This window comes from Aplidium turbinatum, chromosome 3, assembly GCF_918807975.1.
Source record: "Aplidium turbinatum chromosome 3, kaAplTurb1.1, whole genome shotgun sequence".
NCBI classification, from domain to species: domain Eukaryota; kingdom Metazoa; phylum Chordata; class Ascidiacea; order Aplousobranchia; family Polyclinidae; genus Aplidium; species Aplidium turbinatum.
In genome coordinates, this window is record NC_137474.1 from 19,369,075 (window position 1) to 19,870,241 (window position 501,167).

The window sequence follows — 501,167 nt, forward strand, 5'->3', positions numbered from 1 at the left end:
TACCGAATAGGGTGATTCATAAATTGAAATTTTTTAAAATTCAATGGGGCACCCTCTTGTATCGTGTCAATACCTGAAAAAATAATCCTGTCAAATTTTTAGAGCAATCGAAAGCATTTTTAAGGTTGCTACCGACTTTGAAAGCTGCACATAATACACAAATGGGTCATTCCATATCAACTCAACGTCAACGGGGTGTGCAAGCTCGACCGTCTTAGATTTTCTTGAAATTCACACTAAAGTTTCATATTGATGTATAATGATCACAAAAAAATTTCAGCTCATCATCTCAAGACGTTTAGAAATTACAGCCCTTCATAGTCACCAAGGTCCCTCAAAGTGGGTTCGCATGTACATTTTCCTCCATGTTTGGGTCTTCATAACTTTTAATCTAAAGTATTTACAAAGCTGAAATTTGGTATTCTGAGTAAGAAGCAGTCCTAGTTTTCATATCTACCACCAAAATTGCTAATTTTAAATTAGTTTTAGATATAGAACCTTTCAAAAATTGAAATTTTTTGCATTTGAAAAAAATTTATCAATTTTTGATGTCCGCTATTTCACAAACCAATAGTCACAAAACTCCATTTTGCATATCATTAATCTATACTAGTTGGTATTTAACCCCCATGAGACTGACACTAAACAAATGTGAAATTATTGAAGTTTGGAGAGTGTAAAGATGGTTCAGGAGATAGCGGACATCAAAAAATGATAAAAAAATTTCAAATGTAAAAAATTTCAAATTTTGAAAGGTTCTATATCTAAAACTAATTTGAAATTAGCAATTTTGGTGGTAGATATGAAAACTAGGCCTGCTTCTTAATCAGAATACCAAATTTCAGCTTTGTAAATGCTTTAGATTAAAAGTTATGAAGACCCAAACATGGAGGAAAATGTACATGCGAACCCATTTTGAGGGACCTTGGTGACTTTGAAGGGCTTTAAGGTCTAAACGTCTTGAGATAATGAGCTGAAATTTTTTTTGTGTTCAACTGTTCATTATACATCAATATGAAACTTTAGTGTGAATTTCAAGAAAATCTAAAAGGGTCGAGCTTGCACACCCCGTTGACGTTGAGTTGATATGGAATGACCCATTTGTGCATTATATGCAGCTTTCTAAGTCGGTAGCAACCTTAAAAATGCTTTCGATTGCCCTAAAAATTTGACAGGATTATTTTTTCAGGTATTTTCAGATTATTTTTCAGATTATTTTTTCAGGTTTTGATAATTCTTCGCCGTTTGAGAACTATATATAGCTACGGATTATAAGGCTTTTGACAATTTCAGCGAAGTCACTGACTCTGAAAAGCTTTCATCAGACCAACGACGTGCGCTTGAAGAGTCAAAGTGCCGTGTAGCTGTTCAATACGCCGCATAACTAATTATCTTCCGCCGAACGAGGTCGTGTGGCTTCTTGCGTCATAATGCTCTGGGCACGAATCAGAAAACTTCTACACTGAAACGCTACTGAAACATGCTATTATTTTCTGTTGTGCAAAGTTTCACTAGGCTTTTTTCTTTAGGTTTATTTTTGCGCGTCATGTGAGCGAAAGTGAATTTTTCCCTGGGCCTTTTCTTTCTTACTGTGATACCAAAACTAAACAAATTTTGCTGCATCTTGCTGTGATAGCCTACTGGTATAATCTAATTTTGTAACCTTGCCTTATCAATATTACTCGGAGATCAAAGCCAGATATTGTGACGTAACACTTGAACTAAGTTGCGCGTAATTAGTGTAAAAGTACCCGTACTCCCATCGGCGAAGAATTCACCTTTGTTACGCTGATTCAATGTTACCAATCGCAAATATCGAAAGTTTTCCTGCTTCAATGGAAGCTAAGGAATACAATATTAACATTTTCTAGATGCGCGCTAGAATGCACGAGAAATTATATACTCGCAACAATTGTTCGTGCTATGCAATGACGATTTCTATCGATATTTCTCGGCGGACAAATATGACCGATCTAGATGGTACTTCCCGCGGACATCACATGCTGTGCGGAATGGCCCGTTTCGGCGAGTCTGATTCGGCTAATCCGATTCGGCTAGTCCGATTCGGCGAGTTCCCTATTCGGCGAGAGCCTTTTTCGGCGAGTGCCCTATTCGGCGAGTTTTTGAAATTTTATTTTTGAAAGGGAATTATCGGGTACCGTAGCCTAACTGTTTTCACATCGTTTTAATGTCGCTGAACGTGCATAAAGGAATTAAAATAAAATGTTTGAACTATTAAATTAAAATTCGTCATGTCAGTTCAGTTGTTTTTATTTCTGACCATCATATCAAAAACAATACACGTCAACATAGCAAAGGTAAAAGCGACAAAACGCGAACGCTAAAACGTGCTTGAATTCGTCATGTCCGTTCAGTTGTTTTTAAGGTAGAAGCGACAAAACGCGAACGTTAAAACGAGCTTGTGACCGAAGTAAGTTATTGAGTTGAAAGATATTTGGCACGGTCGCAACACCTTCAGAAAAATTTAAGATGTGAAGGGAAAATAAAAAAAATAAAATGTTACAAAAAAAAATCATGTTTATATCTATAAGTTAGTACTTTTGAATAGTTAAAATGATTAGGTTGGATCAACAAATGTGTGGCCTACAGCTTGGATTGAAAGGAAATTATCGGGTACCGTAGCCTAGTTATCCCTACCAGCAAAAATTTGTTCCAGGAACCCAGTTAGCCTAACAGTTCATTTTTACATTGTAGTAACAGAATGAAAAGGCTAACCAAATGTGTGGCCTATCGTTTTAACGTCGCTAAACGTAGAAATCGTGTAGAAAAGAGAACTTTGATGACCAGGATACGTTGCAAGCCTTAAAGCAGCCGGTGGCCATGGCCGCTAAGTAGTGCTTGAATGACCGCCTGTGCTACCTCCAACGTTGGCCAAGTTTGGCCGCTTCTTCTTCTAGCTTCTTCTTCGCAAGTTTCTTCTAGCCAATTATTTAATTTCGCAATAGAATGATCGTGGATTGAATGTCGAAAATATGTAGTACTATCAAAGAGTGACGCAGAATTAGGTCAGCGCATCATAGTCACTACTGTTGTATTGAATATATCCAGCTGCGATCACCTGCGCTGTAAGTCTTGTTTGCAATTCCCGATGTTAATTTTGATGAAGTGTTAATCCGAAGTGCTAATTTACATCGGCTGGCAATATTGTCGTTTTTATATCGATTCAATGTTGTCGGATATTGAATCGTTGTTAAAAAGGAGAACTAGGTTAGTTGACATCCGTGGGTAAAACACGTGTCTTCATAGTTGAGAACGCTGTGGGTTGGTGACATCATAATGGAATGAATGGTCAGGTTTTATGAAAGGCGGTGTGCAGTTGAAACAATTTACTGAGCTGCGAGCAGTTAGAACAATTTAGGGTCGTTAGATGGTCCCGCAATACCGGATTACAATCTCGATAAAGCATTTATTGCGTGGTACAACGATTCTATTGCAGGACGTCGCCCAGACTTCAACAACGCTAAGTGATCATTTTAACATTGTTGCAAATTTAATGCTATTTACTTGTGCTATCGTTATTGTATTTTGGCCTCCAAGCACGCAGATTTGCCCGCCGAGAAGGAGCTCTCGGTAGGCCACGATGGCTGCCGGAAAAAAACACACGAGTTTTAGGGCCTGCGTTGAAACTGAGAAACATTCACAGAAGCCCTTCGATACGTTGCATCTTTAAGATAATGTATTCAGACGTTGAATCAATGTACAAATGAACTGTTAGGCTAAATGGGTTCTCGGAACAAATCGAAGAGCTTCTGTGAATGTTTCCCAGTTTCAACGTATCCTAGTCAGCAAAGTTCTCTTTTCTACACGATTTCAACCTTTAGCGACGTTAAATCGATGTAAAAACGGCAATTTCTGCTGGTTGGGATAACTAGGCTACGGTACCCGATAATTTCCTTTCAATCCAAGCTGTAGGCTACACATTTGTTGATCCAAACAACTAATCATTTTAACTATTCAAAAGTACTAACTTATAGACATTAAACATGATTTTTTTTTGTAATATTTTATTTTTTTTATTTTCCGTTCATTTCTTAAATTTTTCTGAAGGTGTTGCGACCGTGCCAAACATCTTTCAACTCAATAACTTACTTCGGTCACAAGCACGTTTTAACGTTCGCGTTTTGTCGCTTCTACCTTAGCTATGTTGACATGTATTGTTTTTCATATGATGGTCAGAAAGAAAAACAACTGAACTGACATGACGAATTTTAATTTAATAGTTCAAACATTTTATTTTTATTCCTTTCTGCACGATTTCAACGTTTAACGATGTAAAAACGGCAATTATAATTAGGCTACGGTACCCGATAATTCCCTTTCAAAAATAAAATTTCAAAAACTCGCCGAATAGGACACTCGCCGAAAAAGGCTCTCGCCGAATAGGGAACTCGCCGAATCGGATTAGCCGAATCGGACTCGCCGAATCGGACTCGCCGAATAGTAGCAGACCCCATGCTGTGACGGCGGACATGACCGCCGTGTCCGCCGTGATTTTCGAGGCCTGATATTATTGATTGAACAAAATTTTAAATAATAGCTGAAGCTGCTACCTACATGTAATAATCACTTGTTAAAATTTGAGATTCACAAAGCCTGAAAAACATTACTAAAAGAGCTGTTCTATACAAATCTGTAAGTATTTGCAACCTTGCTAGTCTAGCCTGCAGCTTATTCTACCTAGCACAGATCAACATCAATCGTGTGATTGAAAAGTCGCAAACAAATTTCAACAATTGTTTTATTGTGACGGAACAATGAACCAAATTAACAATGCTTGGTTGTGACAAAAGAATAAATCCCAGAGAACAAAACTTAAATAAGAGAGACTGATAGAGTATTAGAACAATACAATAGATTCTGCAAGCAAAAAATCACAATGAATAAGTTTATTTGAATTATTCCATGTCAGAACAAGTAAAAAAGATGCACAATTTTCATCCACACTCATCCGCACCACATTTGTCATCCGCACTGCAATTTTTTTCATCCGCACAAGTGCGTACCATCCCACAGGTTGAAAAGCACTGGTCTAGTGCATGGTGGACTAAAGCCTCGTAGAAGAGTCGAAGGCAACGCACACCGCGGTTGAAGTGTTTTCCACGCAGAGCTTGATCTACGGATCCATCTGCAACGACACCTGCAGCCACCAATACATCTGAAATGTCTGAGCCCTTGAACCTCTTGTAGACCGCATTGATGAAAGACATCTGGATATGAAAGGGTCCCATGAATGGCAATATGTCAGCAGTCATGTCTGGATTCTCACTTTTCAATTCTAGCAATAATGCGTAGACAGGATGATCACCGACAATAACGGCAAATGGCATCTTCTTGTCATCACTTGCCTTTGCAAGCTTGCGCAGAACTTCATACAGAATGGTCTTACTTGGTAGATCAGGATAAGTCATGTGATAAATTGCTTGACTTTTCTGGGTTTCTGGTGATAGCTTGGCCTGGAAGCCTGAAAAGGCTGGTACGGTCTGATCTTCTGGCTTTGGTCTTGTTCCGTCTGCCTTAGCTCGGGCCAATGCATGGATAACACCTCTCATACTTTGAAGAGCTGTGTCCAGATGTTGTTCATCCGCTACCATTGGTCTGATGGGTGGTTCACCATGCTTGACTGTTTTGTATGGTTCAACTCTTTGCATCTGGCTCCCAAGTTCTTTGAGGCTAGCAGAGAGGTAGGAAGGCAAGGTGGTATTTACGTTGCATTTTTAAGATAATGTATTCAGACGTTGAATTAATGTACAAATGAACTGTTAGGCTAAATGGGTTCTTGGAACAAATCGAAGGGCTTCTGTGAATGTTTTCCAGATTCAACGTATCCTAGTCAGCAAAGTTCTCTTTTCTACTCGATTTCAACGTTTAACGATGTTAAAACGATGTAAAAACGGCAATTTCTGCTGGTCGGGATAACTAGGCTACGGTACCCGATAATTTCCTTCCAATCCAAGCTGTAGGCCACACATTTGTTGATCCAAACTAATCATTTTAACTATTCAAAAATGTACTAACTTATAGACATTAAACATGATTTTTTTTTTGTAACATTTTCTTTTTTTTACTTTCCCTTCATTTTTTAAATTTTTCTGAAGGTGTTGCGACCGTGCCAAATTTCTTTCAACTCAATAGCTTACTTTGGTCACAAGCACGTTTTAACGTTCGCGTTTTGTCGCTTCTACCTTTTTCTACACCTTTGCTATGTTGACGTGAATTGTTTTTGATATCATGATCAAAAATAAAAACAACTGAACTGACATAACGAATTCAAGCACGTTTTAACGTTCGTGTTTTGTCGCTTCTACCTTTGCTATGTTGACGTGTATTGTTTTTCATATGATGGTCAGAAATAAAAACAACTCAACTGAACTGACATAACGAATTTTAATTTAATAGTTCAAACATTTTATTCCTTTCTGCACGATTTCAACGTTTAACGATGTAAAAACGGCAATTATAATTAGGCTACAGTACCCGATATTTCCCTTTTAAAAATAAAATTTCAAAAACTCGCCGAAAAAGGCTCTCGCCAAATCCGATTAGCAGAATCGGACTCGTCGAATCGGACTTGCCGAATAGTAGCAGACCCAAAGTTAACAACATTATGCAATATGCTAGGATAATTTCCCGACTGACAGATCCATTTTTTCCACGACTTGAAGGAAAGATTTGAAAACACAGTGGCATTTCTAGAAAGTTGAAGTTTTTGAGTGTGTTATTTTCATGTTTGCGTTTATCACAAACAATGAGACATTGGATCAACGTACAAAGGGATACTTCGTTGTTTATCGAGGTCTGGTCAATAACATTTCGAAAGGGTTGACCACCACCTCAAACATTGATAATATATGCAACATGCTGAGAAAATGTCCCGATTGACAGAACAGACCGATCAATCTCTACCAAGCGGTTTGACCTTTCCAAGGCAACGCAACATTGCATCACACTTGAAAGCACCACGTCAGTCACATTTGGGAAATGTTATTTCTGTATTTACGTTATCACATACAAAAAGACATTGGATCAACGTTCAAACACTAAGTCTACGTCCTGTATTTCCGCCTGACAAAAAATCGTAGAGTGGCGCAAGAAGCTTCTTTGCAATCACTGCAATCGATTTGCATGCGTACATATTTTTTCTGACATTTTGACCCAGGCGTCGAAATTCGCGGCGGACATGTCTGCCGTCACAGCATGCGATGTTCGCGGGAAATACCATGTAGATCGGTCATATTTGTTCACCGAGATATAACACAGGAACTAGTGATACAAATCGTCATTGCATAGCACGAGCAATTGTTGCGAGAATATAATTTCCCGCGCATCTAGAAAATGTGAATACTGTATCTCTTAGCTTTCATTGAAGCAGGAAAACTTTCGATTTTTACGTTGCTTCAACAAATGGTGACATTGAATCAGTGTAACAAAGATGAATTCTTCGCTAAGAATCGATAGGAGTACCAGTACTTCTACACTAATCACGTGCAACATAGTTCAAGTCTTACGTCACAATGTCTGGCTTTGATCTCCGAGTAATATTTTTTCAACAAAATCAGCAAGTGATCCTTCTCATTTCTGACACTGATGGCTCTGACTCTAATGATTCAGTGGCTGCGTGAAGTATTTCAGTTAAAGCCGATGACTGAATTGATGCTTATCAGCCACCAAGCATACATGAAAACTAAGTGCATCTTTTCTTATCTTTGAAGTTGATTTTAAGAAGTTGAAGGTTGCTCAACATTTAACTTATCCTTTTCATTACTATCATCAGCTTCACTATCAGTATTTGCAATTGTAGTTTCTTGAAATTGTTTTGGTATTTTTTTCAACGCTTTCAGCCTCAGGCCTCTTGAAGAGTCTTGATGCTTTTTAATCGTTTTGCATGTCGGCTGCATAGCTGAGTGGTGAAAACACTGGAACGGCAGTCGAAAGGACGCCGGTTCGACACCGCTCAAGAGCATGCGGCTGTGTCTGTGGCAGGACACTTAAAGGCATGCCTGAAGGTGGACACGAAGATTGGCTTCCTTGCCTTTCCGTCCACTTAATCTAAATCTTTCACCACCAGGTGTAAGCCTGGATATGACAATTAGAAAACCGTTTTGCATTGGTTTTGTGTTTTGACATCTGGAATAGATTTGAACAATTAAAATTTTAAAAACTGCACATCCCCACAAGCCAACAATACACATTGCAAATGTCAACTGTGATAGTTTAGCTTAGTTTGAACCAGAAGAATGTATCTTGTTATTTAACTGTAAATACCTTGTGAACTCTGAATAGCTGCATTCAAATTTCAGAATTTTAGACTGCATTGGGAGAATCATATTTATATCTTCAAAACTTTGAGTTGGAATATTTTAAATTAAAATAATAAATTCACATGAAGTTTTTCTGTCATGCCTGAAACACGAAAGTTTGCTCAAGGCCTGAAGAGGAAAGGAACTGCATCTAAACGACGGGAGAGTGCATCACTAGCAATAAGGGGGAGCCTATATTCAGGCTTTGATTTGGTAAGTCAATATGTTGACTAATGACTTGTTTTGTTTGTTTCTTGTAACTGTTACATGAAACTAAAAAAAACTGTGTTGCTGCAGAGTGTGCTTTGAATTGTATCAGGATTGCTAGATCGACCATTTCTAAATTGACTAGGAAAGAAGCATGTCATCTGGTTGTGTATCGTATTTAATTTTTAACTAAAATCTTCATTTTGTACCAATACTGTGAAAACCGGAATGGCCCATTTTGGAGAATCCGATTTGGAGAAATCCCGATTCGGAGACAGCCTTTTTTGGAGAAAGCCCTTTTCGGAGGTTTTTTGAAAATCCAACGACGCCTTTGAACTGTAAATCCAAAAAGAAATTGAATTGAAATTTAGCGAACAATAAAAAGCGAATTAAATTTATTTTTGAACTATTAAATTAAAATGTTTGCTCACATAAAATTGACATGTATCCGGAGATGATTCAATCGATGTCAAATAACAAAACAAACAAAAAATACCAGTTCATGCGTCCATTTGGAAATTATGGCTGATACCACATAGGAAGTCCGACATGGACTGAGGTGGAACATTGCTAAAATGCTATGCCCATCGAAGCGAACGACAAGTTTCTTGATGCAGTCGTCAGCATCTCTATATTTTTTCAACTTTTGTGGCTGACTATGGCCGGCTATCAGTCACCGTATCGTAGGCTATAAAAACACCTTAATGTTAAGCTACAGAAAGCAAGATTGTTAAAACTAACTTTTAATTTGGGTGATCATTCATTTCTCTTTTGTAAGCTAATTCCTTTCAATACACATCGTCTCTAATAAGCTGAACTATCGTAACTCCAAAAATGCAGTTTTGAGAAAATTGAATTTTAAAGTTCACGCTGTGCTTGCTGTACATTCATTTACGATAGTTCATCGTTCTGTATCATCAGAACTAAAGTAGATAGAGTTACGATGCTTTAACAAAATAAACTGTATGTAGTCTATAAAGATACCAAATCAATCAAAAACGCAATTTTTAAAAAATTTGGACTTACGATAGTTCAGCTTATTAGAGACGAGTCATATGCTGCTGTGATTTTACAATTGTCTGAAAAAAGGCCTTCTCTGATTAGGGATTTCTTCAAGTTGGATTCTCTGAATCAAATTCTCCCAATAGTAGCAGACCCGTGAAAACTGGCAGATATTTCATTTTTTAAAGTTTTCCTGCTGATATATATATAATAATCAAAAACAAATTTTAGGGAATGTTTATTCTTAGCTTGAGCAACCTTTTATTTTGGAAGCTTAATCCTTGCAGTTTTGAATTCTGTTTAAACTGTGGATGCATTCCCGATGGCCAAGATTGATTTCACTCTGAGTCAAGTTTCTGCTTGGTAATAAAGTGTTGTTGTCTGTGGAGTGTGGATTCCATCCACTATGTGCCACTACACGTAGAGCCATCCATGAATCGCTTGCTCAAGCGCATTGCAAAATTGCAGTTGCAAAATTACACCACAGTGATTTCATTTATTTGCAAAGTCGGTGTTCACACAGATTTCATGATATTGCAATACCATACATTTTTGACTTTTGAAAGAAATCTTTTAGATTTCAATCTTTAAAATACAACAAATATATTGCATAGGCCTAAGTTACATGTTAATGTGAACATTACTCAACAAGTATTGGCAACTTTGGCTGTACACTGGACAATAAAGGGCCAGATTTTATGAATAAACTGTGAGAAACATACTGCAAACATAGTGGCCAAAAATATCAGTTATTTTCTGCTTAGGCATGATTTCCAGCATGTTCTTGTTAGACTTTATTGGAATGGGTTGCTTCAATGATATTGGGTTACTTCACTTTCTCTTTGAAGTGTTTTTTTAAATAATAATAATTGTTTTTACTGTAGGGTATTTTAATCTATGATAGAGCTCAACTGCAAAAAGTTGTAAACACTGTTCTGTTGTCAGATCAAAGCCGAGTCCTCAGAGCCTGTGGATTATGAGGCCCACATATTAAAACGTCAATCAGAAATTCACCATGATTCATTGCGCAATCTCCTTTTGTTTCCCAGCGATGAAATTAAAGTATGTTTGTTCGTAGCAAACTGTTGTTTATGAATGTATATATATATTATTGAATCTAGTATGATGAATGGATAAATACATGCAAAGTAACTTTATAGAAGTTCAGTGAATGGTGAAAAACAAGTCAAGCAAAAGTTATGATTTTTTCCCCAGCTAATCCCAAATTTTAAGCTTTTGAAATTGTCTTGTTTAGAGTAGACCATCACCGAATGTATAAGGTTACTTGTTAGGCAATCATTACATTTATTCTTATTTGAGATGTGTAGATGAGGTTGCTGTCAGCGAAAATGCTAATTAAATTGCTTAAGTTGTAGAGATATCAAGACATTTACCGTAGTGTACTTTTTTGTAACTACAAAAGCTTGAAAGCCACTGGATTTTGTTCTCACATTTCTATATTTTGTATTTACTGTTAGTGTATTATCACATTTCTTTTCTCAATTGTTCCTTGTACAGTCACAAACAAAGCTACAAGATTTGCGAACAGTTGTCGACACTGTTCCAGCTGGCTCACTTCGTGAAGCGTCTTCACTGATGGTGCAAGAGGTAGGTTGGTGGGAATATATTGCCAGCTGGTGAAGGCTTCATGCCACTAAAGTAATTTATAAACACAAAGGTACCGTAATACAATGCTTGTGATCAGCTTTTCTCATTTAATGAACATTGTCTTCCCCTCTCCGCACAATGTGTGAGTTATTTTTTGTTAAATATGTTCCAGTATTGAAACTTCGATTTTAACCACATTATTGTGATAATTGAAAGAGAACTGAAACAACAATAAAAATACAGGACTGATTAGTATGCCCGAATTATTGATAAAACGAAAGATAGAGAACAAAATGGAGGGATTTCATAAGGGAGAGCACAGTATGATCAATCTGTTGAAGATTGTAATGAAAATAAGTAAAAATTCAACATGTTCTATCTCAACCCTGTGGTGCCACATGGCCATGCCACATCATAGGTAAGCAGTAGAATTGTGGAAATATGGTTGACACATACTCACTTCCATGCCTGTCTCAAAAAGAACATGTTGATGTGACTTTGGGGATAAAGAAATATAGAGGGGTTGTGGTTGTATAGCGTGGTTGTATTCAATCTCAAGTTATCATCTGCCTAAGCATCTGCCAAAGGGTTTTGTCGTGAGCTTCTTCAAGAAGAAGTTTATGGAGGACCTCAGGAATGTCTTCAATGGGTATCTTTCTTTTAGTTGGCAACATAGAGATTGGTGTCTCATTTCGAATACTATTAAGCTTCACCTTGAAAGTGGAGATGGTTTGGTTTGTGCTGTGGGTTGGATGTCTGCAAGAATAGAGAGAGTTGTTTAGTGTGGTAGGGTGGTGGGACGTTTGAACTCCAATTTTCCTTGCCTCTGTGTTAATGACGGAAGCTTTCTATGGGTCTGCTACTATTCGGAGAATCCGATTCGGAGAGTCCGATTCCGAGAATTCCCTATTCGGAGATAGCCATTTTTGGAGAAAACCTTTTTTGGAAAATTGTAAAATCACAGCGGCATATGTATATTGAAGAGAATTAGCTTACAATAGAGAAATAAATGATAACACACTTAACACAGCCAAAAAAAAATTTGTTTTCTTAAAAGGCACGACATGTTAGAGTTAGAGCTCGACCGATATCACTTTTTCAGGCCGATACCGATATTTATGAAATTTTTAGGCCGATACCGATATATATCGGCCGATATACGTATATCAACTACGAAAAATTTGTTACCAACAAAGTTATTAAGCAACAAACCAGTTCAAGAAAGTTTATGCATTGGTTGCTGTAATGGAAAAAGCAAAAGCAAAGACTTGGCCTTAGCAAAGGATTAGAATAAAATTTCATTTATACAAGTATCCATTTCAGTACTAGGCCTACCTTTTAAATATAAAGCTGCATTCATAAACACATGACTTTCGGGCTATTTTTGTTGTTAAGTAGGCCTACTGATTCACAACTGTTTTCATTGGATATTCATGTCCTCCTTACATTAGTCACAGTTCATTTCAACCCTTGCTTGCGTTTTGAAGTTTCGTACAATATCAACCAATTGAACTAGAGAAGTGCGATTATGACATCACAATGGTAAGCAGGGCTGAAAATGAGTAATGTGCCAATTGAAAGCTTTTGAGTAACAATTTCAAAAATATTTTCATTGTCGAATATCTTGAAAAATAGAGCCAATTCGAAAAAACTAAATGCATTTTTGGAATCAGTGGCCCTGAAATACTCTAAAATGACTCTCATCTCACCTTTTGTGCCAAATTTTTTTTGTTGGCCTGTGTAATGAATGAAATGAATGATTGGATTGTCGATGTTTGTAATGCATTAATGGATTGGATTGTTGTAAAGACCATCTGTATGCATAATAAGCTATGGCAGTAGTTTCCAAACATTTTTAGCCGTGCAGCCGTTTCGCAGTTCGATATTGTTTCATCCACCTTCTTTGCGTCATGTTTATGTCATTCGTCATGTCATTCATTTATTAAATCAACTATTGGTTGATTTTATATTATATTTTAAATATATCTCATCCAGTGTTACTTTTGAGTGCCTTCAGCCTGTAAGTTAGTATTTTGAACAGACTGTTTAAAATATTTGTTTACATCAAAACAACCTTTTTCACAAAAAGATGCTGTAACTCAATACAGTCAAAGAATTTTTGATGTCAACAAAACTTTTGACTGTAATGTAAAGGCATTGAACCAAACGTGGTAGGTAGCCTATAGGTTTCATCAAAAGGAAATATGTTTGCAACCACCTGATTGATCAAGTTCAACTTCGGTACGATAGCCTAGTTTCCGGCCAGCAAAAATTGTCATTTTTACAACGTTTCAACGTTGCCAGACGTTGAAATCGTGTAAAGAAGGGAACTTTTGCTGACTAGGCCTAGGTATAGGTTGTAACTGAGAAAAACATTTACGAAAGCCATTCGATTTGTTCAAAGAATCCCAATTAGCCTAACAGTTCGTATTTACGTTAATTCAATGTCTGAATACGTTGAATCATTCTGTTGGCCTATTGTTTTTTTTACATTGATTTCACTTGTGAACAGGAGGGTATGGTTTTGGGGAGAGAAACATGGAAGGAAGAATGCTACTTGAATTTTGTGATGAAAGGAAACTTTGTATTGCCAACACATGGTTTAAAAAGAAAGAGAAAAGGAAGGTGACTTACAGCTCAGGAGGACATGAGTCGGAAATTGATTTTATTGTGGCTGGGCAGGAACAGAGAAAGTACTTGAAGAATGTGAAAGTAATTCCGTGGGAGTTGCAGCATAGACTAGTAGTAGGAGACTTAAATATGAAAAAAGTGAAGAAAATTGTAAAGAAAGAACGAGTTTTTGTGAGAAATGTGTGGAAGCTGGAGGAAAAAGAAACGAGAATTAAGTTTGTGAAAAGAGCAAAAGAGCTGGTAAACATGAGTGCGCAGGACTTGTGGGCTTCATTTCAGAAAGGTGTCCTAGCAGCATGTGATGAAGTATGTGGGAAAAAGAAAGTGAGGAGGGATCGTGGAGACACATGGTGGTGGGATGAAGAGGTGAAGCATGCGATTTCACAGAAAAGAGATGCATACAAGCAGTGGCGCAAAAATGGGTCAGAAGAGAATAAAAAGAAGTATAAGAGTATGAAAAAGAAGGCAAAGAGGGTTGTTGCAAGAGCTATGAAGAATGGTGCTGAGGAGGAACTTAATAAAATGGGGGAAAGCCAAAACAAAGTATTCAGACTCATAAAGCAAATGAAAAAGGATGGGAATGATATTGTAGGGGGAAGATGTATAAGGAGTGGAGATGGGAAGTTGCATTTCAGCCCGGAAAGCAGAGGAGAAGTGTGGAAGGAACATATGGAAAATGTTATGAATAAGGAGAATGTATGGGATCATATGACAGAGGTTGATCTGGTGGAGGGTCCAGTGGGAAAGGTTACTCGTGATGAAGTGGTGGAGGCAATGGGGCAAATGAAACTGCATAAAGCAGCCGGTCCATCAGAAGTGAGCGTAGAGATGATAAAAGCAAGTGGAGAGTTGCGAATTGAAGTAATGCTACAACTTAGCCAAAGGGTATTAGATGGAGAGGGAATGCCGGAGGAGTGGAAGCATAGTACTCTTGTTCCATTGTTCAAGAGAAAAGGGGATGTGAGAAGTTGCAGTGCATATAGAGGTGTAAAACTACTAGAGCATGGAATGAAAATTGTGGAGCGAATACTAGAAAAGAGGTTGAGAACATTGGTGAAATTAAATGATATGCAGTTTGGATTTATGCCAGGAAAAGGTACAGTGGATGCTCTGTTTATATTGAGAAGAATGCAGGAGGAATACCGAGAGAAGCAGAGGAAACTATATATGTGTTTCGTCGACTTAGAAAAGGCATTTGACAGAGTACCAAGGAAAGTGATGGAGTGGGCAATGAGGAAAAGAGGTATACCGGAGGTATTAGTGAGAGCTGTGATGTCTATGTATGAGGATGCAAGAACAAAAGTGAGAGTTGGATCAAATTATTCAAACGAGTTTTTTGTGAAGGTTGGTGTACACCAAGGATCAGTTTTGTCACCTCTGATATTTGCTATTGTGGTTGACGTTGTAACTGAAGGAGTGAGGGAGGGCTTATTGAGTGAAATTTTGTATGCAGACGACCTGGTCTTGACAAGTAATAGTATGGAGGGACTGGAGAGAAAGTTTGAGAAATGGAAAGAAGCATTTGAAACCAAGGGTATGAAGGTGAATCTTGAAAAAACAAAAGTGATGGTGAGTGGAGCAGGAGGAACAGTTGCTGAGAGCAAAGTAGATCCCTGTGGAAAATGTGGCAAGAGAGTGATGAGAAATTCAATGCAATGCAAGGAATATGGAAAGTGGGTACATGCAAGATGTGCTAATGTCAAGAGAACCGCAACAAGATTGGCGAAGTGTTTTGTTTGTGGGAAATGCAGTAAAGGAAGGAATGAAGTGGAAGGCCATGATGATGAGTTCTGCCATGGCATAGAAACAGTGACAGACTTCTGTTATCTGGGTGATCGGATAAATGGAAGTGGTGGATGTGAAGCAGCGGTGACAACAAGGGCAAGATTGGGCTGGGCAAAGTTCAGGGAATGTGGGGAAATGTTGTATGGCAGAAAATTCTCACTAAGGATGAAAGGGAAAGTATATCGGAGCTGTGTGCGGCCTGCAATGCTATATGATAGCGAGACATGGATATTGAGAGAGAGTGAACTGGCAATCCTGAAAAGAACGGAAAGGTCAATGGTGAGAGCAATGTGTGGGGTGAAAACGAGAAGGGAAAAAAGGACTGAAGAATTGTTGGATATGCTAGAGATGAGAGAGACCATAGACCAACTGGCAAGGGCAAATGGAGTAAGATGGTATGGACATGTGATAAGGAGGGAGGAAGGAAGTTTTCTTAGAAAGGCACTAGATCTAAAGGTGGATGGAAAGAGGAAACGCGGTCGTCCAAGAAGAACGTGGAAACAACAAGTGAAGGATGAATTTAAAAAAGTCGGACTGAAGGAGGAAGATGCAAGGGACAGAGTGAAATGGAGAAAAGGGATTAAAACAATTGCTGCGCGGAAACAATCGGCCACCCCCACTAGTGGGGAACAAACCGACGATGGATTATGATGAACAGGTTGATTCAATGTAAAAAAAACTGTTTTGCTGACTGGCGCTGCACGCTTGTAAATGCAATGGTCATTTCGCCGATCAATTGCAACACCGATTTGCTCCAGCGTTTCATGATTAACAATAGAGGTTAATGAGATGCAGTCTCAGCGAAAAAGTGTCAACGAAAAAAAGACAGCTTTCTCAGAAAAAGGTTGTCTCCGAATCGGACTCTCCGAAACGGGCCATTCCGCTTTCTATTTGCAAGTTTGTTTTACATCTTTGAGTGTACGTTTGAGGTGGGGTACCAGAAGCCACATATCTTCCACTCCAATAAGGCATGGTAGTTACATTTTTCATATTTATAATCTCAGTTTGAGACATTACATTTTTGAAAAATGAAAGAAAAAGTTTTTTTCAGGAGTGCTCGTGATAATTACTCATAGCATGTCTATTGCAGTGCATAAAGAATTATTCTAGCAGCTGGCACATTATTTACAACAAGTATGAAGCATATGCTGACGACTACCTTGCGTTGCCAAGATGTAACGACAATTACCTTCAAAACTTGTCTCAGCAGGTTCGATTCAGCATTCTCCAAAAATATTGTATTAGCAAAATCAACTATTCAGTGTTTAGATCAGTTATTCATTTTCATTGTAGATATAATAAGCAGTTATTTTTTGTTACTTGATAAGGGCTAATGTGTGTATGGCCGAAAACGTTTGTAGCTTATAGTTTATGTTCAATTTTAATGGATTATACTTCTTAGTCTTACAAACCAAATTTACGCAAGTGGAGCTATTGTGATTTACTACCATAGTTGTGTTTTAGGAACAAACAAGTTTCCATGTTAACAGTTCAAATTAAAACATGTGGAAATGCAAGTTTAAATTCAAACAGGTTTTGCATTGATTGTTCATTTTATTGGCCCTTCAATTTTTAGGTTTTTGAGCTCGATGATGAAACGAGCAACGATGATGACTTTTCTCCCAGTCAAAAGGAAGGAGTTAATAAACTGGGATGGTTATATAAAGCTCCAGCCTATGGGGTTGCGAGCATCTCCATTCGGGTAAAGTCACATTATATTGAGATCTACCAATAGCGCTTTATCAGAAAACAATAACATCAATGAATTTCAAAATATTGGTTTCTTTTGGTTTGGCTCAATTCATTCAATATCACTGATGCTAAAGGAATTTATTAAAATAAAATTTTACTAAACGTGTAGGGAACATTACGATGCACTTTACATAATGATAAGTTTAAATCAAATATAGTGATTATTTACTTTCTTAAACCTCTACAGCCTGTTTTAAACCTAAACTAAAATTAAACCTAGACTATAATTTTGTTGCACTCACAACTGTCTTGATACCTTTTTCTTTGGATTTATAAGAAAGTTTTTGAATGCATGTCATTAGGTATTATAGTATAGCATTGATAGTAAAGACTCTTAACAATTTGGAAGCGATGTCGATTCACAAAAATTATTCGTTTGTTTCATGATTAGGAACTAAAATTCGTTCCTTAATTCGGTGAGTAAATAAAACAACTTTTGAACCGAAACATGACTTCTGGAGTGTGCCACTGCGTTCAATATGCAGTTAACAATCTACAATGTCTTGTGGATTGTTATTTATGAGTTTTTTTATGCGACCTTCTGGGCGGAGGGTCTAATCTTTTACCATCCCAAGTTCACTATGTTCCCAGACTACACTGGAAGGCTGCTGGAGAGCAGCCAGTTTTTGGTTTCATCATCCAAGGCGCGCAGACCCAAGACAAGACGGGCAGACCCAGACCCATCCAAGACGCGCAGTTCACATGATTGAAGCATCGGAATGGGAATATTTGGACTTTGCCACCACTCTTACTACTTCACTCCAGTGTTGTTTAATTAAAATCGGTTTCATGCTTTCAGTCGTTCAAGCGTCGCTACTTTCACCTGAAACAGCTGCCAGACAGTTCATACATTCTTAACTATTACAAAGACGAGAAAACTTCTAAAGACCCGAAAGGAGCCGTCTACCTTGACTCGTGCATTGACGCACACACGGTAAGCCTTGCCATCAGTGGTAGTTACGGTGTTTCATTTGCTCCCTTTATTTGAATTTTGATCTGTTCCTAAGTTAATTATGTTCCATTTTGAGAAAAAATAACCCTACAATAAATTTTTAATGTCATGGCCTCCCGTTTATCCCCCCACCGCGACCCCGAAATTTCTGCCTACTCCAATCGCCATAACTCAAAAACCACTTTAGATAGACATGGGTTGTTGGGTATCAATTTTTTTTTTCCATTTTTGCACATCAGAAGAAAAGCAGTTAGCATGAATAGCCAAACATACGATGTGAACAACCAAACAAAAGTGGCAATTGACACAACACCAAAATTAACCACATGATTCACATGAACAATATTATCAAAGACCATCTATGAAGTAATAGGACATTACAACAAGTAATAACTAATAGCACAGCAAGTTCTCACACAACTTCCATTAAGCAGGCAGCAACGTAGTGTGTTGTGCTTAGCACATCGGTCTTCGCACCAGCTCAAGCTGGAACACAAGTTGAACTTGGGCTATGGTATATATACCAAATACAGTACATGGACCAAGTCCAACTATTTTGCTCCTAAGGATATAAAGTCGTCCCTAACATTATCAGAAAACCCAAAGTTTTATAGATCTGTTTCAAATGTCGGGTAACGAATGTCAATGTGATAATAATAATAATTTTTTTCACACCAATAGAGCGCAAAATATCATGTTTGTTCCATCAGACGACAAAAGGTCGGAAGCATGCATTCGAGATTCGGATGCAAGATCAGAATTGTCATCTGTTTGCGGCTGATTCCGATGCGGACGCTCTGGATTGGATCAACACCATCAACTTGGCACTGAAGAGCACAATGGAAGCACAGATCTCTCAGAAGGAAAAGTTTGGTGAGTATTCCATTGCATTAACAAGCATGACGCAGGCCGCGAAATTCGTTTTTGTTGACGGCGGACAAACGTGTCCGGTCTGAACAGCTATCTCGGCGGACAAATTAAGTCTCAAGGCGGACACACCAGTTTTAGCGTCGATCGTCATGCTTAATCACTTTATCTTGATAATTCTTCGCCATTTGAGAACTATAGCTACGGTTTAGAAGGCTTTTTAAAATTTCAGTAAAGTCACTGACTCTGAAAAGCTTTCATTAGACCAACGACGTGCGCTTGAAGAGCCAAAGCGCCGTGTAGCTGCTTTGTACGCCGCATAACTGATTAACTTCCACCGAACGAGGTCGTGTGGCTCCTTGCGTCACAATGCTCTGGGCACGAGTCGGAAAACTTCTGCACTAAAGCTACTATTAAACTTAACTCAACAAATTTTGTTGGATCTTGCTGTAATAGCCTACTCGTATTTTAATCTAATTTTGTAACCAACCTTGCCTTATCAATATTACTCGGAGATCAAATCCAGACAATGTGACATAATTATAAATTCAAGACAAATGTACGACCAGTCCAATTGATGTCAAGATAACTTGACATCAATTGGACTGGTCGTACATTTGTCTTGAATTTATAATTATTTGGCAGTGCATCCTATGGATCCGTAATTGGGCCTCTCTCTTGCATCAGCTTGCTGGGCGTGCAGTTGTTCTCTTGCGTTATATTGCCTTTTTCATTATTTTTGCATTTAATGTGACATAAGACTTGAATTAAGTTGCGCGTGATTAGTGTAAAAGTACCGGTAACTCCCATCGGTTCTTAGCGAAGAATTCATCTTTGTTACGTTGATTCAATGTCACCAATCATTGAAGCAACGTAAAAATCGAAACTTTTCCTGCTTGAATGGAAGCTAAGGGATACAGTATTCACATTTTCTAGATACGCGCTAGCATCCGCGGGAAATAATATATTCGTAAGTCGCAACAATTGTTTGTGCTATGCAATGACGATTTGTATCTCTATTTCTCGGCGGACAAATATGACCGATCTAGAAGGTACTTCCCGCGGACATCACATGCTGTGACGGCGGACATGACCGCCGTGTCCGCCGTGAATTTCGAGGCCTGATGACGTCACTGACTCCATTGCAGTAACAAGCATGACGCCATTGTTCTTAATTAAGTCAATTTATTTTGTTTTAACAGCGCCATATATTAACAAACAAGCAAGTGAATGTAATTGTGGAAACAATGCATTGTACAACTGTTGGTTATATTATGGTGCAATCAGGATGGTAGCGAAAGACCATAAGCAGATCTAGTCAGCCACCACCCCATCACAGTAACTCTAACTACACATTCATACACACTAGTGTGCAGACTGCAGAGGCAGGCACACTACTTCAATGAATAAAAAGGGTTCGCCACTGAAATTAAGAAACAATTGCTGTTGGTTTGAATCTCCATTCTCAGACTCAGTAAGCCGAGGATGAAGACTCAAACCAGCGACCAAGAATTTTTGTTAGTGAGCACTTGAATGGTGCTTTTTGGTTTTGAATGTTTTGTCATGATGAAACTTTTTTAGCCATGCACTATAACAGTGTATAACACTATGCTAAATGACAATCCAATGATGTCTTTTTATTTTTTGTGTGTTTCAACCAGACGTGTGGTAATCGCAATCAGTAATTGATTTAATCGCCATGGTAGTTATTTTTTCTTTGTGTACCATGCCTGTTTCAGTCTTAGGCGTTCATGCATAGTTCTTTCCATTTATCTCGGTATTTGATTGTATTAAAAGGTTGTACTGTAATTTGAAGATGATCCTTGAGGTTATTGAGAAAAGTGAGACGCTGTTCTCCCCGAGCTCGTTTATGTTTGATCTTTTCACAAAAAGCAGTGTGTTCTAATTGTTTCTTCCTCATGACATGGTCAAAAATCTTGTTTGTTGTTTGATGATGCTTTTTAAGAGAGTTCTGGTTTGATTGGTTTGAGGTAGTACGTCTTCGTTTGTTTTGTGGCTGATGTATGATATTCGTTGCATTTTCCAAAAGAACCGCATTTCAACGGCGTTTAAATTCTTATGTGTTTCTTTGCTTGACGTCGATGTTTCACATTTTTCTATACAGCAAAATAGGAAAGATGATATACCACCTTAACACAAGCTACCTTGTTGTGAATTGTAAATTTTTGTTTCGAAGAATGTATGACAGTTTTGGAAAACCTGTTTCGCCTGAGCAATTCTTGTTGCAATCTCTTTATTGCATTTATAATAGTATTAATAAATAATTTTAGATCATTCCTATTCGTAATGAACGATCCAAGGTATATATTGGTTTGTTTGAAGTCAATATATTTGTTTGAAGTCAATATATCAATATATTAGAACAGAGTTTATTTTCTTGGTAACGATCATGCATTCAACCTTTTTGGTATTATTAGTCATGCCAAAGTTTCGTTTTCTTCTTGAAGTGATTAAGCACTCACAAGAAAGCAGAAATCTTCTCTAGGAATCCACACTTTAATGATAGAGCCTGTAATGTAATAACTGTTTAGAATTGGAGTCGAAACAGAACATTGAGGGTGGCGGCGACCTCGGGAACCTGAAGAGCAGCATGCATCCCGAGCTGATCAAATATGCCAAGGAGACAGATCAGAAGAACACCATGGAAAGGAAAAAAGGGAGGATGAAGATTTTCAAAATATATCCAGACTTTCTCAATCGTTTTCCCAAGGTCAGGATAACTCAGTGCATCGATAGGTTTTTCATGTCATGTTGATAGTAAGTTTCACATGATACTTCATTGTTATTTCATAATCCTCTTGCGGATCACGGTTTGAAAACTTCTGTACTTAGAGAGAGGGTCAATCAGCTTTTTTTCAAATCCAACTTTAGCCCTGGTTTTAGAATACAACAGTACATTTTAAAACCTCTGGAAAGTTTTTTTGAAATTTCCCTCTAAAAACCCTTCCCTACCTGAAAATTACTTTTTGCATTTTACTGCCTAATAATATTGTGTGGACGTCACTTTTTGTTTAAGGCATACAAAGTTCAAATATTAGTTGCTACTGTACTAAAACACATTAAATATGTTGCAAGACATCCGTAAGCATTTTTCTGGTCCTGGTTTTATTGTAATACACGCGCATGTGCAAAAGCGTGTCAAGGTATGAAGCTAGTTGTGGTCGAGCCGCAGTAAATTGCCCAAAACCTATCACCAAAACTACTTTTCAAACAATAAAGTTGCTTTTAGCTTGTTTTGTTGTGATAACTGATAAAACGTCTTTGGTTTCTGTATGCAAAAATTTACTTTGTATTTTCGATTTAAACCTTTATTCTGAGATTCTCCGGTCAATCTTTTTCCATCTACCTGTCTATTTTATCTGCTGGTTTTAGTATACAGGTAATCACATAGATTTACTTGCTATTGATATGCTTCTGCTGCAACAACCAATTGAAAACTTCAGGCTGACAACTGCTGCTCAAGATGCTTGTCCTCAGCAAGTTGTTGTAATGGGTGTTTGTTGACGCGAGGTTGTTGTTGAGAAAGCTCTATCAAAAGGACACTAGGCAATGCGCTAATCCTGTGAAGTGACCTTTCAGAAGGTATTTTCTTAAATTCCTTTACAATGCATGGCATTGCACTTCAGGCAAGAAATAACAACATTGATGAATGAACTGTTTCGTCTTAAAATCTACCGTAACCGTGTTCCCTCGCATGTTTTCTGACTCACAAGCCAAATATGGAGAGCTTTGGCACCACGGTTTCTGGTTAACCTGTAGTGTACACTGTACAGTGTACACCGGTGGAAGCCCAGCCAGGTCGACCCTATATCTATAGCTCAGCCAGTCATGGATATTGACTACCTTGACTCTATATCCAATATCCATAGATACACATTTGACTTGTTTCATACTGACAAGTAGGCGATTGTCACCACTCTCTGTTCTAGCAATAGTAGCAACCATCACTAATTTACTTTCTGTACATTAGGTCTACTCCTGGACAATGGACATGACCTAGGCTACAACGGATCTTGTCATTAAACTTTTAATAGCGTGTAAAAAGTAACTTTATGGTACAAACATATAACATGATTAAACGGCTGCAGTTTTTATAAAAAATTTCAGGTAAATATTTTCATTGAAAATCTGACGTTGTACGAAAAATTATTTACAGCCTCAAGATAGGCTAGTTTTATCGCAGGAGAAAAGGTTGCATAGGCTAGGCCTATTATGAACATGTTACTGTCAGGGACTTTAACCTGAGTACATTTTTACATGTAGCCTATTTGCACAAAAATAATACAAAGCCTACAGAAATATTCATGGTAAAAGTAAAAATATGTAAAAATAACATATTTGTACTTTTACCACTCTTGACAGATGCTTTTTGGATTTCCACCGCAAGTGTCAAAATCTAGTTCATTAATTATTTGTGTGGAAACAAAATCACAAAAGTGGCTCAAAATAGCACAAAACATGCACAAAGAATATATTCATTTCTTACTAATTATATTGGAGGGGGGAACTTAGACCAAAAATTTTGCTCTAACCCCCTCAAACTATGGAGACACATGCAAAAACACCAAAATGTTCAACTGTTTTATTAGCATCAACAGCGTGCGGGTACAAAGGATTGACACGGAAGAAAACACAAACAAACATAGCCAGGTCGAAGACTTTAAGAAACCGGCCTGCCACACCCCACGGCGGCGGGGAGCGGCATGATTTAGGGGTGACGATGCACCCGGAGGGTTAAGTCCACCAGCTTAGGTCGCGGGGGCCAGGCTGCGGAGTCGAGGTACGTGTGGAGGAAGAGTGTGGATCGAAAACGTTACATGACCCGTCCACAAATTTACAATGGCGGATCGGGCCAGGGAGACAGGCTCTTTCTGCATAGCTCAGAAAGATGACCTGCGACGGGCCGGGCGACCCGTCGCGTGTGGACGCTCGGTTTTAGTGCTAAAAACTAACACTTACCCCCTTGAACATGGGGTTGAAAATTTTGGATATTTAAAAAAATGTTACTGTTTGTGGTACCTAAACAGACCACTTTTCTGATGTAATAAAAAATTCCTGTTGCTTTGCTGAAGTCTAGGGTCACCTCAGTTTTTGATGCAATTTTTTCAGGGTAGACCTGGAAAGGTATTGTGTAGGTGTGAAATTGGAGGTTGTTGTGTCTTTTCAACCTAAAAGTATCGCTGGATTTTATAATGGGAGGAGGATGTATCTCTGGCATAACGTAGGCCACTTTCCGCAGGCTACAATTTGGCTTTATAATACTGGTATTGATAATTTCTGCGTGGTTAGAATTTAAATGGCTGTCAAATTCTTTTGAGAATTAAATGGTCCATCCAGGATTATAGAACTTAAAGATCTTTGTTGCGTCTTTCATTAGTCTTGGTTTCTTATAGCGTACATTGTAGAGTACTGGTAGCCTAACAGTTTTCTGCAAACTTTTTTGGATTTTTTAATGCCAATTCTTACACAAAAGTGCTTCTTTCCGTAGCCTATAGGCTTTTTCATGGACTATTCAGACAACAAACTATTAGTATTGATTTATGATATACTTATGACAAAAAAGCTTCTGGTAGTTCTCTGGCCCCTCCACGAATTACTTCATCGTTAATAAGCCAATAGCCTACTAACTTCTAAAGTCAATGCTGTAGATAGGCACTGTTTTCAGATTTTTCATGTCCATATAGTCTAAGCATATGTTTTCGTTTCGGTTTCCAACTCCAAGATGTTTCCATTTTGTCACTGGAATGCTTTAACGATAGTTGGAAGAAAACTTGCAACATTCCTTTAAGCAATCATGTGTAGCCTAATTGTTGTCGCTTGTGCAAGGCTTTGCCTTAGGCCTACACATATTTCTGGGCAGTGTTTTGCAACTAAAAACGTTTTTAAGACATAAACTTGAATGCGGGGCTATCAAGATCAAGCGAGTTTGCAGGATTCTTCAGCACACCATGCCATAGGCTACCGGTACATGGAATGCAAGTGTCAGTTTAGAGTCAGACTATGTGGTATCATAATCATCCATTTGTCTCTTCCTCAATAGATGAAGCCTGGCGTTTGTCCATGCTAGCAAGGGTCCGCCAGTTTTTGCAGTTCTTTGCCCATGCTTTCCGGTTGTTGGAGTTAATCCTACCCAGATTCCTTGCAATGATGTTTTCTGTCACCAACTCTAGCCCTCTCTTGTTTGGTCTCTCAATTTTTTTTTTAGATAAAAATCTTTTTTGCTATTACTAAAGCGTTCATGAGACATAGTCTACGTTTCACACGCCCACACAATCGCAGACGATGGCTTCTAAGAAACTCACGAATATTTTTACTTGTGTCATCTCACGAATAGGCCTACTTTCTTTCTAATTTTATCTTTCAAGATTTTTTTTACACATCATTCTCATTTCTGTTGCTTCCATCTTGTTCATCTCTTCGATCATCATAGACCATCTTTCAGCTCCATAGCACATTGTACTTCTTATATATCTTAGACTACAAACAATGACTCTCATTTTATGGGAAAGTAGTCTACTCTTCCACACAGAATTCCGGACAATTCCTTTAGTTCTTTCCAACCTGCTCTTATTTTAAATATCATTGAATCTTGCACCCTCCCACCCATACCCAAAACATCTCCTCGGTAGCATAACTTTTCAACCACTTACAGTTTGTCCCCATCCAGAGTGATTGTCCCTTCATGTCCTTCGTTTTACTCCCCTGGACAACGTTTGCCTTTACAGTCTTTTATTTACAGTCCCTTCTTACCCGATGGATATTCGGACACGATTGGGATTAGCACAAGAGCAATACCAAATTAAAAACATTAGCCAGACAACATGAGCTACTGGACCCCTTTTTGCAACTATAATACGGTAAAAGTTACTTTTTACCAAAGGCTGTAGCCTATTAGAAAAGCTTAGACTAGCAGCTGTCACGCATGCAACAAAATAACCTAGTTGGTGTGTATCATCACACGCACCAAACTGTATGAACAATAAAAACTTGCAACTTTGCCATTTTCCAAGCAGAACAGTTATTTCCATTCGAAAAAACTTATTAATTATTTTAAGCTAAATTCAATAACCCATGTCATTCAACAACTCAAACATAATTTTATGTCCTGGTTACTCAAAGAAGACTCTTCATATTTATAAATTAATTAAATTTTGTAAGACACAAAAAGTTGGAAAGTGATAATGTTATTTTATAGGGTAACACTGTATGAAAATATCTGTAATCACTAAGTGGTCATCTTGTAGGGGTATGTTCAGGGGGGTAAATTTGGGCTTGTTGGAATTGTCATGTCACGGTCCATATTTTCAGCCTATCAGGTAATTAGAATATGAATTTTTGCCAAAATCTCTTCTAAGCCCTTCCTAATATTATGAACTTACACTAGCGATTGTCTCAAGGGCAGTAGGTCGACTGGTCGACCTCCAGCAGAACGAAGCTTGCCCGTTGGCAATTGGCATGGCCTGTGTATATAGATAGCCATGGTTTATTCCAACTTGCGGCAAGTTACGATGAGTGTAGCTGTTTGTTGTTTTAACACTTGTCATGTTGTTGCATTAAAAACTTGCAAGATTAGTAAACCACTAAACATGATATGTAAAATTGCATTTGTTGCCAGAAAGTATGCAATAAATTGTTTTGAATTACAATTGGACCTCTCTTGTTTCTTCCTCAGAGAGCTTGAAACCCAAATTATCTCGTGCTTTACCTAGTCTGAAAGTGAACCACACCGAACGACACTTTTTTACTCTTTCTGTAGAAAAAAAAAGATTACAGAAGTCCAATTACTATGTAAAATAATAGGTTGTGATGCACCGGAGACAACGTTTTGACCGGAGCAGGATGTTCCGGATCCGGCCTTTGGTAATACCTATATAATTGATATAATGAATGGTTCAACCGACAGGTTGTATAACACTCTCACCAATCGCTCTAAAAGGTCCCTCTCGGCAATGTTTAGGGTTATTTTAAAGGGTGTGCTACTATTCGGTGAGTCCGATTCGGTGAGAGCCTTTTCGGTGAGAGCTATTTTCGGTGAGAGCCCTATTCGGTGATTTTTTTAATTTTTTTTTTGAAAATTATCGGATATCGTAGCCTAATTATCATTGCCGCTTTTACATCGTTTTAACGTTGAAATAAGACCCTAATCCGTAACCCCTAACTCTAACCCCCTAACCCTAAACCCCTAATCCTAAACTCCTAACCCTAAACCCCTAATCCTAAACCCCTAACCCTTAACCCTTTGCTTTTCAACGTTTTTTTGGAAGTTAACTGCTCAAGGGGGGGCCGTTTTTGGATCAAATTCAATCAGCTGTTACGTGTTATCCGCTGATGCTATTTCAACAGAAGTTGCACTGGTGTAAAAGCAAATCATTTGTCTATAAGTTTGAAAAGTCATTATTTTAAAATTTTATATGTTAAACTTGATATTTCAATTTTTGCAAAGGTACCCAAAAACGACAATTTTGATTTAACTTGCCGCTATTTAATTACCGTGCTAATCCGATTTCATGCAAACTTCTGAATAACAAAGAGCTCGATCGAACGCACGAAGTGTGTGTGCGGTGTGCCGAATCATTGCATTGATTAGAATTTACGACTTGCGAGCAAATCTTATTGTAAGCTACTCACTGATTCTAAAATAGTTACAATCAGAGTAACATTGTTACACGAATTTGAAAAAAAACAAAACTGCGTTTGTTGTCTTACATTTTTATCCTAAACTAATGCATTCCGAAACTCATAGCTAGCTTCTAGTTTTATGGAACCAAATTTCTCATAAGTAACACCTTAGCCTGCTTGAATAGTTGTTTACATCTTCGTTTGTGTATTTTAGGTCTACAATTGATTTTGTAGTATGAATATTTTTAGTAGAGAGAAGACAATTGAACAAGTTGTTGAAATTATCTGAAATTTATAAGTTCAAATTAGGTGCATTTGAAATTGTGGATTTGTGTCAAGTCGCAACACCAATATCATGCAGGCCACATCATTCATAAGTCATTTCGCTTACGGGTGTTTATAAACATGACTCATAAATTACATCCACAAAAAATACAGCATTTACATCAACAAAGCTAAGTTCGAAGCTCACTTTTTATTGAAGATTGTGTCAATCAATTTGAAATAACATATTTAGTCCGCCAGCGTCGAAACAATGCAACAGCGAATTGAGGAACATGCGTAAACAAAGGAAATGTGAAATAACTCACAGTCAGCAAATCTACATAAATTTAACGTTTACAAATGTTGAATCAATGTAAAAGGACTGGATTGCTGACTGGGTCCTTATTGTTTGAAGCACAAAAAATACGCGTAAAGGCGACAACATCAGCAAAGCAGCGATTATGTTTCTGGCCAAAAAAAAATTAATTTTGACTTCAAAGATAAAAATGATTATAACGAAGCTTCAAAGTTTGTCGTAAAAAATATTGCAGAGATACAATAAACATAATCATTTTGTGCCAGATTGTGAGAAGACTTCCTAGATTCTTTCCAAACATTTGCATGATTGCAAATTATTTTCTATAACTTTATATTGCCAAAAAATGGCTTCTTTGTTGAAACAACGTGGTTACAATTCTATAAAAAATTCTTAGGCCTACTACGTTGAAGTAATGAAATTTTTTTTTGTGATTTTGCTGATGACGTTTTACAATATCCGAGAAGAAAAAATAATAATGATGAATTATTTTACAAAACCGTGGTTTGTAAGCGCTTCACAAAAAATTGTTGGGGGAAAATTTACCATTAGACGTAAAATGTTTGTAAAAGAAAATTGTCGGTTTACGTATTTATAATGTTTATTGCGCTGTTATCGAATTATAAACTGCCTGTATTGTCTACCTTTGTGGTTGCCGGCCAGCTTAGACCAGCATGCAAACTACGCGTTTTTGGTATTTGCATCGTGTTATGATTCTCGAAAATTTCCCACAAGGTCTTTATTTTCATCGTGATATTTTTGTGCCTTTTCTGTCCTAAACTTGAAGTCATTGTGAAGCACAATCCACATCGGTTTTTAGACTCAGTCTTCATTGAAAATCTTTTGTGTGGTGCATCATTTCAAGTAGTGTCTTACCCTAAGCTGTTACACAAACCGCCTAGAACCAGGTTGATTATTATGTATCTTACAGCCGATGAGAGCCCGTTATTGTATGTGTGGAATTATTACTGTAGATGTCTGACTAAATTCATGCCAAAGTCGAGCAAATTCTGCTTTCGGGATCCTGGCCGTTATTTACTGTATTTTTTGTTGATAAGTTTAGGCAGCATTTTTCCAAGATAAATGAAGACATCGGTATTGTTCGTCACTTAGATTTAGTTTTCTCAGCATTGTTTATTCATTCTTTGATCCACTAGTTTGTCTCACTTTTGGTATAATCGGATCGTTTATAAATGGCGGGTCTTCACAATAGCCGGCCTCTTATACTGTACAATACATTGGCGCAACGTATTCAGATGTTGAATCAATGATCAAGAAAGCTGATTTGTTTTTTGTCTGATGTGACGCCTAACTTTATGCCTTGTCTACATTACAAAATATTTTGTAATGTAGATGAGGCATTATCATCTTTATTTTGCGCTCTTTGGAACAACACACAGTGCACGGTGAAACAAAAAATGCAGGCCATAAGAACAAGTAGGCGACATAAAGCAGGGAAGAGACGCCATCGAGTTAGCTGCTACGTGTAAATGGAGCCTATCTCATAATTTTGAGGGTATCTCACAATTAATGTTTGCAAAAACGCTATTTCTTCGGCTTCTCCCAAAAGCATTTGCAGTCATACATTTCCGCAATTGCAATGCTTGTCAATGAGAGTATTTCCATAGAACGTTTATTTCGAAACCAGGTTTTCGTGCCTTTACCCAAGATTTCTTATTGTAACGTTTTTTATTCGTCAATGAATATTATCTGCTTGAAACAACTGTTTTGAATAGTTTGTGGCCTACATAGCCTACTATTTTGATCGTGGATTGCTATTCTTCTTTGTAGAGCTGATAACGCAAAAAACGTTTGCTATTATTTTTTCTAATTAACAGCTTTGTGATCACTGGCTTTTTTTTTGTAGCATAAGAAATAACGCGCTTTGTATTATTGAGGTCAAACCAAACAAAGGAAAACAAGAGGATGTTTCTCTCTGCTCGCGCATATCGATGCACGAAGCAATTATGAGCTTATGGCTTGCTATCGCAATGTAATCCATTTCACGCTTTGCTGGAAGTTAGCTAGAAATAGCAAAAATTCACCAAAATCTTGAATTTACAAGAAAACTACACAACTGTTAGCATCAAATTTAATATCATCAGATCCGCCTGGCAATTTTAGGAAAAGTCAAGAAAAACCAAGTGCATGGCGTTTTTGTGCTTCAAATAATCAAAGGAAATATGAGGGGGGGGGCCAAATCTGGCCTCCCTTTGAGGAGCAAAGTGTTAACCCTAAACCCCTAACCCTAAACCCCTAACCCCTAAACCCCTAACCCCCTAACCCTAAACCCCTAACCCTAAACCCCTAACCCTAAACCCTAAACCCCTAACCCTAAACCCCTAACCCTAAATCCCTAACCCTAAACCCCTAACCCTAAACCCCTAACCCTAAACCCCTAACCCTAAACCCCTAACCCTAAACCCCTAACCCTAAACCCCTAACCCTAAACCCCTAACCCTAAACCCCTAATCCTAAACCCCTAAACCCATAAACCCCTAACCCTATAATGGCAATGATAATTAGGCTACGGTACCCAATAATTAAAAAAGGCTCTCACCGAATAGGGAACTCACCGAATCGGACTTACCGAAACGGACCATTCCGTATTTTAAAGGATCCATTCAGGAGTAAACTTTTGGGTACATTTCAAATTTGGCAATGTTTTCTATCTACCCAATGTTAGAATATCTTTTAAGTTATTGAAGATTTTTGATTGACTTGCTTGATCCCGTTTTCAATCTTATATTATCCGTAGCTCCCTTTGTTGCATATACGCAACATACTTTTTTGGGAGAGTAAAAAAAGGGGTTCCCATACTTGATTCAAGTGTCGGGTATGAGAAGATAAGGTTCTCATTGTACTAAGCCTTCGGCACTAAGGAGAGTAGGGTGGCCAGTTCCTTTCTCTCGGCCGCCTTTACTTCAGCAACTACGCCCACCCAATTTATTACACCCTGGGTAGAGGTGAGCGGTGTTTTCAACCAGCTGAAGCCGGGAGTCGAACCAGGTTTGCATAATTGGAAAGCCAACGTCTTATCCGTTGCGCCATCCCACCGCTTTGGGAGAGTAGAATGACTATTTGTGAAAAAAAATTAATTTTTTTTTTTAATTGACCCTTTATAGCTCAATGTTGCAAATTGACAACACGTTGTACTAGTCTAGTGGGGTATGTTAAAATTAAAAAAATCTCAGTACCATCCCAAATTGTGCCACTGGGTATAAAACAATATGTATGAAAACATTTTTGGGTTGCCCCTCCGGGAACTCCCCGCTACCGGGGGGTCTAACGAGCGATTTCCAAAATGCATGGGATTTGACACCTAACTTTTGAACCGGTGGTCATAGAAAGCTCAGACTAGTCTCAAAAGTTTCGTTTTGAAAAGTTAAGATAGGAACGTAACAGTTTCAGAAGTGTCAGGTATATAGTTTGGCCCGTACAAGCCCATTTTAGCCCAAAATGACCCATTTAGCCTATCACGATGGTGCAAAATTGAAAATTTGGCATTGATTGGCCGTAATGAGTTGAAAATGGGCCTAAAATTTTTGATTAATAAGCTATGGTAGGGTTGCAATATTTTACATGAGTCATATATGCCCGACTTGACTTTGCTTCAGGCACATCATTTCCTCCAAACATCAGAATGTGTTATTGCTTTTTCGTCAATTGATATGTTCAAATCGACATTACCTAAACCAACAATTCTCAGCTCGATCGATGTTTGCTTGCAAGAACACTGTAACGAAGTTAAGGGCTTGCTTGCTCTTTCCTTATTTCTTTTGCAAAAGGTTTGGCAACTCAAAAAGGGTCTCTGTTTGGTTTTGGTCCTGCTGCAAATGAGGACACATGATCGCTGTTGAAAATTGGATCGGCAAGTGATGATGTCCTACAGAAACTGGATAATCTGCCAGTTCACAACCTGGGTGAAGAATGTAGTGTCGGATTAGTGAACTACAAGATAAATATTTATGGTAAAAGAAATCTTGATACAGTTTCCAGAAGTGTAGTTCTCAATAAAAGCACGGATGTATTGAAAATATTCAGAAGATTGACAAAAAGAAATGGGAAAAACCAGTACAAGACAGCAAAGAAATTAGACTGCAATGGAATGAAAAGATGAAAGCTTATGAAGTAAAAGTGTTACTCTGAAAAAGAAGCTCTTAATATCAGAGCAGAGCAAAGTAAATTTGCTGATTTAGATTTCCTGAAAGCACAAAATCCACCACCACGGCCTTTTACCACTTCTGAGGAAGTGAGTGCTTACCTTCAAAGTGATGCTGTAACAGATCACATAAAGAACAAAAGACTTTCCGCTGAAGTTCGCTATGCAAAGAAGACATGCCTCTCCCTAAAATCAAGCACTTCAATATTCCGACTAAAACGAGACTATAAAAATTCCAGATTTGAAGACCATCCCAACAACCTTATCAGCTAGTTAGATAATTCACGTTCATTAGAGTGGAGTGAAAAATTTTTTTTTTCAAATCAAAAAATCAGATTAACCAAAAGTGGCGTATGGACCTAAAACCAACTTCTGAGAAGGTTTTGGGTTTGTGCCACGGACACCCAGGTGGCCTATAATTTTTAAAGGTCATCCGAGGGTCAAATTTCATGAAAATCCCATAACTTGGAAACCGGTTAAGCTAGAATGTTGGTTTTTGGCTTAAAATTTCCAGAAGGTCCATGTTTATATATGTTCTAATGCAACTTTTGTCTCTATTTTAACTACATAAGCTGATAATAATAAAAAGCGACGTTTTAGTTTGAAAGCTATATAACGTTAAGAAGTGAAAATGCTATATTTGAACTATTTGTACCAATAGTAGGGTGCCACAGGCGCCCTCATGTGGCCGAAATCACCTGAAATTTTTTTCTGGTGTGACGTTTCACATATTAAGGCACTTTGCAAAGTTTGATTGAGATTGGACAAAAATTGGATGTGCAGATTGAAAACGAAAGTCTAAACTGAAATACATTAAAATTAGGGGATTTCCCTAGTTTGAACATAAGTTTTTTTGCTATTTCTCATCTTTTTCTTAACATTGAAACAAGGTAAATTCAAGAATTAGGTTAGGAGACCAGTGCCAGTATGTCAAGATCTCAATTGAGGTCAAGCATGACAGCTCCGCGCCTGTTACATTGATTCACCATCTTGCAACATTGAATCAGCATAGCTGGCTTGACCTCACTCAGGGTCTTGGAATAATGACTTTAGTATTTCTTCTCCTGTTGAATCAGTGTTGCAGCACCCAGGAAAGCTTGGTATTAAACCCATGCAAGTTGTGACTTAATCTGGGAGAATATAGCAGACAGCAAAGATAAGGCAGGTAGCCTACTGTAAGAAAGGGTTCAGTTACCTTCGCTTCTTGCAGGAAAGGCTAATAATGCTGCAACCCCTATGGTTGTATTGTTTTTTAGGTTATTCTACTAATGATAATTGATACGGTAGTGCTTTTACAAATCGGTCTGGTTAGTATTACAATAATGAACAGCCAGTCTCAGAATGCTGAGAAACAGTATCTTCTTCTTTCTACTATTCCAACTAGAGATGTACCGATACCAATATTTTGGCCGATACCGATCCCGATACCGATATCACTTTTTTAGGCCGATACCGATACTGATACCGATATTTTGGCCGATATTTTGGTGTTACAAAAAGAAGCAATTTTGGTATTTGCAAGGAATTATATCAAATGCTAAGGTTTACCTTATTTGCATAAAACTATTAAAAAAAGCTTTCAATTGGCATAATTTATTAAAGATTCAAGAATCCAATCTCAACCGCATTGTTGTGTCATAATAGTAGGTTTTAGTAATGAAAAGCCACCGTAATTGATGATTGGGGTATAAGGGAAGAAACATTACATCATAATTGGGGTTTCTGAAAAATTAATAAAGTGTTTGCGCAAACTCTCCAAATAGGCTATCATAATTGATAATAAGATGTAAAATGTAAACCAAGTGATTTGTGTAGTCGTACAAAAAACTATTCGACAAGTAATGTGCAACCTAAGGGCGCTTGTTGTTTGGTTGAAAAGCTTTTGGCAGGCCAAGACTACCCAGGCAGCAAAAATGCACAATTCTGCATCGCTCCCACCCCGCCAAATGCTCAAAAAAACCGTGCAACTCGGCTGCCCCCAGCAAGCCAGCTCCACCAGTCGGCGATTCAACTTCCACCCTTAGCCGCAACAAACTCACCAAGCCCAAACAATGTCACGGCAGAATAAGTAGGCCCAAAAAGAAAGCAATGGGACCACGAATCCTCACCAAACCAATCAAAATGGTCTTGTTGCGCCCAAGATGACAACCTCATTGCGAAGAAAGGAGCGTCCCCCCCCCGGCACAAGGCTGAGCACTCACCAGCACAGCGAGCTGCCGCGACCCCCCAACCACAACGGTGGAGCTTCCACACTAGCCATTTCAATTCTTGTCGATGTCAATTCTTGCTACAAAACGGCTGCCGAGAAACATATAGTTGATTGGATAGTCTAAATGGCTAGCGTGGAAGCTACACCGTTATGGCCAGCGAATCGCAACAGCCGCCGCACCAGTGAGCGCCCAGCCCCGTGCCGACAGCAGGGAAGGAAAATCCCCCCCCCCCCCACAATGAGGCCGCCATCCCAGGCGCAACAAGACTACTTATTGATTAGTTCAGTGAGGATTTGCAGTCCCACCGCCCCACCCCGAGCCCACCCAATCCGCCACAACATTGTTCAAGCCTGGTGAGTCCACCACAACGAAAGGCGGAAACCAAATTACAAACTGACAGAACCAGCCCACCAAAAAACAACCAAGCCACACGGGTCCCTCAAACGTCCAGCAACGCAAAAACGATGCAAAACTACACATTCCCGCCACCTGGGTAGTCTTGGCCGGGTTTTATCCTCTGCTGAGAGTAAAAAAAAAAAACACAAATGATAAATATTGGAGAAATTGAGTCTCCTTCACAACTTAAGAATCGAACAACGCAAAACTGCCGAAACAAAATGTTTAGTTTGAGTGAAAGAATCACTGTAAGCAAACAATGCCAAAAGGTGCGCGCATGATGATGATGGCGTATGAGCGATCTTTCCAGGCTAGATTGGAGGGCAGGAAATCTTCAGCCACTCAGCAGTCTCGTCGTCCAGGATTCTCAGACCATGCGCACCGTGTGGAGGCCGGTGGATTAGGCAGTGGTGGAAGAACAAGCACCTTCTCGTGGTCCCTCCCGTCAGTACCATATCTTTAAGAAAAGATATGCGAAACGAAGCTTGTCACACTCGAGGACTGTGAGGTATCAAAAATTTGAACAGGTTGTAATTTTCTACTTCAATGTGACGTTAGTTACTACTTTAAAAAATCTATATTTTTGTTTCCGCAGAAAATCCGCAGCAAACGCCTTTTTTTACATGTTTAGTATCGGCCACAGTATCGGCCAAATTTTGCCGATACCGATGCCGATACCGATACTCAAAAAATGGCCGATATCACCGATACCGATATATCGGTACATCTCTAATTCCAACGAAAGATGATCAGAAAATCAAGGGAAGTAAACTGCCAACTTATCATCAAGTGACTTTAAGCTTTCTTGCCTTTAAGCAGGAGCTTGAATCTTAAAATCCCACGAAAAGGAAAATCCAAATATCAGTAGATGAAGCAAACGAGACAGTGAAGGACATCTTAACGTTTTACTGCAAAGCTAATATTCCAACAATTCATCCAAAAAAATGGCTCAAAAAATTCAATCTTTTCGAGATGAAATGAGTCTTATCTTCAAAATTCAGATCGAATACTTCCATAGGAGTGATGGAAAGCAATCGGAAAGGATTAAGGAATTTAAAAAGAAACTTCAATTGACCTTTCCTTTCTGGCCTCGCGATGTAATGAAGAAGATGTCAATTGAGGAAGATAAAGAATTTCTGTGGAGCATGCAAACTACCAGAGAGGCGTCAATGGCAGGGAGAGACAATGCTTTGCGTAAGACGTTGAAACGAAAACATTCTAGAAAAGAAGCAGAAGTGCTAGGGTTGTAAAGGGGTGAAAAGTTTCCGGAAATTTTGGAAACTTTCCTGGAAACTTTCCGGGAATTTTGAAGGACCCGGGAATATTGGGATTATTGGGAATTTTTATTTGGCATTTATTATGTTTAAAACATTTGTTAAATATTTCATCAATTAGAAAAAATATCAAAAACCTATCTTAAGCATTTCTTATTTTGTTTAATTATTATAAACACTAATTTGGCGTTAATTAAGAATGAGGCTTATGCACACACTTTTTCAATATTTAAAAAAAATACTAATCATATTTGGGAACACTCACACCAAGGTCCGCAATAGGCTCGCAAATGAAAGGGTGGAAAAACTAGTATCAGTCAGGTCAAACTTGGCATTATTTGAACCGTGTGAAGACAAGTCAACTCAAATTGAAGTTGACTCTGAAGTCGATGACGCTGCCAGAACAGTCATTAATACATCATCTGAAGAAGCCGAGCAGGAGGAGATGCTAACCGGCAGCAACTAGAACAACGATTTTGTAACTGACTCAGTATTGTTTTTTTTTTTGTAAAAAACAGATTGGTGATGATTTATTTTTGGAGTTATTAAACTAAACCATGTGTTTGTATGTTCTTAAGTATTTTAGTTACACATAGTACCGTACTTTTATTCTAAACAGTATAAGGCCATTATTTTCCTGTTTCAACATCAAATTAAGATTGTTTTGAAAGTTTCCGAAAATTCCCGAATATTCCCCAAAATTCTCATTAATTCCCAAAATTTCCATGGAAAGTTTCGGCTCTGAAAATTCCCGGGAATTTTGCAACCCTAAGAAGTGCAAAGGAAAGAAAAAGAAATAAAACGTCAAGAGGCTGAATCTAGCAGCAAAATTAACATTTCACTTTCTTCTAGCGATGATACCAGTGATGAAGTGACTGCAGTTAACACTGTCGAGCCTTCTACATCCACAGGAAGTAAAAGGAGCCACCGTCGAGTTGTAAAAACCAGTACCACAATATTTGTACCACACGATATTTTACGATCACCTGGTTTAGTGGCCACAAGTTTACGAAACAGAATAACACCAACTGCATTATCTGCAACACTACACTCGTTAATCAAAAGTTGTTCTGGTGAAACTATTCGCGTAAACTTAAACCACATGACGGCTCAAAGGTATAGAGTTGAAACGATTTTCAATATTTCTGAAGCGGTTAAAAAAGGTTGGGTACCTCCTGTAGTTGGAACCATTCATTGGGATGGTAAAATGATGGAGTCACTAACAAACCGTAATAAGCAAGTTGATAGGCTTCCGATATTACTATCAGGTTCTGGAGCAGTGGTTCCCAACCTTTTTGACCTTGCGGCACCCTATCAAAGAGATAAATAGTTTGCGGCACCCTGGCAAAGCTGAATCAATTTTATGAGGTTTCTGTATTTCAAATAACTGTATGAAATAACACAGAATGAGTTGTAGCCTACAGTAGGCTATATAGCGCGCGTAAATAAATGTATTTATTTAAAAGTCAGTGTGAAATTTGGGCTTGACTTCTTGCACAAAGTCCTTTAATATCTGGGGGCACATTCGATAAAGTCACCCTCATTTCTTCCTCGACTATGAGCAGTCGTTTTCGTTTTTTAGTTTTTATGTTGGATAATACGGAAAATCCACTCTCATATCGGTAGGCTATGACGAGATAAACTGCAGCAAAAGCACAATAGCTTTCTTTTCAACGCAAGGATATTCATTTTGAATTTTTATCCAGGACTTGTCGAGAGGCATCTGCTTGTGCAATTGTGCATAAGCTTAAAATTTCCATTGCTACAAACTTCTTCTTCTTTAAGATTCAAAACAATGTGAGAGTCCAGTAAAAATGGATTTCTTACTTATGCGTAATTTTTCGTGGACAAGCTGGGAAAATACTTCTCAATTTTTTCTTCCAATGATTTTAGGTGCTGAGTTATTAATGAGACAACTTCTTTGTTCTTCATTTCAGAGAAATGTGAAAGCATGTCAAACTTTCCGTTCTCCACTTTTAAGCACCACATTTGCATTTTTATCTCAGTGCTTCCATTTTATCGATTGAAGTTAAGAGAGTTTCATTTTTGCCCTGCATTTTGGCATTCACGTTATTTAAATGGTCGAAGATATTTACTAAAAACGCTAATTTGGAGACCCAATTGTGCGCCGTGAAAGGTAAATTAAAATCATGAAACCTGGCAATAATGATGCGTTTCAAACGTTTTTATGGAAAGAACAGCAACGAGTCAAAATCTCTTTCACGCTGTTTTTCCTGGGCGAGAAAACAAAGGCTTACCGCGAATTAGGCTATCTACTCACCGCCAGCGACTTCCCTACTAAGCGACTCTCCAGAAAGGAGCCATGAATAACTGCGAGACGCGAAATTAATACGCACTGAAACTCGGTTAGAAATAAATAAATTCCGCACTTAACGAGTTAAAGTTAAAATAAAGAATGGGCTGCAGTATTGCAATATCTCAACATCTCGCGGCACCCTTGAGCATTGCAATTGGCACCCCAGGGTGCCGCGGCACCCCGGTTGGGAACCACTGTTCTGGAGGCTCAAAACTGCTTGGTGTTCCTTGTTTGCCTGCACAAACATCCGATCCAAAAGGAAAGCAAATAGCCAATGCTAGCATGGAATTGTTAAACAATTGGAACTGTACTGCATGTGTTGCTGCAATGGTGTTTGACACTACAAGTAGCAATACAGGCCACAAAACTGAGGCCTGTATCCAAATACAAGACCATCTTGGAAAAGGCCTACTTTGGGCAGCATGCAGGCATCATATTGGGGAGATAACACTGACACATGTTTGGGAAGAACTCAAAATAGAAAGCAGCAGTGGATCCAACATTTCCATATTTCAACGCTTTAAAAGCAATTTTCAAACTCTTTCTGATAGCGCATCAGGTTGTTTTCATACATCAATATCGCACGAGGAAATTGTTCTGCTTGCCAGCAAGCGGGAAGAATTGTCTGAGCTGATAAATCAGATGAAGCTCCATCCAGAATCACTGAAATTTTTAAGAAGCGATTACTTAGAACTTTTGAATTTGTGTCAATTGTACTTGAAATTCCTTAGAAACCTTAGAAAGCGTTAAAATAAATGTAGGCTTCCATAAATTTTATGCTATTGTGATTTTGTTGTTAAGTAGTGGATGTCTGGACTCTAAGCATTGTGCTTTGTGTTTATCTTTCTGTGTTACATTTTTACTGACTATGTTTAGTGCGTAAAGATCCAAATTTTTGTTTTTGAGTCCAAGTTCCGTACAAACATAGCTGAGATTTTGATCTTCAAAGACCAAAAAGTTTTCAATAAACAAAAACGATTAGTTAATGATTTTACATTTGATTCTTCAAATGCTGTAGTAATTTCATCTCAATAGGCATTTTCTTTACATGGATCCTTTTTATAATGCATGAAACCTCATATTTTTAGGCATTTTTCATAAATTGTTGAACATATACAACTGACACATGGTCTGTACGATTGTAAATTAGTAAGTAAGTTCACCAGAAAGTGTTCGAAGTTCAAATACTCCGTAACTGAGAAGAAATGTCTGAGTTTTGATGATCTAGAGAGGATTTTACTATTGAAGTTGTGAAAATTTACCTTTAAAAACTTTAAACTTAATCTGCATCCAAATTTTATCAAAACCTATTGAAATTTCTCACATATGCTTTTTTTACCAAGTGTCACATATAAAAAAAAGTTCAGGTGTATCGGACGCAATTTTAATTTTTGAGGGGCGCCTGTGGCACCCTAACCAATAGTTATGTGTTAAGGCATAATAGGTATAAACTGACTAAGTACTGCTTAAAATACTTTCTAAGCAGTTAGTACAAAGGATATTATGCAAGCAACAATCATGGATGTGACAAAAAAACTCAATCCCAAAAATAAGTAGCAAAGACTCATTATGCAATAATGTTACTATGCTATTTGATATTCAGTTTCAAAATTTACATCTTTACTTTACATGAAATTGATAAGAAACTACTTACAATCAGGGTCGCATTATAAAAATTATCATGTGGTGAAAAAATATTTAAAACCTTCAACCTGAAAACCTCAGGACTATCAAAGTCAGAAAAAATATATTTCGACTCTGATTCATTGCAAATTTGGGCATGGCTGACTGGGCTTTGGTAAGGACCCTTGCCAACCTTAATCTACCACTGTTTGCAATGAGTGTTACAGAAACCATGACATCAACTCATTTATAATTACACATATCCAATAGCAATACACAGCCAGGGGCTACGAGAGGGGGGGAAGTCGGATAACTTTCCCCCCTAGCATAACATTGTAAGGGAAAAACGAGTAGTTTTTTGTTTTTTCCACATTTGAGGTGGGCCCATTCTTGCCAATAAAATGATAGTGTACCAACTTAAAAAAACAAATTTTTAAATGAAATAGGCAGTTCCAAGTATTTTTCGATCATAGTATTGAAATGTAATGTAGAATTGTAATCCACAAAATGCAGAAAAGCATGGATTTGAAACTGCTCAAGTAGGCTTTTTGAATGAGGCAGCTTTACTTTGAATTTCCTATGTGGCCTCGTTACACTTGAAAATGACACAAGCTACAGTAGATCAATTACTCCAAAAATGATATGACCCCGAGAGTCAAAGCAGTGCTGCGTGATCTTGAGCCGGGCGCGTAACCACTGAGCTAACAGGGCGGACTTTACGCCTGGCCAACGCAGTTTTTGAAGTCAAGGTTATGTTGGTCAAGCAAAAATAGTAGACCACACGCTTAGCCAAACGCAGCAGCACCAGTTTTCAAGTTAAAACATTAGAAAATTGATGATGCAGAAATCAGTAGGCTTAACAGCATCAAATTTTACGTCTTGAAGCAGTTTAACATCGCTTACCTTAATACGAGAATGATTCGTTCTTGATGAGATACATTTGAAGTTACATATACTGTGATCGAAAAATACTTGGAACTGCCTATTCATTCAAAAATTTATTTTTTTTAAGTTGGTACACTATCATTTTAGTGGCAAAAATGGGCCCACCTCAAACGTGGAAAAAACAAAAAACTACTAATTTTTCCTTTACAATGTTATGCTAGGGGGAACAGTTGCCCGACTTCCCCCCTTTCGGAGCCCCTGGTTGTGTGTTGCTATTGGATATGTGTAATTATAAATGAGTTGATGTCATGGTTTCTGTAACACTCATTGCAAACAGTGGTGGATTAAGGTTGGCAAGGGTCTTTAGTCTTTACCAAAGCCCAGTCAGCCATGCCCAAATTTGCAATGGATCAGAGTCGAAATATATTTTTTCTGACTTTGATAGTCCTGATGTTTTCAGGTTGAAGGCTTTCAATATTTTTTCACCACATGATAATTTTTATAATGCGACCCTGATTGTAAGTAGTTTCTTATCAATTTCATGTAAAGTAAAGATGTAAATTTTGAAATTTAAAGTCAAATAACATTGTAACATTATTGCATATGAGTCTTTGCTACTTATTTTTGGGATTGGGTTTTTTGTCACATATCCATGATTGTTGCTTGCATATCCTTTGTACTAACTAGTTAGAAAGTATTTTAAGCAGTACTTAGTCAGTTTGTACCTATTATGTCTTAACACATAACTATGGGTGCAAATAGTTCAAATATAGCATTTTCACTTTTTTACGTTATATAGCTTTTAAACTAAAACGTCGTTTTTTATTTCTATCAGCTTATGTAGTTAAAATAGAGTCAAAAGTTGCATTAGAACATATATAAACATGGACCTTCTGGAAATTTTAAGCCAAAAACCAACATTCTAGCTTATCCAGTTTCCAAGTTATGGGATTTTCATGAAATTGACCCTCGGATGACCTTTAAAAATTATGGGCCACCTGGGTGTAAGTGGCACAAACCCAAAACCTTCTCAGAAGTTGGTTTTAGGTCCATACGCCACTTTTGGTTAATCTGATTTTTTGATTTGAAAAAAAAAATTTTTTTCACTCCACCCTAACGTTCATGTGCAACTATAACATTAACAATGTCAGACCTCCAAAGTGTGCTTTCTGCTATGCATTTGCTTACAGAGGCAAATTCAAGCTCCACATCAAATGACCAGAAATCTGATTTTGCAGCACCAGCTTATCAAGTTGGTGAGTTCGTACCTGCCATCTGGATTGAAGGAAGCTAATAACACTGGTACTTTGCTAACATTGTTGAAGTTGTGAATGATGATGCTTTACTACTTACATACTTCAAGAAGGTTGGCAACAGTAGAGATGGAGAAATTTGGATTTCCCCTGAAAATCCTGAACTTTTTGTTACTGATATCAGATCGTTCATAATAGCTTGGATGTGTCGAATTGTGTGGTATGTCAGATCTGCCCAAATCAAATCCTGTGTTTCAAATGAAACAGTTGCACAAAGAAACAGCTGCAAATGCACAAACAAACAAACTATCATTTAATATTACATAGCATCCTGTTCTCATTATTTTATCAGTATATATACAGTATACTGAATATATATAATACGTCGCATTGGTAACTGACACGTACATTGGTAACTGACACGTACAAGTACTAATTCGAATCATAACGTTTTAAACAAAAAATTATCCCGGTTTCAAACTTATTAAGGTAAAATTGTGAATTTCATACAATCACGATAGGCCAAATAGGCTGTTTTGGGCTAAAGTGGGCCTGTCCATACACCTGACACTTCTGAAACTGTTACATTCCTATCTTAACTTTTCAAAGCGAAACTTTTGAGACTGGTTCCAGCCTTCTATGACAACCAGTTCACATTTTAGGTATCAAATCCCATGTATTTTGACAATCGCTCATAAAACCCCCGGTAGCGGGGAGTTCCCAGAGGGGCAATCCGATTTTTTTTCATAGTATGTTTGTTTACTCCCAGTGGCATAATTTTGGGGGGTACTCAGAGTTTGTACTCAAAATTCGTATTTTAACATACCCCCCTATACTAAACATTCTGTGTTGGTTGTACTACACGTTTTTTGAAAACAAATTCTGAAAATTTGTCTTGGGCACTATGGAATTGAACGATGTTACACGCTACATGTGTGTAGCCTATTCTTGTATTGCTACTGTATATCACAATGTTACAAAAAAGATTTATTCAAGGTTATGAACTAGCCACACACAAAGCTTGCACAATGCACATATACCTCCTCCGGCCCGGAGCCTGAGTTGAATACAATGGCAGGGGTTCGGCGCCAGCAGGAGGTCATTACATCACAACAAATGTTTGATTGATTGATTGACATTTAATTTTGTTGCGAGTATAAATACATAGTATTGGTTCAAAATCGTATCAAAATAACAGATACTTTTTAGCAAACCAAGGCTCAACAGAGAGGTTTTTTATCGTCTTAGTTTTATTTTTGTTGCGTGTTTAAGAATTCTTTGCTTCAGTTTTTCCTGCAATTTCCGCAGTCCCCCGCATGTATGACGAAGCCACGCAAGAGGTTGGTGCCTCCACCCATGCTACATCCCTCCAAGCATCGAGTTATGGTCAATTGCAAGAGCATAAGCTTCTCCCTCAGAGGCGTCGTCATCGATGGGGCGGATGAGCCAGTCACCAACGTAAGTGCCGTCCATCGTACGACGTTGGTTTATGATACTCTATATTGAGTTGCTGTTTATTTTATTTTCGCATACGAGAAACGTGATACCAGCAGCACTGGCATCGTCATTGCCGACGATCAGTCATCTTTACAGCTGATTCAACTTGAAGTTAAACATCGTTTGTTGGGCGAGACTTTTTTATCTGGGTAATTTACATTTGATGCCTGTTGAAGGTGGAGCCGTTCTTTGTGACACTTTCCCTCTATGATGAGTCGATAGGAAAGAAGATATCGTCAGACCTCCCCGTTGACTTAAACCACCCATTGGTGAGCATGCATGAGTTGCTCAGTGAGATCATAACGTTTGAATCAGATGACATGTTTGGAGGTTGCGTCATAAGTTGTGCAAGCCTGAAGCAATTACAAGTAGTCATCGACGTTTATTTAAGACTTGTAGGCTAATTATTATCATAGACTACTTGAGTACTTCATGATTAGTTGGCATCTCTGCTTGCAGCAGATTAAGCATCAACATGGGTTATTTTTTTTCCAACAGTGGCGATTTTGAGCTAACACGTCCAGTGTCGCCAAATTGAGTCCGGTTCATGCCTGAATAGTGAATATTGTCTTGCCATCGCTTGGTTGTCTGCCACGTTTTCTCTTTTCCTTTGACTTTACCTTCTGTGCCAAGTTTGCTGATTCCGAATTTTGGTCTTTTAGTGGGGTCGAACAGTTTAAGAACTTTTGATTTTAGTGGACGTTTTTAACCGCTTGATGTTCGAGCCAAGCAATCAATTTTGCTCCACCATGTTCCAGCGGTCATGTATTGTGGCCTGAAGGAGCTGGTTCTAAGCGGGAGTGCATGTCGTTGTGTTGAGTGATATAATAATGTCACGCGCTTTGTAAGCTTCGGGAGGAAATTTGAAATGTTTATGATTTATTGCTCCCGTCACACTCACTGATTGTTTGTGTCATCAATGCCCAGGTTCGTCGGATGATACCAGATCGTAACTCGGCTCACAGCAAGCGTGGATCGACCACCCCTGATGAGAAAAAATACGGAGAGCCACCCCAACCCCTGTTCGACGTCGAGTGGGTTGCTCACCCCAAGCGGGTTAGTGACTAACTAGACTACTAGAGGGTTTTCGAAGATGTGTTGTACTCAAGGGTTTGTGTATTTAGTACAGTATAGGCTATTTAGTTTAAATGTGATGTTTAGTTGTGTAAATGAATATGTTGAAAACCCTTACTGAATCAAAGTTTACCGGACAAAATTTTGCAGAATAGTTACGTAGGCTACACACATACATCTCACATAGGCTACACATACATTTTCCTTAGGCTGCATGCATACATCTTCCATAGGCGACACACACATCTTCCATTATTGACACACGTACACCTTTTGTTCACTACACACATCTTCCATAGGCTACACACACATCTTCCTTAGGATACACACACTTTCCATAGCTTACACACACACATCTTCCATAGGCTACACACACATCTTCCATAAGCCACACACATACATCTTCCTTACATTATACTCACACATCTCCCATAAGCTACACGCACACATCTTCCATAGGCTACACATAATCTTCCATAGCATTCACAGTACACAGACACACACATAATCTTCCACAAGCGACACACGTAAATCTTCCGTCCACTACACATTACACACATACATCTTTATAGGCTGCGCAATCAGCTACTGAACGTTTCTGTCAGGGCTGTGGAGTTGGAGCTGTGGAGTCTAAAATTAGACGACTCTTACTCGTTTTATAATTGGCCGATTCCGGCTCCAGTGTTGTCACATTTTTGAGTGTTGCTAGACTTTTTAAAAATTGTCTTTGTATTTTTTATATTTAATTTTACTTAAGTTACGATCGAAATTGAAACGGCGCCTGTTCCAAGAACTGACGAAAACAAACAACTTCTATTTTTTTGGTAAAGTGTAAGAGCGCAATACAAAAAGAAAAAAAAAATTGAAAATAGATTGCAAACAAATTTTTTATTGTTCATCGTTTTGTATCAAGCTGAAATCGGCCTTTTTTTAACGACTCCGACTCCAGACATGCCAAAACCCTTCCCACTCCACGACTCCGGCTCCGCAGCTCTTGTTTCTGTACTCCATCCATCCGCTTATTATTGTTTCAACTCTTATCAGCACATGCGTTGACAGTTTATCAACATCGGTTTTTTATGTGTGATTTCTTTCGCCCCATACACACTAGCTCAGCAACATTCAGTGACAAAAGAGGGCTTCTGAGTCGCTTACTGCTGTAGAGATTTCAAAACGTTAATTTGTTTCCTTAATAAGTTATTTGCGTTTTACTTTAATCGCCACATCTCTTGACAAAATATCAACAATCAGAATCGAAACAAAATAGTCTTGAAAATAGGGAGTTTGGAATTTGAAATCACTACGCAATAACTAGCCTAGCTATTATCGCATATGAATAGCCGGCTGCTTTGAAGAAAGTTGCACGTACATTTAATGAATAGGCGTGTTCTTATACTTTACTTAAGAAGAATAATAGTGTTGGTGTTACGGATTCCTCTTCAATTCCAATCATTTATTTGCCTTTCATGGTCTGGTTTGCAATCGTTTGCTTCAAAACTTTACATGGTAGGAACAGTAATGGCTAATCAACGTGAAGTACCATCGCAACACAAATCAGCAGGGAGAAGAGAGGTGAAAAGTAATGAAGCATTGTATTGTAGGGTTTTGCCTATCTGAAGATCCCAGTGTAGGGTTTTGGCTTTCTGACGCTGTCTTTTTGTTATTTAAAGAATAATTTAGTCTGTCTAAGTGTCTAGTCTAGGGGTAGGATTAGGCTACCTACTAAAGTTAAGCAAGTTAAATGTATTTATTCAATGTACAGTAGTTATTAGTAAATCAAAGTTACGAGTTCGGGAAATTGAGAAATATGGCTAACCAATTTAGTTTATTGCGACGGGTGTCAGATGAGCGACATTCTCCCGTCGTGAATTTAACCCTCTCCTTTCACAGTCCGTTTCTGAGTGTTGTTCGGTCTGTTCTCTTTGCCTGAGTCTATCTCTGATTGTGTGCATTTTTCAATTCCCCGCTTATTCATAATATACTTGAAGTGCCTGTTTATGAGTAATAGCTATCGTGAGAGTTATGAAAGCGAAACCGGTTACATAGTTATGTCGCTTTAGAAATACATATGTGGTGAGCTGAATTCCGTGAGAGTGCATTTGTTAAACAGGAAGCGTGATCTAAGTTCCGTGAGAACAGAATTTAGGTTTTGAATTTGCAGCGTTGAAATGCATTTTGCAGTTCTGATAAGTTTCGGTTAAATGTTAAAATATAAATTTGTTGGTTAAAAACATGGTACATGTTAAAGTTTTGCTATTGTCATCTGTACCAAAACGAAACAGGAATGTTCTCACGATGTCTTTCACACTTTTCTGTTTCAATAGCTGTCAAGACTGTCACTCACAAGAAACCTTCAGTTATCATGGATTATAACAAGCATAAAGGCAGAGTTGACATTTTGGATGAAAGCTGTGATGAAAAGAAATCGTTGACCAATAGTTACCAATTACAATTTTTTAAATGCTGCCAGTCACAACGCATTTATCATAATGAGACAGAATGGGAAAACTAACAATAAAACAGGTTTTCTCAAAAACCACCTTTCAGCTTGCTCAACCGTATGTCAACTAAAATAAATTGGCAGCAAAACTAAAGTACTTTCCGAAAAGTTGCGGTTCATCGATGCTTTACTTCAAACACTTGGAATCACACAGTTCAAGGTATCAAGCGGGAAAGATGCTACAGACGTGGAAAGCATACTCCATCTGCATGTGTTACTTGCCGCTGACGGGTTTGCAGAAAACTTTAGAACCAATATCGCTTGGAATGCCAAACAATTATTTCTTGTTGTGCTGCATGACTCTGCGTGTTTGTTAAGCTTTCTTTGTGCTTCGTCTGAGAGCTAGTAAGTTAAAACTAAGCCCTGAGTAGGAAGCAGACCTCCCGAGTGGGATTTATGATTGTTTTGATAAGGTTTTTATCAACATCGAATCATCAAAAACAGGGGTCACCAAACTTTCTTCTCTGAGGGCCGGATTGCTGCACGATTAACAGCTGCGGGCCGGATGCAAATTGCGAAAAGATATACTACTGTTTATCTACTGTATATACTACTGTTATTACAGTATAATCTTCATTGACTTGGAATTGAGCACAATAAATAACAAAGTCAGCGGTGAAATAGCAAAGTTGTGATGAAAATCGAAATGTTGCTGGAAAAGTGATACACTACAGGGCTGTGTGATACACTACAGGGTATCGTGCTCTTGAAAAAACGCTACATCTTTCCAAATTTGGCAAAGGCTGTCCCCATTTGTGGTGGCCTAATGATAAACAGCAACGTCAGTCCTTTACAAAAAGTTTGGTAATTTTTTTCCTTAACAGTTGTAGTGCAGCTGTTATTTCCGCAGCACGTGGCGGGCCGGATGAAATCAGTTCCCGGGCCGGTTCAGGCCCGCGGGCCGTAGTTTGGTGACCCCTGATCTAAAAGAACAACTTCACTGAGAACAGTGCATTTGTATCAAAGAATACAAGGAAATGCTATGTTGACAATTTGTCAGCATCTGTGCCGATTGGGTTACCTAAAATTCTTGTGCTAATAAGGGTTAAGAATAATCAGAAATCATAAGCCAATTACAGTATTGTATTTTGTCAACATTGGCGGACAGTTAAACTATGTTTCAATTTTCAGGGTATTTTCTCGGTAACTAAACCACATGGAGAGATCTTCCTTGTAGCACGAATAGAGAAGGTTTTGCAAGGAAGCATCAAGTCGTGTGCCCCTCCGTATATGAAGTCGGACACTGACAACCACAAGACAGCAGCCAAGGTGGGAAACTCGCATGTTTTTGGTTTTTCTTCTGTTTGTTTTTGTTCCTTGTGCCTGTTGAATGTGGCGGCTGACTTGATGACGCTTTGTGGTATTTTCCCTGTCTCCCTTCCATTCACCAGCAATTGTTAGTTATTGATTTTGTCATGGTTGATGTTTTCGTTGTGTCTGCTGGATGGAGAATAAGCTTGATTGATTGACACCAGTGACTGGCGTGTGCTTTCCAACCCAATCTCTGCATGCTTAAAAGAACATGGTTGATGCCTCTCCACCGCAGTACCATTATGCTCGTTAAAGTCCCCGGATCCGCACTTTCCCCATCGGGCATGGTCTGGGCGCCACTTCCAATGGAGACTACCCGGCCGTCCAACCAACATTGTCTTGACAGCACCGCCAGCATTCAAGCTAACTTTTACTTTAAACTGTAATTACACTTACTCGCTCTAATGATGTTGTTCAGGTACTCAAGCATGCAAAGGTTTCCTGCCAGAGGCTCGGCCAGTACAGGATGCCTTTCGCCTGGACCGCCAAGTAGGTTTATCATAACAGCTTTAGTTTGTGCGCGTTTGCTACTTTTGGATTATTTCACTGACAGTGCAATAATTTTTTTTCTGATTAATTGTGGGGATATTGAGTAGTCCTTTTTTTCCAGGGCGCTGTTTAGTAACGACAAGGGTCACATCAACATGAATCCATTCGACCTTGTGTACAAGCAGGAATCCTCTAAGCTCGCCGAAGCAGATCTGCTCAAGTTGTTATCAGACTTCAAAAGGTGAGGCAATTTCTCAGAGTTCCCAATGCAAAACTGTTAGCGGTTTCTTGTATTGGCGGCAACTAGAAAGCATCAGCCATCAATAGCGAGCCGATGGAATGATTTGACAGCTTCCTTGAAACAAAAATGGCGATAGATTTTTATCGTTTTTGCATCCTTTTGATACGTGTCTTTCATTTGAAGCCAGTCATACGGATCGCGTGACGTATCTTAGCAATGTGCTACATTCGTTCGCTTGGCTGCACACGAATGATCACCGGTGCAGGTAACAGTTTAGATTAGTTTTGTCTTGACACATTAGAACCATTAGTGCATAGGTGGTAAGTTACTTCATCTTATTATCGCACAGGATTAACATAAAAACAACTCCGATGTATTTTTTGTTCTTGTTGCACTTGCGCCATCTTCGCCATATCACAATTGAACCAGCTTTGCCTTCACATCATTTTCCATGCAACGATGTTTGCTTTGTAGACCCGACAAGCTTGCCAAGTTAGAGTTCATAGACTGTCAGCTTGCGATCGGCATCGATTCTGTTCCCACTGATCTTCCGAGTGAGTAGATCTCCACTGTTGTGTTTGTTTGTAAGACTACTCGCCGTTTGTTTTTCTTAAGTTTTGTCAGTTGTCACATGATGAGTTGTCTCTGAGACTTTTTTGTGTAACTTGCTGTTGACATCTTTTTTGAAACGAACCAAGATATCCGGCATAGGGTTGGTTGCAATGTTAGATTCAATGCTTTGATTCGTGCTAGCTCAATCGAAAGGGAAAGGGAAATTGTTTTACCTGAAAAAAGTGTTTTGTTAGGAACTCTCATGCGGAGCCAGTGTTGTTTCAATGGGGAATTACAGCCGCAGATAGACTTGCTTAAACATACCCTGTTTGAAAGAGCTTCAATTGCTTTCAACAGTCCACACTAATAGCGATAAAGCAGCGGTCAATAAAATTGTGGTCAAATTATTGCTTAACTCGTAGCAACCTACAGATTCGCAGCCAGAGAACATTTGATTTTCTTTAATTTAGACATCCTGACGTCATCGTTAGTTCCTGTCAAGCCGTTCAGTCCAGCCACGTCCGAGCCTGTGTTTGAGGTGGATGAGTTCATGTCGAGCGACCCTGCGGAGCAGCATCCCCACATGGAATACACGAACCACCTTTATATATACCCTACTTCCCTCAACTACGATAATCAAAAAACATTTGCAAAGGTACGCTCTCAATCAAAGTTAACACGACATTTGCGCATATTAACCTGTCGCAACTTACTGATTCAGGCTAAGTTCTTAAAATTTAAAGTGTTGCTGTTAGGCTGAATCTTCAAAATTCAGACCTTGGAGTAGTGGCCCTCATGATTCATGAACCTATGTGCCGTGGCACACCAGTGGTAAATTTGTCAAGTGAAATCGGAACCCTTAGCAGATTTCATGTGCTGCCAGCTCACTATATATGTTCGTTCCTGTGTTGAGACTGTTGGTGATTTTGACTTCATACAGACTTTATGCGTTACTGATGCTTTTGTATCAACAGATATGTTTTAATCAAGTGTTCAGTAGGGTGCATCATTTCCCCCTCATTTTGAAAATTTAACAAAAAAATAGGGAGGTCATCTTACCCCCCTACCACCACCTCCTTGCACCCCTAAATTTGGTATAGTATTCATTAACAAGTTTATTGTAACTATAAGTTTCTGGGCAGCCAATTGTAGCATCGAATAGACAGCGATAGACACGTGTTTCGCCCATGAGGCTGGGCTCATCAGTATCGCACCGTATTCTTGCCACTTGGGTAATCGACCGCCGCTTTACCAGTCAGTTTAACTCTTATCCTTGTGGAAGGAAAAGAGCCAACAAAACCAGCAGGTGCCAGGTTTTTCTTCACATTTATTGTAACTACTAGATTTAGTTTAAATGTGCAAAGAGAATAATGTTTCAAAAATTTTCTACATACTTTATAAACAAAAGTTGTAAGAAATGCTTATAGAAAGCAAGGACAATTGACGAAATTGAAACTTTGCCATGCCAAAATATTAAGCGAAAACAACTGCAAACTGCATTAATAACTCAGTGCGTGAAATTTTATGTACCTTGGGCAATTAAGCATGTCACATTCGCTTCTTTTCATTACCTGAAAGAGTGTTCTTCACGTTTTTATGTGTATAGTTTGATGATGAAGATGGTCTTTTGCCAAGTTTATTTCTCGCTGAAAACAATCCTTAACAACAATGATGATTTTAGTTTTCTTGGTGTAGTAAAATTCTGTGTATGTTTTTCTGTCGATTTAGAGAGGGTTTTTACAGAGTCTTAAGGAAAGTGATTAAGTGATGACGAAAAAAGGTAGGCCATACCAGAGGTGCTGAAATTTCTCATGGGCACAAGAAACAGTTGCTAAATGCCAATACCATTGAGAAACGTCTCTCCAGAGCCAGAATTCTGCTCTCACGCATTGAAGGAGGAGGCACGCTGCCAAACTTTGTGTTCAGTGATGTGAAGAAATTTGATGTCTAGCATCATTTTAACAGTCAGAATGATCGTGTTTAGTCAAGACATGGTAACGTGGAACCCCGGGTAGTCACACGGAGACAAGGGGCGGCATCAGTGATGGTGTGGGTCGCAGTCAACTAATCAGGAAGGAGTCCATTGATTTTTGTTTACCAAGGAGTGAAATTGAACCAAGAAAAATACCGAAATGATATTCTTGAAAGTTCATTGTTGCCTTGGGTAAAGAAACACTTTAAAAAACGTAATTGGCTATTCCAACAAGATTCTGCCCCTTCACATGGAGCTAAGAGAACGGAAAACTGGCTTTCTTCATTTCCAAGAAAGAATGGCCTCCTTCACCCCCAGACCTGAACCCCCTAGAGTTAGACTTTGGCATTTGGTGTGAAAACATCTTGCGTGCTGGACTTTGGGCACCCCTGGTTGGGCACCCCTGGTAGGGCGTAAGGGATTCTTGTTATCATGTTTTGCACGAGTCTTTACAATGAACTTTAAAAATAAAGCGTTTGCTCGAGTTATCCGCGTATCTTGGAAGGAAGTGTCTTAAAAATAATGATTCCTAAGGTAAACAACCGAAACCTCGCTTTTAGCAAATTTTATGACACGGGTCTGTAAGAACTTCATAAGGATTTAACAGTTTTACTGCAAATGCTTCTTTTCGGGATTTTACACAAAAAGAAAGCTGGATGTCTCACCTCTACCTTCAAAATGTCCAACGTGAGTTCTCTACAACTTTAGTTGCTACAGCCTGATAGACGAGGATATCAGCTTTTAAGGGTTGTGGTGTACAAGCATGTGCACTTTTTCCGTTTTTCTACTTGCTCTTCTGTCTCCGTAAATAGTAAGGTAATTCCTAGAAACAAACAAACCGCTGTGAGATGAAATGCGCTTTATCAGCTATGAAGTCACGAATTAATTTTCTATTTTTAAAATTCATCCTTCTTATTGACGAAAGTTGACAAAAGTTAATTTTGTCTATTTCATAATTATTGAACCATAGGCATACGAAGCCGAGCAACGTGATCAAGTTTAGCATCTTCAAGTTTATTACACTTACATAAACTTTACATGCTAAATTCGACGAAACAATTTATGGAAAAACTGAAGGATTTTAAATGTCCTCCGAATAGTGTTATGGTGAGTTTCGATGTGACATCGCTATTTACTAACGTGCCGCTTCGAGAAACCATCAATATTATTGCTGATCACATTTTTAATGACAACCAACCGCATCGACCACTCATTGAGAAAAAGGATTTCATAAAATTGTTAAATCTGGCCACTGAAGGTATGTTTATGTTTAATAATCGCTTGTTTAAGCAGATTGATGGCGTCACCATGGGTTCTCCACTTGGTCCGACTTTGGCCAACTTCTTTTTAGCGCACTTAGAAACGAAAATATTTGAAGTGTTCCGTGATTTTTACCCTAAAATGTATGTACGTTATGTTGACGATATTTTTGCAATTTTTGACAACGATCAGTCTTGTTCGCAGTTTTTAAACCTTTTAAATGCTCAACATCAAAACATCAAATTTACTGTTGAAAAATCTGATGACACTATTGCCTTTTTAGACGTTGAAGTAAAAATAAATCATGACTCGTTTGACACACAAATCTGGAGAAAACCCACCAACACTGGCCTACTTTTAAATTACAATGCTTTTTGCCCAAATAAGTGGAAATCTGGATTAATCTTGTGTCTTTTATCTCGTGCCCGATTGGTTTGCTCGACGGACTTGTTGTTCCACAATGAAACTAAAAAGTTGAAAAATATGCTACATTTAAATGGATACCCGTCATACTTTTTTGATAAAATATTAAAAACTTTTTTGATACGAAACCGAAAGATAAACCCGAAGAAGACGATTTTAGCAACTTTTTTGATATACCATTCTTGGGAAAAGATTCGATAAGATTTTCAAAAAATCTAGCTAAAATTGTCAAAAAGAAATTTGATTGTGACATTTACCCTGTTTATAGAACGTTCAAAGTAGGCAGATATTTTCAGCTGAAGTCGCCTACGCCCTTTGCTTTATGTTCTAATGTCGTTTATAAATTCAGTTGTTTGCGTGATGCAAGCCTGACATACATCGGTATGTCAACAAGACATTTATCGACTAGAGCTGGGGAACACCTGAATTTGAATTTTATACAGAAAAGCGCAATTAAAGATCACATTTTTTCATGTACAGAATGCCAAAATAACGTTTCTATCAAGCAGTTTGAGATCATGTCTAGAGGCAGGTCTGAGTATCAAACTAAGATCTTGGAAGCCCTGTACATAAAACGTCACAATCCACTTTTAAACAGACAATTGTATGCTTGCGGCTCGTCTTTCTTGCTCTCTGTATTTTAAAATTAGTTTTTTCGCACCTTGCCTTTTTACCATATCATGTGACCTGTTTAACACCTTTTGATGCAGTTACCTTTGATTCTCGTGGAGCCTATATCGTTGAGTTTGAGCTAGTCAGAAGTACTGTGCAGTTTTTTGTCCTTTTCTGTTTATAGATTTAGTTAACCATTGTATATTTTTTTCAGATGTAGTTAATTTGTATGTATGTTATTCCTGAAGAGGACATCTTGTGATGTCGAAAACGTTCGATACTTAATTTGTTGCGTAGTTTTATGTTTATGTAAATGTAATAAACTTGAAGATGCTAAACTTGATCACGTTGCTCGGCTTCGTATGCCTATGGTTCAACAAGACAAACTCTCTACCGAAGCTCTATCATAATTATTAAATTTGTAATAATGTAGGGCGCAGGCTTGTAAGCACCATCAAGAGGAGGAGGAGGAGGGGGCGTCTCTCGAAAACTCCTGCTCTAGTCAGTAACTTTCGATTAAAATAAATTAGTTAAAATAAAAAGCCATTACTTCGTGACAACTATACAATCATTGCCAAGAGAAGTGTCGCTCACGAACCCAAGGTTTTGAGTGGTTGTTGTTAACGCAGCGATCACAGTTGTTACCGCAGCGATCACAGAGGCTGAGAATATATCTTGAAACTGATAGACATGCTCACATTGCATGGTGAGCATCAAGTGGAACAAATAACGTAGTGCTGTCAGGCGCAGAACGGGATGATGTGTCCATAAACAATACTTTTGAAAACATCATTAATTCTTTTCTCAACTAACAGGCCCGCAATATCGCTGTTGTCGCCGAGTTTAAAGATTCCGATGCCGAAGGTTCAACTCCATTGTGCTCCTTTTATAGACGTCCCAGCTCACCCGGCACCGGTCCCCACTGTACCCGGGTGTCTGCCGCGGTGCTGCATCATCACGAACGACCGGTATTTTATGAAGAGGTGAGCGCCATATCGTGTGCAACATCTTTTATATTTTTGACTGTGGCAATGATTTAGTATTAATTGATTCTATAATATATTATACAAGTAATTTTAATTAAGTCATAAAAATCTTGACGTATTGGATAAAACGACTTCATATTCGTAAGCAGCATAGAAAACTTGTCTCCGAAGTCACACTTTTTAACTATACAGGATGCTTGCGGCCAGCTCACTTGTGGGGCTGACGCCTTTAATTCGCCAGTTTGCTTGGTGTTCAACACAAGACTTAGTGAATCAACGCAAATGTTTTCCTGGGCCTTTATTGTTTTACATGTTACCTTTGTAAACATACAACGGTTTTATTCTGAGACTTCATTTAAAAATGTAACAAAATCGCTAAATGTCTGTGCGATTTCAAGAAAATTGTGGCGACTGTTTCAAGCATTAGTTCAACTACTACATGACATCGAGCTAAGTTACACAAGAAATCATCGTTATCGGTCCACTTAAGGAAGGCTTATTTGGAAGACTAGCGGTTTATGCATCATTCGTAATTGAATTTGCAAATGATTGCAAAGAATCGTATCACTCAGGTGCGACGTAGGGTTTGGGTTGCATGGTATACTCATAAGTTCTAACAAACGTCTTTGTTACATGACAGTGGAAGCTCGCCCTCCCCACCCAACTCCATCATGGCCATCATATCTTGTTTTCCTTCTACCATGTTGTTGTCGACACTAGTGCGAAAAAGAAGGAATCTTCCCATATGGAAGGTAAGAGTGGAAAATAAGACAAAGTTCTAAAAGTTATAAGTAAAACGTCGAGGAAAGTTAATGTGGATCTTCACAGTTCTCTTGTTCGGCATGTCGCAATAGTGATTAATTCAATTATTGTCATTACTCCCAGCGTATGCCATCTTGATAAAGTCAGTTGTGCTAAATGACGGAACGTCGGAAACAAAGCTGATTATCATCTTCAGCTGGGCAATGAGCGTCTGAGTTCGCTATGTACTTTCTGAGATTCTCTGATGTTTCGTTTCGAATGTATGACGAAACGAAATCCAAGCGGTTAACTCTCTCCGGGCACACAACCTGGGATGGTGTGCTCATGCGCTCGGTACACTTTGCTGTTATCGAAAGGTGCTGATAATTTTTTTTTTATAAAGATGGGTTCTCTACAGCAGCCAATTTTTGAATTTCTTTTTTCCAGCGGATTAGCTATAAATAAAACTGTTTTAATAAATAATTTACTACAATTATGACAGCAATCTTATCAATATGTGTAGACGACATAATAGTTGACCACAGCGACAGTTACATTGCTGGGCTGCATTGTCAGTAAATAACAGACTGGCAGTTCTTGTTAAACTGAGCAGTGCGACTTTTTGTGCCTAGCCAGGTTACATTTGTGCAGGTTCTTGTCTCTCAATCTCCAGTACGCGTAGTTATTGTACGCTTGGTGGCGCTGTTAATCAACTTTCCTTGCATTTTACTTCTTGCTACAAAAGTGAAATAGAGTAAGTTTCATTTTTTTAAATGCTAATAAAGCTGAATAGATGGTTTTACTGTATGATTGATAGTGTGCATCATCCACAGTCGGACACGCCTGGGTGCCGCTGTTGACAAAAGACGGGCGAGTTTCGTGCGGTGAGCACCAAATTCCTGTGGCAGGTAACCTTCTGCCTGGCTACCTGTCGTTGCATGACCAGCTCAACATGGGAAGGGTGAGTACGTGGTGCTGTGTAAATAATCGCTTCTCAATTGAAGTATCACAATCAACATTTAGAAGCAAAATGGACATTCGCACGACAACCGACAGGTTGTGTGAAAGCACGTACCAATAAAAGTTGTAGATAATACGTTACATTATAGAATAGATAACACCATGCAATAGGAAGCACGAACGCATCATTCGGCAGTACGACTCAACAATGTTGATTGTTAATCTACAGTAATATATACATGTAATGTAAGCAATCTCTGGTGCTATTTAGTTTTAAATTGTTAGCTAAGCGGCACTGGAGGTTGCTTACATTTATAGTACTGAAGATGATGACAGTATAATTTTCAAAATGTTTGCTGAACATGAGTTTAGTTTCTACATTTTGGGTTATTTTTTTTTATTAGATTAACAATCAACATTGTTCCGTCGTACTGCCGAATGATGCGTATCGCGCTTTCTATTGCATGGTGTTATCTATTCTCTTATGCAGTGGTTCTCAACCTTTTTGTCTTGATGGACCCCTTTTGGTGCCTTCGAAGCGGTCGCGGACCCCTAAAAAATTCTGTTTGAAATTTTGCTATATCGCGTCTTCTTATAGAATCATATTATGTTACATAATGTTAGGCTTACATAAGTTTCGAAGCAACACACTTAGAAGAATTTGCTCTAATCGCAACGTAATTGATGAGATTGACGAAATTATGTTATGACTTATGAGCTATAGGTTGACACACAGGATCAAACATCAGTCAATTATATGCTCATTTGATGTTTTTCTACAAATTTTATCTAAAGTTAATAGAAGACTTGCGACCGTTACAAAGAAGTTTTCTTTTGTAATCAATATTAGTTCGTTATAATTGACTGACGTTTGCATTTCTAAGTTAATCATTGGTCAACAACCTGCTGTATCAAAAGAATCAAGTTTAACATAGCCTTATATTTTTAGTTAAAAAACCAAACCTTTGTGCCATGTCCTTTGAAATTTCAAACGATGCACCAGTGCATTGCGACTTACACTTTGTGAATCACTGTAGGTTAATACATAAACATTAAACAAAGCACAAACAATTTTTAAATTTCGTAATTTATCAATAATGCTGAAAACTCGGAAACTTTCGCGGACCCCCTGAAATCGCTTCACGAACCCCTTGGGGTCTGCGAACCCCCGGTTGAGAACCACTGCTCTAATGTAACGTTGTATCTACAACTTTTATTGGTACGTGTTTTCACACAACCTGGAGGTTGGCGTGTGAAACGAGCCCGCATAGCATTGTGATCGTTGAATCTTTTGTTCAGTTGTGCATGAGAAAGTTCGGAAATGGAAGCAATATTCTGATTTTATGACAACGGAATTGTTTCAATCAGTCGATTGTGAAGTTCTGTTTATTATCCTTCATGTTCGTTTAAATACAAAACAGCTTTCGCATCTTACCACCGCGATAGGTTGATTGACGTACGTAGCTGCTTAATGCAGTTGAGTAACAAGTAATTATTCCTTGAATTGCACTCGCATCTGCTTTTTGAGAAGCACATAGCCAAGCTGCTTTCTCTTTTCTACTACCCTAAAATCTGTGACTGCCTTGTCATACACATTTGTCGTTTACCTTCGGTCAGTAAAACGTTATTTAGCAAAGCTATTGGTAGGTTCTTGTCAGAATCAGACAATTGCGCTTTTGTATGGCAAGTTGAAGTTGTGCTTTTGATGAACCTACTGCTAATTGTTTGACGCTTTGCGATTAACATACGCAGGCCTTGCCAACGCTCGAACCGATATTAATGACTGGATATAAGCTTGATTTTGCTCTGAGTTAAATGTAACTTAATATCTTTTTGAAATGATAGTTTCAAGAGTCTAAATTTGCGACACTGAATCTTAAGTCCCTGCGAAATTCCTGGTTTCACTTAAAAAATGAATGAATAGTTTTTCCCTGTTATCAGTGTTGCCAGATGCTCTTTGGATTTTAAGTGCTAAAATCTTGTTCACTATTTGTAAGTTAAAGTAGCCCAGACTCATCAAGCTATCAATTTGTACCAACGATTTTGACTGAACTATTGAGCAAATCGGCCTCCAGTCAAATTTAAAGTTTGCACGTTGGCATGGCATGTGTATATAGGCCGCCATAGTTTGAAGCATAGTGATTGTTATGAACCAGCATAGGTGACGTCAGATGCTGTTTCTGAACCTGGTTTGGTGTCAGCGAAAGCAGGCGTTTGTTGTCAGCCTGACCAAGCTTATGCGCCACTGCGTTTCGTTTTTGTTTCTTTCAATCATATAAGAGCAACTGAATGATTGAAATCTTATCGTTGAGTCTGCATAAATCTAAGCATGCTAGTATAGTGGTTGAAGAGGATCTCACGTGGTTGAAGAGCTTTTCACGTGAATATCGTTTGTCTGGCAAAAAAGCAGCAATCCAGAACTCTGTGGCATGGGTATTTAGTGGTGCGATACTCACCAACCCAGTCTCATAGGCGAAACACGGTGTTTTTCGCTGTACTCGACTGCGAAGATAAAAGTGGTTTAGTAAGAATTTAATTTATAAATTTTCTGTGAGAGCAGGCGTGTCCAAGGCCGTCCCGAGGACCAAATCCGGCCCGCAAGATGTGTTCGTATAGCACGCGCCTCTTGTTGCACAATGTGTTATTTTTGGCCCGTAGAGACACAGACATCATACAAGTTCAACTTGCATTTTTTTACAAAGTTAATGAAGACAGTATTTTCTCACAGACTATAGCCAGGCGAAAAACTTAGAATCATTGTTGCGTCATTTGCGAAATCAACTAACATTGCCTAAAGAGTGATACAGTCGAGTATTCTTTCATTTTCTTGCTAGCAAATTCAACAACCGCTTTCGAGTTTTTGCCGCAAATGTAAAAAACTTATTGCTATTCACTTCTTTCTGCTGGAACCCTAATGAGGCTCCAGTTTTCCTGCATCTAACTGAGCTTCTCTGCGAAGCTGACAGCAACATCTTTTGTGTCTTTTTACCAGCAGTTGGATAAAAATAATTTTCAGAAATACGAAAGATTGCAAAGAACATGATGAGCTTGTTCGGTTTAACATATTTGTGTGAGCCCGGGGCGGCTGTATAGCCGGGTAGTGAGAGCTCTGGTTCGACGTTCGATAGGACTCCTGATTGGAAGTTCGAGGGAACTGTGTGCGCAACTGCGTATACGTTCTCCGGCATGAACTTGAGCAACAACCGCTTGAGATCAAAGCTGAGCGACTCCTGCCTTTGTGATGTGTTACACTTGTCTATCACTAACTTCAAACTAGACTTGATCTGAGTAGACTGTAGAGAAACCAAGACGTCAGTTTCATCCTTCACATCAACACTGCTGTGTTTTACAAAGTTTCTGAATGTGTTAATTTTTGATGGAAACGCAGATAACTTATACACAATATACAGCCTAACTTATCATATCCCGTGATAGGGATACAACAAAACTTAAACCAGCATATTGCTTTATAATATGAAAACGACATTAAATAACAAAATATTGCTGTATTATGCATCTTTCTTTACGCCGGGTGTTCCCAACCTTTTTTACACCGTGGCCCCCTTTGAAAATTTTGAAAAATCAATGGGCCCCTATTTTTTTCAACCTTTTGAAAATATTAAGAAACGTCATTTTAATTAAAAAACTTGTTTATACAGTAATTGGTAGTTAGAATGATAAAATGATATAAATACAACACACAATAAACATGATATGGTACATTAATTAGTTATTATCATATTCACTTATTCAGTTAATATGATGATGGTTGAACTTTTTTTTGCTCTGACAATGTCTTAATTGCTGGTTTGGTGGTGGAAAGAACAAGCCGCATGTCGTATTGAGTATCCAAGACACTGCGTTGCTTTGTCTTTAGAAGTAACATTGTTGAAAATTAACATTCACAACGGTATGTTGATGGGAAAGGCAACAGCAATGACATGACAATTTCATTAAGCTTAGAGTACGATTTGCTTAGTTTTGCCCAAAATGTGGTCAAACTATCTTTCTCAACGCTCAATCGGGTTGCCGTCTCTTCTTGCAGCTTCAAGAGTTCGCTTTGCGCACCATCGTTTGTGTCTGGAATATTAGTAACAGGACAATGCAAACGATCTTTTACAAGTGTAGCAGCTTGATCTGGTATGTCAAAGAAATTAAAAAAATTATCATTTTTCAAATTTTTCTATGGCCCCCTTGAAAAAGGCTCATGGCCCCCAGGTTGGGAACTCCTGCTTTACGCAAACCAAGATTGTCAGAAGCGGTTGGCCGCCGACGAATTTTTTTTCCACGAAAGCTTTGTCTCATTTGCATATTTCTGTAAGTGTAGCCATTACTGGTTACCACGCGTAACTGTTTTTACCGATTCATTTTCGCGCGGTTTTTAAAGTCAGTAGCCGATTTTCGTCCTCCGGGTCCAAATCTAAACATTGAACTTGAAAAAATACGTAGCCTGGAGAGTGGAGACACACCTAGTCTAGTCAAGTTTTAAAAAGTTGAGAAAAGAAATTGATTCTGGTCACTGTAAAAGTAAGATTTTCCGAATTAATGAAGAATTAACCCTAACCCATTAATTAACCCTAACCCTATTTTTTTGTGAAGCTTCTGTGCACCGCAAGAGTTAATTTAAAGAAAAAAATTGACATGGATGTGCGTCGAACCGATCTCCCCATGAATATAAGGCAGAAGACGAAACCACTGAACCAAATACGCCAACGAAAACTGTTAAACTGTTTGCATTCACACGGTATTAATACAAACTCTATGCGAAGTAACAAAAGTTCGTGGGAAAAAAATTTCGCGGCCCGCCGGCACTTCCGCGTTACCAAATCTGGCTCACCTGGGAAAAGTTTGGACACCCTTGAGTTTCGTAATTGGTCCCTAAGCTGTTTCATGTGTTTCTCACATTGGTAGAAATGTTTCAAGTTTGATAACAATAAAGTTCATGGCGTATCAAACTTTGCGCGTAAAAATACGAAAAGAAAAATAGAAGCAATATTACATGTGTTAGTTACTGACTGCTAGATGGCGATGAACTTCCAAAAGCAGTAAAGGCGACAGCAGAGAATTCAAAATACAGCAACAAGCTTACATTTGTTAAAACTAGTGTAAGTGGAATACGCTTTGGACAATTTATCATTAGCGAGAGGTATTCTTGGTTCGATTTGGACTATGTTGGCGCAGTGCTGAACATCGTCAGAAAATGAAAACTTACAATTATTAGTAATCGTGCATTATCAACCGTTTTGGAAATGAATTGCTATCGTCTCCATTAATGATCGTGCGGTGTTAACAAAAACTGAAGCGCAACTAAATAACATGAGGCTGGATATGGTGGCATTACAAACATAACAATCGAAGCTAACTACATGAACTAAACACAAGTTGATCTTTCGGGGAATTTTAAGAACATGTTAAGTATCAAACTTGAAAGTGGCCCAGTTTTAAGTTAGCTTTCACGACAATGTCGTTTGATGTCAACTTGACGAAAAATTTGGAAATTGTTAAAATTTACCGCACTACGAGTGCACTTTTTCAAAGTAGTAAAATAACATTTGAAGCAGATTTTTTTACTAAATCATGCGTATCTTTTGCGTTCTACACTGTAGGTCGTGGGAGCAATGCAAGTTTCATCTCACTGAGGTAAAGTCGTCACCGGGCTTTTAGTTTCCAGCAATGTGTAGGCTGGTTCATACTCATGTCTTTGATACAAGTAATCATGGTCTTGGATAACGCAACTAAATCTCTTGCTTTTAAAAGCTTCAGTCTTCTTCCCTGGCATGCTGGAGTGGTTGGTATGTGGAAGGGATGGGATTCTTGAAGCCATGAAAGATTGATTTTAAAATTCAACACAAAGTTCATCACCCAAATCTATCACTTCACGTAGAGATGTTGAAGACACGGCGAGGCAGTGAGCGAAGTATTTGCTGACTTACAGTTTTAACTCCCAAGTTACTTTGTAAGTGCCAAAAACTTGCGAGTTATAACACGACCTTCTGGGCGGTTTCATTTATTACATTTGTTGTGAAGTTAATCTGCGCCGGGAAGGGAGCGCGCGCGGGATGCTGCTTCTTCTGGAAGAGTGTTTGATGATGGTTTTCGATACAAGGAATAACTCACCCCCGATGAGTGGCGGCGAGCCTGGGCAAACCCTGCTTCCGTATTCACAGGCTCGTCTAGATGCACCGCGAAACCCGAGAATGAGGTGTAGTGCGCCGGGCTGTGACCGTATGCGGTGCCGCATCGTAATCGCACCCACATGACGTCACCACGACGCAATATCAAAGCCGCGCTGGTCGACGTCGTTTCGAATCGATTGTCTTGGTTCGTACCGGAGCTGATGATTTGATTGTTCTTCATTAGGTGGATGTAGAGAGATCCGCTGCTACGACAACGCAACACGTGAACATGAAAGGAATAGAGTCCTGCTGCAGGTGCGATAAAGCACCCGCTGGAGGATCTGTATGCTCCTGCCTCGTTGGTGATGACATAATCGAATACTAAGCCTTGGTTGATACCTTGGACGTTGTGAGATAATCCAGCCATGAATGCTACTTTTTCCTGCCGACAATATCTTGCTATATCTATTTTACTTCCTCCACTTTGCCCGAGTAATCTCCCTCTTCCTGGACGTCCAGGAGGCCCAGGCTCACCCTTCTCTCCTTGCAAAGAGCCCTTTTCACCCTTTTCTCCTTTTAGTATTGGCCCGGGTGGTCCAGGTCGGCCTAAAGGCCCCATCAAGCCACGTTCTCCTCTTGGACCAGGAGGCCCCATTGAACCAGTTGGCCCTCGTTGTCCTGGTGGACCGTAACCGTGTTGTGTTAGCAACGGTTTTCCTAAAATGCCCTCACCATTCGGTTGCCTTGAAGGGATGACTGCTGGTCCAGGTGGTCCCGGAGGACCTCTTTCTCCTTTCATTCCCGGCATTCCTCTTTTTCCTTGATCCCCCTTTAACCTCATCATCGACTGATCAGGAACACCCGGTTGTCCATTACTATCTCCCTTTTCTCCCTTCAATCCCGGGATTCCGGGTGCTCCGATGATGTTTCTTCCAGGAACTCCATCACGTCCGTTTTTTCCCGGGGGACCAGGTGGACCAACAATTGACTTGCCTGGCTCACCTTTTGCTCCTATTGGTCCAGTTGTTTGTCGCACAACTTTTATTGTTTCAACATCACTAGATGAAAGTTTTGGTGGTCCAGGAGGTCCCATTTCTCCATACGAACCTTTTTCACCTCGCCCTCCCTTTTCTCCATTCATTCCCGGTTGACCCATCATCCCCTTATCTCCTTTAATTCCAGACAGTCCAGGGAATTTACTCAGCTCTTCAAAGTTGAATGTGCCTGGGGGTCCAGGTGGACCCATAGGCCCAGGATTTCCAATTCCTGGAACACCTGGCTCTCCCTTGATGCCTCGAGGACCGCATTCTCCTTTGATACCAATTCCGGGAACACCGATTATTCCTTGAATACCCGGAGGTCCTTGGATCCCTGGATGACCTGCTCTTCCGGGAGTCCCGGGAATACCTGAAAAGCCAGCTGGCCCCTGTAATCCAGGTGGGCCTTGCAACCCAGGTGGACCTTGCTGCATACGGTTGATGGTTTTCAACATCAAAGACAGCTCAGTTTGTGTTCCAGCACTATCACAACAGGCTCGACAACAACCAAAATTGCAATGAGATGAACGTGTTGATGCAGATAACTCATCACACACCTCTGTGGATGTACAGTTTCCTTCACACTCCATTGCTATATCCTCTTCAATTGTTGTTCTTCCTCCCAAGTGTCCGTCTGCTACAACGTTCACAGTTCTATCTTCCTCTTCAATGGATTGCTGTGCTTCAACAATGCTAAGTTGGTTCTCTGCATCTCTTCTTGCAGGAGTATGTTGGATGTGACGATGATGTGATGCTCTTTGCTGCCTTGTATTTGTCCCTTGGATCACTGGTATTAGCACAAACAGCGTTAACAAAGCAACCATTTTGTATAGCAACACTACTAAAACCTGAAGCACAAGTTTTTTTTATATCATAAGTGGTAAAGTCTGTCACATATCATAAGTCTTACTACAGTATAATGCTATATCTAAGGCCATTATTGCCTGCCGATAAAGCTTATCACTCACTTTACGGATTTGTTCAACTGTTGTTGGTTTATGGTAGAATTGTTTCGAGTTTGATACAGATGTTGGCGAGCTGTATCTGGTTAACATCATCCAGATATCAGTTTGCGTCCTAGTTGATGGCTTGTGTTCGTCTCTGAATGGATAGATATAGGTTCGATACCCATTCGGGTTATGCCAGTGATTTTATAAAGTTGTACTAAATCTTAATCCTGCCTGGCGCTCAGCAAAGAAATGATTACAAAATTTTATGGTTAAATTAAAAAAAATTTAATCCTAGAATATACAGTAGTATCAAGTGTGTTTGCAAAAAAGCATTGATCTTGAGACCACCCTAATGACGAATTATGACAAAAGCTAAGCTGTGACGTTTCTAACAACAATCACTAAACACCATAGGTTTTCTCAACCTGTCGCCGCCTTCACCACTTATCAAAATCCCTTTGAACAAACTTGGTAAAATCAAACATTCCTGCTTCACGCGTCTTCAGCGATTGCAGGATTGCTTGCATGTCTGGCTGTCTGCACGCTCTTGATTTAAAAAGTAATATAAAGTAGTTTATCTACTCAAGTTTTTACAGGCACGCTTTAATGTTAGTTTAATGTTAAGTGGCTTTAATTTCTACTCATAAGATACACGGCATTATTTATAGTGCAATATGTCACCAGAATTTGATCTTACCTAACGTATACCACTATCCATGCTTTCGCCATTGCCACCAATACTGTGTTACATGCCCTACACTTTTGCTTTTTTGCGATTGGCGGCATCTATGAGCGCCGTTCATAATTTCTATCTGGCACTGCGCTAACCTTTCACCAATATCTTACTACGCGCACCTGTTACCGCGCGATACAATGAAAGCAACTAAAATTTCATGTAATCTGACTCGAAAGGTTTTTTATTGCTAGTGAGTGCATGGTGCATCTTAAAATATGGTCATGGCAACGTGTACGATGGTATTCCAAATACTTTTATTGTCTCATGGTAGCGAAAAGGAAAAGTATTTTGCAAGCACAAACAAAGCTAATTACGTAAAAAAGTTTCGGAAAAGCATTTATTTCATCAATTTTCATCACTTTTCAAGTAAAACGACAATTAGTTGAAAGACGTCACATGGCCCACAGGAAAGCATTTACGTTCTCCCCAAGTTTAGGGCAGTGCTGCAGTCAGGCGTAGCCTCAGTTACTTCAAATAATAAATGTGTTGACTGGACGAAGTTCATGCAAATACTTAATTTTTGACGTAAAGCGCAAGCAAATGTAGACGCCGTTAGGAATAATTTTCGTCTTGTGGTTGCTTTTTTTGTTTAATTCTAATAAACATTTTCTAATGAAGTGAGCTGATTTAGTGAACCAGTCAGTTATACAGTACAAATAAAAGCGACTGTGTTTAATTGATTGGCTTTAAATGTATCTTCAATTTGTAAACTTGTTGTTGAGATGCCTTTTGTATAGTTGTGCTATGTACGTACCTGTAAAGATTAAAGTTTCGAATACTTGAATACTTTCTGAGTTTGCTTAACCCCCTGTCTCATGTCTCCTTGCAAAGGTGCAAACTTTGAACACATGACATACCTCTTCACTGTTGGCATGTAAAATTTGTTTCAAAAACTATACTAATTTTGACTTGCTATATAATTAAATTTCTTCCTCTGCCTCTTAAATTTGTTGCCGAATGTGAAATATATAAATAAAAACATTAACAGAATATAACAAGTAAACCAGCCAGGTTCGAAAACTTGCATCATGTATTGATAAAGCATTTGCCACCGTAAAGGCGCCTTCTGCATATCAAAGAAAAGAAGGAACAAAATGCGCTACCAATTACCATACATTAAACATAGCAAACCATGCTCCAGCTCTCCTTTGCCATCGGTTAGGTTCTTTAATACGATTGGCCCGTAAAGACCCGGTTGTGTTTGTCACTCGCGTCTCTTTTTTTGGGAGGGAGGCATATGACCACCCCCCCACACTTGATATTGCTGGATACCCACTTTTGTACTACGGGCAAGTTTTCAAGCGCGTTAGCTTGTTCTTCGGTCTGCGCTGAGCTCGTTTACCGCGATGCTTCGTTGGCATCTCGGCGTGCTACAATTATGCTGTCGCCATTGTTGGAAGGAATGTTCGAGTACTTTGTGTCGCATGGGCAGTTAATCAAAGATTTTGAAATGTAAATTTTGTTCAATCTTACTCCTACACTTTTATCCATCAATTGCCAATATGAGGTCTGATATGGCTAGTATATTATTTCTTGTTTTCTAACTTTTTATGCAATCTTCTTTGTAGTGTAGTATTATTGAACATATCCTATCAACTGCACAATAATTACACCATTGCTGCGCACAACAACACAGTAAAATCAAATTTTTCACTTCAGTGTTTCAGTTCCTTTACTACCACGACTGTGATTCCATAATTCACATTAGTCAAAACATCAAAATATTTCAAAACGAAACTGTTCTATGTCCTGAACTACTGACGTGTTCTATTGGTGTGAATCGTCCAAACCATCTTTCCGACATAGCACGCAGTTAACATATGTTTTGCTTTAACTTTCAATCTTGGCTGTCACTGTCAAGTTCTAGTTAGCTGTTAATATTAGCATCTACTTCTTACTGGCTGTAACGACAATTAGACATAATGTAACATCTACCTGTGAGATTTTTGAATGCCCATTACTGTGTTGCTACGTTTCATTCACTCAATGTGGTGCCTTTTGCTCGTTTAAGCAATGGTTCCATGAAAAGCTTAAGTAAACGACCAGTTTCCCTTATGGTCGTGAAGCTGGTTATTGGCGTGAAGTTTCTAAACAAATCTTGCCAGCGCCTTCGGGTGTCTGATACTCGTAACAGTTCGCCATAAAATATTTAATTTATTTCGCCAACGTGGTTCACTGTAGCACAGTCTGCCTGGTCAGGATGTAAAGTGGAATTGTTTGCCGACGTGAATTTGATTTCTTTCGATCGGGATCTTTAACTCGCCCTTCAAACAAAAAGTCAAATATGGTTTGTTGACAAAGCGGCACCCTTCGTCATAATGTTTCTTGCATGTTTAACAACCTCTCGCTTGTCAGTCGCTTTACCTTGTTTGCGTGCTCCGTTTGAGCGCGCATTGTCCTAGCAGCCATTAAGACTTCAGACGTCAAGCATTTCCGTGCATTGTTGAACTTTAATGACTTTTGCTGGCCTAAACATTAAACCTGCAATACTTATATTTCGTTTATTGCTTTATACATGTGTCTAATTACCCAAGCAACTTGTCATGGGTATGTAGGGTTACAGGTACATGGCGTGGTACATGTTACAGGTATTTTATTTTTTCTCCAATTGCGATAAGTAAATAGGCCATATATGATATAATATTTTTGTTAAAACGCACATTTCACTATTTTGATTGTTGTAAGTTGCTCAGCAAACCATCAATCCTACAGTGCCACTTATCTTACAATTCCGATCGCTTATCATAGGTATTTCATAAATCGAAATTTCTCACAAAACTAGACGAACCTTCTGCAGTAAATATCGCTTCAAATACATATTGATTGTCAACAAGCCCAACTTTAATGTCAATATGATATATTTTGATGTTGAAACTCCCATCAAGCGATAGGAGGACTGCCACTTATCTCTGACCTTTTAGCTTGCTCTTCCATTACAATTTCTTCGTCACCACTTCATACCGCGCGCTACCCTCGCTTTTATTACGTGACAGATCAAGGCGTTTGTGTCGCTTTAAAGTTGATTCAATTGATTTGAAAATAAGCCACGAGAGATTTCAGCATGCCAAAGTGACGGATCTATTATTCGCATTGTTTGCCTCGCTCAGTCCTTGTGACGTCGTAAAAGTGATAGACGAGTTGCACTTGACTGTGACGGAGGCGCGGAACATTTCTTGAAGCGTCGTCCATTGTTCTGTGCGCGCTGCCTGGTATTCTTTTTGCACTACTGTTTAGTTCAGGCATTACTTCCTCTGCATAGCCTTCAATCTTCATACCAAAAACCAGTGGCCATTACAAATTCTATATTTTGCAGTTACGTCCAAATACTGAAACAACCAACTCTTTTTAGCTGGGTCTATGCGTTACTCCAACGAAAACCACTTACAAAGTACAGTGAAATCATCTGGAGGCAAGCGCGAGACTAATTTGGTTTGTCTCGCGAGCTGCGGTGACTGAAGCCAAACGTCACAGTTTAGTTCAACCTCTTTGCACATTTTGTTGCTCACCTACCACGCAGAAGATAATAACTGCATTAGGTGAAACTGATGAATGGCTGGTTAGAATTTGCGCAACTATTCAATCGTTCAGTAGCTAGAGTTGGCTACTAACCTCCATTTGTTCAGTTGCCACTTGCCATCATCATTATGTTCCTTCATCGAATTGAGGGTTGGATGCAATGCGCCATTGTTCACGATCGTGAGCTTTTCTTACCGCACTTTCATAATTTAATTTTGCTCTTATAGAGATGTTTGTCGTCCAAATCATTTCTGATCTGCCTTTGTTTCTTTTACCTATTTTTCCTTTTATTCATGATCTTTGTAAGGAGTTTTCCCGGTAGTGTGTCCGAAATCAATTACTTGCAATCGGATCACTTGCCACTGCGCCAACTTAACCAGCACATATAACTTTGTAGTTGAAATTTTAAAGTAAGAATTTCCAATTAAACGAAATCTTATAATGGGCGTTTCAATGTCCCACTTGTGCAGCTCGCATTGTCACTGAACATAAAAGCGACAGAAATTGTAACAAAGATAGCGGTGCCAGTTGTTTCCGAGCTCATGGATGACTGCCGCGCATAGATTGCGACGAAGGTCATCCGTGGATCGGTGAGCAGCCGCCTCCATTGTTCACGCATGTTTGTAACGTCCTCGGGTTTTTTCAGTGTTAATGATATGTTTTGATTTTAAACACCACGACTGTCAATCAACGTAATAGTAAGATTTTGTTGCTTTAAAATGCAATCCTTTATTTTTGATAATTTACATTTACGAGTTCTTTGTCTTACCAGCTAAGAAAGTCGCCGCATGGCTGAAAGAATCGGAATATTGAATGGGGGGGTCAAACACCTCATGTGTGTAGTTTTCAGGTACTTTTGTGTGGTTTTCCACTTTATTTTTATTTTATTCTGTTTCGTCTAAATTATGTCTCTCCTGCCATCTCAACTATATCTGACCGCTGGAGCAAATTGTTATTTTCACTTTTTATTTTGATAACACTTCATGCACCAGTTGGTGTGGGTAGAGCATCATGCCTGCTAATTCTCACTAGACTGGCTCAATCCATCACCATCTTGTAATGAGGAAAGTACCACTGCTAAACTGTAAGATTTTATTCTGAGTCTTGTCTTCACCCTCAGATGTTTTCCCTTATATTGACGCATTAATCTTGCTAAGCTGTGTGTAGAGTGTAGACTACAGAGCTACAGATTGTTATGCAATACTAATCTATGAAGTTTTATTTAGCGATGCACCAGAGGCAAGATTTTGACCAGAATCATAATGTTCCAGCGAGCCAGAGAATGTCAACTCCGGCCGGAGGTCAGAGCTTCCGGCCTTTGTTGATATCTACATCAGTGGTTTTCAACCAGGGTTCCGCGGAACCCTCAGGCTCCGCCAGTAAGTCTAGGGGTTCCGCAAGTTTACATTCAAATCCGAAAGTCTATTTTATTATTATATTATATGGCTCAAGTTTCTCATTGAATTTTTTATGAGAATAACTGTATTTTTTTACAGTTTGTATTTTTATTCACACATAAATAAATCTGAAAATGAGTATTTTAATTTAGTTTTATTAATCAAACGATGTTTTTTGCATTAGGCAATTAAATTATTATTGAACAGGGGTCCCTCGAGCTTTTGGAATGTTTCACTGGCTTCCGTTCCACCAAAAAGGTTGAAAACCACTGATCTACATAATATAATCAATGTTTTAACTAAGCGATTGTTGGCAGTAGCGTTGACAGGGTGGTCCAGAATGTATTTTTGGATCCGGGATGATTTTAAGAGCTGTACCCATTCCAAGGGGCCGGGAACTTGAAAAAAACCACCTCGTATTTATTGGATATGGTGCGTTTTTCTTAGTAGTGTCTAAACTTGGGGCCTGAGAGTCTCATTGATACTGGGCCCAAATTATACTCTCAATGGCTCTGGTTGTTGGTTCGCCATTCTTATCAAGCAGTGAAGCCATTATCAGGCAGCAGGCACTCTTAAAAAAATTGCATTTTGGCAATGCTTACGATCCTTTGAAGGGGTTCATTTAAGAGTAGCCTAAACGATTGGGTAGATTTCAAATTTGGCTGTGTTTTCTATCCACCTGATGTAGTATTGTTTGTAAGGTATTGAAGATTTCTATTGACTTCCTTCAACCCATTTCCAATTTTACATGACTGTACATCTAAGGCCAATGTTGCAGCCAACATATGCAATTGTGAATTCTTGCATCACTACGTAATACTACAATACCACAATAAAACATATTCCAAGGTCATGAACTTGACCACAGCCATACACACTTACCTCCGGTTCCAGGTTTTAAAAAAACGTGTTTTTAAAAAAAAAAATTGGGCCAAAAACACACGCGTTTTTTTGTTCGTTTTGTTTTTTTCATATTTTTCTTGAAAAGTTGCAAACAATTTGCAACTTAGTTTCATTATAGTGCTCTTGAAAAACATTAAACTAGTAAAAATGGTTCTATGGTTGTGCTGAAATTCCTAAGTGTTTGTGCTTGGCAGTAGCATATGTTTTTTGCATAGTCCTACGTTGTTTCACTTTCTTCATTCTCAGGTATGTTTGTGGCAGTAGACCTGACAAACATTGAATTAATGCAATTTGATACATGACATAATGTGGATGAGTTAATTTCTGTTTCCTTTTATGGAAGTGCCTGACTGTTTGTTGAAAGAGACGCTATTGCAATAAGTTTACCCTAATTGCTGCATATTGTGACATTTAATGTCAAAATAGGTAAAAAAAAAAAACGAATAAAAAACAAAAAAACGAATAAAAAACAAAAAAAAGATGAAAAACAAAAAAACGAGCTCTTTTTTTTTAAAAACAAAAAAACAACGTTTTTTTACATCTCTACCCTTGACTAATCTTTACAACTCACGGCGGGCGTAGTGTTTGTTCATCATATTTCCTATAACGCAGTAACGTTTTCAGTCACAAGGAAGGCCGTCTCACCATACAATGCTTTTGCTGACCATGCACAATACACGTGACGTCATCGATTGTTTGTTGGCTGAGGAACCTGAGACGTCATGTAACGAAATAAACTACTTCAAAGATTATCGCTTTATTGATGCTGCGCTTGACAAAACAGTAGGAATTTCAGCTTGATGCTGATCACACATAAACTTGTGTTAGAAAAAAAATTATGTGGTTTGGCTTATAATGTAGAAATAAACTAAAACTGGGGATAGCTTCAACAGTTGTGGTTTATTTAGTCTTCTGCTTGTTTAAAAACTGATAGATTCTGGCCTCTTAGAATCGACTCCGGTTTTGTGTCAACAGTTGCAGATGTAAGTGTTCACGTCATGCAGTAACACGCTTTAAATGTTGCATTGGTGTTGTATTGTCCTTTCGTATAGTGCCATTGCCAGTTCATAGCATAGAGCAGGGGTGTCCAAACTACGGCCCACAATCTAGTTTTTGTTGGCCCGCGGAAAATTTTGAAAACATAATTGAATATTGCCCGCACAAGAAGCTTGAGCTCAGCTCTGTTGCACTTCTCAGTTTTAACACTAGATGGAGCCAGCCATGGAGACAGTGCTTCGCTACTGCGACCGCTACTGAACAAAATTAATTGAAGAAAAAGTTTTACCGCGAGTCACCAGAAATGGCAGCACCCAAGAAACGAAAATTAGCAAGTAAGTACAGAAAATTTCAAACACTGCGGGAAAACGATTATTTTTTCAAAGAAATGTAATCTCGCCAAACACATGTGGTAATAACAAAAAAAAACCTGGGCACCCCTGGCATACAGAATGATCGAAGTCGTTGATTGTTTGAAGAAGCGCGTCAACACAACTTTGGATTTTTCTGAATCAATTGCTGACGTTAGATGAATTGCATCGTCAAACTGTTTAGAAACACAACAGGGAGTTTCCAGTTTTCATGTCAATTTCCGCTTGTATTTCACTTTATATATTTAAAAAAAAATTGGCCTGTAACGAACAAAAATCGTTCTTTGTTTCGAGATGGCTTTCACCGGTCATCATCATCAACCAGGCATCATCACCGCTCAAAGGTAACATTAATTTGAGTAAATGGAAGTTGCGTGATGTGTGACTCCATCTTGCTTACAGGAAACTTTTAAGGAACAATAGTACGTTATTTTATGGAAACAGAACTTTTTACTTTTCCTGCAATATTCCATCATCTAACAAGTGTTCATTAAAGTGTGGCATGTGGTACTTTTTTTCGTAAAATATACTTTCTGTATCATAAATTGATGAAGCTTTGATAGAGAGTTTGCTTTGTTGAGCCATAGAGAAATAAAACAAAGTAACTTCAGCGGGTTTAGCATGTGTATTTGTGTATGTAATTCATCATGTTAAACCCGCTAAAGTTACTTTGTTTTATTTCTCTATAAATTGATGAATATGCGAACAATAAAGGTGGATTCACTGTAGATGAAGCTACCGGTTGCCGCACGGCCAGAGCTGCCAAATTCTGAAGAGCAGTATAATTTATATCAAATAATAATAAAAAATATCCCAAACCTAAATACAACTGGTTTTATATTTAAAAAGTTCAAATTTTCGTGATCTACGAATCAAACACAAATTGCTCAACATTTGCCAGTCGTACTACATACAATTGTTGTTCCCTATTATTGTAGTAGGCCTACAGTTGTGTTGAGATTCTTAGTTATGGTTGACATATTGTTACGCTGTATTTCTATTAAATAAAATGGAGAGTAAGTGGCAGATTTAGCCAAGTGGGCCTAAGACTCATCTCTAGGCTAACGCTGTTCACCCTTGATGCGGCAAACGGCAACCGTATGTCAGATCACAGTAGGCTTTACTCGTGCGTCAAGTTGGGCTACCGGCAGATTGTCTCGTCTCAACCGGCAAACAGTACAGTTGAAATATTTCAACTCTATGGTTTTTCCAGATCTGTATCCTTGGCAACCAGCAAGTTCGTCTGTTGCAAGTCAGCCAGTCGCAGGTCTTAGCACATGGCTTGTCTGGTTGCAATCATGAAAATGGAAGGTTTGTGTTGTAGTTTTTGCCGGGTTTTCGGGATAACCAGGGGCGTAGTCGGGGGTGGGAAAAAAGGTGAATTGCCTCTCTCCCCCCTGAAATATTAATTGAATTGACTTCAAATAAAAATTTCACATTCTGTTACAGCATCATTTGACAAAGTTTTACGATTGATTCAGGCTGAAAGTACTCTCAGAATGTACAATTTTAAGTTGTTGTTTTTTTGTTTTTTTTTCTGGGGTAAGCCTCCGAGACCCTCCTCTGGGTGCTTCGTTTTCGCCGCCTCGTTGCCGGACTTAACTAACATGTGCAAAGATACTTATTTTCCCCTCCCCAAAATCTGACGTAAATTTGTCAGATAGTTCAACGTGAAAACAAATCAGAAATTTCAGGTAAGCTACTGGTTGGCTATATTGGCTATACAGTATGTTGCTCTTCAGAATCTAGGAACTCTGGCCTGACGGCAGCTGCATGAACTGTGAACCGCGCTTAAAAAGATGATTTAATTCTGATCAATCTTTGAAAAAGGTTAAATGCAGGTGAAGCACACGGCTAGGCTTAGGTGGTCAGTAAGGTATCGTGTGCTTGATTTCATTTGTTTTCAAACCGAATCCGATTCCAAGGATAAAATAAATACAAAGTGAAGCGATGTACATTTGAACTTTAACGATTGCACAGTAGAGGGCAGCGATTGTGTTGGATTCGAGCGTACGACCTCCCTCTGCGTAGAATAATTTGCTTTGTCTCCAGACATCAGGCAACCTTCTGTTTGCGCACAATGACTTTATTGACAATGGTGATGTACGATTCGTCTTCATGGTTCGGAATTGTCTATAAAAGGAATGTGGTCCATTTTGGTGCAGCTTTATCAGGATTATGTTTTTCTTGAAAACCTTTGTATGCTCACCTTATGGCGTTGGAATCTAGTAAAACTTTAATGTTATATGGCCGTCCACTGTCATTCCGTCATTCACTTGTTTTCAGTGCTGACTTAGGTTTAGTGCAAATAATATCGGCATTAATGTACCGGCTTCAATTTCATTTACAAAAAGCGCATTTCGCTTTCAAAACATCTTAAGTTTCAGACGTGAATAGTCAAGATTGTTTAAGGTGAAAGTCACCTGAAAATGATAAGGCTCAGTAAACTTCACGACTGGCACGCTTTAATGTTAAAGGTGTGTTTGCAATGCTCGAAAGTTGTAAATTTGAACAACTATGATTATTACTAGCGAGATCATTCTTACTTAATAAATAACACTAAGAGGTTAGGTTGTTGTGCAAATGCCAGCATTTGATGAATGCAAAATAGCAGTACCATATTTACAACAATACAGAATGTACAATGGCATTTTTCTTTGCTCATCGAAAGGTGCACACAGATTGTGTTTGGTTTTCAAATGACCACATTCTGGAGGTCTTTGTTACAATGAACGTGACGTAATTAGTTCAGCATGGTCTGTGCGCATTGGGAGTAGTGACTGTGTGACCAGCTGACTCCTGCAGTGTTGTTGTCGCCAGGATGGCCGCATGTCACTGACATGGACTTGGTGGCAATTGCTTTGCATATTTTAATGGAATTAATATATTTACAGCAGTTGATCGCTTTGTTATGGTTGAAAGTCGTTGACTTGTGTGATGAGTGAGAGTTTACGAAAGTTGTGACAACTTTTACTTAACAACGTCAACAAGGAGTTTTCGAATTTGCAAACGGAGATTTAAGTTTGCAAAATAAACAATTGGTTTGTTGCGTACACAATTGGACACAGTAACTGCTGTGCGACCACGCATTGACTCAGCTGAACATCTTCCGCCGCCCTTCTGGCACCTGTCCTGCTTAGGCAGATGTGTGGTTTACGTTGTAACAATGTCACTCATCATCTTCCTGTTTTACGTCTCATTTCCTAGAATCAGGGTAGGACGGGGTCTGGCAAGGCACATCCTCAGTCTCCATTCATCACGATCTAGGGGGCTAGTGTTGGTCATCTGCCACTGCTTCCTGTCATCGTTTACGGTGTCACTCCATGTCTTCCTGGGACGTCCAGGCTTCTTTGTACTAGCTACTGGCACATCTCGGCATTGATTTATCCATCCGCTGCTCCTTTCAACATGTCCAAACCAGCGGAGACGGTTGAATCGGAGGTCATCTTCAATCTTTCGCAAGCCCAGCCTGGCGAGTAGAGTGTCTGAGCTGATGTACTGGTTCTCTTGCGGTCTGATGTTGCAGATCCACCGTATCATTGCGTTGTCATTTCGTTTAATTCTTCCCAGTACCTCTTTTGTCACTGCCCAGCATTCACTTGAAAACAACATCTCATGGTCAATACCTCTGACGCGTCCTCTACTGAAATGTCATTCAAAGCCATGTTCTGAAAGCCACGTATGACATTATTATGAGGTCTGATGACGTTAAATCAACGAAAATGTTGACTTGTATTTCGCGAAGAATTTATCAATTGCGCGCTTTGGAAACTAGCAAGTTTTATTTGAAATTCTTTTAACATTCGGTAGGTAACCGGATGTAGCAACCGAATCTCCTAGACTAGAGTGTTGTTGCAACTTGTTATATATCATTTGGCACCGTTGGTTCTACGGTGACACAACGCATATGTATTGGTCAACTGGCTTCTTCGACCTGCTGCTTGGTACAAAAGTTCCTTGATGGATTTCTTGTCCTAGTTTGAAAATGGCAGTGACTTTTGCGGTTTCGTTGGTGTGCGACTCCAGCCCGAAGAACATCATGCACTGACCTAACATGTCAGTGGTTTCTCTGTTTTCGATTGCGCGGTTACTTTCTGTATCACAACATGCCTGCCTTGCATGAACCTTGGTCAAACAGCTTTTGATATGGAGCTCTCTTTTGTTTCAAATTGAAATACTTTTCAACGTATAAAATACCAAGACGTCAGGACGTTGGACTTCAGTCGGAAGTAGGAATCGAACTTGATTGCACAATCAAGCAGCCCAAGCTGTACGCCTGCTTCTTTATAACGTATCTACAGCTTAATGGAGAAGGTTACAAATCAGGACATCCTGTTGCGCCCGACCTGTCGCTGGACAACTGACCACGGCCGACCTGCCGCTAGTGATGCACTGGAGGCATGATTTCGGCCGGAGGCAGGAACTTCCGACCAGAGAATGTCAACTCTGGCATTTGTTAATATCTACATCATATAATAATCAATGTTTTAACTAAGCGATTGTTGGCAGTAGCGTTGACAGGGTGGTCCAGAATGTATTTTTGGATCCGGGATGATTTTAAGAGCTGTACTCATTCCAAGGGGCCGGGAACTTGAAAAAACCACCTCGTATTTATTGGATATGGTGCGTTTTTCTCAGAAGTGTCTGAGATTGCGGCCTGAGAGTCTCATTGATACTGGGCCCAAATTATACTCTCAACGGCCCAGGTTGGTACACCACTCTCATCAAGCAGTGAAGCCATTACTAGGCACTCTTAAAGAAATATCTTTTTGGCAATGCTTACTTTCCTTTAAAGGGGTTCATTTAAGAGTAAACATTTGGGTAGATTTCAAATTTGGCTGTGTTTTCTATCACCTGATGTAGTATTGTTTTTAAGATATTGAAGATTTTTATTGACTTCCTTCAAGCCATTTTCAATCTTACATGACTGTAGTGTACAATGTACATCTAAGGCCAATGTTGCAGCCAACATATGCAATTGTGTATTCTTGCATTACTACAATACCACAATGAAACATAAAATAACATTTATTCAAGGTCATGAACTTGACCACAGCCATACACAGTTGGCACACATACCTCCATGCCGGAGCCGGAAGTTGTTCCATCACTACCTGTCGCAAGGACATCTCACCACAGGGTACATCTTACCGCTAGATGACTTGGCTGGAGTTCGTTGCTAATCTGATTAACGCTTTCTTATCATAGCATGCCCGTGGATTTTTTGGCCCTCGAACCTTGGACACTTGTTTTAGAAAACAACGACAGAGTAAACTTGAAACTTCTAACTCCAATGCCGGTTGATTGCTGATGTTTTTAATATTGTATTATTGATGAAAAATGCACAAATCATGAGAAATAAAAACGTAAGGCACGGTTTACCATTGAGTAAATACGATATGTCATCAAACGTACAGTAACACTAACAATAACATTGGTGTTAGTTGCTCAGGCTAGTTTTATTGGTCAAAAAATTTTCCTTTCTCTTCTGTACACTAAAATTGCATGATTTAAGTTTCCGTCAACGGTTATATTCGACATTTGACTCGCACGATGTAAACCGAAATTTTTGTTATACCTCTACGTAGCTTTCATAAGCTATTCTGGGGGGACAAAAATACAGGAAAACGAACGTAAGTTGCAACCGCAACTTTATAGGCTATCAGGTGTGCAAAAGCTTTGTTACTGGCCGATGACGTTCGCATTTTTTACATCGATTTGTTACCGTACCCAACATTATCATGCATTTTCTAGTTTGGAAGTAAAAGGAACGAACACTATGAAATTATTTAATACAATAATTTTTATTGCCAAAGGCGAGTTAGATTTTTGATAAATATTAAATATTTTTCATCGCTATTACAATATTAAAAACATCAGCAATCAACCGGCATTGGAGTTGTAGAGTCACTGCTAAAAAATAGATCAATAGATGCCCAAGGCTCGTCAAACAAGCCATGGGCATGCTATGACAAGAAGCGTTAATCGAATTAGTAGGAGATTAGCGTCTAGTGGTGAAATGACTTTGCGGCAGGTCGGCGGTGGTCAGTTGTCCAGTGACAGATCTGCAGCAACAGGATGTCCTGTACGTAGAAGGTTGTTAAGTGAACAAGCGCACCTGGTATAAGCCGATTGTCTGCTTCACGTCTGGAGAACCATGTTGTTGTCTAGCCAACTGTATTGTCGTGTATTGGAGCTTTTATCATCTATACGATATGCAGTTTTATTTCAATAACTTTCCTGTTTGCTTGGAGCGCTTTAAAACTTCTGTTATTCTAAACTTGCCTCCTTAATGACATTTTACATGCTTTTCCATCCGCAGCATAACTTGGAAGTCAAGTGGGTGGACGGGGGAAAGCCCCTGTTTCGAGCGACGTTACGTCTGACGTCAAGCGTGTACACCGACGATCAACATCTTCACAAATTTTTCGAGGCCTGTCATCGGTTTTCCACCACAGCATCGTCCGATGCTGACATCAACCACCTAAAAGTAAGCGACTAAACCAATGATTGTCCACCGCGACCCTCATCGATCTAGCAAAAGTATTATTTGCGCTAAAAGAACTGCCAACTGCCCAAAATGGTTGAAATACATGGTTACCACATACTGTAACGTACGTGCTAGTAAAGAAAATGTCTTACAATAACGTTTTTTCACACTACAGATACAGATCAATTACCTATGTTTATCAGGGGTGTACGCCTGAATTCAACATTTACGAGCAATTTCCCATTTTGAGTTCCATTTGCATCACAACAAAAGAGATATATGATAAGCTTTGTGAAGTTCGTTCAACTCAAGGCTGTGTTCAGTTTCAGCAGATGAGTGTCCTTTCATGTTCGGGAGAGTCAAGGTTTTTGTGGAAGATGATGGCGTGAAGAGAATATTCTTGTGATATGGCATCACTGCATTTTACACCAAAAAAAAATATCGGTGTTAAGTCACTGAAGATGTCTAATGTGATAAAAATCGTAACATCAACAGTGAATTGGATTCGTGCAAATGTGCTTAATCATCACAAGCAATTTCTTGTAGTTCTTGATGCTGACTATGGAGACGTGCTTATGCTCAGTGCTAACTGCCGTTTGGTGGTTAAGCCAGAACTCCAAGTCAACGGATCATTCGAAAGTACGCTAGGCTTATTAGCGACATGATTGATGAATTTTAAAGTCGTATTAACGAAAGCAATTCTTTCCTGCCCCTGATGAAAATATTTACAACACCTATCAGATTGATATGGAGGCAGGGTGTGAAGTGAAGGCGATTGCGGCTTTTGGAGGTGAATCCGGCCACCCTCGGTAACCGGGACATCACCGGATTAAAACTGGACTACTACTACTACCTATCTTATATGGCAACAGACGCAGCCCCCACCGCCCCAATTATTGTCAGTTGGAGCTGATAGATTTACTGTCAGATGTGAAGCTGATGCTAGCATTCAAATGTGCCGTCTACTACACTTTTAGAGTTGAGTCCCAGAGGAAAAGTATCCTAACTTGATAGCCAATACACTGAGAAATGCCTGCGTATTTGGTTCAACATAACTTACATGTGTGAAGCACTTGATTGATTGAAGATCAAATCAATCTTTTATCCTCGGATTGGGAAAGCTGTTAACTTCCTCTGGAACAACTTAATTTTGGCAGTTTTGCATACTTTTCAGCAAAATGGTTGAAATTAAATCCAAATATCACAACCGATTGACAAACCATCATTTTAACCAACTTTTGAGAACCATGCCTTTCAATGTTACTCCTCTTTTTGGAAAACTTATTAAAAGTAACGACCAGCATCAGGTTTGAAACTAGATTGCATTTTTCTGTTGCGGTTCTTTACAAAATTTAGGTTTTGAATTTGGCCCCCGTGCTGAAAAAGTTTGAGAACCATTGCACTAAACGAACTCGTTTGCTAGTGATTTTATTTTCTACTGATTACTTTCCTGGAAGTGCCGTGTTTGCTTCCGTTCTGTGTTCTGCTTTTTAAATCCAAACAAGAAAAGAGTGGAGAAAACCCTAAGCGAAAGATGTAACAGTGCTATTGATTTGTAACTTTGTTTCCAAAGTGAAACAAAGAGTGGACGAGCTTGAATTTTTACTGATATTGTTACAAAGACCTTTTGTCCTTTTTGTATTGATTACAGCAGCTATTTCTATCTCATATAAATGAATAGTGCATGAGATTATGACGCAACGCTCCAGCAAAGTGACCAAAGTATTTGCTGTTATTCACATGGCCATTGGGTGGAGCTGTTCACCCTGCAGGCTCGTGTGTGATGGAATCTTTGGATGAAATTTGATAGAATCTTTGATGTTGAACTTGGTCTACTGCCTGGCCGCTTCGATGATGGTTCAGTAACGTTGCATTTACGTAGCCTGATGACAAACAGATATAGAACAAATTCCATGACTGGAGTTAAGTATGCTTGAATACCCGAGCGAGTTGCTTGGAAACCGTGGTACGTTAATCATTGATACGTTTTAAGCGATTGACTCCGACCTCCATGCTATAGAGTATAGACTATAGATGGAGACGTAATTTTGCAAAATTGCCTTCACCCACCCTTGCCTCCTCTTCTGCTCATATATGAACGAATGAAAATGATTTAAATTATTTTATGTTGCTCTGCAGAGCCTCCCAGCGGCGGATCCCAGCGCGATTGTGAAGTTTCTTCCAACTATTCTGAAGCAGTTGCTCTATTTGTTCACTGTGGATGGCTTCAGCGCCGATGCACAGTCAGCCTGCATGAAGGCGCTCGTTCAGATCGTTACAATCTGCTTCAAGAACGGCCACGAGGAACTTTTGCAACAATATGTCAAGGTTAGAATGATTTGTCTGAGGCAATGATGAACTGTTACTGATCTTTGAAGAATGTAATGCAAGGATCATGGTTTGCGCAGAGCAACAATTACTTTCATGGTATTGTCTCAGTTAGCTCACTCATATGCACTTCCCACGTATTGGATCTACTGAGTTTTGTGTACAGCCCGGCAATTGTCGTCCAACCATAATGGTCTGCACTTCACGGAAGAGAAAGATTTCCAAACCTTCCTTTCGTAAGTAGTTTGTTTATCTGACTTCATCTTTATTTATAGTTCATCTTTGTCACTGCCCCATGGTCGGACTACAAGAGCAAAACGATTCATGAAGAGCTTGCATCTGCCATGACGTGCATGTTGCGTCCATCCGCCGCTGACTTCCTCACCACCAACAACCTTCTCCTGCACTCTACCTTCTTCCTACAGATCATAGTAAAGAGCATGGCGCAGCATCTCATCGCTACACAGAAGTAGATGGCGGCTTTACGGCCTTTTGGTCACTTTTTATATTCCATTCGTCTAAGATTAACTTCATCCACTTTGATCTCAAGTTGAACGTTTATTGTTGCCATGGGAATAACTACCACCAGTTTCTGTTAATTTTCCTGCGTATCATCTCAGTTACATTTAGCTTGCAATGTGCCACCATTTTTCAAATAGACATTTATGTTACTATCTGTTTGAAAAAACTGAAGCCATCGTCTGATGGTCTCATAATGGCGTTACTCACCAGTCGCGGCTCTAACGTTGCACGAGAAACAGGTGATGGTTTTCCTAGCTGTGAAACCAGAGTCTGTTTCGAGCCCACACGGATTCTGAAAAGTAAAACAGAAAACTTGAAACATTTTTGCAAGTATTTAAACTGTTTATGTTTATTTTTCTGGAATTTTAAAGCTAGAAATCAAACGACTTCTTAGTGTTGTGATATCTTATGGTTTGCTACATCACCAGAATCCACCAAAGGAAGTACAAAAACTGCATCAATGTGTTCAGATTTATAGTTGATACATTGTTTTCACAATTATTTGATTAATATTTGCAACCATGCTTTGACAGGATACTACAGAGCAGGAGTGAAAGATTTCCCATCTCGTTCCAACACTCCGTGCAGAGCCTGGTCACCACCACTGTTCCTTGCATCATCAAGAAGTGGAAGGTGAGCGCTTCTTCACCTCACTTAGACTCGGCAAACGGATCATGATTAACGAGGATTTTAACTTTACATTATTGAATCCTACTTTAGTAAGAATGTGTTTTCTAACTGTGTTCAATTCCTTCAGACTAACTACAGTGAAGTGCACAGCGCCAACCTGAGTCTGGCCGTCTTCATTAAGGAGTGCTTCACCTACATCGACCGCGGCTTCGTCTTTAAGCTCATCAATCATTACGTGAGCAACTTCAACTCCGGAGATCCGAAGGTAGGCTTTTTGAGAAACCGCGATGAGAGATCATGGTTGCAACTACTTCCGCTGGTCTGTTGGAACCGTAACTTCACTGCGCTTGCGATCGTGGTTCGACTCCTGACCAGGCTGATTATTTTCTTAAACTCTATTCACATTTATTTAAGATACAAACATTCCAGAGATGTAGGACTTTAGGTTCATAAAGTCATACCCATTCTTCTACAGGTGCTTTTTGAGTTCAAGTTTGAATTTCTTCGAACGGTGTGTTACCATGAGCACTACATCCCTCTCAACCTCCCCTTCGCCTGCAGCACCAGGAGCAGCAAGAACAGTGAGTACTTTCGACCTGCACACTGCACAGGTTGTGGTCATGTCAATTTGTTGATTGTTTGTCGTCTCCAAGTTAGGTGGGTAAAGTCTAGATTTAGTGCACAGGAAGGCAAAGAAGACCACCTTCGTGTCTACAGTACAGGTATATCATCCAATTCATCCCATTTTTAAACGTCACAAACATTTATGGCGTTCCTAAATTTATTCATTTCAAATTAAACTTTTCCTGCTCATCATATAAAGGCTTTCTTTAATTCTCCAGACTACAGCTATTGCCTGGATGATGATTACTGCCGCACCCACTTCCTGTCCGGTCTCCTCCTCAAGAATCTCTGCTCAGCCATGTACGAGTCTCCCGATGTCCGTGTCATCGCGATCGAAACCTTCCGGAACCTTCTTGCTAAGCACGTCTATGACGACAGGTGATGCGCGACACTTTGTGATGACACTCTGATGTCATGTAATGTGTTCGATATGGTGATTTGTGTTGTGTAGTCTTGTCTTGGATTTTCACTAGGTTTCAATAAAAAGTTTAGAATATTTTTGCGCATGGTTTGTTTTTGATCAGATATCAGACGAGTGCCCAACAATCCCGCATCACCTCTCTCTATCTTCCCTTTTTCCGCATTCTCCTCGACAACGTGGGAAGACTGTCTGTGGATGCCGATCTTCCATCCACTAAAGATGGATCGCAGGTTTGGTACAGCAGACATATTGCATTGAATGGAATATTATCATTTCGGTTTCATATTTCAGTGAAGTTTACCAATTGCAACGTTATTGAAGGAACTTAATTTACTTTGGTTGCTTTTTATCAAAGCTTTGTCGTAGTTTTGCCGGGAAATTATCAGATTTCCTACTGTGCCTCTTTCAACAAGCTCTACTTTATGTGGATATTTGTTTTCAGTCATCCAGAGATGACTTGAACGAATCTGGAGCGTCATCTCGCGGCGCTGAAGCATCTCCAAGTCCAATTGGCAGCTTCGCAGTACCTCAGATCGGTGATCGATCAGGCAGCTTGCGCTCTCGCGTTCCTGACTCGTCGCTTATGAGCGCCATAGGTGAGTCGCCCTGTTCCATGCGTCTGTGGTTTTTCACATTCGACTGAATGTAACTATCTATGAATGCATCGAAGTATCAGCGTCGAGTGAAGTTTATCTGCATCACCGAATTCTGGAGATGAAACTAAGTTGTGTTAAACCAGGCAGGTTTGTCGGATGAACTTTTAGGAACAGACCACGACAGATCTGTGTGGACGTTTTCATGTAATCTCGTCTATTTTTTACCCTGAGAAGAAACACACATTTGTTGTTGGAATACTTCTATGTTGTACCTTGAACAACGTAAAATTGTTAGTGTTTATGCTTAGTGACAGTTTCATTGCACGGCAGCTAACCCTGGCAGCAGTCTGTTGTCGAGAGGGTCAAGAGCCTCCATCGCAACTGCCGAGATAGCATCAAACGGGAGTTCCCCTGCCACGTCATCACCGAAACCATCTCAAGACAAATCCCAAGAAAAGCTGGATTCGAAAGAGGTGTGTCTCGGTCGAAATAGTTTTACGAATGTGTGTTGTTTGATTTTAACTGTCGATTGTTTGATTTTAACTCTCACGCTCCGGCGTCGGTTGCTTTCTTCGTCTTTTTATGTGATAGCATTGAATTAAATATAAACATGCGATTTTTCAACTCGTTTTCTCTTGTGACGTCACAGGTTGCGAGTGTCATGAGCACAACTCGTTACCAAGGATCGGACCTTTTCAATGCTCTCGAAATCCGCGATCTCCTCCTATGCTTCCTCCACATCGCTACTAACCTCCAGAGCGATGCCATGGTGGGGTTCTGGAAGGACTCGACCACGGAGGAGCAGGTCGACTTCTTTGAGGTTCTTACGTAAGTCGCAAGAAAGGTTACGTCGCTTGTTGACGTCGACCTAATGTAAACTAATCAATGAGATCAGTGGCTCTTGGCCTGTACTACACATAGGGAATTAGTTATTTGACTTATAATAAAGCCTTTTTTAATACTTATCATTAGTGTGAAATCTGCAATGCTGTACGGAAAAAATTACTATTTAAGCAAATCAGTGAAAGCAAAACTCCAAAACAATTCTTCAAATTTTCTAAACCATTGATGGGCAAAGATAACAGAAGTGTTCATCTAACTGGAAAGTCTGCTCAAGAAATTTTTGAATCCAATACTTTTCAAAAAAAATTAGTTTAGTTTTAGTTACGAATACTCTTCCATGTCTTGACCATATAACTGGAGGAACTCAGTCAGCAGATCCTTGTAACCATATTCACATTGATTTTTCATTTTCTAGTTTTCTTGAAACAGACAAGACTGAAATTCTTAACATTTTTACTGCATTATCATATGCATCTTGTGAACTAGATCCAGTACCCTCATGGCTCCTCAAAAAGCATTCATCATCTTTTCTGTCTATTCTGACTTCCATTGTAAACAAATCCTTGACAAGTAGTCTTGTCCCCCCAAAACTCAAACATGCCATTGTTCGTCCACACTTAACCCTAGTCTAGATAAAGAAGAGTTCAAAAACTATCGCCCTGTGTCCAATCTATCCTTTGTGTCAAAAATATTGGAAAGAGTAGTTGGTAGACAGTTAAATGATTTCTTAAACGTGCAAACTTTATTTGATATCAATCAAACTGCTTATCGCCAACATCACACCACAGAAACAGCTTTACTAAAAATCCGTAATGATATTGCTACTGTACTTAACCATATTCACAGCGTTGTTCTACTTTCTCTTGATCTTTCAGCTGCTTTTGATACCATTGATCACAAAATCCTTCTAAATCGTCTCAAATCAGATTTTGGCATTACAGGAATGGCACTTGACTGGTTCTCTTCTTATTTTTATGACCGAACTTAGTCTGTAGCAATTGAAAACTCAATGTCTTCTGCAACATTTCTTTCTTCTGAAGTTGCTCAGGGTTCTGTTCTCGGCCATGTCTTATTTTGCCTATACATAAAACCTCTGACATCATAAAGCGACATGGGCTTCATACCATTCATATGCTGATGATATACAATTGTATTTGCATGTTACTGATGAAGATTTATTGTGTTGTATTAAATCAAAATTCCAAAAATGTATGGTTGATATCTCAAATGGGATGTTTTACAATATGTTGAAACTGAACCAAGAAAAATGTGAGTTTATTGTATTTTCTCCGAAACAGTGTATTTCAAAGTTTAACGACATGATCCTTACCCTGAGTAATATCAATCTTTCTTCCTCTAACTCAATTAAATTGCTTGGTGTAACATTAAATCAACATTTGTGTTTAGAAAACTTTGTCAGTTCCACTGTTAAATCTTGATCTTTTCATCTTAGAAATATTGGTACCATCAGACAGTGCATAAATGTTGATGCACTTGTAACATCCAGGTTTGATTATTCAAATTCATTGTTAAATAACATTCCACATTGTACTATTTTGCGTCTTCAAAGAGTTCAGAATGCTGCCGCTTAGCTACTTACTTTAACACGTAAACATGAGCATATCACTCCTATACTAAAATCCCTGCATTGGCTTCCAGTATTGTATCGTATTCGTTTCAAAACGGTTTCCCTGAATCTGCACGTTCCGATCTTATTGGACCGCAGTGGACATGGAGCTGGCCAAGAGTGTGTGCGTGCGTAGCCCTCGCGTAGTCACGACCACCTCAAACAACCACACAAGCGAATGGCCTTTGTCTCAATTTGGACTAGGACCGAACAAAACCCAATGGCGATGATATTACGGGTAACGGGGGCAGGCTTGGTAGAGCTGGAAGCCTCCAGCCCGGTCTCACACATTGGCGGCGGATCTATGATTATCGTCTCCCGACGACGTTTCAAAATATGTCTATTAATTTATAAAGTTTTCCATGGTTTTGCTCCAAACTATCTGGACACTTTGCTTGTTCAATGTTCATTATAAACCTGCCAGAACTTTGCGTTCTCAACATCAATTGCTCTTGTGCAACCCTTCATGTAAGACACAATATGGAAATTGCACCTTCCCAATTGTTGCTGCCAGCTGCCGGAATGGTTTGCCTATTTGTGTAAAAGAAGCTGAAAATTTAAATGGATTCAAAACTCGCTTGAAAACGTTCCATTTCACTGAATATTATGACTGAAAGTACCATATTAATTATCACCATTGTCATGTAGCCTACAGCGCCCAGGAGCATAGTTTGACTGTGGATGTGGCGCTTTATAAATATTGTTATTATTATCATATATAAGTAAGACATGGTGCTTACGGGAAAAGAATTGACGATTTTAAGAAGAACTGAGAGAGCGATGATGAGGGCAATGTGTGGTGTGAAGCTGATGGTCAAAATAAATACCAAAAACCTTATAAACTTGCTTGGGTTGAATAAGAATGTTGATAAGTTGGCGAAAGCGAATGGAGTGAGGTGGTATGAGATGAAGATGATGTTTTAAGAGCACTGAAGTTGCGAATGAGAGTCGTAGAAAACAAGGAAGACTCAAGAAAACGTGGAAAAGGCAAGTTGAGGAGGAAAGCAGCAAGGTGGGTTTGACAAGAGGGGGCGAGTTAGACAGATCGATGTGGAGGCAGGGTGTGAAGGCGATCGCGGCACTTGAAAGTGAATCCGGCCATCCTCGGTAACGGGAACATCACCGGATTAAAACTGCACTACTACTACAATAAAATAAATGTTGAGTCTCGATCTTTCGGCCGACCAACTTTCAAGTATGATGCACTTAGTGAAAACAAAAAGATCAGCAACCTCTCAAGCACACGGAGCCCCACTTAAAAATTAGATCCTGCTGTTGCTTCATGGGCCAAACCGACACATGTTAGTTGGTGCAACCCCCTCTTTTTCTTGCAATATTGTTCATTAAATTGGTTCATACCACAGGTGGCAGCAATGGGTGTCGTATATGGTGTTGCAACTTTTATATCGGTTATTAAGCAGTAACGATTTGAATATGTAGGGCAAATGCTTCTTGCAGCTGAACACTCCCTCAACTAAAACAACCCCCAATGTTTCCTCCTAGAAATTCATTAGGAGCGTTAAGAGGAAGTGCCCCATCTGGTGGTCGACCTGACCAAGCAATTTCATAAACCTCACTTTGTGTTTAGGATGTGCCTGCATCACTTCCGGTATACGGGAAAGAAGCAGCAGTTTCAGGGCATAAGGTCAGTTGTCAGGTAACAACGTTTCCACGCTGATCGATGGCCACGTGACCGAGATTATTGTCGAAACGAAGTTGGTTTCATTAATTTGCTTCAGTTTTAACCCGAATAATTCAGCTCATGATATTAGTTTGTTTTATTTAATAATGAATGGTAGTCATGATAGTGGCGAATGTTAATTTCATTCACCTTTATCCGTGTTTTCTGGATACAACAGGATATTCTAAGACCTCCGCTATGATGTTTTTGAAAGTTTCATCCTACCCTTCCTACCCAGAAAATCACATTTTAGAAAGGGCTATATTTACGATGCTCTAAAGCCGCCTTATATTGTATTTACCACACTTTTACTTTCAAAATTTGAAGGTCGATCACTATTCGCTAATTAACTCTTCAACGTGCCTCTAACAGTTTTCCTGCGCTGCTCTTTGCCGTAAAACATAGTAAAATTGCTGTTACGATTTTGCGCATGCGTAAAAGCGTGACGTAAACGCAGACATTTTGTATGGAAACAAATCAACCGTTTTTTCCTAAAGTCTAAACCTTTAAATCATCTGGCTATTCTAACCCTCACAACTGCATGTCAATAATTTTTTTATAATTTATGTTGCAGAACCAGTTTTTCGTCCATTGGGACTCATCAGCAGAACTGAATCGAAACAACAAATTGCACTATAAACTGATAGCAGTACAACTGGCTCACAACAAACAAAAAATTACATTTTATATAAATAAAAAGTCAATAATGTTCAACACCTCCATTTTCTTTTTTTCATAGTTTTGGTAATGATTATAGATTTTGGTTATAGATATGGTTTTCTAGTTTTACCACTCTTTGTCACCCATTTCTGCCGCATTAATTTCTTAACTTTTTGCATAGGCCAGTGCAGGTTTAGCATGATGATGTAATTAGAAGCGTTTCTAGACTTACTTGCGGACTATTGCATGTACCGACTTGGTCATTTTTAGTCATTAATAATTGTACTTTTCTGTATTTTGCCTATCCACTGATTTTACCACTGATTATTGAATCCACTGATTACCAAAACTATGAAGAAAAGAAAATAGAGGTTTTGAACATTAATTTATTGACTTTTTATTTATTTAAAATGCAGTTATTCGTTTGTTTTGAGCCAGTTGTACTGCTATCAATTTATATGACAATTTGTTGTTTCGATTCGGTTGTGCTGATGAGTCCTAATGGACACCGGTTCCGCAACATAAATTATAAAATTTTTATTGAAATACTGTTGTGAGTGTTAGCCTAGCGGCTAGCCAAATGATTTAAAAGTTAGACTTAAGGAAAAAAAACTATTGATTTGTTTTCTTGGTGATTGCGTCTGTCTTAGGTAAATTGCTCGTTTGAGGAAGCGTCTCAGTACCAAATCGCCTTTTCCAGTTAGCTTTTCTCACTTCTCATCATTTTGTATAGATCTGTTTAAATTTACGTCTTTGTAAATGAAGTGTTTCTTTGTTTCCACAGATTTGGTTCATTGTCAAAGATCAGCAGCACCGGGAAGTCTCGTACTCTGCCTGTCCGCATCCGTTCATCGGCAGCTCATCTCTACAAGCACGTCAGTGTGCTGGCTGAACCGATGGTTACTCGTAAGTCTTTGCTGAGACTTGCAGAATTGAATGCTGAGGAGTTTGAGGCTCGTCCCTAGCAATGACAGTTTGTCTTTCGTCCATACCCCCACTACTCCACTAGCTACGCCATTGTGGTCGTGATCGCTTCTGACGACTTTGCATCACGGCTCTGCAAGTTGATGCAGACGGAACCTGCCCTAGCCCTTCTGACGTTGCTTTCATTCAGAAAAGCATCTAAAAAGTGTAGAAGTTTTTACAATTCTTCTTCAAACCAGCATCCCGAGGCGAATGACATTTGTGAATCTGAGCTTGTCACGGCTCACTAAGCACGAGGAGTTTTGATAAACATTTTAGTTTTTATCACTTTATTGTGCTTTATGCATAAATCATGTTATTTCTTTCAGAAGCTTCTCACATGGTAGATGATCAAGAGCTGGAGCAGCTCACGCTCCTAGAGGCTAATTTGTCCACGGAGGTTGGGAAGATTGTCCTGGATCTTGTTGCTGAATTCACGAGGCATTATAAGGTGAGGTGTTCCATTTTAGATGTTAGGTAGGCATGGAAACACAGTTGCGTCAAAACACTGTGTCTTATTTCACTTCTAGCAAAATTACAAGAGAATCCACCAGTTTAGATCGCACCAGCCTTGGGAAATTTCCAAGTTCACTGGTTTTCAAGCAGAAAGTTGGTTACTGTTTGTAACCAGAACAAAAGAGTTGGCTGCTGCGTGTAATGAAACCAGAAATAATTAATTTATTGTGGGTCGAGATTGTAATTTGATGCTGCTCGGTTTTTCCAGCTCGACTTATCTGTCCTGTAATAGTTAGGGCAATATATGGTTTGACCCCAAAAAAATTGCAACAAAAGGTTTTTCAACTGATTTGATTAGTATTGGGTGTCAGTATTGACATATTCAAAATCTTAAGGAATCCAACTTCCGGAAAGTGGTTATTTTCAAGATGGCTTCCAAGATGGGCCCCGCCAAACCATTAAAATAACAGTAAATTGACCATAACTCGGTCATCATATGACCAAAACATGTATTTTTGGTGTCTACATCTAGGTTTTTATACCTTGTGAAGTCAATGAGACCATTCTCAGAATTATTGCATTATCTAATAGCCTTTACATTCAATATGGCAATCCAAGATGGCCGCCAAACCAATAAAATAACAGTAAATTGACCATAACTCGGTCATCATATGACCAAAACATGTAGTTTTGGTGTCTATATCTAGGTTTTTATACCTTGTGAAGTCAATGAGATCATTCTCAAAATTGTTGAATTATCTGATAGCCTATAAAGTCAATATGGCAATCCAAGATGGCCGCCAAAACAATTAATAATGAACAATAACAATGTAGCCTATTGGTTATTAAAAAAACGATGAATTTCTATATGTATTTGGGTAAACTAAGCAGGCATAAAGAGTTCATACGATGTGGTCATGTACAGTAGACTCTTGACATAATCAGCGTAAAGAAAGCACATGGATCAAGTATTAGTCTACTAAAGCTCATCGCTGTCACTCTCGATGTCATCGTCTGTAATTATATGATTGCTGTATGGTTTGACACATGAACCAGTTTGGCATGGTCCACATCCAGCATGGCATGGTAGCCCATATCTCCGGCAACTACAGTGAGGTGGACACGATTCACAATTGCAGTGTATCATTTTCAGTAGGTTGTCCGGTGCGCGAAATTTTTTTCCCACGAGATTTCTGTCTCATTTGCATATTTTGGTAAAAGTTCATATTAAAACCGTGTGAATACAACATTTTCTCGTTGGCACGGTTGGTTCAATGGTTTCATCCTCTGCCTGGTGTTCGTGAGAACGAATGTTCGGCGCCTGTCGAAGTCAATTTTTTTTTTCTTTAAATTAGTTTTTGCTGTGCACAAGAGCTTTTCAAAAAAAGTAGGGTTAGGGAAAGCTTATATTTTATTATCATTGCAGAATTTCATTGGCAAATAGTTATTTCGCAATCTGAATCAACCAATCTCTCAAAACACTTTCGGAAAATCTTACTTTTGGAGTGACTAGAATAAATGAGACAGAAAGCTCGTGGGAAAAAAAATCGCGTCCGGTGCAGCCTTCATGTCTGTCATGATTTAAACCATCTGATTATTGTCTACTTTTCATCTCCAGTCTAGAGAATCTATACCATCGTCAGTAGTCTACCCATCCAGACTATAATCTTGTTGTAAACTCTGAGGCAGTGGAATTTAGTAGAGGATGATATAGGTGGCAAACGTTCAGGGTGAACAAAGGACTTGGATGTTGTAATTTTCTTGACCAATGTATTGCAGCACTGTGTTTCCAGGTTACCACTACCACCGTTGTCTCCATGCAAGAAGTGATGAAGCACGAGCTCAGTACATGCCCACCCGCCTTGTTGGAAGCTAGACATTTTCTCCGAGAAGCCGATGCCTCAAATGGCTACCGCCATCACAGAACATGCCAGCAGTGTGACGTCAGGCGATTATGAAATAGTTAAAAAATCTGCCCCGAGAACCGATCACTACGTTCTTGATGGGGGGTTCTTGTTGCATCGAGTGCCATGGAAAGCTGGAGACAGTTGTGGGTTTATTGTACAGTCGTATGCAGATTTTACCATTTGTCATTATCACTTAGCAACGGTGGTCTTTGATGTACGTCTATCAAAGACAATGCCCACCAAAGACGCGGCATGAACGTCCACCAAGTTGTTCACTTTACTGCGGACACCAAGTTCATTGGAAAGAAGGAGCAGTTCTTGTCTCGAGCTTCCAACAAATTAATTTCTTTAATTTCTGTTGAACTGAGAAATAGAAGCTGCAATGTGATCAACGCACCAGGTGATGCAGATGTTGACATCGTCGACGGCAGATGGACAGCACTCATCGACATAGCCTAGTAGGCTACGACTTTAATTGGTGAAAACACGGACCTTTTAATATTGTTACTACACTATGCTAACACTGATCCACACATTAAAGACCTTTACTTCCGCTCCGATAAAGCTTACTCTACCAAGATACACGACATCAACAAACTGAAGGCTATCACCGGACCAGACATAATGCTCATTGCTCACAGCAGCTCATCTTCATTTATACATTCACCGGTTGTGATTCAACGTCAAGGATACTTGGTAATCGGAAGTAGACGGCTTTCAAGAAACTAGTGAAAGGTCAACCAATAATCAAAGAATGTGCAAGTTGTTGCATTCTCCCAAATCAGACAGACCACATCATTAAGGATCTTGGAAACAAAGCTATGACGTTATGTTTGGCAACGATGGTAGTGGTAACCTGGAAACACAGCGCTGCAATACATTGGTCAATAAAATTATAACATCCAAATCTTTTGTTTACCCTGAACGTTTGCCACCTACATCATCCTCTACCAAATTTCACTGCCTCTGAGTTTACAACAAGATTATGGTCTGGATGGGTAGACTACTGGCGATGGTACGGATGCTCTAGACTGGGGATGGAAAGTAGACAATAATCAGATGGTTCCAATCATGACGGACATGAAAGCTTTCCCGGACAACCTACTAAAAATGATACACTGCAATTGTGAATCGTGTCCACCTCACTGTAGTTGCCGGAGATATGGGCTACTATGCCATGCTGGATGTGAACCATGCTAAACTGGTTCATGTGTCAACCCATACAGCAATCACATAATTACAGACGATGACATCGAGAGTGACAGCGATGAGCTTTAGTAATACTTGATCCATGTGCTTTCTTTACGCTGATTATGTCAAGAGTCTACTGTACATGACCATATCGTATGAACTCTTTATGCTTGCTTAGTTTACTCAAATATATATAGAAATTTACCGGGTTTTTTAATAACCAATACATTGTTATTGTTCATTATTAATTGTTTAGGCAGCCATCTTGGATTGCCAAATTGAATTTATAGGCTATCAGATAATTCAACAATTCTCAGAATGGTCTCATTGACTTTACAGGGTATAAAAACTTAGATATAGACACCAAAACTAACACCAAAACATGTTTTGGTCATATAATGACCGAGTTATGGTCAATTTACTGTTGTTGAATTATCTGATAGCCTATAAATTCAATATGGCAATCCAAGATGGCCGCCAAACCAATAAAATAACAGTTCTGAGAATGGTCTCATTGACTTCACAGGGTATAAAAACCTAGATGTAGACACCAAAAATACATGTTTTGGTCATATGATGACCTAGTTATGGTCAATTTACTGTTGTTTTATTGGTTTGACGGCCATCTTGGATTGCCATATTGAATTTAAAGGCTATCAGATAATTCAACAATTCTGAGAATGGTCTGATTGACTTCACAAGGTATAAAAACCTAGATATAGACACCAAAACTACATGTTTTAGTCATATGATGACCGAGTTATGGTCCATTTACTGTTATTTTATTGGTTTGGCGGCCATCTTGGATTGCCATATTGCATTTAAAGGCCATCAGATAATTCAACAATTCTGAGAATGGTCTGATTGACTTCACAAGGTATGAAAACCTGGATATAGACACCAAAACTACATGTTTTGGTCATATTATGATGACCGAGTTATGGTCAATTTACTGTTATTTTAATGGTTTGGCGGCCATCTTGGAAGCCATCTTGAAAATAACCACTTTCCGGAAGTTGGATTCCTTAAGATTTTGAATATGTCAATACTGACACCCAATACTAATCAAATCAGTTGAAAAACCTTTTGTTGCAATTTTTTTGGGGTTAGGGTACCATATGTCATATATTGCCCTAACTATAATAATGCGCCTTAAAGACGTGGACGTCCTCGTGCCATTTGCAACAGCATGTTTGTGTGAGATTGGTCACTCCGTCTTGTGTCCAGGGTATGTGATGGAATGGAATACGTTTTTTTCTATCTTCCACCCTGAGATTTTCTTCCATCCTTCATAGAAATTTTCTATTCCATCTCAAAAATTTCTTCTATCTTCCATCAGCAATTTTGTGGGTTTTGCATTGTGCTGTATAAGTGTATATAATATTATCTAAGCCCATAGACTGTAGTGTATATAATACTAAATTTGAGCTAAAAATTTAACAGTCGTGTTTTTCTAAGAATTACCCAAACAGCAAAACCCGTCATTTTTACATTGCTTCAACGCCTGCAGACATTGAATCAATGTAAAAATGACGGATTTTATCGATTGGTGTCAGAAGTTAGAACCAAAGAAGACCAAAGTGATTGCTTATTCATTGTTTTGGTACAACTTCAACATTTGTGCAGCGAGATCGAATGCGTTGAAGTGGCTTTTTTCGCTTTCTGTCGATTCATGAAAGGGTAGCTATGTGACCTACATAAACATATGTTTGTTTTTTTATGTCTTCAGCCAGGTGTATCGTCAGCGGTGTCTGACGTTTTCTTCGTAAACAGTTTTTCGTAAAACAATTCTGCGTAAACAATTCTTCGTAAATAATTCTTCGTAAAATTAATTCTTTGTAAAACATTTCTTCCCAAAGCATTTCTTCGAACATGAGATTTGATATATACGAAGAAATGCTTTACGGATTTCATTTCACCAACAACTGTTTACGAAGAATTGTTTTACGAACATCTGTTTACGAAGAATTGTTTTACGAACATCTGTTTACGAAGAATTGTTTTACGAACAACTGTTTACGAAGAATTTGCCTATAATAATCATCGTCAGCATATTTTTGCGGGTTAGTGGAGCATTAGACCGGCTGCTTTTTTGTATTCTGTTTTTGCGATAATTTCCGTCTCGTGTGTGTTTGGAGTTTGCCATGGGGCAAGCTTAGCCTCACTCTCTCTTCTATCGCTTGAGATTGAAATTTGTGTGGTTACCTTGATTTTGGTAACAGCATGTTTTTTTTTCGGTAGGCTACCTCCACGGTGTTAGTTTCAATATGAATAAAAGTTATATGTTACGTTACTTTTTACAATGTAACGGACCGTTGTGTGAAGCTATGCTGAAATAAACTTCATTAATTGAATTATTATTATTCATAGTTAGTACCGTGCCTTGATATTTAAAACCCCGAGTGCATGTTGCCACTAATTGTTCTTGTTTATCTGACTGTTTGATCGATTGTTCAAGTGTTCACTGTTTACACAAATGGAATCATTCAGAGCTATGTAGTGCCTAAATGACCGAACTGAAGTGAAACTATGCTACTCACGAGGTGTGAATGTTATGGCTTACCCACTCCAATGGTCGTTGCTGGCAGCAATCGTGTTGGTTTATTACGAACCGAAAATCGAATTAGCCTACATCAGTTTAAGAAACATAATCAAACGATAACTTTTACTCAGCTTATTCTACAAACTCTGTAGCCTTGTTTTAATAATGTGTTGGGAAGTTAATGATGGAAGATTGTCTTCCATTCCATCATCCAAATTTTCCATCCTTGACATTTTCCATCTTTCATCCAAAAATTTACCTTTCATTTCACCCCGTTCCCTTGTGGCCTCCAACGCTAAAGCCAGAAATCCAAAGTTCTTTATCTGTCTGCACAATATCTGTTAGGACAGGGTGGGCCAAGACCAAGACTGCGAACATGAAGGGCCACATTAGGGTCTGAGAAAAACTTCACGGGCCGCATAGTGAGAAATGATAACGCGTTGCTGAAAGTAGAAACGTAGTTAAATAAAAACTTAACTAGGTTGCGATTTTGAACTTCTTTTCTATACATTTTGATCTGTTTTAGCTGCATTCTTACTTACTGTTCGCAGGCTATGAACATTAACAAATCTTGTCGCTGACAAAGACTGGTCTGACTGTTCTGATCGATCTAATGTTTTGCTGCACGCCTAATTCACTTTTTAATCTCTGCTTGCGACTCAAAAAGTGATTTTCAGCTAGTAAAAAATTACATAACACGTCAACAAATTAGCAAACCAAAACAATTTATTGTTTTTTGCTTTTGCATATAGTGTCGATCTCTGGTTTAAATTCAGTGGTCGACAGACGTAAGCAGGCATCCAGGGATTCATCAGCCATTCTGTTCTGTGTGTCGCTTTTTAATCGCTTTATAACGGAGAAAGTGCCTTCATAACAGAGAAAGTGCTAGCAACAAAAGCAAAATATCAACGCACGTTTGTAGGGTTGTAGCGAATGTAATGTATTTATAAAACGTAGGTGTATTTTTAAACCTTGGATTTAGCACTGATAATTCCGGCATGCATAAAGTGTTCGCGGGCCGCACAAAAGCTTCACGCGGGCCGCATGCGTCCCGCGAGCCAGGATTTGGACCACTCTGCGTTAGAAGAAGGTGGTCTGTATTGAAGTGTCTGAGAATAGCCCTTGGCCAGCAAGTTTTTCATTAATGTATTCGATTGTAGGCATAGCTTGCTATGCAGGTATGATTGCCTTTTGAAAACAAGTTTGGACAACTACTTTAGTGAAAATTTGACTTTTACTATTGTTTTATTGTTATATTACATTATGGTTGCACACTGCACAGTGTTTTAAAATTTCGTTTTCAATTTGCATTTGCAAATAATTTTAGACAGAGGCTGCTAGCAGAAGAAAATATTATGGACCATTAATGTGTGGTTATATTTTATTCGCCTATCTTATCCGTATAATGTAGTAAAAATAAAAAAGGTTTGATCATTTCACGTTTAGAAGTTGAGTATTGAGTGGTTACCTTCGGTGGCGCTTTTGGTCTTATCCTTTGGACCGATCTTCGATTTCCCTGCAACCCCTTGTCTGGAATGATAAAAGATTAATGCAACAATCTATCTTTACACCAACGTATATTCTGGCGAATCTTTCAGAAACAACTTCAGAGCAGAGATGGCGACAACCCTCTCATGCAGAAGCTCTTCGACGTACTTCTGCGCTTTCTACAAATCGGCCAGTCGGAGGAAGTCTTGCGTCATGTCTTCGCCTCTCTACGGCTCGTGCTATGCAAGGTGAGGATTCTCTATGTGATTCGTCGCTTTATAACGTTTTGTAACGCTCGCTGTCCCCCAGTAGGAACTGAACGAGGCAGGTGCCCCTCAGGACACGAGCATAACGAGATAGCATGCAAGCCGCCGTGATTTTCATTAAAATTAACGCGAGATGCTGAATGTGAAGCCGCAATTACACGGTTAGAAGAGATTCCATTTCATGTTGGGCGTGGTATCTTGTTATTTCTGCGACTTCTGCTTCATTATGTTGTCTTGTTTGTCAGTTTCCTAACGTGTTATTCCGAGGCTCCGCGGACTTATGCGCCTCCTTAATCTTCCACGTGCTCAAGTGCTGCAACTCCTCCCTGGCCTCCACGAGGGCCGAGTCATGCGCTTTGCTCTACCTACTCATGCGGAACAACTACGAATCTGTACCCGGCCGGAATTTTGTGCGTTCCCATCTGCAGGTGAGAAATTGTTATTACTTTCCAAAACTTGTTCTTACGTCATCGGACATTTGCTAGAGTGTTGCTTGGCAGGGAGTAGCTTGGCCGAAAATCTGACGGTCGTTCTTAGGTCACTAAATGTGGATGGTAGCAAGAAGCTACGATGATGGTGTTACTGAATGTATTAGGCTCATCTGCTGTTTTGGACTTTAGGTTGGTAAGAAGGCTAAAGCGATTCCAGTCGGCTTTGCGGATGTTCCACCGCTCGACTAGTTCATTTGTAATTATTGTCTTGAGCGGTATTGCGGTAATGAAGGAAGGCCGATGTTAGGACCGAGAGAACTTCTGTAGTCCGGAAGCTGATTTCCAAGGCCAGTGTTGGCAAAGGTCATGGCTGGGTTTGTTCCAGTGCCCCATCGCCCACATACGTTTTTGAGATCTGGGAATATAGTGAGATTTCGCCATAGTGGAAAGATAGAACACCTGTTGCAAAGTCCTGTTTTTAAACTACAGGTAGAATTCGATTATAGTGACATTTTGCTACAGTAACAGTTTTTCGAAGGTTCCTTTAGATGTCAATATAGGCGAGTTGTACTGTATAACAAAAAAATGGTAAAATGTGAAAGACTAACTAATAAGTAATAATTATCTATGTAAACGTCAAAGAAAAGCGCAATTTAAAATAGAAACGGTAGCTAACTTGAATGAACCGGACTTGTCTACAAAAAGTACCGATTCCAATACCTCAGTTTACACATGTCATACATCGTGGACAAACTGATTGTTTTTAAGTTGAAGATTTAAAAAAGCTAGGCGTGATGTGTAGCTCCCGGCTGTGATTGATGTCATTATTTCAGATGATCAAAGCTGTGTCTCAATTGATCAGCAACGAGGTCGGGATAGGTAGCTCCAGGTTCCAGCACTCTCTGGCAGTCATCAACACGTATGCCACCAGCGACAAAGGGATGCAGGTAAGTTGTTTAATTGCACGCTCCTCATCGCGACGCTGATTTGCTGCTGGTTGAGGTTCGCGCAAGTTAATTGCGATCTGAGCCACAAATCTTATGCCAGCCATAATTTTTCATTGTCCTGATTTGGAATCTCTTGTCAATTATGTATAAATCATTGAGTTGTGCAAAAAAACTTCCATATATGGCCGTTCATGTTGTTGGCACGCTCCGGTTGAGCGGTTGAACGTGCATGGCCAACATCAGACAAGCTTCTCTGAAGTTAGCGAAGAGCCGTTTGTAACGAGTAAATGGATTCGAGTTGTTCAAAGTTATTTGATAACTTCATGTTTGAGGCGTGGTTTTCGCTGCAGCAACCTTTCCTCAAATTTCTGCTGAATCCGTTCATTGCCCAGCTTCAAGACATTGTTGAATAAAACAAATCCCCCCTGGCGGTTTCTCATCTGAACTTTTAATTTCAATTGGAACTCTCATCGAAAATCAGCTATTCTTGGTTTCACTCTTGCAAGAAGCCAACTTTTCACGGTGATGTTCAAATCATGTTAATTGGTAAACTTCAATTTATTATAGACAGATAAAACCAAGCAACCGCACGGCATTTAACATAATGCATTAAAGTGATCATAAACTACGAACGTTTTCGGCCATACACATGTTAGCCCTTTTCAAGTAACGAAATGACTGATTTCACATCTACATTGAAAATAAATAACTGATCTACACATCTACACAATGAATTGAAAAACGAAATGCATCAGAAGAAAACGGCAGAGAAGATTCCTATCTGCTTAACGTCTTTTCTTAATTAGTCATATGATGCGCTTTTGCCTCGCGAAATTAACCGCCATTGGATGTGCCTTTCTCCCCTGCTTTGCCGTTTCATTCTTATGCATTTCGTTTTTCAGTTCATTGTGTAGATCAGTTATTTATTTTCAATGTAGATGTAACATCAGTTATTTTTCCTTACTTGAAAAAGGCTAACATGTGTATGGCCGAAAACGTTCGTAGTTTATAGTTTATGTTCACTTTAATGTATTATGTTAAATGTCGTGTGGTTGCATGGTTTTATCTGTCTATGGTTGAAGAAAGTCACCTCTTTGCCAACATTGTATATAATTTGTTGTTCGTCGTCACCTAATACATCCCCTGGCAGAGGCTTTATTCTTTACCAGCCCAGGGTGTGGGTGGTTCCCAGACCACACGAACACCCAATTACACCGAATGGTTGCCACAGAGCGATCAAGTTTTGGTCTCTTCAAAGGCCAGCTTTAGTGCACAGGAAAATGATAAGGAAGTTACTTGTGTGGAAGTACAATTAGCTTCATTAAATTTGTAAGCTTTTTCTACAATCCTTTGATCCTATTGCCACGATGGCTTTGTGTTTCATGTCAAAAGCATCACAGAGGTGTGTCTTGAAGGGAAGTGTTTTTTCATGTGTTGTGAATATGTCTGTATTTACAATGAAATTGTGTCACTGTTACATCAGTGTACGATGGACTCGTAGGAATTTCTGCAAAAACTGTTGTCGCCTGATTGTAGTATATTATCCGGTTAACCGGCTACCTAAATTAAATGCAAAATATCTTTTATCTGGATATACGAACCGAACCTTTGCCGGGCGGCGAAAATTATTTCCTACAAACTTTCTGTCTCATTCACATATTTCGGTAAGTGTAGCCATTATTGGTTACCGCATGCGGTAAATTTATCTGTCAGTTACTTCGCATAGAGTTTGTATTAATACCGTGTGAATGTAAACATGTTTCCGTTGGCATGTTTAGTTCAGTGGTTTCATCTTGTGCTTAATGTTCGTGAGAACAACGGTTCGACGCCTATCGAGGTCATTTTTTTTTTTCTTTAAATCAATTTTTCCTGTGCACAAAAGCTTTTCAAAAAAAGTAGGGTTAATGGGTTAGGGTTAATTCGTAGGGTTAGGGTTAATTCTTGCACAAATGCCTGCAGTCAGCATGCCTCCTTGATTACTTTTGCTCTCCTTTTGTCACGTGTACTCCGCGAGGCAGTACTCTGTTTTATTCGTATCATTCCATTCTGGCGGGCTAGTGAGCAACAGCTGCTTTTGTTCTAGTTTTAGTGTTGAGTTTAACAATCTTACGTTGTATATTTTGTTGCAGAAATTGCGATTCGATCATTTTTCTTCTGTTAACGTATTTAAGAAAAATAACCGTCTTTGTTCATGATCGAATCGCAATTTCTTGAATTCAAATAGAATCAATTCGGAAAATCTTACGTTTAGAGTGGACAGAATCAATTTCTTTTCTCAACTTTTTTAAACTTGGCTTGACTAAGTGTATCCAGGCTTCGTATTTTTTTTCAAGTTCAATGTTTACATTTGGACCTGGAGGGCGAAAATTGGCTGCTGACTTTGAAAACCGCCCGAAACAAATGAATCGGTAAAAACAGTTACCGCGCGCGTTAACCAGTTATGGCTACACTTAAAGAAATATGCAAATGAGACTGAAAGTTCGTGGAAAAAATGTCGCTACCTGGCGAGCCTCATGGCTTCAATTACTTACCGACCACATTGCTACAACTTGCTTACCTCTGCCCGGAGTGGTATACGTAATAAGTATGTCGGGTTGTCATACAGGGTTTGGATTTAAATTGTGTGGAAATTTCGATTGCACATAATGTATTAGACGATTGGAAATAGGATTTTTGCATCAATGATATTGCTATGACTACATTTGCATGAACATTTTGAAATACTTTCGTTCACGTATGAAACGGTTGCTGAAAACACAAGTGACAACTGGAATCGTGAACATAAAAGCAATCACATGACGTCAAGTGCTGCATCTCCGCTTGGAAATGTTATCGTCATCACAAGGCTCGGCGTTCAGCAGCACGGTCGAGTTGTATAGCGCCTTAAGCGGAGATTTGCCTCGCTTTTTCACTCCAAGATATTTCATTGTTCGCTCCTCAACAGCTCCGTTGTCTCTCGACGAACTGTTCGATCTGGCCACCTTGGCCTCCCCACCATGTGCATAGCGTACTTGCCGTCGTGGGGACAGGTATTGAAAGTCTGACTTTAATTCTCCATCCATGAGAACAGGTGGGACCAGCACGTGGCCGTCACTGGGTGTGGACCCACGTTTCCGGAAGCCTCTTTTCATTGGGGATTTATCGCATATTTTTGTTTTTAACGCTTTTTTATTTTTAATTTGAGGTTTAGAGTTGTTGGAGTTTGTATCGTCTGCACGTCGCTGGTAGAAAACATCTTCGTCTTTGTCGCTTTCCGTTTCTCCTGAGAGACTTGATACTGATGCCTTCTCTCGCTTTCTGATCATGGGAGTTTTCCTCTGAGTATTAGTTGGACCTCGGTTTGATATCTTCCTTTTGAGATGTATCCCGGCGGAGGCAAGAGCTGCTTTGATCCCTCCTCGCTTCTTGTTAGATTTATTGCTGGAGGTGCTGGGAGTTGGACTACCGGGCGGGGCGTGAAGTTTGGTGACATCTTCTGTTGTTGCTTCTGCTGGTTCAACGTTGTGAAGTTGAGATTTCTGCATACAAAAGAAACTGTCATTAACAATTTTGCTAATTCGTCAAAGCACAGCATCCCAATTTAAATTTTTGTATCAGTTTCTGAACTCTGCATAAGATGAGCATTTCAAAAATCCAACTTTTTGTGGTGTTAGCACAGTCATTCGTTTTCTGAATGGTATGTATTTCTACATCGCAACATTTGTTGTTTATGGTTTGTTTTTGAAATTTTCCTCCACCCGCCTTGGTTACAAAAGCACGAAAGAGCAGGATAAAACACAACTGTACGTTTTGGGGTCGTTCTATTTTTATCTTTTGAACCTATTTCAACGCAGATGGGTTCATTGTTTTTCAAGCATCATCAGTTTTTGAGTGACGAAACGCAGTTCATTCTTAAAAGTGGTGAGTTTGCTTATTTGGAACAATGCCACTCTTCTAGAAAGTTTCTACCTTCACAGAACCTGCAGATACAAACGTGACAGCCTCAAGCGTGACTAAGATGTGTGTTCGATCGGTGTATTGCGTCATAACCGCTTCATTGTGAGGGCAACCCCATAATATCTAGCCAGATGAAGGAAATCATAGCGTGTCGTTGTTGAGTGAACTGCAAGAAGACCAATCACCCATTCATTGATTTTGAACTGCTCGTGAGGTGCGAGTTGTAGGTATAATATGTGCTGGCTATGGAAACTTCGTTAGTTTTAGATTTAGCATTAAAAGTTTAAACAAAGGGCTTTGAGTACACAAAGGGTGTTCATTGAAAATTCGAGCAGGCCTACACAACTCCACGTACCTGACTCTCGAAGGTCGTTATCATTTCGTCGTACTCCTGACCCAAATCAATCAGGCTCGCCCCCAACTCGTCGGAGAACTCCACCAGTAGCTTCCCTTCCCACGCCGGTGCTGCAATGGGACCTTCCTGCATCGTGACGTCACGCTCAGCCATCCAACGTTATAATGAAGCCATTTTAAGTGTTCCCCTATCTCACTCTGTAAATAAGAAGTATGGTGTGTTGAGGTTGTATTTTGGTCACTCACGATTGAAGCACATAAATGAAATCGCAGATTGCATTGAAATGCAACACAAAGAAGACTACAAAAAATAAGTCATTGGTAGCAGTTCAATGACTTGTGTTCCAATGTAGCCTACCTAACATCCAAAGCACATCAGTACAATCTTTGACGGACATGGCACAACTACAAACTTGGGATGTATTTGCGTTTTTGATCTTCATGTGTTTTAGGCACATGTCTAAACGAATTACCGCCTGCCTGCATTTTCAAAATACACCAGCATAAAAAGTACGAAAATTTGTGAGGGATTGCTTTTTGTTTCGAACATGTTCCTAGGTGATAAGTTTCTTGCATAACTTCCACAGCATATTTTTCGGGCATGCGATTGATTTACTTCACATGCCAGTTGTGCATGCATTGCATGAGATGCGATACCAGGAACGTTCTTCCTTAGGTTTGTTCTGATGTAACCATGAAATGCTTGTGTTTCAATAAACGCAAGTTACAATCAGGGTTGATAAGGAAAACAATAAAATTCCAAACAATGTGCGATATTTTCTTAGTTTGCAGGCCACCGGAAACATTTCAGGCCCCTAAAATCATCCCGGCTCCCAAACTACCCCCTGTCAATGCTTCTGTTTACAATCAGTGAACCTCATACCAATTCTTGAAATTAACACCATCAATGGCGGCCGTTTTAATATTTGCTTATCGCTTATTTGAACGTATTCATTGATTTGTAACTCGAGTAACCCCATTTGAAGAGCACTTTTTCACAAAGTTTCTAACTGCCTATGTCTGTACGTATACTGTCTTGCCTACGAACAGAAGTTTAGGTATTTTAAAATGGAATTTCACAACTCTTGCTGCTTGAAGCGAATGCTTTGTACAGCACTATACCCTACTTGCATTACTAGGGTTGATCGAGTTCTTTTCACTTCACAATGACTTGCTTCGCTGACTAATCTATACTATTCTTCATATCACTTGTCACACCTCTCGCTGACTGAACTGTACAAGCGTGCCATCATCAATTGTGGCTGGCTTGTTGGTTAGGATCATTGCTTATGGTTACCCCCTCACATTCCCCCCGCACTGCGCCGTCCTTCCGCACCACAATGCCATAAGCAAGGACTTCACCACATTAATGATGTCACGACTTTTTGTCATGCTGGAAAGTATGTTTGTTTCTCTTTGAAGCTGGCCGAGCGTCTACGCGCTGTGCTTTTCCTGAACGTCATGCTTTGAGTTGGAATTTATTGAGCTGTTTGTGTGTAAAACTAATAAGTAAGGCCATCTCGATGAAGTTTCCAGTCACGTGCTCTTTTACTTTAAGCATTGTTTAGGATTTCTTTAATCGATGCAACTGAATGAAGAAGTCTGATCGTGCCGTGTTTATGCTCAGTCTTACTGATTACGTTGAGTTCATTTTCAGTATTGATGTTTGCCATTTGCTTTGATTCCTCACATAGTGCTTCAAGCACTTTTCATTTTACGCTTGCCGTTTTTACTGTTGTCATTGAAGTTAAGTTTCATTTAACTTATAAGTGAAACGTAACTGTTTAGCTTTTTCATGTATAGTTGTATCGTTTTGATTTAGATGATTCTAAATCTCATTTCAGTTAGATCTGTTTTACACCGTTTCTTCAAAGTTTTTGCTCGTTTGGTTTTATTCTCATTTGTAGCAAGAATTGATGATGATGGCGTATGAGAAAAAAAAAAGAAAAAAAAAAAGCAAGAATTGACAGCGATAGACACGTGTTTCACCCTTATCAGTATCGCACCGTATGAGTGTTGAACTGTTTTATTCGCAAGAGTACAAACAAACATAGCCAGGTCGAAGACTTTAAGAAACCAGCCTGCCACACCCCGCGGCGGCGGGGAGCGGCGTTCTTGCTACTTGGGTAATCGACCGCCGCTTTACCAGTCAGTTTAACTCTTATCTTTGTGGAAAGAAAAGAGCCAACAAAACCGGCAGGTGCCAGGGGTAGGACATGTGAAGAAGAATACTGATGAGCCCAGCCTCATGGGCGAAACACGTGTCTATCGCTGTCAATTCTTGCTACAAATCGGTTGCCCAGAAACTTATCGTTTATTGGAGGTCTGAATGGCTAGCGTGGAAGCTACACCGTTATGGTTAGCGAATCGCAACTGCTGCTTTTTTGTGCTCTCTCGCCGTGTCAATCCTTTATACCCGTGCGCTGTTGATGCGAATAAAACAGTTGAACATACGGTGCGATACTGATGAGCCCAGCCTCACGTGTCTATCACTGGCAATTCTTGCTACAAATCGGCTGCCCAGAAACGGGTTGTCAGATTGGAATAATTGATTCCAGATCTGGAATCAAAACGAACTGTCTAGTAGAGAAAAAAAAATGTCTGGAATCTGGAATAATTTTTAGAAGCAAATTGGGATTGTTCAGACAAGTCTAGATTGTTTCGGTAATTGTCTTTTTTTCATTGCATTTAGTAGCTGCAACGCGTGCGCGTAACTTTCTGTCCTAGTTCCGTCTCTTTCTTTGAAACTTTGTTGCTGAATTGCACGCTCTCTGGCGCGAAAGCCTGTCTGTGAGAAGTGTGACGCAACCTAGTTAGCTGACAGGACTTTCCGCACACTTAACACTGGGTTATATTTCCATGTATGTTAAGTTTACTTTTAATCTGTTATGTTTTTAGGTTGTTACAGAATACAGTACCGGTACCGTAGTTATTGTTAAGTACCGGTACGGTATTTATTGATTTTCATATTTTGTTGCATCGAAGAAGTTAGATAAGAAGTTCAAAAATCCAAGCGTATGTGAAGTTTATTGTAGGAAGAATATGGCTCTACGCAGTGGCGTATCCTGGTGGGTTGAGCAAGGGATTGAAGGGAAGCAATAAAACTCATGGGGGGTAAGAACATTTCGAAGACACGCGTATTCTAGGGGGTCCGAGGGCATGCCCCCTGGGAAATTTTTGCAAAATTACACTCAAATAATGGATTATAGTGCTTTCTGGAAACACTTTTAGGGTAGGCTAATATTTGTATGTACGGTATGATATTTTTTAGCAGTTGTACAGCGATTAACTTATTAAAGGTAGCTCTTACACAAACAGGCAAAAACTGGGCAAGGCTTCTCAGCAGGAGGCAACCCTACGTACATTTTTCAAGAATTCTAATGATATAAAGAAAAAAACAGTTGCTCTTTCACTTGCTGTGTTCATTTGTTAGCATACATCGTTTACACTGCCAACCATTTGACAAACTTTTTCAACAAGCACGCAGGCACAGATATAAAATTGGGGTGAACAAAGGCTACAAAACTTGATAAAAAATGTGCTGGCATCATCTTATCGTAGGGATATTTTCATTTCAACATGAAGATTCTCACCACTACTTATTGTAAGTTATATCATATTTACAACATTCACTGCATATTTAATGGTATTTTGTTTTAGACTTAAAATGAAATGTCTAGAATAAATTTAGAATCAAACTGACATGCAATCTGGAAGGGAAGGCTACAACTAATCTGACAACCCTGATAATAACCCATAACACTTGAATTGAAAACCCGACGCTTGGTACATTGACAATCTTCATTGTTGCTACTGGAATGAATAGGATTGTTACGTAATTGAATTGAGATGCTTATCGCATTTTTGACTACGAAATGTGACTGACTTTACAAAGCTCGTGTAAATAGCCTTTTTGACAACAATTTAAGCACAAAATTTGTGCATAAAAACTAAAAAATTAATGAAAATGTAAATATCTCTACTTCCATTATAGACAGGGCAGAAGATATTTAAACTTCTCTTAAAAAATAAATCCTTCAAGGTTGCATCGTCACCAGATAACAACGGTTTTTCAAACTGTGAACTTCAAACATGGTTTTCCACTGGCGGTTGCGCTTTGTTCTATTGTCAGAGGTATGGAGCAATGTAACATATGAAGGTAATGAAGTAGACGCTAATGTACACCTCTGCACCGGTTTTTTCGATGTTATTGAAAGTGAAAAGTTACACAGAGGTCCTTTGTTTAGGATACAACCGAACAATTAAACATGACAAATAAAGAAAATCAGCCAGGTTCAGAAACGTATAATTTATTGATGAAGCTTTTTCCACCGTGTAGGTACAGGCGGCTTCTTCAGTGTCTTGTTGAAATCGAAACATTCGCATAGGTCAGACTCTTTAAACCTGGAACTATTGCAATTGGACTAGCCCAAATATAAATATGGTCATCTCCAGTATACTTACTGCACTGATGAGGCCATTTAGGCCGATATGGTGTGCCACTGTCTGCAGTTATGGACGCACTTGACTTATGTTAATTGAGCACTATTCTGGAGACACCTTGCTCCTGCATTGCGCATAGCTCACTGATTGCAGTTTTAGCGCTTTGTCAAAGTTGGCGACTGGCGTAAGCATCATTTTTTAGTCCTCTACTAACCATAAATGCAAAATTGCCACACGGGGTTACATACCAATTGCATCTCTTTAAACAAGTACCTAAAAGGAACCCATACACACAAACAACACCGACCCACCGACACCCATATATTTTGCACATCACTGTAGGCTATATAACAAATATAACAGTGAACAGCTATTTACTGAGCTTTAGAACATACTGTATGTATTAAAAACTACAAACAAGGCTATTGTTTCCTGGTCAATGGAAACTGCACTTTGCGTTTACTCTATGCTGCAGTACCACGATCTTTGTAGAAAGCATAGTTTTAGATGCCATATAACAATTTTAGTCGCTCAGAGAAAAAGCGCAATATTTTCTTAGCTATGTTTCAAAAAATGTCAATAATAGAACTGATATTAATTTTATTTACAAACGATCGTTTATTATTGAGGATGGATATAAAAAATAGGTGCCCCTGTTTTGTAAAGGTTGCTAACACGAAACGCTGGTTTAAGTATGCAATGTGTTTGCATTACTAACGCAGACCAGGTCATCTAGGTTAATAATTTGAAATTCAATCTTCCTGTTCAAGTGCTTCATCCACTGGTAAGGGTAACAGCTTTATATGAACATTTCCCTATACTAGGCTTTCTTCAACATTATTGGTTAATAGCAACGCTGCCTGTTCATATCCTTGCTGAAACATATTTTGTTGCTGCTATCCATTGCATATCAGTAAGTTGTGTAGTGATACCGCGCTAGAGTTTCATACATCCTTCCTGTAGCACCAGCTGCTGGTCTACAGGCCTTGCTTAGCAATATCACTATGACATTATTGTTTCACCCTAACTGACCCCAGTCTACAAGTGCTGGCTGCCTCATGTATTTCTTTTTTTTCAAAATTTTTCACTCAGGTTTTGATATTTCAAAGTCTGCAACCCGCTTCCTGGTCAACAGATTTCCCAAATGTTTCAGATTTAAAGATTTTATTCCATATTACATCACTGTCTCAATCAACCTACTACTGCTAACTATGCTGAGTTACGTGTGGTCTTGCCACGGTGAAATGCATTTATGGCTGCATAACTGTGCTTATTCTGTCACGCAGAATACGTCATTTCCGACCGAAGTCAAAGATTTGACCATGAAGATTCGCACGGTTTTAATGGCGACGGCTGCAATGAAGGAGCACAAAGATGACCCTGAGAAGCTGGTTGACTTGCAGTGCAGCCTGGCCAAGTCGTACGCGGCTACACCTGAACTTAGAAAGACTTGGCTCGAATCTATGGCGCGAGCTCATGCGAAGCACCGAAATTATTCTGAAGTATGGTGTTTTCGATATTTTTCCATCAGACCTATGCATCCCAACATCAAATGGATGTATTGGCGCTTCTGGTTGATAATTTCGCGCCACTATCAATTGGCACAAGCCTCATGTTATTATAAAGTGTTATACTATAATTACGTGTGTAGCTTGGTTGAACTAATTTACGCGTTCCACTCTTCTACGTCACTAAGATGCATTGCTCGCCTGGAGACGCTCGTGTTTCGGTGAAACTACGTTTCCTAATGTAACAACCCAATTGCACAAGGATATAAACAGGATGCCCATGCTATTTATAGAGTACTCGTGTCTGTGTATTTGAGCCACGGCAGTGTGTCATCACGTGCTTTGTTTCAGGCAGCGATGTGCTATGTACATATCGCCGCACTGGTGGCTGAATACTTGAAGAGAAAAGGTGAGTCGAGGCTTGCTTATGTTACGTCAGTCACCGCCGCAATTTAAACCTGTTTCGTTGCAATTGTTTTGTAATACTTTGGTGGCGAAATTCCGCAATAGACTTCATGGATGCTGCATGATGGCACCGGTAAGTTGTTGTAATCTCAAATCCTTATCTCGACTACATTACAGACGGCGTCGGCCGAGGATGCGCCGCATTCCGTGAGATCTCATTCAACGTGGAGAAAGAGGAATCCTCCATCAAAGAGGACGTGGGGATGCAGGATGTGCAGTACAGTGAGGTGGCTTTTGAAAGTTCACCTTGTGATGTAACGATGAACCGTACAATGATTGTCATAAAATTAAAATGATAGTTATTGTACTTGCACTCGGTAGCAGCATAGCAACAATAATTTTTTACCTAGATTGAAGTGGAATCAAGTAATTTACATGTTTTCCTCCCACCAGGATATGTTGATCGAACTCCTACACACCTGTGCTGACTCCCTCCAGACCGCAGAGCGCTACGAGCTCCTTTCATCCGCTTTCGATCTCGTCATTCCCTACTACAAGAAGCGACGTGATTATGAAGTAATTATCTTTGTGTTTTAAGAAATATATCACTTTTCTGTTGGTGCGTTGTGATTGGTCAGTTGAAGCCAATTGATTTCTGTTGTTACAACCACCGCTACGATTTAATTGCAGTCTCTGATCAGCATCTACACAACTCTGAAGGAAGGTTATGAGAAAGTGGTGGAGGTGAACAGGAACTGCAAGCGACTCCTGGGAACTTACTTTCGGGTTTCCTTCTATGGGCAAAGTTGCTTCGAGGAGGAAGATGGCAAACAATATATTTACAAGGTGATTAATCGCCACAGCTTAGCGAAGGGAACGTGTTGGATTTCAAATAGAAATCGTCAGTTTTATTAAAAAAACAACAGGAGCTGATGTCTGCTGTTGATCATTCTTCACCAGCACCACAGAAAACCTTGCGACGGGTGTCTGGGAAACCAAACGAAGGAATGCGTGGTCGTCTGTTCAAGAATTTGTCAGCAACACCATCTTCAATTGATTTAATTTTGAACTGGACGCGCCGCCGATGCAAGTTTGAGTCCACGTATTATGGCTACCCAAGTGGGCCGACACCACTTAGTGGCGTACTTTCCATAACCTCGAACATGTCTTGTAGGAGCCGAAGCTGACACAGTTGTCGGAAATATCGCAGCGTCTTCAGCGCATGTACGGCAGTAAATTTGGCCACGAAAATGTCAAGTTGATACAAGAATCCGGGAAGGTTTGTTTGACAACAATAATATTGTTTGATTATAATAATATTGTGCAATTATTAATTGATTTGGATAATTATCTAGGCGCCATTCGTTCTTATGCTTCCCTTGACCGGTCGTACCACGCAGCTGCATAGGCTATCGTGGTCTGCCACGAGGGTTGTTGTTTCTGGGTGGCAATGTTGCCTGAGCTCTAATGTAACTACTAAAGGCTGCTGTTCGACGGATATGGTAATGAAACTGTTCAGTAATTTGAATTCATTTTCAACTTTGAACAACACTAAACCCCTACACTTGGGGTTGAAAGTTAACGCAGTTTTTGGTCATGATTAGTGATATAGTCAAAATTTTGTTGGATTGATGAAATTAACACCGCCTATACTTAAATAATAGTACTTTTAACGCAGGTAAACCGAAAAGACTTAGACCCCAAGTTGGCCTACATCCAGGTTACCTATGTGCAACCCTATTTCGACGAACACGAGAGGGAGCAAAGGATTAACTACTTCGAGCAACAGCACAACGTCCGCCATTTTGTGTTTGAAACTCCTTTCACCCCTGGAGGGCGCGCGCGAGGCAGCATCGAGGAACAATGGAAACGCAAGACTATTCTCACCAGTAGGACACTGGTTTTAATGTTCAAATGAGTTCGCAATTATGACAGCAGCTGTCAGCTACAAGCTCCCTACTGAATATTTTATGTGTTCATTATACAATATACACGTTAGTAAACAGAGATGGTTAAGCGATGTCTGTCTAACCACATTGGTTATGTTTCCATGAATTATTCAATAAATTAGCTGATTACGCAACACATTGATCTGAGGGGACCGCTGGAAACACCTCTCTATTGTAAATTCTTGTGAAATCGCCTGGTCTTGTGGTCTGGGCCGTTGAGAGGTTAATTTGGGTCAGGTACAAGTGAGATACTCGGTCCCAGAAATTAAGAAAAATGCACTATATTCAAAGAATATGCGACGATTTCTTCGTTCTTGGAACCCTTGGAAAGGTTGGACCCCTAATATCATTCCGGGCTTGCGTCCCAAAGTACCCCCTTGACTCCTTGTCGTCAAAGCTGCTGCTTGTGGTGCTTCCACTCCAACAGACACTTCTTTGGCCACAAGACGAGATGCCTTGCAATCTTCATCTTGATGATGCCATTTTGTATGGGAAGCGATGGCATCTGCATAAACTGGCACTGACAAGGGAAGTTTGCTGAGCGCCCAGTGAGGTTGTTGATGATGCTCCATGCTGTGTACTGTGTAGCTTGAGTGTGAGAAGTCGATAGTTTGGAGGCTTCGTTCCATCGCTCAAGCTTCTTTGGACCCGGCCGTTCAAGTAACCTGGTGCAATCCAGTCAGTCGGTATGGTGACAGTTAAAATCACTAGCTTAGGCACTGGGGTAGGGGAACATTGGAAGGGATGATGGCAGCATTCGTGAGGAATGGGGGCTTGTAGATATTGATGATGTAGTCTGAGATACATATGCACACCAACTCAGTCTCGGCGTCAGTTGGAGATTGATCGACAAAGGGGTACTACAGGCTCTCATGCACAAACGTGGCAAGTGTGCTCTCTGCTTAAGGTAAACCTAGCTAACGTGTAGCTGGAAATAGCTAGCCTATTTGCTGCAGTGCAATGAAGTTTCGTTTAGTGATATCGAACTCCTTTTTTATGCTGCTAAGTGTTTGCTTTTTTCAAACAGCCTCCCACTTCTTTCCTTACATAAAGAAGCGGATCCCTGTGACCACCATGAGGAGCTACGAGTTGAAGCCGATAGAGGTCGCTCTTGATGAGATGACGTCCAAATGCAACGAACTAGAAGAACTCACTCGAGCAGAACGGATTGACTTGAAGAAGTTGCAACTTCGTTTGCAAGGTTCGGTCAACGTTCAGGTCAATGCTGGACCTCTCGCCTATGCAAGGGCATTCTTGCACGACGATAAGGTGAAAAGCCACGCGGCAAACACGACGGAACTGCTGAGAAAAGTGTACAGGTAATTTTTCAACTCGAGTGTATTGTCAGATAATTGAGATCGTCTTTGTTTTTATCTGAAGCTTATGCGTCAGATATTAGTTTTTAGTTTTTTTTAATTTTCTTTTTTTTTCAATTTTTCTTTAGATGAAGAAACAAGCACTGGAAAAGTTTTAGAATAAATTGTCGTTTATTGATTTTTCTCCATCAACTTGATACTCTCGGGAGACTCGCATGCAGCAATAATACTGTTGCTTGCTTTGTTGTCGAGTTCATTGCTGCGTTTACAGGGTTCGATCTTAACGCTAGTCCGCTAGCCAATGGCTAGCGAAAATTTGCGCGGACTAGTAGAAATGTTGCAGTACTAGTCCGATTTGGCTAGTGAAAATATTCGCCGGTGTCACCGTTCACCGTGAAAAGTTTTGGTTTACAAAATGGCAATTGGCGAGGTCACTCTGAAATACTGCAAAAACTTGCTTGCTAGAGGCGAGATTGCACGAAGAAGGCTGCAAAGTGCAAAGTCGGTCAACTGAGCACGTGACTACTTTTTTCTCGCAACTTCGCTAGACACGACACGTGGTAGTAGTGAGCACGCCAGCACAAACAATATTTTATTTGACTTTTATTTCGTTTTTTTCTCTCTTCTTTGGATTGCTACCTTGTCGTAGTTGAAGAGCTCGTGAGCCTCCATGACCTAAAGAGTTATGCTGACCCAACAAGCCAGACAGGTCAGGAGGTCACATTTATTTTTTATGTTTTAAAATTGCATTGTTTGCGTCTGTAGTACGAGAAGGTATTTTTGTGCGTATTGTTGCTCTCTTGTGCGTACTGAAATCTGAAAGCCTTTACTTTAGTTAGTTTCAGTGTAAGCCAGAACACTTATCTTAATACATCATCAAACAAGTGAAAAGTCAGTTAACTGGTCGGACTAGTGAAAAATCGTGCGGGCTAGTGAAAACGGGGAGCAACTAGTCCGGTGGGCTAGTGAACAAAATAGTTAAGATCGACCCCTGGTTTACGTGGTATCCTGCCGTGCTCGCGAGGATTGCAACTGGTGGTTTTGGTGTCGGCGAATGGCTGACCTTGTGGCAACTTAAAAACATTGCCGTCGATGTTTTGTCTTTAAACTTTTTTTTTATTATCGCCCTTTTCGAAGAAGTGCCTTCGTACCAGATCTTCTTTGTGTTAGTGTTTCTCTATATTTCTTTTATGTCACCTGGCTAATTCCTTCAATCACCTACTGTAATTACTCCCATCACCTGCATATGATAGTGTCAAGCCCAATCAACCTGCGCCACTGCTGACCAATCATATTTTATGTTGTATGAAATACTGGAAATGGATGTTGTGAACCACAAAATGTAATAAAACACTTGTGCTTTATCGCAACAATGAACAAAATGGATAATTTTGTAACTTACAAAAGTTAAGAATGACTGTGGTCGTTACCTTTCTCGTAATTACATCTCAATGCTGACGATACAATGTGAAGATTAACTTGTGTAGGCTATATAGTAGGGTGGGTCGAAATTTGGACTTTTTCTCCGATTTCTTTGCTGCAAAATTTCTTACGAATAGTCATAAAACGACATTCCTGAAAGTTTGAGCTTGATCGGACATCGTCTTCATTTCCAAAAATCGCGATTTATAAAGGTAGCTACCTGAAGCGATTTTTTCGAGGCTTGAAAATGCATTGTTTTTAATAGGAAGTTGTTTTCACGAGATTTGAAAACGTCATAACTTACTTAATTCTTATTGTAAAAAGATGCTTTATGCGTCAACAGATTCAATATAATTAGGAGAATATAATTCAATGTGTACTGACTCCGAAAAATGATGACGTCAGCAATGACGTCATTAAACAGTAATTTGCAAATAGCGATAAAACTGATAATCCTACATGCTTCATCTCTAAGTTATATGATAATGAATTGATGTACTTTCCAAACATAAACATCATGCTGGTACTTGATGACGTCACCTACATTATTAAGATGAAACTGTTAAGATGGCATCAAGAACAGGTAGCAAGATTTTTGTTCGCGAAGAACACTGCCGTGTTGTTCAGCAACTTGGAAATCAGTATTTAGCTGCCGTCAGTCCAATATCAGGAACAGCTGAAGATATTACAAATGCTCTCATGGACTTTATCAAAACGTATAATATGGTGCATTGTGTCAAAGTAGTTGGGTGTGATTCCGTGAATGTAAACACTGGGTTTAAATCATGTGTGATAACTGGACTGGAACAACGCCTTGGTCATCGCGTGAGTTGGTTTATTCTGTATGCATGTTGCACACCGATGAGCTACCCCTTCGACACGTTTTCGCTACATTAGATGGACCTACCAGTGGTGACAGATCATTTTAAGGGCCAATAGGGAAGCTTCTATGTAGAGTTAAATTTGAAGAAGTCAGCCCTTCTTTTGAGCCTGTGAAGATGGTGCCAGAAAATCGTTTGCTACCGGAGCACATAGTAAAAGATCTATCGACTGATCAAAGGTATCTGTACGGGATTACCAATGCCATTAGGAATGGCTATGTTTCATCTAAACTGATGTACGCAAAGATCGGTCCGTTAAATCTTTCGTGGTGGCTAACTTTCGCTTCACGTTGCTACAAACTATACATCAGTGATCACAAATTGCCAAGTGACATTGCAGAAAACTTGAAAATAATTGTTGCGCATATAGTCATTCAATATGCCCCATGTTGGTTCGATATAAAATGTCAACCATTGTACAAAGACGGACTAAAGCATACTATTGCAGTGCTGTTCACTTTAGCCTGATAAAATTCGAGACATTGCGTTGAAATATGTTAAAAAGAATGCCTATTTTGCACACCCGGAAAGGCAGTGTGGAACAAATCTTTAAAGAGCAATATTGTTATTTAACATCAAGCGAATGATAACTAATCGTTAACTACCCATTATCTATCACAAACACGCAATATTTTCAGAAGCCATCATACTGAAATGTAATTTAATAATGTATGTGACGCCATCAGTGACGATCGGTGAGGGAAAGCAAGGAAAGCAGTGCTTACCTGAGCGAAAACTATGCAAAATATAATGACTGAATTCTAGGTTTAACTTCTTATTATTTTTATCAAGTTTATTTTAACTTGAAAATTACTGTGTTCGTGACTAGAATTACTCGTAACGCTTGTGAGTAGTCTAAGTCCTCACCAAACCGCATTTCTTGCCTATAAATGCCAATTAACGCAAACGCTTTTGTCAGAAACCATCACTGAAGCTCCAGGGAAATCAACTTTCAAAATTGCTTACCCTACATTGAAAAACGCCTTCGTTTTATCCAATCCTCAATCGTTTTGCAAAACGACACCAGCTGCTTAGCCAATCAGATGTGTTATCTGGTGTTATGGTTAAAGTTGCTTTCCCAGTGACGTCATGCGTATCTCATAGCGGCTGCTTTTGGTTTCAGGCGAAAGGAATACAGCCTCTACGCATGAGTGATTTTCGGGCTTGTAACTGTAGGCTACTGAGTACGCTGAAAATAAAGCTGGTTCTCTTACCAAAAAAAAAACATAGATTCTACAATAAGACATGCAATTCCAAAGGGTACATTAACCAACCAGTACTGAAACAGTACAAGTGTTTTTTATATTCTTTGGGTCAATAGACTGACATCACAAGTTCAGAGCAAACATACTTGTGTTCTTCAAGAATGGACTAGCTTAATTTATAGGCTAATTATTTGCTCTTTACTAGTGCACCAGTCCAATGCATGTCGTAAATGCTTACAGATGACATTGACAATAAGTTTTTGTGCTCAGTCTAAAAAAGCAGCCAACATTCTAGACTAGTCCCAGTTTGATTGATTGATTGAATCTTTATCCTCGGACTGGGAAAGTCCGAAAATTTTGTTTTGGAAATGCTCTCAGAGCGCACCAAATTGGAAGTGTTTTTCAAAATTTTCTGGGGGAGGCCCCCCAGACCCCCCGCTGGAAGTGTTGCCTTCGGCAACACGCCTTCGGGCTTCGCCCGACGGTTACGCCCCTCGTGCCTACTACCTTGCTGAAACATATTTCCAAGTTGCTTTCCCAATGGTTTAAGCCACCGAACGTCACTGGACGCCATCAAGTACCAGTATGATGTTTATGTTTGGAAAGTACATCAATTCATTATCAAATATAGTTATTACTATCTAAAGCTTGTTTCACCTTTTTGCTTGGCATTGAGCACTTTTTGTAGTATTAATAGTTTTCATTGTTCAATTTATTATCATATAACTTAGAGATGAAGCATACAGTAGGATTATCAGTTTTGTCGCTGTTTGTAAGTTACTGTTAAATGACGTCATTACTGACGTTTCGGAGTCAGTGCACATTGAATTGGATTCTCCTAATTATATTGAATCTGTTGACGCATAAATCATCTTTTTACAATAAGAATTAAGTAAGTTTTGACCTTTTCAAGCCTCGAAAAAAATTGCTTTAGGTAACTTTATAAATCGCGATGTTTGGAAATGAAGACGATGTCTGATCAAGCTCAAACTTTCAGGAATGTCGTTTTATGACTATTCGCAAGAAAGAAAGTTTGCGCACAATGGGATTTCAACAACAATAATGTGTTCACCAACCAAACCCTGCACTCAAAATGCTGCAACAGACTAACAAGCAAAGAGAAGCGGATTAACTTTGGTTTGAAAGTTATGCATTGCGGTGCTTCAGGATATGTCGCACTTTGGTTGTGCGATATTGATGGGACAGCGATGATTAATTAGTCGTCCCTGACTTGCGGCATCTATAGCAAGTTCTGTGTTTGGCTTAGGTCAGAGACTGTTGTCAGGTCTCTACCTGAAGTACCAGGCTTTCTCTTCCCGGTCACCACCCTTGTGACGTCACAGCTAGCTCTGGTGTCGATGTGACGTCATTGATGTTACAGGCGGTTCGTGGACCTATGCGGGACGGCGTTGCACATCAATGAGCAGTTAGTAACGTCCAATCAGCAGGAGTATCATCAATCGCTAACCACTTGTTATGTAACAATGGCTGGGGAACTATCGCAAATACTTCATGAACAAGTTAGTGTACCGATAGGTGTTTGTTGTGTGTAGTACTAGGCCTACTTTTGTAATTTAGTGAACAATGCATACAATTTAACCTACCACACAAACTGAAATCGTCTAAAACTTCAAGTTAGGCATGGCATCGAAACTCGAATATTAGTAGTTGTCAATAATTTTGTGAGTACTGTTTCCGTAAACGATGTTTTTTAATGTAAAATTTTGATTTTCGGTATTCTATTCTTTGGGGAGTGAACAGAAGATAAAACAGCTCCCTCTGTTTTTTTTATTTTGATTTATCAGGTTTTATGGACGCTGTTTGCAAGAAACTGCATTTTCATCTGGCAACGATATCATTGTAAAAATGTAGCTCATCACCTCGCGACGCTGAAATCGGGATGGATGAAGAGTTTTCTCACTTTATTTTATTCTTTAGCTTTTACACGATGATGACGATACGGTGAGCGTATCCACAACGGGATTCGAACCTGAATCGATCGCACCCACCAGCACCCCGAAGCGGATGGTAGCCGGGTCCGTGTCTGATGCTTCTCTCGCTTAAGCCAATTTTCCAGTTCCACCAATCCTGAGGTTTGGGTCGTTCATTAACCTATCATTCGGAAACCTGCTGGCCAGTAGCCTCCCATCCGGAAACTTGCACACAAAGCTACTAGGAGATGACCGATGGAAGCGGCCCTCGTTATTATTAGAGTTCTATTTTGTTTGTTCTTGTCAAATTGTTTTCAAGCCATGCTGTGCCGTGGTCTGTCCACGCGATCGTCCTCTTTTCTAATGTTGCCCTGCCTGCGCCACCGAGCAGTCGCCGCATGCACTCGTTCCTCGCAGCAAAGAAATGCTTGACTCTAGCAACCCTCAGTCCTCTACGAAGATTGCCTACTGCAAGGCCCGTGCGGGCACTCCTGCAAGTTCTGCGCCACTTTTCATTTGCCAGCCATTTTTATGCTTTAGCTAACATGATTGATTCAAGGTAAACTTACGATGTAATCAGTAATCACTAACTTACTAATTTATCGACAAATACAGTTGTTAAATGTTGTTGGAGCTGCCATTGTAGCGAGTGTTGCACTGTTAGGGCAGTTCGATCACAACTCATTGTTGCGTGGTAAGTCGTGTGGTTATGTCCGACGTATGTTTGCCTTGACAGCACTTGTTTGGCTCGCATTCAAAACCCCTCGTTGTACAACATGAAAAGCATTGAAGTTATTGAGATATAAACTTGTTACGTTGTGGTACCCGTTATGTGCTTGCATCTCGCAATCAATTTAACAATACTTGTATATTTAATTTATTTATGCCCAACCTGCAGTTAACGTAGTCGGAGATTTAACGCTTTTGAAATTGAACAAAAATGCAGAAAAATTTATAACTTGCACTGACAGGGACAACAGGATGGCCACTGACATGGTCGCGCGATTGTGTTAATGTTCAATCTGCTATCTCTTGCCATACCGACCAATTGTGGTGTCGACCAGACTCCCACTTTCACCAACTCTCAGTTGCCCTCTTATTCTTACTCTGGTTTCAATAAAGTTTGTAGCAGGCCACGTGTTATAACTTGGAGATTTTGTGCCGATATTCTTGATTTTTGCGCAAGATTTGTGTTGCGATCATGTTGTTACAATGTAGATGTACCATTTTGCGTCAATAAATATTTTGAGAACTACTGATCTAGAGTAGACGAATCACTGCCTGAAGAGGTGATCAATTTTTTTGCACTCGTCGTCGCCGTGTGAGCCTCTGGGGCCGTGGGACTATCCTTTTACCACCCCAGATTCACGATGTTCCCGGGCTACACTGGAAGACTGGCCTACTGGAGAACAGCCAGTCTTTGGTTTCATCATCCATGACACGCAGACCTTCCACTCGTTAGGTGGCTTAAAGATGGTAGGCTACAGTCATTGATGATGTGGTCTGCGGTCTGTTCCTCGGCACTACATTCACAGGATCAGAAAGACGCCGTTCCCCATTGGTGCAAGGTTAAACGGAAAAGCTCCACGCCCGTATGAAGACCGTTGAGGTGCACCCATGCCCAGTGGCGCGGGAACTATTCTTCTCTAGGGGGGCTGAAGCTGCGGGCTTCGCCCCCCAGACCCCCCCTTATCTGGTAGTAGGTATTATCGGTACCCTACTGTGTGTAATAAGACGCCAAGAACACACACATTGTAAGTTGTAAGAAACGAAGAACGGCAACAACAAAAGCAGCTGTTCAGGAAATTAAAATGAAAACGAACAAATTAGAAAGTGATATAAAAACGACAGTTTATAGAAATGAGTTCTCACACGCTTCCGAAGATTGCTTTTCGCTCAGGTTTTTCTCCATGAGCTGTGTCATGAGTTTTTTGACATCGACAGTGTTCAAAATGTTTTGGTGGACATGCATCAACGCAAGACGAGTAAGTCTTTTTTGTGTCATTTACCTTCTGAACCACATTTTCAGGCGCCATGGAACAGAAAAAGAACTTTTTGATGATGCAGCTAAAACCGGGAGGCAAAGGCAGAGCTCCACAACTTTTCACGTTTCTTTGAAAAGATCTAGTCTTCGAAGGTTTAGTTGCGATAGTATCTCAGCAACCTTTTTAACGGAGTTTGCGGTTTTTCCACTTACAACATCGCTGAGCAAGGTAGGCCTAAGTTCCGTTCTTAGGCGATCTTTTCTGATGGCATCGGGTAAGCTGATCTCAGTTTCCGATCCTCCCTCGCCGTTTGCACAGCTCAGAAGGGCTTTCTCTCTGTTGGCTGCTGTAAGCAGACCCACTTGATCGAATCTTCGATCAAGCTCAGCTTGAACAAAATCAAGGGCTTCTATGTACGGTATATTGCCGCTTCCACGCTCTTTCTCCCGCAGACGGTTACATCCGATTTATCTGTGTTTCGAAATCTTGCTAGAGTTTTGCTCACTTGGGGATTCTTTGGCGTCTTTAGGTTATTGGCAGACGCAAAGACGTTCGCTGCTTCCACAAGCATGGAAACAGGGGCGCCGGAACGGTTTTTGACTGGGGGGGCAGGATTATGAAAAAAGGGCACTTTTGTTGCTGAAAAGGCAATTTTTTTTTAATTTATGAAAAGTTTTGCAATTATGCTCATCCATCAGCTCATCATCATTCATCGAGTAATAGCCTAAGGGAACGTTCAAATATTACGTAACGCTTTTTTTCCGAATTTTTGACCCCCCCCTCCCCCATGTAACGCCAACGTAACGCTTTTTTCAATCCTCCCCTCCCCCATGTAACGCTTTTTCACTACGAATTCAGCACAAAAAACTACCATTCCGTACTCGAAAGCGTTACGTAACGTTTTGCTTGAACCCCTTCCCCCCCGATGTGACGCTAACGTAACGCTTTGCATAAACCCCCTCCCCCTCGAAGGCGTTACGTAATATTTGAACGTTCCCTAATACAAGTGTCCAGTAGGCTATACAAAAAACAATGGCACGGAAGGGCATCGTGTTATGTTATGATGATGTAAGCTATAATTAGGCTACCTACGGTAGGCTAATACAGAGTTTTGTGTCGTGAATATTATTTGAGGCAGAAATGAAAGATTGCAGTTGGGCTAAAAGCGAATAGCTGAAATTGTTATATCGTATTGCAAAATGTGCAGTAGCTTACATAATCTTAAAAGGGCAGCATTGTCCCCCATCCACAGAAAAATTAAGGGCAGGGGGGCATCCGCACCCTTTGATCCCCCGCTTCCGGCGCTCCTGCATGGAAACGGATTAATCTTTTCTGAGACTTTTGATCCGTTCGCAGAAAATGGTGATGATCCAAAGATAAAGAAGCAGAGATCTTGTTTTGGAGCTGTCTTGCGACGGCTTCTGCAAACTGAATAACTTCACCGCTGCAGGTAATCGCAAAATAAAGCCACTAGCCACATCATGCGTGCTTAGGCTATTTTACCAAGCTGAATATCTTTGCACGTGCGTCTCCTTTCATTGCACTATCTTCTGTCATGTGGGTCAGACATTGCAACAGCCAAACAGGGTAGGATAGCACTTAACAACATGAGCGAGGGCAGAAGCACGAACGCACCAACAAGTAGGAAACAAATCCAGCAAATTGCAGGCAACTTCATTGGAACCAAAAAGCGACATGAACAAAGATTTACGTTTAGAGTTAGACGATCGATTCACGAATTACCACTGCAACACCGTGAACGAAGTTTAAGGCATCTGCAATAAGCCTCACCTCCTATATAACGTCTTGTAAAATCAAATCGAGAGCATGATTACTGCAGTGAATGTATAACGATCCAGGGCATAATGCTTTAAGTTTGGCCGCAATCCATTATAACAACCAGATCTCTTGCTGTTTTATGCTGCAAAGTGGATATTGCAGAATGATGTCCAATAAACGATGGACCGCTGTGTTAGTAAGAAGGGTGGCTGGTACCGCTACTGCGACTCTGCGAGGTATTATAGCTCCCTATGATTGACGCAGGGGGGTCTAGGTAGTACTTTTGGACCCGGGCCCAGAATATTTAAGGGGCCCGGATTTAAAAAATGACCCGCGACTTCAAACATTATCAAGATCTTAATATAATCAGATCTAAAAGAATTGCCATCAGAGGTTAAAACAGCCAATTCAGCCGTCAGATGGTAAAGTACCGGGGCCCCTTCTGGGTACCGGGCTCACTTCAGCTTTCTGGTGGTTAAACAATCACTCCAGCCACCTAACAGTAAAATAAGAATTTAGTCTAGTAGGCCTATAGTGATTCCCCTAACCACGAATATTACCCGAAACACGAATTTCAAAATAAACAAACCAATATTTGTTCAAACTCAAAAATTAAAATGGCTCAGGTAACAAGATTGCTATCCCTATTTCTGCACTAAAAATTAGACCCAAACCGCTTTTCAGCTCACAGCAATCAGCAAATGTTTGACCGATGCCCAAAGACCTTTTCCAAATCAAATTGAAAACTTTCTGACTGTCTGCACTACCTTTGCTGTAAATTCTCTTCTGGTGAGTCTAAAATGACCAGTGAAACATCAATGGAATCGGGAAGTAATACTCTAGCGCCATGTGACAAATAAAAGTTCAAAACACAACCGCTAGATAGAGATAGTAAGTTTTGCGGTTCAAGAAATTTTAAGATTGCGCAAGATTTCTTAAATGACCATGCTTAAACGACATCAATAAAAGTTTGCACACAACCTTTAAATTCATAACATTGTCGATGAAGAGGGTCCGAAAATAAATTGGTACCGGGCCCGAGAAATTCTGTCAACGGCCCTGGATTGACGACTCTTATTGCAAATGATGAGCGCGATCACACGTAACAAGAACTCGATTCATCGTAGCAATTATTGCTCGATTAATTTTCTGAAAATATGTTATGTACCTTAAATTTTCAGAATTTTCTAGGGGGGGCTGAAGCAATTTTAGAAAATTCTAGGGGGGGCTGAATAAGCTCTAGGGGGGGCTGAAGCCCCTTGAGCACCCCTACTTCCCGCGCCCTTGCTTATGCCTGTCTTTGTAGTGTAAGGCTGACTGGATATGTGTCGGAGATGAACGAATGGAGTCTAATGGTACTTGACTTCCATTCCGAATTCCATTTATGGTCCACCCAATTAGCCGCAGATTCATCAGCTTTGTTGAGCGGCTGGCACGAATGGGTGTCTTGATTTCAGTTGACAGGTCTTCCATGTGGGAAGCTGTTTTCCAGGCGTCTCAGGCTGCTTCGCTGTGAGTTGCCGCTGGTGAGGGTGAAGCTTCGATTCCTGACAAGTTCCATGATCATATTATGAACCATCTGTCGGTCAGGAAGCAGCTTGCAAGTAAGGCCGCGGTTCCATACGGTGTCATAGGCAGCTGTAAGATCTAGAAAGACAGCTCCGGCTTTCTTTTTAGCAGCCCGAAGTTATGACAGTCTAACATGGCATAACTAAAAAAGAATTTAAGGACAATTTTGAGCCAATGAATAAAAAATTACACGATACACAAATTGTTTGAATCACTCACGTTTAAGTTAATACGCAAATACAAAGGGCATTCAAAGAATGAACAACAATAAGAATAATACGCGACGATAGCCTACATGAAATTGGTACCATAGGTACACGCTAAAATGACGCTATATACAATGGTTGCGATAATAACCGACTGTTCTGGTCTCAGACAAGTGTCGGCCACCGCAGACAGAACTAGGCTCAAACCCTAACACTTAGGTGTTCTTTACGGGGGCGAGGCACGAAATATCCCTCAACACGTAGTCTACTTTCACTTTCCCCGTACACTCATCATAGTTGCAAACGGCAACTTTAGCTCTCCGAACCACAGGGTTCCCTTTCCTAATTTGTGGGACTACCTCATGCACCCTCCCAAGTTGACACTTTCCACGTTTACCAATGTCTTGGAGAGAACCCACCACTACAAGTTGACCAGGCTCCAAATTCTCGGCCATTTTTGCGGCCCTGAAGCCCTGCCCTGGCAAGTAAAAATCGATCCATTTACTTCAAAACTGCTGAGAAAGTGCCAAATTGAACCGATAATCTCTTCTTAGTTGGTCACGATCATGCGATTGCCCAACAGCACAGTATGGGTTTAAGTATGGGGTCAAAAGTGAGGCAGGGGTGATGACAGTAAAATCCCTAGGGTCGTCACTCAAAGGTACCAAAGGGGGTTCGTTCACGATCCGAACGGCACTGCTCGTGTACGTAAGCAGTTCAATAAAATTGGGCTTGCGTATTGAAGTGTCCAAAATGTGAAAAAATGCAATTTTAAATTGTTTTACCATTGCCTCCCAAGCGCCACCTTGCGCCGGAGCATACGGAGGTATAAATTCCCAGTTCATCTCCTTCTGTCTCAGGGCGTTGTGAAATTCAGCTGATTTTATCAACTCGGGTAACTTCTTAGATGCCGCCTGAAAGGTGCTTCCATTATCGGAATAGATAGCATTAATTTGCCCACGTAAATCTGTAAACCTTGCAAAGGCAAGTAAAAAATCACTCAGCGACAATGACGTAACCAGCTCAACATGAATAGCGCGAGATGCCATACATGTGAACAAGAGTCCCCAAGCTTTTTTGTGACTCCTACCTTCAACAAAAGTTAAAGGTGCAAGATAGTCCAAGCCGCAATCAAAAAAGGGTTTCCTATGCGCAGTTGTGCGAGACAAAGGTAAATCAGACATGAGCTGCCTTATAGGCCGCGTTTTCTCGATCGAGCATACACCACAGTCATTAAGATACCTCTTCACGGAGGCATTACCATTAGCGATCCAAAACTTCTGTCGCGTAGACAACAAAGTGTGCTGTACTCCACAGTGCGCATTTCGATTATATGTGACAGTACAACAAGCCTAGTGAAGGGGTGTTTCGAAAGCAACACAATCGGATGCTTTGCTTCTAGAGAGATCTCAGGAGAATTACTTAAGCGCCCTTCAATGCGGATTACACCAACATCATCTACACAAGGTCTGTACTTTTTAAGTGAACGCAATTCTTTCAAGCGTTCCTTCTCACGTTGCGAAGCGCCAACACTACCCGGCTTTATCACTTCCTCAAGGGCATCCGGCGATCGTTTGGTCATTAAATGTACCACATCGCCATACACGCTCTTCTGAACAAACTTCACAGCCAACTCTAAAACACTGGTAAGATAAGATGCATCCAGTTTTGGCTTCACAAAGCTACGCTTTCTCGTTTTACAGCACAAAAATTCAACAAAAGCAACCAAATAAGCGATCCTCTTTTTCATAACATACAAAGAAGGTGCGGCCTCGACCAATCTGTGAAGGCCACCCTGTCCAACGTCAAGCGACTCCTCTTCGTCACGAAGATATAGGTTATGGACAGGTACTGAAGTGGCATTTTCTGCAAATGGAATTTCTTCACACTGGTAGAGGAGAAGACTAGAACCATTCAACCACAACTCTCGAGACTCTTTCTTGTAATAAGATTTGGCCGTGTGCCAACATCAGCAGGGCAAAAACGCCAATATCGGTAGGGCAAAAACGCCAATCCTGGGCTCCAGATAACAATAAAATATGCTCAACTCGACGTGTGATAAACTTATTCAAACGTAAATCAGGGTTTTTAACCCACTGCAACACAGTCCGAGAATCACACCAAAAATGCTTACTGCAGTCGGGCATCTTCAATGCCTCGTAGGCCTGCTTCACGAGTCTTGCGGTAGTCAAAGCGCCAACAAGCTCTTTCCTAGCTATCGGCCAAGAAAACTGATTTTTTTCAACAATCGTAGATTTACCCAAAACGCAAAACACACTAGGAACTCCATTAACCAGTCTGCGTAAGTAAACAAAAGAAGAGAAAGCTTGATTCGAAGCATCACTAAACCCATGCAATTGATATGAAACAACATCATCCGGACTACACACACCAGAGTTTGCAAAATACCATCTCGGTAACGAAAAATCCTTAAGCAGGTCCAAAGAGCGAAGCCACGACTCCCATTCTTTTACAAAGCCATCAGGGACCTCGGTGTCCCAATCAAACTTATCTATTGCCAATTGCTGAAGTATCAGGCGTGCTTTTAGAAAAAATGGAGCTCCAAAGCCGAGCGGATCAAAATTTTGTCCAAGCTGACTGGGCATACTTCTGTGCGTGTGTTTAGCTAAGGGCTTTAAGGAACATGCGATACGCATCTCGTCAGACTCGGTTTGCCACACACAACCCAATGTCTTCGCTGATGGCAAAGTCATATCTTCAGTCTGAAAGTCAACATCACGAATCAAAGGTTAGAGCATCTCATTATCGAAATTTGACCAGGGATACCTAGACACTAACCAAGTCTAATATCCCTAAATTTGACAAGACAATCATGGCCTCCTTGTTAGCACTCCGCTTAACCCACGGCTACCAAACAAAGCAATTGATTCATGAGTGATTTGCTGAGCTTCCTCCAAGCTATCAGCCGAAAATATAAAATCATCCATGTACATATTATTTGCAATATTGCAGAGAGTCAGTTCACCAGCACCGCTGGGGTTTTGCTCGATCATTTTCTTTATAGCCAAGCAAGCGATATATAGGCTACTCTTTATTCCCCAAAGGTGCACGCAAAAACGAAAGGGTACCATTCTACCATTTTCAAGGTCATCATCTTCAAACCACAATATACGAAACAAATCCCTTTGCGACTCAGGTAACTTTATTTGAAAGAAGCATTCAGTCACATCAGCCATGAGACCAAATTTACCAAGCCGAAATCTAGCCAAGACATCTACCAGAGGGTTTAACAAGTCAGGACCCGAAAACATTGCATCATTAACACAAGTTCCTCGGAATTCAGACTTGCCATCGAAAACAATGCGCTTTTTTAACTGTGACGTAACAAAGTATGGTAAATACCACTCAAATCCCTTTACATTTTCTGCTTCACCAGCACGCTCAATATAGCCATTAGATTTAAGATCCTTCATGGTGTCAGTAAGGAAATCACAAAATTCAGGTTGTTTTAAAACCTTCTTTCTTAAAGCAGCAGCTCTATCTGACGCCAACACAAAATTGTTAGGTAAATCAATATCTTCCTTCAACGGTACAGGTATCTCAAATCGACCATCTTTCAACATAATATTCGGTTCAACAAGTTCTCTAGCCAAAATGTCATTGCGAGACAATTCACAGGTTTCATTTTGCAAGGTCAAATCTTGAATGACTTTATTCAGGTCTGCTATTTCCATATCACGAGACTCAATTTTACGCTGAAAGCCAGAGATGACATCCGACTCTGAAGACGTCTGCACTCTGCACACATTAGCAACGCTTTCATCTAAGGGTGACTTACCACCACAAGCCAACCAACCGAGAAGAGTGAGCAAAGCATGTGGTTCACTACGATTTTCACCAACACGCTCTTCTTTAGCCCACACCAAATAAGCGTTGTCGTTGCCAATCAGCACATCTACAGTAGGCTACTACAATCATTCAAATGAAACATATTCACGTCATGAAAATGACGGAAACCACTTAAATCCTGCTTATGCGGTAAAGTTTTAACATCGTCAACCCAAGCTGGGTTAACCACCGAGATTATATCACAAAACAGTTCATCCGTCTCTAACGACTGGATGTTGAGTTTAACGAGGTCAGCACAAGTAGGTTTCTGACCAGCAAGGGTATCCATTTTAAACGATGCTTTATTGAATGGTTTAAGGCCAAGTCCGCACACCAAATCACTCGAAACAAACGTTAACTGCAAACCAGGATCATGCTGACAATACACCAACTTCGATTTACCCGTCATTAGATTCAAAACACGAGCAGCAGTAACGCGGTTAAAGGCTGCTTTAACATTTCCAATCTTAACATTACGCACAGGAACTTTGGCACCAGCATCATCTTTGCCAATCGAATCCAGAGAATCACGTGACGTCATATAAATATCATGCAGAAGAAAAAGGTGTTTCCTATCGTTGTTAGGCCCACATTGACGACAGTTGTTTGCATGATTACAGTCCCTAACCATATGCTGGCGCAAACAATTCAAGCATTTGCCAGCTTTCACAATAACATCTCTCCGATCTTTAGATGTCAAGCGCAAAAAATCTTTACAATTAGACAAACAATGATATTCAACTTGACTACGTGACGAACAATAAATACATGCCGGTAGGTCTCTTCGTCTGGCTTCACCACCGCGCGGTGCGCCAACAGCAGTCGAGTACTGCGAACTTCCTGGTATCACATTATCATGGGGTGTTACCGAAGTCTGCCTAACCGGACATGAAGGCAATTTTCCTTTGCCAAACTTTTCAAAATGCTGCGACTCACTAGAATCGCCCATTAGCATAATGCTAAAATCAGTCGACTTACGCGTTTCCTCCCGTACAACAAAATCGAACAAACTCTGACAAGTAGGCTCATTAGTGCTACCATACTGATCACCTAAAAAGTCAAGATAGCGTTGTTTAATGTCAAACGGGAGTCGCTTAGCCAAATCCAAAACAAAACGTCCTTCCAATTTATCACGCTGACCATAAGCTTGCGCGTAAAGCAAACACTGCGACAATTCATCTTTAAACTCTTTCAAATCACTAGAAGAGATCGAAGTCAATTTGCTACCATAGCGGTACTTTCTAATTTCCGGTTCGGCGAAAAGACCTCCACGAACTCCAAAACGTTGGGACAAGCAATCTAACGACATTTCTATCCTGTCTTCCTCTGACAAGCCACGAGTGTCAGAAACCAAATTAGCAATTGTTTGAGCAGCTGTCCTAACACAAGCTGCTTGTAACAAAGTCAAACGAGTTCCTTTAAAGGGCGAAGTTGCCATCAAGGCCGTAATACGATTTTTAAAGAAGATAAATGGCATATTATTACCATCGTAACCAATCAAGGCCGCCTTATCAAAAAACGTCCTACTATTTTGGTATTCAAAAATGGAATTCTGCTGTTGAGAACTCGATTTAGCGGGAGAAGACAAGCCGTATCGCTTAAGGGGCTGATGGGGCTCAGTCACATGCACAGCCCGATCACGATCCTCACACACGTCAAAATCAGTAGGCTTGACACGCCTCTCACAACCACTCAAATTACGTGTAACTGGGCGATCAAAACCTAGCTGCGCAGAAAACTGTGAAGAAGGCAAAACATTAGTTCTAATAGCGGTCCGTGACCTGTACGCTCTGGGGCAGGAGTTCGGCTATGATTAGCAGGCCTTGGCTCTACAGCCTTCGGAAGATCCTTAGCCGCGCCCCGAGACCTCCTCAAACAGCTTGAAAACGTGTGGATTGTACTGGACCACTTACGGATTGAACAGGTGTCTGGAAAAGGTTATCTAAATTTAACCGCGATTGATGTTCATTTCTAGGATGCCTAGAAGATCCTTTCTTAGAGCTACGCCGAGAGCCCACCTCTGATCGATATTCAGCTAAAGCTACCTCCTTACGTTGTTCATCCCTCAACTGTGCGTCTTTGAGTGCGAACTCAGTAGCTCTCACTTCGGCCTCAGCTTTTGCGGCGGCCTCAGCAGCTTTGCTTTGGCCTCAGTTCGTATGGCCTCAGCTCTCGCGGCGGCCTCAGCAGCTCTCGCTTCGGCCTCGGCTTGAATCTGGAGATCCTCTCGTCTTAGCTGTAGGTTAATTTGTGCCACTATCCGAGACGAACTCCTAGACATCCTAGTGCTTACATTTGAGGCGCTATCCTCAGGATGTATGTCAGCATCCAACTTATCTGAGTACTCACTTTCTTTTTGCTCGAAGTTAGTTTTTAATGAGTTAAATTCGGGATCTACCCTATCCCGAAGTTCTGCCAAAATTGCAGAGTTAAAAATTTTACTCAAAAGTGCATGGAAATGCCGTAATTCCTCTTCTAATGTAGATAAGTTAGATCGAAAAATTAAAAGTTCCTGCTACCACTCAAAGAACCTAGGGCTACAGAAAGTTCCCCAATTTGAATCAAAATATCCCTTCCAATATGCCGGGCCTCTCGAACTGACTTAGCCTCATCGTTACTGGGTCCTTCCCCGGAATGGCCTGCCCGACCGCAAAGAACATCATCAGGCTTAAACTCAGTCGAGTCGACGGCGGTCGAGTCCCTGTCGCCACCGAGTGTAGACATATTAAATGTTGGGGCTAAATTTAACAATTAAAAATTTAAGTTACACAAACACACAAAATATTAAGTTATAAAAAACTTAACTGCAAACACCGTAAAAAATACAAAAATAATTTAAATGCACAATACCGTAGTTGTAGGGGTAGCCTATATATATGAAGTCCTAAAGTTCCACAAAACTTGCTTAGATTCGTCCACTTGAATCTTCAAGCAAAGATCGATTGTCTTCAATCTTTTTTCTTGCCAATGAATGTCAATGTTGTTTTTCTTGATAACCAACAAAGAAACGCCTTCAAATTTTAGCTTAAATTTCTTCAGTACCAACTGAGAAGAAACGTCTTTAATTTTTAACTTGAAGTACTTCAGTACCAACTGAGAAGAAACGTCTTTAGCTTTCCTTTGTGCTTTTGGAACTGACAACAACACGTTTTTATTATTGTGCTTCTGCAGACTACCAACCAGCAACAAACCGTCTTTATTATTTATGGTCACAACGGTAAACCATAATCTCTTCGTGGGAAAATTGTAATATAAGATTCCCGGATCCGTTCGTATGTATGCAATGACCGAAAAGAAACACTCTTCTGAAAACGTCTATTCAAAAATTGTATTTCTGTAAAAATAGCCTAAAGGCTGTCGAAATTGCGACGCAACACCGTACGCCACTAAAACTTCTCACTACAATACAAATTACTGAGATAAAGACGGAAATTTTGTCCAGCTGGCAAGCACTAAGCAAAACAGTTAAATACGCGACCAACTTTTCAAGCAACAATTTTAAAATGACGAGAATAGATTGCAATATTTCAAACGCACGTAGGCAGCTACTGTGACGTAATAATGATAAGCATTATGAAGCTATTCCAACACCTGTTTGCTTTGGCTTACACCATATCTCGTAATTCAAGATTTAACGATGATGTAATGTTTCAACAGGTGTGACCAGAGGTGATGCAATCTTTGCTAATTTCTAGCAATAGTCCATTACGTCAAACGCCAAGATTCAGTAGACCTGAACGGTTTTATGTGACGTTTGATTTAAAAATTGTCCGCAACATTTATCGAAAACAAAAAGTTTAATATAGCCTATCTAATCAAAGTTTTTTGTAAGTTAATGAAACGTAGTCTACGCTTCTAAAACAACGCACTTCTTTATGATTTCATCTATTGTTACTTTGACTACCGGTACTGCACTTGATAAATGAAACCTCACAAAAAGTTGTAAATAAATGATCTTACTTCGAAATCCTGGTAGGCTTGGAAATCCTTGAAAATCCTGGTAGGCCTGGTTGGAAATACTGGTAACTTCTGGTCAGCGAGATTGCAATCAAATTATACCGTAATTAATCGATGATAACTTTGAAAGTTACAGAATATTATTATCAACTACTTTGATGATGAACGATTTCACAGGTTGAAGCTACACATGTTATTCCATGAATTAGTAACTTTTTCGGGCGACTTTTCCCCTAGCATAACATTGTTAGGGAAAAACAAATTGTTTTTCATTTTTGAAAGAGGCCTATTTTTGCTACTAAAATAAAAATGCAGGCTACCAACTTAAAAATGAATAAATTTTTGAGTGAAATAGGTAGTTTCAGGCCTATTTTTCTATCATCGTAGCCTAGCTACTGTAGATGCTATCTCATTTTTTTCTCAAGAACAAATCGTAGTGTTAAGGTTGGCTATGTTCAACTGATTCAAGACGTAAAATTTGATGCTATTAAGCCTACTGATTTTTGTATCACTGAACGGTTTCTGTTGTTTTAAATCGAAAACTGGTGCTGCTTGGGCTGAGCGTGTAGCTTACTATTCTTGCTTGACCAACTGAACTATGACTTCAAACACTGCGTGCGTTAGTGCGTTGGCCAGGCATATTGATCCAACATGTCTGGAAACTGGGAAGGTGAAAGATTTTCAAGCAGGATTAAAGGAAGTAAACTCTTCCTGCCTATTTTCTACTTATGGATGGCATTGCTTTTTCTAGTTAGGTTCATAGTGTAGCGTACGGTGTTGTCCAGATGTCATACCAATTTTGGAATAATTGATCGCATGTGAACTGGCGTCATTTTCAATTGTAACCAGTGGCGTATATTTAGGGTGTTCAAGGTGTTCACTGAACACCCCAAGAAATCCAAAAAAAACAGAAAATTTCCATCGGTTGTCGATGTTCTTTACTTTCATGATATTCTAACATCTTGCTGCATGCTGATTGCTTTCTTTTCAATTGCAACACTTGTCCCCTTCTAATTTTAATACACCAACGTTTGAGGTCATTGCCTTTAATTTTTTTCGGTCATTACCTTTAAGCTGGGTGTGCACTGACGGTAGGCACTTTAACCAACCATAGATATCTTACATATAGACAGGGTTGGGACTATCGATTACGAATCGATATTCGATAGCGTTATTCTTTACTTTGTCACTATCGAATCCGTGTTTTCTTTTCTTTTTCAAATAAGTATCGATTAGCTGCTATTCTTTACTTTTTTGTGTGTTGAATCCGATATTCGGTAGTTTTCTGTAAAGTTTACAAATAAACAACGTAAAATATTAACCGAATTCCACAATTTTATTAAGGCAGAGTTTGAAATTCTATTGAAAGGAGAAGCAAAATTTTTTTTTGCGGGGAAACCCTGCTTGGTCGATTTAAACTGTGTTTGTGACTCTTCTCAGAAGGATTATTATTGCATGACTGCATCTAAAATTACGTTTTGTTACTCCTAGTCCTTTGAGTGGGAAGTATTATTTACTTCTTTGAATTTTTTCAATTTGTTACTGCCTTGAGCATTCAGAAAAAGTGGTGGAATAATTGTTTTTTTTTCACAGTATCGATTACTTAGCTACATTCTTTATTCTTTACTTTATTTTCTAGTATCGAAATCGGTTAATTCTTTACTTTTTTTGGCACTATCGAATATCGGAATATTCTTTACTTTTTCACTATCGACTCCCATCCCTGCATATAGATATGCAACTCAGCAATCGTGGAATTATCGTCACGCTCGACTGACTTTATGGACACAATCAACAATCAAGGTTGCCAGCTTGGCTAGCGTATCTATGGTAGGCTATTATTGTACGGTTTGGGCTTGGCGAGTGGTGGCTTTTGAGCTCCTTTGGAATATTTTGTTTGGCGTATATTTCAAGTTTTCACAGAATAGCCTACTATGAAAAATCAAGACAATAATCTTTCTTCACGAAGGTTATACAACTTCTGTTTCATGATCGTTGGAACTATCATTTAAGCTTATTTCCAGTGACTCAATAAAGCTTGTTGTAGGCAGTTTACAAACCTGAGATAGAGGGGCGCCGGAAGGATTTTAGGGTGAGATATACGGTAGCGATAATGCTGGGCAACTCGTTCGTTTTCCCGCTATTAGCCATGAAAGTCGAAATGTGAGACAGATGAATAATTGCATATTAGCTTGAACAATGCTCGACAATCCCTGAAAATGTTCGACAATGCCTGAAAATGTTCCATAATGACTATCAAACCTGTCAAACACTGATATTGATGGACAATGCCTGGAAATCCTAGACAATGCCTGGAAATTCCCAACAATGCCTGAAAGTAGCTACTCTACAATGCCTGACAACCCCTGAAAATGCTCGACAACCCCTGAATATGTTCGATAATGCCTGAAAATGTTCGACAATGCCTCACAAGCCTGTCAACCACTGTTAATGATCGACAATGCCTGGAAATCCTACACAATGCCTAGAAATTCCCAACAATGCCTGAAAGTAGTTAGCCTATACTCTACAATACCTGAAACCCCTGAAAATGTTCGACAACCCCTGAAAATGCTCCACAACCCCCCAAAAAGCCGACAATGCCCGACAATGCTTGACAATGCCCGACAATGCCTACAATGCCCGACAATGGGTATTTAGAGGTACCCTCTGTGATTGTGATTTGTTTTCAATCGCCAGAATCTCCATAAAGCAGTCCATGCGGAACGAGAATGTGACGTCATCACAAGCAATCCATACGTCAACTTGAAAACGAAGAAAGTTTTATTTAAACAAAAACCAAAAAAATATATTAAAAATAAAGTTGTTTTGCTGTGCCAAGTTTGAAGTCAATGCATACAGCCATAGCTACGCTGTTAGCCTTCAAACATCGTTACGCACCACTGAGTTGCATATCTATATGTAAGATATCTATGCTTTAACATTACCCACTCGTCGAAAAGCGTACTCGCGATTCAGCTGATTTCAGTCACGTGACTCGACGCGTGATATTCTGATCTGAACACGTTGGCGCGTCATTGGGGGAATCCCAGGCAATAGCGAGTTTTAGCTTGTTGGATTAGAGTTTGAGGTGATCAGAGTTGGAAACAAGATAAGATAAAATGTTTTTTATGCACCAAGTGCCAGTAAATTAGGACTAGCTTGTCTGAATCTACAACAAAGCTTATGGCAACACCCAATATCATTGATGCAGCATTCTAAAACAACACATCTAATCGTTTTGTATTTAGAGTGTTTGTATGTTACTGGTATTGTACCTTATTGCTGAGACACCTTAATTATGTATTCAATAGGCGTTCAAACATTCAATAGGCGCTGTCAAACAAATATCTATTTTGTATTCTTCTCCATTCCGACAACATTATTTTTGTCAGTTCTGTTCAGAATTTGTGCTGAAAATGCTCTCAGAACGCACCAAATTCAATGTTAATTTTAAAAATTTTCTGGGGGGACGCCCCCTGACACCCCGCTGTTTCTTTGCCGTCACTGAACACCCTGTCAAAGTGGTCACGGTACGCCACTGATTGTAACTGGCCGGATAGAAAATTCTAGAGAAAACTGTCCCATTATTTAAGCAGCCTAGTTTAAAATCTGTGCCATTGTGTGGATTACAGTCCTAACGAGATTCACTCCACTACCCAGGTAGCAATAGTCGGCGTGCAGCTGGCGTCATCAGGGCGGCGAGCGCTCACATTGGCTACATCGAAAATCGTTAGCTGTAGGACAGCGCCTGACTAGCGAATATCGTCATGACTTTAAAGAAAAAAAATCATGACGATATTCGCCAGTGAGGCGCTGTCCTACAGCTAACGATTTTCGATGTCGCCAATGTGAGCATTTTCTGCTAGCTTCGCACCGTCGACTTTCGAGCGAGAGACGCGCTTTCGATTTTCGCTCGCTTTCCGCTGGCAACGCGCCGTCGAGTTTTGTCAGATGGTGTTGGTTTCGTACGAAAGGCCGAGCTTCGCGCTGCATTAGAAAAATTTCATCACCATACCGTTTAGTTGCGCTTAATTGAAGTCACGTGCCATTTCAAACACGCGGTTGATTTGAGTTGAAGAGCCTGATTGTCTGATTAATTGTCTTTTGCGCTTGCTCAGTTATTGGGTAGACTGCTGTACATTGTACAATAAAGCTTACTTTGGACTTATTTTGCTGTACCCGGTTACCCCTCACAGCATGTAAGAAAGTGTCGAAAGAGGGAACTGTGTCCTAGTCTATTGTGTTTTAACCTTAATTACATGAAGATTTAAGCTACCAAATTTAAGCAAGCTAACAAACGCTCTCTTTTTGATCTGGAAGAAAAGTGAGAAGAAGATGCGGATGTTTTGGCAGCTATTGTAAGTCAGTAAAAGTCACTGTACTCATTTGTTATACACTTTTATGCTACAAGCTACATGTGTGGTAGGCCATGTCGGAATAGGTACATGCAATCCTATTCCGACATGGCTACACCAGCCTTATGTCATGCAACAACCGATCAGTTAAATTCTAACATGACGTGTTGACAAAATATTTGTTATTGCACCTATAAAGTAACTGTTGTCATATTAGTTACATGTTTGTTTTCGCTTTGCAGGTGGTAACTACAGTAAATTATACTCAAAAAAGATTAGAACCTCCCAGACAGCAAAATCCGTCATTTTTACATTGCTGTGACGTCTGCGGACATTGAACCAATGTAAAAATGACAGATTTTGCTGTCTGGGCTTTTAATTATTCAAATGCTCAGTTTCAATTTTTAATACTTGTTTGTTTTGCTCTAAACGCTTCCACATACATTTTGTGTGCCGAAATAATTTAGTTTGTAAAATAGTATCATGTTTATTAAACCAATTTACGATGATTTTTAAAGAATAACCTAACAATTAATCAATATATAGAACATGTAGTTGTTTTAACCTGTTTGGTTTGAGTTCACGATCTAGACTTCGCTTGTTACCTTGTTCAGTTTTAAACTGACTATTGAGTAACGTGTGGATGTTCATTTAACAGCGATGGAAAATAACAACGGTTGGAAGAAATGATTGTACGGAAACTGTGTGGAGAGTTATGCGACTTCTAATGAATGACGATCTGGTCGCTCAGTTTAATTGGAGTGGAAAAAACGAAAAAACTGCCTTTCTTGATCTGAAAATAAAAAAGTGGATATTTGGTAAGTTTGTATTTATATAATTGTATATTTAAGTAGTTTTACGAGCTACCGTCAGTAATAAGTACTGCAATGCTAATTGCTAACACCATGCATACTACAGTACGATGGTGGAAAATGCCAGGCTTCTTGGTTTTTATGAATGGAAGTTAAATATAAATCAAATCAACTGAGGATTGACAAATTGGAAGATTTATCAAGGAATGGAATATTTTTCTGTAATATAAACGTTAAAATGTGACAACGTTCAGTATTAGATCAGCTTCTACTATTTAGCCCTCCCTTTCCAATATCACATGCGTGGCTGTTGTTGCAGGATAAAACACGGGTTTCAGCAGCACCTTATCACAAAAGATGTTTCAATAATGCTGAGTATTATCACTGATGAATTATATTAAACCCCCTCCCCCCGATGTGACGCTAACGTAACGCTTTACATTCCCCCCCGTCGAAGGCGTTACGTAATATTTGAACGTTCCCTAATTACAATTTTTTTTTTATTACTACCCGTCTTGCTATGTCATAGGGGGGTTTATACAGTACATTTAATTGTAATGAACCCCCCTTCATGTCCTCATGCAGGGGATACTTGCCATCGGTTCGATCCATAATAATGAGTTAGTAGTGTAATTAAGTTGTTGTTGTGAGCGAAGTTGTTTTCACAGAGAGCTCATATTGTATTATTGCAGATGTGATTCGAAGGCAAGCCAAGGCGACGGACAAAGTTATCGAATCTGCAGTGAAGCGGTATTTGAAGGCGGCTGGTGACAGAAATGAAAAAAAAAGAACCGGGCAAACAAAACTTCCGGCGCAGATAAAAATTCGGACGATACATGAACGCTATCTGTTTTGTGATTGTTTGTTGACCTTTTAGTGTTCTCTTTTAACATCTTGCTGCGAATTATTATTTTTGCGTGCCTCTTAATTCGGTTTGCTTCCTTCGTACAGTAGCCTAGTTGTATTTGGGGACAATCTTATCCCGACAAGCTATTGCCAAACACTGTTGTGCCGTCTATTCACTAATATTAATTCTTGTAGTGAAGTCGAGTTTAATGTTATTAATCATTTAATTAATATGTTTAATGTTGTTATTCAAACGTGTTTTCGGAGAGGTGTTTTGCCGCCAGTCCTAATCCCTAACATTACCCCGAACCCAAGCTCTTTGGCGTCAAAACGACCTGTTCCCAGTTTGTTTTGTTTTTTATATTTACCTAATGGATGTCGGAACGCAATAATCACTCATGATTGTTGGTATACTGCATGTATCCTACGTGGATTTACATTTTATTTTCATGCAATGGTATGTTATGAGGGCTTGAATTTTGTGCTATCTGGATTTGAAGGTTGCCAGCATGACAGCCACAACAGATGTGCAAACGAAAATGCGTTATGGTCGTCGTTCAGGCGGCCCTTCCCTATAATTGCGGTTGCCGTGCTGGCAACCCTCAAAGCCAGATAGCACAAAAAACTCACTAATTTGAATTTCTCTGCTGGCTACGTATTAATCTTTATTACATCATAGAGTACAGTGGAAGCAATGGTAGTGTTCTTGATGTTGCTGTGTATTTTCTTCCAGTGCTGTGATTTTGACGTATTGCAATACCTACCAGGCTACCATATATGCTTATAGTTATGATACTGTCGTATGTAGTACACAATTGGTTTCTAACTGGGAGTAAATTTTACTTACCCCTACCCTAGGCCTAGGGTAAATCTTGCAAGCAAACATTTTAATGAAACTCATTATAGTTTCGAAAACCAAGAAAGTTTTTTTTAATAGAATTTTTTGCTTAAAAATTATTGTTTTGCGAAAACTGTCAAAATTCATTTAACAGCTGCTGGGCTTTTACAAATAATCTCATGTTTATAGTCTTTAGCTTTGCTCTCACATGGCTTGGACTTGTAAATTGTTTTGTTATTTGTATTACAAATGTTCAGAAAAACCGCTATTCATTAATTACTGAAACATTTCTTAGCATTGTGTTACAAAAATGGAGCTGTGGTAAGACAGTGTATTAAAAATCGTCATTGTTTTCGTTGTTTTACATTCTTGAATTGCGTCTCGCTTTAACCACAAAAAGACAATTAATACACAAAATGCTTCAAAAAGTTTTAGTGTTTTGTTTTGATAATTTCGCAAACAACAGCTGCTGCTGGTGGCTGAAAAAAAAGGACTTCAGCAGGGCGACATTCGTCAGTCCAGCGACAGCGCGCGCAGCCGCAAAAACGTGCCAGTAAGTTTAGCGAAATTCGTTGGCGTACAGACAGCGCGCTGTTAACTAACTTGAGCGACTTTCGCGATCGAGGCGCAAGCCTGGTCTACACTACAAGCCCGAAAAGCGCAAACGCCTGCGTTGTCCAGCCTCGACAGAATAGTATTGTAGACCTAGAGCTATCCTATAACTTGTTGAGTTGAACCCTGCAATCAATGCAAGGCTAGCAGGTAGGCCAACCCAAGTTTGACCAAAAGCCTGGTGAAGTGCTACCTGAACCTGACCAACAGCTAAAGATAGTTTGATCTACCATACTAGCTGGAAGGCCAACTTTAATCATACCAAAAGCCTAGTGAAGTGCCACCTTAACCAAACTAACAGCTAAGTAGCCTAGGCCTATTGATTGACATTTATTTTTTGTTGCGAGTATAAATACACATATTCAGGAAAGTCGGATAAGACAAACGATAATGTAGAATGTATGGATACTGCAACGGGTGGCTGCGAAGTGACCTGGAAGGTCTTCTAGTCGAGCAGCCACCCTCAACAAAAGAAAAGGTAACAAATCAAGACTATGTAAGACTTTTTTTAAATCTAACCTTTTAATTTTTATCTACACACACCAACTAACCTATTAACTGAAACAGAGTACCATGCTTTCAAAAAACTGAAACTGCCTTTCCACAAAATGCCAAGACCAGAGCTCAAACTAAATTTTGAGCCAGAACCTTGGTCAAGCGAATCTCTCCAGAGCGTAAAAACAGCTCGCGATGACCAGACATTTTCAGGCTGACGGCGGCGCTGTTGCCGACAGAAGCTTTGTGTTAAATAAACAAAGAATGAGCCACGCTGTGCCTTGTCCAGCCTCGACTGACTAAAAACTGTCTACACTGGCAAATTTGATCTTGCGACCGCGTGCATTCAAGCGCTAACAACTTCACTTTCTGCTTGGTTACGTCAACTGGCTGGAAATTCACCTTCAATTGATTCAAACTTATCAATCAAACGCATCCATCATTGTACTGACACAGTGTAATAGGACAACTGAAAATAATCTAGAATAGTATTGTAGACCTAGAGCTATCCTATAACTTGTAGAGTTGAACACTGCAATCAATGCAAGGCTAGCAGGTAGGCCAACCCAAGTTTGACCAAAAGCCTGGTGAAGTGCTACTTGAACCTGACCAACAGCTAAAGATAGTTTGAATCCGTCTAAGACAGTGGTTCCCAAACTTTTTTGAGCGCGACCCAAATATGAGTTTGGTGAACATCTCGCGACCCAAGACGCAGAAAATCTGTATAAACAATTTCAGCAGTCTATACTGTTTTTGCAATGTTTGCCTGCTTCTTCTTCTTCTCTCGTTTGACTTGTAGTAGCTTAGATTGGCAATGCCTCATCGTGTAGCCATGATACGGTAATTGGGTCCGGTTGTCAAATACGGTACCGATGTTTCCACTTGGAGGCCGTAAGATGGGACATTCGTGGAATATGTGTAGCATTGTTTGTTCTACCGCTCCGCAGACACATATCGGCGTATTGTGCAACCCCCACCTAAACAGATTAGCTCCAGTGCAGCCAACGTCACATCTGATCCTGTTCAATGTGACCCATGCCTTTCTTGAGAGGTCTGCTCCAGGAGGGATGGAGAGTGCTGGTATAACTGAAAACTGGGGAGGGATATGTGGCAGCTCGTTCTATTCCTGGGCCCATGTCTCCATGCAGCTGAAGTTCTTATCCACAAGCGGTGTAGCATATCGATGAAATGGTTGATGACAGGCGTTGAAGCCTGACTGGTCCATATCTTTGGGAGTGACTGTGGAGAAGGTGTTGAGGATCGAGTCTTGCATGCAAAGCCAGTTTGTGAGAGGCGTCTTCCCTACGGACATGAGCAGGAGCAATGCCAGCCAAAGTTGGTAGATAAGCAGTAGGTGTGGGGCGGAGACAGCCGGTGATGATGCGCAAGGTGTCGTTAATGCATACATCCATCTTTTTTGTGTTTCTGCTACGGTTCCACACAGCTGTGGCATATTTGGCTGAGCTGTAGACCAAGGCTAGTGCACTTGTACGCAAGGTTGATGCTCGGGCTCCCCATCCTGTTCCTGCAAGGCTTCTCAAGAAGTTATTTCTCGAGGTAACCTTGGCACGGAGTGACTCCATGTGGGGTCTGTAGGCCAACTGCCGGTCAAGTTTTACTCCAAGGTAAGTTGGGTTTGCAGTATAATATGGTAAAGGATTTCCGTTTAGCGAGACAGACATTTGACGCTGGGATTCCCGATTATTTAAATGTCTGCTATAAACAAGACACAGACAACCAGTTGTAGAGTGGTGTAGCCTACTGTAGCTCGTCTTGCTCAGAGAGTAAGTAAAAGTGCTGGATTCGTTGTAGAGTCAAACCGGTTTGGCTTCAGTGCCTCTTCTTGGTGCTTAAAAATAGCCGACGCACATTTTTTTGCACATGTCGGATGTCTCTTCTTGTTCTTCTTTGTATTCGTTTGACAACATTTTATAACACAGCCTATGTAGCGGCTTCCCTGCAACCAGGGTCGCAGATAAAAATTAACTTCAAATTAAAAAAATAGTTCAGAAATCTTAAATTGTCAACTCAGAGAGTAATCTACGTTTAACGTGATTTGTTGAAGGAAGTGACTTGAATGCCGGTAAAACTGTTGGCCATAATTGATTGATAGAAGAGAAGCCAAATAAAAGTGTAGGATGCAATGATACTGTCGATGTTGGGATTAAAACAACTCAATAGAAGAAAAAAAATGTTTCTTTATAAATTAATTTACAACAGTCCTATTTTGGCAGATTTAGATCGTCTCTGCACGACCCATTTTCTGACCCTTCGCGACCCATGTTTGGGTCGCGACCCATACTCTGGGAACCACTGGTCTAAGAGGTAAGACCACCATACTAGCTGGAAGGCCAACTTTAATCATACCAAAAGCCAAGTGAAGTGCCACCTTAACCAAACTAACAGCTACCGTAAGTAGGCCTATGTAAGACTTTTTTAAACCTAACCTTTTAATTTTTATCTACACACACCAACTAATTACCTATTAACTGAAACAGAGTACCATCTTTCTAGAAAACTGAAACTGCCTTTCCACCAAAGTCCCACAACATGCCAAGACCTGAGCTCAAACTAAATTCTGCGCCAGAACCTTGGTCAAGCGAATCTCTCCAGAGCGTAAAAAAAGCTCGTGATGACCAGACATTTTCAGGCCGAAGGCGGCGCTGTTGCCGAGAGAAGCTTTGTGTTAAATAAACAAAGAATGCGCCACGCTCAGCTCAAAATATTTTGTAGTGTAGACCAGGCTTTACGCCGGCAATACGATGAGCAGATCGGTGGCGGCTGGATGGCGATTAGGCTATCGCTGGCGCGTCGCCAATAACTTCGCTAGCGTGGAGCTGGCTAGACGCCAATCTTTGCTACTTGGGTAACTTATTCATGCAGCGAAAGGACTGTGTTCAATTGACAAAACAGTTGATGAATTTAATGAAAATTACAGGAAAACGTAAACAAAATTAAAGAAAGCTGGAAAGAGTAGGCTACTCGCAAGCTAAATTTGTTGTGGGAACTAGAAATTAAAAAAGAAAAAGATTTTGTGGGGACGGAACGCTCCTACAAAACCGCTTCACCGGCTCAATCATACAAACGAAATTTAGCCTATTCTGTCGCAGGCTATGTTGGAAAAGACCCGCTAGCTGTTGATAGTCTAGTAATAGTCCAGTCGCTGAACTTGAAAAATTGGTCAAACCCGGAAAAAAATAATATCAAGCTGAAACTTTGCCAGGTGGTTCTATTGGTGATGTGGAGTCACCAAAAAAAAAGCCCCATGATTTCCCCTTGGGAATAGTGAATTTTGGGCATTTTTCCATAATGGCCGCAGCTCCCATAGGCCAAAAATTTGAAATCGTCTAAAATTGAAGTTTTATACCTCATTCGAAAGATAATTTTATGCTGAATCACTTTTACAAAAGAACTGTGGTCCAATAGTGCCTACTTTTGATGTTATGATTCATTGAAGTGTCATAAGTTAAGATTTAAATTTCTAACGAAAACGCATGACATGATAGTGTGCGCCACTTATGGGTTTTGGGTTTGAGCCACAGTTCCATTGTGCCCCATTCAATGCTGATGCTTTCCGCACTAGCTATACAGTCAAGTGAACAGCACATAGATATGGGCGACTCCAGACGCAAGCGCGATTATGATGATTGACATGTTATTGCTTTAAGTTGCATTGTAATTTACGTTGTTGCTGATTGCTGATTGCTGATTGCTTTGTTACGTTGCCTTATAAGTTTCTTTGTCGTTTTTACTGGTGTTTATTTTCAGTCTCATTTCAGTTTGCAGTTTATGTCGTCAGAACAACCTAGCTGCATTTTAGCGTAATAAACTTCTTAATAGAGGAATTGTAGATGGTTTCACTACATTTTATTACGCTAATAAAGTATGGATCTAAAAGACTTGCGCCCTAGACTCTTAGCTGCGGACCCGCAAAGTAAAGACGCTAAACGACAGTAGCGCACCCAGCATGGGGCTAAGGGGGCTCAAGCCACCCCCAAACCCGCCACAAAAAATGAAGTTTTTGTATGTTCCTCATTTAAGTTAGCCTATACCTTTTGCTTACAGGTTAGATATGAATAAGACACAACAATACAACAGGGCTGAGCATTATAACAATATATTTTACATATTTACAAATGGTTTTAACAGTCGAACGTTTACGGCTTAACTTTAACCGTATTAAGACTGGGCTCTCAAGGTATTCCTGGAGTTGGGGGGGGGGGCATAAAGTGCCCGCGGTTTTTAAACGATTGTTACGCCTTTGATACGCATGCTGTCACTTAGATATTTTACCAAGTGAAAGAAAATTTATCTGACTATCCAACAAATTCAAACTTGTCTTCGAATCATATGTATATCTATAGCTGTAATGGATTTATTGTACAGCAGTCAAATCGCCAAAGTTAGATGTAAATTATAATAAAGAAACAAGGCTTGCTCTGCTTGAGATAATCACGTCACTGTAATCTCGCGTCACACTTTGCGTTCTGTCTCTCACACTAACAACCGTAACGGCTCATCAACTGCCGAGAATCTATTTACTCTGTAATTATCCAGCCGGCAAAAGTGCGACATTATTATATCGACTCAACGTTTGATCACAGTGCTTAGACGTGAAAATTGTTTATTTGACTTCAGTTTGTTTGGAAAGATGCGAAGATCGGAAACAACTGTTGCTTGAGATGTATGCAGATTTCTGTCGATATTTGCTTTATTTCCCCAATTTCACATTAGAGGGACATGTAAAGACGAAAAACTGATATAGACAAAGCAACCAAACTTTGAAGTAGGTTATTCCAGGAAGAATATGTCCGCCGACAAAATTGGTTATATTTACGTAAATTCGACAACTGAGGACGTTGAAATCTGGCAATGTTGAGCATTACCAGCCACCTAGAATCAAGTCCCATTGAACTTGAATAATAAATTGTATTTGCTTACAGCTTGACAATGCACAATGCTTAGTTACTGATGATATCCGTCAGCCGATCTTCATGTTTTTACACCTAATAGCTGTCGCTAATCGTTAAATCGACGAAATAACAGCGCAGTTTTGTCGGCTAGAAAGTTACTGAATAAAAATGGCTGCCGAATTTTTTCCACAATTTATACAGCATCGGCAGTGTCGTATAAATTGTGTATTAATGTATAAATTGTGGAAAAAAAACATTAAAAATCGACTTATACGATTTCATCAATGTCGTTTATACGATACACATGTCGTGTATATACGATACACGAAATAGCGAAATTTGATCTCTCGACAAGTCTCTAATATTCTTTCCGCATGCGTGGCACCAAGCTGGAAATAATTCACATTTACATCGATTGGGCGTAAAATAGGCGATGTTCTAGCTGGAAAGCACCGGTGAATGTAAATAACCGTCAACAAACGTGGATTCAATGCAGTTAATTACATTATAAAGTATCATCATGTGACTAAGTGTTTCTCCTTGCAATACGCGTATTGTACAGTAAATAGCGTTTCTGCTTCAATAATATTTTAGTGAGGACTCACATGTAAAAGTTACTTTGTTTGTATTTACTGGACTACCTTGTTGTAAACAAGTATCAGCACGTTTGATTATGCGTGATGATGGCTGAAATAGTAGGCTATGCATGTAGCCTACATCTTATATACAAGGCTAAAGTTATGGCGTACTGTGCTTTATTTACTATTTTATTGATTTGCAACGTTGAATGGGCACTTAAGTTTCGAAAATCGAAGTAATTTCAAAGCAAACATTTTTATCTTCGGTCTTTTACAACTACAAATATCATTCGTAGAACTGAATGATGGGTTAATAAATTATGCCATTATCGTTTACTTCTTGCCTGAGTATAACCAACAAAATGTAAGAACAAATAGGAAGAAGAGCTGTCGAAATATGTCAACCAACCTAGAGAGAAAAATTGACCATTTGTACGTCGACTCAACGTCTTTAGTCGTTGAATCGACGTAAAAATGCACATGGAAACGATTTTATTTCTGTTTGTTTCAATCGCAGCAACGTTTTTACGTCGATTTTTTGTTGTTTGACGTTGGATCTGCGTAACAATAGCGGGTTTTGAAAACTTGAAAACACGATCAAATGCAAATGAAAGCAGAAGACGTTGATTCTATTCAATACCGTATTACAGCGAGAGAGTTATATCGATTGAACATCTGCGTTACATCAAAATCATTGAACAAAAACCGTGGTTTGTTTTGTATGTTTGCTAGTGGCATGATACAAGCTAATAGAGTCGGTTTACAATGATGCGTAGCGGCCACCCGTGCTGTGAAATCTTTTATTTGGCATCACAACACCCGACTAAATTAATTTTGCTGGTTGTTCTCGCGCGCCAGTGTAAACCAGCTTATCCTTATGCGTGGTTTGTGTACCGTAACCGTTGCGGCTGAGGGTGAACTTCTTTGAGGCTTCAGAAAAAAATGCGCCACTGTTACATTATTAAAACGTTGCTTCAAATAAAAAGGCTCCATTAGCTATATACTGTATAATGTATATGCGTTTCAGAGTGAAAAACGAAACAAATCATGCTGTTACTCAATTTACACGCTGATACACAGCTCGTACAATCTGTCATATTTATGTTGGTTCAACGTCTAGCAACGTAGAACAAATGCCAAACTTACCGAGTTTTCAAGCTGGGTATAAATTGCACCGGTTTGCCGATGTTTAGAAAAATCCAATTAACGAAATCAGGAATTGTTTATTTACCACGTTTCTGCAGAAACAGATGCAAAACAAAAACGTAGTGCGAAAATATAAAGTTACAAACTTTTCGCATTCTATACCGACGAGTTACGTCATTTTACATTGGTTCAACCATGATGATGATAAGTCAAAGCTAAAACAGCAATGTAGTGTTCTGACAGTAGGCCTACTCATCTTTTGAAACACAACAATAAGCGATGTTTACTTGTGCAATCATTGGAGGTAGCCAATTTTACGATAAATCAAACTCGTCTAACGTTGATTCGATGTAAGAATCTTACAGGCTATCGTGTCCTACAAGCATTCTCTCAACGCAGACTTGTCGATTATTAAATCGATTCAACCGCTGATGACATTGAATCGATGAAAGCATGGCACTTGCTGCCATCAGGCTTGTACGAGGATAGAGATATACTATATTACTATTGCCCAATTTGTAAAGTGATGCATTTGACCATGATTTGACTTGTATTAGACAACTTATCTAGTTCGAAATTCTTTCATATACATATGCGAATTCACTTTCAAAATACATTCCATCACCATATTGTTGTTTTTTTGTCGATATCTGCTTCATTTTGCCAATTTCACATTAGAGGGACATCTAAAGACGTAAAACTGATAGACAAAGCAACCAAACTTTGAAGTAGGTTATTCCAAGAAGAATATATCCGTTGCGTAATATAAATGGTTTTGTTTCAGTCACAGACAGAAGTAACTGTATGCAATTTATGCCAGACGCAATCTGTAATTGTTATCATGCAGTGTTTTTACAACTAATCCAATTACACGCGCGATAAGGTCATTAGGCGACTCGGCTTGGCGGCTTGGTGCCTTTGAATAAACGATCGATGATCTGTCACTCTTTTTATAAAAGAAACCAATCAAGCGCAATCTGCTCTCACTCCAGGAGCAAATCAATGAAATATTTCAAGGTACATGATAAAAACAGTAGAATATCTCCCAAACCGAATTAGGTACAGCTACGAAACTTTAAATACGTTTAGCCAAGTAATATTTAGGAAAAGTCAAGAAATTTCAGCTTATTAGCACGTATGTCCATTAAAATACAATCGTTTAAAATTGGCGCGGGCACATTATGCCAGCCCCAGTCTTAATACGGTTAAGCCCTCATCAGGAATCTGAAAATAAGTTAATTAAAAAATGCAATAAATTTCAACTTCTTGAAGGTAAATTTACATTAGGAAGAAGCAACAACATACTGTAAATAACTAAAAACAAATTTGCACCACAGGGAACGTGATAAGTTATATCAAGTAAATGTTAAGGAGAATAGACGCGCCTCCAGCAAGTAATTGTTTGTTTGAATTTGGGTTGTAGCGTTAACAGTGCTTCCTGAATTTTGGTGTCAAATTGAGATTTTCCTTTACTTAAAATTTTAAATGAGTCAGCAGAGAATTTTTGATCTGTGCAAAAAGAACACTCCATGGTATGATCTTTGATGGTACCTTTCTTCAACCCTATCTTAATTCGAGCAGTTTTCGTACGCGGAAAGCACGTCACGGGCTATCTTAGCCCCCGGGCTAATTAATCGCTAATAACGGGAGCTATGAAAATCACAGAGCCAAAATATTTTACAAGATAATAGCAATGTGTATTGTGCGTATGGAAATTGAATTTTTACCCAACTAATTTATTGAAATAAAGTGTTTGAGATGAAAAGACGTCAGAAAGTCGGTTTTTATTCTACTTTTCCAAAAATAGCTTCAAAATTGAAAGTTTTGAATTATAGCATATAAAGTAATGCTAAAGTAAACAAAAAATTACTTTTGTTCATAAATATAAGGCATTTTTTGGCGTTTTTACATTTCAAAGTAAGCTTAATTGCGGTAGGCCTAACATTTATATTGCATTTACTTATTACTATAGGTATTTGATTTAATTCGCTTTGCTTGGCATTGAGCACTTTTTGTAGTATTAATAGTTTTCATTGTTTTACATTAAATTATATATATCTAGCATTGCACGAAAATGTCTAGCCACCTGAGACGAAATGCTTATTGTGAAGGGCAGGAAAGTAAAAAAATGACCAGTTTAGGTTTAAAAAATTCGCAAAGAACAAAAACTAAAAGTTAAGAAATTTCACATTTCTAGCATATTTCCTTTTGAGAAATATTTCACTACTAGAGTGGGGCGTCCTCATTAAACCCTGTGTCGCTACAGATAGGGTTAACTCCCTAAAGTTCAGATGCTCCCATACTCTCGTGGTGTATAACTGTATACGACATTTGAGCAGAGAGACGAAGGCGTCTGGGACTTTAATTGAAAAAATTTACACGACAAAAAAGTCGAGATCTATAGAAGATTGCGAGAGTGGACGTAGGGATGAGGGTGCTGATGGTGCTAGTAGCATGGGTTCACTAGGCCAACTTCTAATCTGATTGAGAGAACGAATCTTGATGTATCGGCAACCGGTGGGTTGTGAGCCGTGAGTGCCTTTATATAGTAATCAGCCATGATAGTAATCAAAGGGATGGGCTTGCCCTATTGTCACTGTTACTATTGTCGCAAATCACTCGGCCGACATTTCTGAATTAGCCCCCCCTAATTTTTTTTCTGGGTGCGCTACTGCTAAACGACAATAGGTACATTGGTACTAGTCTTTTACAATTTATGTAGAAAAGCTCGGAGAAGTTTCAGCTGAAGACAAGTTGAATTTGCTTATAAATCATATAGACGCTTCAATATATGAACTGGTGTGTGAGACAACAAATTATGATGAAGCTATCGAACAACTGAAGCGCCTTTTTGAAAAGGTTTCTAACCCCATGTTTTCTCGATTTGTTTTAAAAACTAGGAAGCAGAAGCCAGATGAATCACTAGACGAGTAGGGGAAAGTATGGACCCATGACCATACCTGACCCATGAACCACCCCCTTCCAAATTCGAATAAAACCTTATAGTAAATTTTTTATCAACTAAATAAGTTGCATTTAGTTCAATAGTATTTCTTGGAAAGTTCTGGATGAAATCTTTTAAAATTTTGCAAGTTAGAGGGTGGGGTGTGATTTTGAGGTGTTTTAGTAAAATTTCGCAATAGCGTTTAGAGCTTTACAGAAACTTAAATACAGCTAGCATCGAGATATAAAATTCAGAAAGTGTAATGGGCTATATAGTGCAGGATTTAGTACAGTTCATTTAGATTTTACTTCATTCTAATTAAGTAAAGCTAAGATGGAACTTTGTCACCAACAGTTCTGACCGATGATCCACCAAAAGTGTTGTCCCTTGAACCACATAGTTCATGGGTTAGCACAATGCCTAATTGAGGGACAATAAACATGTTTCATTTATTTTTTATTTTAGAAATTATTGTGTATTGTAAGTGAAGTGTAAAGTATTATAAAGTGACTAGCGAAGCTGGTGATGCCTTATCAATTGTTTTTGTCCTCCCCCCACCACTTGCAGGAAAGACAAAACAAACAGTTGACATTAAAAAGTTTTGAACAGACTTTTCGCAGTATAATATTGCTTAATCTATTTCTGCAAACTGTTAGCAGTGTGCGCATTTGACAGTGTATTTATTATATCATAAAAGTTTGCTCTAAACATATTTAATGTCACACTTATCAGAGTGGTTCAAGGGTCCATACCCGGTGGTTCAAAGGTCCAAACGCGTTTGCACCCTTGAACCACTCTGATCACCGTCAATGTTGTCAAATATTTTTGTTGATCCTATAATTATATGTGGTTGAATTTTTTACACAATATATTGAAGTGATCACACTATGTTGTGTGGAAGTTTCGTCATCATAGAGTGATTAGTTAACCAACTATAGCTTTTAATATGAAAAAGTGGCTCATCAGTCCATACCTTCCCCTACATGCAGACCTTAAAGCGATTGAGCCTCTCATGTGACTTTCGGGCCGTATCGGCAGTTGCGCATAAAGAGGAAGCTATACGTGACTCGTAATTATCGCTGGGATTTCGTCAAATCACATTAAACAACGCTTGCTAGAGGACAAAAATGCTTCGCTACAACAAACTTTTGATAAAGCTCGATCCTTAGATGATGCCCAAACGTTTTGCAATCGTGTCGAAATGACTGCGAGCCAGACTCCGTCTTCACTTGATTGTGGCGCAACAGCTTTTGAAACACGTCCTACCTTTAAAATTGAAGATTCTTCAGATAAGGAAGAAAGCTCAGATGTTAGCGCCGCGTTGGTTGAAAAGTGTAACTATTGCGGAAATAGGCGACATAGTAGAAGATATTGCCCTGCTCGCAGGCCCGTAACTAGGGGGGGCGCAGGGGGGGCAAAGCCCCCCCTGCAAAAATGTTGGCACCCCCTGGAAAAAATTATGTTAATTAGCTCTGTTCGCTGACTTTTCAGCTTTATACTCAATTTTCTTGTGTTATTTAATTGTAAACATTGTGTGTTTAAAGGTGTGGTAGAATGTTGTCTCTAAAACAAAGTTTGCCTAATTTTAAACGAAACTGCATTAAAAGAGCGAGTTTTGCCAATACCAAACATTCAAATATCTCAGCCAGGAATTAGCAACAAGAAAACATAGAGATTTAGCTTTATTACCGAAAAATGCCCTAGAAAACATGATCTTATCCTTTTGCTATGCCACCGGACAGCACCATTTTACAGGAATATTTATACCCACATGTTTGTTGAAAATGCTTTCAGAATGCACCAAATTCAAAGTAATTTTTCAAAATTTTCTGAGGGAGGGCCCCCAGACCTCTCGCTGCTGGGTGTCGGCTTTGGCGAAGACGCCGTCGGTCTTTGCCCGTCGGCCGTCAGCCCCCACCCCCTTTCAAAATTCCTGGCTACGCCACTGACTGGTTCTATGATAAACTAGTCTAATGTAAACGTTGTATTAGGCCTACGATTAATGTTCTTGCGTAAATATACCCACATTGTGTACAAACGTCGTTTTCGTGCATGATACGGAAAGTAAAAGTTGGGCCCCCTCTAAAATACTTTTTGCCCCCCCTGCTGCTCCAAGCTAGTTACGGGCCTGCCTGCTCGTGAAGTTATTTGTTTCAAATGTTCTAAAAAAGGTCATTTCTCAAAAATTTGTCTTCTTTCCAGGGTAAATCGAAAACCTATTTATTCATCTGCTTCTACCTCACGAGATGTCATTATGAATATGACAACCGAATCTTTCGACACCCACGCAAAGGTCAACGTCCCTGTTACAGTTAACGGAGTTCAAGCTAATGCTCTCATCGACACTGGCTCTACCCTTTGTCACATGAGCGACCGTTTAAGAAAGCGTCTAAAACTAAATCTTGAAGAAAGTGAATGCCGCATTGGTTTAGCCGTGAAAGGATGTTCATCGCAAAGTTTAGGAATCTGTAACGTAAAAGTTGCGCTTTTTGGACAAGAGTATGATAATGTAGGAGTCACTGTTTTGAAAAATTTGCTCACCGACCTAATTATCGGACAAACTTTTATGAAACAGCACAAAAGCGTGAATATTCCATTTGGAGGGCCTATGCCAACGTTACAGATCGGAGCATTAGAAGCTATTAAAACGTCTACTTCAATACAGCTTTTCAAACACTTAAGGAAGGAGTGCCATCCGATTGCTACAAAGCCTAGAAAGTATTCTCAAGCCGATAGAAGTTTTATCTCTTCAGAGGTGCAGCGACTTTACAAGGAAGGTTTAATTGAGCCGAGTCGTTTGCCATGGCGAGCACAACCTCTTGTGGTCAATCAAGAAAATCACAAAAAGCGTATGGTCATCGATTTTAGCCAAGCCATAAACAAATTCACTTGTTTGGACGCGTATCCTTTACCTCTTATGTCAGACGTATAGTGAACAATGTCGCTAGGAACAGCAGTAGGCCTACCTGGTTTTCAACGGATAATGGACAACATTATCAAAGACTACCAGTGCAAAGGTATACGTAGCCTACGCTTATCTTGACAATATTACCATTTGCGGGAAAACCCAAGAAGAGCACGATCAAAATTTCTTGCAGTAGCTCGAGAATGCAATCTAACTTTCAATGAAGCAAAAAGTACTTAGCCTATTCGGCAGATACAAATCGACTTGCTTGGATATAGAATCTCTAAAGGTACTTCAAGTCCTAACCCAGAAAGAATGGAATCTTTACTAAAAATTCCGCCTCCAGAAAGTAGTAAACAACAGCAGAGGATTGTCGGTTTATTTGCGTATTATGCGCAATGGATTTCGCGTTATTCTGACAAGATTCAGCCTCTAATTCGAAACACTACCTTTCCTCTGAATGATGCAGCCCTAAACTCTTTCGCGACGTTGAAAGCTGAATTGGCTCAAGTTACGCTTGGGGTGATAGATGAAGAAATTTCATTTACAGTAGAAACTGACGCATCTGACATTGCCATTTCAGCCACTTTAAATCAGAACAGGCGACCCGTTGCTTTTTTTTCCAGGATACTCAACAAAAGTGAAAAAGTTCACTCAAGCATAGAGAAAGAAGCGACGGCAATTATCGAAGCCATTCGAGAATGGAGTCATTTTCTAGCGGGACGCCGATTCAAACTTGTCACAGATCAAAAATCGGTGGCATTCATGTAGCCTACAACAGCAACAACCATGGCAAGGTAAAAAACGCAATAATTTTGAGATGGCGACTGGAACTATCACAGTACGATTATGAAATCGTTTATCGAGCAGGGAAGTATAATACTGCTCCCGACACTTTATCTAGAGTGTATTGTGCAACTATGATGGACAATTCGTTGTATGAAATTCATGCGGCCTTATGCCACCCTGGAGTAACTCGCATGCATCATTATGTTAAAACAAAAAATTTGCCTTATTCTATTGATGACATCCGTAAAACGACATCCGCTTTTAAAATTTGTGCTGAGTTGAAACCTAAGTTCTACAAGCCAATTGAAATTCCATTGATAAAAGCTACGCAACATATGGAGCGCTTAAGCATCGATTTCAAAGGACCTTTACCTTCTGCTACGAATAACAAATACATTCTGACTGTAGTAGATGAGTACTCTCGATTTCCTTTCGCCTTTCCTTGTAGTAAAGTAGACACTAAAACTGTCATCTCGTGCATGTCTAGTCTTTTTGCAATGTTTGGTAAATGTGGTTATGTGCATTCGGATGGAGGTGCATCGTTTATGTCTAAGGATTTTGTGTCTTACATGTACAGTTTGCGTATTCCTACCAGCAGAACCTCTTTATACAATCTACGAGCTAATGCGAAAGATACAACGACGTAATTTGGACTTCTGTAAAACTTGCTTTGAAAACTCGAGATCTTCCTATTTCTAAATGGGAGAGTGTTCTACCTGATGTTTTACATTCTATGCGCTCTTTATTATGTACTGCAACAAACGTGACGCCACACGAGCGATTTTTTAGCGTCGTTCAAGTCTAGGTCTTTCCATACCTACTTGGGTTAAATGTCCTCAAAAGGTTTTATTGAGACGACACGTTCGTGCTAGCAAGTATGAACCGCTTGTCGAAGAAGTGGAAATGACTCATGCAACTCCGAACTACGCGCACGTTCGTTTCGCGAACGGACGCGAAACCACAGTGTCAATTCGTGACATCGCTCCAACTGCTCGTGGTGCCCTTGACGAGTCGACTCTTAGTTTGCCGGATCCCCGGAGTCCAAACGAAGGGATAAACAATCCACCTGTGAAATTTCCCGAACAAATAACAACTAATAATGAGCCTGTCAATGAAGATGCACCTGCCCCGTCATCGAAAATTCATATACCGACTGATTCCAGCGAGCGCCCCATGCCCCGGCGCTCATCACGTTCAAGGCGACCGCCAAACAGATTTGTAAATTAATTAAATGTATTAGCGCCTTTAATTTTATGTTGACCCCTATTGATAATCTATGGAAGGGGTGAATGACATGTTATTGCTTTAAGTTGCAATGTAATTTACGTTGTTGCTGATTGCTTTGTTACGTTGCCTTAAGTTCCTTTGTCGTTTTTACTGGTGTTTATTTTCAGTCTCATTTCAGTTTGCAGTTTATGTCGTCAGAACAACATAGCTGCATTTTAGCGTAATAAACTTCTTAATAGAGAAATTGTAGATGGTTTCACAATGATTATGTAATGTTTAGAGATTGGCTTGAACAACGCAATCCGTTTACTTTTGCTGATGAGCATCTACATTCCTTGACATCCGGCTGGGTTTCTATATCTGGAGAAGATTTGGTTAATTGTGAGAAATCAGAGGAGATAGGAGCAATCATTCAAAAAACATTGGAAAACCAAGCTAAAATTGCAATGTCAGCAGAACCAATCTTTGTAGCAATGTATGGTGGAAAGAAATTTGAAACCTTAACGAAACTCAGGTTAGTTTTAAAAGTATTGGCTAAGTCAATTAAGCCATTGTATAGTGTATACATGTGTATTTCTCACTGAAGATCACTTTATATTACCCTAGTAGCCTACAGAAAATTAACGAACCACATAACAAATCAGCATTTTAGCACGAATCTCAAAGGCATTGCATTTGTGGATAAGAGTGTAACATTTTAACTAAATTAACGCAGAAGAGAGGCTTGCCTAATTTCCTTGATCTTTTAAACATTCCTGTAATAAGTTATTATTTTATATACCATCCATTATTAATTTTACTTTAGACATAGAAAGTATATGGAGATGGCAACCCAGGGTGTGTTGGAACCAGAAAAAATGCCACCAACAAGCAGAGCAGCTTATTACCATGCTCTTCGTGCACATTATCAAGTAACCATATGGAAATTGTTAGGCTAAGCAATAGGGAAATAGAGTCAAAGGAAGAGGACTAGGGTTGGAAACTTGAAGACAACAATTATTCTCCAATAATGACGGACAATAAAGTTGCTCCAGAGTGTATCCTGCAGGTTATAAGATGCAAATGCCAATCAACGAAGAATCAATGTGGTACAAAGAGATGTTAATGTAAGAAGCATGGCCTCAGTTGTGTAACAGCATGCAGTGGTTGTCATGGTGAAGGATGTGAAATAAAGAGGTAAACAGTTCTTCAGTTCAATGTTTTCTAATTTCTTGGACAATCAAGCTTTTAGTTAAATATGATGAAAATAAGTATAAAACGCTATAATTCATTACAACGAAAGCAAGTCATGTGACCATCATTTTAGTTGTATGGAGTGACTTTAACTACTTATATGTCAGGTGACATGCAGTCAGATATTTCATATTTTAAGATCAATGTTATTAATTTTAGATACTCGAAGTTTACGAATCAAGTGATGATGATAACGACGATGACGATGGACGGAATATCTTTGATTTATTCTAATATAAAATATGGAAATGCTAGTACTTCGACATTGGTTACAAGATTTAAAAAAAATTATGAACTGAAATTTGTTATAAGTGAAAAGTGATCCTTTACTATTTAGGTCGGTGTTTTTTTTGTAGTGTCCCAAAATGCAAAATTTTTTATTTCACATTTTTTGACATAATATCTACAATTTTTCTATTTACCAGTCAACATTTGTTCAGTGTGGTGTACTTTAATATCAAAAATATGTCAATATTGGTTTGGGAGTAATCCAAGATGAAATATTCCAGAAATTATATTCAGCAACTTTTGAATTTCTACACTAGCCTATATACAATTGGTTTTAATTTTCCACTTTTATGGAGACTTGTTGTTTATCTATTGAGTTTTCCAAAATCAGTTTGAAGAGTAACTTCGGATGGGAAATTGTACACTTTTTCGTAAGCTCTCAACCATGGAGTAATTCATTGCTTGTCACTCCTCACAAAAATCCACCAGGCTAAAGCCTAATGGTGGATTCTGCCTTATAGTCCGCATTTAATGGCTAATAACTTCAAATGTGTGTATTTTTTTTACCATAGTTCTTTTGTGAAAGTGATTCAGTATGAAATTATCTTTCGAATGAGGCCGAAAACATCAATTTTAGACGATTTCGAATTTTTGGCCTATGGGGGCTGCGGCCATTATGAAAAAATGGCCAAAACTCACTATTCCTCAGGGGGAATCATGGGGCCTTTTTTGGTGACTCCACATCACCAATCAAACCTCCTGACAAAGTTTCAGCTTGGTATTATTTTTTTCCAGGTCAAATCATTCAGCGACTGGACTATAACTGATGTAGGCTATCAAGAAACGCAAACACATCATCGATTAGTTTGAAGCTCCATGTAAATTTCATTGTATGTCTGATGTGCAGTTGCAAGCATGTAGACCAAATTTAAACAAGTTGTAGGAATAACGACAGTTTGGATAAGTTAATAGCCTACTTTTGAAAGGAAGCTACACAGCAAACTTGAGCTACAAACCGGAACTCATCACCCATGATCTTTAAGCTACTCAAGGAAATCATTAACGCCACTTTGGAAACACTTTTCCAAATATTGTGCCTGGCCTCAAAGCTACTGGAATATTTCTTCTTGACAAATATATTTTTCCAGCTGATGCAGGGGCGCGGAAAGTAGGGATGCTCTAGGGGCTGCAGCCCCCCCTGGAATTTTCAATAATTTCTTCAGCCCCCCCCCCTACAAAATTCTTACAATTTAAGGTACATAACATATTTTCAGAAAATTTTTGAACAATAATTGCTACGATGAATCGAGTTCTTGTTACGTGTGGTCACGCTCATCATTCGCAATAATGAGTCGTCAATCACAAGGAGCTATACCTCGCAGTAGCTTCTGGGCGAAGCCCCCCAGAAGCTGACAGCACTACCACAGCTTCAGCTCCCCCTAGAGAAAAATAGTTCCCGCGCCACTGAGCTGATGCATATCTATCCAGTAAATCCAGCTATGTCACTGATAGACTAGATTCAAACGTCAATCAAAAAGAAGAAGATGTAGGCCTATGTCGTGGGGATGATGCGGACTTTTCTACAATGGATTTTATACAGGAAGTTTTTCACTCTGGACATACAGAATCTTTAAAGGCTGATCTGCAACCAACAGAAGTTAAATCGTCTCACGAATATTAACCACAGGAAGTTTGACTGTTCAAGAAAGGACAAGAGTCCTACAAACATTACATCGGAACAAATTTGACCATACCCAAAGGCATAAACCAAAAAAAGGCGTCCAAGTGTAAGAAAAGAAAAATGGGCAATCATCACAGACTTTCCTAATATCACGAAAAAGTCTCAATTTAAAAACAATCCAGGAGCCACAAAGAAGAAATAACAAAAAGTCTTTTACAGTAAACATCAGTAGTGACTAGTGTAGGGATATTGGACTTAGGGGATCCGAAGCTTATCCGTTTTTTCATTTATTCCGTCCAACTGAAGGGCATGCCTAAATCGTGGTGTGCTCGTTTTTAGTTTGGTTTAAGCTGGTAGGTTATGGATATGGAAGACAAAGTTGTGACTAGTGTCAGTCTGTCAGATAGGCTAGACCGAGCAGATTTTTAATTTTCAAAATTCTGTTGATTGGGTGAAGTGTCAAGCTGCTATTGCCTGGAGTGGTCATTTTCTAGGCCTTAGGGTACCAGTACGGTATGTTTGTATGTTGAAGGGTTGATTGATTGAATCTTTATCCTCGGACTGGGAAAGCTTCTTGCAGAGCTTAATCCTGGCAGTTTCGCATACTTGTAGAGGCTTTGAATCACTGATGCAGGCCCGGTCACCGAGATTGACAGAGTGAAGTTTCCGATTGTTGAAGTCTTGTTGCCGGGGAACTATTCCATCCATTAGATGCCGCTGAATGGAGAGCAATCCTTAACGTGCGTTGCTCAAGCGCACACCCCGAGAGTCGAACCAGCGCCGCTTGATCTTGAAATAGTTAATTTCATTATAAACTGACGGTCCAAGTTTATTCATAATAAAAACATACTTAAGTTTAGTACTAATCAGCTGGAAGCAGCGAATGACCAATGAGATTAGTAGGCTAACACTGGGGGAGCAAGTCTTTTAGGCGCAGACAGTTAGGTGCCGGTCAAATAGACGCGCACACTGTGGCGTCTGGATATTTAGGTGCGGAGCACTGTGGCGCCCGTTTATTTAGGTGCTATTCCTAGTAAAGTCTGCAGATTGTATCAGCTTGGCAGGTAGGGCAATGCTTTTCACACAAAATGTTATATTGAACTAAAAAATATGTCATGGCTTTCGTGAGTGAAGCTGCTTATGCCGGCAATGCTTTTCCCACAAAATGTTATATTGAACAGAAAAATATATTGTATTTTAATGCGCGTGTTTGGCATTTATTTGTTGTTAGTCCAGGTTTGCGTCGGCGAAAGTTTTATCAATAAATTATTCAAGTTTCCAAACATTACTGAGTTCACTTTTACTTAAGTCAAATAATAACTACACTAAACATCAGTAAAAAATATACCGGTACCGTAGCCTATATTCAAGCGGGTGGTAGGCTTGAGTGAAGAGTAACTTAGTTTTCTATCAGAACCCTGACTAGGTTGAATAACGAGCAAAGTCGCACCATTATGCTTGCAACTTGTAACCAGGGTTCACATGCCCTATAGATTAGAAGTGTATTCATGTAGTAGAGTAGAGCGTTGTCTCATACGTAGTCGCAACACGACCAATCCATCCGAGTAGAAGTAATTGTGAAAGATAACAGATTAAGTAAAGGTCCGTCTGGCTGCAACCTGTGTTCAGGATGAATAGCAAATGTCCTGTGGAGATGAGCTAAAATCAAGAGTAGTAGAGCGTTGTCTCGCACCTCATATCCACACGCGCATTAACAAAACAAGATATTTTTCTGTTCAATATAACATTTTGTGTGAAAAGCATTGCCCTACCTGCCAAGCTGATACAATCTGCAGACTTTACTAGGAATAGCACCTAAATGAACGGGTGCCACTGTGCTCCGCACCTAAATATACAGACGCCACAGTGTGTGCGTCTACTTGACCGGCGCCTAACTGTCTGCGCCTAAAAGACGTGGACCCAACACTGGTAGGTAGGCTAACAATACACAATTACACATCATTTCTACTCGTGCCAATGTATGATATAATGCTACCAAGTCTTTTTCATATCTCATTGTGCATATACCTGAAACTAAGTACTTGTGCTTGAATGTTATAGGTCATTCAAATTGTTTAGCAATATGGGGTTTACCTGTTGCGTTCCTAATTGTAATACTGGTTATCGTTTATCTCAAAGTAATAGACCAAAAGTGTCACTTTTTCGATTCCCTCGCAATCAAGATGCAATTCAAGCTTGGATTAAAGCTATTCCTAGAGAACAATATGCAGTCACTTCCTCCAGTAGAGTTTGTGCAAAACATTTTTATGATTCAGACTTTATAACAAGTAACTTACTACCGATGTCCGGGAAAGAAGAGTTGCAAAAAGAGAATTGTTGCAACTGAAAAAGCTTCGCCTAAAGCCGTCAGCTGTACCAAGAATATTTACTGGTTATCTGACAAAGCAACAGCCACCTAAAAGATCCACTTCTACATACTACAGCGTCTGCAAGACTGAAAAAGGAAAATGATTTAACAACTAACCGAACAATTTACAATTCAAGACTCGTTTAATGATTTGAAAAAAGTGATGAATGCACTAGATGAAATCTTCTTTGTTGTTGCTGTCTTCATTGACAATCATGTTTGTATTTATGTCTGCATGAATTGGTTGTGATGGGAGCTGGGTAATGATATTTTTGACATGCTTTAATTTGTCACTAGACCCAGGGCAGTTCCCAATGCCGTTAAAGGGTAATAGTTTGCACATGTGCGCGCCTATTTGACCGGCGCCTAACTGTCTGCACCTAAAAGACGTCAACCCGTGTAAGTTGGGTGTACTTTTATGCGGTTTGAATGTATATACGAATTTATTGTACAAAAGGTGTAATTTTATTGGTGGTAATGCCTTGCTTCACATAGTTCAAATTAACTAACAATGTACATGTACATACTCTTTTATTTAGAAAAATGTTCATGGATATGTGCGGGAACAACAAATTGTCAAGTTGCATTGTGCATCCTACAAGGAAAGAAAAGCATTTGTACCTATTATTTGACTTCACACACAATTTTAAAAATATTTTCAATAATTTTCTGAATAGAAAGAGAATGCACTTTCCTCCTGTTAGTGAAGATCATAGACACGTCCTTGGTGAAAAATGCACTGCTCGTTTTGAGCATATAAAACGCTTGTATGCTCTTGAGGAACACAAGCCTCTGAAGGCTGCATTTGCACTGAGGAAAGCATCGCTAAATCCCAGCAGCATAGCACGTACATCACCTGGCAACATGCTTTAAGTAAGTAAAGTTGTAAAATATGGTATTAATGACACAGAGACCCATCTGTGAATTGAGTATAGAATTCACTGCCTTGTAATGCATACACATAAATGGTGCTCAACTGGTGTAGTTTCTGTCTTGTATGCAGAAAGGTTTTGTCCGGATGATATGAGCATTGAGCACAACAACATTTTAAAATAGCATTTGAAATTGGTCGGTTATGACATCACAAAGGCATATATAAAAGGAAGTAATATAAAAGGAAGTAATAATATGCTAGTAACTTAGGTTAGCACTATTACTGGAAACTGTGTACGAAATTAAAGTCATAGAATAAAAAATACTGAATAAGACTATTTTTGCCAGCCGCAAGCCAACGATGGCCTTTGCTATTTTCAGGTGTGTTCTGTGAATCAACTGCGCAGTGCGCATGCCTTGGAGTTGTATGCTGAAAGCAATGCTGGGTTCCTGGAAACATCAAGATTTGTGAAATTCATATAGAACATTTGGAAAATCATGTCCGTTAAATCACCATTTAAGGGTATGTCATGTCACTATACTGATATCGCAAATTTTACATATATATAAAGCAGACTTCGTACAACCAACAACAACAGCTTTTCTGCGAAGTTTACAGAAGTCAGTGGAAAAAGTTAAAAACAGTGAACCAGCATATTTGGATCAATCTTATTGGTGCATACGACCCTAAAGCTCTTCTAAAGTTTATTATGCTTCCTGTCCACAACATTACTTGTGAAAATTTTCTGTTTTTTTTCAATCAAATTAGATCATGAGCAAGTGGTTGAATCACTATCACCAGCAACTATTCCAACACATTAATAGCCAAATTCAGGACTTGCTACTGATAGCGATTCGACATGTTACTTTCCAGGCGTCGCACTCTCTTATAAATGGTTACATATTAAAGCAATGTTATTGATGACATTTTTTCCTTTTTGTTTGTGAAATGCTCACTTAACTCACTGCATTGTGTGTTTTGAAGGTGTAGCAAAAAAGGATGACATGTGCATGCTAAGGAAATTTCCTAAAGAAGGAGAAGATCAACCAAACATTCTTGGCATACATTCAAACGATGACAGCAGTGCCCGAACTTGCTCAGTATTTGCATGACAGTTTGGGATTGATGTACATTCTTTAGTGCCAACAGAGTTGTGCTTTGCTGTAACGACAATGGCTGTGCAGTATTACGATGTCGTACTCAGCAATCCTTCTACTAAAAAGAAAATGCTCACCCTACCAAACTCACGCTCTGCTTTTATTCGAGCCGTTAAAAATGCAGCAGAGACGTCATTTGGTTTGCAGGCTGATGTGGCTTGTTCAAAAGGCCACTGCAATTTCGTGTTGATTGGAAAAACTTCGTTTAATTGTTTTGCCAAAAATGAACTAAAACGTTTGAACGCTTCCAGGCGCGAGGAACCCGCGAAGATGGCTTGAACAGTACGCAAGCGTACGAGTGGTGGTTAACGCAAGACTGCAAATACTTGAATTTGTGTCATTGCCTGATTGTGGTTACAGTGTGAAGTTATGATATCTGATTGTCCAGTGATATTTGTTGGTATTATTTTTGTTTGTGTACATAGCCTAGTAGCCAAGTTTATGAACAATAAGCCATTGGTCGTTTTTTTCTTTTGTGGATTCTACATGTAGCCTAATGAATTGGTTATAACTTACAATATTAATAATTTTGTCATCAACATAAGATTGACAATAATGTACAGATACAACTTTTGTGAAACGACGAATAAAACAGCCAGTGCAAAACAAACATTTTCTCGTGTAGTAACACCGCATTGTGCAATTCATTGTAGGCAACATGGTTAGCCCTTCAGTTGGACGGACGGATTTTGAGTTTCGCATCCCGTTAGTGTCTAGGTATCCCTGGACTAGTGATACGGACAGCGAATCGGAACAGCTGTGTTTAGATGGCAATTCTGACGACAGTGAAGATTCAGAAAACAATGATAAGCAAAATGACTACAAAGTTGGTCTTTGTTGTGAAATTTCAAGAAAAAAAAACATGTGCATTTTGTAGGAAAGATTACAAAGGAAAAAGACGAAGGTGATGTGGAGATTTCCTTTCTTAAAAAGCACCATAAGAGAAAAGAATTTGTGCAACCAATCATCGAGGACATTCATTCTGTGCCAGCGTCGTCCATCGTGATTGTGCTTCCTCCTCCCAACGCTTGTGGTTCCACCAAGAAAACAGTGTGCTGCTCTAGAGGGAAATGCCCACAATCCTTCTTAGGGCTATGGCCTACTGAATTGTACTGTTTGAATATTTCAAAGCATTGCAATTTCACCTTATTTTCCTTTTGTTATTAGTTACATTGTTTCTTTCTTTGGTGCATTGCTATACAAAAAAAATATTAACTTGAAACTTGATATTGAACTCAAAACTGATTTCACATTGATAACAAAATAAGAATACTGTTTGTTTTTTTATGAACATTTTCAATGCGACTCCGTATGGTATGCGTAAAATATTAACAAAACGATACTGTGCTTTTATAGTTTCATATGTACAATGTATAAGATTAGAAAGTCTGGTGAAATTTCTGGTTACCCATTTGAGAACATGGCAACACTGCTTGTTTGCTTATCATCATCAGATTGCTTTGCCACTTTGCTTTGGGTAGAATACGAAATCATGACATCATCATCGCATGGAAATTTATTGTTAATGTTTTTGCGTTTGCATTTTATTACTGCTTATGCATTAAGAAATAAACTGTATCTAGCCTTGAACCAATGATCATGCTTCCAGCAATATCGCCACATCCAAGATAAACACAAATACAGTAAATTGCAAATAATTCATTTGTTGGTTTGAAAAATACTGCAATAGACAACCAACCAACTTTCCATGTAGAGCTGGGTTAAAGTTCTGCTAACATTGTTAGCTAAGCTTGTGGTAACTAAACACTCACAATTAATAATAACAAACCAAACTTTATATTAAGATGAAGTTCCATATCACAATAACTTTTGCAAGAGCATATCAATAGAAGAGAAGCCTCAATACCCCACACTGCTATTCCCTATCTCTGAGCAGTTTCCAACCTTTACCTGTACAGTGCGGAACTGCGGGTCGAAGTCATTCACAGTTGAAATTTTCATTTTGAATTATAGCTTACATGCTTTTGATTCATTGGATTTTCAGGTGATTTTTGCCAGTCTTTTTTTAACACTTGTCGTAACTGTGATAATCGCATATCAGGATTGGCAGCTTTCAAAACAGGCAGCCGTTCTTGCTCATATTTTTTGTACGATGCTTTGAGTCGCCGCTCTGGGTGCCTATCATGTTCTTCACTGACCCCCAAAGCTGAAATGGCTTCATCGACAGTTCTTGCACTTACACCGCTGTCAGAAGTAGTTGAAATCACCTGGTTAATGTTTTCCTCAATTTCTTCATTTTGAACAGAAATGTTCTTTTTCTTCAGCTTTTCTGCTTTAGCCTTAGCAGCCTTTTCATCTTGTGCTTCCTTGTTTTTTGTGTTGATATCTGCACGGGTCACCTTTGATGTTGTTTGCTTTGACATTTGCTTCAGCGATTCCTCTTCTACTTTATACATCTCCTCTAGTTCTTTCTTTTTATTTAAGTTATTCAAACGCTTCTGATCCTGGGCATCTTTTCTTTGCTTTTTCTTATTGGCATGTTTATCATCATCACGCCAGTATTCATCTTCAGCTGCTTTTTGTTTCATCTCCTCTTTGGTGGCAGCTAATTCTGCCTTCCGAGCTTTAGCCTCAGCAGCCTTAGTATTCACACCCTGAAACTTCTTTGGCATTTTGATAACTTCATATGTTATATTTTCTACAAAATATACAATAAATAAAGATGAAATTTATAGCATAGCTCATACAGGCCTTAAAACTCATATTTTTTCCGGCAGCCATCGTGGCCTACCGGGAGCTCCTTCTCGGCGGCCAAATTTGCACACTTGGAGGCCAAAATACAAACAACGATAGCACAAGTAAATAGAATTAAACTTGCTACAATCATAAAACGATCACTTAGCGTTGTTGAAGTCTGGGCGACAACCTGCAATAGAATCGTTGTAGCCTACCACGCAATAACTCTTTTATCGGGATTGTAATCCAGTATCGCGTACCATCTAACAACACTAAATTGTTTCAACCGCTCGCAGCTCAGAAAATTGTTTCAACTGCATAATTGCCTTTCATAAAACCTGACCATTTATACCGTTATGATGTCACCATTGAGGGTGTGAAGTCACTAACCCATAGCGGGAACATGTCTCAACTATGAAGACACATGTTTTCCCCTCGGATGTCAACTAACCTCTAGAGTTCTCCTTTTTATTAATGATTCAATGTCAGAGAACATTGAATCGACATAAAAACGACAATATTGCCACCGATGTAAATTAGCACTTCGGATCATAGGCGTCAAAATAGGGTGGGCGGCGCCCACCCTGCCGTGAAACGAGGGTGGGCAAAAAATGTTTTGCCCACCCTGTTTTCATGACACTTGCGAAGTGTTCGTTACAATTATTTCCGTTTTTGTTAAACGCTGAATTATCCAACCAACTGCAGCGCAACTTCTTGTTTTACGCTATGTCTCTCGCTACGTATCCGACAGAACAAAGCAATTCCGCAACAACACTGCATAGAAAAAAAGGCGGTACTTACTGCATTGTTGTTGCTACGGCAACTGCCACACGCTGGCAATTCCTGGTGAGAGAAAGCCACGTTTAATCTCACTTTCGTTACGTCACAATCAAACTTCAGTTCCGGGTCAGCGTAAGGGAATATGGATATTAGGGTGGAGTGAAAAATAAAAAAAATTGAATTTCAAAAAGTGGTCTTGATATATGGCCCCAAATATCAAATGAAATACTTCTATCATAATTTTGGGTTCTTGCACCCTCTAGTGGCCGTGCAATTTCACCAAACGAGCTGAAAATAGCTAATTTTGCCATATCTTGATAACCGCTTATACTAGAAAGTTAGTTTTTGGCTTAAATGCTGCAGAAGTAACATGTTTCTATCTTATTTCCAAAGAACCTTCTCTTAAAAATGTACAGAAAAAAAGTTACAAGCAAATTACTGATTTTTTAAAGTAAAATCAAGCACTGATGCAGTGGGTGCGATGTCAAAAGTGTATAATGATTGATCTTATGACTGTGAACTACTTTTAAAAACTTACTCAAACAAATGAAGTCCTCTTCTAGTATAAATGCACTTGATCTTAGCAATCAAAGAATCAATAAAACAGTCTAGTTTTAAAATGGACTTCGGGTAACCCACTATTTTTATGGTTGATTCACACTGTCACAGTTCGGCTTCGATGAGGCAGAATATAGTTTTGTTTTAGAAATTCTTAAATAAACTAAATTCATTGTGTGCATATTTAATTTGTATTTCAAATGTCATATTGGAGTCAAAGCGCTTAGTGTGAATCAGTCCTTCACATTCTTACAGCTGTTGTATATGGTTTGTATCACACAACTCCATATTGAAAACACAAAAATTTCAAAGCTGGTTTCAGCATCACACAGTATTAGTCTGCACAAACATTAAAAGCATGTTTGGTATTGAAGAATTTCATCAGCTTTCGGGACTTTAGTTTTTGTCTGATAGTGATGAGGCCATCTCTACGTTTTAATCCAAATACATGAGCAGATGCTTCAGTCACCACTTTCACATGTCTTTCCACTGCCTGGTTGTGGCAATGATGATTGAGCCTTAATGGTGATTTTCTCAGATTTTTTAGCTCGAGGTCTGACAAGTTCTTGACTACTGGCGGCTGTTCGATATCTTTGAGGTTTAAGTTGACAACTTGGTGAAAAGATTTAGCCTTGATGTTAATAACTGGAATTTGGAACAATCTGATTTTGGTATCAATGTTGCTGTTTGGAGGTTTGGGTTCATTTACATACCCACCTTCAAAGTTGTCAATTGGAATGTGGTACTGTGCGTTTGATTTACACATATCTGTGATCTTGTTTATTGCAAGTCTTCGGAGGCCTTCATCATTATCACCAAGCATTCCCAGCAAAACATTTTCTGGATGTGCAAAATATGCATTTCTTTGTAACACAGATAGTGCAATGGTGCGAATTCGTGTATTAGGCAGCTTTGTGACAAGGAAAACAATATTGAAGAAATTCTTAGCACCATCAACAATGGAATTGTGCATGGTGATTTCAAACCACGACGGAAAATACACCTCCATAAAAAATTGTGCAAGATATTTCAGATTGCTTGATGGCTCACTCTGTCCCACATAGAACCTCAATATTCGACATGCAAGAGTCAATCTTGGAGTCAATCTTGATGCAAGAGTTCATCTTGAATGAACAATCGACCAACCTCTAAATATTGAAGATCTAGTTCAACTCAATCATATTTAGCAACATTGACACCAACACAAGATTGTTCCAAATTCCAGTTATTAACATAAAGGCTAAATCTTTTCACCAAATTGTCAACTTAAACTTCAAAGATATCGAACATCTGCCAGCAATCAAGAACTTGTCAGACCTCGAGCTAAAAAATCTGAGAAAATCACCATTAAGGCTCAATCATCATTGCCACAACCAGGCAGTGGAAAGACATGTGAAAGTGGTGACTGAAGCATCTGCTCATGTATCTGGATTAAAACGTAAAGATGGCCTCATCACTATCAGACAAAAACTAAAGTCCCGAAAGCTGATGAAATTCTTCAATACCAAACATGCTTTTAATGTTTGTGCAGACTAATACTGTGTGATGCTGAAACCAGCTTTGAAATTTTTGTGTTTTCAATATGGAGTTGTGTGATACAAACCATATACAACAGCTGTAAGAATGTGAAGGACTGATTCACACTAAGCGCTTTGACTCCAATATGACATTTGAAATACAAATTAAATATGCACACAATGAATTTAGTTTATTTAAGAATTTCTAAAACAAAACTATATTCTGCCTCATCGAAGCCGAACTGTGACAGTGTGAATCAACCATAAAAATAGTGGGTTACCCGAAGTCCATTTTAAAACTAGACTGTTTTATTGATTCTTTGATTGCTAAGATCAAGTGCATTTATACTAGAAGAGGACTTCATTTGTTTGAGTAAGTTTTTAAAAGTAGTTCACAGTCATAAGATCAATCATTATACACTTTTGACATCGCACCCACTGCATCAGTGCTTGATTTTACTTTAAAAAATCAGTAATTTGCTTTTTTCTGTACATTTTTAAGAGAAAGTTCTTTGGAAATAAGATAGAAACATGTTACTTCTGCAGCATTTAAGCCAAAAACTAACTTTCTAGTATAAGCGGTTATCAAGATATGGCAAAATTAGCTATTTTCAGCTCGTTTGGTGAAATTGCACGGCCACTAGAGGGTGCAAGAACCCAAAATTATGATAGAAGTATTTCATTTGATATTTGGGGCCATATATCAAGACCACTTTTTGAAATTCAATTTTTTTTATTTTTCACTCCACCCTAATGGATATGACATCACAATGAACAGGACAATAAAATAACCGATACATACAAACTAAAGACGTACTGAAACAATCGATTTTTACAAATCTTTCCTAACAAACTTAATGCTGGGTATAAATTGGGGCACCGCGAGATGTTGTCATTTCATTATTGAAAAGTTAAACATGAAGCAAAGTCAAACATCTATTCGCGCATTCTTAAAACCAGCTTCCAAAAGGCGTAGAGATGATAAAGCTAAAGAAGTCACGTCCAGAACGAATGAACGTAGAAATGACATTGATGAAGAAAGTAGTGCTTCAAGGATGGACAGTTGTGAAGTCAATATCTCAGGCAATGCACCTGTAGAAGACAGCATGCTGCCGGATCAGTTTCCGGCTCGGGAAGGTTCCGTCAGCACAGTCAGCAGTCACCTGTCCAAACATTTTGCGGCAAATCCGAAGGCGCCACTTTAAAGATAACAGGTCACAAGTCACCCGCTTTTTAGGTCGCAAAGGAAAACATAAAAGAAGTTTGTTTAGTCTAATAGAGCTCATAAGATCGCAAGGGGGAAGAAAGCAAACATTTAACATTTTAAAGCTTAATTGCTGCAGCGACACTAAACGCAGTCTTTGTGAGAAAAACTAACCATTGCGAATTTGCGAACATAGGCTACACAATACACATTCAATGAAATCTGTTTGAAAACTCTCGCCCACCCAGAATTCCTCTCTTCTAAGAAAAAATCGACGCCTATGCTTCGGATTAACACTTTGTTAAAATAAACGTCGGGAATTACAAACAAGACAGCTGGTGATCGCAGCTGGATATATTCCATATTGTCAGACTAATAAAATAATGGCATAACTCACTTTTTGACGAAATGGAGATATTAGTGATTTGTAGGTCCCTAAAATGTAGCGCATCTGCCACATTACTTTCTAAAACTTACGTTAACGAGAAAGGGGTATTTTCGTAAAAAATTTCAAATGGCCAAACTCAAACGCTTGACTAAGGCCATTTTACAAATCTTTTTAATCGTGTGCTGGAAATAAAGCTTCCCTGTAACAGAGCAGATGGTCAGAAGACAACAATCTAAATTGTATGTACAGAAATAGAGCTTCTATCTCATCACAAAGTGGGAAAAGAGGAAAAGGACTTTTTGGCGAAATTTCTCAATGACTTGCCTACTGTAGATTCCCATTACTGTAGAAAGGTCACAACGTACAGAAAGAAGAAATTCTTGTACCCTGGAACTACCATAATCCAACTTCATCGGCAATACAAAGAGCTTGCTGAATCATCAGGAATACGATCATTGAGCGCAGCCTATTTCAGTGAAAGATTTCATAATGAGAACTTCTCCGACTTCATACCACGTAAGGATCAGCGCGACATGTGTGTTTCATTTAAACACGGTAATATTACCAAGGAACAATACGATGACCATACCAAGTTAAAAAATGAAGCTCGAGATGAGAAGACGAAAGACAAAGAGTCCGAGCTAGCACCGTAAAATCCGTATGGACAATAGATTTACAGCATTACAGGTTGTACTTCTGTGTCCCAAAACAAAGGCAAGCAGTATGTACCATGAAACCAAGCAACAACTTTACACTATTCATTCTTGAATCAAAAGAGGCTTATTGCTATATTTAGAATGAAGCAGAAGGTGATTTACGCAATGAAGTATTCGCTTTCTTGCAGATTAATCATTTCGAATGGGCAATTTCTGGAAGCCCCATGTCTCTAGTGCCTACTGTGCCCTTGTATGAAAGCATGGCATCACTATTACTCAGATTCAGAAGTGCCACGTGGCTGGTCACTCTCAAATGGAGTGCGAAAGCATGCACAGTACTATCGAGCAAAAATTAGTAAACAACATTTTTACGACGAGGGATTACGAAGTTATCATCAAGAATGCCAGGATCAGACTGCATCCCTGCAATGTACAGAGGATGCAACACAGTGATTTTATGAAAATGGATGGATCATACTTGTTGTGTATCAGGCCTGGAAAGAAAGCTGGAGATCCCACGCCGGATCATTATCTTAGAGGCTTGAAATATGAAAGCAGTGGAAAGGTATTGTACAAGGTCTCTGTCACGATTTCTTTCTATCTCTTACCAGGAAAAAGACTTGGAAAGATTCAATGACGTGGTTTAATGGGTTATAACCGAAAAGCAGTCAATTAAATGTCGAATAATTCTACTAGTGAAATGATAATCTGACTTCTTGAAGAACTTTAACGAACGGCTTCTCAAATAACTCTAATTTCTGCATCAACTACCCATCCACAACTCATAGCACAACTCTCATAATCAACTCATAATAAACACCATAATAATAATCTCAGAATCTCAGAATAATCATTACACAAACTACACCACTATTTATAGTTGGTTGTTCAGTCCAGTAACTTCGAGAAGGTTACATCATAAAGAACCATCGTTCGGTCACGTAGCATTTAAATGTAAACAACAGAAGTCTCTAGAAGGTCACGTAGGGAAAATGATTCCAGAAAACACGTTACATAATACAGATTTCGTCATCAGAGGTTACTTCAGGTCATAACCGATAATAACACATCGCACCAGAATTCTACTACCAAAACAACACATTCGTTGAAGATACAAAGCAAACCATCGCGAGTCATTGCACCTCGATTGTGACAGTCTCATTATGTGAGGCTGCACAGTGCACAGTGGGAGGATCTGCCACAGGCCCACAGCGGTCACAAACAAACTTAAGCGATACTAAATGAATTCCTATTTTTTCAAGTGCTTTTCCAATCAAATTGAGGAAATACAATGATCTCCAATCTATGAAACATGTTATGCCAACAGAGTGCTACTCCTTTTTTGATAATTTGCCTCATCACTGATTATTCAGCTTGTCTTGTCAACTCTGAACTGTTTTTGGGCATAGTTTGATAAAAAGTGGCTGAAAAAAGTCTCCTAGATTGAAAAGTTAAAGAAAAAAAAAAAGAAATTTTTAAAAAAGTGAAAAACAACATGCATGAACTTCAAAGAAGTTAGCTGGGAATTGTGGGCTATCAATTGCAAAAATAATCGTAGACATTTGACTTAGACATTAGATAAGAACATTACAAACATTAAGTTTATAATGTTAGAACATTAACACGAACATTATATATATACTATACATTAGACAGCCGCATGATTTGAGTATGATTATTATTAGAGTTGTGTTGAGAGTTGAGTATTATCGGCATTAAAAGTTGTACAGTAATGAAAAGTATGAAAACGATTGTAGAGTTCCAGCCGATATTAAATAGATCATAAAAGTGGAAGTAATTGCCAATTATAACGTAGCTGTTGCAAGTACTTAGTAGGGTATATTTATTTTGAAAGCGACAAAGATGTTTGCTGTTTAGTAGGGTGTATTTATTTTGAAAGCGACAAAGATGTTTGCTGTTTAGAATTTGATTTCTTCTTTTGTATAACAGGATTGTATAAATTTCAGAGTAAATTTCAAAGGTAAACACTGGATAAAATGCAAGAATGCAAAAGAAACAACATTGTAGTAGAATAAAACACAAAATTCTCTAAATACACAGAAAAATCGGACTAGCCGAATCGGACCAGCCGAATTAGCAGACCCCTTTGTTGGCAAGAGGGCCAAGTACCGCAGTCCATGCGCAACTCCAAGATCATTACTCTGTACAACAAGGGGGATCGCACTGATTGCAACAGCTACAGAGGCATCTCTCTGCTTAGCATCGTGGGACAAGTCTTTGCCAAGGTGGTCCTTAGGCGCCTTCAGGTATTGGCCGACAGGGTCTACCCTGAATCTCAGTGCGGGTTCTGTGCCCAGAGGTCCACAACAGACATGATTTTCTCTGTACGACAGCTTCAAGAGAAGTGCCGTGAGCAGCAGAGGCCGTTATACATTGCTTTTATTGACCTGACGAAGATTTTTGAACTTGTCAGCAGGAGAGGCCTGTTTTAGCTACTGCAGAAGATTGGCTGTCCCCCACAGCTGCTTAGCATCATCATCTCCTTCCACAAGGACATGCAGGGTGTGGTCAGCTACGACGGTGAGCCCTCTGAACCCTTCGCAATTCGGTCTGGTGAGAAACAAGGATGTGTCCTTGCGCCGACTTTGTTTGGGATTTTCTTCTCTCTGTTGCTGAACTTTGCATTCGGTTACTCCACACAAGTGCTGATCAGAGAACTGTTGTTTGCCGACGACGCAGCACTGTCAGCACACGTCGAGCACGAGCTGCAGCAGTTGCTCAACCAGTTTACACACGCCTGTAGGGAATTCACACTGACCATCAGCATCAAGAAAACAGTAGTCATGGGCCAAGATGTCCCTAAGCCACCTGTCATCACCATAGGACCAGAAGTGCTCGAAGTGACAGACCACTTCACCTACCTTGGTTCATCAGCATCAAGAAAACAGTAGTCATGGGCCAAGATGTCCCTAAGCCACCTGTCATCACCATAGGACCAGAAGTGCTCGAAGTGACAGACCACTTCACCTACCTTGGTTCAACGGTCACCAGCAACCTGTCCTTAGATAAGGAAATCGACAGACGGATAGCCAGGGTTGCAGGAGCGATGACTCAACTCAAGGCGAGAGTGTGGGACAATGATGTTTTGACACTTAAAACAAAACTCAAAGTGTACCATGCGTGTGTTCTTAGTACTCTGCTGTACGGTAGTGAGTCCTGAACCACTTATGCCAGACAAGAAAACCGCCTTGAAAGCTTTCACCTTCGTTGCTTGAGGCGCATTCTTGGTATTTCCTGGAAAGACAGAATACCCAACACCACTGTTCTGGAACGTTCTTGCTCCCTGAGCATGCACCTTCTCCTAGCTGCCAGCGACGTCTACGCTGGTTGAGGCATGTCAGAATAGCCTGTTTTGGCGAGTCCGATTCGGCGAGTCCAATTCGGCTAGTCCGATTCGACGAGTGCCCTATTTGGCGAGAGCCCTTTTCGGCGAGTGCCCTATTCAGAGATTTTTTGATTTTTTTTTTTAAATTATCGAGTACCGTAACCTAATTATCATTGCCGTTTTAGGGTTAGGGATTGGGGTTAGAGGTTAGGGTTGGAGTTAGGGGGTTAAGGTGTTAAGAGTTAGGGGGTTAAGGGTTAGGGGGTTGGCACTCGCCGAAAAGAGCTCTCGCCAAATAGGGCACTCGCCGAATCGGACTAGCTGAATTGGACTTGCCGAATAGTAGCAGACCCGGGGCATGTATCCAGAATAAATAATGGGCGCATTCCAAAGGACATTCTGTACAGTGAACTTGCCACAGGGAAACGCCCAGTAGGACGACCTGCACTGCATTACAGAGACTAGGGATGGGCAATTCAGAATAATTCACTATTCCAGAATTATTCCGGAATACTAAACCGAATCCAGAATCGAATCCAGAATACTGAATCCTATTAACTTCCAGGCTCCAGCAACACAAAAAGTAAAAATTTCAGACACAAAAGCTACACAATCAAAGCAAATGTTTGTTGCAATGCAACACATTAAGGCATTCTAAATGACTTCCAGCCAAATGGGAGCAGTGTTGCCAGATGATGGAAGCCGCTTGGCAACAAAAAGTAACTAAAATTTCACCAGATATTTAAAACACCCTAAACAGGCCCGTAACCAGCCAGGGGGCATCGCCCCCCGCCCCTGAAAAAAATTCATCCCCCCTGGCAAAATCCCAACATTCTCGAGCAACAGCTACAATTATAATGATTTTGCCCAAAAAAATTTTTCGGCCCCCCATAAAAAAAAATTGCCCTCCCTTGCTCTGCGGTCTGGCTACGACCCTGACCCTAAATAAAGCAATTTCGCTTAAATACAAATAGTTTTTAAGACATAAGACACTGCCATCATCCATATGCAAACCTCTTGCAAAACGTTTTCTATACGAGCAGGGATTATAGCCTATTGCTAAAAAGTTTAAAAAAATTGAAAAAACTTTCTTGAAAAAAATTGAGTAGGGAAAATTTCACCAAAAAGTTATCTGGTTCCAATGTCAAAAAGCTTGGCAATAAAGACCTGTAAATTTCGCCAGAATTTTTTAATTTGATATTCTATTTCCCCATCTGGCAACGCTGAACGGGAGCGCAGCTTAGTTTCCGTCAAGCCGCGGCCGAAAAGAATCGCTCGGAAGATGCTGATGTGGCAGGTATGCTGAGGTGTTTCAGAGCCAACTCCTTTAGCAGGGGGCATCTGCTCAATGTTGTTACGACCACCGGTCAAACTATCGCAGAGTCGCATACGCACGTGGATTGAAAAAAAGCATTGCACGATTGTGCATGTGTACAAAGCGTGAAGAAAATTGTACGCTTAGTTTCTTTGATTGCTCATGCGAGCGAGTGACGTAGAGTTGCATGCGCCGTGCGCGCACAACGCGTGCACAATGTTTTCGAACGTTTGCGTGGGTAAACCACGTTTTTTTCAGTTCACTGTCTCCAGCTGACAGCTTGCACAAGACTTATGCAATGCATATCTTTAAAACCGAATCTTATTACCCGGTTTTATTGCCGTTTTGGATTCGGATAGTTTAGGATCCGAATCCTTCTGGATTCGGTATTCTGAATTGCCCATCCCTAAGTCAGAGACGATTGCAAACGAGACCTGAAGCTACCTGACATAAATCCTGCCAGCTGGGAACTGATCAGAGTCATTCCATTATAATTAAACAAATTTTAGTAAGAAATGTAACCACTAGGTTTCAAAAGGTGTTGGTTTTGATATATTTCGTTGTTTGCAAAATTTGAACGTAGGCAAAAAAAAAATTTTGAAAATCGGACAAGCGGTTTTTGAGATATCGCGTTTTAAAATTTTGTGCTTGTCACTAGGTGGCACTGTTGATGTGTCCAATGTTTTTTGATTTTAGGGTTACATTTGGGGTAGAACGTCGGTTGATGTGTCTATTCTACCATTTTTCATGATGTAGAATTCAAAAATGGTCTCAATTTTAGTCTAAAAGCATTAGCTAAGGAGTTATGGGGCATTTTAAAAAATTTGGGGGACCAAATGCCAACCCTCAAATTGTCATGTGGGTAATGAGCTATCCCGGAAAAAATTGTTGTTCTTGAAAGTTTCTTGCATATTATATACTTCATGATAATATAATCTTTTTTATGAGACTTTTGTGTTTTTGCACAATGCAACCTTTTATCAAAGACTTGCATGAAAAGTTATATGATCTATTTATACAATATTTGAATGATGCTTGCTTATGACGTCACAATAAGAAATTACAGGTTTCCCAAAAAAGCTTATTTTTTTATTGTGACATCATTATAATTCCAACCTACTCATGTTTAATAAAAGTTGTGGCAGTTTAAGGTTGTTCAATTGTTTGAGAAGTTAAGATAACTTTTATGATTAATCTCAAGATAAAAAGAATGGAATTACTGAATAGTGATGTTGGGTAATCTTGGTTTTTATAGGCTGTTGTACTGTTGGTAATTAATTGATGTGCAGAACAGAGAAAATTAGCAAGCAGTTCAAATATTGCATTAATTTGAATGTAGGTTGGAATCATGGTGATGTCACAATGAAAAAAAAGTTTTTTTGGGAAATGTGTAATATGTGATTGTGACATCAAAGCAAGCATCATTCAAATATTGCATTAATAGACATAGGCGTCGAAATAGGGTGGGCGACGCCCACCCTGCCGTGAAACGAGGGTGGGCAAAATATGTTTCGCCCACCCTGTTTTCATGACACTTATGAAGTGTTTGTTACAATTATTTCCGTTTTCTTAAACGCTGGACTATCCAACCAACTGCAGCGCAACTTCTTGTTTTACCTATGTCTCTCGCTAGGTATCCGACAGAACAAAGCAATTCCGCAACAACGCTGCGTGGAAAAAAAGGCGGTACTCACTTCATTGATGTTGCTACAGCAACTGCCACAGCTGGCAATTCCTGGTGAGAGAAAGCCACGTTTGATTTTTTCTCCGAATTCGCGTCGGCAATTTGATCTTTTCTCCAAATGGTCTCACTTTCGTTACGCCGCAATCAAACTTCAGTTCCCGGTCAACGTAAGGGAATGTGAATATGATATCATAATCAACATGACAATAAAATAACTGATACAAACTAAAGACGTACTAAAACAATCGCTTTTACAAATCAAAATGCGGCAAATCCAAAGGCGCCACTTTAAAGATAACAGGTCACGAGTCACGCGCTTTTTAGGTCGCAAAGGAAAACATAAAAGAAGTTTGTTTCGTTTAGCAGCGCTCATAAGATCGCAACATGCAAGAAAGAAAACATCCAACCTATTAAAGCTTAATTGCTGCAGCGACGCTAAACACAGTCTTTGTGAGAAAGACTAACCACACTTTTCGATATTAGCGTCGGCAATTGCCGAGGTGATTGTAACAATGTAAGGACCACAAGAGAAAACTAATTTTCTTAGACTACCAGACTAGGAGGTTGATTCAATCTTACTATTACTGGATGTTTTATTTGGGTTACTTCCTACTTCGCCGGCGCTTAGACAAGCGCCCAGCTGGTAGAATCTTTTATAAAAATATCACCCTATTTGCATTGATTTAACTCCAGTAGACGTCAAATTATTGTAAGCATCTACTCCTGGTTGTGCCTCGCTTTCCGTTATCTCGTCCAGCTGGTACAGCATCTGATGATACCGATTCTGACTAGTTCATCAAACAGACTTTGTGTTGCTCTCAGTGTCCCAATTGTGCCGAAATGACGTTGGCTTATAAGCTTAACATAAACCGAGGCAATCTTCTCGCAGGGAGCTATTAATACGTTACCGTACCTGTACCTGGTTGAGCAATTAACGTTATTTTATGATAATTCAACGTCACTACATGTCGAATTAATGTAAAACAAACGTAAATTTCTTATTGGGCATTGTTGTTACGCAATATAACCCGCCAGAAAAATTAAATCGATTTGTGCTGACTCGAACTTTGAATCAACCCAAAATTAACAAGTTTACTTTCCCCTCCCTGTGAGTTTTTTTACCGTGAATTCCCGTAACAGTGTGCATATCACGCTGCTCGCTTTATCACTACTTTTGGTATTATTACATCACAACAAATCAAACAATGCGTTCGTAATAGACTACTCTAGTATATTTTTCGCTTCTCGTTTTACATGTTTTAGTACAATCGTTTCCAACTAAATATTCACAGTAATTGCCGAGACAATTTTAAATTTTGCTGTTTGGCCTCGGCAACGTTTTTGCCGAAGTAAAAATATGCTCATTTCGAAGACTGAACCATTGCGAATTTGCAAACATGCACATTTAATGAAATCTGTTTGAAAACTCCCGCCCACCCAGAATTCCTCTCTACTAAGAAAAAATCGACGCCTATGTTAATAGATCATATAACTTCTCATGCAAGTCTATGATAAAAGGTTGCATTGTGCAAAAACGACAAAAGTCTCATAAAAAAAGATTATATTATCATGAAGTATATGCAAGAAACTTTCAACAACCATTTTTTTCGGAATATCTCGTTACCCACATGACAATTTGAGGGTTGGCATTTGGTCCCCCAAATTTTTTAAAATTCCCCATAACTCTTTAGCTAATGCTTTTAGACTAAAATTGAGACCATTTTTGAATTCTACATCATGAAAAATGGTGGAATAGACACTTCAACCGACTTTCTACCCCAAATGTAACCCTAAAATCAAAAAACATTGGACACGTCAACAGCGCCACCTAGTGACAAGCACAAAATTTCAAAACGTGCTATCTCAAAAACCACTTGTCCGATTTTCAAAACTTTTTTTTGCCGAGATGCATTTTTCACATATATACTATAACTAGAGCTCGACCGATATATCGGTCAGCCGATATATATCGGCCGATATCAGGTGTAGCCGATATATTGTATCGGCTATTTTTCGCCGATAAACATCGGCCAGCAAAAGCAAACTCAAAACCAGCCAATCAGCCATACATGCCTTTTGAAGAAACACAAGTTGCTCAAACGTGCTTGCATAGCACGAACAATTGTTTCGAGAATATGATTTCTCGCCCATTCTAGTGCGCGCATCTAGAAAATGTTAATACTGTATCCCTTAGCTTCCATTCAAGCAGGAAAACTTTCGAGTTTTACGTTGCTTCAACAATTGATGACATTGAATCAGTGCAACAAAGGTGAATTTTTGCTAAGAATCGATGGGAGTACCGGTGTACTTCTACACTAACCACACGCAACTTTCAAGATCACGCGGCGCTGGTTCGACTCTCGGGGTGTGCGTTTGAGCAACGCATTTCAGGACTGCTCTCCATTCAGCGGCACCTAATAAATGGAAAATTTCTCGGCAACAAGACTTCAACAATCGGAAAAACTTCACTCTGCCAATCTCGGTAACCGGCCCTGCGTCAAGAGCCTCTACAAGTATGCGAACAAGTACCAGGAATAACCTATCAAGGCTTTGTCAGTCCGAGGATAAAGATTCAAAACCAAACCAAACCAACCAAGTCTTACGTCACAATGTCTGGCTTTGATCTCCGAGTGATATTGATTAGGCGAAAGTCGTTATTACAAAAAGAAAGAAAAGACCCAGGGAAAATTAACTTTCGCTCACATGACATGCAAAAATAAACCCAAAGAAAAAATCCCAGTGAAACTTTGCACAGAAGAAAATAGTAGCGTCATTGTAGAAGTTTTCCGACCCGTGCCCAGAGCATTGGGACGCAAGAAGCCACTTGGACTGGTTTGTTGCTTAATAGCTTTGTTGGTAAGAAACTTTTCGTAGCTGATATATATCGGTATCGGCCTAAAAATTTCATAAATATCGGTATCGGCCTGAAAAAGTGATATCGGTCGAGCTCTAACTATAACATTATGCTTTAACCATCAAAATTGAAGACTTAGTGGTTATTTAGATTTGTTGAATTATAATGGAATGCCTCCGCAGCAAACCGCAACAGATGGCGCTACGAAGTCATTGCGGGTCTAGCAAAGGGTCAGTCGAGGCGGAGTAGGGTTGCAAAATTCCTGGGAATTTTCAGAGCCGAAACTTTCCATGAAAATTTGGGGAATTAACGGGAATTTTCGTAAACTTTTAAAACAATCTTAATTTGATGTTGAAACAGGAAAATAATGGCCTTATACTGTTTAGAGTAATAGTACTATGTAATATGTATAACTAAAATACTTAAGAACATACAAACACATGGTTTAGTTTAATTACTCCAAAAATAAATCATCACCAATCTGTTTTTTACAAAGAAAAACAATACTGAGTCAGTTACAAAGTCGTTGTTCTAGTTGCTGCCGGTTAGCATCTCCTCCTGCTCGGCTTCTTCAGATGATGTACCGTACTAATGACTGTTCTGGCAGCGTCATCGACTTCAGAGTCAACTTCAATTTGAGTTGACTTGTCTTCACAGGGCTCAAACAATGCCAAGTTTGACCTGACTGATACTAGTTTTTCCACCCTTTCATTTGCGAGCCTATTGCGGACCTTGGTGTGAGTGTTCCCAAATATGATCAGTATTTTTTTAAATATTGAAAAAGTTTGCATAATAAGCCTCATTCTTAATTAACACCAAATTAGTGTTTAGAATAATTAAAGAAAATAAGAAATGATTAAGATAGGTTTTTGATATTTTTTTCTAATTGATGAAATATTTAACAAATTTTTTAAACATAATAAATGCCAAATGAAAATTCCCCAATATTCCCGGGTCCTTCAAAATTCCCGGAAACTTTCCACCTCTTTACAACCCTAAGGCGGAGGAAGCAACTACAGCAAAGAAGACAAAGAAGAAAAGAGAGACAGCAGCCTCAGAACTCCTCTGATTTCATATGTCCAAACTGTGGATGAGACTGCCATGCCGGGATTGGACTTCAGAGCCACATGAGAAGCTGCCGTACCCAGAGTGCTACCATTATCTGAAAAGATGGAAGGATGCCTGCTACTAACTGTGCTATATCCGCTTCTACAAATAATTGTTAGTTTTCTCTCTCGTTGCCGACCCCCTTTGATTTTTTCTAGTTGCGTCGCTGCTAGTAGCATACCGACCCTGCCACGTACAGGACTATTAATTCCTAAAACTAACTTTATGATCATTTGTAGAAATTCTTCTGCTGCGAATCATTTTCATTTAACACAAATGGCCAAAAACTAAACAAAACTGATCACAAAATATATCTTGATGCAACAACGGGCCAGAAACTGAACTGGATATGACCACATCTCCGATCTTTGCACACAATTGAGTCAGGTAGGTTTGTAACATTGTTTATAAAATCAGATACCATGTCCAATTATCCACATTATGGTTAATGTTCTATATTATATTTATATATATAATTTAATTGCATCTTTAATATTGAATACTGTAATTAACTGTGCCAGCAGGGCAAACAAAACCTTACTTCACATTGTGGAGGTTATTCAAAACAAACTTGTACAAGTAGCTGCCTCAATAGCTCAGTTGGTTAGTTAATGCGTGATTTTGTGAAGGAAGCTTCAAGATCAAGCGGCGCTGGTTCGACTTTCGAGGTGCGCATTTGAGCAACACACATTAAGGACTGCTCTCCATGCAGTGATATTTAATGGATAGAATAATTCCCTGGCAAACAACACTTCAACAATTGGAAACTGCAATCTTAGTGACCTGGCCTGCATCAAAAAATTCAAAGCCTCTATAACGGTGGTCGGCAACATTTTTTAACAAAAGAGCGATTCTGTTACATATTTTGGCAGATATGACTAGCTGAGAGCCACAAAACGTATGTGTTTCAAGTAGATCAGACCACAGTTTCTTTGCTACTGAACAATTCTTTTTTATGCCGTCATCAACTCATCTCTATCTGCGTATGGCTTTCCTCGCTTAACAATCTATTGAGCTGCCACAAAATTGAAAGCTTCCTTACTCTGCTCCGATCTTTGCATAAGTGCCAATACTGCCTACTTTAACTAATCTACAAAATGGGATAATGTGCAGCAAAATTAATGCTCTATGGCTGTTCTGACAGTGCCTTTTGAAGTCATTTATTTTGGGACTTTTTCCCACATACCGTAGGCTATTAAGCATGCAGATATGCCAACATCAGTTGCATTGAATGCAAAGTTCATGTTTATGTCCAATTGTCCATGCTGAGTAACATCTCTGTTTTCGCCTAAAACTTTTCTGTTTTTTATTTGTGCATGGCTACTGATAAAAAAGAGTATATTATGCTGTTCAGTGTTCACGCCAAAAGCTCTAACTAAACTGACCTGATAAAGTCAAAACTTGAAGAACAAACTTGTAAAAAAAGTCTATTATTTTCTGACAGAGTATCACTCGATCAGAGTTGGCTCATTGCTGCATCGTCTTGCACAACTAGTATTAGTAAACAACGTTTTGATGCCGTTTTTTTTTTCATTATCACAGTTGAAGGCAAGGCTATACCAAATCATGTCAAATCTGGAGGGAGCCGCTTCAGAGGAGCTAAAGAGCCGTATGCGGCTCCGGAGCCGCAGGTTGCCGACCACTGCTCTATAAGTAGACCTACCATACGTCCCGGTTTAAACGTCTGTCCCGGTGTCCTGTCCCGGTTAGCAAAATGTCCCGGAACTTTACTTTAGTGAAATTTTCAAAATTAACTCCAGCCTGATACAAAATTATGAAATAATTCCGTCCCAAAAGGCTTAACTTTACTTTAACTCGAGGCTTATTTTAATATCTTAATTTTTTCAGCTTATTAGGTTGAGTAAAATATCGCGCATAGCTTGAGAAATCTTTTAGTTAGGGAATACTGTAATGAGTGACGTTTAATGCGTCATTATTCTATTGACTTCAATGAAACGATGAAGCCAATGGTTTTGTTTGTTTGTTTGTTTATCTTTATCCTGCATTGCGGGAAAGCGGACTTGAGCGCTATGCATCGGTGTACGCCTTCCGACATACACCTGACCCACGCTGCAGCCGACGGCAATGTCTGTTTCCGGTTGTCTACTCTACTTATGACTTATGTAAATTTGGTACTACCCATTACTCGAAATCGATCACTAGGTAGAGGCAATTATCGTAAAGTTTCTTGCCCAGAGAAACAACAGCAAGTGCCCAGAGAAACAACAGTCTGAATGCAACCCCCTATAAATGTTTGATTTGTGAGTTAGTTAGTGTTACTTCTTTGTTTTCAGTGTTTGTTCTTTTTTTTTTCTTCTAAATGTCTGATTTGTGACTTCGTGTTGCTTAAATTAAAAATTAACATGTATTTTCCTTTAAATAAAGTAATAATAAAATTTTTTATTCAATCTGAGTAGAATACTTTATTATGCAATATTAAAACTTATAAATACAGTATTAACATGGAATAAAAATTTGCTAAGCTCAGGCCTTCAGCCTTTCGTCCAGTTATTTCATTCATAGTTTTGAGTTTGTCCCGGATTATGCCCAAGAAATTATGGTAGGTCTATCTATAAGTAATGTGAAACTTCACGAATTAAGCTGTCAAAGTTCTAAGCTTTTCTAGTCAGAGGATGAAGATTCAATCTAGCAAGTTCTTGAGGTTTTTTTTGTGACTAGGCTAAACAAATTCACTCTGAAGTCTAAACAAACAGCAGGCCTCGAAATTTGTACTTTTTTCCGGCGGTCAAGCATGTCCTACCGGACTGGCCCTTTCAGCAGACATTTAATATCTCAACTGGACATATTTTTTGCATGTACATTTTGCACAAAATCACACTACAGTATTGTGTAGTCGTGTTTGTAGAAGAAGATTTTCGGAGTTCTTAGACTACACTACCTCAGAGATTGTGAGTAATATTGCGTTTTCGACAATATATTTGCAAAGACCAAATTTGAGGAAAACTTCAAAAAATTTTGTTTGCCCCCCAAAAATGTTTTACTCTCCTACGGCTATGACTTTATAAGGCTCTCACTTTCAAGAAAATTCAGTTTTATTTTGAAATTTTAAGGAATTTTAACACTCACTAACGCCATAGGCTGTCATTTTTGTACGTTGTGCATGTAACTGATCGTGTATTTAATATGGGTGCAAACTAATTCGTACCATGAACAATTCGTACCGTCAGTTCGTACCTTGAAAAGATCGAGAGAAAATAATTAAAAAAAGCCGAACTCGCTGATCGCAGTGTCTGCAACAAACAAACTGAAAAGATCGAGAGAAAAAAATAGAACAAAGCCGAAGTCGCTAATCGGAGTTTCCGTTTTTCTGCAGTTTCCACAACATTTTAAAATTCCGGTAATGATCCTAAGAGTTTGCCGAAGTCGCTCATCGCAGTTTCCGCAAACATTTTAAAAGGGTTAGTTAGATAATAATAACCGTGTTTTTATTTGCGCCCATTGCGATAACATACAGTACACTGCGATCACATATGCGATACAACAGACGACAGGAAGCAGCGAAGTGACGTATAGTCTTCGAGTCAGCTGCTCCCTTTAGTTTGGCTTGCCATTAAGTGTCTTTGCCGACACACCAGAGCCACCATACTAAATATGTATATAGTGGCTCTGGACATACAGCCGCGTGCTCTGGAGCGGTGTCAAACAAAGGTTAGGGTTTAGGGTTAGGGTGTTTCCGCAAACAGATAAACTAAAATGATCAAGAGAAAAATATAGAACAAAGCCGAAGTCGCTGATCGCAGTTTCCGTTTTTCCGCAGTTTTCGCAAACATTTTAAAATTTCAGGTAATGATCCTAAGAGTTTTTGTTTGTTTACGGAAACTCCGATCAGAGACTTCGGCTGTTTTTTAATTTTTCTCAGCTGAGTTCCTCACGTGCTTAGGCAAATGTGGCATTGAGATTTACTAAACACTGCCATCGCCTTCCTCACATGTTGAGAGGTGTTTTTCTTTGCTGAAAAAAATAGTGGGTGATTGGCGTACATTCTTGAGGGCTAACACTATTGAGTCACTAACGCGCATTTGTCTGGACGGTCCTGAGCTGGAGATTTACGACTCCGCGCTGGCAGTAAGTAATCGCTTTGCACAACGATTCTATAACGCGAAAACCACGAAACAAGTGATCGTAGATGCTTTCATAATAAGGAAATTTGGATTGTTTGTTTTCAATTGTGTTTATTGCGTCATTACACGGCTGTCATTAACGCACTGATTTATTTGTAAGCGATCTGCTCCAGTATACTTCAGGGTCGGTTAGTTAAGCCATCAACCATTGCAGAGTTATTCTGTTGTAAAAAGTCTAAAGCTGGTATGGTATACAAGTCCCCGCTCTGGTTAAAATGCAATGACGTCACGAAGAGGTATCGACCAAAAAGATTAGTGAAAAAGTAGGGTGAAAGCAGTCAACCATGACGATAAGAAGCATACAAGTGCCCGCCTTTACTAAATTAGTTGTGATTTGCTTGTTTCTGCTTCGATTTTAACAATTGAACCATTCCTGCAAAACACAAGATCTCACCTATGCAAAGCAATGTAACACAGGCCCGAAAAACACCAGATATCTCCTTAGAAAAGAGTTAAACTTAACCAAGTTTAACGGTTTATCCGAAGAATACTTTTAAATATAAGTTACCAGCATATAATCAAGAACATATCTCTGTCGTTTCTGCTTCGATTTCAACAATTATACCATTGCTGGAAAGCACAAGCTATCGTTTACCCAAATAAACCCAAGCCAGACCCTAAAAGTTAAAAATATTTCCTAAGTAAAGAGTTGAACTTGACCGAGTTTAACCATTTATCCGAAAAAATATTTTTAAAGATACCAGAATTTAATAAACGCTAATTTAAAGAACATATCACTGTCTATTTACAAGCAAAAGTTGAGGTTGATAGATTTTTCACAAAGCGAGCAACCGGACTTCAAACACAAGCAAATATCGCCCGATGACTCGTTGCATTTCTGAATCGAAGCAAGTATACAAGCATAGGATACAAGTCTCCGCCAATCGTCATGCTTGTTATCGTCATGGTTGACTGCTTTTACCCTACTTTTTCACTATTTTTTTGGTCGATGCCTCTCCGTGACGTCATTGCTTTTTTAACCAGGGCGGGGATTTGTATACCAGCTCCGGAGTGGTACCACTGATAGTAACACCTAAACACCACTGGTACTGTATCAGTATCACATATGGAATATAGATCACCGTCATTCTTCCGCACCACAGTAAAATGATCCATTAAAAACTGTGCGGTAAACAATGCGATGAAAGCAGCAACACTCGGCAGGCGGCAGCTGATAAAACCACTTCTCGAGTTCTCGTTACCACATCAAAGCAAATGTTATATTTTTTCCATAGACAAATAAACACTGAACACAGAAATGTAAATAAAAAACTCGACTTGTCAAAGATAACCCAGCAAACATTGTACTTCGGCCCAACGTAGTGTGACAGTTGGTAAAATAATGCTCCTCCGTTGGCACTAGGCTATGTTGTGGTCGAAGTAGACCCAACGTATATTGCACCATTGGTCGCAGTTGGGACAACTTGTTTTAAAATCTTTGGGCCAACGTTATCCCAACTCTACACTCAACGTAGTTAATCATTGGTACCCTACGATGTCCCAACGTATTTTGCACCATTCGTCGCAGATGGGCCGACTTATTTTAAAATCTTTGGGCCAACGTTATCCCAACTCTACACCCAACCTAGTTAATCGTTGGTACCCTACGATAGCCCAACGTATTTTGCACCATTCGTTGTAGTTGGGCCGACTTACTTTAAAATCTTTGAGCCAACGTTATCCCAACTCTACACCCAACGTAGTTCATCGTTGGTACCCTACAATGGCCCAACGTATTTTGCACCATTCGTCACAGTTGGGCCGACTTATTTTGAAATCTGTGGGCCTACGTAATCCCAACTCTACTGCCAACGTAGTTCATCGTTGGTAGGCTACCTACGCTGGCCAAACGCACTTTGCACCTTTCGTCGCAGTTGGCCATAGCCTACATATTTTGCACTAATCGTTGTAGTTGAGCAAGGTTGGTTAAACTTAACCTGCAATTTCAAGTTCACACTGTCCTGTTGATCCATATGCCAATACGATGACCATCTTCTTATAGGCTACTGAGCAAGTTTAAATCAATGATGTAAACCAAGGGTCACCAAACATGGCCCGCGGGCCAGAACCGGCTCGCAAACTGATTTCATCTGGCCCGCCACGTGCTGCGGAAATTACAGCTGCACTACAATTCTGTACATGTGCTTCCCTTGGTATTAGCAACCGTCTTTGGCTTTGCCTTTTTGTATAATTGAGACTTCTTTGTTAAAATTGTTCGTTTTTATAGTTCTTTGTTGTATGTTGAATTTGTATATTTTTCCACCTGGCAGCCTACATGTTGGTGTTCTGTTTTTATCATTAGGCCACCACAAATGGGGACAGCCTAGGCCAAACTTGGAAAGATGTAATGTTTTTTTCAAGAGCACGAAACCCTGTAGTGTATCACAGCAGGGGATAACTTTTCCAGCAACCTTTCGATTTTTACCACAACTTTGCTATTCCACAGCTGACTTTGTTATTTATTGTGCTCAATTCAAGTCAATGGAGATTCTAAATAGTTGTATATCTTTTCGCAATTTGCATCCGGCCCGCAGCTGTTAATCTCGCAGCAATCCGGCCCTCAGAGAAAAAAGTTTGGTGACCCCTGATGTAAACAAACGTAAAATTGTTGAAAAATACATTTATTGGAATGGTAAAATGCACCACTCATGCACAATTCACAGCTACGACAAGACATGCATAAAAGTCTAAAAACACAGTGGACTAAAGGTACTTCATGCCTCATTAGAAAACTGCGCCTGGATGTAACAACGTGATCTGTGGCGGCCTCAAACGCAAGTACCTATAAAACAATATGCAACTTATGTAAAGAAAATATAATGTAGCCTACAGTGAAAATTAGATCGTGCATACTGCACCGTGAAAGAACAGCCTCTAATCGCCACATATCTCATGGATATGTGTATGCAACACCCGGTTATTTTACAACAAGCATTTTTTTAATACATCCTAACATTACTCAATATGTTATAATTCTGTAATTCGTATATGATGGGGTGGGGAATGGGTATACCGTTATGTTGTATTAACCTCTAACATCAATGAACATTCGTTAATCGTGTTAACCGTTTGTCTTCTCTAACCAGTGCAAATTATTATTGTTATCGTTTGATAGATCTTCGAAGTCAAGTCTTAAAACGTGTGCATATTTCTTGAAGTTCTGCTCCAGTAATAAACTAATCGCTGGTTTAGTAAATAAAAATGCTTTTATTGTCCTTATTGAGAGAATAGTAACGATTTGTGTTGTTTGAGCTTAACTGAAGCGAGCAGCGTAAATATGGAATGCTCCTGCATATTTCTAGTGTTTCTGACGGCATAACTCTGAGAAGTATAATTTGCTTTCTCTTGTTACCAGAGCTTTCAGAGTTGCGTTGTTGCAGTTCTGGAGTTGATTGCTACTGTATCTGTATAACGCTTTTGTTCAGTAATAGTGTTGATAGGTGTATAGTGAGAAGCAAAGTTCAATTCCTAAGGGCGTAATCGCAGCCGCTTGCGAAGCTTTACAGCTTAAAGGCATACTAAAGGAAAATTTCAAACCGGAATTAAGCATTAAAATGAGTAAACTGAACATTCAAGAATACATTTCAAAAACAATTACCGAAAAAAATTTGTTTTCAATGGCGCTGGCAAGGCCCAAAGTCCAGTGTTTCATTTATTTTCATTTTTTTCAAAATGACCAAAACGTGCAAACACAGCTCAAGAATACGTCATAAAGTCCAGCAATAACAAAAGCCACGTTACCAATCTGATGTTTTGAGCAAACTGTCTGCTGTTTTGATGTTAAAATGTGCTGTTTTGATGTAAATACATACATAGCCTACAGTCAAATCGCCCGCAGTAACAATTATTGCGTGATCGGTTGATTGCTAGACTTTATGACGTAGACTTTATGACGTTCTTTACAGTCGCACGCTTCATTGCTCAGGCCAATCTCGTTTTGAAAGCTCTGACAAAAGCACGCGCACAATGGTGGTCAGACCGCAATGGGGCAAAATTTTATTGAAAATCGTTTTATGGTAGCATGTTAAACACAAAGAACGTGGAAAATCGTCAAGTCAGGTTTTTCCTTTAATACCCCTTTAAAAATCGCTGTTATTAATTATGATTATAACTGACGCTGGAGTTGAAATAACAACGAGTTTATTAGATACTATAATTTATATTATCAAGGCATTAAAACTAAACATTTTTATATAAACACTTTTTCTTGGTCTAGCGAACCTTTGGGTACTATAGCCTAAAGTACGTTTAACGTTGCTAATATGCAATAATACAAGTAATTGTTTATGAAGTAATAGGCCTATCATCAAAAATGAAGATCAGTGACGGAGAGAACAAATGAACATACCCGCAGTACGGTACTTTTTTTAGCAAGACGTTTAAGCCGGCCCCCATCGCGTCTTCCCTTAAACTAGTCTCCCAGTTTGTGGTCGATTTCCTGTAGAGTGCATGCTTTCGTATTGCTCTGGACAACACCTATAAGTAAAGCAGTTTTGTAAACAATGTTACATCGATCTTTATTTTTACACAATCATCTACAGGAGTGGCCAGCGGCTCTTAACTTGTGGGTAACTACTCAATCTGGGAAAGTTTGAAGTCTTCCAGGGGGCAATGAGCAGGACAGTGCAAATTGTTACCAATTTTTAGCAAAATTAAATCATTGTTGGGTTTGGCTTAGGCTATTCCATTCCATTGATTGCCAAAGACTAATAAAATTGGTACCAATGGAATTAATTTTATGCTGCTGTTTGGACGTCTTCACGAGAAGATGCAGAACAACGTGTTCTTGTCGAAGGTTGCCTATTTGTGCGACTTTTTCTCTGACATAAACGCCTTGAACTGCTTGCAGGGCTAATGGACAAGGTTGTGGGATTTAATAAACAAATAATAGATTTAAGATGCCCAGCATGCTTAAGTGGGGTAACGGGTCAGAAAAGGTTAAGAACGTTGCTCTACAGTCTGTTTCATGTGCGTGGCACGATCATCAGGAGAGCTGAAATGAAAATAAAAGCGAGGACATCACCATAAGCATAGCCGCCGAACCCGGGAAGGTTAGCCTTCCCGGACCTTTTCGCAGGGGAGGCCACCCTTCCCTGCGAAATCGGCCAGATCAACTTTCTTAGCTCACCTTTTTTATTGCACACGAGTAAACAGCAGTTGTTTTTCAACTGGATCTAGACTGAGGCATTAATCGGGAATAGTAAAGCAGCAAATTGACAAAAAAGATTACGAAAAAGGTATACTTCAGATGCTGCAAAACTTGTGTTATATCCAAAGTTGTTATTTCATTGAAAATTAATCATGAACAGTAAGTATTCTCTCTGGAGACGATATCATACCAACAAAAGGTGAATACAAAACTTAAACAAATTACTTACCTACGACCATCTTCTTTAAAGGCATACTAAAAGAAAATTCCAAACCGGAATTAAGCATTAAAATGAGTAAACTGAACATTCAAGAATACATTTCAAAAACAATTACCGAAAAAAATTTGTTTTCAATGGCGCTGGCAAGGCCCAAAGTCCAGTGTTTCATTTATTTTCATTTTTTTCAAAATGACCAAAACGTGCAAACACTGCTCGAGAATACGTAATAAAAGCCAGCAATAACAAAAGCCACGTTACCACATCTGATGTTTTGAGCAAACTGTCTGCTGTTTTGATGTTAAAATGTGCTGTTTTTATGTACATACATACATAGCCTACAGTCAAATCGCCCGCAGTAACAATTATTGCGTGATCGGTTGATTGCTAGCCTTTATGACGTAGACTGTACAGTCGCACGCCTTGCTGCTCAGGCCCAATCTCATTTTGAAAGCTCTGACAAAAGCACGCGCACAATGGTGGTCAGACCGCAATGGGGCAAAATTTTATTGAAAATCGTTTTATGGTAGCAAGTTAAACACAAAGAACGTGGAAAATTGCCAAGTCAGGTTTTTCCTTTAGTACCCCTTTAAGTTTTGCATGGAATCAAAAGAAAACTTTTTCTCTCTACTTAATTTATTTTTCCCCTTCCCGGTCCGCGAGACGTAACTCGCGACTTCGTTTAACAGCACCTGAGGCATCAATCGATTAGCCGTGTCGTATAGGCTTCTTCCTCCTATACGACACAGTGGTTTGAACTGCAATAGAACAGATGGATGTTGAAATGCATAAGCCGAGATCGTTAAAACAGCATAGAAAGCAGCCCCCATCAAACAGTCGCGGTGCGTGCCAGGCTACCGGCGTACAATAGCATGACTTTTTTTGTATATTAGTGTGTAGTGTACCATGTGGTTATGTGCGTTGAATTGTGCAATTAGCCTGTTGAGGCAGACATTAAATGGTTCAGAAATCATTCATTCAAGTTTAAATTCATTTTAGGCTAAATAGAAGAACTAACTCCTCACACATAAAACTCATGTATTAACAAAAATGTGGGTGACTTTAGATAAGTAATGCTCAGTAAGAACTAAGAACATTTCGTGTTCACTAACCACAATCTGATAGGTCTCCTCATTCTCCAGCATGCTGTTTACGGTTTTTAATTTCGCTATGGTTGTAGCAGGAAAAAGAACATCCTCAGGAATCGGAGCCAATTCTTGGAATTTATCTGGGATAATCCCTCCCTTCTCAGCATAATTTTGATTTCACAGAGCCGTTTGTTCATTTGACGTTGCTCTGTCAGAATTGTTTGAAGATAAGTGAACACTTTTACAATACCCCGGTATGTCAATGAAAAGGTGACATGACCACAAAAATCTGTCCGCCCCATTTGCTCAGTGGTTAAGCACCCGACTAAGACCAAGCGGCTCTGATTCGACTCTCGGGATGTGTTCTTAAGCAACACATCGAAAGGACAACTTTCCATTCAGCAGAACCCAGTGGATGCTGCGCAATCTACTTCATAAAACAATCTGCAAAAAACTCGTGGTATATACAATATACATAATGCGGTGATAGTAGCAACACTCGAATCTTGATAAAAGCACTTCTCGTTGACATATTAGTCATTTTTATGCCACTTGAAAGTGAAAATACCACTTTTTGAAAAAATTGAGTACTTTTAAAAACGTTACTTCAAAACCAAAAAGCAGGTCGCGTAATTGCCGTAAAAAGATAACATTTACACAAGTTATGATAACATTATAGCTAAATAAACTTAAAAATTTCGGATGCAACCTAGTTGGTACCCTGAAAAAATCGAAAGTGCTGAATACTAATGAATACTAACGAAAGAAATGAATACTATTAATACCGTACTACAAAAAGTTCTGAATGCCAAGCAGAGCTATATAATTACATCAAATATTGGCTATAGTTACCAGTCTCTAAAACCTTTACAGCCTGTTTTACCCTAAAAGGGGATCATCAGAAGGTCCTTATTCTTATAGAATTATATTTCTATTAGAATAAGGACCTTTTGATGATCTCCCTTTTAGGGTAAAACAGGCTGTAAGGGTTTTAGAGACTGGTAACTATATTTGATGAAAAGCAAATATATATCTGCGAGCATGAAAACAGTATAGGCCTACTGGTAGTCAGTGTGAACCTTAGGCTTGGTGAGAAAGTGCCAGTTTCTTCACATCTGGTGTAAAGCCAGTGAGAAACATTCGAAGATCACCTCTTATGGATATGTTAAGTGGGTTTTGCTGTTTGGTATGTAGCAGAACAACACAGCTGAATCCCTTTTTCACCAAATGCTACCACGTAGATACCAGCTCTTTGACGAAATCGTTACGCTGGGCGGTAGGCGAAATTTTTTTTCCTACCGTACGAGATTTTTGTCTCATTTATTTTAGTCACTTTAAAAGTAAGATTTTCCGAAAGTGTTTGAGAGATTGGTTGATTCAGATTGCGAAATAACTATTTGCCAATAAAATTCTGCAATGATAATAAAATATCAGTGACGTTCGGTGGCTTAAACCGTTGGGAAAGCAACTTGTAAATATGCTGCAGCAAGGTAGTAGGCCTAGGCACGAAGGGCGTAACCGTCGGGCGAAGCCCGAAGGCGTGTTGCCGAAGGCAACACTTCCAGCGGGGGTCTGAGGGGCCTCCCCCAGAAATTTTTGAAAAACACTTCCAATTTGGTACGCTCTGAGAGCATTTTCAAAACAAATCAAACATAAAAATCTGTCAAATTGTGCTTCGCCTTTGTCGTGATCATACATCCATTTAATGTTTAGAAGTCATGAACAATCTTAATTTTAACGTTGCAGGACCAAAATCCAGTGTTAGACATGGAATAATAGTTGTCTAAATATTTAATTCGTCATGAATATTCATTCTGAGATATTCAGTTAGGCCTACACTACAAAAACTAACACTTAGGTCTAAACATTACAACCGCAAGCAATTTGTACAAAAAGCTGGATAAGTTTGCCTCCTGCGTATAGAAGCTTAACAAACTAAATATTGCACCCGCACTTGAACGTTCATTGGCGAAGTAACGTTACATCAACGCTGTAAAAAGGGCAAAGGCATGACTATGAAAGCTAGTAGGCTAAAGTACAGTACATGGCGAGGAGACATCAAAAAACAGCAACAATTATTTCGGCATTATGATGCTTGTGCGGTGTACCGTGACGAGTCCCATTCTGACGAGTTAGTCTAGCCGCTCTAGCGAATGTATGCATTGACGTCACTGGGAAAGCAAGACTCACCTGGTCTCACCATAACACATTTGATTGGCTAAGCAGCTGGTGACGTTTTGCAAAACGAGTGATGATTGGATAAAACGAAGGCGTTTTTTGACATTTTTGAATTTGGGTAAGCAACTTTGATAGTTGCTTACCTTGGAGCCTCAGTGATTGTTTCTGACAGAAGCGTTTGCGTTAATTGGCATTTATAGGCAAGACATGCGGTTTGGTGAGGATTTAGACTACTCACTAGCGTTACGAGTAATTCTAGTCACGAATACAGTAATTTTCAAGTTAAAATAGACATGATAAAAATAATAAGAAGTTAAACCTAGAATTCAGTCATTATACTTTGCATAGTTTTCGCTCAGGTAAGCACTGCTTTCCTTGCTTTCCCTCACCGATCGTCACTGTAAAATATAAGCTTTCCCTAACCCTACTTTTTTGAAAAGCTCTTGTGCACCGCAAAAATTAATTTAAAGAAAAAAAAAAGTTTGACTTCGACGGGCGTCGAACCCTCGTTCTCACGATTGCTAGGCGGAGGATGATACCACTGAACCAACCGTGCCAACGAGAAACTGTTGCATTCCACACGGTTTTAATACAAACTTTTACCAAAATATGTAAATGAGACAAAAATCTCGTAGGAAAAAATATTTCGCGGGCGGTAGATGGGTTAAACCAGAATGCCCATTAATAATCAAAACACCTCCCTTAAGCCGAAGCAATCGTACCGCCCCCTGCAAAATCAAAACGCTCCCCGGGGGGCGGTACCGCCCCCGTTGAGAACCACTGCTCTACAGTCTGTTTCATGTGCGTAGCACGATCATCAGGAGAGCTGTATTGAAAATAAAAGCGAGGACATCACCATAAGCATAGTTGAGGAATCCGGAAAGGTTGGCCTTCCCTGACCTTTCGCAGGAAAGGCCACCCTTCCTTGCGAAATCGACCAGGTAGATTTTCTTTTATTGCCCTCGAGTAAACAAACAGGCGTTTTTCAACTGGATCCAGACTGAAGCATTAATCAGGAATAGTAAACAGCAAATTGACAAAAAGAGATTACAAAAAAAAGTAAACTTCAGATGCTGCAAAACTTATACATTATATCCAAAGTTGTGCTGGAGACGCAAGACAAACTACTTACCTATGACCATCTTCTTCAAGTTCTGCATACAATCAAAGGAAAACTTTTTCTCTTTACTAGTTTTGGTTTCCCCCTTCCGGGTCCGCGAGACGTAGCTCGCGACTTCGTTTAAAAGCACCTGAGGCATCAATCGGTTTGTCAGCTTGAACTGCAATAGAACAGATGGATGTTGAAATGCATAAGGCGAGATCGTTTAAGCAACATAGAAAGCAGCCCCATAAAACAGTCGCAGTGCGTAGCCTACCAGGCTACCAGCATACAATAGCATGATTTTTTTTGTATGATGGTGTGTAGTTTGTGTACCATGTGGTTATGTGCGCTGAATTGTGCACTTAGCCTGTTGAGGCAGACATTAAGTGTTTTAGAATTCATTTATTCAAGTTTTAGGCTACATAGAAGAACTAACGCCCCACACATAAAACTCATGCATTACGGTACCAAAAATGTAGATGACTTTAGATAAGTAATGCGCAATAAGAACATATCGAGTTCACTAACCACAATCTGATAGTTCTCCTCATTCTCCAGCATGTTGTTTACGATTTTTAATTCCACTATGGTTGTAGCAGGAAGAGGAACATTCTCAGGAATCGGAGTCAATTCTTGGAATTTATCTGGGATAATTCCTCCCTTCTCTTTCAGCATACTTTCGATTTCACAGAGCCGTTTGTTCATTTGACGTTGCTCTGTCAGAATTGTTTGAAGATAAGTGAACACCTTTTCTTTTGTAAGCAAACGCAAATCCTGTTACAGTGAGCATCTGTAAACGGATTATCTACTAGTAGTTGGGCTTAGATTTGTGCTTGTAAGCCAATATTGATAACCTTGACCACAATGTCTATTGTCTGGTTGGCTAAAGCTTGTTTTCCACTAATAAACACTGTTCTTTCTTTTGCAACACAACCGCTATGAGGACAATCATGGGTTCGAAACCCATACCAAGTCTGGTCAGTTACTCGGGAGATGACAATAGGAAGGGAGACAAGATCCAGGGGCGAGTCTTTTTCAAGGTGCCACACATGACAGTTAGGATATATATTTAAAATGGACAAAAACACTTTAAACTTTTCAGAAAGGAGAACAGAAAAATTAGCAACAACTAACAAACAACAAAGAAATTTTTACAGAAGCAGATAATTCTTTATATCCGCCTTATCCGGGTCAGCCGTTTTCTTCAGGACTGCAGACTGTGGGGTGAAAAGCAGTTTGTTTTTAGGAAGGCAACAATGTAGCAAACAACACGACAGAACAACAGATAACGTTCAGCCTACATTTACACAGATGCCACCGATGTCGTCAGAAATTAATTTTTATTTTTGAGATATAATCGAATAAAATCAGAGACTTTTAAAAATGGTAGCTTACCAAATTGATTTTTTTTGTTTGTTCAACAACTATATAATCCCACAAGTTGTACCAAACTGAAAGAATAACGTAACAAACACCCCAATAAATATTTAAAATATAATAGCCTACCGTTACTTTTGCAATTCTGCTTTTGTGGCCTACGCTTCAGCAAAAAGCGTATTCCCAGCGAATATCAAGTCTTTTCGGCAGCGTTATTCATAATCATTCACTGGGAACGACATGAGCATTGATGCTCGAGCTGAAATCCAACAGCCCGCCACATATAAAGCTTTTTGTTTGGGGCCATCTTCATCCGTTTCGATTGCACTTTGTCAATGTCGTATGTCGATACCACCGCTCCTTCGCTCTCAACGCTTGTCACTTTACCGGGAAACTGTTGCTCTTCGTGTTCAACAATTATGTACTCTCCAGTTGCAATATCTTGTTTGTTAGATCCTTCTGCTTCATTTTCTTCAATATCACCATCAGAAACCGTATCCTCTGATGAAGCACCATCTTCTATGCTTTCGTCCTCATACGACTCATCGCTTTCCGATTCATCTTCACCGTCCGCACCGGTAACTGCAGTTGCACTTTCAAGTTGCACATGTGCCTGCAAAAATATTTATTGAGAACCAGTGGCGTACCGTGACCACTTTGACAGGGTGTTCAGTGACGGCAAAGCAACAGCGGGGGGTCTGGGGGGCCTCCCCCAGAAAATTTTTAAAATTACCATTGAATTTGGTGCGTTCTGAGAGCATTTTCATCACAAATTCTGAACATGAACAGAACTGACAAAAATAATGTTGTCGGAATGGAGAAGAATACAAAATATATATTTATTTGACAGCGCATTGAATGAAAGACTTAATAATATCAAACATTAAGTTGCATTTCTAAAGTCACATACTTCAGTTCACTTTTTATTTCCGACCATCAAAACGAACAGTAAGCTTATTACTTGCCATAACACAGCAGGAGTCTGAAAAAACGCGAAAGTTAAAGCGTGCTCGAGATGGAAATGATTTACTTCATGCAAGGATTAGGCACGGTCGCAACACCTTGAAAAATGTACAAGCGAATTAAAAACAAACAGGTGAAAGTTAAAACAAAAAACAATAGCAAAGCAACTCGATAATAAACAAGAAAAGAAAGTCGATTACTATCAGTGCCGGATTAAGGATCTGCTGGCCTGTAGGCACATTTTATAAGTGGCCCGAAAATCAGGGTTGCCAACTAAAAAATTAGAATTATTAGTGTTGCCAAATCATTGTCACAAAGATCGTTGTGGCAACTATAACACAGGGTACCGTGCAAAAACTTGGTCATATGCCTAATTAAATAACAACTTTGCGCGTTTTTGCGATTGAAAACTCGTTAACTAGTTTTTGGAGGTCAATCTTACGGAGTAGATCGCTTTCAATACACAAAAGTGCCAGTGTACTAAGACGTTGTTGACACATTGTTGATCGTTTAACGTCTTTACTTCGTTTCAGTTGTGAAAACGAGCGTTCCCCCGAGCAATTCGTAGCCATTAGAAACAAGCACATTCTAAGTGCTATTTCAGTGTTCGGAAATGCATTATAAACACCAGTAGTGTGCAGCATTTTAAACATCTTCTGGGCACTTCCTGTTTGCTGTTGTTTCATCGCGTCTTTGCTTTTTATAGTCTTTATACCAGCACATAAACTGACGAAATTCTGATGGGAAGTCGGAAGACAGGTCCTTTGAATACACACCAACCAGACCTGCAACAGCAACATCGATGTCTTTAACAGACATGGAGTCGTACTCAGTCAAAACTCCAAACCTCTGCAGCACCATGGAATATGCATCGATACGTTTCTGTGGTGCACTCTTCAGTTGGTCGATGATCACATAAAACGTGTTGATTGTAAATTTTTGCTGGCCCGACATTCCTTCCACATCATCTGTAGCAGCTCCATCACTGACATGCTTCTGCCGCTTTGGTGCTCGCCGACTTTCAGATTTATATATGCTGCTGCCACAGCGATCACGTGCCTGCTACTCATAACAGTCAAAATTCTCTCTGCACTTATCCAAAAATTTATCCAAGCTTTAGCAGACCAATGGCTAGTGTCAGTTCGATAGTGGAACTTTGAAGCAACTTGCTACTAATATTGTAGCGCTGCAAAATATTGTTCCAAAGTATGCACATTAGGGCAACTTCAAGGGTGTTCATGTGTTTGGCCAATGCACCTGCTTTATTTCGTGTGCTGTCATTCTGAGTAGCATCCCTAAAGATTTCCTGGAGAGCACTTTGAAACTTGTGGTACCCAATGGTTTCTTGTGCATCAAAAGTGCTTTGCGAGCAGCACAAAATATGTCCGCTGGCCGCATGCGGCCCGCGTTTGGGTTAGACCACCCTGCTCTAAATCACAACATTAGGCAGGAAAGTTCATATCAATAATCAACTAAGAACTTACATTTTTTCTTCTTAGAAGCATAAAACGTCCGATAAAAAACGGTTCACAAGTCACAGCTTCAATTGCACCATAAAACTAGTCTATGGAAAATTTTTGTGATTTTTGCGAAATTACGATTTTGCAACCTTTAATTCATCTGGAAAAACAGAGCTATTAAGATGAATACTTATTAGTTTAGAAAATAATTATTTTGAAAACATGACTAAATTTTTACTGATTTTAAAGTGGCCTGGATTTTGACTGGCCTTGTAGGCACGTGCCTACTTTGCCTAATGGTTAATCCGGCACTGATTACTATGTTGGTCGGCTGTACTTTTATCCGCCGTACTACTTAGTAAAAACGAAAATGTTTAACACCTCGACTACAGAAGGAAAATTCATCTATAGTATAATTCGATTCTTCTTGTTTGTGCAATAAATTTTTGAATTACATCGTCGTAGAAAGCTTGCTTTTGCTTCAGTTCTAGCAAAAGTTGTTTCCAACGCTGATCACCTCAAACTCTAATCCAACAAGCTAAAACTTGCTATTGCCTGGGATTCCCCAATGACGCGCCAAGGTGTGCAGATCAGCGAGTGCACAGCCTGGCTGACCTAAAACCATTGCTGTTTTCGCTGCCTTGTGACGTCATTTTTCTTAATTGTTTATTTTAAATAGCACTCGCAAAGCTGTCAGTGCACACCCAGCTTAAAGGTAATGACCGAAAAAAATTAAAGGCAATGACCTCAAACGTTGGAGTATTAAAATTAGAAGGGGAAGAGTTTCGCAATTGAAAAGAAAGGAATCAGCATGCAGCAAGATGTTAGAATATCATGAAAGTAAAGAACATCGACAACCGATGGAAATTTTCTTTTTTCTGGATTTCTTGGGGTGTTCAGTGCACACCTTGAACACCCTGAATATACGCCACTGTTGAGAACAGCAGTGTAAAGAAATCGTAGCTTTTTGCAAATGGTACTATGATGTGCTTTCATAGCAGAAATATTTTAGACACCAATACCAGTAGGCTACTAGGGATGCAACCTAATTCGTACCATGAACAATTTGTACAGTCAATTCGTAATATCAACTCGTACCCTGAAAAAATTGAAAAAAGAAGTTAAAAAAAGTCAAAATAGCGCACGGATCGAAGTTTCCGCTGAACCCTAACTTTAAGATGTTTGCGGAAACTCCGATTAGCGACTTCAGCTCTCGATCTTTTCATGATACGAATTGGCGAATTGCTCATGGTACGAATTAGGTTGCACCCCAGTACTAGTACATAAAATTAAGTTATTTAACCTTTTGCAACAAAACTAGAAAAGCACAGGGTTACAGAAATAAAAGAATGGTTACCGGTATGTGCTCTGGTACTCACCTGCTTCTGCTATCTCATCACATGTGATGCTTTTCCCTTGACATTGATCTTCTTCTCTTCTTTGGTCTGTCCTCATCTACACCCCTCATCATTCTGAGCACTCCAAGAACTGCATCTGACACTCTGCGAGCTGTGTCGGTACCGGTAGGCTACTGGTATCGTCATTTTCATTCAAATCACAGTCTGAACAGTGTTCAAAGTAACCCCATCTAGCATATGACCCAAGCTTTCGAAAACTACTACAAAAAACTTGATGTGCATATTGATATAACTTTCTTATGACTTACCCTGCAATTGATAAGAAGGTCTTGCCCAAAAGCATTAAAACCACTAAGACACACCGTAAAGTACCGGTAGTCTTACAGTACCGGTACCATCGATATCTTACATATAGATATGAAATTCAGTGGTGCGTAACATTGTTTGAAGGCTAACAGCGTAGCTATATGGTTGTATGCATTGGAAGGCACTTTAACATGCAGATATCCAATCCATGGACTTCTGTCCAATCCAACCACGAACCAATTAGATGTTACGTTGTCTGTCCAATTGTTGACCATTCCAGCATTCAGCCAGAGAATTGATTATTACTTTGAACTTTATCTGGTAATTACAGAAGAAAAAAGAGCTATAGCAGAGGTGGGAATCAAACCCACGTCAATATAATGACCACCACCGCCCTAACCCAATGCGCCAAGTCAACCGATGGCAAAGCATTGATTTAATTTAGCTAGAATTTGCATTTTTTCTTTATTCTTCCTAAACGCAACCTTGATGACGTCAAGAACAACGTAACTTCTGATTGGTTCGTGGTTTATTAGAAATCTGCTTGTTAAAGTGCCTACCGTATGCATTTACTTGAAACTTGGCACAGCAAAACAACTTTATTTTTAATATATTTTTTTGATGTTTGTTTAAATAAAACTTTCTTCGTTTTCAAGTTGACGTATGGATTGCTTGTGATGACGTCACATTCTCGTTCCGCATGGACTGCTTTATGAAGATTCTGGCGATTGGAAGCAAAACACAAACTAACTTTCTGGCGGCTGCATCAAAATCAAGGGACAACATCAAATCGTAGCATGAACTAGTAAAATATCAGAACCACTATATCGTCGTCGTCGTCGACGACTAAACACAGATTAACTTTCTGGCGGCTGATCAAAATCAAGGGACAACATCAAATCGTAGCATGAACTAGTAAAATATCAGAACCACTATATACATAGTCTGGAAAGTCATGTTTTGAGATTGTTGTTTACAGTGCCACCTAGGAAAGATAGTGTCAACTCACAGAATCTGCCTGGAAGGTATGCAAATGCAGGCATATTGTCGACTATCAACGGTGAAACTGTGCCTGATATTGTGGTTGCAGACTTGTTTTTAACTAATGTAGAATGTTAAGGATGTTAGTTGTAGTTATTATCTAAAAAAATTCGTTTGTTCTACTTTTCTGAGGCTTAGGTTAGCATGACCACAAGTAGTTAGAAGATGATGTGAGTTTTCAAATTACTAAGTGTAGCGGCCAGTTTTCTTTGCTCCCTTTTTTGTTTTGTTGGTGCTCTCTACCGCCTTCCGCAAGGCACGCCTGACGCCTTGTAGATTTCGATAAATTTAGTTTTTGGTTTTTGTCCGCCATGGAAGGAGTACTGTAAGTAAATGTGTGTTTTAATCCTTTAATATTGTTTTTATGTTTCAGCACTGGAACATTGTTAAATTTAAATCAGTTTTTGATCACATGCTAAAAGAACCAAGTTAATTTGTCATAAACGCCATTGTTGGCTATTGTTCTCTGATTCCTGTTTGGTGTTACCTGGTGATTTGGTATTTGCCTAGGTTTGAACTTTTTGTTTTTTCATCTTTGTGTACTTTCTTTCTTTTATGCCTCTTGGCCATGTACGATCTGGGTGACCAAGTTTTTTGTCTTTGTTGCAAATATTTGCTAGCTCCCTTTCATAGTAAACTGCATTTTTATACAAGTTTGCTAGTGCTCATTTCAAATAGTCTCTGTAGACAGGGTTTCTACATCATTTAAATTTAACAGCAGGACATATCTTTTGTTTGTTTAAAGTTTAAACTACTTCTTTAGGTCTGAATTCATTTAAACATGTATCAGACAACTCCTAATTGCCCCTTTGGTAGTAGACTTTCCAAGTTAGAAGCAATATACAATACTAAAATGAGGGGATTGCTCGAATCTGAAAGAAATGTTTTAGCTGCCATAGCTGATGGTTTTAGCGCTCCTAAGGTCAGAGAACTAGAAAAAGATTTTTTCGATAGTCATAGTAACACAATGTGTGCTTGCTTGGATCTTATGAGTGCCATTCCTTCGGACAATGTGCACATGCAAAGGAAATCCACTGTCAGAGCTCAGTGTGAGAGGTTGAATTCACTGAAACTGGCAATGGATAACCGGTGTGCGACATATACAAAACAACATTTGCCTATTTGTGTGAAAGAAGCTGCAAATTTAAATGAATTCAAAGCTCGCTTGAAAACGTTCTATTTCAATGAACATTATGACTGAATGTACCGTATTAATTATCACCATTGTCATGTACAGCGCCCAGGAGCATAGTTTGACTGTGGATGTGGCGCTATATAAATATTGTTATTATTATTACTTATTATTATAAACCCTTTTGTCTCTCTAGCGGCACCAGGGAAAGAATGCGTAAGATTGGCTCGTGAAGCCATATCTAGAGTATGAGCTAAGTGCCCCTAACCAAAACCAATCTACCTCTCCATCCGTGTCTGCGAGTCAAACAGATCCAAAACAAGTCTTTAAAAAATCCCCCAAAGCGACCGATAAAAGTGACTTTATTACTCTCGACCAAACAGGGGGGAGGCCTGAAAGTTGGACATCTTGTCGCGACGACCCAAAGTCTCACCAAAACGACAAGCAGTCGCCAGTACCTGCACCTGGTGAACAGTCGTCAGGTGTTTACCACTCATGGACACCAGAATCTGTCAATTCTGCCACATGCGGTACGCCTTGTGGGTCAAGCTTACAAGCACCCAGTCTTGGTGAGTCACATTCCTTAGCCAACACTATTTACAGCATGGCTAGTTCCATGCAATATCAAAGCCAATCCTTGCGTGAGGAAGAATTGTTTGATGGTACGCCTACTAAGTACCATCAATTCATTTCTCATTTTGATTCCTTTGTCATACGAGGTGTGTTGGATCCAGCTATTAAACTGGACCGACTTATATCTTCCTGTACAGGTGATGCAAGAGATTGCATTGCGAGCTGTGTACTGTGTTTCTCTTCTGACCGTGGCTACCAAGAAGCAAGGAAGTTACTGGAGTCCCACTATGGCCAACGGCATACCATTGTTGGTGCTTATGTAAGCAAGTTAACTGAAGGTTCACCAATCAGGGCCAATGATCCTGCTGGTATAAACAGATTGGCCAGGGAGATAAGAAATTGTGAAATGGCTTGCAAGGGTTATGAGATGTCTGATCTGGATACACAACAGACAATTGGAAAGATCTTCAGCAGGCTTCCAGTCCATCTGCAGCAGGCTTTTGCGAGCAAAGCAAGTTCGCTGTTAGGAGCCGGTCACCGGGTTAAATTCTTCGACCTCATGGAGTTTCTTCAAGCTCGCGCCGAAGTTGACCGAAGCTTTCTTGGTCAATTAATTGGACAAAGGAAAGATAAAATGAAGCCGGATGCATCTAACTGGCGGAGTACAGGAGCATCCTCATACTTCACCCATGGCGCACCGATAGAGAGATCTAATTGTATGGTCTGCAGCGAAAATCACATGTTAGCTGACTGCAAAACATTCCAGCATATGCCCCAGAGATCAAAATGGAAGTTGGTGTTGGACCATCGGTTGTGCTTCAACTGTCTAGGAGACCACTTCGTTCGCCGTTGCCAAAGCAATAGCAAGTGTGGGATTTGTCCAGAGAAACATCACTCCCTGCTTCATAACGGAAGATCTCATGAGAGAGAAGGAGAGCAAGGCCCCTTGCATGGTGGGAATGAAGGGCATCCAAGGGTGGCCACGAACGTGATTATTGAAGGTGGTACTGAAGACGTAGCGGTCACTTGTGCAAGTAGCGATGTGTGTTCCCGAGGGGATGGTATGGTGAAGTTAAAGGTTGTTCCTGTCACAGTGTATGGAAGTGATAGCCAGCATTGTATTAACACATATGCGTTTTTGGATGAGGGGTCTAATACCACATTGTGCTCCACTAGTTTAATGGATCGGCTGCAAATGAAAGGACAAAGTGTGAAGTACTCTCTTTCTACTGTAAATGGCACCTGTGTAGAGCAAGGATACAGGCTTTCCTTTTTGGTTAAAGGCATCAATGAGAGCACTGTGGTGCCCTTGAAAAATGTACTTGTTGTTGCGAACCTACCAGAGTTAAGTGACAGCATCCCTACAATGAGGGACACGGAAGGACGGGCATACTTGAACGATGTGAGATTCCCAGAGCTTGTGGGTGAGAAAGTGGAAATCTTGATCGGTGCAGATGTTCAAGTTGCCCACCGTTCACTGGAGTGCAGAGAAAGTCCGCTTGGAGATCCTGTAGCATTGAAGACTGAACTTGGATGGACTCTGGTAGGCCCGATTAATGACCAAGTTCCTAACAGTAGCTTGGCGTATGTTAACTTCATCCATAAAGACAGCTCTCTTCTCCATGCTCAGATGGAACGTATGTATAACCATGACTTCAATGATGGTCCTGACGTTGATGGTTTTTCTCTTTCCATCAATGACAAAAAGGCTGTTTCGCTAATGGAGAAGTCAGTAAAAAGAGTAGAAAGCCACTATGAGATTGCCTTGCCCTGGAAGTCAGAAAACACAGAGTTACCATTCAATCGTGTTATAGCTTACAAGAGATTGATGTATTTAAAGCAGAGATTTCTAAAAGATGATGGGTTATTTCAACAATACAAGGATAAACTTTCTGGGTATATCATAAACGGACATGCACAAAAGGTTCCTGAAGACCGATTGGCACCAACAAATAAAACCTGGTACATTCCCCACTATTCAACCAGTGGAAAATTCAGAGTTGTCTTTGACTGCGCAGCCCAGTACAAAGGAAAATCATTGAATGGGGCATTGTTGTCTGGACCAGACCACACCAGCAACCTTGTTGGAGTTCTTAACCGTTTCCGCACTAATCCATTTGTGGTGGTAGGGGACATAAAATCAATGTTTCACCAGGTGTTGGTGCCCCCTAACGATAGTGACAGCCTTAGGTTTCTTTGGTGGCCTGATGGCGACCTGTCTAGGGACCCAGAAGATTATCAAATGCTGGTTCATCTTTTCGGTGCAGTCTCATCTCCCAGTTGATGTGGGTTTGCTTTAAGGAAGGTTGCAACTGACAACATGCTGAACATGGGACCTGTTGTGTTAGATGCTATTCGTCGAAATTTCTATGTAGATGACTTTCTCAAATCTTTTAAAAGTGTCCCTGAAGCCGTACTGATTGTAACTCAGTTGCGGGCCTTATTAAAGTGTGGTGGTTTTGATCTTGTAAATCTGCGAAGCAATTCGAGTAAGGTACTAGAGGCCTTTCCAAGTGAAGACTGTTCATCAGCCAGCATCAACTTGGACTTGGAGGCAACAGAGGACGAGAAGACCTTGGGCGTGCACTGGAACACCCAGACAGACAGTCTTGTCATTAAGGTCAACATTCAGCCACGCCCAGCCACCCGTCGTGGAATTCTATCGATGGTTAGCCAATTGTATGACCCTTTAGGCATCGTGCAGCCCTTTGTCCTCCCTGTGAAGGTACTCATGCAAAAGTTGTGTGCTGATGGCCTGGGTTGGGATGAGACTATTCCGTCAAATCAGCATAAAATCTGGGAACAATGGCTTAGTCGCCTCCCTCAGTTGGAGGGCATCTCTATCCCACGCTGCCTCTGCAATACCAGTTTAGCAGTTGACAATGCTCAATTACACTGTTTTTGTGATGCGAGTCAGACAGGTTATGGCGCAGTGGCTTACTTGCGAGTGGTTGACAGTTGTGGCAATGTGCAGGTTTCCTTTCTTATGGGAAAGTCGAGAGTAGCCCCTTTAAAGTCTCAGACCATTCCTCGGTTGGAGCTCACTGCTGCTGTGGTTGGAGTAAAACTTGCTACTTTTCTCAGGAAAGAGCTTGATGTAGTGATCAGTACCACAACCTTTTGGACAGATTCAACTTCGGTGCTGCAGTACATTCAAAATACTTCAACTAGGTTTCAGGTTTTTGTTGCTAACAGAATTGCTGCCATCCACTCTGGGTCAGAACCTTCTCAATGGCGGTATGTCAATACCACAGACAATCCAAGTGACCTAGCTTCTAGGGGTATCATGCCGGACTTAGTTGACAAAGCTAGAAGCTGGTTTACGGGTCCAGATTTTTTAAAAATGAGTGAAACTGGCTGGCCTTCTTTTCCCAATCCGGTGCCTTCTGTGGCAAGCAGTGATCCCGAGTTGAAAAAGCAGTATCGCATCAATGCATTAACCATGCAGTCTGACGATCATACCACCGCGCTGGATCGCCTGTTGAATCACTTCTCCTCATACCTTCGCCTTAAAAGAGCTGTGGCTTGGATGCGACGTTTCAAGCAATTCTTAAAATCTAAGGTCAAGGGAAGTACTTTTAAGGAACCAAGTAAAGCAAACTTGACGGCCCAGGAGCTAGACGAAGCAGCAGATGACATAGTGAGGCTTGTGCAGAAGCAGACCTTTGCTAGAGAGATGGCGCAGCTGCCTGATCACGAGACCTTTAATGCTTCAAGTCATACCCCTACTGTGAACCTTAAGTTCTCCCCTCTGCGCAAGCTTTGTCCCATCATTGTGCATGGCATTTTATGGGTTGGGGGTCGTCTGCAGAGATCACCTTTTTGCTTGGAAATGAGGCACCCCATTATCTTGCCTAGTAATCATCATGTCACAGGCCTCATTGTAGATTTTTTCCATCGTAGAGAGGGACACTGTGGCACATTACACACACTTAATGCCACCCGTAAAAAATTTTGGATTGTTAAGGGCCACTCATCAGTAAAAAAGTTTTTAAGGAAATGCCTAAAATGTCGCAGCATTGGCGCCTCTCGTGGCCAACAGCTATTGGCACCCCTTCCAGAGTTCCGCGTAGCTCCCGGAAATGCGGCATTTTCGTGCACTGGGGTAGATTACATGGGGCCTATCCTCGTCAAACGTGGTCGAAGCATGGTTAAGCGTTACATCTGTGTTTTCTCCTGTCTGGCCACTAGAGCCATTCACTTAGAAATCTCTTATTCTCTTGAAACTGCTTCTTTTCTTCAAGCCTTGCAAAGGTTTACCTGTCGCCGTGGTACTCCAAATCAGATTGTCAGTGACAATGGCAGCAACTTTGTTGGCGCCGACCGCTTGCTCAAAGAAGGTCTGAAGAAGATGAATGCAAGCCTAATTGCCAACAAGCTGAGTTGTCGAGGGATCGAATGGAAATTTAACACTCCAGCCGCGAGCCATCAAGGTGGCGTATGGGAGAGAATGATAAGATCGGTTCGTAAAATCCTATGTGCATTATCTGATGAAAAGGCTCTAGATGATGAAGAACTTCTGACATTTGTTACTGAAGTGGAGCGAATTCTCAACGGGCGGCCCTTGACACCAGTGAGTTCCGACTGGGACGACATGGACGCCTTGACGCCGAACGCCCTTTTGCTTGGGAAGATAGACAATTCTTTACCACCGGACGAATTTTTGAAGTCAGATGGCTACAAGAGGTCCTGGCGACTGGTGAACTACCTCGCCAGTCAGTTCTGGAATCGATGGGTAAAGAGTTATCTGCCAACACTACAAGTGCGACAGCGTTGGCTCCAACCTGCCAGGAATCTTCGCGATGGTGATTTAGTCTTGATGGTCGACGAATCGTTGAAGAGAGGACTGTGGCCCAAAGCGCGTGTCATCGAAGCTTACCCCGACGAGCACGGTACGGTGCGGACTGTCAAGATTAAAACTGCAAGTTCGGCTTACCGTCGAGATGTGCGAAAACTTTGCCTGTTGGAGGCCGTGGATCGCTGTTTTCCATTAGGCCTATGTGTGTGCATGCGTTTTTATTGTATTCCAAACTTTTGTGTCGTTGGCCTGTTCTGATCTTGTGTGTAGCGCTAGAGCCTGTCTCGTCATCATACATTAATGTTTTTCTTTGTAACCTTTTTTTTTGGATGATGGCCACACTTCTGTGTGTGTACTTTAACTTTAATATAACCATTTGATGGCATGGTTACATTGGGGCGGGTGTAGCGGCCAGTTTTCTTTGCTCCCTTTTTTGTTTTGTTGGTGCTCTCCACCGCCTTCCGCAAGGCACGCCTGACGCCTTGTAGATTTCGATAAATTTAGTTTTGGTTTTTGTCCGCCATGGAAGGAGTACTGTAAGTAAATGTGTGTTTTAATCCTTTAATATTGTTTTTATGTTTCAGCACTGGAACATTGTTAAATTTAAATCAGTTTTTGATCACATGCTAAAAGAACCAAGTTAATTTGTCATAAACGCCATTGTTGGCTATTGTTCTCTGATTCCTGTTTGGTGTTACCTGGTGATTTGGTATTTGCCTAGGTTTGAACCTTTTGTTTTTTCATCTTTGTGTACTTTCTTTCTTTTATGCCTCTTGGCCATGTACGATCTGGGTGACCAAGTTTTTTGTCTTTGTTGCAAATATTTGCTAGCTCCCTTTCATAGTAAACTGCATTTTTATACAAGTTTGCTAGTGCTCATTTCAAATAGTCTCTGTAGACAGGGTTTCTACACTAAGGAATGGAATAGTTTATAGTTTGAAGTAATGGTCTTTAAAGTTCACGAGTTTCAATGCACCAAGTACACACAGCAGCTTATTAATTGAAGGGTTTAATTACTAAATATTTGTGGAAGCTTTAAGCTGAAGTAGGCTTGAAATTAGTACCGTAATTAGCAGATTGCCACATAGCCAGCATCATTTCCAAAAACATTGATTGATCAACTAATTCAGTTGACAGTTATTTAAAAAAAGTGTATAACGTTGTTTCATTTAGTGATACAACAAAAAGGTGATAGGTTTCAATCTGTGGCACTCAAAATAGCCACTCTCAAAAATAATTTGTAAATAAAGAGCATTAGCAAGACAATTTTGAGTAGGCTACCGTACAGTACCGGTAAGCAGTGGCGTACGCAGGATTTTCTCAAGGGGGGTGGGGGGGGCATTAACGGTAGCGTAGCCAGGAAATTTTGAAGGGTGGGTTTGACGACCGGCGGGCGAAGCCCGACGGCGTTTTCGCCTAAGACGGCACCCAGCGGCGGGGGGTCTGGGGGGCCTCCCTCAGAAAATTTTGAAAAATTACTTTGAATTTGGTGCATTCTGAGAGCATTTTCAACAAAAATGTGGGTATGAATATTCCTGTAAAATGGTGGTGTCAGGTGGCATAGCAAAAGGATAAGATCATGTTTTCTTCGGCATTTTTCGGAAATAAAGCTAAGTCTCTACGTTTTCTTGTTGCTAATTCCTGGCTGAGATGTTTGAATGTTTGGTATTGGCAAAACTCGCTCTTTTAATTCAGTTTTGTTTACAATTAGGCAAGTTTTTTTTAGACTGAAAGCATCATTCCCAAGCATAAAGAGACTAAAAGCATCATTCTCAATATCGTGACGTCACACAACATCTTAAGGGGGGGGGGGCATGGCCCAATGGCCCCCCCCCTGCGTACGCTAGTGCCGGTAAGTATGCAGGTTCAGTAATTTAAAGCAACAATGTCACAAAGGTTAAAAGTCCCGAGATTTAACTTAAAACTAGTTAGGCTGAGGGAAGATACAGCAGAATTAAATACCGTAACTTGTTCCATATTTAAGGAACCTGGTTTGTGACATAATAGGCCTATAGCATCTTTATTGATTATGTACAGACCGGAAATTTGATTGAATGTACCAGTTAAGGCAGTTATGCTGATAAAGGTTATGTTTTGTTTATTTCCTTTCCGGTGTAATTTCTTTTTCTTTATTATCTTAAGCATGCCATTTTTTGAAAGTCAATTAGTCTACTTTGAGACTACTAGCAGACACTAATGCAGTAACCGGTTAACCACTACCTTTGTTAGCAATTATTTTTTGTTGTTATTAGCATTACAGTTCATAATCAAATGCTGTACGCTATTTAGGATTGTGAATTATCTTAGTTATGATTATTTAGTTTGATAATGTCACAAGTTAAGCGTAAATGTGGTGGAATAAACTGCTGTTTACCACAATGTAACAGCACTACAAATATGGGATTTTGTTTGTACAAAGTTCCAAGTGGTGAAAATAAAAGGTTTTCTGTTTCAACAGCACAGTGGGCAAAACAGTTTCATCAGGTAAGATCAACACAATAAAGTAGTGTAATTTTATGTTGTATGTCATGATCATTTTGCATGATGGTTGACATTAGTAAAAATTTAGAGCTTATGCCTAGTGAATCACGTAATATGTCACAAATATAATATGCTTTTTTAAATTTAAGCAATACGCACAGGGCCGTTGACAGGATTTCTCGGGCCCGGTACCAATTTATTTTCGGGCCCCCTTCGGCCTTCATCGACTATGTTATGAAAATAAAGGTTGTGTACAAACTTTTATTGATGTCGTTTAAGCATGGTCATTTAACAAATCTTGCGCAATCTTAAAATTTCTTGAACCGCAAAACTTACTATCTCTATCTAGCGGTTGCTTTTTTGAACTTTTATTTATCACATGGCGCTAGAGTATTCTAGGCTCACCAGAAGAGAATTTACAGCAAAGGTAGTGCAGACAGTCAGAAAGTTTTCAGTTTGATTTGGGAAAGGTGTTTGGGCCTCGATCAAACATTTGCTGATTGCTGCAATCTGAAAAGCGGTTTTGTGCAGTTTTTAGTGCAGTGCAATGCAATTTTTAGTGCAGAAACAGGGATAGCAATCTTCTTACCTGTGCCATTTCAGTTTGACTTTAAACAAATATTAACCTGTTTATGTTGAAATTTGTGTTTCGGGTAATATTCATGGTTAGGGAAATCACTATACTAGACTAAACTAAATTCTTATTTTACTGTTTGGTGGCTGAAGTGGCTATTTGACCACCAGAAAGCTGAAGTGCAGTGCTGTGTTAAGCTCTTTGTGGGCCCCCGGGGCCAAAATAATTTTGAGCCCCTTATTGGCAAGCAGACTTATGATAATATAGTGTGTATATTAACTGCACTGATATGGAAAGGTGGTTCACTTCACTAGACTTTCTCACCAGTTGAGAAAACAATACAAATGTAAATAAGAGCAAACACAGGTCTATCAAGTCATAGCTACACCTTTGCTTGCAATGAAAGCCAAAAGTGTTAACGATTTATAAACATACTGGCAACGGTCATGAAGCGTATGGGTCATTCAACCCAGACCTTATATCACACAGTAGAAGCTGGTATAAAAATATGACATGCTTATCACATTGAGTTCATACAATTTTTTATATCGAACAAAAATTGACCAAATTATGAGAATTTTAAATTGGTTACCTACATTTGGAAGCAATTTTTTCCAAGAATTACAATTGGCATTTGAAATTTCATTAACCTATTATTTTTAAATGTATAGCCATAACATAGCAAAACAGTTTAGAAGTGCAAAAAAAAGTGAATTCACAAATGCTTTAACAAACAACATTTTAACACTTTCACCAAGTGGTAATTATATTTTGCCTTATAGGATCGCCGAGGTGGAGGCTGACTTGGTGACCTCATAAGGTCTTTCGCTTCTTTCCTATCTCACTTTTATGTAATGTACCAGTGCATTTGGTGTGATATTTTGTGAAAAAAAATAAACCAGTGATTGATTGATTAAACCACTCACCTATACATTACAATACTTTCAAAAAGCTAACAAGTACCCAATCAAAATGCTAACATGAAAACTCAAGTGTACTCAAATGTGCATAATCAGGAACTTAAGTACGATGAAAACAATAGTTACTAATCTAGTGATATACTTTCAATTCGCAACAGAACAGTGTTAATCCATAACAGCACAGAATGGCGTACATGGTTTATTAACTAGGCCTACTCACACAAGATACACTATTATTAGAAACCTGTTGTTAATCATGCTATATTTCACTAAAACATTTTTTTTATTAATTGCCTTATTTTTGAAACATCGTGGTTGCTGAATTTAAGAAGCACAATTATTATGAGCAGCAGTTGCTGTAATCTAACTGTTGAATTAACTTTTCTAAATGTAATTATTTTTTCATATGCAAACACCATTGGTCATGCTAAAAACAGTTGTTATTGAAATGGTGCATGAGTGCTGACTTATGTAGATGAAGTTTAATAACTTCATCACATGTTGCAACTACTTCACAGGAATCACAGCATACATAAGAAAATTACTATGATCTTTAACAAAACGGAGCAATATTTACAGTGTAACACTAGTTGATAGGTTTCTAGGTAAGGTCTAACAGCTTCATCACTCACTGACAACTTTGCAGTACTCAGAAAGCCTTCATAGGTTACTGGTGCTTAATGAAATGTTATAATGCTTACTGCACAGTGCACAATACCGGCTAACTACTACCTAGTTAAACTTTTATAACTTCATAAACAATCATCAACCCAGCAGTGTACAGAACACAGCAGAAATATAACTAATAGTAAACACAGGTCTATCAAGTTATAGCTTCATCTTTGCTTGGAATGAAAGAAATGAAACATAAAGCAGCAACGGTTTGAAATCACAAACAAAATACTAGCAACTGTCATAAAATACTTATTATACTGGTATCTAAATGTAATATGCTGGTTACACTTGCTGATAGCTACCTCTGTAAAGTCAGGGATATTTAGAATTGCGGGATTGTAAATGCTAAAAATGAAATGCTAATTAATCTATGAGAAATGCTATTTTGTTTATATACTGTTCACAATTTGTTAGCAATAAACAAAATATGACTGCACAAATGGAACAGGCTACAAATAAGACAAACATTTTTATGGCCTACAGTTAAAGGCAGGTTAATTGATTATATACCTATTACACTACTCAATGTTCGCTTATTACTTGCTGACCTTTGACTTTGAGGTCAGTTTTTGAATTGTTTGTCTTACTTTTGGTGGTCGTTCTTAAGCTTGTGGCCTGCTGATCACTTTATCTGGTTCTTACCACAGCAATTAAAGACATGGGTAAAGATCGCATTAAATGCTTCATGGTTTCTGGTACATTCAAGGTTTAACATTTGACTCAACATAACTTTTGAAAAAAAAAAAACTATGCAAAGAGCTTGGAGAAAAACATTCCCTTGTTTGGAACATCTGCAAATCTTTTGCAGCACGTCTGCACCATTGCTAATCATAGTAAACGAATGTATTCCAATTGCAATTTAATGGCAAAGCAAAGTTTGCTAGGTTCTGACAAACCTCTATGTTCAGCCATTTCAAAGAATTCCTCTTTGAGAGTTTTGTTTATCTGAAATGTTCAAAGCAAGAATGTCGGTAGTTCAAACAAGACATCTTCTTTATGAAATGCTGAATGAAATCTTGGTACATACCTAGCAAGGTTACACCATTCTAGAACTAGATTACCGGTTGTAAACCAGTAACATTCACTTTGAAGTAAAGCTTAAGAAAACAAAACACCCTGTAAAACCAAAACGTTAAGCTAAAAGTGCAACAGCCTAATGCAGCTTCTGACACTTCAAAAAATACTTTTACCTTGCAAGTTATACCGGTAGATGTAGAAAAAATATTTTATTGTTAAATGGGATATCAATAGACCAACCATACTTTAAGCTAGTCCAGTATTACAAAAAGTATTTCATGTGTCTTGTTTACTTATTGGCAGACTTCAAAATCAATCGTACCTGACTCTTAAAATTTATGCTAACGAGAAGCTAACCTACATACAAAGCATGAACGCTTTCACCTTATGCTAAAGAAAGGTTTCAATCTATGCTTTTGCAAAATTTAGACAAGGCATTGCAATTAAGTTATGTACCAATACCAATACGCACCAATACCAACCGTACCAATTTATTACAACTGCTGAGATCTGACATCAGAAAAGCTGGCCTGGGATCCTTGCTCAGCACACCACATCTTCATCGATTGCAAAACATCGCAAAGGACAAAACAGAATGGAGATCCTATCAACCTTGTTGAAAGACTGATCGAAGCCAACGGATGCCAAACGATTTGGCTACACTGGTGGCGGAGACAGTTACAATAATAAATGTCTTATATAATTTGCCCATTTATGACAATCATTTTAAAATGAGCTGTCTACTTCGTGGTTTAACCTATAACAGTAGCACACAAAGTATGGTGACCCTACCACTACCAGTGCATAAAGCGGTTTCAGTTCAACAGTTGCCAATTCCAAAGTTTTACCACAAAATACGAAAAAATAAACAACCAAAATAAATAAAACACATTTATCTTAAACACACCTTTGTAGGAATTGGGCCTGTCTTGATTTCAAGTATTAAATTGCAACCAACCTGTTTTATTTCAAATACAGGTAATTTTACTAATGTTGTCACATTTTAACTTTTCAAGATAATGTGGTTTTTAGAGATGTTTTGGTATAAGGGCCCAGCATCTCATTGGCACCGGGCCTAAATTATCTTGTCAATGAACAAGTAGGCTACACGCAGTAAACTTTAATAACTAAAAAACAGATTGTTACTGAAACGCAAAAGTCAATTACCTGTGGGCCCCCTGAAATTCTATCACAAAATAACGACCAAGATAATGTGGTGATTTTAGAGATATTTTGATATAAGGGCCCAGGCCCAGCATCTTATTGGTACCGGACCTAAATTATCTTCTCAATGGAAGTACACACAGTAAACTTTAGCAGCTAAAAACATGTTGTCACTGACACGCAAAAGTCTATTACTAGTAGGCCCCCTGAGATGGTGGGCCCAGTACCCAGAAGGGGGCCCGGTACTTTACCATCTGACGGCTGAAATAGCAGTTTTAACCTCTGATGGCAATTCCTTCAGATCTAATTATATTAAGATCTTGATTATGTTTGAAGTCGCGGGGAATTTTTAAAATCCGGGCCCCTTAAATATTCCGGGCCCGGGTCCAAAAGTACCACCTAGACCCCCCTGTCAACGCCCCTGAATACGCATATGGTGCTTACTGCTACAGTGCTACTATACTCGGATATTGAGAAGATTCACTATCCCTGTGTAATGTATAGTTAATTAGTCATAAACACGTGTGCTAATTGTAACACACGTTGCTAAATGTTATTTATGATAGGTCATTGATTTTCAGATTTAATTGGGGATGTCAATAGAGAGAAGATGCTACTAAGTAAAGCTTCTGATGCTCTTCTCGTATCGTCCCTGTCCTTACCGGCGATAATTCGAGAAAGGTTTGCTGATGGCGCAGATTATGTACTTGTAAGAATAAAGCAGATCTTCTTGAACACTACTTCGGTCGTCAATGTCAAAGAGTTGCATGTGATACCGCACCTACAGTTCGAGTGTTTAGCAGTAGGCTACCGCCAAAACTTTACATATTGTAAAGCACTCTGCAGTGAAGGGATCTAATGTCGAGAGTGAACATTAGACTAACCACTCCGGCATACTGCACTTTACTCGAGACTGGATAAAACAGTGATTGAAATTGGCACTTTGAGAATCCGTAGCCTACCTACATTGAAGGAACTCCGTATCTGCAATGTATACTGTATGCTAATTTTTCCGACAGTAAACCTCACATATAACCTAGGGTATATAAACGAGAATTTTAATCCGCATGGTTTCTTATACTTTTTAGTTCATTCGAATGAATGGAGGTTATAAGAGTGGTTTACTGTACTTTCACTGCAACTACATCATTGCCGCCTTCTGTGTACTTTTTACAGTATTTAAGTTATGGTGTGCAACTGTGCATAGAAAGCCTATTTTATTCTTTAAAGTAATGTGCTATGAAATCAGCTTGAAAAGCATATACGATGAAAGTATGCTACGATGTTTATTGTACAAATCAAAAACAGATAACAAGATACAACAGGAATCCTCCTTCAATGTTAGCTTTTAGAATTGTTTATACGTTTCAGAGTGTTACATAATGCACTGTTCGGCTTATGCGATTGATTGTTTCTGTAGATGAAAAGTAAAACCATAAAAAAATTTAAAAAAAATGTTGCTAGACAATGCTAAACTTTTGTGGTACACATATGTACCAAAGGTCATGAAAGGTAAATTCTTTTAGTCTAATGGAGTTGGAGGGATATAGTGATGTGGGAAAAACTTATAAATTAAGACTGTTGTTGTGAAATTTTAATATAAATAACACGTAATATTTTAAGAATGTATTTTAGATCTACATGCAAAGGTAAATTTAACCGATAGCATTACTTCTGGTTGAAAAATTTTCAATAATTTGGCGCGAATTATGTCAATACTGTAGGCTACAAGCAATTATGATTTTCGTCGTCGTCGCCGAGTGAGCCTCTGAAAACAGCCCCACCTAACCGAATAACTTTACAGACTTTTTGAAGCTAGTTTTTATTTCGCAGAGTAGCGATGAACCATAAATGTAAAACTATTAGCTGTAGAGTTAGGGTATTCAACAGATTATAGGAAGTGCTAGGGCATCTCAAAATCACTTGAACCTTGTATGCAACGGCTAGGCTAGTCAAGACTAAGCTCAATACTAGTAAAGTTTGTCTCCAAAGCAATACTATTAGGTTTTTTGCAGCCCCACTGCTCACAAACAGCACTAGCCGCCACTGTGTAAAACCATACCAGCAATGATACTAAACACATTACCCTTAAAGACCAATGGTACACATAGGCTATGTACCACAGCGTAACTTCTATTTGAAATAAAAAAAATTAATTTTTTTTCAAATACCTCTTTAAAGTGATAAACTTGTAGTAAAAATCATCAATATTTCAATAAAACATGTCTCAAAAGTTTGTGGTCCTCAAAGGGTTAACTAAATTAACGAAGAAGAGAGGCAATTCAAGATGATTTCCTTGGTCTTTTAAACATCTCTCTAAAAAGTTATTATTTCATATAGGCTACTTTCCATTATTAATTTTACTTTAGACATAGAAAGTATATGGAGAAGGGTATGGCAACCAAAGGTGTGTTGGAACCAGAAAAAATGCCACCAACAAGCAGAGCAGCTTATCATCATGCTCTTCGTGCACATCACCAAGTAAAGTAACCATTCGGAAATGGTTAAGCAGTAACTTATACTTGGACAACAACTATTCGCCGATAATGACGGACAATGAAGTTGCTCCAGAGTGTGTCCTGCAGGTTATCAGATGCAAATGGCAATCAAAGAAGAATCAATGTGGTACAAGGAGTTGTTCATGTAAGAAGCATGACCTCAGTTGTGTAACAACATGCAGTGGTTGTCATGGTGAAGGATGTGAAAATAAAGAGGAAAACAGTTCTTCAGTTCAATGTTTTTCAACGATGTATTTGTTGGACAATCAAGCTTTTAGTCAATAAAGATGAATCTAAGTATAACACGTCATAATTTACTCCAACAGAAGCAAGTCATGTGACCATCATATTAGTTGTATAGAGTGACTTTAACTATTTATATGTCAGGTGACATGCAGTCAGATCAGATATTTCATGTCTTAAGATCAATGTGATTAATTTTAGATAGTCGAAGTTTACGAATCAAGTGATGATAATAATGGCGATGGACGGGAATGTCTTTGATTTATTCTAATATAAAATATGGAAATGCTAGTACTTGGACATTGGTTACAAGATTTAAAAATAATTATGAACTTAAATTTGTTATAAGTGAAAAGTGATCTATTACTATTTAGGTCGGTGTTTTTTTTAGAATGTCCCAAAATGTAAAATCTTGAATTTGACATTTTTTGACATAATATCTACAATTTTGCTATTTACCGGTCAAAATTTTTGAGTGTGGTGTGTTTTAATATCAAAAATATGTCAATATTAGTTTGAGAGTAATTCAGGATAAAATATTCCAAATATACTATAGCCTACTGTAGATTCAGCAACTTTTGAATTTCTACACTCTGCAATTGGTTTTAATTTTCCACTTTTATGGAGACTTGTTGTTTATATATTGAGTTTTCCAAAATCAGTTTGAAGAGTAACTTCGGATGGTAAATTTTATGCTTTTTCGTAAACTCTGGTTTAACCATGGAATAATTCATTGCATGCCACTCCTCACAAAAATCCACCAAGCTAAAGCCTAATGGTGGACTCCGTATTTAGCCGAATGGCTAATAACTTCAAATGTGACTATTAAAACTTTCCTTATTTTGTGAACCAACCAAGCAAACAGTCCACTTGAAGCGGATGACTGTCTCGTATCATTACTATAAGACTTGTTACTGAATGCTACAAACAGTGAACCAGCCTTATTTTTTAATCATAGATCGATTTCGCTTTAATGAGGCTGGTAGGCCTACACTGTTTGTTGCAAGTCAAGTCAATTTATTTTGTTTTAACAATGCCATACTTAACAAACAAGCAGAGTAGCCTAAATGTAATTGTCAAAACAATGCATTGTACATTTGTACAACTGTTGGTTAGATTATGGCGCAATCAGGATGGTAGCGAATTTAAAGACCATAAGCATTGAGTAACAAGTCTTTTAATAACTTCAAATGTGTGTATTTTTTGACCATCGTTCTTATGTGAAAGCGATTCAACATTAAAATTATCTTTCTGATGATGTATAAAAGATCAATTTCAGACGATTTCGAATTTTTGGCCTATGGGAGCTGCTGCCATTGTAGATAAATGACTAAAACTCACAATTCCCAAAGAGGATTCATGGGGCTTTTTTTTTTGGTGACTCCACATCACCAATCGAACCTTCTGACAAAATTTAAGCTTAATAATATTTTTTTTCCGAGTCAAATCACTCAGCGACTGCACTAAAGATGTCGTGGTGCTTATAACTTTCTTACGGACAGTTTAGACTTATTCTCGATTTTTCTCCCTTTTTATTTATTTAAAAACATTTGTCACGCTCTAGTAATTACTATCTCTTCCTCCTTCCTCGTGTGTCTCTCTGTAGGTATCATGGCTGATACAGCCCTCGATGTACAATGATGTTCCAGTTTGATCGATCTCGTGCGTCTTGCCAAATTTTAGTAGGGTTTTTGATATGTGATTGAAAGTTGTGCAAAAATGTGAATCTTTGAGCTCCTCTTGAACGTTTTCCTAGTATTTTTCCGCTTAAAGATAAATCTTCAAGTTCGCCTTTCCTTATGATGTGACCCAAGAACTTCAGCTGCCGCATTTCTATAGATCTCATTATCTGCTGCTCCTGGCCCATCTGTTGGAGAACTGCTCTGTTGGTTCGAAAAGCTGTCCATGGAATTTTAAGAATTCTTCGGTAAAACCACATTTCTGCAGCTTCAAGCTTTTTTCGGGTTTTTGCCATTAGTGTCCAGGTTTCACATCCGTACATCAAAATTGACCAAACAAAGCATTTTAAAAAACGAATTTTTAAGGTTTTGGAGAGCTTTCGATCTTTAAAGATTTTTGCCATGGTGTTGAAACTTGACTTTGATAATGCAATGCGTCGTCTAATTTCTTCTTCACATCGGGTGCTTGGATTCAGTATTGAGCCCAGATAATTAAATTTTTGAACCTGTTCAATTTTGTTGTCATTGCAGTACACGCAAATTGTTGGTTCAGGAAGACGTTTCGAGACTGCCAGAGTTTTAGTTTTATTAATATTTATTTTTAGTCCATATTTTTCACTAGATGTTTGAACTGCATCTAGTAAAATTTGCAAACCACATTGTGACGTTGCAAGCAAGACTGTGTCATCTGCATATCGAATGTTATTTATAAGTTTTCCATTTATATTAATTCCTTCATCAATATCTTCCAGTTCTCTAAGGATGAGTTCACTGTACAAATTGAAGAGATCTGGGCTCATGACACAGCCCTGTCGAACACCTCTTGATATTTCCATCCATTTAGTGATTCCATCGGGAAGCATGACAGCGGCTTGCTGCTTGTAGTATAGATTGTGTATCATACGGAAATCTTTATCATCAATCCCAATTTGTTTTAGTGATGAAAGAAGCTGGAAATGGCGTACTTTGTCGAAAGCTTTCTGATAATCTATAAAACACAGAAATACATCTTGTTGGTGTTGAATTGAACGTTCACACAGCATGCGAACTACAAAAATTGTATTTCTCGTGCCTCTGTCAGGCATGAATCCGTATTGGCAAGCAGATATTTCCGGTAAAATCTTTCTTCTTATTCTTTGGAGGACAATTTTCAAGAGCAGTTTTAATGTATGTGACATTAGACTTATCGTTCTGTAATTTCCGCACTAAAGTGTGTTTGGTTTTTTCGGAAGGGAAATAAAAAGAGATTTCAGCATATCCTTAGGTAATTCACCACTTTCATAAATGGTATTAATGAGATTCCACAACAAGTTTATTCCATCTTCTTTCAAGGCAATCAACATTTCCACCACAATTTCATCTGGGCCTGCTGCCTTACCGGTTTTTGAATTATCTAAGGCCCACTGTACTTCTTCCTTTAATATTGGTGGTCCAGTTTCACAATTAATCATATTATTATCGATATCTTCTCTGTCATCTTGACAGAGAAGTGTACCCTCGTGTGTACCCGTCGTAAATCTGCTCTTTTCGAATTTGGATCACTGGACGGAGGACGTTGGTTTCGAGGAGAAATTCTTTTTAAATTGCTTCGCTGCAGTAAGTGATGCCTTCGGTTTTCATTGTGTATATTGATTAGTGTGTGTAGTGAATTGCTTTTGACTTAATTGTGTATTACAGTGTTTATACCCCTCAGTTGTGGTGAGCTGGTAGAGAAGTCAGGAGTAATTTATTGCAACATAATTGATAGGACTTTGGATATCGAGCATTATTTGTTAGCTACGGCAAGTGATCATAAAACATTTCAATCAACCGAAACTAGGTCCGTAGTTGCCTAGAACAAACTTAACCCATAAAACCAAAGACCTGGCAGACAGGCTACCGGTATTTGTTTTGTATAATCTCGTTTACACTAACTTGGAATATGCTTTTGCTGTGTTTGGAAGTTGTAGGCTAGGCTACTGTTCGTTAATAACTAAATGAGATTTTAGTGTAACTGTCACGTTGGCAGCTTATTGATTCTTACTCCCAAAGCTGCAAACACAAGCGCTCATTTCAGGAGATACATTTCCTCACTTCTCTGCAGTCAATTTTTTTTCAAGTTTTCTTAGAACTGGCTCATACAAATAAGTAGCCTACAATTTAGTTAAGCATTGGAATTAGCTCACCTTCACCGATTACTTATATCGGTACATAGCCTACTTTGTATATATAACAACACAGTTAGGTGTTAATAGAGCCCCCCCCCCCAAATAAAATGCTAGGAATACACCCCTGACCATGAGTCGTTAAAAAAATCGCAAGGGGACCTTTCAACAAATTTTTTGAAAAAGTTTGAGAACCACTGGGCTATACGGAAATGTTGCATAAAAAGTAATTTGGGGAGGATTTGGATAAAAATTAAAAAAATATATACCCGTAGTTTTAGAATAGGCCTATAGGCTACTGTTGACTGTTGTATCTTAAAATCAGGGCTAATGTTGAAATTAAAATTATCCCCCCTTACCATTGTGTGTCAAGTGCGCTGTGCAATATTTGACTAACTTGCGATTTCTCATCACTCCGAAACCTTTGTGAATAACCTACTTTCCAAATACCATAGCACTGATACCAATTTAGTCACTTATTTAAAATAGGCTATTTGCTTTCCAAACTTTTGGATTAACCAACCTCTTGCCATCCTCATGTTCAAATAGGTTAATTATAAAAATCTGCACTCAACAAATCAAAACACAAAATGCAGTAAAAGTTATGTATTCAGCATTCATATCGGCTTGTATTTCTTTGCAAATCCAATCGACTTGAAGATCAAATCGTTGAATGTATTCCAACCGATATTCAACACTTTATCTTCAAAAAAACTCCCTTATTCTGCGATAAATACATTTTGTAGTTAATTGGGCCATGATAGCCTATGCATTAAATTAGGAATTAAGTTGCAGCTTAGGTAGAGGTGGTATGAAATAGAAACGCACCAGTAGGCTATAGTTATAATTCAGCAGGGAAACACCTAGAAAGATACTCTAAAGAGGTTTATAGTTGTTGAAGACACATTGAGGAGCCGAATTGCCGTGTGTAATTGTGCAACGCTTCAGCGGTTTATTTATAAAATGATAATTCATAAAACGTCAAAGCTTTAGTTTGAGCGGCTATTCTTACATCCGAGGCAACAAATAATAATTTACCTTTTGAAAATTGTTGCAGAATTTAATCTTGTGACTAGGTATTTGTAGGCTGATATCTGATGCTAAACACGCTAAAAACATGTCGAAGAGCAAATATCGCTTTTTTACACACTTCTGGAAATGGTAAAATGACAGAAATGTTATGGCCATGATTATAACAATTAGGACTCCTAGAAATTGACCGACATAGCAACATATCCGGCTGTGTTTAAATAAGCTGTAGCTCCACCATAGCAAAAAAGCCAATTTTAAAACAATTAGGCCTATTGTACTTCGTAAAGCAAAGAAATCAAAAATATCACCAGGAATAAATTAAGTCCCTTCGAGTTCTGAGAATTATACAAATATCAAGAGAACTAACCTTAAGATGGAGGATTTGCAATGACCCCTTGTATCCAGTTAGCGATGGATTGATCAATCTTTGCAAACACTGTGTAAGACACGCTTCGTCCACATGGTGTCTTGGATACGCCGAAGGATACTAATCCCAATGTGTAGTACTTCCCCGTTTTAGTATCTTGCTGCATGAAGGATCCCCCTGAGTCTCCCTGACATGTGGCCCCTCGAGATTCAGAGCTATATACAAAGATGTCATTGAAAATATAATAATACTTTAAACTCTATTTATGTTTTAATGCAATTAATAATTTTTGCTCACTTATTTACGTGGTGCATTTAAAATTGAAGACAACAAATATTTAGTTATCTTCCAATATTAAAATAATATGTCCAACTTATGGTATGCAGACGACACTGTTTTGTTGGCGAAATCAGCAGAAGCTCTCCAAACAATAATAGATAAAGTGGACAATACTGGAAAAGAATTTAACATGAAAATCAACACAAACAATACAAAAACGATGATTATTACAGGAAAAGAAAATGTACCAAGTTTAAATATTATTATTGACGGAATGCTGGTCGAGCAAGTCAAAAGCTTTACCTATCTGGTACACACAATAACTGAAAGTGGCAGATGCGATACGAAAATATTGAGACGAATAGAAATAGCAAGAAACAACTTCGTAAAAATGAAAAAAATACAACACGCAAAGTTAACATCAACACTCGAAAATGAACTATGAAATGCTATATAATATGGACTTTGTTACTTTACAATGCAGAAACATGGACACTATCATCACAAATGGTTAAACGACTTGAGACATTTGAAATGTGGATTTTTATGGAGGAATGCTTAAAATTTTATGGAAGGATAAAATCATCACAAACAAAGATGTACCATCTAGAATACAAACCAACATGGAAATTCTACAAACAGTTAAATCAAGAAAAATGAAATATTTTGGCCACATGATTCGCAATAATTCTATTCAAAGACAACTACCAAAAGGAAAAATGAACGGCAAACGAAATAAGGGCAGACCACCAAGAATTTGGACTAATGATATTGAAGACTGATCAGGACTTAATTACAAAACTGCAGTAGAAAAATGTCACAACAGAGAAACTTGGCGCCTCATTGCCTCCAACCCTCGATGAGAAGAAGGAACTTAATGATGATGATGATTGAAATAGCGCCTATTGGCAGTGTTGTACGCGTCAATGAAATAAATTGACGGCGTCAGCGTCACCGCGAATTACCTAAAAACTTTATGGAGTAAAGTACTGCGTCAGCTCTTAAAGAAATTGACGGCTTTAGCGTCAGCGCTATTTTAGCCCAGGGTTTCACAAAACGGAAGTATTTCAACCAAGTTTAGTCTAAAAATAGCTATGAATAAAGAACAGGTTTTATGTTTTGAGACTGTATTGTAATTATCTGCTTTAGCTTAATAGTTATTTCCTTGTAGAAACACAAGCATTCCAAAACATTTGTCTGCCGATCTACTGCGTTTTGGACGCATAATGCCCTTTTGCAGTGAAAATATGCGTTCCACAGCAGTGCTGAATGATACTGGTGTGTTGTATTTAAAAAAAAAAGTATTGAAAACGTTTACTCAGAAATGTACCATAGTTCCAAGCGTGCTGTGGTGGTTTAGCATATATAAATCTTTTAATGAGGTCCACTGCACCAACATCGTTCTTTTCAGGGGCATAGAGCTCTTGAAATAAAGTATCTTCATTCTTCAACCTCCGCGATGACATTGGCCGACATTGATTTTTCGCTTTCTCTCTCTGATCCCTCGTTCTCGATACTGCTCACGATATGAATAATCACCATTTGGCGAACTTCTTCCGCTTGTATTCCAGGTAGCCATTCCAACCAACGTGAAAGCGGGTAATTCGGATGAGTCGCACCAGCCAGAATACATTGTGAAACTCTCATTGTGAAACGAGATTTTTCATGAAAACAAAAATTGACGCATAGCGCTTGACACTTAAAATTGGTAAAATAGTTGACGGCGCTATCACTTTTGTCAACTAAAAAATAAACTGACGGCGCTAGCCTCAGCGTCAACGTACAACACGGTACTACGGCAGTTTATCGAAAGACAGTTTATCGAACGACAGTTTATCGAACGACAGTTTATCGAAACGACAGTTTATCGAACGACAATTCATCGAACGACAGTTTATCGAAACGACAGTTTATCGAAACGACAGTTTGTCGAACGACAGTTTATCGAACGACAATTTATCGAACGACACAGGGCCGTAGCCAGACCGCAGAGCAAGGGGGGCTAACTTTTTTTAAGGGGGGCCGAAAAAATTTAAATGGGCAAAATCATTATAAATGTAGCTGTTGCTCTTGAATGTTTGGAATTTGCCAGGGGAGGCGAATTTGTTTTTAGGGGGGGGAGAGGCCTCCCTGGCTCCCTGCTGGCTAGGGGCCTGGAACGACAGTTAATCGAAAACCTAACCCCTAACCGTAAGTCGCAACTTTGGAAAAGGTGATTTATGAAACTTAACAGAATGATGTAGATCAGTGGTTCACAACCGGAGGTCCGCGGACCCCAAGGGGTCCGTGAAGCGATTTCCGGGGGTCCGCGAAAGTTTACGAGTTTTCAACATGACGGATAAATTAAGAAATTTAAAAATTGTTTGTGCTTTGTTTATGTATTAGCCTACGGTGATTCTTAAACTGTAAGTCGCAACGCACTGGTGCGTCGTTTGAAATTGCAAAGGACATTGCACAAAGGTTTGGTTTCTTAACTAAAATATCATATAAATTACTTAAACCTTTTAATAAGGCTATGTTCAACTAAATTCTTTTAAGACAACAGATTGTTGATCAATGATTAATTTAGAAATACAAACGTTAGTCAGCAGTTTATCACCACTCACGGTTTTGCAATGACTGTGATTATAACGAATTAATATTGATTTCAAATGAAAAAAGGAAGAGATTCTTTGTAACAGTCGCAAGTATTCTATTAACTTTTGATAAAAGTTATAGAAAAACATCAAATGAGCGTATAGCTTACCGATGTTTGATCCTGTGTGCCAACATATAGCTCATAAGTCATAACATAATTTCGTCATTCTCATCAATCGTCAAGTGCGTTGCGAATTCAGCAAATTCTTTTAAGTGTGTTGCTTTGAAACTTATGTAACATATGATTCCATAAGGAAACGCGATATACCAAAATTTCAAATTGAAATTTTTAGGGGTCCGCGACCGCTTCGAAGACACCAAAAGGGGTCCACCAAGACAAAAAGGTTGAGAACCACTGATGTAGATGTAAGCCTTGTATATTATACAGTGGGCTGGGCAATACAGTGCTGTATGACCCTTACCTTGTATTTGTGATTCTTCACGTTAATGTTTCTCAACTTTTGTCGTCAAGGACAATTAAAATTATCAAGCCTGCTTAGCCCTAAGCTTTTAAAGGTGACCTCATGAACAATTTTATAAAATCACTCTTCCATAGCCTGCATGACTTTTATTGCAGCTCTATTTGGACTAACGGGTAGACGGATCGGGTATTTTGTAAAACCCACTTCAGCTCAGCACCATTAAGCAGAATTGACTAATCAGAAAGCGATAAGCGATTCACACTTATCTCAAGAGAAAAAAATTTCTCCTTTGGTGAAAGAACTTATTCGGCAATTAGTGACGTTTGTGTTGTGTGCTTGAAGTAAAGTTGCCAACATGTACAATTTACAAGCGAAAGTCAGCAAGGTTGTTGTTGTGGAGTTGCATGATGTGGAAATAGCATAAGTCAATAATAGTGAAACTATTACTTTGATGTGATACTTGTTTCAGAGTTGTTAGAAAATAATTATTCGAGCCGAAATATAACGAAATAATAATCTGTTATTCGCTGGAGGGGCATCTTTTTTGTTGAGTTTGTATTAGCTTACGTTTATTTTATGTTATGTTGTCCGCTCACTATCTCGTCTCATGACCACACTCCCGCATAATTATGACAGATTGCTACCACCTTTTGTGTTTGTTCGTGAGTTGTTGCTTGTACGCAGGTCAGTGCAGTTTTATTGAATTTCAGTCATTTATTATTAACATTTCACGAATAATTGTTTTGTTTGGATGAATTAAGATATTTTTCTGAAGAGGGCAGAAAGTTTTGCCGAAAACGTTTGAATTTATGTATCTATTTCATTTCTGTATTAATTTTGAATTATGCAATAATTCAATGTTATTAAGTTGTTATCGATTGTCTGTCTATGGTTTTTAAAAAGTACCTCTCTACCAAAGCTATAATAATCTGTAAATAATTTACTTTCAACAAAGATAAAATAACAAACTTTGGGTTGAAAGAAAGGCATGCTTTTTCAAATACCTTACTGTTCTATTCCATTGCTGATGAGACATAATATTGTCTCTTTTAGTCATGTTTGTACTTGCAGGAATCGAGCTACTTTTGACCGCAATATAAGAATTAGAAGAACATCTGGCAAGAGTGGATGAAGTATAAAATACTCAAAATGAAGACAACTATTTGGTTACCAAATAACACATCAAGAATTTAAGTCTTGAAATCGTGTCAGTAGGCTACTGACTTTTGCGATGGCAAAATTGGACAGTTGTCTAGATATTTCCAACCAAATTAAATTTTTAATTTCTTTTTTTTTTCTTCTTTAATTGCGTTGTCTGAACCAGGCATGGACGGCCTCGGATGAATATATTCATCCGAGGCCGTCCATAATTTTTTTTTTTGTTCCCAAGTTCTAATTGATTTTTTCCTATTGCTTGAGACCAGTAAGTGTCGAAAATCAACTTTAATTCATATAAACTTTGCTATTGTGGTTTAGAGAATGAAATTCTAAAATCGCAATATTTTTTGGGAAAAGATATCAAAGATATGGCTAAAGAGCATCCAAGATGGATGTTAATCACTTTTAAATGTTAATATACTCTGCAAGACTTTGTTGAATGTTTTAAAGTACGATCAATATAACTGGGAAGTAATTGGGGACTTTAAAATGGTAGCGTTTTTGATGGGTATGCAAGGGGGGTTCACCAAGTATCCTTGCCACCTTTGCCTGTGGGATAGTAGGGCTACCACAGAACACTACAAAAAGCAAATATGGCCAAAACGAAACGAATTTGTAGTTGGAGAGAAAAACGTAAAGCAAACTCGGTTGATTAACCCAAAAAAAGTGCTTATGCCTCCCCTTCACATAAAACTTGGACTTATAAAGCAATTTGTGAAAGCATTGGATAAAGGTGGTGACGCATTCCAGTTTCTCCAGAACTTATTTCCTGAACTGTCTGAAGCTGAAGTAAAAGCTGGTGTATTTATTGGCCCACAAATTAAAAAGATTCTCAAGTCGAATGATTTCATCCAAATGCTTAATGATGTTGAAAAGAAGGCTTGGGATAACTTTGCAGATGTGGTGAATGGGTTCTTGGGCAATAACAAGGAAGATAACTATGCCGAATTCGTTGCCAATTTGGTAAAGTCGTATGGAAACATTGGGTGCAGAATGTCCATGAAAGTACGTATGCTTGATGCTCACTTGTACGAGTTAAAGACAATATGGGAGCTGATTCAGAAGAACAAGGGGAGCGATTCCATCAGGACATAAAAAATTTTGAAAGGAGATACCAAGGGCAATATAATGAAAGCATGATGGGAGGTTATGTCTGGGCTTTGATGCGGGAAAGTGATGTAGAGTTAGAGTACAAAAGAAAATCCCGCAAAACATCCCACTTTTAACTGATTTTATACTTGAACTGTTTTAGCCTGAAATATTTATTTGGTTTTGCATTTAACATTTAACGATGGTATTGATTCGGATACAGTTAATACATTTATGTGCAAATTTCCATGTACCAAATGCCTGTGCTTTGTGATTTGATTTTAATAACAAAAATTCTATTTCGTTGCGTATATGCAAACTCAGAATTAACCCTTTGCCAGACAGAAAAATAGCGAAAAGTTGGCTGTAATTTGCTTTGCGAAAAAGCCATCAATAGCCTACGACTAACGCGTCAGAATATTTAGTAAATACATCGATAGAATATAACTTCTTAGTCGATGCCAAGCGAATAAATATGGACTTATAGCGATCAAAGACAGTTTGGTAAATATCCATTTCCTATAGGGTAATCAGTATAGGCCTAACCATGCACAATACTGCACATACTAGCAAATTCAAGAAATCACTCTCCTAACCACAAAATCAATGTTTGGAATGAACTATATTGATTTTTGGAAGTTTCTAGGTGAGAGAGATCAGGAAATATCAATTAGAACCCGGGAACAAAAATCGTGTTACACGGTGTAATTAATTCAAGTAGCTATTCTTGTGATATGTTGTATGAAAGATTGTTTCTGCCTTGTTCTTTGCATTTTTTCAGATGACTTTGTTTTTGTTCGCCAGGTGATCGCTTTCAAAATATTTTACCGGTTATATGGAGAAGCTCCAGTTTTTGCTTTCTTATTACATGACCGAGAAATTTACATTGTCTTGTTTTATATTTTTAAACAAAGATTTGGTTTGATTCACTTGTAAAATGTCTGTCTTTTTGGTAAGCCATGAAATACGTTGCATTCTACAGAAGAACCACATCTCAAAAACATTAATTTTTTCAGCCATTTTTTTGAGATATTTCAGGTTTCAGACTTGGATTGAATAACAATTTATATATAGCAATTTAAAACACTAAACCTTGTCTCAAAGTAGATATTTTTAATTTATTGCAAAGAATCGGTTTCATTTCTTGGAAGCTTGTTTTTGCTTGGGCTGTTCTTATGTTGAGTTCTGTTCCGACCTTTGCATCCTAATTCATCATAGTACCGAAGTAGGCTATTTCAATTTTGGACCTGTTTAAGAATTGTCCCAGTAACTGATAAATTAAAAATGGAAATTTCGGATTCTTGTTTATTGTAACAACCATAATTTCTGTTTTTTTTTTTTATTTAGTTCCATGCCAAATATTTTGCTCTTCATACACACAATATCTAATATGTTCTGCAGTTTTACTTCTGAGTCAGCCATTAAAAGTCAAAACGGTGTCATCAGCATATCGTATGTGGTTAATGTTGTTTCCTTCAATACAAATACCTCTTTCATCTTTAATATGTCGTAAAATTATTTCACTGTAATGAGAAAAGATCGAGTGATAGCACACAGCCTTGTCTTACTCATTTTTTAATAGGCGTATACGCCGTATAGTCACTGCAATCACCATTGATCCTGATAGCAACAGATGGTTTGTAATATCAATTTTGTAGTTAATTCCAATTTGGTTGATCATGCATATTGCACAACATTTCACTGTGTTGTGCTTTATCAAAAGCTTTTTTATAGTCGATGAAGCACAAGTACACATCTTTTTGTATTTCAATTGATCTCAAAGCGAGGTTTTTCTGAATAAAGACCACATTCGTTGTTCTTCTGTCAGGCATAATCCCATATTGGCATTCGTTTATTTCTTGGTGAATTTGTTTCTACTCTTAGCAGTTTAATAATATGGGACATTAGGCTAATTGTGGGATGTTCTTCATATTCTCTTGTGCCTGGTTTCTTCGGAATTGTAATGAAAATAGATTTTGTCATATCAGTTAGAATTTCACCAGTGTCATGTATTGTATTGAAGAGTGCGTGAAGTTGGAAAAAAGTTAAAAAAAAATGTAAATAATATTGCACTAAGAACTTGACTCATACAGTGATATCCTAGTTCTCTTAGAAAGATAAATATAGAATTTTGGGCAACAATTGTTCATTTGGTACAGTTGCATTTTTCAAATTTTGAAACAAATGTAATAAGTAGTTTAAATGTCCGAGCAGTGTTGCATTGATGAATTCTTTTTCGTCGCGTGAGACTCTGGGCCGAGGTTCTATCCTTTAGCCACCACAAGTTTACGATGTTTCCGAACTACATTGGAAGGCTACTAGGGAGCAGCCAGTCTCTGGTATCATCATCCATGACACGCAAACCTTCCACTCCGTAAGGTGAATTAAAGATGGTACAATCGTTGATGAAGTGGTCCGCGGTCTGTTCCTCAGCACCACATTCACGAGAAAAAGAAGAGGCCATTCGCAATTGATGCATGATTGAGCGGTAAAGCCCGACGCCAGTATCAATTTGATGAGTTGATAAGAAGTCATTAAAAATCATTTTTTTGCAGTTTTGCAAATCTTGGGATAAATACGAAACAAACATAAGCCTAGGTCTGAGTTGGTTAAGTGGCCAAGAAAAAAACTACTGGCAACTCCTGTATTTGACGCACCCCATTCTGAGCAGGTAGTTTTGCATCTCGTAAGGCTCTTCCTATAAATTCCTCAGATAATATATTTGATTCAATGCCGCTCAGTTCGAGTTGTTGTTGAAACAAACGGCTTCTAACACCGAGCCTAGTCATGTGAACTGAATGGCATGGCGAGGTAAGAAAGTTGTTGAATGAAGCGTTAAAGAGAAATGTTCATTCGACGTTTTGCGAAAGTTCCTGCCGCGAGATAGACAATTGTGTCGTCATAGGTGATTTAGAAGCCATCTGCGACTTGGGTAAATGATGTCACAATACAAAGTGAGATAAACACCCTTTTATCTCGTCGAACAAAGCCTATGATAAACAAAGAAGTGATTGGAAGTTGCTCTTATAAACGAAGACACTTCCACCGCATTTCAAACCTGAAGGGTGGTTATTGGATGTGGTGATTCTTACCTATCTCCTGCACAGAACATCTTGTCCGTTAACCCATCGTATCTTGTGTTGAAGTTTTCGATAGAATGCAATCTTGCTTGCCTTCTAAAGTCAGCCCAGCATACAGAGTGATTGACGGTGGGCAGGAAAACATGCATAAGAACGTCGGTAATACGGAAGTCAATGACGCGGCCCCACCCGGCCACCCAACCATAGCTGTTGCTCGACTTCAACTGAAACAATGAAATGGAATTCAAGTGTATCAACAGCAAAGTCTCGGAATTATACAATAATTGTTGACGTAGCAAAGGGGGGTTAGGGTTTATACAATTGTTGTTGACGTAGTAAAAGGGGGGGGGGGGGGGGAGTACTCACCTTTAACTTTGTTTAAACGACTATAATTTTTTGTGAATAAGACAGTAGACCGTGATATCTCTCAATCTCTGTTTCGGTTTACAAAGAATTAGTTATAAATTATTCGAGGATCTATCAGTTAGGATGTAAACGAAAGGTTGAACAAATCGCGAAAAAAATGTTAAAATATCGATTTAAAATCTTGAAATATCGAAGTGAAACCTTGAAGTTTGGAAACTTGTATAATTTGTTATTGAAGCTTTTTCCACCGTACAGGCGACTTCAGTATCATATCCAAATAGAATTTTATTCCACAATCTAATCATACAGTTGTGTTCCAAAGTGTTCTATTTATTTTCTATGTGATCAAAACGTTCAACAGAATTCAACAGCACAAAAGCAACCAGACTTATTGATAACTAATATTTTGATTTTTTACATTTTCAAACATATTTTCTTTCTTTAACTTCGTTGCCAATCACAATGATCTTTATTTTCAACTCAAACTCTAAGTTGTAGGGCTCGAATGCCTGCACATGAGGATAGCTTGCGTACCAGATTGAAATGCCTGGGTTTTGAAGGGATGCAAATCGGTCGAATTGTTCTTCCCATTATGACCGTCGCGTTCATCCGCAAGAGGGCGTAGTCGTAGTTTAATGTTTCACTGTTGATGTTGAATAATGGGTGGCGGATCACTTCCGCAACGCCGAACAAACTGTATCAAAAAAACTTATTAATCGTTAATAGTTTTCGGTGGATTAGTGGTTAGTGCGCCCGCCTCTGAATCGGTAGGCATGGGTTCGATACCTTGTCGGATCATACCCAAAGACTTTTTAAAAATGGTACTGAATCTAATTCTTGAATGGCACTGAGCAATGGAATGGATTCGGGTAATAATTTAGCCCACTCAGTTGCGCCTCTATACGGCTGCATTAACACTGTCTGCTTTGTAAAGCGTTGAGGAGCAACGCATTTTGCGATTGATACAGCGCTATATAAAAACAAACATTATTATTATTTCATTCCTCATGTTCCACGTTTAGCACCCGGCAGATTATTATATAGGCCATGACGTAGTTTGTTTTTCTCTGCAACGACTATAAGCCACAGATGGCGCCATCCCCTACATAGCCACAAAAAATAGTAGTGTGTCACCTTGCGGTTCTTGTTTCTTTTCGTTCTGATCGATCGTGGGCGCTCAACCAAATGAAAACATGCTCAGGAGATTGTTGTTCGGAGAGGCAGTGAGCAGCGGTCAGAACGTATCTACATAGAAATGCAGTGGGTGCTACCTCCTATGAATGTTTTCATTACATATCGAAACTGAAGGTGAAAAGTTGAATTTACTTCATGTGCAACACTGGTGCACATGAAAGATTGGAAAAACATTTAAAGGTTCTCAAACAGCTGTTGTGTAAGCTCTATGTTTATAGCTGACATGGTAAGAAATCTTGCCACATTGTATGAAATCTTGCTGAATCTTGCCATATTTTTGTTTACAGAGCTGAAGCCAGACGCTTATTTATAGAACTGCCTGACATAAAAAACATTTCAGTTTCGAAAAGTTGTTTTTGAAGCTATCTTGATATTAAACACGCAACAAATTTCTAATTCTAAGTCTTGCTTTTGAAAACTTAAAATTTAGCATTAATTAAATAATATTTGAATAAACTGAAAATGCTGATATTATCACACGAGATGGCTCGACACAGTGATGAATGTGAGCAGGATGGGCATGGAAGAGCTAAAGGAGGTTGCGAAGAATCGAAAGTTGTGGAGGGAGAAGATCTATGGAATAACAGAGAGTCGAAACTGACTGCACTGATGATGACCATGATGCTATTATTGTAGCGAAATTGACTCTTTAATAAATTATGTCGTTATCACTAAATAGATTGTTGTACCAATGCTAACATTCGATGAATGCAAATTAGCAGTGGGCTGGACACTGCCTACTAATTGAACAATTAGTTTTGCTTTAACCCATTGTTTTATAAAAAAAAAAATGTATCCACTTAAACATTTCATCACGTTTGAAACTTGTAAACTCATAATGGTTCCAAATATCTTACTCTTCACTAACTAATGCTCCACCGCAAAACGAACTCCCCGCCGCAAGGTTTGGTGAAGCACTGAACCTGATGAAAGCCATCCACGGCCATTCGTGAGGTGCTGTAGGCATCCCACCAGCAACAAAGCCGCTGAACAAATTTCCACCATTCTTCATTCCGCATTCTAAAGGAATAAGAAATGGATATTATATTAGAAATAAGACATTTAAACATTTTTTTGTTACTTCACAAGAAAGCACAATATTTCAAGTAGCATTTCAATCAACTTTATTTTCTATACTTGGACGGCAAACTGGTATATCGTTGTTCCCGTTCTTTGGTGAAGTGGGCACCCACACACCATCCTCTGAGCATCTCCACCTCACTTTCCCCGATACCAACTCGTACCTGAAATTAATTAGAAAACAAAAGTATTTTGATAAGCTTTACGTGCATTGACCAAGCTGGTGCAAATGTTGTTTTTATGATTGATTAAACTACCATTCAACGTTTTATAGGCAGAGAAAACTTTTTCTCGAACCCTAGAAAATTTCATGATCAGATCACCGCTTCAATGCGTGATGGAAATCTACAGATAAATCTGCATTAGGCATTGCAGAGTGCAAAAAACAGTGTTGCAGAACTATTCCTTTGTTCAACACAGGGATATCTAAAGAAGAGGATACGAAGGCTTTTATTACGCCTGACAATAGAAGGGCTATTGTTTATCGTAAATAATCTGTGTTTATCGTGAAATGACAATTGACACCGCTTGCAGTTTAATAAATCTTGTTATGATAACTTGCATTGCGCTATTAGCATCAGGCCTCGATATTCAGAGCATGCTCATGGTTGCTTGTTCAACTACCCATATGCTTGCTTTCCATCTAGCCTACTGCAAAGGCTTTGTTAAAAAAACAGCTTACTGGTAACTTTTCAACTGTCTTTCCAAACAAGTATTCTTTTAATATGCTCTCCGTAACATTTACTAACTGTCTTCTGTAGCTCATTGTACCAGCTGCACTACAAAACTTTCTACGATTTTAAAAAGAATCACATGCTTAAAGCACTACAAACTACCGCCCTGGTAGTGTCATGAGAATAAGGCAATCGCTGCGAGCCTTCATATCCCCTTCTCTAGATATCCCTGGTTTAACATTATCTCAACTGGTCCAAATTTAAAAAAAATGAATAAATAAAGCTTTGAAAAATAAGTTTCAATGTGGAAATGCTTATACTTTTTACAATAGAAATACTTTTATTTGAAATTGAAAAGGTTGATATATTAACAACTCGGCCTCAGAAAACACTCTCTTTGCAGGCTACACTATACCGCACAGGTGTAGAGGCAGGGGGTGCGATCGCACCTTTAAACGTTTTAATTTGTCTGAGATTTGAGCAAGTTTGATAAAAATTTGAGCAAAGTTTCAGCATGTTTGCATAATCAAGATTATGCTTCACAATCAAATTAAATACATGTAAAGTTATCATATTTAAGTAAAAATGTGCATAGTTTAGTTTGTAAGATTTCAGAAGTAATTGTAAGCCTCTTAAGATTTTTGACAAATATACTAAAACTTTGGGCACAAAAATGTTAAACTTTTGTTCAGTTTTGTTTTTAAATGATCATAAAATTAACAAAAAGCAACGAAAATTAGAAAAAGCAAGAAAGTGTTCATTAAGATTTGTTAGAATAGGCTAAACATGCTAAAAGTGAGAAAGGAGCGTATATTTGCAAACATAGTTACTTGAATTAAATTAATGAGCTGGAAGAAAAGGATAACAAAGAGAGAGAGATCAATGTAATTAGAGAAGATATGCTGTAAAGTTAAACCCGATGTAATGAACAGATCCAAGTTGAGAAGAGCTACTTTGAATGTAAGGAAAGCTGAAACAAGATGTGGATTTGAAAGCTGGCAGAAGATGTTGTTTCTTCCTTTTTCTTGATAGTCTAACTCTAAGACATAAAACATCATATACAAAAAACTATGAAAAAAACTTTCATGAAATCATACTTACGCTTCATTGCAAGCTAGGACTGCTCTGCCTTTGTAATTCACATTCAATGTCTCCATGTTAACAATGTGCGAATTTGGAACGCCAAGAAGGTCGGTTGGTTGTCCACAATGTTTTTCTGCATTATATTTACAAAGTAGAAGAAAACAAAAGACAGGCGATAAAAGTGAAATAGATAAATTGCGTTAAAATGTTTTTGCATCGGAAAGCATTATGCTATTATATGATTTGAGGCTGGGGTTCACAGTTTGCATGATGCGTAGATGGTTTACAATTTCAGAATCTTTCGATTCGTTATAGCTGGGTTAGTGCTCTGATGTTCTTAAACATAAATTGAGTTTTATAATAAATATTTTATCACCGATCAAAATCGTTTGAAGTTTCAAACAATCTACGCACCAACCCGACCACACGAACAAGATGAACTCTCAAGAAGAAATCTTACGGAGAGTGAAGAAATTGAAAATTGTAAAAACATTGTTCATAAAACATAGATTTTCGAAAGTAAACTTGGATTTGGTGTCTGTACCGTTATATTTCTTTGATTGTTAACTTATAGGCTGTAGTATTTATTTTAACTCGTCAAGCCTATCTTTTTAAATCACCTGATTGTAATATTGGTTTTTCGTAAAATAACACAGTTTTGCTAATTGCTGACGACTGTTTTAACTGCTTTTCTTTTTCGCTTTCCTGTTAGTTGTAACTTTTTGTAATTTTTTGTTTTTGCATTGTAGACGAGTCAATATACGGAAAAAAGGCACCTAACCCCAAAAAAATTGATACAAAAGGTTTTTCAACGGATTCTGTTACCAATGGGCATACTAAACAACATACTAAAAGTCTACCAAAATCGGACTTCCAGAAAGGGGTCATTTTCAAGGAAATGTACGGCATATTTCTAAATAATTTTGCCTATTGGGTAGATAGTGGTATTCAAGTTGTTATTGTTCTTGGGTTTTTTGACATCATAATCACATGAATGCGTGCATAGTCGCATCACAATGCAAGCGAAGTTATCGTTGTTCAAGTCAAAAAGATTTATTCAGGCAAAGTCACTCAGGACTGCCAGAGCTTGTTTTTTTAATGCACTTTTGTGGTTTTATTTTTAAGTCTTGGGTTTTTGGACCATAATTTACAGGCTTTCATTTTGCTATTTTTAGGATATTTTAAGTGCTAAAACGCTAATAGTGTTAAGAAAGTTAGTTATGAAAAAAAGCAACATTTTTTCGCGCCATCGACGCGATATTTGCTGCATAGTTTTATTTTGACCATCCTGGGAGCAACATGCTAGTTGCAAGAGTTTTGCCAGGCGTGCTATTTTCCCGCCGACTTTGGCTAGTTTGGCGTTTTTTGTACACAATCAAGCGCTATTTTCGGTGTTTTTAAAAGCTGGGACTTTTTGTTTGGATCTTGTTTCATGTTATCCGTCGCTGCAGCCAGTTCTGGGCAGGCCTCAGCTCAGATCTCGTCATCGAGACGACATTGAAGAGGTCGTTGAAAACCACTGGGGGTATGACGCACGGAAGTGGAATGGATGAAAAGCAGAGAGCCCTTTGGACCATGTCCATCGTCCTGGTCCATAACATCAGAATACAACATCGCTATGCAAGAGTTTACAAACTTGTCATTCACGACATCTGAACAGCACAAGAATTCAACAAAGGCAAGGATGAAAAGGGACTCTGCTGACCTGGAGAAGATCAGTTCAAAACTTGTCGTATGTTCACCTTTCTTGCAAGATGCTTTGTTAAGGAACGTTGTCACTAGTGTTGTAGCCGATGATAGTGTGAACGTGCACGAATATGAGACTGTTGGACAAAAATCTTACAAAAAATGACCGGACAACCTGCATTCGCATACTCGTTTAGTAGAAAGGATAAAGCCAGGACCCTTGGTGAAAAATCTGCTATCAAGGTCGCTCCTGATCGAACCATTGATACTGCACTTCTTTTTCAACGCTTCATGGTGGTCTCCCAAGCTGGACATCTATCACTGGAGGAAGTTATGTGTTACGAGCTTAGTCTTTTCCCTCCTGCTCTCTTTGAATCGAGACATGTATTCCGAAAAGCTGATAAGCCACAGTTAGCACACGCGATCTGTGATCACGCAAGTAATGCAATCCTACATTCTGTGCCAAAAACGGAGTGCCACGTACTTGATGGCGGTTCACTCCTTCACCGTATACCATGGCAGCGTGGACAAAGCTATGGTGAAATAGCACGGTCATATGCTGATTTCACCATCCGACAATATGGATGGTGAAATCAGCATAAACTTCGGAAACAAAATTGCACCGTGGTAAATGCATCTGGGGATGCTGATGTAGAAATTGTGAAGGCGCACTGGAGATATCTCTTCTCCAGACAACAACGCTGATTGGAGAAGATACCGATTTCCTTGTGTTAATTGTTTACTATGCCCAAGAAGATAGTAAGGGCCTTTATTTCAGATCAGACAAGTCCAAAGCTGATGGCAGTACCAAAGTATACAAAACCAACTGTTTGAAAAAAATCTTTGGACATGACATGTGTTCTGAGTTGATATTTATCCATGCCATGACTGGTTGTGACACTACGTCTCGGATATTCGGTGTTGGCAAGAATACTTCTTTTCGGAAACTTGTGCATGGAGATCCTGTTCTTCGGTCTTGTGCTAAAGCATTCACTGCCCCAAACCAGACCACAGAGATAATCGATGACCTTGGGTGCCAAGTATTGGCTGTCTTCTTTGATGGCCAGAGCACAGATTCCCTTGCGACAATGCGATACAACACCTTCAGCAAGAAAGTTGTCTCTGCTCATCATTTGTAACGCCCGAGCGTCTGCCACCAACTGAATCTGATACCCAATTTCACTGTCTTCGAGTTTACTACCAGATAATGGTCTGGATGGGAAAAGCAGAGAGTATGGATGTCATGAATTGGGGGTGGAACCTGCAAAAAAATCGGCTCATCCCACTTATGTCAAAAATGAAGGCTGCTCCAGACAGTCTTTTGAAGGTCATTCATTGCAACTGCTCCACTGCCTGTAAGACACTCCGCTGCTCCTGTAGAGGATACGGACTATACCATGTACCGCTGCATGTGGACCATGCCAACTGCAAGAATGTGACAATCCACATAACAAGTTTCTTCTAGACGAGTCGGAAGATGATGAATAGAGACAGCCGTAGGCAATAAGACAACAAACGGGCTGATCACCATGGTTTACGATTTACTGTACCTTTGTAGCCTACTGTTGTAATTCCGATGATTTTCTGAATGTGTCTGTGTCCAGACTTCAATGGTACACCATTCTTTAGAACAGCTAATCCCCTGTATTCATCTACTGTAGGAGGCCAAGTATGAGCCTCCTGTTGGGTGCAGTTTTTCTTAGATGCCTGTATTGATAGTACCTGTTATGCCGCATGTATAGGCTAATATGCTGTTATGATAATTCCATCTTATTAGGGGAGATTGGGGATACTACGGACGGATTTTCGAGGATTTTGTTTTCGAAAAAATGTTTTATTTTAAATTGTACTGGAAACCGTTTTGCACCAATACATATGGAATTTATTCAGATAAAAAGTGAGGAGTTGTCTCTGAAAATTTTACCACTATTCGGCTTATCAAGCTGCCAAAAGTATAGAAACTGAAATGTTGGAAAACCACTTTTCTCAAGCTCGTGTTACATAATGGAAGTCAAGATGATTTTTTTGCGATTTATCTCAAGCCTCAAGTGAATTTACTGATATCGTGCTCTGCTCTGTCTGATGTTCGCCTATCGCTGCGTCCGAAATGTCTCCGGGCTCCCCCAGGTTGTATATTATATACAATCATACGTATCGCAGTAGATAATCAGCCTATCGTAATTTAACCTATTTAATTCGATTCATTGACCCCGAAAACTTAGGGATAGACACCTAAACCGCCTTTCTAGCTTGAATAGCAATTGAGATATAGGCAATATAACATCCCGGAGGCCATCTTGGACGCCATCTTGAAAATGACTCCTTTCTGGAGGTCCGATTTTGGTAGACTTTTAGTATGTTATTTAGTAGGCCCATAGGTAACAGAATCCGTTGAAAAACTTTTTGTATCAATTTTTTGGGGTTCAACCATATATTGACTCGTCTATTACGATAGATTTATATGCTTATACAAAAACTTTCAAGTGAGAGAATTATAGGCTCTCGCTTTTGTTGCGATACATTGTTTCATAAAAAAGCTTAACTTTATTCCTATTTTGATTGCCGATGCTAAATTTCAAGTTGTAAACTGCAAACCCTGACCTTTCACTAAGTAATTTTCTTTCATTCAGTAATTTTCTAATCAACAATTTTGTTGATTTGTCTTTTTGATGTTGAAAATGAAACGGCAAGGTAGAGGAGAGGCAAAATCATATGACGCTTAATTGCCTAGGCAAAAAACACAAATCAATGAAGCAAAATTACGTGAGATAGGAGCAGATAGGAGGCGCCTGCGGCAAACAGTTTAGTTTTCGAAACGATTGCTGAACACGAGTTTAGTATCCACATTTTGGGTTCTTTGCTTTTATTGGCAAGGCGTTCCAACAACTTTCTATCCTAAATTCAGTCATATTCTCTACATTCCTCCTCAACTTTGATTGCTTTTTTCTCGTGAATAAAAACGAAAGTTATGTTTAAAATATCTGTGGGGTTTTCATTCAAATGTAAGAGAGTCAAGCACCAACACAGTGTTGACTTTTTAAGTTGATGCATCGATTCGGTCACATAACCAAAGTGTGGGAGGAATAGGTAGTGTGTGGGGAAAGTGCTGGAGGTACGTTTCCACAAGCTTGGTGTTTGGTTCACCAATGGCTACATCGACAATAATATACAGTATACGAAAACCATGATCGGGATTAGCCTTTATGACCATTTTACAACCTTTTGAAAGTTGAAATATGGATGTGACAGTGAAAATGAGAACTAAGTTCCATCAATAAACAACTGATTTAAAAAAGCAGTTACTGCTTTCAAGTAAAATCAATAAATGTTTGCACGACAAGTGGCTCCCCGTGCCCTATCCTGTAACTAATATCTGCTTTCAACCAGATGAGAAACAAAACTTGTCGTTCAAAAGCCTCCACCAGGACGGTACAGATGCAAGAGGCAATGGACAAGTTCAAGCACCCACAATCCTGCACTTCAACATTGAAGGCTGCACAGCAAGCAAGATCAAAGTTGTGGAGCAGCTTGCCTATACCAGCTGGGCACTTGTTATCCTTCTCCAAGAGAGTCACTGCACCTCTGCAGATAGGCTAGCTACTCCCAACTACACGCTAGCCGGGTCTACTCTAAGCAGGAAGCACGGCATTGCCACGTTTGTGGATAAAAGTTTTAATGGACCTTTGTTGATCAATCTTCAGGTTGCCGAAATTGAGTGGATGTGCATAACTGCATATGTATCACAAACTACAACATCGTAAATATTTACAAGCCCCAACCCTCGCGAATGTTGCTTCCCTTCCAACGATCACCTCCGCCAGTCACTACGTGGGGGATTTCAACTGCCAGTAGGCTACACCGACTGGAGCTACAACAACACCAGCAGCAATGAAGAATTGCTGGCTGATTGGGCCACTACAAACCATCTTTCCCTCCTATTCAACTCAAAGGAACCAGCCAGTTTCCACTCCAGTCGCGGAGGAACAAGGACAAACCCTGACTTGGCATTTGCGAATGTTGACAGCTCTCTTCCAGACAGACGTGTGTGAGAAGTTTCCGCGTTCCCAACATTGGCCGTTCCTCACCATTGCCCCAAAACGTGTGGCTCCTGTTCTGAGTTCACCGGTGAAGCGATGGAACTTCAAAACAGCCGATTGGAATCAATACAGCTTCTTGATCAATGAGTCTGCTGTAAAGTTGCCACACCTGAAACGTGCAACGTAGACGAGGCGTACCAGGATATCCGCAGCGCCATAATATCTGCGGCTAAGGTCACAATATCTCGTGGCCGTCGAGCCAGATATATACCATGCTGGGACTGTGAGTGTGAGACTCTCTATCGCTCCTACTTAAGCTCAACTCCTGATTCCGCTTCAAACACCACCGCCACCAGATTACTTGAGCGACTGGATGCAAAGAGGCTTGAGCCATGGAACGAAGTCATCTAAACCATCGACGTCTCACACTCAAGCCGTAAAGCATAGAGCATCATCAACAACCTCCCTGGGGACTCAGCAAACTTCCCTCGCCAGTGCCCGCTTCTGAAAATGCCATCGCTTCCCAGCTAGTGCAGAATGAGTCTACAAGACAAAGAACCCCAAGGCGATCCCGTCTTGTCGCAAAGGTAGTGTCCTGCCCTTTGGCGAGTGGAAACACCACCACATGAAAAAATATCTAGAGATTTCACTCCAGAGGAAGTCACCACCCATCTTCGTCTAGTGAAACCACCCGAGTTTCCAGGGCCGGATAAGGTCTGCCCTGAGCTTGTGCTCCATGCTGGCCCTTCCCTCGTCCTGGCTACGTAGATTTCCTTTCTTCCTGCTCGCACCACCGCACAGTCCAAAAATCTGGAGAAGAGGTTTAGTAGTAGCGATCTTTAATCCTCACAAGCCACCAGAGAACCCACGGAGCTATCGTCCGATATCCCTCCTCCGTGTTCCCTTCAAAATCTTCGAAAGACTGATTTATGCCGTGTCAACCCAATTATCGATACACTCCTCCCTAAGAAGCAAGCTGGGTTCTGTCGCGGATAATCCAATGTAGATCAGGTCACACTCTTGACCGAAGACATCGAGGATTGCTTTGAGGCAAAAAAGGCCGGGGCTTTCTTTCTAGATCTCACAGCTGCCTGCGACACCGTATGGCACAGCGGCCTTACTTGCAAGCAGCTACGCCTGCTTCCTGACCGACATATGGTTCATTATGGTCATGGAACGTGTCAGGAATCAAAGCTTAACCCTCACCAGCGGCAACTCACAGCAAAACAGACTGAGACGCCTGAAAAAGGCGTCCCACAGGAATCAGTCCTGGCTCAACTTCTTTCAACATCTACGCCTACGCGGACGACCTGGCAATTCTCCACTCCACAAAGTCGTGGGAAAACCTAAAAGCAGTGATGTACGCATATATACAATAAATATTGACGCCGTCAGCGTAAACGCAAACGTTCGAAAAACCATACGCCGTATGCGTCCAAGTAACTTGGAAAAAAAATTGGCGGCGTCAACGTTAGCGCATACACTAGCGTAAACTCATTTTGTTTGCTAGGTTCCAAACATTCACACGGTAGGCTATAAACCACTCGAAACAAACAAGTTTTATTTGAATTTCCACAAAGAAACACAAGCATCTGAAAGTGTTCATCTGACATTTTGCTGCGTTTTGGTTTCAATATTTCTTGCCCATTGAAAACATTCTTTCAACTGCAAAATGAAAATGCAAACAACTCCTAAGACATTAAAAAATATACGTTGACGCTATACGCTAAAACACTGCGAAAACTATACGGCGTAGCCTCAAGCGACAACTATCCAAAAAAATGTGGCCGTAAGCGTTAGCGTAAACAAAAAGTCTACGCCGCAAGTCTACGGCGTAGAATTTGTACGTAATTTTGTAGTAATTTGTACATACGTACATCTCTGCCTAAAAGACACCCTGAGCCAGGACATAAAAATCCTCTCAGCTTATATTCAGAAATGGCGCCTGAAACTCAGCAAAACCAAAACTGTGGCTGCAGCTTTCTATTTAAATAACCGGGAAGTAGATCGTGAGCTGAATGTTCTGAATAAAGGAAAATCACTGTCCCTTTGCCCGAATCAAAATACCTTGGGCTGACATTAGACAGAGCGCGATCATACCGCCAATTTTTGGTGTCACTGCGCAAAAAACTCTCATAGAGCGCTGAACTGCTCAAGCGCTTAGCAGGTTCCAGCTGGGAAGCGAGGGCTGACACTTTGCATATAGCGGCCCACGCTCTTGTCTACTCTTTAGCAGAGTACTTTGCACCTGTTTGGTGCGGCAGTGCTCACTGCCACAACATCGACACTGCCATCAACAGCGCCCTGCGCACAGTGATCGGATGCCTGCATCCCACACCATTAGACAATCTCACCATTCTCGCTGGGTTCTAACCTGCTGAGCTTCTTCGCGAAGAAGCCACTCTGTGTCTCTGTCGACGGCATTGAAGCCCAACCATCTTCTCCATTCCAAAAACTTTTCTTTCCCAAGAGAACACTCTGTCGACTGCGATCACGACACTCATTCGTGCCAGCCACTCAACTTCTGATCAACGAAGCTGATGGACAAAACATTTCAGCAGCTAATTGGGCGGACCATAAATGGAATTCTCAATGGAAGTCAAACACCACCAGAAGCCATTCGTTTATCTCCAGTGCCGACACCCGTCCCCCAGCCTGACACTACAAAGACAGGTGTGGGTGCGCCTCAACCGTCTCCGTACGAGCATCGGACTTTTCGGCTCAATCATGTTCCAATAGGAAATTGGCCTCTTTCTCCTCTTGTGAATGTGGTGCTGAGGAACAGACCGCAGACCACATCGTCAACGACTGCACCATATTCAAGCCACCTAATGGAGTCGAACCAAAGACTGGCTGGTCTCTAATAGCCTTCCAGCTTAGCCCAGTAACAACGTGAGTCTGGGGTGGTGAAGGGATAGACCCTTGGTCACATAGGTTCACACGACGACGACGAATGAATGGTTTGTTTTACGCAACGCACATCAACACCCAGATGAGAAGAATGAACACATTTTGCAAAGTTATTTTAAAAAGAATTTCAAATAATCAGAATATATTTACAAAATAATGTGCATTTTTCTTCAGTAATCTAATCTAATGTAATTGTTGCATCAAAAAGTAATTTGATGTAGCCTTTCACTTCTTTGAAGATTAATAACGCCTAGCAGAGGCTTTTTCTTCGGTTAACAACCAAAGGTACTATTTTCAGCTTCTTTATAATGAGCGAATAAACTATTTTCAATCCTACATAAGCTTACCTTCAAGTGTTTTAGTCTAATTGAAATATTAATTAATACAAACAGTTTAAACATGTTAATCACTCAAATGTTCTTCTGAAGAATTGCTGTCGTCAGACCACTCGACATGAGACAACTTAGCAAGTGCTTCAACTCAGCAAGTACAGTACATTTCATCTACTGACCAGTCAGCATTGAGATTTACGTGCTCACGTCGGACTGGCTTGTTTTTTTTTGTTTTTTTTTTTTGTATCCAGGCTTACGCCCACTTGTTGAAGATTTAGGTTAAGTGGACGAGAAGGCAAAGAAGCCAATCTTCGTGTCCATCTTATCCTGCCAAAGGCACATCTATATACTCTTGAGCGGTGTCGACTGTCGAACCGGCGCTCTTTCGAGTGTCGTTCTAGGGCTCTCACCACTCGGCAATGCAGCCTACTTGCTTGGTCATCGGTTGTCAAACTCGTTTCGCTAACTTGTGACATTCCAAGTTTTAGCTTGCTCAGTTGTTACTTGCTGAATTTCATTATTTATTAACTTCAGCCACTTTCTCAAATGATGGTAGCTCAGTTGTCACTTACTCAGCTCACAACTGTTTTTTTGTTTTAAACAAAAAAACAACTGTTGACTTGTAGGAGATTCAAGATTTATATTGTTATATATTTCACCTTGGCAAGAAGGAGCTGGCTTGTCCCAAGTCCCATCGCTCAAGCAAGACACCAATGAGTTGTGAGGAGGGGTGAGATCGTAACCTGGCTGGCATTCAAACATTATTTCATCTTGATACTCATAGAAGTTTTTCGGGTTAGAATTTCTTTTTCCATTTGCTGGAGCGTCTCGTGGTTCAAGGCATCGGGTTCCTGAATGAAAATTATAATTCAATGTAAGAAACACTGCAGACCAGTGGATTCCAGCCTGTTTTTCGTGGTGGTTCCAAACCCTGGCTTCGTGAAAAATTTTTAGGGGTCCGTGAAGGTATAATTTTAGAAAAAGTTTTAAAATTTGGAATACAATTCATGTGTTAAAAAGTAATTCTGAACAATTTTCAGTTAGGTTTAGACATATAGGCTACCGGTACTATTAGAAATTTATATGAGTTGGACGAGGCTTGGACTGGTAGAATCCAATTGGACTTGGAATTGGGCAAAAAGTTGTGCAATAATGCCCTATTGTAAAAATGTTCATTTAATGATAGCCTATTTGTATGAACATCAAGAAAGCGCTGAGCTTACTGGTGGTGTTGTAGGTCATTCTGAAACCTGCTTCTTCTAAGGCGTTGTCAGTGTGGAGAGCTAACCTCACACTTTGTAGGTTAGTTTGTACAAAAGAACCATTGTATGGAGGATCTCGACAGTAAAACTGCTCCTCTCCGTTTAAAGTCACCTGATTGGTTAAAAAAATAATATGAAGGCAAGTCGACTGGCAGGAAGATAAATGTTTTTTAAAGAAAGTAACAATCTCTAGTACGTGCTTCTTTACAATTGATATGATGTAGGAAGGAGTTTTAGAGGTAAAGCGTTTATAAGCTCAACCATGGCCACCTAAAGATATGGCCTGATTTGTCACATTTTTCAGAAATTTCCAGGTTTTTCTAAATTTGTGCAAACGTTTAAATAAATTTTTCTAAAAATTTGATTTTTACGCTTTCTTTATTCTTTTCCCCAGATGACACAATAGGTTTTAACATCCTCACATGCTGAAAAACAAAGAAAATTTGATTTCGAAGATTTTAGTCAGACTGTTAATTTTGAATAACAGTCTGATTTTGCGTTTTTCAACTTACTTTTTCTCATTTGCTACTGCTTCCCCAAGGCAACAAAAAAGTTTTTTGTCATTAGGAAACCGCAAAAAGTAAAAACATCTCAAAAAATGTCTGTCAAGCACTAGCAGTAGCTGTAATCAAAATCTGCAAAATGTGACAAATCAGGCCGCATCTCCAGGTGGCCATGGCTCAACCTTCAAGCGACGTGGTTTAGTAATAAGTCTAACTAACGCATTGCATGCTTGTAGGGGAGTTTAGTGACCAGTGGGACACTTCCATTTCCTTGAACCGAGGTAAAGATAAATAACTCAAATTTTGCGTGTGGAACCGAGATACTAGTCAATGTCGTTTGGCACAGTTTAATGACGAATTTTTTGTAGTGTAAGCAGGAGACTAAACAGAGTTTTTTACTTGTTGAAGTAAACAGAAGTGATCAGATTTGTTTTTTGTTTTTGGTTTAACAACAACTTTGCAGGAAGTTGTTTTTAGATTCAATTAATCGTGATACCTTGTACTTGTACTTCCATTAAGCAAAACCTGTAAAAATAATTCCTTTCAAGTTTTGGACTGATAGGCAAAAATATTTCAAAATGAAGTTGGTACCAATGTGTTACGGACAATTTTCATATCAAACGTCATATAAAACCGTTCAGGTCTACTGAATCTTGGCGTCTGACGTAATGGACTATTGCTAAAAATGAGCAGATTGCAGAATCGTTTGCAAGACCTGTAAAACATTTGCAGCTGCAGCATAACATTAAATCATAGTTAAATCTTGAATTACTTGAACAAGTGTATGCCAAACTTGAGCAGGTGTGAGCTGGACTTGAACAGGTGTTAGCCAAACTTGAAACAGGTGCTTGAATAGTTTATCATTGCTTATCGTTATTACGTCACATAAGATGCTTAGTTGCTTATGTGCGATTTGGAATATTGCAAATTATTCTCTCATTCGTAAAATTGTTGCTTGAAAGTTGGTCGCATATTTAACTGTTTTGCTTAGTGCTGCCAGCTGAACGAAATTTCCGTCTTTTATCTAAGTAGTTTGGATTGTAGTGACAAGTTTTTAGTGGTGTATCGCGTTGCACCCCATTTTCGATAGCCGCGGGCTAATTTTACAGAAATACACTTTTTGAATAGACGTTTCAAAGGAGTGTTTCTTTTCGGTCATTGCATACAGATGAACGGATCCGGGAAGCAACTTTACAAAAGGTACCATTAAAAAATCCCCTTTGAGCAACAAAAGAAAAAGGCATATAATAGCGAAATTAACTCATCGGTTTGCAACGTCCGGATTTAGCGCAGAGGGTTAGGGCGGTGATAGGTGGGTCATTTCATCGATGTGGGTTTGATTCCCACCAGTGCTATTGCTCTTTTTTCTTCTGCAATTACCAAACAAACTTCGAAGGGGATTTTTTAATGGTACCTTTTGGAAAGTTGCATCCGGGAATCTTATGTTACAATTTTCCCACGAAGAGATTATGGTTTACCGCTGTGACCACAATGAAACATTTTGTTCAAGGGCTTGTCGGACAGTATAAAACGTGTACATATGGAACATGTATAACGCAATGTGACGGTGTCGACAAAACTTTCTCTTCAAAAAAGTCATACGATATTTAAATAACTCCATTCTGTTTTGTTTTTAGTATTGTTTGTTTTGTAAGTTTAAGAGTTTTTCAGAGTCAATCCTTTAAAACTATTTATTTCAACGTTTCTTTGATGTAAAGTGTCAAAACAATGCCTTGCAATATACAAATATGAAAGCAATGTAAAATCTCTGTTTTTTATTTGCAACTAGTTTCTTGTTTCACTAAATGCATTTCTGAAGTGTCCCACTGCTCACTTAAGTTAGGTATCACTGAGACAGTATAGTGCGATATTTAAAAATTCAAAATAAACATTAAAACATTAAAAAAAAATTGAAGTGTTTTGAAGATGTGAGCAAAAGGTGGAACTTTATACAAAATGTGGTTTGGTATATATTGTTTCTAAATCATATGAGTTATTAAAGAAAAAGCTATTTTTGTCCCATTGATCCCTGATCTCCCCGTTTTACAAAGCATTTTGTCAACACAATTTTTTCCAATATCAAATTCGAACCTTCAACCAGTCGTACACGCAACCACTTTCTTCCGGGTGATTTTCTATTTGAAAATTTGTATCAAATTGAATGTTTAAGGATTTTCCTTCTTCAACCTGAAAACATTTTCGTGTGTTACAATGTATGAGACAACTTATTCAGACATATGTTTTGACATATAAATTTAATTATATTTTAACCTAAACTTAGAACTGAATTAGAAAATTCATCATATGATGAATTAAGAAAAGACTTTAAGCAAATAAGAAGCACCTGCGGCAAACAACTACGTATTTTTGAGGCGAAGATTGCATGATTTTATTAGCAAAGCCTCGTGGATTTCAGCGTCAAATTCGGTGAAACATTTACGCAAAACTCTAAAAGATTTTAAGGATGGTTTGTTGTTTAAACATGATTGGCAATCGAATATGTGGTCTTATGGCACTTCTTCTGTTCAAATTAGTTAAATCTAAGTGCTCCCTCACTCTCGTGGTTGTTTGCCGCAGGTGCTTCTTATTTGCTTAACGTCTTTTTTTAATTCATCAATGATGCGTGTTTGCCTCGCGGAATTAACCGCCATGTGATGTGCCTTTCTCCTTTGCTTTGCCGTTTCATTCTTATGCATTTCGTTTTCAATTCATTGTATAGATCAGTTATTTATTTCAATGTAGATGTAAAATTAGTTATTTTTTTGTTACTTGAAAAGGGCTAACATGTGTATGGCCGAAAACGTTTGTAGTTGATAGTTTATGTTCAGTCTAATATATTATGTTAAATGCCGTGTGGTTGCTTGGTTTTATCTGTCTATTCAAAGATCACCACCAAGCTTTCATGTTTTACCCGGGTTTTACCAATTGGATTTTCTCATAGTAGAGCTATTAAGATTGTCTGAAACAATATTTTTGTCGAATGTATGGACTACAACCAACAAACAAGTTAGCTGATATTTTCCCTGATAGCCCAAGCTACTTCACTAAGGTCATCAAGAGTAAAAGCAAGATTTTGGAATAAAAATAAGAAACTAAGTTAGGAGCCATACGAGAAAGATTTATTTTTTAATGAAGTACATAAATATAACCTTGGTCTCTGAAAGCATTTCATCATCGTTCTTTATTTTTCTCTTACTTCGTATTCGTGAAGGAAAATCATTAGCCTAATCGTAGCCTACTTGGGAATCGTTGACACAAGATATGTGTAAGAGATTCAGAATTTATACTTTATTTTTGAAACACCACATTTAGTGACTTGAAGGAGTATAGGTTATGCTGACCATTATTGTCCAGTCACAATCGGTTAGCCTGGGATACGGTAGTGGATAATCTGGACTGAGAACAACTCCTTCATCGGAACTTATCATGGTGTTCTTGCACGATCCTGAAGTAAAAACAATACTTGAAGTATTTTTCGTTTGTTGCGAGAAAATCCTGTTGTCGGCCAGTCACCTTTGCAAGTATGCCGGTTGTTATGAAGTTCAAATCCATGCCTGCATGTGCAGTAGTAGGACCCGGGCACGTTCACGCAGAAGTGGTTGCAATAAACTAACTCGTCCCAATCTTCCACAGTTGTTTGAACCAACCTTCGCATCTCTGCACATTCGTCCTTGTCTGGAAATAGACATCTTTGCTAGTTAATGCTTTTATGGGATTTACTTAAACATTAATTTGTGACGTAAGCAAAGCGATTACACTTAAAGTATAAAACTAACCCGACCTTCAGACTTTTTCAATTTTATTTTTTATTGCTGGCGCGAAAATGAAAGAACGATAAAGTAAACACAAAAATTTGGCACCAACAAAAGGAAAAGATGGCAAAACCAAAAGGTTTAAAATATGCATCGCTAAACCAGTGTTTGGAAATTTTTCAATTTGTGCAGCCACCAAACTTACTTATTAGTAATAAAAAGTAGAAATACAGAGGACAAGATCAGTCACTCCAATAAAAAAAAAAAAAAAATACAACTTATTATGATGTTAAACTTAGAGTGAGCGGTCGTTATAACTGCAGAGAGAAAAACAAAACAAACAACAACAACAAAAAACATACTGAACAAGAAATAAAGAAACAAACTTTTAGGCAGACTTACACCAGTGATCACTTTAAGCAAGCTAACTAAAATAAAAATAATTTCAAGCAAAATTTGATTCTTCTTGCTTATGAGGCAGCAATTCAGGTAACATCTCCCAATTGTTGCAACCAGAGCAGTGTCTTCATATCAGGGTCTATGAGATTCACATGTTCTTCAGGTCGAAATATTGGACAGTGATTTATGATGTGCTGTGCTGTTTGACAGTCACCACAAATACAGGCTGGTGAGTCACACAATCCCCAGGTAAACATATTGTGCTTGAAGCAACCAACACCAGTACGGAGGCGATTCAGAGTTACCCATTCTTTTCTTGGAAGGTCTGAGCCAGGTGGTACCGTAGTGTCTGGTGTGACTTGGAACTGGTTGGGCCGTGAGATGGTTTCCCAGCGGTCTCTCCATGACTTCATCAGGTCGAAGTGACCTTCATGAAGCGCCACAATGTGTCGAGAAAATGGGTGCCTGGAAGGCAGGCGTTGACGTGTGAGCTGTTGTGCGTCAAGGACTACATTGTGGAGGAGATGGCGATCATTGACCTCTGCCTTTAATGCGAGCCGTATGGTAGAATTCTCTCTGCGTAGTTTTGGTGGGGCGTTGCCTGAAAGCATTGGTAGTAAGTCTGTAGGAGTTGGACGCAGGCATCCAGTGATTATGCGCATGGTGTCGTTAAGGGCGATGTCTACTTTTCCTGCGTGTGTGCTGCGGCACCAGACTGGAGAAGCATATTCAGCAGCACTGTACACAAGCGCTAGGGCACTAGTGCGCAGTGTTGGGGTTTTGGATCCCCAAGTCGACCCAACTAGACATCTGAGAAGGTTGTTTCTTGCTGATGCTTTGGCACGAACTGAGTCACAGTGTTTTTTATACGTGAGTTGCAGATCCAAGGTCACTCCCAGATATGTAGGGCAGGGGTCATGTCGGATAAGGGTTCCATCTAGGGGGACTCGTAACTGGCGGCCAGCTTCCTTGTTGTTGAGATGGAAAGGTGTGATGGTGGTTTTAGCTGTGCTGAGTTTTAGTCTCCAGTCCTTTAGGTATTGTGAGATCAGCTCCATATCCTCGGTGAGGACATCCTCTACCTTAGTCCAATTTTTGTTTGTATATAGTAGGGCCACATCGTCTGCATAGCTGTACTGTGTGGACTTTGTCTGGGGAATGTCGCTAATATAAATATTGAATAACATGGGTGCTAAGCAAGATCCTTGAGGAACTCCATTCCTTAGACGACGGGGGCGGCTGGATTGTCCGTCGCTAGTTTTCAACACAAATGAGCGGTTTGCTATAATGTTAGCGAGAAAGCGAACAAGTTGTTTGTCAGGAATTTTTTGTAGGAGTTTAAGCACTAGGCCTTGGTGCCACACTGTGTCGTAAGCAGCCGTTAAGTCTACTAATATGACACCGGCTTTATTTCCCCTCTCGAAACTATCCTCTATGTCATTGGTCAATTTAGTTGTTTGATCGGTTGTACAACGCCCATGGCGGAACCCAGCTTGTTCTGCGGGAAGTTGCGGATCAATGACTGGTTCAAGGCGTGTCATAATGAGCCGCTCAAGAATCTTGTAGGGGACACAGAGGAGAGAAATAGGACGATAGCTCTTGGGGTCGTCCAACGGTTTTTTCGGTTTTGATAGGGCAATCACGCTGGCCTTCCGCCATATCTTAGGAATTATGTTGCGGTTGAGACAGATTGAATAAAAGTTTTTAAGCCAGGAAAGACATGTAGGGCCGCAGTGTTTTAAAAACTCTGGTGGTATGTGATCGGGTCCTTGAGCTTTGCCACATTTCAGTTGTTGGATCGCCGTTTGCAGCTCTTGGGTAGAAAAAGGAGCTGACAAAACGCCATCAACACTCGGGGCACTCCAAAGTCTGCTACACTCCTGTTTTACTTTAAGTTCGTGTTTCTTGTCAGCACCAGGGAATTTTCCATTAGCTAGAAGTTGGTGGGCAATGCTGTTGGCTGATACAGGGCAAGGTTTAAATGGTTTTGAACTGCGGCCAGTGAGACGGTTGAACGTCTTCCATGCCTTCCTGCTGGAGTGAGTAAAATCGATTGATTGAACTGTATCCTGCCAACGCTTTAATCGCTTTTTGTCAAGACAGTTCATCAGGTCTGAGGCACTGACTGCAGCATCTTCATTTGAGTCAGCGCTCAAAAAGGCATTGTAGTGTAAGTCACATTCCTTGTCCCAAGTGGGAATGAATTTGTGACGAACCCCACGAGGGACTGTCTTCTTAGCTACCCGAGAGAAGATATTGCAAAGGGCTCGGTAGGATGCGTTGATGTCGGCAGAGGTGGGTTGAGGAAGTTTGTTTATCTCTTTATCAACCTGTTGTGTAAACTTTTCCCAATTTGCCTTTTGAAAGTTCCACCTTTTAACTGTTGGATTTGTAGGGACGGGTGCGATGGGGTTTGCTGGGGTAATCAGTGATGGCCGGTGTTGTGATTTTGGAAATGGGTCGAGGATCATTCGCTGTGGTATTGGGCCAGCTAGATTGACAAAGGCCAGATCAGGGTTAGTTATAGAGCACCACCTTCCGGAGCGGAAGCTGTTAGGCTGTTTGGGGTCAAACGGTAGCTGGACACCGCAGGTTGATGCCCAGGATTCTAAAGCTAATCCGTCTTGGTTTGAGTGTTGATAGCCCCAGGTGGTACTGTGACAATTAAAATCTCCAGCATATATGCATGGCGCCAGAAACATGGGAAGAGAGGTTAGCTGAAGTTTAGCGAGAGGTGGTTTGTACAGATTAATTACAGTTGTACCATTGATTTCCGTTGCTGACCATTCCAATGCAGAACTAGGGTGGGAGGAGGACACTGGTTTCCATTTTATAGAATCTTTTACAAAAGTGGCAATACCGTGGATGTTACTACAAATTTGTGCAGCCAATGTGTATCCGTGAATTTTCAGAACAGCACTGTTGGTGGCGTGTGTCTCCTGTAGAAGAATAGCCGTTACTTGGTTGGCCTTCACTATTTGTTCTAAGATGTCGATTTTAGACTTGGTCAGGCCTTCCACATTCAACTGCAGCAAAGTGATGCCTTCCCATACGACAACCGAAGTTGCCCGCCCTGAACAGCTATTAGACATGAAGGGCGCATGCTCTGGGTCGACGTCACTCTGTACAGGATTGAGTTGCATGGAGCTCTGTGAGCTACAATTGCAAAATTTGATTGAATGAAGCTTGTACGATACTTGAATATAACTGGCATAGCCACAATACCAATCAGAAGCTCGTTAAAAACGATCTCTCCACGAAAAGAAGCCTATAGCTACAATGGATGTTACATTGTAAGAATACACGCTAAATACTGAATAATGCAAATACATTAACAAAGAATTCACAGCAATAAGTCATTATATTATGAAGTTCCAAAGCATTTGCAAAGTTAATCAGGTGAGTCAGCAGCAGTAAGAAAGCAAATCAGCTGCAGGAGTGCAGGATGTAGGGACAAAAGTAGGCTACCTTAACTTTCATTCAAATATTGGAATAAAAAGACATGGAATTTTAAGAATAGAGTCATTGATCATACGTGCAAAAGTGTTAAACTCAATAATAAAACAAACGGAGAGTAGACTATTGTAACTGGTTAGCTCAACAAACAGCATTTCACGGATGGCGATTACCAAGGCATCATCATATTTATTAAGGTTAGGCCTACTTTGAGTATCGACAATGCTTTTAGGAAGATCATTCCACACTACTACTACTACAGTATCATAGCCGATGCGCCATTGATGAACTAAATGCTCAGTTCGTAAATTCTTCCAATGTTCCCTTTGTCGTGCATGTTTGATACCTTTTATTTGTGAAAACTGAGGGAAAAGAACTACACGTGTTCTCTCTACCAGTGCGTAAGTCGAGCTGATTAAACTTAACATAAACACGTTGCAGTCAGCGCAAGAATGTAGCTTCTGGAGAATTGGACATTCCTCGCGCTGATTGCAACAAGCAGTGCTTCCAGCATATTATTGCAAATACTGCAACACCTCCCCCTTAAGTTCAATGACAATACAAAATACAACACCAAAGTTAATACATTCCACCAGGCAGGTTAAGGCCAACTCGGATCTTCAATAAGTCGATTCGGTCTCTTAACCTGTCTGCGCGGTCGAGCAGGCAAGTCCACGTTGACACTAGCGAAAGGTCTGACATTGTCCGGCGGCTCAATGGGCCAGGGGATAGACGCAGATATTCTTCGTCGAAAGAATCTGCGGTTTCTAATTAATAATCGGCCGCTAGCAGTTTTAACAGAGTATTTCCGGTAGTCGTCCACAGCGACTATTTTCCCATAAATGTCCCACAGTCCGGTGTTCAAATTTTGTACGGCGACGTGAGTTCCGATCGGGAATTCAGGAAGACGATGAGCACGATTGTCGTAGTAGGGTTTGGTGTCTTCAACGGACATCTCTTTTCGCTTTTCAGCTTGTTGCCTCTCGCTCTTCCATTTATGAGAGAAGGCCCGATGATGTACTGGAATGGTGTCTTGAGTCGGTCGTCCGTACAGTTTCTGAGCAGGTGACAACCCGTCCTTCCTGCATGGCGTATTTCGATACTGCATCAAAGCTTTTGCTAGTTGATCTTCGTCGAGGTAGCGATGCGTCCATGAACGACGAATTAACTTTTTCATGCTCTTTACGGTTGCTTCAACTTTCCCATTAGATTGCGGATAGGTTGGAGTAGAAGTACGATGCCGCACTCCCCATTCATGAAGAAATTTGGTGAATTTCTCAGACTTGAATTGGGGTCCGTTGTCAGACCAAATAACATCTGGTATTGCAGTGCGAGTAAAATAGTCACGTAAAGCTTTGATGATCACAATAGACGTAGTGCTATGCCTCATGAAATAAATCGACGGCCAGTCTGTAAAACAATCTACCATAATTAGATAGTGTTGTCCATTAAATTCAGCTACGTCAATCGCTAGTTCCTGAAAAGGGCAAATAGGTTGATTTCTCAACACCATTGGCTCTTTGCACAACGAGGGGAGGTCATCTTGACATTTTTGACACGATAAAATTACGGTTTCAATGTCATGGTCTATGCCGGGCCAATAAACGGCCAAACGAGCGCGTTCCCTGGTACGGGTAACGCCTTGGTGAGATTCGTGTAAATTAGCAAGTATCTCACTTCTAAGTTTTTTCGGAATGAATAATCGACCACCATACACAATAAAGTCATTGTCAACTGATAATTCATGCCGTATCTTCCAAAAGGGTTTCAATGTATTAGACAATTGAGATTTATAGTTGGGAAATCCATCGACGATGATCTCCTTTAGTTGGCGATAACATTGGTCGTTTGATGCGACTTCTTTGAGATTGACAAGCCTTAAATTTAAATCTACGCAAGCGTTGAGTTCTGCAAACCTGTGCACAGATTGGATACCGTTTTCTGCTATTTCATCATCTGGTGTAGGGTCCGACACGGGGCTTCGAGACAGGGCGTCAGCGGCTTGATTCGACGCACCTTTTTGCCAGTGAGCAGTGAAGTTGTATTCCATGACCTTCATCCTCATGCGCTGTAACCGTGGATTTTCGATTTCATCTAAACGCTTGTGGTTTAAAATCGAAATTAAAGGGTTATGATCAGTTATGACGTCAAAATGAGGCAGGCCTGCAAGAAATTTGTGGCATTTTTTTATCGCCCAGGTGACATCCAGCATTTCTTTTTCGACTGTGGCATACCTAGTTTCTGTATCCGTCAGAAAGCGCGATCCGGCTTGAACCGTACGCCAGGTGCTGTCACTGCATTGTTGAAGTAAAAAGCCTAGACCACTGTTCGAGCTGTCAGTCTGTAATCGCGTAGGTTTGTTAACGTCGTAAAAAGCAAGAAGTGGGATTTCAGACAACGCTTTTCTCGCTTGTTTAAAACTTTCAGTAAATTCCGGAGTCCAGATAAATTCGTTTTTACTGCTAAGCAGGGGTCTTGAAGGGAATAAGTACTTGCTTACAGTTTTGCTGTTGCTAGACAACTGGTTAGCGAGGCCAAAAAACGAACGTAAGTCGGTGACGTTAGCAGGTATTGGGAAGTCACTAAATGCATTACACAAGGAGCTATCGATTTTATAGCCTTCCTGGGATAGTTCGAATCCAGCAAACTTAATGCGTTGTTGACAAAATTTAAACTTTTCCTTATGAAGAGAGATCCCTCGTTCTGCACATCTTTGAAGAAATTTTCTTACTCTATTGATGTGATCGGTTACTTTAGAGTCAAATATAATAACGTCATCTACTATCTTTCGACAGTTGTCTAATCCAGAGAAAGCTTCATCCATTCTTCGATTGTAATGTTCAGAGATTGAGCAAATACCAAATGGGGCACGTAGAAATTTGTACCGGCCAAATGGAGTGATGAAGGTCGTTAGCAGTTGGCTATTGTTTTCTAAAGGACACTGGTAGTAACCCTTTAAAGCATCAAATGTTGTGAAAAAACGTGCTTGTTCTGCATCAATGTCGGCTACAGCTTCAGCCGGCGAGGAAGATGTATAACGTTCACGTCGCACAAATTTATTTAACTTGGAGAAATCAACGCACAATCTAATATTATCCGAATTCTTTTTTGGTGCGACCACGATAGGTGCACACCATTCTGTAGGTTCCGTCACGGCCTTTATAATGCCTTGAGATTCCAGAAGCTCTAACTCTTCTTTTAATTTATCTCTATAAGCATAAGGCACCACCCTAGGGGTACTCACACAGAATGGTTGCGCTTGATCCATTATGTCAATGCGAAATTCTTCCCCTTTCATTACACGGATCTTTCCATCAAAGACGGTTGGAAATTCTTCGACCAAGTCGTCCAGTGTAGTGCTCGTCGTTGCTTTCCGTGTTACACTATTAATCTGCTTAGGATAAAACGATGAGAGGATTCGCAAAGTTTTAGCTGTTCTCCACGAGATTAATATGCCGCCTGGAATAGAAGGAAAAATGTGTAAAATGTCTTTAGTAGTTACCTCACCCAGCGTCAGCTGTACTTTGAGCTGGCCAATCTCCTTCAGTATTGATCCATCGACTGTGTATATAGTTCTTGGTGCTGTGGCACGACCCATGTTCCGTACGTCTTCTCCTAGCAAACGTAAGGTCGTTTCATCGGCGGCCGAGATATCCGCTCCTGAGTCCGGCAGCACGGTGATTTTCGCCGATCCATTAGGTGACCTAACTTCCAAATTTACTCGTGGTGCGCTACCGATTCCACGTAGTGAACGCGTCGTTTCTTGAAACGTCATCAATTTTAGAGCTTTATCTGCCTTATTAGTGCTTAGTAACTGCAATTTATTACCAGATCTTGCCATGTGGTTTTTACATTGAGCCGAGAAATGGTTAAGTTTTCCGCACTTAAAGCAGGTTTTATTGCAAGCTGGACAGTCTTTTAAAGTTTTATGCCACGGGCGGCCACACATGCTACAAGTTGAGCTTTCTTTACTCGCCGTTGTCCCTTGAGCCGTCTGAGTAAAATTTCTTTTGTTCCGCTTGTAGGCCGAAGCGTGGTTTACTCGATCTACTGTAAGGTCTGCTCTTTGCCGACGGGCAGATTCGCGAGCTCGACAAATTATTACGCATCTGTCCAGTGTTAAAGGCTTCTCTCTCAATAACTCTTCGACGGTCTCTTCAGCGTGAGTTCCTTCCACGATTTGATCGCTCAAGGCTTTGTTTGCGCATTCTTCATTGCAGTAATTATAGGTTTTCACTAAGTCACGTAACGATACTAAATAGTCATCGAAAGACTCTTGCGGTCCCTGCAGACGTTTTTTAAATTTCTGCGCTCCACTGTTTCGTTTATAGACCCCTTCACATAGGCTTTCAATGCTTCTATGATACGTCTAGGGTTTTTCTCTTCGTTTTCTCTCAACCCCAAATTGCTAACGACGTTGGCGGTTTCTCTTGAGAACGAAAGTCTTAGTACATTGTAAACTGTGAGATTACCTTTGGCGGCTAACCCAGATACTGCTACATAAGCGTTCCATTCTTCTTTCCAAGCGTTGAAAGAAGCGCCTCTGTCAACTTCCAGGTCTAGCCTAGGGACGTCGCTTTTTCTAAACGTGTAAGCCATTTCACTTTATTTTTTAAAACGATCGTTATCCTGTTCGCAGCGTCATGTTTGATACCTTTTATTTGTGAAAACTGAGGGAAAAGAACTACACGTGTGCTCTCTACCAGTGCGTAAGTCGAACTGATTAAACTTAACATAAACACGTTGCAGTCAGCGCAAGAATGTAGCTTCTGGAGAATCGGACATTCCTCGATTCCTGATTGCAACAAGCAGTGCTTCCAGCATATTATTGCAAATACTACAACAGTGCATTGTCCCAAAGTGTTCTTGGTTGGCTGATTGATGTATTTCGTTGAAAATTAGATATAAATGTTGTTCGTTCCCTGCCACGAGCACGTCTCCCGAGAAGGCAACCGCTTAGACAAAGATTTTCGAATTCTTTTTTTCTGATGATGTGACCGAGAAATTTGAGTTGACTTTGAGTTATGTTGTTCAATAGTTCCTTATCTTGATGTACCTGGTTTGTACCATTCCACACTATAACAAGACTAAATTAAACGGTTTGTTGTGTTAAGGGTCTTTGAGTACAAGCAAGGGAAAAAACGATCATTATTCCTTGTAGAAATAGCCTAGAGTACACTTTATTAATGCAATGGAATAAAGAGTTAAAACATTTTAGCTCAGTAGTTAAGCGCCGGGCTCAAGATCACGCAGCGCTGATTCCACTCTCGAGGTGTGCTCTTGAGCAACGCATTTCAGGACTGCTCTCCATTCAGCGGCACCTAGTGAATGAAATAATTCCCCGGCAAACAACTCTTCAACAATCGAAAACTTCACTCTGCCAATCTCGGTAACCGGCCCTGCGTCAAGAGCCTGTACAAGTATGCGAAAAGTGTCTTTCGCATATACCTATCTCTAAAGTATTTTTATCACTGCACATTTTCTTTGAAAACAGTTAGCTACATTATGCCATATGCAGTGGCGTAAGCAAGGGGGCATTGGGCCATGGCCCCTTTGAAAAATGTTCATTTTTAGCGTTGTTGTGATTGTGTAGTGCAAACATGCTATTGTTCAAGAGTGGTCTTGAGTAGCAGAGTCATATTAACCGCCCCTCGTACCCCCAGGGAAGGTCACGGTTGTTTAGGGGCCCACTCATTTCAGTTTATTTAATGTTTTTTTTCGCTATTTGAAATGAAACAATGTTGTAAATATTGCAACAGAAGCTCAATATTCAATATCTTAAATCAAGCAAGACCCTAGTTACTGCTTTCCAAACCCCGGTTAGTGGACCCACATTTCTGTTTAGGGGCCCAGGCCTACCCATAGCCTATTCATATTTAGTTGATGCAGCGTTTTTGTCGATTTTAAATAACAAATGTGACAATACTGCTACAATATCTCGAATTTCATAGCTTAGGCTGCATCCATCGGGTTTGTAGCCTATTGATCATCATTTGGAATGACAATTTTAAATCAGCAAAATCAGTAAATCTATGTTATTTTGTTGGAGTTTACAGAAGAAATAATACCACGCTGTCGCTTTCTTAGAAAACGTTTTTTAACGGTTGATAACACAAGTCCTGTCCAGAAATAAATGCTGGTGAAACGTCGAATGGAAACGAAAACAAATTGAAAAACTCCCATTTGTTAACCGGTATAATTCATATTGCGTAAGATTACACTGGTCAACACAACTTTTTTTGCATGGAGTTTTTCAATGGATTTAGGGTAATTTGGGACGCTGAATCCGAATCTGGTGTTAGTTTTTGCTCATCACATCACGTTTTTGAGATATGAAAACTTTTTTTAAATTGATATTTTTAGCGATTTTAGTTATAAAATTTATGTTGCGTTGAAGCCATCCGTAGCCGAAATTGAATAATGTTTGCAATGGGAGACACCTGTTTCCTTAAGAATGCTTTTCCAAAACTATTTTTGTGATTGCACCCTTTTCGATCATTATTGACTGCAGCATACAAACACTAAATAATTGAAATATACTTAAAAAAGTACAATTTGAAGCCATAGGCGTAACCAGGGGGGGGGGGGGGCGAAAGGGGCCATGGCCGCCCCCAAATTTTCAAAGTTTGGATTCCAAAGTTGAACCCTTTGTTGAAAATATAATATAATTTGTATAAATTTATATTGTTTTTCAAGACATTTGTCTATTAGCACCCCCAGGACTTGTTTTAGACAAACAGAAAGACACCAATAAATTTTGCAAATCGTAAATCGCGCAAAGTTTACGTGATTTATGCTTCTTTTAACTAATCTGTGGAAGCAATTTCAGAATCGCTTATTCTGTTGGTTTTTTTATAGTTTTTGTGTAGCTAAGTTTTTTTGTGTTCTCTAATTTTAGCCGCAATTTTTGCCCGTTCGTGTGTAACAGCTACCTTTAATAAGTTAATAGCTATTTATCTGTCTATCAATTTCATACAAATATTACCCTGAAAGTGTTTTGACTATGATTACCCTGAAAGCGCTATAATCCATTATTTGAGTGTAATTTTGCAAAAAAATTTCGGGAGAGCATGCCCCCGGACCCCTAGAATACGCGTGCCTTCGGCACGCTCTAACCCCCATCACCTTTATTGCTTCCCTTGCTTAACCCACCAGAAAACGTTTGTTCTTTGTCGTTCTCTTCAATTCATCAAATACTTGGCCCCCCCAAATTTTTTTCTGGCTACGCCACTGTTTGAAGCAATATGCTCATCACAGGTAAGGCACCACCGAAAAGCTGATTTTTTCTTAGTTTTTTGTCTTTCTCACATAATTGAATTTGCAGATTTAAACTAAACATATGCAAGAAAAGATAATGCTGTCACCTAAAAACCATTTGCATAGTGCTGTAAAATCCAAAGCATATCTTGGTGCAAACAAACGCAGTCACGTTAAGACATCAAAATTTTTTCTTTTTGTAGCTGATCTCTTATGAACTGCATCAGGGACATCTCTCATCAAACCCCAGCAGTAATCTGCCATCATGTTGCCGTTCCATCGACCTTGGTAACGTTTTTCCATCACTTTGATGTCCTGATGGAAACGCTCGCCTGTGGTATTCGTGTGTGACGTAACAATGACCCACTGTTGCCGTCTTGTTATCGTATGTGCAATGATCAGTTTAGTACTGTAGTTCTCGCTTAGTGGTTGCTAATTGTAAACTGTTGCTCGATTGTACATAGTATTGCTAAGCTGTAGTTCTTTCACAATTCAGATATACAACATGGCGTCGCCGGCATTTTAAAGCCGAGTCAAGAGAAAGCTAGAAGGACATTAAATTTGCTCATAGCCTAGATTTATTGTCAGCTGAGTTTAGCAAGTTTTGGGTTAGCATAGGCTACCTAGTATTTCTAATCATGCCAAAGTCGCGCAAAGAATTAGAAGCTGAACTTCAAGCAGCTAAGAAGAAAGTATCTGAATTAACTGCAGCGCAACCCACAGACACTGAAGCTGATGAAATGGCCGCAAGCTCAGCCACCCCAGCATGGCTTCAACAATTTTTAAAATCGCAATTAGAAATGCAACATCGCGCTCAAGTGCAGACAGCTGAAAGTCAGCAACAAATGCAAAATCTAATTGCCCAAATGAGTCAGCCGCAAACGCCTGCAGAGATTGCCCACCAACTAGGCACAGTGAGGTCGGGAATCATAGATCCTCGAAAGCAGATGCGCAGAAGCCGCCTGTACTTAATGTAGGAGTCTCGTTAGGCGAATTTTCAAGATGGCGGAAGTCGTACAACGATTACGTCACAGTCTCGCAAGCAGCACAGCTATCTCGGAACAGCCAGTTAGCGTTAATGAGAAGTTTTTTCTCTATAGAAATGCGAGAAGCTCTCGAACATGTCTTACTCATACCTGATGACACCGAGCTGCAACCAGAAGAAGTTCTCGATAAAGTAAAGGATTACATTCGAAGCCAACGCAACATAGCCTTGGATTGTGTAGCTTTCGAAGAGCAGTGAAATATGAGTTTCGCCTGTGGTGGCGCTGCGGAACAGTCGTTTATATAAATTACGCCCTAACCAGTCGAGCTACGAGGTTAAGATTAAAAAGTTCGCTAAGTATAATTCTGCGCTAGGAAATGCTTTAAAAAGTTACTATACTTGGATCCAACCTGTCAGGGGCACTTTAAGCCAAAAAGAGCCATTTTGGAACCCATGAATTTTTTCAGATGTGGAAAGTCATCTTAGTTGAGATGATTTAGGTAAAAATCGCCAAGATTCGTTTCTAAATAGTTTACTTTCAAACCCGTTTTCTCTTAAAGATCAATCAGTTCAAGTTGGATATCAGCTGGTTCTTTGTCAATGTCTATGTTGAATGGCGAAGAGAATATATCAAACAAATGTGAATGAGATTTGAAGTCCTTGAAACGAGCCAAAAAATCATAAAATAATTTTTCAAGTTGGTCTGCAAATTCAGTAGACTTCTCAAGATGCATTTCATTGTCTTTCAAACTTGAATTGTGGAAAAGATTTCCTGTCTGTATGTGGGCTTTCCAAAGTGATAATTTGTTCATAAAGCCTTTTATGTGACCATTCATTTTATTTTCATACTGATTTTTTCGCTGCAATCTTGTATTGAGATCATTCAGGTACGTAGTTATATCAACCAAGAAAGCTAGGTTGCATATCCAAATTGTGTCTTCCATTTCAGTTATTGGGTGCCTTTTAAGTTTCAAAAATTCACGACTTCTTTCCGCAGTTCGTAATATCGTCGCAACATGCAGCCCTTGCTTAATCAACGCACGTAGGAAAAGTACAGTAGATCTTTATGTGCCGTGTTGAGATCATTCAGAAACTTTTGAAACTGACGATGGTTGAGCCCTCGTGCTGGAATGAAATTTACTGCCTTAATGACAGGGATCAAGACGTGTTTGAACTTTAAGGATATTGCGCACATGTTTTGCTGGTGAATGATAAAATGAAAAATTGCTATGTCATCATCGATTTGTCTCTCCCTCAAGGCGGACTTCAAGAGACGTATGAATCCAATGCAAGCTTCGGACATGGATCGAGCACCATCCGTTGCAATTACACATAAGCTGGACAAATCCAGTTCGAACTTGTCAAAAGCTCAATTACTTCAGTAAAGATGTCAGCACCAGTTGTCGTGCCCTTCATTGACAGTATAGTGGCAGAAGCTCTTCCGCTTCGTTCAAGTTTTTGTCCACTCCTTCTACAAATATTGCCAACTGTGTTGTGTCCTTCTGGTCCGTACTTTCATCGAACGCAAAACTCCATGAAACAAAGTTCTTATCCCCAAAGTGTCACTAATATCACAAGCAAGACCATCGATACGCCTCGCTATCATCCACCGTGCCAGACTTATTTTCTCGACCTCACTCTTCATTTTAGGACACATTTCTTTTGCTACATCGATAAAACACTGCTTCACAAAATTACCGTCAGAATACAGTTTCATAGTTTGAGGTATTCTCTGTGCAACTCTGTGCCTCTGATCTACTGACGTTCTACATACGGTAATTAAACACAATGGGATAAGCGGTGGCCGGTGGGAGATTTCTAAAATGGTTAACAGAAGGTGCGAAATGTACAATAATCCACGCTACAATGAATTGTTTGCACGTACCACACTAAACGAAATTATAAACACGTTTCGCGGGCCGCACACAATTCAAACTTGGCACATCTTTGCGGGCCACACAATTTTTCTTTGCGGGCCGCATTTGGCCCGCGGGCCGCACGTTGCACACCCCTGCTTTAAATGCACAATGAAAGCGCACTTTGCAAAACATATGTCATTCTAAGATTCTTGATACCAAAAGTAGGCTATTTTACCTTCTGATATCATGGGAATTTCTTACGGTCTCTAACTTGACAACAAAACTATAACAAACAAATCAATAGTTAAAACAACTCTAAACGTACTATTTTAAACACAAAAGCCACTAACTCAAACATCGGCCACCTTTCACCAAGTATGCATTGTAAAATAAGAGAACTTAAATTAAAGAACACCAATAAGCGTTTGCAATGGACCGCTGCCAGAGGTGGATGCGGGCACCAAATTAACACGTATTGCTTCACAGTGTAGATACTAACGACCTGTTTTAGCCTGGTGCTGCGAGTTCGCTGTGGTAATAGCGAATTGCTCTAGCTTTCGAAACACAGTTTCCTAGTCATGTGCTATGACGAATGGTGTTATAGTCGGTGAGTCGTTGTTTTATGCGGCTCTTTTGTTTGGCTTGAGGCTGCTGTCTTGAATGCTGTCTATTGAATTTCTGTGTGGTTAGGCGTTTTTGCTGTGAAATTATGTTGAATCAATTGATTAACAAACTAGGTGACGTAGCTCTTCCCCAGGGGCGCCGGAAGCGGGGGGGCAGGGGGGCAATTGTGCCCTTTTAAGGTCACGTAAGCTACTGTAAAATGATACTCACGACACAAAATTCTGTATCACAGTAGGTAATTAGCCTACGTCATCATAACATAGCATGATGTCCTCCCGTGCCATTGTTCTTTGTATATCGGACACTTGTATCATTACAGTACTCGATAATGAGCTGATGCATTATTGCTATATCTTATCTTAAAACTTTAAAACAATTGGCCCTTCAGCAACAAAAGTGTCCTTTTTTCATAATCCTTCCCCCCCAGTCAAAAACCGTTCCGGCGCCCCTGCTCTTCCCTTTCGGCACGTTTGTTGATCTTTGGACTCTGTCTACGATAAGACGTCTTGCATAATAACAAAAAAGCGTCAAACTGAAACGACAATAACAAAAGGGAATTCACTACAGTTTGTTATCAAGAAAGCGATTGTTATCAAGAAACCAGCAAACATTGTTTAGACATCGCTGAAGATAAATGGTTACATACAATCAAAGCCACCATAAACATACAGAAATTGATTCGACCAACCACTTAAATCCCATGTCATCAGCAACCTCCGACCCCTGTGGTATAGATTCTTTAACTATGCCCATTCACACTTATTCATTTTTGACGCTTTGTCTATGTAAGCTTATGGCAATGGACTGAAATTAAATTGCGGGTTTCTTTGTATTCGTTTTGTTGAACTGTTGTAATTTACTAGATGGATGCCCATTCACACTTATTCTTTATTGACGTTTTATCAATGTAAACTTACGGCAATGGACTGAAACTAAATTGCGTTTTTCTTTGTATTCGCCTTCTAAAACTGTTGTAATTTACTAGATGGATGATAAGGTTAATGTATTTCTTGAGTTTTGTACCAGTATATTGTTGGAAATCGTGGAAGAACACCAGTTAAGATTTAGGCTTGCAGGTTTTGATTTTAATATTATGTAACCATCTATTTAAAATATAATTTTTATGCGTGTTGATAACATCGGAGTTTGCTTTATTTGTTCATTTTACGTATTTTTCAAATTTTCTTTTTTTACATGTGTAGCTGAAGATGCCATTACTATAGCGAAATCGATTCTTATTTAATAAATAACACTAAGAGGTTAGATTGTTGTGCAAATGCCAGCATTTGATGAATGCAAAATAGCAGTATCATGTCAATGTACATTGTATATTACCTTATGGCGCATAGAAAAGGAAATTAACTTCCTCAAAAATTGTTTTTATTTCGTCTGTAATCGCACGTGAGTCAGTATTATGAAAAAATTCTGCAAACTACTCTTGCTTCCCTGCTTTTGGCCCTTTTTTAACTTTGCAATCTATATCGTCCATCCACCTCAAAATTAACACTAATTTTTATTGCATGAATGACCTGACAATAGCCCAGATGGACATTATTACATCATAGATGAGACAACTTCAAATGAAATTTATTTTATACTGCTTGGTTTTTTTTTTTAAAAAAGAAACTGACCACATAAACATCTGCTTCGTGTTTTGTAAGCGTTGCTTATTATTCGGCCAAAACACTTCTTTTATCACTGCGCATTTTGCAGTTTATCACTTCACAAAATAGCTATCACTGCGCCTTAGAATTAAGTATGAGCCTATGAAATGGTGGCTGGGAAAATTCACTCCATAAGTCTATAATCAACACGACACGTCGCAAAAGGGGATGAGAGCTTCATCAACAACATCAGGACATCATCATCTACCAGCTCATCCATTCCATCACCCACCAGGACAAAAAACAATAACTTAAACTGGATCTCAAACCTCAATCGTCTTAGGCTACTGTGTGATGTGCAGTCTGACCATAGAAAGAGCACAACACCTGCTCTCCTGGGCCACATCGAAACGGGTTTTTGCCAGAATAGGTTCTTTTATGTCCGGTTTTCTTTCTCCATCCTACTATTATTATTATTATGAGTGCTCATCCACATCAATATTAGAATTGGCAAATTCAATCTATAACACTTTTCATTAAGCTGTCATTCACTACAACATGTGTGCTTTTCTATTTTTGTTTTATTTCTTGCTATTTGTTTTTTGGGTTTTGTGGCCGTGCTAACTACTAATAAATAGCCTACTACATGATTTTCCATTTAAGCACGTTTTAGGATAGCGCGAAACATTACATGTAATATTGGAAACGTGCCTTTAAACTTTTAATTTATTTGAGAACTTGCCCTTTAAGTTTGTACCTTGTGTTTCACATTTTGCCTTACGCGTTTTCCATGACCTCTTGATTGGCCGCTGTTAAATTCGCTTACCTGACAGCGTTGCGACATTCTCCAACTCGAGTTTAAAATAGCAAGTTAATCGTTTTAGTGCCGCAGCTATGTGGGCGTTACGTTGCCAGTTTATGTTTGAGATTCAAATAAAGTTATCTGCTGGTCTGAGAGTTCGTCCGCAAGAGCCAGACGTAAAGGATAGCGCGAAACATTACATGGTGTCAGATGGATTCGACGCATGCAACAAAGACAGAAATGAACTTCCAACAAGGAAATGTTGCAGACAATTTTAAAAAATGGAGGCAGATGATCGAGTTGACGTTTAGTGGGCCTCTGTCTGCGAAGTCAAATGTCGAAAAATGCAGCTACTTGCTACTGTACATTGGACAGGAGGGCCGTGACATATGTAACACATGTACACTGACAGAAGACAAAAAGAACAATCCCAAATCAATTCTGGACAAATTCGAGCAGTTCTGCGAGCCTAGAAAGAACATTACCGTTGAACGTCACAAGTTATTCACTCGAAGTCAAGGACTGGATGAACCATTCGATTCGTTTGTTACCGATCTCCGTTTGATGGTAGGTCGTTGTGAGCTTGGCAATCTACGTGACAGCCTAATACGTGATAATGTGGTAAGAGGCGTACGGTCTGACGATGTACGCAAAAGATTGTTACAAGAACTGAATCCAACGCTGGAACGTTGCATCAAAATTGTGCAAGACGAGGATATTTCCGAACAACAAATCACTCACGTGTTCCCTGAATCCTCACACGTCAACTACGCGAAGTTCTCCAGGCACCGTCGTCACTTCAAGTTAGAAGATCGAAGACAACAAAGAAGTGGACCGAACTGTTCCAAATGCGGGTATAAGCATGGGAGGAAATGTCCAGCAGAAGGAAAAAAATGCCACAACTGTGGACGGCCGAACCACTTTTCTTTCGTTTGTAGAAATCGACCAATTCATCAGCTAACGATCGAAGACAACAATGGTGAGTCCTCATATTTTATCGGCTGCATAGACAAAAATGGCTCCAACCCTGATGAAATGTTTGTAAATATCTTAATGACTGACTACAATTTCAATGTGAAGTTTAAATTGGACTCTGGAGCTCAAGTTAACGTAATTCCAAAAAACGTTTATGAAAAGTTTTCTCACTTAAAGTGAACTATCTCCTACTAACGCTACGCTAACTGCTTATGGAGGAACCATCATTCACCCGCTTGGAAAAATATTCTTAAATGGCAAGTATAGAGATATCGTTCAAAATCACACATTTTACGTTGTAGATAGTCATTCACCGCCACTGTTTTGCCTAAAATCAAGTACTTCAATGGGTCTGATAAAAATTGTTTTACTAGTTGAACATCACATGCCGAAAGTCGCTGATAGATATCAGGATTTGCTTAGAGAATATAACGATGTATTATTTTGATGGCATTGGTTATTTTCCTGAACCTTATAAAATTGTAATTGAGGAAAATGCCACTCCCGTTAGAATTCCACCTCGACGAATACCAATAGCCCTACAAGACAAAGTTAAAGCTGAATTAGATTCATTATTTTCTCAAAAAATTGTTGAACCTGTGAACGAACACTCTGATTGGGTAAATAGTATTGCTATTACATGTGAAAAGAATGGCAAGTTGCGTTTATGTTTGGACCCGAGACCGTTAAACAAAGTTGTTAAGCGTCAGCACCACCAGTTAGGCTACCTACGTTTGAAAACGTTGCTTGTAACATTTCTGGAGCTAAATATTTTTCAATTTTGGATGCCAGATCAGGCTACTGGCAAATACCTTTAGACGAAGAAAGTTCTAAACTTACAACAATTTCAACAAGCTTTGGAAATTACCGATTTTTACGATTACCGTTTGGTTTAAAGGTTTCACAAGATGTGTTTCAAAAGCGTATGGAAGAATCCCTGCAAGGAATTCCGAAGCAAGGCGTTATTATTGACGACATTTTGCTGTGGGCTGATACCGAAAAAGAAGCAGTCGAGAACTTGAAAACAACACTTGATCGATGCAGAAAAGTAGGATAAAGCCTAACCTGGATAAATGCCAATTTGGTTTGTCCGAAGTATCTTACTATGGACATATTATTGGCGAAAATGGTATTAAACCAGACCCAAACAAAATCAATGCTATTACAAACATGAAGCCACCGAATTCAAAGAAAGAACTCCAAACTTTTTTGGGATTAATTAATTTTTTGAGAAAATTTGCACCACATTTATCATAGATTACAGCGCCATTGCGAAATCTCCTGAAGCAAGACACGTGGACGTGGAATTCAGAAAACGACGAGCAGTATCAACCCGTGAAAGACTACATCACAAGGCAACCAGGTACAGTTTTACAATACTTTAAACCGAAAAAATTGTGTGTATTCAAGTTGATGCCTCTAAAGATGGACTTGGTGCAGTGCTACTGCAACACAAAGGACCAATAGCTTATGCATCCCGCGCGCTCACACCTACTGAACAAAACTACTCTCAAACCGAAAAAGAAATGTTAGCCATCGTTTATGGTTGTGTTAAATTCCACCAGTATGTTTATGGCCGACATTTTACCATTCATTCTGATCACAAGCCTCTACAGTCCATTTTCAAGAAACCACTTTCAAGTGCACCACCAAGGCTACAACGCATGATGATCAAAATTCAGCCGTATGACCTCAACGTCGAATTTCGATCTGGAAAGTCTATATCGGTTGCAGACACATTGTCTACAAAGCACTCTGAAGACGTTGGTGAGCCCCAATTTGATACAGACAGCCAAGTTTTAATGATAGCAGAATCGTTTCCTGTTCAGACTGGCTGTTTTAAAAACATTAGAAATGCAACAAAAGATGACAGAACGTCACAAATCTTAAAGTATCTATTGAACAATTGGCCCAAACATACAAAGAGCCTTGATATCCATGCTTGTCCTTATTGGAAGCTCAGATCCGAGTTATCTTTGCATAATGGTTTAATTTTGAGAGGTGAACGCATCGTTGTGCCATTTTCTATTCGTAAAGAAATGCTTGAAATGTTGCACGCATGTCGTTTGGAAATTGTGAAATGTAGCCTACCCAAAAAGCCCAAGATCTGTTTTATTGGCCTGGTATGTCTTCTGATATTAATGATTTGATCTCTGTTTGTGACATTTGTAAACAACTGCAGTACAACAATCCCAAAGAGCCTTTAATTCCTCACGAACCACCCAGTAACCCATGGGAAATTGTTGGGCAGATTTGTTTCACTGGAACAATGCTAACTATTTAATTGTCGTCGACTATTACAGTAGATTTTTTGAAACCGCTTTGTTAAATAGGACCACTAGTCAAAACGTAATTCATCACATGAAATCCTTCTTTTGCAGACATGGTATTCCAAAAACCCTCCGATCAGATAATGGCCCTCCATTTCACTCAAAAGAGTTTGCGAATTTTTGTGACAGTTGGAAAATTAATCATAGAACTTCTAGCCCGTTATACCCACAGTCAAATGGGCTTGTAGAAAAGTATGTTCAAACTGCGAAACGTTTATTAGATAAAGCCAGCACCAACCGTGACCCTTATCTCAGTATTTTAAAATACAGAAACACACCCATTGGACTTGAAGGATCACCTGCTCAGTTGTTGATGGGGAGAAGATTGCGAAAACTAATACCAATTACAGAAGACCAATTAAAGCCCGTCTCAGTCGACCCCGCTTTTGTGAAGAAACATGGCAACATCTAACGGAGAAACCGGAGATATTTAATTGATGTGGAGCCGACATTTAAATTTAATCCTTTGGTTCCTGATGCACATGTATTTGATCAATTTAACGACGAGCCCAATGTGCCATGTCAAAATAATATGCCAGAACAGTATATGACCCGTTCTGGCCGGGTAGTAAAGCCGCCTGAGAGATATGGTGTTTGTGCAACCTAACTAGTAGTGCATATAGTGTGATAGTATGGTGGTACGTTCAGAGTTCGTGTTGTACATCGTTCAGATGATGTAGACTTGTGTTATTGTTGAAGTTTGCATGAGAGACAACGTGCTATAAGTTGTTCTTGCTGTTCACCCAAGCTTTTTGAAAAGTAAATTGTGTAGTAGATGTGATTTCGTTATTTCATGTGTATTTGGCAGTGTACCACTCTTCATAAGTTCAATTTAATCTGTTTGTGTATTGTTAAATAGTTTTCTTTCTTCAGACAAAGGGAGATGTAATATTGGAAACGTGCCTTTAAACTTTTAATTTATTTGAGAACTTGTCCTTTAACTTTGTACCTTGTATTTCACATTTTGCCTTACGCGTTTTCCATGACCTCTTGATTGGCCGCTGTTAAATACGCTTACCTGACAGCGTTGCGGCCGCAGTTATGTGGGCGTTACGTTGCCAGTTTATGTTTGAGATTCAAATAAAGTTATCTGCTGGTCTGAGAGTTCGTCCGCAAGAGCCAGACGTAAAAGATAGCGCGAAACATTACACTATTTGTTTTTTCGGTTTTGTGGCCGTGCTAACTACTAATAAATAGCCTACTACATGATTTTCCATTCAGGCACGTTTTAAACCTTTCAAGGTTTTGGCACCTTTTCCCGTTCATTAACGTGCTGGTAGGTCTATATCGATTTTTGTAGTTAGTATCTTTTTCGTCCCGGACGCGTTAATGACGAAAAATAAAATGATTGATTGATTGATTCTGCATGACATTAGTCCTGCCATGACATGGGTTCAGCCCCCCGAAATATGAAAAAGCTTGATGTAGGGGGGGGGCTCCTTCAAGCTTCCATTTTTTAGCTCTTCTGGCTGAACAACAACTTCTCGACTGAACAAGTAACACTTTAACAGCTTCTCACAACAGAACTGCAAAAAAAACAAGAACAACACTGCAGGGCTACTCAAATAATGTTAGCAAAGGTCCATTTTAACAAGTTGAATATTTTTGAGGTCCGGTGAATATTTCATATGCAACCACGAAAATTTAAACAATCAGTATCCTACGAGCACCGAAATACTTTTCAGGTAGTATGTACACGACTTGGATTTTTGTCTGACACAAACAAAGAATGATAGAGCTTCGGTAGAGAGTTTGTCTTGTTGAACCATAGGCATACAAAGCCAAGTAACGTGATCAACTTTAACATCTTCAAGTTTATTACATTATAGGAACACAAAACTACGCAAAAAAAATTAAGTATCAAACGTTTTCGACATCACAAGATGTCCTCTTCAGGAATAATATACATACAATTTAACTACATCTGAATAAAGTTGAAAAATATGAAAAATAGTTGAAAAATGTGCTACATTTAAATGGATACCCGTCATACTTTTTTGATAAAATATTAAAAGTTTTTTTGGATACGAAACCGAAAGATAAACCCGAAGAAGACGATATTAGCAACTTATTTGACCATTCTTTGTACCATTCTTGGGAAAAGATTCCGTAAGATTTTCAAAAAATCTAGCTAAAATTGTCAAAAAGAAATTTGATTGTGACATTTACCCTGTACCGGTATATAGAACGTTCAAAGTAGGCAGATATTTCCAGCTGAAGTCGCCTACGCCCTTTGCTCTATGTTCTAATGTCGTTTATAAATTCAGTTGTTTGCGTGATGCAAGCCTAACATACATCGGTATGTCAACAAGACATTTATCGACTAGAGCTGGGGAACACCTGAATTTGAATTCTATACAGAAAAGCGCAATTAAAGATCACATTTTCTCATGTACAGAATGCCAAAATAACGTTTCTATCAAGTAATTTGAGATCATGTCCAGAGGCAGGTCTGAGTATCAAACTAAGATCTTGGAAGCCTTGTACATAAAACGTCACAATCCACTTTTGAACAGACAATTGTATGCTTGCGGTTCGTCTTTCTTGCTTTCTGTATTTTAACACTTTGCTCCTCAAAGGGAGGCCAGATTTGGCCCCCCCCCTCATATTTCCTTTGATTCCTTAAAGCACAGTAACGCCATGCACTTGGTTTTTCTTGACTTTTCCTAAAATTGCCAAGCGGATCTGATGATATTAAATTTGATGCTGAAAGTTGTGTAGTTTTCTTGTAAATTCAAGATTTTGGTGAATTTTTGCTATTTCTAGCTAACTTCCAGCAAAGCGTGAAATGGATTACATTGCGATAACAAGCCATAAGCTCATAATTGCTTCGTGCATCGATATGCGCGAGCAGAGAGAAACATCCTCTTGTTTTCCATTGTTTGGTTTGACCTCAATAACACAAAGCGCGTTATTTCTTATGCTACAAAAGAAACGCCAGTGATCACAAAGTTGTTAATTAGAAACAATAATAGCAAACGTTTTTTGCGTTATCAGCTCTACGAAGAATAGCAATCCACGATCAAAATAGTATGCTATGTAGGCCACAAACTATTCAAAACAGTTGTTTCAACCAGCAAATATCCATTGACGAATAAAAAACGTTTCAATAAAAAATCTTCCCTTAGGTAATGATACGAAAAACCTAGTTTTGAAATAAACGTTCAATGGAAATGCTCTCATTGACAAAACTTGCAATTGAGGAAATGTATCACTGCAAATGCTTTTAGAAGAAGCTGAAGAAATGGCGTTTTTGCAAACAGTAATTGTGAGATTCTGTATACCGTACTCAAAATTATGAAATCACGTAGCAGCTTACTCGATGACTACATGTCCCTTGGTGGCTTTATGTCGCCTACTTGTTGTTATGTGTTGCATTTTTGTTTCACGGTGCACTGTGTGTTGTTTCAAAGAGCGTAAAATAAAGATGATAATGCCTAGTCTTCACTACAAAATATTTTGTAATGTAGATGAGGCATAATGCTCGGCGTCACAAAAGACAAACAACAAATCAGCTTTCTTGATCATTGATTCAACATCTGAATACGTTGAGCCAATGTATAAGAGGCTGGCTATTGTGAAGACCCGCCATTTATAAACGCAGGGGCGTTGACAGGGGGGTCTAGGTGGTACTTTTGGACCCGGGCCCGGAATATTTAGGGGGCCCGGATATAAAAGACTCCCCGCGACTTCAAACATTATCAAGATCTTAATATAATCAGATCTAAAGGAATTGCCATCAGAGGTTAAAACAGCCACTTCAGCCGTCAGATGGTAAAGTACCGGGCCCCCTTCCAGGTATAGTGATTTCCCTAACCACGATTTTTTTTTAAAACGAAATATTTTTCTTCACCCACTTTTTAATTCTGAATATATATATTTTTTGGTGGTAATCACTTCTAGCTAATTGCATCTACATCATAGCCGTAGGAGATGGAGGCAGGGGGGCAGTCGCTACGGTACCCCGCTGAAAAAAATTGTCGCGAATTTGGGCAAAAATGTCCAGTTATTTGGGCAAATCAAACTTACCACAATGTTTCGACGCCTCACCAGTTTAGAAACTTTATGTACATATGATAATTGTTGTAATTTATGAGATACATTAATATTTTCCAATAAATGTAAATGTATTATCACTGACTTTGAAAACTGTTGCATGTGGTATTGCAATCTGGGTAGAATGATAAGTTTCGATTCGACAACTGCAAAATAGAACTGTAAAAAAGCACAGATGGGAAACAGAGGTAAGCTTATTACTGATTCACTAACATGTAGGCTGCATTTCTTCATGGGTAAGATTTAAAAGCCAACTGTGTACTGGAAACTTTATGTGGTTTGTTGTTTTTTTCTTAATATCCTACTAATGTAGTTGATTATAAAAATCATTTGGGCAAAAATGTCTAGTTATTTGGATAAATCAATTTTTACCATAAGTTTTCATCATTCTACCAGTTTAGTAACTTTATAGTGTTCCATTTTGTATAAAAAACATTTTGCTTTGAATGTAAAACAGAGTATCGACAATTTTGAAAACTCTTATATTTGCTATTAAAATTTGGGCAGAATGTTAAGTTTCGATTCAGTATTTGCAGAAAAAAATGCAAAATATTGCTTCGAAAAGCTGAGATAAGCTTATTACAGCTGTTCATTAGAATATCACACCAGCCTACATTCCTTCATTGGTAGAATTTTGAAACCCTGCTGGGTTCTGGTGAGCTTATGAAGTTTTTGTTTTTCTCTATATCCCACTAATGTAGTTGTGTGTAAAAATATTTGGGCAAAAATATCCAATTATTGGATAAGTCAATTTTACCATGAGTTATGCTATGCTCGCAAAACTTGACTTAAATACTACAAAGATAGCTTATCATTTTTAGATATGGTCTAACAAAATAAGCATTTGTTATAAACTTTAATAATCAACAGTTGTGAGGCCACATATACACCACTTTTGTGAGCGTTGATCCCAGCCACTACCTATAGTTATGTACAAAGTGAAAAAGTATATTAAATGAAAACAACTTGTGAATTTTCCTGTATTTAATTTCATGTTTTTGTGAGCTATGGTTTAACTTCTTTCTATATTGATTTTTTTTGTATAAACTGCTGTTTGTCTTTGCCAGTTCCAGGGTTGATATGCTCAGCTATTTACTATCTATGACACAGTATTAGAGCAACAACAATCAAATATAAAGACACATACTTCACAGTGTAGATTCAAACGATCTGTTATAGCCTGATGCTGCGGGTTCTTTTTGGCAATATCAAATTACACTAGCTTTCGGAACACAGTTCCCTAGTCATGTGCTATGAAGAATGGTGTTGAAGTCAGTGAGTGGTTTTTTTAAAAAGGCTCTTTGTTTTAGCTTGAGGCTGCCGGCTGTTGAGTTTCTGTGCTGTTAGGCGTTATTGCTGTGAGGTTTTGTTGGATCAGTTGATTAGTAGATTAGGTGACGTAGTTCTTCCCTTTCGGCGCGGTTGTTGATTTTAGGATTTAGGATAGCAAACAAAATCCTAAAATCAACAACCGCGCCGAAAGGGAAGAACTATGTCACCTAATCTACTAATCAACTGATCCAACAAAACCTCACAGCAATAACGCCTAACAGCACAGAAACTCAACAGCCGGCAGCCTCAAGCTAAAACAAAGAGCCTTTTTAAAAAAACCACTCACTGACTTCAACACCATTCGTCATAGCACATGACTAGGGAACTGTGTTCCGAAAGCTAGTGTAATTTGATATTGCCAAAAAGAACCCGCAGCATCAGGCTATAACAGATCGTTTGAATCTACACTGTGAAGTAAGCAACGATCATGCTGCTAAAAGCGAAACTCATTCAACTACATAAAGACACATGTTATGTTGTTTTGTCATCCAATTCATGCAGTTAATATATCTGACAATGTAAACAGTGCTATTTTTGTGTCATGTTTTAGTAATGTGGTCTGTATTTTGTGGCAACGATTGAGTTTGAAGTTATTATCTGGGAGTCATTTTTCTTCAGTGCTTGTGATTTGAGTATAGGCTTAGCTGCTTCATTGTGAAGTAAGATTATCTTTGTAATGATCTTCTGAAAAAACATTGACTATGATTTCATTGTAATATAATATCAATATTTTTGGTATCAAAAGTAGTTTTGTTCAAAGGTGGAAGTTTGATGCACATAGCATGGTAAACTGTCGAATTCTTTTCAGCCTGTAGGATTTGAAGCAGCATGGATTAAGTAATGTTACTGGTTTGATAAGTTAACGGATTGTCATTTTAGTTTTTTTCAATGCAAAATGACAAATATTGAGTCTTTGTACTATCTTTGAATTGAAAAGATTGAGCTACTTTTGGTCAGGCCTTTTATTGAAGTTGCGCTGGAGAGTTTCATATAATCTGGTGAAATGAATATTCAGCAATTATTGTTATCCAGATATTGGTGAAGTCTCAGTTCAAATTTTTTTGAATCCAGTTAGGCTTAATATACTGTATACTTTTTTGCGATACACAAGAATGTTTTCATTTGATGGTTTATTTAATTGGGACACAGACAGGTCTATGAACGTAGATTAAAGTAAGTTCAGCCTTGTTTTGCTGTTGTACGTGTTTTTTTTGGCTGTGGCTATATTTACACTATATAGTGTAAGAATAGCCTTAATAGTATTGCCAGATAAGGAATTCTTCCCTAACTTGAGCAAAGTTTAAAGCTGTTGAAAACAAAAATTTGTATTTGGAAATTTTTTTAGTCCTGGGCAGTGGGCAAATATCAATACCCTAAACTTATTCCTAACTCTAGCCCTTACCTTACTTAACCCTTCCTAACTTTAATCCTAACTCTGGCAACACCTCATTGTGTAAAAATAGCCACTTCCTTTTTTTTGCTTGTGTTTCGTACATGGCCAAGCTGATGACTCTCAGAGATTGTGAGTAATTTTGTATTTTTGAAAATATATACGCAAAGACAAAATTTGGACAAATTTTGAAAAATTTGGGCAAATTATGTTCGCCCCCCCAAAATGTTTTACTCTCCTATGGCTACTCTACTTTACAAAGAATTAATTTCAGCCGAAAACTCCAACAATTTTAAACATACCGACAAAGATCGTGATTGAGAGCAAGGATTTTGTGGTTTACGGAGAAATGCGTAATCGCACAGTTGGGGAAATTCGTGGATACAACGAATCTTTGAGAAAATATAAATGATATTCCTCTTAATTTTCTACTTTGAACGGCATGTGTCATCCTCGTTTTAACAGCACATCAATAAAAGTTTGTACACATCCTTTATATTCATAACATTGTCGATGAAGGGGGCCCGAAAATAAATGGGTACCGGGCCCGATAAATCCTGTCAACGGCCCTGTATAAACGATCCGATTATACCAAAAGTGGGATAAACTAATGGATCAAAGAATGAATAAACAATGCTGAGAAAACTAAATCTAAGTGACGAACAATACCGATGTCTTCATTTATCTTGGAAAAGTGCTGCCTAAACTTATCAACAAAAAATACCGTAAATAACCGCAGGGATCCCGAAAACAGAATTTGCTTGACTTTGGCATGAATTTAGTCAGACATCTAATAAATCCACACATACAATAACGGCCACTCAACGGCTATAATATTCATAATCAACCTGGTTCTGGGCGGTTTGTGTAACAGTTCAGGGGAAGATACTACTTGAAATGATGCACCACACAAAAGATTTTCAATAAACACTGAGTCTAAAAAGCGATGTGGATTGTAGAGCACAGTGACTTCAAGTTTAGGACAGAAAAGGCACAAAAATATCACGATAAAACCAAAGACCTTGTGGGAAATTTGCGGGAATCATAACACGATGCAAATGCAATAAACGCGTAGTTTGCATGCTGCTCTAAGCTGGCCGGCAACCACAAAGGTAGACAACAAAGGCAGTTTATAACTCGATAACAGCGCAATAAACATTATAAATACGTAACCCGACAGTTTTCTTTTACAAACGTTTTACGTCTAACAGTAAAGTCTATGCAACAATTTTTGTGAAGCGTTTATAAACCATGGTTATGGGAAATTATTCATCATTATTATTTTTTACTTTTCGAATGTTGTAAAACGTCATCAGAAAAATTCAAAAAAAAAACATTTCATTACTTCAATGTAGTAGGCCTAAGAATTATTTATAGAATTGTAGCCACGTTTTTTCAACCAAGAAGCCATTTTTTGGCAATATAAAGTTATAGAAAATAATTGCAATCCTGCAAAAGTTTGAAAAGAATCTAGGAAGTCTTCTCACAATCTGGCACAAAATGATTATGTTTATTGTATCTCTGCAATATTTTTACGACAAATTTTGAAGCTTCGTTGTAATCATTTTTATCTTTGATGTAAAAAGTTAATTTTTTTTGGCCAGAAACATAATCGCTGCCTTGCTCTTGTATCGTTTTGTCGCCTTTACGCCTTTTTTTGTCTTTCAAACAATAACGACCCAGTCAGCAATTCAGTCCTTTTACATTGATTCAACATTTGTAAACGTTAAATTAATGTAGGTTTGCTGACTGCGGGTTTATTTCACATTTCTTTTGTTTACCCATGTTCCTTACTTTGCTGTTGCATTGTTTCGACGCTGGCGGACTAAAAATGCATTTTCAAATTGATTGACACAATCTTCAGTAAAAAGTGAGCTTCGAACTTAGCTTTGTTGATGTAAATGCTGTATTTTTAGTGGATGTAATTCATGGGTCATGTTTATAAACACCGGTAAGCGAAATGACTTATGATGTGGCCTGCGTGATATTTGTGATGCGACTTGACACAAATCCACAATTCCAAAAGCGCCTAATTTGAACTTAGAAATTTCAGATAATTTCAACAGCTTGTTCAATTGTCTTCTCTCTACTAAAAATGTTCATACTACAAATTCAATATTGTAGAGTGTAGACCTAAAATACACAAACGAAGATGTAAACAGCTATTCAAGTAGGCTAAGGTGTTACTTATGAGAAGTTTGGTTCCATAAAACTAGAAGCTGGCCATGAGTTTCGGAAAGCATTAGTTTAGGACAAAAATATAAAACATCAAACGCAGTTTTGTTTTTTTCAAATTCGTGTAACAATATTACTCTGATTGTAACTATTTTAGAATTAATGAGTAGCCTACAATAAGATTTGCTCGCAAGTCGTAAATCTTCATCAATGCAATGAGTATGCACACCGCACACACACTTCGTGCGGCCGATCAAGCTCTTTGTTCTACAAAACTTTGCATGAAATCGGATTAGCACGGTAATTACACAGTGGCAAGATAAGTCAAAATTGTCGTTTTTGGGTACTTTTGCAAAAGTTGAAATATCAAGTTTAACATATAAAATTTTAGAATAATGACTTTTCAAACTTATAGACAAATGATTTTTTTTCACACCAGTGCAACTTCTGTTGAAATAGCACCAGCGGATCACACGTAACAGCTGATTGAATTTGATCCAAAAACGGCCCCCCCTTGAGTAGTTAACTTCCAAAAAAACGTTGAAAAGCAAAGGGTTAAAATTAGTTTTTTCGCACCTTGCCTTTCTACCATATCATGTGATCTGTTTAACACCTTTTGGTGCAGTTACCTTTGATTCTCGTGGAGCCGATCGTTCAGTCTGAGCTAGTCAGAAGTACTGTGCAGTTTTTTGTCTTTTCCTGTTTATAAATTTAGATTAACCATTGTAATTTATTTTGTATTTTGCAATTTCCGTTTTGTGCTCTCAGACAAAAGCAAAGTAAAGATTGTAAGAAAATGGTTTCAGCAACAATTTACAGATTCAGATGATGAACCAATACAACCATTCACCGGAGAAGCAAGACCCTTGCAAACACCAATAACCACTGAGGAAGTGTCTGCAGCAATTTCTTCTTTGAAAAACCGTCGTGCTGCTGGCCCTGATAACGTCAACAACGAACTCTTCAAATTCTCCAAAGACATAACCTCCGGTTTAATATCACAGACTATTAATGAATCTTTCAAACAACACAAACCAGTAGACACCATCGGCGAAGGCATACTAATCGCTATACCAAATCCTAAGAAACCAAAAGGACCACCAGCTAATCTTCGACCCATTGTGCTCCTCAATAGCATCAGAAAAATCCTCTCCATCATCATTTTGCATCGGATTAGAGACAAAATTGACAGCTTCACTGGACCCTTCCAAAGCGGTTTCAAACGTGGCAGAAGTTGTGCTGACATTGTCTGGGCACAACGTATGCTCGTTCCAGTGGTAATGGCTAGAAAATGGGACTTCCACAAAATGGGAATAGATATGTCCAAAGCCTTTGACACCATCAAACGCAAAAAAATCCTTCAAATTTTAGACCAAGCTGGCTGTGATGAAGATGAACTGCGACTAACCCGCACCCTGTTAGCTGACACGAAACTGTATGTGCGCATTAACAACGAAATGTCCGCAAACTTTGAGACTACCATCGGTTCCCTCAAGGAGACAGCCTCTCCCCAATACTCTTCACTTGCTACCTATCTGCAGCATTGAGCTCAGTGCGAGAGCAGTCCTCCAGACCAAACCCCCCTATATCTGACACATGCATGCCTTTGGAAATGGAGTATGCAGACGATGTTGAGTTTCTGGATGAGGAAAGACAGCCACTTGATATGCTACAATCTATTGCTACAAAAAACCTGAAAAACTACAATCTTTTCATGAATGAGACTAAAACTGAATTCATCCACATATTTCTTACAGACACAAATGAAACTGATACTGATAGCCTACCGATTCGAGGAAACGAAAAATGGCGTACACACAAACTTTTGGGATCATTATTGTGCAGCACTGCCGATGTCAAATCCCGCTGCAACTTAGGCAATGTCGCTTTCAGATCACACTGGAAACTATGGAGCAAGAGATCGAGAATCCCATTACAGTTGCGACTAAGATTGTACAACGCGTACTGCATCCCAATTATGATCTACAACTGTAATAGCTGGTCTGTTACCAAAGCAAGTCTTGAAAGATTGGATGCCTGTCATCGAAGACATTTACGTGTCATAACTGGTCATACTTGGCCAAACAGTCTTATCTCGAACAAAAATCTCTACAAAATATGCAATAGTGAACCATTGTCTTGCAAGATCTTCACCATGAGATGGAACATGTTTGAACACATTCTGAGACTTCACCAGGACACCTCCCCAGAAAGCCCTTGAATTTGCAATAATTGGCAGCAAAAAGTAGCAAGGCCGAACCGACGTCACCGTACCAATTTATTACAACTGCTGAGATCTGACATCAGAAAAGCTGGCCTGGGATCCCTGCTCAGCACACCACATCTCCATCGATTGCAAAACATCGCAAAGGACAAAACAGAATGGAGATCCTATCAACCTTGTTGAAAGACTGATCGAAGCCAGCGGATGCCAAACGATTTGGCTACACTGGCGGTGGAGACAGTTACAATAATAATTGTAATTTATTCAGATGTAGTTAAGTTGTATGTATATTATTCCTGAAGAGGACATCTTGTGATGTCGAAAACGTTCAATACTTAATTTTTTTGCGCAGTTTTGTGTTTCTATATGTAATAAACTTGAAGATGTTAAACTTGATCACGTTACTTGGCTTCGTATGCCTATGGTTCAACAATCAAAGAAATAAAAAAGGAAAAATTGTAGTTTATTGTGTTTCTTTGTAGTGTAGCTGTGTGGATCGCACATCAGAGAAGACGGTATAGCGTTGGAGGTCTGGGGGCTTAGCCCCCAGCTCCTAGGATAATCAGAAAAAATTGCTTTTTCCTAATGGAAATCTGTTTAAAGAGACCCTAAAATGTGACAATGAGGTTATTCTTCCAGAAGCCCGAGGTCCACTTTCAACACCCAGAAGGTCTGGATTCGGACCGCGGTCCGCCAGTTGAGTAGCCCTGGCCTACTGTAAGTTGCTAGCAATTTCCGTTTTGCGTGATTAGGTCCCGTATAGTTAGCGCTTAATTCTATCATGCAATCTGCATGTACAGTATAGTAAATCAAGCTTTTTGCAAATAGGGCAATAAAGAATGACATAACAAATTTTGTGACTCTTGACATTCTAGATGTCCGCGTGTGATGTGACTCTTGCATCGAACAGTGGATGGAAATGGACACTGTAGATGGATTTTATCACGTAAGCCTACAGGCATTTTTTGACAAAATTTACAGTAGCTATTCGAGATCCGCGAAGTTGCATCGGAAACTAAGCAGCATTGTAACAGAGTTCGATGTCGAGTTGAGGAAAGTGGCTAAAAGTTTCAGTGTGCGTTGGGTGCGTCCTCACGTCGTGCTATCAATGCTCTGTGGAATAGTTTCCCAGCATTATATAAACACTTCACAACCCTCGCAGAAAGGAAGAATATTAGACCAACAGATTGGGCAATGTTCAGAGATCTCTGCATCAAAATGACCACCAAGGAATAATTTATTCATAGAAGATCTGGCGCTTTTAAAGATTGTCTTCGGCAATTATCGCTTTTGTCAGAAACTCTTCAGACTGGGAATATCAATTTCGCAGTAGCTAATTGTCACGTCAAATGGACTGTTAATTCTCTATTTCAAATAAAAAAAGCTGTTCAAGAAGGAAAGTATTCGTTTGATGAAGTTGTTAACTTGAGTCCTGGAAGTACAAAAAACTACTCTTTTATAGGCATAAAGTTGGACCAGTTCAAAGCTCGACGTAGAGACTACCCTTCTTTTGATCGTAATCGGTTTATTCAAGCTTTGGTTGACAACATTTTAAGCAGGATGGTGGACACCAACAATGAAAATTCTGTGAAGAGCTTGGAAATTATTGTACCAGAGTTATGGCCTGTTGCAATCGAAGTTCCATGGCAAGAAGGAGGGCAGAGATTACGAGAAATAGCGAAAAGATTTCATGTCATCACTCCTATTTCCGAATGTATAAGGTTGACAATCCTTGCCATATACCAGATACCATAAAGTTGCTCAAGAACGTAGTAGCCTACTAAACATGATTGCTATAAGTTCTGCTGAAGCCGAACGTCGATTTTCGCAAATGAACTTGGTCATCACATCTCTACGATCACAGCTGGCCATATCACTTTTTTCAGCATTGTTGTTCATCAGCATCAATGGACCACTTCCTCATTTATCCAATGGCACTGCGGCAACTCAGAAGTGGTTACGGACTCGTCGATCGGCTGTGGATACTCAGGTTAGGCATTCCTAGCTGCCCGCATTTAATGAACTCAGATCTGTGCAAAAACTCTATGCAGGCTAAAATCAAAGACTGTTGTGGTGCTTGTAACTTTGCCCATAAACCAAAGACCTGCAGACAGGCGATTTGTTTTGTATAATCTTGTTTGCACCAACTTGGAATATGCTTTTGCTGTATTTGAAGTTTAAACTGTTCGTCAATAACTGTCACAATGGCAACTTATTTGTTCTTACTAGCAAAGCTGCAAACACAAGCGCTCATTTCAAGAAATGCATTTCCTCACTTTCCTACAGTCAATTTGTTTGAAACTTTCCGTAGAATTGGCTCATACAAATAGGTTTACACTTAAGTTAAGAGATTGGAATTAGCTAATGCAAAGCGATTTCAAGTGTAGGTCTACGCGGTAAAGAAAAAGCAAAGGAGATTGCAATGTAGCAACCAGGCCAAATTTCAAACTTATAATTTTTTTCGGATTCAACCACGCTTTTACGTTTTGTTGCTTCTACTTTTTTCTGTACTTCAAGCTATGTTTTAGCATGGTTTTAGCATGGGTTGTTTTTCGATATGATGTTCAGAAATAAAGACAAACTGAACAGTGTTTCATTTTAAAAAAGGTAAAGATTGTTGGCTAACCTACACCGATTACTTATACATACTTTGTCAGTTTGTCTGTAGTAACACAATTGATGTTCATAGAACTCTCCCCTAAACAAAATGCTAGGAATCCACCGCTGGTCCTGCCTGATGACTGTTCGTCTTCAATCATAAAATGTTGTTTTCAGGCATTTTGGGTTCCTTTGCCCAGAGAAAGAACCGGAAAATCAGATGGCAAAGAGAATCATTAAAAAATATTGGAGAGGTTATGCGTGAAAGAAAGATCTTAAAAGCGGTTTAGCGGTGAAAGTAAAATGTATAAAACAACCACCAAATCGTTAATCTTATATGGAATGGGAGCAAAAGATCAAGAAGACAAGATAAAAGTAGTGAAAATGTCAATGTTGTGGTCTTTTAGGCTGTCAACACTGGACAAAGTGGAGTAAAAATAAGCCAAACACAAGTCGTCAAACTAATGGATTTGAGGTGGGTAGAACGCGCGACGCTGTGACGGTGGGTAGGACGCGTGATGAAAACATTGCACAAGGTTGTGCTACAACCTTATTTGATTGACTGATTGATTGAATCTTTATCCTCGGACTGGGAAAGCTTCTTGCAGAGCTTAATCCTGGCAGTTTCGCATACTTGTAGAGGCTTTTGAATCACTGACGCAGGCCCGGTCACCGAGATTGACAAAGCGAAGTTTCCGATTGTTGAAGTCTTATTGCCGGGGAATTATTCCATCCATTAGATGCCGCTGAATGGAGAGCAATCCTTAACTTGCGTTGCTAAAGCGCACACCCGGAGAGTCGAACCAGCGCGCTTGATCTTGAAGCTTCTTCGTTCCAGAAGTCACGCGCTAACTAACTGAAATATCGGGGCGGACAAGCCATTTGTGCAACTACAAGCGGACAAGCTATGTGTAGCCTACTATTGGATGGACTTTTGGACAACGAGATGTGATGTACAGGGACGTGGTCCGCATAGGTGAACCCATGTGAAGAAAGCGTGAAGTAAGAAGAAAAAAAGCATTCAGTTTTGAAAGCAAGCTCTTGAAAGTACCTTCCACGACGTAATGGGCTTTGAAACCAAGTGGAGATGGAGAAGATTCCAAATCGTTTGAGTAGTCGGACACAAATCGAATCGTGGTGGTGTTATTCTCAGATCGAAACTTTTCCCATCTCTTTGGAGCATCTTGAGCGTAAATCTGATTGTTACCACAAAGCCTTTTCTTCACTCCCAAATCTTCTACCTGCATCGACATGATAAATTGAGAAAACATTAACCAAGCGTCTTACTGCGACAAACAGTTTCTTTTGCCACTGTTTATGAATCGCCACGTTTATGAATCGAAAAAAAATTACTCTACTTTGTTGCATGAGTTAAAGACATAGAAATATAGTAGTATACTCTTTCATTATTTAAATAGTTGGAAGTAGCTGTGTCAAAGGGGTTTTATTAGAAGTCCTTGGGCCACGGCGTCATGAAATCCGCAAATAAACTTTTGTAGCCAAACAAATTTGCAGCAATGTCGTGTGTATGTAACGACATCTGTTCTCAGCAATTAACAAGACATCTGAAAATCAGTTTGGGAGTTTAAGTCTGCTATGCCATATGCAGTAGTATGTAAAGTTTTAATACAAAATGAAAGATATTTATAGAATGCAAACTGAAGCCCATGTGTTTAAAAACCATACGGCATTAAATGTTCAGTTGAAGAAATTTCCTCGTCGTCGGATATCTGGCTGGTCAGCAGTGCATCAGTGAAAAGCGGCATCTCCGCCTCCCAGCAAGTGTGATGCTGAGTAGCAAACCATATACTACAACAATAACGAGTGCAAAACTATACACCAAGTGGACAAGACGATCCTCGTGTCTTAAAAGACGAAACCATCAAAAACTGGCTGCTGTCCAGTAGCGTATCGTAGTGGTGTAGTTTGTGGAAACACTGCTAAAGTGGAGTGGTTAAATAGTAGACTATCATTTATTGACTTTCATTGTGAATAGGGGATCTCCTGACTGCGAAGCAGCAGGCCAGCGATTCTCCATCAAGTATCAGTTCAGAGTTCATTATTTTTTATTAAAAATGGATGGAGAATCAGCAATTCAGCAGAGCCCTATTTATGGCATATGCATTTCGCTCTACTACTGTAGAGCAGTGCCTTATTCAAATGGAATCTATTTGAATATTCTATTTTAATAATTCTGTTTAAATAATATTTAAATAATTGTATTTTAATATTTTAACTGATTCTATTTGAATAGTGCACTAATGATGCTCTACAGTAGTAGAGCGAAATGCTTATGCCATAAATAGGGCTCTGCTGATTGTCTATCCATTTTTAATAAAAAATAGTAGACTCAGCTACAAAGCCAATGTGACGACGACCAATAAATGTGATCTACTGGTATTCCCTCATCTTGACTAAATGACTAAATTATTAAAATATATATTGTAAATATTATGCGTGAGTTTTTGCACTAGAACTGTGTCAAATAGAGTTGTGCAGAAACAATAAGTTTTGTAGACTAGCAAGTCTTTGGAGCAACAGTCTTTATTTTTACAAAGATGGGCACAGAAGATGAAAGAAATATTCAAGCGAGTTACGCAGTGTCAAAGCTGACAGCAGGAAACATGTTGAAGGTGAATTTGTAAAGGCGTGCTTGGTGGCAGGGCCGGATTTTGATCATGAGAGGCCCTAGGCCAGTGGTCGGCAACCTTTTTTAACAAAAGAGCGATTCTGTTACATGTTTTGGCAGATATGACCAGCTGAGAGCCACAAAACGTAATAAATGTGTTTCAAGTAGATCAGGCCACAGTTTCTTTGCTACCGAACAATTCTTTTTTATACCGTCATCTCTATCTGTGTACGGCTTTCCTCGCTTAACAATCTATTGAGCTGCCACAAAATTGAAAGCTTCCTTACTCTGCTCCGATCTTTGCATAAGTTCCAATACTGCATACTTTAACTAATCTCCAAAATGGGATAATGTGCAGCAAAATTAATGCTCCATGGCTGTTCTGACAGTGCCTTTTGAAGTCATTGATTTTGGGATATTTTCCCACATAGGCTATTAAGCATGCAAATATGCCAACATTATTTGCATGCAAAGTTCATGTTTATGTCCAATTGTCCATGCTGAGTAACATCTCTGTTTTCGCCTAAAACTTTTCTCTTTTTTATTTGTGCATGGCTACTGATAAAAAAGGGTATGCTGTTTAGTGTTCACGCCAAAAGCTGTAAACTGACCTGATAAAGTCAAAACTTGAAGAACAAATTTGTAAAAAAAAGTCTATTATTTTCTGACAAAGTATCACTCGATCAGAGTTGGCTCATTGCTGCATCATCTTGCACAACTAGTAAACAACGTTTTGATGCCGTTTTTTTTTTTTTTTTTCATTATCACAGTCGAACGCAAGGCTATACCAAATCATGTCAAATCTAGAGGGAGCCGCTTCAGAGGAGCTAAAGAGCCGCATGCGGCTCCGGAGTCGCAGGTTGCCGACCACTGCCCTAGGCTATTCCATTTGTGAGGCCCTCCCTATTTTTGAGATCAGAATTTCTCTCTAAACAACATCACATGTCATTCATCATCAGTAGTCATCTCCGCCAGTAGCAAATTGCGCATCAACATGTGTTATTTGCTTCCAATAGTGGCGATTTTCAGCCAACACGCTCAGTGTCGCCAAGTTGAGTCCGGTCCATGATTGGATATTGTCTTGCCAACATTTTGGTTGTCTGCCACGTTTTCTTTTTCCTTCTACCTTGCCTTCTGTGCAAACTTTGATGATTCCGAATTGTGATCTTTTAGTGTCGCCGAACAGTTTTAAAACTTTTGATTTTATTATTGCTGCAATTGGATGTAGTTTTGTCATAGTTAAAAAGATCTTCTGCTTTCGTGTGGTCAAGTAGCTTTTTGTTGGTCATGCTTCTCATGATGTGATTTTGGAAGGTAGTGAGTTTTTTCATTGTTGATGATGTCCAATTTACGCATTCTAGGCTGTACAGCACGATTGGTAAAACTATTAAGAGTTAAACTGACTGGTAAAGTGGCGGTCGAATACATTTGTGGCTAGAATACGGTGCGATACTGATGAGCCCAACCTCATGTCTATCGCTGTCAATTCTTGCTACAAATCGGCTGCCGAGAAACAAAACTATTGGATGTTGAAATCTTTCTGTTCTTTTCAAATACTGCCCAGCCTTTTCTATAATTTGTTCCAGGGCTAGGATTTGCTTTATTGTTCCTCCTCCTGGTTGGTAGGCTGCTTGTGTAGGGTGGAGGGATGCATATAAGTTATTTTTTACGCGTGCCGCAATAATAGTGATAAAGAGTTTGTATATGTGACTGAGTAGACTTATTGGACGGTAATTGCTGCAGTCGAGTCTATTGCCTTTCTTGTAGATTACAATTATTAGAGCTTCTTTAAAATTGCTTAACATGTCTTCTTTAACATGTCATTGCTTAATGTTAAAAATATGAGCGCAGTAAACTCTTCGTTCTTTTTATTTTCCACATTTATGGGTGCAAATATTTAATTAAAAGAATAAAAATTTAGTTAAGGCAGTTTTGCTTTTAATTTTAATTTCTTTGATCAAACAACTGTTACAATAACTGTAAAATTTATTTACAAGGACAAAAGAAATAGTTACAGACATCAAATAGAGTAATACTAAAAAGGTAAAGGTGAGTCCCATACTTGATTCAAGTGTCGGGTATGAGCAGATACAGTAGGTTCTCATTGTACTAAGCCTTCGGCACTAAGCAACTACGCCTACCCAATTTATTCCACCCTAGGTAGAGGTGAGCGGTGTTTTCAACAGCCAGCTGAAGCCGGGAGTCGAACCAGGTTTGCATAATTGGAAAACCAACGCCTTATCCGTTGCGCCATCCCACCGCATAATTTGGTAGACTACAGGCTACCAATTTTTTTTCTAGCTTTTGTCACAGCAAAGTCATGTAAAAGTTCATCAAAATTTATCTGTTTTAAGTTTGTCACTCTCAATGCGCAGAATGCTCAGTGCGGACAACCTTTCTTGAGACATTGTCGATCTCAATTTATTTTTGATGCTTTTGAGCCTTGAGAAAAATCTCTCTCCTGCGCAGTTAGTGACCATTAAGCATAGAAACAGTCTTAATATTGCTTCCACATTAGGAAAGGCAGTGTTAATGTTTTCCTTGCACATAATTTCATAAAGGTCTCCATGTTTTTTTGTTTTTTTTTCGTATCCAGGCTTACATCCGGTGGTTGAAGATTTAGATTAAGTGGACGGGAAGGCAAGGAAGCCAATCTTTGTGTCAACTTTCAGGCATGTCTTTAAGTGTCCTGCCAAAGACACATGAGACAAGGAAATATATTGCTCTTCTGTACCGGTAAGCTCTTGGTTTTGTGTTTGTCTCACATACAAATGAAAATATAGAAGTTCATCAGCAAGTTTCGGGTCAACATCTTTCGGATACGCTTCCTTTATAAGTTCTACGTCTCGAACAATTTCTACCTTAGTTGCTTTCAGATTAGCAAGAAAAAGGAACATTTCTGCAATGTTGCTGTACACATTAGCTCTTCTTCTTAAATTTGTTTCAAGTGCGTCGAGCATAGGGATAAAGGAATTTATTTTAAACCTTTCCTTTGAAGAGAGTTCACTTAAACCGTCAGGTGCATTTCTTTGTCTCCTAGTGACAACTCTGTAGTTAATATTTGGCAAGGTTGCTTTTGCTTGCTGGTCAAACTCGTCAAACTCATCTCTAATTTTGCTTAGAAAGTCTACAAGTGAACTGTACAATTCGGCACAAGTACTTATAAATAACAATTCAGATTTCTGAAATGCTTTGCTAATCCTGTGAAAACGACCTAGCACTATGGACCAAAAATGCAACATAAACACAGATTCCAATTTTTCCATTTTTTGCAAATGACAGTTTGCAAATGCAAACGACGTAATAATGTATGTTTACAACGTGGTTGAAACCAGTTGTGCATAGAATTTTCTATTCTGAAAAGCTTGATATATATAATATACTTTATAGGAAGGATTTAAACTTGTCAAGTTTTTAAAAGAATTACAAACTTCGAAACCGAGTTTCGATGCCCCTGGACGTTGAGGCCCTAGGCTTCAGCCTGCCTAGCCTATTGGTAAATCCGGCCCTGCTTGGTGGCAGTTACAGAGATCGTTTGTCCAGAGAAAAGCCGTTATTTTCAACCATTAGCTTCTGCATGAGCGGTTACTAATAGAACGAAGATATCTCTGTGAATGTGAGGGAACTTAAAGGACAAACTCAGAGGAGCTAAAAAGACAGTACGGCACTATAGAATAGGTTTCATATTGAACAAATACGAGTTAAAATACTTGACGTTAAGTTTTCCTACTTTTACATTATTGAATGAGTATCATTGCGGCCGCCTTTGCATAATCACTACTTCAATTGGCCCGCGCGTACAAAAAGTTTGCCCACCCCTGCTACTCGATAATATGCTGGCATTTTAAATAGCCAAACGTAAAGGCCAGGAGAGAGTAACATTAAGAAAAAATGCGCTGACGTGATAAATAAACTTTATAGATTACACTACGTATCAAATTTCAAAAAAATGTGGTTTGGCTACTTTTTTTAAGTGTATCTGTATGATTTTCAAGCTCTGATTCCAAAAATGCTACCATTTTTTTCTATCATCGATCGTTTTCAAAATACGATGATATCCGTTTTTTTTTTGTGATTTTCCTAAACTGAAGGTTTTTATGCGGTTATGGTTGCTATGATCTGTGTCTGTTTGTCAGCATTATCATTATAATGTTTCGGACAGTATCTATACTATATTTGGAAACGGGGTAGTCAAGATTAGTCATGAGTGCCACATGGACTTTGTGGCAGCTGTCGATCTAATCTTGAAGGAGGATTGAGTGGGTTTTGGAAAAGTTACGTTATTTGCAGTTCCGTGAGTTTGAGAGACCCGCAAATCCTCATGATGATTTTGGATAATAAAAATATTTCGAAGCAGTAGCGCACCTAGAAAAAAATTTAGGGGGCTAATTTAAAAATGTCGGCCAAGTGATTAGCGACAATAGTGGCAGTGACAATAGGCCAATATACCCATCCCTTTGATTATTTAAAGGCACTCACGGCCTACAACTCACCCGTTGCCGCAGTGATGTACGCGCATACAAAAAATATTGACGCAGTCAGCGTAAACGCAAACGTTCAAAAAACCATACGCCGTATGCGTCAACGTAACTTGTAAAAAAAGTTGGCGGCGTTAGCGCATACACTAGCGTAAACTCATTTTGTTTGCTAGATGCCAAACATTCACACGGTATAGACTACTCAAAACAAACAAGTTTTATTTTGAATTTCCACGAAGAAACACAAGCATCTGAAAGTGTTCATCTGACATTTTGCTGTGTTTTGGTTTCAATATGTCTTTGCCCATTGAAAACATTCTTTCAACTGCAGCGCTGGAAGGTATTGGCGTGTTGTAGCGAAAAAAATACATTAAAAAGTATGCGTTGACTCTATGCGCTAAAAAAACGCGAAAACTTTACGGCGTAGCCTCAAGTACAAACTATCCAAAAAAATGTGGCCGCAAGCGTTAGCGCAAACAAAAAGTCTACGCCGCAAGTCTACGGCGTAGAATTTGCGGCGTATAGGCCTACGTACATCTCTGCGTTGCCGATACATCAGGACTTGTTCTCTCAATCAGACTACAATTGGCCTACTGAACCCCATGCTACTTGCACCTTCAGCATCCTCATTCCTACGTCTACTCTCGCAATCTTCCATAGATCTCGACTTTTCCCTCATGTATGAAAAGATAGAATTAGTTTTCTGTTTGCCGACACAAATAAGTGTCAAAACAACAACTAGCACGAAAATAGTTTGAAACAAAACACTAATTTTGTAAACAGTAAATTTGATGTGGACGTTTTTCCTACTTACAAAACATTCAAAATTGGTTCGCATTTTGAACTAAAGTCCCAGACTAGGCTGCGCCAAAAAATGGCAAGGTTCATGGATTTTTTCTTAACTTTTTGAAAGTTTGTAGTGGACAAAAAAAAATTGAAATTAATGACGTCACACGGTCGCGCTGGGCGTTTCTATGGCCCATTTTCATAAAAATTGTCATATTTCGAAAACCACTAGAGATAAAAAGATAAACGTTACATCAAAAGCTGCAGAAGTGGCATGTTTATATATGCTCTAAGAACACTTTTTATTTTAGGACTACTTGAAAAATATTTATAAGCAAAAGACTCAATTTTACTATTTTTTTGTAGTAGGAGAGATGCAGGACCTATTAGACATTTTTCTCTTTTTGCTCTCATTTCTTCAGTTTATATCAAAATAAGACAAAAGTTTTAGAGAATACGGCCAAGGTCAATGTTTATTGACTGTGTAAATATCTTGACAATAAAATTTATTTTTATGAGGTTAAAGCTTATAATGTATATTATATACACTCTTCAAAAAAGTCAGTCGTTCGATCGTAACTCAAACCCTAACCCTAACCTCTCACTCCTAACCCCTAACCCTAACCTTAACCTTAACCTTAACCTTAACCTTAACCTTAACCCTAACCCTAACCCTTAACCATTAACCCCTAGCCCCTAACCCCTGACCCTTAACCACTAACCCCTAACCCCTGACCCATAACCACTAACCCCTGACCCATAACCACTAACCCCTAACCCCTAGCCCCTAGCCCTTAGCCCCTAGCCCTTAGCTCCTAACCCCTAACCATTAACCCCTAGCCCCTAATCCATAACCCCTAACCCCTGAGTATTCCATTGCATATGTGTTTCGTCGTTCGATAAACTGTCGTTTCGATAAACAGTCGTTCGATGAACTGTCGTTTCGATAAACAGTCGTTTCGATGAACTGTCGTTTCGATGAATTGTCGTTCGATGAACTGTCTTTCGATAAACTGTCGTTCGATGAACTGTCGTTCGATAAATTGTCTTTCGATATATTGTCGCGTCACGCAGTTTACATGTCCGTTTGATTCGGCATTGACGTACGGTACATCCGTATGTCTACCAGACATTTGACCACGAGAGCTTCTGAATTTTAAAAGTGCCATCAAAGACAATATCATGGAGTGTTCTTTTTGTAGGCTATGCTACAGATAGAAAATTCTCGGCTGACTCATTTAAAATTTTACGCAAAGGTAAATCTCAATTTGACGCCAAAATTCAGGAAGCAGTGTTAATCAAACGCTACAACCCAAATTTAAACAAACAATTCACTTATTTTCTGGAGGCGAGTCTATTCTCCTCAACATTTACTTGATGTAGGTATCACGTTCCCTGTGGTCAGGGATGGAGGAACCACGTGGGTCTCGTGGGCCTGGACCTACCTACTTTATTTTCTGGGTGGGCCTGGCCCACCCACTTTTGAAAGCCAAATATTTTTGAAAAAGTAGCGAAAGATTTGACCAAAATAACCTGCAGTTTTATTGTGATAGGCCTATAGAGAATGTAATTTTAGCTGCAACTTTGTCTCCAAAAAAAGGCACTTAAACCAAGCTAGATGGGGATATTGATGTTAATTCTCTCGAAAACGAACTCAAGCTGTTAAAATAAATAAAACATTTACATAAATCTATCAAAACTGATACAGTTTTAACTGGAAATCCCTATGTATATTGCTACCGCAAAAAGGTATTTTTCGTACTACAGACTGGTGAAAAATTACTTAAAAAGCAAATTAATCGAAGAGCTCTTGAACCATAGGATGAACAGTTGAACACATTAACAAAAACTTGTTCGATCAGGTTGATCTCACCTCAATTTGCCAAGAATTTATTGCTTTCAATGATCGTATTATTAACGTTTTTAAGAAAAAATTTCAAGTGTAATAGCCTACAGTAGCAGTCACCTATATATTGACAGCTGAAGGAACCTTGTTGTTGTTTAATACCAGTAGGCATATTATATTTGTATATTGGTGGTGCAGCTGTTGTGTATACACATAATACTGCAGGCTGTAAGGCTGTTACTCCCTGATAACTTTGTTAACTGTTAAATATGAGTAGCCTATATACCAGTAGGCTACCGGTACTCCTGGTATTGAAACTTTGTGGTAATTAGCAGTGCATTGTGAAGAAAGGCGTTCTTCCCGGCTATCAGCACAAGGCTGATTACTCACTAGCACAGCGAGCAGCAGTAACGCTTCGCTAACCAGAACGGTGTAGCTTCCACGCTAGCCATTAAGACCTCCAATTAAACGTTTAAGTTATTTTGGCAGCCGATTGTAGCATCGAATAGACAGCGATAGACACGTGTTTCGCCCATGAGGCTGGGCTCATCAGTATCGCACCGTATTCTTGCCACTTGAGTAATCGACCGCCGCTTTACCAGTCAGTTTAACTCTTATCTTTGTGGAAAGAAAGAGCCAACAACACCAGCATGTGCCTGGGGTGGGTCAATGTGAAGAAAGGCGTTCTTCCGGCTATCAGCACAAGGCTGATTACTCACTAGCACAGCGAGCAGCAGTAACGCTTCGCTAACCAGAACGGTGTAGCTTCCACGCTAGCCATTAAGACCTCCAATTAAACGTTTAAGTTATTTTGGCAGCCGATTGTAGCATCGAATAGACAGCGATAGACACGTGTTTCGCCCATGAGGCTGGGCTCATCAGTATCGCACCGTATTCTTGCCACTTGAGTAATCGACCGCCGCTTTACCAGTCAGTTTAACTCTTATCTTTGTGGAAAGAAAGAGCCAACAAAACCAGTGTTGTAAAACTATTAGTTTCCTTTTCTGATTGGTTGTGTTTAATTGATCTTGCGTGCTCTGTGCACAGTCGACGTGTTTGGCTTCTGGCGTGATTCGCGAAGCTCTTGTTCAACAGTTCTCTTTGTCCACTTTTCAGTTGTGTTGTGAGGGTTGTGTAAAGTTTAGGTGCTAACTTTATGTTTATGTTTAGCTATGTTTTATAAAACCTTTGTTATGGTAATCCTATTAAGTAAATTAAATATGTCAATTTATAAAACATAGCTTTCAAAGAGATAAATAGAAGAAATGGATAAAGTGTTGAGACCAGACAAATTGGATATTGATCCAAGCGAGAAGGAAACAGAATGGGCATGGCAGCATTGGATAAGGACTTTTGAGACTTTCTTGGCGGTTTTGCCCCAAGAAAATTTAAACAAGTTGAGTGTTCTATTCAATTATGTATCTCCACGAGTCTATCGCTTTATTAGCAATACCACTTCGTACGAGGAAGCTAAGCTTCAACTTGAACAAATTTTCGTTCAGCCAAAAAACGAAATATATGCTCGCCATGTACTCGCAACTCGAAATCAACACAATTCCGAAACCATTGCCGCATACTTGCGTGCATTACAAGAGTTATGTAAAGACTGCAATTTTCGTCAAGTCTCAGGAAAAGAATACGAAAACGAATATATTAGAGATGCTTTCATAAGAGGAATACATTCTTCGTGGATCCGTCAGAGGCTCCTAGAAAACAAAACGCTTACTTTAAGTGAGATGACGGATCAAGCAAAATCCTTAGAAGCAGCTATAAATGATTCGCAATCTTATGCAACTCAGAACGCTATTAATGCCACCTATCCCGAAGAATCAGTCGTGGAAGATGTTTCTGAAAACACTTTGTCGGCCTCTATCAATAAGGAACAGTGTATGTTTTGTGGGAGAGCAAGACATTGCAGATCTGTTTGTCCAGCTAAAGAAGCACATTGCTTTAATTGCCAGAAATTAGGACATTTTGCTAATGTGTGTCGTGCAAAGAAAAGTGTTAATGTTATGAAAACTAAACCAACTAAAATATCTGCTTCCATTTCTTATTCTACAATCGGAGCAAGTTTCAAACAGTACCCTGCACCAAGATGTACATTGGGATCTGTCAAAGGTTTTGTTCCTAGTTCTCTTTCAAAGGCGGCGGCCCCTGTTGTACTGAGCGACAAAACTGTTTCTGCGTTGTTTGACAGCGGAAGTTCTGAGAGTTTCATTCACCCTCGCATCGTAAAGTTCCTCAATCTCAATTTGGTCCCACAAAGGAACACTATAGCTTTGGCGTCTTTGAAATGTTCCGCTGAACTTTTGGGTTATGTGACAGTAGACGTCTCCTACCAGAACCACGTATACCCAGGTATGAAGCTCGGTGTTCTTGACGCCTTATGCGCGGATGTCATACTCGGATTAGATTTTCAATCTCAACATGAAAGTGTGATATTTCATTATGGAGGGAAGAAGCCCAGTGTTTCTGTGCCTGTGTGCAATTTTACCTTTTTGAAGATTAATCCCCCAGAACCATTTAAACATCTAACCCCAGACTGTCACCCCATCGCTACGAAATCACGAAAATACTCTCTAGATGATCGGACATTCATTCGCAGAGAAACCACTCGTTTGCTGCAAGAATCAATCATCGAAGAAAGTCAGTCACCTTGGAGAGCTCAAGTCGTGGTTGTCAAAGGACAAAACAGCAAAAAAAGGTTAGCAATCGACTACTCACAAACTATAAATAAATTCACACTATTAGACGCTTTTCCGTTGCCTAACATGGGAGAATTAGTGAATGAAATTGCTCAATACCGAGTTTTCAGTACGGTCGATCTAACTAGTGCGTACCATCAAGTCCCTCTTCGAATAGAAGATCGAAAATTTACAGCGTTTGAAGCAGATGGCGGGTTATACCAATTTACAAGGCTGCCGTTTGGAGTCACTAACGGAGTAGCTTGTTTTCAACGAGTAATCACTGAAATCATCAAAGAAGAACACTTAGAAGGGGTCTACCCATATTTAGACAACATAACTATCTGTGGACACAATCAAAACGATCACGACAAGAACCTCAGGAAGTTTATGGAAGTTTCCAAGAGAAAAGGAATTGTTCTCAATGAAGCGAAAAGTATTTGGACCACAAGGAAGTTACCAATACTTGGCTACGAAATTTCTGAAGGTGAGATCAAACCGGATCCGGACAGACTGGAACCCTTACGTCAAATGCCTGTGCCAACTAATGCGAAAGAGTTAAGTCGTTGTTTGGGATTTTTTTCTTATTATTCAAGGTGGATACCCCGTTTTTCTCATCGTATACAAACACTCACCAAATGTAAATCGTTTCCTTTAGATGAAACAGCCGAACGAACATTTGAAGATCTTAAACGAACTATTGCCGAAGCTGTGGTAATAGCTGTAAACGAAAAAGCAACTTTCGAAATTGAGACAGATGCTTCAGAGAACGCCTTGGCTGCCACCTTGAATCAAGAAGGAAGACCTGTTGCTTTCTTTTCACGGACACTTAGAGGCTCAGAACTAAAGCATCCAGCTGTGGAAAAGGAAGCACAGGCAATTGTAGAAGCTGTTCGCCATTGGCGCCATTACCTGGCTTGTCGTCATTTTGTTTTAAAAACTGATCAAAAAAGTGTTACTTTCATGTTTGATCAACGACACAAAGGTAAAATCAAAAATGACAAAATTATGCGATGGAGACTTGAACTGGCTGGATACCATTTCGACATCATGCATAAACCAGGAAAGGACAATGTAGCTCCAGATGCTCTCTCAAGGATGTCGTGTGCTCTTCCTTCAAGTGAAACCTTGCACAAAATACATAATAGCTTGAATCATCCTGGAGTTACAAGACTGGCCTACTTCGTGAAGGTGCGTAATCTGCCTTATTCAACTGACAATGTAAAACAAACTGTAGCTGATTGCAGAATATGTAATGAACTCAAACCTCGTTTTCACCGCCCAGACGAACGACACCTGGTGAAAGCAACGCAACCATTCGAACGTTTGAGTATAGATTTTAAAGGACCTCTCCCATCTCGTAATCGTAGCAAATACTTCTTGTGTGTCATCGACGAATTTTCTAGATTCCCATTTGCCATACCCACTCCCAGTATGACCACTGAAAGTGTAATCGAAGCGTTAACTTCATTGTTTACCGTTTTTGGAATGCCTGGTTACATACATTCTGATCGAGGGTCTTCTTTTATGAGTCATGAACTAAAACAGTTTTTGTTGGAAAGAGGAGTAGCCACAAGCAGAACCACGCCGTACAATCCTGCTGGAAACGGACAAGTCGAGAGATGCAATGGCGTTATTTGGAAAGGTATTCAACTAGCCCTAAAGTCGAAACGCTTACCTACTGAGTGCTGGCAGGATGTACTTCCTGATGTCCTACATTCGATGAGATCACTCTTATGCACAGCTACTAACGTCACTCCACATGAGAGACTTTTTAACTTTGTTCGCAGATCTACAAGTGGATATTCAATGCCTACGTGGTTGTCGACTCCGGGCCCGGTGCTTCTTAAACGCTATGTACGAAAGTCTAAAAACGACCCGTTAGTTGATGAAGTACAACTAATTGAAGCTAATTCACATTACGCTCGTGTAGAATATCCAGATGGACGAACCTCAACAGTAGCTACAAAGCATTTAGCACCGTATGGAGGATCTTCCGAAAAACTGGAGATCATACCCAATTGTGACAAAGTGTGTGGTCCAGATGATGAAGATGCCCATGAAGAAAATACTACCAGTACTAGTAAAGTCGCCGAACAAACTGACTTCACCGAAACTCCTCCAAGAGCATCGGAATTGAATAATACACCGATTTTGTCCAAAGAAGCCGTCTCTCCAATTACTGATAAACGGTCTGACACTGTTACGGACGATCTCACAAAAGAGCGAAGTGATGTCGCACCAGAAACATTACGTCGATCTACTCGTGAACGACGCCCCGTGGATCGTTTAATGTATTATTAGTTATTGTCAAGATTTTGTTAGTATGCATTGCTTTCATTTTAAAGTTTGGGAGAATGTTGTAAAACTATTAGTTCCCTTTTCTGATTGGTTGTGTTTAATTGATCTTGCGTGCTCTGTGCACAGTCGACGTGTTTGGCTTCTGGCGTGATTCGCGAAGCTCTTGTTCAACAGTTCTCTTTGTCCACTTTTCAGTTGTGTTGTGAGGGTTGTGTAAAGTTTAGGTGCTAACTTTATGTTTATGTTTAGCTATGTTTTATAAAACCTTTGTTATGGTAATCCTATTAAGTAAATTAAATATGTCAACCAGCATGTGCCTGGGGTGGGTCAATGTGAAGAAAGGCGTTCTTCCGGCTATCAGCACAAGGCTGATTACTCACTAGCACAGCGAGCAGCAGTAACGCTTCGCTAACCAGAACGGTGTAGCTTCCACGCTAGCCATTAAGACCTCCAATTAAACGTTTAAGTTATTTTGGCAGCCGATTGTAGCATCGAATAGACAGCGATAGACACGTGTTTCGCCCATGAGGCTGGGCTCATCAGTATCGCACCGTATTCTTGCCACTTGAGTAATCGACCGCCGCTTTACCAGTCAGTTTAACTCTTATCTTTGTGGAAAGAAAGAGCCAACAAAACCAGCATGTGCCTGGGGTGGGTCAATGTGAAGAAAGGCGTTCTTCCCGGCTATCAGCACAAGGCTGATTACTCACTAGCACAGCGAGCAGCAGTAACGCTTCGCTAACCAGAACGGTGTAGCTTCCACGCTAGCCATTAAGACCTCCAATTAAACGTTTAAGTTATTTTGGCAGCCGATTGTAGCATCGAATAGACAGCGATAGACACGTGTTTCGCCCATGAGGCTGGGCTCATCAGTATCGCACCGTATTCTTGCCACTTGAGTAATCGACCGCCGCTTTACCAGTCAGTTTAACTCTTACCTTTGTGGAACTTGTATCTTTGTACGTGTGTTCTCTAAAATGTATAAATGATATAAAGTATTTGGAATGCAGTAATGCTGAGGGGGGTCTGGGGGGCGAAGCCCCCCAGAAGTTGGATTGACTTTGACTGCTGCGCCTCTGGGCCCACCTACTTTTAAAATGATTCCTCCATCCCTGCCTGTGGTGCAAATTTTTTTGTAGTTATTCATGTAGTTGCCTTTTCCTAATGTAATTTTACCTTCAAGAAGTTGAAGTTTATTGCATTTTTATAAATATTTTCTGGTTCCTATTGAGGACTTAAGTTAAACCGAAAACGTTCGACTGTTAAAACTATTTGTAAATATAGGCCTATGTAAAATATGTTGTTATAATGTTCAGCCCTGTTGTATTGTTGTGTCTTATTCATATCTAACCAGCAAGCAAAAGTTATTAATGGGGAACATACAAAAACTTCTTTGGTGGAAGGTTTGGGTATGGGGGCTTGATCCCCCTTAGCTCCATGCTGGGTGCGCTACAGTATCGAAGTATCGCAAGATCAGCGGAAAAAGAGCTGTGACATACCCAAGTAAACCCTCATTCATTGCGTACACCGGTTCCTCACAGTTCAGCCTGACAAGTTCCAAACCCACTATCAAATGTTAGTTTTTTCTCTGCATCACTAACAGTGATTTATATGCTTTGAGACTGGATTCAACTTCTTGTATGCTGTGTACTTATTCTTCATTATTTTAGATAGAAAATTAATATACTTCAGTGAAGATTCAACAACAAGCAAAAATACAGACACTGATGCGGAATATGCAACAACAATCTCAGAACCTCATTTTCCAGCTCAAAAGAATTGTATGAATTAATACTTGATCTGGATTTAAAAAAATCTGAAGCACAGTTATTAACATTCAGGCTAAATGAGTGGAATCTGCTTGGTGATGACTTCAGAAAAGGCTACTGCTTACAGAGATAGGCATTTGGAATAGATCATGCTCTTGCTCAGTGGAATTACACTTCTACCAAAAGTCACAAAGCAGTGTTACTTCACAATGGCAACATATATCCGTCAGTTTCATTTGCATATGCAATACAGATGAAAGAAGATTATGAAAATGTCAAGCAACTGCTCATTGACATCAGTTACGCTCAGTTTAAGTGATATGTTTGTGGTGACTTTGGCCGCTCTTGCTTTTTTTTGCTTGTGGGGTAGTAGAGCTAACGGTGAGCACTATGAGAAAATTCATTGGCCGACACGGGAAAAACTAACTCCAGAAATGTACGTTACTAGGGAGTCTCTTGTAAGCAGGGGAAAACATTTACTGCAATCACTTCATATCAACTGAGGTCTGGTAAAGCAGTTTGTGAAAGCTTTGGATTTTTAAAGACAAGTTTTTCAAGAAATTGGCTCAAGGTTTCCCAGACTATCGGTTGGCAAAACAAAAGGAGGAATATTTGTGAGTTCCCAGATAAGCACAATGATAAAGCTTGAAAGAAAGAAAAAATGAAACAGAAATGAAAGAGTGGCTGGTGGAGTTTTGATACTTACATAAAAAGGACCGAAATTACAAAGAGTTGGTGGAAAAACTAATCAAATGTTACCAAAACATAAGTTGTCTCATGTTTAAAAGAAACTATTTATCATGTTTTCATCTGGATGTTTTTTAAGAAAATCTTGGTGACTTCAGTGAGGAGCATGGTGAGAGATTGCACCAAGATATTAAGCCAATGTAAAAACGATATAAAGGCCACTGGGACAATGCAATGCTGGGAGACAACATTTGGTCTTTGGTAAAGCCAGACAGGGGCGGTCATAAAAGAAGAGATCACCCAAAAGTAAATTTTTGAATGACACTTACTGTTTTCAAAACTATATTACGTTTATCTTCAAGCTTTCTTTATGAACTTAAACTGGATTTTGCGTTCAATAAACCAAACGGGATCTTGATGTCGAGTTGAAATCTATTGCAAGAGTATAACACAATTTGTGACTTGCCGCTACATCAGATAAAACAAAAAAATTGAATATCTCAAAAAGTAACAATGGTACGAAAATACTAATTAGATTTTTGAACCCAGCACCCAAAAATACTCAAAGAGGCATCAAAAAATGTAGCCAAACAAAAATTGTGTTACATAGTGTTACTTGTAGAACTTACAAGACCGTTTTTATTGGATTGACACTGGTTTAATCTGTCAAACTTCCAAAGAAAAAGCAATGTTTTCCAGACGTTACAAGTTTTTAACAATAATAAAAATCATAGTGGCACTGACATCGTCTCGAGGACCAGATTTTATTTTAAATCTGGACCTTTCAATGGTTTACACACCTCAGTGCTAAAGACCACTAAGTACACGTGCTTTTCATAGGATAATAAGGGAAATTTAATGTTTATTACTCCTTTTTTATTGTATAACATTATTCTTTAAAATGTTTAAACAAAAAGGCCATTATTCGTTTACATATAGCTTGTCTCTTTTGAGTAGCAGGAGCTTTTGCAGAGGAATGAAAGAACCTCCGGTTGCCCATTGCTGGATTACATAAAAATAAAATCTTTTCTTTAAATAAACTTTAGCTTATGCTTCAGCTTTTCTTCGATTGAGGCGGAAAAACTCATATCTAATAGAAGAAAATTTTCAAATTAAAACTCACTTGCACGTAATCATAAACACAAGCGCCGCCCATTTCCTCGTCAAACGAATCTTCTAGATCAAATACAGTGAAATAAATTACAACCTGATACCCAGGTGGTGCTGTGATCACCCATGATATGTCTTCATTGTCACTATAGACTTCAGGGTATCCCGGGCTCTCAAGTTCCCCATACAATTCGTTCAACTGCATCGTTAGCGCCAGAGCACATGGGACGCTCAGTGCAACTGCAATGACGAAAATCGAAGGACAAACTCTGAAAACATGAATGTAAAACGAACAAAGTCAATTTAAAAGATTTTTGTGAAAAGTCTGTAAATTTGGAACTGACTTATTCTGCGTGGAAGCACATCACAAACAATGTTATCGACAATTTTATCATTTTAACTTATCATTTTAACTGGGATAGATTGTAAGAGTTAAAAAGTTTTGAAATATAAGGCGTCCTACAGAGAATAAAAAATTAGTAAAAGTAAAACACATCTTTCGCTACTTCAAATCATCTTTTTTATATATTAATTACGTAACAGTTATAATGAAATCGCCCACACTAAAAAATATCATCAATAAATTAGCCCTAACAACTTACTTCATGCTTGTAGCCTACTTTCTTGAAAATCCTTAGACGTTTACACAATTTGCTATTAACTATAGCTTCTGTCAATAATCTGCACGACTAAATTGCCTCAGGTGCCACAAGCATAGACGTAAAGCAGTCACTTTAACCGCAACCGAATCGATATTTGCAAAACAATTCCACGCGATTGTATCAAATCCGTGTATCCTACTAAATACCAAGACGTTGTATAGCTGTTTACACAAATAGTTTCAATCTTATACATATCATGCATAAAAAACACGGCGCGGGTGGAAAGTTGGTTATTATTTGTTCGCAAGAATAAAAATCTCTTGACATAAAAGCAGACTATGATGAGTTTATTCGAAGTATGGATTCTTTTGCACGTGACGATGTACAAGAACTATCAACAGGTAGGCTACAGTTTCATGAAACCGTTTTTTCTAAACCATTTCGTTATATGCTTGTCAATTTTGTAATGAATGGTGGTTGAAACTCTTAGACAAATGTTCAGTCTTGTGAAATACACTAGCACGTTAGACGGTCTAGCAACTTTGGGAAGACTGTGCACAACAACTTGAAAAACATACATGATGGCCCAGCAAAGTGTGGACTAAATTTCAAATTAAATTTAAACACATTTTCCGACTACTTGATTATTTGTATTTATTACATATTTATAGTATAATCATTCTAGATTACGGTATCCGGACAACTGCCCCCCCGGACAATTGCACTCCGGATAATTGCCCCCGGCCGGGACAGCTGATTCTAAAGCGGCCCAAGTCAAAACAGTGATTTTGAGATAATTGAGTTTGGAAATTCGTGCTGTGGTGGACGTTGTCGCTGAAGGTTTGCGATCTTTATTAATCTGCATTAGGGCATTCAACCTTTATTAAAATAAAGATTGCAAACCTTCAGTGGCAATGTTTGTCGTGGCATGGGTCTTTGAACTTGATGATCTCAAATCCACTTTTTTAACTTGAGCCACTGTCACACAAGTGGTAAAGTGAAAACAGGCACAATGTTTGTTTGATAATAATTTGATATGAAATTTAATATGATTACCGTTGTAGCCTACATGTCAAGTTTCATTGGCTTGGAGTAGCCTACCTAGGCTACATACTTTTTGAGTCATTTAAGTCTCAAATGATGTCAATTTTTTTTGAAATACCCTGTAGGCTAGGCTATACGTTCCTGTCGTAAACAAGAATCAAACTGTTAGCGCTAATTTAAAAGAAACTTTACCGCACATTTCGACGAAAGAAATTTTCCGGGGGGCAAGACTTCTCAGTCTTTGTATGGATAAGTAAAACTTGTCAAGACGTAGGTTACCTCTTGTTTGATCGGTGTAGCCTATTCATTTTGCAAATCATCAGTTGTTTGTGCACTGCATATAAGAGAGATGTGGAGCGTGTTCTTCACTTTTAACCAACCATATTATACAAGATGGATTTCCGACTACAAGAAAACATGCCAAAAATGGAAGAAACTCACCTTGGAATAAGTGAACTGTTTGAACAAAGCATCTTGTTCTCAAAAAGAAATAAAATAAAAAATTTCTATGGATGTGCTGTTGCTCAAACGTTGGAGCAAAACATCAATGCAAAATCCGTCAATCGACTCATTGGGCATACGTATTTCACCAATTGAATTAGTGCCAGACAGAGATTGGCATTCACCAAGTTTATGCGCCAATCGATCCTTCATCACTACTATGAACATCTGATGATGACATGAGCAGAAAAAGCATCATATTGATCTAACATATATGTGAAGGGATGACCACCTCCTCAACCAGATTGTCCTAAATTCGCACTTACAAAAGCCCCAGCTCTTGAATCTCGACGCCCTTTTTTCCGCCATGCTGCAGCTATCGGCAACACCAATTTTCCACTTTCTGAAGTTTGAAATAGTAAATGAAGAAAAGTCTCGAGACCAATTCAATTCCCAATCCTTCCCGACACCAATACACCATCTGTAGCAGAATTACATCGAAAGGATTGGGTAAAGCTCAATCGCTTGCGAACTGGAGTGGGCCGTTTCAATAGTAGCATGTTTCAATGGGGCGTCGCCGACTCACCATCTTGTAGCCTACATGTGGCTCAAATTTTCAGACTGCATACTACATTATTTACTAATGACCTGCACATAATCCAGGCTGCTGTGCCTGGATTTAACAAGATGATCTGCAGCGGCCTCGAATGCAAAAAGAAAAAAATCTATATTATCATATTGAAGCATCATATAGATAGATCATACTCAATTACTCTTCATATCAAGCATCGACAGAGATCGTAGCCATTTGGATAAACTAATGCAAACAATGAGCAGTAATCCTACAGCTAATTGGGTGAACGAAAAAATGGCACTGATATAATGGCACAGGAACAGAATGGCACATTACAAAAGAAGAAAAAATGGCGCAGTTCCTCGGACTGGGAAAGCTTCTTTGAGAGCTTAATCCTAGCAGTTTTGCACACTAGGCCTACTTGTAAAGGCTTTGAATTACTGACGCAGGCCCGCGGTCGCGAATTTTTTTCCCACGAACTTTCTGTTATTTTGCATAGAGTTTGTATTAATACCGTATGAATGCAAACATTTTTCGTTGGCGTGTTTAGTTCAGTGGTTTCATCTTGTGCCTTATGTTCGTGAGGACAACGCTTCGACGTCCATCGAAGGCAATTTTTTTTAAATTAATTTTCGCCCGTGCACAAAAACTTTTCAAAAAAGTAGGGTTAATCTTAATCAATTTCTTTTCTCAACTTTTTTAAACTTGACTAGACTAGGTGTGTCTCCAGGCTACGTATTTTTTCAAGTTTAATGTTTAGGACTTTAGGGTAATGGCTACACTTACAGAAATATGCAAATGAGACAGAAAGTTCGTGGGAAAATATTTTGCGGCCTGGTCACCGAGATTGGCAGAGTGGAGTTTTCGATTATTGAAGTGTTGTTGCCGCAGAATTATTCCATCCATTAGGTGCCGCCAAATGGAGAGCAGTCCTTGACATGCGTTGCTCAAGCGCACGCCCTGAGAGTCGAACCGGCGCCACTTGATCTTGAAGCTTTTTCGTCCCAAAAGTCACGCGCTAACCAAACTGAGCTATCCGGGCGGACGAAAATTGAGTTGCTTGAATGAACACAATAAGCGTCAGCTAAAGGGTGCCACAAAAAAACGCTGGCAAAATATGCATGCATAGTAGCCTACAACATTGAACAATCAGAGATTTAGCCTACATAGGCCTGATGACATCAACATTAGTAATGCTACCAGTAGAAGATTTTTATAACGATTTTTAAATGAGTTAGGTGGATTTTTTTTCATTTGCAACGGGATTGAGTTCCAAATTTCCACACGTTTACATTTGAACGTTAAAGTTTTGAACATGAGTATTGAGGAACATAAAGTTATCCATATTTCTATTTGAATAAGGACCTTCTGATGATCCCCCCTTTAGGATGAAACAGGCGGCCAAGGGTTTAGAGCAGGGGTTCCCAACCTTTTTATGTTCTCGTACCACTTAGCCACCACGGATTGTCGACACGTACCACTATTTTCAAAACAACTAATTTGATCCAATTTATTAAATTATTTGCAAGATGATGAATCTGGATGTAAAGTCAGCGAAAGTTGCGAAATTACCAACAAAACATCACAGAGTCCATTACACCACACAGCACAGAACGCATCAGAATAACTAAGAAAAAGACACAACTAAACACAAACACAACACAACTAAATTTAATGAGATTTTTGTTTTTGTTTATCTTTCACCAGTTGATCGATGCGTGGCGTAACTTTGCTAATAGCACATCTGAAGTCATGTCCAGGGGTACTTAGTCGGTTTCGATTTTTTGATTTGATGTTCATAAGAATAGAAAATCCCTGCTCGCATTCCCAAGTAGAGGGAAAAATCAGTAGTTGTGGAACAGCGTGGGAAGCTAGCGTTAGGTATGAAGAAGCCATACTAAGCCAGAAGTTTATTGCAGAACATTGCGTTGTTTTTTTGCTGTCTGATCCTCCTGCATGTCTATCAGTTCCTCTTGTTCCCCTGTACCGACAGGTAGGTCGGCTGGGTCCACTGAGAAAGAATCTGTGATGTATGGGCAGCTTGTGGTATCTGAAAAGTAATGCTGCAATTCAGCAGTTAGCAGCGAGAGGTGCTGGGTAATTTCTCTGGAAAAGTCATCACTGATTTTCATTTCAAGGGCTGACAGAAATTTAAACATACCATAGCGCTTGTTTTCCACATTTTTCCTCCATAATTCCACCTTTCGAATAAAAGATCCCAGTTTTGAAACAAAGTCTACGACAGTGCAGTTTTGCCTTTGAAATGACAGATTTAAATGATTGAAAGCTTCAAATATATCTGACAAATAAGCCAATCTTGCAATGAATTCCTCGTCCTCCAGATCGTTTTGAAATTCATGGTCCTTCTGTTGGAAAAATAAAAGTAATTCATTCCTCATTTCAAAAAGACACTTAGTTGTATTTTCTCGAGAGAGCCAGCGCACTTCTGTGTGATAGAGGAGACAAGTGTGGTCTGAGCCGAGATTTTCACAAAGAACCTTAAACAATCGAGTATTTAAAGCTGATGTGTTTACAAAATTTACGATTTTGACTACCCTGTTCAAGCACATTAACAACTTTGCAGGAAGAACCTTTGTGCAAAGAGCAAACCTGGGAATGAAACAGTGAACACTTATGACGCGAGGTGACACAGCTTTGACATGGGCTTGAAATCCAGACTTTCTACCGAGCATAGAGGGAGCCCCATCTGTCGTACATCCGACAAGATTTCCCCAATCCAGTTCATTTTCCTTGAAAAACTTATCCAAAGAGTTGAAAATATATTTTCCTTTTGATGTAGTGGACACCTCATGATTCAACAATAATTCCGTTTTTACAGCATCGTTCTGTGTAAAGCGGACGTAGACAAGCAGTTGGCAGCAGTTTGTGACATCTGTGGATTCATCAAGTTGTAAGGCAAATCCAAACTTTGAATCTCTTACTCCTGCAATCACTTGGTCAGTGATATCAACTGACATTTCCTCGATGCGTCGTTTCACAGTAGGCTATTGTTAGAAAGCGATACACTATCCAACTTTGCCACTGAATCTTCTACAATCAAATTTCTGACAATATCTTTGCTGCTGGCAAAACAAGTGACTCCGCAATGACATGAGCTTTTTTGTTTTGGGCCACCAGAAGAGATACTTCATAGGATGGCTTCACAATTCCGGCATTATTTCGGTAAAACTGGCCTGTGTGATCCATGCGCTGTCGCTTCACGTTCTCCCCAAGTCTCTCAAAATAACTCTTATGTCGATTCATCTTATCTGCATGATTGGACTCAAGATGCCGCTTAAGCAAACTTGGTTTCAAAGCTGCATTTGAAAGGGTTTTCATACAGATCACGCACTGAGGTAAGCTATCTCCACGATGTTGAATAGCAATGAAGCCATACTTAATATAATCTGCGCTATACTTTCGCTTCGACATTTTCAAATATTTAGAGTTAGACAAAAATGTAATGCTGTTCAGGATTCAGCCACTGCACGTCGGAAAACCAACATCAGAATAAACGCAATTCTGCAATTGCACAGACCACATTGCACACGTAATAGTTTCGTCACAGACACCATTCACATTGCACACATAATAGTTTCGTCACAGACAGACACTATTAAGTTTGCACAGCAGCATTGTATTAATAACAATGACAGCAGGGAGCAAGATCGACAACGGTAGCTTACTGAGTGCAGAGAATTTAGTACGGAAAGAGATAAAAGTGTTGTTCGCATATTTTAGAAACTCAAAATTAAATAATTGTTGCAATAGGCCTACTTTATTTGACAATAGCCTACTACTACATATCGCATGCAACGGAGAGCTACTCGCGTACCACCTGAAAAGCTCCCGCGTACCACTAGTGGTACGCGTACCACCGGTTGGGAACCCCTGGTTTAGAGAGTAATAACTATATTTGATTTAAAAATTATTCATCCATGTTAATCGCATTTCTAGTATTGCAAAAATGAACATTTTTGCCTTTTTAACATCTTTCCTTTCATGAACTGCGCCATTGCCTTGTGCCTCGCAAGGTAGTCTTCACAGAGGTTTTTTAAGGGTTGTTATTGTTCAACGTAGACCCTCTTACGCTACTTCTTAGGAGGTTGGCCTACAGCGTCTAGTGGCAGCAAGGCAAAGACTGTAACTTACAGCTTCTTCCTGCTTGAGTGCCTTAACACATTTTTGTCCTACTGTAATTTAACGTTTCTTTTGCACGCCTTAAGAGGTTTCGTCATTTTATAGTGAACACTTTTTTCTCTTCTGTTCAGCATAAACCACATGCTATTTGAGTAGCCTAAGTCCCATTAACCTCAGAAAATTGAGATATTTCGGACACATAGCAAGAAACAACTCGTTGGAAAATTCAATGTTGACTGAGATGGTACAAATCAAACGAACAAAAGGACGACAAAAAATGAAATATTTTGACAATATCAAGCAATTTACGGGAATAAAAAGCATACCGGAAGCACTAATTAAACCAAACGACAAAACAAAATGGCGGCAGGTCATATGGGAGATCATACTTGATCAATCTGTTGAAGAAAAAGTCTTTTCAGTAGTTCAAATAAGACCACAAGATGTGATTTGTTTTTGTTCAATGTTTAGTATGAGAGAAACATAAATGTAAATTAATTACGATACGTAGGCTACAAAAAAGGGGCGTTTTAGCAAACCGAGCTAGCCTGGGAATTTAGAAATAATAACGGCTCACTTGTATAAAACTACGTAGGCTACATTTTGTATATGAAAAATGCTCATTTCACAAACTATAGCCTTCTGCATTTAGCCTGTTTGAGAAAAATCTTTTCCCGGTAATATTCCGTGCAAAAGTGAACATTGTAGCAAGCTTCGAATTGTAAACTAAAATCATTTCAATGTTATTCAAACAAATAAGATATAGCATAATGACTACTGTATTTCAAACAAAACTTTCATTGCATAATACAGTCAGGGAGTCGAACCGAACCCGAACCGGATTTTTGTAAACCGGTTTTGGTTCGATTTTGTCTAAACCTTAACCGGAACTGAACCGAAAATTTGAGTTAGCTTAAACCTTAACCGAACCCGAACCGGTTGAAAAAAGCGGTTCACTCCAGCATTACGTCATTGTGGTAAGTGAAGTTGTACGTAGCATGTTGTTATCTTGGAGGCCACATTGTACGGATGAATTATAGCCTATTCCGTTACACACGATCTATCATCGATGCTTTGGAGAGGAATTTTTTGAGGTAAACAACTTCTGTTCTGTGACATCATAGACAATATAGTTTGATTGTAACTTGTGCAACAAACAACAAAGGCAAGTTAATTGAGCAAAGCAGTGTTGAGATCAGTGTTGCCAACCTTGCGGTTTTCACGCCCAATTGGGCTAGTTAGTAGTTGGGCAATAGTAGGCCTAGGCCTAATTTTATCGGACCCGAACCGGAACTTATAAAACCGGTTTTAAGTTTCTTCGAACCTGAACCGGAACTGAACCAAATTTTGAAACAATCTTTGAACCAGAACCGGACCCGAACCGGAAAAATCAAACGGTTCGACTCCCTGAATACAGTACAGCGCCCCCCTGACAGGCCGAACCGGAAAATTCTCGAATTCCCGGTTGGCTAATCTGCCCCTCCCTAAAATATTCATCATGTAAGGGCGTAGTCAGGAGGGACAAATGAGATAATTGCCTTCATTCCCAAAATATTACACTGGTGTACAACAAAAAATTTTTCTGCGGTTTGGACTATGACAACGGATTTCTGGTGATGAATCTGAACTGATTTTTACTATCACATTAAATTTTTGAGATATGATAACAAAAATATAATATTTTTGCCAAAAGTGAAAGATTTGGCGTTGCGTTTACTACCAACATATGCAGTGCTATAGCGAAAGGTTAGTGTTAAACAGGCCAAAACAGCTTAAATAAGCATTGCCATAGGCTTACTTAAATCTTTGTGGTTTCATGCAAAACATTGAAACATTGACGGGGGAGGGGGCAGGGGCGCCGGAACGATTTTTGACTGGGGGGGGGGGCGGGCAAGATTATGAAAAAATGACACTTTTGCTGCTAAAAGGCCATTTTTTTAAGTTTGAAGATAAGATAGCGAAAATGCTCATTTATCAGCTCACTATATCGAGTAAAGATACAAGTGTCCGGTATACAAAGAAGGACATCATGTTATGTTATAGGCTAATGATGTAACCCTAACCTATTGTGTTGCAGAACTTTGTGCGTTAATATTATTTTGAGGCAAAAATGAAAGACTATATCATAATTAGGCTAAAAGCGAATAGAAGAAATTGTTATATTGCAAAATGTGCAGTAGCTTACATGACCTTAAAAGGGCACCATTGCCCCTCTGCTCCTCCATCCACAGAAAAATTGAGAGCAGGAGGGCCATTCGCCCCCCACTTCCGGCGCCCCTGGGAGAGGGTCAGTTATACTTTTAGCTTGTTATTACTGCATGGTTCATAATGTTGCTTAGAAAACAAATTGGTATCAAAATTGTAGTTTGTAGGTGTATTTCAGATACTTAGGCTATGCACCACATGGCCTGGATTTCTGGATATAGCACAATGTGCAGGGGGAAGGTGGGGTAAGTTGAGCAGGTTTTTATAAAAACGCGTTTCTTGAAAATGTGTCAGGATTCAGAGAATATTTTTGTCATGGATGTTAAAGGTATGCTCATTGGCCCTGCTTCAAAGCAAAAATATTTTTCTTGTTTCTTATATTTCATCTGATCTGAGAAGTTTTGTAAAAGTTGCTCAACTTACCCCACCCTTTTTGTGGGGTAAGTTGAGCAACAGCATGGGGTAAGTTGAGCAACAATGAATTAAGGCGTTGATTGCTTACATTAATAAGAAATCAAGACAACTTCAATTTCTTAAGTTGCAGAGTTAGTATTAATACATGTTTTTATTGCAACTGAGCCATTGATTTACCACTCAGAATATGTTTTTGGTTTTCGCATCTAGGGAGGGGAGTGGTTGCCCCAGTTTTCAATATATCACCATATAACATTATCGGCAGCGACGGCATTCTTCACTCGATTCATGTAACAAGTCAGCGTCATCCGTTTAATACCATGATCAATAGACGCAGCATTTACGGATTTAAATTTGTAACATCATCTGCTGCACTCCTCAGCACGGCATCTTGAATGTTCCCCTGTTTGTTTTTCTTTGATATATACATGGCATTGTATTTAACTGACCAAGCAATATATTGGAAAAGGTAACCTGTACATCAATTGCAGCTTTAACATGAAAAGGAAAGAAAAAATAAGATAATTAGCTGGCTTGACCTGATCAGCTGTCTTAAGTTATTTACTGGGGTAAGTTGAGCAACTGCTCAAGTTACCTCAAGGGCAATTGCTCAACTTACCCCATCTCCACCATTTTTTTTTAAGTTAATTGTTTCAAAAACTGCTAGAAAACTATATTGCATGATTGGCTACAAGCCGAGGCAGGTGTAACGTCTACCTCAATTGCAAAACGAATTTCGTCTATCTCTACTAATAATTCAATAAACAGAAATTTCCGCCCCTGCCAAAAATTGTCTCCTAAGCACCTAAACTCAAAAAAGTGCAACCATTCCTAAACAAAGCTTCCAGTTGTTTAGATCGATACAGTGGCTTAAAAGGCATTATGGGTAAAATAACTTGGTGACGGAAAAATTCGTTTTAGCTTTTCTGTTTTTCCGGAACTAGGGGTTGCTCAACTTACCCCATTGCTCAACTCACCCCACCTTCCCCTGCGCCATGTGTGATAAACGCAACGTCAAATTGATACTTTTGACAAAAGTAACAATTTGTTGTTATCATATCTCACAAACTTGACGTGATAGGCAAAATTTGAGGTCAGATTCGGATTCAGCACCCCAAAATTACTATAAATCAGTTTTCAAAGTTCATACCGCGAAAATCGTGCAGACCAGTGTTATCCATAAAAACTTCACACTCTGTTACAGCATCATTTGACAGAGTTTTACCATGGATTTAGGCTGAAAGTACTCTCAGTATGAGCAATTTTAAAGTATTTTTTTTCAAAATTGAGATGATGTTAATTTTCTGATGTGGTTAAGTTTAAAGCCCACCTTGGGGCTATAAAAAAAGTTGTTTCAAACTCAATGGAACATACCCCAACGGATGATACAAGTTCTATCTTTGAACCTTACGATGTTATTTTTACATATTTGGGAACCCTTTATTTAGGAATGCCTCACTATGTAACCAACAAATATGAACCTAGATCGACTTGTTCCATAGTCTACATATAAAGGCATAAAATTAGGACACGATTTTGTTCTTGCATATTATGTTAATTTTGTGGATTTAGAAGGTTGCACGACCAAAATGATTTTTATGGCTCCAAAAAGCGGATATGTCGCAACGACAATGTCATGATGTTAAAAATTAGCCTACGACGGATTTTTTTCAAGCGTGTTTCTGACCGAGTGACGATGGAAGAGCTGAGATCCAGGCTTGGTATCTATCAGATTGAAGATGTCATGAGATAGAGAAGGCTGCGTTGGATGGGGGAGATAGCCAACAGTGCCCAGTTTTTTCTGAATTGTCAATAATATTGATTTTTCCACGCTGTCTTAGTACACCTACTATCTTTTTGCTATTTATTGATAGTTTAGTGAAAATTCTACGATAAGCAATATTTGCATAATGGCTATACAAAAATACTTAAAAAAAAGTGGGCACTGTAGGACACGAATGCCTTGCACTGTCCGTGTAGGGTTCCCACAGTGCCCACTTCCTGTAAACACATTGAAGAACACTGTAGCAATTTCAATATTGTTGAAACCGATCTTTCTTTTTGTGAGCCGTCTACTAACTAGCATGAAAAGCCGGAACCATTTCTTTCCAGAAGTTTTATTTTCGTTCCAACATTTCGGTATTTTTTTTTATTGTATTTTACAGCAAGTTCGAATGCCATTATTCTAGCTGTCTTGGTCGTGTACCAAAGTGATGCTTTGCTGCATCTTGAAGATATTTACAAAGCTCCCTTTCTTCTTCGTTGGAGAATATTCTGTTATCAGTGTAGGCCTAGTTAGGTTGAAAGTTTTTCGGTGCTAAAGTTTCCAACTCATTGTTGGTGCACTTTTCTAAATAACGCATCAGTGTCTACAAGGAATGCCGAATTCTTTGGAAACAGAATTGATAGACTTTCTATTGGTACGGACTTCTTTGCAAGCTCTTTTCATGATCTCGCAAGAATGTTTGACCATTTTCTTAGCCATTTTCTGATTAAGATCACTCTGCAACAATAGGCAATTAAGTTAAACGTATGCACTTATGTTGTATGTACTATTTAAATATTACTATTGACGGAATGCTGGTCGAGCAAGTCAAAAGCTTTACCTATCTGGGACACACAATAACTGAAAATGGCAGATGCGATACGGAAATATTGAGACGAATAGAAATAGCAAGAAACAACTTTGTAAAAATGAAAAAGACATTAACAACACGCAAAATTAACATCAACACTCGAAAACGAATTGCGAGATGCTATATATGGACTACGTTACTCTACAATGCAGAAACATGGACACTGTCGTCACAGATGGTTAAACGACTTGAGGCATTTGAAATGTGGATTTATAGAAGAATGCTTAAAATTTCATGGAAAGATAAAATCACAAACAAAGATGTACTATCCAGAATACAAACCAAAATGGAAGTTCTACAAACAATTAAATCAAGAAAATTGAAATATTTTAACCACATGATTTGCAATAATTCTATTCAAAGACAACTACTAGAACGAAAAATGAACGGCAAACGAAATAGGGGCAGACCACCAAGAATTTGGACTAATGATATTGAAGACTGGTCAGGACTTAACTACAAAACTGCAGTAGAAAAATCTTACAACAGAGAAACTTGGCGTCTCATTGCCTCCAACCCTCGACGAGAGGAAGGAACTTAATGATGATGATGATGCACTTATGTAGTCAAGGGAGAAAACTGAAAATGGAGAACCGTAAAAACGTTTGATGATGTAGTTTTGAGCAAGCTAATACGGACCATCTATTATACCGAGTTGTCAGTTGACAAATTTATTCTGCAAGGTTCCAACAGTGCCCACCCTGAGCACCGTTGGAACTATCGTTGGTGGGCACTGTTGGCACCAACACCATTTTGAACAAAACAAGCTCTAACTTCCTAATTGCTACAGTTATGTCTAGCCAAAACGTAACATATAAGACTATCGGCTACCTATTCACAATGGCATTGCTTCTTCTTCTTCCTCTAATAAATACGCATACGCAGATGACCTGGCTATTCTTTATTCACACCGCAAATGGGAAACAGTGCAGAACACCTTGACTAAGGATATGGACATTCTATCTTCCTATCTGCACCAATGGCGCCTCAAGTTGTGTGAAGAGAAGACCGTGACTTCTGTCTTCCACCTATGTCATAGAAACTCAAACAGGAAAATTAACATCCAAAATAACGGCCGAACACTTCCTTTCGAAGCCACACCCACATATCTTGGAGTTCGACTTGATCGGTCCCTTACATACCGCAAACACCTAGAACACTTACGCGGAAAAGTGACAGCTCGTACTGCTCTCATGAAACGTCTTGCTGGTACAAGGTGGGGTGCTAGCCCCTCAGTGCTGAGAACAAGTGGTTTAGCCTTAGTCTACGCCCCTGCTGAATACTGTGCTGCTACTTGGTGCAGAAGTGCCCATACTGACCTTGTCGATGTACCAATCAACAACTGCCTGCGAACTGTCACAGGTTGCTTCCGCATAACTCCAACTGACTGTTTGCCTGTCCTTGCAAACATTGAGCCTGCTGCACTACGGCGCCAACGTTCTGTTCTTTCCCTGAGCCGTAAAGCCCTAAACCCTGGCCATCCGCTACACACAACCACGCTGAGATATCCACCAAAGCAGCGGCTAAAATCAAGAAAGCCATTTGTACGCGCTGCACAAGACCTTCTGGCAGCCTCTGGTGGAAGCCCTAGCAAACAGTGGTGCCACGCGGCGTGGTGTGAACAATGGTCTAGCAGCACGTCCCCACTTCGCCAAGTATTCAGATCCCCGTCCGAAAACCAGCTGGGACATGGCCTCTCTAGACTTGCCTCATCAAGGCGTAACCGTTTGCTCACTGGTGTTGGACGCTATGGTGCAGACATGTTGCGTTGGGGCTTGGCTGAGAGTGCTGCTTGTGAGTGTGGCGAAATGCAAACGGCAGCCCACATTATCAAGGATTGCCGGCTATATAGATCACCCCATGGTATGGAAGGCCTAATTTCCATCGATGACGACACCAAGCAGTGGCTAACCAACGGATGCCCTGACTGAAAAAGGGTTCAGGGAAAATGCCGGCAAAGAAATTACGATCTGTGACAAGGAAATTCAAGCTTCTGAAGCCTCCAGTATACTGCGTCAAAATGGTGCTGATAGGATTAATGCTGCCAGTACTAATAGAGGGGACAACATTGTTGCGACAGCTGGTCGAAAAGTACACATAGACTGTCGTAAAAGTTACACCAACCCAATCGATATACAACAGAGAGAAAAGTGGGTCCTGCGTCACGAGGAAACCAAGTGTTCGAATTCTTAATGGTAATTTCGACAGTAAAACTCATTGTTTGTTTTGTGGCTCCAGTTCTCACGGACAGACCTGGCTTTAGTTTTGTTAAAGCAGATGTTTTTGCAAAGACTATATTAGAGTGTTGTGAGAAACTTTCTGACGATTGGTCATTCGCCGTGAAAGGTCGTGTTGAATATTACAGTGGCGATTTGCATGCTGCAGACTGTTTATACCATCATTCTTGTAGTGTTAATTTTATATGTGGATTTAACATACCCTTGCAATGCGGCAGAGTACCTGAAGCAAAACGTCGAAAATCTGGGCGACCGAAGGATGAGGAACAGGACCAGGCACTTCTAAAGATGTGTTCCCAGCTTGAACAGAATGATGAAGATCAGTTAACGATATCAGACCTCAGATATAAAATTAAGAAATTTTTAGCAAATGATGATTGCCTTCATTATGGATCACAATATCTGAAACCCAATTATAGAAACAGTAGGCTACAGTGAATCTATTTATATAGCTGAAGGTCAGGGCCTTTATGACATTGTCGCCATGAGAGAGAAAACATCCGAAATCTTCCGATCTCATTACCTAAAAACAAGGCATGAGGATCATGAAGATTCACAAAAGAGAGAAACAATTAAAACTGCGGCAAGGCTCATCAAAAATGATGTTCCATCTGTTAATGATCATTATCCAAGCACAGACGCACTCAACAATAATAAATTATTAATCGTGTTTTATTTGCGCCCATTGTCATACATAACATACAGTAACACTGCGATCACAGATGCTATACAACAGACGACAGAAAGCAGCGAAGTGACATAATAGTCTTCGAGTCATCTCTCCCGTGATTTTGGTACCGGTAGACCTAATATGCGCCATTTTTCCAAAAATGACATTTTTGCATTTTTCTACGTTTAAAGACTTCATGCATCTCCTGACAACAATTTGTGCCCTAATGTAGTATGGTTTTCGAGATAATTGGTGGGTAAAACCTAACATATTCTAATCTGTGCAAGAATAATTTTCTGAAACCTAACATATTCATCTACTCCAATCACGTAACAGGATATCGTCACATGACAGCCATAATTTCAGAAGCAATTGCAGCAGGCTGTTTCACAACATCTTACATCTCTCGAGTTGCATGAAGCGGATTTAAAAGCGTTTGATAAAGTAGATTGGGCGAAAATGTTGCCAAGCACTAAGTAAGCTTAATTATGTAGGCTAGCCTAAAAATGTCCATCCGAACACACTAGCTTTTCTTTTCATTAAATGCCGTATCATTTAGGCTACGTCTTGCCGATCAGTTTGATTTTTCGTAGCCTATTGGTGTACTGATGGCTTAGTTGACTTTACGGTACGCTAAATAACTTAGCTTGCATATGATTATTAAAATTTTAAAGCAGAGGCCCGGGAGTACGCTACTCAGTGTGTTTGGTCATTTTTAATCAACCGTCCCAGATGCTGTGCAGCCAATGAGCCAATGTAGTACTGTAGCCTTAAATCAGGGGTGACGAACCTTTTTGCGGTGGCGGGCCACTTTGTCAATTACACATGAGTTATCGCCTATCGGGCCACACAACTTAGCGCTTGTCAAAATTCTATGACGTCATAGATTGGAATCGACCAAAAATACAGGTAAAGTTGGTGAATAGTGTTAACAACTTTGCCTTATGGCTTTCCTATTTTCTAACTATAAACCTTGAAAGTTAGTGTTTAGGGCAAGAAAATAGCAAAGGAAAGGTGTACCAGTGAATGCATAAAACAGCTTTGAGATGTCTTTAATGCATGAGCGATTGTCAAATCGTTTTGCGGGCCTCACAAAACTCTTTGACGGGCCGCATGCAGCCCGCAGGTTCGTCACCTCTGCCTTAAATGAAGGCATGGTTATTAAGTAGGCTACCAGCAACTAATTTTGAGTCAGCGATAGCCTTTAACCCAGCAGGCTTTTGTGATATCAGCAAAGTCATCTAGAGATTACAGTGATGAAATGATAGCCTACATAGTTCTGGGAGAAATCCAGAGGCTTACCGGTACTTTAGGTTTGATTTAGGCTTACAAAGCCAACATAGTGTGGTCAAAGTCAACATTTAGCTCATATGAAGCTTTATCATACAAAAACATAGCATTAAATAAGCCAATAAGGCGGTTAAAGTCAACATCGAGAGTAGGCTATATATTAGGTTTTATCATACAAACCTAATACTTTTTTTATAACTAGTTATCTGGCAAAACCAAATATAAGCCATATTTTAATAAACAAACAAAAACCTGGCTTAAATTTCATTCTTAAAAATTTTGTTTGGTTGTCTGCTCCAGCCTTCCAAAAGTCAACTTCGAGTGTTTTACCTTTACAGCTATAAACACAAAAAGTCGTTTATCTCGAAAACTTGAAAATGGCGGATATTAGGTTATGACAAATCACGGGAGAGCTGCTCCCCTTATTTTGGCTTGCCATTAAGTATATTTGCCGAGACACAGCCACGTGCTCTGGAGCGGTGTCGAACCCACGTCCTTTCGAACGTCGCGCAGAGACGTTTTCCCCACTCGGCTACAATCACGAGTCTCAACCAATGTGAACATAGTCGGAATGAACGAGTTCAACTAAGCAGCTTGCTTCGTACAGAAACGAAGGTTACAAGACCTTTCCATTTCTTGATCTCCATGTTAGCTATGTTCACGCTTAGAAACCGTATTCGTGTTAGCAACTTGCGCGACAGGAATCCGGCACCGCTTGTGTATATGCAACACGTGCGCCATCTACCGGCTAGTTGGAAGAAATACCCACAAAAATCATTCGCAACATTTCTACGCCCTTAAATTCTTGTTCATCAATAAAATACACAAATTTTCGATAAAATAAACACTTTCAATTACTGAAAAGTACAAGAAACAGCCACAGATGTTGACGTCATCTCAAACATGTGGGAAGATTTGTAGTAAACTGTCAAATCATAACACCGAGTGGCGCTGTTGCACATGGGGTTGCATGAAACTCATCAATCTCGCATCAATAAGGAAATATCTCATTGAGAAGCAACCAATAAAATATCCACCCTTTGCGATCGCTGATGTCACACAACATGGTTAAAAAACGATTATTGTTATGGAAGGTGGCTAGACACACCAGTATTGCACCATGGGATGAAATGCGAACCCGACGACAATCGCTACTAGGACAGTGACAACAAATAAACAGAATGACAACAATAAAAAAGAGCGCTTAACCAGGTTTAGGCGACACATCATGAAACAGTGAGGGAGAAAAGGAGAATATGTGGCGCAAGAGTCGCAATTGCAAGCACACATTCGTTTGTGCGTGGACAATGGGTGCGCATGATGACGTAAGCGTCGCTGGGGACGTCATCATCCACTTGACCACCACTATGCACGCCATACAAGTCGTGTTGTCATCATGAGGTAATTGCTTCCAACAAAAAACAACAATACAAAACACACAATATGTTATAAACAAACAGAAAAATACAAACAAATAAAACATTTATAAAACTGTGTAAAACATTACCCAGCAAGCAGGGATTGCGGTGGAGAAAAGAGATTCAAACAGAACCTTGATAAAAAAAAAGGTGACAGAGGAAGTAGAAACAATATCAGTGATTTGTGGCAAACCAAGAAGCCATTGCAAAGCTACCCAATGAACAGACGTCTCAGTGGTGGCAGTGTTCTCATGCCAATTATAACCCCCTTCGATGTTTTAAACAACGATACATTCCTTTCAATTCCCGCGATAATCATTGAATGCTTTCATGTTCCGACCGTGGGAAGCCAAGCATGTCACAATGATACGTGAAACTTTTCTCGTGTGTTTGAGGTAAACTGAATACAGGGCAGTTTAAGGGAGCAGTCACGTGACAGTGAGCTGGTAATCACAGAATAGCCAAGTCTAACGAAGCGGTCCAACACAAGTAACAAAAAGTTTGCAACGGTTCACCTTATGGGTCCCAAGGTTGGTATGGTTCCCATCAATGACTCCGATGGAATGATTTGATAGAGCGGGTTTGCCCTCGTACGCAATGGACCTTTAGAAGGCAATGAACAAATATTCGATTGCAAGTCACAAGCAACAATCAGTGCAAGTTACGTGGCACGATATGAAGGTCTCCATCAACACAAGATTAAGCTTCCAAAGAGGCTTTCCCAGACTGAGGATGAAGATTCACACAATCGTCCACGTGGCAGTGTTTCCACACAAAATTTAAACAGAAGGCAAATTGTATGCTGTGAAAGAATTCCCCTTCAATGAGAAGTGGATGAGGCACAGATGTCTGGAGGTCATAAAGGAGATTCCGCAACCCGATTAACACCGCCGGGGGACGACAGGCGAGCAGGGTGGTACGTTACCAAGGCAACTCCAAAAAATAAAATGCTTGCACCCTAAAAACACATTTTAAAACTCGTTAAGGTAGTTTGCATTAGCTTTTCCAGTCGAATTTTTGTTTATAGAAAATCATCATAAACTTTAGAGGCAAGTTACAGATTTCCATAAAAAAGCAAAAAGCTAGCACACAAAATTTCAAACACGAAGTTATTGAAACGAGTTTCACCATTTTTTATTTCTAACTTATTCTGCAATAAACTTATTTCTTGGAAAACCTGTGCACATCCTACGTTCGTAGAGTTGTGAAAACTTGTAACACCTTCACAAGACTCAACATTGAACGCAGAAGTTGTAAAATTTATACCACATTAACGCAAATTTCTTTTATGCGTAAAGTATAAACTTGAACTTAGAATGTCATGGTAAGTAAGCTTGTTACCGCACACTACCTTGAAGATGACGGATAGAATAAGGAGGCTGAACGATAACTCCTGGTTTCTGTACATCAGACACGACCCCACGGCGTTGGGGCAACGCTCCTGGCCGCCCCATATCAGGCAGGTGCTGTCTATCATTGCCCCAAACACGATCGGGCCAGGGATCGTTCCCAACGTCCGGATCAAAATCCATTGCACACCAACCGACAACGATCGCAGCTCCTTCGGGAAGCACCTACAGGGTGAACACAGCCGGCCATAAGGCAACATAAAACGAATCACATTCGCCTTAATTTCATTTTTCGTTGCACTGACATGATTAGCGAAATACAATGCTCCCTGTTTTACAGTGAGCACTTAGACTTGTGCTGACGCCAGATGGATCGCTTATTCTACATTCTGCAATTTTCATAAGAATAATCATAGCTTGCGACACAGAAATGGCTGGCGTAACACAAACAATTCAACAAGGCGGAACTCTTCCTTCCTGCTGTGCTGCCTAGATAGCAGCAACCTGCCATGCTAGAGATATCATGTACCCAGGGAAGCGATGAGAAAGTCCAGTTGCCACAACCACCCATACCGGCCGGCCAGAGCTGGGCAGTAGAGAAAGCGCACTACTTTTAAGGTTGCCGATGACCAGTTGACCACCTTTGGCCAGGGTCACTGATGCCCATACCCAACCCAAGGTATTATTTTGTTGTAATCTATATTCTCTTTCATGTCTTTTCTATAGAAAAAGAATGATCGCCATCTTCTCTACACTGTAGTCCTTGACGTAAAATAGCTCACACGCCAACGCCTACTTTCCAGGCGCCCTTTTTTCGACACATTGTGGCGCTTCATGAAGACCACTTCGACCTTATGCACTATGCAGTCATGGAGAGAGTGCTGGGAAAACATCTCACGGCCTGACCAGCTTCAAGTCATACCAGATACTAAAGTACCACCTGGCTCAGAGCTGCCAAGAAAAGAATGGGTGACTTTGAATCGACTCCGTACTAGTGTTGGTCGCTTCAAACACAACGTTTTCCTGGGGTATGTGTGACTCACCAGCCTGGGTTTGTGGTGAACGACAAACAGCACATCATAAATCATTGTCCAGTATATTGACCTGCAGAGCATGTGGATCTCATAGACCCTAATATAAAGACGTTGCACAAGTTGCAGCAATTGGGAGATGTTGCCAAGAAGAATGAGTGTATTACCCTCGAAGAGGTGCACGGGGGTTACTAAGAAATTTTTCCTTGGTTGAATATTCAATGGTTAAATTTGTCTTTCAGTTTTAGCTCAAGGATTTGCCCTAAATCAAGCCTTAAAGCAGCCGGCGGCCATGGCCGCTAAGTAGTGCTTGAATGACCGCCGGTGTTACCTCCTCAGTCGGTCAATTTGGCCGCCGGTTTCTTCTAGCTAATTATTTAATTTTGCAATAGAATGATCGTGGATTAGCTGTCAAAAATATCTAGTATCAAAGAGTGACGCAGAATTAGATCAGCGCGTCATAATCGCTACTGTTGTATTGTGCGGAAACATTTGCTATTGTATGGAAAATATCTAGCTGCGATCACCAGCTCTAAGTCTTGTTTGTAATTCCCAACGTTTATTTTAACAAAGTGTTAATCCAAAGTGCTAATTTACATCGCCTGGCAATATTGTCGTTTTTATGTAGATTCAATGTTGTCGGACATTGAATCGTTGTTAAAAAGGAGAACTACCCAGACAACAAAATTCGTCATTTTTACCCTGAATCAATGTAAAAATGACGGATTTTGTTGTCTGGGTAGGTTAGTTGACATCCGAGAGGAAAACACGTGTCTTCAGAGTTGAGAAATGTTTCCCATGTGGGTTAATGACTTCACTTTACACCCTAAATGGTGACATTATAATGGTATAAATGGTCAGGTTTTATGAAAGGCGGTATGCAGTTGAAACAATTTAGTGTCGTTGGATGGTCCCGCAATACCGGATTACAATCCCGATAAGGCAGTTATTGCGTGGTACAACGATTCTACAGCAGGACGTCGCCCAGACTTCAACAACGCTACAGTGATCATTTTGGCATTGTTGCAAGTTTAATTCTATTTACGTGTGCTATCGTTATTTGTATTTTGGCCTCCAAGCACGCAGATTTGGCCGCCGAGAAGGAGCTCTCAGTAGGCCACGATGGCTGCCGAAAAAAAAACACGAGTTTTAAGGCCTGCTAAATGCCCTAACATGAATATTTTAATAGTATATTACGTTTTGATTTTTGAGATGATACACGCCAAGATTTGTAATGTTACCATCTCAATTATTACAAATACAAATGCAGATAGAATGGCGTTGTGCGTCCAAGATAAACGCAAGAAGATCTGTGTGACACCTACTGTAAAACTAACTGTAACTTTCAACTGAAGGTGTTTATCAGGAGTTAAGTTTCCTGAAAGAGTTTCATGTTCAAAGTAGCTTGTAAGCAAAGATCCAGCTGTCCAGCTGCCAACAATGTGAACAACAACTTGCCTCAGCGACAGATCAGCTCCAGGCACGGCACAGACGAATGTGGTCGATATGACAAGGAAGAGACCGGCCAGGATAACGCCGTGCCACCGGCATGAAGTAATGCACTTCCCTGGAGACGCAGAATGACTTCCAACGTCTAAAGGAAGACAAGAGTTATGCCAATCCCAAGGATCGTATTCTCCAAACCACAAAAAAACTGTAAACTTATTACCAGTCGAAAATTATAGCGCCATGCGTGTGCGAGTAAAATGGAATTGTTTGGGTTAACTGGGCTTACGGTCTTGTTAGCTAGAGACATTACTTTCCTAGCCGAACAACCACTTACGCATGTTTCAACCGGCCATGCTTTCGCCACCTTTCCGCATATTCGCGTGCTGGTATAGCGTTTAATCGCTTATTGTAGTTGGTGCATGCGTACTCGGCACGGGAAGGCTTTAAATGACGTCAAAGAAATGAAAAACTAGTTGCATCGCTGCAGTCAAGGTGCATTTCGAAAATTTCATGATGATTCAGATAAATGTCATTTATATTATTATTCAAAACGTATTAAATATTCAAAAGAGAATACAAAAATGATTAACACTCACTGTTCAAAGCTGATGCGTTGGATGCAAGAGAACCATTGGCAAATTGAGAATTTCGAAGAGAAAGGCATGCACAGTGTGTGTATATCTGCAAGGAAACAAAAAAAAGGAAAGACGACGATTAAAAATATTGCAACAGTGTTAACCTGAACAAAGTGACACTACAAAATGCTGGCACATACCATCTACGACAGGGGTGCCCAAACTTTTTCCAAAGCGGCTAAATTTAACAATGCGGAATTGCCAGCGAGCCAACAGTAAGGTGCATCATTTCCCCTCTTTTTGGAACTTCAACTTGTGCCATTGAGAAATGGTGACCGTTCCAGGTCAGATTCAACCAAAAAGATATGGGGGAAACCGGACCCCTCCTACCACCACCGCCTAAAATTTCGTTTAGTAAAATCTCTATAACTTAAAAACCAAACAAGATAACCACATCGTGCTTGGTACTAAATACAAGATGTGGCAGAAAAACCTACCACATTTCAAATTGTTACTGTACCAAAGCTGTAGCAGTCTGACAGGAGGTTGAATTGAAATTTTGCAGCAAAGGACTTACTATTTGTGTTTCAGGTTTTAGTTTTTATAAGTAAATAATGTTTTGTGCAAATTTTTGAAATTCTGTATCTGTATGTAAAATCCAGGGTAATTTTCCTGGCTTGGATTTCACAAAAATCTTATCTGATTGGTCTGATTCTACTATCAGTTTTGTTTTTGCACCTTCATACATCGTCATCATCACAGGCTCTTCCCAAATCTTCTAGGATAGGCTCCTTTCTTCATTGCCGACGCAATAATTTTCTTTAACTTTGTAATTCCCCCCTCTCTATATCCACAAAAAAAATACATATGATACAAGATTTTTCTACTGGAAAAACTAAAATCAACAGTGTTAATAACTGTTCCCAGCGAAGAATAAAGTTAGCAACAGACTGCCATCATCATCAAGCTACTGTATGCGTAGAAAGAACTTGAAGAATGCTCTTCAGGTGATGTGAAAAAGCGAATGCGACATATCCAATAGCCCAACTTACAAAAACGTCGACAGAATTAGTTATTAATGCAGTTCGCAGTCTTCGCTGATTATTTTTTTGTATGGTAAGGTTTCAATTTGGTTATTTATGCCTGCTTTTGCTATAGCTTTTCTTAAATCTTTGGTCTAAGAAGTACGTAAAAAAAGTTTGAAACTTTGTTTTCTTTGTATATTTGAATTAAATCTAGTAGTTACAATAAATTTAGTATAAAAAACTATGTGGTTATCTTGTTTAGTGTTTAACTTATAGCGATTGTACTAAACCAAATTTAGGGGAGTGAGGACTGAGGAGGTGATGGTAGAGAATTGTGATATTTGTTTGCTTGATTTGCGGTATGATATCGTTTGCGAGCAAATTGTATCAAACCTTACATCATAGAACATAATACCAGAAATGGGTTTCTATATTATTCATATTATTCAATGACATGTTTATGGTGGTTCTATAAGAAAAGCTGACACAATCCGGTGCAGGATATCAGCAGAAAACTATAAAAAGTTTTGCTTTTGATCCATAGAATCAAAATCTGGCATTACAATTCATGGCTTTCTATGCAACATAGACAGAACTAAAGGTAAGAAACATGGCCAATTGGCCATGAACAACCTTCGCAATGGCAGACTTCCTTTCAAAGGAAGTAATAGAACGCTGCGGGTCTGCCCGGCACCAAGCAATCCATACTTCGATCACTTACAACCACAAATCAACAATGTTGCGTCGAATAGACCTTGCCTGACGCAGGAACACAGAAAAGAACCAGTTTAAGCTAGAACTACATTTTCACAACCTAAAAGAATTAGGCGGTCACATATGACCGTTGTTTCAAAATATTGATATCATGTATCGTGTTCAATATTTTATAATGTTTCATATGCGTTAGCTTATCAACGTAAAACTAACCAAACTTCATAACAATAATAATTGAGACAAACGAAATACCATTTATTTGGAAATGAAAAAGGGTAAAAAAAATGACCGCCAGGTACTTCTAGTGAAGACTACGGCAAAACACAAACTATTGTTTATTTTCCTAAGGTTTGATTTTCTCCTTATGCAAAAGTAGAACATTTTTATTCTTTGCAGAAGTCTTGCTCAAAAACGAAGTCATTGCTAAGCAATTTGCGGTACACGACATCTGGGAGAGACCATGTGGCCGACGGTCGAAGTGGGCGACGGCCAAAGTGGGCGACGGTAGTGAAAGTTTAGCCGTTCGGAACGGTGGTGACCTACATAACTCATCTAGTTGCTTTGCGCGTCACGGTTTATGGGAGCAAGTCTTTTAGGCGCTGACAGTTAGGCGCTGGTCTAATAGGCGCGCACACTGTGGCGTCTGGATATTTAGGTGCGGAGCACTGTGGCGCCCGGTCATTTAGGTGCTATTTCTAGTAAAGTCTGTATCTGCTTGGCAGCTTGCCAGAAAATTATATCATGGCTTCCGTGAGTGAAGCTGCTTAAACCGGCAATGCTTTTCACACAAAATGTTATATTGAACAGAAAAATATACTGTTGTTTTTTGGTGCAAATGAAGTGCTCAGATCCAACATCGGCTTATATGCAGGGCAATTAGAGCAGTAGACCACCTGATCTCCACAGGACACGTACTTCTGGAGTAGAAGTTGCCGGTTTAAAGGCGCAGCTTTGTGCAGTCTGTTACCTTTAATAATTACTTCTACTTGAGACGGATAGATCGTGTGGAGATGAGGTGCGGGAAAACGCTCTACTACTCTTGATATTAGCACATCTCTACAGGACATTTGCAATGCATCCTGAACACAAGTTGCAGCCAGATGGAACTTTACTTCTGTTATCTTTCACAATTACTTCTGTTTGGGATAGATTGGCCATAAGACGAGAACGCGTAAGACGCTCTACTACTGTTCATATGAATACATTTCTACAGGGCATATAGGCTACACCCTGGCTACAAGTTGCAAGCATACTTCTACTTCGCGCGTTATTAAACCTAGTCGGGGTTTTGACGGAAAACTAAGTTACTCTTCACTCAAGCCTACCCCCGCTTGAATACAGGCTACGGTAAATTTTTTACTGATGTTTACTGTAGTTATTATTTGACCTAACTAAAAGTGAACTCATATGTTCGGAAACTTGAATAATTTATCGATAAAGCTTTCACCGACGCAAACCTGGACTAACAACAAATAAACGCTGAACAAGCGCATTAAAAAAACAACATATTTTTCTGTTCAATATACCATTTTATGTGAAAATCATTGCCGGTTTAAGCAGCTTCACTCACGGAAGCCATGACATATTTTTCTCTTCAATATAACATTTTGTGTGAAAAGCATTGCCGGTTCAAGCAGCTTCACCCATATATTTTTCTGTTTAATAATATAACGTTTTGTGTGAAAAAGCATTGCCGGTTTAAGCAGCTTCACTCACTGAAGCCATGACCAACAACGCACATGCATTAACAAAACAATATATTTTCCTGTTGAATATAATATTTTGTGTGAAAAGCATTGCCCTACGCCCCTCCCTGCCAAGCTGATACAATCTACAGACTTTACTAGAAATAGCACCTAAATGACCGGGCGCCACAGTGCTCCGCACCTAAATATCCAGACGCCACAGTGTGCGCGCCTATTAGACCAGCGCCTAACTGTCAGCGCCTAAAAGACGTGGACCCCGGTTTATCGTGAAGCTTAAGGGAAACCCCCCAGAAAAAAGACAAACGAAAAATTCCCAAGAGAAATGGACAAAAAGTGGTTGACATCAATTATGAACGCTCCCTAACCGTTGTCGGAAACTTGTCAGTCGCAATACCGATGCTAATGGTGCATTCTGTTGAAAGTCCAAGGGCAGATATTTGGGTGTTTCTATCACTTAAACAAAGAACATGCTAAAGCACCTAAATGCTGTCCCTGGGTCAGTGTAGAGGTGCCGCTCAGATGCTGAATTTGCGTTGGTGTGCAATAGCGTCATAGCAATTGCATTTCTTTCGCTACCCCTCACTTTGGCCATCGCCCACATGGTCCATCGCCCACTTGGGTCGTCACCCACATGGTCTCGCCCAAGAAGGTTTTGTCCAAGAGGGTTTTGCCCAGATGGGCTCACCCAGGTGTCATGTACCGGCAAATTGCACGGTCTTATAAAAAGAGTATATACAAAATGAAACTGCGATGGAAATGACGGTCTGGTATTGATGTACTGACCTAAATATTGCACAAACTATAAATGTTTCAGAAAAAAATGCCCCTCTAATAACATTTATCAAAGTCGTGAACGGTCACTCGTGAACCGCAGACCACACCATCTGCAACTGCGCCATTTACTATGTGCCAAATGATGTGCGTAGTCTGCATGATCTGGATGACGAATCTATTCAGTGGCTGCTCGACACCTGCTCAAACATCTAGACCGAGTCGCTGCCACAGGGTGGTAAAAGGCAGACTCTCGACCCCTGGAGTAGCAAAGAAGGTTCACAAGAAGAAGACTCGGTCAGTCAAGATTTCAAAACGGACGAAAAACCATTTACTAGACAATAAAAAAACGGTCAAAAATGACCGCTTGGTAGGCTACTTCTAGTGTCAACAATATCTATCGGAAATTCTGAGCCTCTTCAAGAGCACACAGACAGCACAAGACAAGACAAACGGTGGAAAGCGATATTAATGCTGTGTGTTCGGAGTGGTAGCTGGTACATCTGCTTCGTCTGTTGAGTTGCGCAGTGCAGTCAGTTTAACGCCAAGTGTTTTGGACACAGTGTCACAAATTTAACCGCACCTGCCATCCGAGCTGCTGGTGCGGATGAAACGCAACAGATATGCACTTAACACGTAGCAAGGTAATTCATGAGTCACTTTTGTCTAAAAAGATTGTCAGTACCGATCTCGCAATCATTGAAAAACTGACGGACACAAAATACTTCCCCCAGTTACAAGCAGCTAGCACTCTTGTATTGAATAGGGGAGTAGGTTGTAGGTATAATATTCAATATACATGTTTATTGTAATGGTACAATTAGAAATACACTCATATTATGCACAACATTCCTTGAATAATAAAAAAATATATAGAAATAAAACTTGCCAGAAATTTTGTCGCAACAAAAACCACAAAATGATTTAACCGAGAGCAGTGTTCAAATGCTCTTGGCTAAGTGTAATGACTTTGTAGACTGAAATGCGATAATATGGTGCAGAAATCATAAACTTCCTATTCTGGCTTCTTATTTTTGCAGCCATTACACAATCAAGTATCCCATAAAAGAAGCGCGAACTCATGTCTAGTATAACCTAATATAAAGTGTTGATCATACGGTAAATCCCGCATGATAATTGATATACAGTACGATAATTTGTGCGTTTGTCTAACTTGGGTGCTCAACTGCTCAAAATGCTTATAGTTATGACAGAGATTTGAGTCGTTTCAACCGAGATTGACCAACAGAAATGAAATATGCCTAAAACAAGTTCAGATTATTAATCAGCTGCCCAAATTGGCCTTAAAGTGCCCCTGACAGGTTGGATCCAAGTATAGTACCTTTTTAAAGCATTTCCTAGCGCAGAATTATACTTAGCGAACTTTTTAATCTTAACCTCGTAGCTCGACTGGTTAGGGCGTAATTTATATCAAACAACTGTTCCAGGCGAAACTCATATTTCATTGCTCTGGGACGACTTTGGTGGTATTACGTCATCCTAAGTGGGCGTCGTTAACGATGGATGAAACAAACGCTTCTTAGATGTAAATGGTGGATCACAGTTTGGTCGGATTTGGTACAAGCGCTTGCTTTTTTCAAAGATTTATTGTTTTTTGCAGTTTAATAAAACTGTACTGGATACGTTCCTACAAAACCTAAAATATACTTGAAGTGAAAAATGAAGAAATTTACGAATCATCATTCATATTTAATTCATCATCATTCATCACTATTCATAAATAAATAAAAGTTCTCTCTCTCTCTCTCATAATGTGCCTTCAGTTGGCCATTGAAATTCGGTGTAACGGCCATCTGGATCTAGAAAATTGTTTCGGATTCACCAAACAATGCATGACGGCAGCACAATCGGATTGTTGCTTCCGAGAGCATCAAACTGAAAACTGCAAGCAGTGAGCTTTGCGCAATGCAAGTTGTCAGTGCCAGTTTTAACAAAATCTTAGTTATACAGTTACGTACATAGCAGAGTCTATACATGTAAAAGCCTACTTTACCTGTGCAAGGGTACGTTTTTGTAAACGTTGTTGTTTAGAAGTGCTGGAATCATCATCAGCAACTGGTTGCATCTTTACTTTTATAGATGGTATGGCAGATTTTTTCAAAATGTAAAGTTCGCTCAAGCCCATTTTTACTTTAGTGGTATTAACAAAATCATCTTCATTGAAGTGAAGAGAACATAATACGACTAGTTTTGTATGGCCCATCCCACTTTCGAACACTTGAAGAAAACTTTGACCATTTTCTTCTCAGCACCTTGTTTTGTGGAAAAGCGTGAAAAGAAAGCACACGGTCTTTGTCACTGACACTGTCACATAAACAGCATTGCCTCAACCATAAATTAAAGGTACGCTACTGTTTGGGAGATACTATTGTTACACTGCAAATGGCTATAGCCAGGTTAGGACAAATAAAAAAGTATCAAAATTGTAGCCCTATGAAACTGCAATTTTAATTGAATTGAGATGCTGTTTGATAAAAATAAACTCAACCAATTTGATCGAAACCTGATAATAAGTTCGCTGTTTCATTTCGGTAATTCTTAATTTGCACATGCTTTAGACCTACAGAGCCCCACACATTCACGTTTTGCAGTAGCCGTACTATAAATTACCAAGTCACCACAGAGAAAAAATGTATCCTTCCCGCTTACTGTGACGTCACAGCGGTGTTGCCGTTTTTATTTTCGTAATTGACTGATTGCCAGATTCGCCGAAAGTGAACAAAAGTTTGCAAGCGTGTAACTTAGTAGCCTGTTGATATTTTTTACGATTTACTGGTCAGGAAAGTTTGTTAGTGTCATCTCTTTGGTATCTTAGGTAAATTTAACAAATTTATTTTCCTGTCAGAGGCACTTTAAATGATCGGTTTCAGTGCCACTGCTATGTGCAGAAGCATCTTATTTACCTAGTAGTACCCTAGCGATTGCAAGTTCAATGTCAGCAAGCGGGTTGTTACTTACTGTCGGAGAGGTTGAGTTGAGAACAGAGCAGGAAGCAAAGCAGGGTGAGTAGTAGGTGATACCATCCGAGCCGCACACAGGATCAAACGTTTGTCGTGGACAAGAACAATTGTCATTGCATTGGCTCTCCAGAGTAAGGCCGGCATCTCTATCTCTGCATGTTGCATAATCGTGTAACAGATAAACCAACAAATATAAGAATTCAATTGACTAGCAAAAGCAGCGCCGAGAACACTCTGGCAAAATTAGTTGGGCGATACTGACAAGTCCAGCCTTACGGGGGAAACCGGAATGGCCCGCTTCGGAGAATTCGATTCGACAATATCCCAATTAGAGGACGCCTTTTCAGAGATCACCGATTCGGTGATTTCTTGAAAATTCAGCGACGACTTCTGTTTATTTAGGAAATATGTAGGGATCATTTAGGTAGGCGTTTTTTGTGTTTACCTTCCCATACCCATTAGAGTGCATCAGTTGCCCCTTTATTTTTAAAAAATTGGAAATTCAACTCGGCCCTTAGTAGTTTTGTTCCTATTCACCAAAAAACGTCATAGCCAAACTTTTATTGAATTTGAACTTCATTAAAGGGGTCAACAGTGAACTCAAAATTTTGGAAAATTAACGCATCCGTTATCACAGTATGTACAGCAAGGTAAGGAAAGAAAAGTGGAATAAATAAAATAAATACACAGTTACACTGTAACTTCCATATTATGGTTATGTGTAAGAGCAGCTTCTCAGGCTGTTTAAATCGTAAATCAGTGTGTACATAAAACAAAATATAAGAGGTGGAAATGTTGAAATGATGTCATTAAAATTAGAGAATTGGACGACAGTGAAGCACTTGACTACTGACTATGCTCCAGGCCTGTGAACTCGTTACATAGACCATATTAAGTTTTAGTAAAGTCGTTAACTAAGCTCAGACATGCACATATTTCAAAGCAAACTTAAGAGTTCACACCAACGTAGTTATATACCAAATTTATCATTTATACAACGATTCAACATTGTCGAACGTTGAATTTGTGCTACTATGGCCACTTCTCTCAACTGAATCGATGTAAAAGTTTTATAAAAGTTAATTTACGTTGCTGTTATCTATCTTCAAGCTTCTAGCTTCTATCTATCTTCTATCTAGCTAGCTTCGACAAACCATTAAGCAAGCATAACTCTAACTAAACAGCAAACGAATCAAATTATCAAACAACGGTTATTTCAACTGCATATTATACAACGACTAGTTTGTTGATTGTTCAAAGACAATAAACCATTGTGACGTACAATGGCCAGATTGCAGGGAAATTCCACAACGTGACCGACGGATATTCACAAAATAGCTTTAAACATCAAACTTTGACTTGGATGTTGACCCCCTTAACCAACTCCGATTGACAAAATATTTCACATCCTGTGTTTTTTCATTATTTGGAACAAAATTACCAAGGGCCGATCAAAAATTCCAACATCGGGGCAACTGATGCACTCTAATATCCATGTTAGCGAAACGATTATTATTGTTTCAGTGAAATAGACGTAAATTAGCTGATATCATGAGGGTATAAAGCAGTGGTTCTTAATCTTTTTTCTATGTTTTATCCTTTTAACAAAGATGAATATCAGATTTACCCCCAATAGATAAAATGGTGCTCTTTTATTAAAAAACTAAAGTAACAAATTTCATCAATTATATTCAATGCGACGGCTGCCCTTGCTTTTTGGTAACGAGTTGTTTAATGTCTGGTAACGTAGGAGATAATGCACAACGTAGGAGATAAATTGCGATCGCACAGGGTCCGCAAATTAGGGGCGCCCGCAATTTACTCAGAAAATGCAGTAATTGTTGTCATTTCTAATGGAAAAAATTCAATTCGATTCACAAGCAACTACCAGTATCCTTGAAGTCAGTTGCGGTCCTCAGAATGCTCAAAATTTAAAATAATTTTTCAAAATTTTCTGGGGGAAGCCTCCCAGATTCCTCCGCTGCTGGGTGTCGCCTTCGGAGAACACACCGTCAAGCTTCGCCCGCCGGCCGTCAACCCTCCCTCTTTCAAATTACTTAGCTACGCTACTAAATGGGATCATTGTCATTGGGGCCGCAAAGGGCAATTCCAAATGTGACTAACGGGACATTTTGACTGCTTTTGGATGTAATTAAGAAATATGAGATAATGTAAAAACATGAAATTTATGAGATTAGTTATCAGTGACTTGGACCTAAACTTTGCACTATTTGAGAAATTCATGAACTTTTTACTTTTTTCAAAAATCTAAAAGTTTGTTGTAAGTAACGGGACAAGGGACAAATCTTAAAAATTGGTGCTGTAAATGCAAATTCAAAAGTCTGCTCATTGACAGCACGAATTCTATTGAAATGCCAGTATTGTGTAGTGTAAATATCAAGGAAATGTCAGCATGGTTTAGTTTGGAAATATCTTAAAGTGTATGTTAGTAGTTATATCATAAATGAAGTGTGTCATTGTGACTAACGGGACATAGCCTTTGTAGTCACAAAGGCTATGTCCCGTTAGTCACAATGACACACTTCATTTAGACTAACGGGACATCCATGTTATTTTCATTATTTTATTGTTGTTTTCTTGTGTTAATCAGTGAACTGAGTAACAATTTTGTAAAACTAAAATGAGTCTTGCACCCCAGGTGAATCACAGAAACATTTCATTGGGTGCCAGTACTTTGGGGCACCACTGCTAAGCTACTTCAATGAAATAATGTACAATATAAATGATTTCTCTGTTTTTCTCTTAAATACTTTTTCTCCATTAATTACAACATTGATGCAGTTTTTCTCTTCTGGTGATTGTCTTGAGATGTCATCACGCTGATAGAAATTACTTATATCCACTTTGTCTATTTCTGTTAGTTTTCTCTTCTTTGGGTTGGTTATTTTAACTGCAAAGGTTTTTTTGGTCATTTCTTCCCAGGCAAGTTTTCGAACAACTGCACGCCTTTTGCTTGGGCTATATGGTAGATTTCTTTTCGCATGTGCTACAGCTTTACCGTAGCTTGATCTGCTTCTGAAGGCAGAGTCTGAGGGAGACACTGTAACAGTTTGGGAGGAAGAAGGCGCAACTGAGTCAGAAATCTTCTTCTGTGCTTCTCGGTGTAGAGATTTTCTCCGTCGCTCATACATTCTTTTTGCTTCAACAACCTTATTTTTTTCAATGTTTGACATTTTTTGTATAACTTCATGTTGTTTTGCCCTAAACTTTTTCATTTTTTCTGTCTGTTACTTAAAGTAATTTTCATAGGTTCCCTTATCTTTCATTTTTTGAATCTGTTTTTTTTCTTTCAGCAGTAGATTTGGCCATCTGTATTACTGCTCCTGTCTTTTCCATGTTTTTAGATGCCTCTACAGCTAAATGATAAAATTAATCATCATAAAAAAACGTTGAAAAGAAGAGTGCCTATTCAATTTGTCCGTTTGTTACAGTATTGGTACAGTCATCAAACTATGCGTGTAAAATGGGGTGGCCACCTCTCTCAGCCTTTTCATGTTTCAAATGGGGTGATATTAGGGTGGAGTTTTGAGTCCCTACCTCTTTGCTCTTTATGTTGATGATCTATCCAAAAAGCTTAACATGTCTAAAGTGGGTTGCTATGTAAGGAATGCATTGGTAAATCACATTATGTTTGCTGATGACCTTTGCTGCTTGTGTCCCAGCCTTGTTGGTTTACGTAAATTGATTGAAATCTGCCAAAACTTTGCTAAGCAACATGACATTACATTTAACTGTAGAAAATCCTTTGGGGTGTTATTTAAGCCTAAACATTTCAATCTGTCTGCTTCCCCAAAGATTATAGTTGACCAAGAACCGATTGAGTTTGTTGAAAATTTAAAGTATTTAGGTGTGTATATCACGTCCTCATTATCAGATGACAAGGACATACTGCGACAAGTTAAATCTCTTTATTGTACTGTAAACAAATTAAAAAATAAATATAGCAAATGTTCACGAAGAGTAAAAAATGTATTGTTTCGCTCTTACTGTACATCTTTTTATGCTTGTCAACTTTGGCACAATTATCGCTGTTCTACGATCAATCGGATTAGAATTGCCTATAATGACTCATTTCGTATTCTACACAATATGCCTCGCTTTACTAGTGCACGTGAATGTCAAGTTAATGCAAATGTTATAACTTTTGATGCTCTATTGCGGAAAACAGTTTATGCCTTTGTGCAAGGTTGTTACAAATCTCTCAATTCTCTTATCATAGCATTAATGTCCTCAGACGCTTTCTATAAAACGACCTTTTTTAAGCACTACAATGATATGTTGCACATGTCATCCAAGTGACTCCTTACGTCTTGTCTTTTTGTGTTTTTTGTGTTTGGGTTTTAATATGGACAACCTTGTCTGACACAAATAAATAATAATCACAAATTATTTATCATTAACAACAGATCAGGCTTTTTAAATAGTTATTAGTGTCACTAAAAAGACAATATCTAAAAAACAATTTTTCACCACAACATACCAAACTTTTAGTTTATTGATAATAATCATACAAAAGATTGTTGTGGCTGTCTACTTTCAAGCTCTACCAGTGTATGATTAATTATCTAGCACACTCCCCAAGCCCTTAAAAGGTGTATTGTTGGTAGTATCTATTTAAATTGCTACCCACAATGCCTTTCTTTATGAGCATGTGGTAGACTTGAGGAAGCATTAGAGTATGAAATAGTGTGTCTGTTTGCCACTTGGACAGCCAGAGCAATTATAATTCAATATGTACATAGTATACATTATACAAGTAATTTAGTATTATCTAGGTATTATTTTGTGAAAGGACTAGCATGAACCATAACTTGCATTTCATATTACATATCCTCCTTAAATCAAAAAAAGAATTGGTAGTACCAATTAACAATTTGGTACCATTGGACCAGCACCCGCTAAATTCCATATATATACAGTACAGTAGGTAGGTAAGCAGCCCTATGCTTCATAACCTTACAGAAAATGAGATAAAACATCAACATTGTCATGAAATAAAGTGTCTTTCAACATCATATAAATATATACCCAAATTGTATTAAAATAGATACTTTCTTATGGCATGAGATTTTGTGACTAACGGGACATATTGTGACTAACGGGACAGCGTGATTAACGCGACAAAACGTTTTTTTACTAAAATATAGATTCACAGTTAATTTTTTTTAAATTGTGAAAGATGTCTGTACAGTACTGTTGGAGTCTTTAATTATCCTGAAGTATGGCATTTGAGGGATTAGACAATTTGCTAAGAAAAAATTTTTTGTGAAAATATGTGACTAACGGGACAATGTCCTCCGGTCTGCTTTAAATTGTCAAAAACAAACCATTAAACTATTTTTACATAACTTCACATAATGTTAATCTTTAGAAGAACAGTAATTTTGTTCAGAAAACTAATCAGATCACAAATATAATATGTTGTTCTATGCCAATTGGGGGTTATTTGAAAATTTACTTAAAATATAAACTTTTTTTGTTTCTTTAAGGTACCTCAGTAGATGCACCAAAAACACATATTTTCCAAGGTTAAAACTTGTAAAAACTTTTTTTCATGAAAGTTCAAGGTGTCCACTACAAGTTAAAACCTTTCAGTGCTCTATTTTTTTATTTTTATTTTTTTACCACTGGAGTACATTTAACGTGGAATTGCCCCAAAGCATATTCCGCACACGGCCCGAAATGCCCTAAGACCGGCACTGTGCTCAACATGAAGTTGGTGTCGTGCTTTAGGTTTGATAGTAAGCAATGCAGAGAAGCCGCATTCGCATCTAGGTAAGTTGAAGAAAACGTGACCAGAACATTCAGACCTTGAATACCTATCCTTGGATAGCAATGTTATATTTTAACCCAAAACTTTTCTAGGTTGCAAGAGTGAAACTCATCGTTTGCAAAAGAATCGTTTGTTAATTTTATAAATTCTTCTTGGATTGCTTCAGGAACATCTTTCACTTTACATACAAAAAGATTTCTCGCTACTATCATCAAAATGCTGCCAGTATTTATCTCGGGAAAAAATCGTTCAAACTTCTCCTGCAAGTTTTCAAGATAACTGACGATGTCATCCTTCAAGAGATCATTTCCAGTTATCTCCGTCAAGCGGTGAAACGTTATACACAATACCAATACCTACAACTGGCACAATTTTTCTGTCCCGTCAACTGATGTGGATATTTTGATAAATAGCTCATTTACCCCCCAAAATGAGGAAATTTACCCCCAGGGGTAAATTTACCCCAGTTTAAGAAATGCTGGTATAAAGCGATATCAAGCAACAAGTATTTTACAGGTTAGGCAATTAACCTAACCTATAATCGTTGATGCCACAGTGGTGAATCATGCAAGTAATATTGAGGAGAGGGGCGATTTCATACATCTGACAAAGAAAAGTAGTTAGCCTACAGGTTAATAGAGAGTTAAAGTAAAAAGTATGGATGGGCAACTTGGAATCGATTTTTGGATGCACGTTTTAAAGTCTTAAACCATTACGGTTTTCCCGCCTTTTTTGTTATAATCTGTTGCCGCAAACAAAACATTGACTTTATTTTGCGTTTACTTCATTCGCTATGGTGGAATTATAACGACTCGGATTCGTTGTAGGCCTAACGAGGCTACTCTCGCAGGCCTTTAAGCGGGTTATTCTTTCCGGAGACCAAGCATGGCCAACAAGCGCTAATTCTCGCGCCCAGCAGCCAAAACATAAAATCCATTAAAAAATTGATATCGTGTTTTTGCGTTCACGCAAACAATAATGCAAACAAGGACCTGAAACACATTTGCAGTTGTATTGAAAAACTTCCCACGTAGGTATAGAGCTAGTCGTCGAGTTTTTATATGTCAACAGCGACGCTCATACTTTGCCTAGTTGGTGAAAAAATATTGCGAATGCGAGAAGAGAAAAACATTTCGAATACTAACAGAATGGAGATACCCTGGCTTGCGAAAACCAGCCTAACATGGCCTACCGGTACGGTAGTTTCAAAGGCCATTAAACGTTTGATAATTGTGTTTTTTCTTGCCGAGACTATAGTTGAGACTTTTTCGCTGACACTTTACTTACTTACTGTTTGACCACTGCTTTTTTTTGAGTAACTTCTATTGTTAATCACAAAACGCAGTTTGATTACTGTTTTATTTTCCTTCTTTAGTTGAGACTTTTTCTCTGACTCTTTACTTGGTTAACCTCTAATATAAGCTAATTCTTTTGAATAAATAGACGCTGCTGTGGAATATTAGAATTCTCGGAAAATAACTTTCTCCGAACAAGGATTTCTCCGAAGCGGCTTTTGCGAAATGGATTCTCCAAATAGTAGCAGACCGGGTCGCTCACTTGCGTCAACAATTGCACTCACTACACAAAAAGATCTCAACACGTACAGCTTTGCTAAGGCGTCTCGTCAGCTTAGGAGCCGGAGTTGACACCCTGCGCATTGCCACCACTGCGTTAGTTCCCGCTCCAGCAAAATACTGTGCACTTGTCTGGAGTCAGTGCACTTGTCCACTGCTATCAAATAGACATTACCAATCTACCATAAATGACGTCTTGCATATCGTGACTGGATGCCTGGGACCTACACCATCGGATAATCTCCCTGTATTTGCACTTTGCAGGCATCCAACCAGCTGAGCTTGATCGCGAAAAAGCCATACAGTACTCTCTTTCTCGCCGCCTTATGAACCAAATTAATTGCTTCACAAGTCTCTATGAGTCTGTAAGCGAGCAACATCGGCGAATGAAATCGAGACACCCATTTGTACGCACAACTCCTAATGCAAACTGCTGAAGACCAATCCATCAGTGCGGCTATCTGGGCGGGCAGCGAAATTTTTTTCCCACGAGATTTCTGTCTCATTTACATATTTTGGTAAAAGTTTGTATTAAAACCGTGTGAATGCAACATGCTCTCGTTGGCACGGTTGGTTCAGTGGTTTCATTCTCTGCCTAGTGATTGTGAGAACGAGAGTTCGACGCCGTCGAAGTCAAACTTTTTTTTCGTTAAATTAATTTTGCGGTGCACAAGAGCTTTTCAAAAAAAGTAGGGTTAGGGAAAGCTTATATTTTATTATCACTGCAGAATTTCATTGGCAAATAGTTATTTCGCAATCTGAATCAACCAATCTCTAAAAACACTTTCGGAAAATCTTACTTTTAGAGTGACTAGAATCAATGAGGCAGAAATCTCGTGGGAAAAAAAATTTCGCGGGCGGGCCACCAATGGAGGTTGGAGTGGAAGAATTCCTCAAGACACCACAGTTTCATTTCAGATACCGACCCTCACCCAACCAGAATACTTTTGTCAAGGAAATCCTGGGTGTGGCTCAACCGATAGCTGTATCCGTGATCTGTGAGTGTGGCAAGGAACAAACTGCAGACCACACCATCTGCAACTGCGACAAATGGTGTAAGTGGTCTGCATGAACTGGATGACGAATCAATCCAATGGTTGTTCGAAACCTTTACAACCATCTAGATCGAGTTGTCGCCACTGCTCAAGTGCGGTAAAAGCAAGAGCCCCTTGACCCTTGGAGTGGGTTCAAACGAAGAACACACGGTGGTGCTTTGGAATTTTAGATATCTCAGAAAAAGACTATCTTGGAATTGGGATATTTCCGAATAGTCTCAGACCGGGGCAAAACACAGGTGTCTTTGGCTGTCAATTCTTGCTATGCTCGAATGCCGAGAATCATTCATGACAGCAATCGAAATTGAAGTGAGGCTGGCCAGGCAACCGGCCAAAGCATAAGCAGTTTTGAGTATTCATCGCACAGCCAATCATTGGCAATTGACAAAATTGCTATATTTTGTTGAAGATCCGAAGTCATTGCATAACAGAGGTTATTGATTTGCCACCATAGTTGACTTACATGGTGTCCGCATAAGGCAAATTGATCCCGGCAAGTGCTGGGTCGTCGCAGTGCAACGTGAGAGCGAAGAGCGCGAACAAACCAATAATGCTGACACAGAAGCACATTCGGAGGGAGCTTTTGTAGGTCAGTTTAAATCCACTCATCAGGAAGCTTCCGATAAGCATCCCGAACCCTCCAGCTGGGATGCAAACGTATCCTGCAAGAGAAATGCATGACATGAATGAATACTGCAATTAGAAGCGGCTACAAAGAGTATCAGAAACTTTACAAAGTTAATGAGTGGGTGCCATGCTACGTCATTGAAAGTTCCACACAAAAATAAGTGAAAGCAATCTCAGAAGCAACTACTACTCTTCGGTGAGCAAATATTTTTGTTTCCTTTAAGATTCTTAGAGCACGAGATAGGTAAGAATAAGATACTCACCGAACAAGTTGGCGGCGTCGGATGCCGACTTGCTGAATTGCGACTCGATAAACTTGGGGCCGAATGTAGTGAAGCCCGACACGAGAGTCCCGATTACAGCGGCGGCTACACTCAAGCAAATGAACGCTTTGTTGGCCAAGACGACGACTAAATCACTGGAACGAATACAAACGTTATGTTCACGACACTCATCGCTCCAATCATGTGGACGCCAAGTGGTTGTAGTTCAACAATCTAGTACATTGCATGCGCTGAAACAGAGAGCTTAACTCCAACAGATTCTCTACCTAGGCAGCCATAGATTAACACATGGTCACTGGTCAGATTGAAGGTCTTAATTGGACATGAGCAGTTGAGCACAAACCTATGCTTGATACACTGATAGAGTTTGTATCAGATCAGTACCAATAAGACAAAACCGTAATGACAGCTTCAAAGGATGATTCACTAACACAGAACTTCAGAACTATCTGAAAGGACGATTGCAACTAACGTGGCGAATTTGTAGACGATTTCACATTTGCTGGAGGGTTGGAAGTCACTACGCGATGGGTCGTCTGAGGGATCCTCACTTGTGATTGGTCCTTCCACAGGCATCGATGTGTGAAGGGGCGTGGTCTGTTCCACCGTGGATGATCTTACAGGCACACCTGTGGTTTCTAAAATCATTGTTCTTCAACAAAAGTGGGAAAAGATATCTGTAAAAAGGCTATCTGGTACTAAAACACTTTCTCAAATGGGCGGTCTACCTAATAATCAGATGCAATCACTAAGAAAACAAATCAGTAGTTTTTTTTTATATTGTACGACTGTACGTATTTTATACAGTACGCATGTATTGTACGCGTACGGCTTGCACGTATATGAAAGGTAGTAATGACAGTAAAAATTGACACGTTAAGCGCAACTCAACCCGTTGTATGCGGCGTCAATTGCCGAAAGCGCATCTCTCAGTGCATCGTATTTTTTCAGTATTTTGGTGAATAATTTTAATAAGCCTCAGCGCTTTACCTGTTGGAGCTAGCAAAAAACAATGCATAGCAATGTCCACATTGTCCAGTGTTGAATGTAGTTTATCATTTTACACTATTAAATGATCATAGATGGAATTATTATTGGATATGACGTCATCCATGAAGTCAAAATCCCTCTTAGAAAAGACAATTTGCTACATTTGATTACCATTTAATTTAATTAATAAAGCGACTACTGAAATATTCAAAATACAGTGATGTAGAATGAAGCACCTAGTTATAGCTAGAACATTCGCATAAAGAATTTTTGCAACAGATAAAGGTACTTTTATTTTCCATTTTTGCCGTGTGCGCTTAGCATGACACATATGCGTGTCATTCGCACTATAACAGATATTCGCGCATGGCACACATGTGTTTTGTGGACGATTAGTAACTAGGCCTAAATTTGCTATAATTCACTCTGTTGGCTTTTTTGCATGACATTGAACACTCTTTTTGAAGTGTTGACAGCATTCATAGCTATACAATATAAATATTCCGTAAAATTGTAACTATTCCGTTTGGTCTGTGTCGTTAATCTAGAATGGTTGACCGAAAAACCCCTCATAAGTGCTTCACACACTGTTAGAGCATGCTCAACAGTGTGTGAAGCAAAAACGATGTAAAAAAACAACAAACTTACGAAGTGAACCAGAATCTTTCCCATTTGTAACAAGCACTGAGTCGTCGACTGTTGTGAAGGAGCTAGATGGAGGGCACTGACTTTTGATGCTAACCAGAGTGATCTTTCGCGTCAGAGTACTGGAAAGTTGGCGAGGATAAGCCAGTACAGGGATAGCAAGAAGGAACATGATGACAGAACTGATAACGAAGCCAAGCCACCAAGCTCCTACCCACTGAAAGCTATCCGGCGTCAAGTCAGCTGGTCTGCATTATCAACGGGTTACAAGCTGAATAAAACTGGATCAAAAAGTCAAAGATAGAACCAAAGAACAAGACAATAAAAAAAAATTAATAAACCTTTTAATAACAAAATTAGTTAGATAACGTTCGAATAAGTTTTTCTTGACCAAAATAAAATAAATTACGGCACGTAACTGAAAAATAATTTTAAAAATCAAGGTGAGAAAGTTGCCAATCATTGATATCTAGTCAGATGTGTCAAATCTGAAAGTGCAATTGAAAAGATATTTAGCATCCTCAACTCAGTACCGTTGTTTATCGTTTAATACAAAACCATGTCTACTTTGCATGCCGCAAAAATTCCTTCCGGCTCTACTGTGGTCATGGTTAAACCAAGATTATGACGTCATATTTGTACCTTATAAAAAGGATAACATATGAAAAATGTGTTAAAACATTATAACTAAGAAAGAAGTTTTGATTTCTTTTGGCTAGACCACTGTCTTAGAAACCTCTCAACGAATCAGCTTGAAATAGCCACAACATATTTTTTAAAATGTCATTTTGATGGATCAGTCTAGTGCAGCGGTTCTCAACCGGTGGGCCATGGCTCACAGATTTTGAGGTGGGCCACAGACCTATTTAAACATTTGCCAGAGTTAGTGAAAAAATTAGTTTCATTTGTGTTACTATAGTTAATGTTACACTTGTGTGTTTTGCTTAGTTGTTTGGATTGTGGCAACAATGAATGGTGCTGCTGTAAATTGTTGCAGAATGGTAATTTCCATTCTAATTATTCATAATCAATGCTAACTGTTGCATAATATACGAACGTTGATTTCAAGCAACTACAACAGTGTGGTTCTCATAGGGAGCCACTTGGCTCTGCAAGGAGACATTTTTTACTTAAAGGGAGGAATAATCGTGTTGAAAGGAATTGGGAAGAAATGTAGTTATCTAAATAATCTATTGAAATGGTTAATTTATTTATGACTGAGCACGCAGTTTTAGATCAACGTCGAGTTTTTACAACACTTTATGATGTAAAGCGGCGCAACTAGAAAAAATCAAAAGGAGTCGGCAACCAGAGAGAAAACTAACAATTATTTGTAGAAGCGGATATATCACAGTTAGATTGTTAGAATATTAGCCTAGTGTAAATTGACAGCGCAATGATCCAATTCTGTGACGTGCAAAGCAACCTTTTTCGATCTGTCTGCGCTTGCTACTCACTCGCAAAAAAAGTTTCCAGCGCTTTCGAAAGTAGGCAGCAAATTGTTTGCTCTAGTCCACACAAGCTTAGAGCCTGGATACACGTCAAGTTTGACAAGATTGTAAAGAAAATTTAATTGTCGTCTGTTTGATACCAAAATTATAAAATTGGTTTAAGAATGTGTGAAGTTGTCATCATACGAAGATTACAAATCATACTAGCCTAAAGCCAGCTGCAGTTTCGTTTTATGGATTAATAAGGTTGCATCCTAAGTTAGCCAATTTACCAAATTTTATAAACAGAATTAAAAGAAAGGAAAATAAATCCTTTTAGTTTCTCCACCCTCATTCTCGTAAACCCAATCAAGACAAAGGATTAACTATTCTAGCCTGGCCTTGATTGCCTTATCTGTACCCGGACGAAATCATCCATTTAAAGTGCCCCTGACAGGTTGGACCCAAGTATAGTAACTTTTCTAAGCATTTCCTAGCGCAGAATTATGCTTAGCGAACGTTTTAATCTCAACCTCGAAGCTCGACTGGTTAGGGCAAAATTTATACAAAACGACTGCTCTGCAGCGCCACCACGGGCGAAACTCCATATTTTACTGCTCTGGGGCGACTTTGGTGGTGTTACGTCATCCTGGGTGGGCGTCGTTACCGACGGATGAAACAAATGCTTTCAAGATGTAATTGGTGGATCACAGTTTGGTCGGAGTTGGTACAAGCGGTTGATTTTTTTCAAAGATTTATTGTTTTTTGCAGTTTAATAAAACTGTACTGGATGCGTTCCTACAAAACCTAAAATATACTTATTTAATTCATTCACATTTACATCATTCATATTTAATTCATCATCATTCATCACTATTCATAAATAAATATAGCCCGCTGCGGAGTCGGGAGAAATAAAAGCAAACTTTTCCGATGGAAGATGACTCCTGACTAGGCTGGCGCAAAATCTCGAAAAAAATTTTTTTTTCTTTTAAATTCTTCGTCAGTTTGTAATGTTGTTCCTTTTGGTCAATGTATCTCCTATACCAAATTTCACAAAAAAATATTAACGTTTGACCCTGGTTCACCTGGTTTGAATTTTTTCAAAATATCGAGTTTTCGCTTATCCCTGAAACTGCTCACTCGCTATCTTCTAATGCACTCTAGCATCTTAATGGACACAATAAGAGGCAGTAACACAAACTTGTAGCAAGCAAAGTGGTTTAAGTAGCAGCTCCATGAACACTGACACGTGTGTGACTTGTATTACTCTTAAAAATGTCGAATTCTATACCACATTTCAGACATGATTTTCTTTGTGCACCCTTCACTGTAGTAAATATCTACTGCTTTCAGTTTCTTGAATCATTTGACGATGTGTATCGATTTTCACAGGCCAACAAAACTTTTTTTTTATATAAAGGCAGGACGTGTGAGAGTCATTTTAAGGTATTTCGAGGCCCTTGATTCTGAAAATGCACTAATTTTTATCGAATTGGCTCTAGTTTTTGAGTTAGCCAAGATTCCAGCTACCACTTTTGATAACTAAATCTTTAATTACTACAGTAGGTGGTAGAAATGGTTTTGAGAAAAAAGCTTGATCTCGCTCCAAAACATTACTGAAGGTATTGAGGTTACTCTCAGTCATGCCCGTTTTCCTATTGTTTCAAGCAAATCACCACTTGAAACAAGAGAGGGCAAACAAGAAACAGAAATAGCAACGTCCACGCAATGACTGCCTTGCACAGTGCACACTTCATGTAAACATGATGTTCCAACTTCCTTCGAACATGTTCACCGTACAGAAGTATCAATTTTCATGATGATTCCACGGCTCTCTTTATGCCATGGCACTCTGAACTTCTTAGCCTTGAGCCCAGAAACGGGTTTGAGTGCAATGTTTGCATACTTTAGGAGGAACCCAGGACTTATCTTGATCACCCAGCTTCATGTCAAAGTAATAATAATAATAATGCTTGTTTTTTATATAGAGCTGTGTCTATCGCAGAATGCGTTGCTCCTCTACGTTGCCTCATGCAGTAAAATATATCTGGGTCGTTTGTACAGCATCCTACTTGTCAAAGGCGTATTTTATTAGCCTATAATATGCCATTTATTTAGCCTATAGACCAGAAAAAAACTTCTTGCAGCAAAGACTTGGCCTTAGCAAAGGCTTAGAATAAAACTTTATTTGTACAGTATCCATTTCACTAGGCCTGCCTTTTCAATATAAAGCTGCATTCATAAACACATAACTTTGGGGATATTTTTCTTGTGATGTAGGCCTACTGATTCACAAGTGTTTTCATTTAATATTTATGTCTCCCTTACGTTAAACACAGTTCATTTCAACCTTTGCTTGCGTTTTGAACTTTCGTGCTATATGAACCAATTGAACTAGACAAGTGCAATTATGACATCATAATGGTAAACAGGGTTGAAAATAAGTAATTTGCTAATTGAAAGCTTTTGAGTAACGATTCCAAAAATATTTTCATTGTCGAATATCTCGAAAACTAGAGCCAATTCGAAAAAACTAAGTGCATTTTCGGCATCAAGGGCCCTGAAATACTCTAAAATGACTCTCATCTTTTGTGCCAAAATTTTTTGTTGGTCTATATGTTATAGATTCACTGACTGCGAAAAGTCTGTAAAATCAACCAAAATGACACTAAAAGCATGCACTATTAGTGACTCTCAGACTTGGAGTAGGGTGAAGATGTTCCACGTGGAAGTTAACAGAGGAAGTGACGTCAAAATCACGTGGTCAAATTTTGAGAAATCCCCTGTTCAGATACTGCTAAACCACTTCGAAATTTACTAATTTTTCAGAAAAATTCAGAATTTCTCCTTGGGTGAACCAGGGTCAAAGGTCAAAACCCAACAAAAATTTTTGGTTTGCAAATATCAGTGAGCAAAATGGAACATTATTCCAGACTGACGAAAATGTTAAAGAACATCAAGGAAAATGACCCACCCTACTCCTGACCCTACGTGTGATTGCGGCCTAGACAATCAGACGATGAAGCACATCCTTACCAACTGCCCCCTTAGCCCTTCATGTGATGACAACGACCTCAAAAAGATCACAAACAATGCTCTTACCTGGCTTCGACACCGGCGTGACAAGCTATGAATAAATGAATAAATAAAAGTTCTCTCTTTCTCATAATGTGCCTTCAGTTGGCCATTGAAATCCGGTGTAACGGCCATCTGGACTTGAAAATTGTTTCGGATTCGCCAAACAATGCATGACGACAGCACAATCCGATTGTTGCTTCCGAGAGCATCACCTTGTAGTATCCACTCCAATACATGCCTATATTACAGGGGCGCCGGAAGCGGGGGAGGCAATGGTGCCCTTTTAAAGTCATGTAAGCTACTGCACATTTTGCAATATAACAATTTCTGCCATTCGCTTTTAGCCTAATTGTAATCTTTCACTTTTGCCTCAAAATAATATTTACGGCACAAAATTTTGCAACACAGTACAGGCCTTGAAACTCGTTTTTTTTTTTCGGCAGCCATCGTGGCCTACCTGGAGGCGAAAATTTTTTTCCCACGAGATTTTTGTTACTTCAGATAGACTTTGTAGCCTAATTATACCGTGTGAATGCAGACATTTTTGGTTGGCGTGCTTGGTTCAGTGGTTTCGCCTTTTGCCTTACATTCGTGAGGACATCAGTTCAACGCCCACCGAAGTCAATTTTTTTTCTTTACATTAGATTTTGCAGTGCACGAAAGCTTTTCATAAAAAGTAAGGTTAGGGTTAATTTCTTACGTTTAGACTATTGACCAGAATCAATTTCATTTCTCAACCTTTTTAAACTTGACTAGACTAGGTGTGTCTCTCTCCAGGCTACGTTTTTTTTTCAAGTTCAATGTTTAGATTTGGACTGGAGCGTGAGTGTCGGCTGAAAAGTTCGTGGTAAAAAAAGTTGATCACTAGTCTAAAAGTAAGAAATTAACCCAAACCTTACTTTTTATGAAAAGCTTTCGTGCATCGCAAAAACTAATGTAAAGAAAAAGAAATTGACTTCGGTGGGCGTCGAAAAGATGTCCTCACAAATGTTAGGCAAAAGATGAAATCACTGAACCAAACACGCCAACGAAAAATGTCTGCATTCACATGGTATAAGTACAAAGTCTATGTAAAGTAACAGAAATCTCGTAAGGAAAAAAATTTCGCTACCGGGAGCTCCTTCTCGGCGGCCAAATCTGCGTGCTTGGAGGCCAAAATACAAAATATGCTAAAATGATCACTTAGCGTTGTTGAAGTCTGGGCCTAGGCGACGTCCTACAATAGAATCGTTGCACCACGCAATAACTGCTTTATCGGGATTGTAATCCAGTACTGTAGGATCATCTAACAACACTCGCAGGAGTGTCTCCAATGTGGCTCATTTTAAAGAAGTTTGCCACTCCCCTAGAATTATTTTTAGCAACGAAAAACAACGTTTGACATGTGTTGACGATGACGGTAAGGTAATAAGTATTTCAATGATGTGAAGGACATTACTAAAAGAAGCATAATTTTTTCAAAATATGATCAAAAAATGTTTTCCCCTCCGATGTCAACTAACCTAGATCTCCTTTTTAACAACGATTCAATGTCCGACAACATCGAATCGACATAATAACGACAATATTGCCAGCCGATTTGAATTAACACTTCGTTAAAATAAACGTCGGGAATTACAAACAAGACATATAGCTGGTGATCTCAGATGGATATATTCCATCAATAACAAATATTCCCGCACAATACAACAGTGGCGATTATGACGCGCTGACCTAATTTTGCATCGCTCTTTCATACTATATATTTTCGACAGTTAATCCACGATCAGTCGATCATTCTATTGCGAAACTAAATAATTAGCTAGAAGAGACAGGCGGCCAAACTTGGCCGATTGAGGAGGTAGCACTGGCGATCATTCAAGCACTACTTAGCGGCCATGGCCGCCGGCTGCTTTAAGGCTTGACAGTAGGTTACATCATTATAATATAGCATGATGACCTTCTTTGTATACCAGACACTTGTAGGCTATCATTACTCAATACATAGTGAGCTGATAGATTAGCATTGTCGCTATGTCTTATCTTAAAACTTGAAAAAAAATTGGCCTTTTAGTAAACAAAAGTGCCTTTTTTTCGTAATCTTGCCCCCCAGTCAAAAATCGTTCCGGCGCCTCTGCCTGTAAGCGACTAATTACCGATACTGCCTGCAAGGAAGTAAAATTACTTAATTAGTGTGCATTCTTTAGCGTTTAGGGTATTTTTAGCCTAATGTAGCATCCTTACTCGTTTGATAGGTCTCCGTTTTCTTTCGGTTTATTGCTTTTCTCCAGTTCTTCCTGCTCCTCATAAAAAAAGTTCTCAGAGCCCTGAATGTAAGTGTGCCTCAAAATCTGTCAAATTGGTAACACAGCTAGATGCGTCTTTCTTCAAAAGTTCTTTCGTCTGTGGCACTTCGTGGAAACGTACACATTCATTGGGCTGGGACATAGCCTCGCACTTGTGGCAAACGCACCACCTAGAGTTGCCAGCAAGCCACTCATTGCTGGGAAGATCCAAATCGGGTTGGTGGTGTTAACATAATCATCCCCAGTGAAGTGAAGAGAACATATACGACTAGTTTTGTATGGTCCATCTACTTTTGAACCCTTCAAGAAAACTTTGACTATTTTCTTCTCAGCACTGTTATAGTCGTCATTTTATTTACCTTAATTTTATGTAACTTGTGACCTGCCTCACTTAGAGTGCATCAGTTGCCCCAATGTTGTAATTTTTGATCGGCCCTTTAAGTAGTACGTAAGTCTCAGTCTAGTTAGTCGTCCCTCTTCTTGAAGTTGCAAATCTTAAAGGGCTGTCATGCCGACTAAACACAGTAAACAGCCCCCCTAATTGCGCCCCTGTAATAGACATTAGACAACTTTGTGATTACAATCAAGTCATAGACTAACTGAAAGCGGTAGCCTACTGAACTTTGTGCAGATCTGTTTTTAGTATTTTTTTGTGAATTATTGTGGGGAGAAATTGACAATAGTTGTGTCTTCCAAAGAAGGAATACGGCATTAATGTTGAGAACTACTGTAACTACAGGTTGGTCAATAACATTCAGGAGCACGGATCACATTGATGCACAGTATTTGGAACATTTTCTGCAAATTTTTTGATTTTAAATATATTTTGCAGTTTTTTCTTAAGCATAAACAATTATTGGGCCATAAGAATTTTTCTGCAACGAAAATGGGCCACAAAAGATAAAAGTTGAGAACCACTGTTCTAGTATCAGTTATACCGGTGAAAGTTTAGGTAATTCCAATGATCCAAACCTGGCTAATATTGTCGATAACGATATATAAGTGCATCTGTATCTATTTATTTTCAATACGATCTAATAGAATGCAAACAACATCTCGGACAATTTTAAAAATATCTTGACATCATCGTAGGGTTACCAAGTGCACGACAATACACTATGAAAATAACCGCAAAAGAAACATACCAAGTGCGTAAGTTTTTTGAACAACCGAAAAGAGTTGAATAAAGTTAATGAGCAAGCAATTGCAATCTGGGTTTTTTTTCGCTGAGACTTTTCGGTCATTTGTCCGAAATGACTTGAAAAAATTCGGTCATTTTTTCTGATGAAAATATTTCCTTTCAAGTACCGTAGCTGATACAAACCAAAATTTGCACTTCCTGACTAGCTACAACATTAAGTTTCACTGAGAAACGTTGTCGTGTTTTATCTGAGAAAAGTTAGAACAGATAAAATTTTTCGGACATTTTGACTAAATTGACTATATTTTTTTCGGACATTTTTCTAAAAAACCGGTCAATGACTGATAAATGACCGAAAAAAAAAAACAGATTGCAATATTTCTGCATCACGTGGAAGATGTCACTGACAAGAATGAAAAAACATTTAGTAATATTATCAAAAAATAAATAAGAAAACTCTTCACAAACAAAATGCAGTGGTGCAACAGTAACCCTTTCATGAAGACTCACCTTATGCCGATCTCTGTGAAGATGTTGAGAAGCTGGCTGCCAAGGATGAAGCCAAACGCAGGGCCAACCAGTGCTCCCATGTAGTATATACCTGGATGAAATCAGCCTCAGTATAAGTTTTAAGCGCAGATAACAATAGTCGGATATCCAGTGCCATAAAATAAAGCAAAAGTGACCGACATTCAACGGTGGCTATCTTCAGTTATGCTACAAGTCTTCTCTATATACACTAAAATATTTCTTTACTCTCACTCGACTGGAAAGGGAATGCGTTCTAATCTCACCAAGTTTATGTACAAACATTCAAGTTTAAATCAGGAATTTTAACTTTGCTGTGCGGCAAAGTCAAAGTTTGTTTGTTTGTTTCAGAATTTCTACAACGTATTTGCTATTTATATTTTAAAATTTTATAAGTTTTTTTAACTACTCACATATGTAGATGGGATAAACAGGGGGATCCACACTTTCGTCTATAAACGTGACCGACAGAACAGCTAACGGCGTGCTGCCAATGCCGATAAGGAATTGACCCATCAGAAAAACATACTTCATTTGCTTAAGCGAAAAAAACGGGCCTGATACGGCTTGCTCTTCCAGGCATAGCTCAGTTCCTCTTGACTCCCCTGAAACAAGTACATTGTGATGAGCCACTTAAGAAGAACGACAAAACCGCAAACGTCACACCACTAAAAAATAAAGAAAGAACAATTTTGTAAAAAAAACGAACGTTACAATACAAATTGCAAGTGCACAATTACACATTAGGGTGGCCAAAAAAAATTGAATTTTTTTATTTTTGTTTGCACACCCTCTCATTTGAGGAGGATTCATGAAAAAATGACACTGTGAAAATTTGAAGTGAATCCGACAAGAGGAAGTGCTCTCCCACCGACCTCTAAATTTGCTTTCTTTAGCATAATTTGTCAAAATTCCTTGAATATGTGACGTAATTCTTTTTTGACTTATCTACATTGCAGTTGCAGCATTTTTGTGTTAACGATTGTTTTACTCTGAATTTATAATACAATAAGTGTTTCCACATGCAGAAAAACATAAATAATACACAAAATAGATCACATTAACAAGCGTTTGGTATGAAATTAAATGCACTAAACTTTAGCTAAAACCGCATAAAAGTACGTTCACCAGTCACGATCGCAACGCTTCAGGTGACAACACATTGCCCAGTGTTGCAAGAGAATTGTTTGTAAAGAGTCAAGCCATTAAGCAAGTTCAACGTGATTAACCTAGTGAGATACTTATGATCACTTTAAAGCAACACTCCTATTAATTAAGCTTGTTTGATGTTTCCCAACTAAAAGTTCGCAGTATTACATCTATAACTTGACTTTTTTATACAAAAGCTCCATTGATCATACGGTAATGACTAGAGCTTGATCTTTTACCAATGTTGCTGACCACAGATGTCTTAGGCTAAGCCAGGGCTAAGCCTCTTTATTCCACAGTCCACATTTGCATCAAATTATTGGTTTTAAAGTCATACTAAATGAAAAACCTGACTTGGCGAGTATGTTCTTGGTGTTTAACATGTCTCCATAAAACGATTTTGAATAAAATTTGGCCCCATTGCGGTCTGATCACCATTCCGCGCGCGTGCTTTTGTAAGAGCTTTCAAAACGGGAATGGGCGTGAGCAGCAAAGCGTGCAATTATACAGTCTACGTCACCAGCGACCAGCAATCAGCTGATCGGGCAATAGTTTTTACTGCGTGCGATTTAACCGTATGTATTTTCTCATTACCCAGAGTTTCAAATGGCAGATCTTGTTCTTCAAACAGTAAATCAGCCTCTTTTACATAGATTCAACGTATTCAGGCCTTCAATCAATGTAGAATGACAATGTAAAAAAACAAGTTTTTGAAGGCAAATTCCACAAAGGCATGTGAACTCATGTGGAATGATTTCAGCTAGCAATTCAGCAAGCGTGGAGTAATCAGCATTTTTACATGGATTCAACGTGTCCAGGCCTTGTGTGCGAAATCAACGTGAAAATCAATGAGAAAATTCTTGGAACGCAACACGTCTGAACTTTCCAACCCAACGTGCGAAAAGAGTTTTGATATTGCTACTGCTAGTCGCTGGTGACATATTCTCGAGCAGTGTTTTCACTTTTTGGTCATTTTTCAAAAAATAAATGAAACATTGGACTTTGCGCCTTGCCAGCGCCATTGAAAACAAAATTTCTTCAGTAATTTTTTATGAAATGTATTGTTAAGTGTTTAGTTTACTTTACGCATTTTAATGTTTAATTACCTTTTGAAAATTTCCTTTAGTAGGCCTTTAATAGTTCGATTGTTGAAATGTTGGGCCGTTTATTATTATATAACAGGGTAGCCATACCTGCTTCATGCTCGAGCCGCATATCACAAAATCTGGTTTTGAAGAAGGCACAAAAAATATTTATATGAATTTATTCACTCACAGTGAAGGGTAGTGTAGCCTGTAGGCTATAACATACTAATTAGTGCTGGGTGGTGACTGGTGATACTAGTGTGAGTCTCCACCTGGGCTGCAAGATGTTTGAAATTATGATGCCAAAGCAGTTTGGAGCACTTCCTTCGTTATAGTTCGTCAAAACTGAGCGATGTTCTGACTTTACAAATTTCATCGCGGAATAAAATGACTCACTACAGTACCGGAATAGCCCGTTTCGGCGAGTGCCCTATTCGCCGAGTTCCCTATTATGCAATTTTTTGAAAATCCAATCCAACGACGCCTTCTGTTTATTTAGAGAATTTGGTATTTTATTCCACACTATCATTTCTTTTGCATTCCGACAAAGAAAAATAAATTAAAATGAAATTTAGCGAAAAATGTTTGAACTATTAAATTGAAATGTTTGCTAACATCTACAAAATATTTTAATTTGAAAAACCATGGTTTATTTTTAGTGCCAAAGCTTAGCAACAAAATGAAAAGGCTAACAAAATGTGTGGCCTACAGCTTGGATTGAAAAGAAATTATCGGGTACCGTAGCCTAGTTATTCCAACCAGCAGAAATTGCCGTTTTTACATCATTTTAACGTCACTAAACGTTGAAATTGTGTAAAAAAGCAAACTTCTGCTGATACGTTGTAACTGAGAAACATTAACAGAGTCTCGCATTCAAAAACTTGGTTGTGATGTGATGATGTCATAAAAGACTCAGAAAAATAAAAATTGCAGGAAAGCGGCTCAGTGTGACCATGTGGATTCAGAAAAAAGTAAATAAAAATAAAGATATAATTAAATATAATAAAATACAGACATACCTACTACTTCTGTTCAAATAAACTTTGTTCAATCAATTTCACTTTCCAAAAGTTTAACAAAAGTTATAATTTTATGGCGATTTAAATGCAATTATACTGTATTTTCTCCAAAAAGGTAGTAATTAAAGTGCAAAAAAATTGTAGTTAAAAGCAAATTAAGGAGAAAGATTATTAGTGGGGTTCCATGCCTGTGCATTTTTTCAATTTCATTTCAACTTAATGCAAAAGTTTTGTTTTTAGTACCAACTTGAAGGTAAGGGCCTATGGAACAATTTTGGTTCGAGTGTCAAGCTGTCAGATGAAAAAAACAAAATGGCCGCCAAAATCCAAGATGGCGGCCAATTTCCAGATTTTTTCACATTATGCCTCGTAACTTTTATGCTATTGAACCTAGAATGGTGATTTTGGTCTCGAAACCTAGGTTTGTATGTATGAGTAATTCAGTTAAAATAAAATAAATACGATTAGAGCAATAAGTTTTCTTATATTGAGTTAAGTTCCAAATAAATGTGTAACAATCTTGTTAGTTCTGCGTTAGAAGCACGAATGACTGCGAAATAGCAAAGCAATGCAGAGTTGACCAGACAGTTAGTCGAAGGCACGCAAGAATGCCAAATTTCTACATCAATAGGCTACAGATTCAGCTCGTATAGTTTAGGGCAGGTAAGGCAAAACTGTCCGCACCTAAAAGATGTTTGGCACGCGAATAAGTCATTAACATTAGCACATAGCCACATAATTCGAAAACTGGCAGGCTGCATTCAAAAGGTTGCTGACTCCTGGTTTAGGGTCATAACGCAAACTCAATTATAACAAAAGGCTTGCAAAATTGCTCGAAAAACTCCTCGAAACAATACATTCAATAAGAAAATGGCTAACAAATTAACGAAGGCCCATATATTGAAATAATTGTATATTTTATATAGCCTACATGTCAATTGTCAATATTGAAAATTGTTGCGTAGTCCAGCTATTTTCTTGCATGTGCACTTGCACTGGCGTGTGCATTTTAACTTAGTCTTTACGCATTTGCACCGAGAGCAGGTAATTGTGCAAGAGCACTTCACATGTACATGGAACACATCCTTGGCGAAGGGAAGCGTGGTCCAAATGGGAAGCATCTCGCCGTCCTCTTCCTTCCACCCATGGTCAATTGGGTTCATGATCAATTGATCATGTAGTAGTAGGTATGAACATGTAGGATCATGGACATGTTAATCATGGACATGTTGATCATGGACATGTAGACACATCATGGACATGTAGGCTGTTGCCCAGATGCTTGCTTGGAAGACACTTCTTTTAAAATGTTGATCCAAAGCATCACTAGTTGGGGAAATTCTCTGCACATCCCTAGTTGTCTGTGAGAACAACTTCATTCGGACGAGGTCAACATCATTGTCCTCATTTGATTCATTTGAGTACAGTCTACAGACAAAGTTCTTTGCCACTTCCTTCAACCTTGAGGATGTTTGGAATGCTATTGTGGTTGACGTTGTAACTGAAGGAGTGAGGGAGGGCTTATTGAGTGAAATTTTGTATGCAGACGACCTGGTCTTGACAAGTAATAGTATGGAGGAACTGGAGAGAAAGTTTGAGAAATGGAAAGAAGCATTTGAAACCAAGGGTATGAAGGTAAATCTTGAAAAAACAAAAGTGATGGTGAGTAGAGCAGAAGGAACAGTTGTTGAGAACAAAGTAGATCCCTGTGGAATATGTGGCAAGAGAGTGATGAGAAATGCAATGCAAGGAATGTGGAAAGTGGGTACATGCAAGATGTGCTAATGTCAAGAGAGCCGCAACAAGATTGGCCAAGTGTTTTGTTTGTGGGAAATGCAGTAAAGGAAGGAATGAAGTGGAAGGCCATGATGATGAGTTCTGCCATGGAATCGAAACAGTGACAGACTTCTGTTATCTGGGTGATCGGATAAATGGAAGTAGTGGATGTGAAGCAGCGGTGACAACAAGGGCAAGATTGGGCTGGGCAAAGTTCAGGGAATGTGGGGAAATGTTGCATGGCAGAAAATTTTCACTAAGGATGAAAAGAAAAGTATATCGGAGCTGTGTGCGGCCTGCAATGCTATATGGTAGCGAGACATGGGTATTGAGAGAGAGTGAACTAGCAACCCTGAGAAGAACAGAAAGGTCAATGGTGAGAGCAATGTGTGGGGTGAAAACGAGAAGGGAAAAAAGGACTGAAGAATTGTTGGATATGCTAGAGATGAGAGAGACCATAGACCAACTGGCAAGGGCAAATGGAGTAAGATGGTATGGACATGTGATAAGGAGGGAGGAAGGAAGTTTTCTTAGAAAGGCACTAGATCTAAAGGTGGATGGGAAGAGGAAACGCGGTCGTCCAAGAAGAACGTGGAAACAACAAGTGAAGGTGAATTTAAAAAAGTCGGACTGAAGGAGGAAGATGCAAGGGACAGGGTGAAATGGAGAAAAGGGATTAAAACAATTGCTGCGTGGAAACAATTGGCCACCCCCACTAGTGGGGAACAAACCGACGATGGATTATGATGATGACGTTGAGGTCAGTTGCCTAAAAAAACTCTGTTTATGGCACAAATTATCAGCAGGGGTTATCAATCAATGGGGACATTCTCTTTAAATGCTAGAAACAAAGGAAATAATTTGTTTTCCTTGCTATGACTCGAAGTTACTTAGACATCGACTTCTGATTTCGAAACTAAAAAACAATGATGTAATAAGGATGCGAATAGTGAACGTAACATTGACATAGACACCAAAATCGCCACCCTGTGCTCCAATCATGTTTATTTTATGTTTATCGAATTACTCATACATACAAACCTAAGTTTAGAGACCACAATCACCATTCTAGGTTCAATAGTACAAAAGTTACGAGGCATAATGTGAAAAAATCTGGAAGTTGGCCGCCATCTTGGATTTTGGCGGCCATTTTGTTTTTTTTCATCTGACAGCTTGACACTCGGACCAAAATTGTTTTATAGGTCCTTACTTTCAAATTGGTACTGAAAACGAAACTTTTGCATCAAGTTGAAATGACTGAGTGCCCGGGAACCCCACTATATAGCTTAGTTGCAACAATTTATACATTATAAAACATTAAAGCTACAGAAGTAAAGTAGTTTTGATGATACGAATTTTAGTACCAAAAATAAAAAGGTCTGGCAGCACTACTTCTAAAAATATAGTTAGGTAATTTGATGACAAAATAACTAATATATATATTCTAAGTTTGCATACAGACGGTAACGTAAGATTCCAAGAACCCAATTAGCCTAACAGTTTATATTTACATTGATTCAATGCCTGAATATTGAATAATATTCAATCGTTGGATTTACAGAACGCGTCGTTGGATTTTCAAAAAATTGCCGAATAGGGAACTCTCCGAATAGTAGCAGACCCTACAGTACGCAGTCTTCGAAATTAGCCTCGGCAATTGTCGAGGCAGATGCATGAATGGCACATTAGCCTCAAGCGGCAATAAAAATGCCGAGGCCACACGAGCGCTTGTAAGGACCACAAGATTACAAAAATAACCCTAATTTTCTTAGGCCACACCAGACGAGGAGGTTGATTCAATCTTACTATTGCTTGATGTTTTTATTTGGGTTACTTTCTACTTAGTCGCCGCTTAGACACGTGCCCAGCTGGGAGAATTGAAACTTTTATAAAAATATCACCCTATTTGCATTGATTCAACGCCAGTAGACGACTTGACGTCAAATTATTGTAAGCATTTACTCCTTATCGCGCTTCGCCTTCCGTTATCTCGTCCAGCTGTATCAGAAACAATCGCGCGCTTTTACAACAAACCACACAACATCAACAGACGCCGAATACTGTTTTTTTTTTTTTCGCTGACACTTTTCGGTCATTTGTCCGAAATGACTTGAAAAAATTCGGTCATTTTTTATTTATTTCGGTCATTTTTTCTGATGAAAATATTTCCTTTCAAGTAGGTGATCCAAACCAAAATTTGCACTTCCTGACTAGCTACAACATAGGCGCCAACTTTTTATGCTGTATTGATACGTAAAACAATAGATGAACTAGCGATCGGCAGCAGGACAACGTTTTTTGAATGCAAACCGCAACAGCTTTGCGATAAATGATCACTAGAACGAGTAGGATGCTACAATTCCACACCAGACAAAATCTGTCATTTTTACATTGATTTAACGTCTGCAGACGTTGAATCAATGTAAAAATGACAGATTTTGCTGCCTGCGACATAGCAAAAATCTACCATTTTGTGTCGATTCAATGTCATCAGATGTTGAATGCACCCAAAAACAACATAATTTGCTACGTAGACGGAGCGTGGGCTGAGCTTTATGCGCTTGCAAACAGACTCGATGTTGCTTTCGAAAGTCGAAACCTCTGCAGTGAATTGTCGCGGCAGTGAACCGCTCGCTGTGAAAATGAACTTGAAGTCTCGGCACGACCTAACCACCAATCAACGCAACAAGGGCTGGTAGGCTACAAACCACATTGCGCACATGCGGAATAATCAACGCAACAACGGACTCACGCAAACTGCATGGCGCACACACGACCGTTGCCATGGAAACCTGATCAAAGGCGGGGAATATGCGCATCTTTTGTTTCATCTGCAACACGAAAACAGGTCAGTCATAAAGTTGAAAGCAGGTCAGTCATAAGTTGCGATATTGTAGTGAAAAGGGAGCTATAATCAAACGTCTTTCCGTAAATATTTTTCAAGAGCTGTTTACGGATGTCAGCAACTTCTAAATTTATTCAAGGTGACGTGCTGTTGAATTGATGTAAACGTGAATGATTTTACTTTCAACAGGTACATTTTCAAGCATATAATCAAGTTAGTATTTGCATTCCATTTTCAAGACATTGTCATTCCATTTACAGTATATCTTTTACTTTTTAGTAAACCTTTTCGTCTCTTGTTTCATGGTAATAAATCTAATTCGTTGCTAAACTTTATGTTGTGCTTAGCTTAAAGAGTCGCAGTCCATCAACCGCTAGTTTACGCAGACGCATGGCATGTGTTTGATTAACCGAAGTGGTCGAGTTTTGTTTATAATAATTAACGGTAGGTCGAACGTAGCGATAACTCCGAGTGTGGCAATAAAAGCAATCCTAATGTGACGACATAATTACGTCATCCATCTGCGTGACATTGTGTTGAATTTACGTTGCTGCTGATGAAACACGCTTTCGCCCCCACGGCCAAAAAAATAGTTAGGCGCCTATGAGCTACAACATTAAGTTTCGCTGAGAAACGTTGTCGTGTTTAATCTGAGAAAACTTTCTTCAACGTTCATCAGCGAAACTCAACCTTGCAACATCCGATTTGACTATATATTTTTCGGACATTTTGACCGAATTGACTATATTTTTTTCGGACATTTTGCTAAAAAATCGGTCAATGACCGATAAATGACCGAAAAAAAAAACCCAGGCCGAATACATGTAAGTAATAGGTTAACGCGTTAACCTTTAGAGTGAGCTTTGTTAATTGCGGTTTGTGATAGATGTCTGGTTGCGTAACAACAACAGGTGCAATTTTATGCGCTGACAATGCACATGTGAACTATAAAACAGTTTGCAACCTTATAAATACTGGCTTAATTGTTACGCAAAAGTTATTCTTTCATCGAATGCTTGTTCTTTACCAGTGTCATTGCCAATATAAATCATGGTAAAGGAAGATACAGTTAAAAAGTTGAATTTACCTGCCATAGGTTAAGAAACAGAGGGGACAGAAGGAAAAGTTAGTGTAGTAGGCTATTTTGCAAAATTTGTAAAGGATTTTATGACGGAAACAAATCGGAATTAGAAAAACTACGGGGCCGAGTTAAAAAAGTAGTACAAAATTGGATAAATGGTACTTCGGCAGTAAAGAAAAGTAATGCTTCCGATCATGTGACATCGCGCGTTCATGAACGGGCAGTTTTGCGTCTTCAAGCTTAAGCTTCAAGCGTCTTAAGAAATGACGTCGTCGTCATTTCTTATTGGGCATTGTTGTTACGCAATACAACCGGTCGGGAAAATTAAATTTATTTGTGCTGACTCTAACGTTGAATCAACCCAAAATTAACATACTTCCCCCCTCCCGTGAGTGATTTAACATGAATTATCGTAACAGCGTGCGTATTGCGTTGCTCGCTTTATTGTTACTTTTGGTATTATTACATCACAACAAATCAAACAGTGCGATCTTGATAAACAACTCTATTATATTTTTCGCTTCTCGTTTTACATGTTGTGGTAACCTACAATTTTTTCGTAATAAACGTTCACAGCAATTGCCGAAGCAATTTCAACTTTTGCCGTTTGGCCTCGGCAACGTTTTTGCCGAAGTAAAAATATGCTAATTTCGAAGACTGAGTGCGGTAGGCTATGTTCGGCTGAAAAAAGAAATCAACTGGATAATTGTTCTCAGAACTCAACTGTAGTCAGAAATTTATGGACCATATTCATCATCATAATCCATCGTCGGTTTGTTCCCCACTAGTGGGGGTGGCCGATTGTTTCCGCGCAGCAATTGTTTTAATCCCTTTTCTCCATTTCACCCTGTCCCTTGCATCTTCCTCCTTCAGTCCAACTTTTTTAAATTCATCCTTCACTTGTTGTTTCCACGTTCTTCTTGGACGACCACGTTTCCTCTTCCCATCCACCTTTAGATCTAGTGCTTTACTAAGAAAACTTCCTTCCTCCGTCCTTATCACATGTCCATACCATCTTACTCCATTTGCACTTGCCAGTTGGTCTATGGTCTCTCTCATCTCTAGCATATTCAACAATTCTTCAGTCCTTTTTTCCCTTCTCGTTTTCACCCCACACATTGCTCTCACCATTGACCTTTCCGTTCTTCTCAGGATTGCCAGTTCACTCTCTCTCATTCTCAATACCCATGTCTCGCTACATATAGCATTGCAGGCCGCACACAGCTCCGATATACTTTTCCTTTCATCCTTAGTGAAAATTTTCTGCCATGCAACATACGGCTTAATAAAAACAGAGAGAGACTGTTCACCAGGCATTTGGTAATAAAATTAATTTGCGTTCTTCTGGTGACTATTTACTAGGTTACCTCGTGATGTTAAAGATGATAACTAGCTTTTTTTCCGACGTTTCGTCAGTCAGCACGACTGACTTTATCAAGGTGGCTAAAACAGGTTAACACAACCTGTTCAGCAACGATGGCACAACACAAAAACATACTGATAAAATGAGTAAAGTAAAGCAGCAAGAATCAGAATTAAAACACGCAACAAGATGCCTAGAGGTTAAACTAAATGCAGTGAATGCCTAAAACCAGTAGGCTACTTTCCAGCAGCGTAAATTTATCTATCTATTGGGCCACTGTCAAGAAACGTTGAAAGGACATCAGACAAGACAGAAAGCAATGGAATTAGCAATAACAATGGTAGAGAAGACGCAATGAGAATGGAAAAGGTGAAGCTAAAGTTAAAGTAATTTGTTGTACACAGAGGGGAAATTCTGACCATCTTTTTGGTTAAGAGCATGTTGTGCCTTCTGGTTTATGTACCATTTTTCTGTGAACAATCTTTTTGTATAATCCTTTTCAGTTTTAAGAATGGTGGCGTTGGTCCAAGTAATTTTATGGTCTGAATTTATAGAGTGTTTGCAAAGAGCGGAATGCTCTGGACGTTGAAATTTAATAGCTCTTTGGTGCTCGTTGATTCTAGATTTAAGATCACGTTTTGTCTGTCCAATGTAGATTAAATCACAGTCATGACACGGAACTTGGTAGATCAATCCAGAAACTTCACCTTCTTTCATGGGGTCTTTAGCCGAGGGAAGGTATTTACCTATTGTCAGATAGGGTTTCATCGTTCATACTTTAACTTTAGCTTCACCTTTTCCATTCTCATTGCGTCTTCTCTACCATTGTTATTGCTAATTCCATTGCTTTCTGTCTTGTCTGATGTCTTTTCAACGTTTCTTGACAGTGGCCCAATAGATAGATAAATTTACGCTGCTGGAAAGTAGCCTACTGGTTTTAGGCATTCACTGCATTTAGTTTAACCTCTAGGTATCTTGTTGCGTGTTTTAATTCTGATTCTTGCTGCTTTACTTTACTCATTTTATCAGTATGTTTTTGTGTTGTGCCATCGTTGCTGAACAGGTTGTGTTAACCTGTTTTAGCCACCTTGATAAAGTCAGTCGTGCTGACTGACGAAACGTCGGAAAAAAAGCTAGTTATCATCTTTAACATCACGAGGTAACCTAGTAAATAGTCACCAGAAGAACGCAAATTAATTTTAATACGGCTTAATAGTGAGATTACGGCTCTTCGATTACGAACTTCGGAGCTGTCAACTTTCTTTTGGGTTTACAATTTTCAATGTCACAACTCCACAAAATCACGTTGTTTAGATTTTAGGGCAAGTAATAGAAAGCCAGGTGAATGCAGCTTCATCTGGTTCTGCTATGCCATGCATTTCATATGCCGCCTTATAAATTGGGCATTCAAGAACGACATGGTCAACAGTTTGTTCCTCCGTGCTGCACTGGCAGACCGCTGAGGGAGCCAAACCCCACTTGTACATATACGAATAGAAGCGGCCGGCTTCTGCTTGCATTCTATTGAGCTTGACCCAAGTCGGCCGGAGCAGGTCCATACAAAGGGAGCACGTTACAGAGTGAAGTATAAAACCATGGAGTTTGGTAACAGTGGCACACCATGTTGTGTTTCAAAGTATCTTCCATGTAATGTGCTCCACTGGTGGTATGACCACAGAATGGTTGTAATAATTCAAGGGCAGCTGGTGCAAAGGGGTGTCTTGACTTTAATCGCCTAAAACAGGGGTCACCAACTGGTGGCCCGCCAAGCTGTTATGTGCGGCCCGCGGAAGGTATTAACGTACAAGTATAACCAAAATACTTTTCTTGAGGAGTTAAAGAGCATGAAGGCAAAAAATAGTTTCTGGGAAGCATATTTTCGCTTTGCATACGATTCCACCGACCGACCAATCAGGTTGTAGTTCTGGGTGGGGGTGGCTTAAAGTAATTCCAATGCGATGTCCAGCCACACTGTCCCAGTGGTTGATTAAAATGCGTACAAAGTGGAATTATTATGCTTCCGGGCAGTTAAAAAATATTTAGCTTAGTACTGCAAAATGTTGTTAATAAACAATTCTTGCCATGCTGATAAGCACCGCAAGTGACAGTTGTCTAATAAATAATCAAAGAAAGACGATTTTGTAGACTCTCACAAAAAGGATGAAAAAACAACTCATTACTGTTTTAGAGGGAACGCTGTTCATGAGTTACGATAGAAACGTTTTTTCAGTGATTTCTAAAAGCGTTTGTTTCATGATGCCTGGTTTCTTTCTCCCTGTTACTGGAGCCTTATTTCGCTGATATGTTTGCAGGTCACTATTGTTGCCTGTATTGCGATGTGTCAAACATTTCCTTGTTTAATGAACTGTTAATTGCAAGATATCTTTGTGAAGCGAAGTGACAACACCAATCTTGCTTGGCGATGAATATTATGATGAAATCGCTAGCCTCGCTATAACTGGGCAAAACAAGTGGCCTCGTTTATTAGACATTATTAAAGAAGTCAAAAGTGTTGTCAAAGGAGCTTGGCCTGGCAGTAGCGCTGTTTGACTAATTTTGTTGCTGCGGTATTCTGAGATAAATATTAACAACAAGTAACGCTGAATACTGGGTACAAAATGCATTCTTTTCTAGCAAGAGTCAACCTAAATTTTATTAGTGCGGCCCGCCAAGCTGTTATGTGCGGCCCGCGGAAAGTATCAGCGCACAAGAATAACCAAAAATACTTTTCTTGGGGAGTTAAACAGCATGAAGGCAAAAAATACTTTCCGGGAAGCATATTTTCACTTTGCATATGACTCCACCAACCGACCAATCAGATTGTAGTTCTAGGTAGGGGTTGTTTAAAGTTATTCCAATGCGCTGTCCAGCCACACTGTCCCAGTGGTTGATTAAAACGTCTGTTTTCGAATTTCGAAAATGTCTGTGAGCATAGGGTTGCTTATTTTAGGTTTGTAAATGTCCTGTAAACACTAGTGTGCGTTTCACCGTTATTGGGTTTCACGAGCAGTGTTTCTTTATGCAAGTTGTTGTTGGCAAAACAGGTCGGTGTGCCAACTCAATTTATAATAAACTGGAAAAATATTATATATAAATTTAAAGACTTTTTCTGGTATTATAAAAATATTTAGCTTAGTACTGCAAAATGTTGTTAATAAACAATTCTTGCCATGCTGATAAGCACCGCAAGTGACAGTTATCTAATAAACAAAGAAAGACGGTTTTGTAGACTCTCACAAAAAGGATGAAAAACCAACTCATTGCTTTTTAGAGGGAACACTGTTTATGAGTTCCGATAGAAATGTTTTTTCAGTGATTTCCACAAGCGTTTGTTTCATGGTGCCTGGTTTCTTTCTCCCTGGTATAGGAGCCTATTTTTCGCTGATATGTTTGCAGGTCACTATTGTTGCTTGTAATGTGATGTGTCAAACATTTCCATGTTTACTGAAACTGTTAATGGCATAATATCTTTTGTGAAGCAAAGTGACAACACCAATCTTGCTTGGCGATGAATATTCTGATGAAACCGCTCGCCTCGCTATAAGTGCGCGAAACAAATGGGCTCGTTTATTAGGCAATGTTAAAGTCAAAAGTGTTGTTAAAGGAGCTTGGCCTGGCGGGCCTGCTACTATTCAGCTAGTCCGATTGGGCTAGACCAATTCGGTTAGTCCGATTAAGCTAGACCAATTCGGCTAGTCCGATTCGGCTAGTTCCCTATTCGGCTATAGTCCAATTCGGCTACAGTTTTAAATTGCATTTTGTGTATTATTCCACAATATCAATTCTTTTGCATTCTGACAAAGAAAAATAAATTGAAATGAAATTTAGCGCAAAACTTTTAAACTATTAAATTGAAATGTTTGCTTGTAACATAAAATCGACATGTATCTTACGTCACCGTCTGTATGCAAACTTAGAATATATTAGAATCTTCAACTATTAGAATCCTTAACTGTTACAAAATTCCAAATCCAATGACGCCTTCTGTTTATTTAGAGAATGTTGTATTTTATTCCATAATATCGTTTCTTTTATAGTTGAAATTATCGAAGCTTTAGATGAGTGGGGTTTAGACCAAACCACTGAGATCTTAAAACTAAAAAGTGAATTAAATTTATTTTTGAACTATTAATGTTGCAAAACATCTCACATAGGCCTACATAAAAAGCTTGACAAGCGATGCCAACAATATGTAAGCACTCAAGCAGTGGTAAGCCTGGCACCGGCTGTTCTTAAATATTTCAAAAATACATTCATAAAACTTTAAGCGATCAACTACAGAATTTTTTATTTTAAATTTAAACCAGTTGTCTTAAAAGTGGCGTTTCGGCCTAAAATCTACTTTCAACGTAATTTTGGTCATCTGCCACCTGCACCCAGGTGGCTAATGCCTCGAAAGGTCAAGTGACCTTCTAAATCGACAAAAATCCTGCAACTTTCGAACCGGTTAAGCTATTGTCACATGGCAATACCTAACGAATATGTGACTGCACCTCTCTAACGAACAGCCAAGTGGTGAGGGCAAAATGTGGTGGACCATAATATTAATATAAGCATGGTTTGCACACGTTTGCACAGTACAAAACGTGAATAATTAGCAACTAAGTTAATAATAATCTTACCGGACGAATTGTTTTGTATGAATGTTGAAGAGCTTGTTTGGCATAAGCTTGAAGTTGTGTTCTAAAATTATAAAATTTGTTAAAAATTGATCATGGCATACTTTTAAAAAACTTCACCATTATAGCTTTCGTAGAAAGTTTTTAAATGTTAGAAAAGAGAAAGTGTAGAAAAGAGAAGTTTGATGACTAGGATACGTTGCAAGCTTTAAAGCAGCCGGCGGCCATGGCCGCTAAGTAGTGCTTGAATGACCGCCTGTGCTACCTCCTCCGTCGGCCAAGTTTGGCCGCCGGTTTCTTCTAGCCAATTATTTAATTTCGCAATAGAATGATCGTGGATTAAATGTCGAAAATATGTAGTATCAAAGAGTGATGCAGAATTAGGTCAGCGCATCATAGTCAGTTAGTCACTACTGTTGTATTGAATATATCCAGCTGCGATCACCAGCGCTGTAAGTCTTGTTTTGTTTGCAATTCCCTATGTTTATTTTAACGAAGTGTTAATCTGATTCTGAAGTGCTAATTTACATCCGCTGGCAATATTGTCGTTTTTATAGCGATGTTGTCGGACATTGAATCCTTGTTAAAAAGGAGAACTAGGCTAGTTAACATCCGTGGGTAAAACACGTGTCTTCATAGTTGAGAACGCTGTAGGTTAGTGACTTCATACCCTCAATGGTGACATCATAACGGAATAAATGGTCAGGTTTCATGAAAGGCGGTATGCAGTTGAAGCAATTTACTGAGTTGCGAGCAGTTAAAACAATTTAGGGTCGTTAGATGGTCCCACAATAACGGATTACAATCCCGATAAAGCATTTAATGCGTGGTACAACGATTCTATTGCAGGACGTCGCCCAGACTTCAACAACGCTAAGTGATCATTTTAACATTGTTGCAAGTTTAATGCTATTTACTTGTGCTATCGTTATGGTATTTTGGCCTCCAAGCACGCAGATTTGGCCGCCGAGAAGGACCTCTCGGTAGGCCACGATGGCTGCCGGAAAAAAAAACACAAGTTTTAAGGCCAGCGTTGAAACTGAGAAACATTCACAGAAGCCCTTCGATACGTTGCATTTTTAAGGTCATGCATTTTTATGATAATGTATTCAGACGTTGAATCAATGTACAAATGAACTGTTAGGCTAAATGGGTTCTTGGAACAAATCGAAGGGCTTCTGTGAACGTTTCCCAGTTTCAACGTATCCTAGTCAGCAAAGTTCTCTTTTTTACACGATTTCAACATTTAGCGACGTTAAAAATAATGTAAAAACGGCAATTTCTGCTGGTAGGGATAACTAGGCTACGGTACCCGATAATTTCCTTTCAATCCAATCTGTAGGCCACACATTTGTTGATCCAAACTAATCATTTAACTATTCAAAAGTACTAACTTATAGACATTAAACATGATTTTTTTTTTGTAACATTTTCTTTTTTTTATTTTTCCTTCATTTCTTAAATTTTTCTGAAGGTGTTGCGACCGTGCCAAATTTCTTTCAACTCAATAACTTACTTCGGTCACAAGCACGTTTTAACGTTCGCGTTTTGTCGCTTCTACCTTTTTCTACACCTTTACTATGTTGACGTGAACTGTTTTTAATATGATGGTCAGAAATAAAAACAACTGAAATGACATGACGAATTCAAGCACGTTTTAACGTTTGCGTTTTGTCGCTTCTACCTTTGCTATGTTGACGTGTATTGTTTTTCATATGATGGTCAGAAATAAAAACAACTCAACTGAACTGACATAACGAATTTTAATTTAATAGTTCAAACATTTTTATTTTTATTTCTTTCTGCACGATTTTAACGTTTAACGATGTAAAAACGGCAATTATAGTTAGGCTACGGTACCCGATAATTCCCTTTAAAAAATAAAATTTCAAAAACTTGCCGAATCGGACTCGCCGAATAGTAGCAGAACCAGATCAGGTCACACTTTTAACCCAAGACATCGAGGATTGCTTTGAGGCAAAAAAGAAGGCCGGCGCTGTCTTTCTAGATCTCACAGCTGCCTATGACACCGTAAGGCATCGCGGCCTTACTTGCAAGCTGCTTTGCCTGCTTCCCGACCGACATAATTATGGTTCATATGATCATGGAACTTGTCAGGAACCGAAGCTTCACCCTCACCACTGGTAGCTCACGACGAAGCAGACTGAGACGCCTGAAAAATGGCGTATCACAGGGATCGGTCCTGGCTCCACTTCTTTTCAACATCTACACCCACGACCTGCCAACTACGGTCTTCACAAAATATGCTTATGCGGACGACCTGGCAATTCTCCACTCCACAAAGTCGTGGGAAAATCTAGAAGACCCCTTGAGCCAGGACATGAAAACTCTCTCAGCATATCTCCAGAACTGGCGACTGAAACTCAGCGAAACCAAAACTGTGGCAGCAGCTTTCCATCTCCACAATCGGTAAGCTGATCGTGAGCTACACGTCCAGAACAACGGAAAATCTCTGTCCTTCTGCACCGAACCAAGATATCTTGGGGTGACACTGGACAGATCGCTCACATACCGCCACCATTTGGTGTCACTGCACAAGAAACTCACATCCCGCGCTGCGCTACTCAAGCACCTGGCAGGTTCTAGCTGGGGGGCGAGGGCTGATACTTTGCGTATAGCAGCCTTAGCCCTTGTCTACTCTTTAGCAGAGTACTGGGCATCTGTTTGGTGTCGCAGTACTCACTGCCACAACATCGACAACATCAATTCACTGCCACAACATTAATTCCAGCTACTGAAACCACTGTGTTGCTGTTTTCTTCCAGGGCAAGAAAGGTCAAAATGATTGCCTCCATTCAGTAATGGGTAGTTTCAAATTCAAGTCATACTAATGTTTCAAGTCACTGGAAACAGTGTGGGCTATTGCAGGCAACTCCAAAGCAAGTGCTGCAAAACTTGCCTATGTACTGTGCTTCAATGATGTTTTCCGTTCTGGAGAATAAAAATTCAATGACGACACCACAAGTGGGACATGAATAGTAACACAGCTAATGCTCATTAAGTAGGGCATGGATAGCATACTAAGGCCAGTATTCTAAGATCCAACTGGAGTTCAAGCTGAAACTCAAGTTTGACGGTCCATGTATTTGGTATACCATAGCCCAAGTCCAACTTGCTGACGTATTCAGCATCATGTATCAGGATTCATCTTGAGTCCCTTAGTCTGCAGTGTCTCTTGTTGTGGTCTGCCTGTAGACACCATATAGGAGAAGTCATTCTGTCTCAAATTTTTAATGATCTAAAATTTGAAATTACCAAGTCTCCTGATATTACACTGTTCCTTCGCTACAAGAAGCATTTTGAACTCTTGCCACACAAAAATATCACTGATCCACTTGCAGGTATAAAAATGACCAGTGGTAATGTGCAATGTAAAAACTTTAGAGCAAAAGCAGAAAGTCCTGGAACTTTATTCTGCTCAGCATACTTTCCACATGGGTGATTATTTAGAGTTCATTGAACTCTGTTGTATTTTCCTGGAAAAATCACTACAAGACCCAATAACCTTCATAAAGTCTGGAGCTTTGCATAAAGCCAGATGGATGGCAAAGCTGATTTACTCCATTAAGATATGTCTTCTGGAAAAATACATTGGAGAGCTTCCACCTAGCACTGTTACTACCACTCAACGAACCTCAAAGATAAGAGGCTTTGTCAACTTCGTCACTCTTGTGTATACTCAGAGGTGGTTGACATGCTCATCACCCACTGATGCTCCATGGAATGATCTGAAGTTTTGCAAGATGCTGTACACTTACAGCAACATTTATGGCTGTATTGCACCCAGTGCTCTAAAGCAGGGGTGTGCAATGTGCGGCCCGCGAAGAAAAATTGTGCGGTCCGCGAAGATATGCTAATTTTGGATTGTGTGCGCCCGCGAAACGTGTTTATAATTTAGTTTAGTCAAGTAGTCTACGTGCGAACAATTCATTAAAGTGGATTATTGTACATTTCGCACCTTCTGTTAACAATTTTAGAAATCTCCCACCATCCACCGCAAATCCGATTGTATTTAATTATTTGGAACGTCAGTAGATCAGAGGCACAGGATTGCACAGGGAATAGCTCAAACTATAAAACAGTATTCTGACGGTAATTTTGTGAAGCAGTGTCTTATCGATGTCGCAGAAGAAATGTGCGCTAAAAGGAAGAGTGAGTTCGAGAAAATAAGTCTGTCTCAGTGGACGATAGCGAGGCGTATGGAATGCATCCTGAGGAGAAAACTGAACTTGCAGACCAATATAAAAAATTATTGTACGAATTTTTGGCTCGTTTCAAGGACTTCAAATCTTATTCTCTTCGCCATTCAACACAGACATTGACAAAGCACCAGCTGATATCCAACGAACTGATTGATCTTCAAGAGAAAACGGATTTGAAAGCAAAGTATTTAAAAATGAATCTTGGCAATTCTTACCGAAAACTTCTCAACCAAGATGACTTTCCACATTTGAAAACATTGATGGCTTCAAAATTGGTTCTTTTTTGCTGTATTTGTGCGAACAATTTTTTTCTAAATGGAAGAAGTCGTCCGGAAAAGAAGCCAGCTGCAAATTTCTCACTGAACTCGTTTAAAGTCAGTGTGACAATAAATTTGAATAGCAGTTTTCTTTGGAAATTTATGCGTCTTAACTTATTATTTCTGCAAAGAGATAAGGTCCCCTAATAATGCCATAAGAATAACATGAATAACAAAAAAACTACTTTTTTGTGCCTGCAACTACCAGAAAGCATATCGTCAGACTAATAAAATAATGGCGTAACTCATTTTTTCTTGTTTTGAGATAATCGAAAAAAACTGTCTACACGGTTGTTTTTATCCTATTTATTGTACAGTTAAACGAAAATAGCATGTCGATTAGGGTGGCCAAAAAAAATCGAAATTTTTTATTTTTGTTCGCACACCCTCTCATTTGAGGAGGATTCATAAAAAAATGACATTGTGAAAATTTGAAGTCAATCCGACAAGAGGAAGTACTCTCCCACCGGCTTCTAAATTTGCTATTATTGGCAAAATTTCGAAAAGCCCCCCCCCCTAAATTTTTTTTCCATTTTCTTTTACATAACAGGCCTCGAAATTCACCGCGGACATACCCGCCATCATAGAATGTGATGTCCGCGGGAAGTACCATCTAATGATCTAGATCGGTCATGTTTGTCCGCCGAGAAATAGCACAGGAACTAGCGATACAGATCATCATTCCTCATTGCATAGCACAAACAATTGTTGCAAGAGAATATATTTTCCCGCGCATTCTAGCGCGCATCTAGAAAATGTTAATACTGTATCCCTTGGCTTCCATTCAAGCAAAAAAACTTTCGATTTTCACGTTGCTTCAACGATTGATGACATTGAATCAGCGTAACAAAGGTGAATTCTTCACTAAGAATCGATGGGAGTACAGTACTTCTACACTTATCACGCATAACTTAGTTCAAGTCTTACGTCACAATGTCTGGCTTTGATCTCCGAGTAATATTGATAAGGCAAGGTTGGTTACAAAATTAGATTATACGAGTAGGCTATTACAGCAAGATGCAGCAAAATTTGTTAAGTTTTGATATTACAGTAAAAAAGGCCCAGGGCCAAAGCCTAGTGAGACTTTGCACAGCAGAAAATAGTAGGTTAGTGTAGAAGTTTTCAGACTGTGCCCATGGCATTGTGATGCCTATAAGCATCGGATAAATTAGTAACTTGTTCTCTGAGAACAGCCTCATGAAAATTGCACCACGTTTCATAATCGATATGGACCGCATGATTTTACTTTCAATAAGATGTAGGACGCTAAATAACCTTTGAATTAATTCTTTTATTTATCCTTGCAACACAGAAGCGTAAAAATAAGTTAAAATAAATAATTACCGGTACTGTAATTTAGCAAGATTTGTATTTGTCAAAAAGAAAGTAGCAGGAAATAAAGAACAAACAGCCTGATGAAGGTAAGTCTATCTACAATATTTAAAATACACAATTATTAGGCATTTATATATGTTAATAGTAGGCTACCTTATATCACAGTGATCTTGGTAATTAGTATTATAATGTGCAAAATATTATTTAACACATTGTAACTTTTTTCCAGAAGTGCGCAGACTCGCCTGCTACACGTTCAGGAACATCAATATGGTTGGTTGGGCACCCACTCTCTAGTGTTGACTCTTTTGAGGGGCCATGCCAGCTGCCTGTACGGGGTGTGGTTCTTCGCCGTCTCTACTACGAGATGAAGATCAATAAGGTTACCCTGCCACTTGCTTGCAGTACAGTTGCAGATGAAGTGATGTTGTTGTGGGTGAAAGCTAATATCGCTACCAGTGCAAAGACTCACGTTGTTGCCAAACTGAAATGCATCCATCAAGAGCATATTCGAGTATCAAAGCACAAAGGTAGGCGAAATTCAGCTTCCCAGTTGACCTCAGAAGCTGACTTCACCCAGAGGTTAAGTGCATTATTTGATATTGCACATGCTGACTGGGAACGCCGCACAACAATGCCAGAAGACTGCCAGTTTTTGATAGACCAACGTGGTGCACGACAGATGGTGATGACAACAGAAGACCCAATGTATCGGCAAGCTGCTGCAAAGTATAGAAAGCGCAAAGATGATGAACAGAGGCGCAACAGAAATCTCATTGATCCAGCACCATCAAGTGCTGCTGCTCTCACATCTGAAAGTTCCTCAGCAGATGATGAAGATTCTTCCAGTGACCCACTTTTTGCACCACAAATCCAAACAACACCAAAACGAACGAAAACCCAGCAGGAACAGCCATTACCAAAACGCTGCATTATCGATAATCCACTGTTTAATGCAGCCCTAGACAGAACTTTAACGTCAAGTCGTCAAGCAATGATGATCGTCACCCCTGCTCTTGCTGCAGCTGGAGTTGACATAAATGAATTGACAATGTCACGTTCCTCTGTCATGAATGCTCGGAACACCTCACGTGAAAGCCTTGCAGCTGCAGTGCGGCAAAAATTTAAACCAACAGTTCCACTTGTTGCTCATTTTGATGGCAAACTTTTGACTAATGCCACTGGCACAAAGTGCGACTCTTTGGCCATTGTAGTTTCTGGTATGCATGTTGAGAAACTGCTTGGCATTCCAAAGCTGCCTGTTGGAACGGGATCACTAATGGGCCAAAAAGTAGTGGAATTCATACACGAGTGGGAAGGTGTAGCAGAGCATTTAGCTGCACTTTGTTTTGACACAACATCAAGCAATACAGGAATCCACACTGGAGCTATCACCGTCGTGCAGCAGGCATTTAATCGAAGGCTGCTATTTCTTGCATGCCGACATCATATGTTTGAAATATGTGCTTCTGCAGTGTTTGATAACTTTTTTCCTTCAAGAGGGCCAGAAATAGACCTGTTCAGCCGTTTCAAGGCTCAATGGGACTTCATAGATAAGTCAAAATTCGACTGCATTGATACCGATGGCATTGGTGCAGGGTGTTTGAACAAGCCGGAGAAAGCTTGGCTTCAGTCTCGTCGTGAAATTGTTATCGATGATATTCACCAACACTTGGTGAATTTGCAACCTCGTGAAGACTATAGAGAGTTTGCACAACTTGTTCTTCAACTGTTAGGAGCAAAAGCGGATTTGGAAAATAAATTTTATGCTCCTGGTGCCTATCACCGGGCGAGGTGGATGGCAAAAGGCATATACTGCCTTAAAATCTTTGGATTTCGCCATCAATTCAACATGAGCAAACGAGAGATTGGATCACTGCGGAGAATTTGCCTGTTTATAACCACCATCTATGCCACTTTTTGGTTTGCAGCACCTTCATCAATATCTGCCCCTACAAATGACCTAGCAATGCTACAGCTCACAGAGGAATATAAAGAAGTTGATAGTGCAATTTCTGAAGTGGCAGAAAAAAAGTTGAGGTTGCACTTGTGGTACATCAGTGAGGATCTTGCTGCACTGCCTTTATTCAGTGATAACATCACAGATGATGAAAAAAAGGCAATCGTTAATGCTCTCAAGAAAGACCCATTTCCCGAAGATGTTCGTCGTGTTGCCCCAAACAAAATTGTCAAGTTTCAACATCTCTCTTTGGCACAATTTGTAACACAGCGTTCACTTAACCTTTTCGAGTCCCTTCATTTGTCAAAAGAATTTCTAACTGCTTCTGTCGACACATGGCATGATCGTGAAGATTACAAAGAAGCATGCAAAGTTGTGCGTGATCTCAAAGTCGTCAATGATTGTGCAGAGCGGGCAGTCAAATTAGCTACTGACTTCAATGAAGTCCTTACGAAAAATGAACAACAGCGCCAGCTCCTCTATCAGGTGGTCGAGCACCACAGAAAGCTGCTTCCATCAAGTGCAAGTAAAAGCCAACATGCCAACAGCACCACTAAATAAAGTCAACGGCTTGACTCTTTACGAACATTTCTTTTGCATTTTCTGGGCAATGTGTTGTCACGTGAAGCGTTGTGATCGTGATTGGTGAACGTACCTACTTTTATGCGGTTTATGCTAAAGTTTAGTGCATTTAATTTCATACCAAACGCTTTTTAATGTGATCTATTTTGTGTATTATTCATGTTTTTCTGCATGTGGAAACACTTATTGTATCATTAATTCAGAGTAAAACAATGGTTATAACATAAAAATGCTGCAACTGCAATGTAGATAAATCAGAAAAGAATTACGTCACATATTCAAGGAATTTTGACGAATTATGCCAAAGAAAGCAAATTTAGAGGCCGGTGGGAGAGTACTTCCTCTTGTCGGATTGACTTCAAATTTTCACAGTGTCATTTTTTTATGAATCCTCCTCAAATGAGAGGGTGTGCGAACAAAAATAAAAAATTTCGATTTTTTTTGGCCACCCTAATGTCGATGCAAGTACAATGAGCATGTATACTTTGATTTGTTTCATTTTGCATCCCATAATGGGCTAGCATGACTTAGGCCATTTTCTGAATGCACTGACATGACTTAGGCCATTTGATATTTTGACTTTATCAATATGAGTTTTTTAAAGGTGACATAATAACAGTGATAATACGACTAGAATTAACAGGAAAATCCCTAATAGCAACTCCAATCTAACGATAGGAGTTATATTTCATGCTAGACTGCATATTTCTCCCAAAAACAGTTCACAGTTGGCAAGACAAGCTGAATAAATTATCAGTAATGAGGCAAATTATCAAAAAAGGAGTGGCACAATGTTGGCATAACATGTTTCATAGATTGGAGATCATTGTATTTCCTCAATTTGATTGGAAGATGGCTTGAAAAAATAGGAATCCATGTAGTGTCGTCTAAGTTTGTTTGTGACCACTGTGGCAGATCCTCCCATTGTGCAGCCTCGAGAGACTCATCTACGCCCGTGTCGAACCAATAATAGATCCGCAGCTCCCCCATGAACAAGCTGGTTTCCGACACGGACGATCAACCGTAGATCAGGTCACACTTATGACCCAAGACATTGAGGACAGCTTCTCGGCTAAGAAGAAGGCTGGCGCCGTGTTTGTTGATCTCACGGCTGCCTATGACACCGTATGGCATAGGCGGCCTTACCTGCAAGTTACTCCGTCTGCTCCCTGACAGACACATGGTCCATATGATGATGGAACTTGTGCAAAACCGCAGTTTTACCCTCACAACCGGTAGCGGTCGTCGAAGCAGACTACGCCGACTTAAAAACGGCGTCCCACAGGGCTCAGTCTTGGCTCCTCTCCTGTTCAACATATACACCTACGACTTGCCCCCCACCACCTCCAGGAAATATGCTTACGCAGACGACCTGGCACTCTTGCACTCAGCAGGAAACTGGCAGTCAGTGGAGAGGAACCTCAGCCAAGACATGCAAACACTATCAGCATACCTCCAGAAATGGAAGCTACAGCTCAGCAAGTCAAAGACAGTGTCGGCGGCCTTCCACCTTAACAACCGGGAGGCACAGCGTGAGATAAACATCAAGATTGATGGGGAACGCCTGCCCTACTGTGCCGAACCTACATACCTCGGCATAACCCTGGACAGGTCACTCACGTACCGCCGGCATTTGAAGTCACTGCGCAAAAAACTATCTACACGCGTCGCACTTTTGAGGCGATTGGCGGGTTCCGGCTGGGGAGCTGGTGCTAAAACTCTTCGTACAGCTACCCTAGCCCTTGTTCATTCCACCGCTGAGTACTGCGCGCCGGTCTGGTGTCGTAGTTCTCACACCCACCAGATTGATACCGCCATCAACGACGCACTGCGTACTGTGACTGGATGCCTGCGTCCCACTCCAACGGACTGCCTACCCATCCTAGCAGGCATCCAACCCGCTGAGCTACGCCGTAAAGGAGCCACGATTTCTCTCGCTCGCCGCGCTTTGGACCCCGACCATCTCCCCCATGCAACACTCAAGAGACCACCACCTATAAAGCAGCGGTTGAAATCAAGACGCCCCTTTGTGCCTGCCGCACAACAACTCCTTAAGAATGCCGAAGAACTTGGTTTAAGTGCGGCACACTGGACGAACCACATGTGGAACACGGAGTGGCAAAATCACACCTCCACGCTCCGTGACTTCATACCCGACGCCGATCCCCGTCCACCAGGGATGTCCCTCGCAAGGCTTGCGTGGGTCAGGCTTAACCGCCTGCGAACTGGCGTCGGCCGCTTTCGTTCGGACATGCACAAGTGGGGCCTGGCTCCTTCATCAGAATGCGAGTGTGGTGCCACGGAACAGACCGCAGACCATGTCATCCACCACTGCCTAACCCACCGGCCTCCACACGGTGCGCATGGTCTGAGAATCCTGGACGACGAGACTGCTGAGTGGCTGAAGATTTCCTGCCCTCCAATCTAGCCTGGAAAGATCGCTCATACGCCATCATCATCACATAATGGGACCTTGTACAATGCCTTTCCACTGCTTTCATGACTTCGGCCTCTAAGATCATGAATCGTGGGATCTCCAGCTTTCTTTCCAGGCCTAATACTCAACAAGCATCATCCATCGATTTTCATAAAATCACTGTGTTGCATCATCTGTGCATTGTTGGGATGCGGTCTGATCCTGCCCCTGGCATTCTGGATGATAATTTCATAATCTCTCGTCGTAAAAATGTTGTTCACCAATTTGCGCTCGATGGGACTGTGCAGTGTGCAATGTGCATGCTATCGCACTACATTTGAGTGAGACCAGCCACGAGTTCCTTCTGAGTAATAGTGATGTCATGCTTCCATGCAAGGGCACAGTAGGCACTAGAGACAATAGAGTTTCTATTTTGATATCCACACCCATCACTCCAAATAACTATCTCCTCCAGACCGGGCTTCCACAAATTACCCATTCGAAATGATTAAACTGCAAGAAAGCGAATACTTCACAGGGAAAATCACTTTCTGTTTCATTCCAAATTGAGCAATAAGCATCTTTTGATTCAAGATTGAATAGTGAAAAATTGTGTACTGTCACGATTTCTTTCTATCTCTTACCAGGAAAAAGACTTTGGAAAGGTTCAATGACGTAGTTTAATGGGTCAAACCGAAAAGTAGTCAATTTAATGTCGAATAATTCTACTAGTGAAATGATAATCTAACTTCTTGAAGGACTTTAACGAACAGCTTCTCAAATAACTCTAATTTCAAACACAATTTATATCAGCACCAATTCTCATCTACTTGTATTCAATTACTTCAAATATCAGTCACCAATAATTTCTGCACCAACTACCAATCCACAACTCATAGCACAACTCTCATAATCAACTCATAATAATAACAGAATTCTCATAATAATAATTACGCAAATTACACCACTATTTATATAAGGTGGCTTCGGTCTGGTAACATCGAGAAGGTTACGTAATGTCACATTGTTCTGTCAAGTTGCAATAAATGTCAACAAGCAGAGGCTCTAGAACAGTGGTTCTTAACCTATGGGTAATTACCCACATGTGGGTAATTTCAGGATAGCAGGTGGGTAATCAGCTGAACCAGAATATTTAGAATTATAGATGTAACAAACAATGTCACAGAGCTCTGTAAGTGGTAAAGTTGCTTTATTACTTATGCTTTTTTTATGTTTTGAGTCCGTTCAAAACAACCAAACAAGCACAGTGATATTTTATCATTTTTAGAATTCTTTCGTCATAGTGATTTATTTTTCGCATCATTTTTGTTGCCGGTTTTATGTATTTCATTTTTGTGACATATTAGTAAGATTTTTCTTGTATAATCAGTTCAGTTACAGTTGTTTTATGAGCAAGCTTGATGGCTGCGTTGCTGTTAGCAGTTGTTTGAAGTAGTTTATATAGCTAAGTGTACATTTAGAGTTAGTGTTGAGACGAGCGAGCTATATTCTTTTGAAGATGAAAGCTTGAGAAAATTCTGGGGAATGATGGGGAAAGCAATAAGCATATCCAAAAGTTGTGCAAAACCACTAACATTGTTGACTATGTTTCATTCCACTTATCTCTGTGAATCAGCATTTTCAAGTGTTGTTGCTTTGAAGTCAAAACTTCGAAACAAGCTGTTAGATCTGAAGTCAGATTTGCTTTGTGCAGTATCCAAAATCGCACCCAATATTGCATCGATTGTACACAAAAACAGCGCAAATGTCTCACTGAAACTATTGATGCCGTTCTTTACGTTAAATGTTGTTTTTGCTGAATAACGCTGTTTTATATTTTTAATATGGTAAAATAGATAAAATTAGATTTTGGGTAATGGGACTTTGATCTGGACAGAAATGGGTAATAAGGGAAAAAAGGTTAAGAACCCCTGCTCTAGAAGGTCACGTAGGAAAAATGATTCCAGAAAACACGTTTTACATAATACAGATTTCGTAATCAGAGGTTACTTCAGGTCATAACCGATAATAACACATTGCACCAGAATTTTACAATCAAAACAACAACGCTTGTTTAAGATACAAAGCAAGCCATCGCGAGGCATTGCACCTTGATTGTGACATACGCCCCCCCTTAGAATATTGTTGCAAACAATATAACAACACAATCAATACAATTAATTACTCAATAAAACAGTTCTCATAAGTTCTCTTCAACGATTCATTAGTCCATCGTTGCATGATCTACCAACGACAGCGTTTCTCAAAACAATAATCACGTTTTCTGCGAAAGTTTCCATCGTCCTTAATGTCTTCAGTGCACCGGCGAGCGAGATGACCCATCTTCTTACATCGAAAGCACTTCTTCTCCGGACAGCCCTTGGCCAGATGACCTTCTCTGTGACAGTTGTAGCAAGCCTTTTCATCAAAAGAGCAGCTCCTGGCTATGTGTCCAATCTCCCCACATCGGTAGCAATGGTTGTCACGACAACGTCTGTTTTCCGAATGTCCGCCGTCAGCAACGCATTCCCTGGCGAAATGTGCGCGTCTACCGCATCTATAGCAAGCTCCAAATGGTCGTCGCTGATTATCTGCAGAACAATCTCGAGCAAAGTGACCATTCTTGCCACAAGAATAACAAGTAACTTCAGAATCTCTCTCAGTAACATTTCCGATTATAAGATCAACTAAAGGATTTTGTAAACATAACGCTTTCACAGTCCCACTACAATACGGAGTGTCGATATATATCCTCGCTAACGGTCCTTGGGTTGAAGTGGTATCTATCGACATCACATGGCCAGTTTTTCCCGTTAACTGACTGTCTTTTACTAAATCTCTCCTCACCATTATACCCGTAGAACCAGAATCACGTAAAACTTTTACCTTTTTGTTTCCAACTGTTCCATTCACTACTGGCAGGTAATCTTCAGGTATTATTTCTTCGGATCTCTCATTCCCAAGCGTGGGTTCAGGAATCATTAACGCACAACCACATCGATAAACGTCCGTGTCTTTATTCTTCCCAGACTGATTGGATAAGAAAAACGACTTGTCCTTGCATTCCTTTGCTTCGTGTCCTTGCCTATTGCAACGATTGCACCACTTCCTCGATTCCTGATGATTTCTGTTAGTCTTCTTCCGGCAGTTAACAGCCTTATGACCTAAGCCATTACAATTAAAACAACGTACTTCTCTTGGAACCGCACCTCCTTTAAAATTATTTATTTGCTCCTCGTTATAATCGCATGACAACATCTCTTCGGTTGACAACTTCTCATCATGGGCAACTAAGTATTGTTCCGCCACACTAGCTATTTCTTCTAGAGTCTTTGGACTTCTCTCCATTAAATGAACAGACAGATCTTTTGAACATGAATCTGTGAATTGTTCCTTAACTATAAGGTTTGCCAATCCGTCCAATGATTGATCAGCCCCCGAAAGTTCAAACCATTTTAACAAAAGGTTTCTTAAACGTTCAATAAATTGACCTGGGCTTTCGTGTCGTTCAGGCTTTGCCTCACGGAATCTTTGACGGTATCCATGCTCGATAAAATTGTATCGCTTTAACAAAGCTAACTTCAATCTGTCGTAGTTCATGGCCTCTTCTTGCGAAAGTCTTGAATATACATCAAGAGCTTGTCCCGATAATATCATGCTTAGCTGGGTAGCCCACGTTGACTTCTCCAATTTGGCTATTGTAGCATATCTTTCAAATCTTAACAAATAACTATCCAACTCATCTTTTTCTTCAACAAATGATGGCAAATCTGGACGTCTAACTTGCGCCACAATAACATCTCGAGCATTATCATTAGTAGAATTAGATTGCTCACCAATGTCCAGCTTTTGTCTTTCTAAATCAAGTCTTAACTTTTCCAATTCAAATTGCGCTCTTCTTTCTTCTGCTTCTGCTTCGCGTTGTGCTCGCTTCTCTTCAGCTTCGCGTTGTGCTCGATTTTCTTCAGCTTCACGCTGTGCTCGTTTTTCTTCAGCTTCAAGTTGTGCTCGTTTTTCTTCAGCTTCAGCTTCAAGTTCTGTTTTCCTTATTTCACGAGCAGCTCTTCTATCTTCTCTTTCGTCAGCTTCTCGCTGAGCTTTTTGGTCCATTATCTTGTGATACTCTTCCATCACAAACTGAGACTTCTCATTGCCAGTCAGCCCCATTCGTTCAGCCATGCTCCCTAAGTCTTCAATCATCTCTTGTTTGACGGTATCCGCCATTTTGACAACTTGTTGTGGATTTATTATTCTTTCAATAAATCTTTCAGTATTCTTCGGTTTTTTTCGGTTAATTCCCGGACGAGCCCCCAGAATGTCACGATTTCTTTCTATCTCTTACCAGGAAAAAGACTTTGGAAAGGTTCAATGACGTAGTTTAATGGGTCAAACCGAAAAGTAGTCAATTTAATGTCGAATAATTCTACTAGTGAAATGATAATCTAACTTCTTGAAGGACTTTAACGAACAGCTTCTCAAATAACTCTAATTTCAAACACAATTTATATCAGCACCAATTCTCATCTACTTGTATTCAATTACTTCAAATCTCAGTCACCAATAATTTCTGCACCAACTACCAATCCACAACTCATAGCACAACTCTCATAATCAACTCATAATAATAACAGAATTCTCATAATAATAATTACGCAAATTACACCACTATTTATATAAGGTGGCTTCGGTCTGGTAACATCGAGAAGGTTACGTAATGTCACATTGTTCTGTCAAGTTGCAATAAATGTCAACAAGCAGAAGCTCTAGAAGGTCACGTAGGAAAAATGATTCCAGAAAACACGTTTTACATAATACAGATTTCGTAATCAGAGGTTACTTCAGGTCATAACCGATAATAACACATCGCACCAGAATTTTACAATCAAAACAACAACGCTCGTTTAAGATACAAAGCAAGCCATCGCGAGGCATTGCACCTTGATTGTGACATGTACCTGCAGCTTGGTTTTATAGTAGGCTACATATAGGCTACTGCTTGCCTTAGTTTTAGGACACAGAAGTACAGCCTGTAAATCCATTGTCCATACGGATTTTACTGTGCTAGCGGACTCTTTGTCTTCGTCTTCTCATCTCAAGCTTCATTCTTCAACTTAATATGGTCATCGTATTGTTCCTTGGTAATAATACTGTATTTGAATGAAACATACACGTCGCACTGACCCTTACGTGGTATGAACAGAACACCCGGCAGCCCGTTGCAACCAGTTCTTTTGAAGCAGCACGTTTCGATCTCACTGGGCCGCAGTGGACATGAAGCTGGCCAAGAGTGTGTGTGTGGCCCTCGCGTAGTGACGACCACCGTAAATAAACATACAAGCAAATGGCCTAAATTGTTTCAATTTGGACCTGGACCAAACAAAGCCCAATGGCGATGATATCACGGGTAACGGGGACAGGCTTGGTAGAGTTGGAAGCCTCCAGCCTGGTTTCACATATTGGCGGCGGATATAAGATGATCGTCTCCCAGTGCCTTTTGCCCACGACTTTTCCATCACAGACTGGGCTTCCAAAGCCACATACGACATCACCATCCAAACTCAATTTGAAGATCAACCAATGCTCGGACACGAGCTGGAGCCGACGATGAAAACGGAGAAGCTCTCATTATGAAATACTTCCCTAAAAAAGGCTGCGTGCTCAATGGTAGTATTCCTGATGATTCAGCAAGCTCTTTAGCTTGTGGATAAGAACTTCAGCTGCATGGAGACATGGGCCCAGGAATGGAAGGAGCTGCCACATATCCCTCCCCAGTTTTCAGTTATACCAGCACTCTCTATCCCTCCTGGAGCAGACCTCTCAAGAAAGGCATGGGTCACATTGAACAGGATCAGATGTGACGCTGGCTGCAATGGAGCTAATCTGCTGAGGTGGGGGTTGCATAATACGCCGATATGTGTCTGCAGAGCGGCAGAACAAACAATGCAACACATACTCCACGAATGTCCCATTTTACGGCCCCCAAGTGAAATCATTGGTATTCGACAACTGGACCCAACTACCTTATCATGGCTGCACGATGAGCCATTGCCAATCTAAGCTACTACAAGTCAAACGAGAGAAGAAGAAGAAGAAGCAAGCTCTTTGTATTGCCGATGAAGTTGGGTTATGGTATAGTTCCAGGGTACAAGAATTTCTTCTTTCTGTACATTGTGACCTTTCTACAGTAATGGGAATCTACAGTAGGCAAGTCATTGAGAAATTTCGCCAAAAAGTGATTTTCCTCTTTTCCCACTTTGGCACATTTAAGCTACCTACACATAAAAGTCAATTCAAACGTTTTAAAATCTATGTTTTCCTATGTTCTCCTTCTCCCATCAGTGAAACTCAAGAATGATGGCGAAGAACTCAGCAACGAGCTCATGAAGTCGCTAAGTGTGGTATTAAGCTGAGAATTAATTAGGTACCGTATCCAACAATGACTTGTTACAAAACCTGCCATGGGTGCGAGAAGACTCCGAGAAAAGGCGCATTGAGAAGATCTGACCTGTATCACAGTGTGAGGTGATAAGTCGCACTACCAGAGTGCTAGGAAAATGAAGCTTCTCAAAGGAACAGAGAGAAAACAGATTGATTTAAGTAGGGTGGTTACTTGAAAATGGCCAAGATTACGATACATAGAATAAAAAAAACATAATTATTTTGTGCTAACCTAATCGTCTAGACTTGTGATAAAGTGGAAGCTCTATTTCTGTACAATTTAGATCGTCGTCTTCTGACCATCTCCTCTGTTGGAGGAAAGCTTTACTTCCAGCAAACGATTAAAAAGATTTGTAAAATGGCCTAAGTCATGCGTTTGAGTTAGGCCATTTGACATTTTTACGAAAATACCACTTTCCCGTTAACGTAGGTCTTAGAAAATTATGTGGCAGATGCGCTACATTTTAGGGACCTACAAAACACTAATATCTCAATTTCGTCAAAAAGTGAGTTATGCCATTATTTTATTAGTCTGACGATATGTTAAATAAACGTGCGGCCGCGGTTTCACCGAGATATTTATATCTGGCCCTCCTGTAACAAAGGTTGCACACCCCTGCTCTAAAGGCATTAAAGAGACACCTTTGGTATTATACTTGACAGAGGAAATGATTCCTCTTTCTCTACTCAGTGAAAACACTCCTGTTAAAAAAAAGAGGTTTATTGCTGAATGAATGCTACAATGATTTGATACACACTCAGCCATCCCAAAACAGCGACCGACATGGATCTGTGTTTGGAAAGCCAACATTTCCACAACACCTTGGGCCATCAACAAGGCTTGGTTATTTAGTTGGACAAGATTTATGGTATTTTTTAAACACGTTGAACCTGAACCATAGATTTTTGCATGTGCCTGTAAATGAATGGCATGATGACAACATTTTCAAAGAAAACCTGGTAAATGTCCAAGGAATCAATGTAATTAATGACTGTGCTGAAAGGGTCTGCTACTATTCGGCTAGTTCCCTATTTGGCTACAGTCCGATTTGGCTAGTTCCCTATTCGGCTACAGTTTTGAATTGTATTTTATTCCACAATATCGTTTCTTTTGCATTCCGGCAAAGAAAAATAAATTGAAATGAAATTTAGCGCAAAATATTTGAACTATTAAATTGAAATGCTTGCTCACATAAAATCGACATTTATCCTATGTTACCATCTGCATGCAAACTTAGAATAGATTAGAATCCTCAATTATTACAAAATTCTAAATCCAACGAGGCCTTCTGTTTATTTAGAGAATGTTGTATTTTATTCCACAATATCATTTCTTTATCGAAGCTTTAGATGAGTGGGGTTAGACCTAACCACTGAGATCTTAAATCATATTATATTTATGACACCGGAAACATCCCTAGTGATATGGTACGATTCACAACTTATATTCATAACTTCTAACAAAGGAAGTAACCAAAGGAATTCCAGGTCATGTAACGCCAAAACCAAGGTTTATTCTAAACTGCCACCTAGGTTTTAATTTCATCGTTTATGTCAAACGCTATTTGGCAACTATCTTTTTTTCGTTGACACGTTTTCGCTGAGACTTTATCTCATTAACCTCTATTGTTAATCATGAAAAATGTTGTTTTAATGCAACGTTAAGGATGCTCTTTAAGGACTGATGCACGTTAAGAATTGCTCTCCATTCAGCGGCATCTAATGGATGGAATAATTACCTGCGACAAGACTTCAACAATCGGAAATTTCACTCTGTTAATCTCGGTTACCAGGCCTGCGTCAGTGATTCAAAGCCTCTACAAGTATGCAAAACTGCCAGAATTAAGCTCTTCAAGAAGCTTTCCCAGTCCGAGGATAAAAATTCAATCAATCAATCAAAAAAATTTTTTTTGCTCAGATTGTTATTTTGGCAGCATTTTTGAATTAAAGTGGGGTATGCCAATAAATTTGATACCCAACAACCCATGTCTATCGAAAGTGGTTTTTCAGTTATGGCAATTAGAGTAGGCAGAAATTTTGGGGTCACGGTGGGGGGGGGGTAAACGAGAGGCCATGACATTAAAAATTATTGTAAGGTTATTTTTTCCCAAAATGGAACACAATTAACTTAGGGACAGATCAAAATTCAAATAAAGGGAGCAAATGAAACATCCTAGTAACCATGCAATGCAACTTATATACAGGCTCAATATTGTTTGCATCCAAATTTAAAATAATAACAAATTATGCATTTCTCACAGTTTACCAAATGTTTTTTCTGCATAAAATGTACCCTTCAGTAGGTGAAATTTACCCTTAAGCAAAGAAGTTCCAGTTGAGAAGACCTGGACTAGCTGTCACTGTGTGTAATATATTATTATTAACTCACATTGATATCGCCTGACTGGCTGTTTCTGACACCTTTATAAATATAAGGTCCAGTCAGAAAATGAGGAAGTGCTAATGTCATAGTCCCAAAGCTTGTCACTATTAAGCCAATTCCAATCCAGCGAGGCTTGTGTCCTCCAACTCTCCCGCCTACAATCAACATACATGCATAAGTATATTTAGGAAAAATGTGAACACTATAATATAAACGACGACCTTTTAGAGTACATGTTAATTGTATGAGTACATGCATAAAAGTGAGACAAAGTCCAATTTGAAATTCTTCTGTTGCATGTTTCCAATTTGAAATTCTTACGTTGCATATCGCGTGATTTCGGGTATTGAACCCTCTTCAGCACAACTTTTATCAACAGCACTAACACTTTTATCAACAGTACTATGCTGTTGGCAATAATAGATGGCAGGCCAGTAAGCGAGGTTGAGGTTGAAGGTGGCACACTTGACGTGGTAGCTGACTTTTGCTACCTTGGTGATACCATGTCTTCTGGAGGGGGGGTGTGAGCATGCGGCTATAACTCGGTGCAAGTCAGCCTGAAAAAAGTTTAGAGAACTCCTCCCTATCCTCAGAAGCAAGCAACTTCTTGCTGCAACCAGAGGACAAGTTTACTCCAGTTTTACTGGTATGAGGAGTGTCATGCTCTTATGGTGCTGAAACGTGCGCTACTTTAGCAAGCACCGTCAAGCGTTTACAACGTAATGACAGAGTGATGGTAAGATGGACCTGCCTAGTCAAGTCTGAAGACAACATCCAGTTTGAGACTTTTCTATCAAAGCTCAAATTGAAAGACATCAGTGAAGTCCTCCAATTAGGCAGACTGAGATGGCTTGGTCACGTTGAGCGCAGCTCAAGCTGGATCTCACAGGTCAGATGTGTCAACATCGCAGCACAGCGGGGTCAAGGTCAAGCCCTGAACATAGACTGTGCCAACCCAATAAATCGCGAGATGTGGAGGGGAAGACTTCGTTCTCAACATACAGACAGGCCACACCCTCGACATGAGGATTAATTCAAGGCCTGTATAATCAAAATGACAAGCAAAGAGGTCGGTCTCAAAATGAATTTGACTAAAACACAAGTTATGTTCAATCACCATGTCAAAGGAAACCAAAACATTACATTAGATGGAGCCAATCTACAAAACGTAAACAAATACACATACCTTGGCCAAATAGTAACCACATCACCTGATAAAGTTCTAAGAAGAAATTAAAAAAAGAATTACACTTGGTTGGCAGGCATTTGGAAGACCGAGCTCAATATTTAAAAGTAAATTACAGATCTCAATGAAAAGAAAAGTATACGTATAATTAGCAGTGGGCTATAAATGGGCAATTTTTTGTTTTGCTTTAGGGACAGTTTTTTTGTGTTCTATTTAGCCTATCTCAACATAAAATGACAAAATTTTTGATCTGAGTTCCAAGAAAAAAGTGTGCAGGGTGAAAATTCAAAATGGCCGCCATTTTCCCAAAAAATTACGTTTTTAGCTATAACTTGGTCATTTTGGGGTATTTTTACCTGTGGTTGTGGTGTCTTACCCTATGTTTGTGGGGTCAGACAATCTGTTTAAGCAATAATAAGTATGCTATATCTTTTATGTGCAGAGGTATGATATAGTTTGACAAAATTACCCACTTTTTAAATCTTATTTTGTTGTTTTTATTTCGATCATCAACAGACTTTAAACTGTATGAAATTGTCCTGCTTTCAGGTAAATCTATAAACAAATTCAAACATAAAAAGGCATTCTGTCAGGAAGTAGCAGGTGCAAATGCCTTTGTAAATAAGAAGCCCACAACAAAAGTAACTCTACACTTTGACACTACACAGAGACGTAGGATAGATGGTGATTGGCCCTGTCTCATCTTAAATTTTCGTGATGATGATTACTCTGATCTTAAAGTTTCGTGATGATGATTACACTTAATGTGAGATGATCTCTCTACATCTTCTCTTCTTTGCATTTCAAGATAGAAACCAAATAGTTGCCCTTTTATGTTGAGACGATGAAGAGACTATAGGTAGCTGCCAATGACCCTCGCTGGACTGCAGTAAGTCTATGGGAGCAGATTGATGCCCTCATGACAGATGCCACAAGCAAAAATCTCAAGATTGAGATAGGGGTTGCAGAACAACTTGCATCAAAGCATGTGCCATATGATTTTCTTTGTAAGTCCCATACATATGAACGGTTTGATACAGACAATCTTACAGCTATGGCTACTCTCGAAAACAAAATTGGTCTTTGTAAACTCATTGTAAAGAGAGAGCCAGCATTGCAGGCCTACCTCTGGCAAAACAAATCTGGGGTTGAAACTGCTCTGGCAGTTCTTTTAAAGCTCATAGCCCATGAGGGTGTTGAAAAGCGCAAGACAGCATCTTCAGCAGAAAAGTTTGATGTGATTTTAGAGGAAGCTGGAGTATATAAGTCGTTTAGCCTCTACAAAGAGCGACGTTTTACCCAACTTGGATGTCAGGTAGATGCAGTCTATGATTGCATTCCATACATGAAGCAGTTACTTGCCAAGACACCGCTAAATAATCTTGTTAGAGCTTGTAAAATTTACCTTGAGAATGATTTCATCATAACTGGATTCAAAGCACTTGCAAAGTTTACATGCCGAGTGACAACGCCCTTCCTTAACCGTGTAGAACAAGAAAACCAGGATTTGGTAATTGAAATTCTTCCTCAGTTCTGCAGTGACCTTGCTGAAAAAAGACACACACCCTTCGGGACTACCATGCAATCAACCACTACTATTCTCAAACAACTAGATTTAATGGAGGTGACCTGAAGCAACAAGCAGAAAGAGAAGAAAAAGCTAAGATTGAAAGAGAATTTACAAAAGAAAGTGACAGCCAGTGATTTTATTGACCAACTCCTTGCGAAATGTAAAAACATGGGGGGCCTTTTACATCTGTCCGTGAAGTACCGGTAAACACTCTTGTTTCTAAAAAAGTCACCTGAGCTAAAGACATTCTTCAGGCAAGAAATCCAATATCAGAGAGTCACCTACCAACATGATGCAGATGTCCGCAGAAATATTTACCAGGTCAACAAGGTATCCCAAGAGGAGATGATTGAGAATCTCACTGTACTCCTTGGAGATGATTTCCAAGTTGAGGAAGCAGTGGTCTTCCCTTGTGAAGAGGAAATAATGCAAACACTGACAGGAGCTAAAGAGGCCGAGGGTCAGGATATGGAAGGTCTGGTGTTCCAGCCAAACCAATCACTTGCTATCATATAGGATGTGGGAGAAAAAACAAAAGATGGTACGTTGGGTATTACCTCGACGATAATGGGGGTGGAACTTCTGATGTGTGCTGGCACAGGAGATGAAACTTGGCAGCGACCACCTGGTACTGATGACATTCAGGACACTATGGAGCAACAGATTGTCCATGTGACACTGACAGTTTCAGGAACTTCAGTCTTTTCTCAGAGAAAACCATGTTACATTTTAAAAACTTTTACTTTTCCCGTTTCGTAAAAGCAGGATGTTGTATCGCATCCAGAGAACGCGTGGCAAAAGAGGAAAGATCGGCACATATTTTCTCCGAGTGCAAGCTGAGCTCGACGAATGGAAATTTTCGCGTTAGACGAATTCATTTAGCCTAAATACTGTTTCTGCATGGTGCGTGATAAAGCAAAAGGATGCAGACATGTTGCGCTGGGGCTTGGCAGAGAGTGCTGCTTGTGAGTGTGGTGAAATGCAGACGGCAGCCCACATTATGAAGGATTGTCGGCTATACAGACCACCTCATGGTATGGAAGGCCTAGTTTCCATCGATGACGACATCAGGCAGTGGCTAACCAACGGATGCCCTGACATATAGCGACAACACGAGAGAAGGATGAGTACATCAGTATCGTCAACCATCACAGTTAAGCCTATACTTGACCATAGGTTTCATGTTCTTCCAGAACCTTACGGACGATAGCAACATCAGCGTCTCTTTCTCCTTTGGCTTTGTCCACAGTAATGCCATTACTATAATAAGATTAACGTTTATTTGATGAAAATGCGGGTTTATTTGCCGGGATGGGTGTGTCTAAGCGAATTGCTACGTCGGACAAGATGTGGTCAGCTTTATGCGCTTTTGCTCTGCTTCTTTGGTTGTTTCAATATCACAATTGACAAAAACAACTCTGATATTGGTATTTTCCCTGCATAGAAGATATTGAATGAACATTTCAAGCAAATTTTTCATATTCCTAACTTTTGGCCAGTGAAGTCAGTGAATGAAAGCACAGCCATCGAATACAATCGAAATACAAGATAATCGAGGATTAGTGCACAAAATATTCTCTTTTTGCAAGATTATGTATTTGAACAATGCAGATGTCTGAGATTTCGGTATACTTCCGTCATCTGAGAAAGGGATGGTGGAACATTGGCAAGTTCATACGAAAATTTGTCTAGTTCCAGTGACCCCTGCAAACAGGCTATAGACAGTAATCTGTGAAAGATTTCGGTGGATGACATGTGTATTGTGTAGGCTATCTCTTTATCTCCATATTTTAAGGCTTTTCGCATGACGGCAAAAGTAGTCTATACTTGCTTGGTCAGATCTTTTTAGCGAAATCTATTTCAGTTTCTTTCCACATATTTTGCGAATAATATCGTTACCAATAATTAAGACGTTATCCACATTTACCCAAGTATCGCAATAATGCCCTGCTGAAACGTTGTAGCCTACAAATCTTCTCCATCATTTTTGGCAAAGATTTCGATGCATACACAGTTTTCCATAAATCATCTAAATCACTTCTTTCCATCAGTTTGCACCCTGCTCCGAGAAAGGACATCAGTTGATGAAAACCACCAAGTAGTAAGAGAACATTTTTGAAAATACCAAAAGTCCTGTTTAATTTTGAATGCTCTGAAGTAGAGGGGTTGGTCAAACGTTAGCGATGTACAACGTATGCTCATTTTCCTCGCTTGGTCTTGAACGAGTATCATTGTATTGTAAACAGCTTCATATGTTGCGGGATTAAGCGTTATCATAGCATGAAACGATACTGACAAAACCTGAAACTCACCTTGAACTACATTAGCCATGAACCCTTGCCATTGTAGCCTACTGGCTTAGAATTGAATATGTTTGAACACAGCCACAGAGTGTCAAGCAATTCATGGTGCGTAAATAGCACGGAAGAGAGGTTCAGTTGCTTGATTTGTACGTCTTTCCAAGTAACCTGTCTTTGCACCAGTATACGACTTGCCAAAATTGCCTGATTCCAGTAGTTCAGTTGCACTGACGTGTTGCTTTTCAATAACTAGTGCTGATCGAGTTGCAATTCTTGGTGTTTGACAATTTATAATGCCCATCACATGTATCATGAGTTCATGCCCTGTCAGAGTATCTTCGTTAAAATCGAAGTTATCTGCTACCCACTGACAGAAAGAGCCGGGATGACTTGTAGAGTCCATTACCTCATCCGTATTATCATCATTCGCTTGGCTTATTACTTGACCATAACTTGCACAAAGACCAAAGGATGATAGTACATCCAAGAGAATACTCGATCTTGTGACCTGATGTATAAAAATGCCAATTGACAATAAAAGTCTGGCGACATTGCATCGACGTAAGAATGGCTACCTATGTAACGACCTATTTCTTCGGGTAAGTATTTTTGTGCAGCTTTGGCGATGATACAATGGATTTAATGACTTGGCTGGTATGATGTTATAGTTGTTATCCAACTCCTTAACTATGCTTTTTCTGAAGTCTTTTCTTTGTGAAAGCAAACAAAATATGTTATTTTGCGTCGATTCAACGTTGCCAGACGTTGAATCGACGTAAAATAGCAAATTTTGCAGAAGGGTAATTCTAGACACTATGTTAATCATCCTTGTTTCACATGAAATTCGGGAATTAGCATGCCGTATTTTGCCGAATTTTAGATTTGGGGTGTCAAACAGGTAACCCATCTTTTTATGAAGAAAAATGGTTGTTATCAAAAATGTCCGGGTCTGGCTATTTTTATGTCAATTCTTACTCGCCTATTAGTCAACTTGAGAAAAAAGGATAGAGCCAAAAAAAAAAGAAATCATAATCATATGAAAGCAAACGCTTTGAAAATTAAACTGTCGTCATTATCAGTTCAAGTACTGTTGCCCTATCCTTTTTGCTCAAGTTGATATGTTTTTAATTTTTACTGTTGTATGTTTCGATTCTGCGTAAGATAATTTCAACTGTGTGGGTTTTATTACTTTCATCTGCCGTTGGTTACTTTTCATGAATAATATCTGGAGTCGCTTCGAAAAGATTTCATAGTAGGTTACGATTAAAAAGTTGTGTGGCCCGATAACTCATGTGTAATGGACAAAGTGGCCCGCGACCGCAAAAAGGTTTGTCACCCCTGTTTTAGTACAATCTTTTCCTATTAGACTAAATGTTCACAGCAATTGCCGAGGCAATTTAAACTTTTTCCGTTTGGCCTCGGCAACGTTTTTGCCGAAGTAAAAATATGCTAATTTCGAAGACTAAACTATTGCGAATTTGCAAACATGCACATTTAATGAAATCTGTTTGAAAACTCTCGCCCACCCAGAATTTCTCTCTTCTAAGAAAAAATCGACGCCTATGATCGCAGATCTATACACATCGGCTTCGATCCAGGCATCATCAACCCCAGAGTTCTCTATGGAAGTTCGGAGAGCTCTTAGTGCAGTCATCACAGCATGCAGCTCACCCAGTCTGGAAACAATTTCTCTGAACCCGTGCGTCTAGCAACTATACTGCCTTTTCGTAGAGGGCCATGTCGAAGGTTATCACAGTTTGGCACCACTGACCAACGACTAACGTCTTCTGCTGGGATACTTGCAGAATCACAGTCAGCATAGTAGGCCACTCGTGGCAACTTCAGGTAGTAGGGGCAGTGCACCAACGTGAGTAAGTGGTTGGCAAGATGAGATGAGTGACTTGTATCCTGCCCATCCGGGGATCTTGCCCTGTTCATCATTTTCTCTTGCTCTGGACAAAGTAGATGCTGTGACCCACCCTACCTGGGTCAGTTCATTTGACTGAGCAACACCTGTTGTGTTGGCCTCAAACCTCCGTGCTCTGTTGTCAATTTCTGGTTTTGGCTTGGCACATGGCTTAATGTGCACATGATATGGAAGGATTGATAAGTTCTTACCTGCAGTAAGTTTGAGCTTTGGTGCGACTAGTTCTCCTGGAACATTTGCTTTCTGATAGGCTACACTGCAGTGATTGCTTCATGTGTGGTGCCTTTCCAGTACGCAGACAACAAATACGAATAAATATCATACCTTTTCATTTCATTTTTATATATACTTAATTACGGACAAACACGACGTAACATTGTATGTAAGTAGTAATGTAACAAAATATAATTTCGGCGGCCATTTTGAAAACCAATATGGCGGATAATTGCAAAGTAGTTAACGCTTGGTATCTAGCACCGGCGCCGAGTCCCAGGCGGGCGAGCGGGCCGCACCCGCCGGACATTTCAGGAACTAAAAAAAAAAATTAATGCAACTTTCAGTCCAAAAATTTCTGTAACCATCTGCCAACTTCTGATACTAGCCTACTTACCTTATTCGCAGGGTTTTGTCGCCATATGATAGGCCTTACTAATTAAGCGATTAGTTTTCGTCAATTATTGCCATTGTTACATTCATGCAACGTTAAACAACGTTGTTCGCCGTTAAACGAGCAAAAGTGTCCGGCCGCGCCGTTTGTCTCCACTCGTAGCCCAGTGCTATAAATCAAGTAAATTGCGCAAACCTGCGAGGAACTTCATTTGCGGCAAAAGTCTGACCGCAATTTCCACTGCTTTTACATCGTTTTAACATCGCCAGATGTTAAATCAGTGTAAAAACTGTAGCATTGTTTTTCAAAGGAGTAATTTTCTCTCAAACGACGTTATCAATTAACTCTGCTGCCAAAATGCTCTATTTTGTCGTGTCAATCATCACAGTTGCGTCTGTTACGTCACTGATATTAAACTGTGCACACCTGTTGGTTTGGCCGGATGAAACTGTTGGTTGTCACTAGTTGAAATTCAGCTCCTTCGTTATACAACTGTTCTAATTGTAGATTCAATGTAAGCTCGGTTCAATAGCGCAGTTTATCGCTAGATGGCTTCTCGGGAGCTGAATTGCCGTGAAATCGTTTCTGCGTTGCATCTTGTTATCTGTGCGCCCGCTAGGAGCGACTTATCGTCTGAACCCACCAATGTATTGTGTGTGTTATCGTGTTGTATCAACAGTAGTAATGTAATTATGGAACTAGTACAGTATTGCAGTTTTCGTCCGCAACCCGCACATACCAATCACAAAAAATATACGGAACTGAATCACCAGGACCAGACGTTGTTGCGTACCAATTATATTTATTACTTGTTTCCAAATCGTGTTAGAGGAGACATAGACTTAAATGTAAAACTAGGCTAGCGCAACAACCTAGCAAAATCGCCCTTTTGAAAAACGCACAAAATTACCTTTATGACGTGACAGTATGTGTTCGCCCGCCCAGCTATTTTGAAAACTCGGCGCCTATGGTATCTAGGTATGCTTCTAATGAATTTCTTGACCGTTGAAATATAAAATTAGCATGTTTGATAAAGTTTCTAAGTTTATTAGGAGCCGAGATATATCAAAATATATATTTTCCGGCGGCCATTTTGATTATTTAAAATGGCGGCCATAGGGACATCTCTGCAAATGTAATTAACGTTTTTCGGATTCCTCATGGTCTAAGCTTTCCGAAAATGTGTAAGTTTGCTAATCTCCAAAAATTTTGAACGAAATTACATAACGAACCTGATTAAATGTTCTAATCTCGTATATCAAACAATTGACAACCTACAGCAACCAAACTGATAAAACATGCAAACTTGTAATACATCTCAATAACTCGTATGCTATACATTATGATGAAAAGGTTTTAGAAAGTAATAACTACATTTGATGCAATTTGCTCTGCTTGCCTTTTTCACTTGGCATTAAGCACTTTTTGTTGTACAGCATTAATGGTACAATACTTATTGTTTAATTTATGATGATTACGTGCTTTGTAGCGATCCATTATTTCGTCATATAAGTTTCCCTTTCTTTTACTAAAGTGAACTACTTTAACTTAAATTTATTTCCTAATGTTTCTGTAATTTTCCATGTAAACTGCTCCCGAAGTAAATAGAAAAAAGGAAACAGAAAATAAAATGATTCGTTCGGATTTGGCGACAGCGCAGTCAGACCAGCTCAAACTGAGCTCAGTGAAAAAAACGTATGTAACAAGTTGGACACCTGTTGTAATGTGAAAATCCGTACCCTTTTGTTTCGTTATTCTATAATATTTAAATTCATTTGCCATAACTACAATGTTTAAATTCAATTTGCCATAACCTACAATATTATATGAACAGTGAACACCTTCTGATAACTTAAAATTATAATTCGAGTACCGGTAATAATCACGTGGAAATTAGTTAATGGAGTCAGATAACCAAACTAGATAAATTAGATAGATAGAACTTTCATCAAACAGTTAGACAGCCTTAATATTAATTCAACTTATAAACAAACCATTCTTATACTTGAAGATAAACTATCCTTATGTTATACGTTAAATATAACCTAAATAAAATATAACCACAGCTTGACCTGACACAGACGTTGGCGATCATAATCTTCTAAACGGCTCTGTCATTTGACATTAATATAAAATGATTAGTTGTGGCTTATTTGTATAAACTTTTGCATTACAATAATCTTACAATTTATACACGTTTCAAGCCTGATTTGACAACCATGAAATTGAAATATTAACATTTTCTTTGCTGCATTTGCATACAATTGAGTTGAGTTGCTAGTAGGTGTTTCACTAAACCTAAAATTTCTGTAGGATTTTTCCTGTAAGTTCAACCTATTATGCAAAGCTCATAATCTAAAAAAAAGGCTGGTTGATTGGTTTGGTTGAACTTTTTTCTTCCAGAGGTCTTACTGTACAATGTATATATATGCTGTTTTAGTACTCTAAACACAGGGCTAAACTTGGACTTGAAAAAAAACTTGATTTTAACTCCCCTCCCCCCAGTATAACTTGTAAAATATGCTTAGTTTCTGAAATACAGTTCACTGCAGAAAAGATTCATAATGCAAAAGTGTTTGATATTTAACTTATGTGCTCGATCAAGTGTGATTCAAAGATGGGCTGTTGCATTGAAGCAAAATAGACTGAGATAGAATATCTTTCAAGAGATTGAATAAACCTCAAACCCTCAATTTTTGCATGTTATGCAGGACTCTTAAATAAACTTAGCTAGCAAACAAAAAAAAAGTTTAAACAACAGAGTAAATGGGCAGGAATATTGCATAGTATGACAAGATTATGGTGCCAAAAAGAGTACAATATTAATGCAAAACATCTGAAACCAATACCACAAATAAATAAATCTCTTTTTAGTTTGAAAAAGACTTTACTAAAAATAGCACCTAAATGACCGTATGCCACAGTGTGCGTGCCTATTTGACCGGTGCCTAAAAGACGTGTACCCCTACTAATTTGCTTAATAATTTTATTATCAATATAACTCTATCAATTGACACATTTGACACACAAGGAAAGCAATATTAGTGACATTCAACTCACCAAGATAACTTATGGGCAACAAACTCAAGCAACCAGCAATATCATAAGCGCTTATGATCAGTCCAGACTCAGAGCTCAACAACTTAAATCGGCGTTCAATGGAGGTGACATTAACCTGAATGTAATAAAAAGAAATTATAAAATTTAAAGAACAAACATTAGCCTATTTCTAGAAATGTAAAAAAACACACAGTGTGGCGTCAGGATATTTAGGCGTGGAGCACTGTGGCGCTCATTCATTTAGGCAGAATGGCCCGTTTTAGCTAGTTCCCTATTCGGCTACAGTCCGATTTGGCTAGTTCCCTATTCGGCTACAGTTTTGAATTGTATTTTATTCCAAAATTTTATCGTTTCTTTTGCATTCCAACAAAGAAAAATAAATTGAAATGAAATTTAGCACAAAATGTTTGAACTATTAAGTTGAAATGTTTGCTCACATAAAATCAACATGTATCCTACGTCACCGTCTGCATGCAAACTTAGAATATATTAGAATCCTCAACTATTACAAAATTCCAAATCCAACGATGCCTTCTGTTTATTTAGAGAATATTGTATTTTATTCCACAATATCGTTTCTTTTATAGTTGAAATTATTGAAGCTTTAGATGAGTGGGGTTCAGACCTAACCATTGAGATCTTAAATCATATTTATGACACCGGAAACCAAGGATGGATCCAAAGGGGGTGAGGGGGGGTGCGCACTCACCCTAGCCGAATAGGGAACTAGCCAAATCGGACTAGTCACTAGCCGAATCAGACTAGCCGAATAGTAGCAGACCCTCATTTAGGTGCTATTCCTAGTAAATTCTGCAGATTATATCAGCTTGGCAGGCAGGGCAATGCTTTTCACACAAAATGTTATATTGAACAGAAAAATATGTTGTTTTGTTAATGTACGTGCATTTATTTGTTGTTAGGCATGGCTTCAGTGGGTGAAGCTGCTTTATCCTTCAATGCTTTTCAGACAAAATGTTGTAATGAACAGAAAAATATGTCATGGCTTCCGTGAGTGAAGCTGCTTAAACCGGCAATGCTTTTCACACAAAATGTTATATTGAACAGAAAAATATATTGTTTTTTTAATGCGCATGTTCGGCATTTATTTGTTGTTAGTCCAGGTTTGCGTCGGCGAAAGCTTTATCAATAAATTGTTCAAGTTTGCGAACATGACTGTTCATTTTTAGTTAAGTCAAATAATAACTACACTAAACATCAGTAAAAAATATACCGTAGCAGCATAGCCTATATTCAAGCGGGTGGCTTGATTGAAGAGTAACTTAGTTTTTCCGTCAAAACCCCGACTAGGTTTTGCCAAAGCTGATACAATCTGCAGACTTTACTAGGAATAGCATCTAAATGAACAGACGCCACATTGCTCCGCACCTAAATATCCTGACGCCATAGTGTGAGTGCCTATAAGAACAGCACCTAACTGTCTGCGCCTAAAAACGTGGACTCTCTAAAACAGTACTTTCAAACATATGGTACGGTAATGGTTTCTTGCAAATTTTAAACTTTATATACTTGATCTTCTTCTTCGTCGTTTGAGCTGTCTTCTTCTAGACTATATGTTTGGGCATGAGGTCATCAGACCTCATGCCCAATCATAACCATGAGGTCAATCATGAGGTCATCAGCCACTCGACAGTCTCATCATCCAGGGCCTTCAGTCCAAGCGTTCCATGTGGTGGTTGATAGATTGGGCAGTCATGGACGACATGGTATACTGTCTGGTCTGTGGCACCACACTCGCATTGTATGTGGCACCACACCACACTCGCATTGTAGGCAGTTAAGCTGGACCCACGGAAGTCTTGCGAGAGACATTCCCAGAGAATGGGGATCGACGTCGGGTAGGAAAGCACGGAGTCGGGAGGTGTTGTCTTGCCACTCCCTGTTCCATGTGTAGTTCGTCCAGTGTGCCGCACTTATTCCAAGATCTTCAACGTTGTTCAGAAGCTGTCGTGTGGCGGGCACAAATGGGTGTCTTGACTTCAGTCGCTGCTGTCCAGTGTCCTCCAGGTAGGCGCTGGAATATACTGCGGAGGAGGTGGTCAGGGTCCCAGTCCTCAAAACTAGCGGCGGCACACGGCAATTGCCGTGGTAAATGCCGCCACAAACGTCATAATGGCCATTCTGCTATGGCAATAAAAATGCCGTCGCAAAATGAGCATTTAATTCGAACAAAAATTGTTTAAAAATTTCTTCCTGTTTGATTTACTCGCAGAGCGAGTTTAATCAGCAGAAACATCGCACCAAGACCTCACGTCGGACTATTTTACTTGCTGTGAACACTCACACAGTCTTCAAAATTAGCATATTTTTACTTAGCAAAAACGTTGACGAGGCCAAACGGCAAATGTTGAAATTGCCTCGGCAATTGCTTTGAACATTTATTACGAAAAAATTGTAGCAAAACATGTAAAACCAGAAGAGAAAAAAATACCGGTAATCGAATAGTCTATCACGACCGCACTGTTTGATTTGTTGTGATGTAATAATACCAAAAGTAGCGATAAAGCGATCAACGCGATACACACGCTGTTACGGTAATTGATGTTATAACTCATTGGGGGGAAAAAGTAAGTTAATTTTGGGTTGATTCAACGTTCGAGTCAGCACAAATCCAATTAATTTTCCCGGCGAGTTATATCGCGTAACAACAATGCCCAATAAGAAATTTACATTTGTTTTACATTAATTCGACATCTAGCGAAGTTAAATTATCATGAAATAACGTTAATTGCTCAATCAGGTACCGATAACAAATCAATACTCCCTGCGAGAAGATTGCCTCGATTTACGTATACAGCACACTAACAACATAATTTCGGCACAATTAGGATACTGCGAGCAACACAAAGTCTGTTGGATAAAGAACTAGTCAGAATCGGAATCATCTGATGATGAAGTTGTCGCGTCGTCACTGGAATACTTGAAGACGCAAAACTGCCCGTTCATGAACGCGCGATGCCATATGATCGGAAGCATTACTTTTCTTTAGTGCCGAAGAACCATTTATCCAATTTTGTACCACATTTTACATTCGCAACGACACCGGTCAAAAATAGGGTGGAGTGAAAAAAATAAAAATTACTAATTCAAAAAACGTCCCCTCTGAATAGTTGCCTTTGGTCCCAAAACTAAGTTTAAAAGTGGTTTTGGGAAGTAGCCTCAAATACTCAGGTGACAACCTTGACGTAAAGGTCATGCGGGGGTCAAATCCCATAAAAATGCCATTACTCTGTGAGCGGTGATGCTAGGGAGCTAATTTTGATGCCAAAAGAAGCAGAATGTGCACTTTCCTATCTGTCTCAAAAGAAGTTTTTTTTGAAATTTTGCTAGATATATGGTTATTTTCACAAAATGTAATTTTCAGGTCAAATATGAATAACATATAGCATTATGCACAGTTTAACATCACCATAATGAGTAGGATATATCTCTAACCAATAAAACACACATTTGAGTGGTTTTAGAGCAAGCACAAGCACAGGATGGTAACAACAAACAAATATGAAATTGGGTTTCATAGTATTACATTAGCCTAGACGACAGACGTTAAATGCCAGTTTTATGCAGGGGGGAATGGTATCGGCAGGAGGACCTAAGATTGAAATTGCTTTTTGGTATTGTATTGCTTCATCAGTTTTCGTGACCGAATCTTTAGCCTGATCAGACCGTCACGTCTGTTGAAGCCAGGAAGCCAGCTACTGCTGATGAAGCTTCGGTTACAAGCTTTATGTGGCGCTCTACAGTCTACAGCTTGATTGTGGCATGTGTGGCGAATAATGAGCTTTTCTTCTCTGATTTTTTCGATGTTGCAGTTACTCAGGTGTCTAATTGCTGGTGGTTCGTTGGTTTGGTCAGAATTAAAGTTCACAAGTTTGTAGTAAGATTTAGCATGATTGAATTTTTTCACATGGACAGAAGCTACGGATTCTTCCCCATCGGATGGCTTATTTCAGACTGGTGCAGCTTCGCTTTCAGCCACTTCATTTTCGATTGAAAATTGTTCAATGACCACCCTCAAACTAAGGATTTTGTTCACAGCTAAATGACGAATATTATGGGTACAGAATCTGTATGGCCGTACAGTTGGGCACTGTTGATGAAGATCTCGAGCTTCTCGAAGTTGGAGGACTTTCCCATGCAAGGTGTTTCATACCGTTTTACCCCGTTTCTATACAACGACCAACCACAACATTGACAACAATAGCAGAATTTTGCATTAGAGTTTACTTTCCGGCATGGTTTGAAATCAAGCACTACCACACGATCACAGATGGACCGAAAAACTTCTTCAATACGTTACAAAAAGTCGTCAAATTTCCGAACAATAAAGTCACGAAGATTGCACTGGATGTCCTTAAGCAAAATGCATTCTTTGCGCACCAAGAAAACATTCTCTTGGGGATATTGGCAGATGAAACAGTTCGTCATTTAGCTGTGAAGAAAATCCTTAGTTTGAGAGGGGTCATTGAACAATTTTCAATCGAAAATGAAGTGCCTGAAAGCGAAGCAGCACCAGTCCAAAACGAGCCATCCGATGGGGAAGAAGCCGTAGCTTCTGTCCATGTGAAAAAATTCAATGTTCCAGCAATCAATGTTCATGCTAAATCTTACTACAAACTTGTGAACTTTAATTCTGACCAAACCAACGAACCACCAGCAATTAGACACCTGAGTAACTGCAACATCGAAAAAATCAGAGAAGAAAAGCTCATTATGCGCCACCCATGCCACAATTAAGCTGTGGAGCGCCACATAAAGCTTGTAACCGAAGCTTCATCAGCAGTAGCTGGCTTCAACAGACGTGACGGTCTGATCAGGCTAAAGATTCGGTCACGAAAACTGATGAAGCAATACGATACCAAAAAGCAATTTCAATCTTAGGTCTTCCTGCCGATACCATTCCCCCCTGCATAAAACTGGCATTTAACGTCTGTCGTCTACAGCCCTCGAAATTAGCTTCCATCTACGACAGCAAAAACATTGCCGTCGCCAAATCAACAAACCTTGGATTGCGGCGGCAATTGCCGTATGCTTTAATCCAGGGGTCACCAAACTACGGCCCGCGAACTGATTTCATCTGGCCCTGCTACGTGCTGCGGAAATAACAGCTGCAATACAACTGTTAAGGAAAAAAGTTACCAAACTTTTGTAAAGGACTGACGTTGCTGTTTATCATTAGGCCACCACAAATGGGGACAGCCTAGGTCAAATTTGGAAAGATGAAATGTTTTTTCAAGAGCACGATGCTCTGTAGTGTATCACAGCAGGGGATTACTTTTCCAGCAACCTTTCAATTTTCATCACAACTTTTCTATTCCACCGCTGACTTTGTTATTTATTGTGCTCAATTCAAGTCAATGGAGATTCTAAATAGTTGTATATCTTTTCGCAATTTGCATCCGGCCCGCAGCTGTTAATCTCGCAGCAATACGGCCCACAGAGAAAAAAGTTTGGTGACCCCTGGTTTGTTGCGTAACAATTAAGCCAGTATTTATAAGGTTGCAAACTTTTTACAGTTTACAAGAGCATTGTCAACGCATAAAATAGCGTGCGTGATGCTCTGGGCTACCGCCGTGTGACACACGATGAAGAAGCGCATAAAATTTCGTTTGATCAAAGTTATTCTTTCATCGAATGCTTATTTTTGACCGGTGTCGTTGCGAATATAAAAAGTGGTAGAAAATTGGATAAATGGTTCTTCGGCAGTAAAGAAAAGTAATGCTTCCGATCATATGGCATCGCGCGTTCATGAACGGGCAGTTTTGCGTCTTCAAGTATTCCAGTGACGACGCGACAACCTCATCCTCCGATTCTGACTAGTTCTTTATCCAACAGACTTTGTGTTGCTCGCAGTATCCTAATTGTGCCGAAATTATGTTAGTGTACTGTATACGTAAATCGAGGCCATCTTCTCGCAGGGAGCTATTGATTTGTTATCGGTACCTGATTGAGCAATTAACGTTATTTCATGATAATTTAACGTCGCTAGATGTCGAATTAATGTAAAACAAACGTAAATTTCTTATTGGGCATTGTTGTTACGCGATATAACGCGCCGGGAAAATTAAATCGATTTGTGCTGACTCGAACGTTGAATCAACCCAAACTCAACTTACTTTTCCCCCCAATGAGTTATAACGTGAATCACCGTAAAAGCGTGCGTATCGCGTTGATCGCTACTTTTGGTATTACATCACAACAAATCAAACAGTGCGGTCGTGATAGACTATTAGATTATATTTTCTCTTCTCGTTTTACATGTTTTGGTACAATTTTTTCGTAATAAACGTTCACAGCAATTGCCGAGGCAATTTCAACTTTTGCCGTTTGGCCTCGTCAACGTTTTTGCGAAGTAAAAATATGCTAATTTTGAAGACTGTGTGAGTGTTCACAGCAAGTAAACTAGTCCGAGGTGAGGTCTTGGCGCGATGTTTCTGCTGATTAAACTCCCGCTGCGAGTAAGTCAAACAGGAAGAAATTTTGAACAATTTTTGTCCGAATTAAATGCTCATTTTGCGACGGCATTTTTATTGCCGTAGCAGAATGGCCATTATGACGTTTGCGGCGGCATTTACCACGGCAATTGCTGTGTGCCGCCGCTAATTTCGAGGACTGCGTCTAGGCCAGGGCTTCCCAAACTTTTTTGCTCGCGATCCCTTTTAATTTCCTAAAATTCTCCGCGACCCCCTTTACGATTAAAGGGATAAACAATGCGAAATATAAGTTTGTGATATTTATTGAAAAGTTTAATTTGAACGAAAACTAAAAGCAAGCTATCCGTACTCGAAGCCTATTACTTTACTAGGACTTGTAGTCTGCTGGAAACAAAACCAAACAAAAAGTAAACACATTTATTCAATGTGATGGGTGCGACTGCTCTCTGCGACAATGCAAGTATAGCCGTCGCTCGATGTTTGTCAATGCTGGTCTTAAGGCAGCTTCAATGTTATTTACGCTGGAACGGTATTTTATCAACTTTGAAAACACTGACACGCACATATACGTGGAGACAAACGGCAGGAGTGCGGTTACTGCTTAGCCATATAGGCCTAATGGTGAATATTCCGGTCTAACGTTAGGCTAAGCCAAAAAGTGTACAACTTTTTTCCAGAAAAATCAAGCCACAACTTAGTTAAATGATAGATCTGCAAATTTTTCCTGAGATCAGAAAGAGAGGTAATCGGTACTTTGTTTTTGCATGGTCCGACCCGTTAGCTCAGTGGTTACGCGCCCAGCTCAAGATCACGCGGCGCAAGTTCAACTCTCAAGGTGTGCGCTTGAGCAACGCGTTTCAGGACTGCTCTCCATTAAGCGGCACCTAGTGAATGGAATAATTCCCCGGCAACAATCGGAAAACTTCACTCTGCCAATCTCGGTAACCGGCTCTGTGTCAAGAGCCTCTACAAGTATGCGAAACTACCAGGATATCAAGGCTTTGTCAGTCCGAGGATAAAGATTCAAAACCAACCAAATAGGTTTTGGATCCAATCTAAAAGTATTGTCTAATTCTGGAAGAAAATACTTTTGAGCTCTTTCAACAGTCTTGACAAGTGTCGATAACCAGAGGCTTAATATAACGTTTGATTCCACGCCATTGTTAGCCAAAAACTTTTCAGTAAATGATATTATTTCAAATAAATCATTTTCAATGTTTAGTTTCTAGATGTTTAATTTTTTGATGAACGCTCCAACTTTAGATTTACATGTAAAAACATAAATGTTTTCTCCTTGACAAATTAAATTTCGAAGATTTCGAAGGACATTAGAAGAATTCGAAGAATTAGATTTCGAAGGACAAATTAAATTCGTTTTCTTTTTCAGGCAAACCTGACAAATAGCATAATTTGAAAAGCCTTTCCAAAAACGTCTTTACAAACACGGCGGACAAAGGCTACACTTTTTCCGTTGGAAAATTCACAACTTTATTTTTTAACGCTAATAACTTGTTAAAGCATTGGCTTTAGTTTTGAAATCCACGTTTACAATGCAGAAAAGAGGATTTTAAACTCTTATTCCATATTTCACTAGGCTATATAAATTTAAAAAATACTGGTAGCCTATTGAGTGCACGACTCTTAATAGTTAATAACTTTCACAGCATCTTGCATATAAGTGATAATATGCAGTGATTTGTGTAAAATTTGTATACTTTCTGCGACCCCCGAAGTTCGTTACGCGACCCCTCTGGGGGTCGCGACCCCCACTTTGGGAAGCCCTGGTCTAGGCTAATGTAATATTATGAAACCCAATTTCATATTTGTTTGCTGTTACCATCCTGTGCTTGTGCTTGCTCTAAAACCACTCAAATGTGTGTTTCATTGGTTTGAGATATATCATACTCATTATGCTGATTTCTTGTGGAGTGATTATGTTATGGTGATGTTAAACTGTGCATAATGCTATGTGTTATTCATATTTGACCTGAAAATTACATTTTGTGAAAATAACCATATATCTAGCGAAATTTCGAAAAACACTTCTTTTGAGACAGATAGGAAAGTGCACATTCTGCTTCTTTTGGCATCAAAATTAGCTCCCTAGCATCACCGCTCACAGAGTTATGGCATTTTTATGGGATTTGACCCCCGCATTAGGGTGGTCCTCAAATGTATGCGAAAAATTCAAACTTAAAAAATTGTAGTGCACACACAATTCTATTTGGTTCCTTTTTATATAAAAACATTTCCCTGAAAGTTTGAAAGAATTTGATAAAGGTTTAGAGGTGCCAGATTACAGGTGAAAATTCAATAAATTGAGCGATTTATGAAACCCACCCCAAGATAGCGTAACATTTGCAATTGTACTTTAAAAAGACAACACATTATGGCAGAACGAACAATAAACATGAGAAAAATGATATGTAAGAATACTGTACTCTCATCCAACTCTGCTGTAGAAAACACTGATATAATTTTCTAGTACTAGGTTATGCTTCGTGCATCATTGTAACTCCAAAGTATATTACTGGAATACTAGAAGTTTAACTAGTGCATTCTAAAGATAAATACGGTACATAATACAATTCAGTCTGTGGACTGATACACTTTCTGAAGATTTTTTTTTTGCTGCAAGTTGAAAGAGCATGCTGGATTGCTGGTGCTGTTCCACAACTTGTAGAATTTATTGAATTTGCTCTTCATCTTTCGTTAATACATTGTTAAAATTTTGCATCAAACCAACACCTCTTTCGGCAAAGTCATTGATTACATGGAGGCCACCAACAATGGCTTGCGCTTTCTCATAATAGTCATCAGCATTCCATGATGTGATTTCCACCTTCAGAAAGTCACATGGTAAGTTGAGAATCTGGAAAAATCTCATGGTGTTTGATGTGACAAAGTGCGACAGATCTTTTGATGAAATGTCATCTGGTACTCCAGAAAGATGCTTTGAAGGTGTACTGCTTTTATGAGTTAACGCAGAAACCATGACTTTTTTTTGAGTAACAGAAACAGCATCATTAAAAATGCCAGGCCCAGAAGTACTTCACTTATATACCATAAGCGCCGCGAAAATATTTTCATGGCTTCTTGTGATAAACCTGCATCATGTTGCTCATACTCATTTACCCTTTTCAAGAGCTCCAGGTCATGTCATGGTGCACATTTAGCTAAAAGTGCTGTGAACCATGATTTTACATACACCTTCAAAACAAACAGAACAAATCGCTTTAAACCACGTTGCTCCTGACCTGACAAATCAAACTGCATTCGAAATAACCAGATTTTGAGTGCATATGCAGCAGTTGCCATCCATCTGGCGCGATGAAGGGCACCAAGATGACAGAATCAAATTCCATGCGGTTGTGTTCCGTTGAGGATTATGACCGATACTTCTAGAAATTCTTATTAATCGTCTGTTGGCTAATTATTGTTACGCAGATGGTGGATACAGAACTGTATGATTTCATCAGAAAAGCTGCTGTCATCTTTTTCCAATGTCACATACCCATCTGTATTCAATGTACTCCATTTTGATTTAAATCACTTAAAAAGGAGATTGTCTGGTCCAGATAATGGCCCAAGGCATGTCAAGAAGGCTTTTTGTAATATTAGTTCCAGAATATGGTGACGACAAGCCAGATGAAACATGTCCTTGTTCAATTTTTTTGAAATTAGGACACAAGCACCAGACTTCTGACCAGTATTGCTGAATTGAACTAACTTTAGCCGAATCTAGAATATTTACTCAACTACAGACAAAGCTTTGGTAGCTGGTGTGACATAATTTTATCTACTGTTATGACTATCAACATGGCAGCTAAATAATGGTGGTCAGTGAAATGGAACAACATCATGCTGATAAAATATTAACCCAGTTTAAAAGAGGACATTACCTACAACTATATCAACAGTTGGATAGTTTCAACTTCAGTGTGTCAAGTATGGTTTTACAGACTGTAGCTTCCCAATTCCCATATGTTCGCATAGAGAAAAAATCTGAATTTTCAAGGTAAATCTGGCACCTCTAAACAAAGTTCAATCTCTCTGAAATTTTTACAGGGTCCATTTTTGGTCATTTGGAGATGTTTTGGGTAGTGTCACATTGCATTTTCTAAAATTCGGTTTTCGGGACCACCCTACCCCGCATGACCTTTACGTCAAGGTTGTCACCTGAGTATTTGAGGCTACTTCCCAAAACCACTTTTAAACTTAGTTTTGGGACCAAAGGCAACTATTCAGAGGGGACGTTTTTTGAATTAGTGATTTTTATTTTTTTCACTCCACCCTAGTCAAAAATAAGCATTCGATGAAAGAATAACTTTTGTGTAACAATTAAGCCAGTATTTATAAGGTTGCAAACTTTTTACAGTTCACAAGAGCATTGTCAGCGCATAAAATAGCGTGAGTGATGCTCTGGGCTACCCCCGTGTGACACACGATGAAGAAAAAGCGCATAAAATTTCGTTTGGTTAAAGCAGGGTTTCCCAAACTTTTTTGGGCCACGGACCACTATTTATGAATATTTTTGGGCCATGGATTACGAATTTTTCGTAAATAACTTTTTAACTGCAACAAAGGTGCAACAAGTAAGATTTACCGTACTGGATAGCAAAAGCTTTCGAAGCAAAAACTGCGGCAATTATCTTTGACAGGGTAAATACTGTACAACGTATATGTGTGACTTATTGATTTCTTGTCATTGCCACGGACCACCTGTGCAGTCGTTGCGGACCACAGTTTGGGATACCCTGGGTTAAAGCATACGGCAATTGCCACCGCAATCCAAGGTTTGTTGAATCGGCGACGACAATGTTTTTGCCGTCATAGATGGAAGCTAATTTCGAGGGCTAGGGTCCAGTGCACAATGAGCAAGAGAAATCATGGCTCCTTTATGGCGAAGCTCAGCAGGTTGGATGATATACTATACTTGATTAACAATATGAAAAGCTCACGAGACAAGATAACTACTATTTATTATTAGAGAATGTTTTTCACCGCTCAACAAGCAAAAAAGTTATTTTTGTGTCTATTTTGTGTACCATTGCATCATGGTTGTAAAGCATTAAACCTTTGTGTCGCATACAGCGGCGCAACTAGAAAAAATCAAAGGGGGGTCGGCAACGAGAGAGAAAACTAACAATTATTTGTAGATAGGGTTGGGCGAAATAGAATACCGAATATAGAATAACCGGTTGTGAAGCCTAACCGGTTTCAAAATGCATATGAAATCAGATAATTGAAACCGCTTTAACGATCGACTCCGTACCGCTCCGTTTGGTCGCAACGAATTCGCTGCAGCGAAAGTAGAATTGTTTATCGATTTAGTGCAATCCGGTGTAGGAAAAACGTACAAATTTCGTTGTTTGCATTAAAGAGATCTTTCTTGTCAAGCGCAATATTTTTGTGAAACTGCCACATCTGCTTCTTCAGAGAGATGTTTTTCAAGTGCAGGTTTAACTTCCACTAGTGTTGGGCGATATTGAAAAAAACAAAAACGATATATTTGAAAAAACACTCGATATTTCGATATTTTTGTTCTAATTAAGAAAAGAGTTTCTCAGTCTTTGAAATTAGCGTCGGCAATAAAAATGCCGAGGCCACACGAGCGCTAGGGTGGTTCTCAAATGTATGCTAAAATTTAAAACTCAAAAAATTGTAGTGCACACACTTCTATTTGCAGGGTTCGATCTTAGCGCTGGTCCTCTGGCCAATGTCTAGTGCGAGTTCTCCGCGGACCAGTACGAATCGTTTCGCACTGGTCCGACTGTCCAGTGCGAAAATATCATCGCATTATGTCGTTTAATCGTTTAGTGCGTGGTTCTCGTTTGCGCTTCTATTCAAACAAGAAAACACGTGATCTGTGTGTGTTAAACCGTAAGAAAAAGGCAGCAACATCACGTGTTAAATCATAAGAAAAAAGCAATCGCAACATCATGTGACGATATTAAATCGAAAGAAAAAGGGGAATCGCAACAACACGTGAGCTCTGGTAGCCCAGTAGATTGAATGTCTTGCCTAGATACTCTTGATCTTGCCTAGATGTCTTGTCTTGCCTATATTGTTGTTACTGTTACTGCCATTGTATATTTCCATGTTATTGCCACCATTCATCAGGCCTCGAAATATCCGGCGGACATGACCGCCGGAATGAACTCGAATGTCTGCCGAAGCCGACTCATTGGTCGGTCATAAATGACCGCCGCAAAATTCTTGACAAAAATAAAGCTAATGCTGCAAAAATATATTTTAAATTCTAATTGTTACAATTGTTTGTTTAACGTAAAAAAAAATACGGAGCTGAAACAATAATAGTACAGGCAATTGCTTTAAAGATCACATTAGAGTGGCGTGGTTAACGAGTTGATGGCAAAAGTAGCCATTTTTACATCATTTCAACCCTGGTTTTTTTTTTCGCAGACGCTTTTCGGTCATTTGTCCGAAACCGAAATGACTTGAAAAAATTCGGTCATTTTTTATTTATTTCGGTCATTTTTTCTGATGAAAATATTTCCTTTCAAGTAGCTGATACAAACCAAAATTTGCACTTCCTGACTAGCTACAACATAGGCGCCAACTTTTTATGCTGTATTGATGCATAAAACAATAGATGAACTAGCGATCGGCAGCAGGACAACATTTTTTGAAAGCAAACCGCAGCAGCTTCGCGATAAATAATCACTAGAACGAGTAGGATGCTACAATTCCACACCAAACAAAATCTGTCATTTTTACATTGATTCAACGTCTGACGTTAAATCAATGTAAAAGTGACTGATTTTGCTGCCTGCGACATAGCAAAAATCTACCATTTTGTGTCGATTCAATGTCATCAGATGTTGAATGCACCCAAAAACAACATAATTTGCTACGTAGACGGAGCGTGCGTTTAGCTTTATGCGCTTGCAAACAGACTCGATGTTGCTTTCGAAAGTCGAAACGTCTGCAGTGAATTGTCGCGGCAGTGAATCGCTCGCTGTGAAAATGAACTTGAAGTCTCGGCACGACGTAACCACCAACCAACGCAAGAAGGGCTGGTTCCAACCGCATTGCGCACACACTACATAATCAACGCAGTAACGGACTCACGCAAACTGCATGGCGCACACACGACCGTTGCCATGGAAACCCGAACAAAGGCGGGGAATATGCGTATCTTTTGTTTCATCTGCAACGCTAAAACAGGTCAGTCATAAAGTTGAAAGCAGGTCAGTCATAAGTTGCGATATTGTAGTCAAAAGGGAGCTATGTCAAGTCGAAAACTTAATCAAACGTCTCTCCGTGCTTTCCAGGACAATCTTGTTTTTATCAGTAAACGGGACGGACCAGTGCGATCTCGTGCGGACCAGTGCAAATGGTGAGCCACTGGTCCGGTTGGCCAGTGCGAAAAAAAGTTAAGGTCGACCCCTGATTTGGTTCCTTTTTATATAAAAACATTTCCCTGAAAGTTTGAAAGAATTTGATAAAGGTTTAGAGGTGCCAGATTACAGGTGAAAATTCAATAAATGATCAATTTTCGAAACCCTCCCAACATAACGTAACATTTGCAATTGTACTTTAAAAAGACATAACATATCATGGCAGAACGAACAATAAACATGAGAAAAATATGTAAGAATAGTGTACTCTCATCCAACTCTGCAGTAGGAAACACTGATATAATTTTCTAGTACTATGCTTCGTGCATCATTATATAATAACTCCAAAGTATATTACTGAAAAACTAGAAGTTTAACTCACAAGATTAACTAACTGCATTCTAAAGATAACTACATAATACAATTCAGTCTTTAGACTGATACACTTTCTGAAGATTTGTTTGCTGCAAGTCGGAAGATCATGCCAGTGCTGTTCCACGACCACAACTTGTAGAATGTATTGAATTTGCTCTTCATCTTTCGTTAATAAACATTATGATACATTGTTAAAATTTGGCGTCGAAGCAACATTTCTTTCGGCAAAGCCATTGATTACATGGAGCCCACCAACAATGGCTTGCACTTTCTTATAATTGTAATCACCATTCCATCAGGGTTCGATCTTAGCGGTAGTCCGCTAGCCAATGGCTAGTGAAAATTTCCGCGGACTAGTAGAAATGTTGCAGTACTAGTCCGATTTGTCTAGTGAAAATATTCGCCGGTGTTACCGTTCACTGTGAAAAGTTTTGGTTTACAAAATGGCGATTGGCGACGTCACTCTGAAATACTGCAAAAATTTTGCTTGCCAGAGGCGAGATTGCACGAAGAAAGTGCAAAGTCGGTCAACTGAGCATCTGACTACTTTTTTCTCGCAACCTCGCTAGACACGACCCGTGGTAGTAGTGAGCACGCCAGCACGAGAAGCCAGCATTCCAGGAAGCAGCAGTTAGCGAAATTAATGTTTTTTTGTTTATATATCGTGATCAATTGTCTAACGCTCAAAGTGTCTAACGCTCAGACAAGTGAAAAGTCAGTAAACTGGTCGGACTAGTGAAAAATCGTGCGGGCTAGTGAAAACGGGGAGCAACTAGTCCGGTGGGCTAGTGAAAAAAAAAAGTTAAGATCGACCCCTGTTTCATGATGTGATTTCCACCTTAACAAAGTCACATGGTAAGTTGGGGAATCTGGAAAAATCTGATGGTGTTTGATGTGACAAAGTGAGACAAATCTTTTGATGAAATATCATCTGGTACTCAAGAAAGGCGCTGTGAAGGTGTACTGCTTTGATGAGTTAATGCGGAAACCATGGCTTTTTGTTGAGTAACAAAAACAGCATCATTAAAAAATGCCAGGCCCACAAGTTCTTCACTTATATACCACAAGTGCCTCGAAAATGTTTTCATGGCTTCTTGCGATAAACCTGCATCGTGTTGCTCATACTCATTTACCCTTTTCAAGAGCTCCAGGTCATGTCGTGGTGCACATTTAGTTAAAGGTGTTGTGAACCATGATTTTACATACACCTTCAAAACAAACAGAACAAATCGCTTTAAACCACGTTGCTCCTGACTTGCCAAATCAAACTGCATTCGAAATAACCAGATTTTGAGTGCATATACACTCAGTAGTCACTAGTCAGTACTATACACTATAGCCTACAGCAGTTGCCATCCATCTGGTGCGATAAAGGGCGCCTGGATGACCGAATCGAATTCCACGTGGTGGTGTTCCGTTGAGGATTATGACCGATACTTCTAGAAATTCTTGGTAGTCATCTCTTGGCTGATAATTGTTACGCAGATGGTGGATACAGAACTGTATGATTTCATCAGAAAAGACGCTGTCATCTTTTTCCAATGTCACATACCCATCTTCATTCAATGTACTCCATTTTGATTTAAATTGCTTAAAAAGGAGATTGTCTGGTCCGGATGATGGCCCAAGGCATGTCAAGAAGGCTTCTTGTAATATTGGTTCCAGAATATGGTGACGACAAGCCAGATGAAACCTGTCCTTGTTGAATTCTTTAGAAATTAGGACACAAGCACCAGACTTCTGACCTGTATTGCTGAATTGAACTAGCTTATAGCTGAATCTAGAATATTTGCTCAACTACAGACAACGCTTTGGTAGCTGGTGTGACATACTTTTATCTACGGTACTGTTAAGACTATCAACATGGCAGCCAAGTAATGGTAGTCAGTGAAATGGAACAACATCTGATGAAAAGAGATTAACCCAGTTTAAAAGAGGACATTGCCTACAACTATATCAACAGTTGGATAATTACAACTTCAGTGTGTGAAGTATGGTTTTACAGACTGTAGCTTCCCAATTCCCATATGTTCGCGTAGGGAAAAAATCTGAATTTTCAAGGTAAATCTGGCACCTCTAAACAAAGTTCAATCTCTCTGAAATTTTTACAGGGTCCATTTTTGGTCATTTGGAGATGTTTTGGGTAGTGTCACATTGCATTTTCTAAAATTCGGTTTTCGGGACCACCCTAAGTCGAGCGCTTGTAAGGTTAGGGTTAGACATTCATGCCAGTCGTTATGCCACAACCATAGATTTGTTTCTTAGTCAACACCCTGATGGAGCTCTGCGAAAGAGGCGTGTGGATGGGTGTCAAAGCACAAAAGCCGCAAAACGTGGATGCTTCATTGCAAACGGCGAAGACAGTGAAGTAGATTTCACTGTCTTCGCCGTCTTCGTGTAGAAGTAGATTTACAGCCAAGCGATGAGCCTCTTGATGTGTCTGATTCCAGTGATGACGCGACAACCTCATCCTCCGATACAGCATCTGATGATTCCGATTCTGACAGCTAGTTCTTTATCAAATAGACTTTGTGTTGCTCGCAGTATGCCAACTGTGCCGAAACTATGTTAGTGCATACGTAAATCGAGGCAATCTTCTCGCAGGGAGCTTTTAATTTGTTACTGGTACCTAGTTGAGCAATTAACGTTATTTTATGATAATTCAACGTCGCTAGATGTCGAATTAATGTAAAACAAATATAAATTTCTTTTTGGGCATTGTTGTTACGCAATATAACCCGCAAGGAAAATTAAATCAATTTGTGCCGACTCGAACGTTGAATCAACCCAAAATTAACTTGCTTTTCCTCCCCGTAAGTTATTTAACGTGAATTACCATAAACAGCGTGGGTATCGCGTTGCTTGCTTTATCGCTACTTTTGGCATTATTACATCACAACAAATCAAACAGTGCGGTCATGATGGACTACTCTAGCATATTTTTCGTTTTACATGTTTTGGTACAATATTTTTCGTAATAAACGTTCAAAGCAATTACCAATCCAATCTAGCCTGGAAAGATCGCTCATACGCCATCATCATCATCATCAAAGCAATTACCGAGGCAATTTCAACTTTTGCCGTTTTTCTTGTGCTTCGGCAACATTTTTTGTAAGGATTTGCAGTTACGAGTTAGGGCTGTGTTAGTTAAAACATCAAACAAAATTTCAAGAAATAAATATCGTTTGAATATATTAAAAAGATATCGTATTATATCGAAAATTTTAATTCGATATAGCGCTCAACACTAACTGCCACCAAGATGAGATCCTGTTTGACTGGTGAACATTTAAAAAGCCTAAATTTGTTACACTTAGGGGTGTTCAATTTCGATTTTCGATTCGATTAAGGTGATACTCGAAATTCGTTTTTCGTATCGGACATATTCGAAATTATAGCCGCCCTTTCGGCTGAACGCGGTTGAAAGTAACGCGAGTAGCGCAAAATCTGTCTTGTCGCATTTTGCAAGCAAAAAAAGACTTCAACGCATGCGCATCGTCGATCACGTGACTATCACACGCTCTCGCGGGTCCAACGGCCAGTCCTGCACCAGGGATGCCAGGTTGGCATTTTTAATGCCAAATTTCACAAATTTCTCTCAAGAATGAAGATAGCTAGGTTGTGCAATAGAAAGCGTAGGCTGAGCTTTATCGCAGTTTTATCCATTTTTTACCGAATCCATAAGCGCCTAAGCCGTGGGGGCAGGGCCGTAGCCAGACCGCAGAGCAAGAGGTAGCCAGACCGCAGAAAAAGGGGGGGGAACTTTTTTTAGGGAGGGCCGAAAAAATTTAAATGGGCAAAATCATTATAGTAGCTGTTGCCCGAGAATGTTGAGATTTTGCCAAGGGGAAGCCAATTTTTTTTCAGGGGGGCGAGACCCCCCGGCTGGCTACGTTCCTGCGCATATTTCTGTGTGGGGGAAACTTTTTATGCTGTATTGATAAATAAGACAATAGATGAACTAGCGATCGGCAGCAGGAAAACAATTTTTAAATGCAAACCGCCACAGCTTTGCGATATATAATAATCACTAGAACGAGTTGCGATGCTACAATCCAACACCAGACAACAAAACCTGTCATTTTTACATTGATTTAATGTCTGCAGACGTTGAATCAATGTAAAAATGACTGATTTTGCTTCCTGGGACGTAGCAAAAATCTACCATTTTGTGTTGATTCAATGTCATCAGATGTTGAATGCACCCAAAACAACATAATTTGCTTACGTAGACGGAGCGTGCGTTTAGCTTTATGCGCTTGCAAACATACTCGATGTCGCTTTCGAGTCGAAACCTCTGCACTCTGCAGTGAAATGTCGCGGCAGTGAATCGCTCGCTGTGAAGATGAACTTGAAGTGTTTCGGATCCCAGCGACACCGGCTCCAGCGGAGCGATCGTTTTCAAAAGCTGGCCTAACCCGTCACGAAGCAGAGATCTCGACTGACGGTTGACGATGTCGATCAGCTTGTATTCATAAACACCAACATGGGCCTGGAGCTGTAGACGTTATTTTGTGTTCTTTTTTCGCAAATTTTCATGGCTTTTTTTCGCGTTTTCTAGCGAATTTTCATGTCGTTTCTTTCAATAAAATCACATTTTGCTGTTTGGTGAATAGTTGTGATATTCGAAATCGAAAATAAATTGAATGTTGCATTTCGAAGATTCAAATAATCGAAATTGAACACCCCTAGTTACACTGCAATAAACAATTTTGTGATGTTCATTGTTTTTGTAAAGTCATTAAAATGTGTTGATGGTAAAAACGGTCAATTATTCTAGAATAGATATCTGTATTCTATATTCGATTTCAGTATTCTAGAATAGCTAATTATTCTATTTTGCCCATCCCTATTTGTAGAAGCGGATATATCACAGTTAGATTGTTAGAATATAAGCCTAGTGTCAATTGACAGCGCAATGATCCAATTCTGTGACGTGCAAAGCAACCTTTTTCGCTCTGTCTGCGCTTGCTACTTACTCTCAAAAAAAGTTTCCAGCACTTTTGAAAGTAGGCAGCAAATTGTCGTCTTTTTGATACCAAAATTATAAAATTGGTTTAAGAATGTGTGAAGTTGCCACCATACGAAGACTACAAATCAGACTAGCTTAAAGCCAGCTGCAGTTTCGTTTTGTGGGTTAATAAGGTTACATCCTAAGTTAGCCAATTTACCAAATTTTATAAACCAAATTCAAAGAAAAGGAAAAAAATCCTTTTAGTTTTTCCACCCTCATTCTCGTAATCCCAATCAAGACAAAGGATTAGGCTCCTATTCTAGCCTGACCTTGATTGCCTTATCTGTACCCGGACGAAATCATCCATTTAAAGTGCCCCTGACAGGTTGGACCCAAGTTTTCTAATGTTTACAATCTCTAATATTATTTTTAATGTTTACTGTATGTTTCGTCTATTTGTTATAATTTTTTAATGTATGTTTGTGTAATTTATAGGCCTAACTAAATTGGTTCTTTTAAAGCCGAGCCGGTTTCCCGCACTTCAAGTTTTACTACCCCGGAAAGTCAGCCATTTTGTATTAATGACATCATAATTAATTTTTTCCTTGTTTTTTACTGTAAATCAGTTTTTGATTTTATATTGCCTTCATCTCCAAGTTTAAAGTGCATGGAATTTATTCACCCATTGACACAAGTTTGCGTAAATAAATGACAGTCTGTTAATATTTTGTATTGCGGTTTATGCGTCATGAGTGTGAAACAAGTTTGGTATGCAACTATGCATAGAACGTAGCTTGAACTGACACATGTTAAGTAGTACGTAAGTTTCATTCTAGTTAGTCATCCCTCTTCTTGACGTAGCAAATCTTAAAGGGGGCTGTCATGTTGACTAAACAGCCCCCCTAGTTGCGCCCCTGGTCGCATGTGATATAATACATACAGCTACTGCAAAATGACTTCGGACCTTTTTGCGCACAGCAAAATTTACGCCAGGTTTGTAGTTGTGCATTTCACATCAGATCATACGACTAACAATAACCATTATGGCTAATATTAATAATGCAAAGGTTGTGAAAAATGTGTAGAAGATTCTAATAATGAAAAAATATTAAGAAAGGTCGATTGTTTTTATTAAAAGGTTTTATTGTATACAAAATGATAGTTTTTCTTGAAAATTTGTAAAGGTCCGAAGTCATTTTGCGGTACCGTAGCTGTATATATATACAGTATTTTTGCAACTTACTGCAATACTTATGTTCACTGGCGCCGACTTACGGGGTGGCCACGCCACCCCGTAACCGCTGTGGCGGGGTGGCAGTCACCCCGTTTAGGTTACATTACTTACTGCAAATAAATGTAATTCGAACGGACGTTTAAATCTTTTTTTGATCATTGGTTTTCGCTTCAAGTCAACGTAAAGCAAGAGGTGAACCAATACAGTATTGCGAAGAAAATGATTGTTTTTGTCACAAACATGATACTCGCGTAACATTAAGCAAGCTACGTGAAAATTACGCAACACGTGGCTACAAGTTTTTCCTTGTTGTTTGTTGCAATCGTTTTATTTGTTACTTGTCATAAGTCATTGTTACATTTGTTAGGTTTACAATGGGATTTATTAATCAATGAAATACGATCTTTCCATTGCCTCCTTCAAAAATCTTTTTTGAAAAATTTTAATCTACAGCAAAGAGTCCATATGATTGTCACAACTGCTTGATCTATTTGCAAGCAATGAAACAATTTCATTAATGCTTCCAAACGTGGTATGCATTGTGAAAATACACTTATCGTTGCCTTCCACCACCTGCGAGGCGGAGCGAATGTTTAGTGCAACCAGGCGCATAAAAACCTACTTGCGATCTAGCATGACACAACAGCGATTGAACCACGTCCTAATTTAAATGTTTATCAAGCTGAAGCTTCACGGTTACAACTTGACTTTTAATTAACAGTTGGATTGACAGAGCTGCTGTTCGCAAAAATACTTTTGCCAAATGTTAAGTGTCAGAGCAGCAACGTAACAATAAAATTCACGACATACCTCCTGTACTTTGTTTTAAAGTTGCTTTGTAAATTATCGAGCTACAAATCACGTGTGAAAAGACAATTGCATCTACGAAACACGCTTAGTAAAAATCAAACAAAAACATGCAGTTTGAAAGATTATAGGTTGTCATATTGTGCTATCCGCCACCACGTGCAAAAATAAAAGTCGGCGCCTATGCTTGTGTTAGCACCTGCAATCAGAAATTAGCACCTAAAAAATGTGCATAACATACAAGTAAACTAATCGGATGTGGTATAGAAGTAACTCAGTAACTCATCCTCCTTAGTAACTCATGACAATGACAGGACTCAACCAAACATATAGGGTCAAACTACTTTACCTTTGCTTTACTGTTCACACACTTCAATCCACATGTTTTGGTCAATTCCTCTTTGTCATGAGTTGCCAGGGGGGGGGATTTGTATACCAGCTCCAACTAATCTCTTTTATCTAGATTAATCTGCAATTACGCTTTATAACAGTTGAGCATTCAAATCCATTCTAATTCAAATGATATTTGGAATTAACTACATCTACAGTATGACCCATGCCTGTTCCAGATCTAGGCCTTGAATGCACATTAACTAGACCTACCGTACACAAAAAAATGGTATCATGCATACCTTTAATAGTCCATTCACTGTTATGCCTTGCATGATGTTAGCAAGGGTTAACAAAATGAGAAAAGCTTTGGCATTGTTCATAAGCTTTTGCAAACACTTTGGCTTGCATAGGCCCCAGCCAAACAGATGAACTGGTGTGGATAACTGCCGAAGTTGATCACTTCTGCTACGATGAATAGTTTCCAGGTCCATAATCAAGTAACCTTTGACCACAACCTTGCAAACTTTAGTTGAGTTTAGATTGTGGTAATATATATATTGGTGACTGCTCACATTTCACCATGGACGTTGTGTAAGATTTAACTTTAACACACATTTGTTTTATTTGATAAACAAAAAATATTTAATACACAACAACATATCCTGTGTAAAATAGGCCTTGAATTAGCTAAACTATATTTTCGGCCATAGGTGGAAAGGAAAACGTTGAAAACTTTGCACTTTTTCAAACAAAATTTTTATTGGTTTATTTTTTCTCACGATATCATGACAAAACATTGGTACATTTTTACTACCAAAATAAATATGTTCTAACTTTATAATAATATGGAGTACTGTACAGTGTATAATACAAAACAGTCAACAAAACAAGCCATATGGGTAGAGATGTAAATGCAAAAAAACGAACCGTTTTTTTTTTTTTAAACGTGTTTTTTTGTTTTTTTTCATATTTTTCTGAAAAAGTTCCACATTTTTTTACAATTTGCAGCTTAGTTTCATTATAGTGCTCTTGAAAAACATTAAACTAGTAAAAATGGTTTTATGGTTGTCAGGCCTCGAAACTAAAGGCGGCCATCAACCTACAAAAACCGACATTTTGTCCGCCTGGTCTCGCCCTTCTGTCGGCCGCATTTGTCCGCCATGAAGTTCCGAGAAAGTTTTACGCAAGCGGCTTTGTGAATGAAGTACTTTGCCACTTATAATACAATCACAAAGGATTAGAAAGCAGTCAAAGTATCCGATAAATCACAATACACCTTGTCTATGCTTGAATTGTTAACATTATTGATTGACCAAGCAGCTGATGTCTGACATCCGCAGGATGCAAGTGACATCACCATACGCTTATTGATGCGATATATTTAGTCTTCGAAATTAGCGTCGGCAATAAAAATGCGAGGCTACACGAGCGCTTGTAAGGTTAGGGTTAGACAATTAGACATTCCTCCCAGTCGTTATGACACAGCCATAGATTTGTTCCTTAGTCAACATCCTGATGGATCCATTCTCTATGAAAAAGAAAGAGGCGTGTGGATTGGTAGCAAAGCCGCAAAACGTGGACGCTTCACTGCGAACGGCAAAGACGTGATGACGCGACAACCTCGTGCTCTGATACCTGGTTGAGCAATTGACATTATTTTATGATAATTCAACGTTGCTAGATGTCGAATTAATGCAAAACAAACGTAACTTTCTTATTGGGCAATGGGCGATTGGGCATTGTTGTTACGGAATATAACTCGCTGGGAAAATTAAATCGATTTGTGCTGACTCGAACGTTGAATCAACCCAAAATTAACATACTTTCCCCCGTGGGTTATTTAACGTGAATTACTATAACCGCGTGCGAGGTGCGTATCTTGTAGCTCGCTTTATCGCTACTTTTGGTATTATTAATGATCATTCGCTATCTCTGCTTGCAGCAGATTGCGCATCAACATGGGTTACTTGACAGGGCTCCATGTGATTTTATTACATTTATGGCATTATTACATCACAACAAATCAAACAGTGCGGTCGTGATAGACTACTCTAGTATATTTTTCGCTTCTGCCGAAGTAAAAATGTGATAATTTCGAAGACTGTATGTTGATGTGTGTCGAAGTTCCGATGGCCGCCATGTGCTTGTGATTGGCCGAGGAACAGCTTGCTTCAGTCGAACATGTTTGGCCGCCGGATAAAAAAGTTGTTTCGAGGCCTGGGTTGTGCAGTGTGCTGAAATTCCTAAGTGTTTGTGCTTGGCAGTAGCATATGTTTTTTGCATAGTCCTACGTTGTTTCGCTTTCTTCTTCATTCTCAGGCATGTTTGTGGCAGTAGACCTGACAAACATTGAATTAATGCAATTTGATACATGGCACCTACTGTAGATGAGTTGATTTCTTTTTCCTTTTATGGAAGTTAGCCTACGATGTTAGTATATGTTAGTATACCAGGATTGGTTATTCTTGTACACACTCAATGGGTTGACGAAATTTTGGCAAAAACAAGATGGCAGTATTCAGAACACACATTACCTTGTTTGTGGTAGTGATGCAAGCCGCGCCGTGCCGCGCCGCGTACGCGGCCGCTTTTGACTTTTTCGCCGCGTGCCGCGCCGCGCCGCGTGGAAAATTGAAATGACAAAGCCGCGCCGCGCCGCTTGCCGCGTAAACTTTCAAGAAATTAAACTTTCGTAAACGTAAACTTTCAACTTTTCAAGAAAATCAGTTATGAAACTCAAATTTAAATTGGAAACACAGATCAGTTTTTTTTCCTTTGGAAACCCTAAGCTGGAAAGCTATGCAAATTGCAAATGCAAATTGCAAATGGCTTGCGGTTGACAGGGTTTTGGGGCTGGCTGGCTTGTCAGGGAAGCTGTACGAATGTTTTTGGTTAATAGCCTAGCTGATAAGCTCAGTTACCAGGCTATAGGCCTAGCGCAACTACCGCATTAGTTACTATAACAGTTAGCCCAGTGAGTTCAGGCTATAAGTTTAACTCTTGTGTGTGTAGTTCATATACGTACCTAGCCACTGACATTAAAATTGCATTATTGCTTACAAAAAGTGTTCAAAAGTCCTGATACTGGATCCAGGAACATTGTATTTGTCTTTGTTTGTATTATGTCGTAGAACTTAGATGCATTGCTGATAAGAGAATATAATCTGGTTAGCCTAGCCAATTAATGCACAACTGTACTGGTACCGTACCGCAGGTTACCAGTTATATGCCATGGGTGCTTTTTGCTACAATTGACTTTCTAAAAATTAACGCGTTAAAATATTCTTTAAAATTTTTTTAATTTGCGGTGTGCGGTGCGGTGCAGTGTCAAAGTTCCAGATAAATTGCGGTGTGCGGTGCGGTGCGCGGATAGATGAGTCAGTTGCGGTGCGGTGTGCGGATAGAAATTTTGGGTTCGCTGCATCTCTAGTTTGTGGTAATTTACTAATGCAAGCTATTGCCAATAGCTTGTTTAAACATGTTTTTTAACTGATAGTTTAACAACGATGTATATGCTTTATACATGTTAAAACAGAAGTATTCTTTTCGTGTGTTGTAACTTGTAAGGTCTTAGACACTTTGTCATTGATGCTTCTTGCAAAGCATTTGTGACATAATGCAAGAGGGTGCAACCTAATTCGTACCATGAACAATTCGTACCGTCACTTCGTAACTTGAAAAGATCGAGAAAAAAAATTAAAAAAAGGCGAAGTCGCTGATCGCAGTTTCCGCAAACATTTTAAAAGGGTTAGGGTATCGGAGTATCGGTTAGGTATCGGTATTCGCAAACAAACTGAAAAAATCGAGAGGAAAAAATAGAACATTGCTGATTGCAGTTTCCGTTTCTCCGCAGTTTTTGCAAACATTTTAAAATTTCCTGTAATGATCCTAAGAGTTTGCCGATGTCGCTAATTCGAGTTTCTGCAAACATTTTAAAAGGGTTAGGGTTAGGGTGTTTTCGCAAACAAAACAAACTGAAAAGATCAAGTGAAAAAAATAGAACGAAGTCGCTGATCGCAGTTTTCGTTTTTCCGCAGTTTCCGCAAACATTTTAAAATGGCAGTGGCTATTTGACCGGCGCCGGTCTTTGAATCTGAAATACTATTTGATCGTCATTACACAATCACTTTTTTTATTTTCTCTTTCAAAGCAAAAGACGGAAAGCGCGTATATTATATAAGTTCTAAATTTGACAATTTTATTCAACTCGATCCGTGGCGCGTGCGATACTTTCCCGGCTCCTATTCTAGAGGGAATGAGTTCGATACTACCCGGAAGCGTTCATTTTCTTTAACTAAATTTTTACCTAAAGTGCATTTTTGTAGCCAATTATTAATTTGAGTTGCATTACATTTACATACCATTACTATCTTTTTCAAAGAAGCATTGTATATAACTAACTTGTTGAGAGCAAAAATGTAATGCTTTGTTCGCCAAACATGGTCACATCAATCAATCAATCAATCATTTTATTTTTCGTCATTAAAGCGTCCGGGACGAAAAAGATACTAATTACAAAAATCGATATAGACCTACCAGCACATTAATGAACGGGAAAAAATGGCAAAACCTTGAAAGGTTTAAAACATGCCTGAATGACAAATTATGTAGCAGGCCATATATCAGTAGTTAGCACGCCACAAACGGAAAATTACCCTGAGAAATTCTCAAATTCCAGCAAATTAAAAAAACTCTAACTTTATTACTCACACTTGAAAAGACATAAAAAATTGGCAGTGGCTATTTGGCCGGCGCCGGTCTTTGAATCTGAAACACTAAGAAAACAAATCAATAGCTTTTTTTCCCTAAAGTCTGAACCTTAATTCATTTGTCCAGGCAAACACTCACAATAGTATTTCAATAAAATTTAATTTAAATTAAAATAAAATTAAATTTCAATAAAATTTTATTGAAATACTATTGTGAGTGTTTGCCTGGACAAATGAATTAAGGTTCAGACTTTAGGGAAAAAAAGCTATTGATTTGTTTTCTTAGTGATATGCTTTCTGTATTAGGAAGATCGCCTATTTGAGGAAGTGTCATAGTACCAGATCACCTTTTCCAGTTAGTTCTTCCCACTTTTAACCCTATATTAATACGACACGGGGTCAAATGAGGACGCCCCACTCTAGTAGTGAAATATTTCACAGAAGAAAATATGCTAGAAATGTGAAATTTCTTGACTTTTAGTTTTTATTCTTTGCGAATTTTTTAAATCTACCCTGGTCTTTTTTCTACCTTCCTGCCCTTTACAATAAGCATTTTGTCCCAGGTGACTAGACATTTTCATGAAACTGCCTACATTACAGCAGTTAATTGTCGTGGGAAGTTTTTCTCCCGCTGTGTGATCCAATTATCCAATATATCGTTTTAGGACATTCGTTCTAATCCTACCCCGAGGCGTTGCTTCGCTGCAAAAGCGTAAAATAGGATTGTGGGGTTTTAATTACAATCTTGTGTGTGTTCGAACAATGCCCTTAGAATTGCGACTGCTTTCCACATTTCGCTGCTTTTCAGATAGAATAAACAAGTTTTATTCCGTTACAGAAAGTCTGTCCCTGATATTTCGTCGATGCATTTCTACGTTGAATCAACGTAAAATGCTTGATCATTATTGTAACAATGTGTTGCTTACTTTGATTGTAGCCTATCGCACAAACATTACAATTTTATCTTTTTATGTGCTCTACCCTTGTTCGACGACATTGCCGAAGTCATAAATAGGCTACGCTTGTTTCTTAGAAGATGCTAAAGCCCAAATTTAATTATTTTTGATTTGGTTCTTTTTGATGCATGTTGTATTCCCATAATCATAACAAAATTGCTCGATTATTTATTTCACAACGCCTTATCGTACCTTAGATTCTTGTAGGCTAAGTATATTCACTTATATTTATCTCGTAGAGCGTCGATACAATATAATATAACACCTGTCATGCTACATACATAACGTGTTTTGTCAGCACCACGGTGTAATGAATTCTAGGTCATGGATTTTCTTTAGGAGTTCATAGCGTCCCTACAATGAAGAATGAAAGGTACTTCAAGCGGTCCCATCATTGCTAAAAATCAGTAGGCCTATACGTTTCACATATTTGTGTAATCGGTTGTAACCGTCAAATTATGCCAATTTACTGTCATTCAACCTGTTTAGACAAATATAGATGAGTTTATATCGGACAGAAAACAAAGTATCCTGGCTCATTTTAATTTCGTTGCGCAAAACTTATAAACTTTACAGCTATTCTACGTCATTTTGATGTCTCATGGCACTTTGTTATTATGAGATGAAGAATACTTTGAATAAGACACAAAGCGTTCCTGATTATTGCGGCAAACTCTTGAATTATGTAAAATCGTAATGATGAATTCCTCTAAAGGTGCGATATAGATTATCTGCAACACGTTGGCAGAATATTTAGCTCTGGGAATACTATGAGCAATAGGGTGGAGTGAAAAAATTTTTTTTTTTCAAATCAAAAAATCAGATTAACCAAAATTGGCGTATGGACCTAAAACCAACTTCTGAGAAGGTTTTGGGTTTGTGCCACCTACACCGAGGTGGCCCATAATTTTTAAAGGTCATCCGAGGGTCAAATTTCATGAAAATCCCATAACTTGGAAACCGGTTAAGCTAGAATGTTGGTTTTTGGCTTAAAAGTTTCAGAAGGTCCATGTTTATATATGCTCTAATGCAACTTTTGTCTCTATTTTAACTATATAAGCTGATAATAATAAAAAATGACGTTTTAGTTTGAAAGCTATGTAATGTGGAGAATTGAAAATGCTATATTTGAACTATTTGCACCCATAGTTATGTGTTAAAGCATAATAGGTACAAACTGACTAAGTACTGCTTAAAATACTTTCTAAGTAGTTAGTACAAAGGATATGCAAGCAACAATCATGGATATGTGACAAACAAATTCGATGACAAAAATAATGTAGCAAAGACTCAAATGCAATAATGTTACTATGCTATTTGACATTAAGTTTCAAAATTTACATCTTTGGTTTCCATGAAATTTATTAGAAACTACTTACAATCAGGGTCACATTATAAAAAATATCATGTGGTGAAAAAATATTGAAAACCTTCAACCTGAAAACATTAGGACCATCAAAGTCAGAAAAAATATATTTCTACTCTAATCCATTGCAAATTTGGGCAAGGCTGACTCTGCTTTGGTAAAGACCAGCCTTAATCCACCACTGTTTGCAATGAGTGTTACAGAAACCATGACATCAACTCATTTATAATTACACATATCCAATGGCAATACACAGCCAGGGGCTCCGAGAGGGGGAAAGTCGGGCAACTTTCCCCCCTAGCATAATATTGTGAAAGAAAAACGAGTAGTTTTTCGTTTGTGCACTTTTGAGGGGGGCCCATTTTTGCCACTAAAATGATAGTGTAACAACTTAAAAAAAAACAAATTTTTGAATAAAATAGGCAGTTCCAAGTATTTTTCGATCATAGCATATGCAACTTCAAATGTATCTCATCAAGAACGAATCATTCTTGTATTAAGGTAGGCATTGTTAAACTGTTTCAAGACGTAAAATTTGATGCCTGTTAAGCCTACTGATTTCTGCATCATCAATTTTCTATTGTTTTAACTTAAAAACTGGTGCTGCTGCGATTGGCTAAGCGTGTAGCCTACTATTTTTGCTTGACCAACAGAACCTTGACTTCAAAAACTGCATTGGCCAGGCGTAAGTCCACCGGTGTTAGCTCAGTGGTTATGCGCCCGGCTCGAGATCATGCAGCGCTGGTTTGACTCTCGTGGTCATATCATTTTTGGAGTAAGTGATCAACTGTAGCTTGTGTCATTTTCAAGTGTAACCAGGCCAGATAGGAAATTCAAAATAAAGCTGCCTCATTCAAGAAGCCTACTTGAGCAGTTTCAAATCCATCCTTCTCTGCATTTGTTTTTCCTTTACAATATTATGCTAGGGGGGAAAGTTGCCCGACTCCCCCCCCCTTCTCGGAGCCCCTGACTGTGTATCGTTATTGGATATGTGTAATTATAAATGAGTTGATGTCATGGTTTCTGTAACACTCATTGCAAACAGTGGTGGATTAAGGTTGGTCTTTACCAAAGCAGAGTCAGCCTTGCCCAAATTTGCAATGGATTAGAGTAGAAATATATTTTTTCTGACTTTGATAGTGCTGATGCTTTCAGGTTGAAGGTTTTCAATATTTTTTCACCACATGATAATTTTTATAATGCAACCCTGATTGTAAGTAGTTTCTTATAAATTTCATGGAAACCAAAGATGTAAATTTTGAAACTTGATGTCAAATAGCATTGCAACATTATTGCATATGAGTCTTTGCTACATCATTTTTGTCATTGAGTTTGTTTGTCACATATCCATGATTGCTGCTTGCATATCCTTTGTACCAACTACTTAGAAAGTATTTTAAGCAGTACTTAGTCAGTTTGTACCTATTATGCCTTAACACACAACTATGGGTGCAAATAGTTCAAATATAGCATTTTCACTTCTTTGTTGCATAGCTTTCAAACTAAAACGTCATTTTTTATTATTATCAGCTTATATAGTTAAAATAGAGACAAAAGTTGCATTAGAGCATATATAAACATGGACCTTCTGGAACTTTTAAGCCAAAAACCAACATTCTAGCTTAACCGGTTTCCAAGTTATGGGATTTTCATGAAATTTGACCCTCGGATGACCTTTAAAAATTATGGGCCACCTCGGTGTAGGTGGCACAAACCCAAAACCTTCTCAGAAGTTGGTTTTAGGTCCATACGCCACTATTGGTTAATCTGATTTTTTGATTTGAAAAAAAAAAATTTTTTCACTCCACCCTAATGAGCAACTGTCTAAATAAAACGACATCTACGATATGTTAGTATGCTAAAGACCAACGTTGCGTACAGGAGTAGCCTAATGTAGAAATGCACATAATACCATGGCGATATTACAAGTCAGGTTACATCATTAGGCTATATGAAAAAAATATGTTGTATAGCCCAATTAAGTTGATATTGAAAAGGCCAGAAGTAAAGTAATAAACTTCGGAGCATAACCGTAGGATTTAGAGGAAATTCGGACTATGAATATCAAAGCTAACACATTGGCGAACATTTTATTCAAACGTTTCGAAAACTGCTGTTTTCATCGTCAGTCAAAAGTAAGAATGAAGCTATGTTTTTACAATGGCAAAATCGAGCAAAAAATGCGATACAGTAGTTAAGTCACCTCGGCTATCAAAATCAGTCACTCAACAACGATTCAACATCTGCCAACGTTGCCTGACCAGGAAGAGGAGCGAATGCCGGTGGTTGTTGACCAAAGAAGTAGAGTGAAAGTTGTTTGGAGTACCAAGCAACCATCAATAAGAGGAAGACAAAACTCTGCTAATGTGGTGCACAGTTTACCAGGAGTAAAGCGCGATTATCAATATGCAACGAAGTCGTATAATGCATGGCATTTCTTATTTACAGCAGAGATGATCTACATCATTGTTTCAAGCACCAGCACATGTATACGAGAGAGGCTATTGTGAATATCGGAGGTTCAACGAACTTCTCGGCATGCCTCACATTTTCAGCAAACTGATGCCACGGAACTAGAAACATTCATTGGATTGTGGTATACTAGAGGACTACTCAAGCGAACATTTCACCGAATTAACATTGCTTTTCCCATTTATACGGACATCCTTTAGTGCGACAATGTCGTTGAACCGATTAAAATTTCTGTCTGTAAATATTCGTTTTGATGATAAAAGCACAAAGGCCAATCGCTGGCAAAGTGACCGATTTACAGCAATCATAGAACTTTTCCAATATTTTATTGGAAATTGTGAAAAGATTTTAATACCAGAAGACTTCCTTTCACTGTATGAGACTTTGTTTCCATCCCGCGTTGGTGTGTCCTTCAGGCAATAAGCTTCAGGCAAAAAATAAGCCTGCTAAATATGATTTGTTGCTAAAACGCATAAATAGTGCACGTATGTCATTCACCTATACCGCCATAGCTTATGCGGGTAAGCCAGTAGGTGTACCAGGACCACTCTATCTGACTTCCACTATGGAAACGCTGGTACACAATTTGGACAGAGTTTCTTCGCTTCAAGGACGAAACATATCCCTTGATCGCTTTTACACTTCACTTGATTAGACAGAATGGCTTTGGAACAAAATCATAACTTTAGTTGGAAAATGGCAAAGCAATAGAAAAGGGGTTAGCGAGTTAAAATCTCTCACTGATTGGGAAGCCTTCAGTACCAAAATTTACTGGGAGGAGTCGAGAAACCACACTATCTTTACGTCGTACGGCGTCGTACGCAGTCAAACCAAAATCTACCGGTAAACGCAATGTTTTGGTCTTATCAACTATGCAGCCAATCCCTGGAGTAACCAAAGATGACGGAAAGAAAACACCTGCAATAATCAAGCTCTACGATTTTAGCAAGGGTGGGACTGATGTCGTCGACCAGAAGATGGCATATTATAGCGTCAAGCCGAAGTCAGCAAAATGGACTGTGTCTGTATTTTCTTACATTTTAGACGTTGCGCGGGTCAATGCGATGACCATTAGTTACTTGAACCGCGAGTTGTCCTTTTCACAAGCCAAGTGAGACGAAAGTTTTGTGGAGGGGTGGCAGCTAGCCATGTCATTAGTCAAGCCACACATGTCTAGACGATTGGATGATGTACCTATTCTACGTGGGTCACTCTATCATACAATGTCAACATTTTTGGGACGAAACCATGGATTAACAGCAAACTCAAATTTGCTATTACCAGTGGTTTTCATAATGAAATAGCGGGCTATCATAAGATTTGTTGTTATCATGTTATCGTTGATTATGGGATTAGATATTTTAATCACAGTATTTGGTCATCACCGGTTTATTCAAAAGCGGGGTATTTTTCTATCTATAAATTGATCGAAATATTATTTATAAAGCTGTGCGGTTCAATTTCATTACCATTATACTGGACGATGCTAATTTACTACACTTGCAATACGGTCTGTTTTGCACAATATTTCGCACAAGTCATATTTTTTTGTGACTGAAATTTCTTGTCTTCGAAGAATTTTGATAAGTCAGTTTTTCTCAATGCAATGACGAGCTGCATGTCTTCATTTTCAATAAACAGTGCCTGGATGACATTATGTGTTTCCATTTTCGTTGATAGGCATTGCTTTCACAGATCAAATGTTTGTACTGTTTCAACGTCTGACGACGGTGAACCGCTGTAAAGCAGCCGATATTTCCTGCGAAAGTTTTACGTAATAAAAAAGCATTCATTCAAGAGCAGTGGTTCTTAACCTATGGGTAATTACCCACATGTGGGTAATTTCAGGATAGCAGGTGGGTAATCAGCTGAACCAGAATATTTAGAATTATAGATGTAACAAACAATGTCACAGAGCTCTGTAAGTGGTAAAGTTGCTTTATTACTTATGCTTTTTTTATGTTTTGAGTCCGTTCAAAACAACCAAACAAGCACAGTGATATTTTATCATTTTTAGAATTCTTTCGTCATAGTGATTTATTTTTCGCATCATTTTTGTTGCCGGTTTTATGTATTTCATTTTTGTGACATATTAGTAAGATTTTTCTTGTATAATCAGTTCAGTTACAGTTGTTTTATGAGCAAGCTTGATGGCTGCGTTGCTGTTAGCAGTTGTTTGAAGTAGTTTATATAGCTAAGTGTACATTTAGAGTTAGTGTTGAGACGAGCGAGCTATATTCTTTTGAAGATGAAAGCTTGAGAAAATTCTGGGGAATGATGGGGAAAGCAATAAGCATATCCAAAAGTTGTGCAAAACCACTAACATTGTTGACTATGTTTCATTCCACTTATCTCTGTGAATCAGCATTTTCAAGTGTTGTTGCTTTGAAGTCAAAACTTCGAAACAAGCTGTTAGATCTGAAGTCAGATTTGCTTTGTGCAGTATCCAAAATCGCACCCAATATTGCATCGATTGTACACAAAAACAGCGCAAATGTCTCACTGAAACTATTGATGCCGTTCTTTACGTTAAATGTTGTTTTTGCTGAATAACGCTGTTTTATATTTTTAATATGGTAAAATAGATAAAATTAGATTTTGGGTAATGGGACTTTGATCTGGACAGAAATGGGTAATAAGGGAAAAAAGGTTAAGAACCCCTGTTCAAGAGGAATGCAATTTGAAACAAACGCATGACTTTTTTAGGTTGTATCGCAACACCGCTGAACGTTGTATCGACATAAGCAAAGTATCTATAAGCTGTTAGCACTCGCAATGACACGATAGGACATATCAAGCTGTGCTTATTTCTCTACGATGAGAATTGGGTCAGGACAAGAGCAGTAATCCAGAGTTGACCTTTCGCTGCTTGATATTTGAGCAAACAAATTATATGGTAGATTATAAATATTAGTGCAATTTCTTTGTAATGTAAAAACGCCCAAAATTGCCTTATATTTATGAGGAAAAGTAAATTTTTGTTTAGTTTAGCATTACTCCATGTTATAATTCAAAAATATGCGTTCGAACGGTCAATTTTGAAGCTATTTTTGAGAAATTAGAATAAAAACCGACTTTCTATCGTTTTTTCATCTCAAACACTTTATTTCAATAATTTTGTGGGGTAAAATTTTAATTTCTATACGCACAATACACATGGCTATTATCTTGCAAAATATTTTGGTTCTGTGATTTTCATAGCTCCTGTTATTAGCGATTAATTAGCACGGGGCTAAAATAGCCCGTGTCGAACTTTCCGGGTACGAAAACAGCTCGTATTAAGATAGGGTTAATCTGAAACACTATTTGACTGGTCATGACGTCACTAGGGTGCAACCTAGTTCGTACCTTGAACCAATCGTACAGTCACTTCGTACCCTGAAAAGATCGAGAAAAAAAATTAAAAAAGCCGAAGTCGCCGATTGCAGTTTAATAGCACAAAGCCGAAGTCGCTGATCGGAGTTTCCCATAACAATTTGAAACAAACTCGAGGGTTAGGGTTAGCGGAAACTGCAAAACTGCGGAAAAATGTTTGCGGAAACTGCGATCAGCAAGGGATTAGGGGTTAGAGCATAGATTACTCCAAGGTTAGAGTTAGGGTAAGCGGAAACTGCGGAAAAATGTTTGCGGAAACTGCGATCAGCAAGGGTTAGAGCATAGATTACTCTATGGTTAGGGTAAAGGTTAGCGGAAACTGCGGAAAAATGTTTGCAGAAACTGCGATCAGCGTGGGTTAGGGTTAGAGCATAGATTACTGTATGGTTAGAATTAGGGTAGGCTAAGGGTTAACGGAAACTGCGGATAGCGAGGGTTAGAGCATAGTTTACTCTATGGTTGGAGTTAGCGGAAAAATGTTTGCCGAAACTGCGATCAGCGGACTTCGGTTTTGAGCTATTTTCTCTCGATCTTTTCAGGGGGAAAATTTTAAAATGATTGCGGAAACTGCGATCAGCGACTTCATCTTTTTTTAATTTTTTTTCTCGATCTTTTCAAGGTACGAACTGACGGTCCGAACGGTTCATGTACGAACTAGGTGGGTCCCACGAATTACCCATAAGCCCAATAAGTACCCATAACCACCATAAGTCGCGTCGAATTACCCATAAGTCGCGGTCGAATTACCCATAAGCCCCATAAGTCGCGTCGAATTACCCATAAGCACCATAAGTCGCGTCGAATTACCCATAAGCACCATAAGTAGCGTTGAATTACCCATAAGCCCCATAAGTGACGTCGAATTACCCATAAGTGTCTATTTCCCTCCCAATGGAATAACAGGCCTCCGTACACTAGATGACTTGACGAAAAGTTGGCTCCAAGTCCTTCCATTCGGCTGACCACAAACTTTCTGCTTCATACGAACGACGACGACCCATAAGCACCATAAGTGGCATCAAATTACCCATAAGCCCCATAAGTCGCGTCGAATTACCCATAAGCCCCATAATTCACGTCGAATTATCCATAAGCACCATAAGTGGCGTCGAATTACCCATAAGCAACGTGGAATTACTTACGCCTTCATGTCAGCGTTTATGTAATCTGCAGGTCGCTGCAGCAGACGGAGTGTCACATAAAATAAGGTGTTGCGACCGTGTCATATTTCAAACTGGTTGTCCTGTGTAGCGGACGCGTCAGTTAATACGCGTGCTCATATGCAGCCGTCCGTGCTGACGGCGACATTCCTGGGCAGAACCGAAATCAGGACTGGCAAGGAATGACCAGGACACGCTGGTCTTCTTCACTGTCTATTTCTTAACTGGCTTGACAGCTAACACTTGACTACAAGATTGAATTCTTCAAGACTCCGTTGTTTATTAACTCGACTTTCAAAGAACAGAAATCCAAAATATAGAGAAATAAGAACACCAAACTAAAAGAACTTTAACTTGCAGAAATCGAGTAACCAGCTCGGTTGCAAACAGAAATAATAGCGAACCTTCTTGAATCGTCTCGAATAGTATAGTAAAGGTAAAGTCTAGTACATTTTAGTGAAGTCTAGTAAAGGTCTAGTTGAATAGTAAAGATCATGGTTGCCGTTACTTTAGAAGCACTCTAGCTTAATTGGAAAGACGCAATCTACAGGCATTGCCAATTCTACATGCGATTATTTAACATTATATAACGGTGGATCCACTTATCGATGAAATACAGTGGTACAATGATTCAGGCATGGTACAAAGATTGATTACAGGATTGCATTCCGAACGTATGCGGTTTTTGTTGATTGGAAACGAAGGTGCTAGAATTCCATATGACGTCAGTATGTGACGTGCGTTACGTCAGAGCTCTCGGGCGCCACATACACCCCCGCAAGAAGGCAAACGGGGTGAACCGTTTGGCTTCTGATGAAGGTGCGTGAAGCAAAACATGTGAGGCGGAAGAAACGTGCAAGTACGAGCCACAGTATATATACATGTATATATAACAAGGTGATGTCTAAATTGAAGCGATAACACTGTGTACACTGAAAACAAGAACGGGGTCGGATCCCCTCCGCACGGCGCGAGCGCTAACAGTTCCTCTGATTCCAGGGAGCGGCTGGTCGGCTCTTGATTGGTTGAAGCAGAGGTCTCGTGCGGTGGACATCCGGCCAGTGACAAGACTATTCTGTGCAACAAAAATGCGGTTAGTGAGGGCGATAACAATCATGAATTACAATTACATACAAGTTACAACTACAACAAGGTTACAACTACAACAAGGTTACAACTACAACAACGTTACAACTACAACAACAAGGTTACGACTACAACAAGGTTACAATCTAAACACAACGGTTACAGCAGGTGAGCACTGTGGAAGCATTTAATGTGTGTATGCAGTGCTGCAGGTAGAGGGACCAAACGATAGATACACTGAAAGCATGATAGCTATGCGAAGCGACTGCGCGGAGAACCGGTTCAGCAGGGCAGGAAGCAGTGGACAGATGAATGCGAGTAGCTGTGACGAAACAAGGCCAATGAGGCAGAAAGCGACGGGCAAGCTAGTCGCAAGCAGCATGTCGGCTTATATCTATGGAAGCTGGGTAACGAAAGCAGGACAATGCCTAGAGAGCGGAAAGCGACTGGCAAGCTAGCCGCAAGCAACATGTCGGCTTACATCTATGATAACTGAGTAACGGAAGCAGTGGCAGGACAAGGCCAAAAAGGCAGAAAGCGACGGGCAAGCTAGTCGCAAGCAGCATGTCGACTTATATCTATTACGCCACCTTAACAAGCAAGTTCCTAACAACAGTGACTACAAGGGTGAACAACGAGGCGCTACGTGAACAAAACAACGGTGAACAGACAAAGATTATAACTAGTACTATATACAGGAAGTGTGCTGCGTCGCACGCCTATATGAGGAAGCGCAGCTCCTAAAGACAACTACAGAGCAGGGAACTGATAAACGAGGGAGTGATTAACTGAGGAAATGTATGCAGTTTCAAGTCTTACCCAGGACTAAGAGGTGGTTAAGAGCTACTGTAATTCATTCGATGACTGCATGCAAGAACGGTGGCTACGCTAACTACGGAAAGACGGGATGAATGGATAGATGGATGCAGTTTTACGTCGTGCTCAGGACGGAGAACTAAACAGTGAATGTGCAACAAAGCCTAAGATACCTACAGGCACCACAGTCCAGACGGGGGCGAAACACGTTGTCATCGCTGCTGTCAAGACGCCCCGATCGCGAGCCACGAGTGAGGCAACGACCAAGGACGACAACGGCGAGGGAGATTAAAAAGCTTACGGCTACTACGATAATGTAAAAAGAATATTCAACCATCATTAATTAGTGTCACTTAACTTGAGTTCCACGGCATCGTCGTTGAAGGTGCGTCCGATGAAAGGCAGGCTTGTTGTAATCCGTGATGTACGGTACTCCAGAATAATCCAGTGCAACCAATGATCAATTCACAGTCAGTCAGTTCACAGTTAAATTAATTCACAGTTTAACAAAGATCACGTCGGGGTCACCATAAATATGTAGCGGACGCGTCAGTTAATACGCGTGCTCATATGCAGCCGTCCGTGCTGACGGCGACATTCCTGGGCAGAACCGAAATCAGGACTGGCAAGGAATGACCAGGACATGCTGGTCTTCTTCACTGTCTATTTCTTAACTGGCTTGACAGCTAACACTTGACTACAAGATTGAATTCTTCAAGACTCCGTTGTTTATTAACTCGACTTTCAAAGAACAGAAATCCAAAATATAGAGAAATAAGAACACCAAACTAAAAGAACTTCAACTTGCAGAAATCGAGTAACCAGCTCGGTTGCAAACAGAAATAATAGCGAACCTTCTTGAATCGTCTCGAATAGTATAGTAAAGGTAAAGTCTAGTACATTTTAGTGAAGTCTAGTAAAGGTCTAGTTGAATAGTAAAGATCATGGTTGCCGTTACTTAAGAAGCACTCTAGCTTAATTGGAAAGACGCAATCTACAGGCATTGCCAATTCTACATGCGATTATTTAACATTATATAACGGTGGATCCACTTATCGATGAAATACAGTGGTACAATGATTCAGGCATGGTACAAAGATTGATTACAGGATTGCATTCCGAACGTATGCGGTTTTTGTTGATTGGAAACGAAGGTGCTAGAATTCCATATGACGTCAGTATGTGACGTGCGTTACGTCAGAGCTCTCGGGCGCCACATCCTGCTTTGGTATCATACACGTTATAACGCCCGCGTTTTGTCGCTTCTACCTTTTATAGACCTCTGCTATGTTTGTTGTATATTGATTTTTCGTTGTGATAGTCAGAAATAAAAACAAACTAAACTGATAATATTGTGAGCGTTCTCGAAACATTACTGATATAAACTAAATTAAGCAAAGATTGCACGAGCTCTGGCGTGGCGTAATGGTTCAGCCAAAGCGTTATTGACTTTGGTGACACGGGTTTGGTTCCCATCCTTGCTATTATTATTTTTTTCTGTAATTATCAAGTTCAAAGCAAGAATTAAGTCTCTGGCTGAGTGTGAGAACGATTACTATGCTGCAGACCTGCAGTCACCTGGTTTATAGGGAAAATTGTCCTATGTTAAAGTGTTTTATCGCATAAAACACTCCATCTGCTGCAGCAAACTGCAGATTACACATAAGCGGACGGAAGGCAAGGAAGCCAATCTTCGTGTCCACCTTCAGGCATGCCTTCAAGTGTCCTGCTCTTGAGCGGTGTCGAACTATATTTTGGAACGCCGAGCCAGTGCTCCTCACCACTCGGCCATGCAACCGACTACTAGACGGCTATATAGACTACACTCTACAGGCTTATGGGTAATTCGACGTTACTTCTAGGTAATTCATGCAACTTATGGTGCTTATGGGTAATTCGATGTGACTTATGGTGCTTATGGGTAATTCGACGCGATTTATGGGGCTTATGGGTAATTCGACGCGACTTATGGTGCTTATGGGTTATTCGTGGGACCCTTGCGCGATCCGCCTAAAAAAATGATCCGTAAAAAATTGCGCGGTAAATAATGCGTTGAAAGCAGCAACACTCGGAAGCTGATAAAACCACTTCTCGTTACCACATCAAAGCAAATGTCATATTTTTTCCATAGACAAATGAACAGTGAACACAGACATTTAAATAAAAAACACGACTTGTCAAAGACAAAGCAAGTGCAACTGCGAAAAATAAAACATAAAATCATAAATTATGACATGACTGCTATATGTGTTCCAGACAATTGTTCACCTAATCAAACGTCATATAAAAACCGTTCAAGTCTACTGAATATTACGTCATGGAAGTTGCTAGAAAATGTGCCAAAATTGCACCATCGTTCATGGACTTGTGTCAAACCTGTTTAAACCTGTTTCAGTTTGAAACCTGTTTAAACATGAAATATTGCATCAGCCTCTGGAGCAGGTGTTTGGATGACTTCATAATTGTCTTTCATTATTGCGTCACACTGACTGCTGACGTGCCTTTGAGTTATCACAAATTTTTCTGATTCATTCTTGAAGTTGTTTGTTGGAAGTCGGTCGCACATTTAACTGGTTTATTTGGTGCTTGCTAGCTGGACAAATTCTCCGTCTTTTATTCAATTAGTCTGGTTTGTGGTGACAAGTTTAAGTGGTGTACGGCGTAGCACCCCCTCGTTTTCGGTAGCCGCGGGCTAATTTTTACAGAAATACACTTTTCGAAAAGAAGTTCAAGTGTGTGTTTCTTCGGTCATTATATACAGACGAACGGATCCGGAAACTTTATGTTACAATTTTCCCACGAAGAGATTATGGTTTACCGCTGTGACCATAAATAATAAAAGACGATTTTGTTGTCAGCTAGTGCAGAAGAACTTTAGAAGCACATAGATAATAAAAGACGTCTTTGTTGTCAGCTAGTGCAGAAGAACTACTTGGAAGCACAAGAAATAATAAAAGAAGATTTTGTTGGTTGGTAGTCTACACTCTTACAGAAGCAAAGAAAAATGAAGACATTTCTTCTCAGTTTGGTACTGAAGAAAAATAACTTTGACATTCATTGGCAAGAAAGAAGATTAAAGACAATCCATCTGTGCTTGTAGATTCAAGTGGAAGAATCCAAGCAAGTTTTGTGGACTTTAGGACTTCATACCCGCACAGCTACGGTATCGTGCATTTAAATTCTTTTTTGTATTTTTTACGGTCTTTGCAGTTAAGTTTTTTATAACTTAATTTTGTGTGTTTGTGTAACTTAATTTTTTAATTGTAAAATTTAGCCCCAACATTTAATATGTCTACACTCGGTGGCGACAGGGACTCGACCGCCGTCGACTCGACTGAGTTTAAGCCTGATGATGTTCTTTGCGGTCGGGCAGGCCATTCTGGGGACGGACCCAGTAACGATGAGGCTAAGTAAGTTCGAGAGGCCCGGCATCTTAGACGGGATATTTTGACTCAAATTGGGAACTTTCTGTAGCCCTAGGTTCTTTGAGTGATAAGCAGGAACTGTTAATTTTTAGATCTAAGTTCTCTACTTTGGAAGAGGATTTACGGCATTTCCATGCTCTTTTGACTAAAATTGTTAACTCTGCAATCTTGGCAGAACTTCGTGATAGGGTAGACCCCGAATTTAACTCGTTAAAAAATAGCTTTGAACAAAAAGTAAGTGAGTTCTCAGATATGTTGGATGCTGACATACATCCTGAGGATAGCGCCTCAAATGTAAACACTAGGATGTCTGAGAGCTCGTCACGGATAGTTGCACAAATTAACCTACAGTTAAGACGAGAGGAGCTCCAGATACAAGCTGAGGCCGAAGCAAGAGCTGCTGAGGCCATCGCGAGAGCTGAGGCCATACGAGCTGAGGCTGCCGCGAGAGCTGAGGCCATACGAGCTGAGGCTATCGCGAGAGCTGAGGCCATACGAGCTGAGGCTATCGCGAGAGCTGAGGCCGAAGCGAGAGCTGCTGAGTTCGCACTCAAAGACGCTCAGTGGAGGGCCGAACAACGTAAGGAGGTAGTTTTAGCTGAATATCGTTCTGAGTTGGGCTCCCGGCGTAGCTCTAGGAAGGGCTCTTCTAGGCATTCCAGAAGTGAACATCAATCGCAGTTTAATTTACCTAACCTTTTCCAGACGCCTGTTCAATCTGTAAGTGGACCTGTACAATCCACATGTTTTCCAGCTGTTTCAGGAGGTCTCGGGGCCGCGGCTAAGGGTCTTCCGAAGGCTGTAGGGCCAAGGCCTGCGATTTATAGCAGAACTCCTCCCCCAGAGCGTACAGGTCACGGGGCCGCCATTAGCAGTAGTGCTTTGCCCCCTTCACAGTTTTCTGCGCCGCTAGTTTTTGATCGCCCAGCTACACGTAATTTGGGTGATTGTGAGAGGCGTAACGCGTCTCCTGATTTTAACGTTTGTGAGGATCGTGATTGGGCTGTGCATGTGACTGAGCCCACTCAGCCCCTTAAGGGATATAGTTTGTCTTCTCCTGCTAAATCGAGTTCTCAACAACAGGATTGCTTTTTTGAATATCAAAATAGTAGGACGTTTTTCGATAAGGCGGCCTTGATTGGTTACGATGGTAATAATATGCCATTTATCTTCTTTAAAAATCGTGTTACGGCCTTGATGGCAGCTTCGCCCTTTAAGGCAACTCGTTTAACTTTGTTACAAGCAGCTTGTGTTAGAACAGCTGCGCAAACGATTGCTAATTGGTTTCCGACACTCCTGGCTTGTCAGAAGAAGACAGGATAGAAATGTCGTTAGCTCGCTTGTCCCAGCGTTTTGGAGTTCGTGGAGGTCTTTTTGCCGAACCAGAAATTAGAAAGTATCGCTATGGTAGCAAATTGACTTCGACCTCTTCCAGTGATCTGAAAGAGTTTAAAGATGAAATGTCGCAGTGTCTGCTTTACGCGCAAGCTTATGGTCAGCGTGATAAATTAGAAGGACGTTTTGTTTTGGATTTGGCTAAGCGACTCCCGTTTGACGCTAAGCAGCGTTATCTTGACTTTTTAGGTGATCAGTATGGTGGTACTGATGAGCCTACTTTTCAGAGTTTGTTTGAATTTGTTGTACGGGAGGAAACGCGCAAGTCGACTGATTTTGCTATTATGCTAATGGGCGATTCTGGTGAGTCGCAGCATTTTAAAAAGTTTGGCAAAGAAAAATTGCCTTCTTGTCCTTTTAGGCAGACGTCGGTAAAACCCCATGATAATGTGATTTCAGGGAGTTCGCAGTACTCGACTGCTGTTGGCGCACCGCGCGGTGGTGTGGCCAGACGTAGTGACATACCGGCATGTTTTTATTGTTCGTCACGTGGTCAAGTTGAATATCACTTTTTGTCTAATTGTAAAGAATTTTTGCGCTTGACACCTAAAGATCGGAGAGATGTCATTGTGAAAGCTGGCAAATGCTTGAATTGTTTGCGCCAGCATATGGTTAGGGACTGTAATCATGCAAACAACTGTCGTCAATGTGGACCTAACAACGATAGGAAACACTTTTTTCTTCTGCATGATTTTTATGTGACGTCACGTGATTCTCTGGATTCGGTCGGTAAAGATGATGCTGGTGCCAGAGTTCCTGTGCGTAATGTTAAGATTGGAAATGTTAAAGCAGCCTTTAACCGCGTTACTGCTGCTCGTGTTTTGAATCCAATGACTGGCAAATCGAAGTTGGTGTATTGTCAGCATGATCCTGGTTCGCAGTTGACTTTTGTTTCGAGTGATTTGGTGTGCGAACTTGGTCTTAAACCGTACGATAAAGCGTCGTTTAAAATGGATACTCTGGCTGGTCAGAAACCTACTTGTGCTAATCTTGTTAAACTCAACATTCAGTCATTAGAGACAGATGAACTGTTTTGTGATATAACTTCGGTGGTTAACCCAGCTTGGACTGACGATGTTAAAACTTTACCGCATATCCAAGATTTAAGTGGTTTCCGTCATTTTCATGACGTGAATATGTTTCATTTGAATGATTGTAGTACTGTAGATGTGCTGATTGGCAACGACAACGCTTATTTGATGTGTGCTAAAGAAGAGCGTCTTCGTGAGAATCGTAGTGAACCGCATGCTTTACTCACTCCTCTCGGTTGGTTGGCTTGTGGTAAGTCACCCTTAGTTGAAAGCGTTGCTAAAGTGTGCAGAGTGCAGACGTCTTCAGAGTCGGATGTCATCTCTAGCTTTCAACGTAAAATTGAGTCTCGTGATATGGAAATAGCAGACCTGAATAAAGTCATTCAGGATTTGACTTTGCAAAATGAAACCTGTGAATTGTCTCGCAATGACATTTTTGCTAGAGAACTTGTTGAACCGAATATTGAGTTGAAAGATGTTCGATTTGAGATACCTGTTCCGTTGAAGGAAGATATTGATCTACCTAACAATTTTGTGTTGGCGTCAGATAGAGTTGCTGCTTTAAGAAAGAAGGCTTTAAAACAACCTGAACTTCGTGATTTCCTTACTGACACCATGAAAGATCTTAAATCTAATGGCTATATTGAGCGTGCTGGTGAAGCAGGAAATGTCAAGGGATTTAAATGGTATTTACCATACTTTGTGACGTCACAATTAAAAAAGCGTATTGTTTACGATGGCAAGTCTGAATTTCGAGGAACTTGTGTTAAAGATGTAATGTTTTCGTGTCCTGATTTGTTAAACCCTCTGGCAGATGTCTTGGCTAGATTTCGGCTGAGTAGATTTGGTTTCGTGGCCGATATGACCAAGTACTTTTTTCACATTTTAGACTCTTCAATACGTAAGCCCAATTTTATTGAACTGCTTACGTACACCAGCAGTGCCGTTCGGATCGTGAACGAACGCCTTTTGGTACCTTTGAGTGACGACCCTAGGGATTTTACTGTCATCACCCCTGCCTCACTTTTGACCCCATACTTAGACCCATACTGTGCTGTTGGGCAACCACATGATCGTGACCAACTAAGAAGGGATTATCGGTTCAATTTGTCACTTTCTCAGCAGTTTTGGAGCAAATGGATCGATTTTTATTTGCCAGGTCTTCAGGGCCGGAAAAAATGGCTGAAAATGGCCGAGAATTTGGAGCCTGGTCAACTTGTAGTAGTGGGTTCTCTTCAAGACATTAGTAAACGTGGGAAGTATCAACTTGGGAGGGTGCATGAGGTGGTCCCACAAATTAGGAAAGAGAAGCCTGTAGTTCGTAGAGCTAAAGTTGCCGTCTGCAACTATGATGAGAGTACGGGGAAAGTGAAAGTAGACTACGTGTTGAGGGATATTTCGTGCCTCGCCCCCGTAAAGAACACCTAAGTGTTAGGGTTTGAGCCTGGTTTTGTCTGCGGTGGCCGACACTTGTCTGAGCCCAGAACAGTCGGTTATTATCGCAACCATTGTATATAGCGTCATTTAGCGTGTACCTATGGTACCAATTTCATGTATCGTCGTATTATTCTTATTGCTGTTCATTCGTTGCATGCCCTTTGTATTTGCGTATTAACTTAAACGTGAGTGATTCAAACAATTTGTGTATCATGTGTTTTTATTCATTGGCTCACAATTGTCGTCAATTCTTTTAGTTATGCCATGACAGACTGTCATAACTAGGGGCCGCTATGTTCCAGACAATTGTTCACCTAATCAAACGTTTGATTTGGTGAAAATTGTCGGGAACAGTGCCCAGTTTTTCTGAATATTTGAAATTTTTCCTCAAAGGCTTGTCAATAATATTGATTTTTCTACGCTATGTTTTAGTAGGCTACTATCTTTTTGCTATTTAGGCCTATTGATAGTTTAGTGTAAATTCTACGATAAGCAGTATTTGCATAATGGCAATATCAAAATGCTTAAAAAAAGTGGGCACTGTAGGACACGAGTGCCTAACACTGCCCATGCAGGGTTCCCAGAGTGCTCACTTTCTGTAAACACATTGAAGAACACTCTAGCAATTCTAATATTGTCGAAACCGATCTTTCTTTTTGTGAGCAGTCTATCAACTAGGCCTACTGACTAACATGAAAAGCCGGAACCATTTCTTTCCAGAAGTTTTATTTTCGTTCCAACATTTCGGTATTTTTTTATAGTATTTTACAACAATTTCGAATGCCAATATTTTAGCTGTCTTGGTCGTGTAGCCAAAGTGATGCTTTGCTGCATCTTGAAGATATTCACAAAGCTCCCTCTCTTCCTCGTCGGAGAATATTCTGTTAACAGTTTGCTATAAGCCTAGTTAGGTTGAAAGTTTTTCGGTGCTAAAGTTTCTAACTCATTGGTGGTGCACTTTTCTAAATAACGCCCCAGTGTCTACGAGGAATGCTGAATTCTTTGGAAACAGAATTGATGGACTTTCTATTGGTACGGACTTCTTTGCAAGCTCTTTTCATGATTTCCTTAGAATTTTTGACCATTTTCTTAGCCATTTTCCTAATTAAGATCACTCTGCAACAATAGGCAATTAGGGGAAGGGAATGTAATTTGATACACTTTTAACATTTTTGCCTGTTAACTGAAAATTACGTGACACAAACTATTAATTTTAAGCTGAAATCAAAGTCTGATCCCTTACACACTTTTTAAAAACATTTTCACTTTTCTATTTTTGTTACTTTTTTTTTGATTGAAATTTTAAAAACGTCACTCAAATGTATCAATTTACCTTCCACGGAAGGTAAATTGATACACCCGGAAGGTAATTTGATACAGCAAAACTAATACAGAAATCCCCTTTGACAGCAAAGCAATAAATGAAAATTTAAAATGTGGTTGGCGTGCTTGGGTGCAAGGATGACTGTTGAAGCCTATGTGTGCGGCGAAGCTTCTGCAGCGGATGGACATGGAAAGGATCATTGGCTGGAGTTCTTATTCAAGGGGGGTGCTTTGCGCTTTTCTCATTTTTTGAAAGAAGATAGCGTGTAGGCCTACGAAAGCCCATATAATAGTTGTTTCCCAAAGTAGCAGGTCTTGTTAATAAAAAATAACTTATTTAAATCAACTAGATGAATAATAACATTTATTACATTCACAAAAAGAATTTAATATACTGTATCAATTTAGCCTTCTCCGCATGTATCAATTTACCTTTTTCAAAAAAAGTTATAATATTCTGATTCTTGTATGCTTGGATGCACATTGCAGAAAAAACGTGACATGCCCTTGAAGCCTTATCAATGAACTGTCAAATGAGTTAGGTTTCATCTGTCAGGAACTTTTCTTTAATTTTCCAGACGAAAATAATCATGAGTTAAAATTTTTACAAAAATACTCAAAAAACACACTTTTACAATTTTATGCCATAAAAGCACGAGTTAGCTGCATGGTGCAATTTTGTAGGCATTATTTTCACAGATCTTCCACCTAATGACAATATTTTTGACTAATATTTTTTGTACATTTCTGTAGGGGGTGTATCAAATTACCTTCCGTATCAAATTACCTTCCCTTCCCCTAAGTTAGGCCTACACGTATGCACATACGTAGTCAAGGGAGAAAACTGAAAATGGAGAACTTTAAAAACGTTTGATGATGTAGTTTTGATGAAGCTAATACGGACCATCAATCATACCGAGTTGTCAGTTGACCAATTTATTCTGCAAGGTTCCAAAAGTGCCCACCCTAAGCACTGTTGGAACTACCGTTGGTGGACACTGTTGGCACCGACACCATTTTGAACAAAACAAGCTGTAACTTCCTAACTGCTGCAGTTATGTCTAGCCAAAACGTACCATATAAGACTATGGGCTACCTATTCACAATGGCATTGCTAAATATCTGATATATTTAATCCCCTGTATTTAATGAAGAGTTGATGAGCACGTTTTTTTTACGTAAAGTAATAATAACTTACTTCAAATTTGACATCCTTTTGCAGCTAGCTGCCTGTCTTTAGCTAAGCCTTCAAGTTGTGACTGGGGTATCGTTGGTCACGTGGCAATACCTCAAATTCGTTAAAGCGTTAAATCGGAAAGCATTGCCGCCAAAAACGGAGGTTGAGCACTGTAGGACACTGGGCACTGTTGGAGAATCTCCCCTATACCCAAGTGCATACCAGATCAAAACTAGGGTATACAGCTGGAGAAGGGTATACAGTTTGAGGACGTTTTTACTAAAGATAACTTGTTTGCCCTTATTGTTGGTCACCTGAAATTACTTGCCGACAGTTTGACTAAGTATTTTCCTGAAGATAACGACCAATGTCTGGAAGCAAACTCGTGGATTATCTAACCATTTAATGAAGAACCAACTGAGGATGAAGAATTATTGGAACTACGGGCTGATTTAAATCAAAAATACTCATTCCGAGAAGTGGATTACACAGAATGTTGGGTTTCTCTTTTTGAATTTCCTGAATACAAAAATCTCGCACAAAAACCCATTGCTGTCTTGGTGCAGATGCCTACCACTTATTTGTGTGAAGAAGGATTTTCCAGTCTTGTTGAGATCAAGTCAAACAAACGAAACTCGATACCGTACTTGACATTGATTCTTTAATGCGGGGAGGAATAGAGAAAGAGCTAACACCACGTTAGGGGAAGGTGGGGCAAGCAGGGACAAAAATATTTCAATAGCCATATTTTAGGTAATTCTCAATGGATCCCGATTGTTTTTTATACACAGGCGTGCAACAAATCATAGATGTTCCAAATCAAACTTTATCAAAAAATTCTGAGCAATGGCTGAGTTATAGCAATTTTTATTTTTTGAAAATTGTCCCTCTTTACCCCCCATCCGTGGCAAAGAGGGACAGTTTTCAAAAAATAAAAATTGGGGTTAGGGAAATCACTATAACTTACTAGACTAAATTCTTATTTTACTGTTTGGCGGCTGAAGTGGCTAATTACCACCGAAAACCTGAAGTAGACCCGATACCCAGAATGGGGGCCCGGTACTTTACCATCTGACGGCTGAAATGGCTGTTTTAACCTCTGACGGTAATATTCCTTTAGATCTGATTACATTAACATCTTGATAATGTTTGAAGTTGCGGAGAATTTTTTAAATCCGGGCCCCTTAAATTTCCCGGGCCCAGGTCCAAAAGTACCACCTAGCCCCCTGAATACTCATTGGGATCACGTGACTCATGCAGGTAGTTTCCTCTTTAGAGGTGGCCGATTTTCTCGCGTGTGATAGCCTAGCATACCATTTAAAGAGAATTCCACGAAATGTCAATGTTAGCTCGCAAAGCGCGAGAACGTCAGATAGCAAAGTAGTCCAGTCGCTGAACTGAAAAAAATGGTCAAACCCGGAAAAAAATAATATCAAGCTGAAACTTTGTCAGGAGATTCGATTGGTGATGTGGAGCCACCAAAAAAAAGCCCCATGATTCCCCCTTGGGAATAGCGAGTTTTGGCCATTTTTCCATAATGGCCGCAGCCCCCATAAGCCAAAAATTCAAAATCGTCTAAAATTGATGTTTTATACCTCATTCGAAAGATAATTTCATACTGAATCACTTTCACAAAAGAACTATGGTCAAAAAATGCACACATTTGAAGTTATTAGCCATTAAATGCGGACTACAAGGCAGAATCCACCATTAGGCTTTAGCCTGGTGCTTTCCGCACTAGATATAAAGTCAAGTGAACAGCACATACATATGGGTGACTCCAGACGCAAGCGCGACTATGATGATTATGTAATGTTTAGAGATTGGCTTGAACAACGCAATCCATTTACTTTTTCTGATGAGCGTCTACATTCCTTGACATCCGGTTGGGTTTCTATATCTGGAGAAGATTTGGTTAATTGTGAGAGATCAGAGGAGATAGGAGCAATCATTCAAAAAACATTGGATGGTCAAAATTTAGCAACTGCAACTATTATTCAACACAAAACCTGCATTAAACCATTTGAGGTACTTGGAATTTTTGTAAAGATAGACAAGGAACACGTAAATGTCATTCCAATCATTTATTTTACAAGACTGGTCGCTATTGCAAAACGTGAAGACGATGTTGAGAAGTAGCCTACTTTTCATTCGAAATGATACCATATCCTCCTTCACTGTTGAAGGCAGTGGCGTAGGAGCATATGCTGCCGCCCCTGGCTTTCGTTGAAAATGCCGCCCTAAGTAGACTGCAGAAAATTTTGTAATAGTTTCATGGTCAAGCAATCTTTTCAATAAAAATAATTACAAATAATGTGCCGCGTCTTAGAAGTTCTATATTGCTTGAAAAAGAAGCCTCACTGTCTCAGCGTTAAGGCCAAAAATAAAAGACAAAAAATGGACAACAAATGTAGGCTATTAGGCAAATAAAAGATCAATAGCCGCCTCAAAATTGAACTTTTCGAGCTTTCGCCGAAGCAAAATCAGCGATAATATCTTCAAAATCAAGTTTTTGAACGTATAGCCGCCCCGATAGCTCAATTGGTTAGCGCGTCACTTCTGGAACGAAGAAGCTTCAAGATCAAGTGGCGCTGGTTCGACTCTAGGGGTGTGCGCTTGAGCAACGCACGTTAAGGACTGCTCTCCATTCAGCGGCATCTAATGGATGGAATAGTTCCCCGGTAACAAGACTTCAACAATCGGAAACTTCACTCTGTCAATCTCGGTGACCGGGCCTGCGTCAGTAATTCAAAGCCTCTACAAGTATGCGAAACTGCCAGGATTAAGCTCTGCAAGAAGCTTTCCTAGTCCGAGGATAAAAATTCAATCAATCAATAGTCTCTTTCTATAGAAAGAATCCATAGAGCTGGTAGCCGATCATCATTCATGGTAGAACGTAAATACGAATTCAGAATAAATACGAAATGAGAAACTCTTCTCACAGCTCGCAATTGAAACACCAATGGTAAGATAGTTTCAGACACAAGCATAAATATGGTGTCGAATCAAGTAGGTGTGATTTAGCTAACCACTGTAAAACATCAAACGCTGTTGCATTACGATCAAACGTGGTTTCACTTTGATTGTTTTTAATTGTTTCACAGGCTACAGCTATCCAACATCACGCAAAAAGCAACTCGAGATTTTTAGCTGTTGTTCTATCCTTAAATTTTTTAAGGTGTGCTAGCTGTCTCTTTGTAAATCATTTTTTTGTTTTACTTTTTATATATTTTTGCATTAGGCCTACATCATTTCTCTTCCTGTGTGCACTGTGTAGCCTCATTTTGCCGCCCCCTTGCAGCCTGCCGCCTCTGGCGCAGAGCCAGAACCGCCAGGGGGCTGCTACGCCACTGGTTGAAGGATGGACTTATGAGGAAAGCTGATAAAGTTACTTTGAGAACAGCACTAATGAATGATACAGAAGCTGTTGGTAATTGGACCAGATTGTATGTTGTTGATGGAGGTACCTTACTTCACAGAGTCAGATGGTTGAAAGACTCAACATTCGCTGAATTGGCTCAACTCTATGTATCTTATGTTAGAAGACACTATGGTTCTGCTCATGTTATCTTTGATGGATATAAATACGCTTCTACTGTACAAAGTCATATGAACATATTTGACAAACTGCTAGTAAAAAGTGTCCAAATGTTGAAGTGGCGTCTATCAATTCTGTACCAGCTACACTAGATTGTTTTCTTTCGAATGAACACAACAAAGCTCTATTTATTGAACTGATTTCTGAGAGTTTGAAGAAAGATGGACAGCAAGTAACTACGGTAACTGTGATGGTGGTGCTGACACTGAAATTGTGGAAACAGCAATCAGTCTTTCTGCAAGCAGACGAAATCCCATTGTTGTTGTAGCCGACGACACAGACATCATTGTTATGTTACTTTATCATTGGAAGGGAGATTTTCAAGATGTTGTATTTTTCCAAGAAATATGCTTAGAAGGGATGGAGCATGAAAACTGTACCACCTCCACTGGAGACAATCAGAGAGCATCCTCTGTTTGCATGGTCCGGCTGTGATACTGTTGCATGGTTTCGGTTGTGATGCATGGTCCGGCTGTGATACTGTTTCGGCTCCATTTGGAAAAGGAAAAGTAAGTTTTCTCATGCTTGTGAAAAAATCTGATGAACTGAAAGATTTATCCATAAAAATGAGCGATGTTTGGGAAGACCAAGCTCAAATTGCAATGTTAGCAGAACCAACCTTTGTAGCAATGTAGGCCTATGGTGGAAAAAAATTTGAAACCTTAACGAATCTCAGGATAGTTTTAATAGCATTGGCTCAGTCAGTTATTGTTTGTGTATACATATGTATTTCTCACTGAAGATCACTTTATATTACCCTAGTAGCCTATAGAAAATTAAAGAACCACATAACAAATCAGCATTTTAGCACGAATCTCAAAGACATTGCATTTGTGAATCAGGGTGCAACATTTTAAGTAATTAACGCAGAAGAGAGGCAATTTAAGATAATTTCCTTGATCTTTTAAACATCCCTGTAATAAGTTATTATTTCATATAGCCTAACTTCCATTACTAATTTTACTTTGGAAATAGTGATAGAAAGTATATGGAGATGGCAACCCAGGGTGTGTTGGAACCAGAAAAATGCCACCAACAAGCAGAGCAGCTCATTACCATGCTCTTCGTGCACATCATCAAGTAACCATATGGAAATTTTTAAGCAATACGGAAATAGAGTCAAAGAAAGAGGAGTGGGGCTGGAAACTTCAAGACAACAATTATTCTCCAATAATGACGGACAATAAAGTTGCTCCAGAGTGTCTCCTGCAGGTTATAAGATGCAAATGCCACTCAACGAAGAATCAATGTGGTACAAAGAGATGTTCATGTAAGAAGTATGGCCTCAGTTGTGTAGCAACATGCAGTGGTTGTCATGGTGAAGGATGTGAAAATAAAGAGATAAACAGTTCTTCACTTCAATGTTTTCTAATTTCTTGGACAATCAAGCTTTTAGTCAATTAAGATGAAAATAAGCGTATAACGCCATAATTCATTAGGCTACAATAGAAGCAAGTCATGTGACCATCATTTTAGTTGTATGGAGTGACTTCAACTATTTATAGGCTATGTCAGGTGACATGTAGTCAGATCAGATATTTCATAAAGATCAATGTTATTAATTTTAGATACTCAAAGTTTACGAATCAAGTGATGATGATAACGACGATGATGATGGACGGAATATCTTTGATTTATTCTAATATAAAATATGTAACATTTTTACATAACTTCTACAATTTTGCTATTTACCGGTCAACATTTTTTCAGTGTGGTGTATTTTAATGCCAAAAATATGTTAATATTGGTTTGGGAGTAATTCAGGATAAAATATTCCAAAAATTATAGATTCAGCAATTTTTGAATTTCTACACCTACAATTGGTTTAAATTTTTCACTTTTATGGAGACTTTTTGTTTTCCTAAATCAGTTTGAGGGGTAACTTCGGATGGGAAATTGTACACTTTTTCGTAAGCTCTGGTTTAACCATGGAGTAATTCATTGCTTGTCACTCCTCACAAAAATCCACCAGGCTAAAGCCTAATGGTGGATTCTGCCTTATAGTCCGCATTTAATGGCTAATAACTTCAAATGTGTGTATTTTTTGACCATAGTTCTTTTGTAAAAGTGATTCAGTATGAAATTATCTTTCGAATGAGGTATAAAACATCAATTTTAGACGATTTCGAATTTTTGGCTTATGGGGGCTGCGGCCATTATGGAAAAATGGCCAAAACTCGCTATTCCCAAGGGGGAATCATGGGGCTTTTTTTTGGTGACTACACATCACCAATCGAACTTCCTGACAAAGTTTCAGCTTGGTATTAGTTTTTTCCGGGTCAAATCATTCAGCGACTGGACTAAAGTAAAAGTTAAATGGCATAACTTTGAATGATCTTCAAGTTTTACTTGTGATTTCCAGACTTAGGCCTACATGTAACCAAACAAAATAAACATCTTAATTGGGCAAGCACTAAGCACCCGAACTTATTGTTGGAGTGTGCGCTTGAACAATGCATTTCAAAGACAAGCGGCACCCGGTAGATAAAATATGTATAAACAACACTGCAGTCATAGGTTCACTCAACTCGGTCTGAGTTAGTGGTTCAAAGCCTCTTCTCTAAAAGTATGCAAAACTTCCAGGAACAAGCTTGTTACGAGGCTTTCTCAGTTCGAGGCAGGACCGTTAACATGATATTTTGATCCCAGTAGGCGGTAGCCTACCAATGAAATCTTTGGGCCCCGAATCAGATTTATAAAAAAAAACGCACTATCCAAACGATATGTTGCATTTTCTTTGTTTCCGGGCTCCTTTAAACGGTTCCGGGCCCAGGTCCTAAAGTACTCCCCTGTCAGCGCTACTGGTTCGAAGATTATGATTCCCAACAAAACAGTCAATCAATCATAGGTGATGTAAAGTTCAGGGCAAAACAAGTCGTCGAGTAAAACCGGTCAATTTGATTTTAATCAAGCATAACTTTTTCTTTTGGAAATAATGCACTCAAAAAATTCTTTAGCGCACTTACCGGTTCATTTGTGATGTGACAACAGCTGTGCAGTTTTTGCTTGCTGTCTTGGTCTAGGCTACGAAACGCAAGTTGGTGCAAAATTTTACCATGTTTTTGACTAACATTTTTTTTTGTGGTTTAGAGTAGACTAAACAAAGCATCACACTATGGAAATTGTTAATTCAACCAAGACTTTCTACTTTAAATGAAACTACAATTATTGTAGCCTACTCTGTCTCGAAACTATTCATTGTGTAGTTCTTCCTTCGATTAGTCATGGACTCATGGCTATTTAGATTGGAGCAAAACATGTCACTCATGAAATGCTGTGCCAAAATTTTGCTCCAATTACCGTAGTGAAAATAGGCAACTTAATTTTTCAACCAAACTTTTATGTACCTTGTTCAATGTTCATGGGGTAGCTTTACCAACTTATTACATAAAAAAAACTAGCTTCTACTGTGAGATTGAGCTAAGGTTTACAAAATTTTGTGTCATGCAATAGCCTATAGGCTACCCTTGCATGCAGATGATAAAAAGTGGTGGTATTATTAATAGAAATTGTTTAGTTGCTTTTTTACGACTTTGTGAAATTAGGTGAAAAGTCTCGGTGTTTAAATAATAAATATGTTTCTTATATGTTCATTAATGCCCTTTATGTGCTTTTATTACAAGAAAACGACTATATCAAAAAAGTACAGTAGTTCAAGAGACTATAGCAAACTCTCAAAGGTCTTACCGCACTTAAAAAATACCAGGAAGAGTGACAAATTTAGATTGATAATAATGCGCTGTGTGCAGTGCACGGTGATATGATTCTAAACCATGAGAAGTTAGGGTGCAATGTAGTAAATGCAAAGAGCGACTCCATGAGCTATGCAGTGGGAAAAAGAATCAACAAACTTTGCTTTGTGATACGTGCTCTCAGTTGTATTTTGCAAATTGATTTTGTCATTTGAACGGTTTTTGAGCATTAGCCTACATTTTTGACTAATTTTACTATGAACCATGATTGCGGTCATTATAGAAGTTGTTTCTCTTTGTATGTGTAACTATAATCTTTCTTTCATCAAAAAAAAACACTGATCTGTTCTACCCTCACTTGGGGGCACAACCAGTCATTTGACACTTTTGTAAAAAGGATGTTGTATAAACATAACTTAAAAATAAAATTTACTTGCTATCTGGTTTAAGGAAGCCTTAATACAACTGTTTAACACTAAAAATTGGAAAATTTTTAACTTTATTTAAAGATATAGGCAATAATACCAAAATGTGACCAGTCTTGCCCTGCACACCCATTAGAAGTAGGCTAGAGCGAAAAACTGCATCATTAAACCTTGCTATGAGAAAGTTGTACCAACATTTGAACATGCTACTCCTTGACTCGAAAGCGGGAAACACACCGCCAGTTTATTTGAAAAAGCAATTGCGAAAGAGCTGGAAGACTCTTACAGGTTGCGACAACGATCTTCTGCTTACAATACTCAAGAACATGGATTCCCATCAACCTTACAAATGAAAACCCACAGTGTGTCAATACCAGAAGGTTTTCCGTCGGAGTGGATCAGTGACGCCAAACGCTTTAGTGAGTTCCTCCTCCCAGGCAGATAGAGAGGGCTTGTACGTTCTAGCAGTGGCATCGCTTAAGTTGGTGTCTTTCTCACCAAACACATATTCTTTCTTCGGTGTTCCATCCGATAAGATTTCCACAGGCCTGGAAAAGGAATTTTATATTTAAATACATCATCAACCATTTGCCCCATCTTCAGCAAGTGAAGTAAAATTAGTTGCGTAACCTTTAAAGAAATCTTATTAATCATGACTGCACAAAGAAATGTACAACATAATACAACAAAGCCGTTAAAACCACTCGATAAAGGGGGAAGATGGAGATGGATGAATAAATACAGGGTGGCCCAGCAAAGTGTGGACTAAATTTCAAATTAAATTTAAACACATTTCCAGACTACTAAACTATTTGTATTATTACAGATCAATAGTGCAAACATCCTAGATTAGTAATATTCTATAAATTTTCTAAAAAATTAAAGTTACACCCATGACGAATACATGAGATCACTGAAACACATTGTCATAAGAGGCTATCACCTGCTAAGATTTTCAAGGTTTTAAAAGGAATTGTGAACCGTTCTGGTGGCTGCTAACCAAAGGTCAGGTGCACCCCAGAGAGATTCACAAGAACCAAAAAACTCAATAAGAACATTAGAGAAAAGTTGCAACGGAATCCTGGAAGAGGCGCCAGAAAACTTGCTAAAGAGGCACATGTTAGCCGTTCAACCGTCTAGAAGGTGCTGGTAAGGGATCATACGGTCAAGCCCAACAAAATTACTAAACGAAATGCCACAAAAAAGGTGTTCGAAAGATTAACGATTCTTCTGAATAAGCTCCTTGATGGCACGTAGCCATAAGTTCTCTGGACTGATCATAATTTATTCACCGCTTAAGCCATACACAACAGCCAAAATGATCGCATTTGCGTTAAATCTGAAGATTCAGTAAACTTCATTCACAAGGCAAAAACAAGCTTCGGTAATGATTTGGGCAGGAGTTACGTCCAAAGGTCTCAAAATCTCTTTGATTTTCATCGAGGCTGGTGTCAAAATTAAATTTTGGCCTCTATCTTCTGATTTAAATCCATTGGACTTTGGGATATGGTCTATCTTGAAGCAGAAGTCATGCGCTGTATCCCATTTAAGTGTTGAGGTTCTGAAACAAAAACTGATTAACTCTTGGGCAGAAATTGACGCTGAAACTGTGTGTGATCCCTCGTCTCCGCCAGGTTATCAAGAAGAAAGGTGGATATGTTAAACAATTCTAGGATTTTATTATGAGTAGCTTTTAGGTCTTCATTTAACTGAAAAACTCACACTTTTACTTGTCCACACTTCGCTGGGCAACCCTCTATACAGGACATTATACAGGACATTTGGCTCTTCCACAGTTTCAATTCATCAGCCATTCACGTCCTGGGTACAAAGCTGATTCTTGTTTTAATGTTGAATTCCACAACGATATTCACAAATGTGAACAAAACTTAGAAGATATTTCAAAAGAATACTTCAGAGCTGTCCTACGATTCCATATGGTTATGAAGCTTGATTTGTAGAATAATGTGTTTCAAATCAATTTGTTACAAGGAGGGGGAAGGAAATTTTTACATAAAAGGCATTGGGTTTGAAGGAGAAGAGGAAACGGGAACGTCCAAAAAGAACAGGTGAAGAACGAGGCAAACAAAGTCGGACTAAAAAAGGAACTACGCGATGAACACAATGAGATAGAGAATGGGAAGACAATCGTTTGATTAAGATTATGAAGAATTGAAGATCTACTACGATTGTGAAAAACTTTATTAATAGTTTACTGTGTTTTCACGACCGTTGTAAGTAATCTCTTCTAATAAATACAAAAATGCTACTGAGGGAAGGGAGCAAGTCTTTTAGGCGCAGACAGTTAGGTGCCGATCAAATAGGCGCGCACACTGTGGTGTCTGGATATTTAGGTGCGGAGCACTGTGGCGCCCGTTCATTTAGGTGCTATTCCTAATAAAGTCTGCGGATTGTATCAGCTTGGCAGGTAGGGCAATGCTTTTCGCACAAAATGTTATATTGAACGGAAAAATATGTCATGGCTTCCGTGAGTGAAGCTGCTTAAACCGGCAATGCTTTTCACACAAAATGTTATATTGAACAGAAAAGTATATTGTATTTTAATGTGCGTGTTCGGCATTTATTTGTTGTTAGACTAGGTTTCAAGTTTCCAAACATGACTGAGTTCACTTATAGTGAGTCAAATAATAATTACACTAAACATCAGTAAAAAATATACCGTAGCCTATATTCAAGCGGGTGGTAGGCTTGAGTGAAGAATAACTTAGTTTTCCGTCAAAACCCCGACTAGGTTTAATAACGAGCAAAGTCGCACCGTTATGCTTGCAACTTGTAGCCAGGGTTCATATGCCCTATAGAAATGTATTCATGTAGTAGAGCGTTGTCTCATACGTACTCGCCACAAGACCAATCCATCCCGAGCAGAAGTAATTGCGAAAGATAACAGATTAAGCAAAGTTCCATCTGGCTGCAACCTGTGTTCAGGATGCATAGCAAATGTCCTGTGGAGATGTGCTAATATCAAGAGTAGTAGAACGTTGTCTCGCACCTCATCTCCACACGTGAATTAACAAAATAACATATTTTCTGTTCAATATTTATATAACATTTTGCGTGAAAAGCATTGCCCCACCTGCCAAGCTGATACAATCTGCAGACTTTACTAGGAATAGCACCTAAATGAACGGGCGCCACGGTGCCCCGCACCTAAATATCCAGACACCACAGTGTGCGCGCCTATTTGAGCGGCGCCTAACTGTCTGCGCCTAAAAGACGTGGACCCTGAGGGAATTCATTTGTGACACAACCATATAATACATTGTGGAAGGCAAAGTACGTAAACTTTTACCACGATAGGCTTAAAATTGTTAATTCTTGTTACACATGAAATTAAATGAAGTGTGCGAAATGGAATGTAATTGTTAATGAAACTTAACAAATACTCTACAAGCTCAACAACGCAACAACTGATACGTTGAAAACACACATAAATCATGGTGCTGTAAAGAATAACAAGAAGGACTGTGCTGTTGGGTTGAATGAGAATGTAGATAAGTTGGCGAAAGCGAATGAAGTGAGGTGGTATATGGGCATGTTTTGAGAAGAGCGCTGGACTTGCAAGTGGAGGGTCGTAGAAAACAAGAAAAACCCAAGAAAACGTGGGAAAGGCAAGTTGAGGAGGAAAGCAGCAAGGTGGGCTTGATAAGAGAGAACGCGTTAGACAGATCGATGTGGAGGCAGGGTGTGAAGGCGATTGCGGCACTTGGAGGTTAATCTGGCCATCCTGTCCCTTGATAATGGGGACATCACTGGATTAAAACTGAATTACTACTGCAACTGTGCGTGTCAACAATGTGAAGTAAAATTAGTTGTTTCTTGGCAAGTCGAGAACAGTAAGGTTTTGGCTTGTAGAGTTGGAGTTTAGCTGTTCAACGTATTTGTTACTTACTGTTACTGATCATTACAAACAGGAATATAAATCACAAATTACCGTCCGAGCTCAAAACTGTGCTAATCCGCAAAAACTTTTTACGGACCGATAACAAAAAACAATGAATGGAAGAGTATGACCGTCGTAGGACTCACACAACCCTACAACAAATATTTGTTATAACACCTAAAATTAAATTTTTGCCCTTATGCCTGGTGGTAAAGATTTTATTGTAGGAAGACAATTTTTATTTCATTACGTTGCATCACAGCAAGTTCATACCAAGGGATCACATGTCCGCTTTTCACTGACATTCGGGTTCTTTGTCCATGCTCGTTCACTTTAAACTCCACGGATGTTCGTTCGTTGGTGACGGGATCAAGCAAGCTCACCTGGAAGGTGCAGTCATTGAACAGGTTTGTTATGTGTGCACAGACGAGTATAATGAAGTAATTTATTAAAACATAACAGCAACCAATAAAATTACTTTTCCCATTGTTTGAAACACGAGACACCCCTTTCCATTCCATGTATTGTAACAGTAGAAAACTATCACGCAAACTATGATATAGCCCAGGGGTCACCAACCTTTTTTGCATGCGGGCCACTTTGGCACTAAGGAGAGCTGTGGCGGGCCGCACTAATAAAATGATAGGTAGGTTGACTCTTATGCTAGAAAAGAACGCATTTTGTACCCAGTATCCAGCGTTACATGTTGTTCATACTTATGTTCGAATACCGCAGCAACAAAATTAATCGAACAACGCTACTGCCAGGCCAAGCTCCTTTTACAACACTTTTGACTTTTTTAACAATGCCTAATAAACGAGGCCACTTGTTTTGTGCACTTATAGCGAGGCGAGCGGTTTCATCAGAATATTCATCGCCAAGCAAGAGTGGTGTTGTTACTTTACTTCGCAAAAGATATCTTGCAATTAACAGTTTCAGACTTTCAGTGAAAAAGGAAATGTTTGACACATCGCAATACAGGCAACAATAGTGACCTGCAAACATATCAGCGAAAAATAGGCTCCAATAACAGGGAAAAAGAAACCAGGTACCATGAAACAAACGCTTGTGGAAATCACCAAAAAATCGTAATTTTATCGTAATTCATGAACAGTCTTCCCTCTAAAAAAGCAATGAGTTGGTTTTTCATCCTTTTTGTGAGAGTCAATAAAACTGTCTTTATTTTATTATTGACAACTCTCACTTACGGTGCTTATCAGCATGGCAAGAATTGTTGATTAACAACATTTTGCAGTACTTGCTTCGGCAGAACATATACTAAAATTGGAACGATACAGAGAAGATTAGCATGGCCCCGCGCAAGGGTGACACGTAAAATCGTGAAACGTTCCATATTTCTTAAAAAAAAACGTTATTGCAGTACTAAGCTAAATATTTTCATAATACAATCAGAAAAAGTCTTTAAATCTATATATAATATTTTGCCAATTTATTATAAATTGAGTTGGCACACCCATCTATTTTGCCAACAAAAACTTGCATAGGACCTACAGGGAATACTGCTCATGAAACATAATAATGATGAAACGCACACTAGTGTTTACATGACATTTGCAAACTTAAAATAAGCAACCCTATGCTCACAGACAATTTCGAAATTGGAAAAGAAACGTTTTAATCAACCACTGAGACAGTGTGGCTGGACATCGCATTGGAATAACTTTAAGCAACCGCCACCTAAAACTATAATCTGATTGGTCGGTCGGTGGAATCGTATGCAAAGCGAAAATATGCTTCCCGGAAAGTATTTTTTGCCTTCGTGCTTATTAACTCCTCAAGAAAAGTATTTTTTGTTATACTTGTACGCTGATACCTTCCGCGGGCCGCAGCGATGCAGCGTGGCGGGCCGCATGCGGCCCGCGGGCCACCATTTGGTGACCCCTGATATAGCCAAAAGATTGAATGAGTGAAGCATGTTAAAAGCAAGCTAAGTATTGTTCTGGTCAAACGACCTACTGTTGCAATAGAAAAACAATAGTGGTGGACAGGGATGCCCAAAGTAGAATAATTGCCCATTCTAGAATTATTCTAGAATTTATTTTCGGATCTAGAATTTCGAATCCTATTCTAGAATCTTCGGCGTAAATTTTAACCTTTTCTTTTTATTGAGAAAATACACATAACGGCATGAAAAAGAAGCTTTGCAATGCCATCATTTTAACAAGTTCTCAATCGTTCACAACAGTGATGAATTGCAATGTAGAACGTTTATCTTCTCCAGATGCTGCCCTGTCAGCCTTGTTTTGAGTTTTCCAACAGTCAGCCCAGCGCTTGAAAACGATCGCTCCAAAGAAGCTGATGTTGCTGGAATGGCCACGTATTTTGCAGCTAAATAGTCCAAAAGTGGGAAGTCTGCTTTGTTGCAAGACTTGCAGGCGTATTTAAAAAAAAAAAAAAAAAATTTATTCTTCGTATTATTTCCGAATCCAATTACCCGATAAAAAAGCGGTTTTTAGATTCGAATCTGGATGGATTCGAATCTCAAGGATTCGAAATTCTACTTTGGGCATCCCTAGTGGTGGATTGAATTTGTGTAACCAGTTTTTTTTTTTAATTTAAGTTTTGTTTGACTTCTTAAATTAAAGTTATGCAAACAATCCCAACGCAATGACTGCTTCATTCAGTCGTTCTTCACCATTTTGCATCACACAATGTACAAAGATGAATAGATAGGTCCATGCAATCGCTAGTCGAAGATCAGCTCTTAAGCGCAGAATTAAAACAATAAGCAAACATAAATTGTTTATTGAAACATTTTTTACTATCACAGACATATACAACCAAGCAACCACACGGCATTTAACATAATCCATTAAAATTGAATATAAACTATATGATAAGCTACAAACGTTTTCGGCCATACACACGTTAGTCCTTATCAAGTAACACAAAAAATAACTGCTTATCATATCTACACTGAAAATGAATAACTGATCTAAACACTGAATTGAAAAAACGAAATGCAAAATGAAACAGCAGAGCATAGGAGAAAGGCACATCACATGGCGTTTAAATTACACGAGGCAAAGACGCATCATATGACGTATCAAGAAAAGACGTTGAGTAAATAAGAAGCACCTGAGGCAAACAACTGTGTATTGAGGCGAGGATTGTGTGATTTTATTAGCAAAGCCTCGTGGATTTTAGTGTCGAATTCGGTGGAACATTTACGCATAATTCTAAACGACTCCAAGGATGGTTTGTTATTAGAACATGTTTGATAATTAATTGAATATGTGATCTTTAATGGCACTTTGCTTGTTCAAATTAGTTAAATCTAAGTGCTCCCTCACTCTCGTGGCCAAATGCCGCGTAGACATACCGATGTATGTACAATTCGCGTCATGCGAACAAGTGAACTTGTACACGACATTTGAACACAAGTAGGAGGGAGTCCCAGATTTAAGCTGAATATAATAGCCAACTTTGAACGTTTTATACACAGGAATAATATCCACGTTGAACTTTATTTTGATAAAACTTGACATATTACTGACAAAGCATCTCGATGCTTTACCCACAAAGGGAACTGTAAGACAGTTTTTCCATTCACGTTCGTCCGCTTGAGAGTGCGTAGAACGTGAATCCAAAAACCCCCTCAGCACCTTATTAAAAAACCATGTGGGGTAGTTGTTTGCAATAAAATAAGACCGTAAACGATTGACTTCAATATTAAAATCATCAAAATTAGAGCAAATAAATTGTGCTCGCTTGAGCAGGCATTTAATTAATCCAGATTTGTAAGTAGAAGGACATACAGCATTAAAATTGAGAAGGAGGTTGGTATTGGTTGGTTTTCGCCAAACCCAAGTGTCAAATTTGTTTTTATTAATTTTAATTTCGACATCGAGAAAGGAAATGGTCTGGTTGGCTTTTTCTACCGTGAAAGTTATATTAGGATGTTGCGAGTTGAGAATGTTGAGAAACTGCATACAAGAATTATCATCATTAAATATAGCAAAAACGTCGTCAACATAACGTAAGACGTAGGTACAATTTAGGATAGCACTTCACATCACTTTCAGAACAAATCTTTTGTTCAAAATCTTTTGTCTTGTTTTTTACTATCAATGGCTAATCAGATAAATTGTTCAGCACTTGAGTACTTAAGCGTTTCTCTTAGTTTGTGAATTGTATGTTATTGAAATGTAGCTAAGCTTATTGTAGACTTTTATAGAATCTGATTGGCGATTATAGTTATTTCTCATAGGCCACAACAGTTTCAACGCCCAGCCTCAACCGATCTAACAAGTACCATTATTTTAAACAATCAGAGGACTTCCGAAGGTCTATGGCAGGAAAGAAGTGATTTCAAGCACAACAGGCCAACACTGCGCCAGCGGTGTTAACAACAGTACAATAAGAAAATGTAAAATCAGTGCTGAAATTAATGTCTTCTATTTTCTTCTTGGTTCAAGTACCATTGTGTTAAGTTTTACTAAATATATCCACTAAATTTTCTATTGTAGTTCCACCAAGGCATCATATCACGTTTGGACAAAGTCATCTCTCATAATGTTCAATTCACGAATTTGTGTTTTTGTGTGTTAAGTTGACATACGTAAATGCTTTTTTGTGACATAAATTTATTTCTGTAGATCAGTGGTTCCCAACCTTTTTGGGCTTCGGCACCCCTAAGACGAGAAAAATATTTTGTGGCACCCCATGGCAGACAAACCTACGGTACCCAATAATTAAAAAAAAAAAAAGATTAAAAAAATTGCCGAATAGGGAACTCGCCGAAAAAGGCTCTCGCCGAATAGGGCACTCGCCGAAACGGGCCACTCCGATAATGCGAAAACAACACGTAGGTAGGAAACAATGATGAAACAAATGCTTCATCATGATTGTCCACCTGGCAGGAGATTTGACAGTAGCGAAACGGTTTAACCAAACAACAGATAAAGGCCAACAGATAAAGCTACACGTAGAGAAAACTGCGTAAACAATAATATCAAAGCGGAACAGTATCACACTAGTTTAACGTCTTTTCAGACGAGCGGTTAAGCTCGACTGGGTCTCGGCCCAACTAAGTCGTCAGGGACTAGGAAGCGTATCTGTCGAAAGCGAAACCTTGAAACAAGCAAATTTGAGAAAAAACAATATGAGATACTATTACTAGATACTACCGTTGACCCCCAAGAGAACAGGTGATAGTGACTAACAATGATTCTAGCTAACCATTTGAAGACAGAAAAAAGAAGTATGAGAAATAGCTCGCGGCACCCCACAGTATTTGTAATAACACCCTGGTTGGGAACCACTGTAGACTGTGGTATAACGTGATTTTATACCATTGTGCTATATAAGATTTCATGTGAAACTGAGAGGAAGAATTTATACTAGTCGTGTGAGACCTATAATGCTGTACGGAAGTGAGACATGGTGCTTACGGGAAAACGAATTGGCGATTTTAAGAAGAACTGAGAGAGTGATGGTGATAGCAATGTGTGGTGTGAAGCTGATGGACAAAAGAAATACCGAAGAACTTATGAAGTTGCTTGGGTTGAATGAGAATGTTGGTAAGTTGGCGAAAGTGAAAGAAGTAAGATGGTATGGGCATGTTTTGAGAAGGGATGAAGATAATGTTTTGAGAAGAGCGCTGGAGTTGCAAGTGGAGGGTCGTAAAAAAGAAGACCCAAGAAAACGTGGAAAAGGCAAGTTGAAGAGGAAAGCAGAAAGATGGGCTTGACAAGTGAGGACGTGTGTTATAGTCGCCATTTAATTTACGTTGATTTTGTGTAACTTGTGACCAGCCTTACTACATAATCAGTTAATCACATTCAGCGTTTCTGGTACAGACGTTGGAATTGATTACCACCGCACTATGCGTCGTAATCAATTAAGCGTTCGGTACCACGTTTTTCAGTTGCATGCTTTGCGTTTCTATATTGCTTTATATTGCGTTGCTTTTGTACAATTAGTTGAGTAAGCACAAGAGGTCAGTGGTTTTCATTTACTTGGTTGGCGAATTATTATTACTTGTTTGAGACGTACTTACTTCATTTTATATTATATGTCTGAAAATACAACAACGTGTTAGACAGATCGATGTGGAGGCAGAGTGTAAAGGCGATTGCGGTACTTAGAGGTGAATCTGGCCACCCTGTCCCTTGATAATGGTAACGGGGACATCACCGGATTAAAACTGGACTACTACTACTGTGCTAAAACAAAAGCTTAATCAAGATTCAAAGCCCAATAATGTATAAGTTGGTATATACAAACCTCATCGTGATGCAGAGGTTGCTCCACATTATGGGCGACTCCATCTCTCACTACAAAGCAAACACTTATAAGTGAGCGATCCACATTTTATTATATTATCAACAGAGATCAGGACAATTTAGTATGATACTCTCTGCTTTTTGATTATTTTTGTCACACTACACATCATTTTAGATTATTGGTTAATTCAAAGGAAGAGTTTAATGAAAAGTTTAGTGACAACGTTTCATCTTGATATACGGCTGTTTGATATAAAGCTAGTCTGTTTTTCTTAAGGGTAAGTGAAGGGTAAGTAAGGGTAATGAAGCAAGGGTAAGTCGTTGTCACAATTGTTTGTAGTTCTTACGATGCTCTGTGAAGCCGACCATCCACCCCGATACCTCAGCTGTTTAGCCACCTGATTTTATGAATGGCAAATGCAAGTAACGCTCTGTTTCAACACAAAAGGTGTGTACTTGAGCAACGTAATATAAGAACTGCACTCCATTCATTGCGCAGAGAACAACATTTCGACAAGCAAAACCTTTATTTTGTCAATCCCGGAGATCAAACCTGTATCAGTTAGTTCAATGCAGCTACAAGTATGCATAACCGCCAGGATTAAGCTCTAAAAACCTCTATGACTATTTGGGAGTGGCCATGCGGAATCGTCCGTTTCGGCGAATTTAATTCGGAGAAATCTCCGAATCATAGCAGACCGGTTGCCATGCCACTAAAACCAGATTTGAAATAAGAATGTTGCAGCAGAATAGTATTATAAGAGCTTAAAATTATACATCAATGCTTCAAATGAACATTTACCTCCGGATGGTTGCATTAATTGTAAAATTGTAATTAAAAAAAAAAAGTTTTGAAAGTTGATACATTCTAACTCCATAACTATGGAGGGATCAATGTATTATCCTTAAAAGTAATAAACATGCATTCCAATTAAATGTGACTTAATCACTTCTAAAACTCAGCTTAGCATTCAATGTTCCATGTATTGCTTACTTGTTTTCTTGCAATGTAACCCCCCGACTACGATCAAGTTTCCTTGGGGAACAACCTAAAAGTAATGAAGCCTTTGCAACTAACTTTAAAGTGCCTCTGACAGGAAAATAAATTTGCTAAATTTACCTAAGATACCAAAGAGATGACACTAACAAACTTCCCTGACCAGCAAATAGTAAAAAATATCAACAGGCTAATAAGTTACACGCTTGCAAACTTTCGTTCACTTTCGGCAAATCTGGCACTCATTCAATTGCAAAAATAAAAACGGCAACCTCGCTGTGACGTCACCGTGGGTGGGAAGGATACATTCTTTCTCTGTGGTGAGTTGGTAAGGTATGGTACGACTGTTCCAAAACGTCAATGTGTGGGGCTCTATTGGTCTAAAGCATGTGCAAAATGAGAATTACCGAAAGGAAAAAGTCAACTTATTATTACTATGAGGTTTACATCAAATAGATTGAGTTTATTTTTATCAAACAGCATCTCAATTCAATTGAAATTGCAGTTTTTCTAAACTCTTGTAGGGCTACAATTTGGATATTTTTTTATTTGTCCTAATCTGGCTATAGCCATTTGCAGTGTAACAGCAGTATCTCACAGACAGTACACTTAATTTATGGTTGAGGTAGGCCTAATTCCTGGAAATTGCTGTTTTTGTGACAGAGTCAGTGACAAGGACGTGTGCTATATTTTCATGCTTTCAAACAAAACAAGGTGCTGAGAAGAAAATAGTCAAAGTTTTCTTCAAGTGTTCGAAAGTGGATGGACCATACAAAACTAGTCGTATATGTTCACTTCAGTGGAGATGATTTTGTTAACACTACCAACCCGATTTGGATCTTCTCAGCAATGAGTAGCGTGCTGGGAACTGTAGGTGGTGCGTTTGCCACAAGTGCGAGTCTATGTCCCAGCCCAATGATTGTGTATGTTGCCATGAAGTGCCAATTTGACCGATTTTGAGGCACACTTACATCCTGCAGTTCTGAGGACCTTTTTTTTATGAGGAGCCGGAAGAACTCGAGAAAAAAAACAATAAACCGAATGGAGAAAACGGAGACCTATCAAAAGAGTAAGGATGCTACATTAGGCTAAACATACCCTAAACGCTAAAGAATGCACACTAAACGAAGTGATTTTATTTCCTTGCAGGCAGTATTGGTAAATAGTCGCTTACAGGCATGTATTGGAGTGGATACTACAAGGTGGTGCTCTCGGAAGCAACAATCGGATTGTGCTGCCGTCATGCATTGTTTGGCGAATCCGAAACAATTTTCAAGTCCAGATGGCCGTTACACCGGATTTCAATGGCCAACTGAAGGCACATTATGAGGGAGAGAGAGAGAACTTTTATTTATTTATGAATAGTGATGAATGATGATGAATTAAATATGAATGATGATTCGTACGATTTCTTCATTTTTCACTTCAAGTATATTTTAGGTTTTGTAGGAACGTATTCAGTACAGTTTTATTAAACTGCAAAAAACAATAAATCTTTGAAAAAAGCAACCGCTTGTACCAACTCCGACCAAACTGTGATCCACCAATTACATCTAGAAAGCATTTGTTTCATCCGTCGCTAACAACGCCCACCCACGATGACGTAATACCACCAAAGTCGTCCCAGAGCAGTGAAATATGGAGTTTCGCCTGTGGTGGCGCTGCGGAACTGTCGTTTTGTATAAATTTCGCCCTAACCAGTCGAGCTTCGAGGTTAAGATTAAACAGTTCGCTAAGCATAATTTTGCGCTAGAAAATGCTTAGAAAATTTACTATACTTGGGTCTAACCTGTCAGGGGCACTTTAAAACAAAAATTTTATTACTGCAATAAGGTTAGCAAATATTACTTGAAACAGAAGATAATGTACAGGGTCCTGCAGATAAATTAGGACTTTTTCATGTTTGTATAAATTTATTTTTTTATTTCTCTAATCAAGATAAAACTTTCTGCCGATAATAGTGATTCTAAAAGATAGTATAGTCATATTTAGACAAACTTCATTAAACATGGCAGAATTACCAAAACAAATAACCATATATATATACAAATTGAGATGTGTTGGGAACACTCCTTGGAAGATTATTAAGAGCAATGGCTACTCAAAGACGACAGTGTATCGAGTTGTATCGACTTCAAAAAACTACGCTCATACTTTGGTGCTAATCATTATCCGACTTGGTTTTTTAATAAGGTTCTTAGAGGGTTTTTGAATTCGGTTTCCACTACGTCTCCAGTTGAGGAACCTGACTTCAAAAACTTGCTAACAATCCCGTTTGTTGGCAAGAAATCCAAACGTTTTGCCACAAGCTTGTCTAGATTTATTGCATTGAAGTTTAACGTTAAAATTTTTCCCGTTTATAAAACATTTAAAGCTGGTTATTATTTTCAGTTAAAGTCCAAAACTCCTTTCCGCTTATGTTCTAACGGAGTGTATAAGTTCACTTGCTCGCATGATGTGAGATCGTCATACATTGGTATGACCACGCGACATTTGGTAACGAGAGTGGGAGAGCATTTGAATTTGGCCAATTTTAATAAAAACAGTGCAATTAAAGACCATATTAGAAACTGCCAATCGTGCTCAAACAATAAACCGTCATTGCAGTCTTTCAAAATTGTTCGTAAGTGTTTGTCCGAATTCGACACCAAGATTCATGAGGCATTGATCATCAAATCTTTAAACCCAGGGCTCAACAGGCAATTATTTGCTTGCGGAGCTTCTTACCTTTTAGCAGTTTTTTGATTGAATTATCACGTCTTGTGTTTCTCGCATTCACTTTGTTTTGTGCCACTATCTCTTGTGCTTCTGTCTTTCTTGCGTAATATGCCTGAGTCCTTGTCTGAACAATCAATTAATTTTACCTCTGAAATACTTGACCTGTTGTGCTGTGTAATTCTCAGTTATCATTTTGTGTGAGCGAGGCATCTCAAATGTTTAGATTTGACCATATTTTTGCTGTGATACTATATGATTCTTTAGCATTTCTTTTAATAATGTATTTTTTCTTATAGGCTTGAAAAGGGCTATATGACTAGCAGAAAACGTTCGCTTTTTTGTTTTTATAATGTTAAATGTAGTGTTGTTGCTGAGTTATGTCTGCTTATGGTTTAAAAGAGTTACCTCTCTACCCAAATTGTATTTATATTTTCTCACAAAAAATCTTCGTAAATGCATCTGTGGCGGGTTTGTTTGTGTTGGAAACAGTCCTTATTTTCTCTTTACATATAATAATTTCCGTATCATCAAAATGGCAACATGGATATAAAAATCCATTGTAGATTTTCGTATGCGTGATCCAACAATGGTCATTGTTGCGATGACAATCGCTCAGTAGGTCAGTATTCCGGCCAGTGGAGTGCACTGCCGCAATGTTGCCACACATAGAGATTTATAGTAAGATAGTAAAAAGATGCATAGTATGAAGCGTAAGGCGAGTGGTAGTGTCAATAATAAAAAGGAAACAAAAGTGTCAATAATAAAGAAGCTTGATTGTGGTGAAAAAATAGTGAATGTGACAAGCTCTTACAGCATGAATCGTTCCATTATTGCCACGATTTTCAAGAGCAAATCTGAGCGAATTATGCAACATGTGAAAAGTGCAGTGCTTTTGCAGTCTACCATCATTAGCAATAAAAGGGGAAGGCTTATAGAAGAAATGGAAAAGCTTCTCCATTTATGGATGAAACACCAGTGGCAGCGGCGTGTAAGACTTAGCCTAGCAGTAATTCAGGAGAAAGCTAAGTCACTTTTCGGAGACTTAAAGACAAAAGCTGGTAATAGTGCGGAAGATGAAACGTTTGCTGCAAGTTCTGGATGGTTCCAACGCTTCAAGAAACGAGCAAACTTGCATCATGTCTCTGTCTCCAATGAAGCAGCAAGCGCCGACAAAGTGGCTGCCGAGAAATTTCCGATTACCCTATAACAGGAATCACTGCATTCAAACTCAACAACTAATGTGTTTTGAATAAGCTGCCTTTTTGTCAGACGTCCCCCTTCCCTTCTATTCCAACGTCGATGGACAGCTTAAATCCATAAAACAGTGTAGGCTACTACTTAGGCTACTTTGCACACTACACTGTATATTTATGTAAATACAATGCAATGATTTGAGACAATGTCTGCCGTGTTTTACTTTATTTCTGTGCGTTTAATATTAGAAAAAACTTAGGTGTAGGCTATGTTGCGTATGTGATGGACGAATGTCTAGTAGACATAGGCTTAAGCAGTTCTGTAGGCTACACCAAACGACAGTACAGTTTGAACTAACGAACAATTTAAGATACGAACAGCCGTTCGGAACGCAACTTGTTCGTAAGCTGAGGAGTTACTGTATTCAATATTTCTGTGTTTGTGACAGTGGCCACAAAATATAGACTAATAATTAAGATAATATGAAACCAAGGAACTTTCAGAAATAATTAGTTAAACTACCATTCAACGTTTTATAGGCCACCAAAGCTTTGAAAAGCAAAGCGACCTTGCACAACCGTCGCTGACACTTGAAATGCCCTTTCACAACTTCTTAAAAAGAATAAGAAATGGTTTCTTGATATTAGACTGTCATAACACCTCTCCCACCCCCGGTTAGGAAACACTGTTCTAAGTGGAATTGTCTCAAAGATTCACTTTCAAATTTCTGATGAACAACCTTGTAGCCTAACTGCATTTGCTAAATTCAGCTGATTTCAGGCTGCTTCTACAATGTAGTGAAAGTTAGGTACACCAACTTCAGTAGTTAAAACCAGGAAGCACTTTAAAAAGTTGTATCATTGGCACCTGACAAAAGGGCTAGCCTACTTACTACCTGGCTCACATATACCAGACATCATTTCGAGCAAATTTGTGAATACCGGTCGAGCTTACATTTCTACCAAATAATTTATCAGCAAATATAACGCTTTTTGCCATTGCCAATTATGAACAAACAATGTATGTACCTTTTTCTACCACTGAACTGTACTGAACACCATAACAAATCAATCTAAACATTCATTGCTAGAGTTATGACTCAGCAAAAACCATCAACAGTCTGATTTAATCATTGATCAACTAATCATGAACAAAATTTTGTTGGTGCATACCAAAAACGATTAACTTTAATCACTGTTTAGTTAAACAATGATTAACTTTAATCAATGTTTAAGTTAATCACTGTTGGTGCATTCGACCCTAAGTTTATTAAGACGAACATGCAACACATAATAATTGTTTTTGCTTGTATTCTTGCTCAAAAGTATTTTGTTAGGGCCCTTTTTTCGTGGGTCTGCTACTATTCGGTGAGTCCGATTCGGTGAGAGCCTTTTTCGGTGAGAGCCCTATTCGGTGATTTTGATTTTTTTTTTGAAAATTATCGGGTACCGTAGCCTAATTAAAACCCCTAACCCTAACCTAAAACCCCAAACCCCCAAAAAAACCCAAACCCCCCAAAAAAACCAAACCCCCCAAAAAAACCCAAACCCCCAAAAAAAACCAAAACCCCCAAAAAAACCCAAACCCCCAAAAAAAACCAAACCCCCCAAAAAACCCCAAAAACCCAAACCCCCAAAAAAAACCAACCCCCAAAAAACCCCATTCCCCAACCCCAAAAAACCCCAATCCCCCAAAAAAAAACCATCCCCCAACCCCCAAAAAACCCCATCCCCCAACCCCAAAAAAACCCCATCCTCCAACCCCTAATCCCCAACCCCTAACCCCCATCTCCTAACCCCCATCCCCTAACCCCCATCCCCTAACCCCCATCCCCTATCCCCTAACCCTATAACGGCAATGATAATTAGGCTACGGTACCTAATAATTTAAAAAAAAATCACCGAATAGGGCTCTCACCGAATAGGGCTCTCACCGAATCGGACTCACCGAATCGGGCCATTCCGTTTTTTCGTATTGTTTCCCGACCAGTACTGATTTCTCTTGAAAGCCATGACAAAAGGCAATGTTGTCAAACGACAATTAGTTTAACTTTTTTTGTCATTTTTGTGAATGATGATCCTAACTACAAATTTTGACCAACTCATGTAAAGATCTGAGACATTTACCCAAAATTGGTACAGCCTACTCCTCAGTGCCCGCTAAAGATCAATCAGGGTTGAAACTTTGAAAGATGTTCAAAGCTTCTCAATCAACTCAAGAACAAAAGAGGACATGTTTGCATTTTTGTCAAGAAAAAGTTCATTGTGGACAAGGTTGCAAATCATCACTCATCAGAACACAAAAGTTCTGCCCAATGTTCCAGCCGAGCGGCTGCTACCCTTTAGAAGTTCCTCATCTAATGCAAAGAAAAATTCTGCTTCTGTGATTGACTACGGGTATTTCAGCATGATTGAAGGACAGCCCAACTCAATTCCACACTGTAGTGTTACCTCCCTGTGTGTTCATCCGCAGAGCATGTGACCTACAGTTCGCGTATATATACGGCTGTCGCCATCAGCAGCCACTTTAGTTACTTGTACCTGAGTTATTAAAAAGAGCTAAACACTACATGGTGTCAGAATGGCTGGAAACCTTCGACCTCCAGACCAGTTTAATTTTGAAAAGCCAGAAGAATGGCGAGGTTCGAGCCGCAGATTTGAACGATACAAAATTGCTTCAGCACTTAGTGACAAGCCTGAGAAAGAACAAGTTAACTTTCTGACATATTTGATCGGAGATAAAGCGGACGATATTTTGGCAACATTCGGGTTAAGTGCAGAGGACAGGAACAAGTATGACACGGTGATAGCAAAGTTTAACAATTATTTCGACACTCACCACAACGTCATATACGAACGAACAAAGTTTAACCTCAGAAAACAAGAAATTCATGAAACAGCCGATGAATTTATTACGTCGCTTTACTCTTTGGCGGAAAACTGTAATTACGGCAATTTACGCGATGAACTAATCCGTGATAGAATTGTAGTTGGTATTTCAAACAAAGGCTTGTCTGAAAGATTGCAACTAGATTCGGAATTGACCCTTGATAAAGCAATTCGGATGGTTCGCAACACCGAATCGGTGAAAAAGCAGCAAAAGCTCTTGCAGCAAACAAGCGTGTTAGAAGTGGACAGCACACGTTTTGATGATTGCACGCCTGCAGTGAGCGCAGTGCGACAACGATTTGAACACAAACCAAATCAAACTAATCTTGTTCATGGTGTGGAAATGCGGCTCATTCTAAAACGATTTGCCCTGCTCGCAATGTTACCTGTCACAGTTGTGGTAAATTAGGCCACTTCCAAAAAGTGTGCAGAAGTAAGCGCAACAAAGTGTCGTCAACTCACCTAGTTGTCAACTCACAATCTGATCTAATGCTTGGAAATTTAAACAATAGTGCAATGAACGACAGACCCGAAGAAAACATTCAAGTGAATGACGTAATGATGCGGTTTCGAATTGATTCAGGAACTGACGTTACGGCGATGTCTCTAGAAGACAGTAAAAAACTTAAAGTTTCGCTACGCCCGTCATATGTTGACTTAGTCGGCCCTCAATCCACACGACTGCAATTGCAAGGCAAATTCACTGCGACTTTGAGCGTAAGGAACCTTTCCTGCACACAGGACGTTTATGTCATAAAAGGATTGACGCAACCACTGCTAGGTTGGCCTGCAATAAAAGAACTGGGTATCTTTGCTTGCTTTAATAATGTCAGGGAACTCTCGGTTTCACAGCAATCAATTTTTAGCGACCATATCCAGACTTATTCACAGGTTTAGGCAAACTGGGGTGCGAATATAACATCAGCTTAAAAGCTGAGGTGAAATCTTACTGTCTTTCAGCTCCGAGACGAGTTCCATTGCCGTTGGAGGACCAGGTGAAGGGTGAGTTGAAGCGCATGGAGGAACTTGGAGTCATTTCAAAAGTTACGGAGCCTAAGAAAAACGGTAGGGTACGAATTTGTGTAGACTTTACACCGCTAAACAAAAGTGTTCAAAGAGAGCGTCATATGCTCCCCACCGTCGAAGAAACCCTGGCCAAACTTTCGGGTGCCCAGTATTTTTCAAAACTTGATGCCAATTCAGGATTTTGGCAAATTCCCGTATCCGAACAATCGCGATTGCTGACTACATTTATCAGTCCATCCGGGAGGTATTGTTTCAACCGATTACCATTCGGAATCTCGTCAGCCCCAGAACATTTTCAACGCGAAATGTCGTCTATTCTGGAAGGATTACCTGGTGTGTTATGTCTTATGGATGACGTGTTGATATTTGGGGCGACAAAAAGTGAACACGATAAAAGACTGAATGATGTTTTGGCTAGGCTGTCCGCTGCAGGAGTGACTCTTAATGACAATAAATGTGAATTTTCCAAGCAATCGATAGAATTCCTGGGCCACATAGTTGATAACAAGGGTATTCATGGTGACCCTGAAAAGATATCGGCTGTTAAAGACATGGAAGCTCCCTCAGACACAAGTGGAGTACGCCGGTTTTTGGGCATGGTTAATCAGCTTGCAAAATTTTTGCCTAACCTAGCAGAATTGTCACAACCATTACGAGAGTTGTTACGCAAACAGACCTCTTGGGTTTGGGGCCTCAGCCAACAAAAATCTTTCAATGCTATCAAGTCTGCGTTAACAGATACCCCTGTGTTAATTCACTATGACCCTAAAGCTAAAACTGTTCTTTCAGCAGACTCGTCCTCTTATGGGTTAGGGGCTGTATTGTGGCAAATGCAATCTGGGCAAATGCATCCTGTTGCCTTTGCATCAAGATCACTCACTCCGGCTGAAACTCGATATGCCCAGATCGAAAAAGAGGCATTGGCTGTAACTTGGGGATGTGAAAAATTCCGAAACTTTTTAATTGGCACTTTATTTGAAATAAACACTGATCATCAACTGTTAATATCGCTGCTGGGCAACAAAAGTCTTGACGAGTTGCCTCCTCGCATTCAACGTTTCAGAATGAGATTGATGTGGTATTCTTACGACATTAAATATGTTCCAGGAAAATTACTTTGTTCAGCAGACATGCTTTCCAGAAGCCCTGCTTCAACGGGCAACAAAGATGATCTGCATGAGGAGGCAGAACTTCATGTGGATGCCGTTATTGTTTCACTGCCTGCCTCGTCCGAACGCTTAGATCAGATTCGCGCCGAAAATCGAGATGATCCGGTATGTGCTAAATTAACTGATTACTGTCAAACGCAGTGGCCGAGCAAATCCGTGCTAGATCTGCACTTGATGCCATATTTCAAAGTCCGAAATGAACTGTCGTTTGAAAGAAACTTATTGCTTTTTCGCAACCGCCTGTTAATCCCTCTCAAGCTACGGAATGATATGCTTCACCGCATCCACACTGGTCATCAAGGAATAGTCAAGTGTAGATCCCTGGCTAGATCTTGTATATGGTGGCCTGGTATGAATGATGACCTTTCCAGTTTTGTAACCAAATGTTCTGCTTGCAGCCAACACCGTGTTTACAGCCCAGAACCTCTCATGTCTTCGAGTTTGCCGGACTATCCTTGGCAGAAAGTTGGCTGTGATTTGTTCCAATGGCAGAACAAACAGTATTTGATTGTGGTCGACTATTTTTCGCGTTTTATTGAAGCGTCGTGTCTTGACCACTCCACTACGTCCTTTGATGTTATCGAACATTTGAAAAAAAATTTTTCGACTCACGGAATCCCCGAAATACTCGTCAGCGATAATGGCCCTCAATACTCTTCTCACATCTTTTGCAGATTCTCCGAGGAGTATGGGTTTTTACACAAAACGAGCAGTCCACGATATCCAAAGAGCAATGGCGAAGCAGAAAGAGCTGTTCAAACAGTGAAATCGCTATTCGACAAATCAACGGATCCACAACTTGCACTCATTAATTACGCAAGCACTCCACTGCAGTCTGGATTCAGTCCGTGTGAACTATTAATGGGATGCAAGCTGCGATCGATTGTTCCCGCTGGGCGCTGATCCTAAAATATATGATCCAAAGTGGCCTTACTTAAAACAATTTCGCCTTCGTGATAAAGAACTAAAACAACAGCAAAAGTTAGATCACGATAAGAGACATAGAGCAACGGTGCTGCCTCCCCTATCTCCAAACTCAAGTGTTTGGATCGAGCCAGATTTGGATGAAGGACACATAATTGAACAAGCTCCATCCCCTCGCTCTTACCTGGTCGAAACTCCTCGTGGCATTATCAGACGAAACCGCCACAGTTTAATATCAAGACCGGCAAACCAAAAGATCGAAATCCCGGTTACAGAGTCGGAAACTGATCAGGTTGACCATGATCAGCCCAATTCTGATTTGTATAGAACCCGCAGTGGTCGTACTATGAAGCCACCAGTTCGTTATACTGATAATTGGCAATAGTATCGTGTAATTGTTTCGGGGTTGTTGTTGTTGTTTTTTTATGAGGTTTCTTTCTATCGAGAGGAGATGTAGCCCTTCCTCCTTCAGTCTTCTTCTTGACTATATTATGTGGAGTTGTATTTTTTTTTCGAAGGGAGATGTAGCCTTTCCTCTCTCTACGTTGGTGTTGTTTCTTTTAAACGTTTTAGTTTCTTGAAGGGGAGATGTAGTGTTACCTCCCTGTGTGTTCATCCGCAGAGCACGTGACCTACAGTTCGCGTATATATACGGCTGTCGCCATCAGCAGCCACTTTAGTTACTTGTACCTGAGTTATTAAAAAGAGCTAAACACTACACACACCTAATCTCAACTCTCTTAAGCAGCCATTTGAAGAGCATCCCGGAATCTCGATACCGATGAAGTGAAGAAAAATGGTTTACAGCTTCGCCAGAGAAGATCCAAAATTATCAAAGCAATGGGCCATCATATTGAATAATTGTGCTAAATAGATGATAAGGATTATATGTAAACATTTAGTTAAACTTAAAATGACAATTTTACTCTTTTGAGTATTGAAGTTGAAAAATTACAAAACAAAAAAATGCAAAAATCCTAATTTAGCTATGGGACCCTGTATTTTCAACACATGTCTGGACACTGGACAGTAAGCTATGCAGATTAAAAAAGGCTTTACCCGTAAATCTCATGCAAAACAAGCAAAACGGGATTCTCAGTTATTAACCAATTCATTAATTAGTTTGAGCAATGGTTGTTCTGGTCTTGTATGATACTAATGTTGAAACATAGTCATGCCGGTTGACTTACTTGAATCACAACTCCTTTTTTTCCCTTATCTTTTCCAACAAGAACTTCAACATCATCTCCAACTCGAAAGAGCCACTCATCGGGTGCTACTAATTTCAAATGTTTATAATTATTCATGTACCAATTAACAGACTTTCCCATCAGGATCTTATTTTGTTCTTGAGGTGAATAAGGTGACTCTGTTGTCCATTGGTACCTGCCGATAATCAACAAACATACTATTAAGTTAGGTGAGTGGTTATTGGTTAAGCACCTAACTCAAGATCTTAAAGCGATTACTGGTTAGGCTCTCGGGGTGTACGCTTGAGCAACGCATTTCAGGAAATCTCTCCATTCAACAGTCACCTAGTGGATGGAATAATTTCCCGGCAACAACACTTCATAAACAAGAGGAAAACTTCACTCTATCGATCTCTGTGACCAGGGCTGCGTCAGTGGTTCAAAGCCTCTCCTTTTAAAAACTTTAAACTGACAGCACAAAAATGATTCCTGATGTACGGATGCTGATAGAAGTCCTGTTCTTGAGTTAAACGGTCAAATCTTTGGCTAAATTCTTTATCATTTATTATCAAATTAACCTAAAAGCATGACTATTAGCATTAGTATGCTTGGAATCCTTCCCTTTTTGCCCTCAGTTTAAACTGACGCTAGAAGGATATAATATGGGAAAAGGGTGTGCTACTATTCGGTGAGTCCGATTCGGTGAGTTCCTAACTTCTAACCCCTATCCCCTAACCTTAAAACGACAATGACAATTAGGGTACGGTACCCGATAATTTAAAAAAAAAATTAAAAAAATCCCCCGTGAAGGGATTGGACTCACCGAATCGGACTCACCGAAACAGGCCATTCCGATGGGAAAAAGGGGTCCATTCAGGAGTAAACTTTTAGGTAAATTTTGAGTTTGGCAATGTTTTCTATCCACCCGATGTTGTATTGTTTTGAAGATTTTTGATTGTCTTCTTTTATCCCGTTTTTCAATCTTACAGTTATATTTGATCGATTGAATCTTTTTCCTCGGAGTGGGAAAGCTGCTTTGAAAGCCGAATGCTGGAAGTTTCGCATACTTGTAGACTGTAGAGGCTTTGAACCACTGACAGTAGGCTCAATCACCCAGATTGACAGAGTGAAGTTTCCGATTGTTGAAGTCTTGTTGCTCAGGAATTATTCCATCCATAAGGTGCTGCTGAATGGAGAGCAGTCGTTAAAATGTGATGCTTAAGCGCACACTCCGGGAGTCAAACTAGTGCCGCTTGAAGCTTTTTCGTTCATGAAGTCATGCGATAGTCATACGATATTCGATATTGATATAACCAACTGAGATATTGGGGCGGACCAATATTTAAGACCAATGTTACAAGCAACATGTGTAGTCTTGCATGACTAATTGAAGGTATATAATATACAAAAAAAGATTTATCCAAGCTCATGAACTTGACACAGCCACACACCTCCGGAGTTTAAAAAGAATGGCCAAAGTCATAACCAGAGGTTGTTCCATCACTAGTATTAAGTAAAGCCAAGATATAAAAACTTCTTTGATTTGTCGCTTCAAGCACCCTATTTGATATGTTGATAAGGTAAACAAAACTGTATATATGTAAACTAAAAGTAAATGAAGTGAAAAATACAATAGACAGTAACACACTGGAAGTTTAATTATGGTACTCAATATTATTAACTATACCATATATGCACAGGCCTCGAAATTCGTTGACGGCGGACAAACGTGTTCGGCCTGAGCAGCTATCTCGGCGGACAAATTAGGTCTCTCGGCGGACACACAAGTTTTAACGTCGATCGTCATGCTTAATCACTTTATCTTGATAATTCTTCGCCATTTGAGAACTATAGCTACGGTGTAGATGGCTTTTTAAAATTTCAGCGAAGTCACTCTGAAAAGTTTTCATCAGACAAACGACATGCGCTTGAAGAGTCAAAGCGCCGTGTAGCTGCTTAATATGCCGCATAACTGATTAACTTCCACCTAACGAGGTTGTGTGGCTTCTTGCGTCACAATGCTCTGGGCACGAGTCGGAAAACTTCTACACTAACGCTATTATTTTCTGCTGTGCAAAGTTTCACTAGACTTTTTCTAGATTTATTTTTGCGTATCATGTGAGCGAAAGTGAATTTCCCTGGGCATTTTTTTACTGTAATACCAAAACTTAACAAATTTTGCTGCATCCTGCTGTGTGCTGTAATGGCCTACTCGTATAATTTAATTTTGTAACCAACCTTGCCTTATCAATATTACTCGGTTGGAGATCAAAGCCAGACATTGATGTAAGACTTGAACTAAATTGCGCGTGGTTAGTGTAGATGTACCGGTACTCCCATCGATTCTTGGCGAAGAATTCAGCTTTGTTACGCTGATTCAATGTCATCAATCGTTGAAGCAATGTAAAATCGAAAGTTTTCCTGCTTAAATCGAAGCTAAGGAATATAATACAGTATTCACATTTTGTAGATGCACGCTGGAATGCGAGGGAAATAATATTTTTGCAACAATTGTTCGTGCTATGCAATGACGATTTGTATCGGTAGTTCCTGTGTTATTTCTCGGCGGACAAATATGACCGATCTAGATGGTACTTCCCGCGGACATCACATGCTGTGACGACGGACATGACCGTCGTGTCCGCCATGAATTTCGAGGACTGTATGCATATTGTTATTTATATTCTAGAATAAAACACTATTTAAAATGGCAAAGTACCAGTAAGGAGGATCGATGTATCGAGCTTGATAATCTCTCCATTTCACTGTGCCATGGCGAATAAGTTTAAAACTGTCAGGAGGTGTGCCTGGAAACCGTAACCAACCACGTTTGACAAAAAGAATTTGTGTAAACTTCATTGAACTTTAGAAGATTCCAGTCTTAACCCACATCAGTTATTATTTACTATTCCGTTCAGTTTGTTGGCAAAAAAACTAAACATAATAAACACAAGTAATAATTCGCGCAACAAGGATGGCAGCAAAAGACCAAGAGGTCTCCGATTCCACCCAAACATTAAGTACATTAATTAAACACAGACAGGGGCGTAGTCAGGGGGTAATTGCCCTTAACAAAATATTTTTTTATTTTGGATAGACATTACACAAGTGTTGCGACCATGATATAGCCCAGTGCTCTTCAACCGGTGTGCACGGTGCACCCTAGGGTGCACCAAAATATGCATGGGGTGCACCAGTACGAAAAGGTATACACGGGTGCATCACAAACTTGTCACACTAAACAGATACTTTTTACAAAACTTTCTTTGAGCAAAATGAACCATTAATATTTGACTTTCAGGATATTAGAAAAAAGATGTAGGTTTCAAGTCATTTTGCAGCAACTGAAGGACTATATATATTGACTGTGTATTTATAGACCGCAATACTACTACAATCCTCTGTATTTTTTTTAAATGTTGATGTCTAATTTGATTTTTGTTTTTTAGGTATAATATTATTATTTAGTTAACTATTTGGCAGTGGCTATTTGACCGGCGCCGGTCTTTGAATCTGAAACACTATTTGACCGGTCATGACGTCACCCTATAGGCACTTCTTTCTTTTTCTCTTTCAAAGCAAAAGACGAGAAGAGTGCGTATTTAACTTGTAAATTCGACGATTATGTTCAATTGATTGGATGGCGCGTGGGTTACGTCTCTGGTTGGTGTTCCAGAGGGAATGAGTTCGATACTTCGCGGAACCGTTTTTTTTTTTTTAATTTTTAACTAAATTTTGACTCGAAGTGACTCAATCGTTAGGCTGCTGCATTTTTGTAGTCAATTTTTATTTTCGGAAGCTTACAGCCCAATTTTTTATGTCTTTTCAACTATGAGTAATAAAGTCAGAGTTTTTTAATTTTCTTGAAATTGAGAATTTCTCTGGATAATTTTCCGTTCGTCATAAGAGGATGTGACCGTGTTTTCCGAACGAGGCTTTACATTTTTGCGATGTGACCGTGTTTGCCGAACGACGCATTACATTTTTGCGTCGTTCGGCAAACACGGTCACATCCTCTTATGACGAACGGAAAATTATCCAGAGAAATTCTCAAATTCAAGAAAATTAAAAAACTCTGACTTTATTACTCATAGTTGAAAAGACATAAAAAATTGGGCTGTAGGCTTCCGAAAATAAAAATTGACTACAAAAATGCAGCAGCCTAACGATTGAGTCACTTCGGGTCAAAATTTAGTTAAAAATTAAAAAAAAAAAAAACGCTGCCGCGAAGTATCGAACTCATTCCCTCTGGAACACCAACCAGAGACGTAACCCACTTGCCATCCAATCAGTTGAACATAATCGTCGAATTTACAAGTTAAATACGCACTCTTCTCGTCTTTTGCTTTGAAAGAGAAAAAGAAAGAAGTGCCTATAGGGTGACGTCATGACCGGTCAAATAGTGTTTCAGATTCAAAGACCGGCGCCGGTCAAATAGCCACTGCCTAACGATTTTGTCTGTGATGTCTCTATTCAAATATTTTACAAAAACTTCAACTTCTGTATCAACGAGCGAGGGTAGTGTCTTTCAGCAAAACGAAGGCAGTGCCACTTATTCATGCCCATCTTAATTTGTTGCAAGAAAACTTTGAGAAATATTTCAATGCTAAACAGAATGCCACACTTAATGCCAGTTCTTGGATATTACAACCTTTCATTTATGACGGGCCTACTACAGAAATTGAAGATTTGATTGATCTCCAATCGGATTTTGGTATGAAAGTATTATTTAAAGAGACACCATACACTGACTTTTGGGTGCACCTGTTAAACGTGCCAGAATACAGAAGCATAGCAGAAAGCGGCTTTTCTTGTTTGTGTGAAATCAAATCTCGAAAGAGAAATTCAAGGTTCAAAAGAGAAATTCAAGGTTCAAAAAGGTTCACCAAACCAAAAAAGGTTGAAGAGCACTGATATAGCCTACTTTAAACTGATTGTCTTGCTTTGGTATCACACACATTATAGCCTATATTCAATTGCCACCTCCGGATGAAGCAGATTACGCATCAACATGGGTTAACTGTTTCAAAGTGACTATTTTAACCACTTGTTGCCATGGTTACAATCAGGTGTGGCCAGAGTTAGGATTAAAGTTAAGAAGGGTTAAGGTAAGGGTTAATAAGGTTAGGGTCTTGATCTTTGCCCAGGACTAAAAAAAATTAAACGCTATTGAGGCAACAACCTAACTGTTTCCATGAGTCTCAGTTTTTAGCTAGCTTGCCCAATGCCCAGTGTCATCAAATTAAGTTCGGCTAGGGTTAAAACAAATTTTTGTTACGTGCCAAGTCTAAACAAAACATTTGATCGTAGGATTGCATCAAGCAGTGTTGCCAGATTTTTAAAAAAAAAGAGCCCAAAAATGCGCCAAAGCAACTTAAAAGTAGCCCAATTTGCCGTCGCGACGTCGACGGTTGAGCAACGAAGGCGCAGGCTTTCTAGGGGGGTTTTTGGGCATGCCCCCAAGAGTCATGGACAAAGCAACATCTTTGTCCATCATGCTGATTGTGTAGATACAAAATACATACATTAATACAACATACAATAAGTACAATGTTCAATATTGAATCAAGCATTGTTCAATAGAAAAAAACTTAGACGAGCCAATGCTATCCTACAGACTTCATACAAATTCCTATTTTCAAATTCAAGATACAAATGGTTCCATAGTAGATGCTAATGCATAGCATAAGCCCGTCAACTCAGATGAACTACCAAGAACCAACACCCAACAAAATTCTATCATCAACTGCTGAAGCTTCATTTTCATATATAGAGCTGTCATGCTTCCGCATTGATGACTGGGGATCAAACAGCATTTTTCCAATTGTTGCAGCAAAGTTCTGATCCTCACAATTGCTGACAAAAGTTGAAGTCCGATACGATTTCGCAGTTTGGTTTTGATTGCAGAAACTCTCGAAAAGGCTCGCTCAACTACCGTAATGCATTGCTGATTGGTATAGGCTACATTGTTAGTGCCAATTGAGCAACTTCTCTAAATTTATACTCCCCTGCAGCATTTCTAAACTCGTACACCTTGGTACAAAAAATACAAGAATCTATCATTGTTTTTTAATCATACAAGGAAGACCAGTTTACATTCAGTAAGTTTCTCCACTGACATTCAATTTTTCCCACTTTAATTTATAGCTTAGACACCAATAAAAGCTTCAAAAATTATGGTACGGTACTAAATTAAGATCATAACTACCCGGTACCCTATAATTTCTGATATGCGATACAAGTGCAATTTCGCTTTCGCCACTCGCCAGTCAGTTTTTCCATTCTCCCGGATGAAAATGAACACAGCATTGTTGTAACAATAGTCAAAGCTGCTAATGGTCAGCAGTAAAATCAATCCTCATGCCGAATCAAAAAATTAACGTCATTTTTTTCGTAATAAATCGAAACTTTACCAACATTTTCAAAGGCTGGTCGGATTCTACCAATTATTCAGTTCTGCCAACTCAAAATTAACTATCAAACAACTTAAAATTCTGCCAAATTTAAGCACCGTCTCGCGCCAAATTAGAGACCGAAAGTAGCCCAAAAAAGCGCAAGTCGCAAACCAACATTTTTTGGCGCCAAGCCCAACTAAAAGTAGCCCAATTGCAGATAAATCGCCCAATCTGACAACACTGGCATCAAGTCGAAGTCCATGCCCAGACTGGACGCCGCTCTTGCTTTGTCTTTGACAAGTCGTGTTTTTTATTTAAATGTCTGTATTCACTGTTCATTTGTCTATGGAAAAAATATGACATTTGCTTTGATGTGGTAACGAGAAGTGGTTTTATCAGCTTCCGAGTGTTGTTGCTTTCAACGCATTATTTACCGCGCAATTTTTTACGGATCATTTTTTTAGGCGGATCGCGCAAGGGTCCCACGAATAACCCATAAGCACCATAAGTCAGGGTTGCCAGATCAAAATTGCAAAAAAAAAGCCAAACTTGAATGAAAGTCCAGCCAAAATGAAAATAAAAAAGCCAAATATCTTTTGAGAAAAGCCAAAAAAAAGCCAACAAAGCACGACTATCAAGTACTAAAAACAAGTTATCGTCACATACTTGGTGTTATTAAATGGACGAATTAACAGCACAAAACACGTTTTACCTCGTAGGATGCAGAGAGCATAGCCAGAACAAAAATATGTTTGGCTAAGAAAAGGCTCTTCAAAATATTCTTCAACTAAGAAGTATTGCACTCTTAAAAAGAGTGTGAAATATTGGTTGAGTTGAGGAACTAAAAAGCAAAAAACTGCTACACATTCAAAATAACCCTACAATTTAGGAGAGGGGCAATTACACTCTTCCCCTTGCAAGGTGCACCCAACATATAAGCGGAAACATTTGGTGCTGGCATGAAATCATGAATCATATTTTTTTTTAAATTACAAAAACGATTCAAAGTCATCAGTAGAGTCTTGCATGATTTCACTTTGCGTGTACAACTGTACATTAGGGTGGCTCTTAAAATTGAGTTTTTGAATTTTACTTGGGACACCCTTTCAAATGGTGAGATTGTCAGAAAAAATAACTTTTTTAAGTTTGAAGTTGATTTAGGGGTGGCCTTCCTCCCTCATGTAGGCTACTGTACTTTCCCTCAAAATACCAAATCTGCGTATCTCAAAAACCACTTGAGCTAGAGATACTGTACGGTTTTGTGTCAAAAGATGCAGAAAACATAGTTTCCTATCTGCTTTGTGAACATTAAATGCAGCTATCTTAAGTAGAAAAGCCGTTATTTAGAAAAAACACATTTTAGCACAAAAGGTACGATAGCCTACGATAGCATTGGCTCTATAAAAATATGTGACGATCAGTGTTCCTTCCAAGAGATTAGGACTTGTGAAATCTGTCCATATCTTGATTTCACAATCTTTTTTGTGACCACGAAACCATCTATATACAAAATTTCGTTTATTTTCTCAATTTTTAAACCTTAGAAGGAACACTGGTGACGATATTCATTTCAAAATGCAATTCTGGTGAGTACTGCATGAAGCGATATTATCAACAATATTATTCTTGTCGCAATGTGGAAAACAGTTTCCTATATTCAGTAACAACTTACACAAGAAACTGAAGTTGGACTTCATCTTTAGTTAACAGTTTTTTAAAATCCTGGATTACAGCAACTCTTCTCTCTGCTCTGTCATTGACTGCTGAAAAGCCCTTTGCTATGTGTAAAGCTTAAATAAATGCACCATATTCAGTCCAATGAGCAGGATCCTTCGAAAGTATTGCTTCATCTACACCCAACAGCTGAAGAAGCTATTTTGAATTAGAGGTGCAAAACTGTTCTAGACCTTTATTGCCAAAAACGCATCTACTTTGATGCTTCGTCTCCTTGATGGACGTTCTGCTGTTTCATCTAACATGGTTGCCACCATTAGCTTTTTACTTTCCAGACAATCGAGAGTCAAACAAGGCTGGTCAGTAGTCATTCTAGGGTACATATGTTCACATTTAGTCAGGATTTTACGGAATTAGCAACAATTAGCAACGGGAAAAATTGCAGATTTATGATATATGTTCACTTTGCTCAGTGGCCTACCTAAAAAGTAAAAAAATGTAGGCTATTACTGGTTAAAAAACCAAACTTAAAAAAAGCCAAAAAGAAGCCAAATTACAAAAAAAAGCCAAACCGTAAATCTTCCAGCCAAAGGCCTTAAAAAAGAGCCAGATTTGAGAAAGTTGGCTTGAAAAAAGCCAACCTGGTAACCCTGCCATAAGTCGCGTCGAATTACCCATAAGCCCCATAAATCGCGTCGAATTACCCATAAGCACCATAAATCACATCGAATTACCCATAAGCACCATAAGTGGCATGAATTACCTAGAAGTAACGTCGATTCTGAAGGTGTTGCGACCGTGCCAAATTTTTTTTCAACTCAATAACTTACTTCGATCACAAGCACGTTTTAACGTTCGCGTTTTGTCGCTTCTACCTTTTTCTTGACCTTTGCTATGTTGATGTGTATTGTTTTGATATGATGGTCAGAAATAAAAAAACAACTGAACTGAACTGAATTACCCATAAGCCTGTAGAGTGTAGTCTATATAGCCGTCTAGTAGTCGGTTGCATAGCCGAGTGGTGAGGAGCACTGGCTCGGCGTTCCAAAATATAGTTCGACACCGCTCAAGAGCAGGACACTTGAAGGCATGCCTGAAGGTGGACACGAAGATTGGCTTCCTTGCCTTCCGTCCGCTTATGTGTAATCTGCAGTTTGCTGCAGCAGATGGAGTGTTTTATCCGATAAAACACTTTAACATAGGACAATTTTCCCTATAAACCAGGTGACTGCAGGTCTGCAGCATAGTAATCGTTCTCACACTCAGCCAGAGACTTAATTCTTGCTTTGAACTTGATAATTACAAAAAAAAAAATAATGGCAAGGATGGGAATCAAACCCGTGTCACCAAAGTCAATAACGCTTTGGCTGAACCATTACGCCACGCCAGAGCTCGTGAAATCTTCGCTTAATTTAGTTTATATCAGTAATGTTTCGAGAACGCTCACAATATTATCAGTTTGTTTTGTTTTTATTTCTGACTATCACAACGAAAAATCAATATACAACAAACATAGCAGAGGTCTATAAAAAGTAGAAGCGACAAAACGCGGGCGTTATAACGTGTATTATACCAAAGCAGGACAACCAGTTTGAAATATGACACGGTCGCAACACCTTATTTTATGTGACACTCCGTCTGCTGCAGCAACCTGCAGATTAATTCCATGTTGCTGATAGGTAATTCGACGCCACTTATGGTGCTTATGGGTAATTCGACGCAACTTATAGGGCTTATGGGTAGTTCAACGCTACTTATGGGGCTTATGGGTAATTCGACGCGACTTATGGGGCTTATGGGTAATTCGACGCCACTTATAGGGCTTATGGGTAATTCGACGCGACTTATGGGTAATGCGACGCTACTTATGGGGCTTATGGGTAATTCGACGCGACTTATGGTGCTAATGGGTAATTCGACGCGACTTATGGGGCTTATGGGTAATTCGACCGCGACTTATGGGTAATTCGACGCGACTTATGGTGCTTATGGGTACTTATGGGTACTTATGGGGCTTATGGGTAATTCGTGGGACCCGCCGGACGATCACCTGGCCGGCAGTTGTCTAGTACAGTTAATGGATTCTTTCTTATCTGACAATATTGACCTGGATTTTTTTTTCAGTCATTTATCGGTCATTGACCAATTTTTTAGCAAAATGTTCGAAAAAAATATAATCAATTCGGTCAAAGTGTCCAAAAAAATATATAGGGGAAGTGTGGGACCTATGGAACGCCGGGACCTATGGAACATCAGATTTGCTCCCAAACCAAAAGTGGATTTAAAAAAATAGTTATATTTGGAAACACCGTTTTGACATGTAAGCAGAAATCAACATCGAAAATTCTGGAAAAGGCTGTTTTGAAAGACGCAAACGCTTTTTATGTTTTTGAGCTTGAAAATGTACCTTTGAGGTCTAACTTTGTAAGAATTCTTCAGGAGTTTAGGGCAAGCAGGACTCTTAGCGCAGAATCTCCGATGAAACCATTTATTTAAACAGTATATAGACAAGAATGCAGCACAGTGAAGTGCATCATTTCAAACTTACAACCAGTTATCTAAACATCATGGCTATGTGGGACCTATGGAACTATTGATTTGTCTTATGTGTGATCTCTAAGGGGCGCTATCATTATTCTGGCTGGATTTGTCATTTAAATGGTAAAAAACTAAGAAAGAGACACTGCGGTTTTAAATAAGATCTGCATGCAGTCGTTGCCGAAATGTTACTGTTCAATGTGAATTCTATTACCCAAAATTTGTTAGTGGCAACACTGTTCAATATATATAATGTTCGTTGCATAGTGTTTCTTCTAAAAACTTCGGAATAAGGAATTCACTTTGAAAGATGATATCTTGGAAACGCCTGCACTTCAGTAAAAAAGTTTAAATTTGGACGGGTAGAGTTTTTAGGTTTTTAATATTTTTAGTAGCCTAACAACTTTACCACGTGACTTTATTTTGTGGGTTTCATTTTTTGTTATTTTTCTGTGTATTCGTTTTTTTCGATTGGTGTTGAATGTTTTCCATGGTGCTTTGTTAAAAATCTAGATTTGGCTTGACAATGAGCAGTGCTTTTAGCTCTAATGCAATAGCGTTCCATAGGTCCCATCGGGTGTTCCATTGGTCCCATAGGGGTGGGACCAATGGAACATTTCGCAAAATTTTTGTTTTTTCTTGTAACAAGCTAACCAATCAACATATTTTTATTTCGCTTTATCATAAGTTAAAACCACCCACCAGCATAATATAATCCAAAATTTAGGTTGTTTGAAGTTAAAATACAAAAGTTATGACCATTTCAAAAAAAGTGTTCCATAGGTCCCACACTTCCCCTAGTCAATTCTGTCAAAATGTCCGTTTTTTATTATCTTCCGCTCTACTGTATTTTTGTTTTGCGTTATTTTTGAACGTGTGTTAGTGTGCAATAAAGATGTCTGCGGCCGGCTGTTGTAAGGTTGAGTTTCGCTGATGAACGTTGAAGAAACGTTTGTCTGTTCTAACTTTTCTCAGATAAAACACGACAACGTTTCTCAGCAAAACTTAATATTCTAGCTAGTCCGGAAATGCAAGTTTTGGTTTGTATCAGTTACTTGAAAGGAAATATTTTCATCAGAAAAAATTACCAAATTTTTTCAAGTCATTTCGGACAAATGACCGAAAACTCTCAGCAAAAAAAATCCCAGCAATGTGCTCGCAATGTGTAAACAATGCACACACACTGGGTTGTCTATGCATGCGATCTCTGTGTCACTGCGCACGCGAAAATGTTGCTATAATTTCAGTACATTTATAAACGATAAAATCGGAGCTTTGTGAATAAATAACGCTGCCGAAAAAATATCGTATCATATCGAAATATCGCCCAGCTCCACCCCAAACTACACAATACAAAACTATGTTTAGTCTATAATTACGCCACAGACACTAGATTACTACTAGAAGATTCCAGGGAATTCCACGATAAAAATGCGATCAAGTTAATTTTTGATACAGTGGAGTTGAGCAAACTTCAGTTAACTTGCATCTAAAAACCAATGCTTAAGGTCTATGGAAGCAGAGAAAATGTTTAAATGCAGTAATAACAAAAATAAGTGGAAAACACGGATGCAACCTAGTTCGTACCTTGAACCATTCGTACAGTCAGTTCGTACCATGAAAAGATCAAGAGAAAAAAATAAAAAAGCCGAAGTCGCCGATCGCAGTTTAATAGCACAAAGCCGAAGTCGCTGATCGGAGGTTCCCCAAACAACTTGAAACAAACTCGAGGGTTAGGGTTAGCGGAAACTGGGGTTAGCGGAAATTGCGAAACTGCGGAAAAATGTTTGTGAAAACTGCGATCAGCGAGGGTTAGGGTTAGAGCATAGATTACTCTATGGTTAGAGTGAGGGTAAGCGGAAACTGCGGAAAAATGTTTGCGGAAACTGCGATCAGCGAGGGTTAGAACATAGATTATTCTATGGTTAGGGTAAAAGTTAGCGGAAGAAGAAGTTCTTTTATTTGCGGAAACTGCGGAAAAATGTTTGTGGAAACTACGGAAAAATGTTTGCGATAACTGCGATCAGCGAGGGTTAGGGTTAGAGCATAGATTACTCTATGGTAAGAATTAAGGTAAGGGTTAACGGAAACTGCGGAAAAAATTTTGCGGAAACTGCAATCGGCGAGGGTTTGGGTTAGAGCATAGATTACTCTATGGTTAGGGTTAGCGAAAGCTGCGAAAAAATGTTTGCGGAAACTGCGATCAGCGGACTTCGGCTTTTTTTAATTTTTTCTCTCGATCTTTTCAAGGTACGAGCTGACGGTACAAACTGTTCATGGTACGAACTAGGTTGCATCCGGAAAACACAAGCATCTCCTTAACCGTATCTGTTACTGGCGTAGGCCTAGACCTTATGGTCTCGCCCTCTGCTAATTCAGCAATTTCACATAGAAGCAGTGACGCTAGAAACCTGAGATTTCTTGGCTTTTACTTTTTTTTCTTGCCCCAACTTTTAATCCCGATTATGTTGGTATCGGATAATTGTGAAGTTCACAATAAACCTTTTGTCACAGCCAGTTATAAAATGCAAGAAATTTCCTGATATTTAATAGCTTGATTGACAGTTTACTATTAGCGTGCGGTTTCATTTTGTGTCTGTCAGTCACAACACCACGGCGCTAAAATTCCCTTCTCTACCCAGGCAGCAAAATCCGTCATTTTTACATCGATTCAACGTCGATTTTGCTGTCTGGGTAGGGAGTTGGTCTTTGACGTGATATGAGTCATTCTTTGCTGGCAGACATCAATTAGGAAGATAATTTATTATTTGCGCAAATTGCTTTGTAGTGCAAAAAGTGCATGGAATACTGTTTGCACAAAAACGGAAAAACAAAATTGATGAAATTCTGTGTTCTATGCAAGAGGACTTTCAAAATAAAATGTGAACTGAGAAATTTGATCAAGAAATGGCGAAAATAGGTCAAAAACCGAGTCTTTATCACCTTTTCTACCTAAAATACACAATCACGAATATATTTTGCGAAATAAATTGGTCGAAGTGATAGATAAGGCTTTTGACCAATGGCATACTTTTTTTCGTTGTTATTTGATATAAGCCGACGGAGTAATTAGCAATAAGAGAGACGTAGACCTGATGGTCTCGGCCAGTAACTCTTGACGCCAAAAGGAAGCAGTGACAGATACGGTTAAAAATATTCTCCTTAATTCTTCGAACTACCAGTAAATCCAAGACATTAATGCATAATATAACTAAAAGTATCATATTTTTCTTACTATTCATATATCAAATGAAAGCACATTAGCACAAGCTTGCTCTCAAGGTTGAGAGTAGTCATGTGTTGTCAACACCACCGTCATTCTGACAGAATAATTTTTCCGCTTTCAGCCTAAAAAAGTTATCCGTGAATAGCCTAAGTGCGAGGCACAAAATGCGACATGACATACCTTCGAAAGATCTTCCAATAAAACTATAATCCGCAACACGTGCCACTTAAATTTTACATGCATCGGATTCAGTATTAAATTACCTTTCCAGGGATGTGCACCAATAGGTCGGCATTTGGAAGGAATTCCCAGCAGAACGCTTCAAAGATGCAGGAGGATACATTTACGATAAACATTAAAATAATACGATTTTTGCATAATAGACACCACTCCAAACATCTTCAAATAAAACTATAATCCGCAACACGTGCCACTTAAATTTTACATGCATCGGATTCAGTATTAAATTACCTTTCCAGGGATGTGCATCAATAGGTCGGTATTTGAAAGGAACTCCCAGCAGAACGCTTCAAAGATGCAGGAGCATACATTTACGATAAACATTAAAATAATAGGATTTTTTGCCTAAAAGACATTACTCCAAACATCCTCGAATAAAACTATAATCCGCAACACGTGCCACTTAAATTTTACATGCATCGGATTCAGTATTAAATTACCTTTCCAGGGATGTGCACCAATAGGTCGGCATTTGGAAGGAACTCCCAGCAAAACGCTTCAAAGATGCAGGAGGATACATTTACGATAAACATTAAAATAATACGATTTTTTGCATAATAGACACCACTCCAAACATCTTCGAATAAACCTATAATCCGCAACACGTGCCACTTAAGTTTTACATGTATCGGATTCAGTATTAAATTACCTTTCCAGGGATGTGCACCAATAGGTCGGCATTTGAAAGGAACTCCCAGCAGAACGCTTCAAAGATGCAGGAGGATACATTTACGATAAACATTAAAATAATACGATTTTTGCATAATAGACACCACTCCAAACATCTTCGAAATTTTACATGCATCGGATTCAGTATTAAATGACCTTTCCAGGGATGTGTACCAGTAATAGGTCTAATCGCACTCTTACTTGTGGCCCTCGTGCCCGACCATTGCGGTCAATGTAGAAATTTTTCTACCATAGACGTTCAGTGACTTTGGGCTCTACCGACGTTGGTCTGATGTAAGTCAACGAGCATTCTGCCCTATTGGCGCCTTGTCGCGTAATCGCCCTTTCACCTATGGTCTGCTAATTGGTTTCCCACAGAAATACCTTACCTTAGATACCTATGATACCTTAGATACCTTAGATACCTTAGATACCTATTAGGTATCCCTGGTTTCCCATAATAAGTGACATGTGTTTTGCCTACTGTTGTTAACCTGCTTAATAGGGAGCCAAGGACCACAACATACTCTTAACATAGCAAATTGTATTCACAGCTATATACACTATACAGTCTACACTCGATAAGAATAATGAGAAAGGCAATTTGACCACGCGAAGTACAAAGTAAAATCACATTGATTCGTGTAAAAGCGGATCACTCATCAACATCCCCCCATTTAACAAAATTTCTTTATAACGGTAATTTGGGTACCCTTGACGGCAGTATAATTGTAAACACGATAACAATTCAGTAAACAACATATTCGCGTAATCTAATTGGTAGGCGGTGTATTCGTGTGGGTCTTCCCACTGGGCCAGAATTATTTTGTTCGTTTGTTTCACTGCTGTTTGGGCTGGGGCTGCAAGGGCTAGGTGATAAACTAGGCGAAAAAGGCATTAACGTGTCGTCGTAGGAATGGGAGCGGGGGGACCTCTGATTTCGGTCCTTTCGTAAATGTACCCGGTTTCGTGTGTACGTTCTGCCATTTGAAGATCGGATAATGTATGTGCGGGAGCCAGTGCGTTTGACAACTTCGCCTTTCCGCCATTCACTTTTTTCTGGGGATTGGACAAATATGGGGTCACCTGGGAGTAGAGGGGGTAGGTTTTTAGCTGTTTTGTTATAGTGGCGGAGTACGGTTTCACGTCGAGTTTCTCTGCGTTCGGGGTGGAACCTTTTCGTTGGAGTGCTTTTAATAACAGTGGGCAAAACGGAACGGGTCTGTCTTCCAAATACGATCTCTGCCGGGCTGATATTAACATCTTGTCTCGGGGTGTTTCTGAGTTCTAAAAGGGCCAAATATTGGTCTTCATGGTTTCGGGTTGTTGTGCGAAGGAGGTGCTTCGCTGATTTCACCGCAGCTTCGGCTTTCCCGTTTTCCCTTTGATGGCCAGGTGAGAAAGTAACGTGTGAAATGCTCCACTTTTTGCAGAAACGTTTAAATTCACAAGATAAAAATTGCAAACCACAATCAGATACAATTATTTTGGGAATTCCATATCGTGCGAAATGCTTTTTGATACAACAAATAACTTGCATACTGGTAGTTTGGGTCAAAAGGTCAATTTCAAAAAAATTTGAAAAATAATCCACAACGACAAGAAAACTTTTACCATTCACTTCAAATATGTCAACACCGCACTTTTCCCAAGGATATGAGCCTTCATCGTGCTGTTTTAAAGACTCTTTTTGGTTACTTGGTTTGAGCTCCTGACAAATGATGCAGCTATCAGCAATTTGGCTGATTTCCTTGGCCATACCCAGCCAAAAAATGGTTTCTCGCGCTCTGCGCATCATGCTGGCGTAACCAAGATGAGCTCGGTGCAAGTGATTTTTAAAAAGACTACGACACATTTTAGGCACAAAAATACGTTCACCTTTCAACACCAAACCGTTATCACAACTTAAAGTGTCACGCAATGAAAAATACGGCTTAACATTATCGGTGAGCTCATTTTTGTCAAGCGGCCATCCGTTTTGAATATTTGCTAAGAGGTCTTTCGCCTCTTGGTCTTGCAACATGGCATCTTTAATTAGTTGCAAGTTTTTGTCGGGTATGTCATTAAATGATGAAATAGCCATGACACGGGTGATACCCCATAAACATTGGCTCGTGAAAACACGTGAAAAACACGAGAAATTCTGGGGGAACTCGTGTAATACTGGGGTACGTTCTTTTTACACCACTTTAACACGTGATTAACACGAGTTTTTTTACACATGTCATCAATTGCAATAATGCTTTATATCATATTTGAAGTAAGTTTTTCAACTCTAGAATATCAATTGATACGTTTTATGTTAATATCTTTGAAAAATCTCTGCAGTTGCTTATTCACTTGTTTCTGCATACTCACGTGTTTTTAACGTGTTATACACGTGTTTTTTACACGCCAGTACCAAGTTTGTTTCATCTTGTTTTTTTCGTTTAAAATAATTTTTCAACTCTAGTAGGCTATTTGATACGTTTTATGTTAATATCTTTAAAAAATCTCTCCAATTGCATATTCATTTTTTTCTGCATACTCACGTGTTTTTAACGTGTTATACACGTGTTTTTTACACGCCAGTACCAAGTTCGTTTCATCTTGTTTTTTTCATTTAAAATAATTTTTCTACTCTAGTAGGCTATTTGATACGTTTTATGTTAATATCTTTAAAAAAATTCTCCAATTGCGTATTCATTTTTTTCTGCATACTTACGTGTTTTTAACGTGTTATACACGTGTTTTTTACACGCCAGTAGCAAGTTCGTTTCATCTTGTTTTTCTCGTTTAAAGTAATTTTTAAACTCTAGTAGGCTATTTCCTATTTGATGCGTTTTATGTTAATATCTTTAAAAAATCTCTGCAGTTGCATATTCACTTTTTTTGTATACTCACGTGTTTTTATCGTGTTATACACGTGTTTTTTACACGCCAGAAGCAGGTTTGTTTCATGTTGTTTTTCTTGTTTATGTTTAAAGTAATTTTTCAACTCTAGTAGGGTATTTGATGCGTTTTATGTTAATATCTTTAAAAAATCTCTGCAGTTGCATATTTACTTTTTTTCTGTACACTCACGTGTTTTTAACGTGTTATACTCGTGTTTTTTTCACGCTAGTAGCAAGTTTGTTTCATCTAGTAGGCTATTTTTTGTGTTTTATGTTAATATCTTTACAATAAGAATTGACTGTGCAACTCAGGAATACAGTATTATGTAATTTTCATTGTTGAGACCGAATTTCTCCCCTTTATTTTTCGTAAACCTTATTTTGCGGTTACCAGCGGTCACCTGATTAAATATCCCTGTGAGTCTGTGACATAAAAAAATGGCACAGAATTTCACTAAGTATTTACTTATCAGCTTAGGAGAGGACTTTTTAGAGTGACTGGTAAGTAGGCTACAAGGTTTGTGTTAATTAATCTTCCATTTATATTTAGAAATCATTAACTGATTTAAATCTACCGAAAAGCGCCTGAAGATAAAAGGTTCAATCTTTCTTTTTACCAAAAGATTGTGCACGAATCGCGGTGAACATACCGAAATGGTGCAGTGCTGTTCAGAAAGGTAGCGAAAAGCTGTGCCTGTTTTTGGTCATCTATCGAAGTATGGTACCTACCTACAGGGCTTGCTGTAGACAGTGCATTTATTTCTATTGTACGAATAGTTTTACTCGATTAGCCTATCATTTAATGTGCAGTCTTGAGAAACAACACTGATTGAAAATACTTTTGTCAATGTTAAGTAAGTCCAGTCTATTTTGTGCTACTGTAGATTAAAAATATGAAGACTATGACTGAGAGCATTTGCAGTCGTTGACTTTATATCAAGAGGTGAAGTTGATCTTGTCCTAGCGAAATGGATATTTCATGATAATGATGTTTTGAAATGTTATTGGCCTGAGCTTCCCGGTTACACGGTTCGCCAGTTATGCCTACAAAATTCAGATGTCAATCCAAATTGGAAAAAGTATCATGTACGAATTATGTACAAAACAGGTAAACATTAATATTAATTTATACTACCCATTAAGCTATAATACATAGCCTACGGTATATTACCTAAATAAAAGTTGGAAACAATCAGAGGTAGGGTTTTGCCAGTAGAGTACCCAATGGCCGGCTATATTATACATATATATAATTATGGTGAGTTAAGAGTTGGAATTCACTGGCCTTGTGATTCTCTCTTACCAATTTACATTGCCAAGTGACAAGGTTGTTTCATTCAACAATCAACAACATGTATATGTATATAATATGTTTTCCAATATTAATGGAGTTTTGTGCAACAATATTTATGTTTGCTCTGTTGTTTCTGTTGCAGCACAGCTGCTTGTCTTAATTAGCTGTCAATTTTTTGGTATGTAATTTCCATTTAACCGCTTTAGCAGGTTGTTATTATTCCATATGCAATATGCATAAGATCTTATTCTTCAGTGTATCGTTTTTACTAAGCTTGATCACTGTTATGGGAAAATGACGTGTTGAAGATGGAAGATGGTAGAAAGATGACGTGAACATTTTGCAACACATAATTTGGCTAAACCACTGATAAAGTTACAACATAAAGCACTGATAAAGTTACAGTGCCGGTCTTAGGGTATTTCGGGCCCTGTGCGGAATATGCTGTGCGGACCCCAATGACAATGATCCAATTTAGTAGCGTAGCTAGGTATTTTGAAAGGGGAGGAGGGGTGGTTTGACGGTCGGCGGGCGAAGCCTGGCAGCGTAATCGCCGAAGGCGACACCCAGCGGCGGGGGATCTGGGAGTCCTCCCCCAGAAAACTTTGAAAAATTACGTTGAATTTGGGGCATTCTTTGAGCATGTTCAACAAAAATTTGGGTATGAATATTACTGTAAAAAGGTATGTAATTTCCATTTAACCGCTTTATCAGATTGTTATTATTCCATATGCATGAGATCTTATTCTCCAGTGTATTGTTTTTCCTAATCTTGATCACTGTTATGGGAGATGACCTGTTAATATTTTGCAACAGATGATTTGGCCAAAGCACTGTTAAAGTTACAACATGCTGAAAATACTTCTGATTTGGCTTCAACAGCAGCTAGTGAAGAAAAAGTAAATGATAGTAGACAACCTAAATCGAAAAGAAGAAAGCGGTATAACAATGCATTCATTTTTCCCTGATATTTGTTCATTTCATTTTGATTTTAACTGCTCAAAACTAATTTTACCCTTTCTTAACTTAATTATAATACATGGGTGCATGCCAGTACTTTGCATTATAGTAACTTATTGCATTGAAGTCACAGTTACACTAACGTGGCAGTTGTATATAACGTTTTTGTAACATTGTTGTATAAATTGTATCTAATGTAAGTACATTTTGGCTTGTTACATTGTACCTGACAACACCGTGATGCAAATATAAGCTAATCCTTTAAGATACCGTACACCCATGCATTTCTACGTTTATTGCATGATGATTGGTTGTATATATGCAAAATATGTTGATGTTGACGAGATATCAGTAGGTAATGTACCAATAAGCATTAAGCAAGGGCAAGCATGACATCTAGCTGAAGTAACTGTTTTCAAATTATGAATGCAGGAATTGCTGGTTGCCTATGAGGATTGCATATACAGATGAAAGCGACTCACCGGAGTCAGAAAATATCATTACTGTAAGGTAAGTAAACAAATACTTTAATCACTTATTAATTATGATAATCCCAAAATTTGACGATTTTTAGGTGTCGTTTTTTAGGGAAATTGAGCGGTTTCTAAAAGTAATATGATTTTAAAAAAAATATTGCAATCTCATTTTTAAGGTTAATAGCACGGATTAAGGTGTTCAATCAGAACTTTTCGAACGTTGCCTAAATATGCTGTCGTCATCCAGGATTTTGAGACCAGCATGTGCCCTAGTTAGAATGCGATAGATTGGACAGTCCTGAATAACATAGTTGTCAGTTTGTTTTCGTGTGCGACACTTGAGGGTGTAGAGGGAGCCAAGCATATCACTAAATATATTTTGTTAATGTTCACTCTGACGGTCACTAAATCTTCCATAGGTTTCTACTCCTGTACGAGCAGCTGAGGTTGCTACAACCTTGCAGCAACTGCCACAAGTTCCGGAATTTCCACAATCTTCCTCTGTGAGGGCACCACAGCAATCAAGTCCAGAGCGCGAACAATCAGTCCTTGATTTTCACTTGGATGACAATCAGTTGAATGTTGCAATCGACACTACGCCTGAAGTGACCAAGAACATATCTTGTGACGAATTTGTTGCGCTGCAAAGTGAAGGTTTGCACCTGGTTAAATTAAAACCTTGAAACTTGTTCGATTAACTTCGCTCAACAATTGCTCAGCTGCATCGGTGTGATGATATAGTTTTAGCTATAATTCTTCACTTCGTTTATTTATGTTTACTCTCTTTTTTATCCTTCGTAACTCCCATCTTTACTCACAAGCAGCGCATTTTGAAAATTCAGTTTCTCGAATTTTGGAAGATCTGTTGAGTCTCTCACGTGAGCGCCCCTACAAGAGCATTGTTCTTAATTGGCAGTATTATTTACCACTCGCTTTTCTTGTTTGGCAGCTGCTTAAATCACAACTGCCCTAGCCTGGGAGCTATTCTTTTTGTATTGTCAAAGCAAAGCACCTTTGCTAACACCAAATCATGTTAAAGCAACTAATTATTTTTCACACAGTTCGACGAATTCGAATTGCTCAACTGGAAATTATGGGAACTTTAATTCTGTCAACGAATAATTGGATATAATAATGACAAACGAAAGAAGCGCCCCAGCTCAACAAATAGAGGAACCCCCTTCGGACATTCCATCTTTTCCCATCAACAGCCTGGAGGATTTTGATCAGCTTGAACACAACCTGGAAAACAGCACTGTTCAAAATAAACTGGTAATTTTTTTTTTACTGTTAACATGGCTGTGGAATCGGTATCACAACTCCGACTCTCCTCATACAATAGACATACAAGAAATACTGGTTATTTTCACCCTCTTTAAAACAGTTTTGCAATGTCGTACTGCTGCAAATTTCTTGAAAGTTTCAACAAGCATTGATTGCAGCAAAACAACGATTTGTTTGAAAATGGTCAAAATTATACATTTCCCAAAGTTTTTGACACTTTGACAATGGATAATTTTAAAATTCCTCGCAATGTAGAGCATTCCTCAATTTTATATAGGGGTAGGAGTCAGTGCAATTTTTAAAACTCCGACTCCTTTGGCTAAACTATAAACATTGTTACGGCTCTGACTCCACGGCCCTGACTGTTAACAATGAAATTTAACAGCTTGCAGTATGAGTGCGCTCTACGTTTATTCTATGGAATGTAACCGTGAAGTCTAAATTTTATATGATAAATGTTGTTTTGCAGATTTCTTATTTGAGTCGGTATTTTTCGACGGACTACAAAAAGAGCGTAAAGCAAATTCTTTCTGGAGTATTTACGGATAAGCTTATGACAAAGTTTAATTGGATGGGTCAACGCGGTTCCAAGCGCCCAATTAAAGATTGCAAACTTATTTTTGTAATTTATGGTATGTAGCCTAAACTTTAGATTTTGCACGTATACCCTGCTTAATGAACGTATGTTGCAATCTATTTTTAATATATTTGATCCGTGAAGAATTCTGTATATCTATTGCTAGCCTATTGCTTTTGTGACTAAGCACTAACTCTTTTTTGATTACAGCTTCAGTTCGAACATACAGTTACACAAAAGACACAACCATGGGCGATGTTAAAGCTGTTGTGCAAGAATTTCTCAAATCAGCTGAAAAGAGAATAAGAAGACAGTCAGTTGCAAGGACATCTTCATCCAGCACGGTTCGCCCAACTGATGATGTGTGAAACAGCTGTACTGTCTTCAGTTATATCTGTGTTTTTTGGCATGTGTGATTTTGGTACCAAATAAATTGCCATATTAAACACGGGTTTGATGTGTAAAACACGGGTTTAGAAGTCGTGTAAAACACGGGTTAGAAGTCGTGTAAAAACACGGGTTGCGTTTGTGCAAACACCCGTGTAAAACACGGGTTTAGAAGTCGTGTAAAACACGGGTTAGATGCCGTGTAAAACACGGGTTTAGAAGTCGTGTAAAACACGGGTTAGATGCCGTGTAAAACACGGGTTTAGAAGTCGTGTAAAACACGGGTTAGAAGTCGTGTAAAACACGGGTTTAGAAGTCGTGTAAAACACGGGTTAGATGCCGTGTAAAAAACGGGTTTAGAAGTCGTGAAAAACACGGTTTGCGTTTGTGCAAACACCCGTGTAATACACGGGTGCACATCACGGGTTTTACACGAGAAACTGGGGTAAAAAAACACGTATCTTTCTCGTGTTTTTCACGAGCCAATGTTTATGGGGTAGGTTGTTGGGTGTCATTCAATTCGGGGTAAGCTCGGCTTAAAGTATCAGCTATCACAAGCGAGCTTCCTGGGACGTACTTGAAGTCAATAGAGTAGCGATTCAATCGCATGATCAAAGCTTGTAAACGTCGTGGGGCTTGGCTAAGGGGCTTTTTTAGAATTGTCTCAATCGGTCGATGGTCATTGACCACGAACACCTTTCGTCCATACGTGTAGGCCTACTGGTCAAATCGTTCGAGTCCGTACACAACAGAAAGTGTTTCCTTTTCAATTTGGGCCCACTTTCTTTCCGAAACAGTTAGCCCACGCGAGGCATATTCGATTGGTTTGCCATTTTGTAGTAAGACAGCCCCGACGCCATCTTTGCTGCTGTCGACCTGCAATGTCAAATCATCTTGTGGGTTGTAGAAAGTCAACACTGGGGCTGTGCTGATCTTTGCTCGGACTTGTTTCATCGCGTTCTCGCAATCATCAGCCCAATTCCACTCCACCCCTTTGCGGGTGAGTTTTCGTAGTGGCTCTAACTCATCTGCTAAGTTTGGCATAAATCGAGCCAGGTATTGCACCATGCCGCAAAATCGTTTGATTCCCGAAACATCGGAGGGTGATGGCATGTTTTTGATCGCCTCTACTTTGCTGGGGTCGGGTTCTATGCCATTTTTGGAAATGAGGTGCCCCATGAACTTTATTTCGGATGTCTTGATCACGGCCTTGTCATCATTTAGTTTAATTTGCTGCTCTTCACATCGTTCACGCAACTTCAGCAAATTACTTTCGTGATCTGCTTCGGCGGCTAGCTGGGAATCTCCACAGCCAAAAACAATGATGTCATCAGCAACTGCCAACACCCCGTTTAGACCGCTTAAAGCACAAGTGAGATGCTTTTGAAAAAATTCGCTGCTCACTTTAAGGCCAAAGGGGAGTCTGTTCCACTTATAGCGCCCATAGGGTGTAATCATGGTGGTCAGTTTGCTCGATTCCTCATCGAGCTTCAAATGCCAAAATGCTTGTTTCACATCTAGTTTGCTGAACACTTTGGCACCATTCAACTGGGGCAATATGTCATCAACAGTGGGTAATTGGTAATGTTCACGCAAGAGTGCTTTGTTCAAGGGTTGTGGGTCTATGCATATACGTAAATCACCATTAGATTTTTCAACTACTGCCATTTGGCTGACCCACTCGGACGGTTCATTCACAGGAGAAATAATGCCTCGATCACTCAAATTATCAAGTTCATTTTTTACTCTAGTTTGCAGTGAAATAGGGATTTTTCTCGACGGTAACACTCGAGGTTTCACACTTGAATCAAGCGTTAAAGATACAGTTCCTAAATCACCCAAATCGTTAGTAGCATTTACATTTGCAAGAAAACAACCATTGTTAATAGTTATTAAGTTAAGCTCTTTTACCGTTGATAAGCCTAACAAGCAATTGAAATCATTTTTTACAACAATAAAGGTTACATCATGCACGCTCAGTGTTTTGGGATTTGTCACACTTAGCACCGTTTCGCCAACAGGTTTGACATTCGTTTTGTTCCACATGACCAAGTTTTTGTGTGTTGGCTTGACTTGGTTTTTGCGAACATAGCGCTGACAAATAGTATTGACCTGTGCGCCAGTGTCTATTTGGAAACGGACTTGACAGTCATTGATTTCTAAAAGCGCTGTGAGAGTGTCTCTGCTTTTGTCTACAACCGAATGGAGATACGCATCGCTGTCATCACCGCTATCTTTGTCGTCATGGTACAGTGATTCTTGCCTGGTCTCGTGTACGTGTTTTCGCGATAAGCACTTTTCTTGGAAATGATTTCGATTGTGACACAAATGGCATGTTTTGCCGTAGGCGGGGCAAAATTGAGCGCCTCGTTTGTGACGCTTGCCGCAAAATTTGCAATTGTCCACATATAAATCGGTTTTGTCGGATGGTCTTTTTTGCCATTTTCTTTCATTCGACTTGTACTGTTTACCAGTATTTCCACCAGTCATTTCGATGGCGTGGGTTCGAATCCCACCGCTGCCACCATGTTGTTAACCTGCTTAATAGGGAGCCAAGGACCACAACATACTCTTAACATAGCAAATTGTATTCACAGCTATATACACTATACAGTCTACACTCGATAAGAATAATGAGAAAGGCAATTTGACCACGCGAAGTACAAAGTAAAATCACATTGATTCGTGTAAAAGCGGATCACTCATCAACATGTAAAAGCGGATCACTCATCAACACCTATACATCCCCCTCACTTTTGTTGTACTTGGTCTAGACTCTAGTCGATTGTACATCCTTCAATTACACTTTTCATAATGAGCTGGTACGCTTTTCCGTAGACTTGGCCATTCATTCAAGCAGTAGAAGAGGCCGGGGGAAGTTGGGCCGGTGGGGCACGTTGGGCCACCCATGGCCATCTAAAGATACAGCCTGGTTTGTCACATTTTGCAGAAATTTCCAGGTTTTTCTAACTTTGGGCGAACGTTTAAATAAATTTTTCTAAAAATTAGATTTTTACGCTTCCTTTATTCTTTTCCCCAGATGACACAAGAGGTTTTAACATCCTCACATGATGAAAAACAAAGAAAATTTGATTTCGAAAATTTTAGTCAGACTGTTAATTTTTCAATAACAGGCTGATTTTACGTTTTTCAACTTACTTTTTATCATTTGCTACTGCTTCCCCAAGGCAACAAAAAAGTTTTATGTCATTAGGAAACCGCAAAAAGTAAAAACATCTCAAAAAATGTCAGTCAAACACTAGCAGTAGCTGTAATCAAAATCTGCAAAATGTGACAAATCAGGCCGCATCTCCAGGTGGCCATGGGCCACCCATATATCTTAATTGCGATACACCATCGCTGTATGTCACGTGATCGTCACGTCACGTTAGCGTTATGTGATGCCGTTTTGTTCTCAGATCATACAATGGTGAGGTGAAGTTGATTGCGGTCAGCGTTTATGAGTGAAGTAAGAAAGTTTACTTTTTTGTGTTTTTTTGCAAAATTATCTACTAAGCATGCAGATTGCAGAGCTCCAACTGAAAGTGCTATATTTGTGGCTCATATTTATATCGCCAGGGGTGTCAGTTTATGGTACTCCATTCTGTCGAATCTTTCATAGATCAATCTGGCAAGTGGTACAAAACAATGTGTCTGCTGTTGGGCCACTTTAAAAAGGTAACTTGGGCCGGTGGCCCAACTTACCCCATTCAAATGTTGTGATCAAAACAGAAAGAATGTATGTATAAATTAGGCAGCTAGTTATCTCGCGCAACAACACCAGCAATATAGCGTGAACGCTGCAACCTCACACAGGTTGCAACCTTTAGATAGATCGGTGTTTAAATCCTTTACAAGCATTTACAATAAATATGTAGCCTAGATGATTGGATGAGGTCCTCAAGTAGCCTAATATTGGTAGGCACTTCACGATATTGGATATTCCGAAGGCAGTCTATACGACCTACAACAAAGCAATGACTCCATCCAATATTTTGTTTGGATGGGCAGTATCAGGAATTTGTCCATTGAATCGGAATATTTTCACGGAAGAGGATTTCTTACCAGCTGGTGTTACTGATCGTCCGGATCCGAATGAAGAGGATATCACCCATCTAACAAGACCGTCATCGATGATTGTATTTTCCGAAAACAACTAATGGTGCCAAAAATCTTGATTGGAGATGTTGTAGTTGTGATAAACCTTATGAAAATAGTCGATCCAGAGAACAGTGGGTAAACTGCCGATGCTTAGGTTGTGCTAATTGTGAAAGTAATGGCGTGGCATTCACAATTATGTTCTAGGCCTACTTGTAAAACTTGGGCGCACAATCCATGCAAATTTGTGTGTCCAGATTGTGACCGAAGCACCCAAAGCTGACAATGTTTCGTTTCATTTTTTAAATGTTAGGCTACCGGTACTTCGTTTTAGTTATTATTTCAAATGTTGGAAATGAATGTTTATTCGTCAATAATTTTCGACCTCTTTCTGCATTGTTTGTTTAAAAATGTTTTGTTGTAATTATGAGAACCTGTACACAATTATCCAAAAGACGCTTGCCCAAAAGGACACTTGTTCAAAATGATACTTGCCCGTAATTGCACTTCCCTGAAGGAACATTGCATATAAAATACACTTTATTTTCGGGCAAGTGTCCTAAAGGCCAAGTGCCCTTTCGGGAAAGTGTCCATTTATGATATTAATTCATCATTTGCAGTTAACACTGACTTAGTATGGGTATTTCTTTATTGTTCTGCATACCGGCTCAACGTGCCCCATGTACGGCCCAATGTACCCCAGGGGTGGGGGCACATTGGGCCGAAAAGTTACCGCTTTTAAACCTTAATACATCTTTTCCTGAAAGACTTAAAATAAATTCAAAATTCAGAAAGAATTACTAGAAGAATCAAGATCATAATGATGCATAGCGTTCTACAATCGAATTAGAGTTGATTGATCTACGTTCAAAAATGTGAAAAATGGCCCAACTTCCCCCAGTCTCCCCTAGTTGGATATGGTTTGTAAGGTTGGGTCTTCCCTTGTAGCTTTTCGGAATTCTTCAAGTTTCATAGAAGAAACATTTGTAATCAGTGAGTGTAGGCTAAGGCTATATCATACTCAAGCTCTTCATTCCGTTAGCTCAGTGGTTACGCGCCCGGCTCAAGATCACGCGGCGCTGGTTCGACTCTCGGGGTGTGCGTTTGAGCAACGCATTTCAGGACTGCTCTCCATTCAGCGGCACCTAATGAATGGAATAATTTCTCGGCAACAAGACTTCAACAATCGGAAAACTTCACTCTGCCAATCTCGG

The 501,167-nt window shown here is 39.2% G+C and overlaps 11 protein-coding genes, 1 non-coding gene and 1 pseudogene across 15 annotated transcripts; 5 read left to right on the top strand and 8 right to left on the bottom strand.

The window, feature by feature from the left end:
• Positions 1-8,382: 8,382 nt before the first annotated feature.
• On the top strand, positions 8,383-120,320 carry LOC145767603 (dedicator of cytokinesis protein 9-like). Its single transcript, XM_082579456.1, has 46 exons — positions 8,383-8,535; positions 10,480-10,589; positions 11,046-11,135; positions 16,642-16,761; positions 17,128-17,253; positions 18,103-18,246; positions 18,966-19,128; positions 21,675-21,853; positions 43,771-43,920; positions 44,136-44,228; positions 44,887-45,015; positions 48,665-48,802; positions 49,263-49,333; positions 49,455-49,574; positions 50,049-50,128; positions 50,597-50,781; positions 55,209-55,376; positions 56,020-56,131; positions 56,954-57,081; positions 79,425-79,592; positions 81,732-81,920; positions 82,196-82,389; positions 82,976-83,075; positions 83,200-83,337; positions 83,548-83,653; positions 83,915-84,074; positions 84,221-84,347; positions 84,560-84,713; positions 85,044-85,140; positions 85,353-85,541; positions 88,772-88,828; positions 90,309-90,430; positions 90,817-90,938; positions 98,182-98,319; positions 98,583-98,765; positions 99,602-99,715; positions 109,735-109,950; positions 110,308-110,365; positions 110,539-110,648; positions 110,815-110,937; positions 111,052-111,207; positions 111,536-111,640; positions 112,040-112,250; positions 113,338-113,629; positions 118,516-118,654; positions 119,073-120,320. Exons 1-46 carry the CDS (start codon positions 8,418-8,420, stop codon positions 119,196-119,198), a joined length of 6,318 nt encoding a protein of 2,105 aa, XP_082435582.1. The 5' UTR covers positions 8,383-8,417; the 3' UTR covers positions 119,199-120,320.
• On the bottom strand, positions 60,436-65,077 carry LOC145767605 (uncharacterized). Its single transcript, XM_082579457.1, has one exon. The coding sequence runs from the start codon at positions 65,055-65,057 to the stop codon at positions 63,108-63,110; it is 1,950 nt and encodes a 649-aa protein (XP_082435583.1). The 5' UTR covers positions 65,058-65,077; the 3' UTR covers positions 60,436-63,107.
• On the bottom strand, positions 102,310-104,221 carry LOC145767606 (uncharacterized). The gene is made up of 2 exons (XM_082579458.1): positions 104,007-104,221; positions 102,310-103,233 (listed from the first exon to the last, which is right to left on the bottom strand). The coding sequence occupies exons 1-2, from the start codon at positions 104,157-104,159 to the stop codon at positions 102,517-102,519; spliced, it is 870 nt and encodes a 289-aa protein (XP_082435584.1). The 5' UTR covers positions 104,160-104,221; the 3' UTR covers positions 102,310-102,516.
• Positions 120,321-163,521: 43,201 nt separating the features above from the next.
• Positions 163,522-165,893, bottom strand: LOC145766998 (coiled-coil domain-containing protein 124-like). The gene has a single exon (XM_082578723.1). The coding sequence runs from the start codon at positions 165,045-165,047 to the stop codon at positions 164,373-164,375; it is 675 nt and encodes a 224-aa protein (XP_082434849.1). The 5' UTR covers positions 165,048-165,893; the 3' UTR covers positions 163,522-164,372.
• A 35,861-nt stretch (positions 165,894-201,754) lies between these two features.
• On the top strand, positions 201,755-204,890 carry LOC145766616 (uncharacterized). The gene is made up of 2 exons (XM_082578330.1): positions 201,755-201,950; positions 202,417-204,890. The coding sequence occupies exons 1-2, from the start codon at positions 201,755-201,757 to the stop codon at positions 204,888-204,890; spliced, it is 2,670 nt and encodes an 889-aa protein (XP_082434456.1).
• A 36-nt stretch (positions 204,891-204,926) lies between these two features.
• LOC145766617 (uncharacterized) lies at positions 204,927-207,662 on the top strand. The gene has a single exon (XM_082578332.1). It carries the CDS (start codon positions 204,927-204,929, stop codon positions 207,660-207,662), a length of 2,736 nt encoding a protein of 911 aa, XP_082434458.1.
• A 13,728-nt stretch (positions 207,663-221,390) lies between these two features.
• On the bottom strand, positions 221,391-302,764 carry LOC145766057 (mannan-binding lectin serine protease 1-like). The gene is made up of 16 exons (XM_082577711.1): positions 302,701-302,764; positions 302,112-302,367; positions 284,860-285,049; positions 249,504-249,665; positions 249,332-249,435; positions 248,082-248,177; positions 245,449-245,599; positions 244,885-245,076; positions 235,279-235,393; positions 233,561-233,667; positions 233,281-233,443; positions 232,364-232,474; positions 231,764-231,923; positions 230,876-231,087; positions 222,199-222,413; positions 221,391-221,523 (listed from the first exon to the last, which is right to left on the bottom strand). Exons 1-15 carry the CDS (start codon positions 302,703-302,705, stop codon positions 222,200-222,202), a joined length of 2,238 nt encoding a protein of 745 aa, XP_082433837.1. The 5' UTR covers positions 302,706-302,764; the 3' UTR covers positions 221,391-221,523; position 222,199.
• Positions 302,765-306,430: 3,666 nt separating this feature from the next.
• On the bottom strand, positions 306,431-307,737 carry LOC145766618 (zinc finger BED domain-containing protein 5-like; annotated as a pseudogene).
• A 79-nt stretch (positions 307,738-307,816) lies between these two features.
• LOC145766619 (protein FAM200B-like) lies at positions 307,817-308,191 on the bottom strand. Its single transcript, XM_082578333.1, has one exon. The coding sequence runs from the start codon at positions 308,189-308,191 to the stop codon at positions 307,817-307,819; it is 375 nt and encodes a 124-aa protein (XP_082434459.1).
• Positions 308,192-318,899: 10,708 nt separating this feature from the next.
• On the bottom strand, positions 318,900-418,219 carry LOC145766055 (solute carrier organic anion transporter family member 4A1-like). Its single transcript, XM_082577710.1, has 15 exons — positions 417,864-418,219; positions 396,046-396,160; positions 385,402-385,550; positions 365,745-365,805; positions 351,218-351,409; positions 350,787-350,877; positions 342,343-342,587; positions 341,177-341,342; positions 340,684-340,838; positions 340,257-340,455; positions 331,369-331,522; positions 324,195-324,279; positions 323,608-323,743; positions 321,121-321,343; positions 318,900-320,727 (listed from the first exon to the last, which is right to left on the bottom strand). The coding sequence occupies exons 1-15, from the start codon at positions 418,053-418,055 to the stop codon at positions 320,626-320,628; spliced, it is 2,265 nt and encodes a 754-aa protein (XP_082433836.1). The 5' UTR covers positions 418,056-418,219; the 3' UTR covers positions 318,900-320,625.
• A 32,998-nt stretch (positions 418,220-451,217) lies between these two features.
• Positions 451,218-476,192, bottom strand: LOC145766059 (large ribosomal subunit protein uL24m-like). Of its 2 annotated transcripts, XM_082577715.1 has the most exons (6): positions 475,982-476,192; positions 473,263-473,458; positions 462,151-462,205; positions 461,158-461,207; positions 455,182-455,291; positions 451,218-451,555 (listed from the first exon to the last, which is right to left on the bottom strand). In XM_082577715.1, exons 1-6 carry the CDS (start codon positions 476,119-476,121, stop codon positions 451,375-451,377), a joined length of 732 nt encoding a protein of 243 aa, XP_082433841.1. In that variant the 5' UTR covers positions 476,122-476,192; the 3' UTR covers positions 451,218-451,374. The 2 variants fall into 2 exon arrangements, with proteins under 2 accessions (XP_082433841.1, XP_082433842.1); XM_082577716.1 differs by lacking the exons at positions 461,158-461,207; positions 462,151-462,205.
• LOC145767739 (U6 spliceosomal RNA) lies at positions 456,163-456,268 on the top strand. Its single transcript, XR_014288888.1, has one exon. It is a non-coding gene; the product is annotated as a U6 spliceosomal RNA (small nuclear RNA).
• Positions 476,193-491,418: 15,226 nt separating the features above from the next.
• On the top strand, positions 491,419-495,925 carry LOC145766999 (uncharacterized). Of its 3 annotated transcripts, XM_082578726.1 has the most exons (6): positions 492,084-493,111; positions 493,564-493,641; positions 494,027-494,261; positions 494,669-494,879; positions 495,361-495,523; positions 495,679-495,925. In XM_082578726.1, the coding sequence occupies exons 4-6, from the start codon at positions 494,742-494,744 to the stop codon at positions 495,834-495,836; spliced, it is 459 nt and encodes a 152-aa protein (XP_082434852.1). In that variant the 5' UTR covers positions 492,084-493,111; positions 493,564-493,641; positions 494,027-494,261; positions 494,669-494,741; the 3' UTR covers positions 495,837-495,925. The 3 variants fall into 3 exon arrangements, with proteins under 3 accessions (XP_082434850.1, XP_082434852.1, XP_082434851.1); XM_082578724.1 differs by lacking the exons at positions 495,361-495,523; positions 495,679-495,925 and adding an exon at positions 491,419-491,985 and having other exon boundaries at positions 492,988-493,111; positions 493,564-493,636; positions 494,669-494,873; XM_082578725.1 differs by having other exon boundaries at positions 492,084-493,641.
• Positions 495,926-501,167: the final 5,242 nt, after the last annotated feature.

Excerpts from the sequence above, each read along its gene's own strand:
- LOC145767603 (XM_082579456.1), top strand. The coding sequence starts at position 8,418 with ATGCCTGAAACACGAAAGTTTGCTCAAGGCCTGAAGAGGAAAGGAACT. Across the intron at positions 44,229-44,886 it reads TTGACTTAAACCACCCATTG|GTTCGTCGGATGATACCAGA; the intron begins GTGAGCATGCAT and ends ATCAATGCCCAG. Across the intron at positions 49,334-49,454 it reads CCTTTCGCCTGGACCGCCAA|GGCGCTGTTTAGTAACGACA; the intron begins GTAGGTTTATCA and ends CTTTTTTTCCAG.
- LOC145767605 (XM_082579457.1), bottom strand. The coding sequence starts at position 65,057 with ATGGTTGCTTTGTTAACGCTGTTTGTGCTAATACCAGTGATCCAAGGG.
- LOC145767606 (XM_082579458.1), bottom strand. The coding sequence starts at position 104,159 with ATGGCTGAGCGTGACGTCACGATGCAGGAAGGTCCCATTGCAGCACCG. Across the intron at positions 103,234-104,006 it reads TAACGACCTTCGAGAGTCAG|AAATCTCAACTTCACAACGT; the intron begins GTACGTGGAGTT and ends TTTTGTATGCAG.
- LOC145766998 (XM_082578723.1), bottom strand. The coding sequence starts at position 165,047 with ATGCCAAAGAAGTTTCAGGGTGTGAATACTAAGGCTGCTGAGGCTAAA.
- LOC145766616 (XM_082578330.1), top strand. The coding sequence starts at position 201,755 with ATGAGGGGATTGCTCGAATCTGAAAGAAATGTTTTAGCTGCCATAGCT. Across the intron at positions 201,951-202,416 it reads ATCCACTGTCAGAGCTCAGT|GGGGGAGGCCTGAAAGTTGG; the intron begins GTGAGAGGTTGA and ends TCGACCAAACAG.
- LOC145766617 (XM_082578332.1), top strand. The coding sequence starts at position 204,927 with ATGCTGAACATGGGACCTGTTGTGTTAGATGCTATTCGTCGAAATTTC.
- LOC145766057 (XM_082577711.1), bottom strand. Across the intron at positions 249,666-284,859 it reads AGCCCATTACGTCGTGGAAG|ACAAGGACGAATGTGCAGAG; the intron begins GTACTTTCAAGA and ends GTCTATTTCCAG. Across the intron at positions 222,414-230,875 it reads ATGTTCTGTGCAGGAGATAG|CTCTGAATCTCGAGGGGCCA; the intron begins GTAAGAATCACC and ends CTTTGTATATAG.
- LOC145766619 (XM_082578333.1), bottom strand. The coding sequence starts at position 308,191 with ATGTCGAAGCGAAAGTATAGCGCAGATTATATTAAGTATGGCTTCATT.
- LOC145766055 (XM_082577710.1), bottom strand. The coding sequence starts at position 418,055 with ATGGACCTGGAAACTATTCATCGTAGCAGAAGTGATCAACTTCGGCAG. Across the intron at positions 340,839-341,176 it reads ATCGTCTACAAATTCGCCAC|TGATTTAGTCGTCGTCTTGG; the intron begins GTTAGTTGCAAT and ends TATTCGTTCCAG. Across the intron at positions 320,728-321,120 it reads TTCTATCCGTCATCTTCAAG|GGTGCAAGCATTTTATTTTT; the intron begins GTAGTGTGCGGT and ends ATGTGTTTTTAG.
- LOC145766059 (XM_082577715.1), bottom strand. The coding sequence starts at position 476,121 with ATGAAGTTTACACAAATTCTTTTTGTCAAACGTGGTTGGTTACGGTTT. Across the intron at positions 455,292-461,157 it reads AACCTCTGCATCACGATGAG|GTGAGCTTGCTTGATCCCGT; the intron begins GTTTGTATATAC and ends TGCACCTTCCAG. Across the intron at positions 451,556-455,181 it reads AGCGGACATGTGATCCCTTG|GCCTGTGGAAATCTTATCGG; the intron begins GTATGAACTTGC and ends TTCCTTTTCCAG.
- LOC145766999 (XM_082578724.1), top strand. Across the intron at positions 493,112-493,563 it reads AAATCGAAAAGAAGAAAGCG|GAATTGCTGGTTGCCTATGA; the intron begins GTATAACAATGC and ends TTATGAATGCAG. Across the intron at positions 493,637-494,026 it reads AGTCAGAAAATATCATTACT|GTTTCTACTCCTGTACGAGC; the intron begins GTAAGGTAAGTA and ends AATCTTCCATAG.